General features: G+C 40.3%; 1 protein-coding gene across 4 annotated transcripts; it reads right to left on the bottom strand.

Annotated features, from left to right (window-relative positions):
* Positions 1-13741: 13741 nt before the first annotated feature.
* Positions 13742-353771, bottom strand: kcnd2 (potassium voltage-gated channel, Shal-related subfamily, member 2). 4 transcript variants are annotated; one of them, XM_059978313.1, is made up of 9 exons: positions 353682-353767; positions 352110-352760; positions 350512-351722; positions 48925-49087; positions 28850-28948; positions 25536-25631; positions 20268-20327; positions 18686-18930; positions 13742-16446 (listed from the first exon to the last, which is right to left on the bottom strand). In XM_059978313.1, exons 3-9 carry the CDS (start codon positions 351621-351623, stop codon positions 16269-16271), a joined length of 1953 nt encoding a protein of 650 aa, XP_059834296.1. In that variant the 5' UTR covers positions 351624-351722; positions 352110-352760; positions 353682-353767; the 3' UTR covers positions 13742-16268. The 4 variants fall into 4 exon arrangements, with proteins under 4 accessions (XP_059834296.1, XP_059834298.1, XP_059834299.1 ...); XM_059978315.1 differs by lacking the exon at positions 352110-352760 and having other exon boundaries at positions 353682-353771; XM_059978316.1 differs by lacking the exon at positions 20268-20327 and having other exon boundaries at positions 352116-352760.
* Between the last annotated feature and the right edge of the window lie 140031 nt (positions 353772-493802).

Below are 493802 nucleotides of genomic sequence, written 5' to 3'. Positions count from 1 at the left end.
TACAGTGGTACAGAGACAGCTGTTTTTGGTTCTGTGCCAAGCGTGCTTTCTTTTAAACATCTGCCACTCCATAACCAGCTAGACAGCTCCAAAGTGACCAGTACAGAGAAAATACCAGAGACATTATCCAAAACAAGTATTTCTCAGTACCACTAGAAAATTCTGGATGTTAAAGTGTTCTTTATTCCAATAATAGTGTGAGCTTTCATACAGCTGAGCCCTATGTAGTATTTCCTGTGTGTATGCAAGTTTTAATTACACAGATTATTTGTAATGATGAGGGTGCAGTAAAAGAGGAATCACAGAGCCCATAGAGGATGAGGATGTAGCGGATAGTAAAGAAAACAGGCTGTGATTCAAAGTAACAAATGATTACTTCAGAAATGCCAAGGAATACGACAAAAATCAAAATGCTCAAAGCATAGTAAATCATCTCTGAAGTGAGAAACTGAATTAAATTACAGCAGAAGGTTTGGGTGTGTAGTTGGCTGGGGGTGGCAGGGAAGAGACAAAGAAAGAGTGTTAAAGATGATTTTAGAGGAGTAATAACTACTTCCTGATACTTCAGATGAAATTAGGTGCAAACCTTTTAAAAAATATTAATTTGGTTGCAAAAGACTCAAACAAGTCCGGTCTCCAGTCGCTGTGTGTGACTTGAAAACTTTAAAGGTAATAAACAGTGGGTAATTTAAAAGCTGAGACTGATCTAGCCTAACCTGATATCCATACTTTCATTTCACTAAGGATATTATGTAATAACCATGGTGATTTAAATAACAGTACATTTATATCAGATATAAAAATGCAGATTAGAACTGTTCTGTGGTTGACTTAATCCTTCTGAATTCCAACAGTGTTAAGGATAATTGTCTGATCTATTATAAATGATTGTTCAGCACAGTTGGAATAAAACATGGAACTTTCATGCTCTTTGCAGTTCAGCAAATAAACTAACAATTAGCAAGTCTTAAGAGTGTTTTTTCACATAGAATTCTTACACGTCGGTTTGGATTGTGTCCCAATGCAGGGAACAATTCTGTAGCAAACCTCCAGCTACTCATTTCACTAGGTCCTTTTATATCTCTGTGCACTTCCTTACAAAAGATGCCGATACACATCCTGGCAGCTGTATAAAAGCAACAATCCTGTTTGTTGGCATGGAACCGTCAACTTACAGTGGAAAGAAAATGTAGGCAAAGTGCTTCCTTTCAATATGTTTAGTATATACTTCTGCTGTCATTTAATCTATTTTAATTAGATATGTAGATTTGTAAACCATTTTTTCAACAACATTTAAATTCTTTTAAACCATTTTCAAATGACTGAATATTACAGGTATTTAAAATCAGCAAACATACCTTTGATAAGAATAAGCTCTTCTGTAATGGTCATGGAGTGAAGGTGTCCTCCAGAAAGGATCCTGCAGGCACAGCCATGGCATTGGTGCATGGCTTGGATGGATTGAGCAGGAAATGGACCGTTAAATTTGAGTCCAGGATGTGCAAACCAATGAAGAACAGAAAGACTAATATTACGGATCCATAGAAACATAGAAAATAGGTGCAGGAGTAGGCCATTTGGCCCTTCGAGCCTGCACCGCCATTCAGTATGATCATGGCTGATCATCCAACTCAAAACCCTGTACCTGCTTTCTCTCCATACCCCCGATCCCTTTAGCCACAAGGGCCATATCTAACTTCCTCTTAAATATAGCCAATGAACCGGCCTCAACTGTTTCCTGTGGCAGAGAATTCCACAGATTCACTACTCTCTGTGTGAAGAAGTTTTTCCTCATCTCGGTCCTAAAAGGCTTCCCCTTTATCCTTAAACTGTGACCCCTTGTTCTGGACTTCCCCAACATCGAGAACAATCTTCCTGCATCTAGCCTGTCCAATCCCTTAAGAATTTTATACGTTTCAATAAGATCCCCCCCTCAATCTTCTAAATTCCAGTGAGTATAAGCCCAGTTGATCCAGTCTTTCTTCATATGAAAGTCCTGCCATCCCAGGAATCAATCTGGTGAACCTTCTCTGTACTCCCTCTATGGCAAGAATGTCTTTCCTCAGATTAGGGGACCAGAACTGCACACAATATTCTAGGTGCGGTCTCACCAACGCCTTGTACAGCTGCAGTAGAACCTCCCTGCTCCTGTACTCAAATCCTTTTGCTATGAATGCCAACATACGATTTGCCTTTTTCACCGCCTGCTGTACCTGCATGCCCACCTTCAATGACTGGTGTACAATGACACCCAGGTCTCGTTGCATCTCCCCTTTTCCTAATCGGCCACCATTCAGATAATAATCTGTTTTCCTGTTCTAGCAACCAAAGTGGATAACATCACATTTATCCACATTAAATTGCATCTGCCATGAATTTGCCCACTCACCTAACCTATCCAAGTCACCCTGCATCCTCTTAGCATCCTCCTCACAGCTAACACCGCCACCCAGCTTCGTGTCATCCGCAAACTTGGAGATGCTGCATTGAATTCCCTCATCTAAATCATTAATATATATTGTAAACAACTGGGGACCCAGCACTGAGCCTTGCGGTACCCCATTAGTCACTGCCTGCCATTCTGAAAAGGTCCCGTTTACTCCCACTCTTTGCTTCCTGTCTGCCAACCAATTTTCTATCCACATCAATACCATACCCCCAATACTGTGTGCTTTAAGTTTGCACACTAATCTCCTGTGTGGGACCTTGTCAAAAGCCTTTTGAAAATCTAAATATACCCCATCCACTGGCTCTCCCCTATCCACTCTACTAGTTACATCTTCAAAAAATTCTATAAGATTCATCAGGCATGATTTTCCTTTCACAAATCCATGCTGACTTTGTCTGATGATTTCACCTCTTTCCAAATGTGCTGTTATCACATCTTTGATAACCGACTCCAGCATTTTCCCCACCACCGATGTCAGACTAACCAGTCTATAATTCCCTGGTTTCTCTCTCCCTCCTTTTTTAAAAAGTGGGGTTACATTAGCCACACTCCAATCCTCAGGAACTAATCCAGAATCTAAGGAGTTTTGAAAAATTATCACTAATGCATCCACTATTTCTCGGGCTACTTCCTTAAGCACTCTGGGATGCAGACCATCTGGCCCTGGGGATTTATCTGCCTTTAATCCCTTCAAACTACCTAACACCACTTCCCTACTAACATGCATTTCCCTCAGTTCCTCCATCTCACTAGACCCTTGGTCCCCTACTATTTCTGGAAGATCATTTATGTCCTCCTTAGTGAAGACAGAACCAAAGTAATTATTCAATTGGTCTGCCATGTCTTTGTTCCCTATGATCAATTCACCTGTTTCTGACCGTAAAGGACTTACATTTGTCTTGACCAATCTTTTTCTTTTCACCTATCTATAAAAGCTTTTACAGTCAGTTTTTATGTTCCCTGCCAGCTTTCTCTCATAATCTTTTTTCCCTTTCCTAATTAAGCCCTTTGTCCTCCTCTGCTGGTCTCTGAATTTCTCCCAGTCCTCAGGTGTGGCGCTTTTTTTTGCTAATTTATATGTTTCTTCTTTTGACTTGTACTACCCCTAATTTCCCTTGTCAGCCACAGGTGCACTATCTTCCCTGGTTTATTCTTTTGCCAAACTGGGATGAACAATTGTTGTAGTTCATCCATGCGATCTTTAAATGCTTGCCATTGCATATCCACCGTCAACCCTTTAAGTATCATTCACGTCTTATACCTTCAAAGTTACCCTTTAAGTTCAGAACCTTTGTTTCTGAATTAACTATGTCACTCTCCATCTTAATGAAGAATTCCACCTGGCTTTGTTCCAGGGAAGGTGGGATCTGTTCCAATGGGACGGTTTACACCTGAACTGGAGCAGTACTAACATTCTTGCAGGAAAGTTTGCTAGTGCTGCTCGGGGAAGGGGGGGGGAGTTTAAACTAAATTTGCAGGGGGCAGGGATCCAGAACGTGAGAGAGGATAGCGAGATGAAGAATAAAGGACAGGTGGGGTCAACACAGTTCCAGAATATTAAGTGTGTAGAAGAGAAAGGTGAGGCGGAACAAGTGATAAGGAGGACACATATCCAGAGGGATGGTCTGATGGAACATGGAGTTAAGTGTGCAGAAAGAATAAGTAAACTTAGGAAGGACAACAAAATTCAAGGGGCATATAGCCCGATGGGAGTTTGGGGAGCTGGGTTAAGCACAACAGGCAGCGATTTAAACAGAAAGAGGAGAAATGGGCTAAAAATTCTATATCTGAATGCACGAAGTGTCAGAAATAAGGCAGATGAGCTTGAAGCTCAGGTGCGAATGGGTAACTATGATGTTGTTGGGATAACGGAGACATGGCTGCAGGGAGATCAGACCTGGGAAATGAATGTACAAGGGTATACGTGCTATCGTAGGGACAGAAATGTGGGCAGAGGGGGTGGGGTGACCCTGGTGAGGAATGAGATTCAGTCCTTTGCAAGGGGGGACATAGGATCAGGAGAAGTAGAGTCTGTGTGGATAGAACTGAGGAACAGTAAGGGCAAAAAGACCCTAATGGGTGTTGTCTACAGGCCACCAAATAGTAGCATGGATATTGGGTGCAAGTTGAATAGGGAGTTAACATTGACATGTGGCAAAGGTAATGTCGCAGTAGTTATGGGGGATTTCAACATGCAGGTGAACTGGGAGAATCAGGTTGGTGCTGGACCCCAGGATAGGGAGTTTGTAGAGTGTCTACGGGATGCATTCTTGGAACAGCTTATACGAAAGCCAACCAGGGACAAGGCTATTCTGGATTTAGTGTTGTGTAATGAACAGGATTTGATAAGCGATCTTGAAGTAAAGGAGCCATTTTAGGAGGTAGTGACCATAATATGATAAGTTTTTATCTGCAATTTGAGAAGGATAAGGGCAGATCGGAGGTGTCAGTGTTGCAGTTGAACAAAGAAGACTATGGAGCCATGAGGGAGGAGCTGGCCCAAGTTAAATGGACGGATATCCTAGCAGAAAAGACAGTGGAACAGCAATGGCAAGTATTCTTGGGAATAATGCACAAGGTGCAAAATCAGTTCATCCCCCGGAGAAGGAAGGATTCAAAGGGGGGAAAGGGGCCACAGTGGTTGACAAAGGAAGTCAGAGATTGCATAGCATTAAAAAAAAAAGTATGACAGAGCTAAGGTGAGCGGGAAGACATGATTGGGAAATTTTTAAGGAACAACAGAACTGAAAGGGCAATATGGGGAGAAAAAATGCAAACTAGCCAGGAATATTAAGGAGGATAGCAAAAGCTTTTTTAGGTATGTGAAGAGAAAGAAGATAGTTAAGAACAATGCTGGCCCCTTGAAGAATGAATTTGGTGAAATTGTTATGGGAAACAGAGAAATGGCAGAAGAATTTAATAAGTACTTTAGATCTGTCTTCACTAGGGAAGACACAAGCAATCTCCTAGATGTATGGCATGGGCCAAGGACATAGGGTAACAGAGGAAATGAAACAGATTGACATTGTTATGATCCCAGCCCCCTCCTTTGTGAGAATCGCCAGAGCACCCGTCGAAAGGGGGGGGGGGGGGTCAGTAGTCCCAGTCGGAGAGAGAGAGACGTGCCAAATTGCAGGTACCACCCGGGATACAGAATAAGACAACAGCGACTATTGTCTCATGGAGACCACGTGAAAAGCCCTCGGGCAAAGTGGGCTGGTTGAGAGAGAGAGATTGCATCATCCCAACCTGATTGACACCTGCGACCCCGTGAGGAAGTATAAAGGAGAGTCTCAGGGGGACAGCCCCCTCAGACGCACCAAGAAGACACGAGAGTGTTCCCGCAGTAGCGGGAAGCCATTCTCAAGGAAGCCATGTGCGTTAGATTCCGGGATTGGAATCTGTGGCTGGAATCACAGAAAACTGCTTTTAACTAACATCGGGGAGAGGAAACCAACGCTCCCCCGATTTCATGGAAGATTCATCGAGACTCGGCAAGTTCTTTCTCTTCTCCCCCAATCTCTCTCTCTCGGTCGCCCCACGGAAAACCCAGCGATTTTCAAAGGGCTGAGGCCTGCAGACTTTGAGTGACTTTTATATTTCCAACGGACAATCTATTAACCCCTAGACACCAGCAGAGCTCACTTCTTAATGATGATTATTACTATACCCGCGCTTTAGATTGAGTGTTGATGATGTGCACTATCTGAATGTTTGTATTAACCCTACTTTTGTGTTCCTTTATCAATAAAAACGTTTGAAAATAGTGACATCAGACTTCAACGGACCTCTCTATCTTTGCTGGTAAGTTATCCAGTTACGGGATACGTAACAACATTAGGAAGGGAACGGTGATGAGTAGACTGATGGGACTGAAGGTTAACAAATCCTCAGGTCCAGATGGTCTGCATCCTAGGGTACTAAAGGAGGTGGCTCTGGAAATTGCGGATGCATTGGTAATCATTTTCCAATGTTCCTTAGATTCAGGATCAGTTCTTGAGGATTGGAGAATGGCTAATGTTATCCCACTTTTTAAGAAAGGAGGGAGGGAGAAAACAGAGAGCTATCATCCTGTCAGCCTAACATCAGTAGTGGGGAAGATGCTAGAGTCCATTAGTAAAGATGAAATAGTGGCATATCTAGATAGCAGTGATAGGATTGGGTCGAGCCAGCATAGATTTACCAAGGACAAATCATGCTTGACTAAACTATTGGAGTTTTTCGAGGATGTAACCAGGAAGTTAGACAAGGGAGATCCAGTGGATGTAGTGTACCTCGATTTTCAGAAGGCATTTGATAAGGTCCCACATAGGAGATTGGTGGGTAAAATCAGAGTTCATGGCATTGGGGGGAAGATATTGACATGGATAGAAAACTGGTTGGCAGATCGAAAGCAAAGGGTAGCGGTGAATGGGTGTTTCTCGGAATGGCAGGAGGTGACTAATGGGGTGCCACAGGGCTTGGTATTGGGACCACAGCTGTTTATAATTTACATCAGCGATTTAGATGAAGGCATTGAGAATAACATCAGCAAGTTTGCTGATGATACTAAGCTGGGTGGCAGTGTGACATGTGATGAGGATGTTAGGAGAATTCAGGGTGACTTGGATAGGCTGGGTGAGTGGGCAGATACTTGGCAGATGACGTTTAATGTGAATAAGTGTGAGGTTATCCACTTTGGGAGTAAGAACAGGAAGGCAGATTATTATCTGAACGGTGTAAAGTTAGGTAAGGGAGAAATACAAAGAGATCTAGGAGTCCTTGTTCATCCGTCACTGAAGGTGAATGAGCAAGTGCAGCAGGCAGTGAAGAAGACTGATGGAATGTTGGCCTTTATTACAAAGGGAATTGAGTACAAGAGCAAGGAATTCCTTTTGTATTTGTATAGGGCCCTGGTGAGACAACACCTGGAGTATTGTGTACAGTTTTGGTCTCCAGGGTTAAGGAAGGACATCCTGGCTGTAGAGGAAGTGCAGCGTAGATTCACAAGGTTAATTCCTGGGATGTCCAGACTGGCTTACACAGAGAGGTTAGAGAGACTGGGCTTGTACACGCTGGAATTAAGAAGATTGAGAGGATCTGATTGCAACATATAAGATTATTAAGGGATTGGACAAGATAGAGGCAGGAAATATGTTCCAGATGCTGGGAGAGTCCAGTACCAGAGGGCATGGTTTAAGAATAAGGGGTAGGTCATTTAGGACAGAGTTAAGGAAAAACCTCTTCTCCCAGAGAGTTGTGGAGGTGTGGAATGCACTGCATCAGAAGGCAGTGGAGGCCAATTCTCTGGATGCTTTCAAGAAGGAGCTAGATAGGTATCTTGTGGATAGGGGAATCAAGGGATATGGGGACAAGGCAGGAACCGGGTATTGAAAGTAGATGATCAGCCAGAATGGCGGTGCAGGCTCAAAGGGCTGAATGGTCTACTTCTGCACCTATTGTCTATATTATGGTCACTCTTACCCAAGGGGCCTCACATGACAAGATTGCTAACTAACCCTTCCTCATTGCTCAATACCCAATCTAGAATGGCCTGCTCTCTAGTTGTTCCTCGCCATGTTGGTTCAGAAAATCATCCTGCATATATTCCAAGAAATCCTCTTCCTCAGCACCCTTACCAATTTGGTTCATCCAATCCGTATGTAGATTGAAGTCACCCATTATAACTACTGTTCCTTTATTGCACACATTTCTAATTTCCTGTTTAATGCCATCCCCAACCTCACTACTACTGTTAGGTGCCCTGTACACAACTCTCACCAGTGTTTTCTGCCCCTTAGTGTTATGCAGCTCTACCCATATCAATTCCACATCCTCCAGGCTAATGTCCTTCCTTTCTATTGCATTAATCTCCTCTCTAACCAGCAATGCTACCCCACCTTTTTTTTCCTGTTTATCCCTCCTGAATATTGGATATCCCTGGATGTTGAGCTCCCATCCTTGGTCACCCTGGAGCCATGTCTCTGTGATCCCAACTATATCATATTCATTAATCCAAGGTAGAGCACAGTGTTAATACAGCACAGCAGCTTGCCATTTTACTCGCAGATTCAATGCCACTTGGTACCTTTTATTATCCTTGTGGGCAAATGGTTCTGCATGGCAAAAACCTTCAAAAATTACTAAGATCCTTTTGTGGGTTTTTTTTTTTTGCCTTATCCTTTGACTCTGTGTGCCCTGTTCTTTGAATAATTGACTAATAGCAACAGTTTCTCTCGGCTTAAATGTCTTATGATCTTGTGGTGTTCTATAACATCTTCTCTAAGTTCTTTGTTCCAATGATAACAATATCAGCTTATTCAGTTTAACTCTGTAGCTGTATTTCCTCAATCCTGAAACCTGTCCATGTCTTTTCTATCATTTCTTGAAGGCCTTCACGTTCTTCCTAAAATAGCAATCTAACAAGAGTTGAGGTGATCTCTTTGTTTTTGTATCCAGTTCCTCTTTTCATGAAGGTCAGGCTTCTACATGTATGGGATAAAAATTTCCCAGGAAATGCTCTTTGCAGAAGAACTTGGACCCCAGATCCCAGGGATGCATATTGCTGGATATGCCTGGAAAAACATAGTCCTGCTAGCATTGTGCTATATCAAGCATGACTCCCAGATAAATAAAATTGTTTGTCGTTAAAATTCACCGATCACATTGCATCATGTAGCTAATTTGGTTTTCTTCACTACACTGTAATTCACCTTGATTGAAGACACCAATCCCAATTCCTCCCTCTCCTTGTACTGGTGGTCCCTCATCCCAGCCCACTATCCTGACATGCTGCTGGTCTTTGATCCCTATCCCTTAAATATGTTGCCAGATCCACAACCTTAACCAAGAGCCAGTCCTTAAGATTCAGTTCTCCACCATCACTGAGTACTAATTTTCCCATCCCAGTTCCACAGCAAGAGATTGGAAAGACATATTGTACTGGAGCAAAATTCTATCCTCTGTAATGATAATGGGTCCCATTATATTTTGACTCCATTTTATTTGTGCTGGCAACTTAGTAAGATTAAAGATTGTTTAATGGCATTCCCAGTACACAAGTGTAAAGGAGAATGAAATAATAACATACTGTAGTAGCATGGATAAGGCATTGGCTGATTGGCAGGAGGCAACGTGTGTGGATAAAGGGAGCCTTTTCTGGTTGGCTGCTGGTGACTAGTGATGTTGGGACAGACTCTTTTTATGTTATATGTTAATGATTTGAATGACAGAATTGATGGCTTTGTGGCCAAGTTTCTGGATGATACAAAGATAGGTGGAGGGGCAGGTAGTTTTGAGGAAGAAGAGAGGCTATAGAAGGATTTAGATTTGGAGAATGGGCAAATAAGTGACAGATGGAATACAGTGTCAGGAAGTGTCATGCACTTTGATAGAAGAAATAAAATCTCCGATTATTTTCTAAATGGAGAGATAATTCAAAAATCTGAGGTGCAAAGGGACTTGTGCAGGATTCCCCGAAGGTTAATTTGCAATTTGAGTTAGTGGTGAGGAAGGCAAATGTCATGTTAGCATTCATTTCAAGAGAGCTAGAATATAAAAGCAAGGATGTAATGTTGAGGATTTTAAGTCACTGCGAGGCCTCACTTGGAGTATTGTGAGCAGTTCTGGCTCCCTTATCTAAGAAAGGATATCTTGATATTGGAGAGGGTTCAAAGGAGGTTCTCGGAAATTATCCCAGGATTGTCATATGAAGATTCTTTGATGGCTCTGGGCCTGTACTCACTGGGATTCAGAAGAATGATGAGTGACCTCATTGAAACCTATCGAATGTTGAAAGGCCTTGATAGAGTGGATGTGGGGAGGATGTTTCCTATGGTGGTAGGACACAGCCTCAGAATAGAGGGATGTCCTTTTAGTGTGGAGATGAGGAAGAATTTCTTTTGCCAGTGATTGGTGAATCAGTGGAATTCGTTGCCACAGGCAGCTATGGAGACCAAATCACTGGGTGTTTTTAAGGTAGAGTTTGACAGTTTCTTGATTGGTCAGGCATGAAGGGACAAGGAGAAGGCAATAGATTAGGTTGAGAGGGAAAATAGATCAGCCATGATGAAATAGCAGAGCAGACTTGATGGACCAAATGGCCCAATTTGGCTGCTGAATCTTATGGTCTTATAATTGTTTCTCCAGATCAGATGAAGCACACAAAACACAGCAGATTAAGAACAAAATAATAATAAAAATCACAATATAAATACATAAAATAGCTTATATACATATGCAAGGGGTGATTGATAAGTTTGTGGCCTTAGGTAGAAGGAGTCAATTTTAGAAAACCTAGCACATTTATTTTTCAACATAGTCCCCTCCTACATTTACACACTTAGTCCAGTGGTTGTGGAGCATACAGATCCCTTCTTTGTAGAAGTTGGCGTCTTGGACCTCCATAAAATGGTCCACGGCAGGGGTGATTGATAAGTTCATAGCCTAAGGAAGAAGGAGTTGAATTATACAGCTCTCGTTACGTGCACATGCAGTTCAACTCTTTGAGTGATTATGCAGAAAGTTTGAAGTTAATAACTTTTGTGGTATTTCTGTTTCAGATCATTGAAAATTGCAAGTAAGCACTGTCTGAGAAAATGGACAATATTGGCCTTCGTGCAGTCATCCGCTACCTCGGTCTCAAGGGGTTATCACCCAAGGAGGTCCACGAGGACATGATGGCAACACTAGGGGAGGGTGAGAAATAAATGTGTTAAGTTTTCTAAAATTGATTCCTTCTACCTTAGCCCACAAACTTATCAATTACCGATGGCATTAATTGTATGTCCCTAAAGTGACGCCTGGCACAGGAAGTGTCTGTACATAACATGATTGCCAGGAAATGATAAAGTACAGATGGTTGTGGGTGTGGAGGGGTGGATGTTGATCAGTCTTACTGCTTGGGGAAAGTAACTGTTTTTGAATCTGGTGGTCCTGGCTTGGAGGCTACGTAGCCTCCTCTCCGATGGGAGTGGGACTAACAGTCCAGGATGAGGGTGGGTGGGATCCTTCATGATGTTACTGGCCCTTTTTTTGCCACTTTGCTATATTAATGTCCTTGATGGCAGGTACGCTGGTGCCAGTGATGATTTGGGCAGTTTTGACTGCCCATGTAAATCTTTCCTGTCTGCTGCAGTGGAGTTCCCATAATGCAGTAATACAGCTTATTAGGATGCTCTCTTCTGTAGAATGATGTGAGCATTGATGTGCCTAGTCCAGCTCTCTTTCGTGTCCTCAGAAAGCAGAGGAATTGGTGAGCTTTCCTGATTGTCTGTAATGTGTTCTGAGACCATGAGATACAGTGCGAGTTGAGCCCTCCCGGGAGTTTGATACCGCTCACAGTTTCCTCTGCTGTGCCACTGAAGTAGAGAGAGGCGCGAGTTCTCCTAAAGTCAATAACCATCTCCTTTGTCTTATTGACATTGAGGAGAAGGTTACTCGCCTCCTCTCCGTGGGCCATCTTATTATTGTTGGTGTTGTATCATGGCAAAGTTTACAATGTGATTGCTTGGGTGTTTGGCCATGCAGTCATGTGTGAGCAGAGCATACAGCAATGGGCTCAGCACACAGCCCTGGGGGGGGGGGGGCCTCCCTTTAGAGGATGATAGGGAGGGAGGAGTGGTGACTTCCTAATGGAATGAACCCAGTCAGTCTGAGTTGGCAGCAAAATCTCAAGCTTCATCACACTGATCGCACTGGATCGCCCCAGGGTTGTGTTCAGCCCTCTGTTGTTCGGGCAGCTGACTCAAAACTGCAATTCCAGATTCAGCTCAAACTGCATCAGCAAGTTTGCTGACGATACACAGTGGCCGGCCTGATCTGCAACAACCATGAGTCGGCATACCGAGAGTTCGAGGGGCTTGCCAAATGGCATCAGAACAACCACTCGAGTCTCAACGTGAACAAGACAGAAGTAATAGTGGACTTCGGGAAGGCACAGGTCGATTACTCTCCATTGCACGTTATTGGCTCTGCTGTGGAGAGAGTGAAGAGCATGGAGTTCCTTGGTGTGCACATATGGGCGATCTAACATGGACCCACACCACCCCCTCATTTTCTGAGGAGACTAAGGCCTGCCCCCATTCTAAGAACTTCCTATAGGAACACCATCAAGAATGTCCAGTCTGGCTGCATCACTGTGTGGTATGGAGGCTGCAAGACCCTACAGAGGACAGTTAAATCCATTGAGAGGGCCACTGGGGAGGCCCCTCCCCATTTGCGACATTTACTGGGAGTGTTGTAGACTTTTCCTTGTAACAGCTTTTTCTCTCAGGGTGTGAGACTAAAGAATATTCTACCACACTGAGGACTGTCACTAGGTCAGTTTGTTGTTTACTGTATACTGTACTGTTTACCTGTGCTGTACACCGCATGCATTTTGAATTCTATTTTAACATTCATTGTAATATTTTGGTTTATGTGCTGTGTGTGATATACAATGTTTTGTGGGTGCACCATGGTCCAGCGAAACATTTTTTCATTTGGTTTGTAGAGTTCTTTTGTATGGGGATGATGGTGGCTGATTTGAAACATTCTTATTTAATGATGTATTAGAATTTCTAGGGAAACATGTTCTAGCGTCGTCAAAGATATTACACTCAGGTCCCTAGGCTTTTGCAAACCTCTTAGTACTATGCCATATAGTCTATTTTGTAAATCCCAGTTTTTCTGCAAACATGCAACTCTGTACTTTCCTGTATTAAATTTTAACAGTCACTTGTTTGACTGATTTACTATCTACCCATGCTCTTGTACAGTCTATTATTCTTGTGCTCACTACTAATCACAGCTCCAAGTTTGTTATCTTTTACAACATCTGGATCACCTAAAGTTTGCCACAGGGTATGCAGTATGTTGAAATGTTGGAATTGGGGAGTATTGGAACATGGTCCTAAACGAGAGTAAGTGTGGACTGTGGATGGGGTGGGGCAATGATGGGTGATGTTACATGGGCAGAAATCGATAGTATTTGTGAAAAAGAACTGTAATTAGAAAGTTAGCAAAGTTGCAAAATGTGTTCTTAAAGAGCAAAATTGGAAAGGGTACTGAGTTTACAGTGAAGGAAAAACATGGTAGCTCCATAATTGGAGAAAAGTTTGCCTCATTTAAGCCTGAGGGTCATATCAGAAGCTTTATAGCACAGTGACTTTGAAAGGAGTCAGAGAAGAAAGACTGGATCTCATCAATGTATGTGGATTGTAACAGTAATTGGCCGTTCAAGTAAATGACCATACATGGTACCACCCAGATAATTAAGGAACCCAACTGCTTCCTTTTTTAAAATTTTAATAAAGAAACTTATTTTTTGGAAACAACTGGCCTTCAATGAATAATACATTATTGAAGTGACATAAAACACGTGCTCAAAAATTAAAACATTTTAATCTCAACTTTCATACATGGGAATCATTTTATGTATCTTATGTCTCTAATGTTTCTTTGTTTTCAAAAACTATGTGAATACACAATTTTTGATTGTAGATTCAATCGAATACTTCCATTTCAACAACACATTATTTCTGTGTATATATTACAGTTAAAGTTGTTTAGCTCATCTATTCTCTTTACCACTGTAAGTTCTATGCATTACATTCTACTTCCCAATTGCACATGTTGTCTTCAGAAATACTTTATTGTTATCTCGTACCATTCTTATACTATCCGGTCTGGACAACTTATCTGTAGATAGTTTACAAGACAACCTTCAAGTAGTTAAGAAAATGAATGTTGTTCATTTATCAAGCATTACTGCCAGTTACAATACCAACTCTTCCAACTGAAGCATGCAGACATTTTTACTTCTTTGAGCATAATAGGTGGCAAATTATGCTGCTTCATTAAAGTGAAACCTATGAAAGCTGTTCAAATACAAAACAGCGAAGATGTTGAACTCATGAACACTACGAAGTTACAACTAATTTACAGCACAGAGCATTGCACACTGTAATCATTTTACAACCCAGGACGATAAGTCTGACAGATTTCTGACTCACTCATACAAATACAACTTTAAGGGCACTATTATTGAACCTGCTCAGAAAAACAGTGATAAAAATTTAAGAGGGAACTTTGCATAAGTAATACACGGGTGTACATTGGAAAATTCAGGTGCAATTCTGTTATCATTAACTGTAAAAGTATGAAGCAATTTTTTTTTGTTTACATCCAGATATTTTTCAGATGTTATCGTAAGTATTGCTGTGTAATTTTCCAGTGCTTCAGCCAGAACCCAATCTATGGGAAACAAAGAATAAAACCTCAGCATCATCTTCTTATTTTTCTTTCCAAGCACTATGCCCTATTTGACAGCACACCATTAAAGTTCACATTTGTAAACTTGATATATTAGTTTAGATATAATGGCATTACAAAAAAATAGAGGGAGGTTTACAGCCTTGCCTCAGAACTTCAATCATGCAAGCTTGAAGCTTCTGCAATTGTAACCTCTGTTCGAAGCACTGTAACATTCGTGTTGTTTGTTTGGCTGGAGTATAGGAAGCCAGGGAGAGCTTAACTCCACTGAAACATGCTCTTCAATATTGAGCATGCAGACAACAGTTCACTTCCTTGGAACTGTGGCTGAGAGTATAGGATATTCTGCTCTCCAAAATAGCTTAGTGTCATTTTAAGGAAAATAACAGGTTTAAGTATTTAAATATTACTACACTCAAAATCCCCAATTAAAAACATTGTACCTAATACTGAAAATTAGTACTTTTAAAGGTACTGACTCAAAAATATACATATATTTATAGCAAGAACAACTTCCATAGCTGCAGGTGATTGGAGCACATAGCTTGCTGAATAGTCATCCACTACGTTCCGTATAAATCTGGGAGTCCATGCAGAAAGAGCAGTCTTTTAATCTTACTGCAGCTGCAATGAAGGAGGATAAAATCTGTCGTACACATCAATTAAAAGTTCACTCATTCAAGTGCTTGCCTGAAAATTGCTTGCACTTGCTATAAGCAACAAAAGACAAGCTGATATAGGAAAGAAAAGTTAAAGAAACTTGGGTGCAGCTACTCCAGCTGTCAACCTCAATACAACATTTTTGAACTTAAGGTGTATTATTCACAAGATTTTATTGTAGTGTAAACTATTAATATAAACCATCAATCAAAACACATTACTACAATTATTTTTCCATCTGGTATTAACTAAACGGTCTTTCAATGACTAATGGCCAACTAGCAAAGTTTCCAAGGTACCCTATACATTTCCCTCTAATAACAGATCCTGATCTTGGTGAAGTATTGAACGTGCCCACTGTATAGAAAAACAATGAATGTTAGGTAATGCCTCAAGGAATATTCAACATGCATTGTTCTGGTCTTTGTTTAATTTAATCAATCCACTGCTAACAATTATTTTCTAACTTAAACAGGTTTGTTTAACTTTTGCTGTATACATGTTGCTGTAAAGATGAAAAGTTCTGAAAGTTGGTTTTGTTGTTCCTCCCCCATGCACACCGTTCCAGTTCATGAGTACTTTATAATAAAACAAGCATTTGGGGTCGAACATGTAGCATAAGTGAAAATGTCTCATTGTGCTCAACTGCAAAGGAATTATTGCAGAATTGTTTTCAAGCTTAATGTTACCTTCTTTTGCTCATCTCACTATCAATGTTACATAACTCTGAGGTCAAACTCCACTGATAAATATCTTCAGTGCGATGATCAGTGTTATCATGGACTTCACAATGCAAAACTATCTGGGAAAGCGCTGATGTTCACCACTTGCCCTCCAATCTGTGATGTTTGTTTCTACTTCCTCAATAGCAGGAACAACACAGGTGGTCAGATGACTTTCCAGGCTCACGTTTGACGTGGTAAGATTTTTAAAGTGCTGACACTTTTACAATGTTGCTTTCTGCTTGTTCTGGAGAGTCAGGCCTGTCATCTCCTTGGGATGTCGCGATAAGAGAACTGGGCATGCTTATTACCGCTGTTGTTATGTAGGGTTGCTCACAATTTAGCTTGACACTTTCCTCTAACTTTGCGTTCAGACTGGAGCGGCTGGAAGAATGAACACAGCTTGTGTTAGCCGCAAGCATACAGGTGAGTTAAAGTTTCACAAGCACCAATAGAATATAAATGTCATACAAGCAAAGCTTTACAACAAAATAGCCATTAGAATAGATTTTTAATTGATTTACTAAATAAATACTTTTGATTTAATTCAACTTAGTTGGGCCCACTCTCATAGTCAGATACATTTAATAAGAATATTTAATTTAAAATACAACTAACTGATGATCTTAATGTTATTCTTCTTTGGCTGTCTATCGATTTCGATGTTGACTGAGGCCTGGGCAAGGTTGTATGGAAGACCAGCAGTTGCCATTTTCCTACTTAATGTTCTTAATTTCTAAGTAAAAGACTGTGCACATGACATTCAATTTAGTACAAATGAGCACTGCCCTGGAACTAGTTCTACAATGTCTAGATGTGAGTGGCAGCACTGACCGCTGCATTGCATCTCTATGCATCTAGTTAAAATTTATTTCTGAATGCAGTGCATGAGAACCAGAATTGGTCCATTTGGCTCATCTGTATATCCAGATCAGCTTTGGGAGGGGGATATTATAAAGTACACAAGCGAGAGGTGTTTGGGGCTTGATCTCCAAGAATGTGGAACAGGGGACCATCTATGTGGTCTTGTGGAACCTGGCCTTGTGGAAATTTAAAGTTCCTTTTCGATGGCTGCAGGTTTGCTGAAGAAGCATTATTGAGAAGGTTGTAATGCCTTCTCTGTGCATTTTACCCTTCAAAGCCTCAGTCTGAAACTTACGTCATACGCATTTATGAACATACTAAATACAGTTTAACTCTCAGCTACCTGGTGTTACTACTTTAGCAGTAAAGAAATGGCTGGAGAACACGACAGCATACTGAAATGTGGACTTCAACAGTGGCTACATTTTCAAGGGTGCAGTAACATAATGGAGAGTAAGATGGAATACAGTTTAGGGTCATGTAGTTTTGTAGAAGGAATAAAGATGAAGACTCCTTTCTAAACGGGGAGCAAATTCAGAAATCAGAGGTCTTGGGACCACTTATGCAGAACACCCTAAAGTTTAACTTGCAGGTCAAATTAGTGGTAAGGTAAATGCAATGTTAGCATTTATTTCAAGAGGACTAGAATATGGAAGCAAGGATGTAATGGTGAGGCTTTATAAAGTATTGGTGAGACCACACTTGAATTATTGTGAGCAGTTTTGGGCCCTTTATCTAAGAAAGGACATGCTGGCATTGGACAGGGTCCAGAGGATGTTCATGAAAATGATCCCAAGAATAAAAGGATTAATATATGAACAATGTTTGATGGCTCTGGGCCTGTACTCACTGGAGTTTAGAAGAATGAGAGAGAAATCTCATTTAAACCTATCGAATATTGAAAGGCCTAGATAGAGTGGACGTGGAGAGATGTTTCTGATAGTGGGGAGTCTAGGACCTGATGATAATTTAGAACAGAGATGAGGAATTTCTTCAGATAGAATGTGGTGAATCTGTGGAATTGATTGTCACAGATGACTGCGGAGGCCAAGCCTTTGAGTATATTTAAAGTGGAAGTTGATAGGTTCTTGATCAGTAATGGTTTTAAAGGTTATGGGGAGAAGACAGGAGAATGGGTTTGAGAGGGATAAAACAGCCATGATGGAATGGCAGAGCAGTTTCGATGGGCTGAATGGCTTAATTCTCCTTCTATATCTTATTGTCCTGAAGGTCTAAGATGCAGCAAAAGTGAAATGCATCTCTAAAGAAGAGCATGGTGGAACTAGTGTCGGCTAGGTTTTTGGGTCCAAGTCATGTGGTGCCTAGCCAAGAAGGCAGATTCACACCTTTTGCATTTACCACAGACCTTCATGCAGCAAATGAAATGGCAAACAGCTAGTGTTCAGTTTCATTCCTACAAGTGTAATGTTTGTTATCTGATAAATATCAGGACTTTCTGCACAAAGCCCCACCCAAGTCATATAAACTAACATGACCTTATGTGTTTTGAACTCTCTGGCAATATAATTCCAGGGCTGTGAGTCATAGGACTAACACAATTTTTAACCTATTGTTTGTCATTAGTTATAGCAATGTGAATGCTCTAAGACTAGATTTTTTTGCACAAATGAAAGTTGGCTGTACAATTTATTGATTATTTTCTTTTAATTTGCTCTTGGTTTCTACAATTTTTCTTATTATGCTAAAAGGATTGGATCACTAAGGTTATTTTTAAAATATAAAAGTACTTAGTAGTTACCTGTTAGAGAGCCCACTCTCCTGCAAACATCGAATCTGAATAGTACTGAGTTCTTGTACATTTCCTGGGTGACTGCTAGAAGTATTTGAATTTGGGAGGCAGAAAGGCTTTTTGCTTCGCCTGGAACAACATGTTCCAGTTAAACCATGTTGAGAGGAGAAAGAACTGTGTGAGTTTGATCGATTTCTTGTGGATTCTTCTAGACAGTTCTCTTCATACGTTTGTTCATCCACAAAATCATGATTCTGATTGAAAGAGGAAAAGAAAAGGAAAATATTTTACAGATCATTTCAAAGGGAACTTTGGTTGCTTATTTCTTCTTAGAAGAGGGTTACACTGGAAGCATCAAGGTTTGGCTGACTGGTCTCAATGCAAGCTACATATAATGGCTGTTTAACGATCAGTTGAGTTCCAACTATAGGGCTCCCACATTTCAGGAGCTGCAGAGAAATTGATTTTCCTGCATTTCTATTTTTCTTTCTTTTAGCAGAGATGATAAAGATTTTAACACCACAAATGATAAATAGTGCTTTGTTACCAATCAGACAAATTACATAGAAGGATTGTACAAGAGTACAAATAAAAATTTTGAACACTTCATGTGAAATGGCATTGTACCCATGAAACTCAACATCACTGATACAGTAATAAAGATGTAAAGTCATGTTGTGTGTGCTGGCTATTATCCTCAATTACTGAACTGTGCTCTGTCTGGAACTGAGGCAAGGGATAGAGTGTGGTAAGTTAATAGTCTATACAGGGAGTAATCTGTAAAATCTGAAAAACAAGATGACATTTAAGAGATAGTTGGGTGAAATTAAGCAGTGATGATTATCTGAAATTCCCATTCTCTTGTTTAACCTGTTCAAAAATAATTGAGCTTGCATTAAAATTTGTAATAGCTAATAGACAATTTTCATATCATTATATTTATATGTTAATTGTGCATCAGTGAAATTAAACTGGTTAGTCCAGTGAAACAGTGTCATTGCTTGGAGCATACCGTATAGAAACATTCTGTTTTGAAATCCAGCAATCCATCTGGGCCAACATAATGAAAAAGTCATCTTCTTTTTGAAAGGCAATAAGCTTTCTGAAGCACTTAAATATATGTGGTTGGAGAAATATTAAAGATTTGAACTGCAGTCAAATATATAATAATAACAAATTCTGTGCTAAGAACACACAGATCCCAAAGACATCCTTCGTTTTAGATTAGGGAATCATTACAGATTTTGTATTTTGCAATTTAGCAGTTGTATTAAATGCCATGTTCTACAGTATTTTTCATTAAATATTTTGTAAAATTTCATGGATCAGTAACTTAATTGATTCACTGCTAACTGTGCATGAAATCAGCATATATCAGCCCCTGGAAGGTGTACATCTCAACAAACCCAGAATTCAGTTCATCTCAATAAATAACCAAACAAGTAATCAGCAAAGAAGCTTTGGCACAATCACAGAATACCAGGGCACAACACGAACATCTATAGATTGCCAATGCATTAGCAGCTGCACATAAAATGAAGTTAAACACTTAAAATTCAAGTAACTCTGACATGAACAATCAGACTGGTACCTTAATGGATGCTGAAGACCGAATTGATAAGAGGGGATCATCCTCAAGATAGGACAATCCCTATATGGTAACATGCCAACAGAAAAGAAAAAAAATGACTAATGCATCTGAAAAGTTTAAAATGAGTATTCAAATATCTGAACAAAACAGAAGCATTGCTTCTGGCATCTTTACTACCTGGGTGTATAGCATTGTGAATTACATGGTAATATCTGCAGTCACTTTATGTTGAAGATACTTAATAGCAGTTTAAAAATTGTTGCTTTGGGCAGATTCTAATTAAAATAAATATATCAATAAAATATTAACAAACAGTTAAAGGGGAAATTTAAGTACATTTTAAATATTGTTCTAAAGTCTCCTCTTTCATTCTTGAATTGAAAAATAACTACAATATACTGTATACAGTATGCTTTGATCCAATTATATATTAAGTGTTAAGAATTGAATTTTCTTATGTTTTCATTAGCTATCCTGCTGAAGTTAAGAAGTCATTTATTAGCACTGAGTTGACAATAGAGTTTGAAATGCAGGTAAACAACATTGGAAAACAATGGCCTGATCTTAGAAGGCTTTTAGAAATTTGCAGTAACAGGATCCTAATGAGGGAAATATAGGTTATCTTTAGAGAATTTACAAGAAGATTAAAATAAATTTTCTTAAGATTTCACAACATGACATTGTCTTCAAATGAGTATTCAGTAATGTAATAGGAATAAACAATAAAGAGTGAGTATGCTTTATTGCAGGGGTGGTGAACCTTTTTGAGAGCGTGTGCCCAAATTAGCAATAATTTTCTGTAAAGTTCTTTCACGTGTTGTAGTAAAGCTGCCCACTCTAACTATGACTCTTTAACATCTAATGGTCTTATATTCCCCATCAGTGAATCATTTGCTACCTCATTTGGCAGTAAAAATAATCATTATGTATCTTTTTTGTTATGGGTGGGGTTTAAAGAATCGAGGGGCAGCGCTGCACGCCGTATGTCAACAAATTCTTTGATTCTGTCATTGTGGACATATGTGCCATAGGTTCGCCACCCCTGCTTTATAATTTGAATGTGAATCTATCTTTATACTGGGTAGCCTGGCAGAGTAATCTTTCAGTTCTGTGTTCTGCATCTAATTGCATGACCCTGATGTAAAGTGAGCTGGGGTATTGTGAGGACAGTTCTTTACAATTCTTTTCAAAAACGTCATGAAGATGACTAAGGTTGAAAATAAAAGGTAAAAGTCCCTGTAGTGCAGCAGGTAACTGTTGAGAGGTTAATATGGACTCTAATGAAGCAGAATAGAGGAGCTTCAAACTTGTTCTCAGATCTGATCTGAAGGTAACGTAATGAAATTAGGTAGCTAAAATGGGAAATTTCATCCTGTTCATTCATTTCTCAGCAAGATGTGAATTCTTAATGGGTAGTTATATATCAAAAAGAATATTATCAGTTTGAGAGAAATGATGTTGGCAAGAGAAAACTATAGGCATACTATTGTAAATGCGTGCCTGCCATTTCACAGTAATTCTAAACCCTGCAAATTTGCTTGCAGTTTCAGACATGTATTGGCCCAATATTTATCTACAAGTACAACACAATTCTATGAAACTATAAATGAGCGATTCTGATTGTATTTCTCAACAGTAGATTGAATCTTCAGTTTTTTTTCTAACACTTTTTGCCAGTGGCTTGAAATAATTCCTTGAATATGTTACTTTAATCCAGTCATTAATCTGCGATTTATTTTCATTAACTGCTTATTTTCTGCATGTTTACATAGTATCTTACTTTGGAAAGAGTGTTCCTTCAGTAAACATTCAAGACAATTGCCAGGTTGAAATGAACCACAATCTGAAGTCTTGCAAGATGATTAGGATGATGTATCACTAAGAGCTAATTGTTTCACCAGCTGGAATAAACTCCTAGAACACCATCCATCACAGCCGTTCTTGTGTTCCTAAATTCATCTATGAATTAGAAAGCTAAAAGAGGTAACTCTTGATGCTGGTTTTTCCTTTTCATGTGTGTCCAGTCCAACCTTTCCACATGGTCTACTCCTAATGTTTTGCACAGGTTACTCTTTCTGGTATTGTAGCTGTTCAATGCATTGTGCTGTTGAAGGGTGTCTCTGGTGGCATTTCATTGTTTGCTTCTGCTGTTATATACAAGGCTGCTGTTGCATAAAACCTGCATGATTTCATCTGAAAGCTACACCTGCTGAATCTCACTTTCAATCTGTTGGCTCCGCCATGCTTGCCATTTGTACCTTGAGCCAGACATTAAGTTCGCTCAGGAGGTAATTCCTTTCTGACTGTGATCAATTGGTCTGCTAACTGGCTTTTCCCAATCCTTTTGTTAGTTGGTGGCCAGAAATGGATTTATTATCACTGATGTATATGAAATGAAAATAAATAAATAGTGCAAAAATAAAGGAGGAATCTGATGGTGGAGGGGAAGAAGCTATTCCTCAATCATTGAGTACTTTGTGCTCCTGTACCTTCTCCCCAATGATAGTAATGAGAATAGGCCACGTCCCAGATGGTGAGGATACTTAGTAAAGGATGCTATTTTTCTGAGGCACTGTCTCTTGAAGATGTCCTCAGTGGTGGGGAAGGTTGTGCCTGTGATGGACCTGGTTGAGTTTACAACTCTTTGCAGTCTCTTCTAATCCTATACACTAGAGCCTCCATATGAAGCTATGATACAACTATTCAGAATGCTCTCCACCACAAATCTATAGAAATTTGCATACCAGGTCTCCTCAAACCCTGAACAAAGTAGAGCTGCTGACATGCCTTCTTTATGATGACATCAATGTACTGGGCACAGCATAGATCCTCTGAGATGTGGATGTCCAGGAACTTGAAGCAATTCACCCTTTCCACCACCGACTCATTGAGGACTGGTGTGTGTTCTGACTTTTCCTTCCTGAAGTCCTCAAGCAATTCTTTAGTCCTGCTGACACTGGGTGTAGAACCATTCAACCAGATGATCTCACTCCTGTATGCCTCCTTATCTCCATTTGAGATTTTACCAACAACAGTAGTGTCATCAGCAGACTATAAATGGCATTTGTGTTGCTTAGCGTAGAGAGAGTAGAGCGATACACTAAGCATGCATTCTTGAGGTATGCCTGTGTTGATTATCAGGGAGGAGATGTTATTACCAATCCACACTGGTCCTCGCTGAATCAGTATTGCAGGTTGAGGATGAAAGGCCGTTCTCTGAGGAGCTGTTACAATGAATTAGCAGATGTTCACACAACAACCAGTGATCATCTGAGTCATGTACACAAACCAATAATTCATGTTCATATTAAAGAGAGATTTCTTAGGCAAGCCCTTATGATTGAAGGTAACTTGCTCCAGTTCAGTTTATGAAATGTTAATGAAACCAAAGGCTGGTGATGGCTGATGGGGTGGGTGGACAGTTTGCAAGGAGGTTTGGGCTTACTGCTACTTACGGAGGACCTCTGTGTGTTTTTGATGCATGACTTTGAGGTTCTCAACATCATTCGAATGCTTCTTTTCCACTCTAAGTTGTTGTGGATCAGGGATTTCAAGGAATCAGAGGGATGTTGCATTTCATCAGACATTTGGAGCACATCCTTCATCTTTTCCTCTCTCTGTTCCATTTCCTTCATTCTCCTATGGCAGACTGCCAATTTTGAGAGTTTCGTGCATGCAAACCATCAGGTCTGCCCAAGATAGCGAACTGTCTGTAACTAGGGATGTTGGCTGGGCAGTGGATGGTGGTATTGTTTAGCTTGTCCTTCCAGTGAAATAGGAGAAAGGGAACACCATTAAAAATAAAATCACTGGATGTTAAAGACTTTGGGAAGTACAAAATTTGTGAAAAGTACTATATATTATACTTTTGATTAGTTGCTGTACAAGTGCAAGATGTTTGCATTTGCAAGTAAGGTAATTCCAATTGCCAACATCATCTAAAATAATGGACTATAACTCAAATATGCCACCAGTAACACTGTGACATAAAGTTCTGATGGAGCAACTCAAAGGAGAATAAACTACTTTAAATGCCAAACATGATAGAATTATGTACTTATTCTGTGGAGATTAATGTTACTTTTACAGCCCATTTAACAGAATTTTACAAAGCAGTATTATAATGGGTGTGAACTTATGTTTTCAGTGTTCGACTGCAGTGATTATGCAACTAAGCTTCTACTTTGAACCACATTCCATTCTAACTGACGAAAAGTCCGTGATGTGCACTGTACAGTCAAAATCTGAGAGCAACTCCCTTGAACCTGAAATTGATATTTTTTCTAAGAAATAGAGTTATTGTCATTAATAAAATTTATAGTTTGTTATTTAATTTTTAGCTATATGCCTGGACTGGTTTATGACCCAAAAATCTTTAAGAACCAAATTACACTGCAGGTTTCAATTCACTTTTTCAAAAATTATTTTTTACTTTTAAACATTCTTAAATTCTGTAAGTTTATTGACTAACATGTATATGTCTTGCTTTGAGTCCTTTTGTAGTCCTGTGGTAATATGAATTTCCAGAGTCTATTCACACCACACAGCCATGGAGAGGAACAGCTTATTCTTCTATCATTTTACTCTATCCTAGTGCAGAATTACTTAATCCCTGCATGATGGCCTTTCCGATCCCTGACCAATACTGTAAAATAATTTGAAATATCATACAATGTATAATGTTTAATAAACTTCTTACTCTAAAATTATGGGCATATTATAGGTTCCATTATTTATGTATTATATTCCTGGTTTAAAAAATCCCATAAATTATATGGATTATTAAGGCAAAAACAGAATTATTGAATCCAAGGTACACAATGATTTTCTGTCAAATTTAAGTTATCTTCATGTAAAAACGTCTTTTAAAATGAATTATTAAATAGCCGTAAATCAAATCAGTTATATTTGAAATATCACCATAATTAAATGCTATTAACTTCTCATTTTATATTGGAACAATATTTAGTATTTTAAAAAATTATTTTAGATATAGCTAAACCCTATTATAGTTTCATCTTTGTGTTTTTCTTATTCCCACTGGAGGTGAAAGAGGGACAAGGTGCAACTGAAGCAAGAATGATATGGTGCTGTGAAATGGAGTGTTCTGGTCAGATCTATTTTCAGTGAATAGACAACGTGATTTTTGCAGATCACACATCTTTATAACAATTGTTTTCCAAACAGAAATGCTACAAGCACAAAAGCTAATTTAAGAGGACTAATGCATTTTATTCCAAATTTCTAGTGAAGGCATTCATTCCTTACCGTAGTTTTCTCCAGACAGTGTAAAAGGTGATGATGTTGCCTCTGAAATGAAGATACTGACTTGCTAACTAGAGCTTGTTCTTCATCATTAGATAACTGGGGGGAAAAAATCAGGTAACAATAAGTTAAAAGACTCCACACTCCAGATTGCATTACTTTACCTAGAATCTGTAAAAAATATCTGAGAACCAAAATTACTGTGGTTGGAGGAGCAGAATGATTAATTTCATCTAGAAGTGAGCATGTATTTAGGTTAGAACCTTATTCAGCAAGGATTATGACTTGTTCAGCCTAACCTTTAGAATCCATGCGGTAATGATTCTACTGCTTGCTCCTCCAATGTTAATAAATCATATCCAGAGGACCTGACTGTTTATGCTTTTGGAAGATTTTAGCATGAGCTGTGCAAATCGTCCAAACCTCAGTCCTGGAAAGGGTAACCTATCTTTTAGAAAGGCAACTAAAATAAAGTTGGCCGGTATATCAGAGGCATTTGGGCTAGACTGTATACCTAAAATGTATTTTTGCATATACAGTATAAGGAGGGACTTCTTATTACAATTGTTATTAGCCATAGTACCTTCTGGGTTGATCTGAGGAAAAGAATCAAGGTAACTATTGAGATATACAGGCATTTTCTGCAGTGAAAATCTGAACTTGTAGAAGTAGCTATGGAGATGGCTGCTATAACTGGGAATGACAGGGTGGCAGAACCTCAAGACCTCATAGGAATGACAGCTTTAGTGATGAAGGTGTAGTCAGAAAGGATATGAGAAGGCTGGCAATATCAAACAGCTTGGCGTGTGTAGTGTGAGGAGACTTGAATGTGCAATGTGAAACAACATTCTTTTCTATGACAGGAAATTGAAAGTGGGGTTTTGCCTCAGGCCAATATTCCAAATATTTAAAAATTAACCATGTTTAGCTAGACTCTCCTGAAAATACCTCCACAGTTGAGCATTTGCTTCTTATTCAAAACTATTTTAATCCATTGAATTTTGTTAGAATATCTTTAAGGAAGGTAAATATTATTGAATCCATAGTGCCAGAAAATCTTTCCATCTTTCCATCAAGCTACAATTAGTTTTAGGCAAATGGGAAGGTGATTTGCAGGAATTTTAAGGTAGAAAGGCCATAAGTCAAGAAAAAGAGCAGAATGCCAAGAGGTTGCACAGAGGTTACATATGTTAACTTGCACTTTCTTACTAGACAGAAGAGGATGATCTTTGCTGCAAAGGAGGAGGAACTGGCATCCACTGCAACCAAGGAAGACCCCACTTTGACGACTACTCATACCACTAGACCCGATCTTCTGAGTGGTTGACAGTGGAATCTACCTCAGTGCAACAGCTTTCCCACTTTAAAAACCCTCCTGACAGGTTTCCTCTCATCACTGGATATGACAGACAACCACCATCCTTTTGTAATTTGTTTCCCATGTCAGATAGCTTTTGCTGCTGCTTTTTTCTCCTCTGCATGAATCATTTCTACTCCACTAAGCCTAACGTTCTTAATCTGCTACAATATTATTCCATTTTTACTTAGTTAATTTTATTTTTTTTCTATTGTAGGCAGCACCTACTCTTTACACACTTGGAGTGGTGGTTCTGAATTATGTTGCACTTGGGTGATGGTAGGGCAGCATTGATGGGTAGTTAGGTTGTGGCCTCCAGCAGGTTTGGGAGATTAAGGGAGGAGAGATTTGCAACCTTGACAATTCTTTGATGATGAGTAAATAATACAAAGAAACCCCAACAAAAGAGAAAGGTTGCTGCGTTGCTGGCTCAAGGGACAGAGGGGAAACTCATATTTGGAGAAGAGAGATTTTAGGCTTGCTACCGCTGTAGAGAGGAAAGTAGTTAATATTAATACTTTCCTAACATTACTTTTCAGATAAAAATTGCACTATCCTCAGAGGCACTCCAGGCATTTGCAGTGCTTTGCTTGAATCAGTTACCCAGCTACTAAGTGTACAGGACTCATCTGTACCCACAATCAGTCTTTGTCATTGGAAATAACAGATTGTGGTGTCTGGAGAGTGACTACGATCTGTCTGCATTTTAGCAAAGATCCCTCATTGGCCAAATTGAGTTTGTAAAAATATTAAAGGGACGGGAATTGGATCCATTACTTGTAAAAATTTTTATACCATGTTGCTTTATTTCACAAACAAAAATCCGTGTATATTCTCCTCCTTTAAGCTCAGCAGCTGATCAGTGGAGATCGTGTTCTCACTGTGAATTCCTTGTCTTGGTGTTATGAAGTTGGAGAGGGCAGAGCTCCATAATCACTAACTAATCTGCTGAATTACTCACATCCAGTCTCAGGTAAAGGTGCTGGGTGTAAACCGCCTATCTGGCTGGGCTTTAACATTCCTACCTAAGCAATGGAGTGGACAAAGAGATACAAACTGAAGGAAAATATCATTGCTGTTTCAAATGCCCTGCTTGCTGATTTTGTTGTTAAATAGATCATGCAATTTTCTGACAGATCTTCTGGGACAATATGGATAGGTAGCACAGTGGTACAGTTAGTACAGCCTCATAGAACTCATAGAACCCGAGACCTGGGTTCAAAACTGATCTCAGGTGCTGACTGTGTGGAGTTTGCGTGATCTTGTGTGGGTTTTCCTTTGGGTGCTCCGGTTTCATCCTACATTCCAAAGACATGCAGATTGGTTGGTTATTTGGCCACTAAAACTTGCCCGTGGTGTGTAGAAGTGTGAAATAATTAGTGTGAGTAAATACAGGTTAATATAAATGGCTGGTTGGAAGCTGGCGCACACTGGATGGCTATATACCTATCTGACTCTACGAACATGTTTGTAGAAGCATTAGTCTTTTCCATTTTACACACAAAAAAGAAAAAATCTGTTGGGGATTTTAAATATGTGGACTATGATAGTATCTTTCACAGCTGGAGTTGTTGCTATTAGAGCCTGCTGAGTGCTTAATCTGTATATCTTCATATTGCTCAATTTCTTCCTCCTTCATAATCCCTCTAGTTGGTTCCATGTATCATTACATATTGTCAGCTCAAATGTCCCATGAAGTAAGGGAGACAAGAATTCAAAACGAGGAACTGCTTAATCTTTCTATGTGAGAGAAAATGTACACAAGCAGCAGATTTGTGGCCTGGATTTCAATTTCATTTAAGGCATTCTCTCAAGGAACATTTAACTGGTATATCTCAAAATATAAAAAACCAAATGCAAGGTTGCTGCTAGCAACTCATTCGTTTTTTTTTTGGCTCTACTCCCCTGCTTGCTGAGAAGGGACAAAACAATCAACACTGATCTTTCAGCAGACTATTACCTGCTCCAGTGATTCACTTAGTAAGCCATTGTGCTTGCTCTGCATATAAGCATTTGCGCTCCCACTCTTAGCTGCACGGATTCTTGCAAGTCTGGCTTTCTGTACAAACAAGAGCATATAAGCAAATCAATAATTCATCTTTCTATCTTCTTATTATATTTAGCAGTGACATCAGAACACATTAAGAATCTTAACAATCAATGAATTTTGCAAGAGAAATTTATTTATAATTCCTTATCTTAATATACCTGTGGGAATTCTAGTGCACTATGCTGCATATATATGCTTATATGCTTTTATAAGATACTGCTTATAGAGCAGGCAACTAATACATTCCTTTTGTCTAAGTTTTACTTATGAAACACTGACAATATTTACATTTGAAAAACCCACTCCTACGTGCACAATGTTGATAACAATGAACCCCCAGCCCCCAAACTGATCTGTTAATAAATACAAACACATTCAAATTTCATCTTATCCCTCAAATATTCACTGAACTACCAGCTGGGAAATAAAAGATAAAAATACAGCAACTAGACCTCACCGTTCACAAATACTGTTCAGTTTTGTCATATGCAATGCCATTACTCTTTACAGACAGACTGTTTAACGTTAAGGGTGCTGAAAATAAAATGGCAACATGCCAAAGATAGAGGGCAGACATTTCCTGTGAGATTTGCATTCCTAAATGGTCAGCATCATCTTCAAATGTGTATCTAAGTTTCAGGCAATGGACTCTTTTCATATGCAAACTGGAGTCCTTGATATGGAACAATCTGTGATATCCACTACTTGCGTTCTACACTTGTTTTTACCAGATGATATAAGGGAAATGACATTATTTATCATGGTTGGAGTCTCTGGAACTAGCAATCATCGTTTCAAGGTAAGGCACTGGACATTCAGGACACGATGAGAAGTAACATTCATTCGCTTTTTGAAATTCTCTGCTGAAGAGGGCTCCAGAGGCTCCATACCCAAGTATATAAGCAAGAAAAAATAATTAAGATTGGTTTTAAAGGAATCAAGGAATATGTGCTTTGTGCAAGAAAATGCTGCTGAGATAAAAAGCTGGCCAAAGCCTTACTGAATGGTTGAGCAGGTACAAGGGCTGATCGGTCTCCAGCTGCTGGGAATGTCCTGAGTGTGTGTATATGTAGAACTAATTGCATGAGATTCCATATTGGTAAGTGTGTAATGAATATCCCTAGGAACTTTGCAGCTAAAGAGATTGTGAAGACTGTCACTGAACCCAAACCAGGCTACAGGGGCTAAAAGATTTTTGTTACTGAATTGAAGGCATCTGTACAAATCCGTTTGTCTTGCAAACCCTTACTGGCAGGTATTTCCTTTGCTCACACGACTGCATGGCCATACACATGGGTGATCACTGATGACATGGCAATGGTGGGGCTCATCACCAACAACGATGAGATGGCCTTCAGAAAGGAGGAGGAAGACGGACAAATAACCTCTTCCTCAGTGTCAACAAGATAAAGGAGTAGTTATCGATTTCAGGAGAACTTGCACCATTCACATCCCTCTTTTCACCGGTGGCACAGGTTCAAACATCTCGCACAACCTCTCATGGTCCCAGAACACATCCTACACAATCAAGAAAGCTCACCAATGCCCCTGCTTTCAGAGCAGAGCTAGACTATGTACAGCTAGTCTAAGGACTTTCTACAGATATCCAGCAGAGAGCATCCTAACATGCTGCAACACTGCATGGTACAGGAACTGCACTGTGGCTTTACAATGGGTAGTCAAAATTGCCCAATGCATCACCAGCACCAGCTTACCCACTATCAAGGATACATACATACAAAGGTGTTGGAAAAAGGCCAGCAATATCATGTAGGATCCCACTCACCCTTAACATGGACTGTCTGTCCCACTCCCGTCAGGGAGGAGGTTATGAAGCATCCGTGCCAGGGCCACCAGACTCAAAAACAGTTATTTTCCCCAAGCAGTAAGCCTGATTTATACCTCCACCCACTGACCCAGCACTCCACACCCACCTCCACCACTACCTTATCATATCCTGTTAGAGTCACCTTATGTACAGACATACCAGAAGACAGCAGAAGAGAGCCAGGAGAAATGCAGCCATGGTTGCCATCACTACCACCACCACTACCACATATACATGTCCCACCTGCAATAGAGCTTGTGGGTCCAGGATAGGACTGTACAGTCATTAAAGATCTCACCGTTAAAGGAGTGGACATCGTCATCGGATTCCGATGGACAACTAAAGAAGACAGACATACCTCCGCCTAGCATCACTTTATGTACACACAATCAATCTATGTATATCAGCTATCTAAGGTATTTATTTTTATGTGTGTTTCTTATATTATTGTGTTCTTTATCTTAGTGTAATTTTTTATATACTGCAACAGATCCAGAGTAACAATGATTTCATTCTGCTTTACACTTGTGTAGTAGAAATGACATTACATAATCTTGAATTTCCAAAAAATCCATAAATGGGACAATGAATAGTTTACAAGCAGGGTATGATAAGAGCCAAAACAGGGAGGAGGAGGAGGAGAAGGAGTGAAGAACCCTCAAGAGGAGGTTGTAATCCCTCACGATGTTCAAGGAGGAATTCACCTGCATGGCAGAATTGAGGAATAAGGTGTAAGCTAACTGACCTTCAATAAACAATCCACAATGAAATCTGTCATCCGTCACAGTAATAACTGCAACAGAGTTTGGGTGTTTGTTAGTAAGGTTATATGAAAATAGCAATGGAGCAAAAAGCAGGCTGCTGCAGGAACATAGCAGGTCAGACAGCATCTGTAGGACAGTTAATGTTTTGAATCAGGACGTTATATCCAGGACCTGCCTGGATCTGCTTTCAGGTAATATTCCTGATATAGGAGTTTGACCCAAATGCCAACCAAACCTTTGCCTCCACAGTTGCATCTTGAGCCACTGAGTTCCTTCAGCAGCTTTCTGTTTCTTCCAGATCACAGCATTAGTAACTTCTCGTCTCCATGATAATGTCAATGAACATTTATGTACCTGACTTCTTCTGGGGAAATGGTAGGCCATCTGACCATTGAGCCTGCTTTGCAATTCAAGAAGATCATGCTGCTCTGGCTACAAGCCTTCTCTGCATTGCCTCCAAAGCCAGTATCTTTTCTCAAGTAAGGGTACCAGAACTGCATACAGTACAGCGTCGCCAGTACCCTGTATAACTTCCCTGCTCTTAAGTTCAATACCTCTAGCAATAAAGTCCAACATTCTGGATAACATTTCTTGATAACATGTTGCACCTGCTAACCAATCATGCAAAAGAAGTTCTAATTCATTCTGCACAACAGTTAGCTGCAATCTTTCACTATTTAAATAAAATCGGATCATCCATTTTACCTTCCAAAGTGGTTAACTTAACATGTACTGTTACGTACCCCATAACTGGGTGTCTGACCAGCAGAGAAAGAAGAATCCATTGGAGTCTGGTGGTACCAAACTAAAGGTGTTTATTAGTAAACTACACAATACAATATCAAAAATGCTAATATACATATAAAACAAGTTAGCAGTAATAAACCTAAAAGTGTAGGAATAATAATAATCAATAATAAACAAGCTCTATCGAGGTCTAGGGGTAAATGAATTGTCATAGGAAAGTATAGAGTTCAGTTCATAAATGCTGAAGTAGTTATGGTGTTGTGTTGAAATCGTTGGAGAGAGAGAGAGAGAGCGAGCAAGATGTAACAGCATCAGTTGCGGCAGGCAAACCTTTTGTGGCTTTCTTAATCCGTCGTATCATTGTGGTCATTCAGTTATGACACCTCTGTTCTTCAGCTAAACCATTCTTCTGTGATGGACTCGTCACCTGGCATGAGTGGACACACACACACACACAAGTCCCCACTGGCCCTGCTATAACACTGTGAGCTTTACTGACCGATCTCCTAGTTGGGTCTCCAAAACTCCCCCACCTTTCTGTGGGTTCCCAACACTCAATCAGTGTCCACTGGTTTGTCTGAAGGGTGTCTCTCCAGACCTGTCTTTTATTCCCACTCATGGGGTCTCAGCTATCCATCAACTCTAAATGACCGTGTCCATCAAATCAGGCCACTCCTGCTATCTCCTGAGGAATGTTAACAAGCAAAGCAAAGTCCTTGTAGTGAAAAGTAAATAATCCAGGAAGGAAGAGTCATAATACAGTAAATCAACAGTCTCTCTCTCCCCTCTTATCTGTAGCAGATGTTCTTGCCTGTGTTTCATCTCTCTCATGAGCAGCATAGCAACAGCAATAGTTCGTAGTTCTCAGGAGGGGGGTTGGGAATGGTTAACTCTGCACCCCATTGACCATCAGGTCTGTCCATCACTCATAACAGTACCAACATTGTACTCCATCTGCCAGACTCTTGTTCATTCAATTAAGCTATCTATATTTCTCCACAGACTCTCCACATCCTCTGCACAATTTGCTCTTCCACTCAATTTAGTGTCATCAGCAAACTTAGACGTTACCTCTTCCAAAACGTTTTTGTATATTGTGAACAGTTGTGGGCCCAGCACTGACCTCTGTGGCACTCCTCTCACTGTTAATTGCTGATTACAGAAACACTCATTTATCTCATCTCTGTCATTTATTGATTAATCAATCCTCTTCCATGCTAATACATTACCTCCAATTCTATGCATCCTTATGTTATGGATAAATCTTTTATGTGGCATCTCAGTGAATTCCTTCTGGAATTCCAAGTGTACATTATCCACCTATTGCTCTTTATCCACTGCACTTGTTAGAACTCCAGTAAGTTTGTCTAACAGGACCTGCCCTTTTGAATAAATGCTGTAACTGCCAGATGAAACTACTTCTATCCAGTTGTTTGTGTTTCTTCCTGAATGATAGCTTCAAGCATTTCCCAGCTACAGACGTTAAAGCTACCCAGCCTATAGTTATCTTCCTTCTGCCTACATCCTGTCTTTATAGTAACATGAAATTTACAGTCTTCTAATTCATTGGGACCCACCCGGAGTTCAGAGAATTTTGGTACATCATCTCAAACAACTCTACCATAATTTCTGCCATTCCTTTCTGCATTCCATCCAGGAACTGTCTACCTTTATGCCCTCCAGTTTGCTCAGCTCTGCCTCTTTAGTGATTGCAATTGTACTGCAGTCCTCACCTCACATAATATCCATCTTAGTAATAGCCAGTCATTGCTGATAAACTGCATCTTGCTATGCAAGAAACTACATTCTGTCCTTTGGTAACAAGTATAAATGGTGAGAAATCACATGTTGCTATGCTAGGATATCTGGTATTTTTGAGATGCAGGGATTCATTAATTACATATACATATTAATTCTGCCATACAAGAAACAAAATACTTGCTCAGCGTCCATCTTGTATGTGACCTCAGCCAGCAGATTACGAAGATCGATGCCTGGCATTCCAGCAGTATTTAAGATACCTTCATGCTCAGGGAATTCCATTGTGCTATCTGCCTTTGAGCCACAAGCAGACCAAGTGGGGACTGGAACTCTGACGTTGAAGATTTTAGTACAAAACCCATTCGTGTGGACATCAGCAAAAGCCATGTAACTCAGCACACCAATGAAATAACATTGCCTGGTGAGCTCACAGTACTTAGCAGAGCCATCTGTAATGGTTTGCTGCATGCTACATAAACTCCCCATCATTAGGACACAAAGCTTGCTACCAAGCACATGGCCAGTAGCTGAGAAGCAGAAGCATGTGGAAGAGGAGAAAGGAAAGATACCATTTTACATGGGTAGTAATTAAAATTCAATTACCACATTCACCAAACGATTCAAACTCTCAACCTTTCCTCTCTCACTGACCACACAGTATCTGCTTGGCTCTAATGCATATGAATAGGAACCACTACAAAATAAAAAACTTAAGATTTATAAATTATTTTATGCTACTGTGCATACAAAAGTTAGTTAATAATCCTTGTACATACCTTTTGGTCTGGCCCTGATACTTCTATGGAGTGTCATTCAAGTAAGTACACTCAAGGCTATTACACCCAAAACCTTCTGAGCTTATCTCCTGACTTCTTGTAGATATAGTATCTATTTCTAAATTTATAGTCTGGTAACAGGTAACTACAGTCCAACAAGTCCATGCCACCCAATTATGCTCATGTGAGCAATTACGTCACAGCAATGGACTGTGCTACGGGGTCTACACACCCTTGTAGGAGGGTGCTGAACATGATCCCCAATTAGCTTGTGAGTATCAATGTTTCAGCCAATTAGTGTTTCATTGTGGTGGTGTTTAACTCCCTTCCTCTCGTTTCAGTCTTGTTGAGATGTGACAGCAATGTCAATGCTCCCTGCTTACCATGTCCTGGTTCCGAGAACAAAGACTACCGCTTTGACTGACGTTGTGAAGGAGCAGTATTTATTTACTATTGCTGAGCTGCTGTATTTGTGTTAGCTTTATTTTTATAGTACCAGTTAATGGCCCTGTTAGTCTAGTGTTTATTGTTCTTCCTTTTTTTCTGCACAATTCCTATTAAAAGTCAGTGAACCGTCGATCCGTATCATTGTCCCTCTCTGGGCACTTAGGACATAACCGACCGTACATTCCTGTCAAATTAGTCTATTAATCAATATGTCTTTGGAACGTGGGAGGGAAGTCACAAGTCACGTGGTCACCTTACAGATAATGGTGGAATTGAACCTGGGCTGCTAGTGCTGTAATATGCTTACCGTTACGCTAACGTGCTGCCTGAAAACGTCAGCAACCAACACAGGGCTTGAACCCTCAACTGTGGGATTGAGTCCTATGTTGTACTGACTGAACTCGCTGGTCTTTTCCACTTCTCTGTCAAGAACTTGAAAACATATCAAGATATACAGTGGCTTGCAAAAGTTTGGACACCCTGGTCAAAATTTCTGTTACTGTGAATAGTTAAGTGAGTAAAAGATGACCTGATTTCCAAAAGGCATAAAATTAAAGATGACACGTTTCTTTAATATTTTAAGCAAGATTACTTTTTTTAATTTCCATCTTCTACAGTTTCAAAATAACAAAAAAAAAATGAAAAGGGCCCAAAGCAAAAGTTTGGGCACCCTGCATGGTCAGTACTTAGTAACACCCCATTTAGTAAGTATCACAGCTTGTAAACACTTTCTGTAGCCAGCTAAGAGTCTTTCAATTCTTGTCTGGGGGATTTTCACCCATTCTTCCTTGCAAACAGCACATGACGAACATCAAGCTTCATGACGACCTACAGATGCTCACTACTAAAATTGAAGCGAGAAGACTGCAACTAGCAGGGCACTGTGTATGCCATCCTGGTCATCACATGGGACCCCAAACATGGGAGGATGAACCCTGGGCACCCTCCCAATACTATGGTCAACATGCTCCTAGCAGATAGCGGCGCAGCTAATGTAGATGAACTACCAATGATAATATAGATGAGGGAGAGGAAAAAGTGCAGAGTCTGTCATCGTGCCCGACGCCAGTCCCCTAGGTCTGAGTCGATATCGTAGTAGTAGTAGTAGTCCTTGCAAAAGGCTTCTAGTTCTGTGAGATTCTTGGGCTGTCTTGCATGCACTGCTTTTTTGAGGTCTATCCACAGATTTTCAATGATGTTTAGGTTGTAGGACTGTGAGGGCCTTGGCAAGACCTTCAGCTTGTGCATCTTGAGGTAGTCCAATGTGGATTTTGAGGTGTGTTTAGGATCATTATCCTGTTGTAGAAGCCATCCTCTTTTCATCTTCAGCGTTTTTACAGATGGTGTGATGTTTGCTTCCAGAATTTGCTGGTATTTAATTGAATTCATTCTTTCCTCTACCAGTGAAATGTTCCCCGTGCCACTGGCTATAACACAAGCCCAAACCATGATCGATCCACCCCATGCTTAACAATTGGAGAGGTGTTCTTTTCTTGAAATTCTGCACCTTTTTTTCTCCAAACATACCTTTGCTCATTGCAGCCAAAAAGTTCAATGTTAACTTCATCAGTCCACAGGAATTGTTTCCAAAATGCATCAGGCTTGTTTAGATGTTCCTTTACAAACTTCTGACACTGAATTTTGTGGTGAGAACGCAGGAAAGGTTTTCTTCTGATGACTCTTCCATAAAGGTCATATTTGTGCAGGTGTCGCTGCACAGTAGAACAGTGTACCACCACTCCAGAGTCTGCTTAATCTTCCTGAAGGTCTTTTGCAGTCAAACAGGGGTTTTGATTTGCCTTTCTAGCAATTCTACGAGCAGTTCTCTCGGAAAGTTTTCTTGGTCTTCCAGACCTCAACTTGACCTCCACAGTTTCTGTTAACTGCCATTACTTAATTACATTACGAAGTGAAGAAACAGCTACCTGAAAATGCTTTGCTATCTTCTTATAGCCTCCTTCTGCTTTGTGGGTATCATTTATTTCAGTTTTCAGAGTGCTTGGCAGCTGCTTAGAGGAGCCCATGGCTGCTGATTGTTGGGACAAGGTTTGAGGAGTCAGGGTATTTATAAAGCTCTGAAATTTGCATCACCTGGCCTTTCCTAATGATGACTGTGAACAAGCCATAACCCTAACAAGCTAATTAAGGTCTGAGACCTTGGTAAAAGTTATCTGAGAGCTCAAATCTCTTGGGGTGCCCAAACTTTTGCATGGCGCTCCTTTCCTTTTCTCACTCTAAAATTATACAAAACTAAAATAATACACTAATCTTGCTTTAAGTGTTGAAAAGAGTGTTTCATTTTTAACTTTATGACTTTTGGAGATCAGTTCATCTTCTACTCACTTAACTATTTACAGTAACAGAAATTTTGACCAGGGGTGCCCAAACTTTTGCATGTCACTGTAACTAATAGGCTGCATCTGGAGTATTTCACACAGCTCTGGTCACCCCATTATGGGAAGGATGTCAAGACTTTGGAGAGGGTGCAGGACAGTTTACCAGGATGTTCCCTGGATTAGAGGGCAAGTGCTATAAGGACAGCTTGGACAAACTTGGGTTGTTTCCCTGGAGCAGCAAGGCCTGAGGGAAGTTCTGACAGAGTTTATAAGATTATGAGAGGCATAGTGTAGAAATACATTATTTTTCCCCCCAGGTTTGAGATATCTGATACCCGAGAGCAGCTACAATGGTTTTCCTCTTTAAGGCAAACCTTTAGTGGCATATAGCTTCAGTTGTGACAAGCTAGTCAATAAAATATCCAGACAATGAATGGGGTGGTGTGCAAGGATCAAAAAGAGCAAGGAAATTGGCATGTTGCCTGCATTCCAACAACAGGTGGGGGTAATTGCATTTTGCAATCACCACTGTTGAATTTCAATCCCATCTTTATATCATTTATTTATATTTTACAAATAATCAACTAAAAATAAACCAAGAAAGCACCCATGTAATGATTAAAAGCTGATTTTTTAAATAGTGGTTTCTTTTACTAATTTAAAAACAGTCACTCACAAGAGATCAATACTACGGCTCTTTCCTCGCAGTTTTCCTTTCTAGTCCTGTCAGCATGTCATTGTACTCCTTTCTTCCCCACGTACTTGATCAGTTTTCTCTTAGATGCATCAACGTTGTTCATCTTAACCATTCTATGTAGTAGCAATGTTTTACTGATCTCTGAGTATGGTAGTCCTCACTGGAATTACCAATGGACATCTTGTGGTGAAGACTCCTACATTTGAACAGTAATGCAGCTCCAGTTTTTCCCTCATACCAACCTTTGCTGAGCAAAAACCTGAAGCTACATTTGCATAGGCAATGCAAAATATTAAATAGGAACATCAGATTTAGAAGTAGCTTTATTTGGTCAAGGTTAATTAAGACAAAAATGAGAAAAAAGCTCTATGCATATTTTAAAATTGGATTCCATTTGTTTTGTGAATGATTTTAAGGAAAGAAAGCTTTATTATGTGTAAAATTACAATAGGTCTGTGTATAAGTTTCTTGGAATGTAATCACTCATGTATGCAGACAACACCCACAATTCTTTTACTTTGAGGCCAGTACATGATCAAACATTTTGACAAAAGAATTTTGACAGATGGTTTTCATTCATCTTGTTCTCTTGTGTACATGAAAATTAGCATAATAGATATTACGCATTCATAGAACCAAAGGAAATAAGGTTAGTCAGTTGAATAATATCATATTATCTTTTCAAAGGATCTATTTTGATATGAAGGCAATCAAAACCACCTTCTGTCAAACTTTGTCCCTCAAATATATAATAATTCAGAAGTTCATAAAGTAAATTAAAAACTCAAAAAAAAATTTAGACTTTGTTTCATCTGTGTTACAATAAAAAAACAATTGAAAAATTGGCAAATTTGGTTTAGGTCTTGACCACTGGTCATGTGGAACGATCACTGCCTTGTGGACAGCCTCAGGAAAGACGAAGGCTAAGGGAGTATACCCAAGCAGATAATCTGGACTGGAGCCCCTCAAGTGGCTGGATGTCACTGAACACTATTCCAGCAGCTCCTGCAGCCAAGCTGGTGCCAAATGTATTGCTTCGCTTTCCTTTAGACTATACCGGTGAGACTGAGAGGGAAATCTTGATGACTGGGCATCCCAGGATCTCCATACCTTCTGCCCAGACTTGTACTCTGGAGAGGTTGCTCCAGTGTTGCTATCCATTGTCCTTTGAGGCAGACCGATGCCATCATCATTGTCATGAGGTGTAGCGATATTAAGCAGTATGTAACATACTTTTAGATACAACTTATGCAGAATGGATGTGTGCTCATAGCGCAGTACATCTGAATTGTACTGGAAGCCTGTGATGTCTCTTTGACACATATTAGCGTACAAATATTGTATTAGTGATATCAACTGTGTGTTGAATGATCAATGGAGTCATTGTGTAAGAATGTTTAATGAACAGAAATCCATTCCACTATCTACTACATTGTAGGTAGTAAATTAGATTAGAGATTGGCTTTGTATGAGAAGCTAGAGAGTGCTAGTAGATGGTTGCCACTGACTGGAGGCCTATGGCTAGTGGTGTGGCACGGGGATTAGTCTGTTGTTGGTCATCTATATCAATAATCTGGAAGATAATGTAGTTAACTGGATCAGCAAATTTGTGGATCACACCAAGATTCAGGGGCGTAGTAGACAGCAAGGAAGTCTGTCAAAACTTGCAGTGGGATCTGCACCAGCAGGAAAAATGGGCAGAAAAATTGAAGATGGAAGTTAATGCAGACAAGTGTGAGGTGTTGCACTTTGGGAAGACGAACCAGGGTAGGTCTTACCTGGTGAGTGTTAGGGCACTGTGGAATGTGGTAGAACTGAGGGATCTGGGAATACAGATTCATAATTCCATGAAAGAGACAAAGCTTGCAGATATGTTTATAAAGGGAGCTTTTGGCACATTGACCTTCATAAGGTCAAAGTACTGAGTACAGGAGTGGGATGTTATATTTAAGTTGAATAAGATATTGGTGAGGCCCAATTTGGAGTATTGTGTGCAGTTCTGGTCACCTACTAAAGATGTCAATAATATTGAAAGAGTATAGAGAAAATTTACAAGAATAGAGGTACACAAAATTACCAGGTGTACAGATAGTGTAAATGTATGCAGGATTTTTCCACTGAGGTTGGGTGAGATTAGAACTTGGGGTCATGCTTAAATGGTGAAAGGCGAAATATGAAAGTTGAAAGTAATATTTATTATAAAAGTACATACATGTTACCACATACAACCCTGAGATTCTTTATCCTGTGGGCATTCTTAGCAAATCTATAGAAACACAACTGTAAACAGGATCAGTGAAAAAAAACTATGCCAACGCAAATATAAATAAAGAGCAATAAATAATGACAGCGTGAAATAACAAGATAAAGAGTTCTTAAGGTCAGACCATCAGTTGTGGGAACACCAGAACTAGAATGAGTGTAGTTATCCCCTTTTGTTCAAGAGCCTGATGGCTGAGGGGTAGTAACTGATCTTCAACCTGTCCTGAGGCACTTGTACCTTCTACCTGATGGCATCAGTGAGAAAAGAGCATGGCTTGGTGATAAGGATCTTCGATGATGAATGCTGGTTTTTCTAATTCACTACCTTTTGTAGGATTTTCTGCTCAAAGGCATCAGTGTTCACATACGGTACCAGGTTATGATGCAGCCAGTCAGCTGACTTCCCACCACACATCTATAGTTGCCAAGGTTTTTGATAACATGCCAAATCTCCGCAGATTCCTGAGGATGTAGAGGCGCTGTTGTGCTTTCTTTGCAATTACATATATATATAATGGGTCCAGGACAGGTCCTCTGAGGTCACTCAGGAATTTAAAGTTACTGATCCTCCAATGAGTACTGGCTCATGGACCTCTGGTTCCCCTCCGCTGAAGTCTACGATCAATTCCTTGGTCTTGTTGACCCTGAGTGAGCGGTTGTTGTTATTACATCACTCAGCCAAGTTTTCAATCTTCCTTCTATATGCTGATTCATCACCACCTTTGATACGGCCGGCAACAGTGGTGTCAACAGCAAACTTGTATATGGTGTTGGAGCTGTACTTAGCCACACAGTCATAGAGGTACAGTGAGTAGAGCTGGGGGCTAAGCACACATCATTCTGGTACAACTGTGATGATGGAGATTGTGGAGGAGATGTTTTTGCCAATACAAACTAACTGGGGTCTGCAAGAGAGGAAATCCAGGATCCAATTGCACAAGATGGTATTGAGGCCCAAGTCTGGAGTTTACTGACTAGTTTTGAGAGGACGATGGTATTAAATACTAAGCTGTAACCACTAAAGAGCATCCTAATGTATGTATATTTGCTGTCCAAGTGTTCCAGGGTTGTGTGAAGAGCCAATGACATGGCATCTGCTGTGGACCTGTTGCCTTGGTAGGCAAATTGGAGCAGATCCAAGTTGTCACTCTAATACACTTCAACACCAGCCTCTCAAAACACTTCATCACTGTGAATGTAACTGCTACTGGCAATAATCATTGAAGCAGTTCTTGGGCACTGGTATGATTGACGGCTGCTTGAAGCAGACGGGTATCAGACACTGCCGGAGCGAGAGGTTGAAGACATCTGTGAATACACCAGCCAGTTGGTCAGCACAGGTATTCTGTATTCAGCCAGGTACTCCGTCTGGAGCGGATGCTTGTATTCAATTCACTCTCTTGAAGGCAGCCTGCACGTCGTCTTTAGATACTGAGACCAAAGGATCTCAAGGATTAAGAGGAATAGACAGAGTGGACAGCCAGCACCTCTTCCCCAGGGTACCGCTGCTCAGTACAAGAGGACATGGCTTTAAGGAAAGGGGAGGGAAGTTCAAGGGGGATATTAGAGGAAGGTTTTTCACTCAGAGAGTGGTTGGTGTGTGGAATGCACTGCCAGAGTCAGTGGTGGACGCAGATACACTAGTGAAGTTTAAGAGACTAGTAGACAGGTATATGGAGGAATTTAAGGTGGGGGGTTATATGGGAGGCAGGGTTTGAGGGTCAGCACAACATTGTGGGCCGAAGGGCCTGTAATGTGCTGTACTATTCTATGTTCCATGTTCTATGATCATTGGGAGGCATTCAGGCAGGCGATGTTTCCTCCCAGTTCTGCTGATCAAAGTGAGCATAGAAGGCATCAAACTCATCTGGAAGTGAAGTTCTGCTGTCCCCTTTGTTGCTAGATTTAACTTAAAGCATTCAATTCCTGCCACAGCTGTCGAACATCCCTTGTTGAATCCTGTCTGGTCCAGAATCTCCACTTCACCTGTGAGATGGCTTTCTGGAGTTCATACCTGCACCTCTTGTAGCATTCTTGATCTCCAGACTTGAATGCCTCTGATCTGGCCCTCAGCAAATTCCGGATTTCATGGTTCATACAGGGCTTCTGATTGGGGTAAACCCTAAACAATTTTGTGGGGACACACTCATCTACAGTTGTTTTAATAAAGTCTGTAAAGATCCTGGTGTAGTCAATCAGATACTCAGATGAATGCTTGAAGACAGCCCAGTCCACTGACTCAAGGCAATCTCGTAACTGTTCCTCTGCCTTCTAATACCTCTCTATCTGTCTGCTGATAGTAGGAATGGTCCGATTTGCCAAAATGAGATCTTTGGAAGGAACAATAGGCATTCCTTATCGTACTGTAGCAGTGATCTAGTGTGTTGGGACCTCTAGTGCAACAGGTTACATGCTGGTGATAATTGGGCACATCCTTGTTTTCTTCAAACAGGCCAGGTTAAAGTTGCCGACCGTAACTTGCAGTTCTTCGGTATGGGCTGTTTCTTCCTGCATCCGACATCATGCGGTTTCATAAGTGGTTGCTGATAATCGGCTGATGGTGGTAAATAAACTGCGGTCAGGATCATGGATGAGAACTTATGTGCCAAACAGAATGGTCTATGTTTTATCATTTGGTGTTCTAAGTCAGGGGAGCGAGAGGTCGACATTACCCCCATGTCCAAACACCAAAGAGAATTGCCCAAAAAGCACACGCCACCACCTTTTTCCTTACCAGATTTCGCAGTTTGATCCATTCTGGAAATTGTAAAACTTTCTGGTCGGATAGCTGTGCCTGGCGTGTTTGCTGTTAACCAAGTCTCTATGCAACGAACAATTGAGATCTGCTTCACCTGCCTCTGATACAGCAGCCTTGCCCTGAGATCGTCAATCTTAATTTTCCAGCAACTGCACATTTGTCAACAAGATGCTAGGTAAAGGAGGCCTCATTCCTCGGCGTTTCAGCCTGGTTTGAATTCAGCCTTTCCTGCCATGGCCATATGAAGGAGCTACTTCACACAGAGTGATGAGAGTGTGAACAAACTGCCAGTGTAAGTGGATTTTAACATTTAATATAAATTTGCATAGGTACATGTGTGGGAGGGGTATGGTGTGCTAAGGTCTGGGGTGGGTCGATGGGACTAGGCAGATTAATAGCTCGGCATTTACTAGATGGGCCAAAGGGCCTGTACAGTGCAGTAGTGTTCTAGGACTCCATTGTGCTATGCATATGAATAGCTGAAACGGTTGAAATAATATTGCATAATGCAAAAATATTTCTCGCCCCTTGCTTTAACCAGTAGGATGAATACACTGCTTATCTTAGGATTTACTGTGACTTTTAGGAATTAACCGTGCCAGTTAAAAAAAAATGTGGTTAAGTTTAACAACACTCAAACAAACTATTTTGGATAAGAGAGGTGTGAAGTTAATGACACACAGAAAGATAATTGCAAAATGTGCAATTATTTTCTTAAAAGAGGTTGCTATTAATTGCCGTTCTATGAAGCTAACTAAGTATAGTACCAAGTTAACACCTCTAGTCTTTATTTTGCCTTGAATTCCAGGTAATGTATTAAAACACTGCAGATGCTTGAGTTCTGAAATAAAAACAGAAAATTCTCAATATACTGAGCAGGTCAGGTGGCTTCTGTGGGGAGAGAAACAGAACTAATGCTTCAAATTAATAACTTCAGCATTGTTGGTAAAATGCAAACAAGGGAAAAACTAAACATTGGTGATAGCTAGAAGACCAAGGGAAGAAGAAACCAGGAAGTCATACACATAATGTTTTCTTCAGAGAGAACCACAGAGTTGAAATCATTCCTAGTTTACTTGGTTCACTCTTCACCACCACCACCTTAAGGTACGTAGCTATAATATTATCCTACCCCTACTCGTTTAAGTGTCCAGGGATTCTAACTCAATCAGTCGTTTCAAGTGAATGAACAATTCACTCACACTATTTCCACCCTCACAATTTGGCCTCTTCTGCATTGGAGATACCAACCAATACTTAGATGGTCACTTTGCTGAATATTTTTGTTCAGGCTGCAAGAGAGAGCCTACGTTTCCATCTGCCAGTCACTTTAATTCTTCATTGCACTCCCACTCCCTCCTGAAGACTCTCTGTCTTTACTCTCCTATACTATTCCAAGTAGGCCTGACATAGTGCAAAATAAACCTGAGGACCATCTTTACTATTTCTTTATTTACAAATACTGCTTGACCTTCTATGCATTTGCACAACAATTTTTTGGTATCAGCAGTATTTTGCTTTTGTATTTCATGAGCGTGTTCTGTTTTTTTGAGTCTCCTCCAATAAGCTCAAGAAAAACAGGACATTTTCCAAAAAAACAAGCATTTATATTCTCAGCACTGATGTGCTGGCTGCTGGTTAGCTTCTTGGAAAGGGCAGAAATAGAAGAAACATTTGCACGAAAAGCTGCAATACTACAAGACATTCAATTAACACTGCTTATGTCAGCTAGAATTGGAGAGGAACCCAGACAAGCCTTGTTCATTCTATTACACCTAATTCCAAACAAATAGTAAGGTAGTAATAATTGTCCATTAGGAAATTATACAATGTCTGACACTGCAATGCTCAAACACTGACAGATCTGTTTGTAAAAATCTTATAGAGCTATACTTGGAGGAGGAGATTTTAATGCCTTTAGGTCTTAGCAGGTGGGAATTCATGTCAATCTGCAAATACATTGTGTCTGAATGTTATTCAGTTGAGTGGAAACACACTGATGTAGCATAGACCTCAAAAAGAAAGAAGAAAATCACCTTTTCAAAGTATTCATGTGCAATGGCTATCCAATAAACTTCATCAGAAGGTGTCTCAACCCTAGAAATTCCTGCTGCACAGACAAGAAAGAGGCTAACCCTACCATACATCAGGAATATTTCTGAAATTACGGCTCGACTGCTCCAAACGGAATAATGGTAGCACACAAACCCAGCACAACTATCAGAACATTCGTCTCGAGACCCAAAGATCCAACAACCCACACAGAGAGAACAAATGTAATACACCGAATTCAAAGTGAACATTATGTAGAGGAGATAGGGAGAAAACTATCCACGAATCTACATGAGCATCAGCTAACCGTTAAGAGGACACGATCCTCTGGCAGTCATCTCTGCACATGAATACCAAGGACACACTTCCATCTGGGAAACTACAAAAGTCCTGGCAGAAGCACTGAACAATAAAAATCAAGAGAATTCTTAGAAGCTTGGTTCTCAACAGAAGACTTCATTAACAAGCGTATTGAACTGGACGCAATTTACAAACATATGTATCCGTGGTATAGGGGTTGAGAGGTGAGCTGTGGAGACCCAAAGAACCAACAATCACATCGACTGATAACCAGGGATACAAGTCAGTGGAGATCACTCAACAATCCAGTTGGCTGGGACCCGGTGGAGAATAGCAGCCAGCGCAACAGCCAACCAATCAGAATGAGTTGGACCAATATAAACACAAGCACTAGGCAGAAACAACACTTAATTGTGCACTGATGATGTTACCTTGACTGTTGACAAAATGTTTGTATCCTAAGCTCCAGGCTTGGTAAACAACCCTACAAACAACCAGCAAACCTGATCTTTCAAGCATCTATTTCCATGCAAACAAAAAAAAATAGCCCAGTGTTTTAAGTTGCTATATTTCACTGTACTACGATAAGTAAAGATTCAAATTAACCTAGCTTATCATAAATATTTCTAACAAAGCAAGATATCTGAATAATATAAATGGCAGCAATTGTACAATATTTTGAAGTAAATTCTGAAAAAAGCCAGTAGCCTCGATATGTCTGTCACGTTGCAGAGTATGGCACTAATCCATATGATCAAGGATAGTTAGGGCATTTTGTCCATTTTTAGGTAACCTACTTTTGCAAGGATGTTAATGACTTGAAGTAGGATGGATAATATCAAAGGTAAGACCATAAGACCATAAGATATAGGTGCAGAAGTAGGCCATTCAGCCCACTGAGTCTGCTCTACCATTCAATCATGGGTTGATCCAATTCTTTCAGTCATCCCCACCCCTCTGCCTTCTCCCCATACCCTTTGTTACCCTGGCTAATCAAGAACCTATCTGTCTCTGCCTTAAATGCACCCAATGAATTGGCCTCCGCAGCCGCTCGTGGCAACAAATTCCACAGATTTACCACCTTCTGACTAAAGTAATTTCTCCACATCTCTGTTCTGAATGGACGTCCTTCAATCCTGATGTCATGCCCTCTTTTGTCTTAGACTCCCCTACCATGGGAAATAACATCCCTGCTCTTATAGTCTATACCTCTAGAAATGAATGCCAACATTGTATTCGTCTTCTTCACCACAGACTCAACCTGGAGGTTAACCTTTAGGGTATCCTGCACAAGGACTCCCAAATCCCTTTGCATCTCTGCATTTTGAATTCTCTCCCCATCTAAATAATAGTCTGCCTGTTTATTTCTTCCACCAAAGTGCATCACCATACACTTTCCAACATTGTATTTCGTTTGCCACTTCTTTGCCCATTCCCCTAAACAATTTAGTCTCTTTGCGGGCTTTCTGTTTCCTCAACTCTACCCGCTCCTCCACCTATCATCCGCAAATTTAGCCACAAATCCATTAATCCCATAGTCCAAAACATTGACATACATCGTAAAAAGCAGCGGTCCCAACACAGACCCCTGTGGAACTCCACTGGTAACTGGCAGCCAGCCAGAATAGGATCCCTTTATTTCCACTCTCTGTTTTCTGCTGACCAGCCAATGCTCCACCCATGCTAGGAACTCCCCTGTAATTCCATGGGCTCTTATCTTGCTAAGCAGCCTCATGTATGGCACCTTGTCAAAGGCCTTCTGAAAATCTAAGTACACCACGTCTACTACATCTCCTTTGTCTACCTTGCTTGTAATTTCCTCAAGAAACTGCAGTAGGTTAATCAGGCAAGATTTTCCTTTCAGGAAACCATGCTGGCATTGGCCTATCTTGTCATGTGCCTCCAGGTACTCCATAATCTCATCCCTAACAATTGATTCCAACAACTTCCCAACTACTGATGTCAGGCTAACAGGTCTATAGTTTCCTTTCTGCTGTCTCCCACCCTTCTTAAATAGCCGGGTAACATTTGGAATTTCCCAGTCATCCGGTACAATGTCAAAATCTATCCATTCTTGAAAGATCACTATTAATGCCTCCACAGTCTCTCCAGCTACTTCCATCAGAACCTGAGGGTGCATTCCACCAGGTCCAGGAGATTTATCCACCCTCAGACCATTAAGCTTCCTGAGCACCTTCTCAGTCATAATTTTCACTGCACAAACTTCACTTCCCTGACTCTCCTGAATGCCCGGTATAATGTCTGGAATGTCAATATTTCTTCTGCCACTGGGCCTCCCATTTTCCACTCTTCAAAAATTAATTTCTCATCCTCACGCAATCCTTCCCTTAAACTCTGACCTTTTGAGTACCTTCAACTTTCTTTATTCATAACGTTGCAACAATGCAGATATAATTTACCGGAACAAGTAACCTGCTGCAGGAACACAGGGGGTCATGAGATGCAGGCTTTTGATCCAAAATGTTGTCAGTTCTGCTCCTTCCACAGATGCTGTGGGACCTTCTGAGTTCCTCCAACAGATTGCTGCTCCATATTCCAGCAACTGCAGTCTTTTGTGCCCCATCTATTATTTAAAGCATTAGTTTTGTACACGCTTCCCTAAACCCCCTTGCCTTTTCACCTCTTCCTCTTTCTTTGGATGCTGTTTAAAACCAACTTCTGATCCCGATAGGCAGGTATTTGGCTTTACTGGGTGTTACATTTAGGCACAGCTTTGCCGCATTTTGGCAAATTGGGAGTTCTTGCACTAACTCAAAAATATCACTGCCAATGAATTTCACCATTCAAATTCTTTGGCATAGGAACATATTGGCTTCTGGAATCTTAAATCAGTGATAAATACAATAAAACTGGTTTGCACTGTTAAGTTTCAGGTACAATGTTTTCAATTCAGAAGGAAGGAGTCAGGATCTATAATAAACCACCACTCAATGCGTACCTGTTTTATGCTTTGCTGACAGTGGAAGTAGAAACAGAACAACCAAAAAGACCCAACCATTTACCACAGCCACCATTTACTCTTGCCCACACAAATTAAAAATTCAACAATCAATATCAAATGAATAAATTAGTTTTCCTTTCCTCAGGACCACCACATGTCAATCAATGCCCTTAGTCACAACTTTAAACTAATTTGTGCGTACAAAGCAATATCTTTACAACTAACTTGAAACTAATTTGTAAATAAATTGCAGATGTTATATTAAGACATGTATGGATTAGAACTATCAGAGTACCTTCTGTGCCTTGCGCTTATCTGCCCGTTGGTTCTGATGATAGATGCGACTGAAGTTTGAGACAATGACGGGCACAGGTAAGGCAATAACCAACACTCCGCTCAAAGAGCAGATAGATCCAAAGATCTTTCCAGCAATGGTCTTTGGTACCATGTCTCCATATCTGAAACAAAAGCAACGAATCATTAGTTTCAATAAGATATAATGTATTTTCATTAATAAAAGATGTATATTAGGTTCCCAGTTAGCTCCACAGATGACAGGTGGGGGAGGGGTAGATATTTACAATATGTGCAACATTAATTCCTATCTTCAGTTTAATGTCTTTTCCTCATGTTCTGTTTCTGTCAAAGCCTGATAGGCACATCAAAAATACACATTCTTCTTCTTTCTGTTTCTTAGGAAGAGATTTTAAAAAGTTCTGTTAAATTATAATGGCATATTTATTCAAAATATTCAAAGACAGAAGGTAGCTTTTTTATGGTAATGATCTGCAACATCCAGTCCTTCAGAAAACAATCCCAGCACAAAACACACAATCATGAAACCTATTTTTACAAGAGCTCCCTTTCAAAGAAATGCAGGCTATTGTATTTTTATAAAATTTACTTCCTAATTGCAAACAATCCTTGTAATCTTGATGATATATTCTTTGTCTCCATATCTTTTTTTTAGGGAGGAGGACTACAAACTCCAAATATGAACTAATTCTGTCTAGGACACATTTCAGGACAGGATGATATCTTCCAGTTGAGGTGATGGTATACACTGGAAAAATATGAATTCTTGCCCAGGTTACTGTAGCACACTGAATTATCCTTTACTAAATAGTTTGGCACAGACCAGATGGGCTCTAGGGCCTGTTTCTGTGACTCTGACTGTATAAGAAAAATCAGTGCTTCATTTAAGTTCCTCTTTCCAGCGACATCGATTACTGTAAGCAAACAGTATTGTGGGTAAAAGTCAATAAATTAACATTAAAAAGGCATTATTGAACTATTCTACCATTATAAATGAGCAAAGAGGTCAACATTAGTTCAATGAAGAGCAGGGGGCGAGAGGGCATGGTGAATATGAAAAGATGTCAACATGGTGAAGCTGCAGCACAGGAGTACATGTATGCAAAACAGCAAAAACAGCATGCATTCGGGTTGAATAAGCTCATACCCAAGTCTTGCCAAATCTGGATGTGAATAATTAATCAGCTGGGGGGGGGGGCTCCAAGAATATCCTTAGTGATGTTCGAGTACATAAGTTGTAGACAAAAGTGAAATATTTACAACCTCTTTTTAGTCCAAAGTGTCTAGTTATTGATCCCTTTTTTGTATGCTTCCAACCTTCAAAGAAGCCAGTTCAATTAATTCCATATGATATCAAGAAAAGGCTGTGACCAATGGATACAGCAAAGACTCTAGGGGTTAGATGACATCCCCTTTGAATGTACTGAAAACCTGGACTCCAGAACTAACTGAATCTCTGAACAAGCTATCTCAGTGTAGTTACAACCCCGGTGTCTAACTGACAACGTGCGAGATAACCCAGTTATATCGCTCACAAACAGCAGAACATATTCAGTCTTGTTAAGTCCATCTAAGCAGTTAACTTCTGATCATGAGAAAACTGATGAAAGGTATTGCTAACAGTGCATGAAACTTATGCTACATTGTGCATTTCCCTACAAAAGAGATTTGTGAAGGGAATTGAAGTCATTATATAATAATAATGCAATTTGTCATCAGGCTCCCAAAGAAAGCATTATTAAAGTTTTACCATTGCCAGTCATAATTAACACTTGTTCTTCTGTGTTACTTCAAATATATTTTTTTAAGTTGATGTATTTATCATGTTCGCTACAATAATCACTGGACAACAAAGATTTTGCTTCCTGAATACCTTTAGGTGTATCTTATGAATTTTGGGCTACTGATCATGAAAATCACCATGCAATTTCCCTATCACACACCATTTTTTGAAATCATTAATATTTTTTGAAATATCTACTATAAGCCTACAGACTCTCACAGCTACCTGGACTATTCCTCTTTCCACCCTTTCTCTTGCAAAAATGCTATCCCCTTCTCACAATTCCTCCGTCTCCGCCACATCTGCTCTCAGGATGAGGCTTTTTGTTCCAGGACGAAGGAGATGTCTCCCTTTTTTAAACAAAGGGGCTTCCCTTCTCCCACCATCAACTCTGCTCTCAAATGCATCTCTCCTATTTCCCGCACATCTGCCCTCACCCCATCCGCCCACCACCTCACTTGGGATAGGGTTCCCCTTGTCCTCACTTACCACCGCACCAGCCTCCAGGTCCAACGTATAATTCTCCGTAACTTTCGCCACCTCCAACGGGATCCCACTACCAAGAACATCTCTCCCTCCCCCCCTCCTTCTGCTTTCCACAGGGATCGTTCCCTACGCGACTCCCTTGCCCACTCGTCCCCCCACCATCCCTTCCCACCAATCTCCCTCCTGGCACTTATCCTTGTAAGTGGAACAAGTGCTACACCTGCTCTTACACTTCCTCCCTCAGCACCATTCAGGGCCCCAGACAGTCCTTCCAGGTGAGGTGACACTTCACCTGTCAGTCGGCTGGTGTGGTATTCTGCGTCCGGTGCTCCCGGTGTGGCCTTTTATATATTGATGAGACCCGACGCAGACTGGGAGACCGTTTCACTGAACACCTACGCTTGGTCTGCCAGAGAAAGCAGTATCTCCCAGTGGTCACACATTTTAATTCCACGTTCCATTCTCACTCCTATATGTCTATCCATCAAAATGTCAAAATGAATCCAAACTCAGGTTGAAGGAACAACACCTTATATGCTGGCTGGGTAGCCTCCAACCTGATGGCATGAACATTGACTTCTCTAACTTCCATTAATGCCCCTCCTCCCCTTCTTACCCTAGCCCTGAGTTTAGTTTGTTTTTTTTTCTCTCTCTCTCTGCCCATCACTTTGCTTGTTCTCCATCTCCCTCTGGTGCTCCCCCCTCCTCCTTTCTTTCTCCTGAGGCCTCCCGTCCCATGATTCTTTCCCTTCTCCAGCTCTGTATCACTTTCACCAATCACCTTCCAGCTCTTAGCTTCATCCCACCCCCTCCGGTGTTCTCCTATCATTTCGCATTTCCCCCTCCCCCCACTACTTTCAAATCTCTTAGTATCTTTCCTTTCAGTTAGTCCTGACGAAGGGTCTCGGCCCGAAACGTCGACTGTACTTCTCCTTATAGATGCTGCCTGGCCTGCTGTGTTCCACCAGCATTTTGTGTGTATTTTTTGAAATCACTTATGTTTATTATTTCAATTCATAATTCAAGTCAATTGAAATGCTGTCTACAATGTAAGCTGGGAAGTTTCCTACCTTGTCCAGGTATGCTTGGGTATGCTTAGGCGGTGCGACTGCTGCATGGCAGGACAGGGTTTAGTAATAATTATTGGGTTCAGGACTGTAAGGATGGAATTTGCTATCACCAGGCACAAAAATTCTATGAAGGATTTTGATATTTGAGACAGATGCTTCCCAGAATAACTGATGCCAAGATTAAGGAAAGCATTTTTGTCGGTCCACAAATCAAATAGGTCATCATTGATAGAATATTTGAAGAATTTCTAGTGGGACCGGAGAAAATCACAAGGAAGGCATTCAAGGAATTTGTTGAAATTTTTCTCGGCTTCTACAGAGCACCAAGCTACATGCAGCTGGTTGAAAGCATGCTTCAAGCATATAGAACCATGAAATGCAACGTGTCACTAAAGATTCATTTTCTGCATTCCCATTTAGACTTCTTCCCTGCAAATCTTGGTGCTGTTAGAGACGAACATGGTGAAAGTTTCACCAGGACATTGCGGTCATGGAGAAAAGATACCAGGGCAATAATTCAGTGCTGGCGAATTATTGTTGGACACTTAGACGAGAAGCCTCAGACACTGAGTACAAATGAAAATCATTAACAAAATATTTTTAACTTAGTTGAACTATTGCAAAGCATCAGCACCATTATGCAATTAAACACATTATATTCAATAATAGAGCAAACACGAGGAAATCTGCAGATGCTGGAAATTCAAACAACACACACAAAATGCTGGTGGAACACAGCAGGCCAGGCAGCATCTATAAGGAGAAGCACTGTCGACATTTCGGGCCGAGACCCTTCCACCAGCATTTTGTGTGTGATATTCAATAAAAGTTAATTTGTTGTTTCTCCAAATTCCTATGTGATACAAGTAATCTGAAATTATATTTGTGTTCATATTCAAGCAGCCTATCACAAACAAAAAAAAATTCTGAGGAAGCAACACTTTTGAAAAAATTTGTTGTCCAGTGGTTATCCAAAACAACATAGTCTGGAATGTTATTACTTAACAACATTTTAGTGTCAATCAGAATTAGTTACAGAGACAGGGATGATATGGTGTTTCATCCATTAAATGTATTCTGTGTTTATTACCTAGTCAGCACAGTTCACTGACTGGACCCTTTAGCAGTGTCCAGTCAGTGATCTGTGTTAATATCGTGAGAGGCTAGCAACAGTTAAAATGTGATACAGATGTATAAATGTAACAGGTGACCTGCAGAAAATGAACCTGACCTGGTAAAATGTGAAGATTGGAACAATATGGATGAGAACAGGGATTAAGTTTATGAAGGCTGTGCTGCCAGACTTGGCGAAGGAAGTGCCCATTACTAGAAATATCTGGGATCAAAAGGGCCCCCATTACATGTTTAAAAAGAATTGTGAGTAGAAAGCTGTGGAGGACAGAGGCAGGACTGTGGCCTGAAGGATGTGGATACAGCGCTGCAAAAGGTTCAATGAAGCTCACACACACAATTAGGTTAAGTGAAGGGTCTTAAAAGCTCTATCTTACTAGCCTCAGGCATTGGTATATTTATCACATCTCCATCACTGACATTTCAGGACTTCTAACTAAGATTTATATGCTCCATTGCACCCTTATGCACATGGCAATATTGGAGCCTCAAATCTGTTTCATATCATGTGCATCAGTTGTGTATTAATCTTCACAGTACTGCTGAAAAAGACAAGTTATATTATTTATATCTTGTAATAATTTTTGTATTTACAACAATATCAATTATCTTGAATGTAAAATGCCTAGTTTTCTATGAAGTAGCTTATATTCTATGAATATGTTGCATAATGTATTTCATGGCACAATCGAACACAGTATGAGACAATTTCAACCTATTGTGCTTTCCTGCTTATTATTAAGACAGCTCTTGGTAGCATATACTTTGCATAAGATGGTATTTTGACATCTTTGGCTAAAATCTACACATATCTAATTTGCTACTATCTACATTAAATTCTTCAAATAAGCTTATGGTACTGCAGCAACAGGGAACGTTGAAAGTATGTGGCATTAAATGAATAATTCAAAAGCAAAAAAATCATATTACCAAAGAACAATTTAATCTGTTTAACAGATTAAAATCTACAATTCAACATTACAAGGCTAGTACTGTTGTTCATATGTTAAGTAATTCCAACCATGATTTCACACAGAATAGACAGCAGCATTATGTATGTGAATGTTTTAAATATAGAAAACCTACAGCGCAATACAGGCCCTTCGGCCCACAAAGTTGCACCAAACATGTCCCGAACTCAGAAATTATTAGGCTTACCTATAGCCCTCTATTTTACTAAGCTCTATGTACCTATCTAAAAGCCTGTTAAAAGACCCTATCGTATCCACATCCACCACCGTTGCCGGCAGCCCATTCCACGCACTCACCACTCGCTGACTAAAAAACTTAACCCTGACATCGCCTCTGTACCTACTCCCCAGCACCTTAAACCTGTCCTCTTATGGGAACCATTTCAGCCCTGGGGAAAAAGCCTCTGACTATCCACACGATCAATGCCTCTCGTCATCTTGTACACCTCTATCAGGTCACCTCACATCCTCCGTTGCTTCAAGGAGAAAAGGCCGAGTTCACTCAACCTATTCTCATAAGGCATGATCCCCAATCCAGGCAACACCCTTGTAAATCTCCTCTGCACCCTTTCTATAGCTTCCACATCCTTCCTGTAGTGAGGTGACAAGAACTGAGCTGTTTTAATAGGAGCATAAAAAAAATTGTTGGTAAGTAAAACTAATTAAAATTTCTTAAAAATGATCCAAGAGGAAGCATTTTTTCATGTACGATATAATTCACAAGATCACAAGACGAAGGAGCAGAAGTAGGCCATTCGGCCCATCGAGTCTGCTCTGCCACTCCACCATGAGCTAAACTATTCTCCCGCCTATTTCCAATTTCTGGCTTTTTCCCCATATCCCTTGATACCCTGACTGATTAGATACCTGTCAATTTCCTCCTTAAAAACCCTCAATGACTGGGCCTCCATCACTGTATGTGGCAACGAATTCCATAAATCCACGACCCTCTGGCTAAAAAAATTTCTCCTCATCTCTGTTTTAAATGGGTACCCTCTAATTCTTAGACTGTGACTTCTTGTCCAGGACTCACCCACCAAGGGAAACAGCCTTTCCACATCTACTCTGTCCAACCCTTTCAACATTCAAAATGTTTCTATGAGATCCCCTCTCATTCTTCTATACTCTAATGAATACAATCCAAGAGCCGACAAACACTTCTCATATGTTAGTCCCTGCATTCCAGGAATCATCCTCGTGAATCTTCTCTGAACTCTCTCCAACATCAGTACATCCCTTCTAAGATAGGGGGCCCAAAACTGCACACAGTATTCCAAATGGGGTCTCACCAGTGCCCCACAGAGCCTCATCAACACCTCCTTACTCTTATACACTATTCCTCTTGAAATGAATGCCAACATAGCATTCACTTTCTTTACTGCCAATCCAACCTGGTGGTTAACCTTTAGGGTATCCTGCACTAGGATCCCCAAGCCCCTTTGCACTTCCGATTTTTGAATTTTCTCCCCATCTAAATAATAATCTGCCCGATTGTTTCTTTTTCCAAAATGTACAACCGTACATTTCTCAACATTGTGTCTCATCTGCCATTTCTTTGCCCACTCTCCTAAAGTGACCAAGTCTCTCTGCAACCTTTCCGTTTCTTCAACACTTCCTGCTCCACCACCTCTCTTGGTGTCGTCCGCAAACTTGGCCACAAAACCACTTAATCCATAATCTAAATCATCAATATACAGTGTAAAAAGAAGCGGCCCCAACACCGACCCCTGTTGTTGGATAGTTTCTTACAGTCTCTGGAGTCTCCAGGAATACCCCGTCTGACTACCATGTGAGAAGCAGCCATGGTAGTGGTACAATACCATTCAATCAGAATGGCCCTGAAGGCCCCCAATTTTTTACCTTGTACTTGATGAACTTTCAAAATGGAATAAAATGTTCTGCTCATTATCACCTATCACCCTCCTTCAGTTTATGATTTAATACTCTTTGTAGTAAGGTATTTCAATGTCACTACAATGGATCTTTGTTGTTGAAGAGCTGAAGATGAAAAAACATACTTGACTATGTTCTTACTGATCTATTGTCTGGATGTGCATCTCTATACAAGCACTGGTAGGTGTGACCAACACAGGCAGCTTGGAGAGATGAAGACCCATCTTCAAACAGTATACCGTCAGTCTTGCACTACCTAGATGGGAAAGATTCAGAACAGGCTCAAATTGTGATGATTACCAGGTTCTGTGACGCTGTTGCAGCAAGAGCACTTGCAGCAGGAGGAATACAGTTCATTTGCACTATACTGGTAGCATTAAAATGGTGTCAGCAATTCCCTAAAGCTGTTTCAAAAAGCTCTTTAAAAAGTCATGAAATTCATTAGCTTCAGTTCCAAAGTAGCACTTGAACCACCTTGTGTGCTGGTACTCTGTGTTAGGAATAGCATCCATAACTGGATGCACTTTTTGCATTAACAGCACTTTCATCCACAGCTCACACCTCAGGATATAACCCTTAAAAGGTCAGTGGAGTGCAACCTTCACCCTTTCAGCTACCGAGGAATATTGGTAACATGCTACAATAATTGGGTAGGGAGCAGAGGCGAATGTCAGGGTCAGGCAAGCTGCACAGGGTTCTGAAGAACAGAGTGTGAAGAAGATAATCTCCGCGTATAAATGACATTCGTGGGAAGATGTTGCCTGTGAGGTATATGAATGGTAACAATTTAGAGAGACCTAAATTCTCCTTCCAGGTCTAATTTATCAAAATTGGTAGGTTCCAATTTTGCTGGTGGAGCTTTTCTTGCTTTCTGCAATGTTGACATAAGCAGCATAGTGTCAGAGATAGTATATCTCAAGGAGACCGCCTGCAAGAATTCTGCGGTGATGCTCCCGTGAGTGAGGATGATCTTTACTTTGATTTTGAAAATAGTCCAGGAACTTGTTCTGGCTGGCTTATTAATGTTTGCTAAATTTTGTTTCTTCAGACCACAAGACCATAAGACAGAAAAGCAGTATTAGGCCATTTGGCCCATAAAGTCTGCTCCACCATCCAATTATGGCTGATCCTTTATTTTCCCCTCCCCAGCCCCACTTCCCGGCCTTCTTGCCATAACCTTTGTTGCCGTGTCCAATTAAGAACCTAACAAGCTCCATTTTAAATATACCCAAAAACCTGGCCTCCACAGCTGCCTGTTGTAATACATACCACCAAGTTCCCACCCTCTGGCTAAAGAAATTTTTCTGCATCTTGTTTTAAATGGACACCCCTCTATCTTGAGACTGTGCCCTCTTGTCCTAGATCCTTCCATCATATGAAACATCCTTTTCACATCTACCACATCTAGGCCTTTCAACATTTGAAAGGTTTCAATGAGATCCCCCCCATCCTTCTAAATTCCAGCAAATACAGACCCAGAGCTATCAAGTGTTCCTCGTATGATAACCCTTTCATTCCTGGAACTTTGTGAAACTCCTCTGAACCCTCTCCATTGTCTGCATTTCTTTCCTTAGATGTGGAGCCCAGAACTGTTCACAATACTCAAGGTGAGGCCTCGCCAGTGCCTCTGCATCACATCCCTGTTGTTGTGTTCTAGACCTCTTGAAATGAATGCTAACACTGCATTTGCCTTCCTCACCACCAACTCAACCTTCAAGTTAACCTTTAGGGTGTTCTGCACGAGGACTCCCCAAGTCCCTTTGCAACTCAGATTTTTGAATGTCCTCCCCACTTAGAAAACAGTCTGCACATTTAATTCTTCTACCAAAGTGCATGACCATGCATTTCCAACATTGTATTTCATTTGCCACTTTCTTGCCCATTCTTCTAATCTGTATAAATCCTTCTATAGCCTATCTGCATCCTCAACACTACCTGCCCCTTCACCAATTTTTATATCAGTTGCAAACTTGGCAACAAAGCCATCTACTCCATCATCTAAATCAGTGATATACAGCATAAAATGAAGTGGTCCCAACACCAACCGGTGGAGCACCACTCGTCACTAGCAGCCAACCAGACAAGAATCCTTTTATTCTCACTCACTGCCTCCTACCAATCAGCCTATGCTCTAACCATGCCAGTAACTTTCCTGTAATACCATGGGCTCTTAACTTGGTAAGCAGCCTCATGTGTGGAACCTTGTCAAAAACCTACTGAAAATCCATGAACACAACATCTCCTGCATCCCTTTTATCTACCCTACTTGTAATCTCCTCAAAGAATTCCAGTAGGTTTGTCAGGCAAGATTTTCACTTAAGGAAGCCATGCTGATTTTGTCCTATCTTGTCCTGTGTTACCAAGTACTCCACAACCTGGGTACTTTGTAGACTAGTATCCAAGATGGAGCTGACTAGATTTACAGCCCTCTGTAGCTTCTTTCGGTCCTGTGCAGTAGCCCCTCCATACCAGACAGTGATGCAGCCTGTCAGAATACTCTCCACGGTACAACTATAGAAGTTTTTGAGTGTATTCGTTGACATGCCAAACCTCTTCAAACACCTAATGAAGTATATTCACTGTTGCACCTTCTTTATAACTGCATTGATATGTAGGGACCAGGTTAGATCCTCCAGAGATCTTGACAACCAGGAACTTGAAACTGCTCAAACACGAGGAAATCTGCAGATGCTGAAAATTCAAGCAAGACACGTTTGAGAGCAGAGTTGATGGTGGAGGAAGTTGCTTGAGTTGAGTGTGAGTGTGCTTGAAACTGCTCACTCTCTCCACTTCTGATCACTCCATGAGGATTGGTATGTGTTCCTTTGTCTTACCCTTCCTAAAGTCCACAATCAGCTCTTTCATCTTACTGATGTTGAGTGCCAGGTTGTTGCTGCAACACCACTCCACTAGTTGTCATATCTCACTCCTGTACGCCCTCTTGTCACCACCTGAGATTCTAACAACAATGGTTGTATCATCAGCAAATTTATAAATGGTATTTGAGCTATGCCTAGCCACACAGTCATATGTACATAGAGAGTAGAGCAATGGGTTAAGCACCACCCCTGTGGTCTGCCAGTGTGGATCATCAGTGAGGAGGATATGTTATCACCAATCGGCACAGATTGTGGTCTTCCGGTTAGGAAGTTGAGGATCCGGTTGCAGAGGGAAATATAGAGGCCCAGGTTCTGCAACTTCGCAATCAGGATTGTGGGAATGATGGTATTAAATGCTGAGCTATAGTCAATGAACAGCATCCTGACGTACGTGTTTGTGTTGTCCAGGTGGTCTAAGGCTGAGTGAAGAGCCATTGAGATTGCATATACCGTTGACCTATTGTGGCGACAGGCAAATTGCAATGGGTCCAGGTCCTTGTTGAGGCAGAAGTTCAGTCTGGTCATGACAAACCTCTCAAAGCATTTCATTACTGTCGATGTCAGTGCTACTGGGTGACAGTCATTTAGGCAGCTCACATCATTCCTCCTAGGCACTGGTATAATTGTTGCCTTATTGAAGCAAGTGGGAACTTCTGCCTGTAGCAGTGAGAGGTTGAAAATGTCCTTGAATACTCCCGCTAGTTGGTTGGTACAGAGCCTTACCAGGTACTTCCACCTGGAACTTCCACCTTGCGAGGGTTCACTCTCTTTAAAGACAGCCTAACATAGGCCTCTGAGAGAGCGAGATCACAAGGTCATCAGGTGCAGCAGGGATCTTCACAGCTGTAGTTTTGTTCTTACTTTCAAAGCAGGCATAGAAAGTGTTGAGTTCATCTGGTAGTGAAGCATCGCTGCCATTCATGCTATTGGGCTTCACTTTGTAGGAAGTAATGTCTTGCAAACCCTGCCGGAGTTGCTGTGCATCCGATGTCGCCTCCAACCTCATTCAAAATTGTCTCTTCGCCCTTGAAATAGCCCTCCGCAAATCATACCTGGTTTTCTGGTACAGGCCTGGGTTGCCAGACTTGAGTGCTACAGATCTAACCTTCAGCAGATGACGTACCTCCTGGTTTATCCACGGCTTTTGGTTTGGGTATATACAGTAAGTGTTTGTAGACACACACTCATCCACACAGGTTTGAATGAAGTCGGCAACAACCGCAGCATACTCTTCAAGGTTCAAAGATGAATCCCTGAATACAGTCCAGACCACCGATTCAAAGCAGTCCTGTAGGCGCTCCTGTGCTTCCCTTGTCCACACCTTCTTGGTCCTCACTACTGGTGCTGCAGTCTTCAGTCTCTGCATATACTCAGGGAGTAGAAGTACAGACAGTGATCAGACTTCCCAAAGTAAGGCCGAGGAATAGCATGAGGAATACCATTCTTGATGGTGGTGTACAATGGTCTAGTGTTGCAGTGATCTGTTGATGGTAATTGCTTAGTGATTTTTTTCAGACTGGCCTGGTTAAAATCTCCCAAAAAGATGGTGAAGGTGTCAGGGTGCGCTGTTTCATGCATGTTGATCCCAATGCTCAGATCAACTAAAGCATGATTGATATTGGCCTGAGATTGAATGTATACCACTACCACAATGACCCTAGTGAATTCTCATGGTAGGTAAAAAGAATGGCATTTAACTACTAGATATTCCAGGTCTGGTGAACAGAATTGGGACAGCACTGATATATTTGTGCTCCAAGAAGAGTTGATCATGAGGCACACTCCTCCACCTCTGCTTTTGGGAGACTCTATAGATCTATCCTGATGGTGCATAGCAAACTCGCCGATCTGAATCGGAAGGGGTTAACCAGGATTCCATGAAACAAAGGACACATACGGACCTAATGTCCCTCTGATTCAGCACCCTAATTCTGAGATCATCGATTTTATTCACCAGAGGCTTTGCCTTTAGTATCCAAATGCTGGACACTTCGATAACTTAAAGTGGGAATAATAGACTCCTCATCCTGTTAATATCCACCGTTGTTCATCAATAGGTGAGTTGGGATTGCAGGGCAGATCTGATCTCTTGGCTGCAGGCCTGCATTGGCTCTGTCAATTTATGGCGGTTCTTCTGTTTTGCGTGCAGAATGTATTGCTGCTTCACCAGATTATTGACTCATTTTCAGGTCTGGCTGGTGCTGCCCTCTTGCACTCCTCATTAAACCAGGGTTGATCCCCTGGCTTATTAAAAGTTGCTAAATAAAGCAGCAGGAAAAGTGGTTAAAGATTGTGACGAGAAGAAAAAGAACTATTTAATGTAAATCTTCAAGATTCAAAGTACAGTTATTATCAAAGAATGTATAAATTATACAACCTTGAGAATGGTTCGTTCACAGACACCTTCTACATCTTGATTGTTTCTAAGAAATTTATCTATAAAAGTTATAAATTTGTGATGGCAATCATGTACAAGACATCATTATCTAAACCAATAAATTTGGGTTGGTGGATTCTAATCTTGTCTGAATTACTGTGGATTCTGTATAATTGGTTCACATCTGGATCATTACATTTGGCCCAATTAAGCAGCTACTCTAATTAACCGAAGTTTTATGGAACTAGTTAAAAAAGTATAAAAAAACTACCATTTAACTGAGCAACAGATTATTTATTTATATGAAACACAGAACAAATTGTAACACTTCCAATACACTTACAGTACTATAAAACTGTGCATTAATAGTCTTAACAGAGGAATTCATCCAGTGCGTGCTGCAGTGTTCTTTTGATTGATTATAAGTGACTAAAATCAGTTCAGACACCTTGTTCTTCATTGGCTTCAATGGACTGTCTTCATTGGCTTCCTGCATGAAGTAGTGTCGTAATCCAACAATAAATTTCCTCTGCCAGCTGATGATGAGTGGTGTTAGGCAGATGGCTTTTAATTTCGTCCAGAAAGGTCATTTTCTCGGCTAGTGTCTTTACGTGGCATCTTGGGCAAGGGTCTTAAATTTTTTAAAGTCAAGATAAAAAACCAAATGATTGAAAATTGCTGTTTTTTTGAATTGGTGTCCCTCAGCCCAAATGAATAGCAAAAACACGTGCAACTGATGCTATTTAAAAACCATTTCCCTCTAATAAAGCATGATGTAGTCCCTAACGGCCACACAAATGCATGTGACCGATCCTAGTTAGAACCTGTTCAGCAACAGTCTCCAATTAAGAGGCATAATCCCAAATAATTGAAGGGAATCCAGGATATTTTCTCAGTTTTTGTTCTTTAAGAGTTGTCCCAAATAAGCAGCTGCCCTGATTAACCAATGGCCCAATTAACTAGAATCCACTGTGCATTGTAAATCTCTCTTTAAAATTATATTTTGCTTTTCAATTTGTCATACTTATTTCAAAACACATTGAGAAAATAATTACATGTTTGGATATTACCCACAAGATGTTTTCATGGTTTTCTTCCTTTGATATATACACTTGATAAAGTGATTCCTATGGAAAAGACTTCTCTGAATAGTTTGCAATAGTCACCTTTGATGACTCACCCCTTTTTCCTTACTTGCTAGTTAAAAGTGATTTTCCACACAATGCCTACCCCAGATGTGCATTTTCTGGGTTTAACAAATCTTAACAATTCTTTCATGACTATGTAATAATTCAAATTTATATTTTAACCAACATTTCCCATGGCTAACCATTTATAAAAATGTTTTGATTCCATGTATTTACTCGTTACCATTGAGAAGGGGATATACACATAATATTCCAAATTTCTTCTAAAAGGCTAATAGAGTGCTCAAAACAGAAATCTTAGCATGCACTCACTTTAAAAATAAACCTCAAAATAACTATTATTATATATAATATTGTTTTCTATTTTATGCCCATTTCCTTTGAACTGTTTTGGATTAAACTGCAAGTGTCAGTGACATCATCAGGATCTTGGTTGGAATAACCGCTGAGTTTGACAGCATGAAGAAGTTGAATTAACAGCAGCAGATGCAATTATTAACCCAGGGAGCATCACCAATCTGTTTGTGGGTGTTGATTCAGCTGCTCAAGCACACTGCTAAGATGAATAACTGTGCATGGCAAATTTCCCAGATGATGTCATCAGGCTAGTGTTTAGGTGATGAATATGTAAAATAGAACTTATAGAAAGCAAACTCACCAATGATAAAAGTTAATAATTCTTTACAATTCATTAAAACCATTTAATTTCCCCAGTTTTTTTGAGGAATAATAAACTGAAACATGCGGTTTCATTAATGGAAAAGTTATCTGTGTCAAACTGATAGCACCTTCTGGAGTCTACACCTGCAGTTAAAGGCAAAAGTCCAAAATTTGTAATCAGTACCACCCTCCTCCTTTGCAAGGTAGATCAATGATTTGGAATGTAATTCCACTTTTAGGACATAGAACAGTACAGCACAGGATCAGACCTTTCAGCCCACTATGATTGTGCAAACCATGATGCCAATTCAAACTAGTCCCATCTACTTCCATGTGGTCTATATCCCCCATTTCTTGCCTGTTCATGGGCCTGTGTAAACACCTCTTAAATGCTGTTATTTTATCTGCTTCTACCACTTCTCCTGGCAGTGAGTTCTAGGCACTTGCCATTCTCTGCATTAAAAAATTGCCTTGTAAATAAAATCATAGATCAATTGGTATGTATGCAGACCCATTGGCCCGATGAGTCCATGCCAACCACAGTGCCCAACAGTTAGTCCCGATTTCCACCATTCAACTTACATCCCTTTAAGCCCTGTAGCTCCATGTACCTAAGTACTTCTTAAATGATACATTGTACGGGCTTTAATCACTACTTTTGGTAGTTTGTACCATATTATTTGATGTTTTCAGAAATGATCTACAATAAAACAATTTAAAGATCTCAGTGATGTTTTAAAATAAACCTGATTGCCATTACAAAAAAAAAATCACTGCAGCTGATAGTTGTTACTTCAGTTGGAGCTTTGAAAAGCATGTTAATTTCATGCTGGAATACATAGTTTTAATGAAACAGAGTGAATAAATGATATGACCTGAGGCCTAACTCCATGATAATTTCTTTACATGGCAACTTCAAAGAGAAACTAGCAAAGACAAGTACATTTGGTATCTTGCTTTATTGCGGGCTAAGTATAGCATGTAGCTAGCATGCAAAATAACTAGTACTTTTTACAGTCTTTTTCTATCTGTATCATGTAGCTATCTCCACATAGCTATTCCACCAATTTTATGCCTAACCCTTTACTTCACCCTCAGGCTAAAGCAGCGTTCAGAAACCTCTGCATTTTCTCTCACTGAGCTGAATTTCTGATTTCACTTCTCCTCCATTATTGAGGACCCTGTAGAGAAATGTATAATTGCTTATGTGTTCCAAAAATGCAATATGCATTATATTGTGTTTTGCAATCTGCTCTCAAAATTTGATAATTTTGACCTCTTTTCACTTCAAATTTCAGAAGTGGAGTACGATCTCCTTGTGGTACTATATTACAAATATAGGGTATGTGATGAAGGGCAAATTTTTACCTAATGTTAGTCCTTATCTCTAAAAGTTTATCCCAGCTCATATGGTTCAGAAATTCTTTTTCATTATTTTTACTTTACAGCAAAGATCTAACTGTGTTAATGCTCATCTATTCCACCCTCAGGTTGACCAAAACTTCTAAGAGGATCACATCCTCGTTGCAGTGTTTGGAGGCTTTTTTGCCTCAATGACCTAGAGAGCTATGTTGGGGGGGGGGGGGGTCAGGACCTTGTGTTTTAGCCCTTGGTAGGGTCACCCGTGCCAAACAGGTCAAAAGGTAGAGGCAGACTAAGAGTGGTCCACCGATCCTCCAGGTTGGGGGGGTTTAGCTCAGGGTTAGCAACAACCCTGACAGGTAAAACAAAATCGTTACAGCAATAGTAATTAAGAATCTTTCTACACAGACAGAGGTGAAGGCCTTCATTGCTGCCCTAAATCAGCGATGTAACAGGCAATAGGTGAGTAAGGTCAACCAAAACTAATATCTGATCGTATCCTGCAGTAGATGCTATCTATCTATCAGCCCTGACTTACAACGTCTTGTCCTTCAATATTTTCTCTTTCTCTTTACCCACACAATCTTAAACTCATCCAAGTATCCTGCTTACTTGGCTTTATTGTTGCCCAAGTTTTATCTCATTCTCCTTTTGTCCTACGTGTGAAACTTTCTTCAGTTTTCTAAGCCCTAACATCTAGAATTCTGTCTTGATTTCCTTTTGATCTTTTAAAGTATCTTTAAATCCCACCTTGGATTTCAATCTAATACCTTTTTCAGCTTGATATCAATATATTTATTATATCTGTTTTCATACATTAGAAATGCAAGTTGTTGTTTTCCCTCTCTCAGATCATAATCTGTGGGTGTAATCCTTTTTCTGTAGAAAAAAGTAGCTTTTGCTGACAATGTCTATAATTGATTTTGATGTGTGTCTGTGAAATCCTACGCTATTTTCTGAGCTTAAAAATGGAAAGGGGACTTCCATATTTTTTTAGATAGCTGATGTAATACTACGCAATTAGTTTAGTTTCATTAAGGCAAAATGTTAGATAACTATTGCATTGTTAAATAGTAGCTATTCTGTCATTATTTTAAAATTTGGGTTTGGCTGAGTAGACCTGAGGACTCTATAAGTATAGAAGATAAGAATATTATAAATACAGAAGGAAAATATAATGTTAAAAATATCCTAATGCAGAACAAAGCAAAATGAGTCCCCAGAGTTAAAAGCAGACATGTGACTACCTGACAACTTAGATTGAGGAAAATAGTTTTACTTCATTATAGAAAATAATTGCCAGTAATGCAAATATACCATAGGTATCAATGTTAAAGGTTTCATTAAGTGTAGTCAAAATAGTACTTGTCACACTTGAGAAGAAATGGTTTCAGCCAAGATGAGATTCTAAAAGACATTGGATATCTTTTGTATTGGTAACCCTAGTAATTTCTAAGGTAGGGACATGTTCGGCACAATTTCGTGGGGCAAAGGGCCTGTATTGTGCTGTAGGTTTTCTATGTTTCTAACCATAGACTCAGGTGATCTCTCAGGATATAATCTCCAAGAATGCTCTATATATAATATGGTTTTAAAATTGGCACTAATAGAGTGAAAATGGATCATGTTTGGACTGGAAATGCCTTGAGAATCATGGAAGACCTTGGAGCACATTTCTTCCAGTTTTACTACCCTCAGAAATTTAATCCTCTTAAAAATATAGTAATTTAAAATGGAACTTTAAAAAAAATTAACATAGAATGTGGTATTTAAGTAGAAGAAAAGGGCAAAAAGCCTTCAGAACAAATAAATCAATAGTCACAGGTAGCCTACCAATGTTTTTTTCTCTCTCAGTGACTGCTATAAATTCTGGAGTGAACATGGCAAAGGCACTGTAGGCTTTTGAAGAGGCCCTGTACAATTAACACCGTTAAGGACAGGAAACATTACCCGCGATATGTTGGGAGGATAAGTCTGAAGTTGGATCTGAGCATCTGACTACACAACCATGTTTCCCTTAAGTCACTCCAAAGCTTCGGATATCACGTATGCAATGAAGGCCTCCTTCTACATAAGTTACCCAGTTACCCTAGTCCATTCATACATGATTGACAGTTGATCCCATTCTCTAGTTTCCGGCATCTTTGTATGTCAGTTTGCCAGGCGCACCATATTGGCCTTATTTGTCGGAGCATTGAATACAAGAGCAAGGATCTTATGCTTCAGCTTTAAGAACCATTTATCAAGTCTCAGCTGGGACACTGCATGCAGATTAGTCACCACACTATAGGAAAGATATGATCGCTTCGGAGGGTGCAGAGGAGGTTAACCAAGATGTTGCCTGGGATGGAGCATTCCAGTTATGAAGAGAGACTGGAGAGGTCAGATCTATTTTCCCTGAAGTGGAAGATGTTATGATGGTTCATGTTTGAGGTATATAAAATTATGAGGGGTATAGATGGAGGAGTGGACTGGAGGAAACGGTTCCCCTTCTCAGCAATGAATAAAACTCAAGGGAGTAGATTCAGGATAAGGAGTAAGAAATTTAGAGGTGATCTGTGGGGAACCTTTTTCATCCAGAGAGTTGTGAGTACTTGGAATGCATTTTTGGAAAGAGTATTAGAAGCAGAACTACTGAGAGTATTTAAGAAATATCTTGATTTGAATAATTAAGTCACCCAGGCATAGGTTGGATAGATTGTTGCATAGTAGGAGAATTAAGGGTTATGGGGAAAAGGTAGGTAGGTGGAGATGAGCCCATGGCCAGATCAGCCATGATCTTACTGAATGGCAGAGCAGGCTTGATGGGCCAGATGGCCTACTCCAATTCCTATTTCTTATGTTCATAGAAGGTTATGAGCCAAGTTCTCAAAGATGAGAGTATTGCATATGGATGCCTATACAGTCTAGATATGGTAGGTCAAATAGTCTGTTTCCAGGCTTTGTGGCTCTAAAATTGTGAAGTTTATAAGTCCTGTATTTTATAGAGGGTAATAACATTATTCATTAGGACCATCCAGATTGATACCTAGGCTAGAAGTCTGCAGAAATTAAAACCACTGAAATTAAAATTTGTCTTGTCTTTAGAAAAGAGCAGTCCTTGAAGAGATTTAGCTGATTTACCCTTAATATACACTCAGTGGCCACTTGTGCAGCAAGTATAGTTTTAGTGTGAACATACTATAATGTGTCGGATGAACTCCTGACTGTATTACCCTGATCCTCAACAGTTCATGGACCTTGTTTCTTTTTCATAATTCACAAAGGACTTTCTTAGGCATTTATTCTTGTAGAATTTCTACCTTTCTTGTTTTGGCAGAAGTGAGGAAAGGAAGGGCAGAGGGAAATAGGAGCGGGGGTTCATTGTATTGCACCTTGACAGGTCAGGACAAGCTTAATGAATCACCTGACCTTCTTCTGCCACCTGCTTTTATATATCGTTGTACAGGATAGCACAGGCATGGTTAAAATGCAAGAAATCAAAATAAGATTACTTACTATATTGTATTTATATCTGCAATATGTGTTGCAACTCCTACTCATAAATATATCCATATTCATATCCATGGGTCAATTCAGACTACATTTAAGAAAAAAAACATTCTAAATACTTGAGTGGCAACTTTTTCACACAGAGGGTGATGAGTATATTGAAAGAGATGCCAGAAGAAGTGGTTGAAGTGGGTACAATCGTTTCATTTAAGAAGCTATGGATAGGTAGATGTGGGATGGGGCTTAGAGATAAAGGGTCAACACATGAAACTGGGATTAGCTGAGTGAGCACCGTGGTTGGCAAGGACTTATTGGCCCAAGGGGCCTGTATCCGTGATGTATTGCTCTTCTGAGGGGAAAATGATCTAATATTGATTATGTTACAATAAATAAGCGGTTGTCAGAGATGCACAAAATGTGAGCAAATATTTCTAAACAGATCAATGTGCTGTTTGATATCAATTTAAGGTGATTACTCTGAAAAATGCAATAACTCATATAAAGCTCTCAGTTATTTACTCCAACACACACAAAATGCTGGTGGTAAGCAGCAGGCCAGGCAGCATCAATAGGAAGAAGCACTGTCAACGTTTCAGGCCGAGACCCTTCGTCAGGACTAACTGAAAGAAGAGATAGTAAGAGATTTGAAAGTGGGAGGGGGAGGGGAAGATCCAAAATGATAGGAGAAGACAGGAAGGGGAGAGATGAAGCTGAGAGCTGGAAAAGTGATTGGCAAAAGGGATACAGAGCTGGAGAAGGAAGAGGATCATGTGACGGGAGGCCAAGGGAGAAAGAAAGGGGGAGGGGAGCACCAGAGGGAGATGGAGAGTAGGCAAGGAATGATTGTGAGAGGGGCAGAGAGAGAAAAGGAAAAAAATGGGGGGGGGAGTAAATAAATAAATAAGGGATGGGGTAAGAAGGGGAGAGGGGCATTAACGTAAGTTAGAGCATTAAGTTAGAACATTGACATCAATGTTCATACCATCAGGTTGGAGGCTACCCAGATCCTGCTTTCTCCGGTGGACAGAGTGTAGGTATTCAGCGAAACGGTCTCCCAGTCTGCGTTGGGTATCATCAATATATAGAAGTTCGCACTGGGAGCACTGGACTCACCAATATATGGAAGGCCGCACCAGAAGCACCTACGCTCTGTCCATCAGAGAAAGCAGGATCTCCCAGTGGCCACACATTTTAATTCCACGTCCCATTCCCATTCTGATATGTCTATCCATGGCCTCCTCTACTGTCAGGATGAAGCCACGCTCTGGTTGGAGGAACAACACCTTATATTCCATCTGGGTAGCCTCCAACCTGATGGCATGAGCATTGATTTTACTAACTTCCGTTAATGCCCCCCTTCTCTTCTTGCCCCATCCCTTATTTATTTATTTCCCCCTTTTTTTCTTTTTTCTCTCTCTCTGCCCCTCTCACAATCACTCCTTGCCTGCTCTCCATCTCCCTCTGGTGCTCCCCTTCCCCCTTTCTTTCTCCCTCGGCTTCCCATCCCATGATCCTCTTCCTTCTCCAGCTGTGTATCCCTTTTGCCAATCAACTTTCCAGCTCTCAGCTTCATCCCTCCCCCTCCTGTCTTCTCCTGTCATTTCAGTTCTTCCCCCCCCCCATTTTCAAATCTCTAACTATCTCTTCTTTTAGTTAGACCTGACAAAGGGTCTCGTCCTGAAACGTCGACTGTACTTCTTCCCATAGATGCTGCCTGGCCTGCTGTGTTCCACCAGAATTTTGTGTGTGTTGTTTGAATTTCCAGCATCTGCGGATTTCCCAGTGTTTGAGTTATTTACACCAAATACTTTTGCTTCAAATCTGTAAAAGGAATAAAGTTAGAATTCCTTCTTTAATTTTTATTTTTAAATAAATATCTTAGACCTCATTATTATCAAGTTTAGCTTTAATGGGATCGTCCTTAATGAGGATTAAAGATCAGAATGTGAAGTTATGCACAATGTATTACCATAGCAAATACAAGCAACATCTTTGCCACTAGGGGTCACTATCATTGATTAGAATTCAAGATATCTACAGTTACTAATACAGCGGTACCTGTGCTTTCAACTTAGCTTTTAGATTTTTTGGTAAATCTCACCAAAATGAATCTTGATTTTTGTTTCATAGGGAAGACAAAAGTATTTTCTAGAGATATAGCTAGATAGGGTAGTAAAGAGAGCGTCACAGCTGGGTGGTAAAGAGAGCTTTTGGTACATTGGCCTTTATAAATCAAAGTATTGAGTATAAGAGTTGGAATGTTATGGTGAAATTGTATAAAGCATTGGTGAGGCCGAATTTGGAGTATTGTGTACAGTTTTGGTCACCAAATTACAGGCAGGATATTAATAAGGTTGAAAGAGTGCAGAGAAGGTTTATAAGGATATTGCTGGGACTTGAGAAACTGAGTTACAGAGAAAGGTTGAACAGGTTAGGACTTTATTCCCTGGAGCATAGAAGAATGGATAGAGGTATATAAAATTATGATGAGTATAGATAGAGTGAATGAAAGCAGGCTTTTTCCACTGAGGCTAGGGCAGAAAAAAACCAGAGGACATAGGTTAAGGGTGAAGGGGGAAAAGTTTAAAAGGAACATTGGCGGGGGGGGGGGGGGCTTCTTCACACAGAAAGTGGTGAGAGTGTGGAATCAGCTGCCAGATGAAGTTGTAAATGAGGGCTCACTTTTAACATTAAAGAAAAACTTGGATAGGTACATGGATGAGAGGTGTATGGAGGGATATGGGCCAGGTGCAGGTCAGTGGGACTAGGCAGAAAAACGGTTTGGCACAGCCAAGAAGGGCCAAAAGGCCTGTTTCTGTGCTGTAATCTTCTATGGTTCTATATTAATTATGGTGGATATTAATTATGGCAGAGGTTATGCTCTCTGTGGTTACTACTGGTTGGTAATAATCAAGTTAACTATGAGGTAATGAAGTAATGGAGCCTTCTTTGTGGGTTCCTTGAGCCCTCTGACATTTCTTTTCCTGAGGCAACATCTTTTTTGTTCATCAGTACAAAAGACAAAGCTAAAACATTTGCGATCATTGTCAGCCAGAAGATCCAGCATGTCCTCCTGGAAAAGCCTATCATCCCAGTATAAAATTGTTAGCCAATTAGGTTCACTTCATATTATATCAAGAAACAGGTGAGAACACTGGATATAGTACAAGCCACTGGCTTCGACAGCATTTTGACAACAGTGCTAAAGGCTTTTCTCCAGAATAAGTTCTGCCTCCAGGCTGTAACTGTTTCAGTACAGTTACAAAACTGCCATCAATTCAACGATATGGAAAATGTTTCCACAAAACGCAGCAAAGGTCCAACTTGTGGTCAATCACTGCTCTTTCACTTCCCCCAATCATCACCATTTAGTGACACCTTCTTATCAATAATTATTTAAGCACAATGTTAATGTATATCTGGCTTCAGATTTTATTAATAATCAGGTTCAAATAATCCAGAGCGGTTGGATTCTGGAGTGAGGTGAGAATAACTGCCTTTAAATCAAAGCAGCTTTTGACCAAACGTCAAAGAGCTTGAATAAAATTTTGATTAATGGAAATCTTGGGTAGGACAATCTCCTGAGCAGATTCATACCTTGGCCTACAAAATGTTGTCAACGGACTTTGTCCCAGGATTTTACTGGTAGAGTTCCTCAGGGCAGTTGTAAGGGCTCAAATGTTTTCAAGTTTGTTTCATCGGTGGCTTTCATTTCCTCATAAATTCTTCACAAGCATACACCACCCGTGCTGAAAACCTTAATATTCTGAACAAATACACACAGAGCAATGGACCAGTGGAGATCAACACACACAAAGTAATGGAGGAACTCAGCAAGTCAGACAGGAGAGAGTCATACCCTACAGAAACAGGCCCTTCAGTCTATCTAGTCCATTCTAAATTACTATTTTGCTTAGGCCCATCGACTTGCACCTGGCCCACACAGTAGCTCTCTACAGCTCTCCCATCCATGTACTTATCCAAACTTCTCTTATATGTTGAAATCAAACAACAACCACTGCTTCCATTGGCAGCTCATCCCACACTCTCACCACCCTTTGAGTGAAGAAGTTCTCCCTCATGTTCTCCTTAAACATTTCACCCTTAACCTATGACCTGTAGTTCTAGTCTCACTCAACCTCAGCAGAAAACCCTATCTATACCCTCATAATTTTATATATCACTATTAAATATCCCCTATTCTTTTACGCTCCAGGGAATAAATTCCTAAACTCTTCAGCTTTCCTTATAACTCAGATCCTCAAGTCCCGGTACCACCCTTGCAAAATTTGTCTGTACTCTTTCAATGTTGTTGATATCTTTCCTATAGGTAGGTGACCAAAACTGCACACAATATTCCAAATTAGGCCTCACCAATGTCTTATACAACTTTAACAGAACATCTCAAATTTTGTAATCAATACTTTGATTAATGAAGGCCAATGTGCCAAAAGCTTTCTTTACGACCCCATCTACCTGTGGTGCTACTTTCAAGGAAGCACTTACGGAGGAGAATAACCATTTGCTATTTTAGACTTGAACCTTTCTCCTTAAACATCCCAAAGAGGTCCAACTTAAAGTCGATGCTGAATAATAAGAAAATAAATATGAAATTATTATCACTTGACCTGACACTTGCATGTGGCTCAGATACACACCCTATGTATGCTGTAGCTGTTAGCTTCAGGTTGAGGGCCAGAGTTGTCAAAGCAAGAAGAAAGATTACCTTTGATGCCAGCTACCCCTGCTAAGGCACAGAGCAGGACATTTAAGGAAAAATTATAAGAAAAATCTGGTGCACTAGCATAACTGAGATGAAATATGTGCAACATCAGGGAATGTGTGCAACTGAGGCTTCTGCCCTTTCCTGAATGGAAGAAGTGGCCAGGTCCACATTAATACTTACCTATCCAAATGTCTCACAGCTTCTGACAGTTGAGGTCTCAGCTTTCACAGTAGCACATTCAAAACCCACCTTATGGCTGAGAACTGCAGTGGAAAATGAGACTTCTGTCATCAACAATATTTGCCAGCTGCTCTCCAAATTCAAGGTTGCCACTGTGTTGGCTCAATCTGTTAATTACTGGGATTGGTGAAAAATAGCCATCCTGGCGTTAAATCATTAATTGCAGTCATTTGGATTAATGACTTAATTTTGCTTTTACACATTTTTTTCAGAATGTATTTCAAACAAGCATAACTAATAACATCTAATCAGAGGTGTAAGAACAGCTGAAGTTAAGGTATGTAATTAGGCTTGCATTAGAATCTCCATACCAGAAATTATGGGATAAAAGTTATATAGAGAGAAGTATGACAAAGAGCTACAGATACATGAACTTGCAAAGATCCTTTTGAAATGGAACTTTAAAATATAACTTTCAATGTTTCATTTGTTTTGTGTTCAACAAACTTCAACTAATGTGTATTTAATAGAACATTTTTTTTTACCAAAAGGGGGCACTAAACTCCAAGCAAGAAGAAGTTGATTGTAAAACTGAACTGGCCTCTGCAGCTGGTGATTTTTTTCTGATAACAAGGTACTGAAGAAGGAGGATTTTCAACTCACCGAACCATTTAATAGGTTCAAACCTCGTGGTCTAGGGAGCCTTTTAGCAGAAAAGACCTTTCACTCAGTGAGGACAAGACAAACTTTCCAGATAATAGATCTATTTAAAGGTCATTCAGAGTTGGTTCCAAATTTATAAAGCCTTATTTGCTCCTGCGTTCTGTTTCTGGCATGACTGTGTAACTAGAAAGAGAAAACGTGCCAAATACATTGAACTGAAGATTCATTACTAAGTAACTAATTTCAAATTTAACCACAGCAGGACAGATTGATAGTTCCCTTTACATAATCAAAATATTTAATCTTAATCAAAATATGAAAATCTTAATGCTCATGAAAATAGATGATTTGTACAGTTCTGCATTTGCTACTAATTAAGCATGAATAATATTAAGAACAGTCAGTGACATTTAGCATACAACATAGATCACACAACATGAACAGAAAAGCTTAAAAAGTCCAAAGAAATGTAATATTGAAATGTAATGACTGATAAAATAGTTTTCATGTTTCTTTTATTCTTTTTCACTCCTGTTGAGTAACATTTGAGAAAGGGGTTTATTTATTCCAAAGTAGATCTACACTACTGTGTTATCTATTAAAATATTTTTTCTACACCATTTTGCAAAGTTTCCTCCAAATGTCACACAGTGAAGTCCCTAAAGCAGAATTCAACGTGCACTGCATGACAATGATATCAGAGGTTTAACCAATTGCTCACCTTAATATATCATGACAACAACCTTTTTAGACAGAGTTATGCTGCACTGATATTCCCATCTCACTCTGACTCATAAAAGCCACTATATTCAAATGCTCTGTAATATTTGTGGAAAATATTTTTATAGTTTTGATATTCTTTGTGGCTATGTACGGTGACAGATGGAATATTAAAAAAAAGCATCTTGGTGAAAAAGCTGCCTCGTTCTATTCTGGTATTGTAACTTTTTTTTAATTAGATATCTTAACAGGGCAAAGCTGGAGGCTATTATACCAGGATTCAGTACCTCTCAAGTATCTGAGCCTTGTGGTTGCTAAGAGCATAAATGGAAAGAAAAACAGAAGTGAAGTTCCAGCCTAATCTCTGCTCCACCTTAGCGATGGCTAACTCTGTATCTGGAATTCCACATTATGAAACAAAGCTGCAAATGCAATGAAAGCGAACTTCATTGTTTGATTATGATTTGTTTCTGACATACTGTTAACATTTTTATATTGATGTGGTGTTAGGTGACACCGTCAACAGAGAACATTTCTGTGTGAGACTCTGTCTGCACGTGCTGAATGAGATATTATTTAGCCTCTGTATATGTCTCCTTCTGTTAATATATCACAGAGCAATTTTGTGTATACTGACTGTTTCTCCACAATGGCATTTGGCATCAAGCTCATAGATGCCCTTTGCCATGGCAACTCCATATTACTCACTCTCATCTCTCATGCTTTGAAATATGTAGCAGATTATCCACAGCTAACATGACATTCAAAAGCTGATTCAGAAGGCTCGGTAAACTAGTGCTGGCAGCAGGCAGCGTGTTAACGATTGGGGCACCATATGGTTCGAGTGCTCTTCAGGAGTATTCTCAGTAGTTCAGAAATGCTTACAGAAGTTTGGATTTCATTTTAGGGAACTGTCCTGAAAATCAGTTCTTGATTCTTCAGTGCATTTCATTGACTAATTCTGGTATCAACGTGATTTAGGTAACTGAATTGCATCTTCACTAAATAGATGAGTTTTCATCTCATGATCATAAAATATGTTCTTAACTTTAGGATTCATGCGCTGAAGACCAGCACCACTTTTCTTTTGAAACCAGCTTCAAAGAGTTCTGAAAGTCACATGACTGTATCATGAAGTGCCAGAGATTTTAGAATTGCTGATACTAAGTTCTTTCTGATGTACCACATTCATATTTGCTTCATCTTTTTATTTTAAATTATCCATTCCTATTTAGCCTCTGACCCTGAAACAAAATTTCAGAAAAATTTTGTGCAAAATAAGCATCAAAGATTGCCTTACGCTTTCAGATACATAACAGCAGCATTAATACAGTGCCTTCAATGAAGTAAACTGTCCCAAGGTTTTTCAGAGAAAAAGAGCTGAGTGGTGCTGGACTCAGTCGTGGCCACTTGTGGGGTGCCCACATTGCAGTTGTGCAGCTCCCAATAACCTGCCAGTCTCGTTGCTATTAGTGCTCTGTAAGCAGCAACTATGATGCAGATAGGGGGATTAAGGCTCTGTCCAATATCTGATGCACTCTTTCCCATGTCATCTTAATGTTTCTGATGACTGAAAGGTGAGCTATGCTACCACCTCATCTCCAGCAAATACCGTACTTTTGCACTGGTGTGGAGGTCTGGAACGTGCTGGCGTCCACATTGCAGCTCATGGACTGTACTTTTCAGAACTGCTGGCTGGCTCTCAATGATCTGCCTCACTGTTATACAAAATTATGTGCGTTATAGATAGGGTAAGCAGGCTTTTTCCACTGAGATTGGGTGGGACTGCAACCAGAGGTCATGGGTTAAGGGCGAGAGGTGAAAAATTTAAGGGGAACATGAGGAGAAACTTCTTCACTCAGAGGGTTGTGAGAGTGTGGAACAAGCTGCCAGCACAAGTGCTGCATGTGAGCTCGATTTCAACCTTTAACAAAAATTTCCATAGGTGCATAGATGGCAGGGGTATAGGGGGCTATGGTCCAGGAGCAGGTTGATAGGAGTAGGCAGTTCAAATGCTTTTGGCATGGACTACATGGGCCAAAGGGCCTGTTTGTGTGCTGTACTTCTCTATGACTCTATTAAACAAAATATGTATTAAGCCACATATAGACACAGAAATTCAGGTGGTCAAAGCTTAGGCATTGAAGATTATGGAAGTCATATGAAAAGAAAATGAGGAAAACTAAGCTACAAGAGATTCTGCAGATTCTGGAAATCTTGAGCAACACTCACAAAATGCTGGAGAAATTCAACAGGTCAGGTAACATCAATGGGGGGGGAATAAACAGTCAACCTTTTGGGCTGGGATCCTTCATCATAAAGCCATAATACCATAAGATATAGGAGCAGAATTAGACTACTTGACCCATTGAGTCTACTCCACTATTTCATCATGGCCAATCTATTTTCCTCTCAGCCCCAATCTCCTGCCATCTCCCCGTATCCCTTCATACCCTGACTAATCGAGAATCTATCAATCTCTGCCTTAAATGTACCCAATGACTTGGCCTCCACAGCCACTTGTGGCAACAAATTCCACAGATTCACCACTCTCTGGCTAAAGAAATTCCTCATCTCCTTTCTAAATAGGCATCCCTCCATTCTGAGGCTGTGTTCTCTAATCTCAGATTCCCCCAATATGGGAAACGTCCTCTCCATATTACCCTCTCGAGGCCTTTCAACATTCAATAGGTTTTAATGAGTTCCATCCCCCCATTGAACGAGCCATCATCAGGACTGGAAAGGAAAGGGTCAGCGGGCAGAATAAGAAAGTGGGGGAGGGGGGAGGGGTAGGAATACAAGTTAGCAAGTGATAGATGAGACCAGGTGAGAGGTAAGGTGGGTGGGTGAGGAAGGGGGTGATGATGTGAAAAGGTGGGAGGTGATAAATGGAAATGTTTAAGTTACAAATCCAGACCAAAAGTGGAGCAGTGAAAACTGGGTCTGTGAAAGAGCACAGATAATTCAAGAGTGTTCAAACAAAGGAAAGGGTAGGAAAAGGCCAGGGAGGAATTTGAAAACAATATTGAGAGTATTGTAACTTAAGTGCTGCAGTATCGCGTGGCCTAGTGGGCAAGGCATCAGACTAGTAACCTGAAGGTCACTGGATCAAGCCTCAGCTGAGGCAGCGTGTTTGTGTCCTTGAGCAAGGCATTGCTCAACTTAACGATGCATTGCTCTGTGACGACACTGGTACCAAGCTGCTTGGGTCCTCGTGCCCTTCCCTTGGACAACATCGGTGGCGTGGAGAGGGGAAGGCCTGCAGCATGGGCAACTACCGGTCTCCCATACAACCCTGCCCAGGCCTGCGCCCTGGAAACCTTCCAAGGCGTAGATCCATGGTCTCTCGAGACCGACGGATGCCACCACCACCAATTGTCATTGTAGGTTAGTGGTTGATGTGTTAGAATGTAAGCCACAATGTACTGCTTTATTGAGGTTGGTCTGTTTCCTTTAGCTCACTGGCTCATAGCTGCATCACAATCACAGGCCATAAAAACCACCCCTTTTTATTAAACCTTCCTGCTGTCTATACTCTCACAACCCTTCTTTTCTCCCATTTTTTGGTGTTTTTAAGTATTCCAGCTTCCAACAAAAGTTCATTTGCTGAAAAATGATGAGCAGATGCCAGAACTGCTATCTATTTCTAACACTTTCTCTTTTATTTCAGACTTCTCGAGTGAGGAGTATTCTACTTCTGTAGGTGAAAACTTACCTTGTCCAATCAGTGAACATGCAACTGCTGGACAGGTACACTGCCTTGAAATAGTAGCCTTTTGCTCACGTAAATGAGTATTACAACCAGGCATTCTGATCAATTTAACTGAGAAATTTTATTTCTGAATCACATGCTCCTTTTTACACAGTGGAGCCCATAAAACAGGGGAAATTTAAAAACATGAAAAAATAAAAAATTCAAAAAACTGGAATGTTAGCAGTTCAAAAGTACTCACCTTTTTTCTCAGTACTTAACTGAACCACCTCTTGGAACTATTACAGCCAGTAGTCTTTTTGGATAAGACTCTATTAGCTTTGCACAATGTGATGGAACAAGATTTGCACATTCCTCCTTGCAAAAAGTGCTGCAGCCGTGCTAGGTTAGTTGGGGAGTGGTGGTAGCCAGCAATCTTGAGATCCTGCCAGGGATGTTCATTTGGGTTAAGGTCGGGATTCTGACTAGGCCACTCAAGGACATGGATTTTCTTTATTTGATGCCACTCCACGGTTGCTCTGGCAGCGTGCTTTGAGTTGTCCTGTGGAAAGACGAACTTACTCCACAGTTTAAACATTCTGGCAGAGCCTAGCAAGTTTTTATCGTGGATCTCTCCATATTTAGCAATATTCACCTTCCCATCAAATTTCTTCCTGACCAAATTTCTAGTCCCTGCCGCTGAAAAGCATCCCCATGGTATGTTGCGACTTCCACCATACTTTATAGAAGGGATGGTGTTACCTGGCTGACGTGCAGTGTTAGATTTATACCTCATACTGCTCAGTGTTGATCTTAGCGTTGATCCACAAGATCTTCTTCCACACCTTTACAGTACCTACTAAGTGACGCTTTGCAAAGTATTTACGGGCAAGTATATGCATTTTTTTTTAGCAGAATTATGGTACCATCATGCTATCGGATGCTTTTTGGATAAAAACTTACCAGCCTGTGCCAGAAAGCTAAAAATCAGGACTAAGTTTGTCCCTCAGCAGGACAACAACACAAAGTACGCTGCCAGAGCAAACATGGAGTGGCGTCAATTGAAGAAAACTGATGTCTTTAAGTGGCCCAGTCAGAGACCTGATCTTAACCCGATCAGACATCTCGAGCAAGACCTCAAGTTTGCTGTCCACCGCCACTCCCTATCTAACCTGACATAGCTTGAGCAATTTTGCAAGGAGGAATGGGCAGACCTTGCTCCATCACGTTGCGTAAAACTAAGAGAGATTTATCCAAAAAAGTTGCAAGAGGTAGTTCAACCAAGTACTGAGCAAAGAGGAATGAACACTTTCGAATTGCTGACAGTTCAGTTTTGGATTTTTAGATTTGCATGCTTCACAATTTTTCCTGTTTTTGGGCTCTAGTGTGAAAAACGAGCATGTAATTCACAAATAAAAACCCTCAGTTAAATTGATCAAAATCCCTGTTTGTAAAACTCATTTAAGTGAGCAGAGGGTGGAGGCTGAATACTCTTTCAAGGCACTGTAACTTCACTGTCTTTGAACTTTGGGTCATCCATCAACCACATTGGTTCATCTTTTTATGCTAGGCTTATGCTAGTAGTTAATCATTAACTGTATCCATTTGTAGGCACTATGTTAATGTATGAAGCACTGATTCAAACCATAGTACTGCTCAGACCATTTCAGGAGACACTGGAAGAAGTAAAGCTAATTGGTGACAATATGCTTGAAAAAGGCAAACATGAGGAAATCTGCAGATGCTGGAAATTCAAGCAACACACACAAAATGCTGGTGGAACACAGCAAGTCAGGCAGCATGTAGGAAGATGCACTGTCGACGTTTCGGGCCGAGACATCGACAGCGCTTCTCCCTATAGATGCTGCCTGACCTGCTGTGTTCCACCAGCATTTTGTGTGTGTTGCTTGAAAAAGTGTAGCTTTCTGCTCCAAGAAAAGTGGCTATTTGATTCTAGGATTGTACACTCTGTTATAAAATAGCAAGCTCTCCTTTGCTGTGGTCTCTGTGCAGTATGACATAATAATTCCACTTTCTGCTTTTTTCTCTTCAGCCAGGATGGATGTAAGGATGAACATTTTTACTGAAAGAGGATCAGCAGTGAAGATTTGTGAAGAATTTCCAGACATCACAACCAATTAATAAGGCATCAACAAACAACATTTGGGCCCTATTAGTATCAGAGGAGACTCAGATGATGCATTTGATATTAAAAATTTATTCACTTTATTTTAGTTTCTCGGCATGCAGGCAGGGCTAGCATTTACTGTCGATCCTTAATTGCCCTGCTGGAGTATTAACGTTCTAAATTGAAGTATGGTTTAATATAACAAGCAATATAAGTTAACAATATTCTATGCTTGTTTTGGTCTCACTGCTGCCAAGTTCATACTGAAAAATGGGATACTAGCCACACAAAAAAGGCCTCGTTTGTCTGCTATGTTCTCTTTCAGATTCCATCTTTACATGAAATATAAGTGTTCCTGTAATATTGTAACCCAATTTCATCAGAATACATTATTATTTGTTCAAGTTATAATGTAAGCCTACAATAATTGGATAAAAATTACTAATTCTTTAAATGCAACTTCTTTTTTTAAAACTGCAAGAAACTCTACATTACAGCATTTGTCTCAACACATGTTCCTACGATATCAATGACATTATGATCATTTAAATTTATCACTAGAAGGGTGATACTGGTACTCCATAATATGCTAGATTTTCACCTTTAAGAAGGTCATATTTCTCCCTCTTTGAAATCATTAATTTATTAATTTTGTGCAATTTTGTTTTTTTTAAACAGCATTTCAGCCAAGTTTTGAATCAAGCATATATTTTTCAGCTGTCAATTTTTCACAATTTCAATATGGGTTATAGAATCAATCATTCTGGTTTATCAGTCAAGGTGATTTCAGGCACTCAACTTGTAACAACCTCATTGGTAATTACAATGTTAAAGTGAAAATTTTGAAATAGAAAACATATTTTCAGTATTTGCATCTTGGACCCAGGGAGACCTAAACTATACTTACCCCTGGGTTCGAATATTTCTTCCAGTCTATAGGCACACAGTCACCATCAAATGTGGCTGTGTCCATTGAAGTATGACAGAAGGTCTTAAGGGAAGAAAGTACAGGAGCCTCAGGACTCACACCGCCTGACCAGGTTCAGGAACAGTTATTACCCCTCAACCATCAGGCTCTTGAACCAAAGTCAATATATCTTCATTCAACTTCACTTGTCCCATCATTGAAATGTTCCCACAACCTATGGATTCACTTTCAAGGACTCTTTGTCTCATGTTCTTGTTATTTATTGTTTATTTATTTATTATTATTATTAATTCTTTCTTTTTGTATTTGCACAGTTTGTTGTCCTTTACACACTGGTTGAACACTCAAGATAGTCTAGTCTTTCATTGATTCTATTATGGTTATTATTCTACTATGGATTTATTGAGTATGCCCACAAGAAAATGAATCTCATGGTTGTATACAGTGACATATATGTACTTTGACAATAAATTTACTTTGAATTTTGAAATACAATTCACAACTAGACAACAATCTGCGGAGGCTGCTATATTGCATGCTCGGCGCATGCTAGCACTGTGCCAGATGTTAAAGGGTGTGAGAGAAGAGAAGTGAGTGCAGTCACTATTACAAGAGAGAAGGTGCTAAAGAAGCTGAAAGACGTAAAACTATATAAATCATCTGGACCAAATGAACTACACCCTAGGGTTCTAAAAGAGGTAGCAGTAGAGATTGTGGAGGCATTAGTAATGATCTTTTTATGCTGTACTGTACATGAATTATTTAGATGATGGAATAGATGATTTTGTTGCCAAGTTTGCAGATGATATGAAGATTAGTAGAGGGGCAGGTAGTGTTGAGGAGGTAGGCTGCAGAAGGACTTAGACAGATTAGGAGAATGGTAAATGAAATACAATGTTGGAAAAAGCATGGTCATGCACTTTGGGAGGAAAAATAAAAGTGCAGACTATTTTCTAAAAGGGAAAAAACATCCAAGAATCTAAGATGCAAAGGGACTTGGGAGTCCTTGTGCAGAACCTCTTAAAGGTTAACTTGCAGCTTGAGTCAGTGGTGGGGAAGGCAAATGCAACGTTAGCATTTATTTCAAGAGGTCCAGAATATAAGAGCAGGGATGTGATGCTGAGGCTTTATAAGGCACTGGTGAGGCCTCACCTTGAGTACTGTGAACAGTTTTGGGCTCCTTATCTAAGAAAAGATGTGCTAGCATTGCAGAGGGTTCACAGGAAGTTCACAAGGGTGATTCAGGGAATGAAAAGGTTAACATATGAGGAATGTTTGATGGCTATGGTCCTGTCTCACTAGAATTCAGAAGGATGGGGGTGGGATCTCAAATGTTGAAAGGCCTAGATGTGGTAGACGTGGAAAGGATGTTTTCCATAGTGGGGCAGTCTAGGACAAGAGGGCACAGATAGGAGGGTGTCCATTTAAAACAGAGATGTGGAGAAATTTCATCAGTCAGAAGGGTGGTGAATTTGTAGAATTTGTTACTACAGACAGCTGTAGAGGCCAGTTCACTGGGTCTATTTAAGGCAAAGATTGATAGGTTCTTGATTGGCCACGGCATCAAAGATTACAGGGAGAAGGCCAGAAACTGGGGTTGAGGAGGAGATAGGAAAAAAGCATCAGCCATGATTGAATGGCAGAGCAGACTTGATCAGCCAGATGGCCTATTTCTGCTCCTATGTCTTATGGAGAAGACTGGGGAGTGGGGATGAGGAGGGGAAAAAAAAGGATCAGCCATGATTGAATTGCCAGAGCAGACTCGATGGGCCAAATGGCTTAATTCTGCTCCTATGTCTTAAGATCTTATGGCCAAATGACTGACAGAGAATTTAAAGAGATCCCGCTGTATGTAATTATTCAGGTTAATGTTTTAAGTGAAGAAGAAAAAGGAAAGTAGATGATATATTAAAGAAAAAAGTAGAGTCATCAAAGGAATCAAGGTTAGGCAAACTCTTAATATGTGTTTCTGATTCATACTTGAGCACAGGGAACACAACAATCCGAATTCACTAACACCATAAAACTAAGAGTTTAACTTCATGCCTATCCTGACAGCAATGGAGCTCATCCTCCAAACATGCACATATGCAAATATAATCTCTACATAGTATCTTGATGACTGAGGTTGAGGTAAACTTGGTAACAGAGTGGAGACAGAAAACTGAACAGTTTCTTCTCCTGTACATAAACCTTACCTCTAATTGTGGGTAACTTGCTAAAAGTGAAGTATGGAACAGGAATAAAAAAGATTGAGAGGACAGTCTGTGTGATGACACAACCTTACTTCACCACATCCTGCAATGGCAATTGTTACATGGTGGACCAGTTATTTACGAGCATTGCCTGAAGGTCATCTTGGAGTGGACATAGAATGTATCAAATTTCTTAGAGCTGCTAAATTTGACAAGCATCCTCCATCTTGTCTGAAGGAGTCAAAGGCTTTTGTAAGGATGATAATGTACACTGACTGGTCTGATCCTCCTCTTTCATTTCTCCTTTATCACTTTGGTAGAATATACATGATTCTTCACTATTAATGGACTGAATCTGCATTATGATACTGGAATAAAAAGGGAAAGAACAATCATTTTCTCAATATACAATTGGAAGAGCCTTTTTTATTACCAAACCTCATATTTTGACCATGAAAACATACTCAGTCGCCACTTTATAAAGTACAGAGGTACCTAATAAAATGGCCACTGAGTGTATGTTCATTGTCTTCTGCTGCTACAGCACATCCACTTCAAGGTTTGAAGTGTTGAATGATCAGATTCTCTTCTGCGCTTCACTGTTGTCGTGTGTAGTTATTTGAATTACTGTTGCCCTACCAGCATTATTTTTTGGTTTTCCAGGAAATGCTTTGATCTGTATCTCACAGTTCCAACAATTTATTTTTTTTCTAATTGCCTTCATTCATCTCCTTCTATGAACACTCTTTCCAGATAAGATCAGTTATCATTAACTGGATAATACTAAAACCTATTTTGTCACATTACCACCTGGACAAACTTGATTTCCAGACATTCCCATTGTTCCCTCCAGCCCTGTATCTCTATACATCATAAAACATGCTTGAGAATAATTCAGTTTTTCTCTTCATTGATGCTGCCTGACCTGCTGAATATCCCTGATATTTTTTGTTTTCATTTCTTGACTGAAGGGAAGTGAACAGCACAGTCGTCAATTTAAGTTGTTACCAACAGAGTGGTGAGACTGATTAAAAGATTTATCTTCACATAGAATGTTACTGCTGTTTGCAATGTATCACTCCAGGCTGAAGTCATTAAATTAATTAAGGAGAAGCTGGATAAATATTCAATGGAAACAAAGGGTTAAGGTTTAGGGAAAGGACAGGGCGACTGAATTAGTTTTGGATTGCTCTGGTAAGAGGCTGACATGGATATAACTGTAAAGTTATGTGCAATGAACTGTACTCTATTACTTTGCTACTTTTATTCTCCTTAACCCTAACTGTGGCTGCATAACACCTCAGCTGAAATGAAGCAAAGTTACATCTTTATAATCAAACCACAGTAACTCTTGCAACAGCAAGAGATACATACATTAGCCTCACTAATACAGGGCAGGAGAGATTACAGGTGTGCAGAAAAAAAAGATCATGACTATAGAATACCATGTCCTATAGTATAATGTTAGTCTTCAACATTTATAAAAGAAGTCTTTAGAACAAGGTAATTTTGCAGCACAGATGGTGGTCATTTTGACCAGCTATGCATGTGCCAGCTGTTTGATATTCATTACCACCTGTTATAAAATTTAAATCACTTGTCCAGATAAATAGACTATGCTTCACTATTTTTTTCAGCAATGGTATGGGCAGTTGCACAGAGGTGAATTTCGATTCAGGAGTAGGAGTTTGTTCACCAAAGTCCGTGGGACAATAGTGTTCAATACTAAACTGAAACTCAGAAGCTGCATTTTGACACGTGGCCTTTTTCAGGCCTGGCTATGGGATCTGTCATCGAGCGGCTCTGTCGGCAAGCATATTGGTGAGCGTCCAATGTGGCAAGAAGGGAGTTTCTGACACGTGCCATTATCAGCCATTCAAAGCACTTCATGATGACTGCAGTCAGTGCTACTAGGCAGCAGTCGTTTAGTTCTGAATGTGTAGATACTTATCAACCGTCCCCATAGCAAATAGACAACAGCTGTATACACTGTGGCTACCACAGAGGTCTGAAACACGGAGTAGAGGAATTTCTAAGACTGTGAGAAGAGGCGACACAGAGCAAGAAAATCATCAGGAAGAGGCATAGGGTTCAGGGATTAAGTTTCCTTCTTGTGCTTTAGCAAAAGTAATAAATAAGGCATCTGTGCTTCCAAAAAATGGCCTTAATAAAATATGTCATGAGTGCAATTTCAGGACAGGAAAGAGCTGCCTTGTCAACAGTGGCTAAGGTGCATAAACATAGAAAATCTTTCAGTCTGGAACAAAAGATATTTTCTCCGTTTGTATTTGACTGATGTTTGTGGAAGATCACTGACACTATTCCAGGAAACTTGACTTCAATCTCTTTGAGCAGAGATCATCAGGTAGTGAGCAGTCCTACCCTAGTTTGTCTTACTGAAGTGCAACACTTTAATCTAAATTAAACTCCATGTCACAACCACAGACACTGCAGGGTCTATGCGCCCCTGCAGGTAGGTTGCACAGTAGATTCTGCAATTGCGCTCATGAATATGCACGTATCAGCTAATTACTATTTTGTTATGGTGTAATTAACTCCCTTCTTTTTGTTGTCAAGCACAGCAACGTTATGCTACCTGCTTGCATTTGGCCTTGCTGGAGAAAGTGATATTCTTCTCAGGCGCTGTTTTCCACTTCAGAGTTTTAGTTAATGGCCCTGTTTGGCCTAGCATTTATTGTTTTCTTTTCCCTTAAAATATGGTTTGCATTAAAATCTATGAACAATTGACCCACTTTAGTGTCTTTCTTTGCACTTGTCATATCCGTACGTACTGACAGAGAGTCTCGACCACACAAAGATGGACCAGGCAGAGAGAGAGCATCTGACCTTGGCCCTGAGATTCATTAGTCTGGTAGGGGACAAGCTACAGGCAATTGAATCTGTTCTGGGTGAAGTTACTGAAGCAATGAGGCAGATAATCTCATGCCCACAGGCTCAGCCTCATCTACAGCAACAGGCATCATCCCTTGCAGCAACTGTTCAGCAGCTCGTCGTGGACAATCGGAGCCAGGTGCCTGCGATTTCTGCTCTCAAGACTGCCGTCATGACTGCCGCCCATAAGCTTACTGCGGACAGCCAGCACCAGCTGACACAATTAGCGTTCTTGCCAACACATTTCAGCAACCTCTGGCCGCCTCAGTCCTAGTCCCAGCACCTCACGGATCCTCCTTTTCCGCTGACCTGACAACCTCTGCCACTGCGGCTCCCACTCCTGCACCTGGTCTAGAACTGAACATGACAGACTCCTGCATCCGTACAAGAACCGACTATTCCAGCACTGGGCAGATACTCTGGCATAACCCACTAGTCGATCAGTGTCTTAAAGCACTCCAAGAGTGGGGACTGGTATGCCTGTCTACCTATCTGGGTCCAGCTCAAGTATCCCCTCCTGTGTCAGCTAAGGATATGGAGCTGTCTGGCTGAATATGCTGATGTCCTTGAGGTCTTCAGTAAAAGGAAGGCCACCTCCCTGCCTCTGCATTGGCCATACAACTGCACCATAGACCTCTTAACTGACACTACTCCTCCCCAGGGCCTGCTCTTTTCCCTCCCTCGTCCTGAAACGGTGGCTGCGGAAGAATACATAAACGAGCCATTGGCGATGGGTTAGCCTTGCTGTCAGGAGCGTGCTTCTTTTTTTTGGGAACGAGAAAGATGGGAAGCTCCATCCCTTCATTGATTATCGCCCCCGTAACAATATCACTGCGAAGAACCGCTACCCTCTTCTCCTGCTGGCTTCTGGATTCAAATATCTCCAGGGAGCAAGCATATTTTCCAAAAGTGATCTGCACAATGCTTACAACCTGGTTTGTGTGAGAGAAGGGGATGAGTGGAAGACAGCTTTCAAAGCCTCTAATGGCCACTATGAGTGCACTGTGAAGCCCTTTGGTCTTGCCAAAACCCCTGCTGTTTTCCAGGCCTTGGTTAACAATATGCTGAGGGACATGTTGAACCAGTTCGTTTTTGTATATTTAAATCACATCCTTATCTATTCCCACTCTCACCAGCAACACATCCAGCATGCCTGCAAGTTCTCAGATGGCTCTTCAAAAATAACCTGTATGCCAAGCCTAAGAAATGAGAGTTCCATTAAGACTAGGTGTTATTTTTGGGCTATATACTTAACCCATCAAGTATTCAAATTGACCCTGCGAAAGTCCAGGTAGCTACAGAATGACCCAAGCCATCTATAGTCAAACAGATATGACACTTCATGTAGTTTGTGAACTTTTATCAGCGCCTCATCTGGAATTTCAGCTCTCATAAATGCACTCACTAGTAGGAACTCTGCAGGATTCCACTGGACAGATGATGCTGACAAAGCATTTTCAAAGTTAAAGCGATATTTCATCACTGCCCCCATGGCCACACAGACCTACCACGGCCATTCATTGTTGAAGTAGATGCATCCGATGTTGGCATTGGAACCGTCCTCTCTCGGCGCTCTTCTGCGGATAGCTGGCTGCACCCTGGTCCCCTTCTTTACCGTTGCTCGAGTCCAGCCAAGAGAAATTATGATATTGGGAACCAGAAACTTCTGGCTGCCAAGGACACCCTAGAGGAATGGCGACTTTGCCTGGGAAAGCACTCTTTCTTGGATTGGGCAGATCACAAGAACCTCTCTTACATTCAGGACACAAAGGAACAACTCCCGTCAAGCCCTGTGGCCTCTCTTCTTCCAGTTTAATTTCATCCTCACTTATCATCTCAGCAGCAAGGTTACCAAGGCCAATGCTCTATCCCAGCTGTTGAATGTGTCCGAGGACAATACCAATCCACAGCCCATCCTTCCGCAATAGTGCATTGCTGCTGCAGTAATTTAGGGAATAGAGGTGAAGATGAGAGCCATCCAACAGTCAGATCCAAGCCTGGGTGGGGGACCTCCCAACCAGCTGTTTGTCCCTGCCACGGTGTGCTCCAAATGGGGTTGGAGTGGAGTCACTCCTCCTATTTGGGAATTCAACAGACACAGGAGTTTATTAAGAGACAATTTTGGTGGACATCTATGTCCCAGCATGTCCATGATTTTGTATCTGTCTGTCCCACCTGTGCTCAAAACAAGATGTCATATCGGCATCCTGCGGGTCTGCTCTTTGCACTGCCTGTGCCCCACCTCCCTGGTCTCACCTCTTAGTGGATTTCATCACTGGTCTGCCCCCATCTACCGGAAATACTGCCACTTAGTCGTTGTGGATCGATTCTCCAAAGGCGTCCACTTCATTGCCCTCCCTAAACTCCCATTGGCTCATGAAACTGCCACTCCTGGTTAGACAAGAGTTCAGGCTCCATGGCTTCCCTCAAGACGTACTGTCTATTGTGGGCCACAGCTTGCTTCCTGAATTTGGAAGGCTTTCTGCTGTCTCGTAGCAGCCACGGCCAGCCTCATCTGGTTTCCACCTCCAATCCAATGGGCAGATTGAGAGATTGAATCAAAAGTTGGAGATAACCTTGCACTGCCTTGCTTCTTCTAACCCCACGTCCTGGAGTTCCCAATGGTTTAGGCAATGATCGCCCACAATAACCTCCATTCACCTTCCACTGGTATGTCCCCCTTTGAAAGCCAGAAAGGATTTCAGCCACTGCTCCTCCGTAATCAGCTGATCCAACACTTCAAGTGCACCCGCAGATGAGCCAGGGTTCTCTGCTGCGCACCCAGAAACAACATGCTTGTCAGGCTGATCTGCTCCGCCAACAGGTGAAGCCTTTTAAGCCAGGAGAAGAGGTACAGATGGCATCAAGGGATCTTCCCCTGAAAGCTGAGAGCCCAAAATTGGCTCCACGTTATGTGGGACCATTTGAAAAGGCTGTCAACAAGGTCTTGTATAGACTGCGCCTACCGCCATCAATGAAGATCTACCCAGTGTTCCATGCTTCTCAGCTCAAGCCAGTCACTATCTCTCCACTAGCCCCAGTCACCCCACCTCCCCCTCCTACTCTCCGCTTGTCTATCCTGTCTGTTGCCTCCTGGCATCTTGCTTGGTATATGGTAATGTCCAGTACCTTGTAGATTGGGAAGATTATGGTCCTAAAGAACATTTTTGGATAATAGTAAAGGACATCTTGGACAAGTAATTTATCCAGGACTTTCAGGAGGCACAGTAGGAGCTGCACCTAGGGAGGGGTTCCCTGTCACAACCATGGACTCTGCAGAGTCTACGTGCCCCTGCAGGCAAGTTATGCAGCAGATTCAGCAATTACCTCGTAAATATACACACATCAGCTAATTACTGTTACATTATGGTGTATTTATCTCCCATCCTTTTCATTGTAGCACTTATTGAGACTTGAGCATAGCACTGACTATCGAGTTGACTGATGCTGAAGACTAGCGGTACAGTCAGCCTTCCTTATCCGCGAGTTCTGCATGCACGAATTCAACCAACTCCGAATCGAGAAAACCCGTAAGTGCTCTTCCGGCACTCGTTGTTCAAGCATGTACAGAGTTTTCTTCTTGTCATTATTCCGTAAACAATGCAGTATAACAACTATTTACATAGCATTTACATTGTATTAGGTATTATAAGTAATCTAGAGATGATTTAAAGTATACGGGAGGATGTGCTTAGGTTATTGTGGATTAGGATCGAAAAAAATCAGAAGTTCTCTTACTAAGTAAGTCGGAACAGCTACATCCTAAAACACTTAAGAAACGTATGTATTTCAATAATTAAACCACTGCGTTGCCTAGTAATAATTGTAGTTTTCATCGGGGCAGGGCCTTTCTCACTTTATCCTTTAAAATTGTTCCAATAGTTGACTGACTGTAGCCTAATGCTTTTCCAGTGACTGATGGTGTTTCACATCTTTTCGATTGCTTTATTATTTCCACTTTATTTTCGATCGTGCTTATTTTCGTGAACAGAAACACTGCGGATTCAGAGCTCCGCCGGGTCCTAAAGATTACCGCTCTGAGACAGGTTAAATAAGGTTAGGGGTTCCACTGGGTCCTAAAGTCCACCACACTATAACAGGTTACATAAGGGACTTGAACATCCGCATTTTTTGGTATCCGTGAGAGGTCCTGGAACCTATCCCTCGTGGATAAGGAGGGCGGACTGTATTTGTTTTAGATATTCTTTTTAGCTGTGATGCTGACATCTAGTTTTCTGTTTGGCCTAAAGTTTATTGTGTTCTTTTCCCTTAAAATATGGTTCGCATTAAAGTCTGTGAATGACTGACCCACTTCAGTGTCTCTCTCTCCACACTTGGGCCATATCCAAATGTACTGACTCTCCATCTGCCATTTCTCGGCTCACTGGCTAAGTTGATAAAATTTTTGCGGTAATCTAACATAACCTTCTTCATTGTCCACTACACCACCAATTTAGTGTCATCTGCAAACTTGCTAACCTTGCCACCTACATTGTCATTCAAATCATTAATATAAAGGACAAAGAACAGCAGACCCTGCACCAATCCCTACAGCACAGGACTAGTCACTGGCCTTCAATCTGAAAAACTCTCCACCACAATCCTCTATCTCCTACTGTCAAACCCTTCGTTTTACCAAATTGACCTGCACAACCTTGGTCCCATGTGATTCCTTTTTAAAAATAAATTAATTAGATCTGCTTTTCTTGAGACAAGGAGAACAGTATATTTTTTACAGATTCTCCTCATAACCGAAGCCTCTCAAACATCCAGCCAGTCATTCTCATTTGCCATTGGTGAAAGTGATTCTCACTAAAGCAGAAACTAAAATAATATAGTGACTGTGGATTTTCCTATATTACTAATGTTTATATGGATTTAGCATTATCCTTGCTTAAATATTTATGTCCTAAATCATAGAACCATGATCTCCAATACATCATTCTAGTAAGCCTGTCACTTTTTTAAATAATCTTATAAAGACATTCATTCCATTGTCCAAGCAAAAGGTGGCAACAGAAATTGGGAAGATATTAGGACTCAAGTGAATTGCAATTTGTCCAATCAAATAATGTTCAGAAACCGATACACAGCCAAAGCTGGTATTTGTAATCCACGTTTCCATTTGCTCCATTAATAAATAATGCCATTGACATTACTTAAAATAATTTATTTTCCTCAAGGAAGATGAAATAACATTTTTCGAGAACAAAGTGCACTGATTTGTCTAATTCCATTTAAGATAAAGAGTTTTCAGATATAATTGGTTGCAAAAAGCAGCCCACTCTAATTTCAGATGTGTCTGTTCCCATAATTACTGTTTGAGTAGCAGCACAAGATGTTAGTCTGAACTCCTGCTCAGACTTGTACTTTCTTGTTCCTTCGTTTGCGGCCCGTTTTAGAAGGAGCTGTCATATAACTCTGCGCCATGATTTTAATCAGACTTACCACTAACATTTTCTCAATCACCAAACTGGTAGTTTAGTTCAATGTGGGACTAACTCAGCTGCAGTTATGTTAGAAAACTGTCTCCTCAAGTGGTATTTGAAGAGTGCCACTCCAGCCTGGTGCTGTGAAAATATTACTCATGCTGCTGTCAGAATGTCAAAACCATCAAATCTGGTGGTCTCTATTTCCTGTAATGGCTGGAATGCTATTTTGTTTACAACGAGTTTGAGCAGGTCATTGACAAGTAAGCTATCAAAATGTAGCAGTTGTGCAGTTTATATTGCTTTTATCTTCAACAGCTGCACAGGCAGATAGCTTTGCATTTGAAATAATAACCCTTTCTTCTTCAGGTGCGAACAAACTGCTGTATATTTCCTTCCTAAGATTCATTTTTGGATTAACCTGGAAAATGCAGTTTCAGGCAGCTCTTACCTTACAGAGCTGGTTTTTTCTTCTTTCTCCAACTCCCTAACATCTACAGTTGCATCTCATACGTTCTCTGGCAGCTCATTCCACACACTCACCACTCTCTGTGTGAAAAACTTACATCTCCTCTGTACTTACTTCCAAGCACCTTAAAACTGTGTCCTCTTGTGCTAGCCAGTTCAGCACTGGGAAAAAGCCTCTGACTATCCACACAATCAATGCCTCTCATCATCTTAGACACATCTATCAGGTCATCTCTCATCCTCTGTCGCTCCAAGTTTACTGTGGCTGAGTTCACTCAACCTATTCTCATAAGGCATTCTCCCCAATCCAGGCAGCATCCTTGTAAATCTCCTCTGCACCCTTTCTATGGTTTCCATATCTCTCCTGTAGTGAGGTGACCAGAACTAAGCACAGTACTCCAAGTGGGGTCTGAACAGGGTCGTATATAGCTGCAACATTACCTCTCAGTTCCTAAACTCAATCCCACGATTGGTGGAGGCCAATGCACCGTATGCCTTCTTAACCACACAGTCAACCTGCGCAGCTGCTTTGAGTGTCCTATGGACTCGGACCCCAAGATCCCTCTGATCCTCCACACTGCCAAGAGGCTTACCATTAATACTATATTCTACCATCATATTTGACCTACCAAAATGAACCACCTCACACTTCTGGGTTGAACGCCATCTGCCACTTCTCAGCCTAGCTTTGCACCCTATCAGTGTCCCACTGTAACCTCTCACAGCCCACCATGCTATCCACAACACCCCCAATTTTAGCAAATTTACTAACTCATCCCTTCACTTCCTCATCCAGGTCATTTATACAAATCACGAACAGTAGGGGTCCTGGAACAGATCCCTGAGGCACACCTCCATGCAGAATATGATCTGTCTACAACCACTCTTCGCCTTCAACAACCGAGATGGAACTTTCCTTATTTGAATTACACATTTAAGAGATAATCCACACCATTCTGTCACCGTCAGTACGATGCCATCACTGACATCTTTGCCCGCTCAAACTTTCCAGTATTCCTAAGAGACTACTCCATCCAGACCATTCTGGTCTTCCTCTCGATATCTTCCTGTGTAGGTATAGGTGCTGCAGCACCTAGCTTTTCCACCACTACAGCCTAAACACATTTGCTCAGCATAAAACACAATGATTTAATTTCTTGGAAATTAGTATAAAACACTCCTCACTCATATAGACTTCTCGACACTGGAGGCATCAAATAAAGATTGGGTGCATGTTTATAGTAACACCTCCTTTCTACCCCTCAAGTGTGACTCCAGGTTTTTGATCTTCAGTTACTTTAACTTTTTGTTCTGCTCCATTCTGGTACTGGCCCCTGAAATAGCCCCACTAAAACTCAAGAAAAACGTAAATTCAAGAACCTTGTCTTTCAGCTGGATACTTAATAGTTTTTAACAATCCATAAGACATGCGGGCAGAATTAGGCCATTCAGCTTTTTGAGTCTACTCTGCCATTCTGTCATAGCTAATCCTGGATCTCACTCAACCCTATACACCCGCCTTCTTGCCATATCCTTTGATGCCCAGACCAATCAACTGCCGCTTTAAATATACCCATGGACTTGGCCTCCACCATATCCTATGGCAGAACATTCCACAGATTCACCATTCTCTGGCTAAGAAAACCCTCCTTACCTCTGATATAAAAAGTTGCCCTCAATTTTGGGGCTGTGCCCTCCTGTCATGGATAGCCCTACCAGAGGAAACATCCTATCTATATTTACCTTTCCAAGTCCTTCCAACATTCAGTAGTTTTCAATGAGATACCCCATGCATTCTTCTAAATTCCGGTGAGTACAGGCCCAATTCTGCCAATGCTCCTCAAATGTTAATGCCTTAATTCTTGGAATCATCGTTGTGGACCTCCTTTGGGTTCTCTCCAATGACAATACATCCTTTCTGGGGCCCAAAACTATTGACAATACTCCAAGAGCGGCCTGACTAGTGTCTTATAAAGCTTCAGCATTATCTCCTTATTTTTATATTCCATTCCCCCTGAAATAAATGCCAACATTGTATTTGCCTTCTTTACTACAGAGTCAACTATACTACTACACTAGCTATAAATTAATCTTCTGAGAGTATTGCTTTAGGAATCCTATGTCCATTTGCACCTCTGATGTTTGAATTTTCTCTCCATTTAAATAATAGTTTGCACTTTTGTTTCTTTTACCAAAATGTATTATCATACATTTCCCAACACTGTATTCCATCTGCCACTTTTTTGCCCATTCTTCCAATTTGTCTAAGTCCCGATGTAATCGCATTGCTTCCTCAGCATTACCTACCCCTCCACCTATTTTTGTATCATCCATAAACATTGCCACAAAGCCATTAATTCCACTATTTAAATCTTTGACAAACAAGTTACAAAGAAGCGGTCCCAATACTGACCTCTGAAGAACACCATTAGACACAGGCAGTCAACCAGAAAAGGCCCCCTTTATTCCCACTCACTACCTCCTGCCTGTCAGCCATTTTTCTATCCGTGCAAGTATCTTTTCTATAATGCCACGGGATCTTACCTTGTTAAGCAGCATCATGTGTGGCACCTTATCAAATACCTTCTGAAAATCCAAGTAAATGACATCCACTGCTGCTCATTTGCTGCCCTCTAGTGTTTGCTTGGTACTGGACAAGCTGGATTGCATTCATCTGCGGCTGACCCAGTGCCTGACAAGGACAGCAGGACTGCGGACTAGGGATGCACACACACACACACATAAATATATACTTTTTTTCTCCTTTGTGACTGCACGTTTTTCTGCTTTCATAACTATATGTGCTGTGTGCGACTGTTGGTATTGTGTTTTGCACCTGGCCCCAAAGATACAATGTTTGCTTGGCTGTATTCACATGTATTGTTGAATGATAATTGAATGTGAACTTGAACTAAACATAATCCTAGAATAACATATAAAATAGCCAAGAATGAAATTATATTTATTAGGGTTTCAACAGATACAATGCTCAATTTGTCCAATTTATGCAGAGTGGGAAACAAGAAAAATTACTGAAAGAATATTGAAAAAAAAGCAAGAAAACATCGCCAAAAGAACAAAGTACAAATTAGAGAATGTTTTGATCAATACGTTGTCATGTACCCCGTGACCGGGTTACCAAACCAGCAGAACTGGAATGATACGTTGGAGTCTGGTGGTACTGTAACTAAAAGTGCTTATTAGTAAACTAAGTGATACAGTATCAAAAAAATGCCAATGTACATATAAAACAGGTCAGCAATGATAAATACAGAAGTTTAGGAATAAGAATCAAAACCAAGCTCTATTGTAGTCTAGGGGTAAATGAATAGTCTTAAGATAATGCAGAGTTCAGTTCAGTTTGGGTCGAGGTAGTTGCTGTTGTGATGTTGGGAGAGAGAGAGAGAGAGAGCGAGAGAGAGAGAGAGAGAGAGAGAGAGAGAGAGAGCGAGAGAGAGAGAGAGAGAGAGAGAGAGAGCGAGAGAGAGAGAGAGAGAGCGAGAGAGAGCGAGAGAGAGAGAGCGAGAGAGAGAGAGAGAGAGAGAGAGAGAGAGAGAGAGAGAGAGAGAGAGAGAGAGAGAGAGAGAGAGAGAGAGAGAAAACCTTCCGTTATCTTCTTGTTCCGTTGTACTGTTGTGGTCATCGATTATGACCCCTCTGTTCCAGGCCAGACCGTTCTTCAGTGGTGAGCCTGTCACCCAGGCGAGGGTGGACACACACACACAAGACCCCACCGGCCTGCCTTCACACACTGTGAGCCTCTGACCGATTCCCCGAATCGATCCTCCAAGCCCCCACCTTCCTGTGGGTGCACAACACTCCTTCAGTGTCCAGTGTCTCAGCAGACTCGTCTTTTATCTCCCCAGCCGGGGTACCAACCATCCATCAACTGATCATGTCCATCAAACTGGCCACTCCCTACTGTCTCAGCAGGCACCTGGCATCACTCTGCTGTGTCAGCAGGGATTCACACAAGCAGGCAAAGTGGCAAAGTCCTTGGAAGTAAAGTCAACAATCAGCGAAGAAGCCATAATTTTAAATCCTTGTTTCTCTCTCATTATCAGCATGTGCAGCATGTCACTCTCCCCCTCTTTATCTCTCTCCCTCGTTAGCAGCATTGTTCACGGGGGGGGGGTCAACTCTGGACCCCATCTCCCATGGTTTTCTCATCACACATAACAACGTATGTAGGGCTCTTAGTACCGTTAACTGTGGTGTTAACTGTTCAGGCTAACAAAATGGCTTCTCTGTATTGTTATAATGAAATGGTTTCTCTGTAATGTTACTTAATGCTGTAATGGGTTTCTGTAGCTGGAATGTTTGGGTTATAACTGCAGATAAGGGGGGAATTAACCAATGGAGAATTGTTATGCTATCCTGTATGTGTAAGCTGAGCAGGAGTTCACGAGGAGGACGGACGTGTGAGGAGTGGACAGCGGTTCCAGGGTGGCGGATAGTGGAAGTCAGCGGTTCGGAGGGTGGCTCAGAAGGGTGTTGAGGATGGAACCGGAGGCGTGAGCTCCAATGTATTAAAATATTATGTGCACAAACTGATAAACTTACTGATTTGGCACCTTTAGGTTATCTGTTTCTATTAACCCATCACTAAGAAATAACTATAAAGTTGCAATTACTTACTCGTCTTTGGTGTATTGTCTGATATTTGTGTGATGAGCGTGTACTGGGGGGGCATTACACCAAAGTATTACACTGTTGGTGGGGTCACGGCGGTTCACCCTAGGTGAACGGGGTAAATTAGGGGCACAGATGCTACATTTGTGGGGGCTTGTCCGGGATTTGAATTTGTCAGATACGGTGTAATTCACTCCGGTTTAAACGAGGGGAGATAGATTTGGATAAGATTGAACTCTGGTGTTAGATTGAGGGAGTTCCGGTTAATCATGCCTGTGTATTAAGTGGGGTGGATATGCTATCTTGGACGAAGTGTTGATTCGATGTTTGAGTATGGTTAGAGCTATTGGTAAGGTCAAAATCGTAGGCAGAAAGATTGCTAAAATGGGGGATTTAGGCTTTGTGTTATTACAGACTGGTGCTGACATCACGGCAGTGGGATTGCTGCTGTGTATCGGTGACCTCAGTGAGGCGGGGCCATGGGGCGTGAACACTGTCACAGAGGAAAGGGTTGACGGGTCTGATGGGACACCGCTGTTGCCAGGCGCTGGGGGCGGAGATTTTCGAGAGCGGGTCCTATCGGTTTTGAAGGATGAAGGAAGGGAGTGGTCAGATTTGGAAAACCTAATTAGTTCCCCTCTCCCACAGAAGGAGGAAGGCTCAGAGTTGGCATCAGCCATGAACTCACTGGTGAGCAAAGCCTTATCAGAAGTCAAGAATTTTCTCAGGGAGGACTTCCTCCCACGCCCGAAGGGGAGGATGATTTTAAGACCTGGATAGAACATGTCTCTCGGCTGCTGGTGAGTGGCAGTATTCTGAGGAAGAGAAGTGGCAGAGTTGACAGTTTGAGAGGGGTGGCAGCTGAGGTAGTAAAAGGCGTGAAAGGCAGCAAACCCTTGGCTTCCTGGAAGGAGTATCTAGAAGCGTTGGAGGAGGTTTTTGGTCTGATGGGGGGGGGGGGGGGGGTCATGGTGGAGCTTTTAGAGGGGCTTCGGAGCCTGTGTCAGGAGAAAGGGGAAAAGCTTTTTGAGTATCTTTTCTGCGTAGACCAAAGGCTAAACTGTTTGAGGGAACGGGGGTGGGGTGTCATTTCGGAGATGGAGGTGAATCAGATAAGGATAGACCAGGTAGCCTGGGGCGCCCAGAGGCCTGATGTGATTGCTATGAGTCTCCAGCAGTCCCGCAGATCGTGAACACCCCCCGCATATTTTGTTCAGTTGGTCAGAGAGCTGAGGGAGGAGGAGGACGCACTGGAGTCGGAAGAGGGCTCCGTCAGTACAGTGCAGTCCTCTGTGGTGGCCCCTTGTAGTGAAGTAAATGGGACTAGCTCCAATCGGGAGATAGTGAGGGGGGTCGTGACAGGTGGGGTCCCTCCACGTGAGGGGACTGGCAGAGAGGGCCCCCCCCTGAAGGGACGGACTTCGCAGAGGTCGAGGTCCCGTGAGACGAGGTGTGTGTTATAACCGTGGGGAAGAGGGGCACTTCAGGCGGGAATGTGTCTAGCCAGGAGCCCCTCGGAGGGAGACTCCATGGGTGTCCCAGCAGGAAGGGGGGGTCGGGAAACTTAGAGGAGACCCAGTGAGGGAACAGCTGGAGTTTCTGGGAAAACACGTTCCCAGCAATGTGCCACGGAACCCCCGAGAGCCCCTATCCCAGAAGGATTGGTGGGACCCTGATCCAGCGTGTTTCTCTGGATAGAGGGAATAGATGCAAAAGCCATACTCGACACTGGGTTGCAGGTCATGCTACTGCACCAGTCATTCTACGATCAGTATTTGTCGCATTTACCCTTGACGCCCTTTAGTGCCTTAGAAATTTGGGGCATCAGTGCTGGTGACTACCCATACGATGGTTATTTATCCTTGAGGCTGGAGTTCCTAGAGGCTGTGGTGGGAGTGTCTGAAGCTCATGAGGCCTTGGTGCTGGTTTGCCCGGACCCAGTCAATTCTGGTGGGGACCAACACCCCTACTGTGTGGAGACTCCTGGGGGCCTGCAAGGAGAAGGCGGGTGAGGACTTTCTGGAGACCCTGCTGGTGCACCCACTGTTTCAAGCTGCCTTTAAGGAAGTGTTTTGTTGCACGGGGCGAGACACGGCATTGGAAAGAGGAACTATATGGTGTGTCCAGTCGAAGCCCAGGGTGGTACGGCCCGGTGAAGTAGCAAGAGTGATGGGGATCCCCAGATACTCTGGAGTGCCTGAGGGTTAAGCCTTTTTAGTGGACACCCCGGAAGATCTCAAGGGGGAATCGAGATTCCAGGCTGGGGTGCTGGTGAGTCCCGAGCTGCAGCACATCTCGGTGGTACAGGCATGCCAGATGGTGGTGATCGTCAGGACCACCACGCAACGGGACATCACTTTTAAACGAAGGATGCACCTGGCACATTTGTTCCCGGTGACGGTGATGCATAGTGCCTCCGTGAGGCTCCCTGGGGGAGGGCCATTGGAAAACAGGGATAAGTTGAATGCTGGTGCATTTAACTTTGGGGCCTCACCTGTGCCGGAGAGTTGGAAGCGGAGGATGTGGAGAAGATGTTGACGCTGAAAGATGTTTTTTCCCTGGACGAGTTTGACATGGGCTGTTCCAGGCGCACTCGCCACACCATCCAGGTGACTGAGGACACCCCGTTTCGAGAAAGGTCGCGGTGACTGGCCCCTGCAGACATGAAGGATGTGCGGCAACATTGTGTAAGTTGAAGGAAGCTGGGATTATTACGGAGTCCCGCTGCCTTTATGCATCCCCAATAGTCACGGCCAGGAAGAAAAACGGGAAGATTCGTATGTGAGTTGGACCCTGAATAGGTGCACCGTCCCTGACCAGTATACAGTCCCCAGGGTCGAAGACGCACTGGCCTGTCTGAGTGGGGTGAAGTGGTTCAGCATGTTGGGTTTGAGGAGTGGATATTACCAGATCCCAATGAGTGAGGCGGATAAAGAGAAGACGGCCTTTGTATGCCCTCTGGGATTTTACCAGTTCGAAAGGATGCCCCAGGGCATATCGAGGGCCCCTGCCACCTTCCAGAGAGTCATGGAGAAGACCGTGGGGGATATGAACCTACGTGAAGTGCTGGTCTATTTGGACGACCTGATAGTATTTGGATCCACCTTAGAAGAACAGGAAGCGAGGCGAATGAAAGTGCTCAACCGGCTGGCGGATGAAGGGTTAAAACTTTCCCTGAACAAGTGCCAGTTTTGTCAGACGTCTGTTAGCTATGTTGGACGTATAATCTCGCAGAACGGAGTAGCTACAGACCCAACTAAGATCGAAGCGGTGACCACCTGTTCAAAGCCACAGACTGTGAGCGCTCTGCGCTCGTTCTTGGGGCTCTGTGGATACTACCGGAGATACCTGAAGGGCTATGCCAAGGTGAGCCAACCCTAAAACCAGCTTCTGAGTGGCCTTTCTCATCTAGGACAGAAAGGGAAAGACAGGAGAGGATGACCAATGTGAAGCGGCTTTTCAGTCTCTGAAGGAGATGCTGACTCAGGCAATGGTGCTGGCTTTTGCGGACCCCCGATTGCCCTATGTGCTACATATTGATGCTAGCCAGGAGGGGTTAGGGGCCATCTTTAATCAGGATCAGGGCACAGGGCTGAGGCCGGAAGCATTTGTCAGCCAGAGTTTGTCACCCTCCGAGGGGAACTATCCCACCCACAAGTTGGAGTTTCTGGCGTTGAAATGGGTGGTGGTGGATAAGCTGAGTAACTATCTCTACGGGGCCAAGTTTGAGGTAAGGATGGACAACAACCCGCTTACCTACATCCTGACCTTGGCGAAATTGGATGCCGCTGGTCATCAGTGGTTGGCCGTCCTGTCCATGTATGATTTTAGCCTATAGTACCGGTTCGGGAGCCGGAATGTCGATGCGGATGCTCTGTCCCGACAGAGGAATGAGGACCTGAAGAGGGATGAGTAATGGGAGAGTGTTCCTGCATCCGGGGTGAAGGCCATGTGTCAGTTTGCTATCACCATGCAGGCCGAGGAAAAGGAGAGGCCAGGTCGTGCAGTGGACCCACTGGGGGTGTCCGATGATGCCCCACCCCTAGTTTACTGTGACCTGACTGCTCTGAAGGCCACACAGCTGCCAGAGTTGAGTCCTGGGGAAGTGGCAGCTGCTCAGCTAGATGACCCTGACATTGGCACTATTTGGGACGCAGTTGAGAAAGGGGATGTGGCCCAGGTGAAGAAGACACAACACGGCTCAGTGTCTGGTACTGAGAGAATGGCCTCGGTTGAGGTTGAAGAACCAAACATTATACCAGGTAACGTCACCCTTGGACCGACCTTGGCATTGGCAGCTGGTCCTGCCTGAGAGGTACCGGAGGGTTGTGATGCAGTCACTGCACGATGACTCTGGGCACTTGGGGGTGGAGAAGACCTATGGGTTGCTCAAGGACCGGTTTTATTGGCCCCGAGTGAGGTCGGAGGTTGCATACGCCAGAAGACGCTACCTGTGCAGGCTGTCCACTTGTCGGATTTGCAGAGTGTGGGGCCTTTGGATCCGGTGAATATGGATTTCTGGGCCATAGAACCCGATACCAGCAACACGGCGAATGTCCTAGTCATCACGGACCATTGCAGCAAGTATGCTCAAGCGTTCCCCACCAGGGATCAGAGGGTGATTACAGTGGCAAAAGTACTATGGGAGAAATATTTTATGCATTATGGCCTTCCCCGGTGGATACACAGTAAACAGGGATGGGACTTTGAGAGTAAGCTCATCTATGAGTTACTGGATATGCTGGAAATTGAGAAATCAAAGACTATTCCCTATCATCCGCAGGGCGATCCCCAGCCGGAGAGGTTTAATCGGACCTTGCTATACTTGCTTGGGACTCTGGAGATTAGCAAAAAGAGTCGATGGAGTCAACATATTGGACATCTGGTTCACTGTTACAACTGTACACCCAATGCTGCTACTGGGTACTCACCCTGATGTTTGGGTGGGTTGCCCAATGACTGTTTCGGGATGGCCGTGGGTGAAGCCTTACTTTACCTGAAGTATGTGTCTGATATGAAGAAAGGGCTGCAAAGGGCTTATGAGTTGGCTGGGGAGGCGGCTGCCAAGCAGAATCGGGGAAATAAGAAGAGGTACGACCAGAAAGTGAAATTCTCCCACCTCCTGCCGGGAGACCGAGTCCTCATAAGGAATTTGGGATTACTTGGGAAGCACAAGCTGGCTGATCGCTGGTTGGGCACGCCCTATGTGGTGGAGAGTCCGTTGCCTAACTTACTGGTTTTCCAAGTGCAGCCCGAGGATAGGAAGGGGCCCGTCAAGATTCTCCATCGGAATCACCTCTGGGGCGAGATGTACAAGTACAGCGGGAGCCCGAGGTGCCGGCTGCACCTAGTACCAGGATTTTGCGTCCGCGCAGGGTAGAGGAAGAGCCCACACCGGGAGAGATGAGCCTAGGTCCAGCCCCTGTGAGGGATACTGACTCGGAGGACGATGACTTGGATGATTGGTGCATGCTGCCATTCGCTGACACCCCCGTGATGGAGGGGGAGGCTCCTGGCCCTTTTCTCACAGGGCTAGACGGGGTAAGGGAGGCTAGCGATGGGCTGTCGGGGGTACCACAAGGAGTTGGAGAGGAGGATGTGGGGACCAAGCAAGAGATAGAGGGTTTCGAGGTGGAGAGGGGTTTGGGTGACCGTTCGCGGGAGGGTTCGCCATGTAGTTCCATGAGTCTCCTGTAGTGTCCGAGGTGGAGGAGTTAGAAGAGGGAGTGCGCAGGTCTCAGAGAAGTAGGCACCCCTCAGGTAGGTTGGCCTATGGAGCTCCCAGGGAACAGGGTGTGATCTCCACTATTTTAGGGAGTTAGGTCACTGCTTTCTGCACTTGGGTTGGGCTTTGTATTTTGCAGGAAGGGTTGGCAAATTATCTGAGCAGCATGAGGGCGTGTCTAAATTCGGTGGGGGGGGGGGGAGAATGTAGGGCTTTCAGTACCATTAACTTTGGTGTTACCTGTTCAGGCTAACAAAATGGCTTCTCTGTAATGTTATAACCCAAACATTCCAGCTACAGAAACCCATTACAGAGAAGCCATTTTGTTAGCCTGAACAGTTAACACCACAGTTAATGGTACTGACAGCCCTGCCGTGAACTCCCGCTCAGCAGTTCCCCCCTTATCGGCAGTTATAACCCAAACATTCCAGCTACAGAAACCCATTACAGCATTAAGTAACATTACAGAGTACGGGGGTAAATTGGGGGCACAGATGTTACACGTATAATGGTCTGATCACTCACATCTGGAATGACCCCATGAATGGATCAATCAAGGCTAAAAACAATTAGCATGAAAGGAGCACTGGGTAGGCTGGATGTTCATCTTGAAAAATGAAGTTACTTATTAGTATCAAATAGAACAAAAGCAGCCAATTAGATAGTTTATTTTAGTGATCTCCAATGGAGAAACTGGGCTTAGTGGGATGCCTTACCTTTCCGCAAAGTCCAAGTAATAGATTATTACTTTCACTGATGGCATTGTTGCAGATTAACCATTCTGAACATATAACATAGGGACCTACAGTTCATTACAGGCCCTTTGGCCCACAATGTTGTGCTGACCATGTAACCTACTCGAGAAACTGCCTAGTTTTTCCCTTTCGCATAGCCCTCTATTTTTCTAAGCTCCATGTACCTATCTAAGTGTCTCTTAAAAGACCCTTTTGTATCCACATCTACACCTGTTGCTGGCAGTGTATTCCATGCTGGCATATTCAGATTCTCGCCTTATCTTCCTTTCAGTGGTATTAAAAAACTAGAAATTTTTTAGAGGAGCAATTGAATTTCGATGTTCATTCACATAAATCAGCGATGTATAAAGAGTGAACCCTCCATGCAGAATGTTGGTGAGACTCCATCTAGTGAAAAATCTGGTATCAGATATCTGTATAAATATGTTGGCCTTCCAGGGCATAGTACAGATTCAAGATACCGTGGCATGCAAAAATTTGGGCACCCCTGGTCAAAATTTCTGTTACTGTGAATAGTTAAGTGAGTAGAAGATGAACTGATCTCCAAAAGTCATAAAGTTAAAGATGAAACATTCTTTTCAACACTTAAAGCAAGATTAGTATATTATTTTTGTTTTGTACAATTTTAGAATAAAAAAAAAGGAAAGGAGCACCATGCAAAAGTTTGGGAACCCCAAGAGATTTGAGTTCTCACTTAACTTTTACCAAGGTCTCAGACTTTAATTAGCTTGTTAGGGTTATGGCTTTTTCACCGTCATTGTTAGGAAAGACCAGGTGATACAAATTTCAAAGCTTTATAAATACCCTGACTCCTCAATGCTTGTCCCAACAATCAGTAGCCATGGGCTTCTGTAAGCAGCTGCCTGGCATTCTGAAAATTATATTAAGTGATGCCCACAAAGAAAGAGAAGGCTATAAGAAGACAGCAAAGCGTTTTCAGGTAGCTGTTTCCTCAGTTTGTAATGTAATTAAGAAATGGCAGTTAACAGGAACGGTGGAGGTCAAGTTGAGGTCTGGAAGACCAAGAAAACTTTCCGAGAGAACTGCTCGTAGGATTGCTAGAAAGGCAAATCAAAACCCCCGTTTGACTGCAAAAGACCTTCAGGAAGATTTAGCAGACTCTGGAGTAGTGGTGCACTGTTCTACTGTGCAGCGACACCTGCAGAAATATGACCTTCATGGAAGAGTCATCAGAAGAAAACCTTTCCTGCATCCTCACCACAAAATTCAGCGTCAGAAGTTTGCAAAGGAACATCTAAACAAGCCTGATGCATTTTGGAAACAAGTCCTGTGGACTGATGAAGTTAAAATAGAACTTTCTGGCTGCAATGAGGAAAGGTATGTTTGGAGAAAAAAGGGTACAGAAATTCATGAAAAGACCACCTCTCCAACTGTTAAGCAGGGGGGGGGGTGGATCAATCATGCTTGGGGCTTGTGTTGCAGCCAGTGGCACGGAGAACATTTCACTGGTAGAGGGAAGAATGAATTCAATTAAATACCAGCAAATTCTGGAAACAAACATCACACCGTCTGTAAAACAGCTGAAGATGAAAAGAGGATGGCTTCTACAACAGGATAATGATCCTAAACACACCTCAGAATCCACAATGAACTACCTCAAGAGGCACAAGCTGAAGGTTTTGCCATGGCCCTCACAGACCCCCAACCTAAACATCATCAAAAATCTGTGGATCCACCTCAAAAGAGTAGTGCATGCAAGATGGCCCAAGAATCTCACACAACTAGCAGCCTTTTGCAAGGAAGAATGGGCAAAAATCTCCCATACAAGAATTGAAAGACTCTTAGCTGGCTACAGAAAGCGTTTACAAGCTGTGATACTTGCTAAAGGGGGTGTTACTAAGTACAGACCATGCAGGGTGCCCAAACTTTTGCTTTAGACCCTTTTCCTTTTTTGTTATTTTGAAACTTGTAAAAGGTGGAAATAAAAAAGTAATTCTGCTTAAAATAATAAAGAAATGTGTCATCTTTAACTTTATGCCTTTTAGAAATCAGGTCATCTTTTACTCACTTAGCTATTCATAGTAAGAGAAATTTTGACCATTGCATGCCACTGTACATCCATGGCTCAAAGGGTTACATTATAAGGGCAGGTTATATAAATCTGAGTTGTAATACTTTGACTTTAAAGATTAAATGCTATTTTCAGTCAAGATGCTTAAAATATAAAAGGGTTGACAGAAGGTTAGAAAATCTTTTAATTAAGAGCAAGATTGATTCAATGTGAAATCCGAAAGGTCTCTTTTATCCAGAGTAAACAGGAATTCCATTCCAAAGCATACTGTGAATAGCTCCCTAATTCAAATGTTCAAAACGGCAATCAACAGCTTTTCTGTTCAGTAAGTTTAAAAAGAAATGGTGCAGAACTGAATAAATAAAGATCAGGCATTATTAGAATGGCAGAAGTGCCACAGTGGGTTGAAATGACAACCTTCAATTCCATTGTTACTCATATGTCCATGACATTTCTGCCTCATGGAAATGTAACTTTTTTTTCCTCTCTATAACCCTTCCATAATTACTTCCCTGCTTTCTACTCTGCCATTCTCACCCCTGTATTATCAGTTCTTACCATTAACTCTCTTGGATTTCCATATTATCCACTTCATGAAGTTAGTAAAAATAATTCAAAAGTTGATTGGGGAACATAGTTCAGAGTGACTTTGCTGGTTGCTTTATTTTGTACTAATTAGATTCAGCTTCTTACGTATTGTAAGGTCAGTTCATACAGTCTTCCACAGCTACATAATTGCATTGCATTTTATCTTCCAGGAAGTATCATAGTGGAAAGACAGTAAATGACAGCTTCAACAGAAAACGAGCAAAGTCTATCTTCATTATTTTTGTTCTGACAGCTATCTCCTTCAATAATGACAATGGGTGTCGGTGTCATGTCATTGAAATATGTGACATTTTCGGCACCACATTTTAGAAAAAAAAATGTAGCAAGTAGAATGCTTAAAATAATGTGCATTTTTCATATTTGGATTTAATTAGATCAGATTTATCAAGTCACAATCCTTCATGTTCTTTTGCATCAAAACCAAGGTTCTGAGGATATTTAAGAAGAGATTTTAAGTAGTTCATACAAAGCCAAGAACTTCAAGTATTAGTTTGAAACACATTCTAGAAAAAAGTCACTGACTCCCACTGACTTCTACAATTTCAGTAATGCTCTGTAGCTTACAGTTTTGATTAAGGAAACAGAAAATTTTATCATATATACTTGATCCTTTCGAACAGAGAAGAGGTCCAGCTGATTTTCAGACTTTTTTTAATTGATAAAACTAAATTAAACTAGATTTAAAAGAAAGGCATTTAGCCAGTGAGAATATCTAATACAAAAGATACATTGTTTATTCTGTGTCAGTGTTTGGCTACTTTCTGATGGTTTAGCATAATAATGTAAAAGGTTTGTTGGAAGAATCACAAATGGAACAATATATTGTATATGTATGGAATTGTTACAGCACGTGTTGAGACCATTTGGCCTGCTGACTCCTGGCTGAGCAACAATGTCAGTTCCACTCCTCCACTCCTGCAAACCGGCACTGATAAATTGACGTCACGAATCTCTAACAGCTGGGAATTCCAAATCCTAATTTGTGCAAAAAAATCTTTATTTCCTTTTTTATCTATCACCAAGATTTTTGAATCTGTCATAAAACAGACAATGCTGAAAACACTACACCTCAGGCACCATCTGTGCAGAGTGAGAAATAAGAATTAATATTTCAGGGAGATGATCTTTTGTCGGAACTATGAAACATGAGTGTTTTACATTGTAGTGAGAGGGGAGAACTGAAGAGAACAAAGGGAATGTTTGTGATAGAGCAGGTCAAGAGAGACTGTGATGCAAATAGTGCTTTTTGTGACAAAGAGAGTGTCAAAGACGTTAACTGCAAAAAAATGACATGTCTGAGATGTAAATAGAAGAAAATGAACGAAGAAAGTGCAGAGGTATAGGAAGCAAGATCAAAGGCACTGCTGGGAATTAAGAGATAGAAACATTGCACGTTGCTGGAAATCTGAAATGAAAAGTAGCTGGCAGGTCAGGGAGTGTTAGTGGAGGGAGAAAAATTGATTTAATGTCAGGTTGATAACCTTGCATCAGGAGTGGCCTGATCTGAATTTCTCTTCTCACCAAATTATGTTTTAATCTAAAATTGTACTCAATGGAAATGCACTCGAGCTAGCAATCAATATACAGTATTAGCAGAAATTATGTATATTAAGGAGAATAATTTCATATAACTATTATTACTGACTACTTAATTGTGAGTTGAGATGCTTGGTGAGTTATTAATTTATTAGGAAATGCATACTGATATGAACATGCATAAAGACTACCCTTCCTGTAAAACAATTTTGGAAGATACTATACCTAATGAAACAGAAAGAGAAAATGCAAGAACCACTTTTCAGGTCTGTCAGAATTAGTGAAAAGAAACCCAGTTAATATTGCTGACCCTAGACACTTCCTCAGAACTGAGAAAGGGGGAAAACAAGTTAGATTTTATGACAGAGAAGGCAGGAAAGGGATGGGTAGAACAAAGTGAATAACCCTCGACACGGCGAAACTATAAATGGCTGTCAGAATGGCTGTGTTTTGCTGCGTTACATGGTGCTAACAGCAAGAATGTGGTACATGCGCATCAAACCAAACCATATTAATGGAAAGAGAAAGATTAAGACAAAATGATAACAGGGAGAAAATGCCAGTTTTGATACAGATAGAAAGAGAGATGAGAAATTCAATCTAAGCAGATCTTTTTCACCCTCTTTTGCATAATGAGGAAAATATCTGTTCAGTGTACAGAGTAGTCACAATACATTCAGCTTAGTTTCATAAGCACATTTCCATTTCCATAGCAAAATCAGATTACCCTCTGTTCCCCGCTCTGGCAAAAAGTCTCAGCCCAAAATACAAACTGTTTATTCATTTCCATAGATGCCATCTGACCTGCTGAGCTCCTCCAGCATTTTGTAATGTTGAAAAAGTACAGTAAGTTTGCATTGCACAATACATAAAGGGCAGAATAAAGGGGAGTGGGAGATGGAGGAGTGGAGAGTCTGTCATCCTGCCCGATGCCGGCCCCCTAGGACTGGGTCGACATAGAAGTAGTAGAATGATCTCATGCACCACCTCAGACATGTCAATCATGATGGGTCGCAGCCCGAAACGTCGACTGTTTACTCTTCAGTAGATGCTGCCTGACCTGCTGAATTCCTCCAGCATTTTGTGTGTTACTCTAGATTTCCAGCATCTGTGGCATCTTAAGCGTTTATAATCTCAACAATATTTTTTGTCAAATAAAGAAGCAGTCTCAATGTATTGACACACGAGAATTTCCCCAATTTACCCATTTCCCTCGGGATCAATAAAGTATGTCTGTCTGTCTGCCACAATACACTGACAAGAGGTAGGAACAAATGGATCAAATTGAATCAACAAAAACTTGTTACTTTAAAGGAATAAATGAAAACCAATATGAGTGCAATGAACATAACCGATTTATTCCATTTTTATTTATATGATTAATCTTTGGTTCAGGTGCTTCATTGCGGCATAAACCATAATATTCTATTTTTCTCCTCTGACATCTTACTCCTGTTCTGATTCATTTTCTGTGTATCTATGAGCAATTGTTTCCATATTAAAATGATGGTTCCTACAATTCAATACACAAGACAATTTTCTGCAGAAATTTCAAGGTTACATTGCTTTGACTAGAAATTGGATTCCAGCTTTTTTGATGTGCTAAACATGTGCAAGGACAAAATTAGATCCCCTGCAAGAACTTGTGAAATTGGCCACAAGTATATTAGAACTAATTCCATATTCAGAATTAATGTGCTAATGTGTTATCTGTGCAGAGTCACAGGAAATTTTGTTAGAAGCACCCAACCTGCGCTGTTCACAGGTTGGTAGTAAAAGATTTTTAAGGAACTCAAGGACATTACAATAAATGGACTGCTGGGGAGAAGAGGGAAAACACAGCAGAGAGTGGACACAGCAATTTGCTAAGCTCTGCCCTATCTAATTGAGTCCTTTGAAGCATGTGGCCCCATATGGCATGGTGAGCAATGATACAGTGAGCAAGTATGCACAGTAGTTTCATGCGCTTAGTTTAAGAAACAGCCTGAATGGTGAAAGCCGAGACTGGTAGTTGCAGTACGCAAGGTATCAATGTGAGAGTAAACATCCTTTAAGTGGCATCACATTGCAGATACAGGTGCCATGATTCCTAGATTTTTTTTGTGACTGGTCAACAAAAGTTTAGCTGGTAACCAAAAGCCCCAATTTATGCTGGCTGTGGAAGAAAACGTGCAGCACGTATCTTGTGACATCATCAGCTACGTGCCTGATGCTGGAAAATGTCCGCTGCTCTAAGGTGAAAGTTACATTCAAGAGTGCTGTCTCAGAAAGGCAGTGTCCATTATTAGGGACCTCCATCACCCAGGGCATGCCCTTTACTCACTGTTACCATCAGGTAGGAGGGACAGAAGCCTGAAGGCACACACTCAGTGATTCAGGAACAGCTTCTTCCCCTCTGCCATCCCACTCCTAAACGGATATTGAACCCTTGGACACTACCTCACTTTTTAAATAAAAAGTATTTCTGTTTTTGCACAATTTTTAATCTATTCAATATATGTATACAGTAATTTATTATTATTTTATTTTGTTTCTTTTTCTTCTCTATTATGTATTGCATTGTACTTCAGCTGCTAAGTTAACACATTTCCTGTCACATTCTGGAGATAATAAACCTGATCCTGATCCTGATTCTGATTCTGACATTCAAGAGCCGATTCACTTTAGAGCTATTTAACCTGGGTGGAATTGTTTTTCAGTTGCTAATACATTCAATTTGTAGGTTTATATTCTTCCATTCATTCTCTACCTGCTGAACAATTCATGGATATGGTTCTGAGGAAAGCTCTATCACATTACATAAGCAGCCAATTTACACGTAATGTTCTTGGTCAATTGGTTATTGAACTATCAAAAGCCAAAATGTGCAGATGTACTGTACATCCAGCAAAATAACTATACGATGATCAACAATAGAGATGGGCTGAACTTTTCTCCAGCTAGCACAGAGATGCTCTCATGCAACATTGACCTGTCGTCGGTGCTGAGTTGTTCCAATCTGTATAGCATTGTATAATTCATTTAATCACTGAAAGTTATGGAAAAAACCATCCAAATTGATTTTGGGTAAACCTAATTAATATTAAAAGTTATACCTTTTTTTGTTTTCTTTTCCATACCATCTAAAAATATTCTGAAAAAGAAACAATTAGAAACAGAGGTTAACATTCATTTTTTAATAAAGAAAAGACAGCTATCAATACTTTTCTTACCAGCACCAACAATCAGGAAATTACCTGTACTAAACTACATTGACAAGCCAGAAGACAGTGTTGCATACTGACTCAGCAACATAACAAAAACATGCTTTGATACTGTTCAACAATTCCAATTTTGCATGTTTACTGCACAAAAAGGAACTCTACAGCACAACATTAAGTTTAGATTTAATTTGTATTCTGTGGTAATCTTCACAGCAGGTAATATTTTATGAGGTTAGACAAGGAAGCAAAGAGCTTTGATATTTCAATCCTTATAATTTAAATTCAATAATTCCTCAACATAAAATGTCACATGGACTATCTCTCCACTTAACTAAAGAATTGAACAGATCAGAATAAAGATAGGATGAGGTGATCATTTTGTCTCTGAATTGTGTAAAGGTGATTTGAGCTAAAATGAATTTGGAAATTTTAACTTGACATCATATGGCTATGAACCAATATCCCCTACTTTCCTATCATATGATATTAAATTGTATTTTTCCATTCAGAGGCATGATAAAAATAAGTAGAATTGTATGTCGGACCTTTTCACAGTTCAGTGACAGGTGGTCTCTGGAACAGGATTAAGATTCCTAAAATCAAGATCTATCTTTTGGAAGAATGCTGATTGAAATATTATCCATCAAAACCTAGTTAATGATGCTATCATAAAAATGACCAGAATTATTTCTGTATCACAGTGCAGTGGAAGTTGACAAAAGTTAATATTTCTCCTAGTTGGGGTGTGCAGAACCAGGGATCAAAGTCTTAAACTCAGATTTGGGCATTGAGGACAGAGACTGCAGCCTGTAATTTCCCTCTTAAGGATGTTCTTTTCAACCAACTGAACAATCTGGTTCTTTTGTGATCCCCTGGTGGATTAGACTCTTGACAATATAGGTCATTGCTAGGGTTAGACACTGTGAGGAAGCCTTAGAGCAGAAGACGAGCCCTAGGTCAGTTCCATTACTCAGTGGCAAATAGATCGTTGAGCAAGATTAAAATCATTGAGGATGAACATGGAAAATGAACAGGTATTCAGTGAATTTAAAAATGTAAACACGGGGAAATGTGCAGATGCTGGAAATTCAAGCAACACACACAAAATGCTGGTGGAACGCAGCAGGCTAGGCAGCATCTACAGGGAGAAGCGCTGTCGATGTTTCGGGCCGAGACCCTTCGTCAGGACCTTCCTATAGATTTTATATATATATATACACACACACACACACACATACACATAGATGCTGCCTGGCCTGCTGCATTCCACCAGCATTTTGCTTGTGTTGCTTGAATTTTCAGCATCTGCAGATTTCCTCATATTTGTGCAATTGTTGAGATTTCATGTCTCTTGTGTCTTGGTAGCATGTAGTTGTAATTTTTCTAATATAGTAATTATGGGGCTGGAATGTAGGAGCCATTCATCTGTTCTCTGGCTGCACTGAATTCTCTGTAGTGTGGTTATTATGTTTGTTATGGTAACTAGTCACATCAGTGGAGTCACGGTAAAAGCAAAGAGAGTAAGTTACGTATTCATGCTTCGTTCATAGCAGTTTATAGCTTGGGACCAGTGGATGTCATATCTTTCGCTGACTTCTCAATAATGCTCAATTAAGTTCAATTACACTTAGCTTATACTTGAGTAAGCTTAAGTTTCATTGCTTCAATATTGTATGTTTGCTAATTGCTCATAAAGGATAAAATACATATCCTTGACTGTTGGAACAATCAGTGGAGCTGGAGGCGTGTAATGCAAGTATAATAAATCTGTAGGGTCACAGGCCACGGCAATTGTTGGTTTGATTTTGCTGCTGTAGCTATTATAATCAATACTTTACGGAATGACTTACTCAGCCTTCCCCCCATATTCTTTTTTGACCTTATCCATAACAGCTCTCAACATGTACTTTACATGTTCTACTCAATGAAGAATTAGCTTTCACAAATGCTCATAATACCTAGTTTTTTTTCTACCATTTCTCTCAACCACTGCGATATCCAGCCAGGCCATACTCAACGTCAGTAAGACAAAAGAACTGAATGTGGACTTCAGGAAGGGTAAGACGAAGGAACACATACTAATCCTCATAGGGGGATCAGAAGTGGAGAGTCAAGATCTCTGAGGATCTAACCTGGTCCCAATGTATCGATGTAGTTATAAAAAAGGCTATACTTTATTAGCAGTTTGAAGAGATTTGGCCTGTCAACAAATACATTCAAAAACTTCAATCGTTGAGCCGTTCAACTGTATACAATATACATCCTGAAATGCTTTTTCTTTGCAAGCATCCACAAAAACAGAGAATTGTCCCAAAGAATGAAGAACAGTTAAACGTGAGAACCCCAAAGTAACCCCCCAGCGCGTAAGTGGCAGCAAGCAACAATCCCCCCTCACCTCACCAGCAAAAAAAATCACATCAGTACCATCACCGAGCCCGAGCATGTGCTAAGGAACAGCAAAGACACAGACCGAGGTTACCCCAAAGGCTTCGCATTTCATCTGAAATTCGACAAACCACAGGTTCTCTCTCTCCCTGGCAAGGGAGAGGGACTTGTCTCTCATTTTCACAGCGAGTGGGAGACATAATTACAACCTGTTGGTTTATGATCTTAAAAGTCTGTTTCGTCACTTTTATCGAGCTCTGTGTCTGAAGATCGCAAAGACCTCGGGTCTTTGGGCCCACAGCGAAAGATTTTCCGGCCTTCCTGATGGCACACGGGTCTCCTGCAGTGACACCAACTCTCAATCCGCCCGTCTCCAGAGCCCCGAGATCTAAGGCTTCCGACCACAATCGAGACTCTCAGGCCAAATCCTTGGCGTGCCAGTTGTGGAATCCCGAGAACAGGTCTCATTCTCGCAAAAAAGTGAAGCCTGTATGTAACTCCCGGTCAGGGTCTTCAAAAAAAACCTTGAAAGAGGATTCTGAAAGGCTTCATCACTGTCTGATATGGAGGGGCTACTGCACAGGACCGAAAGAAGCTGCAGAAGGTTGTAAATCTAGTCAGTTCCATCTTGGGCACTAGCCTACAAAGTACCCAGGACATCTTGAGGGAGCGGTGTCTCAGAAAGGCAGTGTCCATTATTAGGGACCTCCAGCACCCAGGGCATGCCCTTTTCTCACTGTTACCATCAGGGATGAGATACAGAAGCCTGAAGGCACACACTCAGTGATTCAGAAACAGCTTCTTCCCCTCTGCCATCCGATTCCTATATGGACATTGAATATTTGGACACTACCTCACTTTTTTTTAATATACAGTATTTCTGTATTTACATGTTTTTTTTAAAAAATCCATTCAATATACGTATACTGAAATTGATTTACTTATTTATTATTATTATTTTCATTTTATTTTATTTAGTATTATTATTTTTTTCTCTGCTAGATTATGTATTGCATTGAACTGTTGCTGCTAAGTTAACAAATTTCACATCACCTGCCAGTGATAATAAACCTGATTCTGATTCTGCTCTGTTCTCACTGCTGCCATCATGAAGAGGGTACAGGAAACTCGGTACCCACATCACCAGGTTCAGGAAATCCTTACTCCTCAACCATCAGACTCTTGAAACACAGAGGAGAACTTCACTCAGCCCATCACTGAACTGTTCCCACAACCTATGGACACACTTTCAAGGACTCTTCATCTTATGTACTTGACATTTATTGCTTATTTATTATTACCATTATTTCTTTTTCCTTTGGCATTTCCAGTTTGTTGTCTCTTGCGCACTGTGTGTTTTTCTATCCTATTAAATGTGAATCTATTGTATTCCTTTGATTTATTGTCTATGCCCACAAGAAAACGAATCTCAGGGTTGCACTTGGTGACATATACTGCATGTACTTTGATAATAAATTTACTCTGAACTTTGAACCACAGCTGTCGTTTGAGCTTTTGTCATGGATGAGCCATAAATTCCTACTAATAGACATTAGAGAGGCCTAAAGCTAAACTTTTGTTTCCTTACCATAAACTTCATTGTCCAGCTGCTATTGCTATATCCTCCATGGGTATTGCTTTGGTACCAGACATGAATTTGACCTAAGCTTCAAATTGCATATTCTACTTTCATATTGCTAACTTTATCTATGGAAAAAACATCATACTTCTTGGCTCCAATGCTCAATATTTTCTGCTGGTGAAATTCTTTTGCTCATTTGTGATCAGATTCAGATTCAGTTTATTGTCATTTATAAACCACAAATGCAATGCAGTTAAAAAATGAGACAACGTTCTCCGGAATGGTATCACAAACAAGCACAAAACAGACCACACAAGAAAAACCACGTAACGTCTGGTAATCCCCAATCCAGAGTCCAGAGAGGCTGCTGCATATCGATATCGCGCTACCGTCTTAGCACGTTCCCCGGAAAGGAACTACAAACCCATCAGACAAACCTAAAGCTACAAGACCTACACAAAACCACATAGTTACATATAGTTATAGTCAACATATAGTTTCAACAGTGCAGACAATACCATAATTGATAAAAGACTAACTGACAAAGACCACATAATTATAACACATAGTTTCAACAGTGCAAAGCAATACCATGATCTGATAGAGAACAGTCCATGGCACGGTTTAAAAGAAAGTCTCTAAAAAGTCCCGACAGCCCATCATCTCATGCAGACGGTAGAAGGAAGAAAAACTCTTCCTGCCATGAACCTCCAGTGCCGCATACAGCCTCTGGGAGCTCCGACCACAGCCAACTTCAAGTTCGTCCGAAAACTTCGAGCCTCCAACCAGCCCTCCGACACCGAGCACCATCTCTGCCGAGCACTTCGACCCCGGCACCGGCCGCCAAGCAACAGGCAAAGCCGAGGATTTGGGGCCTTCCTCCCGGAGATTTTTCCAATTGCACAGTAGCAGCAGCAGTGAAACAGGCATTTCAAAAGTTTCACCAGATGTTCCTCCGTCTGTCACACGTCTGTCTCCGTCAAATCAGGATTGTACACAGCATCCTACTTGACAGATTACAGATATTCATTCCAAAGTGGCTGCTGCGTGCTGCGTCGCGCCGCCATCTTGCAGCTGAATCTGAATCTAATCTCTTCATAAATAGCATAGGTTCTCCATAAACTCCCCCATATTTATCCAGTTGTCTTCATACTATCCAGTTGTCAATCAGTCTTATCCTCACTGATCCTCTATCTCCCAATTACAAAATCCTCAAGTCCTTCAAGGCCATCACTTCCTTCTCTAAAGTGTTCCATATTTTCTATCTCATATAACTATTGGTGTTCCAATACTGTTTAACCTTGCTTTATAATTCCAGCCATTGCTTACCCAGTTCATCATCAGATACAAAAAGAAGCAGGAAAGCCTGATCAGCTGTCTTGTCTTCTCTGGAAAAATGCTTGAATTACCTTGACTTTTACATCCTTTCAATAAAATGACTTCTCCAAAGATTTCTAATAGCATGCCTTTCAGCAACCTTGCCTGATACATGAGCTGTGCCGAAAGGTGTTATTTTATATTATACTTTTTCATACTTAATTAATGCTCTCTATCGTTTTTTAGGTTGTATATTTATTCTACTGCCATTGATTACTGCATTTGTATAATAGATACAGTACTTGTTCTGAAATGTTGTGGTTGCAGGAGCCGACATCAAAACTATCAGCAATCAAAACTCTCAGTTTTGTTTCAACCTGGCAATCAGTTTGCTTCAGGGTTAATAATAATTATCAAGTTGGATTGCACTAAATATCAATGTTACCATCTGATCAAAAACAGCTCTTTTGCAAACCGTTTCACTGTTCACATTTCATCTACCTGCACTGAAGTATCTCCGCATGGTTAAACTAATTAGCCGACTGCATTAAACAACAACAGACTGCAGTTGCTAGAGAAACAGCATTAATAGTTCTGGAAAACATCCAAAATCCCCTGAACTGTCATATTGAAGCAAATGGTTAATGACTAGCTACACTGTTCTCATTATGAACGAGGATTGTTACAGTTAAGGGAGCTAAACCATATTATCCAATTCCTAAAGAAAGGCCAGTATAATAACGTTGTAGATAGAACCACATGGTCAATACATTGGTCAAATGATAGCTATGCCTTTAATATGGGTAAAGATCTTCAGATAACTAAAAGTATTTCATCAGGGTAAACTATTTAAGAAAACTAAAATAGCCATGTCGATCACAGCAAAATTCAATTTAGTCTCAGTGTTCTAATTTCTGTGGACTTCTTCCATTGTACTTTCCAGACTCATGATCGGCATCATCTAGAAAACAAGGGCAGCAAAAGAATGGGAACCACTAACACCTGTAAATTGCCTTCTAAGTTACACACCATCCTCACTTGGAAATGCTGTATGTTTTAGTTCCTGGGTCAAAATCCTGAAATTTTTTACCTAACAGCAGTATAGACTCCTCAAGGACTGCAGCGGTTCAAGAAGGCAGCTCAGTGCCGCCTTTTCAAGGGTGACCAGGAATGCACAGTTAAATGCCGGCTCATTTAAAGAGCCTTGATTGAATTTTTAAAAATGCGTGTAAAAGGCCTGCAGAAATCCTGACATCTATAGATTAAAATATGTTTCTTGTGGTAATGGTTATCAAGCAAGGGGTGGGAGGGCAGTTGCTCTGCCTAGAATATACCAGCTACCAGTATTGCTTTTCATGTACAATGGATTGCTGAGCATATTACTAGAACAGTTTTTTTTTGTGGCTTGTTAAAAATGTATAATAGAATGTAAAATGAAGGTAGAAAAACAATAGTAATAGTACCAGCATCAAAATATACATGTAAGCACTGTTTTAACAATAAAATTAGCGGGCCCAAAATTTCACTGATATAAGTGTGGTTCAGTGGCATCTGCTGTCATCTACCACCAGGGTAACAAGGGTCAGTCAATTAAAATAGTTGGCGGTTGCTACAGCAATTATATGTTTATTCAAGATGTTGTAGGAAGGCTGAAAATTCGATTACAAGGAGCCACTGGCAGGTATTGACAGAACTGTGGCAAGACAAAAGAATAATAATGAAAAAATATTCTCTGAAAAAAAAATTGGAGATCTCCAAGGCCACATCATTGATCTGACAAACCTCACTGCTCCAACGGGTCAATGGGAGCATTAACTTTGAAGTTAGAGGCAATATTTGTTAATGACGGAGATTTTCTCTGGCTGAGCAAACTAAGATTTTAGTGGCCCAGGGTAGTCAGGTCCTAGTGGATTTTCTCCAGCTGCTTCTGCAATACAACTCAACGTGTGTGTGTGTGCCTCTAGAAATGTTGAAGCATACTGTCAAAATAATGGTTTAAAAAAATAGGGAAGTCTGCACAGTAACTCACAGGTTATCACATCATTATTTTCAGGATAGTGGAAATATATTTATTCTTATGCTTACATTTAACTACTTGCTTAGTGTTGAAATATCCTTTGTATTTTACAATGAATTCCACTGACTGCTTTATAGGTAAAACTAAAGAAACTTATGATATTTCCCTCTGCCTTCAGCAATTATTTAATTGGGTCCTGTGCTGACACTTGAAGACCATTAAAGGTCCACATCTAAAACAGATAAAGCAGTTTCTGAGTGCATTCAATAGCCAGCTTCTTACTACCACTCCACTGCATTTTTCATCAGTTTGGATCTATTAACAAAAAAAATTAATTACTAAGGAAGCTTTAGTAAAATATATTACATTTATGTTCCAAAAATAACTACAACTGGAAAATATAATTTTTTAATTAAAATTGCTGACAGCAAAGCATAAGTGTCTCAAATGAATTATTGAAATAAAGGTCATATTAGATTAAGATATGTTGGACACTGGTAATTATTATTCAAAGAAATTGGATTCAAGAATTAAATCAAGTGCTGCTTCTTTTTAAGAGTGCTGAATGCAATTCTGCTAACCAGACCAGCTGAGCCTAGATTTCTATTTCAAAGCATCAGTTTCAACATCAAAAGAACAGTTATTGTGAAAGTCTAATGTGAATGTGCACTGGCACAATGTAAGTGTTAGTGTTTCATGTTGTTAAGCTTTGCCTTGTCCACAAAATGAGTCTACACAGGCCAGTACAGCAGAGAGGTAATAAAGTGGCCAAGAAAATCAATACATAAATGGGTTAAATTGGCTATGGAATGATATAACTGTACCAATTAAAAAAAAAGCTACTTTCACTCGAGTAAGGGAAGAGAAGACACCAGCAATATCAGGAAACTTTAAAATAGAGGAAGAGGAGTCATTTAACGATGTGATGCAAGGAGATCATATGGACGAAATAAAAATGCCCCGACTACATCAATAGGTTTAGAATCAGAATCAGGTTTGTTTCACTGTCTTATATGATATGAAATTTGTTGTTAAAAAGTAAATGAAAGCATTTTTAGTGTATCATCTTAAAAGCAACCAATAACAGTGACTCTACATGTGACACAAATACTTGATAAGCAAGAGAATATGTAGGTAATACCAATTTGGAACTCTTAGTAATCTAACATCACAGAGGACTCAGTGGGTTGCACAGGTAGTGGGTAGGGAGTGGGAAGGTAAGAAGGATTGATCTCGACCTTTAAGTAACTTTTTTTGGTTTCTGACAAGTTTTTTGATATGATTCACAAGCTTGGCTCCCTGCTGATCAGGAATTCATTCTGATTCTCATGATTAGATTGAATTGAATTGAATTGACTTTATTACTTACATCCTTCAAATACGAGGAGTAAAATTCTTTACGTTACATCTCTGTTCAAATGTGTAATGTGCAATTATAGTCATTTATCATAAATATTATGTATAACAGGATAGTCAATATAATAAAGAAAAACAGTTATGTCAGCATGAATTAAGCAGTTTGATGGCCTAGTGGAAGAAGCTGTCCCAGATGCTGTTGGTCCTGGCTTTTATGCTGTGGTAGTGTTTCCTGGATGGTAGCAGCTGGAACAGTTTGTGGTTGGGGTGGCTCAGGTCTCCAATGATCCTTTGGGCCCTTTTCACACACCTGTCTTTGTAAGTATCCTGAATAGTGGGAAGTTCACACCTACAGATATGCTGGGCTGTCTGCACCACTCTCTGCAGAGTCCTGTGATTAAGGGAAGTACAGTTCCCATACCAGGCAGTGATGCAGCCAGTCAGGATGCTCTCGATTGTGCCCCTATAAAAATTTCTTAGAATTTGGGGGCCTGTACCAAACTTTTTCAACCGTCTGAGGTGAAAGAGGTGCTGTTCTGTCTTTTTCACCACACAGCCAGTATGTACAGACCACGTGAGATTCTCGGCGATGTTTATGCCAAGGAATTTAAAGCTGTTCACTCACTCAACCCCAGATCCATTGATGTCTATAGGGATTAGCCCGTCTCCATTCCTCCTGTAGTCCACAACCAGCTCCTTTGTTTTTGCGACAGTGAAGGAGTGGTTGTTTTCTTGACACCACTGTGTCAGCATGATAACTTCCTCTCTGTAGGCTGCCTCATTATTATTTGAGATTAGGCCAATCAGTGTAGTGTCGTCAGCAAATTTAATTAGCAGATTGGAGCTGTGGGTGTCAACACGGACATGGGTATACAGAGAGTAAAGGAGAGGGCTTAGTACACAGCCCTGAAGGGTACCTGTGCTATGGGTCAGAGGGGCAGAGGTGAGGGAGCCCACTCTTACCACCTGCCAACAATCTGACAGGAAGTCCTGGAACCAGCTACTCAATGCAGGGTGAAGGACAAGGTCTCTAAGCTTTCTGTTGAGCCTGGAGGGAATTATGGTGTTTAATGCTGAACTGTTGTCCAAGAAAAGCATTCTCACATAAGCATCCCTCTTTTCCAGAAGTGTAAAGATGGTGAGTAGAGCTGTGGCTATTGAATCATCTGTCACTTGGTTGTGTCGGTAGGTGAATTGTAGGGGTCCAGTGTGGGTGGTAGCAAGCTGCAGATGTAATCCTTGACCAGTCTCACAAAGCATTTGCTTATTATTGAGGTGAGTGCGACAGGACGCCAGTTGTTCAGACGTGTTACCTTGGTCTTTGAAAGGCCATAGAACTGTAATATTGAGTCTGATTGTCAACCTTCACACACTGCTTGATCAGCCAAGTATTTACAGTATTTTTTTCTTATTTATGATCTGTATTAGATCAGAGTTGGGAGGAAACTAGCTATTGCAGCGGTAGGAGTAGGGTAGGGGATGGCCTGTGGGCTATGGAAGCTCTACTGCAATAAGGGAGAAGGCATCTTATTCTTAATAAGACAGGTGTGGTTTGTTGGCTAAGATGCAAAGAAATATTCATCTTTTCATATTGCATTTACAGTGATATAAAGGTACTTTCTATTTCTCTTTGTCTCATTTGGACTGACAACATTCCAAGCAAACTCTGATTGGCCAGAGTTAATCCCATTGGCCAGACTAAATGTGAAGCTTATAATATTTTCAGAGACAATCAACATCTGGGAAAGGCTGTGACTTTGTTGTCCCTGCCATGCCTCTACTAAATCCAGTTTGAAGGCAGATTGGGGATAACTCTGAAAATTTAATTTTTTTTTCAAAGTTAAAATTACTGCAAGTCTCGGCACAGAAATAAGCTGATCAAAAGGTGTTGAAGCAAAGAGTTGTCCAGATCCATTCGAAGAAATTGAACTTGTTTTACATAAGATTAGCAAATGAAAATAATATTGAGACATAGTCCAATAATTCATTGTCAATCATGAGATAAGCAAGTAGGGATAAAGATGCCTTATTCTTATTGATAAATGTGCAAATTGGTGATCCCTGGGATCTGTAGTGGAATCTTAGAATTTGCCATGTATGTTGGCTTAAATGAAGGAATGCAGTACTGTACATTAAAATTTGCATATGATACTAAATTAGGAGATATGTGGTCTAGTGAAGAAATGTACTTGATGAGTGGAAATGTAAAGTTGTGTGGTAGTGCAAGGATAAAAAAAAATTTCCTTTGGAAGAAGAATCCAAAAAATAATCAGACCCTTTTAGAACTGAAAACAGAGAGCGATGTTCCCCCACACAAAGTGAGACGCGACTCTGATTTTACTCCACAATATCGTGTCATTTGACATTTTCAAATCCGCAATTGTTTCACTGGAAGATCTTTGGCCATTGGCTATTTCCGACCATAGGTTTCAAAGAAAGGTTTTAGAGCTAGAGTCATACGTAATGCAGAAAAAGAGAATCTTGCTTCCACTCCTGATGAAGGGTTTCGGCCCGAAACGTCGTCACTATCTCCTCCCATAGATGCTGTCTGGCCTGCTGAGTTCTGCTAGCATTTTGTGTTTTTATCTTGCTTCTCTCTTGTGGGTTTTGCATGCATTACTGAAAACTGTAGTTGTTTAATTGATTTGTTTGGGAAACAGCAGCTAGCTGATTAAAACGAAAGATAGCACCAAGACAGCAATGATTTTCACTCCAGTGGAAGCTACATTCCAGTTTTATTGCTATTTCTTCCTATACAAATATATGTACAGCAACTTTTCATTGCACTAATAATTAGAAGAATCTTTTTCAGTGATTTCATGTTGTAGGCCATTATCTTGCATTTCTAGACACAACCATGAATAGTCCAAGCCAAGATATATTTAACAGCTTTTACAATGCAAGTAATATATTTGTCAGAAAGCCATATACCTTTTGAAGTACATTTTGACTTTGTTTTGAATATGCAAATTGTATATTGTTAACACGAGTATTGATGTACAGTGAAAAGCTTGTCTTCCATACTAATCATACAGCTCAAATCATTGCAATGCACTGAGGTAGTACTAGGTAAAACATAACTAAATGCAGAATAAAGTGTAATAGCTGCAGAAAAAGTGCAGTGTAGCTCGAAGGTAAGATGCACACTCGTAACAAGGTGTAAGGTGATGTCAAGAATCCATATTATTGCACTAGGGAACCATTTAGCAATATTATAATTGTGGAGCAGAAGCTGTCCTTGAGTATGTGCTTTCAGATTTTTGTATCTTCTACCTAATGAAAGAGAAAAGAGATAATGACTGGGTTATATGGAGTCTTTGATTAGAGTGGCTGCTCTACTTAACAAGCAAGAAATAGAGACAGGAGGGGAGGCTGGTTTCCATGATAGGCTGAGCTGTGTCCACAGTTCTCTGCAGTTTCTTGCAATCACAGGCAGAACAGTTGCCATACCAAGCTATGTGGTATCCAGAGGATGCTTTCTATGGTACATTGATGTAAATTGGTAAGAATTGACGGGGACATGCCAGATTTCTTTAGCTTCCTGAGGAAGTAGAGATATTGGTGAGCTTTCTTCGCTGTGGTGTCTATGTTGTTGGACCAAGACATGCAGAGGTGATGTTCTCAAGCCTCTCAACCTCAGCACCTTTGATTATCAATAGGCTCATGTGCACCACCTCCCTCCTTCCTTAAGTCAATGACCAGCTCTCTTGGAAAGATTATGAATATCATAAGCATGGAAGGAATTGCAAAGTTGTTAAAGGAAATAAATGACCTGACAGAAAAGATTATTTAAAAAATTCAATGCCTGTAAATATGTAGACATTCCTATAGAAGGCTTATTCTAAAATAGTTTCTTTTCCTAGCAAATCAATTCTCATTTACATCACATGCTTGTCTAAAATTGATATTATGAGTTGCCATACTAATTACTGGAAAAAAACAGGGTATCTGTAGATATATTGTCAGGAACACAGGGCAAGTATTTCTTCTGATCAAACAGGCATTAGTTTTTACTTGCTTCTTGTTGGGGAAAAAAGATAAAAATTAATTCATAATGAGGAAACCTGCAGATGCTGGAAATCCAAGCAACACATACAAAATGCTGGAGGAACTCAGCAGGCCAAGTAGCATCAATGGAAAAGGGTGCAGTCAAAGTTTTGGGCTGAGACTCTTCAGCAAGACTGGAGAACAAAAGATGAGGAGTAGATTTAAAAGGTGGGGGGGAGGGGAGGAGTGATAGGTGAAACTGGGAGGGGGAGGGGTGAGGTAAAGAGCTGGAAAGTTGATTAGTGAAAGAGATACCTGGCTGGAGAAGGAGGAATCTAATAGGACAGGACAGAAGACCATGGAAGAAAGAAAAGGGGTAGGAGCACCAGAGGGAGGCAATGGGTAGGCAAGAAGACAAGGTGAGTAAGGGAAAAGGGGATGGGGAATGGTGAAGCAGTGGGGGTGGTGGGGGGTAGAATTATTGGAAGTTCAAGGAATTGATGTTCATTCCATCAGGTTGGAGGATGTCCAGACTGAATATAAGGTGTTGTTCCTCCAACCTGTGTGTGGTCTCATTGTGACAGTAGAGGAGGCCATGGATTGACGTACCAAAATGAGAATGGGAAGTGGAATTAAAATGGGTGGCCACTGGGCGACTCCACTTCTTCTGGCAGATGGAATGTAGGTGCTCAGTGAAGCGGACTCCCATTCTATGTTGGGACTCACCAATATACAGGAGGCCACACCAGGAGCACAGGACACAGTACATGACCCGAACAGACTCACAAGTGAAGTGCCACCTCACCAGGAAATATTTTTTGGGTCCCTGAATGGTTTCCAATCTACATTGGGTCCCATCAACATACAGGAGACCACAATGGAAGCACCGGTCACAATCCCTCCCTACTGATCCCCCTCTTGGCACTTATCCTTGCAAGAACAAATGCTACACCTGCCCCTACACCTCCTCCCTCACTACCATTCAGGGTCCTAAACGGTCCTTCCAGGTGAGGTGATACTTCACCTGTGAATCTGTTGGGGTCATATACAGTGTTCAGTGCTCCTGGTGTGGCCTCCCGTATATTGGTGAGACCCAATGTAGATTGGGAGACCATTTCGTCGAGCACCTACACGCCGTCCGCCAGAAGAAGCAGGATCTCCCAGAAGCCACCTATTTTAATTCCAGTTTCCATTCCCATTCCAATATGTCAATCCATGGCCTCCTCCACTGTTGTGGTAAGGCCACAATTAGGTTGGAGGAACAACAAATCTACAAATCTCTGGTGAGCCCGCACTTAGAGTATTGTGTTCAATTCTGGTCACCTCATTATAGGAAGGATGTGGAAGCTATGGAGAGGGTGCAGAGGAGATTTACCAGGATGTTGCCTGGTTTGAAGAACAAGTCATATGAAGCAAGATTAGCAAAGCTGGGACTTTTCTCTTTGGAGCATAGAAGAATGAGAGGGGACTCGAAAGAGGTCTGCAAGATTATGAGAGGCATAGATAGGGTGGATAGTCAGTACCTGTTTCCCAGGGCACCAATAGCAAATGCCAGAGGGCATAGGTACAAAATTAAGGGAGGGAAGTTTAGGGGAGACATCAAGGGGAAGTTTTTTACACAGAGGGTTGTGAGTGCCTGGAGTGACTTGCTAGGGATTGTAGTGGAGGCTAAAACATTAGGGGTATTTAAGACCCTCTTGGACAGGCACACGGATGAAAGAAAAATGGAGGGTTATGGGGTAGTGTGGGTTTAGTACTTTTTTTTAAGGATTATATGGGTCGGCACAACATGGAGGGCTGAAGGGCCTGTACTGTGCCGTAGTGTTCTATCGTTCTATGGTTAACACCTTATATTCCGCTTGGGTAGCCTCCAACCTGATGGCATGAACATCGATTTCTCAAACTTCTGGTAACGCACCCCCTCCCCTTCACCATTCCCCATCCCCTTTTCCCTTTCTCACTTTATCTTCTTACCCGCCCATCACCTCCCTCTCCTGCTTCTCCCCTTTTCTTTCTTCCATGGATTTCTGTCCTCTCCTATTAGATTCCCCGTTCTCCATCCCTGTATCTCTTACACCAGTCAACTTTCTGCTCTTAACTTCACTCCTCACCATCCCACCTTTATCACCTTGTGTTTCTCCCTGCTCCCCCACCTTTTAAATCTACTGCTCATCTTTTTTTCTCCAGTCCTGCTAGAGGGTCTTGGCCCAAAACGTCGATTCTGCTCTTTTTTTCTGGTTTACTCTGTTCCTCCAGCATCTTGTTTGTGTTGCAAAGTTAATTCACTATAGTATCTGGTTGAGTTCTATAGTACTATTACCATAATTGTATTGTATTAAATCCGACAATGGGTCTCTTTGCAAAATATGAAGTAACTTCTTCATCAGCTACTCAAAAATTATTTGATTGCTGCAAAAAAGTGTATTATTTCTTTTACATTGAATTCATGGAGTTCAAATACGAGGGGTAATTGATAAGTTCCTGGCCTAAAGTAGAAGGAGTCAGTTTTAGAAAACCTAGCACATTTATTTTTCAACATAGTCCCCTCCTACATTTAACACACTTATTCCAGTGGTCATGGAGCATATAGATCTTGGACGTCCAGAAAGTGTCCACAGCAGGGGTGATTGATAAGTTCGTAGCTTAAGGTAGAAGGAGGTGAGTTAAACAGCTCTCATTACATACACATGCAGTTCAACTCTTTCAGTGATTATGCAGAAAGTTTAAAGTTAATAACTCATCGGGGTGATTGATAAGTTTGTGGCCTAAGGTAGAAGGAGATGAGTTACTAACTTCAAACTTCCTGCACAATCACTCAGAGTTGAATTGCATGTGCATGTAACCAGAGCTGTATAACTCATCTCCTTCTACTTTAGGCCACAAACTTATCAAGCACCGCTGCTGTTGACACTCTCTGAAGGTCCAAGATCCATATGCTCCACGACCACTGGACTGAGTGTGTAAGGACTATGTTGAAAATTGGTGTCTTCTACCTTAGGCCACGAACTTATCAATCACTCCTCATAGTCCCTTCAGGTGACTGCCATCAGAAAGACATCACTCCCAACATTTAACTGAGGCCTTGACACATCCAACTTTTAAAGGAACTTGTTTTCATCCTTAGCTTTACCTGTTGGAGTTTGAGATCTGTTCTGTGCTCATTTCTCATGGTTAGTAAGGTTTGCTTTTGGCATTGTGGAATGTAATTGTTTTGAATGGGTCTATATAATGTAACACGATAAAATAGCAATGTTGAGGATGGAAAGCTGAAGGGTAGAATTTGACTAAATGCTTCCCTTTTACTTGAATTACTGCCTATGAACAGATATCTTTCAATAATTAAGTGATAGCTGTTTCAAAATTCAGCAAGTGCTTTCAAATCAATAACAGGAAATTATGTTAACTATGCTTGTTTACTTCCTTGTTTTAATTTGGAGATTATGTAGTGGCTCTATTAGGCACAACTGCTGTCTGCCAAATGCCATTGGGATCACTCTAGAGCTTAAGAAATATATTGGCAATACACACCAGCTAATTAAAATACAAAAGCTTTAATGAATTCCCAAGACTTTTATGGATGGATAGCACCAAGATCTCATCCATTATCATTATAGCTTGTACGTTTCAGAAACCTTAACCATCTCCATGACAATTATGCTAGTGGCTTGCTTACTTTTCCAAACATGTGACCAAAGCCTTTCAGATGAGCTTTTTTTCTGCAGCACTATGTGAGTGACATATATTTATTGTTGAACCAATTTGAAGTGCAGGGACAAAGCAGGACTGTTTTGAGGGCCAGCCAAAAAACTCTGAGAGAACGAAGGCCAAGAAATACATTGAATAGAATGCAGTAAATGGTTCATCACATACACCAAAAACTACTTTGTTATTCTATCTTAATAATGTTGTCCAGATTTAAATACTTCCTACTTGGACTATTCAATGTAAAAGCCTGTCACTTTGACCTGAACTCTTTACAAGTATAAATTCCTTTGTTAAGTGATGTGAATTTAAAAACTAGTCCTTGTCGAATAATCTTTTTCCACAAACTTCTGATGTTTTATTATCACTTAATACTTCATAATCGTCACATTAACCTTCAATATTTAATGGTTCAAAGAGTAACATGCTTTTTGTTAGTTTAACTCATTTTTCATTTTCTTGTTGGTCTGTTGTTGAAATCATGAAATTACCAGAAACCACAAGTCTTCAATAAAAAAAAATAAATTACAAAAAAAAGGTGAAGGGTGAAGGCAAGAAATGGGTTGGAGATGAAGGAATCTGATCGGAGAGGAGAGTGGACCATAGGAGAAAGGGAAGGAGGAGGGGCACCAAGGGCAGGTGAGAAGTGGTATGAGGTCAGAGTGGGGAACAGAAGAGGGAAGTTGGAAGAAAACACTTTTTACCTGAAGGAACAAATTTTACAGCCTCATCCACATTGATGAAACCTGTCATAAATTGGAGGAATGCTTTGTCGAGCACCTCCACTTCATCCACCAAAAATGGAACTTCCCGGTGGCCCAATATTTTAATTTGCATTCCTATTCTGACATGTTGTTCCATGGCCTCCTCTTGTGCCACGATGAGGCCACCCTCAGGGTGGAGGAACAACATCTTATATTCCATTTAGCTAGGCTTGAACCTGATAGCATGAATATCAAAATCTCCTTCTGGTAAAAAAAATCCCTGCTCTCCCTTCTTCTATTCCCCACTCTGGCAGCTCACCTCTTCTCACCTGCCTATTACCTTGCCATGGTGCCCCTCTTCTTTCCCTTTCTCACCTATCAGATTCCTTTATCTCTATACCTTTCCCATCCACCTAGCCTCACCTATCACCTTCTAGCTAACATTTTTTCCTCTCCCCCTACCTTTATAGTCTGACGTCTTCCCCATTCCTTTCCAGTCATGAAGCAAGGTCTGGACTCAAAACATTGACTGTTCATTTCCAAAGTTGCTGCCTGACCTCCCCCAGCATTTTGTGTGTGTTGCTATGAAATTACCAGATTTGGATAAGAGATCAAATTACTGCCGTAAATCTAGTAAGGGGTGAGGATTCCTGTAAGTATACTTCAGCCCAAAGCCCAGATTGAACCTCGTGTGCCTTGTCAAGAGGGTATGGTATTCATGGGCCTCATGATTTTTTCCCACTGGCTTCATTTTATTTAGGGTATTTTGTTTAAAACCAGGTATTAATTTAAGATGGAGAATATGGTCTAACCACAGATTTTCCTTTGACTTCCTTGATGTCTCACTGGATAGAGCAGCTCATGGTTGAGCCTACAAGGAAATCAGCTATTCTGGATTGGGTGTTATGTAAAGAACCAGAATTGATTAGAGAGCTTAATGTATATGAAGCCTTAGGAGGCAGTGATCATTATATGATACAATTCCCCCTGCAATTTGAGAAGGAGACGTTAAAGTCAGATGCATCAGTATTATAGTGGAGTAAAGGGAATTATAGAGGGAAGAGAGAGGAGCTGGCCAAAATTAATTGGAAGAGAGTACTAACAAGGATCTTGGCAGAGCAGCAATGGCTTGAGTTTCTGTGAGCAATTTAGAAGGCACAGGATAGATATATCCTAAAGAAGAAGTATTCTAAAGGCAGGACGATGCAATAATGGCTGAAAAGAGAAGTCAAAGCCAACAAAAAATCCAAAGCGGGCATACTGTATAACAGAGCAAAAATTAGAGGGAAGTTAGAGGATTGGGAAGATTAAAAAACCTACTGAAGGCAGATAAAAAAGTCAAAAAGAAGGATAATATTAAAAAGGATACCAAAATTGTCTTCAGATATACAAAATGTAAAAGAGAGGTGAGAGCAGATATTGGTTCACTGGAAAATGATGCTGGGGAGGTAGTAATTGGGACAAGGAAATGGCAGATGAACTGAATAAGTATTTTGCATCAGTCTTCACTGTGGAAGACCAGAAGTATGTCCAAAGTTCAAGAGTATCAGGAGGCAGAAGTGAGTGAAGTTGCCCTTACTAAGGAAAAGGTTCTTGGAAAACTGAAAGGTCTGAAGGTAGATAAGTCACCTGGACCACATGATCTACAGACCAGGGCTTTAAAAGAGGTGGCTGAAGAGATTGCGGAGACAGTGGTAATGATCTTTCAAGAATCAATGGATTCTGGCATGGTTCTGGAGGACTGGAAAATTGCAAATGCCACTCCACTCTTCAAGAAGGGAGAAAGGCAGAAGAAAGGAAATTATAGGCCAGTTAGCCTAATGTCAGTGGTTGGGAAGATGTTGGAAGTTGACTGTTAGGGATGTGGTTACTTGGAGGCATGTAGTCTGCGTGGTTTCCTTAAGGGAACACCTTACATGACAAATCTGTTGCAATTCTTCTCAAGGTACTGTAAAACTATTTTAGATTAGGGATTGAGCTAGCAAACTGTTTGATTTAGCCAAGTGTGAAGCAACAACAAATAAATAAGACCATAAGCTATAAATTAGGCCTGGCCATCAGGATTGCTCCACCATTTCAACATGGCTGAGCTATTTCCCTCTCAGTCCCAGTCTACTGCCTTCCTCATGTATCCTTTCACGCCCTGACTAATCAAAAATCTATCAACCCCTGCCTTAAATATACCCAATGACTTGACCTCTACAGCCATCTGTGTCAACAAATTCTGCAGATTCACCACTCTCTAGTTAAAGAAATTCCTTCCCATCTACATTCCAAATAAACATTCCTCTTTTCAGAGTCTTAGACTACTCCACCACAGGAAACATTATGTCCACATCCACTCTATTGAAGCTTTTCAACATTCCATAGGTTTCAATGAGATCCTTCCTCATTCTTCTGAATTCCAGTGACTACAGGCCCAGAACTACCAAATGTTCCTCATATGATAATCCTTTCTATCTTGGAATCATTTTCATAAATTTCCTTTGAACTCCCTCCTTTGCCAGCACATCCTTTTTTATATAACGGGCCCAACATATTGGTGAGGTCTAATTTTGGAGTATTGTGTGCAGTTTTTGTCATCTACTTACAGGAAAGATGAAAACAAAGTTGAAAGAGTACAGACAAAATTCACAAGGATGTTGCTGCGTCTGGAGCACCTGAGTTGTAAGGAAAGATTTAATAGGTTAGGACTGGATTCTTTAGAACATAGAAGATTGAGAAGAGATTTGATGAGGTATAGAAAAATACGAGGGGTATAGAGAGGGTAAATGCAAGCGGGCTTTTTTCACTGAGGTTGGGTGGGAATACAATCTGAGGTCATAAATTAAGGATGCAAGGTGAGAAGTTTTAGGGAATGTGAGAAGAAACTTCTTTACACAGAGGGTCGTGAGAGGGTGGAATGAATTGCCAGCACAAGTGGTGTATGCAAGCTTGATTTCAATGTTTAAGAGAAATTTGGATAGGTTACACAGATAGTAGGAACATGGAGGGCAGTGGTCTTGGTGCAAGTTGATGGGAGTAAGCAACTTTAATAGTTTTGGCGTGTACTAGATGGGTCGAAAGATCTGTTTCTATGTTGTACTTCTGTATGTCTCTGATTCTAAATCTGCTCACCATACTCCAAATAAGGCTTCAACAGTGCCTCAACATTACTTTCAAACCTGCAAATTAACCTTTAGTGAATCCTGAACAAGGACTCTCAAGTTCCTTTGCAGCTCAGATTTTTGAATTTTCTCTCCATTTAGAAAATAGTATATGCTTTTATTTTTTCTACCAAAGTGCATGATCATACACTTCCTGGCACTGTATTCCATCTGTGACTTCTTTGCCCATTCTCCTAATCTGTCTAAGTCCTTCTGTAGCTTCTCTACTGTCTCAAAACTACCTGTCTCCCCATCTACCTCATGTGCAATTTTCCAGTCCTCTGGAAACAAGCCAGAATCCATTGATTCTTGAAGGAGGTAAAGATACGTTTGATGATATGATCATGTAGAAAATGGCAGAAGCTGTGGAGAATGATGTGCTAGATATAGAGGCTCATGGATTGGTAAGTGAGGAACTCTATTCCCTGTTTAGGAGGTGGGAAGATGGGGTGAGGGTAGACAGCTAGGAAATGGAGGAGATGTGGGTGAGGGCAACATCAACTGATGTCTTGCAACTGATTCAGTACCTTGGACAGAGTAAAAAAGCCATACATGATATCTCCTGCTGAGTAATGCTGTTAAAAGTACAATAAGTGTACAGAAGGTTTGTACAATATAAACTCTGTATGTCTGGTAATATTTATTGTTTTAATTTATGATACAGCTTCCACCACCAATGGCACCATACTTACTATGAATCATCAATTTAGAAAAGGAGTGACATTATTTAAAAGAATTGCCTTGGTAAATAATTCAAATCATTGTGTTGTAAATACATTGTATAATGTCATTTTTATTGTCTACTCTATAAGGAGTACTGAAAGACCATTTATTATGATCAATAATTCTGAGTACTCAACAAAATTTCATGGACAGTAGCCCTGTAATAATTAGTAGATATCACGTAATTTTTCTTTATACAAATATTTGAATCAGCTGTTCTAATGAAGTGGATAGCAGGGATGATAACCGATTTTCCCTGAATAAACCAATCAATGGAGAAGTCATGTTGTCCACCTAAAGTCTGGATTCTGATACATCAACCAAGTTCAGTTTCTGGCAACTCACTGTATCTAAATTACTAATGGAGAGGTGTGGGAATCCCGTAAGTGTTCCACTGCAGGCCACTAGTTTGGTAGGCAGGGAATTTGATTGCTATATTAATGAATTGATTTGAATTGACTTTATTACTTACATCCTTCATATACATGAGTAAAAATCTTTGCATTATGTCTCTTTCTAAATGTGCAATGTGCAATTTATAATAAACTAGACAACGGGGTGGCCCTTTGGGGCACCCTTTGAGAGAATCGAAATAGAGCTGCCTTGCCCTACCCCTTTGCTCCAGTTGGTGTTGCTGCTGAGGCTGGCCGTGCGCATGCGTTGTGGTGTCGCGTCCCAACTTCCTTGATGGCGGATCGGCTCCTGGGTGAAAGTGGGGCTGTTGATTTCGGCAAATGAGCAATTTTATACAAGTATATAACCCTGAACTTTGCCCGCATTCTGTAAGTTAGCGCATTTTAAGTCGATTTAGCCAAAAAAAGTGCCACTGTAATGCACTATTTGCGCTAACTGGAGGTCACAAACAGACAAACAGAGCATGAGAGTTTTAGTAGTATATAGATAGTGTATACCAGAGGACAGTCAATATAACATAGAAATATAGTTGTGTCAGCATGAATTAAGCAGTCTAACGGCCTCGTGGAAGAAGCTGTCCTGGAGCCTGTTGGATTTATACTGCGTTACCGTTTCCTGGATGGTAGCAGCTGGAACAGTTTGTGGTTGGGGTAACATGAGTCCCCAATGGTCCTTTGGACCGTTTTTACACACCAGTCTTTGTAAATGTCCTGAATAGTGGGAAGTTCATATCTACAGATGTGCTGTGCTGTTTGCACCACTCTCTGCAGAGCCCTGCGGTTGAGGGCAATACAGTTTCTATACCAGGCAGTGATGTAGCCAGTCAGGATGCAACCAATTGTGCCCTGATAGAAAGTTCTTAGGATTTGGGGGCCCATATCAAACTTCTTCAACTGTCTGAAGTGAAAGAGGCGCTGTTGTGCCTTTTTCACCACCCAACTGGTATGTACAGACCGCATGAGATCCTTGCTGTTTTTTATGCCAAGAAACTTAAAGCTGTTCACCCTCTCAACCCCAGATCCATCGATGTAGACAGGGGAGAGCCTGTCTCCATTCCTCTTTTAGTCCTCAACCACCTCCTTTGGTTTTTGCAACATTGAGGGAGAGGTTTAAGCCATCTGAGAAGTCAGATTTGGATAAAGCAGTGCGGAAGTTGATGTTAGAATAGCCAGAGCAAGTCCCAGCACTGACCAACGATATTTCCAGCAGGAGCACACCACATTTCTACACTTTAAGTTAACCATAGTCTCCCTGGCATGAAATGAATGCCCAACCCACATTTTCATTCAATAACTGCTCAATTTTCAGAAGAGAAACATTGCTGAAAGTTTGGAGCTCCCCTGCTAGCCTTTTTATATCCTAGCATTCAGGCGTATTTGGATATCTTGAAGTTAGCTAAAAAAAAAAATCATGAACCATTTGCAATGACTAATTTGCAAAGCACACATGATCAATTTTATTAAATTTATAATGGATCAATTTAATTGTGGATTCTTAAATTTATATATTTTGTTATCAAATTGGAGAAAATGCTGAAAATTAAAGTCAGAAATCTCCATCTTCAATCATGTCTCATAAAACTAAAGATCCAACATGATTAGAAGTATTGATTTTTAATATATCCTAATTTATACCTTATCATTACCAGTGATACTGTTACTTAAAGGATGTAACTAACAATATATAGTGTAGTTACTACTAGGATCTAAACTGGACTTCCTTCTAATTGAAAATGTATTTAGAATGTCCTTACAATAACAAGTCAATTTTTATATTCTCAAAAGGCCACTAACATTTTAAAAAGCTTCCCATTCAAACAATCAAAGCATTAACTTTATCAACGTGTACACACACACACACACACACACACACACACACACACATACACACACACACACACACACATACACAGAGCAAGATTTTTCACTTTGCTAATTTGATAAAACTATGCTTCTGCTGGAATACACTGTCTAAAAAGATGAGTTTGACAATATGCACATACATCCCAAATTTGTCCTTCAGCACCTTGGAGATCTCAGCAATTCTTTTTCTTATGATGTGTAATGCAAAAGGTGTAATTTCATAGAACCACGCACTCTTTATATATACTTAAAAAGATATGCTAAGTTAATAGGAAACATTTGGCCTAATTGTACATAGAGCTCATATGTCTAAAGATAAACTTGCTCGATTCTATTCTCATATTAACCCTCTATGTGACAGATGTCATTCAGAAGTGGCCTCATTGACCCATATGTTTTGGTCATGTCCCACTTTACATAACTATTGGAAGGACATATTTACTACCATTTCCTCAATTTGGAATATAGATTTACAACCTCATTTTATTACTGCAATTTTTGGCATACCAAATGAAGATGGTAATCAGTTTTCCCCTTCAATCAGATGAATGATTGCTTTTGTAACATTAATGGCCTGAAGGTCTATATTACAAAACTGGAAAGAAGTAAATCCTCCTACCACGTTCCAGTGGTTTTCTCAAACTATTTCTTATCTGAGCCTGGAAAAAATTAGAAGCACTATTTTTGACTCATCAATTAAATTTGAAGAAACTTGGAGACCGTTTATTCGACATTTTCATATGAATTAATTTGGCCTTTTCCAGACCTTCTTTCTGCTTATTCATGTTCAGGTATGGAGTTCTGGAGTTTTTTGACACTATCATATACTTGTAAGCTATTATTATTGCCCATGTTAGTTTAGTTTAGTGTTTTATTTTTCTTAATATATATTTTTTTCACATATTTTCAAATTTTTTCTTCTTTTAATGGTTATTTTTGTTTTTTTTTCATATATAATCATATGGACTTGATTAAGGTATTTTTTTCTGTTGATGTTTAATAGGATATTGTTATCTTATTATTAACGCGACTTCAAGTCTATTGTATTCATAATTTACTCATTATTATGTTGTTTTTTTATATGTATATATGAAACTCAATAAAAAGATTGAAAAAGGAAACATTTGGCCTTTGACTCAAGTGATTAGATTCATAAATATACAGTTGAAGTCAGAAGTTTACATCCACCTTAGCCAAATACATTTAAACTCAGTTTTTCACAATTCCTGACATTTAATCCTAGAAAACATTCCCTGTCTTAGGTCAGTTAGGATCACTACTTTATTTTAAGAATGTGAATTGTCAGAATAATAGTAGAGAGAATGATTTATTTCAGCTTTTATTTCTTTCATCTCATTCCCAGTGGGTTAGACATTTACATACACTTTGTTAGTATTTGGGTAGCATTGCCTTAAATTGTTTAACTTGGGTCAAACATTTTGGGTAGCCTTCCACAAGCTTCTCACAGTAGGTTGCTGGAATTTTGTTCCATTCCTCCAGACAGAACTGGTGTAACGGAGTCAGGTTTGTAGGCCTCCTTGCTCGCACATGCTTTTTCAGTACTGCCCACAAATTTTCTATCGGATTGAGGTCAGGGCTTTGTGATGGCCACTCCAAAACCTTGACTTTTTTGTCCTTAAGTAATTTTGCCACAACTTTGGAGGTATGCTTGGGGTCATTGTCCATCTGGAAGATCCATTTGCCACCGAGCTTTAACTTCCTGGCTGATGTCTTGAGATGCTGCTTCAATATATCCACATAATTTTCCTTCCTCATGATGCCATCTATTTTGTGAAGTTCACCAGTCCCTCCTGCAGCAAAGCACCCCCACAACATGATGCTGCCACCCCCATGCTTCACAGTTGGGATGGTGTTCTTCGGCTTGCAAGCCTCACCCTTTTTCCTCCAAACATAACGTTGGACATTATGGACAAACAGCTCAAATCTTGTTTCATCAGACCAGAGGACATTTCTCCAAAAAACTGTAGTCTGGCTTTTTAATGGTGGTTTTGGAGTAGTGGCTTCTTCCCTGCTGAGCAGCCTTTCAGGTTATGTCGATAAAGGACTCATTTTACTGTGAATATAGATACTTGTCTATCTGTTTCCTCCAGCATCTTCACAAGGTCCTTTGCTGTTGTTCTGGGATTGACTTGTACTTTTCACACCAAAGTATGTTCTTCTCTAGGTGACAGAATGTGTCTCCTTCCTGAGCAGTATGACGGCTGCATGGTCACATGGTGTTTATACTTGCGTACTATTGTTTGTACTGATGAACATGGCACCTTCAGGCATTTGGAAATTGCTCCCAAGGATGAACCAGACTTGTGGAGGTCCACAATTATTTTTCTGAGGTCTTGGCTGATTTCGTTTGATTTTGTTTGTAAACTTCTGACCCACTGGAATCGTGATATAGTCAATTAAAAGTGAAATAATCTGTCTGTAAACAATTGTTGGAAAAATTACTCATGTCATTTACAAAGTAGATGTCCTCAACATCTTGCCAAAACTATAGTTTGCTAATATGAAATCTGTGGAGTGGTTAAACAATGAGTTTTAATGGCTTCAACCTAAGTGTATGTAAACTTCTGACTTCAACTGTAGACAGCTCTATAATCACCAACATACCAGGCAAGGCTTTCTGCAGACATAACAATGGGTTCTACAAAAATACGAAGTTTAAAGTAAATTTGTTATCAACATACATATAACTGACCATATATATACCTGAGATTTGTTTTTTTGGGTGCATATTCAGTAAATTCAAGAACGATAATAGAATCAATGTAAGGCTGCACCCAACAGATTGAACTAGCAACTAATGTGCAAAAGACTGTGCAATTACATAAATAAATAAGCAAGAGCATGAGATGAAGAGATCTTGAAAGTGAGCCAATTTGAGTGAAGTTGTCCCACTGGTTCAAGAGTCTGATGGTTGAGGGGGTAATAACTTGTTCCTGAATTTGTTGTTGTGAGTCCTCAGGCTCCTGTAGTCTCTTCCTGATGCCAGCAGTGAGAAGAGAACACGACCTGAGTGAAGATGGATGCTGCTTTCCTATGACAGTGCTCTGTGTGGATGTGCTCAGTGGTGGGGATGACTTTACCTGTAACGGACTGGGATGTGTCCACTACTCCTTGTAAGGTTTTCTGTTCAAACGCATTGGTGTTTCCATACAAGCCGAGATGCAACCAGTTAATATACTGTCCACCACACATCTATAGAAGTTTGTCAAAGTTTTAGATGTCATGCTAAATCTTTATAAATTTCTAACAAAATAGAGGCGCTGCCATGCTTTCTTCATAATTTCACTTACGTGCTGGGCCCAGGACAGGTCCTCTGAAATGAGAAACAGTTAAAGTTGTTGATCCTCTTCATCTCTGACTCCCAATGAGGACTGGCTCATGGACTTCCACCTCCTGAAGTCAAAAATCAGCTTCTTGGTCTTTCTGATATTGAGTGAGATGTTGTTGTGGCAGCAGTCAGCCGGATTTTCAATCTCCCTATTCTATGCTGATTTGTCACCACCTTTGATTTGGCCAATGACAGTGGTGTTGTGAGCAAACTTAAATATGGCATTAGAACAGTACCTAGCCACACAGTCATAAGTATAAAGTGAGTAGAGCAGGGGGCTTTGTGATGCTTTTGTGCTGATGAAGATTGTGGAGAAGATGTTGCTACCAACCCAAACTGTTTGGTGTCTGCAAGTGAGGAAATTGAGGATACAATTGAACCAAGAGGTTTTGAGGCCAAGGCGATAAGGATGAAGCTTATTGATTAGTTTTGAGGGCATGATAGTATTGAATGCTGATCTGTATTCAATAAAGAGCAGCCTGATGAACTTCACTTGCTCTATCATTGAACTGTTCCCACAACTTATGGACTCACTTGCTGTCCATATTTTCCAGGGTTCAGTGAAGAGCCAATGATATGGCACCTACAGTGGATGTAAATGATACAGGATGATTGCCATTGAGACAAGTTACCACATTCTTCTTAGGTACGTGTATAATTGAAATCTGCTTGAAGCAGCTGAGTACCTCAGACTGCTGAAGCAAGAGATTGAGAGGTGTACAGCTGAATATTCTTTGAGCCAATCTCGGGGCTCCACATTCATCTCACTGACAGTGGCAACTGTTCTATCCTGAGGTAACTATGATTCACATTATGCCTATCCAAATAAGGAAGGGTATTGTATTCTCTTCTTGTTCCTTTGCCCGAGAAATATCTAGCATTTGATTAACAACCAATCATCAAACGAAATAGGAACATTCATTTATCAAATAATGATGATGGAATTCATCGGAGACCCCAAGGTAGGATTTTGACAGCGGCTCTCAGAGTTGAATAATTTTCATTCATTATTTAAATCCTATTCTCTTTTAAAAGACAGTTAAGTTTCCTTTCTGTGAATGTCAACATGGGATGGCCAAACAACATAAATGTACTCTTATCCCCCAAGGCACTTAAATTAGGAAAATTTTCCATAATCTTACAAATTGTATCAGAATATATCATTACTTAATTCACATTTTTACTCAACAACCTGGAAATAAACCTCTGAAACCAAATTATTGATACGTACTTCAATAAACAAAAAATAGTTGTTGTTTTGTTCCTTTTTCTCTTCTCAGCTCTTCATTTCTTGGCATTTACAAAATATTAATACATTTGTACAGCTTTAGTATTCAATATTTTATTTTCCCCACGTTCCTATCAACTGCTCTAGATGCTACCATTCAGCTACACATACTAGGGACAATTTACAGCAGCCAATTAAACTACCAACCTGCACAGCTTTTAGATGTGTGAATAAAACTGGAATACTCAGAGGAATTCCACACAACCACAGAAAGAATGTACAAACTCTACAGCCAGCAGCTGAGGTCAGGATCAAAACAGGGTCACTGAAGATGAGAGACAGCAACTCAACCAGGTTTGCCACTGTGCCTTGTACTTCTGTCCTCAATGTGCTCTGTGCCTTGGAACACAAGTCTAACGTAGATGTAAACAGCCAAATTACAAGGCTGTCTTTGGCAGTAGAAGTACAGACATTTAGCATGAGGGAAAAGGATAAAAAAGTGTGATTTCAATTACGCTATCGGTTTACAGTTGAAGTATTGAACATGTAGTGTGCACTTATTCAGTTAAAATCTTAAATTTTATTTGTTATTTTCACAGTGATATTCTTTTAATGTCAACAAGGTAAACAAGAAAGAATTTCTCTATCCAGAGGGTGCTAAATCTATGGAATTCATTGCCACAGATGGCTGTGGAGACCAAGTCATTGGGTATATTTAAAGCCGAGGTTGATAAGTACTTGATTATTAAGAGCATCAAATGGTATAGGGAGAAGGCAGGAGGGAAAGTCAGTCATGATTAAATGGTGGAGTAGACTTGTTGGGCTGAATAGCCTAATTCTGCTGCAATGTTTTATGATATAATTAGGAAGAAGATAGTTTTATGAGGCAAATCTAATGTTACCCCCAAACCATATTTGTTCTTGAGCCATACTGTTTGTCCCAGCCTAACTCAGGGTGCAATTATGTTGAGAGCCTAACTCCCAGCACACTGGCAGTACCAAGTGCAACACAGGGTCTATTTTAGAGTAGACATATAGCTGCTCTCATACAGTGGTGTTGATAGAGAAGACTCTGTTTCCAAAGTAGTGCCGTCATTGAATCTTCTTCACAAGCACTCGAACGGTTGGGATGGGTCAGAAATAATATTGCTAAAGAAATAATTATTTTAATATCTAATTGAAACAAACACATTCAGATACTAAATAACAAGTAAAGTCATTGAAATGAAGGTAACTAAAGGATGAAATAAGCTTTACTTTTCTTCTAGCAATCCATTTTTTCTATTCAATAAAGTACACTGCTGTGCTTGCTTCACTTTTAATGTAAAGCATATTTGGCAAGCATGTTTCCCATCCTAGTACTAGCAAAGACTGAAATTTCAGGTGTCCACATGGGGGACAGGCTGCAGCCCAGGAAGCACAGTAGAAAATACAACTGCCAGCTGGACTCTGGGCTTCTGCAGGCATGTCCAGAAATTAAAGCCGGTGTTCAAACTGGAATATGCAGCACAACGTACTGGTATCAATGTTGAATTCATTGAATTAAGTGGTACATTGTCTTGGTTGTCTACAGTCTTCCCTGAGGTTGAATTTTTTATGCAATTTGCAAAATCCACAGAATACATTTTACATAATTAAACTGTGGCAGCATATTTCTTTGATTTCTCAATGTAGTTATGAGTATCATCTGCCTGAAACTGTAACAAGCAAAAGAAAAATAGAATTCCTTTTAACTGTAAACAGTATTCAAAATCTCACATAATGCAACCAATGAGAACTATCGACCAAATCAAGCTGGATTTGACCCACTACCAGGACTTCAGTTTACATGGGCCAGATATGCAGGACTGACTAAAATGACTCTCCACACCTGGGTGACATTGAGCAAAGCATAATAAGACCTCAATGGCAAGTATACCTTGGATGGCATATTCCTAAAGAATTACATAGAAACATAGAAAATAGGTGCAGGAGTAGGCCATTTGGCCCTTCGAGCCTGTACTGCCATTCAGTATGATCATGGCTGATCATCCAACTCAGAACCCTGTACCTGCTTTCTCTCCATACCCCCTGATCCCTTTAGCCACAAAGGCCATATCTAACTTCCTCTTAAATATAGCCAATGAACTGGCCTCAACTGTTTCCTGTGGCAGAGAATTCCACAGATTCACCACTCTCTGTGTGAAGAAGTTTTTCCTCATTTCGGTCCTAAAAGGCTTCCCCTTTATCCTTAAACTGTGACCCCTTGTTCTGGACTCCCCCAACATCGGAAACAATCTTCCTGCATCTAGCCTGCCCAATCCCTTTAGAATTTTATACGTTTCAATAAGATCCCCCCTCAATCTTCTAAATTCCAGCAAGTATAAGCCTAGTTGATCCAGTCTTTCTTCATTTGAAAGTCCTGCCATCCCAGGAATCAATCTGGTGAACCTTCTCTGTACTCCCTCTATGGCAAGAATGTCTTTCCTCAGATTAGGGGACCAAAACTGCATACAATACACTCCAGCTGTGGTCTCACCAAGGCCTTGTACAACTGCAGTTGAACCTCCCTGCTCCTGTACTTGAATCCTCTTGCTATGAATGCCAACATACCATTTGCCTTTTTCACCGCCTGCTGTACCTGCATGCCCACTTTCAATGACCGGTGTACAATGACACCCAGGTCTCGTTGCATCTCCCCTTTTCCTAATCGGCCACTATTCAGATAAAAATCTGATTTCCTGTTCTTGCAACCAAAGTGGATAACATCACATTTATCCACATTAAATTGCATCTGCCATGAATTTGCCCACTCACCTAACCTATCCAAGTCACCCTGCATCCTCTTAGCATCCTCCTCACAGCTAATACCGCCGCCCAGCTTCGAGTCATCCGCAAACTTGGAGATGCTGCATTTAATTCCCTCATCTAAATCATTAATATATATTGTAAACAACTGGGGTCCCAGCACTGAGCCTTGCGGTACCCCACTAGTCACTGCCTGCCATTCTGAAAAGGTCCCTTTACTCCCACTCTTTGCTTCCTGTCTGCCAACCAATTCTCTATCCATATCAATACCATACCCCCCATACCGTGTGCTTTAAGTTTGCACACTAATCTCCTGTGTGGGACCTTGTCAAAAGCCTTTTGAAAATCTAAATATACCACATCCACTGGTTCTCCCCTATCCACTCTACTAGTTACATCCTCAAAAAATTCTATAAGATTCGTCAGACATGATTTTCCTTTCACAAATCCATGCTGACTTTGTCCAATGATTTCACCTCTTTCCAAATGTGCTGTTATCACATCTTTGATAACCGACTCTAGCATTTTCCCCACCACCGATGTCAGGCTAACTGGTCAATAATTCCCCGGTTTCTCTCTCCCTCCTTTTCTAAAAAGTGGGGTTACATTCGCCACCCTCCAATCCTCAGGAACTAATCCAGAATCTAAGGAGTTTTGAAAAATTATCACTAATGCATCCACTATTTCTTGGGCTACTTCCTTAAGCACTCTGGGATGCAGACCATCTGGCCCTGGGGATTTATCTGCCTTTAATCCCTTCAATTTACCTAACACCACTTCCCTACTAACATGTATTTCCCTCAGTTCCTCCATCTCACTAGACCCTCGGTCCCTTACTATTTCCGGAAGATTATTTATGTCCTCCTTAGTGAAGACAGAACCAAAGTAGTTATTCAATTGGTCTGCCATGTCCTTGTTCCCCATGATCAATTCACCTGTTTCTGACTGTAAGGGACCTACATTTGTCTTAGCCAATCTTTTTCTTTTCACATATCTATAAAAGCTTTCACAGTCAGTTTTTATGTTCCCTGCCAGCTTTCTCTCATAATCTTTTTTCCCTTTCCTAATTAAGCCCTTGCCCCTGAAACCTCCATGCAACCTTTGTAAGGCATTCAAGCTAGGAGTGGAATACAGCTTCTTGTCAAAATTGAGTACTTTTATTAATTATAAAAGATGTTGTTATGATTGCTATAAATAAAACAAGGTGTTACTTTCAATGGGTTCTCACTCTAAATATGAAACAATCTTATCCTTGATTAGAAAGTGTGCAGTCCTAGAATCGACTAGAAAATGTCTAGTTAACAGATAGTTTGGCTACAGAAGAGGTGTTAATCTTTATAAATGATAATTTATTCCTCAATTCATTGCAAGGATTTGGAATACTGTTACCCTCACTTGATTCATCCAATGCTCTCCTAGATAGTTTACTTGAATCTAACACCCATAAACTGCATGAAAAATGCCTTTGTTCACAACCCACTATTATGAAGAAAACAAATTTAAGACACAGAAGACCGTGTGGCACATGAAGGTTAGAAACAACTACCCAGCCAAATCCTACCTTCTAACACTAGATATATAGCCCTGTGGGTCATGGGTTTTCAAAGATTCATTGATGTACTTTTTATAATATAATGAGCATTTTAAACTATACCTTATTCTCAGGCAACCCTCCACATCTTACAAAGCTCAAGTAAATCTCCCCTCATTCCCCTTTATTCCAAACAAACCAACCCTGCTGATCCAGTATTAAATGCAGATAGCTACATGTTTCTAGTTCTAGCAACATCCTCCTGAAACTCCTCAATATCGTTTCTGGTGCAACAACACTTACCCTTCAATGCTGAAACTGGAATTAGATGCATCTGTAGTCAATCTTCTGTTCAAAGCAGATGAAGCAGAAATGACCTTTTTAAAAATCCATCACTCACCTAAATAACGACAATTTCTTATATGCTTATCAGCTGCTTATCATCCTGTTACTTTTAAGGATCTGTGGATATATTTATACTTCCAAGTTCTTCTGTTCCTCCACACAATCACCCACCATATTTCCCTTGCATTTTTGCTGCAAAAACATTCTGACTACACCCTTCTTTCTTTTAAACAGTTTTACTTACTGTTCCCTCAGAAAATTCAGACTTTGTCTTCCCTTTCAAATCCTTCACTTTACCCTTACTATCTCATTATAATCCTGTATGCACACATTGCTGTTTCTGAACCCTTCATCGTAGCTTCTTCTTCCTTCTGTCCAAATTCATAGGAGCTGCCAAAGTTTCTTCATCTTGACCTTTCCCTCTCAGATTTCAAATGCATTTGGCCCATTTAGCCTTTCCGCTCTTTACTCATTATTCTTTTTACCAAATGAGATACTTTAGAAAAAGATTGGAACTGCAGAAATGTCATGCTGAAAGCAATTAGTATTTCTCACTATCAAAGCACAATGCCATGTTGGCCAAGATCCAACATTATCCCAAAGCAAACATTTTTCTGTGTAACTTTGAATAAACAACAACACATTGTTATCATGCATTCTGGCAGTGTTGGGATCTAATTACTGTTGCACAAAAACTGAGGTTACAACATCCAATTCCACAAATACCTGTTGCCATATTGGGCTAAAACGTGTTCTTGCTTCACACATAGAATTCCAGCCACAATGGCAACCATAATGCTCTCATGACAAGTATAATACTGTTCAGTTTCATGTGTCCTATATTTAGACTGGATGCTCTCCCTTTATCAAGTGATACAGATCATACTGATACTGATGAAAAGCGAAAAAAAGAACCATAACATGCCACTTGAGGGCTCCCTATATAGGGCAATAAGAACAGAACATCTTTATTTAGAACAGACTGGCATAATTTATGAATTCTCTCATTAATCTGGTTGATAGTGTCTAGAAGATAATGAAAGAACTAAAGTTTGCCCTTAATCTTGTGGATTATTCCAGTCACATCTTTATATCCTGCTTTCTGCTTTACCAAACACATTCATCAGAAATCTATGCCAGAAGCCATTTTCAAATGCATTCATAGATTATCATTAAAAACAAATGAAGCTGGTAAATCAATTTGATTCTGTATATTCAAGTGAATCTAGAATCTAAGCCTCACAAATGGCTCTTTACCAGATGAAAAAGTTTTACAGTTGAACTAATACTGGAAATTATACAGAAGGAAATTGATTACTTTCAGTACAGGAAAATTATTTTTGTTATTTATATCACACCTAATTGACATTTTTTTTTACAAGACTAATCATGTGGGTGCACTTATAAATATAAAGAGTTGTCACTTTGTTTTAGTGCAATGATGAAAAGTATAATGAAAGACTGCAGCAACAGAGATGCTCTTTTCCTTGCTGGCTGTGATATAGGGTATCTATTTAAGAGTTTACAAGGATGGATAACTAAGAAGTAAAATCTGGCAAATCAGAAGTATAAAGTAAATTCTATAATCAAAGTACACGTGTCTCCATATACAACCCTGAGATTAATTCTCCTGTGGGCACACTCAACAAATCTATAGAATAATAACTATAACAGGATCAATGAGTGATCAACAATTGTGCAGAAGACAACAAACTGTGTAAATGCAAATAAAAATAAATAGCAATAAATAACGAGGACATGAGATAAAAGTTAAAGTGAGATCATTGGTTGTGAGTGGACAGGCAAGTGAGTGTAGTTATCTCTTTTTGTTCAAGAGCCTGATGGTTATGAGCTGTTCGTGAACCTGGTTGTGAGAGTCCTGAGGCTCTTGTATCTTCCACCTGATGGCAGCAGCGAGAAAAGAGCATGGTCTGGATGCTGGGGATCTCTGATGATGGATGCTACTTTCCTACAACAGCATTTCATGTAAATTAGCAACATAATTCTGTTAAAATAATTTACTGAGTGCAGTTTATAGTGTCAAACGATCAAAACAGAAATTTCCTGTGCATTCACAGCTTTTTTAATTTCATATATTTTTATCAATGAATTTCTATTCACGAGCTTATCCAAAATTACTATCATCACCAAATTCACATTGACTCTTTCTTTTTTTGATACAGTACCCATAAACTACTTTTTACCAGTTTGGAATGCTTCAATCTTAAAATCCTCATTGTTATATTTTAATCCTTCCACAAATTGGGCAACACCAATCTCTGAACTTCCTTCAGCCCTATATTTATCTGAGAATCTATGCTCTTCCAATTCTAGCTTTTTGAATATCCCCAATTTATCTCTTCACCTTTGGTGACCTTGCCTTTAAGCTTCCTAAGCTCGAAGGTTCACTGTTTCTTTACTTCTCACACCTCCTTGAAACCTTACTTTTTGTCATCTGTTTCAATATCACATTTTCTTTGAGAATACTTTAATTAAATACTTTGTTATAGTTTACTACATTGAAACATTATAACAAGAGTAGCTGTTGCTGTTAAAATACAATTTCATAATCTATCTATCATAATTTTATCCTCTTATTCAAAAAATCTCACCTTGTCTGTGACATAATTAGAACAATAATTTTGTTATTATTTTGGAATCTTAACTATTTCGAACATAGAAACACTGTAGATTGAAAGCCATATAATGAACTATAATGAATTATTTATAGTGCCTTCTAAAAGTATTTAGCCCCCAACCCTTTGTTCACATAAATGAGTATTATAACCACTGATTTTGAAAAATTTAACTTCAAATTTTTATTTGTGAATCATATATTCCTATCTCTTTGCTCAGTACTTAGTTGAACTATCACACGCAGCTATTATAGCCAGTAGTCTTTTTCTGTTAGCTTTGCACGATGTGATGGAGCAAGATTTGCCAATTCTTCTTCCTTCTTGCAAAATTGTTTAAGCGGTGCCAGTTCTGTTGGGGAGTAATCTTCAGATCCTGCCAGAGAGGTTCGATCAGGTTAAGTCAAGACTCAACTGTGTCTCTCAAGGACACCATTTTCTTCACTTGAAGCCACTCCATGGTTGCTCTGGCAGTGTGCTTTGGGTAGTGCTGCTGAAAGATGAACTTACTCCCCAATTTAAGCTTTTTGGCAGAGGGTAGCAGGGTTTTATCCAGGATATCTCTGTGTTTAGCACCTTTTATCTTCCCATCAATCCTGACTATATTTCCAGTCCCTGCTGCTGAAAAGCATCCATAGTATGATGCTACTTGCACCACACTTTATTTGGGGATGATGTTACCTGGTTGATGCACAGTATTAGATATGTGCCACATGTATTGCTTAGCGTCGGGGCCAAATATTTCCACTTTAGTTTAATTTGACAACAAATGCTTTGCAAAGCATTCTAAGGGATGCTTTGCAAAGTCTTTGCAGACAAGGATATGCTTTTTTTTTTTAGCCTGGGTTTCTTCCTAGTCACTCTTCCATAAATATCCTTTTTGTGCAAGGCTTTAGAGATTGTGGAGTGATGAACATAATGTCTAGTTATGGTCACTGATTTCTGCAGCTTACTCAGATTGACTGTTAGCATCGCACTAGCCTCTCTTACAAGTGCCATTTATTTGTAGTGACTAGTCACAAAAGCATTATGGTTGTTAATGCGGCTGAAGTTCTGTGTATGAAGAATGAGAGATTATGGGTTAAGGATGAAGGGCAAAATGCTTAAGTGGAATATGAGGGGGAGTATCTTCACTCAGAGGGTGGTGAGTGTATGGAATGAGCTGCTAGTGAATGTGGGTTTGATTTCAACATTTAAGAGAAATCTGAATTGGTACATGGATGGGAAAACTCTAGTCTAGGTGCAGGTTGAAAGGACAAGGCAGTGTAATAGTTCAGCACAAACCAGTTGTACCTAAGGGCCTGTTTCTGTGTTGTGTTGTTCTAAGACTCTTTGACTATGATGGTGAAAACGATGTATGTTCAAGAGCCAACTATACTATTGATTGCTGTATACATGGATGTAAAATGGGAATATACTAAAATACATAATCTGGAGAATTTGTAAATTTTATTCAGTTATAAATCACAATTTAACACTATTAATGCTCAGAAAATAGTTGTTTAAGTCCATTACACATATTGTATTTGTACTTCTGTATATTTCAAGCGATTGATAATGATAATCCAGTAACTAATAAGAGCACAATATACCCTTCTTTTAATCCATACTTGAAAATAATTGTTTCTGTAGATATTAATTTTGAAAAACACAGTAAGGAATAAGGAAGTTCTATTACTTTTTGGTTTCTGAGACAAAAACTTTGAAAATTGGACGTTTTAACTAATTAAACCCAGTTTTGGTATCAATTTAGAATGGGGTAGAAGTCTTTTATGCATGATGAACTTTGCTTGTAGGTCCATCTGAATAAAACTGATAATTGATGTTTAGAACCATAAAACACTACAGCACAGTAGAGGTCCTCCATCTTGTGCTGACCCATATAATCCTTAAGAAAGCACTAAACCCACACTACCCCATAACCTTCCATTTTTCTTTCATCCATGTGCCTGTCCAAGAGATGTTTAGGCTAAGCATGTCTCAGAACACTACTCTAATGTAGATGATTTGCTGCAGGGAGCTACATTTTAGATGAAGAAACTAAAAAAAAACTGATGGGAGATAACCTCAGGTGCATGAGGCTAATCAAAATGCATAATAAAACACATTGCCAATGATAGGATGCTTCAAATGTAATCAGATTCTGCACACTGAGATGTTTACTGTTAATGGCTTAATAATGCAGATTCTACTCTTTTTTAAACAAGCTCAGGCATAGTGGAGAATGTAATCAAAAGCCAATGCCTATCATAAGTGATTAATATGTATCCTTCCTATTACTGAAAAGTTTACAGCTTGAATGGTATATCAGAAAATCGGCTGATAAGTGGTGATTGGTAATAAGTCTTGTTGATCAGTAACACAACAGATTCATGTTTCCTGGATGGTAGTTTCAGTAGTTATAGCACTTTTGTGCCCAAGGATTTTAAATTATCTTGCAGCTCATCACCATCCTTCTTTGAGATGATTATAGCCTAGGGGATGGTAGCTCTCTCTAGTGTTTGCTAAAGATAATTCCTTTGTGATAGCTCTAGCTGGTTTCATGAAAAGAGAATTTGAATATCTCCCAAGAATACATTGCTTTAGTGGTCTTCTATGCTATTCATATTCTGTGCTTCTTACTACACCATGTAGACCATGATGTAGCTCTTTACTAGCTAATTTTGAGAAGAAGCTATTTTTGTTGAGATTGATTTGAATTATTGCTATTAAGTTTTGGTTTTATCATAAACACACAAGTCAATACAGCAAATTGGCATTGGCAATAGTATTTTTCCAACTGTACCTATATAAGGCATTGTGGCACTCAGAAATAAGAATAACTAAGGATCCTTATTCATCAGTTATGACTTCATTGAACTGAAAAGGCATTAAACAATACTGCAGAGGTACAGGCTGTTTGGCCCAAGTTCAAGCCTACCATGTCTTTCATCTAGTTAGTTCCAATATCCTGCCTTCAGCCCATATCCTTCCAGGCCCCTTTCCTCCATGTGCATATCTGAGTGCTTCTTAAATGATAGATAGATAGATAGATAGATAGATGCTTTATTCATTCCCAAGGGGAAATTCAACATTTTTCCAGTGTCCCATACACTTATTGTAGCAAAACTAATTACATACAGTATTTAACTCAGTATAAATATGATATGCATCTAAAATCACCCTCCCAAAAAGCATTAATAAATAGCTTTTAAAAAGTTCTTAAATAGTTTACTAAAGTGCATTGAGTGGTAACTTAAGCTGAGTCCTAACCCCGGCACTTTAACATGTCTTGCCCCTGGTGGTTGAATTGTAGAGCCGAATGGCGTTGGGGAGTAATGATCTCTTCATCCTATCTGAGGAGCATTGCATTGACAGCAACCTGCCGCTGAAGCTGCTTCTCTGTCTCTGGATGATGCTGTGCAGAGGATGTTCAGGGTTTTCCATGATTGACCGTAGCCTACTCAGCGCCCTCCGCTCTGCCACCGATGTCATACTCTCCAGTTCTGTGCCCACGACAGAGCCCGCCTTCCTTACCAGTTTATTAAGACATGAGGCGTCCCTCTTCTTAATGCTGCCTCCCCAGCATGCCACCACAAAGAAGAGGGCGTCTCCACAACTGACCGATAGAACATCTATTGTTCCACCTCAACCAGTTCCTCTGGTATTTGATTCTATATACCCACCATCCAGTGTACGAAAAAGATATTATGAGTCCCTTTTAATTCCACTCCCACCCTAAATCTATGCCCTCTAGCTTTGGACTCTCCTAACCTGGGAAAAAGACTGCTATTATCCACCTCTTATATATTTCTCATTATCATAAACAGTTCCATAAGGTTGCCTCATTGCCTTGAAGGAATAAAGACCCAGCCTCTCTGACCTCTCCCTATAACTCAGGCCCTCCAATCCTGGCAACATCTTCATAAATCTTTTCTGCTCTCTTTCTAGTTTAACCACGTCTTTCCTGTAACAGGGAAACTGTATTCAGCCCTCCAGGTGCGGCCTCACCAACATCATGTTCCAGCTCCCAAAGTCAGTGCTTTAACCGCTGAAGGCCAGTATGCTAAATGCCATTTTCACCACCCAGTCTACCTGCAACTCTGCTTTCAGTGAACTATCCACTTGTACTCCTAAGTTCCTCTGTTCTGTTACACTGTCTAGTGCCCTACCAATCATACTATAAATCCTGTAACAGCACACACAAAATGCTGGTAGAACACAGCAGGCCAGGCAGCATCTATAAGGAGAAGCACTGTTGACGTTTTGGGCCGAGACCCTTCGTCAGGACTAACCGAAAGGTAAGATAGTAAAAGATTTGAAAGTAGTAGGGGGAGGGGGAAATGCAAAATGATAGGAGAAGACTGGAGGGGGTGGGATGAAGCTAAGAGCTGGAAAGGTGATTGGTGAAAGTGATACAGAGCTGGAGAAGGGAAAGAATCATGGGACGGGAGGCCTCAGGAGAAAGAAGGCGGGGGGAGCACCAGAGGGAGATGGAGAATAGGCAAACAACTAAATATGTCAGGGATGGGGTAAGAAGGGGAGGAGGGGCATTAACAGAAATTAGAGAAGTCAATGTTCATGCCATCAGGTTGGAAGCTACCCAGCCGGTATATAAGGTGTTGTTCCTCCAACCTAAGTTTGGATTAATTTTGACAATAGAGGAGGCCATGGATAGACTTACCAGAATTGGAATGGTTCATGAAATTAAAATGTGTGGCCACTGGGAGATCCTGCTTTTTCTGGCAGACCGAGCGTAGGGTGTTTATTTCCCCCTCCCCCCACTACTTTCAAATCTCTTACTATCTTTCCTTTTGGTTAGTCCTGATGAAGGGTCTCGGCCCAAAACGTCGACAGTGCTTCTCCCTATAGATGCTGCCTGGCCTGCTGTGTTCTACCAGCATTTTGTGTGTGTTGTTGTTTGAATTTCCAGCATCTGCAGATTTCCTCGTGTTTGCTATATAAATCCTGTGCTGCTTTTACTTTCCAAAATGCAATGAAATCCATTTGCCACTCCTCAGTCCACTAACTGATCAGCATCCTGCTGTGACCTGTACTCATAGGTCTTTCTGTTCCATGACACTCCTAGTGCCCCACCACACCACATCCTATGTCGGTTTCACTCTCCAAAATGCATCTCCTTGCACATATTGATCAAGACCCTCTGCAATCTATGATAACCTTCTTCACTATCACTCACACTTCTGAAGCTCGTATCACACAGAAATTTGCTGATCAGGCTTTGTGCATTCACATCAAAATCATTTATATCAATAATGAATAACAAGGGTCACAACACTGACCACACGTCACTAGTTTCCATTCTGAGAAACAACCCTCAGCACTACTCTCTGCTTCCTAGGTAATTATAGTAATTCTTCCCAGGTTCCATGGAACCTGACCTTCCAGACCAGCTTGTTGTGCAGGACCTGTTGAAGGCCTAACTAAATAAAGTTCAAAAGGAGAACATCCACTGCCCTCAACTACCTTTTTGGATTTTGCTTAAAAATAAATCTAAAAGATTTATGAAACATGACTTCCCACATACAAAAGCAAACTGACTTCTAATCAGATGTTATTTGTTTAAATATTGGTTGATTCTCTCTCTTAGGATTCCCTCCAGTAATTTCCCACCACTTGCATCAGGCTGTACTTCAGTGGACTGTCCTTTCTACTTTTCTTAAACAATGAAACAATGTTAGGCACCTTCCTGTCTTTGGAAACTTCACCAGTAGTTAATGATGAAGCAAATAACTTCACAAGGGCCTCTGCAATTTCTTCCCTGGCCTTCCACAAAGTCCAAAGATGTACTCAGTCAGGTCCTGGGGATTCATCCATCTTAATGTGCAACAAGGCTGCAAACACCTACTCCCTGGTAAAATAGATGTTTTCAAAAGCATCTCCTCTAGCTGCCATTATCTCTTGAGCAATTACGATTTTCTCTTAGGAAAGATAGTTGTTTCAAATCCCACCCATCGCCTGTGGCTCGAGAAATAGGCAGCCGTACTGATCACCCAGAAGCCGTAACTGGAAGCAGAGACAATTTGCTGCGCCTTTGGCTTCACAGTTCAACTTGCAGTACTATCACAGTAACTGAGTACCTGTATAATGAAAGCTATTCAAACACCATAGAGTGAATGGTCGATCAAATAAAAGCTTTTCTGGAGAATGGATGTGTGTCATTCACTGCTCTGCATTATCATTGTGCTGTGAGTGCACTATTCTGCCAAGTAAAGACAGCAACTGGTGCCAAAGGAAGAGCAGCAACGCAGGCCTGAGGAACATAAGGTGGGGCCTGAAGAACAGCAGGAACAAGAGGTGTAGGACAATGAGAAAGTTACCGAGGGATGCCATATCAGATCATTAAGAGCCTTATCGCTCTGATGAGTTGAGGGGGAAGGCATTAATTACATGGGTTATCAGAAGCTCTTTCACAGAAGAGGCTCATCGTAAGAGGCTGCTATCTGATGGCCCACAACACCTATCCTACCACTTCACGTTGCAATGCATCTCAGAAAGTGGTCCAGCTGGGAATCACATCACCCCTTTCAGAACATGCATGGGATAAGAAAAGAGTTTACATCGTAATAACACCATATCCTTCTGTCCTGTTAGAACTACTTTACTTGCCCATGTATTAGTATCACAACAAGCATTGAACCTAAATTGAAATAATGGCTTGTTCCTACATTGGCAGACATTTTGTAATCCATTCAAAAACAGAATTAGGTATCACAGGCAGTCATTGTTAGGTCCATTTCAAAATAAAAACTGCTTGCCTATCTTCCTAGTTTTCAGTGCTGCTAGATCAGTATGGATACATATGTCTGAATATTTTATGAGTAATTATACTGTTCTATTGGTTAAGTTAAAAGTAAGTGAGCTTCCTGGGACTAGTGACCACCATACAATAAGGTTATATAATCCAATTAGAAAGGGAACCATTTGGTAACAGCAAGATTAGGCAGATTTAGGATTAGTAAAATAGAGGAAATAATATCCCCGTACAGCTAGAGTGGAGTGAGTAAATTAGGTTAATTTAGATTCAAGGGGAACGTGAGGGATAAGTTTTTCACTCAGATGCCCAGAACACACCACCTGGTATGGTGGTAGGCGCAAGTACATTAGAGGCTTTTAAGAGATGCTTGGGTAGTCACATTGATATAAGGAAGATGGAGGGATAGGGACTTGGTGTGGATAAGAGAGATTAGTGTTTCGGTGTTTTTGATTTGCTTTTTAGCTAGTTCAGTACGACACTGTGGGCCGAATGGCCTGTTCCAATGCTGTACTCTTCTATGTTCTATGTACAGGTTAATGTATTCCACCACAAAAAAAAACTAGCTGCTATATGTACACTGTGATTGATAAACAAAATATAAATAATTTTGAGGAATATAAAACATAAAACTGTTAAGGAATATACTGTGTAAACTTGGCAGAGGTGAGTTTAAATACTGAGATTTCATATGAAATGTGCAATTAATCAAAGTCTAATGGTCTCACCTTAAGGACTCTTTATCTTGTTATTTCACGCTCATTACATTGCTATTTATTTATATTTGCATTTGCATTGTTTGTTGTTCATTGATCCTGTTTACAATTACTGTCCATAAATTTGCTGAATTTGCCTGCAGGAAAATGAATCTCAAGGCTATCTGTGGTAAATTTTACATTAAACTTCAATATTAAATCAACTGCAGGAAATGCAGCACAAGTAAGCCTTGTTGAATTAAAAAGGAGAAAAGTATATGCACAAAAACAGAAATTCTTCAGCTAAATCACAAACATGAGAAAATCTGCAGATGTTGGAAATCCAAGCAACATACACAAAATGCTGGAGGAACTCAGTAGGCTAGGCAGCATCTATGGAAAATAGTAAACAGTTGATGGGCGGAGATTCTGACTTCTCACCTTTTTTTCTCCAGTCCTGATGAAGTGTCTTGGCCCAAAGCATCTACTATTTTCCATAGATGCTGCCTGGCCTGCTGAGTTTCTCCAGCATTTTGTGTATGTTGATTGTTCAGTTAACATTACATGTCTTAGTACACAATTTTAAAAACTTCCATGATATAAAGAAAGAATATAATATAGCTGTAAATCTTTTCCTTTCATAAAACTATATTAATTCATTGGCCAATTGTTGAGATGCTTCAAAGTTGTCATTATTCTCACTGTGGGACATTTAGAATCAATAACTGCTGACATCAATTCATATCAACTTGGAGCCATAGCTACTGCTTAACAATCTCTGACCCTGAAAAATTATTTATGTGTAGAGGCTAATTCCATCAGAATAATAATTTCAACATTTCAAGGATTTAAAAGAAAGTTTTCAAACAATGCATATATATTGATATTAAAAATTAGAATTTAAGCATTTAATAAATTATTAAAACTGGCATTGAAACTTGGTCTTACACCTTGAACTATACATTCCAGTCAGGACAAAGCAGCCTGCTTAATTGGAAATGCAACAGTGTGTGGAGACTAATGCACGATGTAACTAGACCTACACAAAAAAAAGGTAAATTTAGGATTGATCCTCTAAGAGGATCACAATCTTGCTGGAGACTTGCGTGCCTCAACAACCGATAAAGCTATTTTGTCTGCAGTCAAGGCTTGATGCTTTGGCTCCTGGTAGGGTCATCCATGCCAAAGGTTGGAGGCCAGGCTAAGAGTGGTCTACTGGTCCTTCAGGTTCAGGGGCTCAGCTCAGAGCTAACAATCCTGACTGGTAAAACAAAATAGTTACAGAATCAGCACACATCTGAGTGCACTGGTATTACCAGGTCTCCTTCCAGGATTTGCATGACTGACAGCAGTGAAAACCAAGGGGAACCTGCTGGCATGATGAAAGAAGCCCCGATCACCGCCAGAGATTGCCAACCTTCATTGCTGCCCTAAACACCACCAGCATCCTGAATGTTGAGAATCAGAATTATGACTGTTCAGTTATCACCTGTGGGAGAACTGGGTGAAACAATTGTGCAGTGTATTTGCAATCGAGTGGAATTGAGTGTCATATTTCAGGGTTGTTAGTTGGGTTGAAAATTGCCACCAACAGACAATTTTCATGATTTTTCTGAAGCCATTTCTCAGCATTATCTCCACGGATGAGATCTGCTCCAGCAATTTCTTTAATTTATGGTGAAGCCAGCTTAACTTGTCTTATGAAACTCTAGTTTTGCTTGAGGGGATTGTACCATACTGTGCCATGCAGGCACCAAGGAAGACTAACACATTTATAAAGAACAAAATTTTTTACTCAGCAACTGCTTTTGTACTTCTTCAGAACTGCTTGCAAAATCTCATTACAAAGATGGTTACACTTTATCAAAGATTGAAGAGTTAATTAAAACTGCCTGAGGACCAAATACACTAGTAATTACTGGGTGAGGACTTACAGAATTGCCTAGAAAAGTTGGGCCATTTAATAACTTGGAAATAGTGCCTTTGCTTTTGGTCCCAATAATAATGGAAAATTGAATTACTGGCCTGATACAGGTGACAATTTACAGTGAATAGGAACTCTACACAGAAACCACCTGTCCCACTTGTATCACCACCTTAAAATAAAAACAAGAGTTGCACATCATTCACAATTCTTTGAGGTATAGTACTGCATAGATTTATTCCAATTCACCGAACTACAGTACTTCTCCACAAAATAATATTAAATAGACACCGCATGATAGTTCAATGTACATTTTCAGAAAATAAAAATAAAATATGCATTCCAATAGTTTCTGTTCTTTTACATTCATTGCCTGTCATCTGCAGATTTATTTCACAATGCCATTACTTGGATAATTTCAGTTTAGATTTAGTTTCTTGTGAGAAAATTTAAACAATTCACAAAGACCATGTGAGATTATTTTTTTTAACTTTTTCATCTTATTTAAATGCCACTGAAATATTTATCATCTGGACTGCCACGCAGGTGTGGCAAATAACAATTACTAAATAGATATTTGTGAACCTTGATTACCATCTGAACTCTCTCAAATACTGGGTACGGTTTTCTGGGGTGTTGTGGGAGTGGGGGGATGACAAGGACATGATGTCTCTCAGAGGAACGGAGAGAGTGTGAACAAATGGAAGCCTGGAGGTTGCTAAAACTTTATTATTTTTCACTTATAATTATTTTTAGATTCTCAACACAATGATTATTTCAGTATGATCAGAAGCAGAAAAATATGGTAAGAAAGAAATGGATATTGAACTAAACCATCAGCAATGATTATATACACTACTGCCTCCAAATAATCATCAATTTCAAAAAATTCTGACTATTGCTTCTTAGTTGTACATTAAGCAGCACCTTGAATCATGCATTATTAAAAACGTGACATCTCAGTGGAGATAAGGCGATGTTTAATAGCATATTGACTGAAGCACTCATTGGAAATTGAAATTTGAGTTACTCTGCATAATGGAAAGTGAATGACAGCAACAGATTATGCAGTGAAAAACTCATTACTGTAGCACGGTGTCCTATAATTACAATCGCAATGCCAGCTGGTTTGTACATATATCATCAGTATGCTGTTCTTATACGACATCAAAATAAACTAATCATTCAAAATCTTGCTTCGTCTTTTTGAAAAGAAACTTCTACTATGTACATGTAAAATATTTTTGTTACACTTTAGATTTTCCAGTAATAGAAGCAAAGAACCACATCCCAAAAAACAGCCACGATGCCAGACATGCAGAAACAGTTCGAATTCCTGATGGTCTAATTTTCACAATGACAGCACTTTGCAGGAATTGGCCTGATTTTGTTCTTTTTTATGGCACAATAAAATATCTACAGCTCTGGGCTAATTTTCAAACACTGTCCATCTTCTGTGCTTAGATATATCCTTGTAGAAGAGGAGAATTATTGGTACTTGGTTAAAAATTCTAAGTTTGCTTTAACTGCCAAATATAAAGTATGCAATTACTATAAATAATAATCATCCACATCATTTGCAAACAAATTAAAGTGTTTGATATTTAACTATCAAACCACATTAAATATTTCTATCCCTTATAATTGGACATAACTGACAAGTATGACTTCACACCTTAGGGAGTTTTAGACTTACACTTGTGTGGCCAAACGGGAAAGTAGGATGCTATTGAAACAGACATCCAGGTTGCAGATCAAAGACCCGAATGTTCAGTTCATTCATGCTGTTAACTGTAGCTAATAAAATGAAATAAATAGTAAAAATGACACTTTAACCTTTTCCATGCTTTGCTGAAGGCAAATACATTGGATTCTGTTTGACAGCTTTTTAATAACTCATGAGTGACTAACTTTGAAGTATGCATCCGGACACTTATTTATGTCAACCAAAGCAATTCTGATCGTTGCCCAGGTGTACTTTGCAGGATGTATAACGGATAATCAGCAGAGGAAAGAACTTCTGCCTAGTTCAGATGCACTAAGGTGACAGCAATTCTACCTATTTAAAATGAATGAACTTCATTGATCCTAGGGATCAAGGATATTCTTTAGTATGGTTCTGTACCAAAGAAACAAAAGGACTGAAAGTTGAAGTAACGCACTGTGGACCAGTGAGGAGAAAGTACCATGTGTACCTCATTACCAGACAGCCCAACAAGTCACCAGACGTTTCCCTTACAGATGGAAATGGAGACACCGTAGAAAGCATAGTGAAACAGAAATACAATCTTCAGTTAAGGCATATGCTTTGAAATCAGACTCTTTGAATGTTGAAACAAATGAATTTATTTTAAATTCCTTTGCCTCTTACTTCAGTAGCAGCATTAATCCTTTTAAAATAAATGGATTAACACTGCTGTCAAAACAGTAAAGACTTTTAAAATATCATTTAAATTAACCTGGAAGGCTGGCATTCTGCCAAATGTGCCTCTGTTCATACTAACTGCACATGCAAGCTGTTGGCTATTAAGCATCTCTTTCATTGTTATACTTCTTTCCTCAAGTACTCAACTCTTAACTGCTATGAGTGACTCAGCTTCAATAGGTTCTAGAAATAATATATCCCATTTTCAAAGTTATTTCATATACAAGCATAATTAATTCTTGTGAACTAGCATTTAAAAAAATCAATTTCACAGCATATACATTCTGGTGATTGTTTAACATAATTATATGACTGAATATACTCTCAAGCAGGGGAGAAAGCTGTTAGTCAGGTGCCTCTATTGATATCTGCAAATGAGAGGATATCCATGAAAACATTTAGACACACTGTAACAGCATTTAGGATCATACTGTTGTAGAGCTATGTAACATGACAATGACGCTTCTGCCAACTGGTCCATATCTAGCAAAATTCCAGTCTAAACTAGTTCCATTTGCCTGCGTTTGGCTCCCTATCCCTCTAAACCTTTCCTATCCATGTACCTTTTAAATGTTAATGTATCTGCCTCACCCACTTCCTAACATTACTTATAATCTTTTATTTATGTTTCCCTTTTTTAGAAACATGGGATGATGTTTATTACAACTGGCACAAATATTCACTAATGTAGAATGGCTTCAAAGCAGATCTTTATGATCCGGACAGTGTGGCATCAGTTATGATTTTGTAAGAAAGAGGTACTGCAAACAGAATGGGTAGGAGTTGACCATAAGCTTCTTGGCATGAACCTTTGGCTATATTTTATCATTTTTGAACCTAGTTAAATATTCTATGACTAAGATTTAAGAGAATGATGTCAATATTGGACAGGAGTTATGCCAAGAGCTGGACGATAATAGGAACCGAAGGAAACAGTCCTACTTTGACAGGAGACAGCATCAGGTGTGGAGTGTGTGCTACAGAGCTGCTACCAGTCAGTGGAATAATAGGAAAAACTGAAATTGGAGAGGTTCAAATATTCTTTGAGGGATCTGGAGGAACATTCCAGAGATGCCGCCCAAGGTTTTTGCATACCTGGATAACTTCCAGTTTGTTCATGAAATAGTTTAATTTCTTCACTTTTTACTGTCCTTTCTTTCCTTTTCAAGGTGGCTGGTCTGTGATCTACAGCTCCACTCAAACCGCAGTTCTTCACAATGGTGTGTTCTCGCTCTTGGAGCGTGCCTGCATTTTGGGATCTCCAGATGTGGTCCTGTGGATGACCCGATTCCTCGCCGGTGTCGCTGTGGGAGTTCAGAACGTCGAGACAGAATGTATGCTGCACTTGAAATAAGTGAAGCTACAGATTGTAACATCGAAACAGCCAGCTGTTGGTCTCTCTCTCGTTGCTGCAGAAGCAATATCTCTCTCTCCCTCATTACTGAGAGTGAGAACCTGTCTGGGATGTCCAGTGTTGGATGGATAGTAGTTTTTTGATGGACTCTGGATCATGGTTCCTGGGGAGCTTTGCCGTTGCTTGCATGCTGGGTGATGGGAGTTGATGCTTTTGCTGGAGCAAGTAGGTGGAGGAAGGGGTTGATGCTATTGCGGCTGCTTTTGTATGAGAGGGAGAGAGTGCTTTTGGGGTCTAATGCTTTCCGTCATTCTTTAGTGTTTTTCTTTTGTTTCACGGATGTCTGTGAAGAGTAAGGATTTCAGGTTGTATACTGTATGCATTCTCTGATATTAAATTGAATCAGTGAATCATTCCTGCCCCTTTTTTTCCAACATTTCCTTCAAAGTAAAAGAAAAATCAGTTTAGCCTCTTCCGACTTCTGCTCATGCAAGTTTCACTGGTGCTTTTATGATCTGCAGTACTTCTAGAAGTTTCAGTTAAACTCATGTTATGATGCAGCACAGAGTCATGATTTTTAAATAAGCCCAACCTGCATGCTTTCAGGATCCCTGCAGTTAAAATGATAAAAATACAATCATTTAAAATGACAGAAGTTTTAACCTTTAGCCAGCACAATACTCAGCAGGTGAGTTGGGCTAAAATTGCAGAGATATAAAAATAAGTGAAACATCTGAATACCCAACAAACATAAATGGTATTTTAAAGACTGCAATTAGCATTATCTACATTAAAATCTGTCAGCATGCAGTGAATATTTTGAAGTTCTCTCTTTTGTCCTTGGAGGTCAAGTCCATGGTCATAGGATCTCCTCGCCTTTTGACTGTTCCAGGCTGCAGATGCTGAAATATACCTGATGCACCATCAATAACTCACACTGAGACGTAAGGCGAGATATCGGCTTTTATTGACTGGAAGAAGGAACCAGGAGTGAGTGTCTATCATACAATGTCTTGGAGACTGAGGCCGAGCGTCAGGCCGCAGATCTCCTTTATACAGGGGCCTGTGGGAGGAGCCACAGGAGCAGTCAGCAGGGGCGTGTCCCGACAGGCACATAGTTCACCACAATACCCTACATCCTAGTTTACTGCACTTTACAGTATGAAGCAAGTCAGTAAAATTTGTTACTGAAGGAAGAAAGTATTTTGCCTCATTTTGCTTGAGCAAAGATTATCAGAGTGGGAATGTAGATTTGTATAACATGTCGGCTTTCTGAAAGTTCAGGGAGGGAATAGACTACATTTACTGTAGCTGACACTTCGTATACTTTGTGCAATTACTTTTTGCACTAGTGCATGAAGGTTAATGCACTAAGGTTAATGCATCAGAGAAATTCGAAAATTTAAAAATTTAGATGTTGAGAATCTGAAATGAAAATAGAAAATACTGGATGCACTCAGAAGTCCGGAACATTAGAGAAAGGAGGAGCTGGCAATGATTCTGATTTTGAACCCTTCATCAGAGAAGCTTGCAGGACTAATTAACTTCCAGGCAACCTGCTTGCATGCCATATTTCAGTCATCACACAGTATGGCGGGTCAGCTCTTCAGAAAAAAACATGTTTCTCTTCCTTCATTGACTTCTGAAGCATGGGAAAGATGTCCAAAAGTAATCAGAACTAATATCTGCATAAGCTTTTATGATTTGTTAGATAAATATTATAAATCTAATGGACTTCTTACCCAATCCAGCAATTCTAAAACAGTTAAAAAAATGTTAGAGATACTCAGTTGGTCAGACAGCAACTGTAGATAAAGAAACTAAGTATTTAAGATTAATGAATGGTGATACTGAAAAAAATCAGCATGTTTTAATTTGCAGTGATGAAGAGAAGTGATGAGAACAAAGAGAAGGTTTTGAATGGGGTAGAAACCAAAGTTGTCTAAGAGATATCTTTCATTCACTGTCAACTGATAACAGGTTTGTTTGGAAGAGTATTAATAGAAGAAGAATACTTACCGTAAATGAATTAATTCTATATTCATCAGAGGGTCCAATAAACTTAGGGAGAAGATGAAAATGCTGTTTCTCGAGCTTACATGAAGCTCCATTGGAACATCATTTTTAGTAGATACTATAGAAGGCCTGAAGGCAGACGCAGCATTGATCTTTCAATACAAGAGTCATGATCTTTCTCGATCTAAGCCCTTAAAGACCATGAAGAAATATACCCTATTAAATATAAATTACTCCAAAAGTTACTGCCATTGCCAATATGATGAAAACCTTCTGATTTATAAGCAATCCCACTGAGAATACATTATAAAAACATTGGTAAGACATAAATATGAGAAGCTGAAGTAAGGAACTCAAAATATAAGGCAGTCTAATTCCCAGTCCCAGCAGCCTGCTTGGTTCACTAACGTTCTCCTCAGTCTGTCTATCAATCAAGAAACTTCGAATAAATTCATAAATTTACTATCCTTCTTGAGTTTTGCACCAAACAAAAGTCTACATTTTTTAGTCTAGATGGTCCATTTCAAGAAAGTTGACCAACTGAGAGGTTTTGAAAGTATTATTTTAAATTACTGCATTTGTATGCCACAGATATTTATCGGTAGGTAAAATGCATTTCCATTTTTGAATCCCTCATTTGATTTTATAGTAATGCTTGACACAAGGAACAAAACAATAGTCCTCATGCCTGGTACACAAGGTGATTAATGACTCCAAATATCTTTCATGCTATATTCTTATCGTTAAACTAAAATTGCACTTATTCCAGCCAATCATGCATGTGTATTCAAACCCATTATTGCTTCCACAAAAGGCAAATTCCTTGACACCAATAGTGCAGTGTGGGAGAATGGTGAGGATTTTACAAGTCATGACAACTTACACATACATTTAGGAGAACTGAAATTAATACAGTAAAAAACAAATATGAAGGGCAAGCTGTATTCTGCAAACCTTCAAATCCACGTCAAAGAGCCTCATCCATCTGAAGGACCACCATTTCCCACAGATATGCTTGGAACTCAAATTATGCACAAACAAGAAAAAAGGCGTGGTTCTTCCCCCACCATCCCTCACTCCCCAAACTCAACATTTTAAAATGTAAAAGATCCTAGCTATATCAAATGAGGGACCTAGTCATCTAGAATTCCAACCTTCCTGAAAACCAAAGTAAACAAGAGTTTGATAAAATACAAATTTCCATTTAAGCTGCATGTAATTGACTCAAACAGGTTTGTAATAGCAACATTCTGTTAAGGTAAGATGTATTATTATTAATTATTTTATTAATACTGATAAAAACATAGAGGCATTGTAGGAGTTACACAGAAATACAACTCCAAACTGAAGATGAACAAGTTTGCCAAAAATATTAGCTTCTATAAAACACATACAAGACATCAATTAATGCCTCTGATTTGCATGTTAAAATTTTGTAGATTTAACTTTTTATTAAACTCCCATTAATTGTAGGAGTTATATATCGAATATTATTGACTAATAAATATCAATTGAATAGGGGAGATGTTATTTTCTGAATATACTGTAATTAACAATTCTAGCATGAAGGAGATAAGGTTTAATTTGTCCATCTATATTAAAGTAATTATACATCTGTAAGGGAAAGAAAGTCTGATACAGATACCAGAAGGAGGAAACATACAGCTGAGTGCAGTGATACATGAGAAAAAAACGCTGGGATGAATGAAATCAGTAAATATCCTTGCATTCAGTTTTAAACTGTATTAATTTGAAAATAACTTCTCATAATTAATGTTCAATTCCATGCAAGTTTAAAATTATTAAAGAATAATCAATATACATCTGGAAATAAGATAAGTGGGTTTTATTGCAGACTTACTAATGGTTAAGCTTGGGCAGATTTTCAGACATTTTACGAGTTCTTTCAGCTCTGGAATGGAGTGAGGTCTTGTGTTATAACTGTTGCCACCTTGGGCGGCATGTTAATATTGGAAGGCTAGATACTTATCTTGTATGCCACCTGCGGTTTATGCTCCTTGCTGCAGATAGCAGGTTTGCCAAATTGTATCTAAATAGGGCAAACCATTAATATTTTTCCTTAATTTAGTGCTAAAAGATATATAAAATTTCTGTGAAGCAGTGGGTTGCATATGCAGTACAACATAATTCTCCTTCCAATTAAGTTCAAAAAACAGAAAACGTAATACAACTTCTAAGTCCTGTAAAACTCAACATATATTGAAAACTTCTGCAACAAATACAATTAAATAAATCTAATATGTTGCAAAACCTAATTATCCTATTTTGTACACTTAAAAAAATTGTACCAGGATTTAGTTCTCTTCACTGGGTTCTATGTGTGTTCACCCTATGCCCTCATGACACCAAGGTCACCCCTCAACATCTTATACTCCGGGGAATAAAGTCAGAACCCCAACCTGTCCCTTTAACTCAAGTTCCTGAGTCTTGGAGGCACCCTCACATCTTCTCTGCACTTTTCTCAACTTAATGCTGCTTTTCCTAAACAGGGCCACCAAAATCTGTAGTGTACACAGTACTCTAAGTGCATTCTCAGCAACGTCTTGTACAACCGCAACATTACGTCCCAGTTCCTATATTCAATGTCCTGACTGATGAAGGCCAATATCCATAATACTGGATGAAAAAGATATGGAATTAAATCAGTTATGGCATTACATGGAAACTCATATTGATTTATCTCTGTATTAATGTGCAAGACCTTTTTATTTTGAGTTGAATCGTAAATATTTGTTTACTCAACTTAATGAAATAGCAAGTGTTTTCCCTTTATTAAAATAAAGGAAGAATATTTCACATAATTTATCAAAAGGTGTAATTGCTGTATAACGTTGCAATTTTATTTATTGGCATAAATTGACAATGCGGAATAGGCTCCTCTGGTCTTTGAGCCACACCACCCAGCAATTTTCGATGACCAATTAATCTACAAACCAGTACGTCTTTGGGACTGTGGGAGGATACTGAAGCACCAGAGGAAACCCACGCAGTCACAGGAATTGAGCCCAGATCACTGGTACTGTAAAGCATTGTGTTAACCCCTACACTATCTTAATTCTCCTGTGTTTCAAAGTATATTTATTATCAAAGTACATAGGCTGTATGTGACCACATACTACCTGGAGATTCATTTTCTTGCAAGTAGTTACAGGGAAAAAATGGAACTAATAGCAGTAACAAAAAAAACCCTATACATAACAAAGGCTGACAAACAATCGAAGTGCATATGAAGAAAACAGTGCAAATAAAAGAAGTATTGAGAACATGAGTTATAAAGAGTCCTTGAAATTGAGTCTGTAGGTTGTAGAATCAGTTCAGAGTAGTGGTGATTGAAGTTATCCACGTCAGTTCAGGAGCTTGATGGTTATAGGGTAATAAATGTTCCTCAACCTGGTGTTGTAGGACTCCTATACCTCCAGCCCAATTGCAGAAGGGAGAGGAGGAAATGGCCTGGGTGGCAGGAGTCTTTGATGATGGATGCTGTTTTCTTGTGGCAGTGCTCCATGTAAATATATTCAGTGGTGGAGAGGGGTTTGCCTGTGATACAGGACTGTACCCACCACCTGCTGTTGCCCTTTCCATTCCTCGGCATTGGTGTTTCTATACCAAGCAGTAACGCAACCTGTTAGGATACTTCCCTCTGTGCATCTATAAAAATCAACCGTTTTTCATGACATGGAATCTATGCAAAAGAAATTGCACACTAATAAGCTGATCCAAGAACAGATCCTGAGATATATTAATGCCAAGGAATTTAAAGCCACTGACTCTCCCCATCTCCATTCCCCTAATGAGGATTGACTCATGAACATCTGGGTTCTTGTAATCAATAATCAGCCCCTTGATTTTGTAGACGTTCAATGAGAAGTTGTTGTTGTGGCACCATTCAACCAGATTTTCAATCTCCCTCCTATATGCCAACTCATCATCATCTTTGATTTGGCCATCAACAGTGGTGTTGTCAGCAAACTTAAATACCACAATGGAACTGGATTTAGCCATGCAGTGGTAAATTTAACCTGAGTAGAGTAGGTGTGGCGCACCTGTGCTGATGGAGATTGTGGAGGAGATGGAGGATCCAGCTGCAGCGGGATATTTTTTGTTACCATGTTTAACAAATTTTGATGTAAAAATGTGGTGGATTTCTTATTAGCACTGCAGTTGATATAAAATAACTACACCAATGAACAGCAGAAATTTTCTAATACGGTGGGTTTCGGTTAATCAGGGCAGCTGTTTATTTGGTACAACTCTTAAAGAACAAAAACTAATCTAAAATATAGCCAGAATCCTTTTGTTTATTTGTGACACTAGGTTGCTTAATTGGAGCAGGAGACTATTGCTTAACAGTTTGAAACTAACTTCAGATTCATGCACTTGTGTGGTCACGAAACACTACTCTGTGCTTAGCATGAACAGTTTTTAAATAGCATTAGTTGTGGGCACTTGTGTTTAAAAAGCAGTGATGGTCATCACTGATATTTTACTGCTTATTTCTCACAAACTAATTCAGAACTGTATTGTTCACCATTGTTTCAAACATACAAGCATGAAGCACCAGAAATGGCTGGGAGTGAAAATGAAATGATTTCACTACTTCAACAAATTAGAAGTTACAAAAGATTTGAAGGTACAGTATCAACAATCATCTAAAAGTTACAACGAAAATGAAGACTTGGAGGATGCAATCGTAGATAGCATTGTAGGAAGGCAGCACATTATCTGCACTAGGTGTCTGTGCCGATTTTGCTCATTTACAATCAAACGAACGCAGCAGTGTACACTTGACGAATTCCTTTGACAATAATTATTAGGAACTAATACTCGGTTTTATAATACTGTAGTAGTATTGGTAGCGTTCTAATTTGTTCTGTATTTTATTGAAGTGCATAAATCTATTACTCAGTTAAATGGTAGTTTATCTTTTTTATATCTTTACCTTTATAACTATTTACATAAAACTTTGTCTAATTGAGGCAGCCACTAAATTGGGCCAAATTGTACTGGCTCCGATGTATCTCAATTAACCAAATCCATTGTATATTGTTATATATTTTCCACAGCCATAAAACAAGCAGTTCTTGACAGCCAAGAAAACACACAGAAATACACTTTCAAAATTATGGTTTATGCTTTTGTCAAAGTTAAAAAGACAATTTAATGCTTTGAAAATTTTATTGATGTGGTATCAAATAATAAAACAATGTTATTTCTACCTAAAAAGAGGATCAAAGCTTATTTAACCATGCAGCAATGCAGATGTATCAAAAAAACTCCTCTTTGAAAATATATATTGATGTATTTGGAAACAGTTTAAACTGTTACCAGACAGACCAAAACATTTGGATCAAAAAGAATACTGTACATATGCCATCATTTACATTTATATTTCCAAAGAATTTTATTTTTAAACCAGGTATTTAGTCTTTTATTTTCCTTTTGCATACCATCCTCTACCTTCTTTAACTCCACAAAAAAGCATTCTCCATTTTGTCCATGGGGGCCCAAGTGAGCTGTCAACTAATAGTGATTTTTTTTTTAACGATAAACAATTTGTCATAGCCACTACATAAACAAGTCCTGCCGGTCAGAAATATAGCCCCATAAATTGGAATTATACTCCTTATTTTTTTTTCATCAGGTAACATTTTTGCATAATGAAACATAAAAGTCTTAAGGGTGACTTAAGTTAAATGGCAGGCCAGCAGTCAGGTAAGAGATAAAATAATACAAAAGTCCCTTGGAATTATTTGCAATATTAGTAAATGCCTTTTGAAAACTCATAACTTGTTGCTATATATCCCTTTTTCTTTCAGCAACTATACAGTTCTGTATGTATATACTTGCAGACCAGGCTTGTCTGCATTGATGTTCTTCTATTGATGTTTCTTCTCATAAGCACAAATTAACAAATCAAATTCTCATCACTGCCTCTTGTATTTTTTCTCATACCAGCTTCCTGCTACCTTCATACTGGTTTCTGAAAATACTTTTGCAGGTAAATAAACTTGCTTGTTTCTTCCACCGGTTTTTGGTTTGACATAGTGGATACGACCCAGTACACCATGGGCAAAGCCCTCCCAACAACTGAGCTTATCTCCACGGAGCGCTGTCACAGGAAAGTCGTGTCCATCTTCAAGCACCTCCAGCACAAAAGCCATGCTCTCTTCCTGTTGCCATCAGGAAGGAGCTACAGGAGACTTAGGACCTACACCACCAGGTTCAGGAACAGTTATTACCTCTCAATAACTGTTTTCCCTCTTGAACCAGAGGGCATAACTTCACTCAACTTAATTCATCCTAGCACTGAACTGTTTCCAAAACCTTCTCTTCATCTCAATTCCTGATATTTAATGCTTATTTATTATTATTATTATTATTATTATTATTATTATTATTATTATTATTATTATTATTATTCTTTGTTGCATTTGCACTTTGATGTCTTTTGCACATTGGTTGTTTGTCTTTCTTGTTGCCTTTGGTTTTTCAATGCTTCTATTGTGTCTGTTTGTGAATACTGTGAATGCCCACAAGAAAATAAATATCAATGTAGGGTATGGTGACATACATGCACTTGGTTAATAAATTTACTTTGAACTTTGAGATGAGATCAAAGTGCTGAGCATTTAATGCCCAACACTATAACAACAACATAATAGAATAAATGCAATCTGTATTTTCTTAAACATCTGATTTTTCATTATGTCCACTACCAATTAACTAGTAGCTTAATCATCATCTTCCAGCTACAGAAAGTTGTAAAATTAGTCAACTCCATCATGGATACTAACCTCTGTTGTATCCAAGACATCTTCAAGGAGCCATGCCTTAAAAAAGTGCAATCCATCATTAAGGACCCCCACCACCCAGGACATGCCCTCTTCTCATTATTACCATCAGGAAGGAGGTATAGATGCCTGAATGCACACAGGAATTCAGGAATAGCTTCTTCCACTCTACCATCCAATTTCTAAATTAACATTGAACCCATGAACGCCACCTCACTTTTTTTTATATTATTTGTTTCAGCTCTATTTTAAATTTAACTATTTAATAAACAAATATATACTTACTGATATTGACTTACCCATGTATTTTTTTTCTATATTATCATGTATTGTATTATACTTCTGCCACTAAGTTAACAAATTTCACGATATATACCGGTGACATTAAACCTGATTCTTATTCTAATTCATAGAAATAGCCGATTTACATAGCATTGCAGCCAATTATGTCACCATGATAATTTTTGAAAAGGACTGTCAAACATCCTGCTTTTGTCACCTAGCCTTTCAAATTTCCTTTATCATTCCCTTGTCTAATTACCCTTTAAATACTATGATTGAATTTGCTTCCCTCATCCTTTCAAGTAAGTAGCATATGGTCATAACATGCTGCATTAAACAGGAAATCCCCCTTTTCAGTTTTGAAAGTAATTCACAAATGTATCAGTTTTATTTCTGGTTACAATGCACTGCCATATTAATCTAGCAAAACACCCTCAGAAGTTTTCTTAGACCTCAATTATTATAGTCAGATCAGATCATCAGGCTTTCAGACAATACTTGATTGTGTGGGTGAGCCAGGAGAGGCTGGCCCAGAATTTGAAGTTAGCTGTGAGCAGAGGTGACTCTACTGGCTTCCAGTAAAATTCAGGCCTGGTACAATTTCAAATATAAATGTGTAGCTCCAATACATTAGCAGGGTCTTTATTAATGAATTAGGATGACCCTAGGTCAAAGAAAGCCATGTCCACAAAATACATAAAAAGCCTTTGACAGCTGGCTATGCCATGTTTCGCTGTTTAGAGCGACATTAGATATTTTGTATGTTTCTGTTATTCAGATACATTAACATTATAAGCATGAATCTTTTTAAAAAGTACAACTTTGGTATTTAGTATTATAACAAATAAAAATGTTAAACATAAGAATTTTAAAGTCACTCAAATAATTGTAAAAATATCAAAGGAGATCCATCCCAACTGTACTGGTGAATTATTTTCATAAGTGCAAGGCAAAATGTCCATGATTCACTTCCCATCTAGAGCTCAACAGCAAGGTGCAGTAAAAAAAAAGAAAGCTGATTGCAACTTCAGCACTGACACATTCACATTGAAATCCCGAAGTTGCTGACAGAACCAGCAAAAATGTTGACAGTTACAGAGAAATCTGCAAATATTTTTCCATAAAATCTAGATCATGGTAATAAAATTAGTCTACTTTGTTATAAAATTTTATGAATTGTATCAGCATCAGTGATTTGAGTCCTGGACACTAGGTATTTCATTTCACCCAAAACGGCTCAAAACATAACTAAGGCAGCAAATCATGATGGATCCAGTCTCGGTAACTGTATCAGGGCAAAGACTGGAGTCTGGTGCATCAAATCTATTCAACACCAAACTCCATAACTGTGAAAGTATTATTACAACCCCTAGTATTACTATCCATCATTTTGATTAAACTTAAATCAAAACTCGCTCAAGTACTTAGAACAAGAAGACCTGATAAAAATTAAACTTCAGTACTTTGAATGCCATTGTGAACACTGACACGTTCTTTAAATTCTGTGATTCTGATTTAATTTTGATTTTGATGTTTTCACCACAATATAAAATTACCTTTGTTCTGTTAAAATGATGGACTGCAGTGTCACGTTTTCTACTTTATACCGGTGCATGTGTTGTGCGCTTGTGTAATTTAGTGCAATGAAAATCTGTTTTGTACTGCAACAAAACACATTAAACCAAAAAAAAATTAAACTTGTTAGAATCATGGTTTTAAAAAACTTAATTTTAAAAAGTATGGTTTTAGAACAAAATACTGAATTAGTGACAAATTATATCTTTATTTTTCTAAATTATAATCATTGCTGCATTGTAACTGCACCTTCTATCATCTGGAAGCTGCACATCTTCAAAAACGATGCTCTTGGATCTGCAAGACATGGTGCATCCAGGATCAATAATCATAATATGGTTAGAATTGAAAAAATATAAACAGGAGTAGACTATTTAGTTCATTGTGACTGCTACACCATTTAATACATTGTGTCTGATTTCTACCTCAACTATCAACAAAAGTACAAACCAGTGCAAAATAAAAATAGTCAATACTTAGACCGTAAGACATAAGAGCAAAATTAGGCCTTTCAGCCAATCGAGTCTGCTCCATCATGGCTGATCCCAGATTCCACTCAACCCTATACACCTGCCTTCTTGCCATATTCTTTGATGCCCTGACTGACCAGAAAACTATCAACTTCCTCTTTAAATAGACCCATGGACTTGGCCTGCACTGCAGTCTGTGGCAGAGCATTCCACAGATTCACTACTCTCTGGCGAAAAAATGTCTCCTAGCCTGTGTTCTAAAAGGTTGACCCTCAATTTTGAGGCTGTGCCCTCTAGCTCGGATACCACACAGTAACAAATATCCTCTCCACATCCACCTTATCTAGTCCTTTCAGCATTCAGCAAGTGTCAATGAGATCACCCCGCATTCTACTAAATTTTGTGAGTACAGGCCCAAAGCTGCCAAACACTCCTCATATGTTAACCCCTTCAATCATCCTCGTGAACCTTCTTTGGACTCTTTCTGATGACAACACATCCTTTCTGAGATATGGTGCAAAACTGTTGACAATACCCCAAGTGTGGCCTGATTAGTGTCTTATAAAGCCTCAGCATTACCTCCCTGCTTTTATATTCTATTCCCCTTGAAATAAATTCCAACACTGCATTTTCTTTCTTTACCAGTCTCAATCTGTAAATTAACCTTCTGGGAGTCTTGCATGAGGCCTCCTAAGTCCCTCTGCACCTCTGATATTTGAATTTTCTCTCTATTTAGATAATAGTCCACGCTATTGTTCCTTTCACAAAGATGCGCTATCATACATTTTGTATTCCATCTGCCACTGTTTCGTCTATTTTTCCAATTTGTCTAGGTCCTGCTGCAATCACATTCCTTCCTCAGCCAACCTACCCCTCTACCCATCTTCATATTATCCACAAAATTTGCCACAAAGCCATCAATTCCATTATCCAAATCATTGATAAACAATGTGAAAAGTAGCAGTCCCAATACTGACCCCTGAGGAACACCACCAGTCACTGGCAGCCAATCAGAAAAGGCCCCTTTATTCCTACTCACTGCCTCCTGCCTGTCAGCCATTCCTCTATCCACGCCAGTATCTTTCCTGTAACGCCATATGATTTTATCTTGATAAGCAGCCTCATGTGTGGCAGCTGATCAAATGCCTTCTGACAATCCAAGTAAATGACATCCACTGCTTCTCCTGCTTGTTACTTCCTTGAAGAACTCTAACAGATTTGTCAGGCAAGATTTCCTTTTTGCAGAAACCATGTTGACTTTGACTTATTTTATCATTAGTCTCCAAGTACCCTGAAACATCAACTTTAATAATAGACTCCAACATGTTCCTTACCACTGAGGCTGGGTTAACTTGCCTATAATTTCCTTTGTTTTACCTTCCTCCCTTCTTAAAGAGTGCAGTGACATTTGTAACTTTCAGTCCTCCAGGACCATGCCAGAATCAAGTGATTCTTGAAAGATCATGACCAATGTATCCGTCATCTCTTCAGCAATCTCTCTCAGGACTCTGGGACGGAGCCCATCTGGTCCAGGGGATTTATCCACCGTAAGACCATTCAGTTTGCCGAGCACTTTTTCCTTTGTAATAGCAATGACACTCACTCCTACTCCCTGACACTCACAGACCTCTCACGCACTGCTAGGGTCCTCCACAGTGAAGGCTCATGCAAAGTACTCACAAAGTTCACCTGCCATTTCTTTGTTCCCCATTACTACCTCGCCAGCATCATTTTACAGTGAATCAGATTCAGGTTTATTATCACCGACATGAGACATGAAATTTGTTAACTTAGTAGCAACAGTTCAATGCAATACATAATATAGAAAAAAAGGTAAATCTTATTTAGTATACTTTATACAATATATTTATATTGCATAGATTAAAAATCGTGCAAAAAAACCAAAATAACAATATATTTTTTAAAAAGTGAGGTAGTGTCCAATGGTTCAATGTCCATTTAGGAATTGGATGGCAGAGGGGAAGAAGCTGTTCCTGAATTGTTGAGTGTGTGCCTTCAGGCTTCTGTACCTCCTATCTGCTGGTAACAGTGAGAAAAGGGCATGCCCTGGGTGCTGGAGGTCCTTAATAATCGATGCTGCCTTTCTGAAACCTGGCTCCTTGAAGATATCCTTGATTGTGGGAATGAGGTAGGCTAATACCCAAGATGGAGCTGACTAAATTTACAAAGTTACAACCCTCTGCAGCTTCTTTTGGTCCTGTGCAGTAGCAGCCCCCCATACCAGACAGTGATGCTCTCCACAGCACATCTAAGGAAGTTTTTGAGTGTATTTGTTGACATACCAAATCTCTTCAAGCTCCTAATAAAGTATAGCTGTTGTCTTGCCTTCTTTATAACTACATCAATATATTGGAACCAGGATCTTGACACCCAGGAACTTGAAACTGCTCATTCTCTCCACTTCTGATCCCTCTATGGGGATTGGTTTGTGTTCCCTTCCCTTTGTCTTACCCTTCCAGAAGTCCACAATCAGCATGTTCATCTTACTGACTTTGAGTGCCCGGTTGCTGCTGCGCCACCACTCCACTAATTGGCATAACTGTGACATTACCCTAATTACATGCCCTTTCCAGTTCCCTTTGCAATTTCAACCCCACACTTTGGCTACTATTTGGAGACCTTTATATGCTTCTCGTAATGGTTTTCTTATCCTTGCAATTTCTTAACTCCAACCACAAAATGTTCAACATCCTCTGACCCTATGTCACCTCTTTCTAAAGATGTAATTTTATCTCTTACCAACAGAGCTACACCACCACCTATGCTGTCCTGCCTGTCCTTTCAATACAAAGTACATCCTTTGATGTTAAGCTCCCAACTATGGCCTTCTTTCAGCCATAATTCAATGATGCCCACAATGTCACGCCAACAATCTAATTGCGCTAAGAGTTTATCCACTGTATTCTGAATGCTGCGGCCATTTAAATACAGCAGCTTCCGTCCTGCATTTTTCATCCTTTTAAATTTTGCCTCTGTGGTACAATTTAACTCTTTGTCTGCATTTGTGCCCAATCATTGGCTTGTCCTTCCTTCAATGTGTACTTAAGTTAGGCCCTGAATACATACCAATCTCACTATGAATTGTCAACAGGAATTCAGCACTGAATGCATGAGATACAATGCAAAATGTGGGATTTTAATCTACTGAGAACTGAAAGAACTCATCATGTCAGCTGGTAAATTATTCAAGCAGATAAGTTGTATTGATTCAAAGGACTTTAAAACTCCTTTATTTGTAGCTCTAACACTGGTAACAACATCCTGGTATTGATATAAACCAAAGGTTATCATCTGATCATAACTGAAAAAGACACCTAGATTTTGAAACTTTCCTTGGGTATTTTTTTATGTTGAACATTCAGATGCTCTTAAAAAGTATCAATCACTTTTTAAAAATGAAGTAGAGGCCAACTTTATGATCTTCACATCTAATTTCTCAGTGAGAGACTATAATGTGGGGCTGAGGAGGGGAAAAACGATCCGCCATGGTTGAATGGTGAAGCAGACACTATGCGCTAATGGCCTAATTCTGCTCCTATGACTTATGGTTTTATGTCCTCAGGAACCAAAGAACTTCAGGATTTTTCATTTATTTTAGACTTGCTAATGCTGAAAGCTATTGTTAAGTTTTAAATCCTGAGTAAATGGATTTTGCAGCAGGTTGGGAGGTAGGATAGATCCCAAAGAAATAGCCTGTGTATTGGAACAACAATGAATACTGAGATTTAATCAGAGTAACAAGCAAAAATTCAGAATCCTCCACTAGAACAGCAGATAATTATTTAAATGTGTTAATCATTTATTAAGAGTGCCTGTACCTTCAGTTAAAGGATTCTCATTGACTAAGGTTTGAGAATATAGATTCTCTGAAACTTGCCATTCAAAGCCTTGCAGAAGTGAAGAGAAGCACTGAATGACAGCAAAAGAGCTGATAATGTAATCGTAAAATAAATACTACAACTTCACAGTTGCTCTCCCAAGTGACTCTGTAATTGCTTTTGTTCACAAGAGCTGTTTTATTCCTCTAAGCAAACTTAGAAGAAAATGTTGACTGGATTAATGATACCTTACTCCTGATAGATACACTTTTGCTCTTGACCATATTTGACTGCAGTTTGCAAGTTTCCACAAAGAATTGAAGATAAGTGCTGCTAGAGTAGTAGCAACTTGAGTAGAGAGAAGACAGGACAACCGTGGGACCATCTGGATTAGTCTACTAATTACCAAGCTGGAGCTCACTGGCAGAGAGAAGCTAGTGACAGAGCTGAGCTAGTGATGAAGTAACTCACAGCGCTGTACACAAGGTACACAGACATTTTAAAAATAGAAATGAGCTTTTGGCATATTGGCCTTCATTACTCACTGCCCTGGTTTATGAAGTTTGGATGTTATGTTGAAGTTGTATTTGAAATATAAGTTGTTTATTCAAAGTCAGCAAGACCAAGGAGATGATAATTGACTCTGGAGAAGGAATCCAGAAGTCATGAGCCAGTCCTCACTGGAGGATTAGAGATGGAGAGGGTCAGCAAATTTAAATTCCCTGGTGTTACTATTTTGGAGGATCTGTCGAGGATGCAAATGCAATTACGAAGAAAGCACAGCACAGCCTCTTCTTCCTTAGGAGTCTGTGAAGATTTGGCATGACATCTAAAACTTTGACAAATGTCTATAGAAGTGTAGTGGAGAGTATCTTGACTGGCCATTTCACAGCCTAGTATGGGTACACCAATGCCTTCGAACAGAAAATCCTAGAAAAAAAGTAGGAGATATGGCCCAACCATCATGGGTAAAACCCTCCCCACCACTGAGCTTATCTACATGAAATGTTGTTGCAGGAAAGCAGCAGCTATCAGCAGAGACCCCCACCACCCAGCTCATGCTCTCTTCTTGCTGCTGCCATCAAAAAGGTGTTTCAGGAGCCTCAGGACTCACAACACTAGATTCAGGAACAGCTAGAACCATCGGTCTTGAACCACAGGAAATAACTTCACTTGCCCCATAATTGAAATGTTCCCACAACCAATGAACTTACTTTAAAGGATTCTTCATCTCATGTCCTCAATATTTATTGTTTACTTATTTATTATTATTTCTTTTGTTTGCTCAGTTTGTTGTCTTTTGCACATGGTTGAATGCTCAAGTTGGTGCAATCTTTCATTGACTCTGTTATGGTTATTGTTCTACAGATTTATTGAGTGTGCCTGCAAGAAAATGGATGTCAGGGATGTACATGATGACATGTATGTACTTTGATAATAATTTACTTTTAACTTTGAACACTGGTGAGGCCAAATTTGAAATATTGTGTACACTTCTGGTCACCCACCTATTGGAAATATATCAATAAACTTTGAAGAGTACAAATAAAATGTGTGCATAAATTGCTGGAACTTGAGGACACGAGTTACAGGGAGCAGTTTAGAACTTTACAGGCTAGAACTTTATTCTCTGGAGTGTAGGAAAATGACGGGAAATCTTATAGAGGTAGACCAAATGTTGAAAGATTTAGATAAGGTTAAAGCATACAGCTTTCTCCTCTCAGGCTGAGTAGACTAGAACTAGAGGTCATAGTTTTAGGGTGAAAGCTGAGATTTTCAAGGGAGACAAGAGGGGGAACTTCTTCAATCTGAAGGTGTGAAGAGTGTAGAAGATGCAGATTCAATTGCACATTTAAGAGAAATTTGGATGGGTACATGGATGTGAATGGGTTATGGTCTGGGTGCAGGTAGATCGGACAAGGCATAAACCAGGTCAGTATGGACTCAATGGGTCAAAGGATCTGTTCCTGTGCTGTAATACTCTACGGCTCTAAATACACAGTTTTCTCTTTTTATGAAGTAGCAAGGTATATCACACCAGATGGTAGCAGATCTCCGCAACTTTTATGAACAAATCCTGTTACTTTAAATAAAATGAGCAAACCCCTCAACTTTTATCCTTCAGGATCATTCTAAGCCAAGATATGTTAAATCAGGGGTTCCCCTCTGTTAATGGTAGGGGTCTATAGCATAAAAAACATTGGGAACCATTCTTTTAAATGGAAATATTTTAATCTTAGACTGATATACAAGAATAAATATTGTATCTTGTACAGCCTCCTCCACATTATTGAGAACTGACACAGATTGGGGAAATCCCTTCCTCAAGCACCTTTGCTTCACCTGCTGTAACAGCCAGGATCTCCAGGTGGCCAGTCATTTTAATTCCACATCCCATTCAAAAACTGACAAGTCTGTTCACAGCCTCCTTGCTGCCAATTTGAAGCTAGATTCAAATTAGAGGAACAACACTTCATCTTTAGTCTCTGTAGAATCCAACATTGACATCAACATTAATTTGAGTAATTTCCAGTAACCACTCCTCTGTCCTTCCCCCAACCACACCGAATTCAAACAAGTTTTCCCTTATCCGTTTGACCCCATTACCCAATTATCCCCTCTCTTTTCTCTCCACCCCCCATCATGACCTGCCCATTACTCACAACACCCTTCCTCTGGTTTCCCCACCTCCTTCCCTTTATTCCATGGTCCACTGTCTCTGCCAATCATATTCCATCTTGTTCACCCATCATCTCCTAGCTTCTCACATCATTACCCTCCCACCTGCCTATCTTCCCCGTTTAAGCTGGATTCACCTATCACCCACCAGCTGCTGCTCCCATCCTTTCCCCCAGCTTTCTTGTGTCTCCACAATGTCTTCCAAATGGTGCAAATTATTATTTATACTTGGACACTAGCTTGGTATTCATCAACAAAAGCAGCTTCCAATCTTTTCTCCTCTAGCAATTTGGCATAAAAATGAATGACAACTGATTTCTGAAAATCAGGTCCATGCTTTAACTGGTTAGGGGAGTACAGCTTACTTTTGCGCGTGTGTGTGTGTGTGCCCTTAACTCCTGGTGGAGTCGTTGGGGCGCCATCATGACAAGGTTTGTGCACCGATCTTTTTGGTGATTGCTCATCTGAAACCTGGTGGAGCCCATCTCTCCGGTTCCATCCATCCGGTTATTGGAGCCGGCAGGATTTGAACTCGGGAGCCTTCGCTCCAAAGCCACTACACCACCAGCCGGCTTACTTTTACAAATGTCTAAAAAGGTGCTTATCCATCCTATGTCCTGAAAGTGTGTATGGTCAAAAAAAATCCATTATCAGGAGACTTTTCACAGAGTTCAGAGCAACAGGCGCGTTTTATGCAATTATCTGGATGATGGATTATCTGGTTATTATGTTATTGAATTGTAGGAAGCTTCTGTATACAACTTTGTGTACAACTCTACTCAACACTCATATTTCCTCCAGTGGCTACGCTTCAAGTTAGTTGTGCATGACACAGTATTATTCTAAGTTGTGAAAGCTGTCATATAAATACCAGTATTGCAATGTGCACAAAGCTGAATCTATGTTCATGGCTGATGTATCTTACACTTGTTAAGTTTGATTTCATGATTATTCTGGAATGTAATCTCCTCGGCAAAGCCAATGTGACTTATAAAGAAACCATACTTATTCCTTTTATCAAAATATTTCTCTAGCATGTCCACTTTGATCCTCCATTTGAAACAAAGAAAACTTCTACGTTGATAGGCCTATTCAAATTACCCAAATTTAGTTGTAAGTCAATTTGCAATAGGTGATGATGATTTGAGAATAAAAAACTGACGCTGTTGTACAAAGACCTCACTTAAAATATAATCCTTCTTATTAGATAGAGATAGATAGATAGATACTTTATTCATCCCCAAGGGGAAATTCAACATTTTTCCAGTGTCCCATACTCTTATTGTAGCAAAACTAATTACATACAGTATTTAACTCAGTATAAATATGATATGCATCTAAAATCACCCTCCCGAAAAGCATTAATAAATAGCTTTTAAAAAGTTCTTAAATAGTTTACTAAAGTGCATTGAGTGGTAACTTAAGCTCAGTCCTAACCCCAGCACTTTAACATGTCTTGCCCCTTGTGGTTGAATTGTAGAGCCGAATGGCGTTGGGGAGTAATGATCTCTTCATCCTGTCTGAGGAGCATTGCATTGACAGCAATCTGCCACTGAAGCTGCTTCTCTGTCTCTGGATGGTGCTGTGCAGAGGATGTTCAGGGTTTTCCATGATTGACCGTAGCCTACTCAGCGCCGTCCGCTCTGCCACCGATGTCATACTCTCCAGTTCTGTGCCCACAACAGAGCCCGCCTTCCTTACCAGCTTATTAAGACGTGAGACGTCCCTCTTCTTAATGCTGCCTCCCCTGCACGCCACCACAAAGAAGAGGGCACTCTCCACAACTGACCGATAGAACATCTTCAGCATCTCACTACAAACATTGAATGACGCCAGCCTTCTGAGGAAGTACAGTCGACTCTGTGCTTTCCTGCACAGGGCATCTGTGTTGGCAGATGCTTCCATTAGGACAATCTGAGTCCACATCAACAACTTGGGCAAGTTGAACTATTCTATTTACCAATCCACTTCTGCCAGCTGAGGATATCTGACCAGCTCTGACCTACATAATCTATTTGGAAAGGTCTGTTTATGTAAATACATCCTGTGCATACTGTTTAAATACCAATCGGTATTTCTTGCACTACAAAGAAAGGTTGGCATAGAGTTTTTTCTCTTGTAATTTGAAAGGGCATTTGTACATGTTACTTTGTTTAGAAACAATCCCAGTGAGGCAGGAAAACAGTCTTTTTTGTTGTTTTGAAAATGGCACAACATCCTACAGAACCATGGTAAATTTTGTCAATTTGTAATATTTACAGTCAATTAAGAACAATTACCATACACCAGTCAAATAGAAGAAAATTGTTACCAATTATGTGGAGTCACAGGAAATCTGAAATTAACTAGAAATGCTGAAAGTACAAAGCAGAGCTGTCAACATTTTAAAAAGACATTAATGTTTTAAGTAAGAAACCGTTATCAGGACTAGAAAATAGGAGATACTTCTAAGGAGAATGACCTCAGTTTGTCTAACATAGTTGAAATTACTAATTGTTGGTTATTTCTGCACTGCCATTCTGCAATGTTTGTGAGAAGAAGCATTCAGAATACATTGTGCCTACTTCTCCTATTAAAGCCTAACCTCTTTTTTATTGTTTAATAAAATCTGCCCAATATCCTAAAGAAAACAAATGCATATGCTGCATTACCCTGTCATTTTCAAAAATTCATAAACAGCAGGCCATAGAGCAATGTAGCATAGATACTGGCCCTTTAGCCCAATGACTCCATGCCAACCATGATCCCCATATGGCCGGTTCTACTTTCTTGCATAAATACAGAGGAGGAATATTAAAAATTCCACCATCTTTTGTGGCTCAAGCAATAGGTGGCCCTGCTGATCTCTCAGGCGAGCCACTCTCTTCCTAATCACCTTTTTACTCTATATAGATGTAGAATCTCTTGGGATTTGCCATCAGCAAACCTGCTAGATCCATTTCATACCCCAGCCCTTTGCTCTCCTGGTTTTCTTTTTAAGGGTATTCTTAATCTTTCTATAGTCACCAAAGGATTCACTTGTTTCAGACCTCCTGAATCCAATGTACAGTAGGCTTCCTTCTTCTCCTTACTTCATTGTTTCTCATCAGCCAGGATTCCTTACATTTGCCAGATATACTCTTTATTCTTTTCAGGACTATACTGCTCCTGGAGTCTTGATATCACACTCTTTAAAACCTTCTATTTGCTATTCATTCCTTTTCCTTCAAACAGGCTCACACAATCAACACAATTAGATCCTGCTTAATTCCCCAAAAATTAGCCCTGCTCCAGTTTATGACCCTAACCTCTGGACCTGTGCATTACTATCCTAAAGCTATCATAATTAAGGTCATTAGGGTTGAATTACTCCCTGACTGCCACTTCTGTTGCTTGCCCTACCTCATTCTCTAACAGTAGGTCTAGTATTGCACAGTGCCGGGTAGGATCCTCAATATATAGACCAGGAAACTTTTCATGACACATTTCACAAATTCCATCCTGTCCAGGCTCAGTTAATACTGGGGAAATTAAAATCTCCCACTAATACAATCCTATTATTCTTACAAATATGGGCAATTTCTCAATACTTTCTTCTCGAGTTCCCACTGACTATTGGGGTGGGAGGGGGAGGAGGATGAGAGATGTTTTATATTGCACCACCACTAAAATAATCCTCCCCTTTTTGCTTCTAAGTTCTACCCAAATGGCCTAACAAGATGATCCCTCAAGAAAGTCATCTATACACTAGGTACTGCTATTATTGTCCTACCTTATCAAATAGGCAACAGCCCTTCCTCATTTACCTGTAGCTCTGTCATACCTGTAGCATCTGTATCCTGGAACACTAAACTGCCAATCTTGCCCTTCTCTTAGCTATGTTTCCAAAATGGTTATAACATCACAGTCTTCAAAGCCAATCACACTCTGATTTCATCTGCTTTACCTGTTAACTATCATGCATTGAGATAAATACATTTTAACTGGGTATTCCTTTCCCTGCTGTTCCTGTGTCCTTGACTATTGTGACGAACCCTGTAACTGGGTCACTTACCAGCAAAGATAGAGAGGTCCGTTGAAGTCTGATGGTACTATTTTTAACAGTATTTATTGGTAAAAATACACAAAAATAATATCAATGCAAACATACAGATAATATACATTATCATTATTAACTCTAAAAGTCCGGGTATAATAATAATCAATAAGAAATAAGCTCTATCGTTGCCTAGGGGATAATGTATTGTCCGATGGAAATATCAAAGTCACTTAGTTCATTCAGGCTGCAGCCTTTGGTTGGAGTCAAGAGAGAGATTTTAGAACTTGCCAGCATTTCCTTTTTATGATGTCGATCCTTTGAGAGTTCCGTTTTTTGTAGTCGGTCCTTTAGCTAAGCCGTTCCGTGGAAGCCTGCCAATTCCTAGGCAAAGGAAAAGGACGCACGCGAGCCCCACCGGCTGTCGCTAGTAAACGCTGACACGGGGTTTCTAGCGTTTCTCCTGGTGTGTCTGAAGGGGTTGTTCCCCAGACTCTCTTTTATCCTGACTCACGGGGTCTCAGATGTCAATCAGGTTGGGATGATGCAATCAATCCCTCAACCAGCCTACTCTGTTCATTCCCTGAGGGCTTCAATGAATAGTACAGTACTCAATACACAATTCCGTCTCCAAGAGACAATGGCCGTTATCAGTAGCTTTGTCTTGTGGAGGACCAGGACACATTCCAAAACCTTGAGGATTCTCTCTCATTTCCTGGGTCCCAGACCTGAATTAATAGCGATCTTGCGATTCTCAAAAAGGAGGGGGCTACTTTGTACCCTTCGGCCCCTCAGAGTTGTGGCACATTCGTAACACTATCCTGATTACTCAACTTATTCTTACTGGACTTGTTCTTATCAAATTTGAGTAGCAAGTACAAAATGCTGGAGGAACTCAGAAGGTCAGCCACAGTTCTTTATTTTATGACTTATTCCTGTCAAGAGTTCCAGCTGCCTGCCAATCTAGTCTAACCCCTCCCACATAGCATTGGTAAATTTCCCTGCAAAGAGAGGTACAACATATCCCTTTTCTCCCTCCCCCAACCAACTTCCAGCTCACCTGGCTTCATCTATTACCTGCCAACTTGTACTCCTTCCCCTCCCCCAACTTATTCTGGCTTCTTCCCCATTTCTTTCCAGTCCTGATGAAGGGCTTCAGCCTGAAATGTTGACTGTTTATTCCAGTTCATAGTTGCTGCCTGTCTTGCTGAGTTTCTCCAACACTCTGTGTGTCGTTCACACATTGGGGGATACATATTAATGAGTGGAGATGAGCATTTTTGTATGTTATTTGTATAAGGAAGTAGCAATCAATCATCTCTTCATTGATGGTAAAGTTGCATTAATGGAGTTTAATAGCCAAGTGGGTGGGGTAACAATCATAGCATCCTGACCATATGGACTGCTGACCTACCTACCACTGCAAGCACTGTCAGAAGTTGTGAGGTGTGGTAAGCCACACTCTTTAAAAACAGAATACTACCCTTGGCCAGAGCATGGTATTTCAAGGTTTCAACACATTATTCAGAGCTCTACACACTGCACAGGTTCATTATTGTAATTGTTTTTACTCAATTCATAATAAATGCAATTGAGGTATGTCTGTCTGCTCCCACATTCCCAAACTGTTTCAATTTTGCTATCTACTGCAGCAACATGGTCTGGCCACTCCGAACCAGATTCCAAGCACCTTCAGCTAGTTGGTCTTAAAATGAAGGCGACAGAGGATGAGGAAAGTCAGTTGCTAAAAAATGCCAGTTCAAGATTTTGCAGATGTTAATCAATCTGCACTTGTAGCACAGGTCCAATCAGAAGATGGTGATGTCATCTTGTAGAAAGATCCTTTAACCTGAGTTCTATGCCAACCAACTATCAGGCGTCATCATCTCTTCTATGCCCAAGTTTTTACTGGTCAATTTAGCAAAATATTCAATATGACATACAAACAAGACATAGTGATATGGAAAGTCTTGTCTGACTTTGAATTTGATGGGAAGCTTTGTTTCTCCTTCAGTAATTTGGACTCCAGGGCCTCTTACTGTTACATGCAGAACCTGTGACTTAAAAATATTATTTGCTCTCTAAATAATTTGTTTATTCATTCAAAGTTAAATTATTTATACCCAATTATTAGTCTCTCATCAGCCTGACATGCTTGCACCAAGCAAAATGTAGATACTTCCAAGCAGTGTCCAAAGTTAACAAGTATGCCATAGGTACGAGAGACATGATACATCACATTCTAGGAAGTTTCTTTATCTTTAACCCACATGCAGAATCCACAAGTGCTGACTAAATTTCTGACAATAATGGCCATTAATTTATTCCACCAGTTACAGCTAACAATCTAAATAATTGTTAACTAGCACTGGCCAAATTATTTACCCTGAACCAAAAATGTATTAAATGCTGCAAAGTTAAAAACACTAAATAAAATTCTCATTCCAAAATAAAGGTAAATTTCCAAACATGAGCACTCTGCCATTAACTCCCATAGCCACAAAAATGTCTAATTTTCAGTTTTTTCAAGCTACACTCAGTTTTAGCTTTATCACACTTCAGTGATCATGTTGCATTAACAGAAGTTGTCTCCCGATATTCCTGAGAAAATAAAATGCCCGATCCCATGTTTGCATGTTTCTGAAAATTTGTATTTCTTTGGCTACATTATAAAAAATCTTGTCAATTTATACTGCCTTAAAATGAGGCAATAAACCTATTGCAAAATACAAATTCCAATTTCTTATGCACCAGTTTTACTACAGGCTTTATGCTATTAGGCCTCCTGGGTGACTCCTGTGGATATTTAGCAGCTTCTCTTTAATCACAGTGAATAGTGTTAAAAATACACAGGGAATTCAGGCACTTTCTGCCTTCTGGTTCATAAAGCAGTATCAAGGGAGTGGAGGAGTCAGCATTACTTTGCTCATGTGTAGCCTGCAAGATCATTAAATTGATAAAAATACAGTCCCATGAGGGAGAATTGATTTTGTAAAATAAGCAAAAAAAAAGCACATTTTTGAGCATAAAGCTGTGACCTATCACTGCCAACCTATTGCATCAATTTTCTAATCAAATCTGAGAATTATACAAGACAATGTATACATCGTATCTTTAAAAGTCAGATTACTAGGTGCATTGTACATTAAACTGGCAATGGATAATAAAGAAATAATCTATATCTGGCAATGATTAGGTTGGAACGGTAATTCTGTCCATTTTTTTTCTGATGTTGTCACATTCACGAAGTTCACAGGTTGGATTTTATTTATTTGTTGAGAATACACCCTTCCGGCACTTCAAGCTGTGCTACCCAGCAACTCTGATTTAACCCTAGACTAATCAAGGAACAATTTACAATGACCAATTAACCAACTCACTGGTACATCTTTGGACTGTGAGAGGAAACCTGAGCAACCAGAGGAAACCCATGTGGTCACAAGCAGAACGTATAAACTGCTCACAGTCAGTGGCAGGAATTGAATCCAGGTCGCTGATGTTGTAAAACATTGTGTTAATCACGATGCTACTGCGCTGGATCTATATACGTGCAGTTGGTGTGCAAATACTGATCATATTTAAAAAATATAGTCTTGTTTAAAACTAAACATACTCCCTTTAAAGAACTGTCTGCCTTTATATCTTCCACCTTTTCTGTTTTACTTCCACTTGTTTATTTGCAGTTAATGGTTCTCAAAGCCTTCTCCCATCTCTCACACATTATTATTTTATTGATATAATAATTTCTATGCTTAGAACAACAAATAGATTAATGCTAGTCCCAAAATGCACAGGAAGATATTGAAAGTTAAACTGGGCACAAATGCTGGTGAGGCTATGAGGCAATAAGGCTGAAGAAGAAAATAAAATAGTGGTAGAAAATCATAAACACAAGAGATTCTGCAGATTCTAGAAATTCAGAGCAACACACAAAAAATGGCCAAGGAACTCAGTAGGTCAGGCAACATCTATGGAAATGAATACACAGTCGATATTTCAAGCTGAGATTGTTCTTCAGGTCTGAAAAGGAAGGAGGAAGAGGCCAGAATAAAAAGGTGAGAAGAGTTAAAGAAGGACTAGCTAGAAGATCATAGGTGAAGCCAGGTGGGTGGGAAAGATAAAGGGCTGGAGAAGCAGGAATCTGATAAGAGAGGAGAATGGACCACAGAAGAAAGGGAAGAAGGAAGGGCACCGGGGGAGGTGATAAGCATGTGAGAAGAGATAAAAAGCCAGTGTGGGGAATCAAAAAAGAGTGAAGTGGGAGGAAATGTTTTTATGGGAAGGAGAAATAGATGTTAATGCCATCAGGTTGGAGGTTACCAGATGAAATATGAGATACTGCTCCTCTAACCTGAGTATCCTCATTGTGGCAATGTGGCAAAAGAGAAGGCCATGGACCAAAATGTTGGAATAAGAATGGGGATAAGAATTAAAATGGTTGGCCACTGGGAAATTCTGCTCTTGGCAGATGGAGTCTGAGTGGAGGTGCTTGACAAAGTGGTCCCCCAATTCACATTGTATTTTACCAGTGTAAAGGAGGTCACATCTGGAGCAGTGGATACAAGAAACATTCCCAGCAGAGTCACAAGTGAGGTGTTGCCTCACCTGGAAGGAATGTTTGGGACCCAGAATGGAGGTAAGGGAGGAGGTAAATGGCTAGGGGTTGTATTTCGGTCATTTGCAGGTGTATGTGCCAGGAGGAAGATCAGTAAGGAGGGATGAATGGACAAGGGGGATCACAGAGGTAGCAATCCCTGTGGAAAGTGGAGAGTTGGGGGGAAATAAAGACACATTTGGTGGTAGGATCCTGTGGAAGATTGCTGTGTTGGGTTTCAGCAATGTAGAGTGAGCCTCATCGGGAGCACTAGATATATTAGATAACCCCAACAGATTTGCAGGTAAAAATTGGTGTAGAATATCTAGGATTGCTTCGAGGGAGGGAAAGGGAGGTTGTAACTCAGAGTGGCTGTGCCTCTATAAATATGCAATGGAACATTGCTTTCTGCAATGGGAGTAACATTTAGAGAATACTGATACAAGAGGGCTTCAACTGGACAGTTTATATATAGGCTCAGCGGTCAAAAGAATAGAAGTCTGACTGAGAGATACTTTGGAAAGGAAGAGCTCAGACAAACTCACGAAGATGGATAATGATACAAATATGTCTTGACAGACACAGTGATGCAGCAATCACAAGTGCAATGGATCAACAGGACTTGAACATCCTGAAGGACTACTCCAATGAGGCAATATGGATAGGACTCAGGAACAATAAAGTTATATGAATAACCCATAACTAGAGATAGAGGAACAGAAATCTAAGCATTTTATTTAAAGATACAAAATCTCAACTATCTCAATCATCTAAATAATAACGAGGCAGCCTACAGAGATCATCAAGTGATGACAGAGTGATGTTAAGAAAACAAAGGAGGTGGTTGTGGACTACAGGAAGAATGGAGACAGGCTAACCCTTTTGACATCAATGGATCTGGGGTTGAGAGGGTGAACAGCTTTAATTTCCTCGGCATCCACATCGCCGAGGATCTTACATGGTCTGTACGTACCGGCTGTGGGGTGAAAAATACAACTGTATTTCTATGTTGTATTGACTGTCCTGTTGTACATACTACTTATTGTAAATTACTATAAATTTCATATTGCATAAAGATTTTTACTCCTCGTGTATATGAAGGATGTAAGTAATAAAGAAATTCAATTCAAAATCAATAGGATAGTTGTATTGTGTGACTTTAATTTCCCCAATGTTGCCTGAGATTCCTTCAGTGTTAGAGGCTTAGATGGAGTAGAATTTGCTAGGTGCATTCAGGAAGGTTTCTTACACTATGTGTAGAGTTACACCAGGGAGGAAGTTATACTAGATCTTTTATTGGGAAATGTGCCTGGCCAAGTGATTGGAGAGTCAATGGGAACAGTGATCATAATTTCATAGGGTTGGGAGAGTTAAGGATAAGAATAAAACTTGACTCCAGGAGAAAGTGCTCATTTGGGGAAGGTCTAATTACAGCAGTATTAGGCAGGGACTGGGGAAAGCAGATTTGGAATGGCTGTTATATAATTAGGTAAATTAATTTCTTATCTCTGGGAGTCATTTAAAGGCTAGCTGGGCAGAAGTCACGATCAACGTTCTCCCATAAGGAACAAAGACAAAGATGACAAAGTTCGGGAGCCTTAAATGATGAGAAATGATGCAAATCAAGACAAAAAGAAAAAGGAAGCTTACTTAAGATTTAGAAAGCTGAAATCTGAAAAGACACTTGAGGGATTTAAAAAAAAACAAAGTAACAAAGAACTTAAATAGGGAGTTGCTGGGGAAACACAGGCAGCATTTGTGGAAGGAAATGGTCAGTTCATGTTTCCAGTCAAGACACTTTATCTGGACTGAAAGAGTAGAGGGAGACACCTAGTACAATGGGATGAGGGAGAGGAATGGAGCAAGAGCACGAGAGATAGGTGGATTCACGTGAGGAGTTTACAGAATTTGATAAGAAAGGAAGGTAAAAAATGGAACATCTAAGGAAGATACTCCCAATGCAAAGAGTAGCAGGTGCTGGGTAAGGACATTACTGAAGAGATTATTGAAGCCTGTCATCAGAGGTGAATAAATTATTGTTCAAGTACTATATATAATATAATGAGAGGGTGGGTGGTAAGGTGGATAGAGTGGATAGTCAGAGTCTTTTTCAAATACTGGAAGGGCTGAGACCCTTCATCAGGAGGGTCTTTCTGCTTTCTCCAAACAAAAGGTGGCTATAAATAGCATAATACCACTTACGGGTGGCATGGAAGCATAGTGGTTTGCACAACGATTTACAGTACCAGCAACCTGGGTTCAATTCTGCCACTGTTTCCACGTTGTCTCCGTGACCTCGCTGGTTTCCTCTGGGTGCTCCAGTTTCCTCACACAGTCCAAACATGTAGCAGTTGGTTGGTTAATCGGTTGCTGTAAATTGTTCTGTGCTTATGCTGGGGTTAAATCCAGGGATTGTTGGGTAGTACGGACCGAGGAGCCAGAAGGGCCTGTTCTGTGCTGGATCTCCATAAATAAATACATAATATGCCAGATCCAAGTTTTTGGTTCTATGTTATTTACACATCAAGGAGGAGATATAAAAGAATGGCTACAGGCTAGGCTGCAAAATTTATACAAACACACACAAAATGCTGGTGGAACTCAGCAGGCCAGGCAGCATCTATAAGGAGAAGCACTGCCGACGTTTTGGGCTGAGACCCTTCGTGTTTGCTCTGCAAAATTTATGATAGCTTTTGCAACAAATTTATGGCATCTGGGCATTTCACTTTGGATATTTCGCTAAGTATTCTTCTAATTGTTACAGTGGCCTTTTTGAATCTATAACCTGACTCTGTGCTTTGATCTATAATTATTTGCTGCTGAATTGGACTTTGCAGATGAACTTACAGCCATAAGAATGGCAAGCTGCCTCATAGCAGTTAGCACAACGCAATGATCAGCGATTGGGGTTCATTTCCTACATCTGTCTGTAAGGATTTTGTATGTTCTCCCCATGACCGTGTTGCTCTGGTTGCTCCAGTTTCCTCCCACATTTCCAAAGATGAGCGGTTAGGGTCATTAAGTTGTGGGCATGCCATGTTGGCGTTGTAAGTATGGTGACACTGCTGGGCTGCCTACACCCAGCACATCCACTGATTATGTTGCTCACTGACACAAGTGACACATTTCACTGTATGTTTTTCAATGTTTTGATGAACATGTGACAAATAGACATAATCTTTAATTTAATCTTTTTAAACAGACAGTAGTTCACTGCTTCTATGAATGTAAGTGCCAGCCACAAAAATATTTCGGATTCTTTTTTACATTATCCCTGATTTATACTCCAAAGGCATCCATAGTGACATTATTTTTAAAGTAGAAAATGATTTGAATTGCTAGTTTTTATATCATTAGCTCATTTGATCAAATCAGTATGCTTAGACATATGTGTTTTTTATTTTACGTATATTATTCAATGCATTAGTCCATGTGAAACATGATATAATCAAAATTGTAAATCACATAGCAGTCAAAGCTGCCTAGATTGGAGAGAATGGTTATGAGATAGTTTGTGTAAGCTTGGCCTTTCTCCTTGGAACGATAGAGGATGAGAGGTGTATAAGATGGTGAGAGGCATTGATCATGTGGATAGCCAGAGGGTTGCAATAGCTAGCACGAGGGGGCATAGTTTAAGGTGCTTGGAAGTAGGTACAGAGGGTATGTCAGGGGTGAGTATTTTTTTATATACAGAGAGTGGTGAGTGTGTGGAATGCATTTCCAGTGACAGTGGTAAAGGCAGATACAATTGGGCCTTTAAAGAGACTCTTAGATAGGTACATGGAGCTTAGAAAAATAGAGGGCTATATGGTAGGGTAATTCTAGGAAGTTTCTAGAGTAGATTACATGGTTGACACAACATTGTGGGCTGAAGGGCTGTAATGTAAAACCTACAATGTGCTGTAGATTTCTATGATTCCATTATTTCCTTTGTTATATTACTATTTGTTCTGGATCATTTTGGGGAAATATTCAGACAGCTGGGAGTTTTTGAGGTATAATAATAAAGGCTCATTCCTTCTCAACTAGCTTTTACACATCACAAAGTTCTAGTTGTTCAAATTTCCTTTGCCCCAAGAGTCAATTTAAGAGCTCAGTCTGGTTTCAAGAAAGTTGCTTTTCTTTGCACCTGAAGGTACTTGTTCATCACTTTACACCGAGTTAATAGATCCACTGCAGAGCTGAGAAGATCCATCAAATTCTTACAATTGTATGATTACTATCAATCTCAATTTTTCCAATTAACAAAACAAAATTCTGTTCATTCCATTATGTTTCTTTTCACCCTTTACTGAATTCTTTTCAACGTGCCATTACCAACTCCATTCTATTCTTATCCAGGAAAATAACTCATCTGAATTACTTATTATATGCCAAACATGATTATTAGTTGCAGTTTGTTTCTTCTCCCCAATAATTTATGAATAGCAGAGACCATGAATGAGTTCCAAATGATAAAAATGTACTAAACTACCAAACTCTTTTTTTAACCATTCCTAGTCTCCCTAACCTACTAAATCATGCATAACACCTATTTTTGTAATTCCAAGATATATAACAACTATTTGTGCTGTAGAAAGGAATAATCTAATTTGAATGCATATCATCACACGGTGATGTCTACTTCAAAATGGAAATCTTGATTTTCCCTTTTTAAATTATGTATCATTTCACACTCAATTAACAGGCCATGTATTTTGAAGGCTATTACAAGAGAATGAAGGTTTTCATAACATGTATGTTACAAGAATGAAATCAGTAATTAAAAGGCAATGGAAAAATATATCCTGAACAATCTTTTCACAATCTGTTTTAGGATTGTATCATCAGCACAGTAATTGTTTTGACACTCCCCTTCTGGCAAATGAAGAATTTAAAACAAATAAATGCAAAAATAAAATCAAGTGGAATGGGTCTATAATTGCCTAATGGGAAACTACTAAAAAGAGAGATCTATTAATTCCCATAAATGGATGACAAGGAACAAATATGCTGATGTGGAAATAAACATAAATTGTTGGATAATTTACACCATTCCACAGCATTTCTTGTGGGGAAAAAAAAAGCAGAGTTCAAATGTAAAAGAAAATAGTGGAAATACTCAGCAGATTAGGCAGCACCTGTTAATATCTCAGATCAACGACCAATTGTTGAAATTGAAACATTAACACTGGTCCTCTCAACATAGGTGCTGCCTGACCTGAATACTTCCAGCATTTTCTCTTTTAGTTTCAGATTTAAAGTATCTGTTGATTTTTGGTTTCAAAACACAAAATTGCTGATGTGTATAAAGATATTTGTGCTACAAAAACATAGAACCATAAAACCATATGACACAGGAGCAGAATTAGGCTATTCAGCCCATCAAGATTGCTCTGCTCTGCCATTCCATCATGGCTGATTTATTATCTCTCTCAACGTCATTCTTTTTAACTTTTCCCTGTAATTGTTGATGCACTTTAACTCCCTGACTAATTAAGAACCTATCAATCTCCACTTTAAATATACTCTTCTCTTGTCCTCCACCGCTGTCTGTGGCGATGAATTCCACAGACTCACTACCCTTTGGCTAAAGAAATTCCTAATCTCTGTTCTAAGTGAATGTCCCTCTATTCTGCGGCTGTGCCCCCTGGTCCTAGTTTCACCCACCATAGGAAACACCCTCTCTACATCCACTCTATCTAGGTCTTTCAATATTCAATAGGTTTCAATGTGATTGTCCAACTCATTTTTTTTTTAAACTCCAGCAAGTACAGGCCCAAAGCCATAAAATGCTCTTCATATGTTAACACTTTAATTCCTGGAGTCATTCTCATGAACCTCCTCTAGAGCCGCTCCAATGTCAGCACATCTTTTCTTAGATAAGGGGGTCGAAAACTGCTCACAGTACTCAAAGTACGGTCTGAGCGTCCATGAGCCAGTAATTATTGGAGGATCAGAGGAGGAGAAGGTCAGTAACTTTAAATTCCTGGGTGTCACTATCACAGAGGGTCTGTCCTGGACTCATCATATAAATATAATTGTGAAGAAAGCACAACAGCATCTCTAATTCCTCAGGAGTCTGCGGTGATTCAAATCATCAAAAACCTTGGCAAACTTCTATAGATGTGCGGTGGAAAGTGTGCTGACTGTCTGCACTATGGCCTGATATGGAAACCCAAATGCCTTTAAGTGGAAAATTCTACAAAAGGTAGAGGATTCGGTTCAGCGCGTAATGGGCAAACCCTTTGAACTATTGAGTATATCTACATAAAACGTTGCCATAGAAAGCAGTATCCATCATCAAAGATCCTCACCACCCAGGCCATGCAATCTTCTTGCTGCTGCCATCAGGCTGAAGGCAGAAGTTCCCCAGGACTCATACTGTCAAGTTCAATAACAGTAACTACCCCTCAACCATCAGGTCATTTAAGAGCCTCAACTCATTTAAGAGCTCTTTTAGCTTGGTACTTCATACTCGCTATTTATTTATATCTGCATTTGCACAGTTTGTTGTCCATTTGTTTACATTACTGCTTTATAGATTTGCTAAGTATGTCCACAGAAAAAAAAATCTCAGGGTTGTATGTGGTGACATGTATGTACTGCGATAATAAATCTTACTTGAAGCCTCAGCCTTACTTGTTTGCACTTATGTTCTAACCAAGGGGTGGGCAAACTTTTTGACTTGAGGGCCACAAAGGGTTCTAAAATTTGACAGGGGGGCCAGACCAGGAGCAGATGGACGAAGTGTTTTGGTAATACACTTCATAAGAGAAAATAAAATATCATGGGATATGTAGAAAACATGTGCTTTAATTTCAATTGAAAATGAACAAATGCATTACAACAAAATATCTCTCTTTGAAGTCCCATGGTATTTAGCTATTTATTGAAATGACTTTTAAAACACTGAAAATTAAATGAATAAAATACAGCTTTTTTTTAATAGTAACAGTTATTATTTTAAAGCACTGAAAATTCTGTTATCCTTCAAGATATTATCATCATCACTCTCCTCCTGACTGTCTTTATTTCAAAACGGTAGGAGATGCAGGTCTACTTGTCCTGCTCCTTCTTATTCAATTGTCCCCTGTGCCAGTATGCGGAGCTCTGTGCTCGCAAATCCCCGCAGGCTATCTCCCTTAGCCGGAACGCTGGCTAATTGTGAGCCGATTCGGATATGCCAGGAAATGGGTCGCCACAAGGTCACAAAGTAAAGCGCAAATGTGGAGTAATACGCTGCACCTCAACAAAGGTCAATGTATATACAGTGCGTCATCAATTGGGGAAACGCCAGAATTGCGGGGAAAAAACGTTAACAAGGTTTATTAATATAATTTCATCAAGTTCTGCGGGCCGGATAAAAAAGCTTAACGGGCCGCATATGGCCCGCGGGCCGTAGTTTGCCCATGCCTGTTCTAACCCCTTTAAAATGAATGTTAATATTTGTCTTCTTTACCACCTGCTCAATCTGTAAGTTAACCTTTAAAGCATCCAGCACAAGAACTCTCAAGTCCCTTTGCACCTCTGATTTTCTGAATGTTTTCCCCTTTATTCCTCCTACCAAAGTACATGAGCATTCACATCCCATGACTATATTCCACCCACCACTTCTTTGCTTATTCTCACAATCTGTCTAAGTCTTCCTGCTTCCTCAACACCACCTGCTCCTACACTTACCCTTGTTTTGTCTACACACTTGGTCACAAAGCCATGAATTCTGTCAACCAAATCATTGACATATCATGTGAAAAGAAGCAGTCTCAATAATGACCCCTATGGAACACCACTCATCACTGGTGGCCAATTAGAAAAGCCCTACCCCCCATATTCCCACTTCTTCCAGACAGCCAGTCTTCTATCCATACTAGTATCTTTCCTGTAATACCCTGGGCTTTTATCTTCTTAAGTGGTCTCACCTGCAGCGCCTTCTCAAAGGCCTTCTTAAAATCCAAGTAAACAACATCCATTGACTTTCCTTCATCTATTCTGCCTGTTATTTCCTCAAAGAATTCCAACAGATTTGTCAGGCAAAATTTCTTCTTGAGGAAACCATGCTGACTTTGGCCTATTTTATCGTATGCCTCTGTGTACCCCGAAACTTTACCCTTAATAATGGACTCCAACATCTTCCCAACCAGTGAAGTCAGGCTAATTGGCCTATAATTTCCTTCATTCTGCCTCCTTCCTTTCTTAAGGAATGGAGTGACATTTGCAATTTTTCAGTCGTCCAGAACCATTCCAGGATCTAGTGAATCTTGAGGAATAATTACTAATATCTCCACTATCTCTTCAGCTAGTTCTTTGAGAAGTTAATTCCTTCATATACCCCTGCAGTGCAGTCCATCTGGTCCAGGTGACTTAACTACCTTTAGATCTTTCAGCTTCCTAAGCACCTTCTCCTTAGTAATAACAACTACACTCAGTTCTGCCCCAAGGCAATCTTGACTTTCTGGCCTACTGTTGGTGTCTTCCACAGTGAAGACTGATGCAAAAGTCTGCTATTTCCTTGCCACCATTACTACCTCTCCAGCATCATTTTTCAGCAGTCTGATGTCCACTCTTGCCTCTCTTTATGTATCTGAAGAATCTTTTTGTATCCTCTTAAACATTATTATTGTCTAGCTTAATTTGTATTCCATCTTTTCCCTCTTAATAACTTTTTTGGTTGCTTTCTGTTGGTTTTTAAAAGGTTCTCAATAACGTCCCACAATTTTTTGTTCTATTATATGCCTTCTATTTGGCTTTTATGCTGTCTTTGACTTCCCTTGTTATTTATGGTTGACTCATCCTCCCTTTAGAATATTTCTTCCTCTATGGGATGTTCCTATTCTGCACATTCTGATTTGTCCCTGGAAACCCCAGCCATTGCTGTTCTACCATCATCCACGCTGGTGTCCCATTCAAATCAGTTTTGGTCAGCTTCTCTTTCATGCCTCTATAATTCCTTTACTCCACTGTAATTCCTTTGATACATTTGACTTTAGCTTCTCCCACTCAAACTGCAAGGTGAATTCTATCATATTATGATCACTATCTCCTAGGGGTTCCTTTACCTTAAACTCTCTAATCAAATCTGGTTTGTTACACAACACCCAATTCAGAACTGTCATTCCCCTAGTGGGATTAACCACAAGCTGCTCTAAAAGCCATCTCACTAGTATTCAACAAACTTTCTTGGGATCCAGCAACAAATTGATTTTCCTAATCTACCTGCATATTGAAATCTCCCATGACTATTGTAACATTGTCCTTTTTATCTCCTATTGTAATTTGTATCTTCCATCCTGGCTATTGTTTGGAGGACTGTACCTAATTTGCATCAGGGTCTTTTTACCCTTGCACTTTCTTAACTCTGCCCACAAGGATTCTACATCTTCCAATCTCTTCCTAAGGATCTGATTTCATTTTTTTTTAATCAACAGAGTCACCCCACCCCCTCTGCCTACCTGCCTGTTCTTTTGTTTATCCTTGGATGTTAAGCTCCAAACTATGATCTTTCAAGCTCAGTAGGGATGCCCACTATGTCAAACCTGCCAATATCTAACTGCGCTACACTTGTTATTTAAATTCATAATTCAAGTCAATTAAAATGTTGCCCACAATGTAAATTAAAAAAAATTCTGTATTGTCTGGATATGCCTGGGCATGATTTGGCAGGGCAGATGCTACATGGCAGGGCGTGTTTTAGAAAAGCAGGACATGGAGTCTAGAGACAGGCAAAGATACCATGATGCACTAGCCAGGAATGGAAAATGACACTGATACTGATACTGATTTTGAACTCTTTATGTTGATTAAGCCTCATCTGAGTTGAACAACATGGGAAGAGACTTAGCTTTGTCAAAGGCAAAAGCAGTATTACTGGGTTCAAGACTGCAAGGATGGGATCTACTGTCACCAGGCACAAAAAGTTCTATGAAGGATTTCGATATCTGAGACAGAAGTTTCCCAGAATAACTGATGCCAAGATTAGGGAAGGCGCTTTTATTGGTCCACAGATCCAACAAGTCATCAATGACAGGCAATTTGAAGAACCTTAAGTGGAACTGGAGAAAATCGCATGGAAGGCATTCAAAGATATTGTTGAAATTTTCTTGGCATGTGGGATAAAGAGCACCAAGCTATGTACAGCCGGACAACAACATGCTTCAAGCATATAAAACCATAAAGTGCAACTTGTCACTAAAGATTCATTTTCTGCATTCCCATTTAACCTTACTCCCTGCAAATCTTGGCACTGTCAATGATGAACACGGTGAAAGGTTTCACCAGGACAATGTGGTCTTGGAGAAATGGTAATAGGGCAACTGGAATCCATCAATGCTAGCTGATTAATGTTGGACACCTAAGTGAGAAGCTTTAGACACTGAGAATAAATGAAAATCATCAAGATAACATTTTTAACTTAGTTGAACTATTGCAATGCATCAGCACCATTATGCAACTAAACACATTCTATTCATTAACAGTTCATTTCTAGTTTCTCCAAATTCCTATGTGATACAAGTAGTTGGAAATTATATTTGTGTTCAGCTTCAAGCAGTCTATCACATACAAATAAAATTTCTGAGGAAGCAACACTTTCTAAATAATTTGTTGTCCTGTGTATTACCAAAATTGATAAAAATGCTATAACGTTGTTCAGCAAATTTAGTATATTCAGAGTAAACCCAATTTATAATAATATTCTATATACTTTTCAAAATATAAGACTTAAGGCTATATCTGTATTGCTCAACCTTCGATTTAGTTTATCACACAGAAATTGTCCTTCTTCAAAAATATTTTGTGAATTCAACCATTACTTCAGTTGCTGGAAGCAACTTGCTGCCATGAATTAAATGGGTACCACAGCTTTTATCATTAGCACAAGGTTTAAAAAAGATTAATTTTTTCTAAGGAGGAGAGAAAAGACAGGATTTAAATGCTAGATATTGTTGATTTATAATCCTCAACATGCTTAGCTTGAACAAACAATGAATGCACAGTTAAAATCCTCAGGCAAAGACTGGTTTTTGATAAGAAATAGTTAGTCTAAAAGGTCATTGACAGAAGAAGTACATTGGAGCTCTAACAGAAGCCTCGCTGTGGGAGAGTCAATAAATAAACCAAGGCTAGTAGAAATAGCACTGCTATAACCATGGGAAATTTTAATCATCACATGTATTAGACAAATCAAATTGGTCATCTTGAAAACAATTTCATAGAATGTATTCAGGATGATTTCTCAAGGAACACATGGAGGAAGCAACCAGGGAGCTGGCTATTTTAAATCCAGTATTATATAAATGAGACAAGAGCAATTGATTATCCCTTAGGAAGAGTGATCATAGCATTGAAGAATTTCAAGTTCAGTACAAGGATGAGAAGCCTTTATCTAAAATTAACAATGGTATGGGAACAAAGTTCATTATAAATGAACACATAAGGTCAGAATAAAATATTGGCATAGGCATGGGATTAGCTAACTAACAGTAGTAAGAATTGGGATAAAGGGGCCACTTTCAGACTGGTAATCAATAACTAGTGGAGGGTTGCGGGGATTAGTGATGGGGTTTCAAACTATTTATAATGTATATTGATGCCAAAGCTGAACAGATTGAGTACACAGTAGCCAAATTTAAATGGCAGCAAACAGAACTCTGAATGGAACTGATTGAGCATCCAAAAAGTCATATGGACTTCAGCTGGAATTAGCAAACTCCTTCATCAATCATTCCTGCTAACCACCCACTTAACTGAGACAATGCTCTCCTGGATTCACTGGAAATTTTGCAGATGCTCTCCATGGTTCTTAACATCTCTAGCAGTATGTCAGGCAAGCTGGAGAATGTATTAAGCAATTCAACATGCATTCACAGGAGCCTTCCTATAATTTCTCCTCCATTATAGACCTTATCTGAATCTTTCATAGCAGAATTAGTGTAGCCCTAACTATAGCAGCACAGACACTCATTTATCTTTACCTTAGGTCTAACTGCAGCTGACTGGTGTCATTTGAAATGCTTAATCCAGCATATTAAATCCTTATGGTCCTAACACCTGAGCTGGTGCTTGGTGATATCATGTGCCAATACATAGTCTTTCTCTTCTTTCTCCTTCCCTGTGAAGTGTATCACGTTCACAGTGGGATGCATTAGAATTAAAACAAATGACTAGTACCTGCAACGATAGTGGAATGATAAAAAGTAAAAATCCAAAAAGAGTACATTCATGATGATACACACAAGAGATTCTGCAATGTATGGATCTATTTCTTTTAGAGCAGTGACTCCCTGTAGCACTACGTATAATCTGTTGTCTACGCATGTGCATTGATCGCGCTCTCTCTCGCTGCAACATGAATACACTAGTCAAAAGCCATCACCCATGTATGTGCTTTTATTTAGTTAACAAGTAGATGCACAGACACAACAAATTGGTGACAAGTATGAACCTGAATGTCAGAGAATATCAGCAACTGCATTTACCATAGAACAGTGAGAGTTAAACAGTATGAAAGCTATCACAGACGCTAATAAAGTGGTGTGCGAGTAACTGCCTTCATAGTACACATTGAAAGATTCAATTAGCAAAGTTAAATTGAGTAAAGTGTGTGCCAAAGTGAGTATACCTCTTAGTTAAGATGAGTTGTATTTATTCATATTTTTGATGTTTGTGTACAAGGTCTAGGATTGGTGATATTCTAATGTTGTTTGTAATTTTTTTAGAATTGCCACTACAGTATTGGTTTTGGATATTTTGCTTTATTAATTTTCATACTGTATACATATCTAGTTCATACACAAGGGTGTGGAGTGAAATTAAGCTGAAATTGTAAAATTAATTTTGTTGTTTTTATTCTAATATCCTCTTTCTGCATTAAAACATCCAAAACAGATAAAAGAATTAAACACCCAAAAAAGCACTTGTTGTATTGAGTGTGTATTTTTCCCAGGCTACACTTAGAGTGGGCATTGACCATTGCAAAATGGCTAGACACTGCAGCAAAAGATGCAGCGGATCTACAGAAAAAGAGGTTAGAATATGAAATGCGCAAAATGTTCCTGAATGCTGCAAAGAGCCAAAAATGTTATCGATGTGCCAAATCCTCCCATGATGTAAATGACTGTTGGTTCAAAGAAGAAGTTTGCAGAAAGTGTCATGGGTAAGGTCACGTAGAGAGAGTGTGCAAGTCAGACAAGAAGCACAACGGAGTGATAAATCTCATACATAAAACTAAGCAAATGTATAAAGTGACCAAATGGGGAAACAGACTCAGATAGTGCAGCGTCTGACAAAGCTGAACTGTCATGCTAGAACTGCAAGGTATTACTGAAGCTGATCATAAAATCATATGGATCACAATAAGCGTGTCTGGGGTAAAACTGAAAATGGATTTGGATACAGTGTCAGCTTTGTCTATGACTACAGACTACAACAGAATTTTTTCTGAACTACCTCAGTGATGCTAAAGACCTACACAGGCAAACTGAAGGCGAATGTGACATATGGAGGTCAAACACAGCAGTTAGAGCTTTATGAATTGAAAAGTGAAGGGCCAGCACTTTTCGAATGTGAATGGTTCAGAAAAATCCAACTAGACTGGCACTCAATCAAAACTCTCAATGTGGCATCAACAGGCAACAGCAACACAAATGACAGCACCAACCAGGGACTGTCACAACTGCTTAACACTAATGAAAAGGTGTTTGAAAAGGGTACTGGTAAAATCAAATGTATAAAGGCCTGAATTGAACTGGATGATGCAGCAAAATCAAGATTCCATAAAGCACGTCCAGGGCTATACTCACTTGGTACTAAATTTGATGCTGAACTTCAGAGCTTGGAGATGGCTGGAATTAGCTCCAAGGTCAAGTGGAGCAATTAGGCCTCACCCATTGTCTCAGTGATCAAGAAAGGGAAGGCTGGAGCTGTTCACATATGTGGGGATTTCAAAGTGAGCATAAACCCAGTGCTGTGTGCTGTGCAGTATCCCCTGACATGAATAGAAGATATTTTTGCATCTTTGGCAGGTGGGGAGAGGTTTGCAAAAATTGACTTGTCACAAGACTACCTGCAAATGGAGATTAAGGAGTCAAGCAAGAAGTTCCTCACAATCAACACTCTCTAGGGACTGTTCCAGTATAATCATCTCGTCTTTGGCGTCACATCAGCTCCAGCAATTTGGCAAAGAGCAATGGACATCGTGCTCCAAGATAGCCCAGGAACACAATGTTACCTTAATGACATCATTGTTATGGTGAAGAATGATGAAGAGCACCTCTAGAACCTTGGGAAAGTGCTTAATAGGCTGAGTGAGTATGGTCTGCGGGCAAAGAGAAAGAAATGTGAGTCTTTCAAGAATGAAATCTCATATTATGGGCAAATCACTGTCAAGCATAAGACCATAAGACATAGGAGTAGAATTAGGCCATCTGGCCTACTGAGTCTGCTCCGCCATTCAATCATGGCTGAGCCCTTTTTTTTCTCCTCCTCAACCCTAGTTCCTGGTTCTAGACTCTCCCACCACTGGAAACACCCTTTCCACATTTACTCTGTCTGGACCTTTCAACATTCGAAAGGTTTCAATGAGATCCCCCCTCATCCTTCTGAATTCCAGCGAGTATAGACTGAGAGCATGGCTTATGTAAGTCACAAGAGAAGACTGAAGCAATACTACAGGCACCCAAACTGTTAAATTGTCACAACTCAGGTCATACTTGGACCTTGTAAATCACTAAAACTGGTTTCTCCCAAACATTGCTACAGTGCTGCATCCATTGAACGCATTGTTACAGACAGCAGGAAAGTAGAAATGGTCAGAAAGATGTGAAAGAGCATTTGAGAAAACAAACAGACTAATAACATCATATGAACTGCTCACCCATTATAACCCATCACTGCCATCAGATTGGTATGTGATGCTTTCCCTTATAGTATTGGAGCCGTTTGTTGCACGCTATGAAAGGGATCTGAATGTCCAATTGCATTTGTGTCAAGATCACTGTTGTGCGCAGAGCACAACTATGAACAGATTGACTGAGAGGCCCTTAGCCTAGTAGGGGGATTGAAGAAGTTCCACATAACCTCTACAGCCAAAAGTCTATGCAAGTGACAGATCACCAGCCCCTTGTGTCCATTTTCAACCCCAGGTGATGACTGCTACCCAATTACAAAGTCGGGCATTGTTCTTAGGAGCCCACTCTTATGACACAGAGCTCAAGGGTACCAAACAACAGCAACGCGGATGGCTTGTCATGTCTTACATAAGAACAGAAGAACATAAGAAATAGGAGCAGGAGTAGGTCATCTGGCCCGACGAGCAATTCAATAAGATTGTGGCTGATCTGGCCATGGACTCATCTCCACCTACCTACCTTTTCCCCATAACCCTTATTTCTCCTATTATGCAAAAGTCTATCCAACCTTGTCTTAAATATATTTACTGAGGTAGCCTCCACTACTTCATTGGGCAGGGAATGCCACAGATTCACCATTCTCTGGGAAAAGCAGTTGCTCCTTACTCCACCCTAAATCTACTCCCTCGAATCAGGAGCCTATGTCCCCTAGTTCTAGTCTCACCTACCAGTGGAAACAACTTTCCAGACTCTATCTTGTCTATCCCTTTGATAATTTTATATACTTCTCTAAGATCTCCCCTCATTCTTCTGAATTCAAGCGAGTACAGTAACAGGCGACTCAATCTCAGCTCATAATCTAATCCTCTCATCTCTGGAATCAACCTGGTGAACCTTCTCTGCACCACCTCCAAAGCCAGTATATCACATTCTCCAGTTGTGGCCTCGCCAGGACCCTGTACAGTTGCAACATAACCTCACTGCTCTTAAATTCAATCCCTCTACCAATGAAGGGCAACATTCCATTTTCCTTGATAGCCTGCTGCACCTGCAAACCAACCTTTTGTAATTCAATAGGTACATTTAATGTCAGAGAAATGTATACAATATACATCCTGAAATTAATGTTCTTTGCAAACATCCACGAAAACAGAGGAGTGCCCCAAAGAATGAATGACAGTTAAATGTTAGAACCCCAAAACCCCTCCCCAGCACCCCCCGCTATGCATAAACAGCTGCAGACCATGCACATGCACTCCCAAGTCCTCTGCACAGCAACATGCTGCATTTTTAACCATTTAAATAATAATCTGCTCTTTCATTTTTCCTTCCCAAGTGGATGATCTCACATTTACCAACATTGTACTCCATCTGCCAGATCCTTGCCCACTCACCGAACCTATCTATATCTCTCTGCAGACTCTCTGTATATTCTGCACAATTTGCTTTTCCACTCAATTTAGTACTGTCAACAAACATAGATACACTACACTTGGTCCCTTCTTCCAGATTGTTAATCTTTGTCATGAACAGTTGCGGGCCCAGCACCGATCCTTGCGGCACGCCACTCACCACTGATTGTCACCCATGTATCCCAACTCTTTGCTTTCTATTAATTAACCAATCCTTTATCCATGCTAATACATCAACCCCAACTCTATGCATACCCCACCTCCCTTACCTTCCTGCCTATCCTTCCCTATTACCTGATATTCTTGGATATTTAATTCCCAATCCTCTCTATACTGAAACCATGTCTGTAATGGCTACTAAATCATATTTCTTTATACTGATTTGTGCCACAAGTTCACTGACCCTTGTTTCGAATACTACGGGCATTCAAATAAAGTGCCATACACTCACTGTACTTTTAAAATCTTGTAATCTTTTACTCTTCACTTGACTTTTCTTTACTCCACTCTTACTTTTTTCTTTTTTATCTTTTCCTTTTACTATATCTTTAGCCACACTTTTCTGGTTTACTTTATCCATACTTCTCCAATCTGTTGAACCCACCCCCTACTATTTAGTTTAAAACCCTATCCGCAGCCCCAGTCATGTATTTCGCTAGGAACCAGGTCCCTTCACAGTTCAGGTGGAGCCTGTCTCATTGGTACAACTCCCTCCTTCCCCAATACTGGTGCCAATGTCCCATGAATTCAAACCCACTTCTTCCACACCAATACTTGAGCCATGCATTTAACTCTTTAATCTTCTTGACCCTATGCCAATTTGCACATGGCTCAAAGAGTAATCCTGAGAATACCACCTTTTTGGTACTGCTTTTTAAATTAGTCCCTAGCTGCTCAAATTCAGCAGAACCTCTTTCCTCATTCTACCTATGCCGTTGGTACCCACATGGACCACGGCAACTGGATCTTTCCCCTCTCACTGTAAATTCCTCTACAGGTCAGATGAGATGTCCCAAACCCAGGCACCAGGCAGGCAACACAGCCTTCCAGCTCTATCCTCACAGCAAAAAACTCTTGTCTATTCCCCTGACTATACTATCCCTAATTACCACTACATTTTCTTCTCTCCCCCCTCTTGAATGGCTCCTTGAACCTCGAAGTCACAGTTAGGTTGTTCACCCTTCCTACAGCCCCCACTCTCATCCACACAGGGAGCAAGAATGTCAGACCTGTTGGACAAGCTCAAGGGCTGAGGCTCCTCTGGCACTGTGTCTTGGATCCCACTACCCACCTCACTCACAGTCACACCCTCTTATCCCTGACCACAGACTGAATTTGAGGCACCTTTTCTAACGGGTGTGGCTACAGAGAACCCAGATAACTCCCCCCTTCCCTGAAGTACTGCAGTATTTGAAGGTCAGATTCCAGGTCATCAACTTTGAGCTTGAGTTCCTCAGGGAGCCAACATTTGCTGCGCCAAAACCCGCAAATCACTCCTTTTTTAAACTCTTCTCCCCCACCTGTGCGGAGCTTGGTCTCTCTGCAAATTGACTGGTCAGCTACTAATGCTCTGCCACTCTGCCACTGTTGGCAACTGAAGACGAGAAGTTTTCATACTGTGACCCAGCAGAAGTGTTCCACACAGCGTTGGTGGATCATTTGCCAGTAACAAGCTCTAAAATACAAAGGGAAACAAGGAATGACTTGACATTGCCAAAAGTCAGTGAAATCACCACGCGAGGATGGCCAGCTCATGGTAACCTTATGTTTCCAGAGTTCTCAGTGAGATAAGACCAACTGTTGGTATGTCAAAGAATGCTGATGAGTGGAGCTCATATTGTGGTCCTCGCTAAACTGTGCACCAGTGTTAGAGAATCTGCATGAAGGCCACAGTCAAGATGAAAAGTCTTGCCCTGAGCAATGTGCGGTGGCCGAAAATAGATAAACAGATTGAACACTTGGCCAAAAGCTGTACAAGATGCCAGAAAGTTCAAAATGCACCCCTATAGGCACCATTACACCTGTGGGGGTGGCCATTGTCACCATGGCAAAGAATACATATTGACTTTGGTGGGCCATTCATGGATGTTCATTCAAAGTGGCTGGTGGTTATATCAATGAAGTCAACCACCTCAGCAAAGACTGTCTCTGCTCTAAGGACCACCTTCACCAGAAATGGCTTACCAGAAAAAATTGCATGTGACAACAGACCAAATACACGTCAGAAGAATTCTGACTGTTTCAGAAGAAAAAAGGCATCAGACATTTCAAATCAGCTGACAAATGGGCTAGCTGAAAGGTTTATCCAAACATTCAAGAGGTCCATTAAAGCTATGGAGAAAGAGGACATTTCTCTACAGAACAAGGTGGACGATTTCCTTTTTATGTATCGGAGCTCTGTTCATGCAACGACAAATCAAACATCTGTAATGCTGTTTGTAAGCAGGAATCTGAGATCTCGAATAAACATCCTGAAACCAGACCTATGGAGGGAATTGCAGAATAAACAGTCCAACACAGTTGCCAAGTAAAGGAGCAAGGAGCTTTGAGATTGGGCAAGCAGTCCTAGTGTGTGATTACCGAGAAGACATGGTCACCCAGTAGGATAGCTGCAAGAACTGGACCATTGATGTGCGCAATATAAGTTGAAGATCACACATGGAGACACCATGTGGACTAGATACTGGACGTTCAACTGAAGAACACACCTGAGTTAATTGCATCCAACAAGATGGACACATTAATGCCACTGGACTTACCTCGCAGTGATAATCATGTCACTGACAGCAACGTGACACAGGCAACAGAGAACACTGTCTTAGAAAAGACATCTTCCAAGCCTGATGCCATTTCATGCTATCCTGAAAGAGCAGAGCATCACCCAAAAGACTGAATCTTTAGAACTGTGAAGGTGGTTATGGACTATTACTGGGAAAGCATGTCTATTTGGAATATAGGTTTATGAAAGGGAAACTGAATGTTTGTACACGCACTGCACAGTCTAATGTTGCATTAATTTAAAAGGGGGAGGAAGTGTAATAAATAGATCTATTTATTTTAGAGCAATGACCTTCCCCTCCTAAAACTACATATTGATCTGTTGTCGACGCATGTGCATTGATCGCTCTCTCACTTTTGCTGCAATGTAAATACATCAATTAAAGCCATCTCTCGTGTGTGCTTTTATTTAACTGATACGTATGTAGTTGCACAGACACAACATATTCTGCACACTGATCCTGATAAAGAGTCTGTTCATTCCCCTCTATGGATGCTACTAAACTTGCTGATTTCCTCTAGCACTTTGTTCTCAGTCAGTGAAGACTCGGTATACACGGAGAATTACATTGTCATTTTATTCAGGGCTAGTGCATTAATTTCTCACTTCTAACATCCTCAGCTTCAGAAAGCCCCAATATCCTTATCGATAACTATTAGAAACTAATATACAATTTTATAGTAGTATTCTAATTTGTTTTGTATTTCATTTAAATACATAACTTGTCACTTAGTTTGTCTTTTTTTAAACACTATTCTAACTATTTCCATGAAACTTTGCTTAATTGGGCCAAAATGTACTGGTCTCATTATGTCCCAATTAACTGGAATTCACAGCACTTTGAAATACAGATTTACTTTGAACTCTTGCTGGTACCGACATAGGTGAAGTTCCTATCAATCTACGTAATTGCTGTTCAGGTATACAGTATGTCTACATTTGAGATAAGCTGTGGACATTGTTAAGGAGCTGTGAGGAATGCATTAAAGAACATATTGAAGCTGCCATATTTGGAGATCTGTATACATGCAGTGAACGGTGAAGTGTGAGAGGGCAGCTGATGCTGCTGAGTGTGTGCTGCAAGGCTACATTTGTCAGCACCAATTGAATGAGTCAGGATACTCACTGAATATGGAATTTCTTCTAACACCACGCGTTGGCATGGGTAGATTAAGTTAGGTAATGATTATGTCAGTCAGTTTCTGCCACCTGCAATTCATGAATGCTCTGCAACCTCGTTACAATACGCACATAGTCCTCTCATCCACAATATCAATATGTACAAAGTGACATTCCTGCCTTGCACCATCTTTCTTGTGTTCATTTCAAATCTACAGGGAGAACTACAGCCATATTCAGCATTGTTCAGCTAAGTAGGCTTTAGCAGGTAGAACCCTTACATTGGTGATCAACTAAGAAAAAGAGGAAACATATAATTGTGCAAAGACAGGTGGCGAGTTGGAAGAGTGGTCACTACAGAGAGCAAAGATTGAATCAAATTTAATGAGAATGGAAAACAAAGAAAACTCACATGCAATGAGTTTTTATAGATACTTTAAAACAGGCAACAAAGGGAGCATTGGTCCAAAGGAATGTGATTAGAAGTTAAAAATAAAAAATAATAAAATGAAAAGATGAATTAAACAGCTATTTTGTGACAGCCTTCACAATAGAGAACATAGTTAAAATTACAGAAATAGCCGTAAATCAGAAATGCTAAGAAAGGCAGAATATCATGAAATTAGAATCAATAACAAAGCGGCACTGAGCTAACTGGCAAACATTTGCCTCAGGATGACAAATATCTCTACCTTAATGGAGTTCATCCTCAGTTCTTTAAAGAAGTAGCTTGGAAGTAGTTGAAGCATCTAAAATTCCCTAACTTAAATTAGCAAAATAATTCCTTTATTCAGAATTGGGAGACTATCCAGTAAGTTATTGGGCAGTCAGCTTCAGATCCAAAATAACGAAGATATGAGAAACTATTATTACAGGAAGGGTTTGGAAAAGTTCAAGGTAATCAGAGATATTTCTTAATACATTATGAAATGGAAATCACGTTTGATAAATTCATGGGAGATCTTTGAAAAAATAACATGCTGTAGTTAAAGGAGGAATCGATGAGCCTTAGATTTTATTATTCCATTAGATAAGTTGCTGCATGGCCTAAAGCTCAAAGTGTAAAGCATAATTTATTATCAGAGTACATACATGTCACCACATACAGCCCTGAGATTCATTTTCCTGTGGGCATACTTAGTAAATCTTAGGAACAATAACTGTAAACAGAATCAACAAACTGTGCAAATGCAAATATGAATAAATAGCAATAAATAATGAGAGCATGAAATAACAAGATAAAGAGTCCTTAAAGAGAGTCACTGGCTGTGGGAACACCAGAAACAGAATAAGTTAGTTATCCCCATTTGTTCAAGAGCCTGATGGTTGATGGGTAGTAACTGTTCTTGAACCTGGTAGTGTGAATCCTGAGGCACTTGTACTTTCGACCTGATGGGTGGAGCGAAAAAAGAGCATGCCCTGGGTGATGAGGATCTTTTCTATGACAGAATTTCCTGTAGATGCGCTCAATGGTTCAGAGGGTTTTACCTGTGATGTACTGAGCTGAATCCACTACCTTTCCTGCAAAGTCATTGGTGTTCCCATACCAGGCCGTAATGCAGCCAGTCAATACACTTTCCACCGTACATCTATAGAGGTTTGTCAAGGTATTTGATGACATGCTAAATCTCCACAGATTCCTGAGGAAGTAGAGGCTGTGTTGTGCTTTCTTTGCAATTAGATTTATATGATGGGTCCAGAAAAGGCTCTCTGATATAGTGACACCCAAGAAATTAAAGTTACTGGCCCTCTCCACCTCTGATCCTAAGAAGCCTAAGAAGTAATACACAAGTGACCCTCACAGGGACAGTCATTTATATAATGGAATTCACCCCTACATAATTTAGAAATCACCACTAAGAAATTTAAGCTATGGCATAAAATCTACTCTCATAGAGTTTATGTGAAAAAATAAAATAAATTTAATCAGAATTGATAATTTTCAACTCACCTTTCTTAATTCTCATGCAAATTATGTAGTTTCATGACACAGAAAATCATGATGGAAGCATAGAGCAATTTAACACAGATACAATGAGTTTATGTTAACAGTGATGTCCAGTCAGGCACCCCAATTTCCTGCAGTCAGCCTATATCTCTCTCCTCCATGTAGCTATCCAGGGGCTTCTTTAATGATATTGCATTTGTCTCAACCACTTCCTCTGATGGCGTGTTCCATATACTCACCACTCTCTGAGAAAAAAAAGGCCACTTTGAACTCTTTCCCCTCTCACCCTAAATCTATGCCTCATCATTTCGGACTCCCCAACTCTGGAAAATGGCTTATCATTCACCTTATCTATATGGCTCACAATTTTAATCATTTCTATAAAATCATATCTCATTCTCCCTCATGTTCCACGGTATAAAGAACTAGCCTGGCTAACCTCTCCCTCTAACTCATACCCTCTAGCCTTGACAACATCTTCATAAGTCTTCTGGATTTCCAGCAGAATCTTTTGTGCTTATAAGCCACCTTCCAATCTTTGGGAACTTCACTAATAATGACAAAAATATCTCGACAAAGGCCTACACAATTTCTTCTCTGGCCTTCCACAGGATTTAAGTTTGCACTTGGTCAGGCCCTGGGGATTTATCCACCTTAATATACAAGGCTGCAAACACCTCTGTCCAAGGCAGTATGAATATCCTCCAAAACATCTCCATTTGCTTCTCTCAGCTTTTGTGTAACCATTATTTTCCACTCAGTAAACACGAAAAAGAAAAAAACTCCCACCCATCTACTGCAACTCAAGACATAAGTGAGTCTGTTGATCTCTAAGGGGACCAACTCTCTCCCTAACTAGCTTTTGCTCTTTATATTGCAGTAGAACTTTTTGGAATTTTCCGTAAACTTACCTGCCATATCCACCTCATACCCTCGTATCATCCTGATTCACTTCAAGTGTATTTTTAACCTTTTTATAGTCATTAAGGGATTCACTCATCCCCAACCTCCTAAACCTAATGAATGCTTCCTTCTTTTTTTTGACCAGAGCCTCAATATTCCGTGTCATGAAGGTTTGCTGAACTTGCCAGATTTACCCCTTCACCCTTCAAGCTGCTCCAGTGGTTTTGCTATCACACTCTTAAAAGCCTCCCACAATTTGTTCTTTTCCCTTCAACCAGGTTCAGCCAATTGACCTCTCAATTGATACTGGCCATTTTCTAGGAAATCATGAATCTGGTATTACTGGCAAGGCCAGTACTTATTGTCCATCACTATTTATGAACAACATACGGAACACAGCCTGCATTTGTGCAAAACTGTAAAAGTAATTGCCAGTATCAATTCCCTATACATCTCCCTACTGGCTCTGAGTTATAAGAATAGGAACTGAAAACAATTGAAGGTTCTGTGCCTATATTAAGCATTAGATATGCATCCATATGATAATCCAACATTAGAAACAACAATTTTCTTTCGGTCATGACTCTGCCTAACGTTTCTAACACCATAACCAAACACAAAATTACTTAGATCACTAGTAAAAATTATTTTCAAGGTTCAAAGATCACACCTGGATATTTCAAATTCAGATTTGAGCATCAGTGAGGGATGAAAATTATTTTCTGATGTTAAGTCTGCTTTTCCTTCCAAAGGAAGGAAGCTTAACCCGCTGATTAATTCTAGCACTTTCTGTTTTATTATTGTCAATTATAAACTCATGCTCACCTGATTTTCCGGTACACATATATTCACTTCTTCATCTTTCCTCCTCAGCAAACAGTTCTTTTTTTAATCTGTTCCAACACCTTGCATTGGATTGTTATTTCAATTTCAAGTAGTGAAACAGTCCAGATAAATGCTCAGTGAATGCATGGACTGTTGATTAATCCAGAAAGAAGCATTAAATTTATGTATGGAACTATACCAGCTCCTCAAATTAATGCTGACTGTCAGGGCCATTTGACAGAGATTCTACTTATGGACAGCATCATCAGCATTACTAATACTCAAGAGTGAATGAATTTATTACCGTATCAGACATTGTTTTGCAAGGCAAAAAAACATTTAATAGGGAACAATAGTAAAATAGCTACATTACTGGACTAGTAATTCAGAAGTCTTGATAAATAGGGAGATTAGTTAAAATCCAGCAACATAGCTGAGAAATTTAAATTCAATTCACTTAATAAATCTGGAATTAGAAACATTACTAGTAATATATGAAATCAGTGGATTAGCATAAAAGTCCTATCCAGTTCACTTACGTCCTTTGGGAAGTAAAAAAAAATGCGGTGCTAATTGACTCTTAACTATCTTCTGAAATAGCCAAGTGAGCTATTTAGCTGTAAAAAAAAATTAAAACAGTTCAAGATGGTACAACAGCCTATTCTCATGGACAATACGTCAATGAATCTATATGAACATTTCTAGACAATGGTGAAATGCCAATTTAGATAAACCTGTTCAATTCAGAAGTCTGCTTCACTGCATCAAAACAATCAGTATTTCCTAATATGAATTTTGTCATTATTTTTGGTATTCATGTAAAAAAATGCAATTTCTCTTCATTGTAAAAACAGTGGGATAACATATTTATGAAAAACTGCTGCTTCAGAACAATGACTATATGGATCTTAATTCTATTTAAATGACTAAATAGGAGGGGTGGATATTTTTAGGGTTTCCGAGTTTGAACATATGACGATTTCATAGTACACAAAATAATCTTAATATAAGCACAAATACATCAGTCATATTTGAATTTTCCATCTTGGCAAAGCGGCATTTGATTTTTCACATGGTTAAGTATATTCATTAAAATGTGAAGAATACAGAGATAATATCTGTTATTCAACTTTTGACAATGAAACTGAACAGAACAGTCAGTCAAGTGTTGTAATTATCCCATCAAACAGCACTGCATGGTAAATCTGCTTCATTTGGAAAATGTACATACAGCAAGGAATGGGCCCTTCTGCACACTGAATCCCTGTTGGACGTCAAATCATTGAACTAATTCCATTTTCCAATAGTCAGCATGTAGCCTTCTATGCCATGGCATTTCAAATCGTCGGCTAAATTCTTCCTGAATGTTCAGAGAGTACCTACCCCCATCATCCCTTTATGTTGTGAATTACAGGTTTCATTCACTCTTCAGGTGAAAAAAATCTTCTCCATACTCTCATTTAAAATTCTTATTCCTTCCTTAAAGCTACTGTGTCAAAAAAAGTATCCACCCCCCCTCACCCCACCCCTTGAAGATTTCATGTTTTATCATTTTACAAAATTGAATCACAGGGGATTTAATTTGGCTTTTTTTGACACTGATCAACAGAAAAAGACTCATTGGTGTTGAAGTGAAAACAGATCTCTACAAAGTGATCTAAATTGATTACAAATATAAAACACAAAATAATTGATTGCATCAGTATTCAAGTCCTTTAATATGCCACACCAAATCATCACTGGTGTAGCTAATTGGTTTTAGAAGTCACATAATTAGTTAAATAGAGATCACCTGAGTGCAGTCTAAGTGTTTCGATTGATTGTAGTAAAATATACCTTTATTTGGAAGGCCCAATTGCTGCTGAGTCAGTATCCTGGTAAAACACTACATCACGAAGGCAAAAGAACACTCCAAGCAACTCTGCGAAAAGGCTATTGAAAAGTACAAGTCAAGAGATAGATACAAGGAAACTTCCAAGTCACCGAGTATAATTTGGAATACAATTAAGTAATTATCAAGAAATGGAAAAAATATGGCATAGCTGTAAATCTGCCTAGAGCAACCCATCCTCAAAACTGAGTGACTGTGCTAGAAGGGAACTAGTGAGGGAGGCCACCAAGAGACCGATAACAATTCTAGAGGAGTTACAAGCTTCAGTGGCTGAGATCAGAGAGACTGCACATAAAACAACTGCTCTCTGGGTGCTTCACCAGTCACAGATTTATGGCAGCGTGGCAAAGAGAAAGCCACTGTTGTTAAAAAAAATCTTTAAAAAAAATCTTTTTATTAGTTTTAAACAAACATAAATGAAACATGAATACAGAGAGTTTGAGAGTACATAATTAATAGGTTAAGTATACATTCAAATAGATGATAATCCATACATAACTTCCCAAACTCATAGTAATTACAAAAAAAGGAGTAAATAAGAAAAAAAATCCCCAAAAAAGAAAAGAAAAAAAAACCTAACCAACATGGGCCATTGCATAATGTCAAATATACACAGTAGCGTCAATAACTCCGCACCTCCATCCAAATAATTAAGGATAATAGAAGCAGGGTTTAGGAAAAGTCAGTTTAACTTATATGAAAATGTTGAATAAATGGTCTCCAAGTTTCTTCAAATTTAACTGAAGGATCAAAGACAACACTTCTAATTTTTTCGAAGCTCAAACAAGAGATAGTTTGAGAAAACCATTAAAATATAGTTGGAGGATTAATTTCTTTCCAGTTCAATAGGATAGATCTTCTAGCCATTAATGTAACAAATGCAATCATCCGTCGAGCTGAGGGGGATAAACAATATTATCCACCATTGGTAAACCGAAAATTGCAGTAATAGGATGCGGTTGCAATTTGATATTCAGAACTGTTGAAATAATACCGAAAATATCTTTCCAATAATTTTGCAAACAAGGGCAAAACCAAAACATGTGGGTCAATGAAGCAACTTCAGAATGACATCTGTCACAGGTTGGATTAATATAAGAATAAAATCGAGCAAGTTTATCCTTGGACATATGAGCCCTATGTACAACCTTAAATTGTATTAGGGCATGTTTAGCACAAATAGAAGATGAATTGACTAATTGTAAAATTTTCTCCCACTGCTCAGTGGGTATACGACAATGAAGTTCTTTTTCTCATTACTTTTTAATTTTTTCTGATACTTCTGGCTGTATTTTCATGATCATATTATAAATGGTGGCTACTAAACCCTTCTGGCAAGGATTCAGAGCTAAAAAAAATTTCCATTATGTCCATTGAACATAATTTTGGAAAAGACTAACATATTATTCAAGAAATTTCTAACTTGCAAATATCTAAAAAATGAGTTTTAGGTAAATTATATTTATTAGATAGCTGTTCAAAGGACATAGAACTATTATCTAAAAATAGATCCCAAAAACATGTTATACCTTTTGTTTTCCATAATACAAAGGCTTGATCCATAAAAGAGGGCCGAAAAAAAAAGTTAGATATAATAGGGCTTGATAAGTTAAACTTTTTCAAGCCAAAAAATTTACAAAATTGAAACCATATTCGCTATGTATGTTTAACTATTGGGATTAGTTATTTGTTTATTCAATTTAGATAAAGAAAAAGGAAGTGAAGATCCTAAAGTTGAAAACAGTGAAAAGTCTTGTACAGATTTACATTCCAAATTTACCCATTGTGGGCAAGATGCTATAATCGATTCTTGAGTCCAAAATATTAAATATCGAATATTAACTGCCCAATAGTAAAATCTCAGGTTTGGCAAAGCCAAACCACCCTCCTTCTCAGGCTTCTGTAAATATTTTTTGCTTAGTCTAGGATTTTTATTCTGCCACCCATAAGAGGATATTTTAGAGTCAATAATATCAAAAAAAGATTTAGGAATAAAAATTGGTAATGCTTGGAATAAATATAAAATTTTGAGTAACACCATCATCTTAATAGCAATAATTCGACCAACCAATGACAAAGATAATGGGGACCACCTAGTAACAAGTTGCTTAATTTGGTCAATTAAAGGTAAAAAATTAACTTTAAACAAATCCTTATGTTTCTTGGTAATTTTAATACCCAAATAAGTAAAATGATCTGTGACAACTTTAAATGGTAAGTGTTTATAAATTGGAACTTGCATATTTAATGAAAGTAATTCACTCTTATTAAAATTCAGTTTGTAACTAGAAAAGCTACTAAACTGAGCAAGCAAGGAGGAAATAGCAGGAATAGATCTCTCAGGGTCAGATATGTATAGTAACAAATCATCAGCATATAATGATAACATAAGTTCCTTCCCCATGGGTAATACCCAAAATATTAGGTGATTCACGAATGGCAATAGCTAAAGGTTCCAAAACAATGTCAAATAGTAAAGGACTTAAAGGACAGCCTTGCCTTGTACCACGGAATAACTGAAAAAAAGGAGATCTTTGATTATTGGTAAAAACCGAAGCCAAAGGTTTAATCCATGATATAAATTTCGAACTAAAATTAAAATGCTGCAACGTATTAAATAAATATGGCCATTCAACTCTATCAAACACTTTTTCAGCATCTAAGGAAATGACACATTCTAGTATTTTGGATGAAGGAGTATAAATAATAATAATTAATTTTCTGATGTTAAAAGATGAATAACGATTTTTAATAAATCCAGTCTGATCTTCAGAGATAATTTGAGGTAATATATTTTCTAATCTAGTGGTCAAAATTTTACTAAAAATCTTAGAGTCCGTATTCAGCAAAAATATAGGCCGATAGGATGCACATTCAGTGGGGTCTTTATTTTTTTTAAGAATTAAAGAAATAGAGGCATCATAGAAAGATTGTGGTAATTTACCTACAGTTAACACATCTTTAAAAATTTTACAAAGCCAAGGAGAGAGTATAGAGGAAAAGGATTTAAAAAATACTGCAGTATAACCATCTGGACCAGAGCCTTTATCCGAATTCATTGAAAAAATAGCCTCTTTTATTTCGGTTTCCGTAATAGGTGCGTCTAGAAGTACACTATCTGCTGTTGTTAGTTTTGGGATATTCAATTTTCTTAAAAATTCATCCATTATAGAAGAATCCTCAACAAATTCTGATTGATATAAAGAATTATAAAAATCTTGAAAGGCTTTATTTATCTCTTTATGATCAATCGTCAAAGTGCCATCTCGTTTATGAATCTTAGTAATTTGTCATTTAACCGAAGCAGTTTTCAATTGATTATCCAATAATTTGCCGGATTTATCTCCATGTAGATAAAACTGGGTTCTAGATTTAATTAACTGATTTTCAATCGAAGAGAATAATAACAAGCTATGCTCCATTTGAAGTTCAACTCTTTCTTTATAAAGTTCTTTGCTGGGGGTCACTGAATAAATCTTATCAATTGCTTTAATTTTATCAAACAATGTTAATATTTCAAAATTAGTTCATTTCCTAACTCCAGCAGAGTATGAAATAATCTGTCCACGAATAAATGCTTTAAAAGTGTCCCATAATGTTCCACTAGAGATCTCTTCTGTAGAATTTGTTGAAAAAAACAAATCAATTTGTTGTTTAATAAAATTAAGAAGGTCTGAGTCCTGCAATAAAATAGAGCTGAACCTCCAAGATTTAGCATTAGAAGATGAATCCATTGTCTTAATAGATAGCTTCAAAGGTGCATGATCAGAAATGGTAATGGAATCATATTTACAATCAATAACATCTGTAAGTAAATGATGATCAATAAAGAAGTAGTCAATTCTTGAATAATTATGATAAACATGAGAAAAGTATGAAAATTATTTGTCATTGGGATGTAAAAAATGCCAAATTTCGGAAATTCCAGAATCAACCATAAAGGAATTAATAAGAGAGGCTGATTTATTCGGAAGAGCTTGGGTGGGCTTAGATCTATCCATCGAAGGGTTTAAACAACAGTTAAAATACCCACCCATTATCAGCATGTACTGATTCAAATTGGGAAAGAATGTAAATAGACACTTAAAAATTTCAGGACAATCAGTGTTTGGAGCGTAAACATTAACTAAAACAACTTTTTGATTAAAAAATAAACCAGTAATAAGCAAAAATCTACCTTGTGGGTTCGAAATTGTTTCATAGTGTATAAAAGAGGTTGAAGAATCTATAAAAACGGAAACGCCTTTTACTTTGGCTTGGGAATTCGAGTGATACTGTTGGCCTTTCCAAAACCTAAAAAACGTTGACTATCCACCTTCCTCACATGAGTCTCTTGTATAAAGATAATATTAGCATTCATCCTGTGGAATACTTTGAATATTTTTTTCCGTTTGATTGGATGATTTAAACCATTAGTATTCCAAGAAACAAAATTAATAATCTTATCCATATTGCCAGTACTTATTACAATTAACACATAAGGTTAAAAAAAAGATGAATTCATGAATCTGGAAGAGGGAAGTAAGTTCAAGGAGGAACTGGAAGTCATGACACTGCAACCATTTTTGTAGTTTCGAGTCAGCCCATGAAGTAAAACTAAGCGTGAAGCCAGTGAAAAGAAGGAACCCCCTCCCTCCACCCTCAAAATCCCAGAAAAAAAGCCAAAAAGAGGCAAGCAGGCAATCTAATACTAATTTTACCCCCATGTCTCAAGACGGCAATTCAAACAAAAAAGTAAAAAACAGATACACACCACCCATATTTTAAGAAAGGGTTAGTATAACAAAGATTAAACTATAAAATTAGTGTTATATATATATAAAACAGAAGGATTAAAAGAAAAAAAGAAAAAAAAACTAAAACGTTAAAACCCATAAATGGATAATGTTGTATTCGTATTTTAAAAGCAAGTCCTTAAACTTATTCAGACACATCCAAATAGATGTGATGTATCCAAGCACTAAGGTCTTTTGGGGAAAAGAAACGACATATTAGAAAAGTATTTTATTAAAAACCCTTAATATTTAAGTGTTAAAAATATAAAAAAAAGTGTATATGTACTTAAAAGAAAAACCTAATGAGTTACTTTCAAAATTAACAGAATAATAATATAAAAAGAACGAACTCAGGATAAACCAAAAAAAAGGACCTTTACCATGAGTAAGAAATACACTGTTAGTCATCACATAAAAATCATCAAATTATAAAAGATCCAAATCTATAGACTAATTATTAGCATGAAGAAAAAAAATTAATACAAGTAGAAAAATTACAATAGTCAACTCGTAGTAAAAAAAGTACTATTCTTCAAGGAATCTTTGAGCATCTGCTGGAGATTTGAACAGGCGATAAGTCCCATCTTTGAGAGTAACTCTCAATTGTGCTGGAAATAACAGCGCTTGTTTGTAGCCTTTCTGATGAATTTCAGACATAACCGATTTAAAAGCCATTCTTGCCCTTAAAACTTCGGGACTATAGTCTTCCAGAATACGAAATTTGAAATTTTGAAAGCTGATCATACCCTTTTTCTGGGCAGCCTGAATCAAACGTTCTTTGGTATGAGGATAATGAATCTGGAGAATCACTGGTCGTGGTTTCGTACCTGGAGCTGTTTGAAAACGAGAAATGTGATATGCACGGTCGATTATTGGAGGGGTATCCAGTACTCCTGAGCCGAAGACGTCCATTAAAAATTTAGAGAAAATTACAGTCAGATCACCGTCCTCAAAATTTTCCGGAAGCCCAATTATCCAGAGATTTTGTCTTCGACACCGGTTTTCAAGATCAGTGATTTTAGATTTATAACGATCCAGCAGTTGAGAAATTGAAGCTTGCTGTTGTTGCAAAGTTTCAATTTTGTGATCTCTCTGGCGAGCGGCTTCTTCAAGATCTAAAATTCTTGCTTGTTGTTGTTGAGAATCCAGTGTAAGTGATTGAAGTTTTGCATCGACTGTCTTTAAAATTTCATCGAGCGTAGAAAGCTTTGGGGTTAATTTATTCTCCAGTTTTTCAAGTCTCTCGTCCATTAGTTTCACAATTGCTTTCAAAGTTAACGGTTCTTTCGTCTGTTTTGATTCCTTAGGTTCTTGTGGTTTAAACATTTTAACAAGTTGAAAACGACTCAAACAGTTGGAAAAGATTCCATAAGTATGAACCCCTTTAGAATAGGTATAAACAGGTCAATTAGGGGGTGCTTGTAAGTAGAAAAAAGTAAAAAGATTGGAGCGAAGCCTAAAACAGTCTCACTCCATAAGTGCCATCTTGAGACTCAGAAAAAAAATCTTACATGAAATTTTGGCTAGAGATTGCCAGAAGGCATGTGGGTGACTCTGAAGTCAGCTGAAAGAATGTTCTGTGTTTTGATGAAACCTACATTGAGCTTTCTGACTACATGCTATGTTTGGTGTAAACCAAACATCACACATTAACAAAAACACACCATCCTGACTGTGAAGCATGATGGTGGCTGTATCATGCTGTGGGGATGATTCATGGCCCTGGAAGACTTGTGAAGGCAGAGGGTAAAATGAATACAACAAAAGTCTGCAAGAGAACTGCGACTTGGGAGAAGATTTACTTTCCAGTAAGACAATGACCCCAAGCATAAAGCCAAAGCTAGCAGGAATGGCTTAAAAACATCAAAGCTATTGTCCTGGAGTGGCCAAGTCTGAGTCCAGACCACAATCCAATTGAGAATTTGTGGTTGGACTTAAAAAGGGCTGTTCATTCACAATCCTCATGCAATCTGACAGAGCTTAAGCAGTTTTGTAAAGAAGAATGGTGAAAAATTGTCCAGATGTGAAAAGCTGATAGAGACCTATCCATACAGATGTTACAAGCTGTATTTGCTGCCAAAGGTCATCTACTAAATACTGACTTGAATAGGGTGAATACTTACGCAATTAATTATTGTGTTTAATAATTGTAATAAATTTAGACCAATTTGTAGAAATTTCTTTTCATTTTGACATGAGAGATCTGTTCTGTGATCAGTGTCAAAAAAGCCAAAATAAATATACCGTGATTCAACATTGTAAAATAATAAAATATGAAAATTTCAAAGGGGGGGTGGTGAATACTTTTTATAGGCATTGTATATCTTCTTGTCAAAGGCATCTCTGCTAAGAGGAAATGATTCTTACACGCTGCCCTATCTATGCTCTTCATATTTTGTAAAATCAGTCATCTCATCCCTTAGTTTTCTCTACTCCAAAGAAAGCAAACTCAGTCTGTCTCGTCTCTCCTGCTACTTGAAATCCTTAATTCCAGGCAACATTTCGGTGATTCTGCTGGGATATACATTCAGTGGCCACTTTGTTAGGTACCTAATAAAGTGGCCACTTTATTACGTTTGTGGTCTTCTACTCCTGTTGTCTGTCCACCTCAAGGTTCAACATATTGTTCATTCAGAAATGCTCTTCTGCACAGCAGTGTTGTAATGTGTGGTTACTTGAGCTACTGTTGCTTTCCTATCAGCTTGAACCAGCCTGGCTATTTTCCTTTGCCATCTCTCATTTTTGCCCATAGAACTGCCACTCACTGGATTAAAAAATTAACACTATTCTCTGTAAACTGTACAGACTGTTCCACATGAAAATTCCAGGAAATCAGTAGTTTCTGAGATACTCAAACCATCCCATCTAATACCAACAATCATTCCATGATCAATGTCACTTAGATCAAGTTTCTTCTCCATTATGATGTTTGGTCTGAACCTCGACCATATCTGCATGCTTTTATACATTGTTGTTTTATTGAGCAGATGTACCGGTGTACCTAATAAAGTAGTCACTTTGTGTATGCTGGGACAGCGAGTGATACCCAGAACCTGAAAGATAAATAAATAAGGCAATGTTGCTACTTCCATAAATGAATGCAACAGTACAGCAGTTTAGTAGGGATTGGGATGATTGTAAAGGGGGAGTGCATTGTGTTCATTCCTAAAAGTTGATTGTGGAGGCATCTTAAAGCTTTGCTTCTGAATGACATTAAAAGACCCGAGAGTAGGACTGAGTATGTGCCTGAAGATATTAGCAGGGGATGGACTAACATTATGACAGATCTGAAGAAAGCACAGATATCTTAAATTTTATCAGTTGAAGAATAGTGACTAATGTTGATTTGTTAAGGTGTTAGCAATAGATAAGTGGGCAAGCAGGATTTATTGTAGGGCGGGATGCAGGATTTATAGTTTCCAAGTTGTGAGACTTGCAAGAAGGGAGATGAAAGCAGTCAAGTCCAACCAGCACAAGAATTGCAGATACAACTTTCAGCAGAACTGAGGAAAAAGAGGTAGAAAGGAGAAATTCTACACGTGTGGAAAGTATTGGTTTTAGTAGCAGATTCCATAATAGGTTAAATAGAAGAAATCTGACTTAGCTACATGAGCAGATAGAAAAATGGATGAAAGTAAAGAAAGGACCATAGAAAATTTGGTGGAACTGGGAACAATGGGGTTGCCTTGATCAGGATCTAAGCATAGAACAGCTGGAGAATAGGAAATAGAGTATCTTCTGTCACATATGTGGCAGAATCTGGAAGTTTAACGTCAGCCTCATCAGCCTCCTTAGAATCTACAGAGCTGGTATGGAAGCAACACACCCTCAACCCCAAGGAATAATCAAAGAAAAAGATTTCTGAAGTGTATGAAGAATTGGCACTGTTCCTGGTATATTATGTTGCTACCTATATGCAGTCAATTAAAATAAAAATGTTAAGAACTACCGGTATTATCGCTTAAAATAAAAGATGAAGGTGACTTTTTAAAGCTCTGTACAGTACTTAAGGTATTATTTTGGTTTAATTCAATCAGTATCAGTAAAAATTTTGACAATATTTACAGTGCCAAATTAAGACTACTATTCATCAAAACATATTTGAATGACATTGAAGTACATGGTTTAAGTATCATTTTTTTCCTAGAGCTCTTAGATACCATTGCACGAAATAAAGTTAATTGGTGGAGTAGCATTGTCAAAATCATCTGAAATAGTTTGTGAGTAACTAAATGGGATGTTGACACCAATGCATAGAATCCCATGAATGCTTCGTTTTCCCAAAAATCGATCAGAGGAAATTCAGAATCTAAGCTATGTTGATTGTGAAGGGTAGTGAACAGATGCAATGCATTTACCAGGGACTGGAAAAGAAACCTGGAAGAAGCACAGTCTCCTGCACCTTTAGCACTACATTCAAAGCAACATATTTTGCCCAGGAGTCATTTTGTCTCATGAAGCATAGGCTAGTTAAACCAGATTAAACCTTGGTTAAAGAAAGTAAATAAAAAGTAATATATATTTAATGACTAATGTAGATTCTGTTTTAAATACTTTATGAGCTTTGGAAGTAATTACATGTAATTAAAATGTATATTATATGATAAAAATGATTCAATTGTTAACAGTTATTATAATTTAAACTTATACATTTTTAACAGAATGCTTGAATTGAAGAGGTTACCATAAATGATCGTGGGAAGTATTCCAAGTAGATACTTCTCAAAAATAACCAAAAATAAACTGTGTTTATAAATTGAACCATTTACAGGGGACTTTGAATAACTATTTGTATCCCAAATGCAAGAAACACCTTCACAAATCATTTATAATTTAGTCATGGCATGTATTACAATTCCCATGATAACTCATCTTTCACAAATGCAAAATTTTTGTTATTAATAATTAAATCCTACAAATTCATGCAATCATCCTTGACCATCAATATTGCATCAAGATTTCAGTGTCATAACAATAATTTAATGTCAAAGCCTGCATATATTAATAAGCAATGAGTTTTCAGAAGGTTCATTATTATGATCAAAGGAGGTTTATTGCTTTGCAGACCTTTTAATAGTTGCCCAAAAGAGAGCAAAAGCTTCCAGAGCAGCATTTTAGCTGGTGATTAGCTAAATAAATGGATCATAATTAACAAAATCAAGACAGCTGCTAAACCACAAGCTTATTGAATGCTAGAGAACCTCTGTAGCAAAAAAGAAATTGGACACTGTTGTGTCTATTTTTCAGGTGTGAAGTGTGAATGCTGTCCAAAGTCATGCTGCAATATTGACTGAGACATCAAAAGAACTTGACTGCTTATACTCAAATGATCTCCAGAGATTTTTCACAACAAATCGGTGGCCATGAAGTTCATTTTGAACATCCAAATGTTACATCTTCCCAATATGCAAATGTTCAGCAGTACTGTACTGAGACATGGACACAGAATATATAGTCATCTACAAGTTCAGGTTTCAAAGCCACAAAACAACTATCTTCAAAACTGAGAATGCTTCGGTTTGACACCAAGCTATCTCCAAATTAAACATATTTCCGTTGTGTTTGGAATCAAATAACCAAGAAGATTTCACACACTAGCAACACTAAAGCAATATACTGTAGATGTTGAAGATGACACATATGCTTTGGGGCAGGAGTTCCCAATTGGGGAATGCTATTTGTTTAATGTTATTGGTGCATGACATAAAAAAGGCTGGGATCCCCTGTTTAGAGCATCTAAATGAATACACAAAATTGATGTTGCAAAGGGCTTTTGATCATAACTCCAACCCCCACTCCATTCATCTCCATTTCAAAAGTCAATGGTGAAATTTGGGGAAGATGGCCAAAGACCACAGTCTGAGAACTGCGATCTGGGATTGGGTTAGTGATGAAGACAAATAGCTGAGAGAACTGACAGTCTGCTGGTGGGGATCTGCATGAGAATAAGGGCCTGAAAGGAAAATTCTGCGAGAAGGATTAACGTGTGAGTCTGGAGAATATAGAATGGTTGGTTTGGGGAAACTTGTGGGGAGGCCACAGGGGACTGTTGGTTTGGAGATCTGGGCCAATTGATGGTTAGTGGTGAAAATGGTTGAAGGTGAAAAATTCAAATCACTTCAAGTGCGAATCACTGAGTCAAACTTTGAGTAATTTCCTGCAGCTATCACACACCATTTTGGATAAAGTCAGTATGTTGACTGAAGAAGGAGCATTGTAAAATCAAATTTCTTGGCAAATGTTAGTGGTTACCTGGTCAGGAAATAAATCTGGAGAGAAGAATGGGTAGAGTATACACTCCCAGTTGATATTATCACAATAGTGGGCAACGATAAGATATAGACAATGAATGGTGTTAGCTGGAGTAAGAAGAGGAGTCTATTGTGATGGGGAAATTTCCTGGCCAAAGACATGTGCAAGTAAGTGAAAATGGATGAAAGAGAGGACAATATCATGCTCTGCTCAGAATTCATTGAGGTGAGGACATAGGGAATTCAAAGGGAGGATTCTGCTGAGGTAAAATCATTCAAGGATAATAAGTCACAAATATAAATCACCATTGTTTATCATATTTGCCAGTCATAAATGAAGTGAGTAAATATTATACAGAAGCATCAGAAATCACTTCACTGGCTTTGCATGTTGATTCTTGCTGCAAAATGGAATAAAAAACTGCACTTAGAAGCAAGTGCAGAATTTTTCCTCCATCCAAATCAAGAAAGCACATCAGTGCATGTATTTTCTTAAGTGTCTGAGAAGATTCAGCTCATCTGTGAGGACTCTTGAACATTTACAGGTACATTATGGAAAGAGATCTGACAGGTCATGTCTCAGGCTGAATAAGGCATCTGCTCTGGACTTCCAGAACCTGCAGAAAATGGAAAACACAGCCCAGTACATAACAGGCTCATCACTTCCTTCCATCCAATTCATATTTACAGTGCTTCAGAAAGCTAACAGAATCATCAAGTATGCCTGTTTTCTTGGTCAGTTTCTTTTCTCTTTTCTATCTTCAAGGAGAATGTAAAGGAGCTTGAAAGCCCAGTTGAGCAAACTCAAAGACAGCTTCATCCCCACTGCTAGCAGACTAACAACATAATCACCTCTTTCACATCCACTTCCTACTGCTGCTGCCATATTCTCAAAGCCTTAGTTCTTCTTCTTCTGATTCTCAAGACATAAAAAGAGCTAGCAGATTTTTTTTTATCCCTGATACTCAAGAAAATATTGGAACTAATCAATTTGGCAAAATGCAGAACCTGTTCTACCTGTTAACAATAATGTTCTTGATTTTCATTGTGCTCCCATTGATTCTTGAAAGAATCAGAGAGGAAACAAGTTAACAATTGTAAAAATAAACTATTCTATCATTATAGTTGAAGTCTTGAAATAGACAAAATATTTAAATTGGGCTCCTTTGATCAAAATGCAAAATTGCCCTTTCAATGCACTGAGCATTAGTACATAGCATCTGCCCAGTGTCCGATATTAATGGACAACCATAGGGGGAGATGGTGGGTGAGGGTGCTAAGGATCCAGTTCACCTCATGAGCTTGCCTCTTTGTTGGGAGTGGTAAATTGCTCCATAACATTATTGACATTGTTAGCAATAAAACGTAACATTTTAATCACTAGATTTATCCATTGGTAGTTAAAAATGTGCTTTGAATCTAATGTGTGCTGAGAGATTTTATATATTCTGTGAGTAATATTTATTTTATTTTATTGTGTTTTGTGCACAAAAATGAAATAATTTAATATAGTGTGCAAAATTATCAGAGTATGCATGTAAATATTTCTCAAAGTATGCAAGTAATTGATTAATTCAAAGCCACTGTAGATCAAAGATTATTCTTTTGAATGACTTGTTTTTTGCTGCTCAAATATTCCACTGAGAGGCTATATTATTGATGAGAACCCAATAAATCTCCCAACCAGCGAAGCATATAGTTTTAGTAAAAGGCACAGATCTCTAAAAAGAACACTGCTGTGATTTTAGATTGATTAGTGTGATGCATTGTGGATGTGTACTCTAAAGAACTTCAGTAAACAAGATTTGCTGCAGTTGAACTTGAAGGCTGGTATTCATAAAACTTTCGTCAATATGGATTAAGCTGAGCATGCATCAAATTATTTTTGTGAAGAAAGATAGTAGTTGACAGATATATCCTTAATTAATTACAAAAATGATTAATGCCTTTCCTAACTTACTTCAGACAACTTTGAATGCAGGCAATCTAAGGGAAAGGCTTTCTTTCTAAAGCTGTTTTCTAGTAAGTTGAGCATGATTAACTTTTCAAAATTGCATCTTTTAGTTATAACTTTGGATCTGCATTGAGGGAATTTCATTCCACTCAGTTCCTATACCCAATGAGAAAAAAATAAGACTATAAGACGTAGGAGCAGAATTAGGCTACAGAGTCTGCTCTACCATTCGAAAAGAAGATGAAAAACAAAATTGCAGAGATCCTCCATACCAGCGGAATGTTCGAAAAATGTCAGGGTCCCTGTTACCCAACCTCTGCCTTCTGAAATTATCCATCCATCTCTTGAACTGCCATTAGGCACTGGAGTTAGGACAGGACCAGCTTAATTTGGAGATGTAGTGAAGGTAAGTAGGCCTAGTAACATGATGCACTCTGTTGTTCAAAAGGACAGAGCATTGTGTAGAACAGAGGTCGGCAACCTGCGGCTCCAGAGCCACATGCGGCTCTTTGATCTCTGTGATGCGGCTCCCCGTGGTTTGTTAGCTTTTGAAATGTAATTCGAAATTTGAAGATTATGGTGATCTTGTACAATATGAAAACTTTGCGGAGACACCGAACCGGCTCACAATTAGCTACCGTTCCGGCTAAGGGAGATAGCCTATGGGGGTTTGTGAGTACGTGCCTTTTGGAGCATCCGCGCCCACGGGGACGGGTTGAGGGAGGCTTTAAAGCAAGGCTGTTTAGTTCAAATAAAGTTACCTTTGACTGCAGTCTTTATTTTAGCGCTGCGTGTAGCACACCGCTACAACGTGTTTTTTATCGCTATTAATATACATCACAACTGCCAATGCCTGACACCCGCCAGTGCGCGCATTCTTTTAATTCTTCGATCTAAGGTAGGCTACCTACGGAGTAACCTTCAACCCAACGTCTTTTTTTCGGAGTTCAAAATGTTTTTGTTGCATGCAGAAATGTAATTTCGTTTTCTCTGCAGGAGTTCATCAATTTCATAAATGCAACACATTATAGTTTGTTTATACATAGCATAAAGGCAAAAAAAACCCGTTGTATGCAGTGTTATTTCATTTTGTGGCTCCCAGTGTTTTCTTTTCTGTGGGAAATGGGTCCATAATGGCTCTTTCAGTGGTAAACGTTGCCGACCCCTGGTGTAGAAGATGAGGGGTGGGTTTTACCAGACAAACAGGTAGGTGTGAATAGTGGCGTCAGCAGCATTCTTGCTGGCTCAAAGCATCAAGAATTTCAATGATATGGTCGCAGCAGCAGTACACCCTCAGGCAGTGTCATGGAGAGGTGTTGCTCCTTAAATGTACAATACCTGAAAGTTTTGACTGATGTGAAAGCTGTGAGGAACCTGTATTTTTTTAAAAATCATTTGTCATTCAAAGGTATTTAAAAACTGTTACATTAGAAGTAAAGAATACAATGAAAATATTTTTTTTAAATTAATATGTTAAACTAAAGCTAAATAATTTGTTAAACTGTAATTTACTCATACCTTCACTCATCTGCAACTCACTTTGAAATCAACAGAATATTCTTTCTCAGATGTGACAAAGGGCATGATGGAAGAAGCAATTTCTTCTGGGTTATTTCAGAAGCCAAGGATCCACTATTAGATTCCATGTTGAGTCAAGCAACAGAGGGAATTGACAGGTGCAGCACTGCAGAACTACTGGTAAGTTCAGGACCTCTAAATCTTCCAAGGGACCCTGAAAGGTCCTGGACATGCTGCTGTTTAAGTGGCTAAATTTTGGCAAATGCATTTCAAACTGCCAGCATTAGCAGAGAGGAAGGATCAAAATATCTTAAAATTTACCTGCAAGCTAAATCATTCATTCCAGAAATCATGGGCCATTTGTCAACCAGAAAGGTAAGATAACCTACAAAGGAGTTACTGATTGAAAAAATTAGATGAGGACATTTATTTAGGCTCCTGGATTTGGAATACTATGAAAATTTATCTCTTGTATTTCACTTGAATTTAGAATTTCTAATGTAAGAAGTAGTTTCAAACTGCAGTACAAGCACAGCTGTTGTTGGAAGGTTCCACTGGTGTGATACCAGGTGCAGTAATTATGTTTAAACACATACAGATCGTCTTACTGATACTCATGAATTTGTAACTATGACCTTGTCACGACTAAGGAGGTAATCCTGGAAGAACTACTGTGTAACAGAATCATAGAGAAGTACAGCACAGAAGCAGGCCCTTCGGCCCATCTAGTCCATGTCAAAACAATTTAAACTGCCTACTCCTATCAACCTACACCAAGACTATAGCCTCCAAATCTCTATTAGCCAAGTACCTATCTAAACTTCTTTTAAATGTTGAAATCGAGCTCACATGGACCACTTGTGCTGGCAGCTCATTCCACACTCTCACAACCCTCTGAGTGAAGAAGTTTACCCTCATGTTCAGCTAAAACTTCTCACCTTTCACCCTTATGCTATGACTTCTGATTGTAGTCCCACCCAACCTCAGTGGAAAAAGACTGCTTGCATTTACCCTATCTATACCCCTCATAAATTTCTATACCTCTATTAAATCTCCTTTCAATCTTCTACATTCTAAAGAATACTGTCCTTACCTATTCAATCTTTCCTTGTAATTCAGGTCCTCCAGACAATATCCTTCTAAATTTCTCTGCACTCTTTCAACCTTGTTTACATCTTTCCTTTAGGTAGGTGACCAAAACAGCGCACAGTACTCCAAATTAGGCCTCAACAACATCTTATACAACTTCAACATAACATCCCATCTTCTGTACTCAATAAATTGACTTATGAAGATCAATATGTCAAAAGCTTTCTTTATAACCCTATCTACCTGTGGCACTATTTTCAATGAATAATGTACCTGTATTCCTAAATCCTTTCGTTCTACACCACTCCTCAGTACCCTACCATTCACTGTGTAAGACCTACCCTGGTTAATCCTGCCAAAATGCAAAACCTTGCACTTGGTTGAATTAAATTCCATCTACCATTTTAGCCTACTTACCAGCTGATGCCGATCCCTCTGCAAGCCATGACAGCTTTCCTCACTGTCCAGTACATCCCCAATCTTGGTGTCATCTGCAAACGTGCCGATCCAGTTAACCATATTATCATCCAGATCACTGATATAGATGACAAACAACAAAGGGTAAACACTGATCCCTGTGGCACACCACTAGTCATAGGCCTCCAGTCAGAGAGGTAACCCTCTACTACCACTCTGGCTTTTCCCACAGAGCCAATGTCTAATCCAATTTACTACCTCATCGTGAATGCCAAGCGACTGAACACTCTTGACCAACCTCTCATGTGGAACCTTGTCAAATGCCTTGTTAAAGTCCATGTAGACAACATCCACTGCCTTGCTTTCATCTACTTTCCTGGTAACTTCCTCGAAAAACTCTGTAAGATTGGTTAGACGTGACCTACCACGTACAAAGCCACGGTGACTATGCTTAATCAGTCAATGTCTATCCAAGTACTTATACATCCGGTCCCTTGGAATACTTTCCAATAACTTTCCCACAACTAATGTCAGACTCACCAGCCTATAATTTTCTGGTTTCTGTTCAAGGCCTTTTTTAAAAGATGGGACAACATTGACTGTCTTCCAATCCTCTGGTTTTCTCTTGTCACTAAGGATGCTTTAAATAGCTCTCATAGAGTCCCAGCAATTTCTGCACTTGCCTCCCATAGGGTCTGATGGAACATCTCAGGGTAATAAACACCCCTCCTCTATAATCTGTACAGGGTCCATTAAGTTGATGCTGCTTTGCCTCAATTCTATAGACTCTGTATCTGTCTCCTGAGTAAATACAGATGAAAAGAATGCAGTTAACATCTCCACCATCTGTTTTGGGTCCACACATGGATTACCATGTTGGTCTTCCAGAGGACCAATTTTGTCCCTTGCAATCCTTTTTTTCTTAACATACCTGTAGAACACCCCAGGATGCTCCTTCCCCATGTCTGCTGAAGCAACATCATGCCTTCTTTTAGCCTTCATGATTTCTTTAAGTGTTCTATTGCATTTCTTGTAGTCCATGAGCACCTCATCTGTTCCTTCTTGTCTATACCTGCTATTCACCTCACTTTTTTCTAACCAGGGCCTCAATATCTCTTGAAAAACAAGGTTCACTACACTTGTTTTCTTTACCTTTTATTCTGGTAGGCCCATACAAACTTTGTACTCTCAGAATTACGTTTTTGAAGGCCCCTCACTTTCCAAGTATACCTTTGCCAGAAAACAGCAAATCCCAATCCACACTTGCCAGATCACATCTCATACCGTCAAAATTGGCCTTTCTCCAATTTAGAATCTCAACCCATGGACCAGAGGTATCTCTTCGCATATTTACTTTCAAAATAATGGCATTGTGGTCACTGGATGCAAAATGTTCCCTCACACAAACTTCTGTCACATGCCCTGTCTCATTCCCGAATAGCAGTACTGCACGCTCTCTTGTTGGGACTTCTACGTACTGATGAAGGAAACTTTCTTGAACACATTTGTCAAAATCTATCACATCTAGGCCTTTTACAGTATGAGATTCCCAGACAATATGTGGAAAGTTAAAATCATCTACTCTAACAACCTTATGTTCCTTCAACAACAGTCTGCAATCTCTTTACAAATAGGTTCCTCTAAATCCCAAGGATTGTTGGGTGGTCTGTTAACGTGGTCATACCTTTCTTATTTCCAAGTTCCACCCATAATGCTTCACTAGTCAAATTTTCTAGTCTGTCTTCACCGACCACGCCATGATATTTTCCCTGACTAGTAATGCCGCTCCTCCTCCTTTAATCTCTCCGGTTCTGTCACAACAGGACCCTGGAATATTGAGCTGCCAGTCCTTCCCCTCCTGCAACCAAGTCTCACTAATGGTTACAACACCATAATTCCAGGTGTTGATTCATACCCTGAGCTCATCCGCTTTTCCTACGATACTTCTTGCATTGAAATGTATGCGGCTCAGGTTACTATTCGCACCTTGCTCAACCTTCTGTTTCCTGATTATGTGGTCTTACTAACATCTGCCCTCTCCAACCTCTTTACAAACGGTTCTGGCACTCTGGTTCCCATCTCCCTGCAGCTCTAGCTTAAACCCCACCATGCAGCCTCAAAACCTTCCCACTAGGATATTCGTCCCCCTCCAGTTCAGGTGCAAACTGTCCCTTCTGTACAGGTCCCACCTTCCCTAAAAGAGATACCAATGTCCTATGTTATTTGGTACCTACATGGACTGCAATCTCTGACCGTTCACTCTTCTACTTAAGAATGCTGAGGGCCCGATCTGAGTTAACCCAGGCCCTGGCACCTAGGAGGCAACATACCATCCGAGAATCTCACTGTTGCCCACAGAACCTCCTGTCCATTTCCCTAATTAATACCCTATCACCACAGCATGCCTCTTCTTCCCCCTTCCCTTCTGAGTCACAGAGGCAGACTCAGTGCCAGAGACCCAACCACTGTGACTTTACTCTGTTAGGTCAAACCCCTCCAACAGTGTTCAATGTAATATACCTGTTGTTGAAAGGGTGGCCACAGGGGTACTCTGCATTGACCCCTTAACCCATTTCCCCTTCCTGTCATCCAGTTTCCAGTGTCCTGCACCTTGGGTGTAAAGATCACCCCTTCAGCTTCACAAACCATCTGGAGTTCAGCCAGTTCCAGCTCCAACTCAATAGGGATTGTAAGAAGCTGCAGCTGGATGCACTTCTCGCAGTTGTAGTCATCAGGGACACTGGAGGTCTCCGTGCCTTCCCACATCCCACAAGAGGAATATTCAACTAAACTACCCTGCCTGGCATCTCTGACTCAAGGCTTGAAGAGCTAAAGCCTCAAAATCATCACTATGGCTCTATATACTCAATTGACAGCTGCTACAATGTGCTTGTCCCCGCCTTCCCTTAGTTTGCATTCGCTTTTCAATCCCAAACACAGACTGGTCGCTGGTCAAAGCTCTATCGCGCAGTTCTGACCTGTGAAATCCCCTCCTCTCAAACTTTCAATGTCCAGATTGGTCACTGGTCAAAGCTCTATTACACTTTAAGTGGTTGCAGGACAGTGGTTTCCATTGCTTAATGAGAATACACACACTAGGAAATCTGCAGATGCTGGAAATTCAAACACAACACACACAAAATGCTGGTGGAACACAGCAGGCCAGGCAGCATCTATAGGGAGAAGCGCTGTCGATGTTAATGAGGATGTTGTACAATTTTTAAAGAGTGGCATGATAATTCTGTCCGTGAAACTAGAGTGCAAAGCAACAGTATTAAATATGGAAAATGTCACAAGAAACAGGGAATGCTGACCTCAAATTTTCTCCAGATTGCATTGGTAATTCTGACAGTTCATCAGAACATTCTTTTGCCTGCTCTCTATCATTCCATATTTCTGTGAATGAGATTTAGGTACCAACAATTACACAATGAGCATTCCCAATTTGTTTATTGGGAAGGGGGAGCAGCAGAATAATTTTCAGAGGATTACTCATTCAATAAAATAGAAAGATTTTAGAAGAACTTATTGGAGTTGAATATATTAATAGTAATTTGAGTGTATTTCCATATATTTTTATTCAGTTTTATATTTCAACTGGAGGGTTTGTTCCATATTCTTTCCTAAATTTCTTCACAATGTTGCTTTCAAGCTAGGAGTGATTCAAGAACAACCAGAAAAGCTCTTGCTTCATTTTTCTGATTATTCCCTGTTATACCCTTCTCATGTCCAAGTCATAAGTGATAGTGAAAATGCAGCAATGGATCAGATTGGAAAAAGAGAGTGAAAATTGACTCCATTCAGGTTTTAGTTGAAACACCAGTGTTCAAAGAAACTGCTCTTAGGTTTTAAAGTTTAGGTAAAACATTCTTGATTTCCATTGTTTCTCTGAACGGTTGAAAAGTAAATGATGAAGTAAGTCCATAGTTGCATCAGTAAAGCGCAACTAAAGATACGAAAAACAGAATACACCGTATTGTGCGAGCCAAAAAGTTTCCAGATTATATTGAAATTAAATGTTCTTTACTATTTTTACATAAGTATCAATTATTCTATTGCAAACATGCCCAGCCATAATTTCTTTAGAGACCATCCCATAGGAACGATTACTGATGCTCAGGCAACATCAATAGCATTCTCATCAATTATTAGTTGTCTTGCTCTTATTAATCACATAAACTGTTGAGCATTATATTAGATCAGAAAATGAAAAATAAACACAAAACACAGCAATATAACAAATAAATTCATAGAAGGTTAAAAAGGACAATTAAAATAAAAGTTTTGTACATTTAAAAATTATTTTGGGCTTCTGTGGACATGTACTGCACTGGAACAATTTAGAGACATTGAGTGATTGTTCTCTAGCAGAGCCCAAAATCTGATGCAACCTGTTTACTAAGCTAATGTGATAGTCTCTTTTTCAATCATTTATGTCACTGCCTGCATTTTATAAACACCACTAAAACTGTAATACCAACAAATAAAAAATAGGAGCATGGGTAGGTGACTTAAGCTTTCTCTTAACTTTCAAAAAGATCACAGCAGATATGATTACAAGCATAACTCCACATTTCTACCAGCATCAGTAACATATTACCTCCTTGAATTTGAGAAGTCTATCTACTTCTGCCTTAAAAATGTTCGAAGTAACAACTCCCCTGCTCTATGAGAAAGGAGTTCAAAAGATTCAAGATTTTCTGAGAAGTGAAACTCTTCACTTTCAGCTTAAAAAGGTGACTATTTTTAAAACGGGTTTTGTTTGTCTACAAGAGAAAATGGTGTCTTCATATCCACACTCTCAAGATCACCCGTGATCTTATATGCTTCAATTAAATCACCTCTCATTCTTCTAAACACCAGCACTTACAAGCATAGTTTGCCTGTTCTTTCGTCACGAGATATACCTATTAGGAAGACAGAATAAAATCCTAAAAATTATAGGAGTTGATATTTGGATAGATGTTCAAACCTATGATGAAGGAGTGTCTTGATTTCAAAGTTACAGATTCAGTGAATTTCAGGGTGAGAATTCAATTGTTTAAGGTCAAACATGGCCATTGTAGGGAGAACAATAAATGTGGACGGAACATCAGAGACCAGAATTGGTAGATTACAGATACTTCAGTGGGTTTTAGAACTTGATGATTATATAAAGATAAGGATGTGAGATTATGGTGGAATTTAAATTTTGTAACTTATTTGTTACTAGATAGTCGTCATTGGAGGTCAATGAGCACCTACAGCAAAATTTGGGACCATGATAAAGATATTATACCACATTTCTGAGATCCAGGAAGCCTGAAATAGTACATTGGCATTAACTATATTGTTGTTAATGGGGGGAAAGCAATAGAAGCAATTAAAAAGAAAGCTTACTAATCTTATGCAAACCACACAAAATGCTGGAGGAACTCAGTAGTTCAGGCAAAATCTATAGAGGGAATAAGTAGTCAACATTCCTCCAACTTTGTGTGTGTGTTGCTCTCTGGATATCCAGCATCTACAGAATTTCTTTTTTATTATTAGTCTTATGTTCTGGAAGCACTGCCCTTAGCTATTACTGACAACCTGAATAGTTAATAAGATTCCTATTTATAAAAATAAATGGACATTCACATGACAGGATATGGGAAAGCTGCACAAAAACCACTTGCACCCCATCATGTTGAGTAAAATAACTACTATTTGACTGTCAAACTTTCCATCATAACAAAACAAACATCACATTCATTATCATATTTTTCATCTGTTTAAACTTAGAAATAAAGTTTTGTTCCCTTGTGAAACCTTATCTCAACTTAGCAAAATATTCAAATGAACATTTCAAATATTGCTTTATGACATCAATACATATTAAACACCAATAACTATGACAATTTAATATATACTTCATTCACAGAAGTCAATTCAGAACTTGGATGCAAGTCACAATGAAATAAATTTATTTTCAGTTACAGAGGTAAGAAGATCTACAATACTGCCTCGAGATTTTATAAAACTCAAGATTTAAGATTATTTAATGTCATCACCATTACACAAGTGAAAAGGAGGAATAAATAATTGTTACTCCAGATCCGATGCAGCACAAAAACCAAGTAAGATAAAAGAATACAATAATAAAAATACAATAAATATAAATACATTAGGTAGCTTACATACATAGGATGAATTTAAGTCCATAAAGTGACGCTAGGCACAGGAGTGTTTGTACATAATGTGACTAACAGAAAATATTAAATTAGTGATGGTTGGGGGAGTGAAGGGGTGTGCTACTGGGTGAAAGTATTGACCAGCTTTACTGTTTGAAGAAAGAAAGTGTTTTTGAGTTTGGTAGTCCTGGCGTGGATGCTACATAGCCTCCTTCCTGATGGGAGTGGGGCAATCAGTCCATAAGCAGAACAAGTGGGATCCTTCATGTTACTGGCCTGTTTCTGGCACCTTTCTTTATACATGTCCTTGATGGTGCTGGTAGGCAGTATTAATTACCCATGGATTCTGACCATTTGAGATCTGTTTATTAGGAAGTCCAACACCCAGATGTACAGTGGTGCAAGGAATTAGTCAGCAAGGTCTGTCCCAAGATCTGTCCCAAGGTCTGCTTGATTATTGTAGTTGGGATGACCTGGTTTCAGGAGTGTTTTCCACTGGCTGAACAATTTCCTATTAGTTCTTCAGATTAGTTCCAACCGAGCAAAAGCCTCCTTTGAGATGAGAAGCAACAACAATGAGATGGAAGACGTGCTTGGTGGTGGGATCCTGTTGGAGGGTGGCGGAAGTTGCAGAGACTTATGTGCTGGATACAGAGGCTGGTGCGGTAGTAGATGAGGACAATAGGAACCCGATCCCTGGTGGGGTGGCGAGATAATGGTTGAGGGCAGACAAATACAAAATGGAAGAGATGCTGTTGAGGGCAGTGTTGATGGTGGAGGAAGTGAAGCATCCTTAGTGTTGAAAAGTGGGGGAGTGACAACATTTGTTTTTAAGTTGTATATCGATGATATGGATGACAGAATTGATGGATTTGTGGCCATGTTTGTGAACAATTCGAAGATAGGTGGAGGTGTATGTTGTGCTGAAGAGGCAAGGAGGCTGCAGAAGGACTTGGACAGCTTAGCAAAATGGAATACAGTGTCGGGAAGTCTATGGTCATGCACTTTGGTAAAGGAATAAAAGCATAAACAATTTTCAAAACAGAAGAAAATTCAAAAGTCCAAGTTGCAAGCAGCCTTGGGAGTCCACGTATAGGATTCCCTAAAAATTAATTTGCACATTGAGTCAATGTTGAGGAAGGCAAACACAATGTTAGCATTCATTTTGAGAAGACTAGAATAAAAAAGCACTGATGTAATGCTGATGATTTACAAGGCACTTGTGAGGCCTTACTTGGAGTACTGTAATCAGTATTTAAGAGAGGATGTGCTAACAATGGAGAAGGCTCAGAGGAGGTTCACAAGAATGATTCCAGGAAAGAAAGGCTCATCGTATGAAGAGCGATTGACAGCTTTGGGCCTTTACTTGTTGTAATGTAGAAGTGAGGGAGAATCATTGAAACATTGAATATTGAATATTGGCAGGAATGTTTCTATGGTGGGGAATCTAGGACCAGTGGGCACAGCCTCAGAATTGAGGGATGTCCATTTAGATGAAATGGACATGAAGAGGACACATCTGTGAATTTGAATGAATTCATCTTTCACGAACTTTATTAAAACAGTTGTAGACAGGTGTGTTCCAATAAAATCGTTCAGTCTTCCCCAGTCAGAAGCCCTGGATGAATTATGAGATCTGCTATCTGCTGAGAATGAAATCAGAGGCATGCATGGCTGGTGACTAAGAAAGTTACAACAAGCCATCTTATGGTGAAGTGGCAATTCCCAACTAAAAGTGAATCAACAAAGCATGCTTAACAGTGTGGCAGGGCTTGGATATTGTCATCTCTTATAAAGGTAAATCAAGTGACATAGGTGACAACAACACACACAAAATACTGGTGGAACACAGCAGGCCAGGCAGCATCTATAAGGAGAAGCGCTGTTCTGACGAAGGGTCTCGGCCCGAAACGTCGACAGCGCTTCTCTTTTATAGATGCTGCCTGGCCTGCTGTGTTCCACCAGCATTTTGCGTGTGTTGTTGTTTGAATTTCCATCATCTGCAGATTTCCTCATGTTTGCACATAGGTGACAACATGGCTTCACATTCAGATGATCTCAAAGCTCCCTATCCTTTCTTTGACCATCAAAACATGGGGAACCATCGCAAACTCCCAAAGCCCCCAGTGATTCTGTGATTTTAGTCTCTGAAGCAAACATGCAAGCAGCCTTCAGAGGAGTGAACCCATGAAAAGCATCCTGCCAGACAGGGGTCCTGGCCACGTCTAAAGGCCCGTGCTGATCATCAGCTGGCTAGAGTATTCACTGAGATCTTTAACCTCTCACTTCTGAGGTACACACCTGCACAAGCAGGCTTCAGTTATACAGGTGCCTAAGAAGAACGTGGTTACCAGCCACAATGACTATCACCCAGACCACTAACATCCAGAGAGATGAAGTGTTTTGAGAGGTTAGTGATGAAACGTATCAAGTCTTGCCTGAGAAATGACTTCGATCTTGCCTACTGGAGCAACAGCTGATGCCATCTCATTGAGTGTTCACTCAACTCTAGGACATCTGGACAGCAAAGATGTCTACATCAGGATGCTCTTTATCAACTACAGCTTGGTATTCAATGCTATCATCCTCTCAAAACTAATCAGTAAGCTCTAAGACAATACCTACTGGTTCAATTGGATCCACTGTTTCCTTACTTGCAAGCCCCAGTTAATTCAGATTGGCAACAACATCTTCTCCATGATTTCCATCAGCAGAGGTGCACCACAAAGCTGTGCACTTAGTCCCCTGCTCTACTCGCTTTACACTTATGACCATGTGGCTAAGCACAGCTCCAATGCCATATTCTAGTTTGCTGATGACATCACTTTCCTAGGTTGAATCAAAGGAGATGCTGAATCAGTATACAGGAAGGAAATTTAAAATGTGGCTTAGTGGTGCCATAACTATAACCTCTTACTCAATGTCAGCAAGACCAAAGAGCTGATTATTGATTTCAGCAGAAGAAAACCAGAGGTCCATGAGCCAGTCCTCATTGGAGGATCAGAAGTGGAGAGGGTTAGTAAAGATTTATCATGACATCTAAAACTTTGCCAAACTTCTGTAGCTGTGTAGTAGAGAGTAAAAGGTTGTGATGCAGCAGGTATGGGAACACTAATGCCATTGAATGGAAAATCCTACAAAAAGTAGTGGATACGGGTAAGTCCATCATGAGTAAAACCTCGCCACCATTGAGTTCATCTACATGACAAGCTGTTGCAGGAAAACAGCATCCATCATCAGGGATCCCCACCACCCAGGCTATGCTCTCTTCTTGCTGCTGCCGTCAGGAAGGTGGTACAGGAGCCTCAAGACTCACACCACTAGGTTCAGGGGAACAGTTATTGCCCTCAACCATCAGACTCCTGAACCAAAGGGGATGCTTTCACTCAACTTCACTTATCCCACCAACAAAATGTTCTCTCAACCTATGGAGTTGCTTTTTTTATACCACAGTACCAAACTATCTTGATATTTATTGCTATTTATTTAATAATATATCTTTCTTTTTCTACTTTCAGAGTTTGGCATCTTTTGCATACCAGTTGAACTCCCAAGTTGGTGTGATCTTTCATTGATTATGTTATGGTTATTATTCCATGGACCTATTGAGTATGCCTGCAAGAAAATGAATGTCAGGGTTGTTTTTGGTGACATATGTGTACTTTGATAATAAACTTACCTTGAACTTTGAATTTTGTTAGCCAGAGGGTAGTGAATCTGTGGAATTGGTTGCCACAGGCGGCTGTGGATGCCTGGTCATTGGGTTTACTTCAGGTGGAGGTTGCCAGGTTCCTGATTAGTCAGGGCATCAAAGGTTATGGCGAGAAGGCAAGAGAATGAGATTGAGAAGAAAATGATGAGTCATAATGAAATCACGGAGCAGGCTCGACGGGCTGAAGGCTGTAATCCTGCTCCTATGGTTTATAATATGTCCTTATAATGTCACACGAAGAACGTACCACTAACCCTGTATTATTTCTTACTACACTAGCTGAGTACTAGTAGTTAAGGAGAATCAGAAACTTATTGGAAACTTATTTAGATCCACTGCCTGTTCTCACCTAAGCCTGTTGAGCTAAACCCTGACCCCTCTAACACTGGCCCACTCACACAAAGGAAAAGGATCATTGATTGAGCAGCTAAAGATCATTTGGCTAAGAACTCCTCTACTGATATCCTGATATGATTGCCTTCTGATGAAAACATCCATTTTCCATAGTGTGAACTATTACTCCAAATGCAAGGATGTTTTTCCTTTGATGTCCATCAACTTCATAGGAGGGTGACTTGATGTCATATTCAGTTAAATGGGTTCTTGATGTCAAGAACCATCACTTACACCTCACCTCCAGATGTGAGCCCTTTGTTCCACATATGGGCCAACTTGTGATGAGGTCTGGAGCAGAATGGTCCTGGCAAAACAACAGGATTAGTGACTAGATTAAGTTCTGATTGATACTGCTGGCTCTTCGCTAATGACTGAAAGTGGATTGATTCTGCAGTTATTTGTGAGATTTGATTTGTCCTTCTTATTGTGAACAACATCTACTAAGGCCAATCATCCATAGCTATCAATATATGAAATATTTCATAGTTTTCTGTGCACATTGCAATAACGGCTTTATGTAGCTCACAAGATAATACAGTACTTCATTCACTTTGACAGTACCTCAGCTCCTGGAGCAGTATGCACACTGGGAATGTGAATACATCACTGCTGCAACTCACATTCTTTGAAAATAAAAGCGTGCACAGGAAAGGAGTACAATGTTGTCAAATGTTCAGAGTATGGGATTATCAAAGGATTGCTAAACTGATCAATTCCAGGTGTGATGGCAGGTTGTAAAACTCATTCAATCTTAACTTGCCATTGCTGTCTTTCATCTTTCATGGACCTTAGGATTTTGCACACACCAAGCATCACAGTAAAACCATGACAAGGAAATTGGTGGTGACCACAAGACCACAATAAGGATGCTCCAAATGAGTTTTTGCTGACTGCACCTCTCTGGGTGAACTCTACTTTTACAGCAAACAAAATGTCAATCTTCATATTAGTCAAGTGTGCACTGTGTAATTTAACCAACAAACAACTCAGCCATTCCTGTCAATATGGAATTAAGAGGACCAACACTGAAGAAATCAAAGAACCAGAAGATGTCTCATAGGACAAATATCAGGTCGTGCAGCAACAGAAAAATGAGGATGAGAGGTCAGTCATTCCACAGCCTCAGTAACAGAAACCCATGTCAAGGTTCCCCAAAGAGAACCCCTTTCTAGATATGTTACAAGGCGATTTTAATCCTGAAACTATTCTCAAAGCCCCCTAAATCCACAGCTTCTTGCAATTTAATTCCCAAATCACTCACATACTTGCAAGATCATTATAAAATGAATAACCTTCAGGTATGGTGATACAATCAATTTAACCATTTTTACATTGCTGCTACAAACCAACTAATAGTGATGTTCAGAAATAAAAGCAGGAAATACTGGAAACACTCAGCAGGTCTGACAGCGTCTGTGCAGAATGAAATAACATTTCATGTTAAAGTCTCTTTCTATGATATATTTCTCTCCCCCCCCCCCCCTTTTGGCCCCTATAATTTTTTGTGTTGTCGTCTGTATGGGACCATTTTTTATATTTGCTAGTCATTTCCTTTTTACATATCTATTAAAGATTTTAAACTCTGTATTTCTCATTAGATAACACGAGTGAATCTGCAGATGCTGGAAATAAATAAAAACACAAAATGCTGGCAGAACTCAGCAGGCCAGACAGCATCTATGGAAGGAGGTAGTGACGACATTTCGGGCCGAACCCCTTCATCAGGAGTGAAGTAACATGGGATGGTCAAGGGGAGATAAGAAGTGGGGGAAGTGATAGGCTGAAGGGAAATGGGCTAGGGGTAAGGTGGAGAATTATGGGAAATAAAAGAGAAAGAAAGGTAGGGCTGGGGGGAGATTATAGTGAGGGGGGAAAAGAGAGAGAAAGAGAACCAGACTGAAATAATAGATAGGGATGGGGGTAAGGAGGGGGCAGGGATATCAACGGAGGTCTGTGAGTTGGATGTTCATGCCGGCAGGTAGGAGGCTACCCTGGCTATCACTTCCTAGCTCTTTACTTTATCCCTCCCTCCATTTCTTATCCCCCCTTGACCATCCCATGTTACTTCACTCCTGATGAAGGGGTTCGGCCCGAAACGTCGTCACCACCTCTTCCCATAGATGCTGTCTGGCCTGCTGAGTTCTGCCAGCATCTTGTGCTTTTTTTCTCATTAGATATCTCTTTCAGCATTCAGCACAACAGCACCAAGAAATTGGTAAGGTGGAGAAAAGAGATTAAGCTTTTCCAATCCTTCAGGCTTTTAACTGTTTTAGCAACATTATAAGCCTTTTCCTTTAACTTAATATGATCTTTTGTTAGCAAAGCCTATCTGATTTTCTCACAGTGTTTTGGACCTTAAAGGGACAGATATTTGTTTTAAACTATGTTGATTCTCCAAATGTTAAACATTTTTTTAATTAGCCATCATTTATTTTAATTTAGTTTTCCAATCTGCCAAAGTCAAATCACACAATTGTAGGTTTCTTTGTTTAGTTTTGTTTAGATTGACAAAATCACTTTCAGTCATATACAAATTCAATGTTAATACGAACAATCTTCCCTGAAGGCTTTTAAATACCACATTACCTCTTTCGCAGTGTACAACAACATCTAGAATATCCTGAGTCACTGTTCATTCCTCAACATAACTGTTAATTTGGTTTGGAACAGCACTTTATCTTCCAATTTGGCACATTACAGCTTTAGGTCTCCCCAGTAAATTTAACAATTCCAGACAATCAGCTATTCTCACATCACATAACTTTTAACTTTCTTCTGTTCTGCTTTCTCCCACTCCATTTATCTCCTTCCATTTACATCTTCTCCAGACAGGGTACACGAGAGACTACAGATGCAGATACTTGAGCAACAAATAATCTGCTGGAGGAATTTTACAGATTGTGAATGGATGGGAAGAGAACTGATGCAGGGTTTTCACCCAAAACCTTCTTGCCCACCCCGCCCCACCTCACAGATGCTTCATCTTGCTGAGTTCCTCCAGCAGATTGTTCTTTTTTTCAGATTTAGCTTTTGTTATTTACTAGCCTTTACCAGCCTCTTTCAGACAGCAGCAACTACAGTTGGTATTCACTCAGTTCACTTCACCCTCCTTAACCCACAAATTCCCATAGCTCTGACTTTTACCATCATGAAGTTCGAGAGGCTGGTCATGGCATGCCTAAACTCCAGCCTCGCAGACATCTTTAAACCACTGCAATTCGCCTTCCTCCGAAACGTGTATGGTGGATGCCATCTCCACAGCACTAAACTCATTTCTGGAGCATCTGGACAGTAAAGATACCCAAGCTAGACTATTGTTTATTGAAAACAGCTCCATTTTTAAAACTATAATTCTAATTAAACTCATCATCAAACTCCAGACCTTGGAATTCAACACTTCCCTCTACAGTTAAGTTCCTGACCTCCTGACCAACAGATCACAATTAGTAAGGATAGGTAGCAACACCTCTGTCACGATTATTCTAAACACAGGTGCTCCACAAGGGTGTGCCCTGAGTCTCTTACTTTACACCCTGTAGACTCAACACTGCATGACCAGATACTGCTCTAACTCCATATGCAAGTCTAATGATGCCTCCATACTGGGCCATTTCTCAAATAATGATGAGTCAGAGTACAGGAAGGAAATAGAGAGCTTAGCCACATGGTGCCATGACGACAACCTTTCCCTCAATGTCAGCAAAACAAAAGACGGATCACTGACTTCTGCAAGGGAGGCAATACATATTCTCCTCTTTATAACAACAATATGGAGATTAAGGAAGTTGCAAGCTTCAAGTTCCTAGGAGTGACCATCAATGACAGACCATCCTATTCAGGCCACATTGATGTCACGTTCAAGAAAGTTCAACAATGTACCTATTTCCTCAGAAGGCTATAAAAAAATTGGCAATAAGTCCATCCAGCCTCACTAAATTTGAATGATGCACCACAGAAAGCATCCTATCTGGATACAGAACAGTTTGGTATGCCAACTGCTCTGAATATTAATACAAAAAAACACAGACAAGTCAGTGTATAGGACAATAAGATATAGGAGCAGAATTAGGCCATTGACTCTGCATCACCATTTCATCATGACTGATCCAGTTTTCCTCTCAGTCCCAATCTCCTGCTTTCTCTCCATATCACCATGTCCGAAACAATCAAGAATCTAACAACCTCTGCCTTATATATACATAAAGACAGCTGTCTGTAGCAAAGAATTCCACAGATTCACCACCCTCTGGCTAAAGAAAATCCTCATCTCCGTTCCAACAAGACACTCCTCTATTCTGAGGCTGTGACCTCTGTCATAGACTCTCCCATCATAGGAAACATCCTCTCCACATCTAGCCAATTGAGGCCTTTCACCATTTGATAGGTTTCAATGAGGTCTCCCTTCATTTTTCTGAATTCTAATGATTAAAAACCTAGATTAAAATGCTCTTCATATGACAAGCCATTCAATCCTGGAATCATTTTCGTGAACCTCCTTTGAACCCTCTCCAGTTTCAGCACATCCTTTCTAAGATAAGGACCCAAAACTGCTCAAATTACTCCAAGTGAGGCCTCACCAGTGCTTTATAAAGTTTCAACATTACTTCCTTGCACTTAGATTCCAGTGCTCTTGAAATGAATGCTAACATTTCATTTGCCTTCTCACTATAGGCTCAACCTGCATATTTACCTTTAGGGAATACTGCACAAGGACCCCCAAGCCCCTTGGCACCTCAGTATTATGTATTTTCTATCCATTTAAAAAACAGATAACCTTTTCAATTCTTCTACCTAAGTACATGGCCATATATTTCCTGACATTGGATTCCATCTTCCATTTCTAACCTGTCTAAGTCCTTCTGTACCATCTGTACTTCCTCAAAACAAACTGCACCTCCACCTATGTATCTACAAAACATCTGCAAACCTTGCAACACAGCCATCAATTCTGGCATCCAAATCAATGACACATAACGTAAAAAGAATTCGTCCCAATACAGAACCCTGTGGAACACCACTAGTTACCGGCAGCCAGCCACAAAAGGCTCCCTTTATTTCCACTCTTTGCCTCTTGCCAGTCAGCCACTGCTTTATCCATACTAGAATCTTTCCTGTAATACTATGGGCTTGTAGCTTGTTGAACAGCTTCATGTGTGGTACCTTGTCAAAAGTCTTCTGAAGATCCAAGTATACAAAATCAATTGATTACCCTTTCTCTATCCTTGTTATTTCTTTAAGAATTCCAACAGATTTGTCAGACAAGACTTCCCCTTGAGAAAATCATGCTGACTACAGCCTATTTGAACACGTGCATCTACGTACCCTGAGACCTCATCCTTAATAATTGACTCAAACATCTTCCCAACTACTAAGGTCTGATTAACTGGCCTATAGTTTCCTTTTTCCTATCCCTCAGTTCTTGAAGAGTGGAGTGACAATAGCTATTTTCCATTCTTGCGGAACAATTCCAGAATCTAGTGATTCTTGAAAGATCATTACTAATACATCTACGATCTCTTCACAAACAAGAGAAAATCTGCAGATGCTGGAAATCCAAACAACACACGCAAAATGCTGGAGGAATTCAGCAGGCCAGGCAGCATCTATGAAAACAAGTACAGTCGACGTTTCTTTGGCAGCACTGGAGAAAAAAAGATGAGGAGTTGATTTAAAAGATGGGGGAGGGGAGAGAGAAACAGAAGGTAATAGGTGAAACTGGAAGGAGGGATGAAAGAGATACAGAGCAGGAGAAGGGGGATTTTGATAATTGAGAACAGAAGGCCATGGAAGAAAAAAATGGGGGAGGGCCACCAGAGGGAGGCGATCAGCAGGCAAGGAGATAAGGTGAGAGGGGGAAAAGGGGATGGGGAATGGAGAAGAAGAAGCTGGGGAGCCACTACCACTAGTGTGAGAAATCAATGTTATTCCTCCATCCTGAGTGTGGCCTTATCGTGACAATAGAGGAGGCCATGGATAGACATATCAAAATAGGAATGAGAACCGGAAGTAAAATGGGTGGCCACTGGGAGATCCCACTTTTTCTGGTGGACAGAGTATAGGTGCTTGGTGAAGCAGTCTCCCAATCTAAGTTGGGTCTTACCGATGTACAGGAGGCCACACCAGGAGCACCAGTTATAGTATAGGACTCCAACTAATTCACAGGTGAAGTGTCACCTCACCTGGAAAGACTATTTGGGGCACTGAATGGTAATGATCTTGCGATGGACCCATTGATAAGCACATTGGAACAGAGAGGAGGAGTAGAAATTACCATTCGCCAATGATAGAGCCCTCCTCAGTGTCTCTTACAATGGGATGGATATGATCACTTCAGCCAGCTCTTCCAGAACCCTGGGGTGTACACCATCTGGTCCAGGTGACTTACAGAGTCTATAAAAAGCATTCCCCCCTCCCCGGAAGTTTACATGTTTTATTGTTTGACACAGTGGATTTAATTTGGCTTTTTTTTGACACTGATCAACAGAAACTGATCAGTGTGGACATGGTGGAGGATTACAAATATCTGGGGATACGAATTGACAATAAACTGGACTGGTCAAAGAACACTGAGACTGTCTACAAGAAGAGTCAGAGCTGTGTCTACTTCCTGAGGAGACTGAGGTCCTTTAACATCTGCCGGACAATGCTGAGGATGTTCTACGAGTCTGTGGTGACCAGTGCTATCATGTTTGCTGTTGTGTGCTGGGGCAGCAGGCTGAGGGTAGCAGACACCAACAGAATCAACAAACTCATTCATAAGGCCAGTGATGTTGTGGGGGTGGAACTGGACTCTCTGACGGTGGTATCTGAAAAGAGGATGCTGTCCAAGTTGCATGCCATCTTGGACAATTGTTTCCCATCCACTCCATAATGTACTGGTTAGACACAGGAATACATCCAGCCAGGGTCTCATTCCACCGAGATGTAACACTGAGTGTCATAGCAAGTCATTCCTGCCTGTGGCCATCAAACTTTACAACTCCTCCCTCAGATTGTCAGACACCCTGAGCCAATAGGCTGGTCCTGGATTTATTTCCACTTGGAATAATTTAGTTATTATTATTTAACTATTTATGGTTTTATATTGCTATATTTCTACACTATTCTTGGTTGGTGCAACTGTAACAAAACCCAATTTCACTCGGGATCAATAATGTCTGTCTATCTGTCAGAAAAAGACTCTTCTGTGTCAAAGTGAAAACAGATTTCTACAAAGTGATCTAAATTGATGACAAATATAAAACACAAAATAATTGATTGCATAAGTATTCACCTCCTTCATATCAGTAGATGCAACTTTGGCAGCAATTTGGCAGTCTGTGTGGATAGGTCTCCATCAGCTTTACACTTCAGGACACTCCAATTTTTCCCCATTCGTCTTTACAAAACAGCTCAAGCTCTGTCAGATTGCATGGGGATCATGAGTGAACAGCTCTTTTCCAGCCCAGCCACAAATTCCCAATTGGATTGAGGGCTGGACTCTGACTTAGCCACTCTAGGTCATTAATTTGTTGTTTTTAAGCCATTCCTGTGTAGCTTTAGTTTTATGCTTGGGGTCTTTGTCTTACTGGAAAACAAATATTCTCCTAAATTGCAGTTCTCCTGCAGGATCTTCCTTATCTTTGTTCTATTTGTTTTCCCCTCTGCCCTCACAAGACCTCCAAGGCCTGCTGCAGTGAAGCATCCACACAGCATAATGCAGCCACCATCATGCTTCATGGTAGGGATGGTGTGTTTTTGATTATATGAGATGTTTTTATGCTAAACACAGCGTTTAGTCTGATGGACCTAAATCTCAATTTTGGTTTAATCAGACCACAGAACCTTCTTTCAACTGACTTCAGAGGCTCCCACATGCCTTTCTGGCAAGCTCTAGCCAAGACTTCATGTGAGTTTTTTTCAACAGTGGCTTTTCTCTTTGCCTCTTCTCTCCCATAAAGCTGTGACTGAGCAATAGTTGTTATATGTACAGTCTCTCCCATTTCAGCCATGGAAGTTTATAGCTCCTCCAGAGTTATCATAGGTCTCTTAGTGGCCTCCCTCACTAGTCCCTTTCTTGCAAGGTCACTCACTTTTTGAGTACGGCCTGCTCTAGGCAGATTTACAGCTATGCCATATACTTTTTATTTTTTGATGGTTGTCTGAACTGTACTCTTAAAGTGACTTGGAAATTTTCTTGCATCCATCTCTTGACTTGTGCTTTTCAATAACCTTTTCACAAAGTTACCTGGAGTTTGCCTTTGTCTTCAAGGTGTGGTTTTTGCCAGGATATTGACTCACCAGCAGCTGGACCTTCCAGATACAGGTGTATTTTTACTACAATCAATAGAAGCCCCTTGACTGCACACAGGTCTCTAAAAACAGATGTCCATCTAACTAATTACGTGACTGCTAAAACAATTGGCTGCACCAGTGATGATTTGGTGTATCATATTAAAGGGGTGAATACTTATGCAATCAATTATTTTGTATTTTATATTTGTTATCAATTTAGCTCACTTTGTTGTTGTTTTCACTTTGACATGAGAAAGGATGTTTTTCTGTTGATCAGTTTCAAAAAAGCTAAATTAAATCCATTGTTATTCAACACTGTAAATAAAACATGAAAACTTCCAAAGGAGATGAATACTTTTTATAGGCACTATGTACATTCTATGATAATAAACAGAACCACTTGAACCATATGAATAGCAAGTATGCGAGACGAAGCAGAAAACTGGGAATGATGCAAACATGTATATCAGGAATGAGGAGAGGCAGTAATGGGCAGATGATTGGAAGTAAAAGGGAACTGGCAGCAAAGGACAGGAGAGAATGTGAAAAGCAAGGGATGATGCAAAAGACATTCAATGTTAATAAAAGAGAGAGTGATTAAAAATAGAGAGATACCAGGAAGGGAAAATCAGCTGTGCAGAAGAGTTAGTTTTACATATCTACCACTAGGAAATGTGATCGGTGGCTCTCATTAGTTGCTTTTTTCATCGAGCCTGGTGGTACACTCGACCCTCATTATCTGCAGGTTCTGCATGTGTGGATTCAACCAATCGCGGATCGGGAAAACCCGGAAGTTCTCTCTCCAGCACTCGTTGTTTGAGCATCTACAGACCTTTTTTTCTTGTCATTATTCCCTAAACAATACAGTATAACAACTATTTACATTGTATTAAGTACTATAAAGTAATCTAGAGATGATTCAAAGTACAGGCAGTCTTTAAGTCGGATTTGTATGTAAGTTGGAACAGGTACATCCGGTATTATTTAGCGTCAGTCAAATGCTTGTCTTAGTATATAGTATATATTTTACCTTTCTATGCATATAAAACACTTAAGAAACCTATGTATTTCAATAATTAAACCACTGTATTGCTTTGAAATAATTGTAGCTTTCATCGGGGCTGGGCTTACACATGCTCCATTATTCTCACATTATCCTTTAAAATTGTTCCGATCGTTGACCGACTGTAGTCTAACGTTTTCCAATGACCGATGGCATTTCACCTCTTTCCGATTGCTTTATTATTTCCACTTTATTTTCAATTGTGATTGTTTTCCATCAACGGAACAGAACCACTGTGGATTCAGCAGCAGCCGTGGGCGACGGGTCCAGAGCTCCCCCGGGTCCTAAAGTCCAAGAGCACTGAGACAGGTTAAATAAGGGACTTAAGCATCGGCGAGGGGTCCCGGAACCAATCCCCCACGGATAAGGAGGGTTGACTGTACATGATTTCGGGCTTTTGTATCTTCTGCCCAATGGGAGAGGGGAGAAGAGAGAAAGTCTGTGGTGAGAGGTGTCTTTGATCATGTTGCCCCTTTACTGAGGCAGTGAGAAGTACAGAGTCCATGAAAGGGAGGCTGGTTTCCATGATATAGTGACTTGTGTACACAAGTGTCTGTGGTTTCCAGTGGTTATGTGCAAAGCAGTTGCCATACCCATGCACTCACACTATTTCATGAAACCATTTCCTATTTGAAGATACAGAGGCAAGAAAAAAAAGATGAAAAGTAAAAGAAGATAAACAGAAGTCAGCAAATGAAGCAAAAAGATTCACAGAACCAGAAAAGTGACATGGAAAGATACATTAAGTCAAATGCAATACAGACTGGCAATATCAGATCATATTTTTCAATATATGTGTGGAATACCATGGGAATTAAAAATTTGAGAGAATTTCCTACTTTTAGAAATAAGAATGCTTCACCCCTCATCTTTAATAAAATTTAATAAATCCAGAATAAAATGCTGACTTGTTTATTGGTTTATTTAGCTGCTGTGAAAGATTCTTATCTGAAAATTAGGTTTTGAAGAAGAGATACTTTTCAGACAGCGGGACGGGAAGACATGGCATCCTGCAGCGATTGTAAAATTAAGACAATGCTCACATTTCCCAGGGCATCTGTAGCCCTGTTAGATTTCTGAGGAAATACAGTGTTTGGTAAGTCACTATTAATTAATCAAATTGCAAATGCTCACTATTTTTGCTAATGCTAAATTAATGTGGTGTAAGGGAGCTCAATTCAAGGAGGCTACCACTGACAGCATTGAATGTTCTGACTTAAAACTCCTCGATGTAGCTTTGGAAGTCAATTTGGTTTCATGACATGGTGACACAGATGGCCTTCAAATATGTGGCCTCATTTTCTCCTTTAAATAATCCTATTAATCTCATCTTCAAAAACAGACAGAGAAAGACCCTGCAGCAGATAGTGAGGTCAGCTGAGATCATCGGGGTCTTTCTTCCTGTCATCACAGACATTTACACTACATGCTGCATCCGCAAAGGAAACATCATTATGAAGGACCCCATGCACTCCTCATACAATCTCTTCTCCCTCCTGCCATCTAGGAAAAGGCTCTGAAGCATTCGGGCTCTCACAACCAGACTATGTAACAGTTTCTTCCCCCAAGCTATGAGACTCCTCAATACCCGAAGCCTGGACTGACACCTTGCCCTACTGTCCTGTTTATTATTTATTGTAATGCCTGCAATGTTTTGGTGCACTTTATGCAGTCCTGGGTAGGTTTGTAGTCTAGTGTAGCTTTCTCTGTGTTTTTTTTTATTATGTAGTTCAGTCTAGTTCTTTGTACTGTGTCATGTAACACCATGGTCCTGAAAAATGTTGTCTCATTTTTACTATGCACTGTACCAGCAGTTATGGTCGAAATGACAATAAAAGTTGACTTGACTTGAGAAAACATCAGAGAAGAAAGGGGGCTTTATGTTTTGCAGTTGATGACAAAAGTGTGCAATTTGCATCTATTTACAGAAGCATTCATTTTGTGCTTTGTAGGGACAGATGCAACACCACTCCAAAGATGTCAGTTAACTTTTGTTAAGTACGGGTAAGGATCTGAGGATGAAAAGCTGAAGCACAATCTAAAATACAAAACGAGAACTGTTAGAAGCACTCAGCAGGTTAGGCAACAACAGTGGAAAGGGAAAAAAGGGTTAAGATTTCATTCTGAAGTTTTTTGGTCAGATTTCCATCTGACTAAGGCAAATCTCAACAGCTGAATGAAAAAGCATCACTCAGGAAGAACTGTACAAATGAATCAGTGAAGACTTTATTGGATTCAAATATACAAGTTGTAAAGGATACTTCCAGATACAGTAAATCAAAATCTATTCACCGTTTACGCCATGTCATTTTTATGCATTTTCACATGGGCTTTGAAACACTATATCATAGCACTTCCCCTGTGCTGCTGGTTTCATTCTTGGCAAATAATGCTTACGATGAACCTGTGGCCTTGATACATCAGCTTCTTGCAAGATACCAAGAAGTGTTATTTGTAATTTGGGGAAGCAGACTTGGGTGCACAAAAAAGGATAGTGCATGAGAGCTAGACGCCATAGAATAGAACTTGATATGTTTAGCGAGACCAGGGGTATGTGTCCTTATTAAATCCATTGGACGGTACTGACCATTCAATGGTGTGCACATCATGTGTTGCTCAGATAATTGAGTATTATCAGCCTTTGGAACCCAGACAAGGCTAGAAAATAGGACAAAAATTGGTAGACAGACTTAACTGAAATTAATGAATTCAGTATTAAGTCCTTAAGACTGCAGTGTGTCCAAAGGGACATTTATGTGTTCTTTAAACTTACATTAGAAGAGCGTAGGGGTTCTCAGACAAATCAGTCTAAATGGAATGAGATGGAATGGAGAATTAGAGTGAGATATCATTGGAACCGTGATATCCCACAAGATTGCCTTCAAATCAGCGTTTGGTTTCTCCACCAATATTGGCAGTCCACATGATAAGCACTGAATGCAATATTGTAGTTTGGAAGTACAAGTTTAGTGCTATGTCATCTGGAAAGCTTGCTTAGATTCCTAGATGGTGGAAAGGAACAACGTGAAAGATAAGGAGTGCATTACCTTTGATTGCTCAGGGAAGTGTCTTGAGAAAGGATAGTTACGAGAGATGAAAGAACAGAACAGGGAGTCACACATCAAACAATTCCTTTGGAATTCCTGAAGGGGAAGGGAGGAGAAGATGTGCTAGATGGTGGAATCCTGTTGCAGGTGATGGAAATTTCAAAAGATGATACATTAAAAATGCAGAGGCTAGTGAGATGGAAGGCAAGAAACAGAGGAAACCTATCCTTGCTCTGGCTGTGAGGAGACAGATTGGGAGCAAAACTAAGGAAGTAGATGAGGTGTATTTGAGGGTACTGTCAACCAGACTTCATCAGTCAGGGCATTAAGTAAATTGGTAAATCCATTTATTTTTTGGGTGCAGAAGTCAGGAAGTCATACTGCAACTCCATAAAACTTCAGTTAGGCCACATTTCGAGTAGTGTGAGCAGTTTGACCGCTGGATTACAGGAACAGTTTAAAGGCTTTGGAGAGGGTACAGAGGTTGTCTAGGATATTGACTGGATTAGAAAGCATTAGCAATAAAGAGTGGTTGGGATGTTGATTGCTGAGTGGCAACCTGATAGAAATATACAAAGATAGTAAGAAGCATGGGTAGATTTTTCCCAGGGTAGAAATGTCAAATGTCAGAGGACATAGACTTAAAGGCGGTGGGGGGGTGGGAGAGTTAGTTTAGTTTAAAGGAGATTTACCCAGCCAACTATAAACATGAAAAAGTCTGCAGATGCTGAAAATGCAAAACAACACACACAGAATGCTGGAGGAACTTAGCAGGTCAGGCAGCATCTATGGCAATGAATAAATAGTTGACATTTTGGTCAAAGACCCTTCTTCATGTGACAAGTGTCTGGAATGCACTGCCAGGAAAGTGGTGGAAACCAATTGCATAGCAATATTTAAGAGACTTTTAGACAAGCACATGAACAGGCAGGGGCGGGGGAGAGAAAGATCACATGCAAACAGAAATGCAATTTATATTGGCATCATGGGTGGTAAAATCCTGGTGGACTGAAGGGTCTGTTCCTGGACCTCCCTTCCCCCACCTTCTTACTCTGACTTCTCATCTTTTCTCTCCTGTCTTGACAAAGGGTCTCAGCCATTACATCACCTGTTTACTCTTTTTCATAGATGCTGCCTTGGCTGCTGAGTTTCTCCAGCATATTTTGTGCATTGCAAAGAAAAACAAATGTCAGCTTTGCTGCAATTGGTGGAAGAGCATACAGTTTTACTGCTCCACCTAACCAGCCGACATTAGCTTTGCAGATATTATGAAAGTAATGCAGGAATATTTAGAACCGAGACCACTGTTAATTGCAAAATGCTTAGGTTTCTATAAGCAGAACCAAAAGGAAAGATAGTTTATTTCAGTGCATGTGGCTGAATTGAAGAAATTGCCTGATCGCTATCAGCTCAGTAATGGGCTTAATGGTGCACTGAGAAATTGTTTAGTTTGTGGAATCTTACAAGAAAGCATTCAAAACTGCTCTTAACTGAAGCACAACTCACATTTAGAAAAATAGCTGAAATTGCTGTATCAATTGAAACAGCAGATGCAATTGAGTTCCAGTCAGGATTGAAAGTGAGTGACAAAAAAATTTTAATGTCTAAACAGAACCCAGCCTAGATGAACAAATTGTGTTACTGTTGTGGCAGGGGCTCACATACACCAGACCAATGCAGGTTTAAAGGTGAAACTTGCAGAAAATGTAATAAAGTCGGACACATACAAAGAGTGTTGGGCAGGCAAAATAAGTGGACTGTACAGGGAATAGAAAAAAATAAAAAGTCAAGATGCAGATTCAAAAAGAGCACAAATCTGCATGTTGTTGATGAAATATCTCATGAGAGTGGCGTAGGACTGAGCAGCCGTGAGATTTACATTGAGAAAACTAACATTAAATAAGCAATATAGCTTACACCAGAAGGGAATGGCAAATTAATTAAAATGGAATTGGGCACTGGCTCGGTTGCTTTACTTATTCGACAAAATCAGTTTGAATGGCATTTCAAAGAAAGTGAACTGAAGGCTGATATCTAAGAACTGATACTGGAGAAAAAAATAACTCCTGTGGGAATGACATTCATAATAGTGAAATACAACAACCAAAAAGCCACATTGGGCTTGTATGTAGTGAAAAGAAGAGCCAGCACTGCAGTGTCTGAGTGGCTGAGACAAGTACAACTTGATTGGAGATCCATCCACCACTGCATACCACATCTCCCTGCAAGAGAATCAATAGACAATAGACAATAGGTGCAGAAGTAGACCATTCGGCCCCTCGAGTCTGCACCGCCATTCTGAGATCATGGCTGATCATTCACTATCAATACCCAGTCCCTGCCTTGTCCCCATATCCCTTGATTCCCCTATCCATCAGATATCTATCCAGCTCCTTCTTGAAAGCATCCAGAGAATTGGCCTCCACCGTCTTCCGAGGCAGTGCATTCCACACCTCCACAACTCTCTGGGAGAAGAAGCTCTTCCTCAACTCTGTTTTAAATAACCGACCTCTTATTCTCAATCCATGCCCTCTGGTACTGGACTCTCCCAACATCTGGAACATATTTCCTGCCTCAATCCTATCAAATCCTTTAATTATCTTAAACGTTTCAATCAGATCCCCTCTCAATCTCCTCAATTCCAGCGTGTACAAGCCCAATCTCTCCAATCTCTCTGCGTAAGACAGCCCTGCCATCCCAGGAATCAACCTAGTGAATCTACGCTGCACTTCCTCAATTGCCAGAATGTCCTTCCTTAAACCTGGAGACCAAAACTGTACACAATATTCCAGGTGTGGTCTCACCAGGGCCCTGTACAAATGCAAAAGACATCCTTGCTCTTGTATTCAATTCCCCTTGTAACAAAGGCCAACATTCCATTTGCCCTCTTTACTGCCTGTTGCACTTGCTCATTCACTTTACTGCCTGTTGCACTTGCTCATTCAACTGAATCAACTGAAAGCAAATTAAACAAGGTATTGGATGATGTCACAGCAGTGTTCAAGGATGATATTGGAAAACTCTAACATATCAGGGTAAAATTGTGTTAAATGAAAATGCCATCTGGTTCATTATACCATCTGTGATAAAGTAGCCAGTGAGTTAGATCGCATGGAAGCAAAATAAATTCTTTCCAAAGTTGATCTGAGCCCATAGGCAATGTCAGTGGTACCGTTAGCCAAGAAGAATGGGTTTACCATGATCTGTGGTGATTTTAAGGTCATCATCAATCCAATACTAAAAGTATGCCCTGCACAGTATAGAGGATATCTTTGTAAATATTTCTGGCGGAAAACACTTCAGCAAAGTGGATTTAGCTGAGGCCTACTTACAGATGGAGATGGAAGAATAATCCAAAGTGTTTCTCACCATAAACACTCAAAAAGAGCTTTATCACTATAATAGACTTATTTTTAGAGAAGCATCTGCACCTGCACTCTGGCAGAAAACAATGGACCAGGTGCTGTATGGCTGCCCAGGCAATGAGGATGACATTATTGTTACAAGTAAGGATGACAATGAACAGCTCCAAAATTTCAATACATTGTTAAAACGATTAGAAGATTATGGGCTCAGAGCACAATGTAACATGTGTGAACTGTTTAAACCAAGCATCACTTACTGTGGTCAAGCCACTGATGCTCAAGGATTATGCAAGTGTGCTGAGAAAATTCAAGCAGCCGATGATGCCCTAAGACCAAATGGTGTGTCAAGTTACAGTCCATTTGTTAATTACTATAACCTGATCCTACCAAACCTGGCTACTGTGTTCTATCCCTTGAACTCATTACTACAGATCGGGAAGAATGGTAATGGACAAAATAGTATGAGATAGCTTTGAAAAACGTATAGGAAATTATGACATCAGACACTATATTCACACATTATGATCCACATCGTCCAGTGAAGCTTGCATGTGATGTCTCACCCTATGGTATAGGTTCAGTCATGTCACCATAGCCTTTGCATCATGTTCTCTTACTGCTGCAGAGAAAAATTATATACAGGTTGATAGAGAGGCCTTGAGTCTGGTTTGGGGAGTAAAACATTCTGATCAGCACTGGGAGAGTGTTTACCTTCATTACTGATCATTATTCACTAATATCACTAATTTTCAATTCACAGAAGGCTATTCCACTAACAGCAGCAGCACAAATACAGAACTGGGCTCTGGTTCTCTCCTGGAGAACACAATTACAATATCAAATTAATTACAATATCAAATTCAAGAGGATACCTAATCACAGAAATGTTGATAAATTGTCCCATTTACCTTTGGAGAAAATAATACCTGAAGAATTTACAAAAGAGGACACCCTCTTGTAGTATTCTCCTTGAAGGAAAGGACCCCATGCTATCTCAGGTCTACATGGCCACCTAGAATGGCTAGATTGTGCAGCAGAAATCTCACTTCCCCCATATTTACCACTTGACAGAGGTTGCCTTATGTGGGGATTGAGAATTGTTGTACCATCCAAGCTGAGAGCTAAAGTGTTGGAGAAGCTACATGCTGGTCATCTAGGCATGGTAAAAATGAAAACATTGGCCCAAAGTTTTGTCTTGTGGTCTGGGATAGATCAACAGAACGAGCAGCTTGCTATGCACTGTTTGGGATGCCAACATGTCCAGAAGAAAGGTGATGAGAGGTGTCAGAACGACTTCCCAAGGCCCCAGAATCAACTCCTACAACCACCATGGCCTTTCGCCTCTTTCACCAATCAACTTCCTAGCTCTTTGCTTCATCTGTCCCCCTCCAAGTTTCACCGATTGCCTGGAGTTTTTTTTCCCTCTCCCCTCCCCCCACCTTTCAAATCTACTCCCCAGCTTTTTTTCTCCAGTCCTGCCAAAGGGTTTTGGCCCGAAACACCAACTGTACTTTTTTCCTTAAATGCTGCCTGACATGCAGAGCTCCTCCAGCATTTTGTGTATGTTGCTTGTAAATATATTGTTTACGTAATCTCATTCATTTAAATAATTCATTACAGGTTATATGTAAAAGTACATGAATGGCATACATCATCACACCACCACATCATACACACATGCCTCATATAAAGTAAAACTGAAACAAAGACACACATTCCCAGCTTCATGTCTCCTTTCAATTAGTTTAGTGCTTTGGAGTTACAAAACGTAATACTTCTCTCTATAACTAGCAACATGACTTCTGGCCATTGTGCAAAGTCTATGTAGTCAGAAAGATGCAGGTAGTGTGTGCATATCCTTTTAATGCCTGGCTAATGAGGTCACAGCTGTGTGGTCACATTCTGGCATTTGCAAGTAATTGAAGTAGTGCTTTACAGTAATGTTCACTGTTTCTGATATAGATTTTTATTTTAAACTACACACTGTATTAACAAACTTTTAAAAATGTCATTATCGAGAGAAGTAATGCTGCATTAATAGCTTTTCCTTGATGCAAACAAAGCAGAGTAACTACGTCCTAAGACTGTAGCGGAGTGCTACACGCAGCGCTAAAATAACGACATGGAGTTGGTAAACTGCAGTCAAAGTTAAGTTTATTCGAACTTCACAACCTTGTGTGCTAGTAAGTGGGTCGCCACAGAACCACATTTTGGTCAGTGAATTTTCTGGCAAAGGAAAGCGTGGCCATCTGCAGGCATGTCATTGTCAAGCCTGCTGGGAGCACATATTAGAAAATTTCAGATGTGATCCTACCAAGTTCCCTCAAGTAAATGACCCTACAACATAAGTTAATTGGAAAGAATAATTAAAAGACAGACAAGGCTTTAGTTATATTCTAAAAGTTATAGAGACCGTTAAATGTTGAGATTATTTTCCCTGCATTAATATAATTTGCATGATGTAGATAACAAAATTTGAAGTACTGAATAACAAATAGAATAGAAATTTATACATGCTTACTACAGCATAGGCAAAAACTGCAGTGCATGTTAACAAAACAACACACACAAATTGCTGGAGGAACTCAGCAGGCCAGGTGCATCTATGGAAAAAAAACATTTCAGGTCGAGACCCTTAATCAGGACACTAGATACCAATCCAATAAAATACACTAAAATTGTTAATTTATCGCTTAATAAAACAAAACAACCAAAACTTTAGCATTTTTATAGGTAAGGTAAATGACTCTAAATAAAATTGTAGTTAGGTATCATTTTCAGAGCAATGAAAATTGTGTTTTGCACAAACGAAAAAAACTGCAGATGATGGAAATCAATGTAATGCACACAAAATGCTGGAGGAACTCAGCAGGCCAGGCAGCATCTATAGAAAGAGTAAACAGTTGATGCTTTGGTCTGAAACCCTTCATCAGGATTGATGAAGGGTCTCGGTCTGAAATGTTAACTACTTATTCTTTTCCATAGATGCTGCCTGGTCTGCTGAGTTCCTCCAGCATTTTGTGTGTGCTACTTTGGATTTCCAGCATCTGCAGATTTTCCCTTGCTTGCGGTGCTTGTTAACAAAAGCAGGAAGAAATAGGTTTCAGACATTCAAGGAAAAGCATATGATGTAAGCACGGTCCATTCTTGAGATTAACATATGATACAGTATATTTTCCTAATGAAAAATTAGGAAAGTACTGGACATCAGAAACAAATCTTTTATGTGCTGTAAAATGGTTAGCACATGTTTCATTGCTAAGAGCATGTTATTAATCATATCATCCACGGATGTAATAAATGCAGAACGCAATTGAGTATGTCATTTCATTGGAAATTTGTTTCACTACAAATTTGCTGTACAAGATGGAAAGAATATACATAAAGTTATTTTATTATCATTTTCTTTATTTTCCATTATTTTCTTTTCTGTATCAGCATGGAATGTATAACATTGTCTGGCTAGAATTCCCTCCACACACAATAACCAGCTATCATCCAGCATGCCAATAACCATTTGTATGATGGTCACTGATATACTGAAATCTCAATAGCACTCATATCTCAAGGCATCTAGCCTCACCAAATCATGTTTTTTTTTGCAAGGAAGGACATTTCCTTTGATTTCTGATACTGAAAACACAATGAAATTCCAGGTCTTAGTCTAGGTCCAGGTTCAGGAGGTCCTGGGCAGTGTAACTAAGAGTTGAGTGATGACTGTGGTTTATAAAAGGTGTGGGCGGGGTGATGCAGTTTGAAATCAGGGCAAATACCATGTGTTAGAAAACAATCATGTTGGTGATGGTACTTGCAACTCACATCTGCAGAGTTCGGAACATTCTGAACAACTTGATTTGGTTCTGAGGGATCAATAAGGGCTTGCATCACCATCACTTAATTTCTCCAGACAATACATTAAATAAATGATCCAAGAGAAATTATATAAGCTCATCAAAATATGTGTATCTGTGTGTATATATATAATTTCCAACTAAGAGCTTGATTGAATTTCTGGAGCAGCAGTACAATTCGACCCAAAAAACTCACATAATCACTTTGCACTTCAGCTAATTTTTTAGGACCTTCCATTGTGGGTAATAACTCAAAGGGCAAATCTGGCATCCGTTGTAATTAGTCCTGAAGATGGGTCTAGGCTTGAATTGTCGACAGTTTGTTCTTTTCCATGGATGCTATCTGACCTGCTCAGTTCCTTCAGCATTTTGTTTGTGTTTCTCTTGTACTTAAGAATGTTTCTGTCAGGTATACATTTTAAATGCTGGTATTTCATTCACACTACTCCTATCCAAACTTATATAGAATAAGTACATAATTGTCTTGATTTGAAAGAATAATGAAAATTATGCACTTGCTCTACTGGTTTGGTTAGATAAAAAGGACCGGATGAACAGTCTAGTCTGAAAGATCATCTGTTCATTCCTCTCCATAGATGCTGCCCAACCGGCTGAGTTCCTCCAGCACTGTGTGTGAACAATGGAATTCCACCACCTGAAGAATCTCCTGAGTTAGAAGAAAGGCATTTGATTTAAATGCACAAGTCAGTTTCCAACAAGATCATCAACACATAGCTACAAATCAAATAATATTATGAATGGTTGAGTGAACTCGGTCTTTTTTCCTTGGAGTGACGGAGGATGAGAGGTGACCTGATAGAGGCGTATAACATGATGAGAGGCATTGATCATGTGGATAGTCAGAGGCTTTTTCCCAGGGCGGAAATGGCTAGCATGAGAGGGCACAGTTTTAAGGTGCTTGGAAGTAGGTTCAGAGGAGATATCAGGGGTAAGTTTCTTATGCAGAGAGTGGCGAGTGCATGGAATGGGCTGCTGGTGATGGTGGTGGAGGCAGAAATGGTAGTGTCTTTTAAGAGATTCCTGGACAGGTATATGGAGCTCAGAAAAATAGAGGGCTAAGGAGAACCCTAAGTAATTTCTCAGATAAGGACATGTTTGGCACAGCTTTGTGGGCCAGAGGGCCTGTATTGTGCTGTAGGTTTTCTATGTTTCTATGAATGTGTTTCCTATTGTGAAGATGGTAGCAAGAGCGTATTGGACCTGAAGAAGTTTAAACATATATTTTTCTTGTGGATCCATTACAGCAAAAATGCTTCTATGGACATTTCTGGAAAGGCTAGAATTCCCAAGTTCCAAGCTCTAATTTTCCAAAGATCCTCTTAAAACCAACTCTCTCCTCTCCAGGGCCCCACCTTACTGATAATGGTCCCATTTACCTTCTGGTAATGGTTCTGCTTACCTTCCAATCTTTTCCGGCAAACTGCTAATGAGACAAACTCATAGTTTCCAGGAATTGAATTTATCCAGATCTCAGCCTACTGCTGGCAATGGAAATTTTCATTTATTGTACCTTCTTTCTTCCTCGTCTCCCTTATCAATTAAAATCCAAGCTAGTCTATCCGCAACATTCTAATGACAATATCCTATTCATTTTAGCTATCTACCTGTCTATTTATTTATTGAGATAAGGCGCGGAATGCACCCTTCCAGCACTTTGAGCCATGTCACCCAGCAATCCCTGATTTAGTCTGAGCCTAAGGTAAGAAATACGCCGGCAAATAGCAACCATGAGATAAGCTTCCCTTTAGAATGGACAATTAATTGCTAGCAAGCTGTGCTAAATCATAAATAACATTTTCTTGACAGAAATTGTGCAAGAGTGCCAACAGCTGTTCAGGGAACGGCTTATACATTTAAAAAATTTAAACATTTCTTGACTTAATCAGAAGGGATTTAGAAATAACAACGCTTCACTCAATTAAATGTACAATATTTTACAAGAGTAAATTGGTCAGAATGAAGGAAAGAGAAGTTGAAATATTTTGAAAATTAAGGCTGTGACCTTTCAGATTTCATTAGCTCAAGAAATTTTTTTTTACTTAAACAGATTCATAAATACTACCTAACATCAATATTAAGGTGTGAACAAACATGAATAGCTAATATTTTACTGCTGCAGAATATAAACAGCTACCGTACTTACTAAATGTCCTGCACATAAAGTAAAATCTCCTCGATAAGTTGCAAAATTGTGCTATAACTTGCAGAGATACCAATCTGTGAATGACTTTGCTTTAAATTAACTTCACACCCAATCTTTTCTCTATTGTAAATTGCTTCTACAAATGTTCATTCATTTTAAACTACCAGGTACATTTTGCTCAGACAATGAAATATATTCAGTTTTCAACCTGAGATGATCTGTCAATGCTGATAACATGGAAATTTTGAACAACCTACAAATATAAGCTTTAAAGAGCATGTGAAATAGTACATTTGATATATTTTTTAAAAATTACTTGGATATGATAACCCTTTAAGTCTTCACCAGCATTCAAAACAATCTCAACCAATCTCTATACCATATTTCTGTACTCTCCTTGCATCCCTTTAATGTTGTTCTCCTTCTTAAATACAACTGACCCATGCTTACGACCTCTACCCACTCATCCACATCATGGTAGATTGGCTAACAGAAATTTATCCTTATGGAATGCACAAATCATGACCAAAAATCAGGAATAAAGGATGAAAAATTGTTCTTATGAACTTTTAGTGGAAAAAGGGGTTCTCAACTCTCACATTTGCAGATGGTTGTGATTTTGCATTATGGAAAATCATGATATGGACAGTTTTCTAGGGGCAAGGCCCTCATCTCCCCCACACCCCAATGTAACATCATAGTCACCTCTATATTCGATAACTTGGCTTCCCCACATTTTTGTGGTTAAAAGAAAGTTACAGACCCACCATGGGGAAGTGGTGTTCCTTATATACTTGACTAACTTACTCTTAAATGAATCAATAATGCTCATCTCAACCATTTGATGTTGTAAGAAGTGCCATGTTTTACTGAACTCTGAGTATGGAAGTATGGAAGTTTCTCCAGTAGTCCTTCCTGTATTTATTAATTAATAGACTAAACACAAGAGATTTTGCAGATGCTGGAAATCCAGAGCAACACACACAAAATGCTGGAAAAACTCAGCAGGTCATGCAGCATCTATGGAAATGAATAAACAGCTGTGTGTAGAACAAAAGAATATAAACATTGGTCTTGGAGAAGGAGACAAGATCTCTATGCAGGTGTACATAATATCCCTGGCCAGAAGTGAGAATGCTCTAATTTTATTCTCCCAAATGTTCTAATCCAATCATCAAGATGGTGGTGTGCCCAATCACACCAGCCAGTCTGGCTCCAACTAATAGTGTAATTGTTCGCCCTTCCATCTCTTTTATGATCACAAGACACTGCTGGATATGAGGAACACCAATTACTGCAGGTCTACCACACTAGTGTAGATAGCAAAGGAGCTGCATAGCATGGGCTTATTGCACACTGTGTCGTCGTCTGCTACAGCCACCCAGGGAAGACGGTATGGAAGCGGTGCGCAGGAGAAAAGAATCGCAGTAAGCATGCTGGTGTTTGTGCAAGAGTAGCGGTGAAACCTTACAGGCCAGCTCTCCCATCGATTCTGCTTTCAAATATTCAATCACTAGATTACCTATATCTGTGACTAAATCAGTGTGAGATGAAGGAGTGCTGCGTGCTCATCCTGACAGAAATGTGGCTCCATGAAGTGGCTATCCAGCTGGAGGGTTTTATCTCCTTTAAGGTGGACAGAAATCCTGCGACTTCTGGTAAGACCGGCAGAGGAGGACTGTGCATCTACGTCAATAAGAACGGGTGTGTGAACACTTCGGTAATGACAACCCACTGTATGCCTCTGGTAGAGTTTTTAATGGTGAAATGCAGGCCCTTCTACTTACCAGGTGAGTTCCCTGTCATCGTGATTGTGGCTGTATTTAGCCCCATCCACCCATCCACTGTTGCTAATGTTAGTAAAGTGCTGTGTGATCTCTGCGATGCCATCAGCGACTTCCAAGCTACACACCCAAATAGTTTCTTTATTGTTGCCTGCAACTCCAACACTAACTTAAAAACAGTCCTGCCTAAATTCTATAAACATATTGACTTTGCTAATGGAGATGAGAACACATTAGACCTGGTTTATACCAACCACCATGGTGGTTACAAGGCTGCTCTCTGCCCCTCCTTGGATACTCTGACCAATTATTGGAAAGTGTATGGTCATGCATTTTGGTGGAAGAAATAAACGGGCAGATTATTATTTAGATGGGGAGAAAATTCAAAATGCAGAGACTTGGGAGTCCTTGTGCAGGATACCCTAAAGGTTAACCTCCAGGTTGAGTTGGTGGTGAAGAAAGTGAGGTATAGAATATAAGAGCAGAGATGTGATATCGAGGCTCTATAAGGTACTCGTGAGACCACACTTGGAGTATTGTGTGCAGTTTTGGGCACACACCCTGTCATATCCCTATCTGAAGTACACTTCAGATGCCAACATAGATCTAATGCAGGGGTTCAATACCATTAAATAAAGGGTCCATAGACTCAGGTTGGGAACCACTGATCTACTGTGTGTTCCAATCAGGATTTTCATAATGGTTTGGATACGTTACACTGTGCTACACACTGCATTACATTACATAATAAGGGAGGTCTAGAAGGTGAAAGCAACAAAGTGCAAAACATGGACCACTACTGTCTCTTCTTATTGCTACCATTAGGAAGGAGGTACACACTCAACAATTCAAGAATAGCTTCATCCCCTCTGCCATCTGATTTCTGACAAGGACATTGTACCCATGAACACTAACCATTTTTTCCTTTTTGCACTACTTGTTTAACTATTATACATATAAAAACTTAAAGGAATTAAGTTTTTTATTATGTATTGCAATGTACTGCTGCCGCATAACAATAAACTTTATGATAATGCTGGTGATATTAAACCTGATTCTGATTCCGGTAAGATATTCAAGATAAAGTTTGATATCTGTTGTGCATCATCATCATCAGCACAGTTGCCAGAAGTACCTTCAACTTTCAAAGTGCCTTGATTTTGTTACAACAAAAAGCCACAGGAAAAATAGATCTGCAAAACACAATTATCTTTGCCCATCACTATACCTCTTCAACAACACACCCCTAACCACATCCTTTTTCTTATTATTTCAATCAATTTATGTCTTGCCTTCCATTATCATGTAACTGAATAAATAGTTGTTGATCATCAAGAAATTATAATAAATAGAGTGGATGTAATTATTACAATTATTTGGGTTATTTACCAAACAAAATGTTAAAATAACACCTGTAACCACAAATCTTTACTCTTCCTTAAACACTAAAACCGAGGTGGAAATACTATTATTTCAAGGCATTCAGGAATGTGGCACAATGTCCTTGCAGTGGACTTACTCCACTGGCTACTGCATATTCAAAGGATTCAAAGTACAGTTATTATCATACTTTGAGATTCATCTTCCCCGCAGACAGCCATGAAACAAAGAAAACCATGGAACCTGTTCTAAGAAAAAAAATCACGCAAGTAGTAACAAAAAAAAACACAAGCAAAAAACACAGAAAAGAAAGAGTCCAGGCATATTCAGTTCAGCTCAACATATTCCTGATGTTCTCAAGTTGCTAAGTAAATGTACAGTTGTTCTAGTTGCTCTTTGATGAGGAACCAGCAACATAGCCATCAAATCAAGGAGTAAGATTCCTCTTTGTTGGCTCCCAACTCCAAATGTGTTCAATTTTCAGCTTTAACACTCTGGAATTGAAATCATGACAATTTACTGCCAGTGCTTTGATGGACAGTAATTACTCAGGGGACATAACATAGGGGTGTAGTGATTGGGTAATGCAAAATAATTGTATTGATTTCTGGGTTTCCTCAAACTCTGATCTCCATTTATTACAGTCTTAAAATCTAATCCATGGTAGCCAGTTCCAGTTTTGATTATTTGATGCTTTTCTAAGGTGCAGCATAATTGATTGCACTCATTTAGTGTTGTCAATTGAAAGAGCAATCATTCTATGAATCTGCAAACTACAGTATGAATATATTCCATATGAATGCAAGGCAGTACATATTATTAATTCATTTTACATTAATCCATTTACAGTGACCCATCTCTTTGAAGGGGAATCAGTAATTAAGGAGTGTCTTCCTGATGATTTGAAACTCCAGTCAAAAGACTCATAGACTACATGATTAGGTACTTCTGAGTGTTAAAAAATTGGATTAAAATGGAAAGTAAAATGGCACTTGCTCCTGATCTCACAATATCGCCATTGACAGAAGTCTCACATAACATTAGCAAGCTGTAGTAATGAAATAGGGTCGGGAGTAACATTTAATGTAGGGTGTTAAAATTTCTATTGATGGGAAGGCAATAGCAGTGTTTGATTTATTTTGACTTCTTGTTAATGTGCCGCCATTCAGGGGTAAATTTAACCTCTATTCCTTGGCAGTAATCATGTAGAGGGCATCACTCACCCCTAACAGAATCTGCTCACTTTTTATTCCACAATGTGTAATGTGAAATGATACTACAATGGATAGGCCATTTGCTCCGCCAGATTACAGCTCAGGGCAGTGAAGATAAGAATATACCATTATGATTGATTTAATAAAACACTGTATTTAATAAAACACTGACAAATAAAATGAAATACTGAGTATTGTGCAAAAATATTGTTGTATGTGCATGTGCAGCTGGTGTATGCAGTGTCTACAATCTTTCTTCCTATTTTTTCATTATTTTGTTCTGAGCTAGAGTAAATTGTTTATTTAAAATACGATGACTGCCTTAAAATGGTTGACCAAGTATGATAATAATCAATGGCTGATGAAACAAAAGCCACCCACAGTCCTTAAGCCTGAGCTTTCTGTCATAGTGGTTAAATCTGCTGCTGTGCCAAATTCAAACTGCTGCCACCATAATTAGGGCTGTCAGTAATGAAAGTGGCTTTCGGGCCTTGTATTAGACCAGTAATCTGTTCACAAATAGATTGCTATGTTCATTGAGGAAGAGGTTTCATGGAATACAACTATCTCAGAACACATTTCAGATCCCATCCCACCCAATGCCTTTCAGCCTTTCCCTTGCATGGTCTATCAGCCATCCAGCTCAAATTGCTGAAAACCCTGCTGGAAAGATTTAAGCATCAAACCCAGCATTCTACATCTAGGATTGATCAAGATATTGCCTCTCATATATTCTTCATTGTACGGTAGCAGCTTTTTACCGCCTCCTTCCTTCATGTCTTTCTCCTGCTTTGAAGATGTTTTCAGCATTACTGATAGAAAGGGCTGGGGCCTCACTATTGTATGAGTATACAGCATATAACAGACAGTAATAAATACCAAGTTTGCACCAGTTGATGTCGAACAAGATCAGACTGCGATGACAGATTGTTAAATTAACCCCACACCATTCGATAATTTTGGGAATGTGTCTTTAAGACCAGTACATGGTATACAGCCCATGCTCCAAATGCCATTAAGATAACAGCTGGATTCCACAAGTGACTGGCAGCTTGGTAAATTCAGCCCATGTTGTTGACTGTATTTAATTCTACAGGAGGTTTCATGTTTCCAGGGGTGACAACAGTCATGTGCTTAATAATTTGGTGCTCAAAGTGACTGACCTAAAAATCTGTACGCACATCATATGGTAAACAAGAAAATCTAATACTGGTTTGGAATTTCATAGTACTCAAAAAAATTCAAATCCCAGAATACCAAATACTAATCTAGTTAAAAAAACAAAATCAGTGTCTATTTATTTGATATTGCAATAGCAAACAGTATTAAAAACAGCACAAATCACTTTCTGACTTTGTTTGTATGCAGACAGTTTTTGAGGACACTTATAGAACACTTGTGCTGACTTATATAAAGGTACTCCACAACAAATCTAATCTTTCCCTCCATGTTTCTTATATCCATGTGCCTTTCTAAGAGTCTCTCAAGTTTCCCTACCACCACCTTGGTAGTGATTTCCAAGCACCCTTTCATTCTCTGTTTAAATAAAACACAGATGTCCTCTAGTATTGGCCACTGCTGCCCAGGATAAAAGTTGCTGACTGTCCACTCTATCCAGACCGCTCATAATCTTATACAGTCACTTCTCGTGCTCCTCCACTCCAAACCTTTCCTCATAAGACATGTTCTCTAATCCAGGCAGCAGTCTTCTCACTACAACCACCATCAACCTACAGCCCTACACATGCCCACCACACAGTGCTGATTCTTGACTGCTCTCCCTTATCCCAGTCCCTCTGCCAACTCTCAGCCAACCACCTTACTTGCTGACTTCATCCTCCTGTGCCCTCTCCACCTGCATGATCATAGAATGCACAAGTGTGCAGAGTACAAAGATCTTATCTAACACAATGATGATCTGTTACAAAACTGTGATGCTCCACATTAAAAGTGTTCATTGGCTTATGGTATGGTGACTGTTTAAACATTCTTCGTAGGAGCTGAGGAAATTCTGGAATATTCTATATCTAGGTTTATTTTTTATATTTCAGATCATCTTTGAGAGGGATCAGTATGATGACTCTTTCCTGAACCTGCCAACTTCCCTTGATTCTCATCAAACAAAATTTGATAAACACTCGAGAAACTGATAAGTCTGACCATTATTTTGTTGCATTAAGATGTCTGCTCTATTTTACCAATATGTCAGTGACATGATCCATGCCTAGAAAATTACTATTTTATTTTAAAAAGTTTGTAAGGAGCATCTCACTACAACAAAAGAAAATCTAAAAAGAAAAACATTTGAATAACTATGTTGGAATGTCAAATAGCAGTAAATACGACGGGAACAGCAAACATCTCACTGCAACGAGAGAAAACCAACTAAAGCTCATTGGAATAATTATACTGGAGTGGTAAGGTAGTGATAAAATTATAGATAATACCTTTTTGTTTTCAACAACACAAATCCAATAATCCAGGACAACACCAGGCTGAAATATCTAAATAAATAAAACCTTCAAAAAAAAAGCTAATAAGCCTGCTCTACAAATATCATACTTGTAAACTTCATTGTTGCAAGAAGATGAATCTTGTATTTTTCCAATGTGCTAGTAATAATTTCCAACTACAAAATAAAATGGAAAAGATTTTGACTATTTCAATATTACTCTCTGCCTCAAGAGTAAAATGATTTCATGTGCACATTGTCAGTAAATGTTATTTTGGAATTCGTTGTTTAAAATCTTATCTCTCAGTTTCAGCCTCTCATCTTAAGATGCAATTCCCACTAGTGGCAAAAATAAATTGGGCCTGTGTGGGCAATATACAAACAATTTTCAATTATCTCCTGTTGTAGCAGCATATCCAACATAAGTTAAATATCTATACATAAAAATACAAACCACAAGCTGTTTCTGAGTTATTGAGGGCAGCACGGTAGCATAGTGGTTAGCACAACTCTTCACAGTACAGGCGATAAAAGTTCAAATCCTGCTGCTACCTGTAAGGAGTTGTACATTCTCCCCATGACCATGTGGGTTTCCTCCAAAAACATACCAGTTGGTAGGTTAATTGATCATTGTAAAATGTCCTGTGATTAGGCTTGGATGAAAAAATTGAGATATTGCTAGGTGGCGTGGTTTGAAGGGCCAGAAGGGCCTATTGTGCATTGTGTCTTGAAAAATAAAGTAATAAATCTCCCAATGCTCAAAATACTACTACTAAATCACACACAGAGAATGAAACTAACTTTATAACACTAATCACTGTTTGTACAAGATGTTCCTGTGCAGTGCTTCTATTAAGTTTTGCTCAGATCAAATTGCTGAATGAATAAGTTAATGAGCTCTGGTACAGCTCATTAACTTGTTCATTCAGCAATTTAATGCAATTCTGTCTCTTTTTATATTCAGTTTACAGAAGTTCTGATTCAAACGTAAAGGTTGTTGGCTAAATAGTCACACATCTATCAGGAATCAACTGTGCACCCAAATGTTTACATATTAAGTTAATGTAATTTGCAGGCTTTCCATGAAGTTTTCCGTTAGGGGATAATGAAAGGAATTACATGAGTACCTCCGATGTTCATAAGGTTTAGAGTATATCACTGAAGCAAAATTCACTTCAAATTCAATTTACCCCTGAAGAAATATACTGTATTCAGGATTTTCCTGCCATGGTTCCATTGCTTAAAATTGCCAAAAGCTCAAACTGAACCTAGCATGTCTACGTGTGAAGGGCAGCTTTAGGTTGGACACTTGAGTTACACAGACTGACCTTAGTATGAAGTAGATATGTTGTAATTCTGGCAAACAAAACAAACTTCATCATTTGTAAGAGGTTTGACACAGGAAATCAAAAATACTAAAGGCCTGTCAAATGGATTCAGAGGCAGGATGACAGAGAGGTAACCAATTAGGTTGCAGGAGCCAAACTGTTATTTGTATCCTAAAACAGGGTTGTCTAACTCAGTATTAACTCCCATTTTAATACTAGTTCTCATTAGCTAGGTTTTCCAGGCATCATAAAATTAGCAGCCAAAAAGGTGAAAACTAATGAATCAGGTGCCACTTTGCTATTTGCCTCCTGGATCCATTTAACACTTCCATGATCATCCACGACCCACCCTCCAACCTTCCTATCCTCTCACCATTGATTCCTCAGATTGAACTTATTTTATTTTACCAAAAAATGTAGAATATGAACCATAATATGCTGACTTTTTTTGGATTAGACTGATGTAATAAACAATGTCACTCACGTTTTATAAGATTATGATTGATATAACAAAATTATATTTAAATAATAACAAATAAAAATGAATATAAATACAAGTCTTCTAAAATTTACAATCTGGGTGGTAACAAATTAGCAGTCTATTTAATTTCTCACCATCTTTTTCTACTGATTCAAGAATCTGAAAATGGATTGTCAGTCTGATAACTATAATGCAAAGTCACATGCTCTACTGGACTGTGTAAAAGTCTTAAACGCATGTATACAGCTAGGGTGCCTATGACTTTCGCACAGAACTGTAGTAATTTTATGTATTGCATGGTACTGCAGCCACACAAAAAAAATCATGACATATGTGTGTTATGATACGCCTGATTCTGATATGGGTCTCTATTGTGGATTGAGAGTGGGAAGGGGCGGGGAGAGGGAAATCATCGTTGGGAAAAGATTAAGAGAAAGGGAAGGAGTGGGAAGCACCACAGAGTTATTCCGTATTGATCAATAAACCAATTGTTTGGAATCAAATGACCTTGTCTCGTGTCTCAGGGCTGGGAGTGTCTCTACCCCACCCCTGCACACCTTCCCTGGCACCTGTCCCACAACCATAAGACACAGGAGCAGAATCAGGCCATCTGGCCCATTGAGTCTGCTCCACCATTCAATCATGGCTGACCCTTTTTTCCTATCTCCTCTTCAACCCCGGTTCCTGGCATTCTCCCCATAACCTTTGATGCCATGTCCAATCAAGAACCTATCAATCTCTGTCTTAAATACACCCAAGGACCTGGCCCCACAGCTGCATGTGACAACAAATCCCACAAATTCTCCACCCCTTGGCTTAAGAAATTTCTCTACATCTGTTTTAAAAGGGCTCCCCTCTATCCTGAGGCTGTGCCCTGTTGTTCTAGACTCTCCCACCATGGGAATCATCCTTTCCACGTTTACTCTGTCTAGGCCTTTCAACATTCAAAAGGTTTCAATGAGATCCCCCCTCATCCTTCTGAATTCCAGTGAGAACAGGCCCAGAGCCATCAAACATTCCTCGTATGATAGAAACGTAGAAACATAGAAAATAGGTGCAGGAGTAGGCTATTCGGCCCTTCGAGCCTGCACCGCCATTCAGTATGATCATGGCTGATCATCCAACTCAGAACCCTGTACCTGCTTTCTCTCCAAACTTGTAACTGATGTGCTTGAAGGCTTAATTCTAACTGGTAATAAATTAAGATTACAGACTTACTTATGTCAGGCAATTAAATCATACCCACTATCAAAAGTATCTGTTAGCCTCTTTGAAGACAGATTTGTGATGGCTATACTCTAAAATGGTTAGAATGATACATTGATTCAACAAGCATTAAATAAAACATAACCATTAAAAAATTGAATTTATTTTGATCTCTTGTGGTAAACTACAGCGAAAGGAATCAATGGATTTTAAAATGCACATTGATAATACACTAAACTATATCCTTTGAAGTTAATTTTTGGCAACAAAAATAGTAAATGTGCAAACTGTTGTCTGTCAATACATACAGAATATGACTAATGAAATGAGCAATCTGTTTCTGTAACCATACGAGGTAATAACTCAAAACATCACATGGGATTAATTTTGCAATTTTTCCACAAAAGAAAACATATGAACTTGACTTAATTTCACAAAAGGAACATTATGCTTTGAAATATGTATATTGTATACATTTCTCTGACATTAAATATACCTTTGAAACCTTTGAAATTTGGTAAGTGCCCACTTATTCTATCTCAGACACTCTTTGTTGCCATGGGACCTTGGTTGCAACTTTGCAGTACAAATGGAACCCACGGCATCATAAAATATCTGAGCATATGCTCTGCATTTTCTGTCCATATTTGTAATTGGTGAAATGTAGCACAATGAAGGATCCTTAAAAAACAATATTGACGGCTACCTCACAAAAAGCTTTATTTTTCCCTTTTCTGTTTGCAAACAATAATAATAATCAATTTCCCAGTTATCAATGATCAATTTCTATCAATGTGTCTGTGTCATATCTACTCCCTGGTATAAATCCAAGTATTTCAGCAATTATAGTTGTGGAAATATCTTACTTGTTTAGAACTGATGTTTCTGAATTTCAGTACTGAAAATACTAAAATATCCCTTTCATTCAAACCTTATCAACTTGTTTATTTACTACATAATGATTAAAGGCAATATCTGTAAAATGTTTGTTGCAATGTTCATTTGTTGAATAAAAGGTACATAAATACCAAATTCAAATGTAATATTTATTTCATTCAAAGAAAACCTAACTTTCAACATTTTCAAATGAATTTGATATTTAAGCATGATATCTCTGTATCCTTAAAATGTCACAAGTGATATATGTATAGTATTATTTCATCAAATATTGTTGGATTGTATCAAATATTCCTGGCAGTAACACTTACTGCATTAGTGAATTAAAAGGATGAAATGTGTGACAGTATGACTGTCAAGAGGTGAGTGTGCAAGTGTGCACATACCCCTACACCTGTTCACACTTTATGAGGGCTTCATCTGCTTAAGTTTTATTGTGGGTCAGTGCTTGTTTTTAATACACCTCTCAATAGCCCTGTTTGGACGTGACACTTCACATGTTTAAATTGGGATGTTCTACTCCATCTTACATCTAAAAGTTTTTAACGTTTAAATTCAGAAACTTGCATTGCAGTTTCTTAAACAAGTAGTCACAGGCAATAATTATTAATATAATAACCACAATCAAATGTTTACTCAAAAAGGTGACCACGATTGGCTCTTACTCATTGACAATTTGCTTTTGAAATAGAATTAGTAATTTTGATGCAATGTTTTATTGTATTGTAAATATACACTGTTGGCACATAAACAAAGTCACTGGAGAGCCTCAATTGGCAGATATGAAAAGTAGTCTTTATTTGATACACACACTCACAAATAAACTGATGGCCTTTTCAAAGGGATGGGGGGGGGAAGAGAGGGAGGGAGAGAAAGGGGGGGAAGAGAGGGGAGGGGGAGAGAGGAGTGAGTGGGGAGAGGGGAGGGGGAGAGAGGGGTGAGTGGGGAGCAGGAGCAGGAGAGAGGGAGATAGGGGGAGAGACACCCCACTGCGGAGCAAGTGTTCTGCTCAATCCAACACTGTATGGCATTTATATAACCATATAACAATTACAGCACGGAAAAAGGCCATCTCGGCCCTTCTAGTCCGTGCCGAACAATTACTCTCACCTAGTCCCACCTACCTGCACTCAGCCCATAACCCTCCATTCCTTTCCTGTCCATATACCTATCCAATTTTACTTTAAGTGACAATACCAAACCTGCCTCTACCACTTCTACTGAAAGCTCATTCCACACAGCTACCACTCTGTGAGTAATGAAGTTCCCCCTTGTGTTAACCCTAAACTTTTGCCGCATAACTCTCAACTCATGGCCTCTTGTTTAAATCTCCCCTACTCTCAATGGAAAAAAGCCTATCCATGTCAACTCTATCTATCCCCCTTATAATTTTAAATACCTCTGTCAAGCCCCCCTCAACCTTCTACACTCCAAAGAGCTGAAGATCAAAGACAATTCCAAATTCACAATTCAAACTTCTGAACTACAGACAAACTTCATACCTCCCACTTCAAATCTAAAGACTAAAGTGGCTAAAGACAGTTGCTGAAGTTATTTGCCATATGTGCTAAACCCAGAAACTGCACCAACATATTAATATTTGTAACATACAGTATATGCCAGTAGCATCCATGGGAGGAAAAGAACTGATAATGTCACATATTGTTTTATATGAATAATTAAGACCAGCTCTTGCAAGTCCTTCAGTCTCAATGTGATGCATTCAATAAGTTAAAGAAATAAGTAATCAGCAGAAGACTGGTTAGAAAACACACACACAAACACACACGGATGGGGGAAAATAGTAAAATACAGTGGATTCTGGTTAATTGGAGCAACCACTTATTTGGGCCAACTCTTAAAAAGCAAAAATGAATCAAGAAAATATCTGGGATTCATTTATTTGGGATGCTATACCACTTAACCAGGGCAGGAGACTGTTGCTAACTAGGTGTCAGATACATGTACTTGTGCGGCCATTAGAGATTACACCATGCTTAGAGCAAAACATTTTTAAAATAACATCAGTTGTGTGTATTTGTGTTCACAAAGCAGTGATTTTTGTCACTGATAGTTGGTAAGTAAAAAGCAAACTGACAATTCAAACTGTTTTGTTCACTGTGGTGGCATGCATTTAGGTTTGGAGATGCCAGAAATGGCCACTATTTCAACAAGTTAGGAACTATCAAGAATCTGAAGGTATCGACAATCATCTTGAATGTTACAAATAAAACGGAGATTTAGAGGATACAATCACCACCAGCCTTGTATGAAAGCAGTCCGTTATCTACACTAGGTGTGTGCACTGATTTTGTTTATTTACAGTCAAAAGATTGCAGCAGTGTGCACTGGATGAATTCCACTGTCAATAACTATTATGAACTAATACACAGATTTATAGTACTGTAGTAGTATTGATGGTGTTCTAATTTTCTCTAATTTATTACAGTATTCACTTAAATGATAGTTTGTCTTCCTTATATGAAATTTCAACTAATTGGGATGGCCATTTAATTCCAGACAAAATATACTGATCCTAAATTAATCCCAATTAACTTCTTATCCACTGAATGAGAAATGGAATGGAAAGCTACAAAAGTCTGAGGACACAGTTCAACAAATATTTGAACTGGGGTTTACAAAGTGGTTTGGTATGAAAACACTAATGTAGTTTAACAAAAAATCCTACAAGAAGTAGTGGATATGACCCAATCCATCAGGGATAAAGCCCTCCCCATAGTTGAATGTATCTACACAGAGCACTGTCACTTGTAACTCTTGCTTCGCCTAGCGGCTTAATGTAGGGGGTTACCCAGCCAAACTTAAAGAAATCTCTTTTGGGTGGATGCTGTGCAATGTGTCCCGTAACAAATCAGTACCTTGAAATAACAAACAGTGCACAACATGCAATTAAACGACTAAGCTTTAAAACTCTTACTTCGACTATATGGTTAGTAGAGAAATGAAATAAAAGAAAAAAAAGGGCCCAATCTTATTAACAGTCTGCGCAAAGTTGAAGCTCGCTCATAGGCCGATCGGTCCCCATCAACCTCCTCCGATCGTTGCTGCCCTGCAGACCCTCGCTCTGAGTCCACCCCGTCCAGCGGTCTACCAAATCTCTTCATTCGCATCTTCTCTCTTCATCTCTCCCTCTCTCTGGAAAAAGCCCGCAAAATCAATTGCTTGCAGATTCACAAGTAAGGGCAACAAAATCCTGATTGGCTAATATGCATCACACAGTCTTGTCATCGCCAGCCAAAACCCAAACATTGCTGCTACAGAGACACCATTACTTAAGCAGTGAACATTACAGAGAAGCCATTATATATTACCAGTGAAACCTTACAGCATGTTACACACAGGAAAGCAACATCCATCATCAGGGACCTCAACCAGCTAAGCCACGCTCTCTTCTCCCTGCTACCACTGGGAAAAAGGTACAGGAGCTTCAGAATCCACACAACCAGGGTCAGGAACAGACATTACCTCTGAACAATCAGGATCTTGAATCTGAGGAGAGAACTTCACTTGCCCCATCACTGAATTATTCCCACAACCTATGGACTCACTTTCAAGGACTCTTCATCTCACGTCCTTGATATTTATTGTTTACTTCTTTTTCTTTTGCATTTGCAGTGTGTTGTGTTTTGCACATTGGTTGTTTGTTCATTCTGTTGGGTGCAGTGTTTTATTGATTCGATTACATTCCAAAATCAGAATCAGCTTTATTATCACCAGCATGTGTCATTAGGTTCAATAGGTTTAATAGGTATATTTAATGTCAAAGAAATGTATACAATATACATCCCGAAATCCTTTTTCTTTGCAAACGTCCACGAAAACAGGAGTGCCACACAGAATGAATGACAGTTAAAACGTTAGAACCCCAAAGACCCCCCCCAGCTCCCCCCACACACAAGCAGCAGCAAGGCAATGACCCCCCCAACAGCAAAAAAAAAGCATCAATAAAGACACAGACTTACAGTACCCCAAAGACTACTCATTCACCTGGTAATTTGACATACCATATGCTCTCTCTCTCCCTGATAAGTGCAAAACAGGTGCCCCCAATTCACAGTGAGCAGGAAGACATAACAAACAACTCACTGATTTATGATGTTAAAAGTCTGTTGCATTGCTTTTTCCAAGCTCTGTGCCCAGATAATCGGCCCCGGAAAGGTGCAGCCCTCTGGACCCATAGGCAAAAGCTAAGCCACTGCTCCCAATGTTCTGTATTCTCCTACGACGCCTCAGTCAGGGGCACTGGTCTTGAATGAACCCATTTCCAGAGCCACAAAAAAAAGCCAAATAATCTTCCAGGCTGCGTCCTTGGGATATCAAAAAGTGGCTAGTCATGAGGCCCTGAGTGTGGGTCCCACTTCCACAAAGAACTGAAGTCAGAGTGTAACTCCAGGTCAGGGTCTTCAAAAGAACCTTGTGTTGTAAATTTGTTAACTTAGCAGCAGTAGTTCAATGCAATATGTAATACAAAAGGCTAAATAAATCAATCAATTACTGTATATGTATATTGAATAGATTAGAAATCATGCAAAAACAGAAATAACATATATTAAAAAAGTGAGGTAGTGTTCACGGGTTCAATACCCATTTAGGAATCGGATGACAGAGGGGAAGAAGCTGTACCTGAAATCACTGAGTGTGTGCCTTCAGGCTTCTGTATCTCCTACCTGATGGTAACAGTGAGAAAAGGGCATGCCCTGGGTGCTGAAGGTTCTTAATAATTGATGCTGCCTTTCTGAGACACCATTCCTTGAAGATGTCCTGGGTACTTTGTAGGCTAGTACCCAAGATGGAGTTGACTAAATTTACAGCCCTCTGCAGCTTCTTTCGGTCCTGGGCAGTAGCCCCCCCCCCCCCCCCCCCCCCATACCAGACAGTGATGCAGCCTGTCAGAATGTTGTCCACAGTACATCTATAGAAGTTTTTGAATGATTTTTTTTGGCATATCAAATCTCTTCGAACTCCTAATGAAGTATAGTCACTGTCTTGCCTTCTTTATAGAAGCATCGATATGCTTGGACCAGGTTAGGTCCTCAGAGATCTTAACATCCAGGAACTTGAAGCTGCTCACTCTCTCCACTTCTGATCCCTCTTTGAGGATTGGTATGTGTTCCTTCATCTTATCCTTCCTTAAGTCCACAATCAGCTCTTTCATCTTACTGACGTTGAGTGCCAGGTGGTGCTGCGACACCACTTCACTAGTTGGTATATCTCACTCCTGTATGCCCTCTCGTCACCACCTGAGATTCTGCCAACAATGTATGCATCATAGCAAATTTATAGATGGTATTTGAGTTATGCCTAGTCACATAGCTGTGGGCATAGACAAAGTAGAGCAGTGGGCTAAGCACACACCCAAGGTGCACCAGGGTTGACCATCAGAGAGGAGGAGATATTATCACCAATCTGCACAGGTTGTGGTCTTCTGAATAGGAAGTCAAGGATCCATTTGCAGATGGAGGTCCAGAGACCCAGGTTCATAAATTTCTCAATGAGGATTGTGGGAATGATGGTGTTAAATGCTGAGCTATAGTCAATGATGAACATCCTGACATAGCTGTTTATATTGTCCAGGTGGTCTAAGGCTGGGTCAAGAGCCATTGAGATTGTGTCTGCCATTGACCTGTTGTGGTAATAGAGAAATTTCAGTGGGTCCAGTCTAGTTCTGACCAACCTCTCAAAGGATTTCTTGGATTTACTGAGTAGGCCCCCCCAAAAAAAATGAATCTCATGGTTGTATATCGTAACATATTTATACTTTGATAACAACTTTACTTTGATCTTTGAAAATTGCAAATGCTGTAGAACTGAAGTTGACTTTGCAAATCTTTGGAATATTCCAAGATGAAATTAATAGTTAGTCTATAGTCAGTGTTATCATCATCCAACATTGTCTTTGACTTCAACAGTGCCTTGGGATCAAAAATACTTTTACTACATTCTAATGTGATCAACAAGATAAATATTGGTACTAGAAATTGTTTCACAGATGGAATAGGGGGGTGCTCAACAGGAGGCCAAGCCATGAGGTATTGCACTTTTACATTTACACCATGCTTCTACATACATTCAATGCAAGCATTCAGTATTATCAATATCATCCCAAAAGCTCTTTCTCCAATATGAATAATCAGGAGCTAGGGATTGCCAGGTGATTATGGAGATATTACAATTTTTCAAGATTTTGAGCACTTATTTGTAACTTTTCCATCATTCATCACCTGATATTCCCTTCCCCCAACACAATAAGGAGGCTGCTTTGATCCTGAAGTCAGCCTTTTAAATAACATGTCTTCCCAAATTTGCTGTTGATGTAAGATTTGTAATTAAGTAAGTCATCTGAACCAGATGGACTCTACCCCTGGGTTCTGAAAGAAGTAGCTGAAGAGATCAAGGAGGCATTTGTAATGACTTTTCAGGAATCACTATATTCTGGAATGGCTCCAGAGGACTGGAAATGTCACTCCATTCTGTAAGAAGTGAGGAAGGCAGAAGAAAGGAAATTATACACCAGTTAGCCTGACTTCAGTGGTTGGAAAGATACTGGACTCCATTATTAAGGATCTGGTTTCAGGGCACTTGGAAGCACATGATAAAGTAGGCCATAGTCAGCATGGTTTCCTAAAGAGGAAATATTGTTTGACAAACGTGTTGGAATTCTTTGAAGGAATAACAGGCAGGATAGAAAAAGGACAACTCAATGGATGTTACTTAGTTTTTCAGAAAGTCTTTGACAGGGTGCTGCACATGTAGTTGCTTAACAAGATAAGAACCCTTTTTATTACAGGAAAAAATATTAGCATGGATAGAAGATTTGCTGACTGGCAGGTGGCAAAGAGTGGGAATAATGGGGGCTTTTCTGACTGACTGCTGGTGACTAGTTGTGTTCTGCAGGTTTTGGTGTTGGGACTGTTAATATTCACATTTTATATCAAGGATTTGGATCATGGAATTGATGGATTTGTGGCCAAGCTCATGGATGATACGAAGATAGGTGGTGGGACAGATAGTGTTGAGGAAGCAGGGAATCTGCAGAATGACTTAGAAAGGGCAAAGAAGTGGAAAATGGAATATAGTGTATGTAAATGTATGGTCGTGTACTTTGGTAGAAGCAAGAAAGGCACACTTTATTTTCTAAACAGGGAGAAAATAAGGTTTTTACTAGTCAAGGTGTCAAAGGTTATGGGGAGCAGGAAAATGGGGTTGAGATGGATAATAAACCAGTCATGATGCAATGATGGAGCTGACTCAATGGGCTGAATGACCTAATTCTGCTCCCATGTCTTATAGTCTAATACAATGCCTCATAACCATGTATATTGAAACTTCTTTCCTCTCTTTCAATGCCTATATCATCTTACTCAAAATTGAAATATTAACTTCAGTTTTAGTTGCTGATACCAACTAGAAAGAAGATAAAGAGATGGCATCAAGAGATGTGGTTATGCTCAGAATGAGCACAAGAGATCAAATGAAGATCTGTGTTCAGTATATTCACAAAGGAATCCATAAACATCACGTACATTATGACTGGCACTGATGAACAAGTAACTGAACAGGTTGGTCAATAGCCGTTACATTTGGTAGAGTCCTTAACTTTGATTCTATTCAAATTGCAGGCAGCGGCTTATTCAGTATGAGCCATAGTGTTATTCAAGTCTGTAAGATAAACGTGCTCATTATATCATCTTCAAAATAGTTAAGGAATCACATTCATTTTGTAATTATTCATAGAAAGTATTGTTTTTATTGTAGGTCTTAATTTCTAAAGGTCAATAACAGGTACCAATATTACCTTCTACATTGAACAGATTGCACTCTCAAGACAGTTTGCTGGGTAATTGTGCATCTGTTCCAAATTAATTCTGCCCTCTTTTGTCACTTTAAGTGAAGAAACAAGTATTCTTAATTCCCAAACACAGGAGTCTGCAGATGCTGGAAATCTGGAGTAACACGTGGAAAATGCTGGAGGAACTCAGCAGGTCAGACATCTGTGGAGAGGAATAAACAACCAATGTTCCGGTCTGAGACTTTTCGAAGGATCTCAGCCGAACATCAACTGTTTAGTCCACCATATAGATGCTGCCTGACCTGCTGAGTTCTTCCAGCATTTTTTGTGTCTGTTCTTAATTCCCAATGTGCAATACAACAAGAGATCAATTGCATGATTACAAGAACACATTATACTATAGTCAATAAAGGTGCCCCACCCCTTACAAAGGTAGAGCATTCCTATGAAACCTTTCTTAAGCCGAAATGGCGTAAAGCGAAGAAACACTGATTTATATCGGAAAAATTTTTGTAAAAGAGAAAATCCTCTTTGTAATGCGAAAACATGCTACTAACATAGGTCTTCTGTAAAAGCGAAGTGGCATAAAGCAAACATTTGTAAAGCAGGTGACACCTGTATCTTGTTAAAAGCTGGATATGGTTAGAATGGGATAATGGATTCAAAACTATGAATTGTTTATCAATTTTGGCAAATGAAGTCTTGGACCCAGATAAGTATTAATCATAAACAAGAGAAAATCTGCAGATGCCGGAAATCCAAGCAACACACACACAAAATGTTGGAGGAACTCAGCAGGCCAGGCAGCACCTCCAGCATTTTGTGTGTGTTGAGTATTAATCATAATAAGGATGTGTAGTTCTATTAAAAGAGTGAATGAACACATATTAGCATTTAGTATTAGGACATTCAAAACAAACTGATTGTTAAGTATAAAGATCACAATAATGTGGTAGGTGTTTCTTCTATACATCTCCATCTCTAGTATATACAGGAAGATATACATGGTCACCAGGGCATGAAGCAATGGTGCAAAATCAACAGAAAGAATGAACCTGCTTTGCCTTCTCCCCCCCAATCCATCATTTGCAGAAGAAATTATTTTAGAATTCTGGAGCAAGTGTGCGGACATACTGATAACTGCACACAACTGCTGTTCCCACTTAAGTCATTATAACATCTTTATAACTATTTAGATGAAAAGAATTCCCCTACCTCACACTTTGATCTTGAATAAACTCAAACTTACATCCCCTTTTGTCATCACCCAAATAAGAATGCTTTTGCCTCCTTCAAGTATCTTACTAATATATATAATACATTTGCAGACATCTGCTGCATCTCCTCTCATCTTTCTATTAGACTTGAAAAGAAAAATCATTTTTTCTAATGGCATCTTCTGAATAAAAGACTGACATAGTTCCTGGAATCAGACATCCTCAGTTTTTACTGTAGCTGGACCTTCCACGTCATGAGTCTATTTCACTAAATGTAGAATGTGTTGGAAAAATTATATTTATGTGGTAGAGCTTTCATGCATGAAAGCTAATATACATTAATCCAAAGTAATATGCATGCAGGTAAATAGATGACACCTGTACTCTGTGAATTAGGTTAAACAGAGAAGTCAGTTCAAAAGATTAGGAGGTCTTTGTAGTTTGAAGCTTTAGAAATAATCAGCACTCAGAGTGCACATTTTCTTGAGTGAAGGGACCTCTATGAGGAATGTGATTAGTGAGTATTTCACTAATCATATTGAATTGATATTTTTACCTGTCACTGTTGCCTCCTCTGCCTTGAGCTTATATGATCCCTTTATCATATCCACATTGAGAGAGTAGTCAAAGGAAGGACCTTGGGCCTTTATCATTACTAAATACTTTGATAGCAGGCTCCTGAGAATCACAGAGTCTAATGCACAAATACTCCTCTGCCCAACAAGCATGTGCTAGCCCAATATGAACTAACAGCTTAATTCAAACCACAAAGATGGTAGCCTGCTAACACACACATTCTAACCCATGGGGAAATCAGTAAGAAACAGTCATATTAGGAACTGGAATATTTGAATTACAAATTTTTCATCAAGCACATGAAAAATACACAAAATAATATTGGTTCCAAAAGTGTAAGTAACTTGAAACAAATATAGTGTAACTGCTAATTCAGTTTGTGGTAACTCAAAATAATCAGCCTCTCTTTGAAAGCTGTCTGCTCAGAAAAATGCCTTTGTTGTGTTAATTCTACATTTGCCACTGTACGCAAAATCGATACATAGAATCATAAAAGAAGTGAACAATTCCCAGTAAATGTGGTAATACAAGGCTAAGATATCCATTGTCAATATCACAAAGAATGAAAGTAAAATAGGTCAAATGGGTACAGTAAAATTAATTCATATCTATACTTAAATAATCACAACACACTAAGGGAAAAAAAGTGAATTACTTGCTAAGCAACATCGTGTCTTTTGCATCATCAAATGATTAGTCACAAGGAATTTGATAGTTACTAACTCAGTTTATGTATCAGGTTATTTTGAATTATCTTTGTAATACCATATCACAAACATTAACACATTTAAAAACTAGACTTATAGTGTTTAAGTAAATATCTAATTAGAAATAACTGTTTTATATGGTATTTCTTTGATTACATCTTGAAAAAATCTGATCATCTATGTTGATACTGTTTTACCAAAAAGAAAAACACTAATCTAGATGTGATGAGATCCCAATTTGAAATAACACAACTCTATATTCATTTATCTGTTTAACATTTGGTAGGACCATTTGACATCCTCAGAAGCATAATAAATACAGCCCAACTTCTCTAATATTGAGACAGTTATTAATAAATGTTATGTTAACTAGAATAAAAGGAATTGAGGAGACAAAGCAAAGTCTAAAATCCTACATAAAATATTAATATCAACAACAAAGCACTACAAAATGAGTTAAACAGTGAACATAAAAATGTACAAGTAACAAAAATGAAATAGCATTAACAGCCATGCACCATAAATATGATGGTTATCTATTTAAATTGTAGCTATAAATCCCATTACTAGTATCTTATAATTTTATTCACATATTTGTATTCTCCTCCACTTCCCTAAAAAAGTACCTAATGGATAATATCAGGATTATTTCTGAGACTGCTGACGTATGCTGCTTTCTTGCGGCAGCACTCCATGTAAATATACTCAATGGCGGGGAGGCCTTTGCCTCTGATGGACTGGGCTGTAGCAATTTTCATACCTGGGCATTGGTGTTTCCACACCAGACTGGGATACAAACAGTTAGGGTATTCTCCACCGTCCATCTCAAGTCAAGTCAAGTCAAGTCAACTTTTATTGTCATTTTGACCATAACTGCTGGTACAGTGCATAGTAAAAATGAGACAACGTTTTTCAGGACCATGGTTTACATGACAGTACAAAAACTAGACTGAACTACGTAATTAAAAAAAACACAGAGAAAGCTATACTAGACTACAGACCTAAACTGGACTGCATAAAGTGCACAAAAAACAGTACCGACATTACAATAAATAATAAACAGGACAGTAGGGCAAGGTGTCAGTCCAGGCTTTGGGTATTGAGGAGTCTGATAGCTTGGGGGAAGAAACTGTTACGTAGTCTGGCTGTAAGAGCCCAAATGCTTCGGAGCCTTTTCCCAGACGGCAGGAGGGAGAAGAGATTGTATGAGGGGTGCATGGGGTCCTTCATAATGTTGTTTCCTTTGCAGATGCAGCGTGTAGTGTAAATGTCTGTGATGGCGGGAAGAGAGACCCCGATGATCTTCTCAACTGACCTCACTATCCGCTGCAGGGTCTTGCGATCTGAGATGGTGAAATTTCTGAACCAGGCAGTGATGCAGTTGCTCAGGATGCTCGCAATACAACCCCTGTAGAATGTGATGAGGATGGGGGGTGGGAGATGGACTTTCCTCAGCCTTCGCAAAAAGTAGAGACGCTGCTGGGCTTTCTTTGTTATGGAGCTGGTGTTGAGGGACCAGGTGAGATTCTCTGTCAGCTGAACACCAAGAAATTTGTTGCTCTTTACGATCTCTACCGAGGAGCCGTCGATGTTCAGCGGGGAGTGGTCGCTCCGTGCCCTCCTGAAGTCAACAATGATCTCTTTTGTTCACATTAAGAGACAGATTGTTGGCTCTGCACCAGTCCATTAGCTGCTGCACCTCCTCTCATTAAGCTGACTCGACGTTCTTGCTGATGAGACCCACCATGGTCGTGTCATCGGTGAACTTGATGATATGGTTCGAGCTTTGTGTTGCAGCACAGTCGTGGGTCAGCAGAGTGTACAGCAGTGGACTGAGCACGCAGCCCTGGGGAGCCCCCGTGCTTAGTGTGATGGTGTTGGAGATGCTCGATTCAGACTGACTGAGATCTCCCAGTCAGGAAGTCTAGGATTCAGTTGCAGAGGGAGGTGTTCAGGTCCAATAGGCTCAGCTTTCCAGTTGGTTTCTGAGGAATGATTGTATTGAATGCTGAACTTAAGTCTATGAACAGCATCTGAACGTATGTGTCTTTTTTGTCCAGGTGGGTTAGGGCCAGGTGGAGGGTGGCGGCAATGGCGTCATCTGTTGAGCAGTTGGGATGGTACACAAACTGCAGGGGGTCCAGTGAGGGGGGCAGCAGGGTCTTGATATGCCTCATGACGATCCTCTCCAAACACTTCATGATGATGGATTTGAGTACAACGGGACAGTAGTCATTTAGGCTGGACACTGAAGACTTTTTTGTCAGTAGCTGCTGTGCTTCCTCCATCTGGGCAGATAGCAGGACAATGTCATCTGCAAAATTGAGATCTGTGATTGTAACTGGTCTGACACTTCTGGTTCATCATGGTTTTATGGTAAAACCAAGCTTTTTATGACCTTTGGTAGCTTGACGTAGAGCATAATCAAGGACGATTATAAAGATGTAGGGTGCCAGAGTGTCTCCTTGCAACACACCAGCTAGGAGCACAAACACTGTTGTTTCTCAGCCTGGTGATACAACCTTCACCATGGTCTTGGTATGGCTGGACTCTATTGCTCTCAATAGATGCTCTGGCACTCTGTAAGCTACTCTCAAGACCGTAAAGAATGATACCATTAAGAAAGTCTTAGACCTCAAGTACTCAGGTCAAGAATGATGAGTTCAGAGAAGGACTTAAAGATACGGAAGGTGCTAGCATGGATGGCTATGAACGACATGAAGAAAATCTGGGGGTCAAACTTGACCAGAGGGCCCAAAAAGAGGATCTTCATAGCAGTCACAGAGTCCATTCTCACATACAGATGTGGGACGTAGACGCTCACCAAGACCATGTGGAAGTCACTAGATGGTTGCTAAACACAAATGCTCTGGATGGCTCTTGACATGAGTTGGCAACAGCACATGACAAACGTTGAGCTCAATCACAACCTACCGACGCTCACCACTAAAATTAAGGTGAAAAGACTGCAACTAGCAGGGCACGGTCTATGCCACCCTGAACTACCTGCCAGCCCAGTCATCACATGGGAGCCCAAGCATGAGAGGATGAACCCTGGGTGCCCTCCCCAGACTATGGTCAACACGCTCCTAGAAAATAGCGGCGCGGCTAATGTAGATGAACTAAACACACTGATGAGGGAGAGGAAGGAGCATCCGTCATCGTGCCCAACGCCGTCCGCCTAGGCCTGAGTCGACATAGTATTCATGTAATGATCTTTCTGTAGAGCAGTGTTTGGGCTGCTGTGGGAGATGAGGGGTGTTTAGGAATGTGGGCCATCCAATCAGGAGAGTGAAACAGAGAGAAAGTTCTGGAGGAGGCTGGGAGAGTGGTTTTGTGACTGACAATGGTGGTGAGACTTTGTCTTTGTTTGATGGAAGATGAAGTGAGAAGACACCAGAGAGAACTGGCCCTGGGATTTGATCCGGTGAGGAAAAACAATTTGATAGAGCAATTTGAAATACAAATATTCATTCTGGTAAAACACAAACTTGATACTACTACTAGTTTCTCCTAACAGCTAAAATACAAATTTTAGTATTTCTTCAAAAAAAGATATTATAACAATTATAGAATTTTTTAAATTTTAAATATAGAGGGATTACTTGCATTACTCAATTAAGGTAATACATGCTTGTATACATTTATGAGATTGAAGTCACCAAATTGTTGAAAGGAGACTTATTCAAATTAGGTATAAGAACTATAAAAATAGAAAAGAGAAGCTGCTGGAACAGTACATTTGTGGTTAACATCCCAGTGATTTATTTCCAGAAACCTGTAAAAAAAAGCTATTCTGCCAATTCTTGACAAGAAGCACTATCAGATTTATTACTGTATTTATATTTCTTGTTTCCATTCTGCCCAATGCTGGCTCTGCAGTAAGGAATCTGTCACCTTGTCTAAATTTCATAAAAGTGAATACCACGTTCTATATCAGCTGTTTGCATGTACTTTGGAAAAAAACTGATGTAATGGATATGTTCAATATGCTTATGTAAAATTGTTTCCAGAATACTTAAGTTTAAGCATCAAATAAATTTTACTACTGTATTCTGCCATACCTTTACATGATTACTATTTCAACACCGTATAGAATTCCTACCTCCCATATGAAGTAAGGCAAAAGTACAAAATAAATGCCACAGATTGGATTTCACCTATTTTTGACCCAATAAGCTGTTATAGCATTTCCAAAACTCAACAAGTAGAAATGTCCAGGTACACTCATTGCTTTAGCCTGCTCTTGGCTAACAAAATGTATCTCTTCATTCTTTCGTTGTTCAATGCTTGCCCACATACATCTGTGAGATCTCTGTTGCCCTCTGCTTCCTGGTTACAAATGGCATACCTTCACATGTACATGGACACTTTCATCACTATGTTTCTGCCCCATGCCTGGATAGTGGGAGGGTTGTTCCTTCCATGAATAAAATTCTCATCAATTCCCTTGCACTGTTACATCCGTAGCCCCCTCCTTTGAGAGAATTGCAAGATCACTGTTGGGTTGGGTCAAGGGGTCCAGGAAATGGGAAAAGAGACGTGCCGGCTGGCTCGTTTCCCCGGCGATGTAAAGTTACGGGACATGGCCATTGTCTCTTGGAGACCAATTTGTGGATTGAGCTACTATACTCCGTGAACGCCCTCAAGCAAAGTGGGCTGGTTGAGGGAGAGAGTGCACACCCCCAACCTGATTGACATCTATGACCCTGCGAGTCAAGATAAAAGAGGGTCTGTAGGAACAGTCCCTCAGATGCACCAGGAGGAACGCTAGAAATCCCGTGACAGCGTTTAATAGCGACAGCCGGTGGGGGGCTCGCGTGCATCCTTTCCCTCGCCTGGGATTGGCAGCCTCACCACGGAAGAATGGCTTTAGCTAAAGGAGAGCCCACAAGTGAACGGCCACACCAATGGGACTCCTGATGGATCGAAATCGTAAAGGTTGGAAATCCCGTAGCGGTAACTGTTCCCAGTCTATTCCTATTTCTCTCTCTCTCCAACAAAGTGCAACACAGCGACAACCAAAAGGCTACAGCCTGCATGAACTGAGTGACTTTTATATTTCCATCGGACAATACATTATCCCCTAGACACCGATAGAGCTATTTCTTATTGGTTATTATTACACCCGCGCTTTAGATTTAGTATTGACGACGTATATTATCTGTATGTTTGCATTAATCTTATTTTTGTGCCCTTTATAAATAAATACTTTTAAAAATAGTACCATCAGAGTTCAATGGACCTCTCTATCTTTGCTGGTAAGTGATGCAGTTACGGGATTTCGTAACAGCACCAAAATGTTCAGTGGACATTAGAAGTGTCAAAGACGGAAGTGTGAAGAGAAATGATGATGTCAAGATAAGGAGAATAGGCTTAGTGGAGCAAGAGTAGGCTGAAACATTGGTTTTCCTGGACAAACCTGCTCGTGGGTCTTGGGTAGAAGGTAGGAGCAGACTGTGCAGGACTGGGGACTAGAATCCAATTGCTTGCTGTATGTGATTGAGAAATGTTTCCTCCACTACCTCCAATCAAGAATATGGAGGAAATATCTCAAGCAGATGAAGCAAATGATTGCTAGGGAAACACTGACTTACTTAATGTTAAGCTGTGGGATGACAGACCATAGGCACATTTGAGATGTCTAAAAGATAACTTCTTGCTTCTAGTCAGTTCACCAATAACTTCAGACACAGAAGTCTTGAAGGTGATATCAGGATTGTACCTTAGTGAGCAGAGCACTGCAAGTTCAGAGGGGTTTAGATTATAAATAAGTGAATGGAAAAATTAATATTGAAATTAAAGGGTAAACTCTACTTCATACTGAACAGCTTCTGCAATACCATTCATTTTTTACAGGTCAAAGCTGTATTTATGGGAATACACAAGGGAGCATACATGGAACAGAACTTATTTCAATCAGGCTCAGGCCCCTTCCCTCAGCTCTTTTTCAGTATATTGATAATCGCATTGGGCCTTCTTTCTAAAACCAAATTTCGATACTTTTGCTGCCAATTTCCTTTGTGCCCTTACTTTCACAGGGTTCATCTCTGATTCTATCCTTATCAGATTTCTTTCTTCATTTCAGAGGATAAATTAGCAACTAATATCCATTACAAGTCCATAAACTCCCCTGGCTATCTTAATCCAACTTCCTGTAGCAACCCAATTTCATTCTCCCAGTTTCGCTGTCACTGTCACATGTGCTCTAATAATGGCATGTTCTCCTCAGATCCCCCTGAGACTGTCTTCCTTTATCATTAGATTTGGTCTTTCTCTCTTTTATAGTTGACAATCACTCATCTTCTTCCTGCACTTCTGCTCACATCTTTTCCCTTCCGGGCAGAGCAAGAATAAGGTTCCTCTGAAACTCAACTTTACCACGGACATCTCACCAGCCTCTGCAGTCACACATCATTGTTTACACTTTCTACCATGTTTACCAATCAATATATCTTCTCTACCACTTACCTTTCAGCATTTCATAGAGACCATCACTTCTGCTATTCCCTGGCCTGCTCTTTTCCAAAAGATATTCTTTGTCCCACAACACCTTTCCATGCAAAGAGCATGGGGTACTTTACTTTGCCCCTTACCACTATTCAGAGACCTGCACAGTGCAGTGAAAAAACTACATGCCAAATCGGAGACAGCTTTGCTGAATACTCCCTTTTCGGTCATGGTGGACTCTGAACTTCCAGATGCCGATCACTATACCTTTTTAAATCCTCTTCTATTTTGAACTACTGAAATGTGGTTGCCTAAAGAGCTCCAGCAAAACCTACTATGAGCTTGAGCAACAGAAACTCATCAGTCAGATATCAGTCCGGTTCTCCTGCAAGGTCAGCTTTCTGTAAAGTTAGCTCAGTTTTTCTGTCACCACAGGCACTGCTAGATCTGTTGGACAGTTCCCATATTCTGATGAAGGGTCTCCGCCCGAAAAGTCGACAGTGCTTCTCCTTATAGATGCTGCCTGGCCTGCTGTGTTCCACCAGCATTTTGTGTGTGTTGTTTCTCTTTTTGCTTTCAGGTTTCAGCATCAACTCTGGCCTCTATTTCACAACTTTACATTGTTTTTCTCTTGCTTACTAACTACCCTCATTAAGCTGGACAGAGCTGAAAATTCGGCAATCCTGAAATTGTAGAGATATTCCCCTTGACCTAAAGTTATTTCCCTTGCCCTGTCTGCCTCTTCTCTATCGTTTCTGCAACTTTAATTGATATTTTTTCTCTCACAGTAATCATCAAGTGCATTCATTGTGAAACATTAATTATGTTTCTTTTTCACGAGAAGCTGCCTGGACAGCCAGGTCTTTCCGGTCTTTACTGTTTTCATTTTATTTCCAGTTTTACAGACTTCTAATTTCCAATTTATATATGCTTTAACTTCAAAACTGAGACTGATATGGAAACATTATCTCAAAAGTACTAAAATACAAGAATATTTTCATGGAAAGTTAAAAAAAACTCTAACTGCTCTATGTTTATAGAAACAATGGAACTTCATTAAAGATATTCCTGTAAATATTATGGATATTTTATGGAAGAAAATGCCACATTTACTTGCTTATCTAGTGATTACACAGAACTTATGTCCAATGAAAAATCTCTAGGAATGTTAAGTACAATAGTTAGCACATTATTTGTATAAACACATGGGCTTCCGTTTGGTTGTACTGTTACTTTTTAGCATAATGTATCCAAAATCAATTAATCCACTACAAAGATCATAGAATTTTAAGTGAAAATTGTGTTCTGCATAAATTAAGTTTTAATTGTCTTCTCAACTTGCACCCAGTAGAAGCTGGCTGCAGCGACAAAACTAGCTGTCCCCTCTTCTGAACATACAAGTGTTCAACAATTTCCACTTACATCTTTTCCATCACACTATACGTAAGAATCCATCACTCTGTTAGCAAAGTCTAGGAAGACCACAAGTAATTTCTCATGGTAGGTGTCATGCCTCATGTCTTACATTTTTAGGCAGCCTGGTCTCTCTACAAATGTCAGATCTAAAGAGACAAAAATCATTATCTTCACTGCTTAAACATGACTGACACAAAATAACTTTAAAACAGAAAGTCATCAGAATCTTTGTGAATTGATTTTGTCAGATTGTCCAAATTTACTCCATAATACTTTCCTGAGAAGTGTGGGTACTCTGACATCAGTTGCTGCTTCTTCTGAAACATTATTTGGAGAATTTAACCTTTGCCTAGATCCACCAGGAATATCATGACAAGAAGGTGAAACTGTAGGAAGCTGAGGAGAAACATGTTCAAAGAAATCTAAATGGCTTAAGTAGGTCTCATCCAATGTTTAAGAATCAAGGTTCTCAAATGATGTGCTGTTAGGGACAAACTGATTGCCTGGAGGTTCTTGAGGGCCCCACTGCGTGAGTTCTGCACCCAGGAGGGAGATAAATGGAGAACTGACAGGCCATTATCAATGCTCAATTCCACCCATTCAATTAGAGTAGACTTCACATATAGTTGCTTCTAAAAGCTATACTATAGTCTGTAGTCAAATCAATAAGAAGATTGTATAGAATTGAACAAGGTAACTTATCAAACTTCTATAGAATACTGAAGCATTCCTCAGGTTCCTGCACAAAACTGAGCAGGCAATCAGCAAGGAATGACTTACTTATCTGGAAAAAAATTCTTTGCTTGAGGCAGTCAGCCCCAATGATTCAGAGTTAATGAAAGGCAACATAGGAGATAGTGCTATTAGCATACACAAAAGAAATTGTTCAACTTAATCAAGGGCTTTCATTAAGAATCCAAAATAGAGAAATGCTGTGATTATAGCACTAATATCTAACACACAAATACCATGTTACAATTGTCAGTCCCAGCACTAGAGAAGCCTGGAAGGCTTTAGTAAATCACACACACAACTAAATCACAGCAATAGAGAACCTGAATTGTCAGGTTGCAATCAGGATGCAACACCAGGGAAACTACTTATCAGAGGTGCCAGCAGGTATGAAATTTCCTGCTAATCCTTGACTGTGACAAATCGATGTTTCCATATTGAGAGCTATAACTCAAATAGAATGTTTTGTCAACTTGGTACCCATATCCTTTACTTCCACCACTGCAAGCAAAGGTGCTATTGAAGACTGCAAGTCATTGCAAATACTCAGCCAATCTCATAGTCCACCTTCAAGTGCAAGACTGCAATTCCAAATTGATAATATCTACACTGTTAATGGACTAAAAATCTCAAAGAGATTCAAAATTAAGTTGCAGTTTTAAATGAAAAATCAATCCCCTCCAGTTGAGGGATCACCAACAATAATTTCACCTATCTGTCCAAAAAAAATAGGTGATATTTGAATGGGAAGAAAGTTGAAGGACTGTGTTTAACATGTGCTTAAATATACTGCCTTTGGCAGGGAACGTCAGGGATTGAAACAGATTTGTAGACTTTGAATCAAATAGTGATCTCCACATTGAGTTGCCTTCGAAACATGTTCAATGAATAGTTTAATAATAAAGAAAACACAAAACACAGTTGAACAAAAGTTCAAATGAATATAAATGTGATAGTGATAGCTACATTTACTAACCGGACAATTTTGCCTTCCAACTGGCCCTTTGACAATGTCACAACATTTTTTTTACACGTGTGGAAGGTGTAGTAGCACAAAGATAGCCTTGGGAATTTGTAGTCAAATGTAACCACTGGGAGACACCTGTTTAATGCAGACCAGTTAGACAGCAGCAGGGTGTACTCAAGCCAGACGAGTGAGGCCCATGTAGTGAGACTTTTCCAGAAAGATCTTCTTAAAACAAAGCATCCCTTTACAATAGGGGGTGCCAGAGACCGATAACAGAAGGATGTGAAAGACACCAAATTCCATTGTCCTTACTAACTTCAAACTATCATCGGCTGTCTGCTTGAGTTTTAGACTGTGAATGACGATTGATCTTGCAAGAAAGGAATTCAAGCATTACGTATTAAGGACCTCCAGCACCCAGGGCATGCCCTTTTCTCACTGTTACCTTCAGGTAGGAGATACAGAAGCATGAAGGCACACACTCAGTGATTCAGGAACAGCTTCTTCCCCTCTGCCATCTGATTCCTGAATGAACTTTAAAGCTTTGGACAGTACCTCACTTCTTTAAAATATACGATTTTTCTGTTTTTGCACTTTTTAAAATAATCTATTCAATATATGTAATTGATTTACTTGTTTATTTATTATTATTTTTCTCTCTCTCTGCTAGATTATGTATTGCATCGAACTGCAGCTGCTAGGTTAACAAATTTCACGTCACATGCCGTTGATAATAAATTCTGATTCTGATTCAACTTACAATAGTCAATATCTGCTACTGATGAGCCATTTCAGTATAAAAATAAGAGTTTTTTTGTTGAGGCTTCCGAACATTGTGGGTGACAAGGAACCATGCTGTTCTCTTGGTGCAGAAGTAAAATTAAAGGAATGCTTGAGTCATAAGAGTGTGTGCTCTGGGCCCAGTTGTTTTTTTTATTTTATTATTGGCAACATTTACTTCCAACACAGGGAACCAGATTGTAAATGAAAATCAATCCCAAAATCACAGAAATACTGAACATCCCAAGGGATCCTTATGTTGTCAATCCAATTGCACTCCTAGTAGAAATTAGAAATGCAATACAATCATACTGCAGTTACACTGGAAAATCTGGGCTTTGAACAAAGGCAGATTCAACATCTTTATCCATTTTAGTGGAGAGCAATGACTGCAAATGATAGAGCTAGGATTCAGGAAATCTACATTTTGTTTTCAGGTATATTAATTTGATAATATACAGAATTCAATATATTTAGACATATTTTCAGTAATTAGTAACACACACAAAATGCTGGAATAAGCAGTTAACACTTTGGGCCCAGACACTTCTTCAGAACTGGAAAAGGGAAGGCAGCAGAATGAAAAGATGGGAGGAGGGGGAAGGAAGACTAGCTAAAAGGTGATAGGTGAAGTCTGTTGGGCTGGAGAAGGAGGAATCTGATAGGAGAAGAGAGTGAACCATGAGAGAAAACGCGAGGAACAGAGGTAAGAGGCCAGATTGGGAAATAGTAGAAGACAGAAGGGGAGAAAAAGAATCCCAGAAGAAGAAATCAATATTCATTCCATCAGGTTGGAGGCTACCTGTATGGAATATGAGGTGTTGGTCCTCCACCTTCAGAGTGGCCTCATCATAGCAAAAGAGGAGGCCAACATGTTGAAATAGAAATAGGAATTAAAATGGTTACCCACCAGGTAATTTTTTTGGGGTGGATTCAGCAGAGGTGTTTGGCAAAGTTCTCCAATTTACATCCGGTCTCTCTAACATAGGGAAGGCCACACCGAGAACACAGAATACAATAGATGAACCCAATAGATTCACAGATGAAATGTTGCCTCACCCAGAAGGATGATTGCAGCCTTGAATGGAGGTAAGGGAGGAGGTGAATGGGAGGTGTAGCATTTCTATCACTTCCAGGGTTATTTGCAAGGAGGGAGATGAGTGGAGAAGGATCAGTGGACAAGGGAATCACAGAGGGAGCAACCTTTGCAAAAAGCAGAGAGTGGAGGTAAACATGTGTTTGGTGGCTGGATCCCATTGAAGATGGCAGACGTTGTGGAGGATGATGTGTTGGATGCAGAGGCTGATTGGGTAGTACATGAGGACAAGAGTATCTCTACTCCTGTTAAGGCAGCAGGAAGATGGAATGAGCAAGGAGGTCTGGGAAATGGAGGGAAATGCTGAAAAAAGGTGATTCCCATTCTTTGAAGGAGGACATCTCTGATGTCCTGGAAAGGAAAGCCTCATCTTGGGAACAAATGCAGTAGAGATAAAAGAACTGAGAAAATGGAAAAGCATTTTGACAGGAGACAGTGGGGGGGGGGGGGGGGGGGGGGAGGTGCAGTGGCACAGTCAAGATAACCATGAGAATCGCTATCTTGAGCTGAAAGTGAAATTGTTGAGGCTGAGGACCAGGTGGAATAGGATGGTGGTGGAGGGGAACTGTTGAGAAAGAAGCAAATCAGTTTCATGTATTACGGAGAAATAAAAATTTTTAAACTTTTCAGTAAGTGTGACAACCAGATTATACTTCCGTCATACTGCAGTATGATTGGCATGCAGTGTCAGAAATGGGTCAAGTGAATTTAAGGGCAGGGTGGAAGTTGGAAGCAAAGTTGATGAATTTGACAAGCTCAGCATGGGTGCATGATGCAGCACCAATACAGTTGTCAATATAGCACAGGAAGAGTTGGGGAGCATTATCAGAGAAGGCTGAGAACATAGAGTATTCTATGCAGCCAACAAAAAGGCAGGCATAGCTGAGGCCCAAGACTATCTTTGAGCTTGGAGGAAGTGAGAAGAACTGAAGGAGAAATTGTTGAAGGCGAGGACCAGTTCTGTCAGATGGAGCACGGGTAGTGTGGTGGAGGGGAACTGGTTGGATCTTTTGTTGAGAAAGAAGCAGCCTCTCCGGACTCTGGATTGGGGATTGTCAAACGTTATATGGATTTTCTAGTGTAGTCTGTTTTGTCAAATGCTTTTGTGATATCATTCTGGAGGAACATTGTTTCATTTTTTAAAACTGCATTGCATTTGTGGTATCTAAATGACAATAAACTGAATCTGAATCTGAAATTAGTTTCAATCAGTAAACAGTTTTCCTTTATGTTTTTTAATTGGAAAACATTATATGGTTTTAATAATATGAAAAGTTAATGTTTTAAAAAACTTTAACATACATGCATTACAGAGATATACAAATATTGAGCTCTTTGATAAGTGTGACAACCAGATTATACTTCCAACATACTGTAATTACACTGAGAGACAACATGTTACACAAGTCAAATCCATACAATTATTAAAAAAATATGAAAAGCTGTGGGAGGCTTTGCAAAGACAGAACTAAAAGGGATCTTAAAAGAAACAGAACAACCCGTTCAGCTTACTTAAACATACTTTTAAAAGATACAAATCATCATTCATTTGATAAATCCACTGTGATTAAAAAAGTGTTTTTTCAACCCAAATACAATAAGTAAAGTCGATTATTTTTATCTGGAAGTCTACACTCAGTGGCCACTGAGTGTAGGTTTGTGGTCTTCTGCTGCTGTAGCCCATCCATTTCAGGTGTTGTGCATTCAGATGCTCTTCTGCACACTACTGTTGTAATTTGAATTACTGTTGACTTCCTGTCAGTTTGAACCAGCTTGGCTATCTTCTGTGGGTCTTCATCAACAAGGTATTTTCATCTGCAGAGTTGGTGCTCACTGGATGTTTCTGTGTTTTTTTAAAACACCATTCTCTGTAAACTCTGCGGGGTTCCCAACCTGGGGTCCAAGGATTCCTTGGTTAATGGCAAGGCTCCATGGCACAAGAATGGCTGGGAACCCCTGCACTAGAGATTGTTGTGCGTGAAAATCTCAGGAAATCAGCAATTTCTGAGATACTCAAACCACCCCATCTGGCACCAACAATCATTCCACAGTCAAAGTCAATTAGATCATATTCTTTCCCCATTCCGATGTTTGATCTGAACAACAACTGAACCTCTTCACCATGTCTTTACACTTTTAGGCATTGCACTGCTGCCACGATTGGCTAATTAGAAGTTTGCATTAACAAGCAGATGAATCTAATAAAGTGGCCACTGAGTGTACTGTCATGATCTAGATACTTAACTTTCATATGCAAATAAACTTGTGATTTAAATTGGTTGCAAGAAATTGTGATAACAATTTCAATTACCCTTTGTGTAAATGCAGATTGAGATGCAAACTGCATTCTGGGGTATCTTCAAAAAGATAATACAAGACAACTTTTAATGTATGTTTTAAAGTTAATTTAATATTTACTTGCTTGGTGTAATTAAACAGGTTCAATTATTTGTGCAGCCTGTGATGAGAAAGAACAGTTAATTCTTAATTTTGAGACATGAATAACATTCAACCTTGACATTAAATATCAGGATTTTAAAATTTGCATGACATCAAATAAAAATAAATGTTGCAAGTAAAGTAATCAATAAACCATTGTGGTACGAAAATGCTACTGTTTTTCAGCTTTAAGCTGCAACTCAAAAAAGATGAAGTTTATTTAATGGAAAACAATATCAATTAAATTTACACTGTTGCATACCATTAGTGGAGGTTCTAGTTTTACCTTCTGGTGTGTCATTACTTTAGGTAGTAGGCAAATTCCAGAGATCCCAAAAATGAGCTGGTATTCAAAATACTCAAGTAAAAACGGTAACAACAGCAGAAAAATAAAAATGATATAAACATCAAATTACTGGGCATATATTAAAATAACTATCAAGTGTAAAATAATGCCAATCACAAAGTACACATTGTGTTTTCTACAAATCATTTGAACAAATTACAACAATTATAATGCATTAAAATATATCCCAGCAAAACAAGTGATTGCAAAATGTATCTTTTTAGTGAGTGTCTGTACTTTAGATTTTATTATTATAGCTGCTTGATCAAAATGTCTTCCTAATATAGATATATTTATAAGTCATAGAGACAAAAAACGCTGGAGGCTGGAGTGACAATCTGCTGGAGGAACTCAGTGGGCTGAGCGTTATCTGTGGGGTACAAATTGCAATGGGAGATAGAAAACACATGTAAAACGTGCCATGTTACAACAGTCGTGGAAGATTTCAATGTGCAGGTAGATTAGCAAAAATCAGGTTGGAGGCTGAGTTGGCTGCACGGTGTTTCTGCCCTGCTGCTGTGCAAAGTGGGGACCGAGGATTGGTTTGGGCCTACTCTGGCTATTCCAAGAGAGGATCTGGGACTCAGTCTGGTTCGGGATATTGTCGGCTTGCTTCTATTGCTTGAACAGTATAATTTTGCTCTCTTTCTCTGTGCAGTGGTGTTAGGTCTTTTGTTTAATCTCTCCCCTCCCCCTTGATTTGCGGCTGCCTATAAGCAGACAATTTTCAAGGTGTATAACTTGCACATTTTTTGATAATAAATGTGCTTTGAATCTTTGTGATTTGTCGGACAATTTGTCCTCCTAAGGAATCCATGCTGACATTAGCCTACTTTATCCTGTATTTCTAAGTACCCCAAAACCACATCCTTAATAATGGACTCCAATATCTTCCCAACCACTGAAGTTAGGCTAACTGGCCTATAATTTCCTTTCTTCTGCCTCCCTCCTTCCCTTCTTAGAGTGATAGTTGCAATTTTCCAGTCCTCTGGAACCACTCCAGAATCTAGTGATTCATTACCAATGGCTCCACAATTTCTTCACCTACCTCTTTTAGAATCCTGGGGTGTAGTCCGTCTGGTCCAGATGACTTACCTACCTTCAGACTTTTGAGCTTCCCACGTACCTTCTCCTTAGTAATAGCAACTATGTTCACTTCTGCCTGTGACACTAATTTCTGGCAAACTGCTAGGGTCTTCCAAAGTGAAGACTGACTCAACATATTTTGTAAGTTTGCTTGCCATTTCTTTGTCCTTCATGACTATGTCTCCAGCATCATTTTCTAATGGTCCAATATCCACTCTCACCTCTCTTTTACTTTGCATATCTGAAAAAATCTTTGGTATCCTTTTTTATATTATTGGCTTGTTTACCTTCAAATTCATCTGTTCTCTTATTATGGTTTGCTTTAAGTTGCTTTATGTTGTTTTTTTTTTAATAGCTTCCCAATCCTCTAACCTTCAATATTATATGCCCCCTTCTTTGTTTTTATGCTGCTTTTGACTTACCTTGTCAGCCATGGTTGCCTCATCCTCCTTTTAGAATACTTCTTCATCTTTGGGTATCTATCCTGCGGCTTCCAAATTGTCCCCAGAAACTCCCGCTATTGTTGTTCGGCAGTCATCCCTGCTAGTGACCCTTCCAATCAACTTTGTCCAGCTCCTCTCTCATGCTCTGTAATCTCCTTTACTCCACTCTAATACTGAGATATTTGACTTGAGTTTCTACCTCTATATATAGGGTAAATTCTATTTTAAGGGTTCCTTTACCTTAAGCTTGCTAATCAAATCTAGTTCATTACACAATACCCCATCCAGAATTGCCTTTTCCCTAGTGGGCTCAACCCACAAGCTGCTTTAAAAAGCCACCTTGAAGGCACACTACAAATTCCATCACTTGGGATAATGCACCAACCTGATTTTCCCAATCTATCTGCATATTGAAACCTTCCAGAACTGTTGTAACATTGCCCTTTTTACATATGTTTTCCATCTCCCATTGAATTTGTACCCCACATCCTGGCTACTGCTTGGAGGCCTGTATATAACTCCCATGAGGATCTATTTACTCTAGTATTTCCTTAACTCTACCCAAAAGGATTCTACATCTTCCAATTCTATGCAACCCCTTTCTCAGGATTTGATTTCACTTTTTACCAACAGAACCACCCCACCCCCTCTGTCTACCTACCTATCCTTTCAATACAAAGTGAATCCTTAGATGTTAAGCTCTCAACTATGATCTCCAGCCATGACTCAGTGATGGCTGCACTATCATACCTGACTATCTCGAACCATTCTATAAGGTCATCTTTCTTATTTCATATTTTACGTGTATTCAAATATCACACCTTCAGTTCTGTATCCATCACCCTTTTTGACTTTGCTCTCATGTTTCACTTCAACTCATCCCAATATCTCCAACTTTACCCTATCATCTGCCTGTCCTTCCTCATGGTCTTTCAATACACTATAACTACTTCTATACTAACTGCCTGATCCACATCTCTATCACGCTAGTTCCCATCCCCTGCCAACTTACTTTAAACTCTTGCCAGGATTTCCCAATGATCCAGAAATCCAAAACCCTGCCTCCTACATCAGTTCCTCAGCAACTCATTATTTGTTCTATCACCCTATTCCGGCCCTGACTAGCATGTAGCACTGGGCATAATCCAGAGATTATTACCTTGCAGGTCCTGCTCTTTAGCCTCTTCCCTTACTCCCTATATTCACTGTGCAGGACCTCTTCCCCCTTTCTACCTATGTCACATTGGTGCCAATGTACACTACAAACTCTGGCTACTCACCCTTCTTCTTGAAAATATTCTGCAGCTGCTCTGAGACATCTTTGACCCTAACACCTGGGAGGTATCACACCATCTTGGACCCACATTATCTCTTATCCATCCCCTAACTATCGAGTCTCCTACCACTAATGCTCTTTCTGACATTACTCTTCCTTGCTGAGCCTCAGAGTTGACCACAGTGCCACTGGCCTGGCTGCTGCTGTTCTGTCCTAATAGGTCACCCCTCCCCAGCAGTATCCAAGGTTATTGCTGAGGACAATGGATATGGGAAAACCCTGCACTAACTACTTCCTCCCCTTACTTCTCCTGAAGGCTGCACTATTGGTGTGACCACCTCAGTAAAGTCTCATCCACGAGGGTTTCAGCCACCTGTACGGTCCTGAGTACATCCAGATCCAGCTTCAGTTTCTTGGCTTTGTCAGTCAGGAGCTGAAGTTGCGTGCACTTCCTGCAGATGTAGTCATGAGGTAGACTGTTAGGCACCCTCAATCCCACATCTTACAGGAGGAGCATTCCATAATGGCTCCTCATATACAACTCACTTCCTTTTATTGGCCCTTGCCTAATTACAAATAACCCAAGGAATCTTCCGCTTTAATATAGTGTTTAAAGTCCACAAGGAACCATCTCCAATTCACTCCATGATTTCCCAATCAGCAGACTATGCTTTGGTACTCCATGGCTGTACGCTGGAGACTTTTAGACAGTCATATGAATATTCAGGAATGGGGCTATATGGATGTATCTTCAATTTGGCATCTAGCTGGGCCAGACATTTTGGACCATACGTGCAAATGTATCAGTGATATGACAGCAAATGCATAAAACAGGCTACTATGTCACATGGAATGCTATTTTGCACTGAATTGATTGATGCTACTAAATGAAAATGGTGAGAGCCGAGGATGTATCCTACAACTACAAAAGGAAACTAACATCCTTTGAATTCAGGAACTTAGTCTTCATAACAATTCACCAATTAGCACTTAAAAAGCAAAAGGAGGTGCATGCATGTATTAAATAAGTCTATGTCATATGCTATGTCAATTGTTTTAAATTAAAATTGACTAGTATGATTAAACACTGTTTGGTGTGCAAAAGCTTTAAACTGGCAGTGATGAATATGGTACTGATTTCATATGCAGTTCTTTTGTAGAGAATTTCATCTATACTTCCTTCCTGTGTCGGGATTTCTCTGTCAAAACGTTTTTTTTTGCTCCACATTTCCTTTCTTCTAAACATTATGTCACTGATTTATGAAACAGCACAATGCCAGCTAATGTGCAGACATTTCAAATCCTGCAAAAATACACAATTTAGCACCCTCCAACAGAAAATCAGATGCATCTCTGACCTGTGAATATAGTTACCCTGCCTTGAAAAAGTATTCAGCCCCCAACCATTTGTTCACATAAATGAGTATAGCATGCTGATACCTCCACCATAATTTACACTATGGATGGTGTTACCTGGCTGATGCAGAGTATTATCTTTATGCCACATACACCATTAAAAAAAAGCATATCCTTGCCTGTAAAGACTTAGCAAAGTGTCACTTCGAAGACACTGTAAAGATGTGGAAGAAGGTCTTGTGGTCAGATGAAACCAAAGTGGAACTTTTTGGCCTCAACACTAAGCAGTATGTGTGGTGTAAATCTAACAATGTGCTTCAATTAGGAAACACCATCCCTACTGCAAAGTATAGTGGCGGTAGCATCACGCTATAGGGATGTTTCCCAGCAGCAGGGACTAGAAATCTGGTCAGGATTGATCTGAAGATGAATGGTGCTAAATACAAAGAGATCCTGGATAAAGATCTGCTAACCTCTGCAGAAAGCTTAAACTGGGGAAGAAGTTTGTCTTTCTGCAAAACAACAACCCAAAGCCCACCACAAGAGCAACCAAGGAGTATCTTTAAATGATGTCCTTGAGTGGCCCAGTCATAGTGGCTCCCTCATTCTTCTGAACTGTAGTGAATACAAGCCCTTCATATAAACACTCTTCATATAAGCCATTCAATCCCAGAATCATTTTTGTGAACCTCCATTGAACACTCTCCAATTTCAGCACATCCTTTCTAAGATAAAGGGCCCAAAACTGCTCACAATACTCCAACTGAGACCTCACCAGTGCTTTGTAAAGTTTTAACATTACATCCTTACCTTTACATTCTCATCCACTTGGAATGAATGCCAACATTGCATTTGTCTTCCTCACCACACTCAACCTGCAAATTAAACTTGCCTTTAGGGGATTTTCTCATCTCTGGCAAGACATCAAGATTTTTGTCCACTGCCTTTCCCCAATTAACCGGCATAGATTAAGAAATTTTGCAAGGAGGAATAGACAAATCTTGCCCCATCACTTGTGAAAGGCTAATAGAGACTAATTCAGGCGGGGGGGGGGGGGGAGGCGTGTCCAGACAGGTATATGTAGTTCACCACATTCACCACCCCCCCTTTGTTTTAAAAGAGAGTCCCCATGGGGCGAAGTTTCTTACAAATATATTTACAGGTTAAGTCTATCAGGTGGTCGAATCTGTCGCTGCGATCTACGTAGCACCGGCAGTGATTGCACCGGTGCCAGTGGTGATTGCACTGGAGACGGTGGTTGTGCTGGTTCCAGCCTGACTTGAGGTGTCAGCCCATTAGGCGTCAGTGATCCCTCATGCGTGTGCGAGGCGCCCGGTATGGGAGTGTCGTAAGGAGTCTGTGTAGGGCTTGGTGTGCGTGGTGTCAGGTGGGTATACACCTCGGTGAGTACAGGGTTCATAGTTACCGTGGAGTGTTCGGGCTAGTGGTCTGCTGCTCCTGCGGGCGCCAGGTCGCGGACGGAGACCGTGTCCTCCCGCCCATCAGGTAAGACCACGTAGGCATACTGGGGGTTCGCATGTAGAAGGTGAACCCTCTCGACCAGCGGAGAGTATTTATTGCTCCTCGCATGTTTCTGGAGCAGCCCTGGCCCTGGGGACGTCAGCCAAGCCTGTAGGGTGGTCCCAGTGGCAGACTTCCTGGGAAAAGAAAAGAGGCGCTCATGAGGGGTGGCATTGGTGGACGTACATAAAAGGGAGCGGATGAAGTGGAGTGCTCGGGGAGGACCTCCTGCCAGCGAGAGACCGGCAACCCATTTGACTTAAGGGCTAAAAGTGTGGCCTTCCACACTGTGGCATTCTCCCCACCTGTCCATTTCCCCAGGGATTATAGCTCGTGGTCCTACTAGTAGCAATGCCCCTAGCCAGCAGGTACTGGCGCAGCTCGTCACTCATAAAGGAGGACCCTCTATCACTGTGGATATAGCAAGGATATCCGAACAGAGTGAAGAGCTGGCGCAGGGCTTTTATGACGGATGTGGCAGTGGTATTGGGGCAAGGGATGGCAAAGGGGAACCGCGAGTACTCGTCGATTATGTTGAGAAAGTAGACATTGCGGTCGGTGGAGGGAAGGGGGCCCTTAAAGTCGACACTCAGTCGCTCAAAGGGGCGGGTGGCCTTGATAAGTTGTGCCTTTTCAGGACGGTAGAAGTGCGGTTTGCACTCAGCGCAGACTTGGCAGTCCCTGGTCATCGTCCTGATGTCCTCCAGGGAGTATGGCAGGTTCCGGGCTTTCACGAAATGGTAAAATCGGGTGACCCCCGGGTGGCAAAGATCTGCATGGAGGGTGTATAGTTGGTCGAGCTGCGCGCTGGCACACACTCCCAGGGATAGGGCATCAGGGGGCTCATTGAGTCTTCCAGGCTGGTACAGGATATCATAGTTGTAGGTGGAGAGTTCTATTCTCCACCGCAAAATTTTATCATTTTTGATTTTGCCTCGCTGTTGGTTGCTAAACATGAACGCAACTGAGCGCTGGTTGGTCAGCAAGGTGAACCTTTTGCCAGCGAGATAGTGCCTCCAGTGCCTAATAGCTTCCACCATGGCCTGAGCTCCTTTCTCCACCGCGGAGTGCCGTATTTCAGGGCCTTGAAGGGTACGAGAGAAGAATGCTACTGGCCTGCCTGCCTGACTGAGGGTAGCAGCCAGCACGAAGTTCACTCTCTACTTGGAAGGGAATGGTCTCGTCCACCGCATGCACTGTTGCTTTGGCAATGTCCCCTTTAATGTGGCTGAAGGCCGTGTGGGCCTCGGCTGAGTGGGGAAATGTGGTGGACTTGACCAGGGGGCGGGCCTTGTCTGCGTAATGAGGGACCCATTGGGCATAATAGAAAAAGAAGCCCAGGCACCATCTGAGGGCTCTGAGGGTGGTGGGAAGAGGGAGTTCTAACAGGGGGCGCATACGGTCGGGATCAGGGCCAATGACCCCGTTCTCCATGACATACCCAAGGATAGCGAGTCGGGTGGTTCTGAACACACACTTGTCCCTGTTATAGGTAAGGTTCAGAGCTTTGGCCACTTGGAAAAATCGTTGGAGGTTGGTGTTGTGATCCTGCCAGTCGTGACCGCAGATGGTGACGTTATCCAGATATGGAAATGTGGCCTTCAGTTAGCACTGGTCCACTATCCAGTCCATTTCCCTCTGAAGAAAGAGACACCATTCATGACACCGAAGGGGACGCGCAGGAAGTGATAGAGCCTGCCGCCTGCCGCCTATCTGGTTGACCATATCCATGATGCGGGGTAGTGGATACGCATCAAGCTGCGTGAACCTATTGATGGTCAGGTCCATGACCATCCTATTTTCTGCCTGATCTGAACAACAACCACCTGGGTCCTCCAAGGACTTGTGCTTGGCTCAATGATCCCCTTCCTGAGCAGCCACTGCACCTCCAACTGAATGAAGGGCCTGTCCCCCGCGCTGAACCTCCTGCATTTAGTTGCCACAGATTTACAGTCGGGGGCCAGGTTGGCGAACAGTGGTGGGGAGGGATCTTGAGGGTGGAGAGGCTGCAAGCGGTGTCAGTAGCACAGCTGTCGGCATGGTGCTGGGTAGGATGTGCGGGTCGGTGTGTGTGTGTGGTCAGTAGTGGGGTATATGACGAAGTCCCACAAAACTGAGCATTCCTGACAGTGAGTGGTGGGAGGGTCCCATCATATACCATAGTCACACTTTTTAGGTGGCTCTGGAAGTCCAGCCCCAATAGCACAGGCACACACAGTTGAGGCATGACCAGTAGCGCAAAGTCCCGATATTCTGTGCCCTGCACCACCAATGTTGCTACATAACCCCCCCGGATGTCTGTGGAATGCAACCCAGAAGCCATGGTGACCCTCTGGCTTACCGGCTGTGTCACGAGTCCGCAGCGTTGCACCATGTCCAGGTGAATAAAACTCTCAGTGCTGCCCGTGTCAAACAGGCAGCTAGTCCTGTGCCCCTCCACCAGGATGTCCATCATTGACCTTGCATGCTGGTGTGGGGCACTTTGGTCGAGGGTTATGGAGGCCAGAGTTGAATCGCTGTCTCAGTACCCGGTAAGCATCCATAGGTTGGAGGCGGGGCGAGGTGGCGCCGACAAAGATGGCCGCCCCCATGCCTCGCACGAGGCGGGCAGGCAAGATGGTGGCAACTAAGATGGCGGCCCCCATGCCTCGCACTCGGCGCTGCTCGACCCCACTCGTGGTTTAGATTTACAGACCTTGGCCAAATGGCCCTTCTTTCCACAGCTGAAGCAGGTAGCTTCTCGGGCCGGGCAGCGTTTTCAGGGGTGCTTTAGGAGTCCGCAGAAGTAACACTGCGTGGACTAGCAACTGGCAGCAGCTGTGGTCGATTCGCCGGAGGGTTGCGGGGAGTTCATGGACTCACGAGTGGCAGCAGCTGACGTCGATTGGCCAGGTGGCAGGGTCTGTGGCGTCCACAGGCGGGCGGGAGATCACATGGCTGGACAGCGTCAGTGTTGTGCAGAGCAGCTTCCAGCGTGTCGGCCAGCTCGCTTGCCGAGCTTAAGGTAAGATCCGCATTTTCCAGCAGCCGCTGGCGCACGTACGCTGACCTGATCCCCGTAACAAAGGTGTCTCGCACCAGGAGCTCTGCATGCTGTTCCGCCGTCAGTCCCCTGCAGTCGCAGGCCTGCACGAGTGTCTGTAGGGCTCGGACAAACTCAGCGTTCGACTCTCTGGCCTGCTGCTGCCGTGTCGCTAAGCGATGTCTTGCATAGACAGTGTTCACTGGCTGCAGGTACTGTCTTTTGAGGGCGTCCAGTGCCCCTTGGTAGGTCGGCAGGTCTCTGATAAGGGGGGTATACCTTTGGACTGACCTTGGAGAGGAAGATTTTGTGCATGATAGCAAGCTCAGTCACGGGAATCTCTTCCAAGTATGATTGGAAGCATGCAAGCCAGAGTTCAAAGGCAATAGCTGCTTCTGGGGCTTGAGGATCAATGTCCAATTTTTCCGGACGTAAAATACTTTCCATGTTTTAAAATTCCAGCTAATAAAATTGATGCACCATCAATAACTCATGGAGACGTGAGGCGAGATAGGTTTTTATTAGCTGGAAGAAAGCACTGTCAGCAGCAAGAGACTATCACACAACATCCTGGAGACTGAGGGAGGAGCAGTGCCTCCAATCGCCTTTATACAGGGGTCTGTGGGAGGAGCCACAGGAGTAGTCAATGGGGGGGGGGGGGGCGTATCCAGACAGGTATATGTAGTTCACCACACATAGATTAAGAAATTTTACAAGGAGGAATAGACAAATCTTGCCCCATCACTTGTGAAAGGCTAATAGAGACTAATCAAAAAGACTACTGCCTGTAGCCTGTAATTGCTGCAAGAGGTGATTCAAGTAAGAACTGAGCAAAGGGGGATGAATACCTTTGAACTACTGACATTTCAGTTTTTGAAGTTTTAGTTTTTCATGCTTTGCAATTTTCTGGTTTTGAGCTCTGCTGTGAAAAAGGCATACGATTCATAAATAAAAATTCTCAGTTAAATTGAGTGAACTTGGCCTTTTCTCCTTGGAGCAACGGAGGATGAGAGGTGATCTAATAGACATGTACAAGATGATGAGAGTAATTGATCATGTGCATAGTCAGAGGCCATTTCCCAGGGCTGAAATGGCTAACACAAGAGGACACAGTTTTAAGGTGCTTGGAAGTAGGTACAGTGGAGATGTTAGGGGTAAGTTTTCTTTTTTTTTTAAAACGCAGAGTGGTGAGTGCGTGAAATAGGCTGCCGGCAATGGTGGTGGAGGCAGATACAATAGAGTCTTTTAAGAGACTCTTGGATAGGTACATGGAGCTTAGAAAAATAGAGGGCTATGGGTAACCCAAGGTAATTTCTGAAGCATTGTGGGCTAAAGGGCCTGTATTGTGCTGTAGGTTTTCTATGTTTCTATATTGATCAAAATCTCTGGTTGTAATGCTCATTTATGTAAACAAAGGGTTGGGGGCTCAATACTTTATCAAGGCACTGTAGGTAAACAGTCATGAATTACTCATTCTGAAATATGGGCTACCTAATCTAAAATAACAATTTTCATATAGCTTTTATGCAGTTTGTTTTGCATCACCATGGACTAAAGGAGGTTGAAATTAAGAACTACAGTAGCAGAGTGAACACACATAAATACCGCGTGAGCTGACTGACTGTTAATCAAAGCAAATGAGCTTTTATCATTTAAATTTTGTTAACGAAGGCAATACTGAAGTAGTGAGTATGTGCAACAGAAAGTGTATCAAAAGTAAATTCTCTTGACATCTAGTTGTTAAATAGTTTCATCAACAATTAAAGATGACTTTCAAATTTATTTTCTACTTTTGTATCTAGTTTAGTCAATCATACCTATGAATTTAGAAATATTAGTTTACTTACAAGTAATCAGAAGGAGCATAAAATATATTTAAAAGGCAACAAAATTGACATGGTTAGAATGGTTTTAAAAGCTATAATAAATGTTACTGTAATCATCTGCGAAGACTATGACCTTGACCTCAAAATACCCATTTTTTTTTAAAAAGCACATTACCAAGTTCTTCCATTAGTGCAAAAGCAGTGTGAGAAACATGAAATTGTTTACCTTTACAATACATTTCAGATAAAAGGAAAGATCAGCAACCAAATGACGCTGGTTAATTTAGTAAGTGTATACAATGATAATGAAAATATCAGTATCACTGACATATATGAAACTTGTTGCTTTACAGCAGCAGTACTAAGGAAAGAAATAAAAATCTATAAATGACAAAAATAAGCAAATTGTGCAAAAAAAACAGAATAGCGAGATCAAATTATACATGTCTAAAGATTTGTAATTTGCCAAAGGGATCTAATAGATAATTTCCACATTATCATATATAGGCACTTTTTTCTCACTAACTATATACTAGAGAAATATTCAAATGTTTTTCTCATTAGTATAATAAAGAAAGCCAAATTGATGGACTTCGATCAAAATAGCTAATCCTCACGTTGCAGATTTGTTGTTTGCAAAGGGAACCTCCACCATTCCCCTCAGTCCTCATTTCCCCCATTCCCGATCATTGCTCTAACAATTATATTCAAACATTTTGTGCTGCAAATTAGCCCAAATTTAAACAGCATTCATAAGTCATTAGGATGGAGGCCAAGGAGAGCATGGCATATTTTAACTTTTAGATCAAGTACATCGTAGAAACATAGAAAACCTACAGCTCAATACAGGCTTTTCTGCCCACAAAGCTGTGCCAAGCATGTCCTTACCTTTGAAATTACCTAGGGTTACCCCTAACACTCTATTTTTCCAAGCTCCATGTACCTGTCCAGGAGGCTCCTAAAAGACCCTATCATATCTGCCTTCACCTTTTCCAGCAGCCCATTCCACACACTCACCACTCTCTGCATAAAAAAAAACTTACCCCCGACATCTCCTTGTTACCTACTTCCAAGCATCTTAAAACTGTGCCTTCTCGTGTTAGCCATTCCAGCCCTGGGAAATAACCTCCGACTATCCACATTATCAATGCCTCTCATCATCTTATACACCTCCGTCAGGTCACCCCTGATCCTACATCACTCCAAGGAAAAAAGGCTGAATTCACTCAACCTATTCTCATAAGGCATGCTCACCAAGCCAGGCAACATCTTTCTAGATCTTCGCTGCATCCTTTCTATGGTTTCCACATCCTATAGTGAGGCGATCTGAACTGAGCACAGTACTCCAAGTGGGGTCTGACCAGGGTCCTACATAGCTGCAACATTACCTCTCTGCTCCTAAACTCAATCCAACGATTGATGAAGGCCAATGCATTGTATGCCTTCTTAACCACAGAGTCAACCTGCACAGGATCCCAAGATCCCTCTGATCCTCCACATTGCCAAGAGTCTTACCATTAATACTATATTCTGCCATCATATGTGACCTACCAAAATTAACCACCTCACACATATCTGGGCTGAACTCCATCTCAGCTCAATTTCGCATCCTGCTGTATCTTGCTGTAACCTCTGACAACCTCCACACTATCCACAACACCCCCAATCTTTGTGTCATCAGCAAATTTACTAACCCATCCCTCCACTTCTTCATCCAGGTTATTTATAAAAATCATGAAGTGTAGGGGTCCCAGAACAGATCCCTGAGGCACTCCATTGGTGACCGACTCCATGCAGAATATGAGCCGTCTAGAACTACTCTTTGCCTTCTGCGGGCAAGCCAGTTTTGGATCTACAGTGCAATGTCCCCTTGGATCTCATGCCTCCTTACTTTCTCAATAAGCCTTGCATGGGGTACCTTGTTAAATGCCTTGCTGAAATCAATGTGTTTAGTCACATCCTCAGAAAATTCAATCAGGCTCATAAGGCACGACCTGCCTTTGACAAAGCCATGCTGAATATTTCTACTCATATTATGCCTCTCCAAATGTTCAGAAATCCTGCATCTCAGGATCTTCTCCATCAACATACCAAGCATTGAAGTGGTCTATAGTTTCCTAGGGTATCTCTACTCCCTTTCTTGAAGAATGGAACAACATCTGCAACCCTCCAATTCTCTGGAACATCTCCCGTCCCTATTGATGATGGAAAGATCATTGCCAGAGGCTCAGCAATCTCCTCCCTTGCCTCTCACAGTAGCCTGGGGTAGATCTCATCCTGTCCAGATGACTTATACACCAAATATGCCCTGAACATTTGCCACATTTCTTCCATACATTTCCTGAGATCATCTGTTCCCAATTTATGCTTCCAAGTTCCTACCTGATAGCCTCATATTTCCCCTTACTCCAATTAAACGCTTTCCTAATTTGTCTGTTCCTATCCCTCTCCAATGCTATGATAAAGCCTCTCCTCTTATAGGTTTGTCTACATATCGTGTCAAGAAACCTTCTTGAATACACCTAACAAACTCCACCCCATCTCAACCCCTTGCTCTCGAGAGACACCAATCAATATTTGGGAAATTAAAATCTCCCACCACAACAACCCTGTTTTTATTATACCTTTCGGTAATCTGTCTCCCTATCTACTTCTCGATGTCCCTGTTGTTATTGGGTGGTCTATAAAAAACACCCAGTAGAGTTATTGACCCCTTCCTGTTCCTAACTTTCACCCATAGAGACTCCGCAGACAATCCTGCCATGTCTTCCTCCTTTTCTGCAGCTGTAACACTATCTCTGATCATCAGTACCACGTCCCCACCTCTTTTGCCTCCCTCCCTGTACTTTCTGAAACATCTAAAGCCTGGCACTCTAAGTAACCATTCCTCACCCTGATCCATCCAAGTCTCTAATGGCCACAACATCATAGCTCCAAGTACTGATCCACGCTCTAAGATCTGCTTTGTTCATAATACTCCTTGCGTTAAAATAGATACATCTCAAACCATCGGTCTGAGCGCGTCCCTTCTCTATCACCTGCCTATCCTCCCTCTCCCACTTTCTCCAAGCTTTCTCTATTTGTGAGCCAACCACCTCTTCAGTTTGGTTCCCACCCCCCAGCAATCCTAGATTAGCCTCTCCCCAATAGCCTTAGCAAACCTCCCAGCCAGGATATTGGTCCCCCTGGGACTCGTGCAACCCATCCTTTTTGTACAGGTCACTCCTGCCCCAAAAGAGGTCCAAATGACCCAGAAATCTAAATCCCTGCCCCCTGCTCCAATCCCTCAGCCACACATTTATCCTCCACCTCACTCTATTCCTGTGTGGCACAGACAGTAATCTTGAGATGACTACCTTTGTGGTCCTGCTTCTCAACTTCTTTCCTAACTCCCTGTAGTTTGCTTTCAGGACCTTCTCCCTTTTCCTGCCTATGTCATTGCTACCAATATGTACCATGACCTCTGATTGTTCTCCTTCCCAGTTCAGGATATCGTGGACGTGATCAAAAACATCCCGGACCCTGGCATCTGGGAGGCGAGCTACCAACTGTGCTTCTTTCCTGCATCCACAGAATCGTCTATCTGACCCCTAACTATAGAGTCCCCAATCACTGCTGCCATCCTCTTCCTTTCCCTACCCTTTTGAGCCAAAGGACCAGACTCTATGCCAGAGGCGTGGCCACTGTTGCTTCCCCCATGTAGGCCACCCCCCCCCCCCAACAGTACTCAAGCAGGAATACTTACTGTCAAGGGGTACAGCCACAGGGGCACTCTCCAGCTTCTGACTCCTGCCCTTCCTTCTCCTGACTGTTACCCACTTATCTGTCTCCCCAAGCCCCAGTGTGACTACAGAACTACATTTCCTGAACAAAACTAGGAGAAAAGCTCAACCGGATAATGAACTAAAATTAAGATGTACAAAAAAGCCGGACGAACTCAGCAGGTAGGGCAGTTGAAAGAAGCAGTGAACGTTTCGGGTCGAGACCCTTCGTCAGGACCCTGTCTGCAAGAAGCAAACAAATATCGGTGACCAGGCAAACAAAACTTAAGTTTGAGGAAGGATTGGAAGGGCACTGTATTCGAAGAAAGGATAACTATGTTCCATTGGGAAAGACCCAAAGTTTGCTTTTGGGAAAGAAATTATTATCTTGATTACCTCCAGTCATGATTTTTCTTGCTATAGATTAGTCTTAATATTGCTAACAAAATCAGTGTTAGGAGTCATTATACCATTATATTATAAAGATGCATACCTAACTGCTACTATGGCATGCTCTCCCCATTGTAGTACACTACTGTGCTGACAGTATGATGTCAGGAATCTGATGTAAATTTCCCCCTCCATCCTGCTGCGTACTGGGGTGCCAGGAGCATGGTGCAATCCAGCAATAAATTAGTCACTACTCCATTTGAGAAGTTGCTAATCATTACTGTTCTTGGTTATGTCAGAGTGAGTAATGTAGCTATTCTGCACCAAGATGTGGGCCATTGCTGGACTCTATTATCTAGATTTCAGTGTGCAGCCAGAATAGATATCTCTTCTCAAGCATACCTGTACCTATAAGTGTTTGGACTGGAGATTCAAAAGTGCAAAAACTTATCAACATTTGGCAGGGCAGGCCCAGTGGGGTACTTTTGTGTCATAATTTAAGTCTGATCTGTAAAATTTCAAAGTGAGAATAATGTCTTGGGGGACATACAAAATGCTGGAGCAACTCAGCAGGCCAGGCAGCATCTATAGAAAAAACAGTCTAAGTCTTGGGCTTGGATTTCCAACATCTACAGATTTTCTCGTTTGTGATAATGCCTTGGGAATTGGGTCTTTCTGAAAACAATTTAACCAAGTGAAAGCCAGATGTGTGTTGTGCGTATGTGTGCAGGCAGGGTACTATAGTATCAACCAGGACCCATATAAAAATCTATTTCATTCCATTTCTCTTTTCAGGAACCTTAGTTTTAGGAAAACATCTCTTTTAAGAGTTGACCTCCAAATTACAACTATTAAATATTACTTTCTGCCATTAGTTCATGCTGTTGGCAATCATTCAATTCCATGGGCCTAAATGTCTTGTTAACTGATCTTTTGCACAGCATTTTAATGAAATATCTCCTGAAGATCCACAGAAACATCATGTAGCGCATCATCTTCAACAATCACTCAAAAATAAATTCAATGAGGGCAGTCAAATGACTTTTGCTGAAAGTGGTTTGACATGACTGATTGAATTTTTCTCAACCCATGCTTTTCCAAGTGCCTGTTAATAACGTCCTATCATTTCCAAAATCTTCTGCATTGTGGATTGACTAGCTTGTAGAGTCATACAGCCCCGAAACAGATCCTGAGCCAAAAGGTAGGCAGCCTGGAAGAGTTTGTTTCAATGCAGTACAACTATGACTCCAGTCCTTGCAGGCCAAGGTGCCTTCCTGGGCTAATTCCACTTCTGCCTTCATTTGGCTCATATCCCTCTGAACCTTTCATACCTGTCCAAATGCCTTCTGAAAGTTATAATTATAGCTACCACTTCCTCTGGCATCGTATTCTATATACCTACCATCCACTTGTGTGATAAAATTGCCCCTCATGTCCCCTTCAATACTTTCCCCTTTCACCTTAAGCCTATGCCCTTTAGTTTTAGACTCCCCTATCCTGAGGAAAAGACCACATCTATTCCCCTATTTATGCAACTTATGATTTTATAAACCTCTCAAGTCACCCACCAGCCTCCTTCACTCCAAGGAAAAACATCCCAGCCTCTTCAGTCTCTCTTCTTAACTCAAGCTCTCTAGTCCTAGTAATATCCTTCCTAATCCTTTTTGCATCCCTCTCTAGCTTCATCGTCTCCTTCCTATAGAATGGCAATCAGAACTCCATATAATATTCCAGGTGTAGTCTCACATCATGTAACATGACTTCTCAATACCAATGAAATCAAGCAGACTATTTGCCTTACTTACCTTGTATGCTTGCATTACTTTTAGTGAACTATGTACTTCTATGCCTCATCTCTCTGTTCAACTCTCCTGTGGACTTTGTCATATAATGGACACACCTCAATATTCTAATGCGATGAAATAGAACATATTCCAAAACCAAGTTTGTCCACTGAACCTTCATTTATGTTACAAAAATAAACCAATTTACTACTTGTGCCCTACCCTGGTTTAATTTCCCAAAATTCATCACTTTGCACTTGCCCTGATTAAATTCCACTTGTAATTTCTATGTCCACCTGTAACCTTAGAATAACCCTACTGGCCACCATATCACCACTTTTGGTGTCATTTGCAAACTTACTCAGTGTGTCACTTAAATTCTGATCATGTTCTTACACCCTTTCTAGAGAAGGGTGTTACACTTGCCAGTTTTTTCTTAGAGCTTCTGAACCTTCCACACATTGAGCTAAGATTAGAAAATTATAGCAATCCTTTCTGTAGAATATAACCTCACCTCCCTAAGCAATCTAGGTATGTGACAACTGGATCTGTTGACTCATTACTTTAAAAGCAGATATTCTTTCCTGTATCTGCTTTATAACTTTTCACCCTATCCATTATCTCTATTAGCTCCCACAAATTAGAAGCTTTGGCAGCATTTCCTTTCTTGAAAAAGACCAATATATGTATTGATTGTGCCCTCAGTGATAGTTAATTTATGTTATTATGAACAGATCTGATGCGTCTCTTATACACACCCTTTGCCTGTAGAAGACTTTTATATTCAACTTTAAATTAACTGTCATTCTCTTACTCTTGTTTTTGTTCATCTTATGTTCCTTTTCATCTCCAATCTCAGATGAGTATATTCTTCCAGACACTAGAGTGGTGGCCCTGTGAGCCATGTGAAAGAGACTGATCCAAAAGTCTAAGAAGAAAGATGATCAAAATTAGAATGTTTTAATGACTTAATTAGACCGACAAGTGGTGATGCAGTTATTTTTGTCTCCAAACTCTTTTTAATGTGCCACTGTTTCACTATTTGTTCAATAAATGGATATAATTTTTTGTTTCTTAAGACTCACATATGGTATATTTATTCAGAACTATTACACTACTATAGAAAAGGAATTGCTTAGGTTTTGCTTTGTTGAGAATATCTTTTTCATCAGCCACATCCACCTCCCCAACTCCAAAAAGAAAATTTGGTTAAATAATGCACTTTCATCTGAAAAGGTATATATCAATCTGCAATTCAAAACAGACAAAATAATATCTGCGAGAACAAAAAGCCATTATGGAGTTCTGAAAACAAAACTACAAAATGCATTCAGGAGTTACCACTACCTTACTGATAAATATAATGGAATTCTGCACTATTTACTCAAATTAATTAAATGGAACTATCTGCCACATAAATAATATGAAATCATGAGATTTCAAAGTTAATAAAAACTTCAGTTTTAAAAATTCTAATTAATTTATTATCAAAGTACTATATGTCACCACATACAACACGGAGAATTGTTTCTAGTATCTGGCACATGAGGTGATGTGTAACATTAACTGTTTCAGCTGTCGAGGTCCAGGTTTTTCCTTCTGTTCAAATGGAGACCTTGATTTCCTAGCTTTGCATTGCCTCACAGGAGCCCCAGTTCCAGACCTCTTTAAAACATACCAGCTGCACTAGAAAATTACGCTACTAATGTATACTACATAAAAAGGAAATTAAAACTGTACTGGGGTATTCATAAGAATAACGTTTATTAGTGCAGAAGATCTGCTAGTCCACCATCACCAAGTCTCAAGTATGACAGATTACTAATTTTATGGTTCATGGCATATTTCTAATAATTTCCCAAGCTCTATAGCTATTTTGTAACAGAAACTAGCCATATTAATTATTTTCTTGTGGATCTCCAAGTGAAACTTACACTTGGGGTTCAATTAGCAAGCTATGAAAAATTAAATAAGAATTCTTAAACTTTTCAGACCTTGACTTGAGTAGATATAAAAAACACAGTAGTAACTGAAAGTGGAGAAACACCCTGTATAAAGTTGGAAACAAAAATATAATGACAAAAGTGGAAAATCTGGTTACTGCTGAAGCATGCTTTGAACATTACAACAAACTAAGCAAGAAAGGTTTCCTGCACTCACATTCATGCCACAATTTAAATTTTTATTCCAGCATACAACTCTTCTAACAATGCTCTCACGGGAACTGCAACACTGAAAAAAATCAGTACGAAGCACAACTGCCTTCACACTACTTTCCTGCTACAGAAGGCACTGTATTATTTTAACAGCTCATTTCACTCTTCAGCTTAGAGACTTCCATTCATCTATATCATATCTTTACTACAATATATGTAAAAAATTTCAGGGACTTTTGAATATTTTGACCCATCCAGGTCCAGGGCCATTTTATAAATGATTTTTTTTTCATCCCAAGCAATTCCACAACATCACTTCAGAACAGCACCACTAGCATAGTGCTGAAAGTTCAAAGAAAATTTATTAGCAAAGTACATATATATCACCGTATACAAACCTGAGATTATATTTTGTGCACATACTCAATAAGTCCAATAACCATAATAAGAGTCAATGAAAGACAACAAAAACTGGGAATACAACTAATGTGCAAAAGTCAACAAACTGTGCAAATACAAAACAAAATAATAAATATTGAGAACATGAGATGAAGAGTCCTTGAAAGTGAGTCCATGGGAACATTTCAGTGATGGGGCAAGTGAATTTGAGTGAAGTTATCCCCCTTGGTTCAAGAGCCTGATGGCCAAAGGGTAATAACTGTTCCTGAACCTGGTTGTGTGAGGCCTGAGGCTCCTGTATCACCTTCTTGGTGGCAGCAGGTGTACTCAGTGAGACGTGCTCAATGGTGGAGAGAACTTTACACATGATGGACTGGGCCATATCTACAACTTTTTGTAGGATTCTTCTTTCATGTGCACGGACGTTCCCATACAAAGCTGTGATGCAGCCAGTCAATATACTCTCCACCACACATCTACAGAAGTCTGTCAGTTTTAGATATTATGTCGAATCTTAGCAAACTCTTGATGAAGTAAAAGCACTATTGTGTTTTGTTCGTAATTGCACTTAAATGCTGGGCCTAGGAGAGGTTCTCTGAAATGGTAAAACTAAATTTCTAGTTGCCTCTCACTTTAATTCTCCATCCTATTAATTATTCTATTTATGGCCTCCTCTGTTATTCCAATAATGTCTGATGCAAACTTAATAAACTTACTTTCTTTGTGCATAGAAGGGTTTGGGATAAAAGGCATGGAAAGCAGGCTAGTGATATGCTCTTCATGCAGGATATGGGAGAACAACAGAATATCCGAATTCCATGGTGACTATACCTGCAGGAACCTTGTCAAGCTGAATTTTATCAGGTTACCTATAACAGCTGGAGCTGCGACTATGAGATGCAACTGCAATTAAGATTTACATCACAGTGTGTGACGTATACCAGGCATCAGGCGCACTTTTAAGTTTCAATTTCATGCCGTTGCCAATTGAGTGCTGCATATGGATTATTATCACTTAGATATGCTCCATGAAGGGATATGAAACTTACATGGATGTGTTGTGTCAAAGTTTACAATTCAAAGTGAGTCCTCTAAATTTGTGACTGTGCTTCATTAACTGTCTCAGAATGCAAAATAAACCATAAACACTGGGCAACAAAGATTTTGCTTTCTGAATACCTTTGGATGTATCTTATGGATTTTGGACTACAGTTCATGAAAATCATCATGAAATTTCTCTATCATGCCCCATTTTAAAATAATTGCCTATATTTGTTATTTCAATCATAATTCAAATCAGAATAACTGATGCAATATTAAGGAAGGGATTTTTATTTGTTTACAAGTCAAACAGGCCATCAATTTCATGACACATGCCAGTGACAATAAACCTGATTGTGGTTCTGATTCAAAGACAGGCAAATCAAGGAACTTCTCGTGGGACCCGAAAAAAAAATCACATGGAAGGCATTCAGTGGTGTTGTTGAAAAAATTCTTGGGGACTACAGAGCACCAAACTATGTGCAGCTGGTTAACAACAAGCTTCAAGCATACAAAACCTTATCAATAAAGATTCACTTTTTGCATTCTATTTAGACTTCTTCAAAGTTCAAAGTAAAATTTATTCTCAGAGTACATGCATGTCACCACATACAGCCTTGAGATTTTTTTTCTGTAGGCATACTTAGAATATGGAACTGTAAACACCAGGAACTGTTAACTGCAAACAAACGGTTATATTGTTATTTCTGCATTTATATCTGCATTTGTACAGAGTGCTTAAATGAGTGTAGCTATTCCCTTTTGTTCAAGAGCCTGACGGCTGAGGGGTAGAAACCATTTCTGAAACTGGTGGTGCAAGTCCTGAGTTTCTTGTACCTTCTACCTGAGGCAGTGGTGAGAACAGAGCATGGCCTGGGTGGTGGATATCTTTGATGATTGATACAGCTTTTCTACATTAAGATCGCATAAAATACATCCATAAGTTAAGGAGGCATAGAATTGGGAGTGATGTATTTACATGGATAGAGGATTGGTTAACTAATAGAAAGCAGAGAGTTGGGATACATGGGTGTTACTCTGGTTGGCAATCAGTGGTGAGCAGTGTGCCACAGGGGTTGGTGCTGGGCCTGAAACTGTTCATGATATACATTAACAATCAGGAAGAAGGGACCAAGAAGTATATCTAAGTTTACTGACGATACTAAATTGTGTGGAAAAGCAAAATGTGCAGAAGATACGGAGCGGCTGTAGAGAGATATAGATTGGTTAAGTGAGTGGGCAAGGGTCTGGCAGATGGAGTACTGTACAATGTTGGTAAATATAAGGTAAACTACTTTGGAAGGAAAAATGAAAGAGATTATTATTATTTAAAATGGTAAAAATTGCAATATGCTGACATGCAGAGGGACTTGGGAGTGCTTGTGAATGAATTACAAAAGGTTGGTTTGCAGGTGCAGCAGGCTATCAAGAAGGCAAATGGAATGTTGGCTTTGATTGCCAGAAGGATGGAATTTAAGAGCAGGGAGGTTATTCTTCAACTGTGCAGGGTACCAGTGAGGCCACACCTGGAGAACTGAGTGCAATTCTATTCTCCTTACTTGAGGATATACTGGCTTTGGAGGCAGTGCAGAGGAGGTTCACCAGGTTGATTCCAGAAATGAGGGTGTTAGACTCTGAGGAGAGACTGAGTCACCTGGGTCAGTACTTGCTGCAATTCACAAAAATGAGAGGAGATCTTACATAAAATATAAAATTATGAAAGGGATAGACAAGATAGAGGTAGGAAAATTGTTTCCACTGGAAGGTGAGACTAGAATTAGGAGACATCACTTCAAGATTTGGAGAAGTAAATTTAGAACGTTAGAGCAACTGCTATTCCCAAAGAGTGGTGAATCTCTGCCCAATGAAGCAGTGGAAGCTACCTCAGTATATATATTTAAGACAAGGTTGGATAGATTTTTGCATAGTAGGGGAATTAAGGGTTACAGGGAAAAGGTGGATAGGTGGAGATGAGTCCATGGTCAGATCAGCTATGATCCTACTGAATGGCGGAGCAGGTTTGATTGGCTAGATGACCTATTCCTGCTCCTATTTCTTATGTTTCATGTAAATGTGCTCAATGGTTGGGAGGATTATACCTATGGTGTACATAGGTACTGGGCCAAATTCACAACATTTTGTATGATTTTCTGCTCAAAAGCATTGGTGTTCCCATTTCAGACTGTAATGCAGCCAGTCAGCACACTTTCCACCACACATCTATAGAAATAAGCCAGTTTTCAATGACATGCCAAACCTCTGCAGACTCCTGAGGAAAATGAGGTGCAGTTGTGCTTTCTTTGCAATAATATTTATATGATGGGTCCAGGGCAGGTCCTCTGAGATAGTGACACACTGGAATTTAAGATTACTGACCCCTGCAAGTCTAGTTGCTGTCAGTGACAAGCATGGGAAAAGGTTTCACCAGGACATTGCAGTCATGGAGAAATGGTTTTGGGGAACTGGAATCCAACAATGCTAGCTGATTATTGTTGAACACTGAAGTGAGAAGCTCCAGACAGAGTACAAATGAAAATTATTAACAAAACATTTTTAGCATAGTTGAACTATGCAGAACATCAGCACTATTATGCAATTAAACATTATATTCAAAATAAGTTATTTATTCTTTCTCTAAATTCCTACATGATACAAATAGTCTGAAATGATATTTGTGTTCAGCTCTAAGCAGTCTATCATAAACAAAAAAATTCTGAGGAAGCACCACTTTTGGAAAAAGTTTGTCGTCCAGTGTAATCATTATACATATGAATTTCTTGTTCTTAGTTCCATTTCTTCATGTCTTTCTCAAACTGTTGTTTGAATTTCTGCTGCCATTTTCAACTTACTAGCTGACTTTTCAAATCCAGTTGTCTTAACCATGGGAGTTTGTACTGATGATGCACCTCAGCACTTCACCAGCCATAACTATGTCTTCCATTTACATTATGGGATCATTCTCACTGTTTCCTGACATAAGTAATTAACCTAAGAATGGTTGAATATAATCAATTCTTATTGAACAAGTACTCTATCATCTTGGATTTGATGCAGTCTACTGAGGTTTTTATTATATATGTCCTAAATCTATTGTTGCATTGATCAATCCAATTGCATACATAATGTAAAACTATTTCATGTGGAGATTACATCACTATATGAAATTATGTCTGCCCACACAGTTGTCAAGTTGCTGTTTACAACTAATGATTTTAAAAAACAGCCAAACTTACTCAGCAATTTTCAGAGCCAATATTAAGCAGTCTCTGCAGCATCAATTAAAAAGAAAGGATTGTCATTATTCCAAAATCTGACATCATTTGCTGTCACTTCCACAAATTTGAGGCTGCTTGCCTTGCTTTAAAATTGGAAATGTCAATATTCTTCTAATGCAAAATTTGGAATTTTGCTTTGCTCAGTCCTTCCTGACTCCATGCATAGTCTTTCAATATTGATGTGGTATAAATAGCTCAATAATGAATTAGTTACAGAGCATAAGTGACACTCTGCTTTATATTAAAGTCATACCTAATATTAACCTGACACTTCTGAGGATTCAGAGAAAAAAGGAATGATCTGCACTTGGTGAAGGACCTAGTATGAATGATAAGACTGACCAGGAAATGGCTAAATGGAGAAAAGCATGGGTACAAACTATATTGTGGAAGTCAAGACTGCTTACTTCAGTAGTGCACCTTCAGATGCTTAATTCAGCATACATACAATTGTGTGCTTACAAAAAAAAAATCATTTATAGTCCACCACCTCAACTACCAGAACCTCACCACCATATCATGAATAACTACAAGGTGGAAAACTCTCAAAAATAATTTCAAAATTGACGTTAATTTTACCAGTTTAACTGCCCAATTTATTTGATGTTGGCTTTATTCCAAATTGTCCTCCCATGTGGGAGCTCTAAGTAAACTGAGAATGCTTATGTAGTCAACTCCAAACTAAAAAGGTCAATCATGAGATTACCAACATTGAACAGACTTTAGCAAAGTAAAGCAATCTAATAAAGGCAGATGTGTACCGGATAGCCATCCCATTACACAACCCTCTTGAGTTATGTTCAGGGGAATTACTGGAATAAAAATGTGGTTGCTTCTACCAAATTACCGCCAAATCTTCCTTCATATTTTTTCTATTCATTTATTCCAAGGATAAATACTGACTTGAAGGGGATGAATATTTACGCAATCAGTCATTTTGTGTTTTACATTTGTAATTAACTTAGATCACGTTGTAGAGATTTGTTTTCACTTCGACACAAAAAAGTGCTTTTCTGTTGACCAGTGTCAAAAGAGCCAAATTAAATCCAACATGATTCAATGTTGTAAAACAATAAAACATGAAAACTTATGGGGGGGGGCTATTTTTTATAGGCACTGTAAATAATAGAATTATTCTTTATTTGGATCTGCTTAGCTTAGGGAAGAGTTTCTAATTTCATTGGGCTTTTACTAAAGACCACTTGACAACCAATTGCTTGCTGCTTTCTTGTATTTTACAAAGGCTACTGCAAAGTTTGAATATGCTTCAGTTGACACTCTTTACTTAAGATTTTGTGATAACAGCAGTTCTAAAAGACATCAAACAACCATAAAGACACTCAAACATTTCCTCTGGAAAGGCTGAAATGTTCTTGTTAAACATGCCTTCTTTTAATAAATTTTAACTCTCCTGACAGTTGTTAAAGAAATGGATGAAAATCAAGATTTCAAAATATTACTAATATCCCATTTCTGAATCTTTACAGAACTGGTTTCAGAAGTAGATGTTAAAAGTAGTATTTAAAGGGCATTCACATCAATCACTCAAGAACATTATGAACAGCTTGTTGCTGCATTTCTGCATGAGGGTAGTGTGCAACATGGGGGGGCGGGGGGGGGGCTGCAATCACATGCACCTGCCCTTTTTTCTTATAGAGGTTGAAGTTCTGGAACGTTGGAGGAGAGTAGCAACTTTGCACTTTGTAGACAGCATACTAATTCTTTAATTCTTGCTAGTTTTCAAGCATGCAGGTACTGTACCTTTAAGTCTCAAGCATGGAGGTAGGGCACCTTTAAATGTACCTCACCATGGCCGGAAGAGAGGAAGGAATGGAAGACTCCAAGTCAGGCAGAAGTTCAAAGGAATAAGACTCCCTTTATCCAGCATGCTGCTAGCAAGTGTACAGTTGCAGAAGATCAGGATTGAGGACTTAAGGGCAAAATTGCTGAATCAGAGGGAAATAAGGAATTGCTGTGTTCTGTGTTTCAGAGAGACATGGCTCTCTCCAGACCTGGTAAAACCAGGTGGCTTCTTTGTACTCAGGATGGACTGTACTGCTGATTCAGAGAAGGCAAAGAGTGTGTTTCATGATAGGTGTTTTGTGGTGCTTGTTTTGTCACACATGTCTAACTATCAAGTGTTGTCTATTCCACTTACCAAGAGAGATCTTCTTTGTGATCCTGACCACTGATTGTATACTGCCAAACACTGACATTACTCAGGACCTTGAAACATTGAATGCTGTCATCACCAAACAAGATATTACCAACCTTGGCACATTTCCAATCATAGTTTGGGACTTCAATGAAGTTTATCTGAATAAATCTCTGCCCAATTATCATCAGCATATGACCTGCAGCACTAGGGATCTCAACACACTCAACCACTGCTATACTACAACAAAGAATGCCTACCATTTCATGCCTTGACTGCATTTCAGGAAATCTGATCTCTTAGTTATCCTTCTTCTACCTGCATACAGACAGAGTCTAAATTGCAAGGTTCCACAGATAAAAACAACAAAGAGGTAGTCACAGGAGGTACAGGAACAGCTATGGGATTGCTTCAAGTTGGTAGACTGAAGCAAGGACTCAGAGGAACTGAATGAATACACAACAGTTGTCACAGACTTTATAAAACCAATCGTAGATGAGAATGTTCCCAAAATATCATTCAGTCCTCCGCAACCAGAAGCCCTGTATGACCCATGAGATCCACAATCTGCTGAGGGCTAGTTAAGGGGCATTCAGGTCTGGCGACCAAGTAAGATACAAGAGGTTCAGTTATGATCTCCATAAAGCCATCTATATGCAGAGAGGCAATTATGGACAAAATTTCAATCACTGAAGAATGCTTGACAACTGTAGAAGGGCTTGAATACTATTACCTCTTCAAAGGTGACAGCAAGGCTTCGTTCCTAGATGAGCTCATTTCCTTCTATGTCTGCTTTGACCATCAAAACATGGAAAATATTCACGCGCTCCTGCAGCCCTGATAACCCTGTGATTTCAGTCTGAGGCTGACCTACGGAGAAGTATTTTGGGCATATGGGGTACCTAGCTGAGTACTAAACACTTGTGCTGATCAAATTGCTGGAATGCTCAATGATAACTTTAACCTCTCATTCCGGAGTCTGAGAAACCCACCTGCTTCCAACCAGTTTCAATTACACCGGTGCCCAAGAAGAATGTGGTAATCTAGCTCAATAACTATCATTTGGTAGCACTTATATCCACAGTGATGAAATGCTCTGAGAAACTGGTGATGAAACATATCAACTACTGCCTGAGAAGTGACTTGGACCTGGAGTCTAATTTGCCTACTGGCACAACAGATGCCATTTCATTGGCCCTTCACTCAACCCTGGCACATCTGGACAGCAAAGATGCCTACATCAGGATACTCTTTATTGACTACAGCTCAACACTGAATATCATCATGCCCTCAAAACTAATCAATAAGCTTCAAAACTTTAGCCTCAGTACTTCCTTGTGCAATTGAACGCTTGATTTCCTCACTTGCAGATTGGCAACTACATCACCTTCACAATCTCCATCAGCATGGGTGCACCACAAGGCTGTGTGCATAGCCCCTTGATCTGTTTGCTTTATACTTAAGTCAGTACCTCCAGTTGACTTTTGTCTTTGCATGTTTTCCTCCTAGCCATCAGTCTGTGGTTTCATATTGCCATGTGCTCTTGTTTTTTTTCTCATGCCCCATGTGCTCCTGCTCAACTTCAACCCCTGTATTAGTGAATACTCCACCTCTCACCTGTTTCTCATTATTACCTGTTTTGCTGCCACTTCTGTCTCATTGTGCTCCACCTATCATCTGCCTCTGTTTTTTGATAACTGTATTTTAATCCTGTGTCTTCACGTGTTTGTTGTCAGATTGTGCCAGTGAATTTCTCCGAGCTTTTCCAGCATGTGTCTGTCCCCTGATTCTGGTTTTTGGATTTCACTGGATGTTTTGATCCCTGCCTGAACTTTGATGCCGACTTGGATGGCATCTTGGGATTTGTTACTCAACTAATATCACTGTGTGCACAGTACTGGGTCTGTGATTGGATCCCTGCTCCATCACCCTGACAGCTTATGACTATAAATCTAAGCTCAGCTCCAATGTCATATTTAAGTTTGCTGACAACACCACTGTTGTTGGCTGAATCAAAGATGGTGATGAATCAGCACAGAGGAGAGAGATTAGAAATCTGGCTAATTGGTGCTGCAATAACAACCTCTCACTCAATGTCAGCAAAACCAAAAAGCTGATTATTGACTTCAAGAGGCAGAATCCAGAAGTCCATGAGCCAGTCCTCATCAGAACATCAGAGGTGAAGAGGGTCAGCAACTTTAAGTTCCTTGGTGTTAATGTTTCACAGGATATGTCCTGAGCCCAGCATGTGAGTGCAATTATGAAGAAAACACAGCAGCATTTCTACTTATCTGAGCTTGGCCTCATCACTACAGTGGAGGAGGCCATGGATGAACACTTTTGGAATGGGAAGTGGAATTAAAATGGGTGGCCTGTGGTTTGGGTAGTCTCCAAATTGATGGCATGAACATCCATTTCTCAATCTTCCGGACATGCCCTCCTGCCCCCTTCACCATTTCCCATCCGCTTTTCCTTCTCTCGCCTTACCTCCTTCCCCGCCCACCACATCACTTTGGTGCTTCCCACCCCACCACCTTCTTTCTTCCATGGCCCTCTGTCTCTTTCATTAATCAACTTCCCAGCTCTTTACTTCATCCCTCCCCCTCCAAGTTTCACCTATCACCCTGTGTTTCCCTCTCCCTCCCCACCACCTTTTAAATCGATTCCTCAGCTTTTTTTTTTGCCTCCAGGCCTGCTGAAGCGTTTCAGCCCAAAATGTCGACTGTATTATTTTCCTAGATGGTGCCTGGCCTGCTGAGTTCCTCCAGCATTTTGGGTGTGTTGCTGTCTCACAATCTACACACTTCCACAGCCATGGTTATGTCACTCATTACAGTGCTTCAAGGCTCCAACTCTCCTTGCTTTCGGGAGAAGAGCCCACAAAGGAGCTCCCATTTCCCAGGGCCTTGGTTTGCCGCAGCTGGAATGCTTGGAGAAGGGCACAGAGGGCCACCAACTGTGTCATCTGTGCCCAGCCAAACAACACCAGACTGGGAACCATGTTTAGCTGTCCACCTAAGACTTTCCCCTGCCAATGACTCACACAAGCTCTCATCCCAATTCACTGATGACCCATGGCATTAATCATGCCACTGCCACTAATCTCCAACTGCCACCCTCCTTTATGATTACACCTACCTTCCACGTGTAAGGACTACTGAACCCACCTAAACCTGAATATGTGGAACCTAGGATGATGATCCCATATACATAGTTCACCAGTTGCTGGATTCTCATTGCCATAGACAAAGTGCACAATACAATATATTACAGGCTGAGTACATCATATCAGAAATGCTTGGGCCTGGAAGCATTTTGGATTTAGGTTTTTTGATTTTGGAGTATATATTGAGATAGCTTGAAATCTTTCTGGCTGGCTGTCTGTGACTAGTGATGTTCCAGAGGCCTGTGTTGGGACTGATTCTTTTTATCTTATATGTCAATGATTTGGATGACGGAGTTGATGGCTTTGTTGCAAACTTTGTAAGAGATATGAAAATAGATGGAAGGGCAGGCAGTTTTGACGAAGTAGAAAGGCTACAGAAGGACTTAGACAGATTAGGAGAATGGGCAAAGAAATGGCAGAAAGAAGTGTTGGAGAGTATATGGTCATACACTTTGGTAGAAATGAAAAGGTTGACATTTCTAAATGGAGAGAAAATACAAAAAAACTGAGGTGCAAGGGGACTTGGAAGTTCTCGTGCAGGATTCCCTCAAGGTTAATTTGCAGGTCGAGTCTGTGGTGAGCAAGGCAAATGCAACATTACCATTCATTTGAAGAGGACTAGAATATAATAGCAACAATGTAATATTGAGACACTGGTTAGGCCTCTGAGGTTAGAACACTGAGTATTCTGAGCAATTTTGGGCCCTTTATCTTATAAAGGATGTACTGAAACTGGAGAGGGTTCAAAGGAGGTTCACGAAAATGATTCCAGGATTAAATGGCTTGCTACATGAAGAGTGTTTAATGGCTCTGAGCCTGTATTCATTAGGATTCAGAAGAATGAGGATGACATCATTGAAACCTATCGAATGGTGAAAGCCCTTGGCTGTGAAGAGGATGTTTCCTAAGTTGGGAGAGTAAGACTGGAGGCCACACCCTCAAAATAGAGGGACATCCTTTTAGAACAGAGATGAAGAGGAACTTCTTTAGCCAGAGTGGTGAATCTGTGGAATTCTTTACCACAGGCAGCTGTGGAGGGCATCTTTAGTATATTTAAGGCAGAGGTTGATATATTCTTGATTGGGTTAGGGCATGAAAGAACATGGGGAGAATGCAAGAGAATGGGACTGAGAGGAAAATTGAGTCAGCCATGATGAAATTGCAGAGCAGACTCAATGGGCCAAATAGACTAATTCTGCTCCTATACATTATGATCTTATGGTATATACTTGACAGTAAAAAAATTTTGCCTACCATTGATATACTGAAAATATGTGTGCAGGGTAACAAAAGTAGCACAGCAGCATCGAGCTAATACAGGAGTCAACTGTTTAAAACAACAAACAATGGCAGGTTTTCAGTCTCCACCTATGATGCCGTGGTTTTTTAATAAAAAGGTTAAGTACACTGTATTTGTCTTTTACTACTTTTGTTAGGTTTTGTGAGGTGTAAATATAGTCAGCATCATAGACTTGTTCTGGTGCTAGATTTTTGTGATCAGCAGATGCTTTAAAATTTAATGCTGTGTCTTTTATTAAATTTCTGCGACCAGCCTGCTGAATATTCACAATTACAATATTCAGTGTATCATGGATAAATCCTTGCTTGTTTCATGATTAGCATTCAGTTAAACTGCATAATGTCACTCCACTGACGATACACAATCAAGATCTTCATTTTAGCTTTATGTAGTATTTTTCTATTTTTCATCAACTTCTGTTCATTACATATGTGAGGTTATTTCTCAGACTGTCTATGGTGTGCAGAGACTTGAGCATCAACTGGGAACGTTCCCAGCAATTTTCCATTTGTGACACCGTGCTCAAAAAATATTAGCTATATATAAATCATAAGCTGTAAAGAAAAAAGCCAAATCTGAATTACTCTGTACAATATTAGTCTCGCTTCTTTAAATAAGAGTGTAATTATGCTGGAAGTAATTCAAAAGGTTTACTGGACTGATACCTGGAATGGGCAGATTTCATTCGTTAAGTCTGGACATGCTAGTCTCATATCCACTGAAGCTTGGAAGAGCGAAGGTGACTTCAGAAGCATACTACAGATAGAAGAGGATACAGTGGATATGTAAAAAGTAAAGTGTCATCCACACACAAAGGAAGCTTTTGCTTTCAGAAGTTTGCAGTCGCTTTCTCAAAGAGTGGTAAATGTCGAGTCTTTGAATATTTTGTTTAAAGAGAGTAAATGGGATTAGTGTAGCTAAGCAAAAATGTCAGCATGGATGTGACCGGTTGAATGGTCCTTTTCTCTGTTGTACAACACTGAGTCAGGTAGATAGGTTATTAAACATCAAGGGGTTAAGGGTCATTAGGAGTGGACAGCTGATGTTACAATCAAATCAGCCATGATCTTCTTGAATGGCAGCGTGAGCTTAAAAAAATGGCTGTGTGGTCTGTTCCTAATTTGTACATCAGTAACAGCAGCAAACCACAATTGTGCTGCCACTGCAGACCCGGGAGGCATACTTCAGTCAAGTTCTCCCTCAGAAACTTGTAATGGGATAAATATACTACTGCATTATTTGAATACAGATTATCATCCACTCATCTGTGATGCTCTTCTTATTCTGCGTTTTGATGAGCAGTTCAAGTTCAATCTTTAATTTATCCATGTATCTTAAACCAATTAACATTTCACTTAAAAGCATTATGACAAATAAAATAAAGGAAGCTAAGAATTCACTGCCTCTATAATTCAAGTTATTTGCTTGTTTTTATAAAATAATATATAATATATTATACAAGTGTCAAAGCACTTGGTAAATTCATTAGAAATATAAGTGTGCAGACAATGCAATTGAAGCAGGTGAAAAGGTCATGCAAATTGGAGGCAATAGTGCATTGAGACCTTACAATTCATTCCAAACTGCATGGATGTATAGTGATCAATCACTAATTGCCTACAGTACAGAGATAAGTGTATTGTATTTATTCTACTCACACAGAAGATTAACTTCCCTGTTCAGTGTCAGATTACAGTAACACCACAACCAAAAGTCAAAGCTGGAGAATTATAGGTTCCTGACACTACAAATGAAATCATTATTCTTCCCAAGAGGATCAGTGACAGGTTAGATGTTAATAACAGCTCAGGTTTTCCCTATCAGTAACTGGGGAGTATTTTTACTACTGATATTTGCAAGATTTTCTTATTTAACAGAGCCAATGCCAGATTTCAAATATTTCCTCTATCTAGTTCAGCAGGTATGAGTTACTAACAAAGTTTCTTGAATTTTGATAGGCCAGACTATTGTTTTCTTTGGGCTAAATACAAATATGAATTCACAGCGGCTGCCCTTCCTCATCTGTATTTGCTTGCTCGATAGTAGTTGACTAATGTTAGTAAGAACTAAACTGACTCAAGCCTACTAGGGAAGACATTTCTAAAAAAGAAAGACAAAGTACAATGATAAAGCATAAATGAACGTTCAAAATGAATTATAGTAAAACTCCACTGAGTTTGGGAAGCCCCAATAACTCAGTTGTTGAGCTATTAAAACTATGGATCAACCAGAAAGCAGTTTATCAGAGTTGTGATGTATTGATAAAACCACAATCTAGATTTCATTTGGATTTGTCAACATTACCACGCATATTCAAGTTCTAAATTTGCTAAATGAAATCTTTTTAGTTATTTTTTAGCTGCATTCTACCACTGTACTCCTCGTGGTCCATACATGAGATTTGTTAGAATTCCAGAGAATTTAAGACTGGGAATCCGTTCTGAGATCTTGTGCCAAGGTGCAATTTACATAGAATCTATGAACCCGCCCCTTATAATGGAACTGTTACATCCACCAGGATAACAGGTAACATTCTTTTTAAAAATAATTTGCATTTTTAACAAAATTGTTAAACGTGTTGCAAAAAAATAAAGTCTACCCTTTCTGAAACCTGTGTGTGGCTCTAATATAAATTTCAAATTATCCAGCTCATTTTGACTAGAGGATAATGGAAATGAGTACATAGACTCAGTGGCCACTTCATTACATACCTCCGTACTTAAAGTAGCTACTGAGAATAACGGTTGTGGTCCATTACAGTAGCCCATCTGCTTCAAGGTTCAACATGTGCATTCAGAGATGTTTTTTTTCTGCACAGCACTGTCGTAACGCACGTCTACTTGAGTTATTGTTGCCTTCCTGTCAGCTTGAACCAGTCTGGCCTCTGACCTCTCTCTTTAACAAGGCGATTTTGCCCACTGAACTACCACATTAGATTTTTTTTTTGTTTTTCACACCATTCTCTCTAAAGACTGTGCATGAAAATCACAGGAGATCAGTTGTTTCTGAAACACTCAAAAAACCCTGTCTGGGACCAACAACCATTCCATGGTTATAATCAGTTAGGTCATATTTCTTCCCCATTCTGATATTTGATCTGAAGAAGGGTCTCGGCCCGAAACGGTGACTGTTTACCCTTTTCCATAGATGCTGCCTGACCTGTTGAAGTTCTTCCTGCATTTTGTGTGTTGCTTTGGATTTGCAGCATCTTCCCTTGTTCAGAATAACTGAACCCCTTGACTATGTCTACATACTTTTATGCAATGAGTTACTGTCACAGAATTGGTTAATTGGATATTTGCATTAATGAGCAGGTGTACAGGTAAAACTAATAAAGTAGCCTCTGAGAGCATTTCTGTCCTGTTGGATTATCTGGTACATAGCTGCAAGCAAAATTGCCTAAATTTATCATGTACTTGGCAATCTGGGACACAGAGCTCGTACCAACCAAACTCATCTATAGGACTAACAGAGCATTCAGTTTCACAATGGCAATTCATGTGTGAAAAACAGGAAAAGAAATTAGAGGTTAGAGTACAGAAGTGAAGAGAAGAGACAATAGTAAGATAAGAAAATAGCCAATCTTAAAGTGAGTCATCAATTTCAAACTTCAATAGAGAATAGGTATTTTATGACATTCAGCCACAACAGAAAATTCAAACACCTTTGATATCTGAATAAAAATGCCCAAGTTCAATTTACTTGATCTCATATTTCTTGGTGTCTTCCCACTATATGTCTTGAATCCAAACAAAAGAGTATTCCCTGTTCTAAACATGAAACTAAGATCCTAAAAGTGCAGGAATACACCAGCACTGCAGTGCAATCCAAGTTTACATTTGGGCCCAAATCCTAAAATAGGATACTCATTCTGGAAACAGAAGTGTCATTCAGCTGTTTTATCACACTTATTAAATCTGCTCAGAAGTCTATATTGTTAGAATAATCTAATTAAATAGAACCTGCCAAATCTTTAATATTTTAAGACCTTTATCTTAGTAAGTTTTAGTCTGTAAATTAAAAACAAATTTCACAGAACTATGATAAAGTATCAGCTACATGCAATTAAGTACATTAAGATTTCACAAACTAAGCATTTATTATAAAATTTAAATTTATATTCTGTTAACTAAATCATTCAGCCACTTGGAACAGCATCATCAATTCAGACCAAACAAAAAAAAAGAAGAGTTTGGTGCTGTGATATAAAATTATAAATGTTGATTAGCTTTTAAGATAGTGTAAATTTTATGTTGTCAATAAATGTCATGTTTTTAGTGCTGCAAAAGCATAAGCTCCTGGTGCAAATTCCAGTATTAGAAAGTTAAGGCAGCAGCACCATATATATTTATCAACAACTGATAAATATTTCATTATATATGCTAATTTGGTGGTATTTTTAACTAAACAAATAATGAGAAGAAAATCAGAAAAGTGAACTTCCAAGGGTGGAATATGAGGGTCAGAGGATTGAATGTAACACTCTTAAGAGCAATCTAGAATCCATCTGCTTCCAGGACAGTGGTTGTTGATTTGCTATTACTGGGTATGACAGGAGCTGAGTGCACAGTATCACAATTATTATGTCCAAATGTTATGCTATAAGCCTATGGGACCAGTATGAAAACATTCAGTGCATATGTGGGTGGCATTTATAGTATCTGCTCTGAAAGGAAACTTAAAACTACATGTCCTGTCCTTCTTTCCAGAGGAAAATTGGTGAAGCTATTGTTACTTATGTACAGTATTGATCATCGGTTTGGTATGTGCACATACTTTACACTGCTACGTGCAGCAAAAGTTACCTGCAACGATTTTAAAAGAGAGCATGAAAACTTTCTGCAGCCTCTCTTTCAATATATCATGATGCAGCTAGTGACATAATTTTCTGACAGCCTGCTTTACAATAAGGCTACTGCTAAAACAAGACTCCTCAGATATAATCTCATATGTCCAAAGGTATTGTTTTTGGCAGAGATCCCAGGGTAATATTAAATAGTCAAAATGCTGCAAGGATTGTCAAGTCTGCAATGCTGGCTCCTCATCTTAGCTTGCAGTATATTCAGAACACTATAACGAATACTTACTGTCTTCAAATTCTGTGATTCAAAGCATTTAGTAACCAAGAACATTGAAACCAAGTCAGCAATGAAAATTGCAGAAAGGATGTTCTGGCAAAGCAAACTAAAATGTGTAACAGACTTCAGCAAGACAAAATTAAAATGCAAAAGTGAACACTTCAGATAAAAAGAGGTCAGAAAGAGTAGGTTCAGCAATTCTCTTGTACTTGGATTGTGTGGGGCTATGTGCAGAATATACCAAAGATATGAAATTCAAGTGAGATATTTACATGAGGTGAGAAATCAAGGCTGTAAGTACCAGTCAAGATTGTCTTGCAATTTTTAGTTCCAAATCACTCAATAAAAAAAAATAGAGGTTATTAAAGTGAGTCAGATGACTGGATTGACATTCTACAGGTAGATCAGTTTATAGGATCTGCATTTACTGTTTTCACTACAATCTGTGCGAGTAGGTAAGTTTATTTCTTATTTCTTTTTCTTATTTTAATCTTGAAAGAACAGGGGGTGTGTCTGCAGGGCCAGTGTTCTGTTCTGGCTGAGTCAGATGTGGCACTTCCAGCCTCCCAGATGGCCACAGCTCATCCAGAGCATTGAGATGCAGCTTCGTTAGAGAACATGTTAGGGCACTGGAGCTGCAGCTCAATGACCTTCAGCGTGATAGGGTAAGTGAGGAGGTAATGCATGGGAGCTACATGGAGGTAGTCACCTCAAGGCTACAGGAGACAGATAAATGGGTGACTGTCAAGAGAGGGGAGGGAAAACATCAGATTGTGGAGAGCATCCCTGTGGTCATCCCCCTTAACAATAAGTACTTACCCATCATCTCCTCTGTAACTACCGCCAAGCACCTTAAAACTGTGCTCTCTTGTGCTAGCCATTTCAGCCCTGGGAAAAAGTCTCTTGAATATCCACACAATTAATACATCTCATTATCTTGTACACCCTTTATCAGGTCACCTCTCATCCTCCGTTGCTCCAAGGAGAAAAGGCTGAAAACTGTATTAATAATGGAATATTAAGTACACAGACATGTCCAGGAGCTTAACTTTAAAAGGATGGGGAAAGATTGAATTAAGAGGTTAAACACCAGCATGAAGCTGTTGGTTGTGATTGGCTTTTTATGTAAGTACGATATATACCATACCACAGAAATGCAGTTAGTAGTTACTTGCAAGTACAGTCATTGTAGAAAATCCAGCGTCTACTGGATCTAGTGCTTTCCCACAGTATATGATGAATAAACTCTCCTCAGGCTTCCAGCTGAGTACAGGTATCGATTTTAATTGATTTTTTGATGACGAACACTGCCATCTTCATCTGGGATAATACCCAGTCATGTCTAGTCCAGAGGCATATATACACCAGCAACACACACAAAATGCTGGAGGAACTCAGACCAGGCAGCATCTATGGAAAAGAATATAGTCTACATTTCGGGCCTAGACCCTTCTCCAGCCCTGCTGATGGGCCTCAACCCAAAATGTCAACTGCATTTCAACCTAAGTGCAGCTTAAATACGATACAATAGGGTCTTTTAAGAGTCTTGTGGATAAGCACATGGAGATTAGAAAAATAGAGGGCTATGGGTAACCCTAGTAATTTCTAAGGTGGGACATGTTCGGCACAACTTTGTGGGTTGAAAAGCCTGCATTGCGCTGTAGGTTTTCTATGTTTCTAAATGAGAGACGAATGGATAAGGGTGTAGCATAGGCAGTGATCCCTGCGGAAAGCAGAAAGTGGAGAGGAGGGAAAGATGTGTTTGTTGGGGTCCAGATCGAGATGGATTCCTTCACTTTCGTGATAAGGCCACACTTAGGTTGGAGGAACAACACCTTACTGTTTGGGTAACCTCCAACCTAATGGCATGAACATCGATTTCTCAAACTTCCAGTAATGCCTACACCCACTCCCATTCCCTTTTCCCACTTTCATGTTACCTCCTTGCCCACCCATCACCTCCCTCCTGTCCTCCCCCCTTTTTTCTTTCTTCCATGGTCTTCTATCTCTTTCACAAATCAACTTCCTAGTTCTTTGCTTCATCTCTCCCCCTCCAAGCTTCACCTATCGCCTGGTGTTTCTCTCTCTCCTCCCCCCACCTTTCAAATCTACTCCTCAGCATTTTTTCCTCCAGTCCTGCTGAAGGGTTTCAGCCCAAAATGTCAACAATGTTTTTTTTCCACAGATGCTGGCTAGCCTACTGAGTTCTTCCAACATTTTGGATATGTTGCTTGGATTTCCGGCATCTGCAGATTTTCCTCGTTTGTGATTGGACATTTTACAGTGACTAATTAACTTACTCACTGGTAGGTCTTTGGATTGTGGGAGGAAAACTGAGTACCCGGAGGAAATCTACACATTCCTTACAGATGACATCAGAATTCAATTCTGAACTTCAATGCCTTTTGCAGTAATAGCGTTCTGCTAACCCCTATGCTATTGCAGTGCCCCATGTATTGAAACATCTGGTTCCTTGTTGATCCTATAAGAAAAATAGAAAAGTAAATGTCTGACTCTCACAACATTTGATTATTTCATAAATAATATTGTAACCCACTCATGGAAGACCTCAATAGTGTATTATTAAATCTAAACCAAAGAAAACTCTGTACTAGATGTTGGTATTGTGACTTGGTATATATCTAGACAATTTTCCACCATCTATAACAGATTGGAGATATACAAACTAGTTAAATACCACTGGTCTCTAATTTTCTCAATGTCATCCAAAGTCACTGTAGAAAGAACTTACCTAGATTAAATTGCAACCATTTTCCAATGTCTTCAATTTACACTCTATAATTTCCCTTACACAGATAAGTGTTTGTGTGTCCGTTGCCTGTGATAGTTAATTTGTATTTCTACATTCAAAGCATAATTACTTTCTGTCCAATGCCTGCAAAGATGTGTGAGGAAAAGTTGGTCTTGATAGTGAAGGATGTCAACAGCACCAGAAGGCAACCTAAATTTACTGGTGTGTCTATGAGGACAAAGATCTTTAGAGTAATAAGACACAATAAAATGAGGAACAAAGGAAGAAGCATTGTTAACAGTAGAGGATGTTAGAATCATGAATAGTGTTCAAAAATATTACTGGTGTTCAATCTATGTCATTTTAATAGAAATAAGGTATTGAACAGCAGTTGAGAACTGTGGTAAAGAGTTACATACGATAATGATAGTAGTCCAGATTTTGGGTAACAAAGTTTAACCATTTATTATTCTCTTTCTATACCCCATCTCTGGTTTAAATTTTAGACTTTAGTTCTATTATGTATATCTCTGCAACCCTTCATAGCTACACACCTTCATGACAAAAATAATACCACCAGAACATTCAGTTCTAATGTAATATACATATTCTGTATTCATGAATAACTTGATTTCTGCAAGATACATTCAAACACACCACACACTGCAACATTTATACATAAGGGAAAATGAATAGACAATGGACAGATTCCACACTGTACAAAAACAGTAAATGTTCATTGTTTATGGTCGAGTAATTCTTACTGGTAAATTTATTTCGATATTGCATCCCATATGTTAAAATATTCCAATAAACAACTCACAGTTTATTAACTTCACAGAAGTGATAAAACTTTTAGGAATTTTTTGAACCAAGCATCCAACCAGCTATTCATAATTTTTAACTTGCCCAAAAGAATCAAATCCTGTCTTTAATTACAGATTCAAATAAATGTATTTTACTTGCCTAAATAATTTTATAGTCTTGCTAAATTTGTCAATACTGTATTTGATAAGTGTCACTGTTGTGGGCTGTATCAAAGGTAGTGATGAATCAGGATATAGGAGTGTGGTGAACTACTCATACCTGTCTGGACATGCCCCCTGCTGACTGCTCCTGTGGCTCCTCCCACAGACCCCTGTATAAAGGCGATTGAGGCCTGAGCCCGGCCTCTCTGTCTCCAGGATGTAGTATGGTGGTCAACCATTGCTTGTTCCTTCTTCCAGTCAATAAAAGCCGATATCTCACCTTTACGTCTCAGAGTGAGTTATTGATGGTGCTTCAAGGAGGAAGATTAAAAATTTGGCTGAGTGGTGTGATAACAATCTTGCACACAAGACCAATAAGACCAAGGACTGATTGGGAGAGGGAAACCAGGGGTCTGTGAACCAGTACTCAGAGGATCAGAGGTGGAGGTGGTCAGTACCTTTAAATGCCTGGGTGTCACTATTTCAGAGGACTATCCTAGACTCATCATAAAAAAATAATTGTAAAGAAAGCATCTTAACAATTGTGCCTTTACTTCCTCAGGAGTCTACAGAGATTTGGCATGTCATCAAAAACCTTGGCAAACTTCTAAAGATGTGTGGTGGAAAGTGTGCTGACTGGCTACACTATGGCCTGGTATGAGAATACTAATGTCTTTGAACAGAAAATCCTGCAAAAGATAGTGGATTCAGCCCAGTACATCACGGGAACAGCTCTCCCAACTATATGAAACATTGTCATAGAAAAGCAGTATCCTTCATCAAGGATCTTCACCGCCCACAGCATGCTCTTTTCCCATTGCTGCCATCAGATCAAAGGTACAAGAGCCTCAGGCCTCATACCACCAGGTCAAGGACAGTTACTATCCTTCAACCATCAGGCTTTTGAAGGAAAGAGGATATCTACACTCACTCTATTTCTGGTGTTCCCGCAACCAATGGTCTCACTTTTCTTCATGTTATTTATTATTGCTCATCAGTTATATTTGCATTTTCATAGTTTGTTATTCATTGATCCTTTTAAGGTTATTGTTCTATAGATTTGCTAAGTATTTGTGCAAGAAAAATAATCTCAGGGTTATATGTGGCTACATGCATGTACTCTGATTATAAACTTTACTTTGAACTTTTTTGAACTTTGAATAAATCCATAATATCTATTTTACCTGAAAATGAATGAAAGAAAGAAAATAAGTTCCAAAATATTTATTTTTTGCATAAAGTATTGCTGTTTGCAGATAAGTAAAGTGATTAAACCATTCAATTCTGTTAAATACTTGCTTTAGTCAATTATGGTGCTCATGTATTCACTTAATTTGCAGAATTACTGAACTACTTATCACTGTATTAGCTGTGTTTTATTGATTCTGAATTGATCTATTAGATGAATGTTTCACAAATTAGTAGAGGTGGGGGAGGGGGAAGGAGAGAAAATCCAACTATATTTTGTTTGCCTTGTCACATGAGACACAGATGCAAAAATATAAATAGATTTAGTTTATTTTGAAATATGCTTGAATTTTACATCATAAAGAAGTTCAAATAAATTTATTATCAAAACACTATTGTCTCCATGAGATTCATTTTCTTGTGGACATTCATAGTTGCTTTCAATCAAAACATCATAGAAAGTTTCATGAAATAAATTCCTGAAGTTTGAATTATTTAACCCCCAAATACATTTCAAATTGCAGTCCAAACAACTGGAATGGACTAAGTCAAACTATGAGCCACCATGATAATTCTGAAAAGAATATTAAAAAAAGCACTGTACACTTTTATGTGCCAAGTCATATAAATAGTAACACACACAAAATGCTGGTGGAACACAGCAGGCCAGGCAGCATCTATAGGGAGAAGCGCTGTCGACGTTTCGGGCCGAAACCCTTCATCAGGATGATACGTCGACAGTGCTTCTCCCTATAGATGCTGCCTGGTCTGCTGTGTTCCACCGGCATTTTGTGTGTGTTGTTGTTTGAATTTCCAGCATCTGTAGATTTCCCCATGTTTGCTCAAGTAGCTCGTGTAGCTGGGTTGTACTTTGATAGCCTCAGCAATCAGCAAATGAATATGAACTACTGCTTAAATAAAACATTAAATAGTTTGCAACTGATTGGAGATAAGGAGAAGCTAAACAACAGGCACATCAGAAATGCAGGCAGTTTGACGACTCCTTGAGAAATTAATCCAGGGCACAATGATGGCATGAAACAAGATAAATACTATAGGCTCCAACCTTCTACTACAATGACAGATCAGTTAAAGGCCACAGGTAGTTAAACAATCAGAGTAAAAATTTAAGTACAGCACAAGCAGATTAATCTGCAAAATATGTTTTTAAAACTGATTTCAATGGAAATGTTAAATAAAAGGACAGTGGATCTAACTCCCAGGTTTTCCATGCTAGTGAATTGAAAATTACTCCTAGATGCTTTTGAATACAACAAATGAGGTGGATGGTGCACAATGCCAAGGTATGAAAGTGGTGGTGAGGTACCTTCTTGAACTATTGCATTCCTTCTGGTGAATGTACACCACAGGAATATGGGGTAGGAACTCCAGAATTTTAGAAACAACAATGTGGGGCAGGCCATACCTTTCGAAGCATGAGGAAGTCTGCAGATGCTGGAAATCCAAAGCAACACACACAATTTGGTAGCTGACAAAGGTCAAGGGCTGGAGAAGAAAGAATTTGATAGGAGATGAAAGTGGACCATAGGAAAAAGGGAAGGAGGGTTCCAAGGGTAAGAAATAGGCAGGTGAGAAGAAATGAAACATCAGAGTAGGGAATAGAGGAAGGGGGAGGGCAAAATTTGTTCACTGGAAGGGAAAATTGATATACATGCCATCAAGCTGGAGAGTACCCAGATGGAAGACAAGGTGTTGCTCCTTCACCCTGAGGGTGGCCTCATCTCAACACAAGAGGAGACCATGAATCCACTCTTCGGAATAGGAATGGAATCCAAAGAAGGATAACGAGGGGAACCTGCAGGGAGTTACATACTGCCTTGCTGTCTCTTGGCGGTAGTGACAGTGGGTTTAGGAGATGATGTCAGCATAGCCTGGGCAAGTGGCTGCATTGCATCCAGTATATTCAAGGAAGAAGGTTGTAGATGGAATGTCTACAAGGTGGTTTGTTCTGACCACATGATGTCTCCTTATAGAACAGGAACATGCCCTTCAGTCCACAGCATCTTTGATAACTATGATGGTTCTTGAAAGTTGTTGGTTCTGTGCTTATCCAAGCAAATGAAGTGAATGTGCTATCCAGCTTTTGATTTGCACCTTCAGTGGTGTTAAGACCTTGTGGTAACAGGAGATGAATCACTTGTTGCAGGGTATAGAGCCTCTGACCTGCCAATTTGTCTCGTTAATAAAGGATTTTGATGGTTAGGAGTTAATGATAATAATATGATTAAGTATCAGTGGCAAGTGGTTGAACAAGCAATTGTTAGAGATGACCAGCGCTTGCCACTTTCATGGCCAAAATGTTAACTGCCACTTACCAGCCTATACCTGAATGATGTCTAAATCTTGATGGGCATTGGCCAAGGAAAAGGAACTGCAAATGGAATTGAGCAGTCATCAGTGAACATTCCCACTTCTGGCACTTTGATAAAGCAATGTCACTAGTGAAGAGGTTGCAGATAATTGGGCCAAGAAAATTCCTCTGAAGTGCACTTGCAGTGAAGACCTGAGGCTGGGTTGGTTAACCTATGACTATTGCAAACATTTTCTTTTTTGAGGAGGCTCTAACCACTGAAGCATTTTCCTTTTGAAGCTCATTGGATTTCACTTTTATCATGCCGTCTTGCATAGTCAAAAGTTGTCTTAATGTCAAAGGCAGTTACTTTCAGTTCATCTCCAGGTCTTTGATCAATGCTTGAACCAAGCTATAATGAAATTTGGAAAACCAAACTGATTATAGGTTCAGTTTCACTGAATCACAGAGTCACAGCATAGAAACAGGTTATTGTGACAGTGAGTATCCTGTATTATTCCTGTTTTTTCAGCACTTGGCTTCTACACCTAGGAGATTCAAGGGCTGGGCTAGACTAGACATTTCTTAAATGCTTTTTGAATTCTGCTTCCAGTACCTGGAGTGTAGTGGATTCCTGGCACCCACCACTCTGGATGAAAAGAGGTCCCACTCAGCTCCCCACTTTACCCTTGCCCCTAGTCAATGTCCTCTAATTTTATTCACCTCTGAAAACCGGAAAGGTTCTTGCAGTCTACCATATCTGTATCCCACAATTTTAGAAATTTCCACATCAGGGGGGAAAAAAGGGAAATCATAGCCTCTTCTCATTAGGTGAAATACTCCAATTGTCATGAATGAGTATTGGTTATTGGCAAGTTAGTCTTACTAGATAGCAACATAGATATCTACCATCACCCCGTTGATGACAAAGAGTAGACCATGTGATCAATAATTCGCAGGTCAAATCCCTTTCTAGCATGTTGTGAACAGGGCACATTTGGACCATTTTCCACAAAGATGGGTAGATGCAAGTACTGTAACGTTTTAGAACTGCTTTGGTAGATTCCTAGCAAGTTTTGGAACACATGTCTTCAGAAGAGCACCTGGGACTTCAGCTGGTCCCTTTGCTTTTGCAATATCAATGATTACAGTCTTTTCTTGATTAAACAAAGTGAATTTAGTTGGCTGGATACTAGTTTTTGTAATGGTGTGGAAATCCAGAAAGGGACTCATTGATTTACTTACTTACCTACTTAGTTACTTACTTAGCTACAGCGTGGAACAGGCCCTTCCAGCTGTTTAAGCCATGCTGCCCAGCAACCCCCTGATTTAACCCTGGCCTAATTACAGGACAATTTACAGTGACCAATTAGCCTACCAAAAGGTACACCTTTGCATCATGGGAGGAAACCAGAGCAAACAGGGAGAATGTACAAATGCTTTACAGGCAGCAGCAGGAATTGAACCTGGGTGACCTATACTGCAAGGCGTTGTGCTAACCCTATGCTACCGTGCTGCTCAATGTGACAGCTTGCTTTCAACAGTCTAGATGTGCATCACTGCTCATCAAACCCACATACAAATACATTAAAACTTTGCTACTTGTGCTCATCTTTGGACAACCTACTGACATTTGATAGAAAATGCAAACATACTTCTAAGTTCATTAAGACCAAAAGTAGCTGTCATGTCAGTCATGAGGTTTAGATGTGAGCATTAAAAGGACCTGTCTTCCAAAAAGGCAGAGTGACAAACTAGCAGTTGGACAGGAACAAAATATTACACCTCCTTGTTCCTTATTTCTGTCTGGAAGCAGCTTTATAGCTCCCTACTACACTGAAATCAATGGCAGTAATACAAATCCCTCTATATTTTTGAGTTGGACAAATGTATGCTAAACTCAACTAAATACTTCGAAGTTTAGACACTGCAGGAAATATGATACAGAATTTACATATCATATGGTTCCACAAATAAACATTTTCTGATTGTTTTTCTCACTTTTAATTATGTTACAGAGGTTTAAAGCTCTAATCAAGAAAGCTGGTGGAAAATCATACTCCTGGTGCCGGAGGTCCTTGTTTAAATGTCTTCTTGGAAAAAGGCATCTTCTATAATGCAGTATTCTAATACTTTGTCAGCCAAGTTTAGTATCCATGAGTCTACAAACCTGAGCTCAGAAGGTACAAGTTCCACAACTGAATGAAGCTGACACTTTATTGTTGTTCAGTAGGCATATCAAACTCAAAAAAACATAATTCCACTAAAATCCATAAGATAAAGGAGCAAGCAGAATTAGGCCATTCATCCCACTGTATCAGCTCTGCTATTCAATCAAGGCTGTTTGTCCCCCCTCAACCCCTCTCTCTCACCTTCTCGTGTAGCCCTTAATCCCTTTATCAGATGAGAACCTACCAATTTCTGCCTTAAATATACCGTATGACTTGGTCTCCACACCCACCTGTGGCAATGAATTCTGAATGAAGAAATTCCTCCTTATCTCAGTTCTAAGGAACTTTCCTTTATTCTGAGACTTTGTCCTCAGATCCTAGATTCTTCTACTAATGGAAACATTCTCTGTGTGTCCACTCTACCCAGGCCTTTCTTTATTCAGTAAGTTTCAATGTGGTGCCCACTCAACTTTCTGAGCTCTATCAAAGCACAAAACCATCAAATGCTCCTCATGCATTAAGCTTTTCATTCCCAGAACCATTCCTCTGAACCTCCACTGGGCTCTCTCTAGGACCAGCACACATTACCTTAGGTATGGGGCCAAAAATTGCTCACAATATTCCATATGTGGTCTGAACAATCACATACAAAATCTTAACAGTATATCTTTGCTTCTATATTCCAATCCTCTCAAAGTGAGGATTTCCTTACTATCACCTCAATCTGCAAGTCAACATTAAACAATCCTGAACTAGGACTTCAAGTCCACTTGCACCTCCAATTTCTCAATTCTCTCCTGAAAAGGCTCTAGACATACAGACATAAAGAAAAAAGATTAAGCGTCGACCATTCAATTATCTTCAGGTATTTCTGCCATAATGATATAGGAACAGTGTCTTGGGAAAAGGTACAATTTGATTTCAGTCTCAGTTTCAAGCATTTTCTAATGAGTAAGATAAGACCATAAGACATAGGAGCAGTATCCATTCCATCATAGCTAATCCTGGAACACACTCAACCCATGCACCTGCCTTCTCGCCATTTCCTTTGATGCTTTGACCATTCAGGAAACTACCAACATCTGCTTTCAATATACCCACGAACTTGGCCTCCACCACAGTCTGTGGCAGAACATTCCACAGATTCACTACTCTCCTGCTAAATAAAATCCTCCTTACCTCTGTTCTAAAAGATCACCCTCAATTTTGAGGCTGTGCCCACTAGTTCTTCATACCCCCACCAGAGGAAACATCCTCTCCACATCCACCTTATCCAGTCCTTTCAACATTCAGTAGATTTCAATGAGAATTCCCCCCACCCCTGCATTCTTCTAAATTCCAGTGAATACAGCCCAAAGCAGCCAATGCTCCTCATATGTTAACACCTTCTTTCCCGGAATCATCCTTGTGAACTGCCTCTGGACTCTCTCCTTTGACAACACATCCTTTCTGAGATATGGGGCCCAAAACTGTTGACAATACTCCATGTGGCCTGAGTAGTATCTTATAAAGGCTTAACATTATCTCTTTGCTCTTATATTCTATTTGCCTTGAAATAAATGCCAACATTGCAGTTGCCTTCTTTCCCACAGATTCCACCTGCAAATTAACCTTCTGGGAGCCTTGCATGAAGACTGCTAAGTCCCTCTGCACCTCTGATGTTTGAATTTTCTCCCCATTTAGATAATAGTTTGCACTTCATTCCTTTTACCAAAATGTTTTATCATACATTTCCCAACTCTGTATTCCATCTGCCACTTTTTTTGCCCATTTTTCCAATTTGTCTAAGTCCTGCTGCAATCGCATTGCTTCCTCAGTACTACCTACTCTTCCACCTTTTTTCATATCTTCCAACTTTGCCACAAAGCAGTCTCAATACTGACCTTTGAGGAACACAACTAGTCTCTAGCAGCCAACCAGAAAATGCCCCCTTTATTCCCACTTGCTGCTTCCTGTCTGTTAGCCATTCTTCTATCTATGCCAGTATATTTCCTGTAACACCATAGGATTTTATCTTGTTAAGCAACCTTATGTGTGGCACCAAGTCAATGATATCCACTGCTTCTACTTTGTCCACCCAGCTTGTTACTTCCTCGAACTCTAACAGATTTGTCAGGCAAGATTTCCCTTTATGGAAAGCATTCCAACTTTGACCTATTTTTAACAAGCAACCCAAAACCTGATCCTTAATAAGATGCTCCAACACTTTCCCAACCACTGAGGTTAGGCTAACTGGCGTATAATTTCCTTCTTTTTGCCCTCTTCCCTTCTTTAAGAGTGGAGTGACATTTGCATTTTTCCAGTTCTCTGGAAGTATGCCAGAATCAAGTGATTCTTGAAAGGTCATGAACAATGCATCTGCTATCTCCTCAGCAACCTCTTTCAGGACTTTGGGATGTAGTCCATCTGCTCCAGGTGACTTATCCATTTTAAGACCTTTCAGTTTACCTAGCATTTTTTCCTTTGTAATAGCAAAGGCACTCACTCCTGCTCCTTGACACTCACATACCTCTAGTACATTGCTAGTACCTTCCACAGTGAAGGCTGAAGCAAATATCTCATTAAGATCATCTGCCATTTCTCTGCCCCCCATTATTACCCCACCAGCATCATTTTCCATTGGTCTAATATCAACTCTCATCTCTCTTTTACTTTCAGAAAAACTTTCAGCATCTTGCTTTATATTTTTGGCTACTTTGCCCCCATATTTCATCTTTGCTCTTCTTATAGCTTTTGTAGTTGCCTTTCGCTGGATTTTAAAAGGTTCCCAATCATCCAACTTCCCACCCACTTTTGCTACCTTTCCTTGACATATAACTTTCTTTGCCAGCTGTGGTTACCTAACGTTACCATTTGAGAACTTTTTCTGCAGTGGGACACATCTATTCTGCCTCTTGTGGATTATTCCCAGAAATTTCAGCCACCTCTGCTCTGCCTCAACTCTAATATACTGGTTCCCATCCCCCACCATATTAGTTTAAACCACTCCCAACAGCTCTAGTAAACCTGCCCACAAAAATATTAGTACCCTTTGAATTCACGTGCAACCCCTCCCCTCTGCACAGGTCACACCTGCCCCAGAAGAGGTCCCAATGATCCAGAAATCTGGTAATTGAACTGGAGCTCCAGTTACTTAACACAGTCTCTCAGGAGCTGCATCTTGATATACCTGGGGAGGATGGTAGTCACCCGGAAATCCCACATCTGATTCTCAGAACACAACACTGGCCCTGTAGATATAGCCCTATTCTTTCAAGAGTTAAAGGATAAAAAAAGAAGTGAGGAACCAACTTACCTACTTACCTTGCCTCCGCTTGTTCTTGCTGAAGTCTGATATAGAATAAACTTTTGTCTTCTGGGTCCCAATAACATTTTTCAACCAATAACAAAATCACTACTGCATCATTCTGTTAGCTTGTTAAAGGTTTCACATGAACATTTTTCTTGTCTTGCTGGGCAAGTTTTCTTGTGTATGACTAATAACATGGATTGTGTGTTAGACTTTACAACAGCAGGTAGAGATAGTCTGATCTTATTTCACATTGTATTCATATGGTTGAAAATGTAGGAACCTTTAATTCCAATGACCTGGATTAAATAAAGTGCTGAGTTGAAAGAATAGCAAGTTCAGGTGCAGTACAACCCGAGATCACAAGATGAACAATATCAATATTCTTATGGATAAGACAGACATTGAATGACATGATTCACATTGACTAGGCTTTACAATTAATTCCATTTTTGGTATAATTCAGTGTTGGGAGTTCAAAGAGGTTGTGGAATAGTAATTTTCAAATATTGAATTTGACTAATGACCTATATTAAAAATAAACAAGAAGACCAGCATCTTGCTTTTCAGAAAATGGAAAAGTCTAATTACTATAAATTTAACAGATGAATCCACAAATGTTCAGTTCCGATTCTTTAAGAGTAATGACTTAAAGTCTTCACACATTAAATTGGATATGGAAAGATTTGTTTGGGGGACAGTGGTGGATATGTAACACACAATCAACTAGTATCTTTTCAAAGCAAAGTTGACAGCCCACATAATCATGCTGTCTAGTATTTACTACAGTAATTCAATGTGTAGCCTGCGAAGCTTTGATGATTATCACTACAGCAGGAGGTTGAAGTTAGAGAGTGACTAATGACAGATAAAACTAGCCACTCCAATTAATGGTTTGCAACTGCAGCAGGCACACCCAATAGCTTTGTTAACAAGTTGTAAGACAAGTAAGAAAGACAGCAACACACACACAATGCTGGTGGAACGCAGTCCTGACGAAGGGTCTCGGTCCGAAACGTCAACAGCACTTCTCCCTTAGATGCTGCCTAGCCTGCTGCATTCCACCAGCATTGTGTGTGTGTTGGTTGAATTTCCAGCATCTGCAGATTTCCTCGTGTTTGCCAAGTAAATAAGACAAGTTATTATGAGCCAACCAATCCACTATTTATTCAATTCAGAGATTTCGTAGATTTTAAAATAATACAAATCATGTATAAAGTAAAAAACTGGACAGCTACCACATAGTATCCAAAGGTTGTTTAAAATGAGAGAAAGTCAACATGATTTGAGAGGAACATGTATATTTCAAAAATAAAGGAAAAGAACAAATATAAAATATTATTGTATTTCAGTCAGGGGTGAATCTATGAAACAGTTGTAGTGAGGATTTAAAAACATGCACCAAACTTAAGTTTAAAAAATACTTAATGAACAAATATAAAATACATGATTTAAAATGAATGGGAGTAATGTAAATAAATTATATTTGGAATTGGATTTTGTGTTAAAAGATTATGAAATTTTTTGTTTTGATATGATGATTGATGTTGTATATGTTGTTGTACAAGAGGGGTAGGCATAATAACCTGTAGCTTCAGCCTTCACCCTTTCAGTCTGTTTTAACGAATATCTATGCTTTTCATTGTAATTTTGTCCTATGAAATCATCATTAGAAATGATGCTTTTTGTTATGTTTGTACTGACCAAAATAAAATAATTTCATTCATTCAAGTAATAGAATGGTTCTGTGATCTGCACCTCATCACATGACATTAAGTAATTGCAAGTAATTGCATCTCCAGATTTGTTAACTAAGACTGAGTGCGTAACAAAGTTTTCAGTTATGCACACTAATGGCAAGGCCAACAGTTATTTGCCCCTGAGAAGTTGTGGCAAGCACCCTTCTTCCACTCCTGCAGTCGTTCTAGTGAAGGTCAATATTGTTGGAGAGGAAATCCAAAACATATCAGGCAAAAATAGAAAGAGCAATAGATGGATTGGCAAATGCAAATAGTGACATTCCCTTGTGCCTACCTCCTTACTTGGTGGTAAATGCTGCAGGTGTGTTTGTGCCTTTGAAACAGCTGATGTGAAAGCATACAGTGTATTTTGTAGATGGCTTGCACTGCTGCCACCAAGCACGAAATGTGAAAGGATTCACTACTTACGGTGATAGTCTTTGATCAGTAACTCACTGGAAGGGAATTGTCCTGCTTTTTTTGTGAACAGGTCACATCTAGGCACTTTGCTGCTGGTTGGATGAATGCCAGTGGTGTAATGGGCAAAAAAAGAGGTTAACTAGAAGCATTACTGGTTCTTGAGCACAGATCTACAATATCATACTCGAGGTGTCATCCCGTCCTCTAGCTTTTACTTTATCCTGATCTCTCAATCATTTCTTTATGTGATGTGAATTGAGATAAGTTGGCTGAAGACTGGCTCCTGTGTTGAGATATCTCAGAAGGAAGCTGAGAAGAATTATCTATCTGGCATATCTACCTGAACATGTCTGCAAATATTTTGACCCTGTCTTCATACAAGGGGTGATTGATAAGTTCATGGCCTAAGGTAGAAGGAGTCAATTTTAGAAAACCTAGCACATTTATTTTTCAACATAGTCTGCTCCTACATTTACACAGTCCATTAGTCTACCCTAGTTCATGGCCTAAGGTAGAAGGAGATGAGTTATACAGCTCTCGTTACATGCACATGCAGGTTAACTCTTTGAGTGATTATGCAGAAAGTTTGAAGTTAATAACTTATCTCCTACCTTAGGCCACAAACTTATCAATCACCCCTGCTGTGGACACTTTCTGCAGGTCCAAGATCCATATGCTCCATGACCACTGGACTGTGTGTAAATGTAGGAGGCGACTTCTTGCTGCTTCTTGCTCTCATCACAAGTTTAACTAACCACTATCCACAACTAGAAATGGTAATAACTGCAGAGTTTTGACCTGATATTTATTACAGTAATTCTGTCTACTGCATACTGTGATTAATCATATGGCACACACATCATCTCACGCTGGAACTTAACTAGCACCTAATTTCTAGGTATACCTGGTACTGCTCCCGTAAATCCTTCTACATTTCTCATTGAATCTGGGTTGCATTCCTGTTTGATAGTGAGCCACAGAGAAGGAAATGTTAGTCCATTACAGATAAAGGTGAAGTATAACTCTATTGCTAATAGTGCACAGAACTTCCCTGATGCCTAGTTCTAAGCTATTAGATTCACTATGTGACTATCTAAGCACAATTGCCATGCTGTTTGTGTGGAATAATAAATGTACCAATGTTTGGAAGCAAAAGTTTTATGCAGAAATCGAGCTCATGGCACACTTTACAAGTGCTCTGTAGACCTTCCCACTTCTAAAGAGCTAAGCTAAAAACTATTAAGTAATAACACAAGTAGAAAAAGCTGAAGAATTTACGGGGTAGTCTTGATGATACCTGGTCTGTAGCCAAAATTTTTCCTGCTACTAAACACAGTTTCAACTGTGCACTGTTAAGGTAGCTTGTTAGGCAAAGTGTATTACCCCAAATTTGACAGAGGTGGTGTCAATACAATATATTAGACAATACTACCGCACAGCTTTTTAATCAGTATACTCTAAAATTGTGCTAGTGCCCATCCCAATACGATGACTGTGATCATTTACAATACAGATAAGTCTGCATTAGTCATTACACTGGAAGCAATTCAGTGCCTTCAACAGTTGCTATGAAACTTAAATTTGATACTCCTTTTTTGACTCCATTTCCATTAAGAATCACTACACTTAGAACTAGCATACTGTACATATTGATGAGGTAATATATTATTAAGGCATGCTTCAGAGCTACAACTCATTAATGAGATTGACCACAAAAATCATAACTATCCTCAAATATTTGCACAAAATCCATTAGATTTTACATCTGTGCTGATGAATAATTGGATTTCTTCTTATTTACACTTTATAAATTTAGGACACTTTTGGACAAAAATACAAAAAGCCTCTAAATCCTGATGAACTTCCGTTTTTTTAAGTAACAGAAAAAAAAGCTGCCATGTAATTATTTACAACTTTATGTTTTAGTTTGCCTTAAAGCACACTCCACTTCAGCACTTTTGATAAAATTACCCACTTAAATTGTTAACATTAAACTACACTTGGCCCAGATTTTCACAAGATCATATTAGAGTATGGAGACACAGAGATGTAAATGGTATGGTTCATTTCCTACCAAAGCCACATGGCTTTGTTCCAGCACATTATAGCATTATTATGGCAATAGTACCCAAAGTCTATTTTTATAGTGATGCCACAAAAGGAAATAATTGACATATTTGAATAGATATCCTCCACAAGGACCACAACCTTGTTGTTGGGTTTGAAGGCTTGCATGACTCAATAACCTGGACAGCTATATCGGCTGGAGTCGGGGCTTTATGCATTGCCTTTTATTAGGGTCACCCATGCCAAACAGGTCAAAGGATAGAGGCCAGACTAAGAGTGATTTTTGGCCCTCCAGTTTTTTGGGGGGGGGGGGGGTTCAGCTCAGGACTAACAACTCTGAGTGGTAAAACAAATTGTTACAGTAACAGCAATGAACAATCCTTCCACATCTGAGGGTGACAGTATTCCTAAATCTCCACCCAGGACTTGTATGACTGACAGTAGTGAACACCAAGAGGAAGCTACCGACATGACGAAGGAAGCCCTGAACACCACCAGAGATGGAGGACCTTTATTGCTGCCCTAAATGCCAGTGGTGTAACAGGTAGTAAGCAAGTAGAATAGATATTACTGCCTGTGCAAAGCTAGATTCTGGATAAAGACTGAAAAAGGCATAGTGAATTTCTACAAACCACCAAAGTGGTGAAGACGAATGCCTCAAATTTTTATCAAGAAAGTGGCATTAGGTGGTACATCACTCTAATAAGAAACATGAATTACCATGAGCAGTTTTCAACTATGCATCATTAATTCAGGTAGATCTATTATAACTCATGTTAATTCTATCTGAGTCAAACATCAAAAGTGTTCTGTCTTTTAAAAACAGCAATTATTGTTTTAACAATTTATCTGTGTGCATACAAAGATTAAGGATAGCAATCAATTTGATAAGCCTATTTCTATAATAGCTGTACCATGTACAGAATGAACTGAGATTAAGTAGGATATTTCCATTTCCTCTCTATTTCTAGAGAGAAAATAAATACAAATAATGCCGGAAGAAAATTTAATATTGATATCTTTCTGTTGTAATTGAACGTTAAAAGTACTTACAAGCGGTTGAAATGATCTGCTCAAAATCCCATGTTGGGAGCAACTATTACAAGGTCAATATGGGCTCGTTTTGGCCAAAGGGCCTGTAATCATGCTGTATTGATCTCTGAAATTATCTCTCGCTAAGTGATTTGTTAAATACCTTATATATCCAGTTATGTATCATTTTCTCAATAACAAGTGAAGTAAAATATCCTATGTTCACTATATTGCCATACAAAACATTCAAATATCAAGTTCAAAAACATTAGAAAGAAAATTCCACACCAGAAATGCCTCAGCAACCTTAAGACCAACGGGAGGAAATCTGAATATTTTTGTACCGTAGGTCACAATTCAGTGAAGTTCATGAAAAGAAATGCTGGGTTAACAATGCATTGTACCAGAATTCCATAGGGACTTGTTGCCCATATGCTCTTTGCTCTTCAGCATGTCTTAATTTCCACAGCTCTGCTCCAAAAGCATGATAGTATGAAATGTGCTGGACTCAGTACCAAATCTGAGGGAGAGCTCAACCATGCTAAACTGAAGGGTTTGATACATTGTGCTCAGCAATACTGGTCTATTTAGTGCAACTCCTTAATTTGAATTGGAAATGCAAAAGTTAACTTAAATAAATAGTTTGCATTTTTAAGAAATTTTTAAACTACTTTTCAAATTCAAGTTCATTGTTATTCAATGATACACATGTATACAGCTAAACAAGATGATGTTCCTCAAGGACCAAGATGCAAAACATAGTACATATAGACACACACAGCATATAGTCACGATCCAGTACATAGTCACAAAATAAAATTAGCACAAGTCCTTGAGTAACTTAGCTTGAATATTGACAAGATGACAGAAAGTGTAAGGTGCATATTTAGGTAAGACAGTATAATGTTACTTACGCTATTATAATAAATCAAGCAGTTCTATAAATATGTGATACAGCAGCAATATAAAATGAAAAGTGACCAGAGCTAGATGAGAGTGTATATGAGAGTTGGGGAGTGGAGGGGTGGATTCAGGACATTGAGATAGGGCGTACATGTGTGCTGGGTGGCAGCAGGATGTTTAATAAGTCTAACAGCCTGGGGAAGAAGCTGTTACCCAGCCTGGCAGTTCTGGTTCTTATGCTGCAGTACCTTCTGCTTGACGCCAGGAGATCAAAGAGATAATGGAAAGGAGAGGAAGTCTGTGCTGTAGCTTTCCGAGTCTTTGACAATGCTGGAGGCACTATGTACGCAGTGCTTCTGATACATATCCTGAACAGATCAGAATCATGCTTCCGGGGGTGGGGGGAGTGAGGAAGAGAGACCATGACAATGTTTTCAGCAGTCCTCACTATCTGGTGCAGGGTCTTGTGATCTGATGCACTGCAGTTCCCTTCTCATAGGAGATGATGATGCTGCAGCTGTTCCATTTATTCTCGATGGTGCTCTGGTAGAATGTGGTAAGAATGGAGTTTGGGGGAAGAAGTAGTGTTTTTAATCAGTTTACATCATTACATTGTTTGAAGTAAATGTATCAAATTTTGAAGACTTTCCTAAAACTTTTGATTCAAACAATGCCACCCGTCAAAGAGGTCTTCGGGACAATCCAGGGTACCAGACATCACTTAGATTTACGCAATTTCTTGAAAGGTCATAGCTTCAAATCCAATTGAAAACATGGAGTAGATGGTTTGTCTGGCACTACTTGCAGGGAATAATACTCAAGATAGACACTGGGTTAAGCACAATCTTATCACTCAGTACAACGAGATTCTGGATCAGACATGAAAATTCCATCCCTAAGCCCATAAGCAATAGCCAAACAGTGTGCTGAACCTGGGTAACAGGTGACAAATGAATATTGTTGTGAGCTACTTGGAGCACTGATACCTTTCTTGTAATATAGTGCAGAATTTTAATTGACCCACAATTTCAGAAGGGTTAACTAAAATTATACAGGTTTATTCTATTAACTTATGATGCAAACTTTTGGCAGCTTCACGCAGCATAATGAAATTTTCTTGGAAACTGTCATTTGCAGAGTAGTGTCGAATCATTTATCCTATCGTGGCTCTCCAACAACTTTCCTCTAGAATCATGCCAGTTCTTGGTCTCATCTTAGAGAATTAATAAACTACATCTTGACAACACCGTCTCTTGACTATCCAGCAATTTCAAATGCTCCTACTTTTTAAACTCCATATTTAGGCCTTCACAGGACAATATATACACCTCACTCAAGACCTGATCCACATATAATCTAAACTGCACCATGGTTTTGTGAAATTACACATCGTGGTTTAGAATGTGTACATTCACATGCATCTTAAACAGAACTAAAATAAAACTAGCTTAATTGAGTATACGTACTCAACTAAGGAGATGCTGTCATTAGCTCCAGTTGTTCATTGTCCTATCACCAGAAGTTTACCAGTAAGATCTGTCACACAAGATGAAAAAGCTATTAACTTCTATTGTTTTTGTATACAAATAGAAATTTACAGCTAAAAGGTTGTTACTAGTATGGGAATTGTACATGAATTCACTCACATAATTGACATTAAGTTAGACATCATTGACCAAAATTTCAGACTTCAATCATTCAACTGCACATGGACTGCTTTGTTCTATTAGATTAGATAACAAGTGGGAAAGACAGTCATATTCATCACAATAGCAGCATCAGGTTCTCCAAGCTGTCTCATATTTTACTAATCACCCATCCATATTTGCTGAATCACAAGTATATAATATCAGATGATAGCAAAAGATAAATGCAATTTTGCAGTCCAACATCTCAGAAGTGTTGAGCTTCTCAACAAATTTTCCCCATGGCAACCGGGCCTTGGTGGCAATACCAAGACATACTTCTTTAATTGAATGTTTATTTATTTGTAAAACATAAAATTTTGGTGGGGAAAAAAGTTAAGTTGTAAAGTTTCCAAAATTATGTCAAGCAAACAGATTGAATTATCAAATACTTCAGATATTCATCCAGATGTATGAAGATTACATTGGTTGTTATTACAAACAATTTCACACTTTCTACACAAGCAACAGATCAATTTAGAGAACCCTTAAAAACAATACACTTTCAATAAGTACTGCATACTGAAACCCAAGGCTGGCCATCTGCGACAAAAGTTTACTCCAAAGTAACTCAAGAAAAGTCGAGATGATAATAAATCCTACCTTTGGTAGCCAATGAACCAGTGGTACCCAAATCAAAAACTTCCACTCATTGCGAAGCACAAGTAAAACACACAACTGGAAGGAGGCAAACTTAAACCAGCCACAGTGCAAAGAAACCCCAATCACTTACCCTAAAGTGGTCATGGTGACAATCGTGTACCAGAAAGCAGCCGGGATGCTGGTGAACTTGGTGGCAGTGGAACCCTTCTCGGCATAAAACATAACAGTGGCGAAGATGATAATGGCCATGGTAAGGGAGAAGAGGAGAAAGCCGAGTTCGGAGGCGCAACTCTTGAGGGTGTAGCCCAGAATGCGCAGGCCCTGAGAGTGGCGGGAGAATTTAAATATCCGGAAGACCCTGAAGACCCGCAGGGTGACGAAGGCGCCGCTCACGTCCTCGTTGTCGGTCATCACCAGCCCGATGTAGTAGGGCATGATGGCCACCACGTCGATGATGCTCATGACACTGCGGACGAAGCGGTAGCGGCTGGGGGCCGCCATGAGGCGGAGCAGGTACTCGACGGTGAAGATCATGACGCACGCCGTGTCGAGGCAGAAGAAGGCCAGGGCGTAGCGCTCGCCGCACGGCAGCTCCTTGACGCTGCCCGGCATGGCGCCGCACGGCACCGTCTCCACCACGTTGGCCATCACCGACACGGCGATGAAGAAGCCGGTGACGTAGTAGAGCACGAGCGCCAGGGTGCTGGTGTGCGGGTTCTCGAAAGCCCGCCACACCTTCTGGCGCGCCGTCATGGACGGCAGGCGGTTCTCGCTGCTCAGCTCGTCCTCGGCGTCGTCCATGATGCGCTCGACGTTTTCGCGCTTTCGGTCCTTGTACTCCTCATAGCAGCAGTCGCCGATGATCTCCGGGATGATGCCGAAGAAGGAGAGCTCCTCGTCGTAAGCCGAGATGCACTCGTGCCTCGGGTAGTGCAGCTTGCCGGTGCGGTAGAAATTCAAGATGTTCCTGAAGATGTCCGGGTCCCGGTCAAAGAAATACTCTCTGATCTCGTCGTTGTAGAAGAAGTCCTTCTCCGAACTGCCCAGCAAGGTGTCAGGGTACCTCTCCAGAGTGCTCCGCCACGTCTGGAAGCGCCTGCCGCTCACGTTGAGGATGACCAGCCCGTCCTGCGGCCGCTTTCTGTCGCTGGGGGCGGCGGGCATGGGGTGGCTAGCCACCGGCATCCACCCGATAGCCGCCGCCCGGGCGAACGGCAGCCAGGCTGCTACTCCTGCTGCCATCCTTACGAATTACTGCGATCTGACCGGGATGGGTGGGTGGCTGGAGAGAAACGGGTCGCTCCTGACTCAAAACCAGGCTGGATGTTGCGCGTCTGACATCTAGAAAGATAAAACAAACCAGAATGGGAATGTAATTTGCACGAGTTGGGAAATAAAATAAAGGCAAGCCCCCTAATTCAAACGATTGTCAAGATTCAGGGTTTTTATTTTGCAGCATTGTCTATCTCTGTAGATCTGTATACACATGCATTTTAAAGAGTACCGTCTTATTGCAGCTGTGTTTCTCCAGACATCAACTTCAGAAGCAGACGCACATTTACCAAGTGTTATCAAAAGAACATTTTAACTATTTGTTGTCGTACCTCTCTGAAGCATCGGCCACTTGTCCGATGGTTAGAGGTTTCAGACCTGTATCGGTGCAATCCACGATTTTATATACATTATGTGCATTATCAATGTATGCTATGTATAAAAAATGCGAATAACCTGTACCGGATCAGTGACAGGAGAGTCCCTCAATAGAGCTTTCAGTCCACCAGCAACAAGTTCAGGAAACGTAATCACGCTTGACGATGCTGTAGACGATGTAACACCTTAACATATTCCACTTCTCCACTATTTGCAGTACAGTACCAAGACGAGATCGTTTTCATATACATTTATAGACAGAATATATGAAGGCACTCGCAAGACTGAGGGCGCAGTTGGACTTCCTTGTTCTGAGACCGTGTGGGTGGTTCATAACCGTCAGCTATTGTGTATTCAAGGGGACCTCGATGTAAGATCAAGACTTACATTTTTTAATTGTATGGATGGGTGGGGGTGAGCGATGCTTCTGCTACCAGAACTTCCGTAAAATAAAATCGATTGTTGAAACCAGAATATCCAGTGGTCTTGCAGAAATTAATGATTAGAAATCTTTTCAATTCTCAGTGTCCGCCGTTTAACACCAACTCCTGCGCGCTTTTCGCCTTTGCCGTCTACGTGCTTCTCTGCCGTTTATACACAGATAAAAAGAGAAAAATATTCCGTCCGGTTCGAGTTCTCGTTTCAGATACTCCAAGGCAGTGTTTCAGCTCCATTCAGTTCCGACTATTTCTGCTTCCTCACTACAAAGCCCACGGCAATGAAATCCACCTGCAGAGGGCGGTAAGTTTCAGGTCAACCCGAGCAGTCCAAATCAAAACGGGTGTGTGCAAAATACAAACATTGGGGTTGGAGGGGGTTGCTGCGGCGGTGGTGGGCGGGTTTGTTTGGTGTTAAAAGCTGGAGTCCAAAACGGCGCACTTGAACATCTTTACTACTGTAAACATTGACAAGTTTAATAAGAGTTCAACCGATTAACAGGAAAACGCCGACATTTATTTGTAGCCTTGCACGACCAATGCAAGTTCCGAGTACTTTTCAAATGTAGCAAACGCACCCACTTAACCTGAGCACAGAAAGGTCCCACAAATAGCAACAGGACGAATTTCAAATAATCCACTATTGGCGCTGCTGGCTAAGTGATAAATGCAGGCAAGGACACTGCATAAATGCTAGCTTCGCGGTAGGAAAAATTAGAAATAAATTAATCTAGCTCGTTCTCTGGGATGAGGGGTTATTTTGTGAAGATGAAGTTTTAAAAAACGCTGGTGCTATTAAAACAAAATTATGAAAGAGTTCACGGGATAGATTCTACAAATGTTTTGTTGGTGAAAGAATCAGGAACTTGGGCATTGCCTTGGGATACGGGGACATCCATTTTAGGCCGTATTAGAAGATTTTTCTTTCGCTCAGTCATTGTTGCAATTCTTTGGAGTTTTCAATTCCAGAGAGTCACGGATTCTGAGTCATTAAGGTACTTCAGGCTGAGATTTTTTTTAAAAAAATATTGTTTTAGCGATTGTGGAGTTGTCGAGAAACTGACATTGAGATAATCGCTGATCGGACCTTGTGCAGTGGAGCGGCTTGAACATTTGGTTGATTTTCGCCTGTTCTGATTTCTTATGTTCTTATGCTAGCGAACCGCATTTCGACTAAAAAAGTCTAATGATCAGAGTCATTAGACTCACCCACCTTTAGCTCACAAGATCGTGCTTTCAGTTCCAAGTCAGCAACGGCTCTGGATTCAGGGAACCAAATCTGATCTTAACACAGTGCTGATGACACAGTATTATCAGAAACTCTTTTTTCCCCTGATGAGCTGCCATCCGATTCTATACTTGTGCTCTCAGTTCAATCTGAACTACTTCATTTGGAACATTTTGAATAAAGGTGGGGGCAACATTAAAGGTGTTTGAGTCAATGTTTTGCACTCAATCAACAAACAAAATCTGGCTGTTACAGCATGGAGAACTTCTTTGGAAATTGACTGTTCTGTCCCTATGTTAAAACAGTAATTACAAAGTGGTTCATTGATTCCAAACTGTCTTAGCTGCCCAGAAGTTAAGAAAAATGCGATATAAGCACAAGTGGTTCTTCAATATTTTGTCCTGGGACCTCAGTGTACAAGTAAATGGTTCGCCAAAGATGGTGTCATGGGTAGGCAAGGTGGTGTATAAGGTTTTTGGTGTGCCTTCATCAGTCAGGGCATTGAGTACAAACTTAAGGATGTTGCAGTTGTAAAGTGTTGGTGAGGCATCTTTTGGAATATTGTGTTCAACGTTGGTTGCCTTGCTAAAGGAAAGATGCCATTAAGCCAGAAAGAGTACAGAGGAGATTCCAGGAGGATGTTGCCACCACTCAAGGGTCTGAGTCATGGAGAGAATTTGAAATGCATGGGACTTTATTACTTGGAGCATATGAGATTAAGAGGTGATAACAGAGAGGTGTATAAAATCAAGTGGGCATAGATAGAGCCAATGTATCTAATGTGCAAAGTACTTAGATAGGATCAATGTACCAAATGCACCAGGGTTGGGGAATCAAGAACTAGAGAGTATAGGTTTAAGGTGAGAAGGGAGAGATTTAAGAGGAGTCTAATGGGTAACATTTTCCACCCAGAGAGTGGTCAGCACATGGACTGTGGTGCCTCATGTCGAGGCAGGAATATTAATAGCATTTAAAAGTTAGTAGGGCAGGTGCATGGATAAAAAAGGTTTATATTGGCCAAACACAAGTAAATGTGACTTGCTTAGAAGGGAATTATGGAGTGCACAGATGAGTTGGACTGAAGGGCCTCTCTCAAGCTTTATTGCACAATCTTATAAAAATCTTCTGAAAGAATTGCAACTGTAGCTCCCATTGAGCTTGAAAGATCAATGTTAATATCAGATTGCATCAAATTAACTGACTTGCTAATTAAAAAAATTAATAAAATATTTTAAGTTATAGGTATGCCACAGATCCTTTAGACATCATGGATGAATTTATATTGATCTAAATAGATTGTCTTTCCCCCAAACAAAGGTGAATGTGAAATAGACCATTTTATGATTGAATAGTTAAAAAAATCTGTTCCCATTAACTAAACCATTAAATTTCAGATGTTCCAACTTTGACAAAATATGAAACAATATCATGTTAAATGAGAATACATCAGAAGACTAAAAGCTAGATAGAAGTACTTTGTAAACATTGTTTATTTTCTGTTGTAACTGCCTGCTGAAGTATAGTGAAACACATCATTTAAACAAGATTCATTTGCTATAACACTAACTTGGTAATAATTTTCATGTTGAGTTGTCGCAATTCTTACAGCAAATGCACCAGTGAATACATGATTCTGATACATTTACCATCAATGTGGTAGGGTAGCTCTGCACTTCAATTAAACACTTTGTAAAAAAAGATGCAGCTTTCTTAATAAGAACATTTGATCTTGTATTGCAGCTGTCTTTGTGAATCAGAAGGTGAATTTCTGTTAGTTTATTAATGATTTTTCCAAAAAGAAATCTTGCTATCGTTTTGATGGAAATGTTGTCCTGATACACGTGGATTTGATACACATGCAAAGTGTTTAATTTGAGTATGTTTGTGGGTATGCCACTGCACAAATTATATTCATATTCAATTATCTTGAAAGGAGACTACTGTTTTAATCAACAGTGGCATTTTCATTGAAAACTTTTGGCCAGAGTAGTTGGGCGCAGCTGTACGTAACACAAATGGCAGTGTTTCTGAATAAGCCAACACAGTACGCACATTCACAGCCTTCACTAAATCACAAAATTCATGAGTAAAAAGTAAAGTTTCTTCCTAATTTGAAATGCCATCTGTGTGTCAATGTATTTGTTCATTTAGGCTCACTCCTACAATTAATAATAAACTATCAGACAACTACAGATCCTATCACCATAGTTACATGGTACACTAAGTGTCAGCATCTGTAATGTTCTTTTTCTGATGTGCAATTTATCCTAATAGAGAGCAGTATGAAAGTGGACAAATTTGACAGACAATTTAGACAAAGACAACCCCCAAAGCAGCTCCTAACCTGAAGCGTTTTAATTAAGTAACCCCAAACTGTCAGTAAGTTGACAGGCTGTAAATAACCATACCAAGGCAAACTTCTTGAATTAGAAAGTAGCTTTTTTTTAAGGTAACGAGAGTAAGCTACTATTTTAACACCCATCAGTTATTAAAATGGAATGTTAGAAAAAGAACACATTTGTTGTTCAAAAGTAAAATACTTCAAATGCTAGAAGTGCAGCCCGGGCAGCAGGAGAGGGTAGATAAACAGTATCAGCTGGGTGGTTTGTTACTCCAGGTGGATATCACTCATACAGAACACTGGTTGTGCTTAGTCCTATACTGCATCTCCTATTACAACAGTTAGGTCATGTGATTTGTACAACTGGACAGAATATAGAATGTAGAAATTTGATACAATCAGTCTATACTAAATGTTTTCTCCCTAAGTTTGCTTCTCATATTTTACCATAACACTGTTTCAGCGTAAAGCTCAATTCGTCTATCCTTCACATCAATCTCCCTTCTTAAATGCAATCTGGCACAATATTCCACAGTCTCATGATTAGGTCCTCCAAGAGGATTACAACCTTGTTGTGGGGTTTGGAGGCTTGCGTGCCTCAATGACTCAGAGAGCTAGGTTGGCTGGAGATAGGGCATTCTGCTTTGGTTCTTGGTAGGGTTACCCATGCCAAACAGTTCAAAGGGTAGAAGCCAGACTGAGAGTGGTCCAGTGGTCCTCCAGGTTTGGGGATTCAGCTCGGCTAACAAATCTGACTGGTCGGAAAAAACAATTGTTGCGAAAACAGCAATGAAGGATCCTTCTTTATGGATAGAGATCAAGGGCCTTCATTGCTGCCTTAAGCAACAGTGGTGTAATGGCAGTAAATAATAATTGGGTAAAGATTTTTTGTTCTAAATTATTTTGATTTGCTGACCTACAAATTTTCCCCACAAGTGGAAATACTCTCTGTAATAACCATTTCAAAACTTGATCTAATTTCAAGAGGAAAGAGATACATCCTCCACATCGTTTCCTATAGTCGGTACTTCTCAATTCTGGTATTGTCTTTGTAAATCCAGATATAATTCCTCTTCCCTGTATTTGTACTATAGTTGTAAAATGTCAACCAAAATTATATAAGTTCTCCAACAGTGGAGTAAATGAGGTTTAATATGTTTGGCTGTACTTCTCAATTCTACACTCATAGACATAAGCTTTAGAATTTGGTATGCTTTTTTTTTACTGTAGGTTCCACCTTTTCACAAAAGCTGAATTGCTCTTTTCAAAGTCACTGATAACATGCTGTGCGATTGTGAGACCAGTAATCTATTCTCATTTTCCTTCTTACTTTAACACAGTTGACCACACCTTCATTCTCTAGCCCTTCTCTACAATCTGCTAGCCAACGATGCCTGCAAAGTCTTCTGTTTCACTTGCACCTTCAGTGTTCCCAAGGATCTATTCCTGGCCCATCCCTGTTCCCCAGACTGATTACACTTAAATTTCAGCCACATAAGTTTCAGACTACAACTTGCTGCCTCAGTGACATTGTCAATATCTCACTCATTTACCACAGATCCTTTAACGTCTGTAGTTTATTTATCCATGCCCTTGTCAATACCATTGCATTCCAGGAAAGCATCCCTCAGTCTGTCCTGTTAATACTATTCAGGAAAATTTGCTGCTCTCATCTTAATTCATACACATCTAACTCACTCACTCTTTGTATTTCTTAGCCAGACCTTGGGGATTTTCTGATGTTAGTTAGTTATTGAGGCTGGCTTAGGAACCACAGGCTCTTTGTCAAATGCATCATGTAGTTTATGGGCAATGACAGTCCCTTAATGTCATTTACATTAGACTTCCATTTCTTCCAAACTCTTTGTGCCATCACAAATACCAATTTTCTACTTTAAGCAGTCAAAGATTCTCAAGACAGTGATCATTTCCCCAAGGAAGTTTGAGCACATCCTTGATATTTTTTCTTCTGTCCATTTCTTGTCATAACAGAACCTTGTGTCAGGCAGGTAAATGATGTGCTCTGGCCAAAATGGTTAAGTGATACGGAATTAAACTAGGCCTTAATACCGGAGATGTTAGTTTGAGTAAGGATACTGGCATTGGTTTGCTTGTCCTTCCTGTGAGTTTGGAGGATCTTGTGAAGTATTTTTACAGTGCCTTAACATCCCTGCTGTATTTATTCCAGGTCATAGATCATATGGGAGAGCAGGATTACTGCTATCTGGTGGACCATGAATTATATGCCAGGTCTAATGTCTTTGCCTTCAAATACTCTGTGTACTGGAACATTGAAGGCAGTGCTGAATTTCAAGATTGATGTTTGCCTTTACTCAGAGATGATTCCCACATAATGGTCCACAATTTTCAAGCTTTTTCCGTGCATCTTTAAGCTGGAAGAGATTCATTATTCCTACTTACCCAGATCAACATAGCTCTTGATTTATGTCTTCACTTTTTTAATCTTCTTGAACCTCAGCTAAAACTCATAAACCTGCAAGAAATTGGGCTTGTTGAATCTGGCTGGAGTCTTTATTATTCTTGAAATTATTAGCCCCCTCATTAGCTTGTGTGCCTTCAAATGTTAAGTCCCAAATCTTTTGAACTCTGAAGACCAACTTTTCCTGCTTTAGATTTGACTCAGTTTCTTTTCATGCATTGTAACATCTCCATTGTGTGCCTCATTGTCAACATTTCCAAATGTTCAATTGTGGGTGTTTAGGCGTTTCTGTATCTTTCTTTAATAAGAATTGCTTATTTTCAATGTAAAGCTGACTAGGCTCCAGTTTTCTAGACACTTTCATGATTCTAAGTACAGATTTAGCTCTCCACCAGTCCACTGGCATTAATACATTATTGTGATGAATTTTTCATAAAGAAGTATAGTTCCTTGCTCTTTCTATAAATTCTTTTCAAATATAAAGGTGCATTTCCTTCTAGTCCAGGGATTTTAGCCTATTTGAGTTTAGTTAGTTTTCTATTTATTTCCTTATGTTTTTATTTTAAATACAGTCATATCACTTCTAAACTCATCTTCTGATGTCAGGTCATCTAATGTATCTTCCTGATAAATCTTACTGATTTGTCCAATGGCCTAGGATTTTTTCTCAGTGCCCTACTTAACTTTGATCCTATCCCACTTTTCCCTTTTTATACCTGTGCCTGTATATTTTAATGCTCCTCAATAATTTAGTTGTATATTTTGTTGCTTTCTTTTACTTTTTTCCTCATCACTTTGTGTTGTTCTTTGTTCTGCCCTGTCTTGCTTTCTATAGTTCCCCTTTCAAATGGCTCCATCATTTGTTCCCCATCACTCCCCCCCAATGAAATTTGATATCCTATAAGCATTTGACCTGTTTTTAAAATGGAAGCTGTTTCTCCTGGGTTCTGTTAACCACTCTTTTATAAGTTCTGCCATTGCTGTCCTTCATTGTTTTCCATTATATTTTTCCAAGTTGTAATCCCAGTCCCTCAAAACCACCTTTTCTCCAGTTATTATTTGTCTTTAAGTTTAAATAGTTATCCAAAATTATACTATTTTCTGTATACTATTTCATGGATATTTTACTATTTATAGTTCATTTAGTGATATTTTACTACTGGGCATTTTGCTGTTATATCTGTCACATACTGCTGCTCCAGTGACTACCATTTTTCACTAATATATTACATCCTGCAATGTTTGATTCTCAGTACTGAATTTTTTAATGGATGTGCCTCATTAATTCCAAATGGGCTGAGATGAATTTTTTTGAATCAGAAATGAGCACATAAGCTATTAGATTTCCAAAAAAAAAAACACATATACAGAAATTACATCTCTGTAGATATCAAAATATCTCCAGGAGTTATACAAAAAGTTACCATCTAATCTTCATCATTTCAATCAACCTTAGCAAATATCTCAGCAGCAGAGCAAAAGGCTTCTGGAAAATTTGGAGAACATCTAGTTGATGGTGCAATTGTTCTGACGGATTTTCAAAATATTGACGCAGATATTTTCTTTAACAACTGCATTGGTGGTGCATCCAGCACCCATTGATCACTTTTGATGGAATATTGAATACACTAACTTCAGATAACTTGAAGTTTCTTACTGCTTTGACTGGGATCAGCTATTCATACATGTCATTCCTCTAACCTCTTTTGATCTGTTCAGCATGTCCCCGTGGGTCTGAATACACAAATTTAAAAATACACACATCACATAGACTAAGGAGGTGGCTGTCATTTCAACTCCTGATTGACATTTCCTTTGTTCCACCAACTGTCTTACCCTACCTTCAGTATTATTTGGACTACTTTGCTTTCTCTCTTCCTCAGGTCTGATGAAAGGTCTTTGACCTGACATGTGAAATGTTTTCATTTTACATAGATGCTGCGTGACTGGCTGAGTTCTTCCTGTACTTCATTTCATTGTCTTTTCCCTAAATGGCCAGAGGTCCCAACAAACTTTACCACTATTATCAGCACCAGAAGTTCCAGCACAGTAGACCATTGTCATACTAAGATAAGGAATGCCTACTGTTCCATGCCCAGCAATATTTCTGGAAATCTGATCACTTGTTTTTTTAAATATATTTTTTATTAAATTTTTAAGAGAATTACATAAAATGAATAGAATAATAGAGTAATGAAAATTAGTATCAGCCTGCACCTCCCCTTAACCCTTTCCCCTTAACATCCCTATCTAAAAAAAGAAAGAAAAAAGAAAAAGAGAAAGAAAGAACGATAGATAGTAAAGAAAAAGATAACAAAATACCCCCCTACTAATGTGAATGAATAGAAACACAACATTACCCCCCTCTGTTTTACAGGTCATGGCAATCGCCATGATTACACACGTGAATCCCGCAGCAATCGATCAGAAGCTCCTCCAGCTCCCCCGTAACAAAAAAAGATATAGATATAAAGAAAAAAATTAATACCTCTACTCCCAATTAATATTCCTCAATTTTTTTATCTTTCTCCCCTTCTATCATATACTTAAAGTATATTTGTATATTCTTCTACTCTTAAATATACATCAAATCTAATCCCTATCTCAGTCTTCATCTTTAATCTATTTCAGTTCCATAATTCTTTACCGCGTCTCGCGAATATTACGAAGTTCTTGTACAAACTCCTCTGCTTTCCAATGATCAATAAAAAATCTTCTTTCTTCGTCATCCAAAAAGATTATCAGTGTTGCTGGGTAGCTCAGTATAAATTTATAACCCTTTTCCCATAAGATTCTTTTCACTGGGTTAAATTCCTTCCTCCTCTTCAAAAGGTCATAACTTATATCAGGATAGAAAAGAACTCTTTTCCCTTCTATCATCAATGGCCCATTTCTCTTTCTGGCACCTTGAGCAGCTGCCTTCAAGATCTTTTTATCTTGATATCTTAAGCATTTTATCAAGATTGATGGTGTATTTTGATCTTGTTGGGGCTTTGGTCTTAAAGCTCTATGAGCCCTTTCGATTTCAATTAACTGACTTCTTACATTTCAAAGATTTCTGGGATCCATTTTGAAAGAATTTTGATAAATCTTCTCCCTCTATACCTTCTTTAAGACCAACAATCTTAATATTGTTTCGTCTGCTAAAATTTTCAAGCTCATCAACTTTTTCCAACAACCGTTTTCTTTCTGATGTCCAAGCAAGGATATTATCTTCCATCTTGTCCACTCTTTCAGTGGTGTCTCCCGTTTTTTCTTCCAGCTTTTTAATTTTCTTATCTGTTTTCTTTTGTTTTTCCACCACCTTATCAAGCGTAATCTTCTTAGTTTTATTATCTGTTTTTATTACTTTTAATGCTTTTAATTCATGCATTATTTGTATCAGGGTTTTTCTTATGTCTCCAGAAAGTCTTCCACCTTTAATTTCTTCCCGTTCTTCTTCTCCTTCATCTATTTCTTCATCTGTGTTTTCCAGAGAGTCTGATTCTACTTCCGGTTCACTTTCACTTTCAGTCGCAGCTGGAACTTGTAGTTTTGTTTGCACCTGTTTGCACATACCCATTTCTTCACGCATGTGCGGTTCCTGCTGTTTCTTCGTGGAGACCGTTGATGCTGCCGCAGTTCCCTGTTCTGCATCGTCAGAGGCGACATGTACTTCGCCGGGAAGAGATCCAACTTGAGTACGAGGTTCCGTCATAATGGTCGGGTCTCCTTCTTTGCCAACTCGCGCTATCTTCAAAGTAGTAGTTCCCTTCTGTTTCTGTTTAGGAGACATATCTAAAGATAGTCCTGTTTATAAGTAGTTTTTAGAAAGTATTTATTAACTCTTCTTCACTTAAACTTTATTTTACTAGTTTTTACGGGGGAGCTGGACTTTCACCTTTCACGTCTTAATCCTACGTCGTCACGTGACACCCCCCCCCCCCCCGATCACTTGGTTGACCTTCTCCTACCTGCACAGAGATAGGGGCTAAAGACCAAAAGCTCCAGAGATTAAGGCAACAACAATGTGTTTGCGAGAGGCAGAGGAGCAGCTGCTGAGTTTCTTCAAGTTGGAGGAAAGGGTTGTGTTCAAGGATTCATCTGTGGATATGACTGAAGCCACAGACTTTATAAAAATAGTTGTAGGTGAGTGTGTCCCTACAAAATCATTCAGTCTTCTCCACCTGGAAGCCCTGGACAAGCCATGAGATCTGCAATCTGCTGAGGGCCAGATCAGACACATTCAGGTCTGGCGACCAAGAAGGTCCAGGTATGATCTCTGGAAAGCCACTCACAGGTGAAGTGATAATTCAAGACTAAACTTGAATCACTGAAGGACGCTTGACAGTTGTGGCAAGGCTTGAGTGCTATCACCTCTTATTAAGTAGCATCAAGTGACATAAGTACCAATAGGGCTTCATGTCCAGATAAGCTCAAAGTCTTCTATGCTTGATATGACTGTCAAAACATGGAGAAACCATCACAAACTCCCACAGCCCCTGATGATCCTGTGATTTCAGTCTTTGGGGCAGGAGAGTGAACCCATGGAAAGCATGTGGCCTAGATGGTGTACCTGGCAAACTACAAAAAACCTGTGCTTGTGAACTGGCTGGAGTGCTCAATGAGATCTTAAACCTCTTGCTTCAGCAGTCTGCGGTACCCACCTGCTTCTAGCAGGCTTCAATGATATCAGTGCCTAAGAAGAACATGGTAACCTGCCTCAATGACCATCATCCAGTAGTACTTACATCCACAGTGATGAAGTGTTTTGAAAGGTTGGTGATGAAATATACTAACTCTTGCCTGAGAAGCGACCTGAACCCACTCTAATTTGCCTAACAGAGCAACAGGTCGACAGCAGATGCCATCTCATTGGCTCTTCAATCAACACTGCAACAACTGGACTGCAAAGATGCATACTTTATCAACTACAGCTCAGCATTCAATAGTATCATCACCTCAAAACTAATCAATAAGCTTCAAGACTTTGGCCTCAATATCTTCTCATGCATTTAGATCCTCATTTTATTTACTTGGAGGTCCCAATCAGTGCAGATTGCCAACAACATCTCCTCCATAATCTCCATCAGCACATATGCACCACAAAGCTGTGAGCTTAGTCCCCTGCTCTACTGGCTTTACACTTATTACCGTGTGGCTAAGCACAGCCCCAATGCCATATTCCAAGTTTGCTGACCACACCACTGTCAAAGGCTGAATCAAAGATGGTTATGAATCAGCATATGAAGGGAGATTAAAACCTTGGCTGAGTGGTCAGCAGGGCCAAGGAGCTGATTATTGACCTCAGGAGGAGGAAACCAAAAGTCCTCATCAGAGGATCAGAGGCGGAGAGGGTCAGCAACTCTGAATTCCTTGATGTTATCATTTCAGAGGACCTGTCCAGCATGTAAGTGCAACTACAAAGAAAGTATGGCAGGGCCTCTATTTTCTTAGGAGTTTGTGAAGATTCAACATGAAATCTAAAACTCTGACAAACTTCTATAGGTGTGTGATGGACAGTATATCAACTGGCTGTATTACAGCCTGGTATGGAAACTCCAATGCATGTTAAGGGAGCTAGGGCTTTACTCTTTGGAGAGAAGGAGGATGAGAGGAGACATGAGAGGTGTACAAGTTATTAAGAGGAATAGATAGAGTGGGCAGCCAGTGCCTCTTTCCCAGGGCGCCACTGCTCAATACAAGAGGACATGGCTTTAAGGTAAGGGATGGGAAGTTCAAGGGGGATATTAGAGGAAGGTTTTTTACTCAGAGAGTGGTTAGTGCGTGGAATGAACTGCCTGAGTCTGTGGTGGAGGCAGATACACTAGTGAAATTTAGGAGACTACTAGACAGGTATATGGAGGAATTTAAGGTGGGGGGAATATATGGGAGGCAGGGTTTAAGGGTCGGCACAACATTGTGGGCCGAAGGGCCTGTACTGTGATGTGCTATTCTATGTTCTATGTTTAATGGAAGATTCTACAAAAACTAGTCCATTACAGGCAAAGCCCATTGATGCACCATCAATAACTCTAGGAGACATGAGGCGAGGTATAGGCTTTTATTGGCTGGAAGAAAGAACAAGCAGCAAATGACCACCACACTACATCCTGGAGACGGAGGCCAGGGCTGTGTCTCCAATCGCCTTTATATCGGGGTCCATGGGAGGAGCCACGGTTAGTGGGAGGAGCCACAGGAGCAGTCAGCTGGGGGGCGTGTCGAGACAGGTATATGTAGTTCACCACACCCACCCCACCATTGAGCACATTTAAATGGAGCAGTGTCACAGGAAAACAGCATCCTTCGTTGGGGATTCCCACCACCCAGGCATGTTCTCTTCTCACTGCTGCCATCAGGAAGAAGGTACAGGAACCTCAGGCCTCACGCCACCAGCCAAGCACCACACATCATCAAAGAAGCATCATCCCTACCGTGAAGCATGGTAGTGGTTGCATCATGCTGTGGGGATGCTTCACTGCAGCAGGCCCTGGAAGGCTTGGGAAGGTAGAGGGTAAAATGAATGCAGCAAAATAAAGGGAAATTCTGAACGAAAATGGGATGCAGTCTGCAAGAGAACTATGACTTGGGAGGAGATTTCTTTTCCAGCAAGACAATGACCCCAAACATAAAGCCGAAGCTACACAGGAATGGCTTAAAAACAATAGACAGTAGGTGCAGGAGTAGGCCATTCGGCCCTTCTAGCCAGCTCCGCCATTCACCGTGATCATGGCTGATCATACACAATCAGTACCCCGATCCTGCCCTCTCCCCATATCCCTTGACCCCGCTATCTATAAGAGCTCTTTCTAACTCTCTCTTGAATGCATCCAGAGACTTGGCCTCCACTGCCTTCTGGGGCAGAGCATTCCACATATCCACTACTCTCTGGGTGAAAAAGTTTTTCAGCATCTCTGTTCTGAATGGCCTACCCCTTATTCTTAAACTGTGGCCTCTAGTTCTGGACTCACCCATCAGCGGGAACATGCTTCCTGCCTCCAGTGTGTCCAATCCCTTAATAACCTTATATGTTTCAATCAGATCCCCTCTCATCCTTCTAAATTCCAGTGTATACAAGCCCAGTCGCTCCAATCTTTCAACATATGAACTAACCTTCTGAACCTACGCTGCACTCCCTCAATATCAAGAATGTCCTTCCTCAAATTTGGAGACCAAAACTGCACACAGTACTCCAGGTGGGGTCTCACCAGGGCCCTGTACAGCTGTAGAAGGACCTCTTTACTCCTATACTCAATCCCTCTTGTTATAAAGGCCAGCATGCCATTAGCTTTCTTAACAACAATGTTAATGTCCTGGAGTGCCCAAGTCAGAGCCCAGTCCTCAATTCAATTGAGAAAAGTGCTGTTAACTCAAGATCCTCATGTAGTCTGACGGAGCTTGAGCAGTTTTGTAAAGAACAGGGAAAACAATTGCAGAGTCTTGATGTGCAAAGCTGATAGAAACCTATCCACACAGACTTAAGGCTGTAATTGCTGCCAAAAGTGCAACTATTAATATTGACTTGAAGGGGGTGATTAGTGAATAGTTATGCAATCAATTATTCTGTGTTTTATATTTGTAATTAATTTAGATAATTTTGTGCAGAACTGTTTTCACTTCTGATGATCAGTTTCAATAAAGCTAAATTAAATCCTCTGTGATTCAATGTTGTAAAATAATAAAACATAAAAACTTCCAAGGGAAAGGGTGAATATGTTTGATAGGTACTGTATATTGCCATTTCCAGATGGATAGAAATGTTTTTTTAACTCATGTCGATGCAAAGATAGACGTGTATCTTCAGAACTAAATTCTAACCTGATTCCAAAATAATCCAATGTTCGTGAGGTACTTAATAACGTATCCATTTCAAATATTCTTACCTCAGTGGATTATGACTCTGAGTTTGATAATTTGGAGAGACTGCCTTATTTTAGTACACTTACTGGTGAATTATTTCAATGTTTAGTTGAGCAGATGCTTCTATTTTCTCCCCGATTGCATGTTTTTTTTCTAAAATTAAAGATAGCCATCAGGTAAGTACGTTTGTAGAAGAAGCACACATAGGCATGCATGTAGACATCTCCTGGTAGTTGATGTTTAATTCCCTAATGAACATGGGTGATCAGGATGGTAATTCATACCCTATTAGCTCTACCTGGATACATAATGCCTACGAGAAACTTGTTTTAACAACTACATAAGTTTATAATCTTCAGGCCAGAACAACGTGTTCTACTTCTTATGGGTTATGAAATAATAGAAATTCAGTTCAGGGATGATTATTATAAGAGAGTAGTCTACATCCAAAAACTTCTATCTATTATATTCCTCATTAACCATCTGACACTGAATTACTCACAGTTAAGCTGAAGGTCAAATTTTCCTTTTTCTATCTCATTTAACCACAGGGTACTTGCAACTGACGCATCACTGCATTAATTGATAGAAACCCCGCCACGTTGCCACAATAACCAGATGGCAAAAGCATTTTTGATTTCATATCAATCAATCTTAATAATCTATCAAATTTAGTGAGACTCAAGTGGTATTCAAGGTGTGAGGTGGATCTATATTTTTAGGACCTTGTTCTTGTCTCTAATCACTTGTTCTATGTCAACAGTGATCATGATGTTCAATGTTGAGATAAACTAATTTGATTTTTCTTTCCAAAAGATTGCATTCATTATTCTATACTATAATTCCTTATTATAAATATTATTTCCAGTACATCTCAAGCCTGGAAAAGATAAACAAGTAAATTATTCCTCTGCTGCTTCATTTTCCAGGGCTTGCTAACTTGGTATCACTATATAATGTTAACCTCCCTTCTGCATTTTCTGTATCAATGGGGTTATCCATGTCAAAATACTAGTATCCTGAAACAAATAAAAGATGGGGACAGATTTCTGTAAAATTTAAGTAGAGTGTCCTACAGAACTTACCAATTGAAATTTGTAGTGAGGTCCAAAAAAGCCATGTTTAGTGGGTGGTGTTGCTCCCTACATTTCTTGGAGTTATTGTGCAATGAAGATCATGCCTATTCTAGATGGATAGATTCCATAATGCATTTCAAAGACAGATTTTGGGCACTGGGAGAAGACTATTAAGAAGGTCTTTGGTGATGTCTTCTGTTTTTCTCCCTCCTCATACCCCGACTGCTCATTAGATTGCTCTGCCGTAGGCCTTTTGCCTTTGGTGACTTCGGTATCCTCCAGAACTGTTCGGCTAAATGGGGCATTATTTCAACATGTCCATGGTCCAATCTGGCAGACTGTTAAAGCAAAATTTTCATTGTACTTGATGGTACGATCTGCTGCAGAGAGCTTTTGATTTCCTCCTCCAGCAGATTATCTTTCTCTGCATGTCATCTCCGTATTCTATTCATATGACATTGCAAGGCCAGCAATATTTCCCTCAACTCTGCCATATCACCCACTATAAACTTCCATTAACCTCTGCAACTGCATAATTTATCAAAAACTTGGAGAATCAAAAGAACAGGCATAAAAAAATTGACCAGGCACAAATCTAGAAGCAAATGGGGACCCCTTTAAATAATGCCCACGATGTGTGCTTCCTTTTGCCTGGGATCTTCTTAGAGAAGTTGTGAACTGGAATGTTGAGCTTATAGAAAGAGCTCATTTCTCAGCTACGCAAAGCACTGATATGGATGTTTGTGTGTTCCTTCTCTGAAGCTTTCAACATGTCTCCAGCCACAATCACTGTAGCTTCTGAGCAGAAATCACCAATAGCTCTTATGCAGGATTACCCATTTGCTCTTATTTTTAATGCTTACTCTTGTCTCTATTTATCCCTCCTTTCATGTATGGATTTATTCTGATAAAATTCTGGAGGCTTTCAAGTTAAAACAAGGGCAGTTTTACCAGGTAATTAAATATGTCTTTAATTTTTCTGTCAGTGCTTATATAAGAAACAGAAGTTGTTCAACTCTTGCTTGTTAGAATTAATTAAAAGCGCAGGATCTCAAATGTTCATAAAGATTGCCCTTGATAAACTTGAGAGTACTTTATGGAGGTGACACATATAATAAGTGGGAGATCTCCAGCAGAGGAGGTCAGAATCAGGTTTATTATCACTGGCAAAAGAAAAATAGATACTAAGGTACTGTTCATGGATTCATTGTCCCTTCAGAAATCTGATGATAGTAGGGAAGAAGCTATTCCTAATATATTGTGTGTGTGTCTTCAGGCTTCTGTACCTCCTCCTGATGGTAGGAATGAGAAGAGGGCATTGTCTGTGTTATAGTGGCACATGCTACATGGACTTAAAGAAAACCTTTGATTAGAAGATGGTTTCTAGTTATTAATGAGAGTTGTTAGATGGATGAAAGAATGAATAAGCAAAGATGAAAAGGTACTGGAGAACCTGACAGGTTGGATGGTGTGAGGATATTTTCTTGACTGGTTGCTTCTAGAATTGAAGGTCACAGTTTCATGGTACAGGATAAGGCACAAGGTGAAATTTCTCCAGAGAAAGGACATTAGATCATTTGAATTCACTGCCACAGTGTTGAGACCAAGTTGCTGAATATATTTAAAGAGGTATCTAAATATGTAATTTGAACATTGGGAAAGAGGGATCGGTAGCTGATAATATAAGAGGAGACATGAAAATAATTCTTCACCAAATTAAGTTACAAGTGATGCAGATGAGGCTGATTGGGTTCACACTATATTGATTGTCCCTTTGCTGTGTAATTCTGTATTAATACATGAATTATATACATCCTGATAAGATTTTAAGTGTCCACCTTGTGTCTTCCCTTATCCTAGAATACCAGTGCCAACAAGTATTATACTTTTTTTTGTAGTGCAAATTGACTGATTATTCTTTAAATAATTCAAAGAGCTACCGCCTGATGAATCAATATAATTTTGTTAATAGTGATCCAAGTTTATAAATTCATTCCTGTTTAACTTTTACAGATCGGAACCAAGTGGGACACTTACATTTTTCACACAGATTTTTTTTTAGAAAAAACCTTTCTTCATTATTTTTCTCCTTGAGCAACTGACATTGAAGCTAACCGAGGTTTATAATGTAATAAAACCATTAAAAATCTGAAATACTTCAAAATAATATGATTAAACGAAACTGGAAATTATCCTCTATGTCCTTGAGAAGCACCATTAATTTTTACTTTGAATCTTCACATTGCTGGAGGCCTAGCTTTGGATCTCCCTTTTTGCCTTGGAGTTCTGATTCTGCAAACAAAAGAAAACACCTAAAACCTGAGCTTTTACATCTTGATCATTTTCCCAAGATACTTTAAAGAATATATTTAATTCCAACTGGAATGGTAATTCTTTTCAACAGATTTTGATATTATTTGATTAAAAGTTAAAATCTTGATATGTCTGTTTTCTCTGCAGGAGAAAAGTTTATTATTTTATTCTTGACGCTGTTATTTTTATCCAGTTTCACATTGCAAGCTACTCTGGTTGTTGAATTCTGGATTCTTCAGTCTTTGTGAACCTTTTCCTTTGTCCTGAAGCCTAGTTTAAATTCACAGTACCACCAGGATAATGAACAGAGTCATCTTTTTTGAATCGTTCAGCTATTGGATCTGTGCTGTGCCTCCGTGGAATTCTTTGTCTCTGAAAGCAGCAGGAATACTACAATAGACTTGTTTTGAGCTTCAGCTGCAAAACTAATATGCTGAGCTGCATTTGAAGCAAATAATAGAAACATAACATGAATATTTATAGCGTTGTTACACTCCACTAGCTCCTCTGCAAGATTTTAAATGCACTTCTTCATTTCATTTGTTTCAACAAGGACCATGACTTTGCCAGATGTTTTCTAGACACTTTACAATGTCCTCCAACATTGCACCAGGGAGACAACATATCACTTAGAACTCATGGTCATGATTGCTAAAAAGGCTGTCTCCTTCCCTGACTGTAGAATTAACCCTGCACATTAAGAATCATTTACGACTAGCTTCAGTGAACTTTGGAATCTTACACCCAACAAGGTTAACTTAATAGGGTGGCAGGTCAATTTTAAAATAATAGTCTGTCTGCAAGATAGTGAATTAAGGCATATTTAAATCCCTGGATACTGTAATCTGTCACTTTAGCACCTTTTAGGTGCTGACTTGTTTTAAATTTATGTCATGAATTATGATAGCACATTTTTAGCATGACTCCCACTGTTCAGCAAATACGTGGCATAGTAGCATCTGCGTTGGACAAGGAAGATGATGCTTGTGGTGTCAATTCTCATTCACCAATTTAGAAGCGAGCTTTAATCACTAGTAAACTTGAAGATAATTAGCTTGGTGTCAAATTAATTGGGAAGGACAGTTATGTGAGTATGTACTACCTACTTACTGCCAGTTATGCTGCTGGCATTTAGGGCAGCAATGAAGACCCTCCATCTCTGGTGGTGCTCCTTCATCATGTCAGTAGCTTGCCCTCATTTTTCACTACTGCTAGTCATGCAAGTTCTGGGTGGAGAGTCCAGTCAGGGTTGTTAGCCCTGAGCTGAACCCCTGAACCAGGAGGACAGGTGGAACACCAGCCTCTACCCTTTTACCTGTTTGGAATACGTGACCCTACCAGGAGCCAAAGGAGTCCTGATTCCAGCCAATGTAACTTTCTGGGTCATTGAGGCATGCAAGCCTCCAAACCATGACAAAGTTGTCCTCTTGGAGGATGCGAGTATGTATTGCAGGTAATATTCTCCTAGCCTCACAGAGAATGAAATCACATCAGTACAGTGATGCTGTAGTTAATTTACTGATGGAGTAATCCAAAGTACTAGACCAACAGTTCAGAGATAAATGTCCCATAGTTGTTTTCTAGATTCCTGTTGGTTTGAATTATGGCAAGACTGTTTGGCTACAGACACCAATGTACTCTTGGTTCAACCATGAATTAAAATGCTGAATTCCAGGTGAGAATGAACACTTCACATTAAGGCTGTATTTGCCTGAGCATGGTGTGCTAAAACTTAAGCCTATGAGAATTAAGGGAAGAATACTTCAGTGGCTAGAGTCATAATAAGCACAAAAGAAGAAGGTTACGATTGCTGGAATGTAATTATCTGAAATTTAGAACATCACTGCAGTTTTTAAGGATGGTGTTTTGATGCCCAAATGTCTTCAGCTGCTTTATAAAGGGCATTCCTTGGGGAGGGGTTGAAACAGGAGGGGGCAGGTGATGGATGGATCTGGGAGAGGGAAGAATGCAGGTGCAGGGGAGGGGAGAAGGGAATAACTTGAGAAACAGCGAGGTAATAGGCAGTTACAGCAATTGTAGGTGATTATAGCAATTGACACTAGTTATTTACTGTTATCTTTGTGTTGAAGAAGTGTAAACCATCGAGTCAAGAGAGTGAGATTCTCTCGAGCTCTCTCTCTCCTGAGTGTCTGCTGTGTGATTAAAGACTTTTCTGTTTCCCAGTTACAGTTTCCGTGTGACTCAATTTTATTCAGTTATAACACCATCAAAAAGACAGAAGTAGGTTATTTGCTGATGTTTAATTCCATTAGCAGCTTTTGAGTAACTCTAACAGGCTATATACCTGTATTCAGAAAGACCTGGACAACATTAAGTTATGAACTGATACATGGTAAGTAATATTCATATTATAAAGTACCTGCAGTGATGAATAAACAGTCTTATCACCTATTCTTGATGTTTAATGGCAATATAATTGCAGAGTTCTCCACTATGAGCTTACAGGAGGTCTCATTGAACAAAACTCAGCTGAACCTATTATACAAATTAACATTACAAGGGCAGGTCAAGGTCTGAGTGTTCCTCTCCCTCCTGCTTGCTGCTTGAGGAAGTTGCAGGATTCTTGGCTCTTGGGCATAGCTTGTGGATTGGACTCGTTTTTACTGTGGTTCATGTTACACGTATTTATGGTTACCCTTTTTTTAAATTGCTATTTTGCGTGATTTTCTTCAGGGTGCTTTGACGCGGACTGCAGTCGCTGAATGGCCCAGAGCTGAATCGAACTGAACATTCCTGGACTATTTCAGGGACAAGCGGTTTGATGTTTAAGATTCTGTCTATGATTTGCCCACTTTTTCCCATTTGCTCTTGTTCTTTTTTTTAACGTGTTGGGTGTTTGATGTTTTCTTTGAACAGGTTCCATGGTGTTTCTTTGTAGCTGCCTGCGGGAAGAGGAATCTCAGGATTGTATACGACATACATACTTTGATAATAAATGTACTTTGAATCTTTGAGTACAGTGCCGATGTCACCATTTCCTTTGTCTTTTGGAGAGCCACCTCACACTGCTTGTTCATTGCCATTTTTTTCCCAATCTGTAGTAATGAGTTCAAGGGGTGCAGCACACCTGTTAACTGAAAAATCCTAGAAAGGTTTGCAACTGGCCTTGGGGCATTCACCTCTGCTTGAATTTTCTCAACACACTTATGTAATTCTTGTGCATCAATTGTGTGAACACATTAGGTGATGCTTGGTTTAAAGAAAATCGAGCCTTATGTAGCTTGATGGTTGTATTTCACTGTAATTAATGTCATTCCCACAGGTGTTTTCTATTATCCAATGGAAGGACTTAGTTTTGGATATTTGCAGGCTTCAGTTCAGTATCTTTGAAATGCCTTTTAAACTAATTTTGTGGATGATTGAAATAGCCAATCCAATGTCCGATTCCATTTTAATTGATTTTCCATGCGCTTCTGGTGTAAACCATATTGCTTGTCTTTTGTTAGTTTTCACATCGTAAAGCTCAAGGCTATCCAGTCCTTTGTCACTCTGATCACTATCAGATCCTTCATCAACAGCATGCAGATTCAGTGCTCTTTTTGAAACTGCAACATGACTTTTTATCTTTTCTCTTCACTGTGCAGTCCACAATTTTTTGTCTGCCCAACGAGCTCTTTGTATGTGTCCTACTTTGTTACATTTTCATCTTTAAATTTGCATTGTCTGGTGTATGTGATCCCCTGTCACAACAGTAACATAATTTGTTCAGGTATGTTTAGACGTTGCAATTTTGTTCACGCTCATTTTCATTTCTGACTGTAACTCAGCTGTTCCTCTGTTGCTGCCTCCACTAATACAACTATTTCAACTGCTCTTTGAAATGTAAGTTGTGCTTCAGTAAGGAACCGTTTTTGAAAGTTTTCTTGGAAGATTCCACAAACTAATCAATGTCTCAGTAACACGCACAAAATGCTGGAGGAACTCAGCAGGCCAAGCAGCATCTACCAAAAAGAGACGTTTGGGGCTGAGACCCTTCAGCAGGACATCATTATCTTCAATGCCTCTGTACATCATTAACCCATTACTGAGCTCAAAAAGCTCAAATATTTTCTTCAGTTCAGCCATCTGCACTGAAATGGACTCTCCTTCCTTTTGATTCCAATGATGAAACCTAAAATGTTCTGCAATCAACTATGTTTTTGGTTCTAAATGTTCCTTCATTGCTTTCATGATATCAGCAAAGTTCGTTTCAGCTGGTTTGATCGGAGCAGTCAAACTTCTAACCAAACTGTATGCCTTTAAATCCAATGAAGTCAACAAAATTTGTACTTGTGAATAAAAATTGGCTATTTCATTTGCTTCAAAATACTACTCAATTTGTTCAGTATACAACATTAAGTTACCTTGTGCAATCTAACACATCTATCTTTCTGATGTAGCCAGCCATTTCTGCTCTCTTTTATTTATGAAGATTATCACATGGTACTTATTGTTCATGAACCTGTGAGTTTGTCCGTTTCTGCCTTTTTTTTTAACTTGAATGACTTGCTGCACTTCAACAGATAGGTAGTCATCTCAGTTTCTTTTAAAACTTCCTTGTTGCAACTGTTATATTTAGTAACTCCAGAATTTAATTAAAAGAGAAACACAGATCTGGGAGATAACTTGTGTATGTTTAGTTTCATTTTTATTTTAAGTGACGCATACATATGATGTGGTGGCATGATGACATATGCCATTCACGTACTTTTACATATAACCCATAAAGCTTAGTTAAACAATGAAGAATGTATAATCAAACAATATATTTACAATATTGCTGACATATTAAATTTATAACTCTTCCTTTCCTGTTTCGGCCTGAAATATCAATTTTTATTCCCCTCCAAGATTTCCAGCTTCTGTAGAAACTCTTCAAGGTTCAAGATTCAAGATAGTTTAGTGTCATTTTCAGTACACAAGCGTAAAAGAGAATGAAATAATTGTTACTCTGGATCCGATGCAGCACAACTAAACCCAATAAGATGAAGAACACAATAATAAAAATATATACAGTATGCTGTTTATGAATTCATTAGATAGGTTATTGCATAGATCAGAGGTTCCTAAACATTTTTATGCCATGAAGTCGTACCGTTAACTGGGTGGTCCATTGACCTCAGGTTGTGAAAACCTAACAGCGATTGATTGAATGTCTATGAAGTGATGTTTGGCACAGAAATGTTGGTACATAAATGACTGATAGGAAATGATAAAGTAGTGGAAGTGGGGGTTTGAAGGAGTCATTAGATGGAGTGTTGATCAGCTTTACTGCTTCCATTAAGTAAATGTTTTTGAGTCTGGTGGTCTTGGCATAGATGCTGTGTAGCCTCCTCCTTGATGGCAGTGGGACAAACACTCCAAAAGCAGGTTGGGTGGGGTCATTTATGATATTGCTGGCCTTTTTCTGGCACCTTTCTGTTTATATGTTCTTGCTGGTGCAGGTGATGCTTTGGGCAGTTTTGACCACCCATTGTTAAGTCTTCCGGTCTGCCATAGTGCAGTTTCCATTCCATACAGTGATGCAGCACGCTGGGATGCTCTCTACTGCACATCTACAGAATGACATGATCTAGAGAATGACATGCTCTAGGTTCTTGTTTGACCTCTCTCAATGGATGCTTAAAGCCTAAATGGAAAAAGGGTGAAACTGTCACATGGAGGCCAAAACTTGCAGTTTCCTTGTATTAATAATATGGTGGACTATCATAGAATATAGAAGTGTTGCTGGGAGCCAGACTCTTGCAGAAAGACTCCAGTTTTTACAATTCATTTGGTTTGAACAGATGTTCCAAACTCTTAGCCTATGTAACAAATTCATACAAAAATCAATGAAACTTCAAATGAAATACAATAAATAAATATTTATTTTAAATAAGGAATCTATGTACTCTTGTGCTCAGGGTAATAAATATGACAAAGTATTCTATGCCTAATCATCTGTACCAATCACATTGTAGTGGGGTTAAATAATGATATACAGATGTTAATTATGGACAGATGTGTTAAAACAAAATTTTATATAAAATATAATTCAATAGTGATTTTAATAGCTTGCAATCAATCAATAAATGTAGTCAGCAAATAAACAAGAGTTTCTAGTTCGTTGATATAAAATTTAATGACTACAAACAATTCTGTTGACTCTCATGCTGCTATTAAATTCACTTTCATTAAAAATGTATCAAGGAAATACTGACAGATATAAAAACATTCAAAAACATTCTTTCTCTGAGGCTTTATGCATTATACATTGTGAAATATTTGAGAAAAGTTATTAATCACAATGATTTTACATTACTTGGCTTGAGACCTGGTCTGTTTGAATAGATGTTAAATTTATTTGACCTCAGCTATTGACAAGATACCATGAAAATTGGAATTTTCATTTAGTATTTATAGACAGAAAAAATACTAGATTTCTTCTTTGATTTGTGATGATGTGATGCCTGCAGCAGCAGTACCGGCTGCCAGCTGTAGGGCTAACTGGCAGTTGTCCTAAATCAGTAAGCCAATACCTTATAGCACCATGGATACAATGAGGACCACCCTGTCCTTTACGTCTGCCCTGATCATTTCATCTCATTTCAAATATCAGAGCAAAAGGCCAACTGCTTCACTCAATATGGAGAATTGAATGATTGCTGTGTCAAAGCTAGGAATCAAACTAAGAATACAAATGAAATGTATTTAACCAGAATATTACTTATTAGTGAAAATCTAAACTATATTTTGTAACTAGGTATAATGTATTCTGATGTTATAAAGATTCTCCATTTTATCCAGCCCACTAAAGGACCATAGCACACAGAACAACGCATTTAGAGTTTGAGTTTGAGCACTTAGAGGGGAGTGCTCCCCTCTCCCTTTCTTTCTCCCTAGGCCTCCCGTCCCATGATCCATTCCCTTTTGCCAATCACCTTTCTGACTCTCAGCTTCACCCCAACCCCTCCGGTCTTCTCCTATCATTTTGCATTTTCCCCTCCCCCTCCTACTTTCAAATCTTGTACTATCTTTGCTTTCAGTTAGTCCTGACGAGGGTCTCGGCCCGAAACGTCAACAGCGCTTCTCCCTGTAGATGCTGCCTGGCCTGCTGCGTTCCACCAGCATTTTGTGTGTGTTGCTTGAATTTCCAGCATCTGCAGATTTCCTCATGTTTGCATTTAGAGTTTGTTTGGCCCACAAAGTTGTTCTGACCTTTTAACCTACTCCAAGCTTAAACCAATCTAGCATGGCCCTCCATTTTTCTTTCATCCATATGCCTAAGAAACTATTAATGACCTCCAATGTACCTACCTCTACCATCATACTTGGAAGCACAGACCCGCACTCTATGTGTTTAAAAACAAAATCTACCCTTGACAGCCCGCCCATGCTTTCCCCCAATTGCCTGAAAACTATGTCCTTTTGTAGTAGCTATTTCTGCCCTGGGAGAAAGATCCCAACTGTCCACTCTATCACAGAGTCATAGAAAAGTACAGCCTAGTAACAGGCCCTTCAGCCATCTAGTCTGTGCTGAAACATTTAAACTGCCTACTCTCATTGATGTGACTATCCATGTCCCCATCCAAACCTCCTAAACTTTGAAATTGAGCTTGCATGCACCACTTGTGCTGGCAGCTCATTCCACACTCTCACAACCCTCTGAGTTCCCCTTAAACTTTTCACCTGTCACCTCTGGTTGTAGTCCAACCTCAGTGGAAAAACCCTGACTGCATTTACCCTATCTATACCCCTCATAATTTTATACTGTATACCTTTATCAAATCTCCTCTGAATCTTCTACGTTCCAAAGAATTAAATCCTAACCTATTCCATCTTTCCTTATAACTCCTCCAGATGCAGCAACGTCCTTGTAAATGTTTCTTATCACCTTGTACACCTCTATAAAATCACCTCTCATCCTCCTCCACACCAAAGAGAATAGCTCTAGCTCGGTCAACATTTCCTCATAAGACATGCACTCTCATCCAGGTAACATCCTGGTAAATCTCCTTGGCACCTTCCCTAAAACTTCTACGTACTACCTATAATGAGCTGACCAGAACTGAATGCAATACTCTAAATGTGATGCAACCAGAGTTTGATACACCTGCAACATTAGCATTCAGCTCATAAAGTCAATCCCCCGATTAATGAAGGCCGATACACCATATGTCTTCTGAACCACCCTAGCAACTTGTAAGCTGACCCTTCTACTTCCTAATCCAAATCATTTATAAAATTCACAGAAGGCAGGCATATTAGAACAGATCCATGCACGGCACCACTAGTCACCAACATCCAGGTGGAATATCTTCAACTACCGCCCTCTGCCTTCTGTGAACAAGCCAATGCAGCCAAATTTCCCTGGATGCCATTTCTCCTGACTTAATGTCAGCCAAGGATCCCATGTCTCTTGGTAATGTATGAGCCTACCATAGGAAACCTGATTAATTGTCCCTTGTTAAATGCATACTAGAGGAGCCAGGATGGCTGAACACCAAGTTAAGGCTTTTTTGATAATCTACATAATGGTTGTAAGACCATTATATCTTAATATAGCTAAAGAGGAACGCTTTGGAATCATGGAATACAAAAATCCCCTGATAATGAAGGAAATCATCCACATTTGCCCTGTATCTCTTTCACCAATCAACATCCCAGCTCTTTACTTCCCCCTGCCCCCTTCCCGGCTTCACCTGTCACCTTGTGTTTCTCCTTCCCACTTTCTTACTCTGACTTCTCATCTATTTTTCTCCAGTCCTGATGAAGGGTCTCAGCCCAAACCATCAACTGTTTTCCATAGATGCTGCCCGACTTGCTGAATTCCTCCAGCATTTTGTGTGTTGCTTGGATTTCCAGTTGCTTCTACTTTCTTAGAGGTTTATGAAGAGAACATCTAAAACCTTGATAAACTTCCATAGATGTGTAGTGGAGACTATATTGACTGATTGCATCATGACCTGGTGGAAACACCAATGCCGCTGAATGTAAAAATTTACAAATGTAGGGGATATGACCTAGTCCATCAGGGGTACCTTTGAGCACATCTACACAGAGCGCTGACACAGGAAAACAGCATCCATCATCGAGGACCCCCACCACCCAGGCCATGCTATCTTCTTGCTGCTGCCTTCAGGAAGAAGGTACAGGAGCCTCAAGACCCCACACCTCCAGTTTCTGGAACAGTTATATCCCTCAGTCATCAGGCAATTGAACCCAGGGGTATAACTTCACTCAATGTTACTTGCCCCATCACTGAACTGTCTTCACAACCTATGGACACAACTTCAAGATTCTTCATCTTATGTTCGCAATATTTATTGCTTATTTTTTATTATTATTATTTCTCTCTTTTGTATTTGCAGTTTGTTGGCTTTGCACATTAGTTGTTTGTCTGCTCTAATAGGTAATGCCTTTCATCAATTTTAATCAGTTTCTATCTACACCAGCATGAAAATGATTTTCAGGGTTGTATATGGTGACATACAGTATAGGTACGTTGATTATAAATTTACTTTGAACTCTGACATGAAAACTGGGCTAACACAGACCAATTTTACTGTGTGATATCTCGTCCGATTTTTGCCTATCTTACAGGATTTGAAGTGTTGCTAAAAGTTGGTTAGTAGGCAGCTTGAGCTGTCTTGGCTTGGTAACCCTCTGCTAAATTAATTTACCTAGAAGAAACAATTGTTGGGCATTCTTTGCCAAAGTTTACCAGCTCTAAATAGAGCCTGACATGTAGACACCTTTACCAAAGCAAGTGGAATATGGCTGAGTAACAGTTTTCAGGTACAAAAGGAAGTTATCATGTTGGTCAATATTGTTGGTCAGACAAAGTAAAGTTGTAATTATCTAATTAGATCTAATTTGTTAAGATGCATAATTAAGTGTTTGAGTTGCCCAGAAATGGAGCTAGTTTTATCTGTCTAGTGACTTGTGCAAGTTGAAATGCATTTGATAGAGGAAGAAGAAAAAAGGTGAGGGTCCATTTCTCACATATTTCTTTCACATACTAGTTTTACTGGGAAGGTCAGACCTCCACTGAAATTCAATGCAGTGCTACATCAAGCCAATTTCAGAATCAGAATCTGAGTCAGGTTTATTATCACTGCATGTGACGTGAAATTTGTTAACTTAGCAGCAGCAGTTCAATGCAATACATAATCTAGCAGAGAGAGAAAAAATAAAAAATAATAAATAAACAAGTTAATCAATTATGCATATTGAATAGATTACAAAAAAGTGCAAAAACAGAAATATTAAAAAGTATCTTAAAAAAGGGAGGTAGTGTCCAAAGATTCAACGTCCATTTAGGAATCGGATGGCAGAGGGGAAGAAGCTGTTCCTGAATCGCTGAGTGTGTGCCTTCAGGCTTCTGTACCTCCTACTTGATGGTAACAGTGAGAAATGGGCATGCCCTAGGTGCTGGAGGTCCTTAGTAATGGATTCTGCCTTTCTGAAACACCGCTCCCTAAAGATATCCTGGGTACTTTGTAGGTTACTATCCAAAATGGAGCTGACCAGATTTACAACCTTCTGCAGCTTCCTTAGGTGCTATGCAATAGCCCTTCCATACCAGACAGTGATGTAGCCTGTCAGAATGTTCTCCACGGAACAACTTTTGAAGTTTTTGAGTGTATTTGTTGACATGCCGAATCTCTTCAAACTCCTAATAAAGTATAGCCGCTGTCTTGTCTTCTTTATAACTACATTGACATGTTGGGGCCAGGTTAGATCCTCAGAGATCTTGACAGCCAGGAACATGAAACTGCTCACTCTCTCCACTTCTGATTCCTCTATGAGGATTGGTATGTGTTCCTTCATCTTACCTTTCCTGAAGTCCACAATCAGCTCTTTCATCTTACTGATGTTGAACGTCAGCTTGTTGCTGCAACACCACTCCACTAGTTGGCATATCTCACTCTTTTATGTCCTCTTGTCACCACCTGAGATTCTACCAACAATGATTGTATCGCCAGCAAATTTATAGATGGTATCTGAGCTATGCCTAGCCACACAGTCATGTGTGGTAGAGAGTAGAGCAGTGGGCTAAACACACATCCCTGAGGTGTGCCAGTGTTGATCGTCAGCGAGGAGGGTATGTTATCACCAATCCACATGGGTAGTGATTTTATATCATAAGACTATAAGACAAAGGAGCAGAGGTCGGCCATTCAGCCCATCAAGTCTTCTCCACCATTTCATCATGAGCTGATCCATTCTCCCATTTAGTCCCATTCCTCCACCTCCTCACCATAACCTTTGATGCCCTGGCTACTCAGATACTGTATCTATCAATCTCTGCCTTAAATACACCCAATGACTTGACCTCCGCTGCCGCCTGTATCAACAAGTTCCACAGATTCACCACCCTCCGGCTTAAAGAATTTCTTCGCATCTCTGTTCTGAATGGGCGCCCTTCAATCTTTAAGTCGTGCCCTCTTGTTCTAGACTCCCCTACCATGGGAAACAACTTTGCCACATGCGATCTATCCATGCCTTTCAACATTCAAAATGTTTCTATGAGGTCCCCCCTCATTCTTCTAAACTCCAAGGAGTACAGTCCAAGAGCGGTCGAACGTTCCTCATATGTTAACCCTCTCATTCCCAGAATCATTCTAGTGAATCTTCTCTGAACCCTCTCCAACGTCAGCATATCGGAGTTCCGGTTAGGAGGTCGAGGATTCAATTGCAGAGGGAGGTACAAAGGCCCAGATTCTGCAACATCTCAATCAAGATTGTGAGAATGATGGTGTTAAATGCTGAGCTATAGTCAATGAACAGCATTCTGATGTAAGTGCTTGTGTTGTCCAGGTGGTCTAAAGCTGTGTAGAGAACCATTGAGACTGCGTCTACCATTGACCTATTGCGGTGATAGGCAAATTGCAGAAGGTCCAGGTCCTTGCTGAGGCGGGAAGTTCAGTCTAGTCATGACCAAACTCTCAAAGCATTTCATCACTGTTGATGTGAGTGCTACCGGGCGATAGTCATTAAGGCAGTCCACATTATTCTTCTTAGGCTCTGGTATAATTGCCTTTTTGAAGCAAGTGGGAACTTCCAATTGTAGCAGTCAAATGTTGAAAATTTTCAAGTTTTCTACCTAACAAAGACACAAGATAGCCCATGATACCTGAGTGCTGAAGGTCTTAATAGGTTTCCTCACATTAGAGGTAATTCTGTCTTCACCTGTTGAGGTGCAGCATGAGTCCAATGTGGAAAGGGAGACTGTATGTCTGTTCTTTTAAACAGAAGGTAGACTGCAAAAGGCAATAAAGAGAGTGCAATTCAATACTGTATGAAGCTGCAATGAACTCCCCCGATCTTCAGTAAGATCTATAAACCAACTTAAAACTACAAATAAGCCAAGTTTCAAATGAGGTCAACTGAGGTGCTTACCCAACAAATGTGTTTTCTTTTGGAGGCGACAAATAATGAATGCTTTTTGTTTAGTTGGTAATTTTGTTTTCTGACAACATTGGTAAAACTTCAGAATCAGAATCAGGTTTAATATCACTGGCATATGTTGTGAAATTTGTTTTTTGCAGCAGCGGCAGTACAGTGCAATACATAATAATAGAAAAGTGAATTGCAGTAAGTATAGATATATATATATATGTTAAATTAAATAAGTAGTACAAAAATAAAAATTAAATTGTAGTGAGGTAGTGTTCATGCATTCAATGTGCATTCAGAAATCAGAAATTGGTTTTCCGATTTCCACTATTGAAAATAGTTTCAATGAAAATGCAAAGCGGTCATATTTTTAAATTAGAAAAGGACACAGATTGTTTTGCTATAATTAAATGTAGTGTGCATGTTATATTAGGTTGTTATTTGCCGCATTCCTGATAAATATTATATTTTAACTATGTATTTAAATTGTTTAGGAAAATAAATATATCAATTTGTAACTTCGATGATGAACTGACAGATGCATGACATATATATGTAGAAAATAAAGAAGTGTCACCTTGTGACACAAGCCTCAGTAAACACATGATAATAAACAGCATACATTACATGCTAATAAATCTCAATAATGGCAGTACCATTGTGAGCCCTGACTCATTCAATTTTTTCAGCTCTTCATATAATGGAGTATGAAGGACAGAGTGAAGTTAGATTTTAACTCTTTGCAGGCAGTGACAAAAATGAATTGCACAAATAGTGGCCTTTCAGTGGCAGAACTGTTCAACTTAAACATAATCAAAAGTCCTTTAAGAGTGGGATGAATATGTTTAAGCAAAACACTGAAGGGACTCAGCTGGTCAAGCAACATTTATGGAACAGAATAAACAGTCGACTCTTCTGGCCAAATTCCTTCTTTAGGAGGGTCTTAAAGAAGGGTCTTGGCCCAAAATGACCATATAACCATATAACAATTACATAAACTACATTATATAACCATAAATTACATAATCTAACCATAAACAGTAATAATATACAATTACATAACCATAATATAACCATAACCATAATATACAATTACATAACCATAATATAACCATAATAATATAACCATAAACAGTATTAATATACAATTACATAAATTACATTATATAACCATAAACAGGCCATCTCGGCCCTTCTAGTCCATGCCAAACGCTTAATCTCACCTAGTCCCACCGACCTGCACTCAGCCCATAACCCTCCATTCCTTTCCTGTCCATATACCTATTCAATTTTACTTTAAATGACGACTGTTTATTCTCTTCCATCGATGCTGCCTGACCTACTGAGTTTCTCCAGTGTTTTGTATGTCTTACTTTGGATTTCCAGCGTCTGCAGGCTTTCTCATGTTTGTTGAATATGCTTAGAAATAACATTTAAAAATAATATTATTCTTACTATGTTCCCCCTGTGCAACTGACAATACTTAATAGACATCTTTTTATTTTATTACAAGGTTTACATGACCATGCTTTGTATGAATTGCTTTGCTTGCTTCCTTGTATTACAACTGTGCCTCAAGATTTCTTCATTGAATGTGAAATTCTGTGTGTTGTGAAAGGTGCTTTTAAAATAGAATTCTTTTTAATCTAATTACATAAATGCAGAAAATATGTTCTTCTGGTGGTATAATCATAGGAGGAATATCATTAGAATGCTATTGAATGTGTGAAATTTCCAAAAATGAAGTAAGAATTTATTTTCTAACAACACATACCTAAAAAAGGGTGAGTGGAAATGTAACATGTAATACAGTTGTCAGCTCAGTTTTTAATTTAATTTTACAGTGGAGATTTGCTTCTTCACAGCCTAATTGGTGCACATCTCGCACAATAAATTAACTGCATATTGTATGACCCATCTTTTATTCATTCCATTCAAATCAATAGAATATAAACCGGGGTGGTGATATAATTGGCTGGTAATGTGTCTCAGCCAGATTACCCCAAACATTGAAGATTAAACTGCACTGCAGCAAATCGCTAAATCTTCTCCCTAATCCATGGCCTCTACTGCATAAGAAGACAAGTGTGGGAGCCACCATTTGGATAATCTCCTCACCATTGACCTCCCACCCGCTATTTTGGAGAAAATTTATATCACGACAATATGGTCATAGAGTAACATGGCACTTGAGCAGACCTTTTGGCCCAACTGGTTGATGCCGACCACAGCATCCTCCCTGATAGTCCTAGTTGCCCATGTTCAGTCCATAACTCCCCAAGCTCTTCCCATTCATGTGCTTATCCAAGAGCCTCTTAAATAATCCTTGTGAAGATCTCTGCTGCACCTGGTGACCCTGTGATCTCCATCTCAGAGGCTGATGTTAGACTGTCTTTAAAGAGAGTGAACCCTCGCAAAGCAGAAGGTCCTGATGGAGTACCTGATAAGGCTCTGAAAACCTGTGCTAACCAACTAGCAGGAGTACTCAAGGACATTTTCAACTTCTCACTGCTATGGGCAGAAGTTCCCACTTGCTTCAAAATGGCAACAATTATACCAGTGCCTAAGAAGAATTATACCTGTACCTGTGCATAAGCTGCCTTAATGATGGTCACCCAGTAGCACTGACATCTACAGTGATGAAATGCTTTGGTCATGACTAGACTGAACTCCTGCCTCAGCAAGGTCTTGGAGACTTTGCAATTTTCCTATCACCACAATAGGTCAATGGCAGATGCAATCTCAATGGCTCTTCACACAGCCTTAGACCACCTGGAAAACACAGACACCTATGTCAGGATGCTGCTCATCAAATATAGCTCAGCATTTGGTGCCACAACGCTGATTGAGAAATTATAGAACCTGGGCCTCTCTACCTCCCTCTGCAATTGGATCCTCGACTTCCTAACTGGAAGAACACAATCTGTGCGGAATGGTGATAACATCTCCTCCTTGCTGACGATCAATGCTGGTGCACCTCAGGGGTGTGTGCTTAGCCCACTGCTCTACACTCTGTATACACATGACTGTGTGGCTAGGCATAGTTCAAATACCATCTATAAGTTTGCTGATGATACAGCCATTGTTGGTAGAATCTCAGGTGGTGACAAGAGGGCGTACAGGAGTGAGATATGCCAAATAGTGGAATGGTGTCGCAGCAACAACCATGCACTCAATGTCAGTAAGAAGAAAGAGCTGATTGTGGACTTCAGGAAGGGTAAGATGAAGGAACACATACCAATCCTCACAGAGAGATCAGAAGTGGAGAGAGTGAGCAGTTTCGAGTGCCTGGGTGTTAAGATCTCTGAGAACCTAACCTGGTCCCAGCATATCGATGCTGTTATAAAGAAGGCAAGACAGCGACTATACTTCATTAGGAGTTTGAAGAGATTTGGTATGTCAGCAAATACACTCAGAAACCTCTATAGATGTACTGCGAAGAGCATTCTGACAGGCTGCATCATTGTCTGGTATGGGGGAGGGGTGTTACTGCACAGGACCGAAAGAAGCTACAGAGGGCTTTAAATCTAGTCGGATCCACCTTGGGTACTAGCCTGCAAAGTACCCAGGACACCTTTAGGGAGCAGTGTCTCAGAAAGGCAGCATCCGTTATTAAGAACCCGCTGCACCCAGGACATGCCCTTTTCTCACTGTTACCATCAGGTAGGAGGTACAGAAGCCTGAAGGCACACACTCAGCGATTTAGGAACAGCTTCTTCTCCTCTGCCATCTGATTCCTAAATGGACATTGAACCCGTGAACACTACCTCACTTTTTAAATATATATTATTTTTGGTTTTTGCATGATTTTTAATCTATTCAATATATGTATATTGTAATTGATTGAATTATAATTATTACTTTGTTATTTTTTCTTCTTCTATATTATGTACTGCATTGAACTGCTGCTGCTAAGTTAACAAATTTCACGTCACATGCTGGTGATAATAAACCTGATTCTGGTTTTGATTCAAATTCTGACTCTGAAAAATGTTGCAATTGTTCTTGCCCTGACCTCTTCCTCTGGCAGCTCATTCCAAGTACTCCTTTCCCTATGTAAAGAAGTTACCTCTCTGGTTTCTTTAAAACATCTCTTCTTTTATCTTGTATCTGTGCCCTCGCATTTTGGACTCCTTAGAAAAGATTATACCCGTCTACCTTTTCGAATACCCCTCATCATCTTATACGCTTCTATGAGGTTGCCCCTCGTTAAAGTAATAATAATGATAATAATAACTTTATTTATATAACTCCATTCATACACTATAATGCAGTTTCAAAGTGTTTTACATAGATTTTAAAGATAAGTCAATATAGTCATAAAAGTACGAGGCAAAATTAAATAAGTAAGGACAAACATTGTATAGAATAAAAAAATAATGAAATATACCAAATAATCTAAATGTATTCAACATCAACAGGCATTAAATAATCCTACAAGTAGGCCAAATAAAAAAAAATAGGTTTTTCGAAGTGCTTTGAAACATTCCACAGTACGAGTCTGGTGTTTCTCAGTATTCCAGCGTCGTGGTGCACGTGAGCGAAGGCCTCATTGCCAGTTCTTAAATGCTTGGCTCTAGTAATACTAAGCAAGCCAGTATTCAGAAATCTAAGATTACAATTACAGATGTAAAGAAATAGACACTTCAAAATATATGGAGGAGTGTGATTATTCAGATCCTTATATACAATTAAGAGATTTAAGAAATTGATCCCAAAGGACACCAGCAGCCAGTGCAATGATACTAAAACCGGTGAAACGTGCTCAGATTTTCGTCTTTTGGTTCAGATTTTTGATGCTGCAGTTTGAACAAACTGTAGCCAATTTACATCTTTCTTAGGCAGTCCTGAAAGGTGTATTACCGAGGACTAATCGCCTAAAACAAAAGCATGTATAAATTTTTCTACAGCTTGAGATGTTATAAGAAATTGAACTCTTGGCAATGTTCCTTAAGTGAAAGAACACAGTTTTAGTAGTATGGTTAATTTGTGATTTGAAATTCAGCTCAGAGTCAATAAAAATGCCTAAATTCTTTATTTCTGGCTTGATTTGTAAGGCCAGATGATCCAGTTTATTTCTAAGATAAACACTTTTTCATCAATAACCAAAATTTCTGATTTTTTTTCCTTATTTAGTTTAAGAAAATTCAAACTCGTCCATTCTGTACTGCTGGTAAGATACCGGACCAGAGGGTTCAGATATTCAGGGTCGCCTGGTATAATAGACAACTGCAGTTGTGTGTCATCGGCATAGCTGTGGTAATTCACATTGGTTTTAAAATAATCTGACCTAATGGGAGCCTGTGGAGTGAGAACGACAACAGGCCGAGAATTAATCCTTGCGGCACACCAAACACAATATCAAAGATTTTAGATGCACAGTCACCGCAGCTAACAATGAATTTTCTTCCTGTTGTGTCAGATTTAAACCAGCTTTCAAAAGTACCAGAAAGACCTACCCATTGACTAAGGCGGTTTCTGAGAATACTGCGATCTACGGTATCATAACTAAAAATAAAACAAGAACTGATATTTTACATGCATCAGCATTATCTACTTTAAGCAATGCAGTTTCTACGATTTGATCTAAATCTGACTGATACTTGTCAAGAGTAGAATTTTTATTCAAATAACCACTTAATTGTCGAAAAGCTACATATTCTGAAATTTTAATTTGAAAAGGCAAGTTGGAAATAGATCTAAGATTGTCCATAATAGAGCAGTCTTGATTATTTTTCTTAAGCAGGGGTTTAAATACTGCAGTTTTTAAGGAATCCAGAAAACTGGCAGAAACTAGTGAGCAATTAACTGTGTCAAGTACACTGTCAATTGGCATGTCAGAAACTTCTTTTAAAAAGCCTGTGGGAGTAGGATCAAGGACACAAGTGGATGGTTTTAGCTGAGTAATTATTTCTCTAAGTTCAGGTAAACTTATTTTAGTAAAGGAGTTTCGTTCACAGCGTTGAGCTCATTGAGGTTCAACAAGGTTTATGCTTGAGGTCTGTTTTACATTACCTCATTATTTATATTTTTCTATAAAAATGCTGCCAAACGCTCACTTTTAGCTTCAGATGCTTTCAGCAACCATTTCATCAAACTGTTGGGTTTAATAGAAGAATCAATAGTTGAAAAAAAATACTCTTGGATTGCCTGCACTCTCATTAATAATTTTATAAAAGAATGACTGGCTCTCAAGATGAACTGCTCTGTTGTATTTATTTATATGAGCTCTCAAGATTTCATAATGAACAGTGAAAGGCTGGAGAGAGGAGTAGACATTGTGGAGAGCAAGTGAAATCGGCTCTTGCCTCCGATTTGGGCCAGTATTTCAATTGTCTCAACAGCGAATTGTACCTTGCACCAGAACCTGAGCGCTGGGCATAGACCGTGCTGCCCAGCTACTTGTTCTGGGCTTGGAAGCTGCTCTTAAGCTCTTCAAGTCAGTTTGGCACCAAGAGCAATCCAACCTCTCACCCAGGCCGGTTGTACAGTCACCAAATCTCCTCTGCCCAGACTCCGACTTCTCCTTTCAGCCCCGAGAGCAATCCAGTCCCGATCCCGGATCAGTCATAAATATTTTACACATCTCAATGTGTCCATCTGGGAAATTCAATTCAAGGGGTAAATGATTTGAATATTATAAATAGGTCAATATTGACTGTGGTGTTATGACGTGTGGGAACGTGATTGGTGAGTGTTCTGAGCATGTGCAGGAATGATAGAAAGATCGAGAAAATATGGTATTGTAACACATTGTGGTTGTTGTTAAATAAAAGTTCTATTTCTTCCCAAATATAGTTCTTTAATAGTAACCCACAGTACGTATGAATAAAAAGAACACAGCATGGTGTCAGAAGTCGGTCTGGAAGAATAATATGTTTCCTAACACGGGAGAATCAAAGATAATTTTCTGAAAAGAGTTTGAACTGTTTTGGTGTTGTTAACAGTTTTACAAATGAAAGGTCTGCAGCTTACACCAACACTTCAATTGTCCGGGAACGTAGCTGAGAACCGGAGAAAATTTAGGTAGAGTTTTGAATTGTGTTTATTGGAAATCGATGCGGATAGAAAACCAGAAAAAATGAAAGCTGCGCTTCTACTCCATGTAATAGGTGACGATGCAATTGAGGTATATAATCATTTTATTTTTGAAAATGGAGATAATTTAAAGTTAAAGTCGATAATGGACTCATTTGAAGCATTTTGTGTACCGAAGCGTAATGTGACGTACGAACGGCAGAGATTTTTTACATGTGTGCAGAGAGCTGGTGAAACTATTGATCAGTATGTTACTGAGTTGAGACACTGGAGTAAAACGTGCAAGTTTGGAGAACTCACAGACTCTCTCATTAAAGACAGAATTGTTTGTGGCATTCTGGATATTGGTCTGAGAGAAAGACTGTTAAGAGAACAAGACTTAGACTTGGAAAAAGCTTTGATGCTCTGCAAGGCTTTGGAAACTGTGATGTCACAGTCTAAAGAACTTTTCAATGAGAACTGCAACATAGAAGCTGTGAGGAAGCGCGAACATATTAGAAAAAATAATAAAATGACAACAGAAATGACAGAGAGCAAGACGTCATCTGAGAGAAAAAAGCTATGTGATCACTGTGGGTGGCAGCATCAGCCAAAACAGTGTCTAGCGTATGGAAAAATGTGCAACGACTGCGGTAAGAGTAATCATTTTTCACGCTGTTGCAGATAGAAAGAAAATGAAAAAAGTAAATGCAGTGCTTGAAAATGAACTTGAGGAATTTTATATAGAAGTGCTTTGTGAAAACAAAGTAAGAATAACTGGACTTTTCCATTGCAAGTGAACCAAAACAATAGTCTGTTTAAACTGGATACTGGAGCACAAGTAAATGTTCATGCAGAATCTGAGTTTAATGCATTAAAGCCAAGACCAAAGTTACATAAGATAAATATAAAAGTGACTGGGTATTCAGGTGCAGACATTCCAGTTAAAGGAAAATGTGTGGCAAAAGTACCACACAATAATATTGTGCACACACTTCCATTTGTGGTGGTGCCAAGGAATGTACAGTCAATACTGGTTTTATCTGCCTGAGAGAGACTGAATTTGGTGAAAAGAGTATTAGTCCTGGACAGTGACACAGAGCCAGAATACAGTGACTTGATGAAAGAGTATGAGGACTTGTTCAAAGGGCTTGATTGTCTTCCAGGAGAGCACACGATTAAAATTACCAACACAAGGCCACCCGTAGTACATCCATGTAGAAAAGTGCATTTTGCATTACGTCATCAACTGAAAACAGAGCTTGACAGAATGGAACAGCTAGGAGTCATAAAAAAAATTGATGAACTGACTGAATGGGTCAATTTACTTGTCATTGTTGATAAGAAAAATGGAAAACTGAGGATTTGCTTAGATCCAAGAGATTTGAATTGAGCCATTAAAAGAGAGTATTTCAAATAGCCCACTCGTGAAGAAATTATGTGACAGTTTGCTAATGCAAAGTACTTTAGTAAATTAGATGCATCCTCTGGATTCTGGCAACTTAAACCAAGTTCAAAATTGTGTACCTTAAACACTCCTTTTGCCAGATATTGTTTTCTTAGGCTTCCGTTTGGAATTGCATCAGCTCCTGAAGTTTATCATAAAACCATTCACATGCTGTATGAGCACACTGAGGGCATGGATACTTCCATGGACGATATTATTGTTTGTGGATCATCTAAACAAGAGCATGAAGACAGACTCAGACAAGGCAAACCTGAAGCTGAATAAATATCAGCTAGGAGTGACTGAACTTACCTTTGTGGGTGATATAATCAGCAATGAGGGTGTGCGTCCTAGCCCATTGAAGGTTTCTGCTATTGATAATGTGCCAAAACCGCAATGTGAAAAGGATGTTCAAAGATTCATGGGAATGGTCAGCTACATGGGAAAATTCATACCCAATCTTTCGGAACAGCTTGCTCCATTGAGGCAGCTAACAGAAAAGAGAAATGAATGGTGCTGGAATCATGAACAGAAGAAGGGATGACAAATTCTCAAGAAAGTGCTTACTAACAGACATGTGTTGAAATTCTATGATGGTGAGAGATCCATCAAAATCTCATGTGATGCATCTCCATCAGGCTTAGGGGCAGTATTACTCCAGAAACATGATAAGGAATGGTCACCAGTGGCATATGCATCTCGTTCATTATCCGATCCAGACACAAGGTATGCCCAAATTGAAAAAGAACTGCTCAGCATTATGTTTGCTTGCGAGAGATTTCATCAGTTTCTGTCAGGGCAATCTATTAATGTTGAAACTGATTATAAACCTCTGACTGCATTGTTTTGCAAATCTTTAAGCGACTGTCCTTTGCGGATTCAGTGAATGATGATCAAATTGCAAAGGTATGCATTGAATGTGTCTTACACACCTGGAAAATTCATGTACACGGCTGACACACTTTCCAGTCTTCTGGATTCAACAACAAAAGACAGTCACAGGGATACTGTTGATGTTCAGGCATTTGTTGATATGATCATAGAGACTGTACCTGTTGCTGTTGAAAAGTTGGAACTGCTGCGTATTGAGACAGAGAAGGACAACATTCTCAGTCAGGTAATACAAGTGGTGATGGATGACCAGATAATAAGCATGACTGTACCTCAGAAGTACAAGAATATTGGAACCACAGATCAGAACTGTTTGTTGTGGATCAGGTATTGTACAAAGGTAGCAGAATTGTGATTCCTAAAAGTCTCAGAGAAGAAATGTGGGGGGAAATTCATGAAGGCCACCGAGGTATTGAAAGGTGTAAGAGAAGGGCTTGGGAAGTGATTTTTTGGCCCAGGATGAATCAAGAAATTGCAGAATTGGTGTCTTCTTGTCAAATATGTCTTAAGTACCAACATAGCAACCCTAAGGAGCCATTGCATCCACATCCTAGTCCTCAGAGACCTTATCAGTAGGTAGGCGTTGATCTTCTTGTAACTGACAACAAAGATTATCTATTACTACACATTGTATCCTGAAGTGTGTGGTCTGAGCAGAACAACTGCAGAGAATGTAATTATATGCAGGAAATCAGTTTTTTTCCAGACATGGTATACCTGATGACGTTTTCACAGACAATGGTCCACAATTCAATGTTGAATGCATAAGACACTTAGCTCAGGAATGGGGCTTTGTTCATACAATATCCAGTCCATTTTTCCCTCAGTCCAATGGATTAGTTGAGAAATCGGTAGGAATTATTAAGAAATTGATGCATAAAGCAAAAGATGGTGAAGGTGATTTTTATAAAGCTTTGTTAGCCTATCGCAGTACTCCACTTGAATGTGGATTTTCACCTGCTCAGCTCTTAATGGGATGCCGTTTGAGATCCAATCTGCCAATAGATGAGAGCCTTCTGAGAACAGGTGAAAAGATGGAAGGATGAACACAAAGCAAAGCTTTGACAGATGTTCTCGTCCATTACCTGAACTGCATCAAGGAGAGGAAGTGAGGATACAAGACAAAATGAACACATGGGCACAGAAAGCTACAGTACTTGAAGAAGTACAACCCAGATCATACATGGTACAAACAGAAGAAGGAGAAGTGTTCAGAAGAAATCGCAAAGACCTTAAGAAAGAGCCAACTTCAGAGATTCAGTTATCTGATGTAGACAAGACAAAACATGGAAATAACAACAAAACACAAGAACTGTGTGAACCACTTAGAAGGTCTACTCGTGTTGATAAACCCCCAGAGAGACTGATAGAGACATGCTAAGTTATGCATTTGTTCTGGTCAATGTTGCTAATTGTTTTTCTTTTTAAGGAAAGGAAGATGTGGTGATATGACATGTAAGAACATGATTGGAGAGAATTCTGAGCATGTACAGGAATGATGGAAAGATCTAGAAAATATGGTATTGTAACACGTTGTGGCTATTGTTAAATAAAAGTCCTATTTCTTCCAGAATATGGTTCTTTATTAGTAACCCACGGTACATATGAATATAAAGAACATAACATTGACTATATTGATTTGTTTGGCTTACCAGTTCTTTTAGTAATGTAGAGGGCAAAGTCACCCACCTTATTCCATCTGCCAGTCAACACCTCCGCATAAGGATCACTTGCCAACCCTTGCTCAACCCATCCCCCTCACCTCTTTATACCAGCTATTTTCCATCTTTCTTTTCAGCCCAAATGTACTCTATTGGCTCTCCATTTCCCTCCACTGATGTTGCATAACCTGCTGAGTTCCATCAGCAGCCTGTATTTGCTCCCTATTCTTCATTTCAGAATCAGATTTATTATCACTGACATATGACATTTGATCACCTGTTTATGGCTATGAAATCTATTATTTTATAGGGATTCTTCCTGTCACATGATGTTTACACACAGCTGAAGTGAGACAGAACTGTAGCTGTAGTAGTGCACGTTACAACTAACAGTGCTGTCACTTAACAGCCAGAAGCAATAAGATGTGGGACAGGAACAGAACGAACTATTCCCAGGAAGAGAGCTGGGAGCACGCTCAAGGCTGTGATGAACATAGAGATTTAGCTGTCTTTGTAAACCACTTGAGTTCACCAGCTATATATCCTTATACTTACGTTTTCATTCAAGCCCCTCAAGCTGTGTTCCTTATTAAGTCATTTTAGCTAGAGTATGCATGCAAAGGAAATTTCATGGCTGAATACACCATTAGTTTTTAAAAATAAGAAACCAGCTCTGACTTAAAAGAACAACACACTCAAAATGCTGGTGGAACACAGCAGGCCAGGCAGCATCTATAGGGAGAAGCGATGTCGACGTTTCGGGCCGAGACCCTTCATCAGGACTAACCGAAAGGAAAGATAGTAAGAGATTTGAAAGTAGTGGGGGGAGGGGGAAATGCGAAATGATGGGAGAAGACCGGAGAGGGTGGGATGAAGCTAAGAGCTGGAAAGGTGATTGGTGAAAGTGATACAGAGCTGGAGAAGGGAAAGGATCATGGGACGGGAGGCCACAGGAGAAAGAAAGGAGGTGGGGGGGAGCACCAGAGGGAGATGGAGAACAGGCAAACAACTAAATATGTCAGGGATAGGGTAAGAAGGGGAGGAGGGGCATTAACAGAAGTTAGAGAAGTCAATGTTCATGCCATCAGGTTGGAGGCTACCCAGTTGGTATACAAGGTGTTGTTCCTCCAACCTGAGTTTGGATTCATTTTGACAATAGAGGAGGCCATGGATAGACATATCAGAATGGGAATGGGACGTGGAATTAAAATGTGTGACCACTGGGAGATCCTGCTTTTTCTGGCGGACCGAGCATAGGTGTTCGGTGAAACGGTCTCCCAGTCTGCGTCGGTTCTCACCAATATATAAAAGGCCACACGGGAGCACCGGAAGCAGTATACCACACCAGCCGACTCACAGGTGAAGTGTCGCCTCACCTGGAAGGACTGTCTGGGGCCCTGAATGGTGGTGAGGGAGGAAGTGTAAGGGCAGGTGTAGCACTTGTTCCGTTTACAAGGATAAGTGCCAGGAGGGAGATCGGTGGGAAGGGATGGGGGGGACGAGTGGACAAGGGAGTCACGTAGGGAGCAACCCCTGCGAAAAGCAGAAAGGGGGGGGAGGGAAAAATGTGTTTGGTAGTGGGATCCCGTTGGAGGTGGCGCTCGGTCCGCCAGAAAAAGCAGGATATATTGGTGAAACCCGACGCAGACTGTTCTCCATCTCCCTCTGGTGCTCCCCACCCCCTCCTTTCTTTCTCCTGAGGCCTCCCGTCCCATGATCCTTTCCCTTCTCGAGCTCTGTATCACTTTCGCCAATCACCTTTCCAGCTCTTAGCTTCATCCCACCCCCTCCGGTCTTCTCCTATCATTTCGCATTTCCCCTTCCCCCCACTACTTTCAAATCTCTTACTATCTTCCCTTTCGGTTAGTCCTGACGAAGGGTCTCGCCCCGAAACGTCGACAGCGCTTCTCCCTATCGATGCTGCCTGGCCTGCTGTGTTCCACCAGCATTTTGTGTGTGTTGTTGTTTGAATTTCCAGCATCTGCAGTTTTTCTCGTGTTTGATTTAAAAGTGCTGTTTTGTTTACCCATGTTAAAGGTGATTTGATCTGTACATCCGGAGAACGTCAGCAGCTAGTGTGGATGAGCCAAATAAACTATGGGCTGAAATAACATAGCAGTTAAGAAAAATAAATACAAAACTGACAGAAAAGATAAAGGAGTGGACATGTTATTATGTTGGTATTCAAAACTTGATCATTTCAAATTAGTGGTTATGATCGAGCAGTTTTTAAACATAATATTTTAAGGAATTGCAAATATGAGTTGTGTTTGAAACAAGTATGGAGTACAGAGCATTGGGATACAACTAGGCTAGTGGACATTAAAGAGTATTTCTATTTATCCCGTATAATCAAGAATCTTAAAATTCATAGTGTAAAAAATGATAAATGATAAAAAATGATTCATTTTGTCAAGTAGATTGCCAAAAAGATTTGACCACTTGACCGTTAATAGGATGCCTCAATGGATCTGTAGTGTGTATTTAGTGCTGATGGAAAAGTGTGCGGAGAAATGATAAAAGAGTGTAGTCATTTGCTTTATAATTGTGTTTCCTATTGTAAGATCTAAATGATATGATTAATAGTAAGAAAACTATAAATAGAAATAAACAGGCCTTCCTCAAGTTGGGAGACGGTGATTAGTAGGTTATCCTAGGGATCAATATTTTGGTCCCAATTATTTACAATCTATATTGGTAATTTGGCTGAAGGAATCAAATCTCGTATCTCACAGTTAGCTGATGATAGAAACATAAGTGGACAATTAGTATGAATTGTGATCGGGATGCCAAGAGGCCTCAAGGGGATATGGACAGACTGGATGTGTGGGTAACAACCAAGGTATGATGCTGTCTATTTCATTCACTTAACGCTGAGTATCCATAAAGATGATTTAATAAGCAAAATTAAGTTAAAATCATGAGCAATATCCTGGTTACATAGAATGAAGTAGATCCTTAGGAAGGGAAACTATAGTAGTATAGGCACTGAGTGCCAAGAGTAGCACATTATTAGTTTTATCATTACAAAGGTGTATCTTAAATGAAGTTCCTTCCAAGGTAAGAGGTTTCAGGATGTAACAGAGGTTTGTAGAGGATCTTTGAAATAAAGGAGATCAGCAGACAGTCCAGGTTTACATTGACACTGAAGATACCAAGGAAACTAATTTCGGGTTCTGCAAAGCAAACCCTTGCAAAATCAAGGGTCCCCAAATAGGAGATGTATGTATAGTAACATGCAAAAACCAAGAACTAGAAATTTTAGAATTTTTGAATACTATAGTTAAAATAGTAAGAGAGAATAGTTCTTAAGAAAATAGCACAATCGTTTTGTTAATTATGTAGGGAATGTTGAAAAACATCGATTAAGATGGGAATAAGGTATGTCAGAACCTTATTCCTGCTCCTCCCCTCTTTTATTCCCCAATCTGGCCTCTTACCTCTTCTCACCTGCCTTTCACCTCCCTGGGTCCTCTTCTCCTTTCCTTTTTCCTATGGTCCACTCTCCTCTCTTATCAGATTCCTCACTCTCCAGCCTTTCATACCCACCAAGCTTCACTTATCACCTCTAGCTATCTGCCTTCACCACCCCCCCCCCCCCAACACATTTTTATTTTGGCATTTTTCCTTTTCCATTCCAGCCCTGAAGAAAGGTCTCGACCCAAACGATGATTGTTTATTCATCTCGTTTGGTGCTGTCTTGCCTGCTGAGTTCCTCCTGCATTTTGTGTGTGTTGCTTTGAGTTTCCAGCATCTGCAGATTTTCTCATGTTTATTTCTGATCCTTCCTGCTAGAAATGATCCGTTATGTTTAAGAAGACCTCACCTCCAAGAGGTGAACAGTAAGCTGAAAGTGTCCTCAGTTTTAATGAAGGTTTCAGTTCATATTTGCTATAGTTGGCCAAAGGAGAACTCTAACTCTCTTTTCAAGGCATGACACCTTGCAGCCCAGTATCAAATGTCAGCTTGCACCCATTGAAATGTTGTTTATTGGAGATCTCATAGATTCTTTAAGATTTAAAATGGGTTCCCTTGGCTTCTGTTTCATCTCACGCACTCTACCAGAGGAATGAATCTCAGGGTTGTATGTGGTACCGTATATGTACTGTGATAATAAAATTTACTTTGAACCAAAGAAATTCTCAAAATGAAATGTTTGTGCTAGAAAAGGTCAGTGCAAGGTAAGTTGTGTCTGAACCAGATAAAAATAGAAGTTAAAGTAGATAACAAGAACTACACTCAGTTTAAATGGAGGGAAGAAAAAGTAGAAATTTAGAAACATTCTAGTCAGGAAAAAAATGGGTAATTATGGGTTCTCAGCATCTTCCTGAAAGGAATAATTGGAACTACTTAGAGGGAGCATGAGAGAAATTAGCAAAAACAAAGACACATTCAGAGAAAAATTCAATCCAAACTATTTGTGCTGGTGACAAGCGTTCACAGTCTGAGGGGTTCTTTGTTTACCCTTAGATGTCTGAACCCAGCTGATGCAATATTCAGACAGACTTGTGAATTATTTATGCAAATACTGGACAGATTTCCTGTTTCTGGACAACTATTGAATAATTCAAGTGCAAATGGCTGGTACGTGTTGAGAAGTCAAACCAATAGTCCTTAAAAGCGCACTTTGAAAACCTGAAATGAAAGGGGGAAAGATGAAGAGAGGCGGACAAAACTGGCGCATGAAAGGCGCTGCAGCTTGTAACCTGGAGACAAAGGGAACTGATAGAGGGTGGGGGGAGAAAAAAAATAGAAGAAATCCTCAATGTCTGACTTACTGCCCCCCAACCACCTCCATCAATAGTTACGGTGTTTATTTTCCATGAACGAGAAGGTATGTTGGTGGGACTATTTCCATCTGTTGCCATGTGCCATATTTCTTAAATTTTGATCCATCCTGCAGACCTTTCAATCTCACTGCGGAGGGTTACATTTTTAAACTTGTGTCTAAATGATATCCATCTTCTGTCAGTTGGTCTGATATATGCTTCTAAGGTCTGGGTTTTTGTTTTAATTGACACAATTAAATTAGAACAACTAAGTGGTAAATAATGATGAATTGATATTAATATTTTATTGGAGAGCCTTATTTCAGTGGTATTCCAAGACTGTGGCAATACCTATATTTCAACAAAACTATTTTTTCAAGTCTTGTCAGTAAAAGTTATGGGCTATTTCATCCAGATATAACTTTCAAGCCTGATATTTATTCTATATGGTCAGAAACATTCAGCATTATTACACGGAGATCAGTAAATGAAAGGAATATTTTGATCTACTTGCTACATATGAACACCATTGGACTCTTTGTCCAATTTATATGCTGCCTTGTTTTAATTTTTATTTCAGAGAGTACATCTGACAGAATGTAGAATGAATATCTGAACCCTTTCAATAAGTTAGATTAATTTTGCCCATTTAGCTTTAAACATTCATACAGCATTTATAGCCACTCATATTACCAGTGTTTAAATTCCTATCCCAGATGCTGTAATTGTTAATCAAGTTATCACTGTTATAGACTCTTGAATTTACTTATACATCTTTGCTGAAATTGTTCAGTACAAGTGAAGCTTTAGATTTACGTTACATGGGATTATGGAATCTACCTGCCTAAGGACATGGAATAAATCCTATTATTCTTTTAATTGGCCGCCTGCAGCTTGTTCCATTTCAAAGTGGTGCGTTTGCAGCACTTTGTAAACACTTACATCAAATTGCAAATTCTCTCTCATCCACATCCTAGTGTGTACTGCTTGATTTTCTATAAATAAATTTGGAATTGTATTAAACTTATCGGTCAGTGCAAAGAGTTTTGAAGATCATAAATTGACAAAACTGGCATGTGTTCAAAAATGGAGGAGGGATGGGAATTCTTAAAAGGGAACTACAATTAAAGTTAATGTGGGAGAGTACTGATTTGATAGCATATCTGATGACATGATCAACGAACTATCAGATACAGGAAGGCTCCATGGAGTCCAGGCTTGTCGTTATGTAGCGAGTGGCATATATTGCAGCTGTGAACTATTGGGGAGGCATCAACAAACATTCAGTCAGAGGATCCCCATCCAGCCCAATCCTTAACGTGTGTCACTTGAAGCTGGTTCTTTGACTGAACCTGATGCTTGGATGACAATTTATGTGCTGGGCCAAATTGGAAAGGTCGAGTACAGGATGTATTGAGGTGGCAGGGTCCAGGAAGCCCCAGAGTGTATTGAAGAGACTGAACCCGCTGTTTGGATGATGATTTAGGCACTGGGCCAGATTGAAAATGTCACGGTGTTGGGGCCCGAGATGAGGGACTGGCCAGTTTAGTTCGCTGCTCTGTGAATTTTACTTGACTTTGCACTGAACTGTGGGCCTGTGGATGGACTCCCTTAGTAGACTTCAGTTCAGAATGGTATTTTCTTGCGTTTATTGCATTTTATCTCTCTGCACTTTGGATGTTTGACGGTCTCTTTTTTTTTAATGGGTTCTTTTAGGTTCTTTTGTTTTCTGGATGCCTGTAGGAAATGAATCTCAAGGTTGCAAAAGTATACCTGCTTTAATAATAACTTTGAGCTTTGAAAGTAAACAAACTTCCCAAATTTAAAGAAAAAGCAAACTGCTGCAGGAGCCCAGCAGGTCAGGCAGCATCCGCAGAGGGAAATCGGCAGTTGATGTTTCAGGTCAAGACCCTTTATCTGGCCTGAAAGAGTGAAGAGGAGCTAATCAGTACAAAGAGTTGCCAGGGAAGGATGGGGCAAGAGCAGGCAAGGTGTATCCAGGCCAAGGTAGGCAGATGGAGACACTGGGGAAGAGAAGGGTAGAGATCACAACAGAGGGAACATATACACATGATAATTCTTTTGATCCTGTGCTTATTTATGTAACCCCCTGGGTTGCCTCAGGCTCGCTCAGCTCGTTCTTGTCTAGGGGGAGCAGCCTTTGGCCCCGCCAAACTGGGTAATCAGCTGGTGTGGATGCTGTGTGATTTCCCCGCCTCACCCAAAAACAGACAGTACACCATATGCGATTAAATGAGTACAATTTATAAAGGTTACTATAACTAAGTGATTAATAACGATACAGTATATATGAAGAGAAAATTAAAGAAAAGGCGCCAAACTTATCAAAGTCCAAACCACTTCGTGCACAGCCGTTGGAGCTCAATTACTGAAGTCTTCTGGCCACCATTCGCTCCCCTCCGAACTCCTCGACTCGCAGCTCAGGACCCTCCGAACTCCTCGACTCTCCAAACAGCTCAGGACCCTCCGAGTGGTCACCCAAGCACATCTAGCTTCATCCCCCCCCCCTCGGAGAATCTCCCGGCCTCGGACCCCCTTTGGGGTCCAATCCTCGCCCAGCTTACAGCATTGCGTCCTCTCTCTCGACCCCCTCACGCCGATCTCCCCAAAAGCCCGTCAACAAAAGCTTACAGACTCAGAAGAAAGAACATTAATCGCCATTTGGTTTACAAAGGAATACCATTCTCGTTATCAGTAAATTAGCATTCCTGCTAGTTAACAAAAGGAAACCCTTTCCCAACAGTAACAAAGAAAAAAAAGAAACCCCCTTTACACACTTCCTCCACCAAATAAAAGTCATGTCCTCATGACTACTAAATAACTCGCCACTTTTCCTGCCAACACACCGTAACCCAAGCACAAACAGTGACATCTCCTCCCCACACAGTAAACCTCACGCCCTGTTTTTCAGGTGCTACTTAGGCCAACTATCTGGGAGTTCCCTAACCCTTCTGAGACCTCCGTACCCCCTCACCTAAACCCTTCAGGCTCGGACACAACTGGAGATACCTTGGGCCCACTACCAACTCTTCTCTCAACCTCTCACTCATGCCCCACACTGCACACAGCTAACTATCCCCGCTACACCTGACTCAATGGGAGAAGGGCCAAAGGTCTCTTCCTCAATTGAGGGAAAGTCAGCAAAAGGCAGCATGTACCACACATCCAGCACGTCATCCATTGAATCTGTATTCTTCCTCATTTCTGTGATCGGTAGCTGCTGTTTGATCTTCTCCAAACGGAAACACGTGGCCTGCACTGCTCCCGCAGTCTCTTCAGCCTCCTGTTCAGTATTCACTGCACTTCTCTCCAGCTTTTTCTTCCTCATGACTTCTTCCAGATCAACTTTCAGGTTTTGCACTTCATTTGAACTGTCGATGGTCATCTTCAGGTTCCCTTCAAGCTTCCGCTTCTCTCTTCTGAGATTTGTCTGTAATTTCCTCACCTCCCCAAACTCCCCTCTCCGGGTTCTCAGTTTGCTATTACCCTCAGTCAGACAACTTTCTTCATTCTCTCCAACTTGTAAGTCTTCCGACTGGTTCCAGATCGCTTTCTCCAGTCTCTCCATCTTCATTTCAAACTTGATTCCATAGAGACAGTCACTCACGAGCTGCGACCTTTGCCAGCCCTGACACGTGTCCCGAAAACACTTTAACTCGGTTGTTCTCAGCTGCTCCTGCAACGACCTCACTTCATATTCTCCTGAGGCAAATCCAAACACCAAGAGATCATCCACATACACCAAAACTCCAAACGCCTCCACATCCCCCATGGTCTTCCACATGCCCCGCGGGAAGGTTGCAAGGGCTCCAGATATGCCCTGTGGCATCTTTTCAGACCGGAAGACTCCTAGGGAATTTATAACGGCCGTCTTCTCCTTGTCGGCCCCAATCATCGGGATCTGGCAACATCCACTCCTCAGATCCAGCACCTTAAACCATTTCGCACCACTCAGACAGGCCATCGCCTCTCCGGCCCTCAGGGCCATATTCTGGTCACTGACAGTGCGCCTCTTCAACGCAATACAATCCACACACATGCTGCCTACGTCTTCCACGCTTCAGGGGCCAGTCGCCGCAACCTCTCTCTCTCCGAGGTGTCTTCAGCAGTCAACTCCGCTCCCTCGTGGTATTTCGCAGCGTCCACTAGGAGGGTCTCACCCTCAGATACTTCCCCCAGGCCGTACCGCCAATGGCTCTTGTTTGAATTCGGTATCAGCCCAATGCTGCTACACACGTCCACACAAGCAGCTCGAAACTCTGGGTGCATCGACAATGCCTCCAAACAGCGCTCACCCGCCTCCTCCGGGCAGGCCCCCAAGCACACCAGCAGGATATTGGTTCTCTCTAGAACAGAAACGCTGCCCGTCTCAACAGGGTCCGGACACATCAGCATTAACGATTCCTAAACCTCAGTCTCCTCCACATTTGCCTCCAAGAACTCCATTTTCACTGACCAACAACCGTTGTCTGGATAATCACCGGCACGGGTACCCTGAATCTCCAGTGTCCTCAATGTCGTCAAGGGTAAATGCTTCCAATAACGGTTATGAAACAAACTGTACAGCAACTTAACCGGTGCCCCGGTGATGAGGATGGTTTTAACTTGACTTCCATCCATCCGTAACAACACCTGTGCGCGTGGCCCCTCTAAGCCTTCAGGAATAGACTCTGTTCCTTTCGGGAGTTCCTTGGTACATTGCTGGGAACGTGCTCCCCCAGAGACCCCAAGCCATTCCCCCACTGGGCCTCCTCTAAGTTTCCCGACACCTCTCGAATCAACGGAACAACTGATCCCCTTGACAGATCCCCTTGGCACCACAAGCAATTTATCTGCCCCCCTAGGCAAAAAGGGATACCCTAAAAACTTCCCACCAATCTCCTGCTACGGATATGATAAGCCCCCCAGCTGCGGCATTTGACTTCCAGTCGAACCACACGCATTTTCCCACACTTTCCCAGAACTGGCAGCGGTCACTTCGAGGTAATTGCGCCCGACAGTTCTAACAAAGTCACCAGCCCGCCTACTCAAACTTTCAACCCGTCCCTGTCGCTTTCCCTCAACCAAGCACTGCCACTCACCCAACAACTGAGGGGTCCGCTCCGCCCACGCCTCCGCCCCTTTAGGGCTGGACATTATTCCAATAACCGGGCGGAGCTCACCACTGCTGAAACATCCCGACCTGTCACTCCTCACTCTCCAAACAGTACGGACAACCCATGGTCCCACCACCATTTCGTCAGCGCTAGTCGGAACTCGAACAACGACCTCCAGGCTACCAACAGTAGCCACCCCACCCAACACACACACAGTGATTACCAGCAATCGCATACCCACAAAGGCACACCAGCTCTTCGCCGCAGACACAATTTAAAGAGGGTGATCACACAGCTTCCACAGAAATCAACCCCGGACGAGCACCCCACAATGTAACCCCCTGGGTCGCCTCAGGCTCGCTCAGCTCATTCTTGTCTAGGGGGAGCAGCCTTCGGCCCCGCCAAACTGGGTAATCAGCTGGTGTGGATGCTGTGTGGTGTCCCCGCCTCGCCCAAAAACAGACAGTACACCATATGCGATTAAATGAGTACAATTTATAAAGGTTACTATAACTAAGTGATTAATAACGATACAGTATATATGAAGAGAAAATTAAAGAAAAGGCGCCAAACTTATCAAAGTCCAAACCACTTCGTGCACAGCCGTTGGAGCTCAATTACTGAAGTCTTCTGGCCACCATTCGCTCCCCTCCGAACTCCTCGACTCGCAGCTCAGGACCCTCCGAACTCCTCAACTCTCCAAACAGCTCAGGACCCTCCGAGTGGTCACCCAAGCACATCTAGCTTCATTCCCCCCCCCCCCCCGTCCTCGGAGAATCTCCCAGCCTCGGACCCCCCTTTGGGGTCCGATCCTCGCCCAGCTTAGAGCATTGCGTCCTCTCTCTTGACCCCCTCGCGCCGATCTCCCCAAAAGCCCGTCAACAAAAGCTTACAGACTCAGAAGAAAGAACATTAATCGCCATTTGGTTTACAAAGGAATACCATTCTCGTTATCAGTAAATTAGCATTCCTGCTAGTTAACAAAAGGAAACCCTTTCCCAACAGTAACAAAGAAAAAAAAGAAACCCCCTTTACATTTAGTAAACCACTTGTAGAGGCAAAGTTCACTAATGTTACTTCTGGTGATCCTCAGCTGCATTCACGTTAGACTGGTCGGTCTTTCACATGTTGCTATGCCATGTTCTGCTGGCTACTTCTGCTGTGCTGCAAATGGTTTGAGTTTTCCTTTTATTGGAGGTGTAGCACTTCTATTCTGAGTACATGGGTTTAAAATGTGACAGTTGTGGATGTGATGTCCTATCTGATTGGAGCTAGATAAGGGGAAGAGAGGATAAGACACAAAGAGAAGCAACTCCCAATGAAAGGGAAAAGAAGTGCAGGAAGATTGGCAGAAATCTACAAGAAATCACTTCTAACTACGCTGATACACCAACAGTTTCTCCTAGTATCACATATTTCCAAACAGGGACAGGATGAAAAAATCGTAAAATGTTGGAAAGGCATGGAAGGTCAAGTGGTATCTGTGAAATATCAGATGGAGTTCATATTTTTTGTCTCAGATACTTGATCAGAACTGAAAACATGCCAGTTTCAGGTTGCAAAGAGGTAGAGAAAGTGCTAATTGGACTATGAAAAAAACACAAAGGGCTGTGGATGTTAGAATCTGGAGAAACAAACAATCTGTTAGAGAAAATCAATGGGTTGAGCAGCACCTATGGGGTGAATAGAATTGTTGATGTTCCAACACCTATGGTCAAAAGGGATTCCACTGAGAAGATGAGGCTCGAGTTATTATTGGGGATGGGATAAGTAATTGATGAAGAAAACTGATTAATAGATTAATGAGAGAAGAGAAAACATGATCAGGGGAAAGTAAAAGCTATGAATGGAGGACAGTTAGGGAGAGAGAGAATGAGAGAACAAGAGGGAGGATGAGAATGAACAAACATGAAGGAAAGTAAATAAAGCACAAGGTGGTAATGCCAGTTCTTCAGAAGTTTGCAAAGATTTGGCAAGACATCAAATACTTTGATAAACTTCCATAGATGTGTGGAAGAGAGTACACTGACTTGTTTCATCATGGCCTGGTGTGGAAATGCCAATACCCTTGAATGGAAAATACTATAAAAATTAGCAAATATGGCAGAGTCCATCATGGGGAAATGGTCTCCCCACCACATCGCCAAGAAATGCTGTCTCAGGTAACAGCATCAGTCAACAAGGACCTCCATCACCGAGGTCATGCAGGAGCCCCAGGACTTACACTTTCAGGAACAGTTTTTACCATTAAACAATCAGACTCTTGAACCAGAGGGGATAACTTCACTCAACTTTACTTACCCCATCACAGCTGGCACATTGGTGGGACACTTCAGTAACACTGGTTAGTCCCTGTCCCGCGGAAGCAATCCATCTTGGCTTAGGATCCTTTCTGGGTTGTTTTATTCCTCAATGATCTGCATCCTGCTGAGTTGTAACAGTTCCTCACAGTCCCTCTGCTGACAGTGGAAACACTTTCTAATTCATGGTGAACAAAGTCGCCTGGGTAGGGTATATTGGGACTGGGTACTGTGGTGGACGCATTTCCATGCTGCGATGGTGAAAATGAATGACTCTGTGGAGCTACTTGACATGGGCGTTGTGCTTCAGATGGCAATGCATACGATACTGTGCATACTGCTGAGATGGGAGAAATTTTGTTGTTGAGGGACCGGGTATGATTGAGGCAGAGCTGGTTCAATTAACTGGTGTTGCTTTTTCCACCGCTGTTTTTTTTCAATGCTTGGCCCTCTCTGGAGTTCAGACCTGACAATGTTTTGCCCTGTAGACTGCTCAGGCCTCTTTGTACCCCGGCCTGGTGGCTGCTGGTATCTCCATGCCAGGTCCTGTGACTGAGAAGGAGTTGCTGTTTTTTATTTGAAACTGAAAAGCATTGGTGACGCACAGGTAAGTGCTGTTGAAGTTGCTCCTTGACTTGTGCAATGTCTTCACTAAATGTTTTCAACTGTGACTCTGGGTCTCCTTCTCTGGATAGCCTCTATTTAGGGGGCCTCCTATCTGGCGAAGAAGGCTAGAAAACAACTGGTCTTTCTGACTGGGCTCACCAACCTGACCGGATATTTTAAAGTCTTTATGCCACGCTGCTGGGACAGTTTCCCTCTGAACTAACTGCTGTAGATTGCCCCTGTTAGGAACTGACCTTGGTATTGAACTATGGGTTACGGTAATTACCCTGTTTTCTGCCTCTGTTTTATCAACCATAGCAGCTGTAACAAACACTAACTCACGCAATTTGTCTCCAACCTGCTGAAGTTCAGACATGCCACTGCCCTCCAGACTTCCCAGCCCCTCTCTTTCCAGATGGTTTCTCATCATGGATACGAGAGGCAAACGTGTTTTCTTAGTTACGTCCTCTCCTGGGAGCTGAAGGAAGCTACTGAGCTCTAACAGTTTGTCTTTAGGTAATTCACGCCACTTTCTCACTAATTTCTTCTGGGAAATTCCTAAACACGACCATTTTCTTTTCCCCTTGATGCTGGTGTGAGTTACTGTGGTGACAGTAAGATTACTTGCCGCTGACTGCGTTCTGCACCCTCCAGCATTCACTGTGCCTCAAGTGCCCCCAGCCCTCAGCCTCACCCTCACCTCAGTCAACTGCCACACTCTGCTGCTGCTTTAGGCGATTAAGAAAAGGCTGGGTGCGGATCGGATTAACTCAGATTGGATCCCCGCCACGCCTCCAAAATTTTGTAGTGCCCCTGAAAAAGGCATATGAAACATAGTTACACTGTGTTCATGCACCAGTCACTTTATGGAATGAGTATGGTGGGTACTACCCCTCCTCAGGCATTCTGGCAGTAATGAGCAATCAATCTCGTGCAGAAGATTGAATGCAAGCCCTTACAAGTGGATGGCAGATCCAGTGCTCAATGCCATAGATGTATTTTCAAGTAATATCCCTTTTCTTTTTTCAGCATGAAATGATATTCACATAAAACAAATTATTTTAACTCTTGTAAAAATTATTTGGACAATTAAATTGAACAGATTTCAACCTTGTCACAGTGTACAACATGAAATTCTTACTTTTTGCAGATGTCTACAAAAAACAGAAGAATCCCAAAAGAATAGAAGACAGAGAAACATGAGGGCCTTAAATCTCCCTCTCCCCCTCCCCGCAGAAGCAGCAGGGTATATATTCTCTAATTAAACCTCACCCCCCACCCCTCAGTTCAGCAAAAAGCAATTTGGTCTTTCTGGTCTGCATTTTATGCCAACAAAACTGATAGGGCAGGATTAAAAATGTGCCATGCATTTTCACATACTGCAGATAAAGCAACAGGTATATGAGCATGCACGTGGGCAAGTCTTAACATTGAGAAGAAAGCTTACGGGTGGTGGGTGTCCAAGGAAAGACAGCAGGATAAATTGGTCTGATTTAGAATTCTTTGTCTGCAATAAAACCCTTACCATGTCGCCTGTGCTGTGCGATTACAATGCAGAAATTATGCTCGTTGTATATTAATTAGCTACAACCTTCAATTAACATGCAGCCTGGCACCAGGATGCTAAGAAAACAGAACAGGTTACTTTGTTCTGTTTCACAACCTTGTGTAATAATTAGAACCTGTCTCAATTTTCTGCTCAAAGCGTCTGCACAAAATAATTAATTAACAAGTGTCATTCCTGTGGACTACTTGTTCCAGTGAATGCGACTGATTTTGTGGACACTGTTGTGACAGGAAATTCTAAAGATGTTTTTAACCTACTATTAGCACATCACAGCAAAGTGTGTCCTCTTCCCCATCTGTAGGCCTTATATCTTGTTGCTCTGCTGCTCAACTTAACCTGTAAGATAGTACCGCAGAACAATGTGCCAGTCCCACAGGCATTTTAAATCAGCAGCTGTCTAAATTAATTTGTAATACATTGAAAGTACAGACACTGAACATATTGCTTATTACCTTCATTACAGACAGCCTGCATTATTCCAACGCACTTCAGCAGTGAAGGCAGAAGATTGAAAAATGAGTTCACTTGGTATTTGTCATCTTAAGCACAACACTGCAAGATTATAATGCATTTTCAAACCAAAAATAAGAACTTTAGAACATTTATATTTGGAACCACAGAACAGGATTGCAGCTTTAGCTTAAGCTGCGACACAAACACAAGTTACTATTTGATTTGATGTTTTAAAGACACATCTGCAACCAATACCTTTGCATTATACTCCATTGATTTTTGCAATTCATTGTAAGTTATTTGTAATGACATTATCACCAGACTGCGCTGGATAGCCTTACAAAAAATGGAAGGCATTTCATCTCAACTGTCATGATTGCTTCAGTAACATGACTATTAAAACAGGTTTCATGTAATTTCAAAATGCTTTCACATGTGTAAAATGAATATTGCTGTCACTTGGCTGCCATTTTCAACAACTGGAGGCATCACTTATTCCTGCTTGTGAATTGAAAATGCACGTTGTGTAACACTGAAGTGAATAACAAATTAATATGACAAATGTTTCAGTTACATGTCTGTCACTTCCGGAGATGGTCGGGAAAATAAGACTTTTTGAATCTTCAGCTCTCTTATTCACAAGTCCCGGAAATCCAAAGACTCGGTCCTAGCAAATGCATGATTTCTGAGCAGGCAAGATATGATTTCAGAGAAAAGCTGGCTCTAACAGGGCCTCCCCTTTCCTACTTTGATCAGAGTGAAATAGATGAATGACAAAACCACCCTAGAAATGAACATGTGTACTATAATAACATGCAAGTAAGTTCATTGTGCTGTGCAAATATTTCCATTTGAATCATAGTAGCTTTGGGTGTAGAGGACTGTCATTTAATGGGGTCCGGCTTTGGAAAAATGTTGACTTCCATGAGCTAAAGAGGCTAGTTTTAGCAAAATAATTATTTATTGTTAATTGTGATCTTAGCCGGCTGGTGATGTAGTGGCATCCGCACTGGACTTCGAGGTGAAAAGTCCTATGTTCGAATCTGGCTGGCTCCTTGCACACTTTCCATCTGTGCTGGGATGAATATCGAGCTAGCAACATGGCCTCATAAAAAGTCAGACAAAAATACTACAGAAATGGAAAGATAGCCAGCCAATATGCCACAAGGCACAGAAAGGAACAACAAAAGCAACTGTGAATTTATTTTAAGATATAACCAAAGATTGGTCTTCGATCAGCCTGGTATGGAAACACCAATGTCCAAGAACAGAATGTCCTTACGCCTCAGGTCACACAACACCAGGTTCAGGAACAGTAATTACCCTACAACCATCAGGCTCCTGAACCAGTGTGGAGAACTTCAGTCACCTCAACTTTGAATTGATTCCACAACGTTCAGACTCATTTTCAAGAACTCTAGAATTCATGTTCTCAGTATCTTGTATTTATTAAATTGCACAATTTGTCTTCTTTTGCACATTGGTTGTTTGTCAGTCTTTGTTTATAGATATTAACAAAAGACCTACAGCCATCACATCAAGTCCTTGGAGCGTTTCCACAGAAGCTGCCTTCAGCGCATCCTGGGAATTACTTGGCATGAGTGGGTGCCTCACACTGAAATACTAGTAAAGACCAACTGCAGGAGTATTGAGGCCATGATCACCTAACGTTAGCTGCAGTGGCTGGGGCACGTGATAATGATGCCCCCATATCGGCTACCCCGCAGAGTGTTATACGGCCAGCCACATCATGGTCGACGCTCAGCTGGAGGGCCGAGGAAGCGCTGTAAGAATCAGATGAAGAATGCTTTGAGGAAGTGCAAGATCAGAACTGAGGACCTGGAGGATGTTGCTGCTGACCGTAACACTTGGCGACAGCTGTGTAGGGATGGGGGTTCGTATTCTGGAGATGGAAAGAACAATCCGAAGACAGAGGAAGAGAGCCAGGAGAAATGCAGCCATGGTTGCCATCACTACCACCACCACTACCACATATACATGTCCCACCTGCAATAGAGCTTGTGGGTCCAGGACAGGACTGTACAGTCATTAAAGATCTCACCGTTAAAGGAGTGGACGTCGTCATCGGATTCCGATGGACAACCGAAGAAGTTTATAGGTAGTTAGATTTTTTTATTGCTCCGAAAGGAAATATGTACAGTTTTTCATAAATTATATTGTACTTCTTTATTTTGTGTAAATGCCTGCAAGAAAACAAATCTGATAGATGATGGTGACAATAATGTACTTTGATAATAAATTTACTTTGACTTTGAATTTCCTTTGAAGATTCAGCCCATTCACCCAACATTTATAACCCCTGGAGTGTGAGGCCATGCTATCATTACACTGAAGAAGAAATTAGTCTTATGTGCTTCAAGGTTAGAATAAAATATACTTCCTCAGCACCACTTTCCTGCACTAACCCATATCCTTTCAAAAATCAGGAATTGCATGTGCTGGAAATCTGAAATTAAAGCATAGTACTATACTGGAAACTCCCAGAGACCATATCTGATGTGTGAAATAGAATGAAAGTCAATGAGCATTAATCAACCTTTTTGAAGGATCATTCATCTGCAATGTTAAGTAGCTTTCTTGCCCTTCAGAATGCTGCCTTACCTGCTGAGGTTTCTTTATTATTCCCAGATCCCTTCGTAAGTTTCCAGGTTTAAATTCTTATAATTTTATTTTTATGTATTAGTTAGATGTGGGCATTATTGGCATGATGGCTTTTATATCCCATCCACATTGCCTTTGAGACTATTAAAGAAAAGTAACTCTAGAGACCAGACTTCAGGCAGCGATACCTTTATTCAGTATGATCTCATGGAGAGTCTGCAGAACTGTGCAAGGCTCTGAGTTAGAGAGCAATTCCGGCATATATTTCTACTGATGAATATAAGTGAGTATGCTGAACATCTGTCAGCACTTACTTGCATGTTATGCATGCAAGGGAATCTGTTACACAAGCAGCTATGTCGAACAAGGAGCTAAGAAGTACATCGATAGCACAAGATATTTTTAATCATAGAACAGGCAAGTTAACTAAGTCGTAGGAGTGTATGTTCCACTTTTTGGCCATCTGCAATCAGTGCTGCATCCTATTTATGAAAGACTGTCTGCTGTCTGCAGGTCTAAGCTTAGGACATTGAGTTAAAAAATTCATTGCGTTACAAATTTCAAAGAGAAAAATAAAATTTAGTTTCTTAGTTCATTAACCCTTTTACTGACCCTTCTTCCACCGAGACACTAAGGATGAACTACTTTCTTAACTTAACAAGACACAGGAGCAGAATTAAGCCAGTGAGCTCATCGAGTCTGATCCGCCATTTCATCATGGCTGATCCCGGATCCCATTCATCCCCATACAATAAGACCATAAGCCTTCTGGATTAACTGCCAGGATCTTTCATTGGGCAGTTAACGGTCAATCGCATGACTGTGCATTTAGTAAATTTTCTTCCCTAGTTAGGGAAGATTTTTTTCCACATGAAGAACGAGTAAACCAGATTGTTTCTTCGTATGACAATCTGGTTGCTTCATGATCTCCATTATATATATTTAATATTTGCAATTAAAATTCAGGCTATTGTTATGGAATTAAAAACTTATTTTCTCTGGATCATTAGTCCAGCAAAATAATCACGCTTTTTTCAGAGCTGACATATTTATTTTCCAGTTGACCATTTCAAATCAACTATTAAATGAGTAGCATTTTGGTCAGAACGATTCAATTATGAATGATAATTCCATATGTCCCTATGACTCTGTCAGAGTCATTAAATTCATTGAGTCTATGCCAGTTTTCAGAGCAATCACATTAGTCCATTCCCATACCTACCGTATTTCCTGCAACATATTCTCCCTATCAATGCCTGACTCCCATGTGTTTTAGGGGGAATTGTAGCAACCGGTCACCCAACACTTTGTCCTTGGAACAGGGGAACCAACCAAAGTATCTCGGGGAAATACAGCCTTCCAGGGAAAGGTTGGGTAAGTTAGAACTTTATTCACTGGAGCACAGGGGAATGAGTGAAGATCTTCTAAGGCAGACAAAATTAGAAGGGGTATAGATAGATAGAAAGAATGCATGCAGTTCTTTTCTCCTCAGGTTAGGTGAGACAAGAACTAGAGGTTATAGGTTAAGAGTGAAAAGTGAAAAATGGGAAAAAAAGGGAATCAGAGGTGAATCTTCCTCACTCGGAGGATGGTACGAATGTGCAACGAGCTGACCGTGGCTTCAATTAGTAGATGTGAGTTCAATTGCTTTTATGAGAAGCTTGGATAGGTACATGGTTGGGAGGGCTGTGGAGGGGCTATGCTGGGGTGCAGGTAGATGAGACCAAGCAGATAAACAGGTTGGCACGGGCTAGATGGGCTGAAGGGCCTATTTCTGTGTTGTAGTGCCCAACAACTCTATGGCATGCAGTGACGGGGAAAACGTGCAAACTGTAGACAGAATGGTTCAAGGTCAGGATCAAAAATGGAAACTGTGGGAGCAGCCATTGTGCCCCCCTTAATCTTAAACAACATCTCACAACATTATCGCAATGTGTGGTGAATGTTTTGTTTTAAAAATATTTGTAGATATAATAAAAACAAGAGCATTAATTGCAGAGTAGGGTGTTTTCATTTACAAAATATAGAAAGAAATTCTACATTATTTGCATACGTACAATAAAAGCAAAGCTGCAAATCTTACTTTACAACTTATGCAGCAAGCCGATTTATTATAAATGACCTCCAATGTCACAAGTGGAAGGAAGAAGTTGCCTCAGCATTAAATTGCATTTATTTAGGATTTTTAAAAATATTGATGCCTTTTTTAAGGTTCATGACATTTTAAAGTCCTATAATTCTGTAGCTGTTATTGGAATATAATATGATCAAATAGTTGTAAAACTTAGACATAAAATCTGTGAAAGTTACAACCACATATTTACACATGTGTAGGTCGCTTTACTGACTAATATGGAGACTGTAGGGAAATGTTTTTTTTATTCTGCCATCACCTTTTGTTAGTGAGACACATACAAATTTAATTCAGAAGTATTTGCTGCATTGCCCAGACAAAGCAACAAAATCTCAATCCAACATTTCTTAGTCCCGGAGGCCAATGCTCTGAAGATGATGGGACCCCCTACCTTTAAGCCTGACTAATTAATGGAATATGAAGGAGAATCATCTTCAGGAATATGGGTAGAAATGTTGTCTAGCTGCAATCTGGCGCAGAATGGTCAGTGTAACAGCAGGACTTATAAATAGAAGGTACATTCAGTAAGATTTGTTCTCACAATTTCGCATTTGGGGGGCAGAGACGGAGTTTATAGGACTGATAGAGAAGAATAGTAAGGTCATGGACTGTATCCAGGTTATGGGACAAGTTGTACTTGCTGTCCTAAAGCACACTAGGGTGGATATACCCCTAGAGATTGACGAGAGGTCCCCTCAGAATGGTAGATACAAGTTCGATTGTAACATTTAAGAGAACTTTGTACAGGCACATTGATGAAAGAGGTATGGAACTCTATAGTCCAAGTGCAGTTAGCTGGGACTAGGTAGAAGACCAGGCTAGCATGGAGTAGATGGGCTTAAGAGCATGTTTTTCTGCTGTAGCATTATGACAATAAGGCCAAAAGATATAGGAGGAGAATTAGGCCATTTGGCCCATCCAATCTGCTCCACCATTTCATCATGGGTGATCCATTTTTCCTCTCAGCCCTGATCTCCTGCCTTCTCCTCATCTTCCTTCCGGCTCTGACCAGTCAAGAACCTATCAACCTCTGCCTTAAATATACCTAAAAACTTGGCCGACACAGCCACCTGTATCTGTGCTGTAGTGACCTGTGACTTCATACGTATTGTCGTTTTCTGGAAGGCGTGCTGAGCTGGAAACCCACTTTGATCCATCCGTTGATGCTGACGACTGATCTGAGAGTGCAGAGGGGTAGAATAGACTGGTTCAGTCTCTCAAATCACAAACAAGAGAATATCTACAGATGCTGGAAATCCGGGCAACACACACAAAATGCTGGAGGAACTCAACAGGCCAGGCAGCATCTTTGGAAAAAAGTACAGTCGATGTTTTGGGCCGAAGTGTGTTGGTTCAGTCTCTAAATATTTTCTTCCTGAAAGAAGGCAATCCCCATCGAAGACATAATTGAGAAAAGGAATTCACTGTAGGTGGAGATGTAAGATGAGCTGATTTGGCAATGTGGTATTTTTAGAAAACCCTCTCTTAAATTTCATTTCTACACTATCATTAAGAAGCTTCCATAAATTATTTATAATACTGTGGGCCTGAAATGAAATTGCACTCCAAAAAAAGCATGTTAAAGTGAAAGAGTGTTAAGAGAATTGGAAGCTGTCTGAGGGGAGATAGTGGGAGGACACAGAGAATTTAGGCAAGGGACAAAAAAATTGTCAGGCGAGAGCACTGATCTGGAATTGGAGAGAATGGTTGGGCGGAGGGCGGTGGGTGAAGGATCAACAGTGACAATGGGCTGGAAGTATGATGAGGAGCGTCTTGACCAGGTTGGGATTGGTCAAAAGAAGTAATTGAGGGAAGGAGGCAACGAGTGATAACTTCACTCAGCTTAACTTCTGAATTGATTGCACAGCCTATAGACTCGCTCTTTATTGATGCCTGACTGCCTGGTGGGAGGCACCAATGCTTATCGCTGGTGGGGAGGGGGGGTCATCGCTTTGCTGCTGCCTATGCCTGGGAGGGGGGAGTTGGGGGGGCTTTGAGGTTCTAGCATTTAACTGTTGTTCATTGTTTGGGGCACTTTCTGTGTTCGCAGATGCTTGTGAAGAAAAAGAATTTCAGGATGTATATTATATACATTTCTCTGACATTAAATGTACCTGTTGAACCTATTGAAACTTTCAAGGAGTCTACAACTCTTGTTCTCAGCATGCATTTGTGCTTATTTTATATTTACACAGATTGTCTTCTTCTGCACGTTGGTTGTTTGTTTGATTTTGGTTGTGTGGAGTTCATTGATGTGTTGAATTTCTTTGTCATACTGCGAATGCCCACAAGAAAATGAATCTCAGGCTAGTATCGTCGTCGTGGCAATCCCTCGAGGTCGAGGATGATAGTCTTTGTTCCGTCGATCTATTTATGGACCCTCAAGTGGCTTTTGAGTCCAATCTTGGCTTTGAAAGTTCTTCCGCATTCAGGACAGGTAGTTCCAGATGGCAGATCGGGCTTTGGTTGTTGCTGCCTCTCTTTCCATTTTCTTCTCTTCTAATTCTGCACATCTGTTGGCTTCGAAAGTTGCTGTTCCTTCTTGGATGATGGCTTGCCAGAGTTTCCTGTCCTTGGCATTGGTTTCCCAATTGTTACATTTGTAACAATTGTTACATTTTTACATTCAAATATCGATGTTACATTTCTTCTTGTTGGCTCTTAAGACGTCTTTGAATCTCTTCTGTTGTCTGCCTCTTTTACGTTTGCCTTCTTCCAGCTGGGAGTAGAAGATCTGTTTCGGCAGACATTCGTCTTTCATCCAAACAACATGACCGCTCCACCTTAGTTGGCTCTTGATGACGTAGGCTTCAATGTTCGTTGTTTTTGCTTCAATTAGCACGCTGACATTCATTCTTCTACCTTCCCAGCTGATATTTAAGATGTTTCGAAGACAGCGTTGATGGAACTTTTCAAGTGCCTTCAGAAGTCATCAGTATGTTGTCCAGGTTTCTGATGCGTACAGGAGCGTTGGGATCACCACTGCTTTGTCCTCAGGCTAGTATACTGAATACTGTATGTACTTTGATAACAAATTTTCTTTGCGCTTACAGCCAGACTTACCAGGAATGTGATTGATCTCTCAGATTCCACAACTGTGGACCAAATAAGGTCCGACACCCTTTAATTAACATTTAGTTAAAATCTCTTTTGCTGTGCTAACCTGCGCTGTTAGTATCCTGGAATGCACAAAAGCATTTTGTACAAGTAATGCCAGGATATGTGTTGCACGCCATTTAACATCCGTGTGCATCCTTTAGCTTTTGTGCATGTCATATGCACAGAGGTTCCTCAATCTGATGATTTTAGCAGCTGGGATTTGAATAAAATGTGGTCACTATACAGAAACGCATTGAATGATGCAATAGAACTTCAAGATCTGCAACTTTAGCCAATCAACAGTATCGCATTAAGCTAAATAATGCAATGCAATAAAACTGAATTAAAGATAGAAAACAAGAGAAAATCTGCAGATGCTGGAAATCCAAGCCACATGCATAAAATGCTGGAGGAGTCTAGACAGGCTAGGTAGCATCTGTGGAATACAGTGCCGTTGACGTTTTGGCCTGAAACCCTCCAGAAGGACAAAAATAGAAAATATTGGAAATGCTCAGTGGGTGAGACTCACATGTACAGAGAGACAAGTAGAATTGCTGACAGTAATATTTACAGGAAGGAAGTAGGGAGTCAAGGAGAGGTGGAACTATCTTTGTGTGATCTTGAAAAAACAGAAATGCTAGGAATGTGGAGGTCCTACTGTTTTAACAGTCTTGTATTCCTATTGTCACCCAGGTAGCTATCATCTCCTGCTTTCTCAGTATTACTAGGACAGCCATTGTGCATCAACACTAGTCCTTTGCATGCCAGAGGAAATTAACGCAATGTTACAGTGAGAACTTTTGGTGTGTTGGCTTTATCTGTTCAAACCCTTTGCAGCTTGCAAGTTGAAATCAGAATGTGATTTCACAAGAAGTCCATACATCATTAGCTGCATCAATATTTGCTTATATGCTAATAGTCTGCATGATATTCAGCCTGTCGCAGTTTTTTCAGTATTGGCATCTTTGCTGCCTCCAGTAATTAACGTGGATCGCCATCCACAAGTCACTCGCCGACGTGTGTGACAGTTTTCTGACCAGCGGCAAGACAGCTGGTTCTTTGTGCTGTGTACCGCATTTGCTCGAGATCAATCAGCAAAGGAACAGGCTATACTTTGATCTCTCGAGCATTAGGGCTTTCGGAAAGGCTGTTACTTTTAGCTGAGAGAAATGATTCTTGGAAGGTTGAAATGAACCCCACTTCAATAATCTACTAAATTGATGCTTCCTGCAGCTGCTGTTGGGGAAGTGCAGGCTCTTGGATACTGTGTCATAACAGGATTGTGTACAAGGCAGATATAGACTGTTCGCCACTTGTCTTGATAAGTCAGCTCTTGACACGTTGATGAAGTTTGATTGCGTTCAGCACGGAGAAGTTTGTGATTAATGCCAGTCCTAAAAATTGCCTAAACTTACACTAATGCTGATCAATGATACAACGCAGCTGTGATTTACATCACACTCCAGCTGGGTGAAAGTAATCTATTCAGGCTTCCTTGACAGCACAAGGAAGAAACCTTATCTCTGTCACCTGGGAGGCCAAGGCAGCAAAGTGACTTCCAGGACACACAAAGCTCTGACTTGGAAGTATATGATTAATGTTCGTATGTGATCGCTCTGTCTTAGTTCTAAGAGTGCTGTGGGAATTCCTTCACCACAAATCTGTATCGGAACACCAATGCCTTTGAGCTGAAAATCCTAGAAAAGGTAGTGGATTTGGCCCAATACGTCACAGGTAAAATGCTCACAAACATTGAGCACATCCGCATGCAGTAGAAAAGCAGTATCTATTATCAAAGATCTTCACCACCCAGGCTCTTTTTTCATTGCTGCAATCTAGTAAAAAGCACAAGAGCCTCAGGACTTGCACCACCAGGTTCAAGAATAGTTACTACCCCTCAACCATCAGGCTCTTGAACAAAAGGAGATAACTACACTCATTTGAGGACTCTTGTGTCTTGTAATTTCCTCCTCATTATTTATTACTATTTATTTATTATCTGCATTTGCACAGTTTGTTTACAGGTTGTTGTCCATTGATCCTGTTTACAGTTACTCTTCTATAGATTTGCTAAGTATGCCTACTGTAAAAGAATCTCAGGGTTGTATGTGGGGACATGTATGTACTCTGATAATAAATTTTACTTTGACCTTCGTAGCAGGTCAAGTAAGAAGTTAAGAATGGAGAAACAAGACTGCAACACTGGAATCTGGAGCAATGCACAAAGTATTGGAGGAAATCAGCAGGTGAGACCATTCATCTGCACTCTAGTTAGGGATTATTGGTGCAAGGATAGTCTCCAAGTGATAGTCATGTCCCCTGACTGAATAGGAATAAAGTGCTACACAAAATTCCTGATGCAACTCAGTTCCCATGTTACCATCCTCTTGTGCAACTCACCAGGGACAGGACAGTTGATTTGCATGCTCAGTGTCCACTTCCAGTCCTCAGTCTGTTTTCTCTAGGAACAAAAGGATGCATGTAATTATGTCTGTTGCATAGTAGCTCCAATGTACTTGCTTTGGTTAAATACCTCAATGTTCAAAGTAAACTTATTATCAAATACATATGCAGAATGTTAAGATATACTACACTGAGATTCATCTTCTTACAGGCATTTACAGGAAAAAAGAAAATATAATAATAATAATAATAATAATAATAATAATAATAATAATAATAATAATAATAATAAGAAGAAGAAGAAGAAGAAGAAGAAGAAGAAGAAGAAGAAGAAGAAGAAGAAGAAGAAGAAGAAGAAGAAGAAGAAGAAGTACTTTATTGATCCCAAGTAGGAAATTAGTTCTTTACACCAGCAACATTTAAAAACCACACTACCAGTGTTCAGACTTAACTGATAAAGTACAGAATAATAAAATAATAATATGCATTAATAATGTATGAGATAATACAACAGAGACTATTGTACAATAATTTGTGTTCCCCAGTTACACAATGCTTATTGAACTTGGTAGGAAAGATTTTCTGTAACGATTTTTGCGACAGTGGAGCTGAACGAGTCTGTTCGAAAGGATGCGCCGCTGCTTATTCAGTCGGTCATGGAGAGGATGTACCAGCTTGTACATAATGTAATAGAATTTACAAAAAAATACAGAAACAAAGAGTGACAAACAACCAATGTGCAAAAGAAGACAAAATGTTCAAATAAAAATTATTACTGAGCCAAGACTCGTAAAGAATTTTTGAAGGTGAATCTGCAGGCCATAGAATCAGATTGGATTGAAGTTATCCATGCCTGATGGTTGTAGGGTGATAACTGTTCCTGAACCTGGTGGTGTGGGACCTAAGGCTTCTGCACCCCCGGCCCATTAATAGTAGTGAGACGAAGGCATGACTGGATGGTGGTGTCCTTTCATGCTTTCATGTGGCAATGTTCCAAGTAAATGAGCTCAATGGTGAGGAGAGCTTCCATCACTCCCCGTAGCATTTCCCATTCATGGGACAATGTGTATAAGCTTTTTTTATTTATTCAGATTAGGCCCTTCTGGTCCTTCTAGGAACAACACCAAGCAATCCCCCAATTTAACCCTACCTAGCCTAATCTTGGGACAATTTACAGTGACAAATTAACCTATGACAGTGACAATGACCACCAAATGGTACATTTTTGGAATGTGAGAGGAAACCGGAAGTCATGGGTGTAACGTACAAACTCCTTACAGGCAGTGCCGGGAACCCCAGGTCAATGGTCCTGTAAAGCATTGTGCTAACCACTATGCTACTGTGTCGCCCCAAGCTGTAAGATGATTTTTGTTCTCCATGTCTTCACTGGCCTGAACCACATGTGCAACGTGCAAGCTCATTAAACCATTTCCGGTCACTGCGGCCAGATTCTGGAGCGTTTGTACTTCCCACATCTCTGCTGGATTTTGCAGTCACCAAGCATATCAGATTCCTGTTCTTTCACCTTATATATCGTGCTGACATGAAAAGACAGTTTGCCATTATTTTCGAAAATCTACAGTATAAAATGAAGGCTGTGACCACTTCCCATACTCGGGATCAATTTGTGAGGTGCTACTGGTGCTAATGTTTGGAATTATCGGGGTGAATCTGGGCTGCAGTGCAAACATCACAAATGGCATCAATTAAATGCACAATTGTTTCAATTATTGAGCACACAGTTTCCATGGAGAAGGGCCACTCATTCAAACTGGCACAAGTCTTTGGGTGTATCAGTATTCTAATACATGTTTTACATTGTCTTCAGATTTCTAGGTAAAATACTTAAAAGTTATAAATTTCCAGAGAATGCAAAGCAAGTGCAGTTTAAGCTAACGAATGACTGATGGGATTTTAGTCACTGTAGGCCTTCAGCGAGGGCTAGGTTCCTTTTGCTGCATGAAATGGTGATAAATAGGTTAAGTTATCACTGAAATAACAGAATGTGAATGCTGTTTCTCATGTAAAACCACATCAATAAATTTCTACTCGTCTACTGATAAATCCTTCAAGTCAGTCACTGATTTTCTGCATGAGACGAGATCAGCAAAAATAAATAACCTTTGGATTACAAGAGGACAAGAAGTGTCTAATTAAGCAAGCAGAAAATGTAATGATGGAATTCTTGTTTTATTGTTTAAAACCTTTCTTTATTTTTCAAATAGGGATGACATTTTAAAGGTGAAGGGAATCTTCCCTGAATTGAGACTGTGTGGCTAAATCTTGCCAAGTTCTGCTGGCTGCATCTGGTTTTCTGTTTGCTTGTCTGTACACTGGGCTTCAAGTCCAGGACTTCCTAAACAAGAGACAATGCGGATCCATTTGTGTATGCCTCATTGCTTGTTACATTAGATTCTAGTTTTGCTGGAATTCCCCAGTATTACATCCGGGAAATTGTATGATCTCATGAAGCACAATTTACAGCAGGTCATTCTGATGTCTCCTTAAGATTGGAATGGATCTCTGACAGTTCCTTTACACGTAGGGGCCTGAGCTAAAGGAAAGCTTCTTGGTTCTCTGAAATCTTGCTGTAAGAAGTTAGTCTGAAAACAGATGTTATTTACTTTGCAAGAGGCAAGAGAATCTCAGTAGACTATTTCCATTGGATGGGGTGAGATGTCATTGAGATAGCTCTGGGAGCATCAAACCCTGGTCTTGGGTAGTGCAGGAAGCTGTTCAGTGGTTTCAAACTCCAAACAGCAATTCCAAACATCTGCATGCTCCTGACCAGACGTCACTTAAGCATTGGTAATGCTCAGATGTTAATGATATAATATGTTAAAAAGAGTTGGCACTTGTGAAGTACAGTGATGGCTTGCTGGCAGCAAAAGCAACTATTAGCCACATTATTGATCACATTTTTTCTTGAAAATGATCACTGCGCTCAATAACCTGCAAATTCCCTTTTGGAGTTGACCTTTTGAACTGCCCGTACAACCCGGCATTTTTGTGGTGCGACCTGAAGTCTCGAAGGTGCAGGATGGTTGTGCAGTGTGTTTGGGCCAAATCGAGGAGGTGGGGCCCAGGCCTCACGGTGAGGAATGAGCCAACATTTGACTGCTGGAGCTGACTTGGAGGTGGTTTGAAGCTGCAGAACCAGAGCAAGGAAGCAGCCGAGGTTTGACTGATTTACGCACCAGACAGAATTGGAACGGTCAGGTACAGGCCGATTCAAGGGGGCAGGTCCCGGGCCTGTGAGCATATCAAAATGGCAGGGCCCTGGAAATATTCCTTCTAATTTTTGAATGACCAGTGTATGGAAAGATCTTGTGGCTGTGCAATTTTCTGCTCAGTGACAAAACATGTGACTTTTATATATAGAGGTATTCACTTTAACAGCTAGCAAAACACTGTCAATAAGAACTTTGATCTCCTCTCGGTTTGATTGTTTTCACTCTTGTTCATCCACAATCTCACAAAACATATGTGGCAGGCCTTCAGCAAGTAATGAAGAATTTTCTCACTGGACCTTTTGCACACCGTCCATAAATAATTTGCTTGCTAAGTGAAGCTTTAAAAAAGTAAGTTTCCAAATATCACTCCACTTCTTCCCACTTGTAAATTCTCCAGCAACTTTTGCATCGGGACAATACACACAGTTAACACCTATTTCTATATTTCTTGTAGCTGCATATTCCTGACCTCATGAACTTTCGGTGGAGCACTTTCTACTGTTTCATTAAGCCATTCTGCTTTAAATGAACTCACAGTTCTTTTGTAATTCACATCCTATGCTTCTTTGGAATTCGACATAGTGGATCAATAAATTTCTTCAATGAAAATAGTATAAGTAAGTCATTTCTAAAATCTGCAGGCAAATCTGCAACAGAAACTGGAAATAGAAATGTGATTGTGTATGATCGTGAAATATACTTAAAGGATGACCACCTTTTGTGTGCCATTTAAATTCCATTGTGTGCTCATAGCAAAAACTGTGTGTGTGTGCACACGTACTCACCTTAGAGGAAACATTGGGCCCAGGACTGAGAGTGAGGAATGACCTGCAGTTTAGCTGATTGAAGTGCCGGGCCAGATTGAAAAGGTCTGCTGCTGTGGCCATAGGGGAGCTATGGGCTCTCTGAGATTTACACATCTCTGCACTCTGAAGCTGTGGTCTGAACTAATGGGCTCCTGGATCGGCTGTGACTGGCTCTGTGGCTGTGGACTCACTTTTGTAATCTTCAACTCGGAATATTATTTGCTTATTTTTATTGTTTGCATAACTTGTTTTTTTTTCCTGCACATTGGGTGTTTGGTGGCCTTTTTTTAATGGAGTCTATTGGGTTTCTTTGTTTTGTGTCTGCCTGTAAGGAGATGAATCACAAGGTTGTATATCATCATCATCTTAATGTGCCATACTCTGTCAGAGCCTCGGTGACCACTTTCTTCCACTGCGATCTGTCTGCAGTCAAACCTCTTGCATCTCTGGCGGTGAGGCTAGTCCACTTCTTGATGTTGTCGATTCAGGTTGTCCTCTGTCTGCCTCGGGAGTGGCTTCCTTCTACTTTGCCTTCAAGCACAGTTCTAATGTGTCATCAGTACTTGAGATGTGTCCAAAATAGCAAAGTTTCCTTTGGATAATGGTTTCCTGGAGTATTGGTTTTGTGCCAGTCTTTTCTAGGATGAAATTGTTGGATCTCCTTTCAATGTATGATACCCTGAGGATCCATTTGTATGTCCACATCTCAAATGCTGTCAGCTTCTTTTCATCAGCTGTATTTTGGGTCCATGTTTCACAGCCAAATAGGGCTAATGGCCAGACAAGCCTCCTGAGGAGGCATATCTTGGTGTCAGTGCTCACAGATCTATCTTTCCAGATGTTCCAGCCTTATTTCCTTGCTGCATTCATTTGGGTCATTTAAGCAAAACTGCAATCCAAGTTGACATCTATATTGGAAATGACAAGATCAAACAAGTGTCCTCCTTTATGTACCTTGGTGCAGAACTAAATAACAGAAATGATTGCAGCAAGGAAATAAGGCGAAGGTTGTATATACTTTGATAATAAATGTACTTTGAACTTTGAACTTAAAGTTATATGATGAAATTGGGACTAGGGAGGAGTGGTTAAGCTGAAGGGTCTGTATTATTGTAATGCCCTATGACTCCAAGATGGGAAAGCATTTACAATTATAAGAATGTTTCCCTCCCCCCTTCCTGCCTTCTTCTTCTGTTCCCCCCTTACCTCTTTCCAACTGCCTTCTCACCTCCCTTGGCTCGCCTACTCCTTCACTTTCTCCTTTGGTCCACTCTCCTTTCTTACCAAATTCCTTTCTCACCATCCTGTTACCTTTCCTACCCATCTGACTTCACCTATCACCTGCTAGCTATCCTCCTTCCCCTCCACCACCTTTCCATTCTGGAGTCTTCCCCTTCTTTTCCAGTCCTGAAGAAGGGTCTCAGCCCACAATGTCGACTGTTTATTCATTTCCATAGATGCTGCCCAACCTACTGAGTTGTTCCAGCATTTTATGTGTGTTGCATCTGCAAAATTTCACGTATTTAAGATTATATCTTGTTGTGACTGGTATGTGGGCACCCATAATGTTGGCAAATATCCATGAGAAATATCTAATGCAAAACTGACTTTTGGTCTTTTAACATTTCAGTTCAATTCAATTCAAGTTTAATGTCAATAGGGGTTAGCCCGTCTCCATTTCTCCTGGAGTCCTTTGTTTTGTGACAGTGAAGGAGAAGTTGTTTTCTTGACACCACTGTGTCAGGGTGATGACTTCTTCTCTTTAGGCTGCTTCGTTATTATTTGAGATTAGGCCAATCAGTGTGGTGTCGTCAGCAAATTTATTTTGCAGATTGGAGCTGTGGCTGGTGACACTGTCATAAGTATACAGAGAGTAAAGGAGGGGGCTTGGGACATAGTCCTGAGGGGCTCCTGTCAGAGGGGCAGGGGTGAGGGAGCCCACTCTTATCACCTGTCGGTAATCTGACAGGATTTTCAGGAACCAGCTACACAATGCAGGGTGAAGGCTGAGGTCTCTGAGCTTCTTGTTGAGCCGAGAGGGAATTATGGTTTTGAATGCTGAACTGTAGTCCAAGAACAGCGTTCTCACATAAGCATCCTTCTTCTCCAGGTGTGTAATGATAGTGTGTAGAGCTGTGGCTATTGCATCATCTGTTGCTTGGTTGTGTTGGGAGGTGAATTGTAGGGGGTCCAGTGTGGGTGGTAGCAAGCTGCAGATGTAATCCTTGACCAGCCTCTCAAAGCATTTGCTTATTATTGAGATGAGTGCGACAGGACGCCAGTTGTTCAGACGTGTTACCTTGGTCTTTTTAGGTACAGGAAAAATGGTGATGTTTTGAAGCAAGAGGGCACTTTACACTGGGAGAGGAAGAGATTAAAAATGTCTATTAACACACCTGCCAGTTGTGCCGTGCTGATCCTGAGTACCTGCCTTGGGTTGCCATCTGGTCCCACAGCCCTGTGTGTCACAAGGGCAGGAATAGGTGCTGGATGTTCTGGGGTTTGAACATTTCAAAAAGACGAGGAAGGGGGTAAAAGAAGTGGGGGAGTGGCTTCGCTAATCAGATATTGTATCACAGCTTTAAAAAGGGAGGACGTCATGGAACAATGATCTATTGAGTCAATGTGGATGAAAGTCAGAAACAAGAAGGGAGAAATCAATCCAATGAGCGTATTCTGTAAACCCCCCACCCTCCAATAGCAACAGAGATACTGAAGAACAGATAGGCAAGCAGATTTTGGGAAGGTGCAAAAAATAATGGAGTTGTTGTCACGGGTGACTTCAATTTCCCAACATTGACTGGCAGAACAATGGATGTGGCATCGACTTTAATAAAGCATCTAACAAAGTTCCCCATGGTAGGTTAATTCAGAAGGTCAGGAAGCATGGGATCCAGGGAAACTAGATAGCATGGATTCAGAATTGGTTTGCCCACAGAAGGCCAGATGGTAATTGATGGTGCCTATTCTGCCTGAAGGTCAGGATTTGTTCTGTTCTGGGACCTCTTCTCACTGTGATTTTTATAAATGACTTACATGAGGAAGTAGAAGGGAGGGTTAAATCAGTTTGCAGATAACGTAAAAGTTGTTGATATAGAGAGTGTAGAAGATTGCCATGGGTTACAATGGGATATTGAGAGGATGCAGAGATGGGCTGAAAAAAGGCAGATGGAGTTTAATTTGGAAAAGTTGAAGAGATTTACTTTGGAAGGCTGTACTTGAAGGCAGAATATTGGGTTAATGTGAGGATTCTTAACAGTTTGGAGGAAGAGAGAGATCTTGGGATCAATGTCAATAGATCCCTCAATGTGTTGGCCTTTGTTAGTTGGAGGATTGAGTCAAGAGCTGTGAGATAATGTTGCAGCTCTATAAAACTCTGGTTAGACCACTCTTAGAGTATTATGTTCCATTCTGATCACCTTATAGGAAGAATGTGAAAGCTTTCAAGAGGGTACAGAGGATATTTGCCATGATGCTGCCTGGATTAGGGAGCATGTCACATGAGGAGAGATTGGGCAAGGTAAGGCTTTTCTCTTTGGAAAGGAGGATGAGAGGTGACTTGATAGAGGTGTGTAAAATAGTAAGATGCATAGGTGGAGCCTAGGGAGACTTTTTCTTAGGGTGCAAATAACTAGTACAAGGTGACATAACTTTAAAGTCTTTGGAGGTAAGTACAGGGAGGATGTCAGAGGTAGGTTTAATTACACAGGTAGGTATGTGGAATGGGCTGCTATGGTGGTAGAGGCAGATACATTAGGGACATTTAAAAGACACTTAGATAAACACATGGATGAAGGAAAATTGGAAGGCTATGTGGGTGGGAAGGGTTAGATTCATTTTAGAGTAGGTTAAAGGGATGACACAACATCATAAACTGAAGGGCCTATACTATGCTGTATTGTACTTTGTTCCATTTTCCATTGTCAGACTTTGGGTTTCACCATAGCACACTTAGATTTTCGTTTAATTGCTTGGATATTGCTCTGATACATTAGTCACTAAGCTTCTGTAATGGAAGAGATGGGCTCTTAATCTGAAATATGGTTAAATCTGTGTTTAGTCCAAGGCACTGTCTTGGTTAAGGAAATGAAGCTTGCAGTTGGAATGGTCGCCAATGGGTCATTAAGAATCTAATTGCTAGCAATGTTGCTTACTATTGCTAATTAAGAAGGCTACACAACAGTTTTATGACTGGCGCTGGATATAACATCTTCCCTGTTGTTTTGAAGTCAACTCATTACAAAGAATTTTGAGCACCACCCAATTAAGTGGCTATTGGGTGTATTTCTGTATGCTCTTGGTCTTCTGCTGCTGTAGGTCATACAGTTCAAGGTTCGATGTGTTGTGCATTCAGTGATGCTCTTCTCCATACCACAGTTGTAGCTTGTGGTTATTTGACTTACTGTCAACTTGAACCAGTCTGCCCATTCTCCTCTGACCTCCCTCATTAACAAGGCATTTTCACCTGCAGAACTGCCACTCACTGGGTATTTTTTGGGGTTCTTTTGCACAATTCTCAGTAAAATCTAGAGACTGTTATCTGTGAAAATTCAAGGAGATCACAATTACTGGGATACTCAAATCACCCTAACTGGCACCAATAATCATTCCACAGTCAAAGTCACTTAGATCACATTTCTTCTCCATTTTAGTGTTTGTTCTGAACAACACCTGAACCTCTTGACCCATGTCTGCATTCTTTTACACATTGAGTTGTTGCTTGACTGAATAGATATTTGTATTAATGAGCAGATATGTACAGGCACACCTAATAAAGGGCTATTGGGTGTATACCTCAGTTTTTAAAGTTCAATTGTAAACTGTCATAAAAGATTAGAAGAGGATGTTTGAATTACATTCTGGGACTGTGTGTCAGTACTTGACCGAACTAAGAGCATAGAAATTTATGATAAAAGGAAAACCTTTCAGTCCATTATGATTGTGAAGATTGTGAGAGAACTATTGAGATTAATCCCATATTCCATATGATGCCTCGTAAATGATGATGTGTCAAAACTCATTCGAAGTGATGAAGGATCTTGCATCCACCACTCTCTAAGGCAGTGTGCTCCAGACCATGGCCATTACTTGGATGAAACATTCCTTCTCCAGTTAATCCTACTTCTAATGATTCCACCTATTAACTCCATGTCTTGTAGTTATTGAACATCACTGTTAAGGGAAATTGGCTCTTCCAAATCATCTTATCTAGACCTCTCAACATTTCATGCACTTTAATTAAATCTTCCCTCAGTTTTCCCTGTTCTAAAGAAAACAAGTCCAGCCTAACCAATCCTTGCACAGAATTTACTGGGCACGGGGATATTTTTGTAATCTCTAGATCTTCTCTACTGCTGTTAAATCCTTGCATTTATATGGTAACCAGAAATGTATGCTATATTTCAGCTGTGGTCTAACTAGTATTTTAACCATCTTTATCAAAGCCTCCCTGACTAATAGTTAAAGTCTTCACAAAGTGCGATCTCATCTCTGGTTAATCTTTGGTGTGACATAGTAGCATAGTGGTTAGCAGAATGCTTTGCAGAACCCAGGTGAGCTGGGTTCAATTCCTGCCACTGCCTGTAAGGAGTTTGTGCATTCTCCCTGTAACTGCATAGGTTTTCCTTAGGGTCTCCAGTTTCTTCCCACAGTCCAAGGATGTACTGGTTGGTAGCTTAATTGGTCATTGTAAATTGTCCAATAACTAGGCTAGGATTAAATCAGGTGATTGTGGGGTGGCCTGGCTCAAAGGGCTGGAAGAGCCTATTCTGTTCTGTATCCCAATAACTTAAAATAAAAAACTAATTGCAATAAAAATGAGCTTGATTGTTGCAATGCTTCCTTCCTTGAATGATTCTTTCTATATCTCTCAATGACTGTCAACAAAAACAAAGAGCTGAATATTAACTCCAGGAGGAGAAAATCAAAGGTTCATCAGGGGATTGGAAGTGGAGAGGGTCAGCAACTTTAAAATTCTTGGCCATATCATTTGAGAATTGGTCTTGGGATGAGCAGGTAAGTACTGTTACGAAGAAGGCACTGCAGTGCCTCTACTTTCTCAGAAGTTAACACAGTTTCAGCATGTCATCTGAAATATTGACAAACTTCTACAGATGCACAGTGGAGAGCATCCTGATTTATTGCGCTGTGGCTAGGTATGGAAACACCAATGCCATGAGCTGAAAAGCCTACAAAAAGTAATGGATACAATCCAGTCCATCACAGGAAAAGCCGTCCCCACCACTGAGCCCATAAGACCATAAGATATAGGAGCAGAATTAGGCCATTTGATCCATCGAGTCTGCTCTGATATTTCATCATGGCTGATCTAATTTTCCTCTCAGCCCCAATCTCCTGCCTTCTCCCTTCATCCACTGTCCAATCAAGAATCTAGCAACATAAAAACTTGGCCTCCAAGTCTGTCTATGACAAATAATTCCACAGATTCACCACTCTCTCGCTAAAGAATTTCCTCTTCATCTCCATTCTGAAAGGATGCCCCTCTAATCTGAGGTTGTGTCCTCAGGTCTTAGATTCTCCAATCTTTGGACACATCCTCTCCACATCCACTCTATCAGGTCTTTCATCATTGGATAGATTTCAATAAGGTCACCCTTCATTCTTCTGAATTCTAGTGAATGCAGGCTCAGAGCCATCAAATGCTCTTCATATGACAAGCTATTCAATTATGGAATCATTTTCATGAACCTCCTTTGAACTCTGTCCAGTTTCAGCACATCTTTTCTAAGGAAAGGGGCCCAAAAGAGCTCACAATAGTCCAAGTGAGGCCTTACCAGTGATTTATAAAGACTCAACATTACATCTGACAAGGAAAGAAACACCCATCATCGAGGACCCTTACCATCTAGGCCATGTTTCTTCTCATCCACTGGGAAAGTGGTTTAAGAGCCATAGGAGCCACACCACCAGGTTCACAAACAGTTATTGTCCTTCAACCATCAGGCTTTTGGATCAGTGAGGATAACCTCACTCTCCTCAATAGTGAACTGATTCCATAACTTATAGGTTCACTTTCAACACATGTTATCATTAATTATTTATCTGTTTATCTATCTATATATTTATTCATGATTATATTTGCACAGTTGTCTTCTTTTGCAGTTGGTTGTTTGTCCATATTTTGTGTTTAGTTTTTCATTGCTCCTGTTGTGTTTCATTGTATCTACTATGAATGTCTGCAAGAAATTTAACCTCATTGCAGTATATGGTGACCTATATGTATTTTGATAATAAATTTACATTGAACTTTAAACTTCAAAGTTGTCCACTTAAGAAGAACCAGAATGTTGTACTTCTCTGCCAGCTGGTTTATGATTTCCTGCTGCACAATACAAATGATGCTGTGCAAGAAAATGAAAACACAACTAATTTTTAATATTAGCCACCAATTCATAAATTATAATTGAATTGGATTCTCTGTGTATTCATAATAAAATATATTTTAAACATTTTGAAATTTGTCAGAAGTAATCACTTGAAAGTAATTTTACAAGTGTTTCGACTGGGACTTTTCAGTGTTTACTGGAGCCAATTTAAGAATTTTTAGTTAAATATCTTGGCCAATATTGAGCTGTTGCTTTACTTTTAGAATGCTTGATAATTATTGTGGCTCAAGAACTTGTTATTGTTCAGCTTCTGGAGGATCACAGCCTGAAAATAACATACACAGGCTCTGTGATTCATCATTATCTTTTTTTTATGCAAAAGCAAAGAACATTTTGCCAAATATACACTGTAATACAGCTTTATTTAAATCTCAGCATTGGTTTATGCTGACGCACATTCTAGCAGAAGTTAATTGTTTTGTGGTATCCAGAAGGCTGAAAGTAATAGAATTTAAGATAATGTGGTGACTATTCTGAACTCTGCTGCCTGTATGTTAACTTGCTTTAAGCTCATGTTCAGTGATTACCACAGTTTTGGTCTTTACATTGAGTCATAACATCACGGACTCTTAGAGCTCTACAGCATTGAAACTTTGACTATGGCTCAACTCATCAGTGTTGACCAAATTGCCTCAGGTTAAGCAATGATGTGATGTTAAAAGTAGTATTTGAATTTTCCAATCATGTTATGCTATTTTCCCATCTCTTCCATGAAGCTATTCCCAGCTTGAAAGCTGAGATGTCAAAGCTTCTTTAATTCTGGGCTCTTGATCATCTGGGAATTTAATCACTTCACCTCTGGCTCCTGAGTTTTCACCTGATGAGTTCGTCAGCCCTCGAGTGTCCTGTTTAAGTTTCTAGCCTCTATAACCACCACCTCCCCAAACCCACACATATTTAGAAGCTTCTTAAAAGCGACCTTTGTGCCCTGGCTTTCAATCATTTAATCTAATCATTTGTTTAAAATACTGTGTGCAGCACAGTATGTAGTAGATAGTGCAATCGCCTTACAGCACCAGTAATCACTGATCTGCATTCAATTCCCTCCTTTGTCTGTAAGGAGTTTGTATGTTCTCCCTGTGTCCACATGGATTTCCTCCAGGTGCTCTGGCTTCCACATTCCAAGGATGTGTATGGGTACTATTTTCTCTAAGTTGCACAGGTGTGTGGCTGTACAATAACTGAAATGCTCCTGTGCACGTAATCTTTGTTGACACGCAGCTGGAATTTTGTTTTATTTAGTGTCAATACAATTATGAAATTATCTAATATAATTCTCAAAATCTATGTTAATATAATTGTGCAATACTATGTAATTAATTGTGTTAATACATATAATTGATAAATATTCTATTTAATAAATGTTCCACAACCTTTACTTTGAAACATTTTATGGCTTCAATGCATTTACATTGTCAGTGTTTCAAATTACAGCACTGTTACAAATTGTAACAATAAACAAAGAATGGAAGTTGGTAGTTCATTGTTAATAAACCACCTGCTCGCTAAACTCTAACACCATCTAATCAAAATATTTTACGTCTGCTACATTTACCTGTGTTGTGTGTTGTTGTTTGTGTTTGATTGATGTGCATATTTAAAGAAGACATTTAAAGTGCTACACACAAAATGCTGGAGGAACTCAGCAGGCCAGGCAGCATCTATGGAAAGAAGCACAGTTGACATTTTGGGCCAAAACCCTTCAGCAAGACACAGAGTGCTGCACAATTTTCAGACTATGTAAACATTTCCTGCTCAGAACAATAGTTGGTCTGCACACGGTAAAATAAATTATAGAGAACATAGTCTGTGTGTTAGGGGGTTAGTAAGTTGTGGGCATGTTATGATGACATTGGAAGCATGCCAAACTTTATAGGCTGCCCACCGCAAATCTCCTGACTATATATTTTGATGTACATGTGACAAATAAAACAAATCTATAAATTTAAAAAAAATATTCTCCTTTGTGGCTTGGTGTTAAATATTCTTTGTATTTATTCCTAGGAAGCTCCAGCAAAGCTTTGTAATGTTAAAGATCTTGTGTGTAAAGGGGGTTTCTTCTTTTTTCTTTGTTACTGTGTATGTAATCAAAATGGCTTCTTTGTTTTGTTAAAAGCAGGAATGCTTCTTTGTTGCGAGAGAGTGCTGGAAGCTTGTTTGGGTTAAAATTTACTGATAATGAGAATTATATTCCTTTGTAAACCAATTGGGATTAATGTTGTTCTTTCTTCTGAGTCTGTAAGCTATTGTTGGCGGGCTTTTGGGGAGATTGGCGCGAGGGGGTAAGAGAGAGAGGACGCGATGCTGTAAACTGGGCGAGGAACGGACCCCAAGAGGGGGTCCGAGGCCAGGAGGTACCCGGAGGAGAGGAGATGAAGCTAGATGTGCTTGGTTGACCACTTCGGATGGTCCTGAGCTGTGAGTCGAGGAGTTCGGAGGGGATCGAATGGTGGCCAGAAGACTTCAGTAATTGAGCTCCAACGGTTGTGCACGAAGTGGTTTGGACTTTGATAAGTTGGATGCCTTTTCTTTATTTTTTTTCTTCATATATACTGTATTAATTACTTAGTTATAGTAACCTTTATAAATTGTACTCATTTAATCGCACATGGTGTACTGTCTGTTTTTGGGCGAGGCGGGGACATCACACAGCATCCATACCAGCTGATTACCCAGTTTGGCGGGGCCGAAGGCTGCTCCCCCCTAGACGGGAAGAGCTGGTGTGCCTTTGCAGGTGTGCAATTGCTGGTTATCTCTGCATGTGTGTTGGGTGGGGTGGCTGTTGGTGCCCCAGAGGGCGTTGTTCGAGTTCCGACTAGCGCTGACGAAATAGTGGTGGGACCATGGGTTGTCCGTACTGTTTGGAGAGTGAGGAGTGACAGGTTGGGATGTTTCAGCAGTGGTGGGCTCCGCCCGGTTGTTGGAATAATGTCCAGCCCTAAAGGGGCGGAGGCGTGGGTGGAGCAGGCCTCGGAGTTGTTGGGTGAGTGGCAGTGCTTGGCTGAGGAAAAGCGACAGGGACGGGTTGAAAGTTTGAGTAGGCGGGCTGGTGACTTTGTTAGAACTGTCGGGCGCAATTACCTCGAAGTGACGCTGCCAGTTCTGGGAAAGTGTGGGAAAATGTGTTTGGTTCAACTGGAAGTCAAATGCCACAGCTGGGGGGCTTATCATATCTGTGGCAGGAGATTGGTGGGAAGTTTTTAGGGTATCCCTTTTGGCTAGCGGGGCAGATAAATTACTTGCGGTGCCAAAGAGCTCTGTCAAGGGAATCAGTTGTTCTGTTGATCCGAGAGGTGTCGGGAAACTTAGAGGAGGCCTAGTGGGGGAATGGCTTGGGGTCTCTGGGGGAGCACATTCCCAGCAATGTACCAAGGAACTCCCAAAAGGAACTGACCCTATTCCTGAGGGCTTAGAGGGACCAAGCGCACAGGTGTTGTTACGGATGGATGGAAATCAAGTTAAAGCCATCCTCAGCACTGGGGCGCCAGTTAAGTTGCTGTACAGTTTGTTTTATAACCATTATTGGAAGCATTTACCCTTGACAACATTGAGGGCACTGGAGATTTGGGGTACCAGTGCCGGAGATTATCCAGACGACGGTTGTTGGTCAGTGAAAATGGAGTTCTTGGAGGCAAAAGTGGAGGTTCATGAATCGTTAATGCTGATGTGTCCGGACACTGTTGAGATGGCAGCGTTTCTGTTCTAGAGAGAACTAATATCCTGCTGGTGCGCTTGGGGGCCTGCCCGGAGGAGGCGGGTGAGCGCTGTTTGGAGGCATTGTCGATGCTGCTTGTGTAGACGTGTGTAGCAGCATTGGGCCTATACCGAATTCAAACAAGAGCCGGTGGTGGTACAGCCTGGGGGAAGTATCTGAGGGTGTGATCCTCTAAATTCCCTAGGAGTCTTCCGGTCTGAAAAGATGCCACAGGGCATATCTGGAGCCCTTGCAACCTTCCCGCGGGGCATGTGGAAGACCATGGGGGATGTGGAGGCGTTTGGAGTTTTGGTGTATGTGGATGATCTCTTGGTATTTGGATTTGCCTCGGGAGAATATGAAGTGAGGTTGTTGCAGGAGCGGCTGAGAACTACAGAGTTAAAGTGTTTTCTGGACACGTGTCAGGGCTGGCGAAGGTCGCAGCTCATGAGTGACTGTCTCTACAGAATCAAGTTTGAAATGAAGATGGAGAGACTGGAGAAAGTTGATCTGGAAGGTCATGAGGAAGAAAAAGCTGGAGAGAAGTGCAGTGAATACTGAACAGGAGGCTGAAGAGACTGCAAGAGCAGTGTAGGCCACATATTTCCATTTGGAGAAGATCAAACAGCAGCTACCGATTGCAGAAATGAGGAAGAATACAGATTCGATGGATGATGTGCTGGATGTGTGGTACATGCTGCCTTTTGCTGACTTTCCCTCGATTGAGGAAGAGACCTTTGGCCCTTCCCCCACTGAGTCAGGTGTAGCGGGGAGGGTTAGCTGTGTGCAGTGGGGGGCATGAGTGAGAGGTTGAGAGAGGAGTTGGTAGTGGGCCCAAGGTATCCCGAGTTGTGTCCGAGCCTGAAGGGTTTAGGTGAGGGGGTACGGAGGTCTCAGAAGGCTTAGGGAACTCCCAGATAGTTGGCCTATGTAGCACCTGAGGAACAGGGCATGAGGTTTACTGTGTGGGGAGGAGATGTCACTGTTTGTGCTTGGGTTACGGTGTGTTGGCAGAAAAGGTGACGAGTTATTTAATAGTCATGAGGACATGACTTTTATTTGGTGGGGGGAAAGTGTAAAAGGGGTTTCTTCTTTTTTCTTTGTTACTGTGTATGTAATCAAAATGGCTTCTTTGTTTTGTTAAAAGTAGGAATGCTTCTTTGTTGCGAGAGAGTGCTGGAAGCTTGTTTGGGTTAAAATTTACTGATAATGAGAATTATATTCCTTTGTAAACCAATTGGGATTAATGTTGTTCTTTCTTCTGAGTCTGTAAGCTATTGTTGGCGGGCTTTTGGGGAGATTGGCGCGAGGGGGTAAGAGAGAGAGGACGCGATGCTGTAAACTGGGCGAGGAACGGACCCCAAGAGGGGGTCCGAGGCCAGGAGGTACCCGGAGGAGAGGAGATGAAGCTAGATGTGCTTGGTTGACCACTTCGGATGGTCCTGAGCTGTGAGTCGAGGAGTTCGGAGGGGATCGAATGGTGGCCAGAAGACTTCAGTAATTGAGCTCCAACGGTTGTGCACGAAGTGGTTTGGACTTTGATAAGTTGGATGCCTTTTCTTTATTTTTTTTCTTCATATATACTGTATTAATTACTTAGTTATAGTAACCTTTATAAATTGTACTCATTTAATCGCACATGGTGTACTGTCTGTTTTTGGGCGAGGCGGGGACATCACACAGCATCCATACCAGCTGATTACCCAGTTTGGCGGGGCCGAAGGCTGCTCCCCCCTAGACGGGAAGAGCTGGTGTGCCTTTGCAGGTGTGCAATTGCTGGTTATCTCTGCATGTGTGTTGGGTGGGGTGGCTGTTGGTGCCCCAGAGGGCGTTGTTCGAGTTCCGACTAGCGCTGACGAAATAGTGGTGGGACCATGGGTTGTCCGTACTGTTTGGAGAGTGAGGAGTGACAGGTTGGGATGTTTCAGCAGTGGTGGGCTCCGCCCGGTTGTTGGAATAATGTCCAGCCCTAAAGGGGCGGAGGCGTGGGTGGAGCAGGCCTCGGAGTTGTTGGGTGAGTGGCAGTGCTTGGCTGAGGAAAAGCGACAGGGACGGGTTGAAAGTTTGAGTAGGCGGGCTGGTGACTTTGTTAGAACTGTCGGGCGCAATTACCTCGAAGTGACGCTGCCAGTTCTGGGAAAGTGTGGGAAAATGTGTTTGGTTCAACTGGAAGTCAAATGCCACAGCTGGGGGGCTTATCATATCTGTGGCAGGAGATTGGTGGGAAGTTTTTAGGGTATCCCTTTTGGCTAGCGGGGCAGATAAATTACTTGCGGTGCCAAAGAGCTCTGTCAAGGAAATCAGTTGTTCTGTTGATCCGAGAGGTGTCGGGAAACTTAGAGGAGGCCTAGTGGGGGAATGGCTTGGGGTCTCTGGGGGAGCACATTCCCAGCAATGTACCAAGGAACTCCCAAAAGGAACTGACCCTATTCCTGAGGGCTTAGAGGGACCAAGCGCACAGGTGTTGTTACGGATGGATGGAAATCAAGTTAAAGCCATCCTCAGCACTGGGGCGCCAGTTAAGTTGCTGTACAGTTTGTTTTATAACCATTATTGGAAGCATTTACCCTTGACAACATTGAGGGCACTGGAGATTTGGGGTACCAGTGCCGGAGATTATCCAGACGACGGTTGTTGGTCAGTGAAAATGGAGTTCTTGGAGGCAAAAGTGGAGGTTCATGAATCGTTAATGCTGATGTGTCCGGACACTGTTGAGATGGCAGCGTTTCTGTTCTAGAGAGAACTAATATCCTGCTGGTGCGCTTGGGGGCCTGCCCGGAGGAGGCGGGTGAGTGCTGTTTGGAGGCATTGTCGATGCTGCTTGTGTAGACGTGTGTAGCAGCATTGGGCCTATACCGAATTCAAACAAGAGCCGGTGGTGGTACAGCCTGGGGGAAGTATCTGAGGGTGTGATCCTCTAAATTCCCTAGGAGTCTTCCGGTCTGAAAAGATGCCACAGGGCATATCTGGAGCCCTTGCAACCTTCCCGCGGGGCATGTGGAAGACCATGGGGGATGTGGAGGCGTTTGGAGTTTTGGTGTATGTGGATGATCTCTTGGTATTTGGATTTGCCTCGGGAGAATATGAAGTGAGGTTGTTGCAGGAGCGGCTGAGAACTACAGAGTTAAAGTGTTTTCTGGACACGTGTCAGGGCTGGCGAAGGTCGCAGCTCATGAGTGACTGTCTCTACAGAATCAAGTTTGAAATGAAGATGGAGAGACTGGAGAAAGTTGATCTGGAAGGTCATGAGGAAGAAAAAGCTGGAGAGAAGTGCAGTGAATACTGAACAGGAGGCTGAAGAGACTGCAAGAGCAGTGTAGGCCACATATTTCCATTTGGAGAAGATCAAACAGCAGCTACCGATTGCAGAAATGAGGAAGAATACAGATTCGATGGATGATGTGCTGGATGTGTGGTACATGCTGCCTTTTGCTGACTTTCCCTCGATTGAGGAAGAGACCTTTGGCCCTTCCCCCACTGAGTCAGGTGTAGCGGGGAGGGTTAGCTGTGTGCAGTGGGGGGCATGAGTGAGAGGTTGAGAGAGGAGTTGGTAGTGGGCCCAAGGTATCCCGAGTTGTGTCCGAGCCTGAAGGGTTTAGGTGAGGGGGTACGGAGGTCTCAGAAGGCTTAGGGAACTCCCAGATAGTTGGCCTATGTAGCACCTGAGGAACAGGGCATGAGGTTTACTGTGTGGGGAGGAGATGTCACTGTTTGTGCTTGGGTTACGGTGTGTTGGCAGAAAAGGTGACGAGTTATTTAATAGTCATGAGGACATGACTTTTATTTGGTGGGGGGAAAGTGTAAAAGGGGTTTCTTCTTTTTTCTTTGTTACTGTGTATGTAATCAAAATGGCTTCTTTGTTTTGTTAAAAGTAGGAATGCTTCTTTGTTGCGAGAGAGTGCTGGAAGCTTGTTTGGGTTAAAATTTACTGATAATGAGAATTATATTCCTTTGTAAACCAATTGGGATTAATGTTGTTCTTTCTTCTGAGTCTGTAAGCTATTGTTGGCAGGCTTTTGGGGAGATCGTCGCGAGGGGGTGAGAGAGAGAGGACGCGATGCTGTAAACTGGGCGAGGAACGGACCCCAAGAGGGGGTCCGAGGCCAGGAGGTACCCGGAGGAGAGGAGATGAAGCTAGATGTGCTTGGTTGACCACTTCGGATGGTCCTGAGCTGTGAGCCGAGGAGTTCGGAGGGGATCGAATGGTGGCCAGAAGACTTCAGTAATTGAGCTCCAACGGTTGTGCACGAAGTGGTTTGGACTTTGATAAGTTGGATGCCTTTTCTTTATTTTTTTCCTTCATATATACTGTATTAATCACTTAGTTATAGTAACCTTTATAAATTGTACTCATTTAATCGCACATGGTGTACTGTCTGTTTTTGGGCGAGGCGGGGACACCACACAGCATCCACACCAGCTGATTACCCGGTTTGGCGGGGCCGAAGGCTGCTCCCCCTAGACGAGAATGAGCTGAGCGAGCCTGAGGCGACCCAGGGGGTTACATGTATAAATGATCAACACAGAGAAAACAGTGGAACTGAAAATATTTTACATTAAATAAACATTATTGTTTCTTTAAGCATATTTTTGCACATCTGATTTGCATTCTATCTTTTACAAAAAAAGATAGAAGATTAGAGATTATCCCAGGTCAGTGCCCACATGTATTTTCCTCTGAGAACTGAGGTGTAAGTAATATTTTTGGGAGGGAACTTTGTGAAAAGGCAGTGAAGTGTGCAAATGATCAAACATGTCATATTTCTTCAGCATGAAGACATTTTGTTTTATCCATTTAAAAACATCATCAATATTATGAATTGAATAACACATAAACCCATCTAAATCAATCTTTCATCAATATACTTGCTGAAATATATACATATGTTGCAGAATAGAAGCAGTTTTTTTCTCCAACCAATCTATTTACTCTCATCATAGGACTTAACTCATTTAAAAAAATCTACATTTGAGCCTTAACTGTGAGTGGGAAGAGCATCTTTATAGAGGTCATCACATAAAGCATCCCACACATTTGCTCTTTATAGCATAGATCACTATTTAACACCCAGAACTTTAACAATGCCTGTCTCTCTTCATATTGCCTTGTCTGCAACTGCTTATGAAGTAGTCTCTTCTGACATGCAGCAAGAGTGGGAAGTACATTTGAGTTACATAAGTGCCGGATGATGATCACCTCAAATGGAAGAGGCTATATTCATGTCCTCTTGACATTCATAGGCTTCTTTAATAATATCTCCCAAACTTGTATCAAGAACAAAGACAAATGCTAAAAGAAATACCATCATATTCAAATAGCTTTAGCAGTCACACACTATCCTAATTTAGAAGTAGCTTGGTATTTCTTCACCATTGCTTTGAGTACCAAACCGACAGCTCCATGGGTACTTACCCCTCAAAGACTGCAGTGGCTCCTTTTCAATGATATTTGGGTACAGTGGTAAATGCTGGCTTTGACTGTGCTATTCCCATTCAGTAAATGAATTCAGAGGTTGCTGAGATCAGCTAAATTGTATAAACTACACTTGCTCCCTGTGCCATCTGAAATCCCTAGTGTCAGTTCTGAAGAGGGTTTGTTGTTAAAAATATTTTGAAACACTGTCTTTGCCACCAGATTTATGAATAGTCCACCAGCAGAACCTCAGTATTTTGTATTTGCCATTGTTTATTTATTTTGTAATTTTTAGTAATTGAATGTCTTTGCATTGTACTGCTGTCGCAAAACAATTAATTTCTCTCCATATAATTCAGTCATAATAAACCTGATTCTGATTCAGTATGAATTGAATAGTAAATAGTTTGGCATTTTCTTATTAACTTTACTTCAAATTCACTTTTTGCTCACTACCATGTCAACTCTTCTTCAATGTTATATTTACTTTTAATATCTGTTACAATTTTAATTATCTCTTCCATCTTCATTATAAAAAAACTGCAAAATCTCTTGCACATTAAAAGATGCTTTATGTCACTGATATGTGGTCTGGAAGTGCACGTTTTACATATAAGGCTGACACTCCAAGTACTGTATTCTTTTTACATGTATGACCCAAGGCACTGGGCAAAATAGACGGTCTTGGCCCGAAACGTTGAGTGTTTACTGTTTTGCTGCTGCCTGGCCTGCTGAGCTCCTCCAGCATTTTGTGTGCATTGCTTGGATTTCCAGCATCTGCAGATTTTCTCTTGCTTGTGTCTGCTTGCACATACAAGCCTTTGCCTTTCCTGTCCTGTCAGGTGTGGGCTGATATGCACTGGAGAAAAATCAGAGCAGTTGGAGCGATTTAGAACTTCAAAAAAGGCCATAACATAGGAGCAGAATTAGGCCATTTGCTCCATCAAGAAGGCTCCACCATTCCATCGTGGCTGACTTATTATTTCTCTGAACTCCATTTTCCTGCCTTCTCCATGCAACCTTTGACACTCTTATTAATCAAGAAACTCTCAACCTCTGGTTTAATATACCCAATGACTTGGCCTCCTTAGCTATCTGTAGCAATGAGATTCAACACACTCTGGCTGAAGAAATTCCTCCTTACCTCTGTTCTAAAGGGACATCCTTGTATTATGAGACAAAGCCCTCTGATCCTAGACTTCCCCGCCATTTGAAACACCCTCTCCATGTCCACGCTATCTAGGGTATTTGCCTGCTGGTGTTCAGGTGATGTATAGATATCTGATGGAGAATGTGCTAGGGGAACTGTTGTTTATGATAGAGGGGAGTGGGCTTATTTTCATTTCAGATTAAGGCTAGAAGGTGAGTGGTCTCAATGGGTGTTTGTAGTGAGGAGAAAGAGATCTAACTGCAAGTGGTCCCAAGCAATGGGCCTTGTATTCCTGATCACATTGAAACAAGTTACACTAAAGCAGGCCTTATTTCGTAATAAAGGCTTCTAACATGCGTAGCCCATGCTACCTCTCAGCCACGTGTGCACCCCTGAATTTGATGTAAGGAACGTCCAATCATCAGCTTGCATGGTTAAGTAGGTCTTGTATAGAGAAAGCTTGCAAAGAATTTACAAAACTGTGCAAATGATCCACTAAGGATTTGGTTTCCTGATTAAAATCTATTGCACAGTATTCAAGAACTCCGTATTACCTGTCTGAGCTTCCGGGCTAGTATCTTTTATTTAGCAACTTTCTTCCCGTGGCTTAATATACACGTGCTCGGAGGGCAATAGCTTGCAAGCACTCATACTTGGCAATAAACTGAATTCTACGGAGTGCTTTTTGGCAAATTAATAATAAAACGTGCAGAGTTTGACTTGATTAGAATGGGACAGAACTTTGTAAAAGGTCTATTAATAAGTGGAAGTTTTTACAGCCTAGTCATGCATTGACAAACACCCTGGGCACTGTGTGGAAAAGGATTGTGACAATACCCTTCTTTGTGCATGCTAGTTTTATTTAATATGTGTATGGGATACTATTGTGAACAGTTGTGTCCTTAAACCTTAGGTAAGAAGTAATTTTATTTCTTCATAGAGGAGAATATGTTAAATATTGTATAACCAGGGACTACACAAGCTGTGTATCCATACTTTAAAACAGTAGAGAGAAATTATAGCTGTTAAATAAATAATAAATAAAAACAACTGAAGCATAGTATCGCAGAGCTATACAGCCCAGGTAAATTATTTAATATAGTGTACCTTTCTTAAAATTAAAGAATGAGAAGCAATAATGGCTTCTGGGTGGTGGTAAGTGTAACATTGCAAGCTGTTCTTTACCATGCCACGGCAGAACATAGTTCAGACCTCCTGGCAGACAAATTTCAACATTCAAAGTGTAGATGTATGTGTCATCGTGTCAACAAACTCTGAGGTTTGTTTCCATGCAGACATACACAGTAAATCCAAGAACCATAATAGAACCAATGAAAGACCACACCAACAGGACGAACACACAAACAATGAGCAGAAGACAACAAACTGCAAATTAAAATATAAGACAATAATAATAATAATAATAAAATGGAGAGATAGATAAATAAATAAATAAGCAATAAATATTGAGAGCATAGGATGAAGAATCCTTGAAAATGGGTACATCGGTTATGGGCACAGTTCAGCGATGGGATAAGTGAATTTATCCCCACTGGTTCAAAAGTCTGATGGTTGAGGGGCAATAACTGTTCCTGAACCTGGTGGTGTGAGTCCTGAGGTTCCTGTACCTTCTTCCTGGTGGCAGCAGTGAGAAGAGAGCATGGCCTAGGTAGTGGACATCCCTTATGATGATTGCTGCTTTACTGTTACAATGCTCCATGTAGATGTGTCAGTGGTGGAAGAGGCTTTACACATAATGGACTGGGCTGTATCCATTACTTTTCACAGTATTATCTGTTGAAGGACACTGAAGTTTCCATTCTAGGCTATGATGCAGCCAGCCAATAAATTCTCCACCACATATTAATAGAGGTTTGCCAAAGTTTTAGATGTCATGCTGAATCTTCACAAACCTCTACAGAAGAAGAGGTGCTGCCGTACTTTTTTCATAATCACACTGACGTGCTGGGCTCAGGACATGATAACACTGAGGAATTTGAAGCTGCTGACCCTTTCCACCTCTGACTCTCCCCCCATAGCGGACCGGCTCATAGATCTCTGGTTTCCTCCTCCTCAAGCCAATAATGAGCTCCTTGGTGTTGCTGACATCGAGTGAGTGTGAAATTTGAACATTAGCATACTTGAAATTAAAATAAAGATAAAAAAAATGCTATTCAGGGTTACATGGAGGAAAACAGATAAATGAAGTGTGTTAATGATACATCACCGATGGGGGAGTTGAGATGATAGCATAAATTGCTAAAGGCTATTAACATCAATTTAACAATGAAATAGATTACATGCCTGGAGCAGAGTCTGAATTAGAGCTGTGCTGTGCCACTGAAATTCATAGGCTATTGCAGGGTTCCAAAACGCACTTCCTTTGCTGTTTGCTGGTAACACCAATAAAGTTTGTCAAGTTCCACCAAACACGAGGAAATCTGAGGTGCTGGAAATTCAAGGAACACACAAAATGCTGGTGGAACGCAGCAGGCCAAGCAGCAGCTACAGGAAGAAGTACAGTAGACGTTTTGGGCCGAGACCCTTCATCTGAACTTTGTCAAGTTCCACCGATCTTGATGGTCATTTTTTGCAACATGCTTTCCCTATCTTCCATTTCAAAGTCACAGAGATCTGAGTGAAATTTGGAATGGTATATGGATGAAGAGGTATAGTGGTCTGCGGTCCAGTTGCAGGTCGATGGGACCAGCCAGAATAATAGTTTATCATGGACTAGATGGGCTGAAGAGCCTGTTTCAGTGCTGTGGTGTTCTATGACTCGAGGTACAACCTGTGCTCCTTCTCTGGGGCTTTTGCCAATAGTCCATCCTTACATCAGAGAATTAGGAGAATACCTGGAATAACGGCCACTTTCATTTTTCCACTATACTGTTAGGAAGTTTTTTCTCTTCTCATGATATATTCCAAAAGAATACTGATGTATTGGGAAAAGTTCAAGGAGAAATTCAGCTTGAACCACGCTGTTACTGGTGGAAAGTAAATGAGCTATGTTGAGCATAAGAAGCCCCAAACTCAACGGAACGGCCCAGAAAATGTTAAAACTCAGAAAACTCGAGCTAAGGTTGAAAAGAAAGCACTGGGAGGGCTTTTGGGAGGATCTTTCGATTGGGAAGGGGAGACAGCTGAATGGAGCCTAAGGTGGAAAATATCTAAGCTCAAGAGAAGACTACTCCTTCTGCTGGCCTTGAGCACGATTAAAAAAAAAACTTACCTCTTCTTGGTTGACTAATATTTTTGGAAAAGCTGCATGTTTCTCAACTCTGGCTACCGTTTGAGGCTTAATTTGCCCTTTGTACACCTGCCTCAGTTCACACATCCATGGAAGTGCATTACTAGTTTCAGTAGGTTATAGAAGTACCCCACCTGACTTTTTTCACCTTCGCCTAAAAAAACAAGATTAGTAGTCACAGATGTTCATTTGGTGAAAGCAGAACACCAATAAGGAAATAATATGAAATCACTTTAATGCTCTAAGGCAAATGAGCATAGCATAAACACCTTGAAAGTGGAACTCTGAGAAATTTCACTGTTGGGAGTAAAATTCATAATAGTTATCGCATTTTCTGTGCAGGAATGCAGAAAATAGGTGGTGACAAATATATTATGACTTTGGATATATTGCACAGAGACTACTGGATCTGGATCTAGGCAACCATGTATTCTTAATCTGTGTGTTCTGTTGAAATTTAATTTAGTGCCCCAGACGGCACTTTGACGTTCTCTTTTAAATTCAATGCAACATTGATCTTTTATGCCAGAGGGACATTTGTCTTCCGCTAGAGAGGTTGTGGAAAGTTGTCAATTCTTTGAAATGTGCCAATGAGGTAACAGATACATTAACAAAGAACCTGGTGAGGTTCATTTATTTTCTACTCTCCACAGAACAGCCATCAAACCAAAATGGATTTTCACAGTTGCAAGCTTTTCTAAATATAATTGAGACAATGAATTGTGGCACAATTTATTCATGTTCCATTCTGTAAAATCAATTGATTTACAGGAAGAGGAAGCAGTATCATTTATTAATATCCTGATAACCTCAGGATACAGAAGTATTATCTTCAATGCAATGGACAAACATATTGCTAATTGCCTTAACTCTGAGATGCCTGAAAACGAGGCATTAATTTTAAAAGAGTCCAGTGTAGGAAGCAGTTTTCTCCTGGACTCTGTGCACCTTACTTCAAAGTAATAATTCATGAAATAGCAGTGTGAAGAAATATCGACTGCATTTCTGATACCCACAATTGCGATGGCTTCAAGCAAAACAGCATAATGTACACACCTGGTGACATAACATAGAACATAGAATAGTACAGCACATTACAGGTCCTTCGGCCCACAATGTTATGCCGACCCTCAAACCCTGCCTCCATATATCCCCCCCCCCACCTTAAATTCCTCCATACACCTGTCTAGTAGTCTCTTAAACTTCACTAGTGTATCTGCCTCCACCACTAACTCAGGCAGTGCATTCCACACACCAACCACTCTCTGAGTAAAAAACCTTCCTCTAATATCCCCCTTGAACTTCCCTCCCCTTACCTTAAAAGCCATGTCCTCTTGTACTGAGCAGTGGTGCCCTGGGGAAGAGGCGCTGGCTGTCCACTCTGTCTATTCCTCTTAATATCTTATATACCTCTATCATGTCTCCTCTCATCCTCCTTCTCTCCAAAGAGTAAAGCCCTAGCTCACTTAATCTCTGATCATAATCCATACTCTCTAAACCAGGCAGCATCCTGGTAAATCTCCTCTGTACCCTTTCCAATGCTTCCACATCCTTCCACATCTGACCAGAACTGGACACAATACTCCAAGTGTGGCCTAACCAGAGTTTTATAGAGCTGCATCATTACATCGCGTCCCTTAAACTCTATCCCTCGATTTATGAAAGCTAACACCCCATAAGCTTTCTTAACTACCCTATCTACCTGTGAGGCAACTTTCAGGGATCTGCGGACATGTACCCCCAGATCCCTCTGCTCCTCCACGCTACCAATTATCCTGCCACAAAAGAGCAACATGTAATGTAATATCTTATCACTCCTTGCACCCACTATAGATTTTGGAGGAATTGCCACTGCATTAAGTGAGCTGAAATGCCCCTTTGCCTCAAAGATTTGTATTTGAATTTGGTCTAGATTGATCCAGTACAGTCAACATTTCCATGTTATAAAAATAATGAATCCCTTAAATATCACAGATGGGCAGATTGTATGCAACATAGAGACACCACGCATTTGAAGCTTTGAGACAACACATACAGCAGTGGTGATGTAGAGGGTTTTTCATAGATACAAACAATGCTGTATGCAAATGAAGAATATTTTGCAGCAGAGTTCCAAAATCCTTCAATTTGATGAGATATGGATTATTCCCATCCTCTAGTAGAAAAGATTATTCTAGATTAAAAGTCAAACTAGAATATGAGGTCTGGAAAAGAGTGCAAAATAATTCCAACTTTTTGAACATCATGACATCTTGGCCTCATCGTTGCTTGCATAATTAATAAAGTACAAGGATTTTGCTGTGATTTCTGGCGGAACAGAAATTCACGTCACGACAACATGTGTGGAGTTGATAGGAAATAAAGTATTTCATTTTTATCTTGCCGCAGGCCAGCCCATTGTTTAAACTCCAGCTGTATTTGTGTAAAACAAATACTTTGCGCAGCCAAAACAAAAGGACCCACCACCTGAATAAATGTCTATGCAGAATTTAATCTAACATTTCCAACATAAATATCACTATTTGTTTTGTATTAGCATTAGTATGAGCATGTTTGCTATAGCACAGTCTGTCTTATTTCTTTTATATTTTATTCCTGTCTTCCTTAACTGTTATCCCAATCCATGTGAGCTCTAATATTCTGGCAAAGTGCCCAAACTAAGCAAAGGAAATAGTACATTGAATTCAGGTTAATTTAGCCTGCTGGCTCACCTGACCCAGCAAATTGCCTTACCCAGAATGTGAAATATTTAAACATTTTAGTGACTTCAAACATGTGGATTTCTCTAATTCTGATATTCAGTGTGATACTTAGTAAAGATAATAATATTATAGCTATATTCACAACGTTAATTAATTTAGTATCTGTAATTGACATCATAATACTCTTTATACTAGTAGGGACAGCTTAGGTTAGTATTGCACCCCAGTTTATATCCCACTTTGGCGTCAAGTTGTCAGTCCAGAGCCAAGAGCCAATTCACATCTGATTCCACGTGTCAATCAATGAAGAGGACGTTAATGCTACGTAACAGTTGACTAACCCAGCCCGGGCAACACTTTAGCACCCAATTGGATTTTAATGAACCAGTTGCTGATTACATAATATGTAACCAATAGAAAATGGTGTACACACACACACACACACACACACACACACACACACACACACACACACACACACACACACACACACACACACACACACACACACACACACACACCAGCATTTCATTCGAAGATGGACTGATGATGTTGCCTAGATGGTAACGAAACGTCTGCAAGCTAACAAGCCAGCTCAACAGGCCACTCAACAACAACAATATTGCATCATTTTCTCTGATAATTATTGTGTGTATTTTATCTATAATGCTAAGGTACTGTACATCCTATAATCATCAGTGATGTAACCGGGGCTAATTGGTTGTTTCAGGTCTTTCAACATCAGACACCCTCGCCCTGGCGACACAGCCAGGGTTGATCAGGCCCTGCTTTGTGTCCCAACAGCACTAGTGCACAGGTCACACCTCTTGATCCATAGTCATCCGGAGGCTCACTCAGCAGCCTCTGTGATGGTCCTGGTGTCCCTTTTCTTTGCAGCCCCTGTAATGCCAAGGAGAGAGTAGCTCTCAGCCAGCAAAACCACTACTCCGCATCTCTATAGGATCACATCATACCCTCTACTCCATCTCTATCAGCAGCAGGAAAGAACATGGATAGATAAAATTCAGTAAGCGGGCTATGGATGTTGAGGAAAAGATTTTCATTTATTTTGTTGCACTTGATGAAATTATTTAAAAATAAGAAAAGTATGATTGAAATCTTCATTGTCAGGATTCTATTCAGTTGTGTTTAATGTCTGGTATATAACAGGCAGGAGATTGGGGCTGAGAAGGAAAAATGGATCGGCAATGATGAAGTCGCAGAGAAAGCTCGATGGGCAAATGGCCTCGTTCTACCCCTGTACCTTATGGTCTTATAACTCAAACAATTTCCATGCGATCAAAATCTTTCTGCAGACCACAAATCCAAATGACCCAATTACTGAACTGTGACAAGCATTTGCGATGGGGTGGGTAATGATTGTTGGCGGGGGGGGGGGTGGATGGGAAGGGAGGTGTGGGGGGGCAGATATGTGCAAAATTGTGAAATTTACAGGATCATCTTAGCGTGCCGGCAGACATTATACTCCTGAATTTTGGCCCTGGATTTCATTACGACGTGGATTGAAAAGCAATCACCAAAAGCTTGCAGAGGGAAATGCACAGAGGTTTCTTCAGCTGCTTATTTATCTTCCTGTTGATTCAGATACTGGTATAAAACAGGTAAAATGTGCAGACAAATGAGCTGCCTACTGAAATATCTGGTCAGCCTTTAAAAATATTCTTCAGCAGGTGGCAAGAGAGCAAGTAGGTGAGAAATCAATAACACTTGGCTGTCTCACTTCACTCCCTAATTATTCACTGAATATTTTACAATATTTTTTATCTGCCTCATATCTCTTTTCCTCACTCTATAGTGACCTGTCTGTGGTGTATTATCAGACAACAATATGTTCATAGGGAATAATATATTTGCTCCTGAAAAGCCTATCGTGTGAGAGCGGTAAAATGTCGGGCTTTCACAAAATTTCCAGTGGTCTGACATTGCAAGAACTAGTCAGATTGTTGTCAATAGCTGACCTTCGCTTTCCATGATTCAAAATGCCGAAGGAACTTAGCAGCTCAGGATGCACCTATTGAAAAGAGTAAACAGTCGATGTTTCAGGCTGAGACCCTTCTTCAGGACTGAGAGGGAAGAGAGAAGATGCCAGAATAAGAAGGTGGGGGGAGGGGAAGGAGGCTAGTTGGAAGGTGATAGGTCAGATTCTTTCCACTCCATCCCCTGACCTTTCCCCCTGGCTTCACCTATCACCTTCCAGCTAGTCTCCTCCTCTTCCCCTACCTTTTTATTCTGGCATCTTCCCCCTTCCTTCTCAGTCCTGAAGAAGGGTCTCAGCTAAAACGTCGACTGTTTACTCTTTTCCATAGATGCTGTCTGATCTGCTGAGTTCCTCCAGCATTCTGTGTGTGTTGCTTTGGATTTCCAACATCTGCAGCCATGCCCGTGCTTCTGATTGACTTTCTATATGTCAGTTTGTTAAGTTTTCGACAGTGAGGCCTGGTACGGTTGGCAGGATGAGGAATGGAGGACACACTTGAGGATGGTGGGGAGCTGAGGGCCTCTTGCTTTCCCTGACTCTGGAGGCTCAGTCTGTCAGATGTCTTCAAAGCTGATCCAAGCCTTTTGTTGAAAACACTCCAGGTTTTGTCCTAGGCACAGCATTGCAGCTTTTTTGCCGGGACGCCACAGTGTTTGAGGCTGTCAGTGAAGCAGTCCTCGTATTGCTTTCCTGGATGTCACTGGCTTCACTAACCCTGTGCGAGACTTTTGTAAGGGAGCAGACGTGGCATATGGATCACATGGCCTGTCCAGCATCACTGTAACCTCAAGAACATGACAGGACAGCCCTATCCAGAACTTCCAGGTTTGGTGCCCACATATCACGGCAGAGATCACATGGAAATACTTGAGGTGTCTGGTGTGCTTCCTGAATCTAACATACATGTCTCACAGCTATAGAAAGGTAGTGAGGAGGACTACTCTGTATACTTCATTCTCAGTTGACAGATTAGCGTTTCTGGGGCGGGGGGGTATCACATGAGAGTGCATGCGGCCAAGAGACTAACCGGTCTCTGCTGATCTGAATTGCTGTTTTTATATTGAGAGCGCCGTCAGAAGAGATGGCACTTCTCAGATACTTGAATTGATGACTCTGTGCGATTGACGCTTACGCCGAAAGGATGCTTTGCAGAGCCTGGAGATGGTTGGTGCGAGAACTCGGGCTTATAGAGACTGACTTTAAGGTGAAGAATCGTGAGGCTTCAGGAAACCCGTGAACAATGGTGTGAATATCAAACTCCAACTGTGCCATGTGGGGGCATTCTTCAGGGAACAGTGTCTTAAATTTCAAAGGTGCATTTAATGCCAGAGAAGAGCATACACTATACAACCCTAAAATACCTTTTCTTCGCAACCATCCACGAAAGCAGAGAAGCTCCCCCAAAGAATGAACGACAGTTAAATGTTAGAACCCCAAAGCCCCACCCCAGTTCCCCTCCCTCCCACATGTAAGCGGCAATAAAGCAACGATCTCCTCTCCCCCCACCAGCAAAATAAAGCATTGGCACCCACCACCGAGCACTCAAGTGTCCAGCAAAGCATCAGCAAAGACACAGACTTGCAGCACCCCAAAGGCTACTCGTTCACCCAGTATCCGACATACCAATTTATATGTTAGTCTCCCAAAGTTCTTGGCCTTCACCGTTTGGAGTCTGAAATATAAGCAGTCTAGTCTTCATCTCAGGTATGCTCCTTAATGAACGCTGTGCAGGACATTGTTCGGGACAGGTACAAAACAGGATGAACAGGTCTGGAGTGAGTTCACACCACTCGGATGCCAAGTGGGTCAGACTGCCGGAAAGAACAAGATACACCGTATAGTCATAGAAGAGGCGAATGGTCAGGAGAAGTTTCCTGAAGCAGTAAAACATTGTGAGGATGACCCGGAGTGGGTTCCCTTTGATCGTGCTGAAGGCCGTTGTCAGGTCAATGGAAGCAGCAAAGAGGTCTATGTGCTACTTAATACATTTTTCCTGAGCTTGTCTCACTTGAGGAGATCACGTCAACAAAACTGCTGCCTGCTCTGAAGGCACACAGCAACTCTGGCAGCAGTTCTGAGCCGCAGTCGAGGGTGACCCATCCAAAAATCTTGGCAGCAATGGATACGAGGGAGAAACCTCAAGAGTTCCTCAGATGTAATGGGTGTTGGCGGACGGGGGTGGAATTAAGGCAGAGGCTAAAATACATTAAGAAATATATTGATCTGTCCTGGAAGATCATCAGCTGGAAGCATTAGGTTCATTTTTCCTCTTTACAGGTACCGTCAGGCTTGCAGAATTTCCTGGTACTTTCTGTTCTTATTAATTAATTAAGATTTTTATTGGCTGCTCTCCATTTCAACTGAGGCCTCAGTAGTGTCTTCCCCTTGGTGAAGACTCATGCACAGTTCTCATTTTTACCTAAGTAAATCCATAAGTAAATTTTCTTCTCAGGTCTATTTTCAGACCCATCTCTCCTCTTTCCTATTCACAGGCCAGTAAAATATTAGACTGCATCCAACTTCTTATCCTGATTTCACCTTGAAGCCAACTCTAAAAATTCCTATTTCAATATCTCTCATGTGGTGACTTAACCTTGTGTCTTTCACCGATACAAGGTTCACACTCATTGTGGTCACCTTCAGCATCAATCTCTCCAAAGCTGGGCCTTTGGCCTTCTGAAGTTCACTTTCATAAAATTCCTCCATGACTTCACTTCCATAACATAAGCTTTGATATTTTCTTCATCTTGTTCCTATTGATAATCATTAGTTCCTTGTTCTACCAGCTGCCATAGCGGAATTTCAGAATCTTTCCTCATATAGGCATATAGACCCACAAGTAGAGTTTGAGGGAGGGATACGGTTTGGAGGGAGGGAGGGAATTATTGGTGGTTTTGACAGGGAGGTTCAGAGGCTCATCAAGACTGTCATCAACATTGAGAAGATCTTGGTGCACCTATTAGATCTCAGAATCAGAATCTGATTTATTATCACTGGCATGTGACATGAAATTTGTTAACTTAGCAGCAGCAGTTCAATGCAATACATAATCCAGCAGAGAGAAATAAAATAAAATGAAATAAAAAATAATAAATAAAATAAAAATAATAATTAATAAACAAGTAAATCAATAACATATATTAAATAGATTAAAAAACATGCAAAAACAGAAATACGGTATAGTAAAAAAAAAAGTGAGATAGTGTCCAAAGATTCAATGTCCATTTAGGAATCAGATGGCAGAAGGCAGAAGCTGTTCCTGAATCACTGAGTGTGTACCTTCAGGCTTCTGTAACTCCTACCTGATGGTAACAGTGAGAAAAGGACTTGCCCTGGGTGCTGGAAAATAAGTACCCTTTCAAACATTTTAACAGTGGTGAAAGCTTTCTCCATGCCCCCTTTTGATCAATACTAGAATCAAGTCCTTCGAAGAATTGAACACCTTTGGGTTAGGAAGCCCAGAATCCCTACTTTCTCTTGTAGTTATTTTGACTAACACCATCTCCCCATCTAATATGGAGAAAAGTCAGCTAATCAGATTGTTTTTTAAACTGGGCTCCAAACCAAAAAAAAAATTAAAAACTCAAATATCAGAATCTGCAAGGTAGAATAATTAATTCAAAATAAAATTATTTCCAGGAAATGGAATAGAGAGAAATATTTTTTTGAATAAGAGAGATAAAAATTTTAAGAGCCAATGAAAAGGTTATGTGACTAACTTTTAATTAAAATTTGACATAGAGAGCAGGATACCTTTATTGTTATACTTATAGCAAAGACAAAGTTAATAACTAAAAGGGCACCTTGAGAACATGCACAGGTATTTTTCTTCTGTCTTGTGGATTGTGCAGTGAAAATCTATAGTGCTTATAGATTATATTGTAGTAGTCATTCATTTTATAAACATGCTTGATACTGATTTTTCCTCAGATTGATTGATCCACCCAGAATTCAGAGTTTTCAGAGTACATGTCATATACGTTTGCGGGGCTCCCTTTCCCAAACTGCAACCAATGCCGCTGTGTAGTATATGCCAGGATATCTTCAATTATAGTATTGCTGAGAGTAGTCTAATTTCCAGACTATAATACAGAATGAGAAACTCATAGTGTCTGGAATATCATGATTCTTCTGCAAAGAATAATCCATCTTATGATTCAGGATGTATTATTACCTGTTATTTTATTATTTATATTTGAGTAATATTAACTAACCTCTCATCAACATGATGCTCAAGCTGATGTCTAGTTGAGTTTCTTCTCCTCTTTAAGAAGCGTACCTTGTGGTTTCGGGTGAATCAATCCTTCTGATCTAGGGGGCATGGGGTTAATTTTTTTCTGCCTGAAATTCAGTGTAGTCCTGAGAAATGGGCACAAAAGGATCAATGCCAAGTAACGGATTTCAAAGCCTTGTTGTCTTTTCTCAGTGAAATGCAAACCATGATCAATTTTAACTCGTGTTAGTCGTTGTAGCAGGTTACTGTATTGGGATTTTCAGTTCAAGTCCACACGAACACCTCAGTGTTAGAGGCACGTGCAGCAATGTCAGCACTGTTGTCTCCACACCTTTGATCTCCCTGTTGACTGAAACTGGACCTCCACCAGGAGAACTGTTGTATGACAGTCACAAAGCAGAACAAGCTACTGAAAGCCGTGAGGTTACATATTAAAGGTCTGCTTTCTGACTGCAATGTTTTGATCGCAACATCTGTCGACTCATATTCCAATGGTCAAAATATTTGTACAGTGATTCATGCACTGCTCCAGCATTGCTTGCCGCCTTTATTTTACTTTTTACACAGTGATTCACTACCATATAGATCACTGCACTGTGACATCAGGCCACTTGCAGCAGCGGGCAGGGTATCGTATGGGGGGGGGGTTGGAGTAGTAGGTGTATGGATGGACACAGACACTGAAGGTTGTGATCTTCTCTTCTACATTGCTATTTTTAATGCTCTGCTGGGGCTGTCATGGGTAGAGATTCTTTAACTGATTGCCTTCCACGTGAACAGCCCGGCAACGGCTGTGATCAGCTCCCATCTGAAAATGTGCTGCTCCAAAATTATCGCAACTTTTGATGGAGAAAACAATGGAGGATGCTTTTAGAGAATTTTACATCCAGTTTACAGCATGTTTCTTGGTGGGGGGAGGTGTGATCCAAATTAATGCTTGTATTATACTCAGCAATGTTTTAGCAGTCTTAACTGGGTCCAGCCCAGTTTTTAGGCATCTATATTGGGATTGGAATTCCTCCCCACAGCACAGCAAGGAAGGGATTTGCATTCTATGAAGGCACCTATCTCAATGGGTTTGGTTATTACCTACATAGATTGAGCACCAAATATATTCAAGTGCTTTTGCCAAATTAGATCCTGACTGCAACACACTCGATTCATGCTGCCCCCAGGTTTCTCAGCTATACTGTAGTCAAACCAGCAACACTTAAAGGCATTACATTAGGCTGTCATATAAATGTGCGAATTAGGAGTAAGAGTAAGCTACTTACTCCTTAAGACCATTTTCTTTTTTACGATCACAGCTGATCTGATCTAACCTTAACTCACCTTCCCATCTAACCCTGATGGTATACGTCTCCATTTCTTCTCAATAGCCTGTCCGATTCTGTCTTAAAGTATTCAAAGAATCTACTTTGACCTTTGAGGAAGAGAGTCCCAATGCCCCACAGTCCTTTCAGAAAACCTTTAATCTTATCCCTGCATGAAACATCCAACCCCTTATCTTGAAGGAGTAACTTATGGTTCTAGAATCTCCCACATATTTTCTTCATCCTTAGGATCTTATACGTTGTAATGAAGATCCCTTTTGCTTTTTTAAGTTCCAGCAGATAAAACCTCGCCTATCCAAACTCACTTCATGAGACAACCCATCCATTCCAAAATCTTTTCTGAACTATTTCCTGTGCACTAATATCTCTCTGAATGGAAATGCCACACACAGTACTCAAGATATCTTCTAACCAACACTCCACCTAAATTAAGGACAATTTCCCTGCAATTGTATTCAATTTCTCTAACAATAAATGACAATATCATGTTAACTTTGCCAATTAATTGTTGTACCTCACTGATGCCTTTTTATCTTTTGTTGCTGTGCATTAGATCTGTGAACTTGTGATAGGTTCAGATTTTGCCTAAATTCAGGCATACCCCAATATCTAAGCCAAGGTATTTAGAATATTACCGATTGCTCGTTTCAGGTATTTCATTTCTGAGGGTGGAATTGTTCATTGTTATGCTCTATTATGCTTCATCTTTCTCTTGGCCTCCATTTGTGAAGCTATTATTCAACTTCTGAACAGACTTCACTCACGACAGTTCCCTTTAATCTATCACAGAAGTATCCCCCCAGGGATTATTCTCCTCAATGGAGTAGTTCATATCTACAACTCGGCATTTCCCTGCAATTGCATGATTGAGACTGATAACATGGCATACAGCAGTAATATCTTTCAAAAACATTTACAGAAAAATATTGTACAGGTTCTCAAGAGTATTCTTGAACCATACAACACAGCCAAAATCCCACTAGGAATCATACTTCTATCAACTTGATTTGACTTTTCTTCCGCACCAAGATCCCAAGGTTTTCTGCTTTGACTGGTGTTCTAACAACTTAAAAGACATCGGTTTTGGATCTTTATCTCCAAACAGCTTGTAAATTTGAAAGCAAAATAGCAGCTAAAATCAACACCGACAGTAATGTATTTCCAGATGGAAGAAAAGGTCTTTTAAGCACAATAGCTACTTTAGAAAGCAAAAATAATTGTGCATTTCCTTTTATTTTTTTTTTGAAAACCTATGTAACACGTATCATCATTGGCAATGTGGAAAGTTTTGACTATTGTTGAATATTTGCATATGCCTAGTATTGTCCGGTATTTCTCTGAAAAGTAAAGGTAATGGAGATATGGATATTCAACAATCTGCTCAATTAATTTAATAACGCCTATGTAAAATCCTTACTGGTGGTGCAGGAAACAAAATGAATGAACCATCCATATTAGAAAATAAATAAATAAAGCATTTGAGATAAAGAAGAGTGAAGAACTTTATATAAAGCCATTAGAGATTGACATCTGTAGTAATATCATTGCATCTATCCTTTTAATGGAGCAATATTGTTGCCCTTCAGGACCTCAAAATGCAACCATTATTATAAATACTATAGGATTCAGTAACAGAATAAAGCTAATAATACTAAATACGTAAATATAAGACAGATACATGATATTGTATGTCGTTGAGTGTTGCTGAACAGAGGGAATATGGTGTTCCATTGTATAGTTCCCTAAAAGTGGTGAAGAAGGTGTATGGCATGTTTGACTTCAGAAGTTAGTTAAAAGTTGGGATGCCATGCGCAGTTCTGGTTAAGCAGTACATGGAGTATTGTATGCAATTCAGATCACTCCGTTACAGGAAGGATATGGTTATACTGGAGAGAATACAGAGGAGATTCATCAGAGGAGTTCAATGGATTTGAGGACTTCGGTTGTAAGGGCTGGATTTGGCTCAATTGAGCAAGGAAATCAAGGGATCATCTGATAGACTATATCAAATAGAGATTAAAAAATTACAAGGCTTAGATAGATTAGTTGGATAGAATTTTACTTCGATGGTAGGACTGTAACAACAGGAGGATATAGGATGAAGGAGAGAAGAAAAGGGACCGGAGTGGAAGGTTTTATGAGACAGAGAGAGGCTGACATCTGGTATGTGTTGCCAGTGGAGAGGGTAGAGTTGATACAACCATGAAGCTTAAGAGCCTTTGTACAGATGCAAAAGGATACAGGCCTAATGTAGGCAAATGGGTTTAGTAGAGGTTGTTAGGAAATGTAGAGGACGCTTAATCCATAAAAGCAAAGCAGCAGAGGTGATTTAGCAGTAAATGATACTTTACCAATAAACTGCAAAATAACAAACCACGATGGACCACAGAACAAGAGAGGCCAAAAACTAAACACAACAGGCAACAAGGTAACTGAAGACAAGGAGCAACTGATTGAAGGCTGGCTGGTCCAATAAGTGAACAAGGATTGTGCATGAAAACTGGGTTTAAATAGGTTGCAGGTGATGTGTTGAAACTGAGGGTCAGTTTCTTCTGTTAGCTGAGCAGAGACTGGGAGGTGCCTGACTGTGCAGGCCTGACTCAGCCCCCATGGCTGGCATGTGATGGCCTAAGATGATCTAGATGAGTCTGGTGTTACTCTTTGTTGAGCAATGGATCCTAAATGAAACTGAATTACACCTTAAACCTCTCCTTCAGGCCATACCTTTCTTATTCAACCAGGTACTGCATGCCCTGTCCACGATAACGTGAAGCCATCAGCTGGTTGTCCGTATACACTGGGCTACTTTCTGCGATCCAAGGTTCCAGACTCAAGTGGGTTGAGTGGTCCATAGACAACAGGCTTAAGGCAAGGCACTTGGAGGTAGGTGTGATTCTGAGGGATGGTGGCAGCCGGAGACAGTAAGTGACAGGATTGATGTGATGGGTGATCTTGAGGGGACGAGTAAACTGAGGTCAGAGGTTGAAGGATTTGGTGCACAGGAGTAGATCTTGAGTGGACAGTCAGACACTGTGCCCAGAGCAGTGTCAGTGGTTGGCCTGGCAACAGTAAATGAAGTTGGCAGATAGGATGGCCCTCCATGCCCTCTTCCAACCATTCCAGATGTGGTGAACCAACATTCCAGATTTGGGAATCCACCATTGGCTCCTCCATGGGGAATGGCAGAGATTGGTAGCCATGAAGCACTTCAAAGGGTGACATACTCATGGCAGAGGAAGTGTGTAGATTGTGAGACAGCTCAGCCCAGATCACGGTCCATGTGGAAAAGTTAGAGGCAGTGAAATAACACAGACATTTCTCCAATCACTGATTGGCTCTTTATAATTGCCCGTTGACCTGTGGATGAAAGCCAGATGACAACCCATGGAGGTGCAGTGGAGGGAAGACAAGGCTCACCAGAAATGGGAGACAAATTGTGAGCCCTTGTCTGGCACAATGTCCTAAGGGAAGCCAAGGAGGTGAACTACATGTTGGGAAAACCAGGTCTGGAGGTCCTGATCGATAGTTGGAGGTAAATGAAGTGGAGCACCTATCCACCACTGTCAAATACTGCGGCCCCCAGTGAAAGGCGGCAAACCCTCGATGAAATCTATGGCAATGTGGGACCACAGGCATCATGGGACCAGTAGAGGCTGTAGGAGCCCAGAGAGCTGCCGGCTGGTGGATTCGGACTGGGCACATTGAGGGCCGCCAACGACAAACTGTCATATATCTGTGATTGTGGTGGGCCAGCGGCACTGCAGAAAAATACAGAGTCCGTCGTGCACTTGGATGGCCAGGAAGTGCAGACGAGTAGACCCATTGGGGTGCCTCAGAGCATATGGCTGTCAGCACATACATATTGTTGTCAGGGGTCTTGGGCAGAGGAGGCTCTCGCTGTTGCAGATCTGGTTCACAAAGTCCCAGATGATCAGGGCGAGGATCTGGGACAATGGGATGATGGGCTAAGTTTGATCTGTTTCTGCTGGATTGAGCTGTTAGGACAGGGTGTCTGCCTTAGTGTTCTTGGAGTCAGATCAGTAGGAAATGGTGAATTGCTCAAAGTCAAGGGCACAGTAAGCCTGACGTGGGTTGAGTAGGCAGATCCATTGATGGATATGAGGTCCTGGTGGTCAGTACAAATCAGGAAGAGCTTCGTGTTTTCCATCAGCCAAAGTCTTCATTCCTCCTTGGCCCATGTAGCTCCCTGTCTTCTCCATAACAACACTGTTTAGGGTTAAACTTGTGCAAGAGGAGGGCACAAATGTGAATCTTCCTGTTTGGTCCTCGCAGGGAGGGGATGGCCCTGGTCATCAGATGCATCCTCTCTACCACAACAGATCCTGAGGGGTTCGGGTGGCAGACAATTGGAGTGGTGGTAAAGCGTCTCTTGAGCTCCTTGAAAGTGTGGTCCGTGGCAGCAAATCAGGTTACCTGTGAGGTAGGTGACTTGGTGAGTGGGGTGAGAGGAGAAGTGATTTGGCTGCAGTTCCTGATGAAATGGTGCTGGAGAAGCCCAAGCGCTGTAGCTGTTTGAGGGAGCATGATCGAGGACAGCTAACGATGGCATGCATTTTCTCTGGGTCCATAGTTATGCCTTCGGAGGAAAGGTCATAGACTAGGAAAGAAATGACTGGGCTGTTGAACTGGCACTTTTCTAACTTGCAGTACAGTCGGTTTTCAAGGAAACGATGAAGATCGGAACGGAAGTGACAGACATGGGTTTAGGGGTCCTTTGAAAAGATGCAGATGTCTTTGAGGTAGATGAACATATACCTGTGTGGCATGTCTTGGAGTATTTCATTAAAGGCGGCTTGGAAAATGGTTGGACTATTGAAAAGTCTGAATGGCATCACCAAGTGTTCATTGTGGCGAATGAGTGTTATGAACCATTCATCCTCTCATCCCTCTGGAAGATGCGCATTAGGTTGTACGCACTTCATAGATCCAGTTTGGTGAAGGTCTTGGCCCCATGGCATGTTTTGAATATATTATCCATCAAGAAAAGAGGATAATGGTTCTTAATGGTGATTTTGTTGAGTCCACAGTAGTCAATGAAGGGATGGAGCACATCTTTCTTTTTGACAAAGAAGAACCCTACTCCATCTGGGGATGGGAGAATGAGGCCATATGGTAGCACATCTGTGATATAGTCATTCATCACTTGGGTCTCAGAGGAGAGAGGGAGAACAGTTGACCTCGGGGAGGAGTGGTACCTTAGAGGAGATTGATCGCACTTTGTGTGTTACGTGAGGTGGTAGGGTGTTGGCTTTCCTCTCCAGAATGAGAGCAGTGTTGCTTAAATCGATCAAGCAGATAAGGATAGACTGGCGTTGATCTCCGGTACTCGTGCATAGGCCCTGAGCACATCCTAACCATCTCAGATGTCTGGGAGAGACCATCATGCAGAAGGGGTGAGAGAAAGGCCTGGTAGGGAGGTCAGGCCACACATAGAGTCTGGTCCAGAAAGTCGCCTGCCACACCGGAATCCACCGGAGTCTTCTGTGCGGATCGAGCCATCAGAATGTGGAGGAGGGCAGAGAGTGTGAGTTGGGCTATGCTGCTGGAATGAGGGGCTGAGGAAAGGCCCTTCATCTTACCTGGTGGCACCATTTCCCAGTTGCAGTGGGCAGTTGATGCATTGGTGGTCAGCTGCTCCACAAGTTGATTTGCTACCTTTGTTTATGCTCGGGGGTGGGGTGGGTTTAAGGATCTTCTCCCTAACGAAGAGAAAATCTGCAGATGCTGGAAATCAAGGCGACACACAAGATGCTGGGGGAGCTTTACAGGCCAGGCAGCATCTCTGGAAAAGAGTAAGCAGTCGACGTTTCGGGCCGAGGTCAGGATTGGTGAGGGGTCTCAGCCTGAAACACTAACAGCTTACTCTTTTCCACAGATGCTGCTTTTCCTGCTGAGTTCCTCAAGCATTTTGTGTGTCTTACCTTTCCCTAACTGCTTGGGTTCTGGGGGCATTACTGAGGAGGGCCTTGCAGCCTGAAATGTTTGATAGAACAGAACTTGGAATCTAGCAGGTGATCTGGAGGTGAGCCATTTGTCAGTGCAGAAAGCCAGAGTATTGAGGCTCTCGAGGTCAGTGGGCTTCTTCTGGATAGACCGCTCATCTGTCAAGCTCTTTGAGAGGCCGTGGTGGTAATGTGCTAGCATCATTTCCAAATTTCTAGCAGTAAAGGCCCTGAATTCCATGGTGTGATCTGGCACCGAGCACGAGCCTTGACACAGGTGAAGTAGTTGATCCGTTGTCTCCTTTCCACTTCTCAGATGGTTGAAAGCCCGGCAGTGAAATCTTCATATCTGTTGCAAATGGGGGTCTTATTGTGCCAGTTAGCAGTGGCCCAGGTCAAAACTTGCCCAGTCAAGACTGAGAAGATGAAGGCAATCTTGGCTCGGTCTGTAAAATACAGAGATGGCTGGAGCTGGAAGTGCAAAATGCACTGGGACGGGAAGTTGCAGCATCGGTTTAAGGATTCTTTGAAGCTTTCAGGCACTAGAATCCAGGGCTCAGAGTGAGGAGTGTGACTACCGTGGGGCTTCTGTAACGAGATGGAAAGTTGGTTGAGAGTGGCAATGGTTTCCTGCTGCTTCTCAGTCATGCGTTCATATCAACAGACTTCTACCTTTAGGCAAACAAACATGGCTGGGTCCATGACAGGTTCACCCTTCCTGTCAGGAAGCATGGACCCAAAATCAGAGCAGCAGAGACAATGTAGCAGTAAATGGTACTTCACTAATAAACTGCACAACAACAGGCTATGAGGTGCCACAAAACTCAAGCAAATATAACAGGTAACTGAAGAGTGAGGGCAACTGGTTCAATGAAAACTGGGTTTAAACAGGCTGCAGGTGATGCGTTGGAAATGAGTGGCAGGTGATCGCACTTAGCTGGAGACTGGGAGGTGCCTCCCTGTACAGGGCTGACAGAGGTGGGCAAAATTATCAGCATATATTGGGCCAAAAGGGCGTTTGTATGACTTTATGATGAAACAGTACATTAAGGTTTCTATATCAAATGAATGAAAGTGAAAAGAAATACAGAGAACACCATCAGACTTCCCTGAGGTGATAAAAAGGAACTGATACAGCTAGCAGACTTATATTGCCTAAAGTATCTGAAATATTTGAAAAATACAAGGCAGCTTACGTGACAACTAGTTAATGACCTACTGAGTGAAATATGTATGAGGGTTTACTTTCTATTTAACATTTACATTGGGGTCAGAAGAGCAGTGTTCTCACAGTAATCTCTGATGTCAGAAAAGATTTAAATGCAGATATGGTACATTAGGTTTCCTCCATCTGGCAAACACTTCAACCTATGCAGTCTGTGTATTTCAGCCAAGGTCAGTGATAAACTCATTTACAAACTCCTGGTTGCCTTTTACTTTACAGCACGTTCAGGAATAATAATACAGAAAAGAAGTGTTGATAACCAGCTGATAGATTTTCACAGTACTAAAGGAATGTGCTGTAGGTTTCTTGACAATTTGGGAATAGGGGTGATGCAACAACCTGTGGCTTGTAAGTAGTGTATTAAGGCTTCCATCACTTTTAAGCAACCTATCACTATCAGTGATGCTGAACTGAATCCCCACCTAACTTGCTCCTTTTGATCACGAAGTGATTGCCGGCACTAAATAGCTAGATGCTCTTTTGTTAGACTAGAAGTAGCAAGTCTGAGGTCAATGCACCAGCAGTAAATTCAAAGCTTATCTCACAGCTGTGATCATGATATAACTGGCTTTGAAGCCTGATAGTATTACTATTGTCATATGAAGAGCTTAACAAGTTTCAGCTTCACACTTCAAATCCTTCCTGCAATTGTACAATTGTAAAATACTGAAACACTGAAAATTAAACTCTTTGGCTGTGAACTTTCTTTAGAGATGGAGAGAACAGATCTTTTCCAACAGTTTCTTTGCAACACAACCATCTTAGGGAGGGAGGAATGTATTGGAATCATACTCATAATTACGTTGGATAAACACAAACAGTTGAATATCCACTTTGAAGCCAATTTTCAAAACACTTTTCAAAAGTGTTTATTTTTAAATAGAGGGTTATTAAAAGCATGGAGGTGGTTTTCTCAGCAAATGATCATTAACAACAGCAGCAACAATCTAGCAATCAAAATGGCACAATTGCAAATTGAAAACTCGAAGTGCAAAGACTTCACTTATGATGGCCACAAGCAGGCAGACAGTAAACATGTTGCATTTGACTAATCACAGTCACCGTTTATAAGAGAGTTTTAATGAGCCTTCTATCTGAATCTTGGGCAATTATTCTAAGTTGAAGTTGCAACCGACATTAAATACTGAGTGGATCAAATAAAAAATCTCATGAGTGCGCCCTACCCAAACAGAGATCCAAACACTAACCAAATGAATGCACAGAAATAAACCTCTAATTAAGGAATAGCGTGAGTCACTGGCCATAACAACAGTTAACTGAAACAGAGAGCTTCTCTGTTTATTACTAAATTTATCCCGTCCTTATCAATTGTCATCCACAGCAAAGTTAGAGAAAGGCTGCATTCCTCAGCAGTTTCTTTGCAATCAACCATCTTAGGTTATGAGGCAGCATTTTTCCAGTCTGTATTGGAATCATAGCCAAAATTGTGTTGAATCAACTCAAGCAATTAGAAATCCACTTTGAAGCCAAAACAATTAATTACAATTGTATTGTTGCATTGTTCATATAGCCACAAAGGTGTTTCACATACAACTCCAGTGGCAGAATGTGTTTTACGTTTGTCTTTCTTTTAATAGGAAATTTAATTTGTTAAAATAAATATCAAAGGATGAAAATGTTTCTAAAGTCCTAGAAACCATGTTATTATTCTTGGTTTACAATCAATTCACCAATCTACATCTGTAAATCATATTCAATTATTTTTTTGTTGAATTACAGCTCTAAATTTTAATGTTTGCATGTGTCAGGTAATGGGAGAGACATCAGTGGGTGGAACCCTGAAACATTTGTAAGAGCTACTTTAACTTGACTATGATAATAATTCATTTTTGTGTTTCCCAGCCAATTACGTTGAGTGGGTGTGCTATCGTGATGCAGAAGTCATCTTCAGAAACAGAGCCTAAAAGCAGCTTTCAAGCATTTGGAATTTACTGAAAAAGAAGAAGAGTATCGCCAATGGATGTCCCATGACTTCCTCAGCCATAAGGCGTTGCTTGATGCCATGCTGCGAGGGGCCATAGGGCAATGATTTCCACTTCTACTAGAAGGAAGAAACCGGAGGCAACACCAAGATGCCAAGGATTGCTTTCTGTTCCTCATACCTGACAGCGAATGGTTTAATTATTTTTTTGTCTGCTTGCTTTCAAGCATTCAATCTGGCTTCTTAACTCACACCAGATGCACCTCTGTCAATATACCTTCTCAAATCCTTTCTGTTCCACCATGGTGATGTTCATCAGTATCTCATTCAACCTTGCGTCAATGCCAGAACAACCTACTCATCACCCACTCTTGGTCTCACTCACAGGGGCGGGATGGTAAAATAGAGCAATGGCTTTACAGCACCAGAATAAGTTCAGGATTCTAATCCTGCCACTGTTTGTGCCTTCTCCCTGTGACCACATGGCCTTCCTCTGGATGTTCCAGTTTCCACCCACATTCGAAAAATGTATGGTTAGGGTTAGTGGGTCGTGAGCATGCTACGTTGGTGCCGGAAGTGTAGTGATATTTAAGGGCTGCCCAAAAAAATTCTTCGAAACACTGAAACATAGAAAACCTATAGCACAATACAGGCCCTTCGGCCCACAAAGTTGTGCCGAACATGTCCCTACCCTAGAAATTACTAGGCTTACCCATACCCCTCTATTTTACTAAGCTCCATGTACCTATCTAAAAGTCTCTTAAAAGACCCTATTGTATCCACATCCACCACCTTTGTTGGCAGCCCATTCCATGCACTCACCACTCTCTGAGTAAAAAACTTAACCCTGACATCTCCTCTGTACCTACTCCTCAGCACCTTAAACCTGTGTCGTCTTGTGGCAACCATTTCAGCCCTAGGAAAAGCCTCTGACTATCCACATGATCAATGCCTCTCATCATCTTATATACCTCTATCAGTCACCTCTCATCCTCTGTCGCTCCAAGGAGAAAAGGCCGTTCACTCAACTTGCTGATTTGATTTGACACGAATGATACATTTCATTTCACAATGTCACATGAAAATCAAAACATGTATGTTCTGAATACATGTGAGAAATAAAAGCTAGTCTTCTTATCCTTTTATCTCCTTGCAGAAGAAGAGAACACTAAATGCCCAAAGGGAGTAAACCAGCGATGGCCCTTCAGCTATCTGCAGAAATGGTTGCTCTGGAGGTAACCTGCAATGTTGCCATCCCAGCTTTCAGAGGTGGGCAATAGGGGTCTCACACCTTCCTGCTTATGAAGTACTTCCCCATCCTGCCACATTACATGGAGCACTCAGTCACTGAAACAAAGTCAGCAGCGACTTCAACTTTATGATAAATTACTAAAAAACTTCAACAGTGTTCTGATCTGCTAAAAACTCTTCACCCTTGTGAATAAACATGTAGCAGGATGTTGACACTTCATTTTGGGGGAGGAAGCTTTGCACTGAAAATAAACTCATGTCAACCATACCTTAGTGGGTTTAATTTGCACAATGGTATCTTGCATGTCGCTATTGAACAAGAGCAGATGGTGGAGGGAATAGAAATCTTTGTGTTCTTCACAGTTTAGAATCAGATGCTGTCTTTACAAAGTTCAAAGTAAAATATATTATCTAAGTACATATACATCACAAAAACAATGCTGACATTCATTTTTTCTTGCAGGCGAACTCAGTAAATCCAAAAACCATAATAGAATCAATGAATGACTGTACCGAACAGTGCGGACAACCAGAGTGCAGATGACAACAAACTGTGCAAATACAAAGAAAGGAATAATGATAATAAATTAATAATTAATAAATATTGAGAACATGAGATGAAGAGCCCTTGAATATGAGTCCATAGGTTGCAGGAACAGTTCAATGAAGCGAAGTTGAGTGAAGTTATCCACTCTGGTTGAAGATCCTGATGGTTCAGGGGTAATAACTATTGCAGAACCTGATGGCGTGAGTCCTGAGGCTCCTGTACCTTTTTCTCCTTGGCAGCAGCGAGAAGAGAGCATGACCTGGGTGGTGGGGTCCCTGATGATGAACGGTTTTTTCCTATGACAGCATCTCATGTAGTTGTGCTCACTGGTTGGGAGATTTACCCGTGTTGTCCACAGATGTATCCACTGCTTTTTGTAGGATTTTTCATTCACAGACAATGGTGCTTCCACACCAGGCTGTGATGCAGCCAGTCAATATACTCTCCACCACACATTTATAGAAGTTTGTCAAAGTTTTAGTTGTCAAGCTGAATTCTTCACAAACTTCTAAGGAAGCCGAGTTGATGTTGTGCTTTCTTAGTAACTGCAGTTACACACTGGGCCTAGTTCAGGTCTTCTGAAGTGATAACACCGAGGAATTTACAGTTGCTGACCCTCTCCACATCTGATCCCCTGATAAGGACTGGTTCATGGACCTCCAATTTCCTCCCTTTGAGGTCAATAATCAGTTCCTTGGTCTTGCTGACATTGAGTAAGCAATTGTTGTGGTGTCACTCAGCCAGGTTTTCAATCTCCCTCTTGTATACTGATTTGAGACCACCTTTGATTTGGCCAATGACAGATGTGTCATCAGTAAACTTAAAAATGTCATTGAAGCTGTGCTTAGCCGCATAGTCATAAGTGTAAAGCAAGTAGAGCAGGGGGTTAAGCACACAGCCTTATGGTGCACCTGTGCCGATGGCAATTGTGGAGGAGATGTTGCCAATCTGAATTGGCTGGGATTTGCTAGTGAGTAAATCAAGGATCCAATTGAGACCCTAAGATCATAAGCCACAGGAGCTGAATTAGGTGATTCAGCCCATTGAGTCTGCTCAGCCATTTCTTCATGGTTGATCCATTTCCCTCTCAACTCCCTTCTCCTACCTTTTCCCAGTACCCTGACTAATCAAGAACCTATCATCCTCCACCTTAAATACACCCAATGACCTGGCCTCCACAGTATCTGTGGCAATGAATTCCACAGATTCACTACCATCTGGCTAAACTACTTAAATTAAAGGATAATTAAAGATAAAAGATAAAAGATAAAAAATAAAAGATAATTAAAGGAGTTGATAGGATTGAGGCAGGAAATATGTTCCAGATGTTGGGAGAGTCCAGTACCAGAGGGCATGGATTGAGAATAAGAGGTCAGTTATTTAAAACAGAATTGAGGAAAAACTTCTTCTCCCAGAGAGTTGTGGAGGTGTGGAATGCACTGCCTCGGAAGACGGTGGAGGCCAATTCTCTGGATGCTTTCAAGAATGAGCTAGATAGATATCTGATGGATAGGGGAATCAAGGGATATGGGTACAAGGCAGGGACTGGGTATTGATAGTGAATGAACAGCCATGATCTCAGAATGGCGGTGCAGACTCGAGGGGCCGAATGGTCTACTTCTGCACCTATTGTCTATTCTTATCTCCAGTCTTGCAAAAGTAGGTATTGAGGCCAAGATCTTGAAGCTTATTGTTTAATTTTGAGGGGATGATAGTACTGAATGCTGAGCTGTAATCGATAAAGAGCATGCTGATGTATGCACCTTCGCTGTCTAGATGTTCCAGAGTTGAGTGAAGAGCCAATGAAATGGCATCTGCTGTGGGCATCTTGTGCCGGTATGTGAACTGGAATGGATCCAAGTTGCCTCACAGGAAGGAGTTGATATATTTCATTACCAACCTTTCTAAACAGTTCATTACCAAAACCCTTTTGGGAACGTTCAAGGAATATGAAATTCTTGGGCGAGCAGCAAGGAAGATTTGGCAGGCATCAGATTGGAAGAGTCTGTCCTGTGTATTAGTCTCGTAGTGATGGATGCCAATGTGTTGTTGGAGATTTCATCACCTACACAGACTAACAAATGTGGCAATCACAAGAGGGCTTACAGACTAAACCGTGGCTGTCGAATGCATCACTGAACTGCAGGAAGGTGCCCAGCCAGCCAGGAAGGATGGGAAGATTGGCCCTTTGGTTGAGTCTGCCCTGCACACTTGTAATTAGAACAGTTTATGGAGGAGACCCTGGAGGATCCTGGCCAAGGGATCTTGACTCTAGGAACTGAAAAGTTTGCCCTGCTTCATACCTTAACTTTCACCCATTTCTCCAACTAGTAATTATAGAATAACAGAGTCATAGAAAAGTACAGCACTGAAACAGACCCTTCGGCCCATCTAATCCATGCCGAGTCCATTTAAACTGCCTACTTCCATTGATTTGCACTGGATTATTAGCCCTCCATACCCCTACTGTCCATATACCTATCCATGACCCTGTCTTTGACCCTTTTCTTCCCGAGGCCCTGCCTTTTCCCAGGTTCCTCCTTTTTCCCCATCTTTTCCTCCGCCTCAGCTTTAGCCAAGGTTAGAAATCCTACAGGATAAAACATAGGAATTTGCAAAACAGCAAAAGATGAAATTTGCAGGTTCACAATATAAGCTAACTTGCCTTCATGTTGGGGGATTAAGTTGCAATTACTTGGATGTAAATGAACATTATGTATGTTTGACTCTTTCTGGTGGAGGACATTTATAGTGATGAAGGAGCTCCAGGACCATAAATGCACATTGCAGTGAAGCCATGAACTGACAGTGAGCAATCGTGGGCATCTTAATGAGTCTTAAACACAAGAAAATCTGCAGGTGCTGGAAAAATGAAGCAACACACGCTAAATAATGGAGCAGACTAGGCAGCATTTATGAAAAGGAATGAACAGTTGATGTTTCTGGTGGAGGCCCTTCTGCAGGGCAGGGAGGGAAGGGGAGAAGTCAAAATAAGTAGATGAGGGGAGGGGAGGAAGATGTACTAGGTGGTAGGTGATAGGTGAAACTGGGAGAGGATGAGGGGTGAAATAAAGAGCTGGGAGGTTGATAGGTGAAAGAGATAAAGGGCTGGAGAAGGGGGAATCTGACAGGAGAGCATAGAAGATCATGGAAGAAAGGGAAGAGGGAAGAGCTCCAGAGGGAGGTGATGGACAAGTAAGGAGATAAGGTGAATGAAGGAAATAGGAATGGGGGAGGGCAACTGACGTCAAGAAATTGACGTTCATGCCATCAGGTAGTATGCTACCCAGAAGTAATGTAAGGTGTTGCTCCTCCAACCTGAGTGTAGCCTCATTACGACAGTAGAGGAGGCCATGGACTAATATGTCGGAATGAGAATGGGAAGAGGAATTAAAATGGGCAGCTACAGGGAGATCCTGCTTTTTCTGGCATGTAGAGCATTGGTTCTTGCGAAGCAGTCTCACCAATATACAGGAGGCCACAGTGGAAGCACTGGATACAGTAGATGACCCTAATAGATTCACAGGTGAAGTGACACCTCATCTGGAAGGACTGTTTGGGGCCATAAGACCACAAGATATAGGAGCAGAAATAGGTATTCAGCCCATTCAATCTGCTTCGTCATTCAATAATGGGCTGATCCAGTTCTTCCAGTCATCCCCACTCCCCTGCCTTCTCCACATACTCTTTGATACCCTGGTTAATCAAGAACCTATCTATCTCTGCCTTAAATGCACCCAATGACTTGGACTTCACAGCCACTTGTGGCAACAAATTCCACAGATTATCCTTTCTAAAATAAGGAGCCCAAACTGCACACAATACACACAATACTCCAAGTGTGGTCCCATGAGTGCCTTATAGAGCTTCAACATCACATCCCTGCTCTTATATTCCATACCTCTAGAAATGAATGTCAAGCTTTCATTCACCTTCTTCACCACTGACTCAACCTGGAAGTTTATCCAAAGTTCCTTTCTATCTCTGTATTTTGAATTCTCTTCCCATCTAAATAACAGTCCACTGGTTTATTTCTTGACCAAGGTGCATGACCGTACTCTTTCTAACTTGTATTTCATTTGCCACTTCTTTGCCCATTGTCCTAAACTATCTAAGTCTCTCTGCAGGCTCGCTGTTTCCTTAACTCTACCTGCTCCACCACCTCTCTTTACATCATTGGCAAATTTAGCCACAAATCCATTAATCCCGCAGTCCAAATCATTGACAAACATCGTAAGAAGCAGCGGTCCCAACACGGACCCTTGTGAAACTCCACTGGTAACCGGCAGCCAGAATAGGATAGGATCCCTTTATTCCCACTCTTTGTTTTCTGATGATCAGCTAATGCTTCACCCATGCTAATAATTCCCCTGTAATTCCATGGGCTCTTACCTTACTAAGCAGCCTCATGTGTGGCACCTTGTCAAAAGCCTTCTGAAAATCCAAGAACACCACATCTACTGCATCTCCTTTGTCTATTCTGCCTGTTATTTCCTCAAAAAATTGCAGTAAGTTAGTCAGGCAGGAGTTTTCTTTCAGGAAACCATGCCGGCTTTGGCCTATTTTGTCATGTGCCTCCAGGTATTCCATAATCTCATCCCTAACAGACAACTTCCCAACCACTGATGTCAGGCTAACAGGTCTATAGTTTCCTTTCTGCTGCCTCCCACCCTTCTTAAGTAGCAAAGTAACATTTGTAATTTTCCAGTCATCTGGTACAATGCCAGAATCTATCAATTCTTGAAAGATCATTGTTAGTGGCTCTGCAATCTCTCCAGCTACTTCCTTCAGTACCTGACAGTCATTCCATCAGGTCCAGGAGATTTATCCACCCTTAGACCCTTAAGTTTCCTGAGCACCTTCTCAGTCGTAATTTTCACTGCACATACTTCACTTCCCTGACACTCTTGAATGTCCGGTATACTGCAGATCTTTCACTGTGAAGACTGATGCAAAATATTCATTCAGTTCCTCTGCCATCTCTGTGTCTCTCATTACAATAACTCCAGCGTCATTTTCTATTGGTCCTATATCTACCCTCAACTCTCTTTTATGCTTTATATACTTAAAAAGGGGCTCTGAATAGTAGTGAGGGAGGAGGTGTAGGGCAGGTGTGGCACTTGTTCTGCTTGCAAGGATAAGCACCAGGAAAGGATCAGTGGAGCGAGACGAGTGGACAAGGGAGCCATGTAGGGTGCAATTCTTTTGGAAAGTGGAAAGTGGGGCTGAGGGAAAGATATGCTTGGTGGTGGGATCCTGTTGGAAATAGCAGAGGTTGTGGACAATTATGTGCAGGACATGGAGGCTATTGGGGTGGTAGGTGAGGACAAGGGAAACCCTATCCCTAAAGTGGCTGCAGGAGCATAGGGTGAGGGCAGACATGTGCGAAATAGAAGAGAAGCAGGTGAGAGCAGTATTGATGGTAGAGGAAGGGAAGCACCTTTCTTTGAAGAGGGAGAATGTCTACTTCTGGAATGAAAAGCCTCATCCTGAGAGCAGATGCAACAGAGATGGAGGAATTGAGAGAAGAGGGTAGCATTTTTACAAGTGACAAGGTGGGGTGAAGTATGTTCCAGGTAGCTTTGAGAATCAGTGGGTTTATGAAAAATATCAGTGGCTGGACTATCTCCAGAGACAGGAGGGAGGGAGGCGTCTGAAATGGACAAAGTAAATTTGAGGGCAGGGTGGAAGTTGAAAGCAAAGTTGATGAAGTTGCTGAGCTTGGCCTGGGTGCAGGAAGCAGCACCAATTAAGTCATTGATGTAGTGTAGGAAGAGTTGGGGAGTATAACGGCGTAGGCTTGGAATATGGACTGTTCCACGTGCCTGACAAAAAGGCAGGCATATCTGGGGCTCATGCGAATAACCATGGCTACGCCTTTGGTTTGAAGGAAGTGAGAGGAGCTGAAAGAGAAACCATTGAGAGTGAGAGGGGAGAGTGGTGGTGGAGGGAATCTGGTTGGGTCTGTAATCCAGGAAGAAGTGAATAAAAGATCTCCTGATGGGGAATAGAGGTATATAGGGACTGGACGTCCACTGTGAATACGAGATGAGTGGATTTGTTGGTGAGGCAAGGATTAGTGTGGAGAGAGTGCAGCTTTGGAAGGAATGAGATTAGAATTGGAGAGAGCAGTGTTAAAGTTGAGACGGTTGATATCTTGTCAGCAAAAAGTGATAAAAGGGTCCAGGGCAGGCGGAAGACCAGAGATGGGTGTCCAGGAAGAGGAGAAGGGAGAAGGGGTCATCGGTAGAGACTGGAGTGTCCTTGCTGAAGAAGTAGGCATGGTGACAGAGGCGGTTGAAGAAGAGTTCAGCATCCTGGAGGGCACAGGGGGACAAAGGAAAGGCCCTTACTGAAGACAGAACATTCTGCTTCAGACAGGGGAAGGTCAGAGGGGATGGTGAAGACACAGCACAGATGAGAGTTGGGATCAGAGGGGTTTGATAGTGTCATAGGAGAGAAGGTTTGAGGTATTCAGGGAAGGTGGGTGTGGGAGGAAGATGGAGTCCCTGAGGACCCAAAGGTTGATGGTGGGACCTGAGAACACGAGACTGCAGAGCTGTGGTGGGGGAAGGGGAGACTAGGGTTCCAGCGGCAGCGCATAAAGTATCAGCCTGGAACTGTTGTCGGTCAAGGTCCAGGCTGGAGTCAGAGTTAGAGGATGCACAATAAGCACTTTGAATGTGTCCAGCATTGTTGGAACCCACATTGATGGTGGTGGAATCCTAATATTTGTGCAGCAGGGCTGAATCATGGTGGATTTACCATCTAGGTATCAGAAGGTAGAATTTGTGAAGCTTGCAGTACAGACTGCTCGCACTCTAATATTCTGACACTGTCCCGTGCTTCTTTATTTTTCACCTACTCATTACCTGAAGGTGCTGTGCCATCTCTGCCTTAACCCTCCAACTCATGTTACAGCGGAGGCTGTGGGCAGCAGAGTGAGACTGCTACTATCCTGACATTGCAAATCCTCACCAGAGTGGATAGCATTCTCCGCATTCTATAGCTAGTGGACAAGTAACTTTGATTTCAGAGCTCCTAGATTTCATTGCCTGCTTTCCACACTGAGGTCATCAGCCATGGTTTCAGTCATGCCCTTTCCCTCCAGCTAGTTAACTTCACAAACTGCTTTGGAGATTTGAATACATTGATGGGGTGGATTGGTGCCAAGTTGAATGAATCCTAGTAGTTATAGAGTAATTGAAAAGTACAGCAGAGAAATAGGCCCTTCAGCCCATCTAGTGCATGTCAAAACTATTTAAACTGCCCACTCCCATTGAACTGCTCTGAGACCAGAGCCCACCTTACCCTGTCATCCATGTACATATACAAATTTCACTTAAGCGTTGAAATCGAGAGCTTGCATGCACCACTTACGCTGGAAATCTTCTGCAAACCTTCATGTAGTGATGTAGTTATGCAACACTTGAACGTTAACAGAGTGGATGGCTTTCTATTTAATGAGCACTCCAGGGTGCCTGCGGATGACAAGAGCCATGGGCACATTGTCAGATACACACAGTGAGAATCCAGCCAGAATCTCACTACCTTCTGACTGACGTTGTTGGAGGCAAGGTTGACATAATTACTGGCCCTTGAAAACAGGCATCAATCACCTGCCTGCTGCTGCTGTTAGCAGGTGACTGTGAGATCTTTCCTTTATGACCCGGCAAAGCGGAAAACTGACCCCGTGCACAGACTCTGACCTCTTCTCTGATCCTGTCCCTTATGTAGAGAGACAGGTAAATGGAAGCTTACTAGCTGTTTCTGAGGCTTCTTGTGCTTAGACGGTGCAGTCCTCAGCTGGCCCCCACAGTGTGAGCAAAATCCATGGTAAGGAACTGCACACAAAATGCTGAAGAGCTCAGCAGGCCTGAGAAGTTGACTGTTCCAAGGATGAACATTCAAGGATCAATAATCAACTTTATTTGGCATAAACATTAAAAGTGTATTAAGAAATTGCACATCTCTGTTATCACCACATGCAACAAAAAGGGGCAACTTTCAACAATTACGCTGAAAAAAGAGTTATATAAAGTTAACAGGACAGATAGGTAATAAAATATGCATAAATATATAAATACCAGCATGTAGTACTTAGAATGTAAGCAGCATTATGCAAAGTAGTTTAGAGTGTTTATTCACCTCCATAGATGCTACCTGACCTGCTGAGTTCCTCCAGCATTTTGCGTGTTGCTCTGAGTTTCCAGCAACTACAAAAACTTCTGGGCAAACGGAATTGACCAATGTAAGCAAGCCTGAAGTGCCGAGGCTGAACAGCAATGCTATTGGGTGATCAATATCCCCCAAGAGAGGGGGATTAGAACGTGAGTATAAAGCAGGTTGAACAGTATCTTGAAATTGGACATACAATTGATTGGATATGTAAAATGTTTATTGAAAGCTTCCTTTGGAAAGCGCCATATAGATTCTGGCTTGGTTGGTGAACAAAGAAAAAAGGAGATATAATCTGGACAAAAAGGTGATCTGAACTCTACAGCTTGCAAGGATAAAGAACAAAGAAATGTTATAGTAAACAGATGAATGGGAGAGTGAGCAGTGCATTGTCCCTGCTACATTTAGCTTCAGATTCATTTACTTAAATGTACAAATAAATAGAATTTGAATCTGAAATGCCCTGTTTGCATTGACAACCAACACAGCCTCAGGATGTGCTGGGGGCAGCTCGCAAGCATTGCCAGATCAGCAGAGCGTGCCCACAGTCAGCAGGGACCACACAAGCGACACGACAGCGGCAGAACAGCAGCAACCAAACAGGAAAACAAGCAACACACACAAAGTGCTGGTGGAACACAGCAGGGCAGGCAGCATCTATAGGGAGAAGCACTGTCGACATTTTGGGCTGGGACCCTTTGTCAGACTTTTTGAGCCCTGTCAAAGGGTTTCAGCCCGAAACGTCGACAGTGCTTCTCCCTATAGATGCTGCCTGGTTTGCTGTGTTCCAGCAGCATTTTGTGTGTATTGCTTGAAGTTCCAGCATCTGCAGATTTTCTCGTGTTTGCGTTTTTAAACAGGAAAACAAGCCCATTTCCAGCCTCCCACCCACCCACTCACTTGTATCTCTTTGTATGCATGATCTGTTTGTGACTGCATGGGAAGAGAACAGCACTGTATTTACTGAAACTAAATAAAAGTTCTTCTTAAAATTTGCTTTGAATTGCTTATTCCACTTCAGGGGTTTCAATGTTCTATGATTACAGTAGTGAAGATTTGTTCCTGCATCTTGTCTTTATGAAACCTGTGTACTCTAATTTAAGTTTCAAAATCAGAAACAAGGGAAGATCTGCAGATGCTGGAAATCCAAAGCAACACATACAAAATGCTGGAGGAACTCATCAGCCCAGGCAGCATCTATGGAAAAAAATATCCTGAAGAAGGGTCTCGGCCTGAAACATAGACTGTTTACTCTTTTCCACAGATGCTGCCTGGCCTGCTGAGTTCCTCCAGTGTTTTTTGTGTGGTGCTGTGAGTTTCAAAATACTGTTCGCCCTGCTTAACACTTTTATTGTAATCCTCCTCTCATGTTGGGATGGGTTATGGAAAAAGGATATTGGGTTCTCAATAGCAGCCTGTCATTATTACAACATAATAGACCTGAAAGCTGACAACTTTATGCTGACAACTGTTACGAACCCCGTAACTGGGTCACTTACCAGCAAAGATCGAGAGGTCCGTTGAAGTCTGATGTTTCTACTTTTAAAAGCCTTTATTTATAAAGAGGCACAAAAATAAGATTAATACAGACATTCATATAATATACGTCGTCAATGCTCAATCTAAAAACATGGGTATAATAATAATCATCAATTAAGCAATTGCTCTATCGTTTGTCTAGGGGATATTGTATTGTCTGATGGAAAGATAAAAGTCACTGCCCTTTCAAGCTGCAGCTCTTTGGGTTTAAGAGAGACGGTTTTAAACTTGCCTGGGTCTTTATGAGGCCAATCCGTTGAGTCAGGGGAGTTGGTTCCCCGTTGTTAGTTCCAGGTCGTTTTCCGTGGTACCAGCCACTAGTCCCCAGGCAAGGGAACCGAACACATGTGGCTTCCTTCAAATGGCTTCCCGCTATTACGGGATCGCTAGAGTTTCTTCTGGTGCATCTGAGGGGCTGTCCCTACAGCCCCTCTTTTATCTTAACTCACAGGGTGGTAGATGTCAATCATGTTGGGGTGATGCAATCTTTCTCTCAACCAACCCACTTTGCCCGAGGGCTTGCATGTAGCATAGTCCCCAAGCCACAAACGTTGTCTCCAGGAGACAATGGCCAGGTCTCTCTCTCTCATTTCCTGGGTCCTCTGACCCAACCCAATAATGCTCTTGCGATTCTCACAAAGGAGGGGGCTACCCCACACCCTTCAGCCCCTCAGAGCTGTGGTACATTCATAACACAACAAAATACTGGAGGAACTCAGCAGACCAGGCAGCATCTATGCGAAAGTGTAAACAGTTGACTTTTCGGGTCCAGACTCTTCATCAGGACTGGAAATGAAAGGGGAAGATGCCAGAATAAGAAGGTGGGTGGAGGGAAAGGAGTACAAGCTAGAAGGCGATAGATGAAGCCAGGTATGTGGGGAGGGGGAATGAAGTAAGAAACTGGGAGGTGGTAGGTTGAAAAGGTAAAGGGCTGGAGAAGAAATCTGACAGGAAGGGAGAGTGGACCATGGGAGAAAGAGATGGAGAAGGGGCACCCATGGGAGGGTGGGTGGTGGTAGTCAAGTGAGGAGAAGAGGTAAGAGGCCAGAGTAGAGAACTGGAGAGGAAGGAAGGAGGAAATAATTATTGGAAGTTGGAGAAATCTGTGTTCATGCCATCAGGTTGGAGGCTACCGAGACAGGATATGACGAGTTGCACCTCCAAACTGGAAGTGGCCTCATTGTGGCAGAAGAGGAGGCTCTCATATTTATCAGATTCCTTCTTCTCCAGTCCTTTACCTTTACCACCTATCACCTCTCAGCTTCTTACTTCATTCCCCCTTCCCACCCACCTGGCTTCACCCATCACCTTCTAGCTTGTCCTACTTCCCTTCCACCTCCTTTTTCTTTTGGCACCTTCCCCCTTCCTTTCCAGTCCTGATGACCGGACTCAGCCTTGGCTGAAATGTCAACTACTTATTCCTCGCTGTAGGTGCTGCCTAACCTGCTGAGTTCCTCCAGCATTTTGTGTGTGTTGCTCTGGATTTCCAGCATCTGCTGAACCTCTTGTAGGCCAAATTGAGACAGCAGTGGCCAGCATTTCTAATCAAACCAGTCAGTATCCAGCCCCTAATACATAAACATATACGGTGCTCACATGACCCATAGTATATTCAGGGTGAGTCGAGAGTTAAATCAAGAAGGGTGGTCAGAACATTTGAATGGGAAATCCTGAGTTAAGGATTAAGAAGTAGGAATGTAGGAATGCAGCAGACATTCCTGCATGTCTTCTACATTCCTACACTTATAAAATGTTTAAAATCATGAGATTTATAGATAAGATGGATGGTAACAGTCTTTTCCTCAGGGTAATAGTCAAAAATTAGGGGACATAAATTTAGGATGAGAGGGAAAAGATTTAAAAGGGACCTGAGGGGCAACATAAGGGTGGTAAATAAATGTAATGAACTGCCACAGGAAGTACTTGAGATAGGTAAAATAATATTATTTAAGAAGCAATTGGATAGATACATGGAGCGATTCTTAGAGGGATATGGACTGTATGCAGGAAATTGGGACTATCTGGGTGGGAATCATGGTCAGCATAGACTCGATGGGCTGAAGGGCCTGTGTCCATATTAATTGTTCTATGACCTCTCTGACTCTATGACTCTAAGGTAAAGATAAAGTCAGTTGTACAGTATTTATTTTTAATTTTAATGCTTTAAATGTATTTATTAGTATTTGAATGTTTAAATAAATTGCACTTAAAATAAATTCAGAATATGTAAATTATTAGAAATGATCTTTGCATTTCAAAGCCTGATAGAATTCCGGAGACATTTGCTTCCATGAGCTCTCTTCCTATCAAAGGCTATGAGGGCATACTGGAAGTGTGCTGCTGGGACTTGCCATTACCCTGAGACGATATTCAACCCCCAACCCTTGTTCACATAAATGAATATAAAAACTAGGGATTTTGATCAATTTAATTGAGAATTTTTATTTGTGAATCATATGCTCCTTTTTTTTCCACAGAAGAGCCCCCTCCCCACCCAAAAATAAACAGGGAAATCTATAAAGTGTGAAAATCTAAAAAAATTAAAAACTGAAATGTACATAATTCAAACACATTCAGACCCTTTTGCTCATTATTCAGTTGAACCACCTCTTGCAGCTATTACCGCCGGTAGTAGTCTTTTTGGTTAAGTCTCTATTCGCTTTGCACAATGTGATGGTACAAGATTTGCCCATTCGTTCTTTCAAATTGCTCAAGCTGTGCCAGGTTAGTTAGGGAGCGGGAGTGGACGGCAATCTTGTGGTCTTGCTAGAGATGTCCAGTCAGGTTAAGTTAGGACTCTGACTGGGCCACTCAAGGACATCAGTTTTCTTCATTGAAGTCACTCCATGGTTGCTGTGGGATGTCCTTTGTGCTGTTGTCATTGTGAAAGATGAAACCCCTTCCTAGTTTAAGCTTCCTGGAAGAAGCTAGCAGGATTTTTTTTTAATCCAGGATTTAGCAGCATTCATCTTCCCATCAAGCCTGACAGGATTTCTAGTCTATGCTGCTGAAAAGCATCCCCCGTCGTACTTTACAGTAGTGGTGGTGTTACCTGGCTGATGCGCTGTATTAGATTTATGCCACATGTACCACTGAAAAGAGTACATCCTTGCCTGTAAAGACATTGCTAAGTGTCACTTAGAAGATGCTGTAAAGAAGTGGAAGGTCTTGTGGTCAAATGAGAATAAAATGGAAAACTTTGGCTTCAATAATACAAATACATGTGGTATAAATTTAATAATGTGTATCAGCCAGATAACAACAAAATTAAAGAGGTACGGAAAGACTAGTTAAAAAAGGAAGGACCAGTTCAATGGGTATTTACCAAAAAGGATGAGAATTTTAACCTTGTGAAGTTGTGGACTAGGATGTAATGTTCAATGAGCATGCAGGAATCTGTGAAAGGATATCCTGTTCATGCTTGCTCCTCTAGTGACATCATTGACCTCTACCAGCCAGCTGCTACCTCAAAAACGCTTGGGCTGACTATTTCCTGGATCTTTTATTTCCGTGGGGCATTTATTTAGAAACACTGCCGAAGGACAGCAGCCTACTGCCCAATCACATCTCTTCCACTAACACCTCCTCGGAAATCTTTGTGATCATTATACTTAGAAGGTAGTTCTTCCATTGTCTTGGAAATAAAGGAAGCCATAGATTAAACCTCACCTTAAGAAGCACATGTTCACTTTAATTAGCCTGTGACTGACTGACTAGAAATTGCTTCCTGGGCAAGTAGTAGGATTTTAGGATGAATTGATGGTGCATTGTGCTTCAAGAGATAGTTTAGTGCATAACCCACTGGTAGGCTTGTAAAGAGATTATGCAAACTGGAGATGGGCTTTAAAGTGAAAGCAACATTCACCAGCTAACAGTTAATTCACAGTTAAACTAGATACCACAGGGACATCTACACCAACAACATGAAATTGGTTCACTGACAACTAGTTGTCTGTTTTAAACGACTCTCAGTTTTTCTTTTTTGTTGATTGTGGCAATCTCAATTTTTTTTGTGATATTATTTACACATTGTAAATGAAGGTTAATTTCAGTGCTAAAAGTAAAAAGTTGTAAACATTTGGTGAATATAATTTTAATGCTAATCTTGCTAAACTGAAAAGCTCATGGGTCCATTACAGTGAGGCACTCTGGGTACAAATTACCAGGGCAGCTGAATCAGATAATGTCTGTATAATTTCCTAGGCATTCAACAGTCCCATGGTGACACATTTAGCTTTAAAGGCTGGTCTGATAAAAATTTATAGTTGTAATAAATTATTATTTTATTGCACAAGTTTTTAGTGAGGAAAGTTTTAGTAATCAAATTCTATATGTAATGGTTAGTCTGCTGCATCTAATCCTGTGATCTAAGCACCATTGTTACATCAAGTTGATCAGACAAATCAAAGTCATTAAAGATTTAAGGCTACTATAACATGAAAAGAGATCTAAATTTTGCACAGTCAGTGAATTTGAATCAACTTCAATGGTACACCATTTAGAGGAGACATTATCAGCATAGCAGAAAGATTTTCCATAAAACACTTTTAATGCCAAAATCAAGTCTGTTTATCTGAAGAATCAAAATGATGTATGCGATGGATCAAATGGTGATAAATATCTATGATTCTTTGATTATATAATAAGGAGTCATGGTAAAATAAAGGTATGTTTAGTGGCTGGGGACATGTGCAAGGTCAGAGTAAGTGTCTATTGCCTTGAAAACAATATTTCCTGGGTAACTATCAATCTCAGATAAAGATCAATCTCAGTACAAGATGTGATGACAGCAGTCAAAAACACTTTGAAAATTCAAAGGCACATTACAATTCAGCAATCGCATGGTATTTTCCAGTTAAAAGCCAAAGCGATGAAGGACAGCTTTGGGCTAATGCTCAATATCCTCTTTGTGGATTCCAGTGATCTCCCAGTGGCCTTCCCGACAATAAAGATCTTTTCAATTGCAGTCGGTGCTCAAAATTAAGAAAAATTAAAATGGCTGTCTAAGTACACCTGACACGGGTGTTACATTTGCTGTCATGTCAAGCAGAATATGGGATTTGTAAGCACCTTGCCTGAAACTGATTGCAAGAGCAAGTAATTGTTCCTGGACATGTTCATATACTGCCAGTCCTTATAACGGGTAATATAGACTATCCCAGGTTACAAATGTTATAACATGACAGTTGAAGAAGTTTGATATGGCCCCCACCCAAATTCTAAGAACTTTCTATGGGGGAACAATCGAGAGTGTCCTGACTCTGTGGCCTGGTATGGGAACAATCATAGAACTCTGCAGGGGGTGATGCAGACAGCACAGCGCATCTGTAGATGTGAACTTTCCAATATTCTGGACATTTGCAAAGACATTTATGTAAAAAGGGCCCGAAGGATTATTGAAGACCCGAGTCACCCCAACCACAAACTGTTTCAGCTGCTACCATCCAGGAAGTGGTACTGCAGCATAATAGTGAGGACCAATAGGCTCCAGGACAGCCTCTTCCATCAGGCCATCAGAATGCTTAATTCAAGCTGATGCAACTGTATTTCAATGTACATAATGTACTGTATTTCAATGACAGTACATAATACATAATAATTATTATAAATTACTATAATTGCACATTGCACATTTAGACGGAGATGTAACGTAAAGATTTTTACTCCTCAGGTATGTAAAGGATGTAAGTAATAAAGTCAATTCAATTCAATGAGCAAAGGAGAGACACTGAAGCTAGTGGATACAGAAATGTTTTATTCAACAAAATGAGACACTCCTGGAGAAAGAAGCCTTCTGACCCAATATTACATAACATCTTTCTATGCAAAAGATCAAAGATAACAGCAAGACAATTCCATAGTTAGAATGTAGCTACAATGCTTCCTTTGAATTACATATATTTCTCACACACCTCCTCCTTTGCATCCACACGCCAGGCACCCAAAATGAATGATAATCAGTATTGTCTGGTTTGCGAACAACTCCAGGAAATCTATTGGCCAGAGCTGGATTTTAAATTCAATATACAATCCATATTCATGTCCAAAGATTGGTTGCTGGTGAAGTAACTATTTGCTATATACAGTACCCTAACTCCAGAATGTGCCCTAACAAGAAACAACTGACTTATGGGTAACCCTGCATACAACTGAGCACCTATAATATTATCACATTCAAATGTTCGACATGTCCTTCCCTCCAAACTTCTGAACACATTTTCCCACTATCTCTAATTTTAGAAGTTGCTCTTTCTTATCAGTCTCATGTGCTATTGCTGCATTCATCATAAGACTATGGGAGTATCCACTATAAAATCAAGTGTATTTGTGTATTTTCTGACTTATGGACAAAATCAACTTTTGGATGTCAGTAAAAAGGCAACCTGTTTGTTTCCAGGAGGTGGCCTGTAATGAAAGGACGATTGGCCTGTCTTTGCTTTTATGTAGTTCAAGGCGAGGATCCTTAGGGAAATGCTGTAGGATCAGCCTGGCAGGCAAAGTCATATCAGACACCCCATGTCATCTTGCACCAATATGTTCGAATTTTTCAAGTAAGTTATTAGGTTCAAGATGTTCCTGGTAATCCAGCTGAGAAATGCCTTTAAATTGTATCCATTTGCACATACTTTAAAGTGTTTTTTTGCATAATTACACATTTTTTCACGTTTGATCTTATTAGTGATTGTTTGTGGGTTGATTAAGGGCCATCAGGAAATTGATCTGGACACTTCCTTGCATAAACTACTCTGATATTTTTTCAGTGACAGATGTGAACCAAATTTCATCAGTGCTTGCACTGTTCATTTTCATCCTAGTTGCACTAACAAAAAAGTGGAGTCTCCGAGTGAAACCTACAACTTTTGTTAACAGTTACATTTCGAGGATTAACGCAGCTTGGTACTTTGTTGCTTTGCTTATGATTTAAAAGGATACTCTGCTGGCATTGGGACCTATCAGACACCCTCAGAAATGACCGCAGGCATTTTAAACACCTTCCAAATCCATGGTGTATGCCACAACTAACAAGGAGTACCTTTCTGGTGTATTGCTGCAGAGAATCTCATCCAATGTTTGCTTCAGTAGAGAGGCTACAGATAGAAACCTATCACTGGGGGAAGTGGCAAGATGATGACTTGTAGGCCATAGACACGCCCAACTCAGAAGAGCTTAATCCCAAAGAGACTTCCAATACACCGCATCCCTCTCATGAACAATGTCTTTGTGGCGTCATGATTTCCAAGACTGCCGTTATAAATATATGTGATTAAGACCTGCTCTTGTGCCTGAACCTCTTTCCTCTGAAGACCAGGGTCATCCTGATCCTCACCAAAAGATCGACTCTGCTCTTCAGCTCAGTATTAAGAGGGCATCCAGGCGTTTCACTTACCGATGGTTGCTTCTATACCACCACTGGTAGCACCTCTGGCCCTAGGTTTTGCCAGCACTACTCATTTCTAACCTGGGCAGCATCCCTAGTTGCTCACGAGGATTCCCTTTATCAGCGAGGTCTTTCCATGGGAGGAATGATTTCCACCCCCTTGATATCCAGGTGGCTGTAGATCTTCAAATGTTTCTGGGAAGATTTATGATGAATTCATTCTTAAGGAGATAGAGTTGCAAGATATTTTCATCTATTGGTAAGATGAATACCAAGAAACAGGGATTACCTTTTACTTTTCTCTTTCCTCACTCTTCTTCAATCACATTTGCAGAGCGCCACAATAAAGAAAGTTTTATAAGCATCAGAAAACATCATCAGATGCCTGAAACAAGATTCTAATGCCTATACAAATCTGGGGTCTGGGGATACCCTGCACTATGCACAGGCATGGTGTACTGAAGTTATCATTGTGTGCTGCACAACACAGACAGTGCCCATGTCAGATGAAGAATACCAAGGAAGAGAGATATTGCAATGGAAAATAACTTCTGTGCCTGACTCGTTTTGAATTTTTACATCCTGAGTTGCCAAGTTGCACTTTCCTGTGTGGCTGCAGTCTAGATTTCACTTATGGTCCACCCATGGCAAGCTTTTGTCTGAGGACGATCACTTCAGACAGCTGCTTAAAACTTTGATGGCTCAGCTACTCCAGCAACCACCAGACTGGTGTTGAGCTAGTTAGTATTTCTAGAGCTATTGTGCCTGGTCCCTGCTGTTAACACCCTTCTCTTCGGGCCTGTGTGGGCTCTAGACAGCACTGGGCTCTGAGGTTTTTAGAGCACTTGAATTGGCTAGATGTTTTTTTAATGAGAGTCTTTAATCATTTAGAGTTCTTTGTGTTTTTCTTGAGTGATTCACTCTTTGAAATGTGGTCTCCTGATGCTTTTTGTTTAAGCTCATTATGTTTATTTTGATAGGCTCTGGGATTCCATGTTACTTCTATTATTTAAGCAGATGCCTGATGAGTGCAAGTCACGGGGTCCTAGTTTTGAGAATGTTATTTCTCATGGCGTCACTTGTCCGACCCACTGATGCTCTTTTAGAATTATTATGAATAAACTCTTGTTGCTAACTCTACATCGGACTCTGTCACTCCTCCGCACTTGGGTTCTGATATTGCCAGTGTACATTGCAACAGAAAATCCCTGCAATGTAATGGAGCCAGCGGAGGTTGAACAGTGGTCTTTTGACACCAGTCGGCTTTTCGGTGAGAGTGCCATTTATTCTCAGGTCCCCATTCCCTGAGCTTCTCAAGTTTACTTTCCGAGTGTCTCTAAGCTACATTCTGAGCTTTCAAAGCTGTAAGTACTCATGCTCCCAGCTTCGGGTTCCATGACTCAGAATAACAATTGAGTGCTTCAAACAAGCTTATGAATAAAGTCCATTTGACTCAATGAAACGGCATTCAAGTCAATGGTGTAAATTTCGGAGGAACTTTCCTTTTCCTGATGTTGTTCCTTGCAGTTAATGATATACCTTTGTTAATGTCAAATCAATGTTTGGAAGGATGCTCTTGGGAATAATTGAAATAAGCTTACATGCCAACAACTGCAGTGGGATGATCTAATCTTTTACAATATTGTATATTATTTTTGTCTGTCTGTTCTGATGAGTGATGCTTTTGGTAGCAAACTTTCTAGTGTACAAGTGACTGCTGAAACAGTAAACTGAGTTTGTAACCCTGAAGAGCCCTGCACCAAAGCTGATCCCTGGCTGGAGTGTGCAAACAGACAAGTAAAGTAACCCTATAAAACATAAACTACCTTAAACTTAAGCTCTTGAGGAAAGTCATGGCGCAGGCTGTGAAAACTGAACTTTCGTGTAACAAATGAAACAGTTCTACAGAGAGCTAACTAGTTCGGTGATAAAATGTGCCTGTCCAAGATGTCTCTATCTGTACGTCCTTCTATATCCTAATTGCCTCTCGAAGAATAGTGAAAAGTAAAACACTGTGAGCCAGACCTTTCCAGGGTTCCTCTCTAGGTTTCGAGTTTCATGTTTTCAAAGACTCAAGATTTCAGGTCTCAAGGCTCTTTCCAGTTCTTAAGGCTTTATTCTGGGTCCAAGGTTCTCAAGGTCTCCTGCGGCCCTTCAGGTTTTCCAAGGACCAAGGTTTTTAAGGGTTTTTCAAGGTTTCCAAAGTCTTTTCAATATTTCCAAGGTTTTTTCAATGTTGTCCCCATCTTGAAGATACCTAAGTCTGTCTCGATGACTCCCAGGCTTCCCTTTTGAGGTTCCCCTCGACGTCTCCTGGTCTTTCAGTCTCTCAGGGTTCCAAAGTGTCCCTAGAGGTTCCCAAGTTTTCCTGTCTCTCAAGGTCTCCCAAGCTCCCCTCGAGGTTTCCCATGCCTCCCTCTCGAATTCCCCAGCTCTCTCAATCACAATTTTCAGGTCTCCCTGGGCCGTCAGGGACTGGTCATAGACAGTGGGCTACTGTAATAATGTTTGTTGGCCTGTGTGGGGTGCCAGAGGTTTTTAGAGCACCTGTATTGGTTAATTGTTGCTTAACAAGGGTCATTAATCCTTTAGAGATACTTGTGTTTTTCTCAAGCAACTTGTTTTTACAATAGTCTCCTGGTGCTTTCTGTTTAAACTTGTTAAGTTTATTTTGATAAGCTCAGGGATTCCGTGCTATTTAAGTGGACTCTTGATTAACACTGATCATGAGGTCCTAATTTTGAGAATGTTACTTCTTGTGGTGTTGCTTGTCTGTGCCACTAGTGTTCTTTTGGAGTTATTATGAGTAAAGCCTCGTCTCCATCTCTACATTGGAGTCTGTCCTTCCTCTGCACTTGGGTTCCAATATTGACCATGCACACGGTGACTCCCTTCTACTTGGAGCAAATTTTTTTTGTAATTTTGTATGTCTCTGCTCACAATAAAGAGATGAAATTGAGGAGAACGGGGAAATGACCTTGCCCTGATGATGAGATTTGCATTCCTGTGCACTAGACCTGTTCTCCTCTAACAAAAAAAAAATTCAGACAGACATGGCAACTTTTTCCAACTGTCTGTGGAGAATAGTGAGCTGCCCAAGGAATGTGCTGATGTATGGCATCTCTCTGATTAGTTATGGCCCACACTCTATGGTCCTGGGGAAGGAAAAGCTCTTCCCCTGCAGCAGGAACCAGACATTTGGCTGGAATGGAGCAGGACTGCAAACACAGGCCTTTGTCTGTGGCTCTCAACTGGAGTGGCAGAAAGAAGACTATGGATCACCTCTTGTGATTAGAGGTTATGACCTGCTCACTCTACGCAACCTCCTGAGAGTGTAGAATTGGATTTCTCAATGCACCTGTCACCTTTTGTATGCAGGAAGTCATGTCCCATCACTATTGCAGAGGGCATTGTGTTAGCTTTATCGTGGTGTCATCTAAATTGTAGCCCAGATCTGAGTACTCATGAACAATGTGGATTGGTCGACCACATCATTCTTTATACCCTCTTTGGCAACCCAGTCTCCTTTGGCTATTGCAAACCTGCAGCCCAGTGTGTATGTCTCTCTGCAACATGCATCCAGCAAGTCTGCTGCTCCCTCGCTGTGCTAGCCTCAGAGACACTGCTCTGGGCTGTCAGTATGATGACTCATTTAATGACTCACTATTCTCCTCCTCCTCTCCTGTGTGCTTTCCTTCTCTGTCTCTCCCTGCATTGTCTTCCTTGTCTCCTTGGCGTCTAGTCCCCTCTTCCTCCTGCTGAGAGGGAGTGCTGTGTCTGGATGTGCTACAAAGGTCAAAACAGAGTACAGCTGCACTTGTAAGCTCTGCAGCAGACCCACCTTGAAGAAGATGAATCTGTGCACAGTTCATCAAATGAAAAGGCAATCATGTAATCAGTATGAAATGTAAGCACACCTGGAAGAATACTGATGGAGCCTACTGTTTAATTGGCTTGTGACTACACTATCCATCTAGTGGACACAGTTGCAAAGAGTCATTTAGTGCACGACCAGGCCTTTCAGCCAATTGTGTCCATGGTGACCATCAAATACCCAGTTATACTAATCCCATTTGTCAGCACGTGGTCCATGACCTACCCTTACCCTTACCCACCCCTCCAGTCTCCTCAGGTCCTAATTGATGTTTTAGAGAGCTGTAAAATTTCCTCAGAGGCAGTGAAGTGTTGCCTCCAAGAGGGATCCCTCACATATGAGTAGACTCTTCCCAGCTTCTTGCTATTTTTTGCCTCATTGGAGGAGAAGAGGGGCATTGTGTATGTTCTTGACATTTAGGGACTCGAGGTGGGCATGGGCAGTGGAGAGGGCAGAATGCTGACGTTAGGTGAAGATGGTGAGTGGGAAGTGTAAATGTGTGGGTTTGTAAATATCAGTGGTAAGGACCAATATTTAGATGATTGCAGAGCTCAGCATCCCATATCCTGTCAGGTGATGATAATTTTTTGTCACTGTTTAAAAGTCTAATGATTCATATTGTGGGCAGACAAAAAGTCATCTATCTCTTGCGGGTGTGAATTGGGATGATGTTTTTGCAGGGAAATGTACTATGGACATGTGGTCGATGTTTAAGGATCTCTTGCAGGATGTTAGGGATAAATTTGTCCCGGTGAGGAAGATAAAGAATGGAAGGGTGAAGGAACCGTGGGTGACAAGTGAGGTGGAAAATCTAGTCAGGTGGAAGAAGGCAGCATACATGAGATTTAGGAAGCAAGGATCAGATGGGTCTATTGAGGAATATAGGGTAGCAAGAAAGGAGCTTAAGAAGGGGCTGAGAAGAGCAAGAAGGGGGCTTGAGAAGGCCTTGGCTGGTAGGGTAAAGGAAAACCCCAAGGCATTCTTCAATTATGTGAAGAACAAAAGGATGACAGGAGTGAAGGTAGGACCGATTAGATAAAAGTGTGAAGATGTGCCTGGAGGCTGTGGAAGTGACCGAGGTCCTCAATGAACACTTCTCTTTGGTATTCACCACTGAGAGGGAACATGATGATGGTGAGGACAATATGAGTGAGGTTGGTGTTCTGGAGCATGTTGATATTAAGGGAGAGGAGGTGTTGGAGTTGTTAAAATACAGTAGGATTGATAAATCCCTGGGGCCTGATGGAATATTCCCCAGGCTGCTCCACGCGGCAAAGGAAGAGATTGCTGAGCCTCTGGCTAGGATCTTTAAGTCCTTGTTGTCGACGGGAATGGTACTGGAGGATTGGAGGGAGGTGAATGTTGTCCCCTTGTTCAAAAAAAGGTAGTAGGGATAGTCCAGGTAATTATAGACCAGTGAGCCTTACGTCTGTGGTGGGAAAGCTGTTGGAAAAGATTCTTAGAGATAAGATCTTTGGGCATTTAGAGAATCATGGTCTGATCAGGGACAGTCAGCATGACTTTGCAAAGGGCAGATTGTGCCTAACAAGCCTGATAGAGTTCTTTGAGGAGGTGACCAGGCATATAAATGAGGGTAGTGCAGTGGATGTGATCAACGTGGATTTTAGTAAGGCATTTGACAAGGTTCCACATGGTAGGCTTATTCAGAAAGTCAGAAGGCATGGGATCCAGGGAAGTTTGGCCAGGTGGATTCAGAATTGGCTTGCCTGCAGAAGGCAGAGGGTCGTGGTGGAGAGAGTACTTTCAGATTGGAGGGTTGTGAATAGTGGTGTCCCACAAGGATCTGTTCTGGGACCTGTACTTTTTGTGATTTTTATTAATGACCTGGATGTGGGTGTAGAAGGGTGGGTTGGCAACTTTGCAGATGACACAAAGGTTGGTGGTGTTGTAGATAGTGTAGAGGATTGTTGAAGATTGCAGAGAGACATTGATAGGATGCAGAAGTGGGCTGAGAAGTGGCAGATGGAGTTCAACCCAGAGAAGTGTGAGGTGGTACACTTTGGAAGGACAGACTCCAAAGTACAAAGTAAATGGCAGGATACTTGGTAGTGTGGAGGAGCAGAAGGATCTGGGGGTGTCCACAGATCCCTGAAAGTTGCCTCACAGGTAGATAAGGTAGTTAAGAAAGCTTATGGGGTGTTAGCTTTCATAAGTCAAGGGATAGAGTTTAAGAGATGCGATGTAATGATGCAGCTCTATAAAACTCTAGTTAGGCCACACTTGGAGTACTGTGTCCAGTTCTGGTCACCTCACTATAGGAAGGATGTGGAAGCATTGGAAAGGGTACAGAGGAGATTTACCAGGACGCTGCCTGGTTTAGAGAGTATGGATTATGATCAGAGATTAAGGGAGCTAGGACTTTACTCTTTGGAGAGAAGGAGGATGAGAGGAGACATGATAGAGGTGTACAAGATATTAAGAGGAATAGACAGAGTGGATAGCCAGCGCCTCTTCCCCAGGGCACCACTGCTCAGTACAAGAGGACATGGCTTTAAGGTAAGGGGAGGGAAGTTCAAGGGGGATATTAGAGGAAGGTTTTTTACTCAGAGAGTGGTTGATGCGTGGAATGCACTGCCTCAGTCAGTGGTGGAGGCAGATACACTAGTGAAGTTTAAGAGACTACTAGACAGGTATATGGAGGAATTTAAGCTGGGAGCAGGGTTTGAGGGTCGGCACAACATTGTGGGCCAAAGGGCCTGTAATGTGCTGAACTATTCTATGTTCTATGTTCTTTCTCGGCTCTATTTAGACCTGACCATATGTCTCCTCTGCCCCTCATCTGGGCATCAGTCTGAGCCACTACCACATTAATAGACCTCTGGACAAACCCAGCAGTGGTCTCCTCTCCATCAGGCTCTGCTAAATACCTTATTTTGCCTCTGTTGGAATTCTACCTATAAGGGCTGATGTTTTTCAAAGAGTTTTGTGAAGAAGCATACCTGCAGATGTACTATACTTTGTGAGGTCTCTGGTGGTCCTATTTTAAAACTGGATCCTTGGCATAAACCATCCTAATCAATTTGTAAAGGTGTTTTTGGTTAATATAATATTTTTGTGTTGATATCCTTTTTGGCAAATAATAAAAGGGATAATTTGCGGTCTAGATATAGATACCTTGATATTGAAACAGCATTTGACAAAATGCCAGGGAATGGATCAATAAAGTAGTTCCCTCTGAGATTAGTGGATAGATGTTAGGTTGGATTGAGAATAAAGGACAGAATTACTTTCTTCTTAAAGGCAATTAAACTGCATTGTGGGTCATGCTGCTATTTATGAAAGATACCTATCGTGGGGGAATTCGAATTGTATGATTAGTAGAACATCATTATATTTCCTTCAGATTGTGTTGGAATGGAGAATGTCACTTTGTCAGTTTTTGAGAGTGCAGTGCTTTGTGCTGGTCAGTTGCAGCTTCTCACAGTGGCAATCATTCAACCCTGCAGGTGCAAACTCCACCTCCAATTTTTTAAAGCAGCATTTCATAAATTGCAACACCCTTCCAGCTACAGGGGAGTGCTGCTGCTGAATGAATAGATGTTGTCGAGAATGGACAGGCGTGAAATAATGCTCCCAGCATATCAAGGAGTCCTGTACAGGCTGGTGAAAAATAGTGTTGACTGAACATGGGAACCATGAAAATCCTCCAGACTATTGCCACAAGTTCTAGACAGATTACCAAGGAGTTAACTGTAAAGGTACAGTCTATGAACATGTGTACTTGAGGAAGCCTACAGTGCAGCCAGATGCTTATGCCCTCTCTGCCTGCTCCTGTGGTCTGCAGCAAAATTAAATGACGTCTTCTCTCTTTGAGTTTGAAGTCTTGGTGACCTCCTTAGTGCAGAAAACTGTGATGCGTAACAGATCAGCAGCAGTGGCCACAATGATCCTAAGGCAAGCACACTCGGAGTGACTGTGACCATGATCTCTGCTGATGACGCAGTCTAGAAGGAGGGTATGTCTTCTGTAGTCCAGGTTATAGCTGAGATCACAAACTTCATGAAAATGAAGAAGGCAACTTGCCTTGGCTCTTTAAATAGCATAGTTTTAGGGGAAGTAGGGTTAGTCAAAGTTGTTTGTCTGTGAGTAAATGAGAATTTCCCTGCAGAATAAAGTGAAAACACTGTTTTTGTTACTTTTCTCCTTTTATTTTTTGTAATATACAGATCATGAACTTTGTGTGTTGTGTGATGGTTGACATCCTTTAGGGAAAGACACATGCTACAGAAAATGAAAATTTCATTGCATAGTCAGGTGTTGAATTTCGTAACTGCAACCAATATACCAAATTGGAACTGGCTGTGCATCACCATTTATTTTGGGGTTGTGTGCAAAAACTTGAAAAAAAAAAGTCCTAGACAACTGTTCAATCCAAAATTTTGGTAAAATCTGGACAGGGGCTAATTTACTGGTGAACTTCTGCAGGGATTGCCATCATGGCTTTTGCTTTTTAACATTTTTATTAATGATCTCAACAAAGGCATTGATGGAACTATCAGTAAGCTCAATGATAAAAGAAAACTTCAAGTAGGTGCACTAACTTACCAAAAAAAAAAGAAAAGTTAGTTGCTGTAAGCCTCAAATCTGACAGTCCTCACTTAGTATAATTAAAATGACTTTATGCAAATAGTTGTAGGTCATTCAGTGAGTGTGCATTTGCTCCAACTATGTTTACAACACTCTTAATGGTACTAGATCATTTATGTTTTTTAAAAACTGAATTCACATACTTAACTGCCAATGACATGAATTGAGTAATTGAGTTCGCATTTGTTGGATCCATATTGTAGTTCAGATTCTGCATTGTACTCTAAGTCTTGCAGAATAACCAAATTATCATATGAAAGATAAAGGTATAAGAGTTTAAAAGAAAAGTTTTTCTTCATTATTCCCTCACAGTCAGAAAGTGCCTTTATTCTGAAATACCTCTCCTTTTGGCCGAAGCTGAATTTGGAAAATTAAAAATGAAACCATATCCTTTTACCCTAGAGAGCAGCACTGAAGAGTACCGGGAGTAATCTTCTTGGTACCATGATGAAATATAAATGTTAACATTACAAAGCATACAACCTCTACATAACCGTGTCACGATATCTAGAATCAAATGAACTTAGTTGTTTAGGCTATTTTGTTGCATACAAGTGGTGAATCTAACAGTTTAAAGGTTAACCTTTACAGTTCTGGTTGTATCAGGGAGGACATTTTGTAAAACTAGATACACACAACTGGAAAGGTACACTTATCCATTGTTACTGGCTAGATAAGATTTCTGTTTCAAGTGACTAAAGTTAATTGCAAGTTTCATATACCCAATGTCTAGAAATCAATCCCTCATTATTTAAGGTGAGTGCTCAGGATCTAACACAGGCCAAAAGGAACACCATTAATCTGCAATGACATGGCATTGGTGGCTAACTTTTAACTCCAGTGACAGTGTGAAAGTCTAAAGTATCCTTGTTATCTTAACAAAAGTAAAGACTATTCAGCAATAATATATCAGTGCAGATAACTGCATGGTGTTAAGTGTCTCATCTATAAATTACAACCAAAGAAAATCTGGAAATAGGGACCTGCCCTGGGTTAATATCTCTCTGCTTTGATGAATGCAGGACAGCCTGCAGTTTCCTCAAACATAGTGCTGGAGTTCAAAGTTCTTAAAGCTGAGAGTAATATTCCAGGTTGAATTGAATTTCTAGAATACTTTGCATTTTTTTGATCCAGGGACCTAAATTATACTTTAATTGGTTCTGTATACCTTTAGATCTACACCTTGAGTTTCTTGGTGTTCACCTTACGGAGAATCTCACCTGGTCCCTCATCACCAGCTCCATAGCAAAGAAAGCCCAGCAGCGTCTCTACTTTCTGCGAAGGCTGAGGAAAGTCCATCTCCCACCCCCCATCCTCATCACATTCTACAGGGGTTGTACTGAGAGCATCCTGAGCAGCTGCATCACTGCCTGGTTCGGAAATTGCACCATCTCAGATCGCAAGACCCTGCAGCGGATAGTGAGGTCAGCTGAGAAGATCATTGGGACCTCTCTTCCTGCCATCACGGACATTTACACTACACACTGCATCCACAAAGGAAACAGCATTATGAAGGACCCCATGAACCCCTCATACAATCTCTTCTCCTTCCTGCCGTCTGGGAAAAGGCTCTGAAGCATTCACGACCAGACTATGTAACAGTTTCTTTGCCCAAGCTATCAGACTCCTCAATACCCGAAGCCTGGACTGACTCCTTGCCCTACTGTCCTGTTTATTATTTACTGTAATGCCTGCACTGTTTTGTGCACTTTATGCAGTCCAGTGTAGGTCTGTAGTCTAGTGTAGCTCTCTCTGTGTTGCTTCTTTTTATTACATTGTTCAATATAGTTTTTTTGTACTGTGTCATGTAGCACCTGAAAAGCATTGTCTCATTTTTACTATGCACTGTACCAGCAGTTATGGTCGAAATGACAATAAAAGTGACTTGACTTGACTTGAAGTATGGAGTGCTTCAATTTTCTCTGTAAAATGTAACCTGCAGTGAGGGTGTTTCGACTGTTGACAACCTTCTTCAGCAGTGTATTACCTGAGGAGGTGGAACAGATAAGGGATGCATTCAAGTATGGCACACAGGTAGACCCAACATCTCACATGGGATCATGTTCTCTAAAACTAACTTCCATCTCTGGTAAGTGTTCTGGTCATGCAGGACATTTTGCAATAACTTTATTTTCAGAATCCAAAGTTCACACACGAAACAGGTCAAGTCTTTGAAAGGTTTGTCTGCAGGCGTGGGGCACACTTTGCAGGATGTTGACCATTGACACAAAAGTCACCATTGTACTGAAAGCTCTGCGTCTCACCTTCTTTCAAGTCAGCAATCGAGGACCTCAGCAAGGGAAGCCAAGAGCAGGGTCACCTTTCCCTTTACTTCCATCCCTGAAACTGTCTGATTCAGTGAGGAGGTCTACCAGACTGGTGGTTGGCTGTGAGACCATGTCCTAGTACCACTGCCTGGGTCTGGTGTCCTGGGCAACTCTGCCTGGAACCTTGAGAAGGGTGTTGTTGTCAGAGGAGTTTTATTCACACATATTTTCCTCAATAGTCAGCTGGATGGGAGCAATGTTACTTAGTATCTCTCTCCTCCCTTTCCTATAGAAACTGTTTCTCTTTTGCAAACTTTTCCATTTCTTTCTCTTCTCTTATGCTCCACAGCTTTTTTCTCCTTATTTTCACACTCCTTCTTCATCTCTTCAACCCTCTGGCTGGATAGCAAATAACAGTGAGTGTTTACAGATGCATACAGTCTCCATACAGTCTTGAATTGTGCAAGTTTGACCGATAGTTGTGTCAGTCATAGGCCGTACCAGAGCAACCAGTACGGAAAAGCTTAAGCCAGTACAGCACAGGAACAGGCCCACTGGCCACCATGCTGTAGCAAACTATTAATGTGTAAGTAATATGATCCCTTCTGCCTACACAATGTCCATATCGTTCTATTCCAGGGGCCCCCATCCTGGGGTCCATGGACCCCTTGCTTAAACGTATTGGTCCATGGTCTAAAAAAGGTTGGGAACTTCTGCTCTATTCTCTGTATTTTCACAAAAGCCAGAACCTGCGGGCTCTAAAGTAATGCTAGCCTTACCCCTCACTTAATTCTGTTCAAAGTTCTAGCTTTGTTTCTGTCATTTTAACCATGCCCAGGATATTGTGAAATATTTGGCATAATCTGACAATTTTTCAGTTATCCAAGGTACCACGGATTATACAGAAGAGCAAGAAATTCTCAGTGATCTGTGTTTCTGTCTCTTTGCCAGGCTGTCACCATTCCCTGATCTATTATGTGCAAGTGGTTTTAAATTGGTCACTGAGCCAGGGATATTTCTGGAAATAACTCTCATCTGTTTGGTGAACTTCAATGGTTCAATGGTTCAATTTAATATCAGGAAATGTAGACAATATACAACTTGAAATTCTTACAGTACTCTCCGCAGATATCCTCAAAACAGAAGACAAACCCAAACAATGAATGGCAGAGAAAAGCCTAAGAACCCTAAAGCCCCTTAACCCCCCTTCCAGGCACAAGCAGCATGAACCCTCCCTCTCCCTCCCCCCCCCACTTACTCTAGCACTCGACGAGAGAGAGAGAGAGAGAGAGAGAGAGAGAGAGAGAGAGAGAGAGAGAGAGAGAGAGAGGGAGTGATCAGCTGAGTGCAGGGGCCTCCGACAGCTGTGCTTCCTGCCTTGATGTTCCGGCTTTCCAGGGCATTTCACTTCATGACACTGGCGAGAATTCGTGTTCACGGGGCTGCACTCCTAAGGTGCCCATCTTCAGGCTGCACCTGGAGGTATCAAAAACGTGGCCAATCGGCGAGCTCCGAGAACAGAAACACGCTGCCTCACAGAACCCGCAGTTTGAGTACAGCTGTAGATCATGGACTCTGACAGGACCCCAGCCTCCTCAAAACTGAAAATAGAGGCATTAGAAGAAGAAGAACTTAAA

The sequence above is a fragment of the Hypanus sabinus genome, chromosome 8, assembly GCF_030144855.1.
Source record: "Hypanus sabinus isolate sHypSab1 chromosome 8, sHypSab1.hap1, whole genome shotgun sequence".
In the NCBI taxonomy this organism is placed as follows: domain Eukaryota; kingdom Metazoa; phylum Chordata; class Chondrichthyes; order Myliobatiformes; family Dasyatidae; genus Hypanus; species Hypanus sabinus.
Note: the sequence above shows the minus strand (reverse complement) of the source record. Positions and strands in the feature narration are given on the sequence as shown.

Bases quoted from the DNA above. Each gene is read 5' to 3' on its own strand.
- kcnd2 (XM_059978315.1), bottom strand. From the start codon at position 351,623: ATGGCAGCAGGAGTAGCAGCCTGGCTGCCGTTCGCCCGGGCGGCGGCT. The intron at 28,949-48,924 runs GTACTCTGATAG...TTGTTTGTACAG, and splicing joins ATAAGCGCAAGGCACAGAAG to AAAGCCAGACTTGCAAGAAT. The intron at 20,328-25,535 runs GTAAGGAATGAA...GTTACCATATAG, and splicing joins ACTGTCTGGAGAAAACTACG to GGATTGTCCTATCTTGAGGA.